This window comes from Buteo buteo, chromosome 4 (assembly GCF_964188355.1).
Source record: "Buteo buteo chromosome 4, bButBut1.hap1.1, whole genome shotgun sequence".
NCBI lineage: Eukaryota > Metazoa > Chordata > Aves > Accipitriformes > Accipitridae > Buteo > Buteo buteo.
In genome coordinates this window covers 7,588,787-8,121,728 of record NC_134174.1, presented here as the reverse complement: position 1 = coordinate 8,121,728, position 532,942 = coordinate 7,588,787, and the positions used below count along the sequence as shown (strand labels likewise).

General features: G+C 44.9%; 3 protein-coding genes and 2 long non-coding RNA genes across 13 annotated transcripts; 2 read left to right on the top strand and 3 right to left on the bottom strand.

Annotated features, from left to right (window-relative positions):
• The first annotated feature begins 161,292 nt into the window (after nucleotides 1-161,292).
• Nucleotides 161,293-451,169, top strand: FRMD4A (FERM domain containing 4A). 4 transcript variants are annotated; one of them, XM_075024704.1, is made up of 23 exons: nucleotides 161,293-161,530; nucleotides 314,415-314,480; nucleotides 348,523-348,617; nucleotides 356,293-356,385; nucleotides 369,953-370,037; nucleotides 374,401-374,457; nucleotides 376,958-376,980; nucleotides 384,687-384,770; nucleotides 391,447-391,512; nucleotides 391,718-391,775; nucleotides 393,610-393,696; nucleotides 409,042-409,118; nucleotides 413,325-413,463; nucleotides 420,139-420,280; nucleotides 428,881-429,014; nucleotides 432,300-432,422; nucleotides 435,586-435,814; nucleotides 437,008-437,064; nucleotides 437,547-437,784; nucleotides 438,210-438,374; nucleotides 440,195-441,054; nucleotides 443,590-443,686; nucleotides 447,614-451,169. In XM_075024704.1, the coding sequence occupies exons 1-23, from the start codon at nucleotides 161,498-161,500 to the stop codon at nucleotides 447,714-447,716; spliced, it is 3,111 nt and encodes a 1,036-aa protein (XP_074880805.1). In that variant the 5' UTR covers nucleotides 161,293-161,497; the 3' UTR covers nucleotides 447,717-451,169. The 4 variants fall into 4 exon arrangements, with proteins under 4 accessions (XP_074880805.1, XP_074880804.1, XP_074880803.1 ...); XM_075024703.1 differs by lacking the exon at nucleotides 161,293-161,530 and adding an exon at nucleotides 227,046-227,325; XM_075024702.1 differs by lacking the exon at nucleotides 161,293-161,530 and adding an exon at nucleotides 260,921-261,457.
• LOC142029745 (uncharacterized) lies at nucleotides 350,916-360,862 on the bottom strand. The gene is made up of 3 exons (XR_012650007.1): nucleotides 360,833-360,862; nucleotides 353,740-353,815; nucleotides 350,916-351,003 (listed from the first exon to the last, which is right to left on the bottom strand). It is a non-coding gene; the product is annotated as an uncharacterized LOC142029745 (long non-coding RNA).
• Nucleotides 443,003-444,238, bottom strand: LOC142029744 (uncharacterized). Its single transcript, XR_012650006.1, has 3 exons — nucleotides 443,838-444,238; nucleotides 443,599-443,745; nucleotides 443,003-443,332 (listed from the first exon to the last, which is right to left on the bottom strand). It is a non-coding gene; the product is annotated as an uncharacterized LOC142029744 (long non-coding RNA).
• A 3,695-nt stretch (nucleotides 451,170-454,864) lies between the features above and the next one.
• Nucleotides 454,865-472,386, bottom strand: PRPF18 (pre-mRNA processing factor 18). The gene is made up of 10 exons (XM_075024706.1): nucleotides 472,289-472,386; nucleotides 471,067-471,144; nucleotides 468,026-468,130; nucleotides 466,221-466,334; nucleotides 464,108-464,254; nucleotides 462,318-462,386; nucleotides 461,090-461,230; nucleotides 460,517-460,588; nucleotides 457,914-458,069; nucleotides 454,865-455,540 (listed from the first exon to the last, which is right to left on the bottom strand). Exons 1-10 carry the CDS (start codon nucleotides 472,352-472,354, stop codon nucleotides 455,460-455,462), a joined length of 1,029 nt encoding a protein of 342 aa, XP_074880807.1. The 5' UTR covers nucleotides 472,355-472,386; the 3' UTR covers nucleotides 454,865-455,459.
• Nucleotides 472,387-483,914: 11,528 nt separating this feature from the next.
• Nucleotides 483,915-532,011, top strand: BEND7 (BEN domain containing 7). Of its 6 annotated transcripts, none has more exons than XM_075024696.1 (9): nucleotides 483,915-484,057; nucleotides 484,618-484,736; nucleotides 488,672-488,755; nucleotides 500,019-500,318; nucleotides 506,278-506,400; nucleotides 508,877-509,142; nucleotides 513,312-513,537; nucleotides 518,930-519,049; nucleotides 524,091-526,855. In XM_075024696.1, the coding sequence occupies exons 2-9, from the start codon at nucleotides 484,676-484,678 to the stop codon at nucleotides 524,210-524,212; spliced, it is 1,302 nt and encodes a 433-aa protein (XP_074880797.1). In that variant the 5' UTR covers nucleotides 483,915-484,057; nucleotides 484,618-484,675; the 3' UTR covers nucleotides 524,213-526,855. The 6 variants fall into 6 exon arrangements, with proteins under 6 accessions (XP_074880797.1, XP_074880796.1, XP_074880798.1 ...); XM_075024695.1 differs by lacking the exon at nucleotides 483,915-484,057 and adding an exon at nucleotides 484,377-484,511; XM_075024697.1 differs by lacking the exons at nucleotides 483,915-484,057; nucleotides 524,091-526,855 and adding exons at nucleotides 526,880-526,930; nucleotides 531,723-532,011 and having other exon boundaries at nucleotides 484,522-484,736.
• The last annotated feature ends 931 nt before the right edge of the window (nucleotides 532,012-532,942 follow it).

Genomic DNA, 532,942 nt, shown 5'->3' with positions numbered 1-532,942 from the left:
AGAGTAATGAGCCTGGTCATAGGTTCAGTCCTGCAAAGGTCCTTTTAATTTAGCCAATGCTCAAGCCTTTGGTTATAGTAGGAAAAACTTGGACATGTGAAAGAGTGGATGCACAAATGATCTGCTGGGTTAGGGTCAAATTGCTAAGAGCAAACTCCTGTGTCAACAGCAGACAGAGAAAATTAGCAGGGGGAGGAACAGGGCTGGAACAGGTGTGGGTCATCAATTCTCCATTAAGATCTTCAGCTCTTACTGGTGAGCCCTGGTCAGACAGGGACAAGTGGTGATGGAGAGGAAGCTGGAGAGGAGTGCAGGGTGAAACAAAGTGGGGGAGGAGGAGAAGAGCAGTGAATTCAGAACAGATGTCAGGAAATGCTTTTTCCTTCAGAAACTGCTCAGCATGTGGAATGGGTCCTGGCAGTACTGCTGATGCAATGACGCTGGACCCACTCCAGGAGCTGTCAAATGTGGGGGAGGTAAGAAAGAACAGAGAGTTAATAAGGGGAGGGTTTCTATGGCCTGACGGAGATACTGCCCTGTGCTCTCCTACCTCAAGCATATCCAAATGTGTTTTGAATTATCCTTTGATATTTCACTCCAGCTCCAGAAAGAAAATAGTGAGGGCATGTGATCTGCTTTTGTAGCATGTCCAGCGGAAAAGACGATCTTCCTTTTGTATGCTTTTTTGGGTTGCATTGAGCTAATACGTTTTGTCGTGTGGCTTTGCGAGCACTGGTCTGTGGGGGCTTTGCTTGTGGTCCTGTGGCCATATGCAGATGGGTTGTGTTGTGCCATAGCTGTGTGGAAAGAAGTACCTTGAGGTCCCTTAGCTGCTGTTACAGGGTCCATGGATGGCATTCATAACCTAAAATGGCTGGTGGCATTTGTGGTGACCAGTTGCACTTAAGAAAATAACTGAGTGAGACAGCTAGAGACAGAACAGCTTCAGTGGTGCAGTTTCTGTAGGATCAGAACTGATGTCTTTAGGGTGAAGAATGGGAGGGCAAGCTGGGTTCTCAAGACATCAGAATAGGAAGAGCACAAACAATCAGATCTGAAGGAGTGGAAATAAAAGATATCTTTCCCCTCACCCCGCCACTTTAAACCATTTGTATTCTACTTGAAATCTTTCATCTGTCAGAGTAAAGGTTTGTGGTGCCCTTGTCAATATTAAGGATGACTCTCGATGAAGGTGGCGGAAACCATGGCCAGAGGATGTATTTGGTGGTGGTAATAGAGCACTGTCATCCCGACTTCCACTCCAGTGCTTGTCTCCCACAGCCCGTCTTTTCACATTGCTTTAGACCTAGGTAACGGCGGCGTCGGGTCCACCACACTGCCTGCATTGCCTGTCTGGGGTTACATGGGGATTACTTCTATTCTGCTTTGGGTACCCAGGGGTCCATTTTGCTGAACCTCAGATAGATGCATTTGAGCTAATCATCTGCTTTTCATTTGTATCAGTGCAGAGAAATCAGCCCTGTGGAGTGCAGTTCCCTTCCTTTCTTTGACTATAAAGGTGCCTGGAACACCTGACTTGGAGGGAACATCTATGTTGCAAGGACTCTGAGGCTGGGCAATTCAAATGCCACCTCTAAACCACCCATTCTTTTTCATGGAGTTTTGCCCCCCAGGGAAGATGAGGCACCTTGATACCTCTAGTAAATCTCTGTTTGGTTCATAAACTGATAAAGAGCCCGTCTCTCCATTGTGCTCTCCAACTCTGGTGCTTGGTGCCCTGGAGTCTTCAGCTGAGCCCCTGAGGTGCTGGGGGGACATGTGGCCTCTGCAGGGGGCTGGGGAGAAGGGACCTGCCCCAGGCCAAACACTGGCCAGTGTGGAGGGGAGGTGGCATCTCTGACACAGTGGTGGTGAGGTAAGGGGGGGGACACATAAAGCACCTGAGAGGGGGCTCCAAGAGCCAGAACCACCCACTACAGCTGTAGTATTCAATTGTCTGAGTAATCATTTTTGGAATTAACTTCTGTTATGTACCCAAGTCTAATCTCTCCGATGGATGGCATGAGCAATTTAACACAGATTGAGGCTGGCACTGGGAAACTTCAGCCTGATTAGGTGGGAAGAAGAAATGTACTTCTTTCCCCCTCTTCAGCTGTTCAGAAACAATCTTTCATAATGCAACTGAAATGCCAAGTCTGCTTCATTGTGCTCGAAAATTAAAGAGCACCCAGCAAGCGTAAGCCCCTTAGCAGGGTTCATTTGAAGTGCGTATTGCTCAGTAGAGGAAGGCAAAGGGAGCTACCTGCAGAGCGCTGAATCCCACCGGCTCTGGAGTTGAGGCACAGCAGCCTAGCCCATCCGAAATGGTCTCCTTGAAAAAGGTGTTATGTCCAAGAGGGTATCTTGTCTTTGAACTTTCCTTTTGTAAATGAAGCCTAAAAGATTCTCCGATGGAAAGCTAATCAGGAATTTGCTTTCATCAGTAGCAGCAGGAGAAGTGAGAGACCCTTTAAACTTACGCTGTCAAACCTGGAAGGCGCTTCATCACTGCAGTCGTGAACCATAAGGAGTAATTTTCCCTGATGTACAGTTTCAGCACTTGCCTTCATCCAGCTTTATTTCTGTGCTAATCGTTTAGGTGAATTCTCAATTCACTCATCAATTTCAGGGCACCACCTTCACGAGCTGAGCTCAGCAAAATGGCTTTTGGAAATTTGCTAAGCACAGTGGGCCCAATACTTTGCAACAGCTGGTTTGTTAGGGAATTCTTCCTCTCCTTTCTAATACAAATCAAATTAACTCATTAAATACCATGGAGTAAATTCTCTTCAAAACACAGATCTTTCATTTTTTGTCATTTTCTTACGGTAAGGAGTTGCTTCTGTTTTGCACCAAGAACACCATTCCCTACCTGTTAGGAAATCATGCTGATAAGCAGCCCAGAGGCAAACTGCAAACTACCTACAGCTTTAAAAGTCCCCTCTGCAGGCAGACCTGCTCAATCCTGGTGCTGAAGAGCAGGGATTGCTGTCTGGGGTGGAAAAAGGAGGTGCTAAAAAGGAGGAATAAGCAGTGGGAAGGTGGGTCCCTGACTGATTAAGATTTCCACCTCGCACCCAAGGTTAAACAGCAAGTCAGGGCATGATGCACAGCCTGTGCACGGCGTAGTGTGTTCCTGTGTTCACATCTAATGTACCATATGTCTTTTTTTTTTTTTTTCTTTTTCCCCCCCTGAAGCCTCACTGTGCTTTTGATTCCTTTCCTATTGTTTCCTTTCACCCCAAGCTCTTGCTGCCTGTTCAGGCCTCCCTGCCCTTGGATTATTTCCCAGGGCTGGTTTGTAATGAAAGACGTTTAATTAGCGAGGCATCCTTGGGATGGATCTGAAAATGGGTGTTTGAGGCTGACGACCACACTGCCGTGCAGAGTGAAGGGGAAACCCACCCAGCGTGGAAATAAGAAATACTCTGTATGCAAGGCAAAAGAGCAGACGGGTAAAAATTCAGAGCATAAATGACAGCATAAATGCGCAACCGGTATAGTTGTATCGAAGTTTTTGTCTCGGAGCCCCACTTAAAGAGAAAGGCCATGGTGATAAAAGCCTGACAGGGATGAGAAGGAGAATGGAAGGAGTAAGTTGCGTGATTAGCAGCAAGAAGCCTAAAATACACAGAAGCAATCCCTAGGCAAAGTCATGCGGCGTGGGGTGCCCGGGGCTGGACCCCGCAGCCCCACGCTGAACTCGCACACGCTGCTGCCATCTCCTGGGCAAAGGGCTGCGGAGCGGGGTGGTCTAGCGGGCTGGAGGATTTTACCCTGCGGGAATGGCCCTGTGAAGGCTTTCCCTCCTTCCCCCTCCAAAGCTTGCCTTCGAAAACAGAGCGGTGCTGAGCTCTCCAGACTTGCTCTGTTGTAAACCGGTGCTTTCCTGGGGAAATGCAAGATTATTTAGTGACTTTTTGTTATGCAAATGTCATTAACAGTTCCATTGTGCTGAGGCGTGATGCTAAAAAGCCTTAAGTGGGTTTCAAGATCTCAGTAATTCAGGAGCTGGGTTCACAAAGGGGTTTTTGGTGTCTCGGTTTCTGTTCAAATGCTCAGTCTGGTTTGCCATGGGGAGGTCTGCGATGGCTCTTGTGGAGTCCCCGGGGCCGTTTTGCGCTGCCGGATCACTGCAGAGATCCAAGAGGTTATCGGGACGTTTTGGGGGTGTGATAAGCCCAAATGTGCCAGGGTTGTGGCTGGGACAGCCTTCTCCAGCGGCTGGTCCTTTACCCCAAGTGGCAACAGCAACCGCCCTGTTTGACTCTGGGGTCAGTGCAGAGGATTTACCTACCGCTGCAATTCCTGCGCCCTTCGTGGCCTGCCAGCCCTTCCCCTTCCCGGCAGGAGAGAGACCCTGGCCAGACCCTCGCTCTGCCCCAGAGAAGGGGGTCAATGGGACACAGTCTGAATACGGGTGTGGAGAATCCTCCATTCCCACTTATCCCACCCATCCCTTTGCAGTTCCCATCCCAGCCTTCAGACCTTCGACTTCTCTCTCTCTCTTTACCGGTTCAAACTCCCTCCTTTGCTTTCTAAAAATGTCCCCCTTCCCCATCCTCAGCTCCATCCTCTCGGCTGACAGCAGAATCCTCCTGTTGCTATAACAACGAGCAGCAGCCCGGCCAAATCGGCTAGACCCTGCCACACTTCCCTGCCTGCATCCAAATCACCATCTCTGTGCGAACAACACTCCTTTCCTCCCCAGGTCTTTGCCATCTGCCTACAAGGGGGAGATTGCTCCGTTCGGGGGGGCTGCCGGCCCTGTGCAACCCCCATGTGCCTCCTTCCCCCTCCGTGCATGCTTTGCAGCCCCCCGGTCTGGTCCACACACAAGACGTGGACCACATTTACTGTCCCCCACACCCTCTGAGCCAAAACACCACTGCTTTGGCCCGTAAAACCCATGCAGATTAAATTATGAATACATGAAAAAGGGAGGATTACCTGAAATATGGTGAAAAAGATGTATCTAGGGCTGTATCCTGGGCTGGTCTGAAAGCTGGAAGGCATGTCTAGCAAAAAAGTGAAGGAAAAAAAAAAAATTATAAAGCAAAGTCACTGGATGTCCCTGCTCTGTGGTCTGAGCCTCAAGTCCAGCCCATGGAGTATCTGCTGCTGTTGTGTAAAGCCTCTCTGTTACTGCAAGCTGGATGTGGGGTGCTGTGGGCAGAGCTTGCTGTTCCCGCAGAGAGCAAGAAAACCAGCCCTTCCCACCTTGAGCTGCCGACGGTCCTGCTAAACCCAGCAGCAAGCAGGAATTCGTGGTGGCTTTTCCACCCTGGATCGTGAGCGCCACTTAAAAGTCCTTTCTCCAAGCCTTTCTGGGGCCTGACAGCAGCAGACTGGAAGACGCAGGTGGGAAACGGCGAATTCCCCTCGGGCGGGGAAAGTGTGGCACCAAGCTCCTCTTCCCCGATGAGCTCCAGCTCTGCTGCCCTTCCCTTGGGCAGGCTGCTGCCCTCGGGGCTCGTGGCGAGGACTTCTGACCACTGTGCTGAAGAAGACCTGGGACAGCCTCCTGGGCTAATGGTGGGTCATGAGGAACCGCACCTTGAGTGCTGTGTTCAGTTTTGGGCCCCTCACTGCAGGAAAGACATGGAGGTGCTGGAGCGTGTCCAGAGAAGGGCAACGAAGCTGGTGAAGGGTCTAGAAAGCAAGTCCTGTGAGGACCACCTGAGGGAACTGGGGTTGTTTAGCCTGGAGAAACGGAGGCTGAGGGGAGACCTGATCGCTCTCTACAGCTACCTGAAAGGGGGTTGTAGCCAGGTGGGTGCTGGTCTCTTTTCCCAAGTAACAAGTGTTAGGATGAGAGGAAATGGCCTCAAGTTGCACCAGGGGATGTTTAGATTGGATATTAGGAAAAATTTCTTCACTGAAAGGGTTGTCAAGCCCTGGAACAGGCTGCCCAGGGAAGTGGTGGCATCACCATCCCTGGAGATATTTAGAAGACGTGTAGATGCGGCGCTTAGGGACATGGTTTAGTGGTGGACTTGGCAATGCTACATTAATGGTTGGACTCGATCTTAAAGGACTTTTCCAACCTAAATGATTCTATGTCCTCTGCCATCTCATCACCTCAGGATATCAAAGCACTCCAGCTGTCACTTTACCTGTAGCATTTTCCACGCCAGGCTGTAGGACAGGGGAAATCTGGGGGTTTCACAAAACAAACATTAAATCATGTATTTTCCTCTGGTGGGCTAGTGAGCCTCGGCAGCTGCTCTCCTCCAGCACTGTCTGTGTTTGTACGATGAGCAAAGTGCCTAGACACAGCCAAAGAGACCTGCTGAGAGTTGTTCCCAAAAAGTACTCTTGTGTGCATTTTTAATTTCTCCAGCCCCTTGACATTTGTATCTCATCCTCACTAACTGAAGTGAAATCACTTCAAAAACAGCAAATTAAAGAGCTAGCTAGAGTACTTAGGGCAATTTCTGCTCCTTGTAGCAATGAACTGTTTTTGCAGCCTTGCCTGCAGCTGGAACTGTATATCAGCTACTGATATTTTTGGTGTTTTTGTGGCCTCAACCACAATATAAATTTACTTCTTTATATATGTAGTTTTGGATTAAAGAAATGTTCTTTCAGTTCATTTTGGATTGCTGGCTTCAAGAGCTTCCTTATTCCAAAGCTACTGATCTTTTCTTTTTTAAAATGACTTTTAGGTGCAAAATGCTTTTGGCTCAGTGTACAGATGGGCTTTTCACACAGCCGGGTTTTGATAAGGCTTGAGACAAATTTGAGGTGCTACTGCCACTCTTATATCAGGATGAAGCCTATGTTATTCCTGTGACCACAGGGGTTGGTGTCACTTTGTGCCGAGTTTTCCGTCCTCTGAGGGAGAAGTGAGGATATCTTTAATGAAACTGGTAAATGCTATGGATTCTCTTGCCAGACAGAGGTTTAATCCCTTAAGTGGAGACCTTCAGCTGCTGGTTTTTGCTGCAGGCTCAGAGATGCGCTCCGTGCCCCTCAGCAGGCTCAGCTGGAAGCTTTGGCAGGTCCAGGCTGTGCCCTCCTGCGCAGCAGCAAGCCGGCCCAGGTGTTCTTGTCCATACCTTGGTTGATCAGAAAACCTGCTGCTTCCCAGTCGAATTTCCAGCTCTAGTTGTGCTGGCCTCCCTTCCCCAGCGCTGGGATGCTGCCCTCCCAGAGGCAGGGGCAAGAGCAGCCAGCCAAGGAGAGACATGGTCTGATGCACAGAAGATATCCCTCGACCAGAGTTGACTTACCCAGCGAAATGGAAGAAATCCCAGCAAGAGATCGCCTTGACACCAGTGGTCCTGCATCACCCATTTTCTTAGGAGAAAGCATCATTATGTCTTTGAGGCCATCCAAATATGTATGATGGATCCTGGCTTTCCACTTGCCATTTCAAGAGCTTTTGGAGGAAAATGTCAAAATTCCTTAAGAGCGTCCTTGCTCTCCCATAGCCTGAGGCTCTTTGTTCCTCACTAGTTTAAGGACTGCCCATCTGATCTCACAACAAAGCATTAGTCACCTGTTCATGTGGATGAAGTGTTTGGACCATTTAGTCCTGTGCACCGTTTCCCATAAGGCTACAGTCCCCCATAGACCCATGCTATGATTCTTGATTAGCGCAATCTTGGGCTTCCTTGTCTATCAATCCATGATTTCTTCTAAAACTTTCATTCCAACCCCAGTCAGCTTAAACTGAAGTGCTACTGGTGTAGAATTTTACAATTTGGATGTTGGCAGAGACTTCCAAATTTGGGGTGGTTTTTCAGAAAGTATCGAACAGAATCTGCCTCCAGTCAGTGACTACCCAAGTGAGTTTTATACTGTTTAATACCACAAATCACAAAACAAGGACCCTTTTCGAAAATGCCAGGCTACATTAAGTTGTGGCTTTCTGAGGCCATGTATTTTTTTCTGTTCCCATTTTTAAACTTGTGACAGTATGTAGGGTTGCTGCTAGGGATGTGAGAGGGGGTTAAGCCTCAATAGCTCGTATGCCTTTTTTGTCCTGTCGCTGCAAGCTTTCGGACCTGAGAAATGTTCAAGAAGAGCGGTTTTATAGGCCCTTGTCAACTAGCATGTGTCAAAGAAGTTCTCCAAAATCTGCTTGTTCTCACCTTGAGTTGGGTTTGTGCGATTAAGCATTTGGGAAAAGATAAAAGTTGTTTATTTTTATCAGCAGTTATTCTGATTCCTAAAGATTTTAGCAAAATCTACTGCATTTCATTCTGGATTCTGGGCTGAGTTTGTATTTGGATTTTGTTACCACTGAGTTCATATGCAGAAACAATGGCATCCCTATACTGAGGCTACTTTAAAATTTAAGGTATTTGGAATGTCTAAGCTCCCAAATAAGAGGAAAGCATCTAAGAAAATGACTGCATAGTTAAGCGATGCTGTTAAGTGAAGGCATTTTGTGCATACAACTCCTTCAAAGCCACTGTTTTCATAAAGGCCAGTATTCACCCAAGGAACTTTCAAAAATCACTCATTGTCTTGAAAATGTCATGATTATCCCAAATATAGCAAGAACGGGACTAGAAGACATGCATGTTCCTTCTTCCAGCCATGACTAACTATTGTGTTTCACCTCTTTTGAGGCAGGGGTTAGCTCATGGAAAGAGCACTGAATTCAGTTCAGAAATCTCTCACCTGATATTTAAGTTCAGAAATATTTGCATTGCAGGCAGTGCAGACATCAGTGTTTTTCAGAAGTTGCTGGGAGCGGTGCTGGAGATGTTTGCAGGTGGTCCTCCACGCACATGTAGCTCCAGCAGTCTCCATTGTGTTTAAACGTGGCTTGAGTTCACAGTAGTACAAGCACGGCTCGTGCAGCGTGAGGTTTTGTGTGTGTGCCAGGGGAAAACTGCCTCAAGATAATTCATTAAGAAAAACAAAATAGAGGCCGCTGTTTGGATCATCTCATATATGTAGTTTGTTCTTTTCCTTTGTGCTAAAAAAAATGCTTTGAGTGGCTTTGTGTCATGAATGGCCACTTTAACGGTTTCTTCTGTTACAAATTCAGTGTTTCTTTATATGTATTTTAACATTTCTCTTTCTTAAGGAGGGTTGAGGAAACATGGTGTTAAGCCTCATGCAAAGTTGTTAATCCTCCTGCAAATCTACAAATGTCACATTCCCAGAAGTTCAGTGGTTTAATCGCATATTGCTATACCAAATAATATTGTGACCTATGTATTTTATTATTTTTAGATCTTAGCTTTCAACCTAGTTCTCTGTTCAGCTCTGTTTTATTTTCTCTCAGTTAGCTGTGTTCAGATTTGGTTACATCCCTCTCCTCAAATATTTCCTCTGTTGGTTACCTGGAGCATCAGTCACTGTGAATGCAAAGATGCACGCGCCATCTCCAAATCATGCGTGTAGCCTCCTACTGTCATCCCTTATTGCTCTTACATGAAATCAGTGAAGAGAGGAAGCCTGATCCTGTGTCCTGAATGTGGGACAAAGAGCCAAGAAGCTCCTGGGTTTTATTCTTGGCGCTCCTTCTAGCTCGCTGTGTGGTCCTGGCCTTCTCCTTGAGGCTCTGATTCATCCAGCCATTGCAGCTCTTTGCTCCTGTTGAGACTCTGAACAGCCCACTGAGTTGAGTGGGAAGCCAGCAGACTAAATGCTTTTGTGTTTGGGTCTTAATCTTCTGGTACTAAGTGTTCTGGTGTCAATATGTTGTGTGTGTCACCCACCCAGAATGAAAAAAATATGAATGTGCATGAAAAATGAAGGTGAAAAATGAATCTGGCTTTCTCATTGCCATTGGTAATAGTTTAGAAGGCAAAAATTTGAGGTGTAATTAAAACAAAAACGCAGCATGAGAATGCAAGTCCAGAACACCAATTAAGCTGATGTCTTGTTTGCAGTAACAAGAAGATAGATGCCATTTCGGCTGATGTATTGTTTATATAGGCGCGGACCTGCAGAGTTAACATCCGTTCTTTCACCCTATGTTAAAAAAGCAGAGACTCTGATGTGTTGTGTGGAGTGGGTGCTTCAGGGAGTGGGTAGCAAAAACCAGGTTACACAGAGGTTCTGCAGGACACGGGTCCCAGCTGCTCCTGGGATCCTTCCTAGACATGTGCAAAGAAAGTGGGTTCCTCAAGCAAGAAAGCTTCAGGCTTGTTCCTGCACCCGGAGCTTTTCCCTCTGCCTTGCTTTTTGCCTGGACAGAAAAAAAGAACTGCCTTCAGGTATGATTTAAAGCTGGTCATGGTGATTTAGGGGTGGAAATCCCCTTACTTTTTAACGTGATTTTTCTGCCTCTAAATGCCACTTTGAAAATATATTCCCTTGTGATTAAAATTGATGAGATAGTCTAGAGGAAGGAAAACAGTGGTCAATATTCTCTACTTTCTGAGTTTTGAAAGGTTGCCTGGGAATATTTCTAAATTTCAGAAGCTTTCTGAGAAAAATGTGTAAAACTGAAAAGCAAGGAAGATGCTGCCAGTCCATCATGCTGCGAATCGGCAGAGCTGCAGCAGTGGCAGTACATTGATTTGGGCTTTTCAACCAGTTGAAGCTCTGGTCCATTATGACAGGAATATCATATAATTACTGGAGCTACAACCTGAGCAGGATGTGGCAGTCAAAATCTCTTTGCAAGGAATTCTAGAGATTTAATATATATAAAATATCTTATGTCAGCATTATAATCATACAGATATTTAATGTATAGTGTTAGATTTATAATGTGACCAAGGGTTTGTCCTGCGATAGGTGACATCCTCAGCTGTATGGAGGGCTGACGGTGTGGAGCATGATGAATAGTCAAATGAGCTGCAGGGGGCAACCACAGTCAGGCAAGCCATAAATTTAAGCTCTTCATTCTCTGCCGAGACCAACCTACAGTAATTATATAAAAATGTGATATAGGTGCATACTCTACCTGAAAAGGAGGGGTTGACAACACTGAGATTTCCCTGCACAGAGCCTCTGTTTTTCCTGCCGGAGGTGCATTGCACAGACACAAACATTAGCATTTTCTGCTTCACAAGGCAACTGCTGGATGGGGAATTTTTCACCCAGTAGTGTGGAAATAAAAAATGTTTGACAGAGGTAGAGTCTGAATGGCATGTATCAATAATCAAAGGCACCAGCCTGCATCTGGGGTTTACCGAATGCTGTAGCACGCTGAAGTTTTTCTAAACAACCTCCTTGAAGTTTGACTTCTTGAGCTTCCAGATTTCTCAAGGCCCAAAGGCACTAAAGAAAAAAAGATGTACAAACAGAATTTTAAATAAAGCTCTCTCCAGAGAGGAAACTAAAAAAGAATAAGACTCTGCTCCTGTAAGGGAGAAAAAGAGCTGAACACACAGGTCTTTGTTGCATTAGACCCTTGAACTCATCTACATGGTGCTATCATTTCCAGTGGCTTTGACTCAGGGAGGCTAACGCCAGTAAAAAACAATGCACAACTTTATTAGTCAGCTTTATTTTGAGGGAGGCTTCCAGGAACTAGAAATCCCACCTGAACTGTTACAGTTTTATTTTTGTGAAGCAACAAAACAAAGTCCGGAGGAAGGACTCCCTGTGGAGTGAGTCAACGGAGCAGCCCCTTCCACGCTAGCACAGCCTGCGCGTTTGGCGCTGGGCAGAAGACCCAACCCAAAGAGCTGGCAGTCCGTCTGAATTCAGAAACAATTAGAGTTTGAAACGCTGTGTACGTTGGACACCAAAGCTCTTGCTTAGTTATGTAAATCTCAGTCCTGATGTGAATGGCCAAATTGCAATTTGTTAGCCACCTGGGTCTGGGCCTTTAATTCCTATCAAAATCACTGGAACATGAGCATGCATCTAATGTCACCATCTAGAAGGACATTTAACCTTGGGAGAGACCACTTGTGTTTGTCTTCAGAGAGGTGCAGTCAAGTAAGGGTCCTCAGTTGGGTTCGATCCCCAGAAATCTTCCAAGATACCTTTCCCTTTCCATTGACTACACAAGGGGTTTGGATAATTAAGAAGCTCTTTCATTAGGAGCAAATATGTAGTACCTAGTCTCATATATCTGGCACCTGCTGCTTGTTTCTGGATGGAGACTTAAAGGACATCCTTATGGTCAAGAGACTTCAAAGGTGGCAGACATCCGAGGATAATCCTGCACCACTGAACTTAGGTGGGATGGAGCTCGCTGCAAGAGATACTCTTGACTACATGCAAACTTTGAGTAGGGAAAATAAAAGTCCAAGGAGTCTATAAAGGAAAAATGTGTCCCCAACAAGAAGTTACATGTAATCAGCTGGTGCCTAAGTGAATTTTGCAGAGAAACTGGCTTGTTTCAGGACATTGAATGACCATTTAAAGATTTTTTCTGAGTTTCTGACTCAGTGGAGTCTTATGAATGGTTAAAAAGAATGAGACAAAATTAAGGGAAGAGAAGAAAAGGCTGGTGCCACCTCAAAGTACTCTAGGTTTAAATAGCTCCTTATGCATCGTCACATAAGCATTTTCATACCGGACAAATAAAAGAGCACATACCCTTGGGAAAAAAATGTAAGGAATTGTTTTCCAGGAAAGCCCTTTTAGGGATGATTTGCATGCTAGAGGGAGGAAGTCATCTCGGCTGTGCAATTCCTATGGTATTTCAAAAATGACTCGAGATGTACCTGTGCTCTAATGACTCCCAGGACTATAAAGCAGAGTGAAAGGAATAAGGAATGAGCCTGAGAATGTTCCTCTGGGAAATTCATTGTCCTGTGATGAGCAGGAAGCCTTTAACCCTTGGAAAATGCCTCCTACAGACTGCAGATGTGAAAAATGTTCCCTGCATGGTAGTTCTCATGTGAGAGCTAGCAATAAATGGGGTCATATTGCACCCCACATTGTTACAGAAGACTGGTCTAATTGTTGCTGAATATAATTTCCTTCTGACCTGGGATTAAAAATTACTTAAATCTGAGCAGAGGATCCCACTGGGGATCCCCCATCATTGATAGGGAGATGACAGTGATTTTTTTTATACCTGTCTTCCTGCATCTCATGTCCAAGGGAGAAGGAAAGAACCGGCTGCTGCCTTTCAGCTGCCTGTACCTGGGATTTGGTCCTGCCAGGCTGTTGCAGACTGTCTTGGGCTACAGCAGGCACTAGCAACCAGCTCTTCTTAATTTGCCTGCCAGAAACAGCAAAGCCAAGGACCTAAAGTTATTGGTCCCAAACATTCCAAAAATCAAATGAGAATTACAAAACTCATGAAGCAAACCTTAAAACAAATAGCTTGAAAAACACTCAATGGGATAATTTTGTTTTCTGCGTACAATTTGTCTACAGTTTGGGGAACCAGAAGCTTATGTTTTAAAGTGCTAGATAAGCTGTCCATGCAGTCATGTAAGGTGAGGAGGCAGGACTATTAACAAACACACCAAATCTTTCTAAACACTGAAGTATTTATCAGTTATTTACCTACAGCCCTCAGTTTTGTAGTGCTGTTGGTGAAAAATAGAGACAAGCATCTCTGGAGAGCCTTTCTCCATAACGCTGCATTTCTAGGGAGCTCCTGATATTTCATTCCTTTCTGCTTCACCATGGTGGTATCTGAACAACTTCTCGTTGAGCCTAAAGCACATGAGTAAGATCTGTCAAAACTGATTACAGCTTTACTGCTGCTGAGACACTGTACTGTCAATTCTTCTTACATTTAGCTTCTCAATAGGCCCACTCTGAATTCAGATGTTTGCTGTAATTTAATAAAATACTCTAACAAATATATTTGTGTCAAACAGAAGTGTCCTCAGTGGTAAGTAATAAAACACTTAATCCAGCTGCAGAAGCATGAAGTGTAATATTTCCTGTAATCATTTCCTTTTCTGTGTAGCAAGATGACCTTAAAATCTCACAGAACACATCGAGCTGCAGTGCTGGAACAGTTCTGATTTACTCTTCATCACCTAATGAGCATTTTTTTTCTTCTCTGGTCTCCAGTCTGAGAGGAGAAGATATAAAAGAATAAGCACTGTGTCTATCACAGCACTGAATGATCTCAGCTACACATTGCTCAGTTTGTTTTAAGTAATTCAACACTTTCTTTTTTCCTTGTTTTGATTTTTTTTAAATACCAAAAAATCTGGAAAGGCCATTTAAAAAATTGTTCTCACTTGAAGACAATATATTTTGCTTTGATTTTTAGTTCAGCTAGGAAACAAATATAATCTCATGGAATAGAGCAAGAATCCCTTTACTCCTACTGCTTTTTTTCATGCTTCTTTTATCCCAAATTATTGCAGAATATCTATTAACTACTGGGATTCCAGATCCTGGAGGAGCACTTTATGTTTCACCCTGCAGCTTGTTGGAAAGACTGGAAGGGTTTTGGGTGGCTTTCACCTGAACTTTGGATTGGTAGCAAGTAGGAGAGCCTTCCTTTTTGACGTTTCCTCCCTGGGGCTTTTGAGCACGAGAAAAATTTCAATTAGGAGCTGCAAATGGTAAGTACACCAGGGTGCAGCGAAGTGCGCTACGGAAAGGTGTGACCATCCAAACGCTGCCGCTCCAGCTTGGTATTATTAATGACTGCTACCAAGAGAGGGGGCTGTACAACGTACTCTCACAGTTCATTTCTTTGTCTGGTGCATAAAAATTTCTTTTCTTTCTATGCTGTGGCAGATCCTCTCCCAGGTCCTCATTTGTTTACACAACCATTTAAAAGACATATATTTAAAAAGCGAAAAATGAGCATAGGAAGAAAAAAAAAACCCAGAGGGACGCATTGACTAGCTAAACTTCAAAGCCATTCCTTCCCCGCTGCCTCTTGTGTCTACACATTTCTCGGTTATGAAACGCCGGTGTTTCATTTAACTTGCTGCCACTAGCACAGCATGACCTTCCCGTGTTTATTCTGGATGGAAAGAAGAAACTGCGTCTCAAGGGAGCACAACAGGCACCGCGGCTGCTGAGAGAAGAGGCTGAGGAGCCAAAGCTTGGCCGCGGGTTTGGGGTGCGCGCTCCTGTCCCAGGCAATTGCCCAGCTCTTGGCTTTTCCCAGAGACCCTGCTCGCCCCTTCCAGCGCAGAGGTTCACCGTCCACCACAGACGGCTCTCACCGGGAGGCAGCGGAGACTCGGGAGGTCCGCACCGAGCGGCAGGGTTTGCAACGAGGAAGGCATCAGTCGTTTCTCAGTGGGCCCCTTCTCTTGCCACCGAGGGGCTGGAGCTGTCAAGATGTAGGGAAGCGGATCAGAGGATTTCAGGCAAGCTGGAAAGCAGAGAAAAACAGAGGTATAGAGGGAAATCAACCTCTCTGCTGTTGTTATGGCCGTTGCACATTGAATCTTATTCAGCAAGAGTTGGTAAAGGGTGAAGGGGGAGGCAGAGCCCTTGGTTTCTACAAAAGCTGCATGTTCGGTGTTTTTTATACCCCCCCATCTCACTGAAGTTAGTTTCTAGGCATCAGACTTTGGTTAGGGGCAGCACTTGGACAAGGGAGATCAAGGGAGCTCCTTGAGACTGGCAAGAAATGAAGGGGATGTGACCTGGGCATCTGGGTGCACTTCTTAGAAAGGCATCACGTCCTTGGAAAGCAGGACTCTAACTCCGAAACTGATGCCTGCAGTTTCTGGAGTAGCAGTAACGCCTTTTCTGGATAACTGATCTACTTGCCAAAGCAGAATTTGATGTGCCTGAAAACTGGGACAGCAAATCCTGAGGCTGTTGTGCCCACACAAAGGTAAGCTGGGTCGTTGTGCTTCAGGCACGCGACCCATGTACAAGATAAAGGACAGGGTCAGATTTCCTCCCCTGACTTGCTGCTTATTGCCAGATCTACAGCACCATTTAAGCATCTAATTCCAATTTCCAGTGATTAGGTCCTGGGTTTAGATTTGGTAAGAGGAAAAGGCACTGGGCACAGCCAGATTTTTGAGTCACATAGAGGAATAATAGCCAGCAATTAGATCATTCTCTGGAGTGTGAAAGAGCCAGGTGCTGGTCCCTCCTCTGCCTCGCTTGAAATTTGCATTGAACTGGAGGCTCCTGCCTCCCCAGGGACTCACCTGCCTCTTGGGCATTTGGAGATGTCGTAAGCTGTGTCTGTCTTTGCTGGCATTTATCCACTTTCTATGATAATTGAGATGATGGAAGAAGAGAAAATAAATGAGAAAGCTTGGGAGGGGCAGCAAATGTAAGGCATTATAATATTATTATATGTATCTTAAAAGGTGTAAATGATCTAAAGGCCCAATACTTAAAATTCCAGCTAATAATATGCCCTCATTTATTCTTAAAGAAAATTCAGGGCTAGATTTTCAACTGATATGGTCTATTTTGTGGCCACATTTTTTAAGATTAATTATGCGGATCATCACTTTATGAAGAATGGGTTGGCAGCATGACACCAGCTAGAGCTTTAAGACTGAGCTTATTATTCAAGACACTGTCTTCCAACAGATGTAGTGGTTCAGGTTAAAACCTGATTTTGTGACTCTTTCTTTGGGTTTCTGGTGGTTGGGTAGAGTGTCTGGCAAGAAAAACATCTGGTTTACCTTGACATAACTTTAAAGATTTTAGCTTAACTATACCATTGTGTATCAGCAGAATATCTCAGCTGTGTTATACAGTTTTCTTCTCTCATTTTCACCTGCTCCCATGAGATTCGGAGAGGTGTCAGTCCCCTGCAGGTAGGGCACTTTTTCTTAAAATATTAGCAGAATTCCTCAAGATTCAGCAGAGTCTGATGTAATTTTAATCACAGCATCCAAGTGGAATTCGATCTATATAGACTCTGTGGGTCTGTTCATTTCTCTGCTCTGATAAAAGAGATACGTCAGCGCGTCTCTATTCTCAGTCACAGGCTCCTTGGAGTTCATTCTTTAGAAACGTTAATTACTCCAGCGCTCAATTCTGGGAAACCCCTTTCTCACGTCCTCCAAACTGCTCTTCCTCTTCACGGAGCCCATGAACGGCTGGAAAACCAGCACGTCTCTGCACCGGTTTGGCAGGGGACCCGCGGTGTTCTGCTGGTGCATTGCCCTTACTGCTTCTGGGGAGGAACCGATCGGGGGGGAAATCACACGTGCAGACAAGGAGACAGCCAGCAATATGCCCTTCACTCTTTTTACAGATACTGGCAGTATATTAGATGAAAATGAAATACACATTTAATTGGTGTGGAGGCTGTGAAATAATTTGTCTTCTCTGAATCTGACCACGTTTTTTTATTAGCCAGGCTGATGTATAACTACCCCCAGACATCTGATGCTGACAGCTATTCAGATAAACCTATTTAGTTGTGCAAAGATGAGTATTATATGAAATATGATAGTACTTGGTCATTTCAGCATTTTTTCTGGTGAAAAATTGCTGAAGTATAAAGAGCATGTGTGCTGTCTCCTTTTCTGCATACACAGACATGCACAGCCACCCACCCTCATGTGCCACTTTTGGGCACAGCCCAGCAGTAAAATTCATGCAAAATTTTTTTTAATGTAACATACAAAGCAATCTTTTAAGTCCAATTTGAGACTCCACTGTATTTGGTTACGAGAGAGCTTTAGCTACAATATCTGTAATATAGCCCAATTCTCTGGAAAATCAGTATCCTTTCATTAGGACAGTTGTGGAGGGTTTGGACCCTGCTGGATCCATAACTGCAAACACCCAGGTATTAGATGCATAAGTCCAGAAGGGTCCTTGAGCAGCCGCTCTCTGGCTGCTCACATCCATCCCAGGTCACAAAATATCAGATACTTTCAGCAGACTTCTGAACACCAGATCAAAAAGTACAAGTAGAGAACAAGCGTAAGGACGGGGTTTGTCAGCTTTCTGCAGCTGTATTTATAACTGGAATTTTTGCATACACTGATGTTTAAGTAGCACTTTTTGAAACTTGTTTTGCAGTTGTCAAGAAAAATGAAAAATAAGAAATTTTTTTTTTTTCACATTACATTTCCAATAAAAAATGGGGGAAAAAGATTATGTTAAGCAATGTGAAATTTGAAGTACTTTTCAGAGTTAATAGCTTTTACCTCTTTTTCTTTTTATGGGACAAAAATATCTTCAAATCCGCTTCATGGAAAAAATTCGCCATGTTGTAACAGCGTGTGCAGACCGGTGACTGAGCTGGTGACCGCGGTGGTGACTGCTGCAGCTGACACAGAGTCACCACCTCCAGCCTGGCAGCTGAGGTCACCAGCCCTGAATTTCCCTTTGAAATGAGCTGCTGTTTGCAATGAGAGATGAAAGCAATGAGCTTTTGTCCTGCTCAGCAACGGGATGAACTATTCAAATTATTTGGCAGAATTTGAAACGTAGCCCTCACCTTTCTCACCTACTCTTGAGCTGTTGAGGTTGACATTTTCCCACTAGGAGACACGTTCATGGAAAGAAGTCAGTGATTTTTAGAAGGTTTGAGGAATATAAATAATAGCAAGAAATACATTTTCTACCTGGCTTGTCTTTATGAGCCACTGGGTGGATGGTTCCTACATCCAGGCTGAATTCCAGCAGGCTTCCCCCAGCTCTGGCAGGCAGGTTTGCCTGCTGCCTGGAGCCTCATGGCCCCGGGTGCTGAGAGCTGGGGCCAGGGCTGGAGAAAAGGTGCAAGGTCAAATCCAGGGGAGGTAAGACGTCATCTTCTGCAGACACTGCTCTCCCAAAAGAGACGCTACGTATTTTAAGCCCCTCTTTGACCATTGATGCAGGAGAAGGGGGCTTTGCTGTAGCTAAGAGTAATCCCCCGTAATTGCACCACTGGGAATAAACTTCATGGCTGGAAGTGGAAGCAGGAAAAAACTTTGCCTTGTCTTTAAATATGTCATCATGTAGCACCCAGGCTGTTCTGGAGACAAGAAGAGAAAATAAGACCTCCAGTTCCACGCGCCCAGAGGTGTTGTCTCTGTCTGGCAGAAATAGTCCTCCCTCTCCTGTCAAAGTAACTGTAGGATTTTCCAGCGGGCTCCCGTGATCCCGTACAAACCTCCCTCTGCACATCACCCCGGTGCCGGTTACCCCAGGGCCACCCTTGTGATCAGCCATTCAGACACTCACACTGTGCTCTGCGAAAGGAGACACACTGGGGCAGAAGGAAGAGAAAAAAAACCCCTAATTGAAAGGAGTGGAAAAACCCAATTACAGAGATGAAAGTGGCAGGCCAGGCATATGTTTCTCGGCTTTGGATCATCAGACCTGCCAGTTCTCATTATTTTCTAGCAAGCCTCACTCTCTCCCAAGAAGGGGCTCTGGCAGTATATGGCCTTTTGGAGAAACGTCGTGCCTGCCTGACTCACCTGAGCCCATGTTAGCAAAGCACCCAGTGGCAGAAGCAGCAATGTAGGTGCGTTGTTACTGCAAGAAAAAAAATGGATTAAAGGTAGACAAGAGAAAGGAGGAGGAAAGAAGGAGACGAGGGGGGGAAAAAAGCATGTCTCGGGAGAATAAACTAATCAAAACCATGGCATTAAATAAAACAAAGCATCTCCCATTAATAATTGAGGAAGCACACCAGCGCGCTGTGTGCGCTGTGGGTATCTCATTTGTCTGAAGAATGGAAGGAGCAAAAGGGAGCGAAGCAGGTATGAAAAGCATCATTTCCCTGTGTCTCTAATGAGCACTGCTGCTTTCTTTTTTTCCCCAACACCTCCTCCCCCATTACGCTCCCTTTTTCCCTCTCCTATTTGTCATCTGCAAACATCTTACTCTTAAGAGAACACTGGTGTGGTGTCAGGTCTGAAGGAGGCAGCAGAGCTGCTTTGTCCTTGGGCACTTTTCAGGACTTGTCCCTTGATTAGGAGATTTCTCCGAAAGGAGAGGAGGGCTCCGTGTGCTGCAGCTTTGTGATCCCAGGCAGTGGTCCAAGTGTCTGAAATGCACAGAGACTGTATTTTCTTTAGGTGGAGAGACACAGGGATGCGGCTGTAAATACCTAGCTCCTGTACACAGCATATAAAATACAGCTTTGAAACATTAATTGGGAGAAATCAGGCATTTTAAATTGGGAGAGGGCAGGGTCAATGTTATAACCCAGCCTGATCCCTGTTGTGCACTGATATAATGCTTTCTTGTGTGACTGACCATCGTTTTCATGCAGAGCAGTGAGTGAGGCTGGGTTGGTAGCTCATGGTACCCTGTCTTGCTTGTTACAGCCGTGGGGGTTTGCAAAGAAGTAAACAGGGTTTAATCCTGTGGCTAAAGGGCCCAAATACAGCCCTTCAGAGCCGTATCCCATGTCTCCCTAGGACAGCTCCCCGCATGAAGGGTTTCATGATGGATGATGGCACACATGTCCCTCGTTCCCGGGATGCCCTCTTAGGAAACTGCTCCCTGCAGCTCTATTTAGTCTGTCTTTTTTGATACATCTGTGTTTTATTAGTCACAGGAACCACCAGCGCTTACATGAAAGAAAGGTTAATCTTGTTAGAGCCTGGCCTTTCAGTGTTGTCCTTTGCTTTGGTACATCCCCAAATATCAGCACCAGGCAGGGACATGCAGAGGCAGCCGTGGGACCCCTGTGTGGGAACACCATCCCTCTGGACAAGACCACCTCTGCCAGGGAGGCAACCACGAGCTTTCCTCCCTGGGAGGAAAACAGAGGACTAGACAGGATTCACCCAGGTCACCAAATATTTCCCCACAGCAACAGACTCTTGTTTTAGCTATACACTAGTATGTTTTTCGTTCCAGCCTTTTCATTCCTGGGAATAAAAGTGCCATGCAGAGCAATCCTTTATTTGGCCAAAGCAAGCTGCTCCCAAGAGACACATCTAAAGCTGTCTTCTCCATCCATATAGCAACAAATGGTCTGCACTTCTGAACCAAGCCTGAAGTTGAATGGCCTGCTGACTGTTGCTTTCTGAACATCCCCTGATGCTGTATGAGCACTGTGAGAATGTCTTGTCCCTGCTGTGCAAACCTCTAGATTTTGGTGGTGTCACCCTTGCAGGCAGATGCCTTGCTGTCTGCTGCCCTTATGGCCATGCCATTCTGAGACAATGTATGTGTGCAGTGCTAACACCCCAGCTCAGCAGGTCCCTGGGATGCAAATCATGGCAAGCTGGAAGAGGGTCAGGGAAGGACCTCTCTGTGTCAGTCCCATCCTTACATTTACTCCTTTTGAAGATTATTTCTTCTTCATAGTCTTCCCTGAAAAATACCTTGTGAAGGATCTTAAGCCATGAAACAGAAGTGGTTTCTCCTCATACAGTAACAAGGAATAAGCTGCAAACGTATTATAACTGAGCTTATTGTGTTTTAGAGACAGTTACAGTAGACCTGACCCTAAACTCACTGAAGTCAATGCAGAGGCTCCTTGTCCTCCTCCTTCTGCAGAGTTTTGGCCAGACTCAGTACTCCCAAACTGTCCTTCCACTGACGCAGATGAGGAGTACCTCAAAGGAAACCGCGGAGGGTGCACCGGCATGGAGGAGCACTCAGAGAATCAGCATCTCTTGCTGGCTCAGTCGCTCAGCGGATCTGCCCTGTGACAGGGCTCTGGGGGAATTTATCCCTGCATCACTCCGTGTCCTCTCTGCTTGGGTCAATCTAGAAAGAAGGGGAACTCGGCACTGTCTATAAACATCCCTATCGGAAGGGATGAAAAAGATCCAAGAAAAGCCCATCTCCACTCAGGTTCCTGTTGGGGTTTCCACAGTCTGAAAGCTCATCTGTTGCCCCGGGGCTCCCTGTCTGGTCACCAGAGACAAATGGGAAACTCCTGACATGTGCCACCCAGGAGGACTCAGCCTGCCCCGTGGGGTGAGCCCACCTCTCCCTCCACAGCGCAGGAGGTCCAGGGCCACCCAAGATGCCTACAGCTGCCTGCAGAAACACAGACGGTGGCGAAGAACAAAGCTGAGAAGGGAGCTGGGGCTTTTGACTCCTCCTAGTGCTGCTGACCAGGCTGTGCTGCGGCTCAGGGAGGCAGGACCGTGCCCTGTTTTCTCTCCAGCTTCCTTTCCGAAGCCATTTAGCGAGGCGGCGACCATCGCCTTTCCCAACCAACAAAGGAGCGGCCACACACCAGGACCAGCTTTCAGATGGGGAGGACATGGGTAGATACGGGAACTCTGTGGACCATACTGCTCTGGGTAAGATAAAGCAATATATTCAACATGCAATGTTGATAAAGATAAAGATAAAGCAATATATTCAACATGCAATGTTGAATAAGGGAGAGAGTTTGGGGAATGATGCTACAAGCAGCTTAGAAATCCCCTAAACTTCCAGCCACATAGATGGGGATCCGATAGCCCTTTTTTTTCAGCACTGGAAATGGAGCTATTCCTATTTCAGTTTACATAAATTGAAGCAAGACTAGAGCTGTACATTGCTGCCAAAGGACAGAGTGGCATTTTCAAGATAGTAATGTGTACCAAAGTAGCATGCAGAGACCTCAGCAAGGATCAAAGCGTTGCTTTGGTAAGATGCAGACTCTTCTGCAAAAACTGTGTAGTCTAAAACTGCACCCACATTAGCCATTTGCTTCGGAGTCTTGGTGAGATTTTGAGGTGAATCCCCCAGCAGTAATCCCCATGCAGGCTTTGGTTTGGTTTTCAGATTGGGTTCGGTGTGCATGGATTGGATTCCTTCTGGAGGACACACAAGCTCCGCTACCACCGCTAACGCTCTCCATCTCCTCATGGGGACATGTGTATGTGTCCGATGAGACCAATGACCACCCTCCAGATATCCTGAAAACACCTGTGTGGTGGGGACAGTCAGTGCAAGGCACCAGAATAAACTCCATCCACCTGAACTTCCCATAGGAGACTTGCAGGGGTTTCGTCACCGGCAGCTTCCATCTCCTGGTATCCCACTGCACCAAATTACTTGACAGTGAAGATGAAGCCTTAAGTGGAAAGGAATAGTAATTAGCACCTAAATGCCTGAATTGCTTCTGTTAAGGGAATATAGGTGTTTTCTGATTACACTCTTCTGTACTGATCAGCAGCTGCCTAGGACCAGAGAGGACCCTGTGCTTAGCACGAGGGAAAAGAGTCCATACAGTCCCAAATTCTTGGTTTACAGTCCTTCTGAAGGGTATGTGGATGGAAGTGAGCCAGAGGAGGTTTTCAGTTTAAAGGAACTCAGATAGGAAATTGCTAAACTACCTGCAGCGATGTGTAACCTATCACTGGAATCAATTGCACTAGCAGAGAAATTCCGTTAAAAATCAGTTCTGCATTAAAAAGGACTCTGGGGGGTCCAGGGAACTGTTACTTGAACTGAAATAGTTATTTACTATACCTGTGCAAGTGTGTCTGTTTACCAGTGTATCTGATGAGTGTATTTGACTTCCACACCGGGAAAATCAGCTGAAACTGTAATATAAAATAATCAGCAGACACATGAATAAATTAGGGGAATAGGCATGACATTTGTAGAGAGAAATCATGCATCACAGATATGCCAGAGATCAGGGGTCTCAGAGAAGATGTGTTTAGGGTACAGAATAACTGAGCAGCCTTAGCTGGAAAAGGGGTGTCTGGGGGGCAGGGGGCTGAGCAGAGCTGTAAGATCTTGGTGGAAAGCAGAAGGTGCCTGAGGCCCAGCTGCTTTCTCTTTCAGTGTCCAGAATTGCACCAAAAGAGACCTGCAGGTGCCAGGCTTTTGAAAACAAGCTAAAGGACATACGAACAGCCGGGCAGTAAGAGTGTACAGCAGCAAGGGTGTCCTGTAGGGACTAAGCTGTTTTTTCACACAACGTAGACTTAAATTATGGGACTCCTTATCACAGGATGATCTTGAAAATTTACAAGGGTTCAAAGAGAAATTAGACAAGTTGATGGAAGAAAAATCCATTAAAAACTGTTAAATACAAAGACACTGAGTCTGAGTCAGGAAGCCCTTAAGCTACAGATTTCTGGGTCTGGGGAAAGTATTCAGGGATGGCTCACAACACTCTCAGTGTCCTACCCTCGTCCTCTTCCATGGAAAACTCTTGGTCACTGTCAGAGACAGCACTGGGCTGGACTCTCCTTTGGTCTTCACCCATGTATCCATCCTCACACTTTTATTGCATGGTGCTCAGGGGTCATGACTGAGCAGTACATTTTAAATGAGCAATGGAAATATGTATTCTCAAAACACCAGTGACATTGGGCCAGCCGTTGTAACAACTTACCAGGGAATCCAAAGTTAAAATGGGTTTGAGAAGAAGCCGGACAAATTCATGGCAAATACATCCATCCTGTAGTATTAAACATGATGGCCCAGAAGCAGCATGAGACTTGGAAGTGCCTGTGCCGCTGGTAGTTAGAAGCTCTGTAGAGGTGCCAAGAGTAAGGATCACACAGTTTCTTATCTCTTCTCTCAATATCCAGTATTAGATGTTGTAAAAAACTATGATGTCAGCTGAAATTTGGTCCAAACTATTAGGGCTATTCAAATGTCTCATGTCCATTTTAGCAGACCACATCAGAGAACGTTATCTTAGCTGTCATTGCTGCAGGAGCCTGTGAAGATGGTTGCTGTGATGGCCATCCCGTGAAAACCTACTTTTATCAACTCCAACCTTTTACCGTGCAGGGGAATGACTGTAGCCCAAATATATAGGTGTGGCAACGATGCATTGACATGGGCGCAGCTATGCTAGTGATTGTTGACTCCCTGAACATGGTAAGCCCAGTGTGAGCAGAAGCCTGAGCTTTCACTTTAAGCTGAACTATTAAGCCATCAGCTCTCTAGCGGGTACAGAGCCAGCCTCCTCCAGCCAGCTCACCTCCGAAGCACTCAGTGTACAGCCTTCTCTAGGAAGGAAGGTCCACACCACAAAGGAATTTGCTCAAACTGAGCCTGAAAAATTGAAAACAATTTTTCCCTTAGCAAACCTTAGGCATTTCTGCAAGCTGCACAAAAATCTCTAATCTCTAGACAGCAAAACCAAAACCAGATCTTGTTGCAAAGGAAGCTTATTTTAAAAATGCCTTGCTATTATAAAGATACTACTGTATTATAAAGCCAGAATATTCAGCATTTCTCTAAAGACATTTTTTCACAGGCAATCACCTTTAACTCCAGCTTCCATCCCTGCATCCCCAGCTTCCCTAATCTGTGAGGGATGTTGATAAGGTATAAGGTTTTCAGTAGCAAGTCTTCGATCCACTGAGTTGTAAGAAAAAGTCATTTTATGTATAGAATCACAGAATGGTTTGGGTTGGAAGGGACCTTAAAGATCATCTAGTTCCACCCCCCCTGCCATGGGCAGGGACACCTTCCACCAGACCAGGTTGCTCCAAGCCCCATCCAACCTGGCCTTGAACACTGCAGGGATGGAGCATCCACAGCTTCTCTGGGCAACCTGTGCCAGTGCCTCACCACCCTCACAGGGAAGAACTTCTTACATCTAATCTAAATCTCCCTTCTTTCAGTTTAAAGCCATTACCCCTTGTCCTATCACGACATGCCCTTGTAAAAAGTCCCTCCCTATCTTTCTTGTAGGCTTCCTCTAGGTGCTGGAAGGCTGCGATAAGGTCTCCCTGGATCCTTCTCTTCTCCAGGCTGAACAAGCCCAACTCTCTCAGCCTGTCCTCATAGGAGAGGTGCTCCAGCCCTCTGATCATTCTTGTGTCCCTCCTCTGGACCCGCTCCAACAGGTCCATGTCTTTCCTTGCTGAGGACCCCAGAGCTGGACGCAGTACTGCAGGGGGGGTCTCACCAGAGCGGAGCTGAGGGGCAGAATCACCTCCCTCGACCTGCTGGTCACGCTTCTTCTGATGCAGCCCAGGGTACAGTTGGCTTTCTGGGCTGCGAGCACATTTTGCTGGCTCATACTCAGTTTTTCATCCACTGATACCCCCGAGTCCTTCTCCTCAGGGCTACTCTCAATCCATTCTTTGCCCAAGCCTGTATTTGTGCTTGGGATCACCCCGACCCATGTGCAGGACCTTGCACTTGGCCTTGTTGAACCTCATGAGGTTCATGAAAAGCAGACAGCAAATTTGCTTTAAAACATTTATCTCCCTAGAAAAATGGATAGGGGGAAAATCCATGGTCTGCCTGGAGGTCAGCTCTATAGAAAGTGGTGGTATGGAAATGGAACTGAATGTAAACAGAAGATCTTGTTGTTTTCATATTTGCAGCACTGCAAACTTCATTACTATAGTAAAATAATACATTTTTTCTAATCAAAAGGAGCATTATATGAGCTACTGGAATTGAGAGGAAATTAAATATGTTTTTAAGTGCTATTTTTAATATTTAAAAGGCTTGTTAAGAAATGCATGGGATTCTCTTTTCTTATGACTGACATTTCTAAAAAGGATGCTGGGATTCCTATGAGAGTAAAATACCTTCAGTCTATACAGCAAGTGTCAGAAGTGTATGTCTCAGTCCTGATATATTTTTGATTCCACAACCATATATTTATAATATGTCAGACATGCTAAGAAGTTGCTGAAAAATGTGTTGACGGAAGAAATATGAGTTGAACTCCTTTAGAGTCCCTCCAGAATACCAATGAGTAGACTGATCCATCAGAAATATCCACAAAGACCTGATGTATTAAAAAAAAAACCTGTTGCTGCAAGTCGTATGATTAACATAGCTGTCAGATTCTTGTCTTTATCTCTCCTTTTCTAAAACCATAGTTTAAACCATAGATTTTTGCAGTCATCTGCCCCCAAAAGGCAATCCAATAATATTATGCACTTCAGAAGTAGTTTCAGTTGGAGGAGCTCAAAGCACCTTACAAATAATACCCAGGCATTGGATGAAATCAATAGACCTACTCTGAAGCGGATGAGAATGACTTGGGATTGAAGTCCAAAGACATCCAGTAATTTCACTGCAAAGCTGTTGACTGCTGGGCTCTTGTCATCCCTTACCTTCGCTGTTAACAGGGGAGCAGTAAGAAAACATTAACGTCAGCAAAGCAGACAAAACGTGATGCCGTTGTCACCTACAGCTCAGCGGTGACATTCTGCAGTAGTTAAAGGTAATTCACAAAGGAAGAAAGTAACTGGGATTTTTCCCCGTGGTTTGCTTCTCTCCATGCATAAAAAGAAATCTGGAAGTTCTTTTGTCTTGCTTGTCCTCAAAAAGATGCCCCTTTCTTTTGGCATCTTAATACCTTAAGAAAGTACTTATGTTCTTTGATTTTGAAGAGTGACTCAGTGATCTCTGATGCATGTTATAAACTTTTTTCAACCTTTATTAAAAAGGGAGGGACATAATGACATTCTATCAGAGGCTTTTTTTGAGCGATTTTTTCCCCAGGTGTATGAAAGACAATTAATGGAATCACAGAGAAAAATACGGCAGAAATCCCGAGCCTGGTGGCAATATTTGTGTTCAGTATATTGGATTTCAGTAGTGTTTTAAAAAGCTAAAAATCATCTTTCCTCTTAGGCATTTCATTTGCTTGTTCTTTGATGTCAATTTTCCAGTCTTTTAAAGACTTTTAAATAAAATGCAAGTTTTAGGAGTCCATAATTTCTAGCTAAAAAGACAAGACTTTGTTCTAAATTCTTCAATTGTGGTTGGAAAAGGGCTCCTTGGCCTCTTTTGAATTAATTCTGCTGGGAATGTCTATGGACTTCCCTGGTTTCAGCACTGATCAAGAACATCCAATGCACCATTGTTTCTGTGCAGCCTCCAACTCAACACAAGTCATGACAAATCCAAGTTTTTTAAAGTCCTTTTTGATTCTCAGGCCAAGAATCTGAACTTCCATGCTTTCAGATCTATGCCCTTACAAAAACATCAAAGAGGCCCAAGGACTAAGAGGATTTAAAAAAACAATTCTTAAATAAGAAGGCAAGGTGTTTTTACTATATCTCCTGGATTTTACTCCTGTGCATTAACTCACTTCTCTGAGCTTTCCTCTTTGATCTGGAGAACTATGGAAACTCTTCTTTCTTTAAGTCAGCTGAAGTTCTCACTCAGGGCAAACTGTCTAAAACCAGACTGAAAAAACAAAGCAAATTCCCAGGACTCCAACTTACTCATTCAAGGCAAACCGTTCAAACAAGAAGCAATAGTTCTTATCAGCACTTCTGGTCAATATTATCTCACATCTTATTTGTGGAGCAAGCAAATTCTTGTCCAGGTAAAGCTGTGATGCCAAGACCAATACCAGCCGTCATGAACTGTTCCTAGCCATGATGCTTCTGTCAGCATGAAGTCTTCCCTTGGTGAGCTGGCAATGAGGAGCTTCGTAAAGAACTGTGCTTGAAGATAAGGTCTGAATTCAGCCGATACAGGTCTTGTACACCAGCGACAGGAAGACATCCGATCCATACAAGGTATGACAAGATGAATAAAAGAGAGAAATGAGGGATTAAAGCAGATTACACAAGACAATAGGAAATGTCCTCGTGTTGTATGTGTTTGACTGCTTCTGTCTTACTTGTAATTAGGTCATAAACTCTTCGATATGGAGACTGTGTGTGTCAGCAACAGAACAAATAGGTCCCATTTTTTTACAATGAAGCCTTAAACTGCTGTAACCTCTGGAGATGTTGCAATATAACCAATAATATTAAAAGAAAGATTAACGTGAGGGAATTTGAACAGTAATGGAGGTAAGAAGAAGCTGTGCAGAGTTTCAAAGGTGAAGTCTGAAAGCTGAGAAGGAAATTAATCATTATTACTGTTGTTATTATTCATTTATATTGGGCCATAAGTGCATGTGTCAAATCTGTGAAGCGGAAGTCAGAAGAATCAATATTTTCTTACTACATTTATGTATTTTTGTCAAAGCTTCATAAATTGTTGCCATTTTTGGAATCAGATTTTGAACTTCATGCCAAATCCAGCTGTTGTGCATTTCTAATAGAAAACATTGCTGCCATTTATTGTTAGGCATAAAACTGAGAAACTAACCATAAAAGGATGCTCAGCACTGTAACTCTGACAAATCCATCTCAGTGAAGGCTGTTATCTAGGGATATATAAATATTGAATGGGGAGTTGCTTGTTTCCTTTCAGCACATTCTCCAGGATAATCCATTTGGCATCACAATATCAAAAGCTTTATTTTATATATTAAGTAGATTTGTTTCTTTGGTCCCTACTCACTCTGCCTGCGGTTTGCTTTCCCATTAAACTAGTTGTGTTTCAATTGCAGGCACCATGGGTAGGAGAGGGAGTTATTAAAATACACCAGACTCTACGCAGATCTCTCCCAGCCTGCCACTTGCTTGTACAAGCTGCCACTGTTTAAAACCACTTTTCTAATTACTGCTGGGTTCCTCTTACAAGGACACATGACAGTTAGCCACCGAGGTGCTCAGAGGATGTCCAGCGATTGCAATGGGTGGGACCCATCTAAGGAGAATGAACGTCAGGAGATGTAGGAAAATCATTAACTCACATACCTGGAACACCAGCAGACAGTATACATTCGAGCAGCCATCTGCATTTGAAGCCCTCTGTATGGAAAAGAATGTATTTAGATTAAATATGTCAGACTTTCTCAGGGGATGAAGAGATTATGTGAAGATGGGATGGGGGAACTACTGTGCTATAAATAGCAGACTCCTTGAATATGTCAAGGGATACCTAATTGATTTATCATGTAGATAGGCACAGGAGAAAGCTGCACAGAGAGTCCCGTTATTCATACCCAGTGATCCTGCGTGAGGCTCTGGCTTTGGCAGTCTTCTTTCCTCCACCTAAGCTGGTTGCCAAATATAGAGCTGATAAAGGAAGAGGGAGAAAAATTTCAAGCTTCTGAATGAGATTATATGACCCCATTGCCCATCAGAACAGTGTCTGTCTTCAGCTGGTTAGCCAAGGGGTCCCTGCTGTCCTGTGTTCCTACAAGTAGTGCCAAACCTCCATTTGATGGCTTTTGGTGCTAATGCTTTCCTGCTGAATTCTCAAATCCCTTTCAGCTTCACAATCTGCTTTGTCGAGAGGAAAGTTTCATTTTGAAGGTCAGCAATATTGCCTTTATTTATATGTATAAAATTAATTCAAGGACGTGCTTTCCCCATCCACTTCCAAATACGTGAATTTAGGGTAGCATTATGGTGTTCAGCATCAGCCCTTGCACAAACACTCTACTAGGAAGGAATCCACAGCAGAAACATACATGACGGAGAGATGGAAAATAGGGTTTTAGTGGTTTAAGCCAGAATTTGCCACTTCATGTTTTGTAATTCTTGCAAAAATGAAGACTTCAGAGGACTTCTGCAAGTGTCATTCAACAGATATCTCAATAAACCCTAGAAGATGGGCAAAAGGAAAAGAAGAGGCATACAGAAGAGTGATCTGCCAGTCTGAAGGCTTCAGTCTCATTTCCGGCTCTTCAGCTGACAATTTCTATGAACAAGATATTCCATTTCTCTCTTCTGTGTCTCTCCTTCCCCTCCTGCAATTTGTGTAGCCTAGTTTGCAAACTCCTTGGGCTGAGCTCTTTGAGACAACTTGGTTTCCTCCCACAGGGAAGTGCAGCACCCAGAAAGCATCACCCCCTGACTTTGTGGTGCCTTTGGAAACTATTATAAATTAGGAATATTAGCAATAGGTTGCATATGCTGTAAGTTTTAAGGAGACACTATTTTGCAAATGTTTAAACAGATGTACCAGGAATATTTTTATATTTTTACTGTCTGACCATCTGTAAAGCCAGGTGTCCGAATTACATGCCTTAAGAAGATTAAAAGAGAGACATATATAGCTAATACATTTGGAAGCTGATGAACTCACGTAAACTACCTCTCAAGCATACAATTTTATGGCAGTTCTGAAGTGTGATGTCTTGGATGGGTCTAGAAACATTGTATTTCTATATCGAGGTAAGCATTTATTAGTAAACTGGGGAGAGCCAAATAGAGTGCCGCTAAGATAATTAGGGGGCTGGAGCTCATGGTATAGAGAGGCAAAGGGAACTGGGCTTGGTTATCTTGGAAGAGATAAGCAAGGGGATAACAGCAGCTTTCTGATACTTGGAGGGCCTAATACAGAAGACGAAGCCAGACCCTTCTCAGAGATGCAACGGTCCCACACTGGATGGAAGAAAGTTCTTGGAGACTTTCAAAACTCAACTAGCTGCAGCCCTGAGCAACATGATCTAATTAGGAAGTTACACCACCTTTGTACAGGGGACCGAGAGACCTCCCAAGGTCCCTTCAACCTAAATTGTCCTGTAGGTCTGTGCTTTTGTGATATGAAGCTCCTCTTTCTATTTCTGAAGGGGTACGTATAATGCTTATTTCTCACACAAAGATGGTTCTGGCTGCCAGAATAACTAAGTACCTTAAAAGGCTTATTATGCCTCACAGATCCTGATGGGATGTTTTATTTTTTCATTAGAAAAATTCATTTTATTATTTCACTAGAAAAATGAGGAACTCCTGTCAACCTCTTTTCAAAAGGGGAATTCATTTTAACCACCTCTAGCCTTTAGTTAGGAGTCTGATTGAGTTGCAGCTTCAGCAGTGATTCCATGCAAGCCTTCCCTACACGAAATCACCCCTTCAACCAGGTTTGAGAATAGAAGGTCCTTTAGGGCTGAGAGAGGTACCTGAGCTATCTTTGTATCCCTTTGATGCTGGGCAAAAATTTCTGAGTGGGGAATAATGGATTTATTAATGGACTTGTCTCCTTAACTGCTACCAACTATCAGAAGATGGCTGGGGCTGCTGATTCTGTCCTGTGACCTTGGGGAGTGAATTCCACCTTATAGTACTGATGCATTTATGAAAGGATCTTCCAAGTTTATACCAAATTCTGCACAATTTCCCATTCTTTACAAAATTCTTGTGGTATTCAAACATTAGTATTGGTGCTTGTTAGTGGGGAATTATCCTCTTCCAGAGCTCTTATGTGCTGAACCTGGTGTCCCCAGTTTATGAGTGGGGTGTTAGTGGAGGGGGGTTTGGTTGTTCTTTTCTAGCTGGCAGAAGCATCAAGAGTTGATTACTTCTGGGCACATCTTTTGAGAACTGGCTTTTTAAATATGGCAGACCTAAATAGCTGCAGACCTAGATCTACTGTAGTGTAATTAACTCTAGCTTTGCTGTGTCTATCCCTCTCCATTCTGGGAACTACCTGTTTCCCCTGTGCTACTGTCAGGGAAATTGTAATTGTGTGAGAATGAGAAAATGGTTAGCCATCCTACTAGTGTGTCTTGGTACAGCATTTTAGTCCATATCATGTGAAACTATGAAAACATTTATGGATTTTCCTTTTTTTTTCCCAATGGCATTCAGAAAATCCCCTGGGAAGCTTGCTCTTACAATGAGATGTGGACAGCATAGGGAAGGCACTGATGTGGGTCACTGCTTATATGTGGCTCTAAGCAAGTCATGTAGAGATGACTTGTAAAGGCATTTTATATATATTTATATATCTCAGACCATTCTCAGGAAGTTCTGAGATGACAAGAAAAGAGCAACAACAGACAGTGACTCAGGTGAGTGAAGACCCCAAATTTCCTCCTTCCACAGCAAGACCCCCATACCTTCCTGTCCCATCTGTCCAGCCAACACCCATAGAAATTGCACAGGCTACATGATGCTCTGTGGTTTGTGCTCTATTTATGGCCCATTACTGTGAGGGCAGTACTTGGTACCCTCATGTGAGAGCTCACTTCAGCTTCATACATGCATTGTGTGTCCTTTTCTTTCATTATCCTTCTTTCAGCCTGCACTTGCTGATAATAATGAGGATAAAATTCAACCAGGGAAATTTACTGAACTGACAGAAACACAACTAGATTAAGATGGAATTTTATGAGATCTGTTAGAAAAAAAATAATGCAGGAAGAAAAGGACTGATGGAAAAATAACATTTTAGTTTATGCTAGTGCCATTAAAATCCTAGACAGTCTAATTTCTAGTTCTCTTTGCATGCCCCTGTATGCCAGTATGTGTATATCTGTGGTAATTACACCTGTGAGCTGACACTGGGATGATAGAGTCAAGTACCCTCAGAGCAAAACAGCTGAGCTCTTTGAACTTGCATGAAGGTTTTGCCATCCATTTGGCCAAAATACGAAGCTGCTGTATGGTCCTGCACCTCTGCTCAGAGGAAGGTAGTTCGTGTGCTCTCACAGAGCTTGGGTGTCAGGGGAATGGCCACCAGCAAAACCCAGTTGCCCAGCGGAGCGGTGGTGTTTGTATTCAGCTGATGTTACTCTGAAGAATTATCCCTTTCTTATGCAAACTTGGAAAATTTAGCTTCTGTTGTCCAGAAAATCAGATGAGGTTGGAGTAAATCCATTACCTGGGGCTATTTTCCCTTTCTGCTGTGCCCTTGCCGCTCTCCTCTAATCCACGTGGTGGGCTGAGCGAGCGATTCAGCCAGTGGTAGAGGAAGGAAGGACAGCCAGCTGGTCAGAAATTTGTCAGCCCTTCTGATCAGATATCAGGTGAAACCCATCTGGAAGGCTTTGCTAGAGAAGGCAGTTTGGCTTTTGCTGGAGTAACTTAATGGGAGATTCCCAACTGCCTGTGCATTGGCTGCCTAGGGAGATAAGTCTATGCCATGGGCATTAGGCAATGCCTCAGGGTATGAGAAAAGGGTCACTTTGGCCTCTTACAAGTTCCCTGGTGGTTCAGAGAGCTCACAGGGGTGAGATATGCATTTCTCTCAGGCAGTATCCAGTTTTCAATTAACTGTTGTGCTACAGAACTGGAGGAGACACATAGGATAAATGCCTGGGGTAGGAATTTGGCCAAGTGACTTAATGACCTCATTTAAACTAGCCTAATCTTTTTCCTGAACAGTGGAACTGTTTGGCAGTGAGTCCTTTCAGTCCCAGAGCAAGCCTCGCTGTCAGCAGAGAGCCCTTTAGCTGGAGTAGCAATTTGTACATCACAACTAATTGTGTACACCATGTGGTGATGTTCGGACGATACCCTCAGAAAGAGCCTCCCTGCATCCGCTTCCAGCTGAAGGACCCTTTACTGTCACACAGACAAGCGGAAGGACAAGCACAGTTAGTCTATGCTCAGGCTCACCCAAATGTCCCAAGTGTACCTAATATTAAAAAAAAAAAAAATAATCAAATCCCAAACAAGATTTTGAAGGAGCCAGCTCCAAACCCAGACTCCTGGAGGAACCTGAAGCTTTGGCATAAAACTTAGCTCCCAATCTGCTGATCCTTCCAGAACTGTGGTGTGCAACACAGTCTGAATTGACATCTGCACGCCGATCTATAGATGCTCTTAGAAAAAGAAAGTGCAGTTCCGCTCTGCAGGTATAAGGCATGACTCATTCGCTAATTAGAAAGGACACCGAGAGTGTGTGAAATTTTATTGCACGGCATCCTTCCATTTGTGGGTCAGGCATGATCAGCAGACCATGAGACTTAACAGCTTGGGAACATGTTACAATTAATAATGAAATACAGCTACATTCATTTGTAATTTGTAATCTGTTATTATCTAGTAGGGGCAGAGGTTTTGCAAATACATGATAGGAATTTCACACAAAAGGCATTTTCAGCAATATGAACTTTAAACTGCTTGCAATATTTTGCTTATGAATGTTTTTCAGGGCTGAACTCTTGAGGGGAAGCATCATCCTGGAGATGTGAATCCTGTTCTTAATCCTAAGAGCTTTGCTTCTGTTTCTCCATCTTCTCTAGTAGATGACTCCTATGGAATAAGCATAAAACGTCTTATGAGAATGGCAGTGTTTCCGTGGTTGTGCAGGGAGTGTACCAGCTGAAAGGCAAGGGAAAATCAAGGGTGCCAGGCTCTGTTTTGTGGCAATTGCAGTGTTTAAACACAGTTCAGTTTTTAAATTCCACGATTGACAGTTAGTATCTGAACACCAAAATTCCCTCCCCTTCCCCTTTTCTTTCCTTTTCGCTTGTCCTTGCCCTTCCACTTCCTCTTCCCCTTCCCATTCCCCATTTCCTTCCTGTATTTGTTTAGCTGAGTCCCATTAGTATTGATAGGAGTTGCACATAAATGAAGAGAAAATAAACTGTGTTTCTTATTAACATTCCTGGCAAAACTCTTCCGCTTACCAGGGTAGACAAGCTTAACCCTGAGCTCAGGAGTTAATAAATGACAAAATGAGGATAACTTTGTTAATCCTAACTCTGCCCCTTTTCATATATGCACTCTCACTGTCTTTTAAAAAATGTGCTCTCAGTGTGCAGTGTAGTGGTTTTGCGTTTCTTCACATCTTTTTCATTCAGTGTATAAAATTCAGTGTATTTATGTCTCAACTAAAAATAAAGTCACCAATTCCCCTGCACTGAAAATAGGGATCTTTCTATATAACCTTTGTGGAGCTTCTTAGTATGATACTTGAACATCTCACAAATATTGCTTCTTCTATCCTAAAACAATCCTCTGAGTTTGAGAAATATAATTCCTACTATACTAGCAGGGAATTGGAGCACAGAAGGAATAAAAAAGGCTTTCTGGAAGTCACAAGATAAATGGGTTGGACAGATAAGAGTTAAACATACTTTGCCTTCCTCATGAATCTGGCTTCAGCCATTAGACATTGTACAACAGAGCTCAGACCACTCATCACACAGCTTGATCTTGTGGGCCTAAGAAAAAACCTGCGTGGGCTAGGAATCCTAAAAAAGAGGGGAGGCAGAGATCAAAGAGCCAAACAGGATTTTCTTTTGTGTGCCTCTAGAGCTCTTGGCTTCCCTTCATCAACTGTATATGGACACTTAATTTGGAAGAAGGGCTTCACTGGCACCTAAAATCCTGATGCAATGTAGATGCCTGCATCAGACAACAAGGATTCCATCCTTTGCTGTCAAGACATAGACCGAAAACTCCTGTTCTGAGTAATTATTTCTACCCCATGCTCCATGTTTGACTTTGAGAGAAGTGGCTCAGAATCTTGTTGCTTGATTAAGAACATTTACTTAATGCCCTTGATGTCTGCTGCCTCTTGAGACAGTTCCAGGAGGAAATTAATCTCCCCTTAGGTCTCTATTGCCCTCTGGACGTGTCTCTCTGTCCAGTAACTACAAAGCAAGCAAAGTTTCTGATTTAGGATCATGGTGGAGATCTCATCTCAGCTAAGAAGAGAAACTCTAAAAACTACCAGGATAGAAATAACATACACAAAGTCTGTGCAGCATGGGTTGAAACACCTTGTCGTCTTCCTGTACTGCAATAGCACTCTGGCCAGAATGGTTTTGCTCCACAAAATCACATGTCAGACCGAAAGATCACTTATGAGCTCCTTGTAATAAGGGACTGTCCACTATCACACACACATTTTTTTGTGCGAGTCACTTTTCGTTACCCAGTGCACAATGTCACTCAATGCACAGAGCAGCCTGCTGCAGAAATCCAGTTTGATCACACCTTTACGCAATGCCGAGGGAATTGTGCCTCTTTTTGGCCACCACATCCAAGCCTGTGTTGTGGGCTTGGTGATGGTGGTTCAGCGCTTCATTGCTCCTACTTTAACTAGTGTGACTTTGTGGTGGTGTAACAGTCTAAAACTGGGACAAGGTGATGGAAAACAAAGGGCTGCAATTTCACAGAGTGTCCATGAGCCAATTAATTAGTCGTCTTAGAAAAGTTGTGCTAAGAAAATAGGTCAGTTGCTTCTCTCATTTATACCATTGTAGGCTCTTGAATCCAATGGACCAGAATTGATTTTTCAGCAGCAAAGTCTCAGGACTGCTGTCTGTCTGAAGTGCTGCTCCCACTATTGATGTGAAGTCTGCCTTTGCAATGGTTTACTTCCCTTGAAATGATTTGAAAAAGGCTGTGTGAAGTCAATAAAGAACAGACCATTTTTTCACTGCACATTTCCTGGTTTAGTACCAAAAGAAAAAAAAAATTACTTTGCAGACAATAGGAACGTATATGGCCATTGAAAAGATAAAGTCTTGCCTTAAAGCAGGTATTATTGTTTCTTTCAGGGTAATGAGACCTCTCTGTGAGCACTAATAAAAGCTGCAATATGTGAACCTAACTCTTTTTGTACCTGTAACAAAAAACATGTATATCTTTAAAGGTTATGTGGACATAAAAAAAATCCAGTATAGAAGCCACATGAAAGTCAAGGTAACCTCATGAGAAATGTAACATAAAGTAGCAAACAGAGGGCAACATTTCATGATAGAATATATAGATCATATGGAGCACATAATGAAACACATAGATTTTACGGTGAAATTGCATTCTTTACTGGTACATATGTTGTGTGTATGGGGTATTAAAGAAAACAGATGCACTTTCTCAGCAATCGAGCACAACACTCCATGGCACGTAGAGCTGAAAAACATGACATCAGTGAACTAAAACTACAGGGTCATGGAACTGAGAAGAAAAAAAACAATTTCAGCTCATATGGTGGACGCAGGCTAACTACAGCTTCCCCAAGCCAGTTCCCCTGCCTGTTCCACAGGGTAGAAATCTTTCACATTTTTGCTGCAAAAGACATAGCTGGGAAACCTGAGACAAAATTACAGGTGGAAACCTAGGGAATGATTTGAGCTGGGATAATCGGAGGCATAGGCAGGACTTGGCAATTATGCCTTGTGCTCTGGATTCACTTTTCAGGCAGCTGATCCCCACTGTTGGATTAACATATGTGCATTAGCATTGTTTAACGTTAATATGTTTTGCACTCTCGTAAGACCCCCTGGTGAATTCAGGCCAGGATGTGGGTTTGATGTAGGACTTCTCTTCCAGCAGAGGGTGTGAGGTCAAGGCACTCTTTCTAGGGTAATTTAGTCTGTCATGTGATGCTGAAAAACTAGGTCAATTAGTCCATGCTGAGCGGTGTGCTGCCGTTTAAACAGCGACTAACACCCTCAGCCTTTTCATTTACTAATGTTTGTACCCCCACCTCTCCTCTCGACTAGAAATGCAATGTAGTTCCAGCTTTTGCTTGAGGGCGAAGTAAGTCACATCCTCTAAGTTAAGGAGTAATCAAAAGACAGGTCTGGGGACTAAACTGGGTTTAGTTGTGCCTAACCCAGTATGACCTCCAATTATTTTATTATCACTATGACTTGCTTTAAATGAGAGTCAGCAATGAACAGCACAATGTAATTCCTTGTTTATATCTGGATTAAGTGCTGTTGTGTATTCAGATCTTGATATGAACTACGATGCATAGAAAAGGTTTGCACTGAGATATTTACATCATTTCCTGAGAGAACGGGGGTGAGTCCTTAACAGGATTTTGTGAAATCTGTAGGATCTACTCTGCCCGAAGGAGCACAGGCATCTTCTAAGTGAGGACAACCACAAGCTTGGAGTGGGGAGTGCTGAACCTGCCTGCTGAGGAGGTTAAGGACTGAGAAGGAAAAGTCTTCCCTAGGAGACTGCAAAAAAATGACTGAATATGAAGATGTACTGGCAACAAATAATTCCTCACCTGTAATTGCACCTTGATACACTGCATGCATGGAGGCTGGATACCATACACTAAGTTAGATCTTCATTTTCCCAGATGGACATGGAGAAGGAATGAATGAATTTAATCTTTGAATGAGTAGATAGTTTGGTTTTCTTTGTTTATCTCAGGTTTTAGATTTATAATCCAGCTTTATCTATCTGAAGTTTAGGGTGATTTTAAGAGACTAGGTTAACATAAAGATGTTCCATAATTCTGAATGTATTAATACTTGTAGCCCAGTTTCTGAACCACCCATGGAGTCATAGGCTCATTGAATAATATAGGTTGAAGGGACCTCAGGAAGTCCATAGTCCAATCTGGTGCACAAAGCAGGTCTAAGTTCCAAATTAGGTCAGATTGCTTGGGGCTTCTTGTGCAGCTGAATTCTGAAAAACTCCAGGGATGGAGATTACACAGCCCCTTTGGGCATTCTCCTTCAGTGCTTAACCGCTTTTGTGGTGAAGAATTTTTCTCTTGTGACCATTTGTACCTTTCTTTATTCCAGCTTTTGTTCAGTAACTTTTGTCCACCTTTCATTGTGCAACCCTGAGAACAGACTGCCTGTGTCTCACCTGTATCCTCACCATTAGAAAGAAGAATGCTGAGCCCCAACCTCCCAACACCTTCCTCAAAGCATCTATGGAGGAATGGGATACAGTCTCTTGTGCAGGTAGTTTGAGAGCTGGCAACAAAGAGGTCTGAGGCAAAGGAGTGTCTTCACTGGTCCAGTGGTAGCCACACGGCCCCAAGGCATCCTGCAGCAGATGTGCTCTCTTGGAGCCTTAGTGCAGGTTTTGGCAGCTGGAGCCTGAAAATATTTTTGTTTCCTGATGCCAGAAAATGTTGTTGTCTCTTCCAATGGGAGGGTCTTAAAGAATACAGAAAATAGCCACGGGCACAACAGTAGCTAGATATGATGCGGGTGAAAGATTTCCAGCTATTTGTGACCTGCAGGGAATAGGGAACAAATTTTCAAGGGAGACCTACCCAAGAGCCCAGTCTACTCTCTCTCTGTGGAGCTTCTGCATATAGCAGCCACTCAGTGTTCTTTAAAAATAGAGCTTTTCCCTCTCATTCTGCCTCCTGGCATTGCATGTCTGCTCCTAATGAGATGCTGGACATGACATTGTATATGGCTTTCATACGCCTCGGGTCTAGTACTGAAGCAAATAATAGAAATACTGCACGGATCTGGTCATGGAAAGATTTTAATTCTCCTCCCATCCATCTCTACTATAAGCTTTGATGACCAAAGTCCTCTGCTTAGTTAAACTGTGGAAGGGAACTGGATTCTTCATCTGAAGTCCTTCCTAATGTCAGGATAATCATCCCCATTGGCAGAGGGACATGGTCAGGGGGAAAGGTGAAGCAGGACCACTCTTTCTGCAGGGCAGCAATGAGAAGTGGAATTAGGTCTCTGTCCATAAGTCAGGCGCTAAACCCCCATTAGTGAAATGATGACAACCTATTAGGGCCATTCCGATGCATCCCTCTGGAGCCATAGAGAGCTGTTTAGAAAAGATTAAAGCTTGCTACAAAGGCTGTAAATGAGAATTATCAGCACGTGATGACTCCAGACCGACTCCCCTGTCTGCAGCCCTTCACGAAGCCAGGGGCCATTCCCTGCTCTGAAACAGGCAAATCCTGACAGCTCACATCTCCTATCTCCAACAAGCGCGTGGTCTCCCAGGGGTATGGCAGACTATGGGACAAGTGCAGGTCTGCAGAGAACCACTGCAGGCCTGAGACTTGCCAGGGCTGTGGAAGCAGATAAAAGGGATCACGGTTCCTGCCGTGTGGCAGCAGGGAGACTGGAAGGAGCAGTAAGGGTGTCCTTTATTACTGCTGGCTTTGCTGGTGCCATCTCCACTGCTGTAAGCATCAGCAAGTGAAACACCGAGCACTGGTGCAACCACTTGGTTTTGTTGGTTTGGTTTGGGTGTGTATATGCTGATTCTCTACCGATTGCGTGATACCAGCCAGAAAATGCAAGCTAGTAGACTGAAAGATTGGAAGAAGAATTTTTTGCATCTAAATTACCTACCAAAGAAGTCCAGAAATCTATGCAGAGTTGGGACTTTTCTGCTCAGTGGTTTTCCAAAGTGTCTTCCTTCATTTGATGCAGCAAAACTGATAGTAATTCCTGGAGAGATGGAGCAAAGCAGAGTAGCAACACCACATGCTCAGCAAGGCACTTGATTGTTTTTACTGCTTTCATCCAACCATGCAACTCCATTTCTCACTGTGACTCAAATATCATTCTGCCAATCTACCAGGGCTGGAAAATTCATATTACACTGTGGTTCGGGGGAAATTTCTTCCTTTGAAAAACAAACCACTTCCACCTGATTAAGTTTTGTGGGTTTTTCCCTGACATAGCTAGTGATGGATTACAGGAGGAATGTACCAAAGTGTAAAAACAGCAAGGAACTTTATTATAGTATCTGTAGCATTTTTAATAAAAGCACACTGAGCAAAGTAAAGGAAGTGCCTTGCAAACTTTATGCCCCCCGCTGACTTTGGTATCTATAGATCTGCTTATGAATAAAAATACTTATCTGTATGAGACTTGGTAGGATTGGGATACTGCCATAATTTACAATTATGAGCAGTGCAAATATGAATTAATGAACTTAGGGCATTCTGCATCTACTTAGGCCCCCAGTGCAGTCACTTCCCAGATGCCTGTCTCGACATTTTGATTACGACTCTGAAGCTTCTCAAAGGTCACCACTGATTTTTATTATTTATCCAGTTTTTGGGTAGCTGCATCCCATCCAACTCAAACAAGCACAAACAGCTCGAGGCTGCCAGGTGATGATGTGCAGACATACCTATCATATTGCAAAAACAAGCTATGTCTGCATTAATTTCCTTTTCCAGCATGATCAATAGCTATGAGGTTTATTGACTTCACACAGCACCCAGCTTGACAATAAAGTATATATCACTGTGTACAGACCAGTCATCGCATCTATCCTTATCTTCGTAGTCAGATATCCCCTGTCTGAATCACCCTAGCAATAGGGTTAGAAATTAAAGGGCAGGGTTTTAAGGTAAGAAACAATAACATACTTTTTTAATTTCAGCTGCAAACAAGCTTTTATTTAACTCTTCTTTTCTCTCAGTACAAAGTGTTGTGCAAGGGATTAATTTCCCTTTCCCTGCCCTTGGACTCCTGAAATTTTATCTTTGGTGTGGGGACAGGATTTCATACTCAGCATCATCTTGACCACAGCCTTGCTGAAGTTCATCAGCTGTGATCTGAATGAAAGGTAATTCAGTGTCTCTATTTGCTTAGGCTCTGAAAAAGCAATGCATCAAAGTGCATTCATAAAAACTGAGCTTGGCAGTTAGCATATGTGTCTGAAAAAGGAAAGTTCTGGGTTGACTGTTGCTGCTCAGCACCTTTTATATATTTTACATGAAACAAAAGCCAGGAATACCCCGACTTGTCAGTCCCAGGCTGATGATGTCCTGCTGCTGGGTCTTGCTTGCTCCTTGTTGGCCTCCAGTGCTTCTCTCTGCCCCCAACACTGGTGTCCTTTGCTTGCACTGACTCTGCAGGAGGATGGAGCACACGTTGCTCTGTCCCTGTCTTTGGGGTCATTTCATTTAAGATGTGGGTTTGCCCTGGCATGTACGTTGGCTGGAAGTCTCTTACAGCCTGGGCTGGCTGGGGAGTGAAGGACAAGAGGATGGACTACATCACAAGATGTGTTTTAAAAAGAGAATACAGGGATGTGCTCGGTTCTTGTGAGAAATAGAGACCTTGTAGGCTCGAGAAATGGTGCTAATCTGGATCCAAAATGGAGATTTCTGTTTGCAGACCTGGAAGAACCCCCTTTTACATTGTCTACACATAGGGATCTTTCTGCTCCAAATGCCATCTCCTTTTGAAATGCATCTTCTGAGGAGCCTGACCCAACACACTGCAGAGGGAACTGCAGAGCCCAACAGCGGTATCTGCAATGCAGTCTCTACAGTGTCTAACACCAGAGTCAGAAGCCAAAATAGCCCAAATTTAATATTCTCTTAACAAATACATTATTTGCATCTATTTATTTTAGGAATTTCTAGAGAATCCATGATCACAACAGCAAAGAGGCTGGGTCATTTCTGAACCGACATAAATGAGAAACAGGTCTGTATTCGGTCTCTAGAGAGCTGTGGTGTGACAAGGCCAAGGAGGACCATGCTGAAGGACAGACAGACCCCAGAGAAACTTCATTTAGAGCTCAGTTTTGCAAAGTATTGAGCCATCTGGCCTCTGTCCAGCAAAGCACTTTAGCGCATATTTAACATTAAGCATGCAAGTAATGCTATTGACTGCAACGGGCATTTGGCAAAAATAACCTCCTTTGATAGAGGTCCCTTTATTGCCTCCCTTCAGGTGTTTCCTGACCGTATTTCCAGGGGTGTGACAAATGCTCAGCAGTCTTTGCGAAGGGCACGGGCAAAGGTGACCGCTGCATACACCTTCTACAATGCAGCCAATACTTTTGCCACGCTCAAGGGACTAAGATGCTTCCACATGAGATGCAGCTCTTTCCTCCACTCACAGTTCTTGTAATATTCTTGTTTTCCTACTGTTTCTGAAGCCAAGCTCTAAGTTCAGCGAATGTGCATAAAACAGTTTGAAATCCACAGACCGGCCCCTTTTCCATGAGATTTTCCATTCCACTCCATCAAATGCCTTCTCTCTGTATAAGAGAAACTAAATGAGGAAACTTAATTTTAACAAGGATAATTTTAGAAAGACTTCTCTCTTCTCATTAGCAAAACGCAGGAGAGATATGCTTCTTCTGGTGCAGATTGCAGTGGAGTTTAATTGGCTTCAGCTGAGCTACATCAGTGTATATCCCAGCACAGTAGCTCCAGCCTTCATTTAGTAGTAAATGCATGCTTATAAAGCTAATGTTTCTTGAGGGCCTCATGTGCCCATTTGTTCATCCCTTTTTTATATCACAGGAGCAGTGATCACAGTTATACTGATATAATGAGAATAGTAAAAAATTACCACTAATGTCTAAATGTTTTATTGTCGTTGGTCATTTTACAGATGAACATTTTTTTCTCGTGATATTTCATAGATCCTGCTCATTCAGACATTTCTCCCATTACTGATAAGAAGCCTTATAAAGTTATTTTAGGTATTTCCATCTGAAGGTTAAATTTGGCAGTGCAGCTAAGTAATTACACTTCATCGAAGTATGTGTGATTTATCCAAATAAGATTGTCCTTTTGCCTCGTTATATTCCAGGAATTTGCAAAACAGTATTAAAATGTAAAACATGAAAAAGGTTTTGTTTGATTAGCTCTGCAAAACTTTGTATTCTCAGAAGCTATGATTCTCTATGTGTCTGCATACACCTTGAGCAAGCTACCTCACTCCTGAATTGCTAGGATGCCCAGTTCAAAATCTCTCTGTTCAATTTCAGTTGATTTAGGAAAAACAACCAAACAGAAGGCTATGGTTTGTGAATGGGTAATTCGTCCCATTGATCTCTGCAAATAATTACTGATTCAAATTACCATGGAGAAGTGTATTTTCAGTCCCTCACCTCCTGCTTAGAAAAAAGGAAACCTAATCATATTCAATTATTGTGTAGCATTGCTACATGTTACAAAGACTTGACTCTATTTTAGAGGCAGGAATAATTATATTAGCAATATTGTTACCATGGTGTCACAACTGCTTCGGAAATTTATTATATTGTAGTAAATAAAATTCAGGCTCCACAATAGCTTCCACAGACAAGTTTAATAAAAATTCCACCTCGTTATGAATATATGTATAAAACATCTGTAAGTCTCGTGGCTTAGAGGAAAGTGTCATGTGCTATTAGTACAGCAGCAGCAAAGATAGGTATGAGTGAAAAAAAGGGTAATGAAAAAGCAGTGATTTTCCATGGTCCAAATTGTTAGCTGTCTGCTCTTCCTTTTGGTACTGAGACAGTTTTTGTTCTTTCCTGATCATCACTCTTCATCTGCTGTGGGAGTCTGGTCCAGCAGCGTTAGGAGGCTTCTTCTATACCACTTTACCACCTTTAATTGTAAGTCTCGACCCTTGTCTCAAATCCTCAGCCCTTCCAGTAGCTAAGGCTGCATGAGGCGAGGGATTTTAATGACAGAGGTGTGACTTCGTGGATGAGGAAGGCTTGAGCTTCTTTCTGCAGAAAAGATTTCTGCAGTGGTTTCTTTGTGATGCAAAGTTGCATAACTGTTAATATTTTTGCAGTTTATTCCCCAATAGAGCAGTTGTTTCATATCAGTAAAATAGCACCTGTTACAAATTACTTCATGCTTTTGAAATAATTTAGCTGTTTTTTTCTGCCCTTCAGTAAACAAGGAAACTGTTACGATAGAAAGGTTTTCTATCTTATAAAAATGCAAGCATAAATCAATGCCAAGATGCAGCCACTGCAGAATTACTGCTGAAATGGGACCCTGCAGGCCATCTAGGTAATGGTATTGTGTTAAGCAACAAAGAAGAGCGATGCTATTAAAAAAAACACAAACAGGCACTTCGTGAAAATGATGGTTTTGAACAGGGGGATTCACCCTTTACAACAGGTCTGTAAGCAGATTCACATCCCGGACCGCAATGCTGTTAACTGCCATGTGTGTTAAGGTTGCGAATAGATTTCTAAAGAAATGGAAAAAGTTATATTTGTATAAATTATTTTGGTAATGGAAGTGATTCCTTTAGATGCAGGTTCAAAGGTAATTAACATTCTTGGTACAAAGATTTCTTGCAAAAGAGTCAAGGGGGGAAGGACTTCCCCTATGTTTTTATCATTTAATGCCTTAAAATGAGCTTTAAAAAATGGAGGTTGGAATTTTCAGTTCCAGAGTTTCTGCTATGCCCTCTGCATCTTTGTGAATGCATTTTCAAATATCTTGTTTATAAGCCTGTATTCCTGTAACTGGAAAAGATGTCAGAGAAAGTTAGGTCAGAATAAGTTAATACTCCTAATAAATAAGCAAACTTAAACAAAACAAGACCAAACTCCTCAATTCCCAAATGCCAAAGATATTTAATTAATGTGGGCCTTGCTTGCGTGCTGATAACCGCTAATGAATATGAATGACTCTGAGTAATCCAGGAAAGGATTTCTGAGAATTTTGTTTGCACCTAAGGCATTGTTTGAGGGAGCCCCGCATGGCAGCAGCGAGCTGAAATATGACACACAGGACTGCTGAGAAGAGACTGATTTTGATTTCTCCCCTTCAGCCACATGACACGAGGGTCCCTTGCTCTTGCACAGCTATGTCCCACCAGACCCTTGATGCTGCCAGCAGGTCCCTCCAGGTCATGTCACAGCTCATCCCATGGGATGAAGCCATCCCAGCCCAGAGGAGCCAGTGACCAGGAGGAGTGTGAACCAGCTTAGCAAATGTACAGTAATGATACAGCTGTGAGCAGGGTGGTTGGGAGTCCCCCCTCAGTTTCTAGAGGGAGAGAAACTCAGTTTTCAGTGTGCTTTGGCAAAATGAGTGGGACCACTCACTGCTTTCTCTTCCAAATCCGCTCCCCTGGTAGTAAGACTTGGGGAATGAGAGAGGATAAAAACAAGTCTCAAGTGGGGCTTGCTTTGTTTGACATTTAAGTATGGATGGGCACTTTATTTTGTTGATTTTCCTCTTTCCCATGTTCTATCATGTTTCGTTTTTATAGTCTCAGGAGGGATACTTTCAAACCCAGCCTGTGGACACTGATTAAACCCCCGTTTTTTTTTTTCTTCTTTTATTTTATGGGGGAATAAATGTCTTTATTTCTTCTAGAGATGGATATCTTCACACACCTGGCATAATGGGCAGGGTCTGACCCCCAAAACCCTCATATATGCCTCTCTCCTACTTTCAGTGGGAATTTGGTCAAAGGAAATGTCCCAATATCTCCTTGCAACCTCAGTGTAATGGGTGCTTTGATTAGGATTGCTTTCATTAAGATAATTCCTTTTATATTCCCCATAGAATTGGAAGGGTGTCCAATCAATAAGAATTTTATTCTACAAAATTCCACCACTTACTAGGAATGCATTTGCAGCAGAAAATTTTCTATATCCTCTCCCAGAGGATAGATTTTCAATAGAAATTTTTACATCAGTTTGCAACCTTTTAGCGATTGTGACTGTTTCTCAAAGGACATGCAAGATATGAAGCTATTATGGGAGGACATGCAAGATTTGAAGCTAGCAGCAATTGTGAGAATAACTTGTTGGTGTTTATTTTCTCCTCCTCCTGGAACAGATGGGCACAGCACAGAGCCAACATTTAACTTGGGCTGTTCAGATACGCTCTGTCATACCTGTTTGCAGGGATTTGCTTTCTGCCCGCAGTGCTTAAGCAATTCAGTACATCTATATCCTGCCACGGAAGGTATATAAACACCCGTGTCAGTTGTCACAGCTGCCAACCTGACTATGAAAGCTGGTCCGTGCACGCTCCCAACTCCAGCCCATGGCTCTCAGCTTTTGGCAAACTTGCTTCTTCATCACATCTCCCTTTACCTTCTGGTTTTCAGCTCACACTAATGGCCCTGAGTATTTCATATGTTCTTCACCCAACATTTCCTCTTTGAGGTGTCTTCTGACTTAAAAGAGTAATTTGCATGGGGAGATTCCTGTTGCCTAACTTCAGATATCTACAGAATAGATGACTAAACCTGAGCCAGCTGGCGAGGCTGTCAGTAGTCTGTTCTGTCACAGTCCTCCCTTCCTACTGCTGTTTGGCAACCTGGAAAAACATGGAGTGATTCAGCTTCTAAGACCTACTTACTGGCTGGGTAATTCATTTCAATCAGAAAGACTGGATGAATTGTTCCTTTCAAATTCCTGTAACTCTCCATTGACTATCAAGGAGACCAACTCACAGAGAGATGACTCCATTTTTCACTTAAGACGCACAAACCTCACCACAAATGCTTATCAAGGGACTGGAAACGTGCTCCAGTACTAGGAGTGAATAGAGCTATGTATCTGTGTATGAAATTGCAGCTGCGTGGGGGACACTGCTGCAAAAGAAAGAGAAAGAGAAACCCCAGTGACAGTGGAAGAAGGTGGCATAACTCAGGACTATTGAACCCAAAGCTTGTAAAGAAATTTGCTTCCCTCTGAAAGAAATACACTCCACTTACTTGTAAGACCTGCCTTTATTCATGTTATTGCTTCTCCTATCAGCTTAAGTAAGTGTGTCATATCAGCTCAACCCCTCAGTGTTTTTCCTCGGTTGTCAGACGGTAAAAAAAGGGGAGTTTTGCAAACAGACCGTGGGCCACAAGGCAAAAATGATGGGGGCTGAGGGTGAGCAGGGACTGCCTCGTCCAGAGTTTGCCCACCGTAAGGAGCCCTCGGCAGGTTTTTTTAACTCAAACATTGTTACGACGGAAAATAAACAGTTGTGTTTGTCCGTGCTGATAGCAACCATTTGCCCACAGCAAATGCATCCATATGCAACGGGCCTTCTCGGTGGTTGTGTTCAGTGTAAGTCCGGATAATGAGATGCATATTGCTTCATTGGCAATTCTCCACCAGGCAGCAGTTTAAATCTTTGCCCCCCATTTGTGTGCTGTGTTTGGTCCATAATGTACTTATTTTCAAGTGTCATTTTTAATTTAATGCATGAGAGGACTTATTACCCCTGGCAGAGTTAAATAGTTAAACTAGGATCTGTCAATTCCTCCCAAACTGTTGACAAGTGGAATAATATTGCACTGTGATTAGTTTATATGAAGACTTGTGGACTAGTTGAAGCCCTGGGAGTCATGCAGGGATTTCTGTTCTGCATGCATCACACAAAATAGGCATCTGGGTGTTTTTGTGGTAACCTCCTATGGCAGAGAGAGGTAACTTAGACAGGTTTGGGCCCCTGAGCATCCCAAACTTTGAGGTTGCTTAATTGCCGAGTTTTGCAATGTTTGGAAGATGTTCCCATGTGCAAAACTTAACACCAACCTTAAGCACAGCATTTAAGTATCCTTGAAGATGGCAGGTATGGATCTAGGTGTGAGCTGCGGATAATACCATTAAAAGACACTTTGACTTAAAGCGTTTTCTCATTTGCACCTTTCATGATGTGAATGAGACCCTGTGAAATAATTTTCTGGGGACCTCTCCCCCTTTGCTTGCCTTGCATGAGGGGGGTTGTGTGCTGCACCTTCTTTGCTGAGAGGCAGCTGGCGAGTTGGAGGCAGCTGCCAGTTTTGCTGAGCTGCTGAGAGCTGTGACACACACTGTCCTGCCTGGTAGAGACTCCTCGCTGGCTTTTATTTTGTTCTTCCTATTAGGAAATGAAAGGTCACTCTGGCTGAAGTAGCTGGTAGCTCATTATTTTATATGGGAAAACATAACACTTACTGCTGCCATGAAGAATCCTTAAGCAGGAAATTAATGAGGAGGAAAACCACATTCCTCAAAAAGACCCTAGTGCTTTGGATCACGCTGAAGAAAAGCTGTCATGAAATGCTTTCATACAGACCTACACTCAGTGAACAAGATCGTATTTTCTTTATGGCTAAGGATATTTGAAAAAAAGCATCACAGCTTGTGTTTGGGTGGGGAAAAATAATAATAGTACCCGTTCTTATATAAGATTTTTCACCAGTAGATCTTACATCAAATCAGTACCACTGGCCCCATTTCACAGGAGGAGAAATCGAGGCACAGAGCAGGAAAACAGGACTTGGAGACCAGTGGCTCTGCCAGAAATTGAGCCCAGGTCTTCTGAAGCCTAATTCAGCTCAGTCTGACAGCTGAGACTTCTGATCTCTGTATATACTCCAACTTAGTGTTTTCATTGATTTTTTCTTGTTTGAAATGAGCAAATGTTTATTTCCCGAGAGTGACGCTCTTTTGCTTCCCACATAGCAATTGTGATGGCAGATAATCCTACCATGCTGCTGCCTGAGAGTATAGCATCCTCTCGGGGTGATTCTCCAGTCTTCTGGTTTGCCTCATCTTTGGCACATCTACTGGCCTTGCCTTCATAGTTCACCGCAGCGGTTGTTCCTGGAATGGAGATGTGAAGTGGGAAATGGCCAAGTCCTCCAGGTATGTCCTGGGAGAAAACAGCCCTTCGGCTCTCTTTCACCCCAAAGCAATGCTCATGGCAAAGGTCTCATTCTCCCTCCTGGGAAAGTGACCCTACGTGGTGGGTGTCTCTGCACTGTGGGGAGATGGGACCCTGTCAGCCTTTCCCTTTAGCCGTGCAGGATGGAGATGTAGCGCCGCGTACTCATTGATATCACGCGTGGCAGGCAGGTCGGATTCAGTCATCTCACCGAACCTCTGCCCTCGTGATGAGCAGCATCAGGGGCTGCTGTGGAGGGACCCAGAGAACAGGGGAACAATGATTCTCCATGAACACCACCGGGCTTGAGTATTTCTGCAGGCAAAGACCTTGCTTCGGTGGCTTCACTCTGCTCGGCTATAAAGAACAAAATGCTGTGGGTAAGTCTGCCAGCTTTGTGAGGAAGAATTCCCACAACAGGTGAGACTCTTGTTGGGTTCCTGTTATTACAGTGCAATATTTTTAGTAGGAGATTGCTTTGAAAAGAGGAATTACTCTGAGCTTTCCGGGTTTAGTTCTACCCATTTTAAATAAAGCAGATTTCAAAGGTCTTTCTAATAGAAAGTGTGACACAGAAAGAGTCACTGCATAGTGAAAGCAGTAATTGATGATGGTTGAAACTGTCAGATTTGCTAGGAGAGCACTGATCATCTAGTCAAGGGAATAAATAAATAATTTTCACTGAGGCCATCACGTTTCATTGGATGTGACTGGAGCGAGCAAGCTTGCAGCAGCGCAGCCACCACGGGCTGGCACAAGAGGCCCTGAGTTGCGTTACAGCGTGGTGCAGCAACAGATGGACGTTCTTCCACCCGCCTCTGTAAAATTTCAGGCTGAGGGTGTGGGGCTGCAGTTGCAGGGAGCACTATTTCAGCCTTGCTCCTCAGATGGGGTTCCTGCCTGCTGTTTTTGCTCTGCTTGCAACTTCAGGCCATCACCTTCCTCTAGGGATGAGATCCCGGGTCTTTCTGGAGTAAACGTGTCATGTTGGAAACACGGCTTCTGCTGAACCCCGTGACATTTGTTTGCCTTGGCAGACCGAGTCAAAACCCCCTCCTCGTTTCCACTTTCCATGTCATAATGCAGGGACTGTTGACCGCTCCCACAGTCCTAGAAGGATGTTTGTAGTCAGTCACCTTCGTCACTGCATTTAAGTGCTGATACTATGTTTGCTATTGTGCAGATTGATATACAGAATACGGTTCAGGCTGTGGGTAAATTTCATACTGAGAGGAGGGAGGGGAAATTTTCCCCCTCAGTGAGTCAAGGACTGTTAAGGATGTGACATCTGCACTAGCAAGGCTGTGCTTGCATCTCCAAGGAAGTGGGACAATGCTTGTTCTTATTAAAGCCACATCATTTTTTTTCTTCTGAAGATGTTAGAAAGAAATATCTTTCAACAGGAAGGAGTAAATCTGGCCAGACAGTCCTGAGGGCTCCAAAAAGGAAATTATGTATAAAATCTAGTGCGACCTACCATGAACAAGTTCTCTAAAGGATACAGCCCAGACTGGACCCCTGAGAAAGGATGCATCAGGATGGTGTGTGCTGCAAGTCATCGGGATGCTGTGAGAGAGAAACAGAGACCAGACAGAATTAATGTCCCTATAACCAGATTGCTCAAGTGTGTTCTTTCATTTCTTCAAGCTATGTCTTTTATGAACATTGATTACTGGGGGTGGGGGGGAGGGTAGGTGTGTAAATAAAGATATTTATTTTCACTCTACCTTAATGCAAGTTAAAGGAGATTTCTGGTTGCATGTGAAGTGACAAGACATCCCTCATACATGAGCCCACTGGGGTCAGGAAGAGGAAGAAGTGACTTCTGATAACCAGAGCTGTGCAGAAGATGTTTTGGGGTGGGGAAGGAGCCTGGACCCAGAATGTCCCCAGGATGTCACCTATAACAGACTTTCCAGAATAGCGTGCTGGTCTCTATTTTTACAAACAAATTTGTCGCTAAGCCTGTGGTAGAAGCTCTGCAGGACTTTTAGGATGCTCTTACTCAAAGGCATTACTTCTGAGGATGGTGTTGAAAGTGTGTCTAGCTGAAGGTGTGACCTCAGCTTAGTTCAGACTGAAGAGGACCAGGACCAGGCATCAGCCTCTGTCACACACATGTCAAGAGGCCACATCTCACAGTCCCCAGCCCTGTGCTGCAAGTCACCAAAATCTGAGTCTGCGTTACCTTTGCTGAATCCCCTACATGCAAAGAAATGGGGGAAATGAATGGCAATCCCAGGTATGTTCCTGCTTTCCCCACAGACCTCGATGGCAGGTGCAGTGTTTTGGGGTGCCTTGAGTAGCGGCCAGGCAATCGTGCCTTTGCTGCCCATCTGCAGGTGTTTTAAGCTCAGCAGGAGGGAAGGAAGAGAGTGCCTCTATGTCCTCTTCAAGAACCGCTTTGCGTTCCTTTTCTACTGCATTTTGCTCATAACTGATGCTGCTGAGTGTCCCTGTGGAGCAAATAAGAGATTCAGCCCACAGATACTACATATTTGATGTACAAGACTGATTTATAGGATCGGAAGTTAATTAGATTGCAACGATAGGGTGTAAGTGCTGTGTCACTCTTAATAATTGGGTGATTAATGTCAGTTAAAAATAAAGCTACCATGATAAAATACAGTGGAGCTGAAGACGGTTGCTTCTCATTAGCTATCAAGGATAGAGAACCTGATTTTGCAGAAGAGAATGTTTAGTCATATAATAGAAAACTGTGGAGATGACCCAGGGGAGAAGATGGGTCCTGGATGGTGTGTGCCCATCCCAGCTGGACGTGCGGGGCCATTGCACTCTTCATACAGCACACAGGAGAGGAGACAGATGTAAATGGCAAAAGCTGTGCTCATTAGCTCCTCCTGTGCAGGAGGTTGGCACTAGACGTATTTACTTCCAGAGGTCATCGCGTCGGCCCGAACAGTGCATTTCTCATGATTAAGGGGTTGCAAGGTTGATGTAAACAGCCAGACATTATTTAACAGAGCTTGGAACATCACTGAACACCCATACCGGCTGTATCTACCTGTTTTTCACCCTTCATTTGTCCTAAAAGAGTAAAATATGACTATCAGGAGTATCTGTACCAAACTGATGTGTGGCTTGTTTCTGGTTGTGGGATGAAGCCACCGCACGTTTTTGGTCCTTCTCCATAGCACATCCATAAGCACACGTGGTACATACAAAAGCTCAGATCTATACTTCATGTATTTCCATTTCTGTTTGCTGGGTGAGGAGCCCTGCCCCAAGTGTAAAGACACATTTGGCCCTGTGCTGTTGCAATAAATGTCAGGCTGTTAGAGAGGAGCCGGGACGGCGTCAGGGATGCGTAAGAAGCAAGTGAAGCTGGAGAAATGTGAACCTGTTGTTTTTGAAGCCTGGTGAGTAGGAGTCTGATCCTCCGACTCCAATATTAGTTAATGGGATCTGAATGCTCGACTCCCACACACAGCTTTGAAAATTTACTCCATCTGCTCCATTTCTTGTTATCTTGCCTTTTTCTTCCCCTAGCAGAGAAGACGGAGCCCTCTCTTTTCCTGAGATAAGCTTTGAGAACTGTAACAGTTTGAGTACAAATGTTAATTTTACCAAAGCCAGTTTTAATACCAGTTGGGAATTTGGTTTCTTCTCTAGAGACACTATATCTACATTTAAAAATAGATCTGTGTGGCAAATGAATGCACAATTTCACAGAAGCAACGTAGCAGTAATGGCCAGATTAAAGCCTTATACTGTACTGATTTTATCACCTAACTCTGAAAAATGGATAGGGATCATCTACAAGGTCAAAAGGCTAGGTTTTATTGATCTCGTAGAGTTCATTTTATTTTTCTTCATGTCCCTCTTATTACATCTTTGGCACGCACAAACACATAAGTTGTTATAATTCCTTCAAAACATGCTGACTAGTGTCAGCTGAGTCCAGAGTGACTTACTGGTTCTGCTGATTTAAAAGGAAGCTTTTGGATGAAACAACAGCCAAAATCTATATTTTTTTTCTGCTAAAATCTTTTTTCACCCTTTGTTCTTTCAATGCCCTTTTTCACTCTTTTGAAAAAGTGTTGTCAAACTTTTCCTTTATCTGTTTTTTATCTGATTTTCCTTTGTCTTTTCCCTTCTGCTTTTTCTGGTTTTCTTTTGTTCTTGTGGGTTTTTTGTTGGCCTTATTAAATGGCTCTTGTATCAATAGCGATGACATGAGTCCCCATTTCACTTCTAGCATTTCACAGTCTCTGATAAAACAGCAGAAAATTTTAGTCAAGCTACTGATTTCCACAGACTATCCTAGAAATGCTGTAGAAATGATACTCCTCTCTTTACAACTCAATAAGGGAAACCCGGGCACTCTTGTGCTGAGGAAATACATGACATCTCATGCTAAGTTAGAGCCCTGAACTAAACTTTGTATTAATTAGCAAAGCAATAAAGACATTCTGGCTCATTATTTGTTAAAAGGCACACAGCACTTACACTTGTGCAGCAATCACTCAGCCACCGGTAATATCGAGGCTACAAATTGCTTTCTAGATGTATTCCCCGAACATAAAACAAATACAACACATTTTCATTTAACAAACTTCACTACCTAATATGAGCTATACAGGCTTCTATTTATGCCATTTGCGTTAAACATAGCATTAAATATGTTGTCTGGATAAGAACTTGCCTGAGAACACTTGAGTCATAATGCAAGCTGGGAGCATTAAATTGATTTTAAGTTAATCTGACATTTTAAAGGAAATTGTCATTATCTAATTCACGAGGAGCTATTCCGAATGACTGTAAAGAAAACTGTTTTCATTTTGCTTAGATCTGGCACTGTAAAAGGTCACACGCTTCTAAGCAGTCCTCCTCAAATGACAAAATATACTTGGAAAGATTTGCATTGGTAGCATTAGAGTATTTAACTGTATTTTTATGAAAACAGTCAGTGTTCTTTGTCTCTGAAGAAAGGGAGGATGGAAAGATAAATCCTAGAGGCTGAAGTTCAATTACCTGTTTCTGTGTGTGTGTCACTCACAAGGCTTAGCATATAATTGACTTTTTTGATTTTCTGTTTGTTTGATTAAATTCAGAAGTAGAAGGAACATTTTAGGTCAACTAAAACAAAAGTAATCCTTTTCATTTTCGTTCATTTTTTTCAAATAAAATTAAACATTTATTTTTTTCCCAAACAAAACACATACATCTTTATTATGGACGTATAATATTAGCTACATCTCTAAACATAACCTCATTACAAAGTACAGAATTTACTGAAATAAAGCATCTTGTTTCAATTTTATTTTCTTCTCATTAATTTTCCCCTGGACACTGTGTGCCAAATGTGACTACAGTTTGTGAATAGCTTCAGTCAATCTGGTTCTGTGGGGGTTTTGCTGTCTTTTGTTGATGCAGCTGCATTCCTCAGTGTTTCATTGGAACCCTTCTAAATACTTTCAAACTTCTCCCGTGTTTTAAGCTCACTAGCTACAGAGCAGGGATATGGGAATTTTCTTGCCTCAAAAAAAACGTTCAGTGACTAAATGCATTCAGGAGTAGCTGTTGAGATGCTCTCACCATGGGAGGAAGGAAGCAAGTGTGATCCCCACATACCCTGTGCTGTCCTTACTGAGGAGCAGTTAGACGAGGCTTTGCAGGACACTGATTTCAGTTGTCTCCCAGTGGCCACCGCATGCGAAGATCCAGCCGGTGGGAATTCACTGGCTCTTAACTTGAAACACCATCTCTTTTTGGTACCATTTGTTTGCTGATGGAAAGCAGAGAAATTCTCTACTATCTTCATTGACTCTACCTGTCTCTTGCTAAACTCAGTGCAAGAAGGGAAAGGGGTTATTTCATCTCTGCATGGTGCTATCTACTCAAATACTGTTCCCCAAGCAAAGACAAGGCCATCTATTAATAAATAGGTGCACGGGTGCAGCACTGCACCGCTGCTGCATCCACCCAGCAGGCTGAAGTTTTTTCTATGTGCAGCCAGTCCAGAGGACAAGACCTTCTGCACCCATCTGGGTACACTGACCCTGCCAGAAATTTGGACATCCTATAGGAAAATGCCTGAGCGTTGCCTAAAGCTCAAAGGGAAAAAGCCTTTTGCCAGCTATTTCTCACTCTCAGATGTCTGGTGCCTTGGTGGTGTTTGGGCATAACTGCACCTGTGCTTGTTTAGGTACCTCCCAGGTGAGACTGATCCAATGATTACAACGTCCTTTGAAGATTTTAAAGGAAGGAATAAGGGGGGGTGGAGAGAGGTAATGGGACTGGTTTCTGGGAAAGAAGGAAGAATTCTTATCAGAGATAACAGCAAGGTTTCTATCATCTTGTTGGCCTTGGAAATAGCTTTGTTTTGGCATAAGGTTGCAATTTCATGTTTGTATAGAACATCTAACATCCTGAAGCAAGAACTTGAATGGCTTGCAGAATATTAGCAATTCCCTTGTCAGAAGAGAGGAGATGTGGGTTTCATGGCTGCACTTCAGCTGCTTGATTCCTAATTTCCAGATGCTAGGCTTGGCTATTCCTTCCCACGGACGCCCAATTTAAAAAAATTCCCAGGTAAAACTCACTGGCAAAGGAAAGTGTCGTTGAGGCAACTGAACTTGGCGTGGGGGGTTTTGGTTGTTTATTTGCTTGGGTTTTAAACAGGTTATGAAAAGCTGCTTGTTATACATAAAAGGGTCTCCCATGATGTCTTGTTTCTCTGGTGACTTCTGCATGGAACTATAAGGAGTTCAAATAGGGGAAGACTAAATATAGCCGTACATGACTTGTGCACTGTCTGCTCAGATTAATAAGCAATACTTGCCAAAAGAATGACTCTCTCACTAAACCCAGATAGGGCAATCAAGACGTATTTACCTTGAGGGACTGGAGACATGCTCTGCTCAGGAGAGTGTTGGGTGGATTGGGCTGTTGCCCATGACCCTGGACTTAACCCTGATGGTCTCATGCATTACATGGACCAGGAGGGGAGTGGGGCCTTCAGGACCAGGTTGAGCAAGAGAGCAGCAATGTAGACCTCTGCTGAGAAGAGAAAGAACTTGCATTTCTGAGCATGGAGTCCAGCTGGGATCTCCTGAGCCATGTGCTGAGGTCCTCGGAGAGATCGTGTTGAAGCACTACTTCTTGGGATCTCAAGGAATGCAATGACAAATATTCCTGTTTTCTTCTAAAAATTCCATGTATTAGTCATGCAAATGGAGTGCCGTTCCCTGATGACACAGACCCAAGCTAACACCATATTTTTTTTAAGCTTTGACTATGTATTTTGTTAACGGCCACTCTAAAGGCACTGCTCTTCAGCACTCCTACCTGTGCCACTTCACATTCTGCTGAGGACATTGGGGAAATGAGAGCTGTCAAGTTGTGATAATGGTGCAAAATTCATGGTCTGAATATTGCATCTCAGCATGGCCTTTGCATATCTGAGCACTTAGGCGTTGTAGCACTGGGACTGTGCAATGTCACGGAGATAACACTGCCCTCAGCTCAAGCATGTACTTCCCTGAGTGGCAACATCTTGCAGAAATTAACAGGCATTTGCTTATCCAAGGGAAGGCACTCCAAGTAAAATGCACATCTCTGAGCTGCCAGCTATTTGTGTGTGTGTGTAGAAGAGCTGAAATATATTTTCTCAGTGAGAAGTTGACCTAAATCCTCCTTAATATCAGTAGGAAAATCTATTGAGCTCAGCCAACTCTAATTTAGACGCCCAGCATAGCTGAAAATGCAGAATAAAGTATTATTTTATATTTATTTGCTTTGGAAGGCATGAAGCATGGTTTTCCAACTGTCTGTGTATAGTGAAGTGGCATGTTTAAACTGCTGGTGCAAGGTTTACAATACTTTGCAAATCAAAAAGCTGTGTCTGAGAGGGGAGAGAACTTGGTGTATTAATAACATGTTTGAATCTGGAAAACTAAGGAAGCAAAAATGCAACAGAATGACACTATAAAGTATCAGGTTTATATGTGTGTGTCGAGCCAAGTGTTGTGCCATCAGCGTCCCTCAAAGTGGGTGTTTTGCCATACTTGCTTTAGGAGGGTGAAGTGCAGTTCTCCTGTTTCCACCCTGTTGCTGCTGTTAGAAACTTTTTTCTAGAAACTCAGTGGGAGATACCACCCAGAACATACTATAATAATGTACAAGAAGATGTTCTCTAAAGGAGGAGCAATGCCTCTGTAGTACCTTGGAGACAAGAAGTTTGGTTTGAGGTATTTCTCTGGAGTGATAAAGACTGGAGATAAACTCCTTGTTGTTCTGCAGCTGTTGAAATCCAGAAGAGCCCCTTGGAGTTGCTCTGCAAGGCAGCGTGACACAACATCTCCAGGTAGCTGTGGGTGGCTAGGCGCTGCCAAGAAGTGCAAGTCCTGCAGACAGCTCGGCTGGGTTACTACAGAGTCACAGGAGTGTGAACTCCCTTGGTCCACTGTGGCCACCAGGCCATGGTGTCCCACACTGGTTGGGGGTGTCCCAGCCTCTTGGTGCTTGACTGAAGCACTTGCCCTTTGAGTATCTCTCATCTGTACCTTCCTTCAGTTTCGGGGTTTCTGAAAGAGAAGCCGGGATGCCCGAGCCCAGCAGGGGCTTTGGGGTTGCAGACTCTTCTGGTACCACATCAGCTTGGTTGGATGCCAAAATCTCTGAGGACAAGGAAACAGAAGCGTTTTCCATCTCCTCACTGCTCAGCAACGCGGGGTCTGCTGGCCCTCCGTCTGGCAGTCCCAGGCCCTTGGGAAAGAGCTTAAACACATCCTGATGTCCCTTGTGCTTATGTGATTTGAGATGTTGAGCCCTCTGTTGTCATCCCTGCGCTACGCGAGCATCTAATAGCTGTCGCCTCTCTGGCCCATGCCTGGGTAGAAGCCAGTAACTAGTGGTTGAGAGATGGTGAGGAAGAGGAGCTTGATAAGCTGCTTTAATGGTAAAACCCAACATGGGGATGAGGAAAAGTCAGTATTTCTCTTGCAATAAGCTACAGCTGCCGGAGGGCTGGGAAGCGGCCTTCCCAGTTGCAAAGTGACACCAGTAACCGTTTCTCCAGTGGTTTAAACTTGATCTGTTTGACTCTGTCCTGAAATGCAGATTAATTTCTTCAGATGTGTGTGTCAGGTACCACACTCATGGCCAAAAAATGAGAAGTGGTGAGGAACAGGTCTGTATGCAAGCCTGTGTCACTGCCTTCCCACCCACAGCAGATCTGAAGGGGTGGTCACCCTGTGGACCTAGCTGTTAATGGCTGTGGTCTAGAAAGGCATTTAAACACTTTTAATTCTTCCTTCCCCCAGAATGTGAAAGTTACTGTGAGTAATGTGCACTATGGTCACCCCTGATTTCTGGGTGTAGAGCATCCCAGCCAGAGCTGTTATCTGTCCACCTCACTTGTCAGAGACACCAGATGTCCAGAAATCCCTGGCTGATGTGGTAACTCCTCAATAACCCACCAGTTTATGTTGCTGGCAAGGAAAAAAAAAAGCACATTTGGGGAAAACTGGACATACAATGTCCCTACGTGGGCCTGGAGCCCCAGGCCTTGGCTGGCCGGGGGTGCTGTAGGGAGGACCTGATTAGATAAAGTGGAGACCAGAAGTATCTTTTGAAATTGGATTATATGGGCAACCATAAACTTGTAACAACTGGACTTAGGATTCACAGAAACAATATTCATTATGAAGCTGCTTTACTGTGAAATCACTGTTGGCTCTTTAATACCGTTAAGCATAAAATACAGTAACTGTTTTGCAAACTAATTGCCGAGAAAGCAGACACAATCTATCTTAGCATTTGTTTATATGCAATGAGGTTTTATAATCTAATTTGCAGATTACCAGCCATGATATTTAAGGCAATTAATGGACTGAGCTGAATTGCTCACTCCCTTATGTGTGGTTTTCACAGAACATATTTCTGGACTAAGGAAGGGTACTTAAAATTCTGCACTCACTTCTGTTTATTAATGGCCATACTCTTCCAGAACTGTAGATGTTACCTAGTGAACACAGTTCTGCTTTTATTACTATTCCCATAAATTAGTTACTTGTAACAGTAATTCATAAGTGAATAAAACTGATTTTCCTTTTTATTTTAAAATTGGCTTCTGTTAAATATGACACTGTTACTCTTGACTACATTATGAAATAGCAACTGAATTATAAACTCTTAACACTTTGATAACTTGCTCTGGCAAGCATCAATATACGGTTTGCTTTAAATATTCTAAATGCAGAAATCCTTTGCATCTTACTGCTGTGAGTGCAATTTTTTTTCCCTTACACTGCTGTTAGTCCCTCCATCTCACTGTGGATTGTCAACTCTTCAGTGTGAGCAATGCATCTTACTTGGGTCGTGCCACAGCAATCAATGCTGAAATAGCCATGACAGTTTGAGAGGTTGCAGTAGTGTGCTGGAAGCCAGGTGAATAGATTGTGAAAGTATTCATCACTTTCCCCTTCTTGAAGCCCAGACTTTGCTCTGAAGCAGATGAGCACTCATGATTTGATCTGATGTGGGAGTGGAAACAAATAGTTGATAATAACATCCCTGGTCTAGTAAGGTATACATACAGTGCCTAACGCCACAGAGGCATCTAAATCTCTGATGGATATCCAAAATGCAACTGTGGTACAAACAAACGATTTTGACAAAGAGATCAAGAGTTCATGCTGACTTTCACATGTGGACCTGTGCTATTTTTATTCCTCAGCCCAAGGCAGATGACCTACGTCTTTGCATACCCCAGCCTTGCCACAGTTCTCAGTATGGTTTTCTTGTTTGTCTAAGGGAACCTGCTTGTCTCTCTCTGGGCTTACCTCAAGTTGTGGCAGAAGGAAAGGGTTTGCACGTGTCCTCAAATGCACACCTAGCCCTGGTGTGGTTCTCCCTGAGAGATGCTCTCTCTGAGATGCTCACAACACTGGTGGTTGAGGGTAGCTCCCGAGGCTGATGCTCAAGCTGAGATTTGTTGACAATGTTAAAATAGTCATTTAGAATTCCGTAGTAGCCAATGGAGAGAGTCCACCCCCCCAGAGAGTACTCATCCCGTCTGAAGATTAATGGGATGTGTAACCTACCCTCTGGAGCTGCACGTATAAGTCCATTGACTGGTGAAGGAGCCTTAATTGGCTATCTTTGGCTAGACGTCTTACTCATAAATTGGTTTTACTAGGTTAGGTGACTCCTGGTCTAAGGACAGAAGCTGAGAATAGACTGGTCTCGGTAACACTTGCATTCAGGTAGGTATTATTTGATTTAACTTTCTGCCCTGAGGCATTATGTAGCAGAAGTCACTTTACTTAATATCCAGCCAAACAAAATCTGTGTGAAATCCACACTCTGCAGAAGCTGGTCTGAGGCTGAAAGGCAGATGCTCTGTGAGGAGAAGAAAGGGGTTTCAAGGTGGGGGCATAGGTGAGACCAAAGAAATGGACATCCCATCCCTGGTTGCATTACAGACTCTCTTTGAGAATACAGGCAACAGCTTGAGAATATAGTGCTGCCCTAAAAGGACCCCTGGGCCTTGAATTCAAAGTGTAGAGCCTTCGCACCTTCACTTTCCAGGCACTGAAAACTGGTCTACCTGATGTGCTGAGGTTTTTGTTAGAGAAGTTTCAAAAGGTCAAATACAGCTTTCAGACCCAAGGACAGTACATGGGGCAAAGACTGGAAGTTCCAGACCCTCCATAACCCCGACCCACTTACATATAGTCTTGTACATCTGTACTCATCCCTTTTTTTGTGTCATGATTTTTTTTTAATGGGGCCTGGGTGGGCCTAAAGATGGGTGCAATGCGTTAACCTGAACATATTTAAGAGGTGAATGAGTGCAAAATGAGATGCACTGGGAAGAAAAGGATTTGAACGCTCAAGCCTTGCCCAGAGGAAAAGACAATTGCATGATATGCACTAATATGTGGCATAGTGTAGCAAAGGTGTCAGGTCTCATCTGAAATAATGTAGATGGTGTTGGTCAGTGCTGTTCAGGGAAGACAAATCCTAGTTGGTGTGGGTAGCAAAGGGTTTCTAATGGAAAGAGACAGTCTTTTCCTTGGCAGACCTCTAGAAAACCCTTAGAGGGCAAAACAAATTCTCAGAATAAATTTGGTTATCTCAAATACATCCAGGGATAAATTGTTAGGAGCTAGAGCTACTTCAGCTGAAATATAGTGTCAGCACAAAGATTAAGAACTGGTTATGAATAAATCTGGATTGGAAGTTAAAAATGTGCAGTAAACCAAAACCTGGTAAGTTTTTCAGCACAACTATGCATAGGTTGGCTAAGAGGAACTAGGCTTGTTGATGAGAGATCACTCCCCTCCAGGGTCTTTTAAATGAATACTAGAAGAAGAAAAAAAAAAAATAATAAAAAATTGAAAATGGAATTGGTTGAAAAGTGCTGCTTTATTTCACTAAGATTACACTTGCAGAGGTGAGAATTAGGTCAAGTAAGCACAAGTATAGCCCAACAGATCATGAAACAGCACTGGGGAATGCATTTTCAGAAAACAAATATAACTATAACTGCAGATTCCACACCCTGTATTGGGTCTCTGTGTTCAGCTGGACTCATGATATCTGAGTCTGATGAGGCCAACATCTTATAAATGTCAAATTAATATTAAACAATCATGATATGAAGCCCAGGGCGTTCAAAGTGAGTAAGATGGTTATTGAATGTTAATTATTATGCTACTATTAAGTCATACTTTGAGTTATGACATGTTTATTTTCTAGTTATTAACCTTCAGGTTTTTTTTTTTAAATTAAGGTTGTCCCAGTGCACTGATAGTGTTATGTTCTCACATGCTAAATTTAATAGAATATAAGCTGGAAGAACATTGGAGGTCAGCTTTTGGAATACCTTTATGTTAGGTTTTTCTTTTAATCTACATCTTTTCTTGCAGCAGGTTTAAATGCCACAGGCTGTTTCATGAAGTAAAGGAAGTTCGGAGTTTTGCTGGGAACTGGGCTTTTCTGGCTTGCTCGGTGTGGGCTGTGATAACTGGGTGAGGATATACTGGGGAATGGGAGCTCAGACAAAGTCACAGACAGGTCTGAGATGTATGAGTCCCGAGCAGTGACAGAGGTCAGCCCAGCCGCTCGTGGGTGACGGGAGATGCTATGTCTGGTTAAACCTGCCCTGTTCAGGACAGTCATAATTCATGTCCAAGGCTGTCCAGCCCCTACTGAGTTCAGAACAGAAAGGCAGTACTGATTGATGGGAGATGCAGGAGGTGCATCCACTGACCGGAGCTCAGCAGGAGATGCTTTGCCTCCCAGGTATCAGGTGCAGACTACCAAGACTCCCAACATCTTGCACAGCACAGGCTGAAGGGGGACCTGGAAGACGTGAGTCTTTCTCCCATTGAGAGGCAGAAAGAAGTAGACCAACTTCATCTCAAAATTGAGAGAGGCAGTAGCGCCTGAGGCAGCTGGCTTTGTGCAAGAGCAGTAGGTCTGCTCATATGTCAGAGTCCATTCACCGCTTCTGATGGGAAGCCACCCCACTTCCAACACTTATTTCTTGTATGTGACTATGGTATACTTCTGTAAGGCTGTTACTTTGAACTCGTACTACTGGCATAACTCTCTGGACACTCCAGTTCTCATACTTACATGCAAGACCTTTTTCTGGCCTGCTTAGGTCTCTTGAAAGTGGTCTAAGGCTGGGCATCGCCTCGTGGTTGGCACAGAGGCCACAAGAAGCCTCAGTTCTCCTCCTGGCCCAGGCAGCTCTCTGCTAGGGGACTCTGGACTAAGTCTTTTTGCTTTGCTAGGTCTCACCCTCACACTTGTGGAAGAGGTGTGCAATGACCTTTTCTTTCTTTGGTCTCCAGTGATAGTCACCCTCATGAAGAAGTGTCTTCAGAGGGTCCAAGAAATATCTCTGCCTCTAGCTATGGTGGTATATCAGGAAAGATCTGTCCTATCTCACCCTTGTCCTTACAATAAGAAGGTATTTCGAGGACTCTTATTATTCCAAAGCAGTGCCTAGCAAAGCTAATTAGTGTTCAGACATAAGTCATCTTGGGAGTGGGACTGCTTAGCAATGAGCAGCCTGTGGGTTGCTTGCACAGCTCTAAAGACAAATGATCCAGAGAGGTTCAGTCAGGGAAGCACTCAGCACTTGGATGGAGGCAGAGTCTCTAGTTTATGCCACTCACGAACAGCGCTATTTTCTCGGTGAACAGTTGCCAAAAAAAAGCAAGGCAAGGAAAACGTGCCAATCAACCGCTAAACAGGAAATCAGAGATGAGTTTGAGATTAATTCTTCTCTTAGCCTGTGTCAATCTAGGTGTCCACCTAACCTGGATAGATTTCTAGCAATATTTTCTTTAATACCTCCTCACTGAGGGAGGCAAGGAAATATTTTCCCAAACACTTGGAAGGGAACCCTTCACTAACTTCCCTCTCCAGAGAGTGCCAGTGGAGGAAGATGCTGATTAGAGACCCTCCCCCTCATACATCCACATGCAGTGGCTTCATTTGACAGTCTGCTGACTCCAGGAATGACGTTTCTCTTCCTGTATATCATTTCTTTGCCAGCTTGGAGAATCAGCCTTATCACTGCAATTATGATTATCAAAAGCTTCTCAGAGAGTTTTCAAAAGAAACAGTCCCAGCCCTGCTGGAATCTGTTTGTGGGGCATGACAAGTGCTTTTTAGAGCAATTGGGTTGATGGAAGGGAGCAAAGGAAGGTAAGGAGAAGAGCTAATGCAGTAAGTTCCTTCCAGATCTTTTTTAAAGCTGAGTGAATAATTCACAATGAATAATTTACTTGTTGGCATCAGGCTTTTATCTTCTTTGGGGATATGCTGCAAGCACAACGTAGGTCCTCAAATTTGTCTGTTTGAATTATGTGAATATGTCTTTCTGTGTAATTCTCTATAGCTTGGTTAGGCATCTTAGACATCGCAGCTGTGTTGCTTTGTTGCAGTTTGTTGTATGAAGTGGTTCCTCCTTTGTGGATTAAAGCAGAAGCACTTCTGCTGTGGCCATTCATAATGCAAATTTGATTTCTGTGACTAACATGCACTTGAAACTAATCACCTAAGTTCCAGCAAACAATTGAGATGCATGAGGAACACATGAAAGGCTGAAGGAAATTCAATAAACTCAGACAGCTTTTCATACTCTCGCATCATCTATTCTTTTCACACCACTGAAAGCTCATTGTCCTTTAAATTTGTTAAACATTTACAAGCATGGCATAAACTTTGATATATCTCAAGTCCAAGAGATGCTTGTTGGGTTCCCCATTCGTTTTTCGGATGGGTGAGAGTCTTGCAAATGGATGTGATTCTGGTCACGTCATTGCTTATGTTAGCACCATCAACTTTAATTGACTATTTTCCTGCCAAGACAATAGCAGGACTTGTTTTATTAAGTCCTCGTAAATCGAGGTAAAGACTTTAACTCCTCTTGAAAAAACAATTTTCTTTGTACATACCTTTGCTTAAATAAGAGACCTCCTGGCAGTTGTCATATCACGGGACAACATTTCACCCAAATGCACATCTGTGATGCAAGAAGGCAAACCAAAATTCGTATCAGGATTTTGATCTCTCCCAAATATCACAAGTGACTGGAGGAAGGACTTTGATTTTTAGTGGTTAAAATATATACGGTAGCAGTACACCGGAAATTTACTTTCACTTGACTGAAAACTAGAGTTCCTGTTTGCTCACTGAAGAAAAAACCAAGGAAATAAATTTAATTAAAAAAAATAAGTTTTGTACCAGCTGAAATCAAGCCTTACAATTAACCCTGAGCTCTCTGTTGCCTTTGTTCATACCATTAATAATGCCGCCTTCTCGGCCTCCAAAACCATGTCTCCTGTTGAGGACAATAGGTGCCTGTCAGGTTCTGTACGTCCATGAACAGTCAATATAATGCACTTTTGGCAGAGGGTTTTCCTACCACTTTGCATTACCAAAACCTCAAATCACAGCCCCAGCAACCACCAGCTCTAACGATGGTGACCCACCATGGCATGGCATACCAATGCTTATATTATCCTTGTCAAAGTAATGCCAGTGATAACACTGGAATTGGAGGATCCCTCTATATATACCAGTCTGCAAGTGCTTTATATCTTCTTACTGGTATCAATTTTTGTATTAATCCAGCATTTGCTATAATAACTTTTCTTTGAGTGATTGTAAGCAGTTACTTACATTACAATTAACCAATTGTAGCACGTATTTCTCTTAAAGTATAGGGGCAAAAAACCCAACCTAGCTAATAAACTCTTTTCTTTTGCTAATGTCATAGCTTTAGGCCTTGAAACAAAACCACAAGTCTGTAGTTTTAACCATCTATCCAATAAGTTCCTTTTTAAAATTGTTCTTCTTATTTCTTGACCTGCAGTGAATAATGACCTATTTTTTTTCCTCTTGCGCTATGAAATTTATTCACCTAAAATAGTAGAAAGTGGCAAACCTGTAAGTTTGTAAGTGTACCTTGAAGCCATAGATCATATACTTGTGCACAGATGGCTCCCTACGTATGATCATTACCCTGAGACTTGCAGAGCTCAGGAAAACCCTAGAATTTTTTCAAGGACACCACAAATGATAACTAGCTCCTAGTGTTTGACTGAGATTTTACCCTGCTCAGCTGTAGAGTGAATTCAGGAACTAGAGGTGGAAGAGATGTCCACACTTCCGGATTCTTCATTTTAGCTGAGTCCAAAAATGTGGGGATAGGCTGGTTCCTTAAAATCACTTGGCAAAGGAGCAACCTTGCTTGTCAGACTTGAGAGTTACTGAATGCGTTGTTTCCGCAGCCACCTCCTTACAGTACTTCAGATTAAGTTAGTGTAGGGAAAAATGTAATAGCCTTGGGATATTTGTCATGGTACTCTTGAAAAAGATTTAGTTACATATTTTATAATTTGATGCCTTGAGATGTTTTTTAAAACTTACCTTCATCTTTTATTCTGCATATTTTCCCTATTCAAGAGGCATTTAAGTAGCCTACTTCTCCAATCCTTATAACAGTCAACGACCTGTTCACCTTCAGGGCTGAAGACAAATCTCTTTAGAGGGAAGGGAGCAGATCACATTGTATGATGGCTCATAGCTTCAGATGACTGTGAGGCAAAGAATAACCCACCGCAGACAGCCATGGTCAGACAGCCCTCTGGTCAGAAAGCACTGCGAAACTCTGCCTCAGCTCTCTGGTCTGATTGAAGCAAATCGCTGAAGCCCAGAGCTCCGTGGTCCTCAGGTACCTTAATGCATCTGAGGAGCTGGGCCCCCACTCCTCACCAGTGGAGATGACTTACATCCAAGGGTGGAGAAAAGCGCGGCTGCTGGCATAAGTGTGTGTTCACCGGAGCTACGCTCACTGCAGTGGAGGAGGCCAGGTCTCAAACGATGCGGTAAATGCCACCCCCAGGCACGACACAAGGAACTCTCCTTGAGTGTCGACGTCTGTAACCCAAAACCAAGAAGGGGCGACCCGAGAAAATGCCTCCCTGTGTGCTCATGGGTGAGTCCACACGTGAGAGGTGTCCCCTCTGTGTACAAGGGGCTTCCCCCTCCCACACCTCTTGGTGGAGAACGTGCTGAGGGAAGGAAGCCCCTGCCATCACCATGCAACACCCAGGCTTGGTGCTACGGCTTGTGGTGGTGCTGGGGATTTCACTGGTCTATGTATTTACGTGAAAAAAACCCAAACTTCTCTATATGCCACATGCTATATGTGCATTACAAGAAGGGTGGTCCCCTGGCTCAAGAGCAGTATGCTGAGAGGTATGGGTCTGCCAGAGATGTCCTGAAGGACCTTCCTAGGGCAATGTCTGCAATCTCCCATGTTCTGTGTCCCCTTTGCTAAGAAATGGTGATAGGTGAGCAACGAGAGGTTGGGCAAATACGTACTCCAGTGTGGCACACGCCACAGCTGACCTGCCAGATGAATCTGGCAGAGCACAAGGGCTGGAGGGCTGGATTACTGCTGCCCGCCCTCATGGAGACAGAGATTTGATCCTCTTTTCTGTCCTGGTGCCAATTTCTATAAAAGTTGCAGGAATGACACATGTCAGAAAATTCAGCTCTGGTTGAATTTGCCTGAAACTTTTAATTGGGTTCCAAAATCATGGGGGTGGGGTGGGAACGTGCAGGTGGGAGTTGGAAGATGAACAGACATTGTCATTACATGAAGCCTAACGTTTCAGGAAATGAAGCCAAAATTCTGCTTGTTCAGAGGGGAGATGCGAGAGCTGATACGCTGAAGCCCAGGAGGTTTTTGAGCCCTACAAACCAGGGGTCCTACAGGTCCGGCAGGGCACATCTCTGTGAGAGGACCGGCCTTCCTACCAGGATGCTCTGTTTATTTTCAAAGGCTTTCAGAAAGCCATCTTCCATTTACAGCTAACGTTTAAACAAGGGGCTTATTTTCAAGGCTAATTTGTCTTTGTGGCTTAACCGGCCACATTTCCACAATTAGCCGTCGCCGGCCCCCCGAGCCGCAGGAGCTCGGTGGGGGATTGCAGCATGTTGCCTTACGACGGGAGGGAAGGGGGGGGCTGCCTGGCTGCCGTCTCCATGCGGTACAGGCAGCGTGATCAGAGCGCTAACACAACAGCCTGTGTAATTACATGTTTCTTGGAAGTGTGTTAGCTCCACGGGGAGCTGAGTCCTTTTGGAGAAGAGGAGGAGGAGGAAGAGACTTTCTTTGGGGGGGGGGGGGGTTAAGGTGAAAAGGGTCAGTGCGTAAGCCAGCTCTCGCTCGAATATGATAAAGGTAATTCTTGCTCTGGAGTGAACGCCGGGTGCTTCCTGGCTCTGGCTCCTTTCCCTCGTTGCTCATGTCTGTATTATGCAGGCGTCTGCTTTCCAAACCAGGCGAAGCAGGGCTTTGCGAGAAGAGAGAAGAAATTTGACCCTGTTGGAAGCGGTACGTTGCGATATTTGACATTGTTTCTGCGCTATCAGCGCCAGGGCAGGGAGGAAGATGCAGAGTCAGAGGCACGGCAGTTTTACGCTACCTAGGCATTTATGTAGGTGGAGGAAGGAGAGGGGCAATTAAAAGCAATTAATTATAGTCTGCATGTTGGGGCAGGGGGAGGAGGGCTTGGACCTAACCTGTCATGTAGGTGTTTGATACGTGTCCTCTGTTGCTGCTGCTCGCTGTGGCAGCACGCGCCTGAGCTTTAAATATCCTGCAGTTCCCGATATCTTGTTTCTCCAGCAGGCTCACCATTTCATTTTCCTCCTCTCTCCAGTGTAAAATTTGGCCTAGCTTAAGCTTATTTCCCTGGCTGAGAAGGTTATTTCCTTCCCTCCTCTCCTCCCCACCCCCTCATCCATCCTCTCCTCCTCTTGCGAATGCTCTCCGACCCTGATTTGGGGTTTCTCTCCCTGCAGTTAGCTGTGGGCTCTGTGGATGCTTTCCCGTGACGGAGGGCCGAGGGCTGACCGAGTCGTGGGGAGGATTTCTAGGTAGGAAGCGAGGAGATGGCTGTGCAGCGTGCTCCCGAATCTGCTCTGAGCTTGCTGATGGTAAGTGCTTGCTGAAATCCTTTTGGGAAGGGGGGGGGGGGGTGGTGGGCGAGGGGAGTTACACCGCACGGATTCAGGGCACCAAATCCACGGGAGGATTTTGCGTGAGCCACCGCTTGGCTTTTGCAGGTCCCGGGGAACTTTGCGAAGGGCTCGTCTGGGGCTCGCGTGGAGACGGTCCTCCCGCAATGGGTGTTAATGCCTCTGGACCAGCGTTCAAAGCAGGATTTTGAAGTCACCTTTCCGGCAGAGCTGACACTCGCATTCGGGGTTTATCCTGCTCTGTAGTTTTTCATTTTGTTCGTTGTATCAGTGTCTTGAATTCTCACATCCTTCTGCTTTCTCCTGCTTTTGCCCTTGCTGATTGTGAGACAACTTAAACGATGAGAGCTTGATTTCTCTCTCGGTTGAGAGGCATGTCGTTAGCTGTGACCAGGTACTCAGATGTTGTATCATTTGGGGAATGGTCCTCTAATGCAGGGAATTGCCATTCGACTAGCTGCAGAGTGTGTCAGACCTGCACTGACTGCAGACTACAGGGTAATGACTAGTATTTATCTGAGCTATTTGCTACAACATGTTGAGCCACTGACCTACTTCTCAAAGTTCTGCATATTTATAATATTTTAAAGACGATTATTTAGCAAAGCACGTGGCTGAGTCCAGAAACATGCCACTGTCCTGCTGCAATTAAAATAAACCCTTTTGGTGGGGTATTAAAGAGTATTAGAGAGTTGTTTAGTTCTACTGATTTTTTTTTTTTTTTTCCTCTCTCCTACTCTTGTTGCCATTTTCTATGCAGCAGCATCAAGGATGGTTTTAGTGTAAGATCTCTGCTGGATGTTTTTTTCTGCCTAAATGTCACTGTAATATTTCTGCTGGAGAGTTGTTATAAGGAAGGAGCATGTGTGTGCGCACATGTGTCTGTGTGAATGCACAGATAAATATGTATTATATATATATTTATATAATTATTATTACTGATCTCTTTTCTGATTGTATTAGGAAATGGTCCCTAGCACTCAGAGACATGATGAGTTTAGTAAAGGGAATGCTGCAGGATAATAACCCTCTAGTGCCTAAGGTTGTTAAGAAAGGTCAAGTTGAGAAAAGCAAATTTTATGTCCATTACTCAAAATGCTAAACATGCTATTAAGCATCCGCATGGTTTGTTTTATATTTGCCAGTGACTGACCTGCTGTGTAAGCTCATTTTATTTCCTCTTGCTTACCTCCGGCCTTCCTGGCTTTTTAAATGGCCTCTTTCTGTTTCTCTTTCAAAGATAAATTGATGGGTGCCTGTCACCTCTGTGTCATTGTTTGGACGGTACATGCTTTTAGTTTCACTACCCTCTTAATTCTCAAGTTAAACCTCTCCTTCCTCAATGTCTGTACTCCTTGAACAGACCTTGTCAAACTCTGGTATGGTCCCAAGCTGCCCACAAATTTTTGCCCTTAAAACATAGCTTTCTGCGGCTACATGGCCTTGCCCCAGTTGTCATTTTGAGGTGGGTAGGGTGTTTCTACAGCTCTGGCCTGTAACCTCGACCCTTCGGGTCTCCTCACCTTGGGCTGGGTTGGGTTGGGGTCCACAGCCAAGGGGGTTCCTGCCTTTGACCCTGTGGATGGTTGGGTTGGTGTGGGGGGGGATGTATTTCTGGGCTGCGAGAGGACTCATGTAACTCTTTGGGCTCTGCTCCGGGATGGTCTGGTGCTAGAGGCTGGTTATGGGTGTGGAGAAGGTGATTTGGTATGTAAAATGCTCCACTTTGCCAACTGCTTCTTTTGCCTTAGATATTTCTTGGGTTGTGAATCAGTTTAGTTAACTAGAAAAACCTCGTCCTTTCCCGTCTGCCCCTCAAAGCCTTGGCTTTGATTGCATGCTTGAGCAGGCTCCCCTTGAATCAATAATAAATTCTTGCATAATTCATCCCACAATGAGCAGCTATAATGGCATCTCTTCTAAAACTGCCACCCTCCAGAGATTACAGGATCAGATGTCTTCAGGAAGCCCACAGAGGTAGCTTTTAATACTTTGATGGGCTTTCTCCATTGAGAGAGTTTTCTTTTAGCAACAAGGAGTATTTCGGTACTGCATTTCCCCTGCAATAGGATGCAGAATGTGCATCCAACCATCCACTTTTTAAGAGATCTAATCAGCAGCAGCATTTGGAAGTGCTGCATCACTCTCAGTCTGAAAATATTTCCTTCTCAATGGGGTACCTCAAAGCACTTTGTGTTGCAGGTAAAGAAACCAAGGTACAGAGTACAAAGCCATTAATTGATTTCTGTGGAGTTTGGTGCACTGAATTGAGTGATCCAAATTAGGAGTTTTCTCATTCCAAACTCCTTTCTGGTCACTTAAGAAAGATGGACATCTCCGGGGTGTGAGGTTTCCTTCCTATAGAAGGGCCATCTATAGGACATAGGTATCTAGCATCAGTATGCCCCAGCAAAGAGAGCTGCACATGGGACTGTGTGGCATTTCTGGGTGTCAGCCACGATGACAGGTCATGATGACTTACCTGTGCCTGGTAAATGCTACCCAGGACATGGAGTTGACATGGCCTAAACCAGCTCCCAGATGGCAGGTCAGTGGGGAGGTGCACATTGCTCGTGCAGCCATTAGCACACCGGAGAATCGCACTAAACCTGCAGCCTTAGGTGGACGGGTCCTACTTCAGTTTAGTGAAAAAATATTGACCATACAATGAATTCATCTAAACTGAATCTGTTTTCATTTTGGTCTTATTTTCTAGCCAGTTTAACACTCGGGTGCGTTTTTTGCCCTGGTTTTAGTGATATTTTTTTTCCCCCTTTTTTTTCTCCCAGGCCAGGGAAAAGGCTCAATGAAGGAGAATTTCAGTCTTAAACATATATTTTCCTATCATAAAGGTATTGCTTTCATACAAAGACTGCAATCTGCAAATATAACGGCAACTTGTCCATTCTGATAAATGACTTGTATTACAAATGACTCTGGCTTGTGCCTGGTCTGTAGGACTCCTGCCTCTACCTTGCTCCAGAGACCACAGCAGATGAGGGATGTTGCCTGGTTCAGCATTGAGGAAATTGGGCTGAACTGTGCCCAAAGTGGCTCTGCCTGTAGCATTATCAAGTCATTAAAACAGAGCTTCCTCAGCTTCTGTGAACCAAGAGGAGGGAGCATCTAAGCATGAAATAGCAAATACCATGTCTTGTTAGGAATGATAACACCTGCTGTGTTAAGATCATTAATGCTGATGGGAGTAAATGCAATACCAGTAGGATTTTATGTCTGTCTTATTAGTATATTGTAAAATTTTAAAGCTGCAGACATATTGATTGTACAGATTTTAACAGCACAATAAGTTATGATACCTGGTGTCTCTTGAGACAGCATTACTGCATCTCATGAAAATAGATCTTAGGGACTTGACCTTCAAACTACTGGAGGTCATAACACTAACACTAATTAATCTGTGTTAAATGACAATGGAGGTTCAGATAAGAAAGGTATACAGCTCAGTGTGTATCAATTAATCTAAAATGATCTCAAAATGGTAGGGAAGAGGAGCATGGTTTTCTGTTTCCAGAAAAGCCAGCTCCAGCTAGCTCTTCTGATCCCTTCCATCAAATTCAAGTGTTTTCTGTATTTATAATCCAGCTATTTTCTCTCCAGTCTGTATATATGGATGTTTTATGGATGTTTTCTTTGAAGAAATAATGATTTACCATTTAGAAAATGAGTACACTTGTAAATTAATAGTAACTGCTCATGTTTGGAGGAACATCTTTCATTTCAGGGGACTGTGTGATGCTTGCACTCTAAAATTCATTATTTTGTGCTGGAGTTGCATTCAAACTGAGGCTGGAATAAAGATGTGTGTGAGATATCCTAGGTGACCCTCACTACATGGGACTCGATTATCTCTATAGTTCAAGGGGAAAAAGGCTGCCAACAGGGAATTAGGAGCATTAACTCAGGCCGCGGTGTTCACAATGCCCAGGATGGAGGGTGAGAAATTGGCTGGCTAGCCCACCGTCAGGGCTGCCAGCCTTGGTGTTGCCTTGTACTGCTGAGTTGAAGGCATTGCAATGGATGTCTAAGGCAGACACCTGCAACAGGAAGACATGCGAAAACCGCTCCGTTTCTAAACCTTAGCAAAAATAATTGGCATCTGAGTGTCAATGTCCACTGAAAATCCCAGTTTGCTGCAGTGCTTCCAGTCCTCCTTTTAAAGAGGGTTCTCCTGAATCACCCTTCCATCCCTCAAGCAAAACTACCCTGGAGTCCTCAAAACAATGTGAATCTCCTTGATCTGATCATTCTTCTGAAACATAGCACTGAACTCTATAGGATCACCCTTAACTGTAACCTTATGAAATGCTATGGGGCCCATGCCCTGCTTGGTTGGCTTCTGAGGTGTTGGACTTGACAACAATCTGGGTATTTCATAAATTATTTCACATGTTTGACTGCTGAATTTTTATGGCTGAAGTCTGTCCTTGTGAAGGCAAATTTGGTGACTAACTAAAAAGATATAGAACTTCTAAGCCCCATTTAGACCTAGGACTGACACACACACCCCCCCCCAAAGCTATGTTTTGTCCCACTCAAACCTCTGGACAGATTACAGCAGCACAGCTCAGCTTGGAGGATCACATTAAAGCCTTTGGGAGCTGCAAGGTTACAGTGGGAAGATGAGGTCATTTTCTGCCTCTCTTATCTCAGGCTTAAATTATCTCTATGTTGACAGTATTCAAAAGCCCTTAACATTCAAACCTCCTTGCTGCGACCTCATCTACAGACCACGTTGACCTGGAAGGCAAGCTACGCTTGGCACGGTCCTTCCGCGAGAACAACACCCACTCATTCCTTGCCGTTGCACGGCGTAGAGGTTAACGCAGCTCTCATCTGATGTTGAAGCCGTGTGACGTGTCAGCAGTGCACGACCCACAACGCAGGTCTGGGTGTAAGCAGCGTTGCTCGGGCATGAATAACGCCTTCCCCCAGGAATCAGCTGCAGCCCTGACATCTGGCCGTCTTCAGCTTCGTACCCAAAATGAGGTCTGTGGGGATGCTTCGGAGGCGAGGGGAGGTGATTACGCAGCCCTCTCCGTGCTCCTTTTTGCAGATATTTCCAGCGTGCAGGTGTGTGGGCTTCATCCGCAGCCTTCCCAGAAGGTCTGGGCAGGAGACGATAATTCGCTGCGGCACCCGGAGGTCGCCGGGGAGGAGTGATGCTGGCAGGAATCTCCCTTCCTCCATGGCTCCTTCCTTGCTCCAGCCAGGCAATAATTTGCTAATGGGCTTCACAAGCAGCAAATAGCTGAGCTGTGCTTGCTGCTCTTTTAGAGGATGGGATGAGAGTAGCAAATTCCTGCTCGGTGCTTTCTGGCTGCTTGCTGCCATAGACCGGGAATTTAGCCATTTCTTGTTGATAAGTTTCCCTGTAGCGCTGAATTGTATCTGAACTTTACTATATGCCTCCATAAACTTGCAGTAAGACTTCAAACACGGTGATTTAATTCAGCTGAATGAGATTAAACACTCCCCAGGATTACTTTTGGCTTCCCTGTGGTGGATGTCACCTTTTACCCATGCGAGCTGCAGGACTACAAAATCGTTATCCCTTCGATTCTGCTCTAGTGCATGCCATCAATTTTCTTTTCCTTGTCCCTCTGCATGAACATGCTGTAGAAGAAGCAGACCGTAATGTTTGCACATCTGAATTCTCTCATTTATTACTACACTTTAAAACAGGAGTAAGAGGGATTACTGGTTTATTATCTTTTTTTATTATGAATATGGCTTATGCCTTTTATTCCAGCTGCTCATTCTGAATGGTTGATAAAATTATCTCATCAGAGATATGGCCATTGATTTTTTTTTTTTTTATGGTGCTATAGAGCACTGCTATTTGTAGAAGAGAATTAATGGACACTTGAGTAAATGATCATTATGATTAATTGGAGCCTTTCTGCAATTAGGAGGAAAGTAACATATTAACAGATTGAAAAGATCACTAAATATGACAACTTCTTTTGACAATATATAAAAGAATAATGTCACTCTGACTTTTTAAAAATAAAATGCATTGGAAAACTTGACTGATATCCCTAAACCAAAATAAAATCTTAAAAATACTGTAACTGCCACAAATCAAGTGCAAGGCTGTGAATAGATACTAATATATAGGAAGGACTTGTAACGTTGGGCGATTGCAATTTTTCAATTCTTTGCCTTCTGGTTATGAATGTCGTACTTCCATAATTACTGTACTCATAATTTCTCAGCGTGGCAATGATCCAGCCCCCTGACAGGCTACTGTGGTTAGCACATCGGGGCTCAGAGACATACAAAAGTCCCACGTGGATCCTTCCTCGGTACATCCCATGAAAATGCAGATTTTTGTGATTCGGTGCCTATAGCAGTTATGCTCAGGTGGCCAGTCCTGTGAGCACTCGTGGAGTCTGCCAGCACCAGCAACGGCTGCTTCGATTCATGTGTCTCGCTGAAAACAGAAGCCACCAGTTGGATGTGGCATCAGTCAGAGGGACTGGAGGGAGTTTTAGGCTCTCCCCAGCCGGCATGCTGTCCCCAGCTCTCCGTGGCCACTGTAAATGCCGCAGGGGAACGGGTGTTTCCACCCCTGCCATCACTGGGAAACCTCGGGTAAACATCTTCCCTGTGCCCCTCCAGGCAGATGCATCCATTTAGCCCCCACGTGTCTTAATTCTCTCTGCTCTTATATATCAACAAGCACAGAAATTTGCAGAAGTGAGTTGAAATCAGTCATTTCCCAAACAGGTTTTAACGGCACTGAGTATCAAACTAACCTGAACCCACCATCACCTTCAAGTGAAACGAATTTTCCTGTTTAAATGAATTCTTGGGTTGACCTGAAACAGAAACTCTCAAAGCACATGAAACGAGGCTCCTGCTTGCCTTTTTGAAGGGTGATCTCATATTCGGTAGTCCTACTGAGAGCCCTATTAGCACACACTTGTCCAGCAGCAATGCCTGAGACCACGGGGCATTTCCAAAGCCTTGCTGGAAGGCAGCGCGGTACCAGATCTTTCTTGAGAAGCCTCCCAGACACAAAGAGACCCGCAGAAGTGTCTGTCTGTATTTCATGGAAACAAAAGCCATAGTGAATGCCAGAAACCTATTTAGAGGAATGGATCTACACACAAAATCTTACCAGCTTTTTACATCCTTCATGGGATTAAAGATGGTAATCTCCAAATCAAAGCCAGCACCTCCTAGTACTAGTTCTAGTGCCTGGCCTTAGCTTTTCAGGTCTCCAAAAAGCTAATGATCATGCTGAAATACCAACAGCTGACCAGGAACGATGAGACTTGATCCCAAGGTGCTTTGTTTTCAGGGCATGTTGCAAAAGCCTTGATGAAATAATAAAACGTAATGAATGGAAGTAAACTGGGAGAGCATAAAGCTGGGAGCAAAAATAATCAACACCGATATTCTTTGTAAATTAGTTACAGAGATACTGGGGCACCACGGAATTTGGGGAAAACAGAATATCATTTCCCCTTCCTGACCTTACCCCAACACACACTGCCCACCTCTTGCCAATGAAGAGCTGGTCTCTGCAGTGTGTCCTTCGCCATCCTCCCTTCTCTCAATCCTTTTGCAGCCACCAGACAGCTGAAAATTATTTTTAGGGAGGTTTTTCTAGCGCAGAAGCAGAATTCACACAGAGCCTTGCTCCACAATATTTTTCTATCTGTGCACAGGCTGTGATGATCCTCATATTGCAAGACACTCAGCTTTGGCTCCCCATAATTTGTGTGAAGTTAATGGAGGAGTGTTGTAGAACATATGTTTGGCTTAATATAGGTTCAAGCTTTTTTTAGTCTAATATACTGAAGTAAAATCTGGGACAGCTTCACAGTAAATAAGATTGAAATGTTTTTCATTTTTGAATAATATGAGGCTAATTGAGCTGTAGTGGTCAAAGCACATTGTCTTTCCTGGTAATTAATTGCTGGCTGTGATAGTTGTCTACATAAAACTATGCCTTGGGCCATTAACCTCAGGTCATTAGTACTCAAGGAAATGTCTAGTGAAGGTCATTATTACTGCTGTTATATAAGCTATTGTAATAGAAAAAAAGTTGGCATGAGCTTTTCAAAAACCCATTTTCCCTGTTCTGGTCTCATTTCAGAGATCTGAGAGCAAAGACTCTTCTCAATTATTCTGCATTTACATTGATTTTCAGGGGATTAGAGTTTGCCCGCTTTCTTAAAAACAGAGACCAATTAATTGAAGTGTTTCAGAGGATGATAATCTAGCTTTATGTGGCCAAAAATGTTGGCCTTCCCAAAAGATTGGCACAGGTTCTGTTCTTACTGGCAATCCCAGGGGGCCGGACAACAACTGAGCAAAAACCCAACCGATCCCTCGTGTTGGCTTCTTTAGCGGCAAGGCATGAACGCTGGGTAGGTGGCTGTGGGGCGAAGGGGGTGGTTGCGGCTACATGTTGGACCAGTGGTGTTTGTGTTCTCATATCTCAGGCTTGGATTGAGTTTCCAAGATTTTGGTGATGGACCAAAATCAGCCTTCTCATGAAAACCAGCTTTGTTCTAGTTATCTTACTGCCTCCAGAGGGGCTTCTAACTTCCAGATCAAGCAGGAGCTTTAAGGAGATTTGCTTTTGTGCTGTCCCTCAAATTGCTCTGTAGGTCAGGGGTTATATTTCTACTGAAAACTCAAATTAAAAAATGACAATTCTAAGAAGGATTAATAGTATTTCCTCCCCTGGCAGATCGGTGTGGTTGAGAATTCCTTATTTTCTAGTTAAAGACAAAGGAAGTGCCAATGAAACCAAAAGAATAATGAAAACCATTTTTTTTTTAGTACCTTCCTTTAACAAGGTATTAATAATAATAGCACTCATTTACTATATTAAATACAGCTTTATGTTGAATGCTGTTTAATCATGTGTTTAAAATAGTGTATTTCATGTGGACAAAAGTCCTCGAATCAGTATTCTGAGACTGCTGGCTTTAATGAGATTGCGAGGAAGCACTTCAGCTCTAAATAGACAAAATTACAGACAGCAGAAGATACAGTGATTGCACAAGAAAAATGATTGGGAGGTTTTGTAACTTGCTGAAGTTCCTAGCAGTGGTTTTTTCCCCCACTTTAAAATTTTGTTTTGGAGTCAGGAGTTAAATAATTCCATATGAAGAGACCTGTATTGCCCTCTTGATCGATATAGAAACTCATTTTGTCACCGTCCTCACTGTAGTATATAAGTAAAGGCTTATTTGTTCAGAGTCCTCTGCTGATGGATTGCTCCTCTTGAGATCTCTTCCTCCTCTGTATCTAATATCAGATGCTGTCTCTGCTGTCCACTGCCTTACAAGAAAAAATCTTAACGTGCTGCTTACACTGGTTCCAGCACAAATGGTTTTGTATTGTGGTAACATTTTGACCCATTCTTTCATCAAAGTTTTACTACTAGACTTCTTTGGTCAGGTAGCGCTTAGGTCATTTTAGGGAGTTTCTCATTTTTGGATGCACCATTTAGATTTGAAGAACTAAAGAAGGAATCATCCATGTGAAATTTCCCTGAAAGCTTTGATTCGCCAGTAGGAATTAAACCTTAGCTGCAAAGTCCAGAGGTGCCTGGTGTCTTGGATGTGGATCCTGTTTTGAATGTTCCTGTTTGGTTTGTCTCTGTTTAGTGATCTATCTGAGATACCACTTTCAAATACAGGTTTCAGTCATGAACTTTCTACATTTCTCCCAAGAAAATGCATCTGTGGTCACCCTGCAAATAAAATGTGTCTGTTATGGCTAGCCTCAAATATATTTGGGGAGAAGAGCAGGAAATGAGTGCTATCCACTTGCATGAGGAAATGTAAACTGATGTCAGAGAGTTACTGGACATTTTAAGACTGTATGGCCACACGGACAAACGAAAAACCCAGCAGTTTTGTACATAATGGGAGTAAGGAAAAAATCCTATTTGAAATCTTCAATATTGTCCATGTATAATAAAGCAGGGGTGGCTTAATTGCCAAAGCCTATGCAAACAGAATAATATATAGTCATCTCTGAATAAGAGAGCAGTCAGTTTTAATTTTTAATATTTTTTAATTATGTAAGCATTCACGACATTTCTGGTATTTGTGCATTAACACAACTCTGTCTGAGTAGCCAGAGTCATTCTTTCATATGTAGGCTGGTGTCAATTGATTTCTCCATGGTCAGTAGCTGTAGTTGAGTCTGTTTAAGTTCCATAAAACTTCCCCCATTGCAGAAAATCATTCCTGTCCAAGGGAGAAGGATTTGATCTTTCTTCTCTTAGGATCAAGCTGGAAGGAGAGTGTAAATCCATATTATTTTACTTATCTCCATGACATTTCCAATTTCTACAGATGCAATCAAAAGAGTTTAGCTCATTGATCTTCAAACTCTTTGACAATTTCACACTCTGAGCTGAGTGGTGTGACCTGTACAGTCACCCTATTGCTTTTCATCAATAAAAGTTTTTACCTAGATCAAGATAGCACGGTTGCTGCATATGAGCTATGAATCTTGGAGATTATTATTGGTTTACTCATGGAATATTTATTTTCAAACTGAAACAAATTCTTAGATGAGTCATTGTGCACAAACCCTGCCTTGATATTTTTAGGTGCTTAAGCCATTATTTCAATGAGGCTGGGGTGGCGAAAATTGTCCATAATGTTTCAGATGTACAATTACAGTGCCATCTGCCTCTGTGATGCAGCAGATGTATAATTGATATTCACTGCTGATTTGCCACTTGATTTTCTGCAGACATTGAATGCTGTAATTGTTTATACAGTATGATCCTAAATACCCATGTGAGAATTTTCCTCCTCACATGTTCCCTACCAGAAGTATCACTACCATCCCTAATACTCAGAAGCTGGATTCATTAAAAGATAATTTACAGTTAGCTAAGCCAAAATCTTACAGGAATCCAGTGAGTAAGTAAGTAAGAAACAACTTTTCAGAAGGAGTGGCTTATTCCTGTAGAATCATGGTTTACTATAGGAAAGCTTGTTGGGAAAACTTAAAATGCTGATCCCAAATCTGGTTATGTTTGTGCACTGATTTAAATGTAAGATGTAGCTAGGATTAAAGGAGAAGAGTTGGGTTTATTTTTCCCTCCTTTTTTGCAGAGATGGGAACCTTCTTCAGGGGAAAAATTTTGTGTAGAGTAAACCCAAAAGGTCAACTGTAACATCAAAGGAATTATTTTCTCTAGGGCAAAGACTATTTAAATAAAAAACAGAGATAGAAACCACAGCAGTGAATTCCGAACAGATGGGAAAACAGAGATGTGCTACTTTATTTTTTATTGCACTGTCATTACTTTTAGGAAATGCAGTCACTAAAATCTTGATCAATCAGCAGGTGTTAATTTTACCCTATGACCGGCATGTAAGATTCTCATTCTAAAAACACTCTTGACCTGAATCTGCTCATGCTGAAATAAAAGCAAATGTGACCAGTAACTTCAATGGCAGGAGGTTAGTGGCTCTATTTTATATTGCTGCCCTTCTTTTTGAAGGTAGTGGCTTTTTAGCACATTAGTTAAACTCACTATGAAGCAGCAATGATTGTCCAGGGCTTTGCATTCAGCTTCAAAGGAAAGAAAAATTGGTGATATAGAATCTGAATCTAGCTTCGTTGCAAGTGACATTTTGAGTAATCATTTCTTAAGCCAGCGCCTGGATCACAAGAAAAGTCAGCTTTCCAGGTGCTCAAAGAAACCAAGGTCCATTTTGTTGCAATTTGTTCCCTTTTCGCAAGCCGCTGCCTCTATGTGGCACCCAGCATAACCTAAAAGGACCCCTGTGTCTTCTCAGGGCTGAACACTTGCTCTCATATTTCAGTGTATCTAACGGTAATAGTCTAATCATACGTAAAGGACATCGTGGCTGGTGGTTACAGCATATAACTCAGGTGGCAGCATAAACAAAGGACCAAGCGAGGGGCTAAGGATGCTGCAGAAGGAAAGCACAGGGGATGCAGGGGAGTGTTTGGGGAGGGGAGATGGAGTCAAATCTAAGGAAATGGGGTGCAGTGCGCTGCAGATCAGTCTGGTTCTGTTCAAGTTTTCTTTCAGCTCTCTATTGCTGTCTGAAGAAACCCACCAAGTAAAAGAGAAACACAGAGACAATGCAGAAGAAGCCGTAAATCTGACTATATTAATGCTGTTAAATATTTGAAGTAGGGAGAGGAACTGCTTTTCTCCATAAGACATTTAGTCACAGCCATGCTGGGTGCTCTGTAGTGAATGCAAACAGAAATCCAGCTACAGCACAATGTATGGTTAATTTTGCCCATGTAACTTCTTGTTGAGGTCTAGTTGGGCTTTTTAATGTGGAGAGATGACAAGATCAGAAGGAAAGAAATTTCACACTGTTGCTTGTGTGTTCTTGTGCATTTGATTTGATTTGATTTGATTTGATTTTCATAGAATGATAGAATGGTTTGGGTTAGATGAGACCTTAAAGACCATCTAGTTCCAACCCCCCTGCCATGGGCAGGGACACCTTCCACCAGACCAGGTTGCTCTAAGCCCCATCCAACCTGGCCTTGAACACTGCAGGGATGGAGCATCCACAGCTTCTCTGGGCAACCTGTGCCAGCGCCTCACCACCCTCACAGTGAAGAACTTCCTTACATCTAATCTAAATCTGCCTTCTTTCAGTTTAAAGCCATTGCCCCTTGTCCTATCACGACATGCCCTTGTAAAAAGTCCCTCTCTGGCTTTCCTGTAGGCCCCCTGTAGGTACTGCACGTCTCTAACTCCTCTTCTTTATTCCCCACGCTACGTGTGTTCGCATAGAGGCATTTAGGTCGGGCCCCAAAGAAGCTGCCGTACTGGCTGGAGCGGCTGGAATTCCTCTGTGCCGCTCTTCAGGTTCTCTCCTGCTGACCTGTGGTCCCTCTCCAGACTCTGGGCATCTATTGCTGGCACTGGCATCAAACTGGTAGGAGTGGGGTGCATTGAGGTTCCCCTCTGCTGGCAACTTTACTTTAAAGCCCTCTTCGCCAGCTTGGCAAGCCTACGACCGAAGATGCTCTTCCCCTTCTCTGACAGACGGACCCCACCAGCCCCCAGTAGACCAGGTTTCTCAAAGCAAGTCCCACGGTCTAAGCAGCCGAACCTCTGGCTGTGGCACCAGTCCCGTAACCACTTCTTCGTTCACCAGACTCACCTGGCCCTTTCAAACCCCTTCCCTTTGACCATGGGGACTGATGAAAAAACCATGTGTGCCCAGAGTCCCTTCTCGCCGCTCCCAGGGCTCCGTAACCCTTCTTGACGCTCCTCAGACCTCTCCCGGCTGTATCGCTGGTGCCCACGTGAAACAACAGCAGCAGGGAATAGTCGGTGGGCCGTCCGAGGCTTGGTGGTCTCTTGGTGACATCCCTGACACGAGCCCCTGGTAAGCAGCATCCCTTTTTTCACTTGTGCTGGTTGTTATATGGGAGCAGATTGGGCTGCCTCACTCAGCTCCAACGTCTCTCCTGGTGCGACAGTTCTTTCCTCTTCAGTCTGCAGAGTGGTGAAGCGGTTCTGCAAGGGCACCTCAGGCGTCAGGAGAAGTATCTTCCTCCTGCAAGGTCTTTGCCCTCGCAAGCTTCCATTCTTCTGCATTATTGGCCTCCCTCCCCTCTGTGTGTGCTGGTGGGGGAGTTTTTGACTGTTTGGCTGTGGGTCCACTGCAAACTGGGCTTGGAACCAGCTATCTAACGCCTTCTTTTATTTTTCTTATTTCCAGTATCTTTCTCTAATTCATGTAACAAGCATTTGGATATGCTTGTTGCATAAAGATTCATCTTCAGGTTTAGTTTATACTTACTGAGACTGTGACCTGTGAAGGAGAAGGCTGCAGTCTCATAGCACTTGTAGCACAGTGCTTGGGCTGAGCCTGGAGCGTGTTGGGAAGCAGACAAGAAATTAGGAGACAGCCTGAGAGAGAAGGATATGGAGAGAAAACTGGACTGTGAGCAATAGGAGCTGAAAACTTGCACTGATATGGAGGCAGCATGAACCTGGGATCCCAGATCTTGCAAGGAGCAGGTTGAGCATCTCCCCGTGACACACACCTGCTACCTCAGCACCATCGTCTCACTGCTACTCCCTTGGCTGAAACATAGCTTATTCTCTTAATTGTACTGTACTGCAGATAAGTAAATCAGTCATCAAGAAAATAGTCTTGAATATTAGTCGCTGACTGGCTGAAGTGTTCAGTTCCTGTTAACACAAAGTGTCAACAAAATGAGTTCTCTATCACTGTTTAATTCACATGCTTAAAAATGAAACTCCAATGACAAATTTAAACTTTTATTCAAATAAAAAGGTCAAAATTAACCTTCATTGGATACTTATCAGCCTTGCAATTCCTAAAAACTACTTGAATATGTGGAATTTCTTTCCTTCCAACAGCATGGAGGACTCAGACACCACAGCCGTGGAGGCGAGAGGCTGTGGTACCCATTTGGGAGTAGGAATGCGGGGGGAGTCCGGTTGCAGCTTCTGCAGCACGTTTGTGTTTAAATAGAACAGGTGCTAGGAAAAGTGAAGAACTCATCCAGGGAGCAGGGACATGGAGCACAGGACTCCTGTCACCCAACTGAGTGCTTCCCAAACCAGGAGACTTAGGGCCAAGTTCAGCAGAAAGATTTGCCTTCTGGATCCTTCCTTTCGTTATGGTCCTGGCAGGAGAGAGAGGGGAATGTGTTCTAGGACACTTAGGTATGGATCCCTTCTGAGAACTCATGTCCACGCAGGCTTAGGAGGGCCAGTGATGGAGATTTCCTTCTTCAGGGGCAAAACCTTCATGGGAAACAAGGCAATGTGTTTGGGGGTGCTTGGCTGGTTAATGGCACCTACTAACCATTCAGACAGCAGCTGCCTAGTAGCAGCTCCGGTGACACCTCATTGCTCTGAAGACATCACCTGCAGGTGACAATACACATTCGTCAGAAGCCTTTAAAGTTGTTTTGGCCCTCTGCAGCACTACTCCGTTTATTTTGTGTGTTAACACACTGCAGCTTGTGATTGCCATTGGATCTCCAAAAATAAGTGAGCAATTCTAAGGGACTAGTCCCTCGTTCCTCCAGGCAGTGGGCTGGAAGGACCTCCTTGTGGGAAGAAACAAGTTTCCTCTCCTCCATGTCTCTTCCACTACAGCTTTATTAGATTCAGTTCTGGCTCTGCCACTCTAAATAAGAAGGCAGCTTCCCCTCAGAGAAGCATTCAAAGCTTCACATAAAGTGTCTTAATTTTTATCATGTGGTGCTGTACGTGGCAGCTATGAGCTGCAGCATTTACAAAGGCACCACAGCGTGAGAAACCACAGTGAGGGCTTCCAGAGCAAAACATCTGGTGGGGGAGTCTGCCATGATTAGAAAAAGTGTTATGTTATTGCCAGAATCAAATTATCTGAAGGTGTCCTGCTGGTAAGCAGCAAGTATGAGCTGTACTGAGTCCTAAATTGGTGAGTACAACAGAGGTACTATTAGATCTTTAAATCCCTCTTTGGGTTAAGCTGGGTTTTGTCAATATTCTCATCTAAAAACTAATGCAAAATGTCTCAAGGTACAGGCCACTGCTGAAACAAATTTTATTTTTGCTGCTACACATTAATATTATGTTCCCCAGATTTGAGGAACATTTTCCATTAGACGTTTCTCTTGGGAACGTGAAAGGCTTTGCTGGGAAGCAGAAATTGATGTGTCTTTCTCAGGAGGTCTCTGTCTTTCTTAAAAGTAATCTCTTCTAGCTGTGGGGAAAGAAGCCTTCACAGGACAGATGTTGAGATAACTGTAGCTGAAAATTAAGCTTGCAGGGAATGGGGAATGGCATCCTGTGGGGTGATCTTTGCCATCCGAGGGATCAGGCCAGTGTAGGTGGTACCTGCATCCCAGCTGAGATGCAGTAGCCAGCCATGTGGATGCTCCCCTTCTGCTCTTTGTACTCTTCCTTGACAGTCTGGGTGAATTGATTTTCCTTTGCTGTGCAGCAGATAAAATTTAACTCCTAGGTGTCAGCTGAGGAACAGTAACCTCAGCTGCTTCAACTCTAACCATTATGGTGGTCTTATCATTCCCTATTGCACTACTCATGCAGCCATCAAAGAAAACAGAAATGTCATGTGTTGAAAGTGTGCCTAAGTTTTTAGCATAGGATGGGGCATCACTGGCAGTGGTAAATGGATTTGCTTATCTTCCCCTTATAAACAGGAGTCAGCCTCCTGCTAGGAATTTGCTGCTGTCTCCCTTCCCACATCCTAGTAAACACTGGGGATCATCTAAAATTATTCCTTTGCTCACAGTCATACATCTTATCCTGGTTTGGCTGGGATAGAGTTGATTTTCTTTCTAGTATATAGTGCTATGTTTTGGGTTCAGTATGAGAATAACGTTGATAACACACTGATGTTTTCAGTTGTTGCTAAGTAGTGTTTAGACTAGGTCAAGGATTTTTCAACTTCTGATGCCCAGCCAGTGAGAAGGCTGGAGGGGCACAAGGAGTTGGGAGGGGGCACAGCCGGGACAGCTGACCCAAACTGGCCAAAGGGGTATTCCATACCATGGGACATCATGCCCAGTATATAAACTGGGGGGAGTTGGCCTGGGTGGGGGAATCGCTGCTTGGGAACTAACTGGGCATCGGTCAGCGAGTGGCGAGCAACTGCATTGTGCATCACTTGTTCTGTATATTCCAATTCTTTTGTTATTATTATTATCATTATTATCATTATTATTTTCTTCCTTTCTGTCCTATTAAACTGTTCTTATCTCAACCCACGAGTTTTACTTTTTTCCCCGATACTCTCCCCCATCCCACTGGATGGGGGGGGAAGCGAGCGAGCGGCTGCGTGGTGCTTAGTTGCTGGCTGGGGTTAAACCACGACCCATCTGTATGCTCCCATGCTGCTACTGTGTTTGCATTAGTATGGCACCTAGATTCTCGTTGGAGACAGGAGCTTTATTGTAACAGAAAGTTTGCAAACATGGTGACAAAATTTAATATTTCCTTTTCAACCTTGAGTCCAAATCTGTTAGATCATTGTAAATTGGACATTTGTCTCCCTTGGCTGGTAAGGATGACTGCATCCTTTGCAGGTTTTCCTCTGGGGAAATTTATAGTAAGATTTAAATATGAAGTGAATGGTCGCCTTTAAAGTTACATATGCTAAAGGAATGTGACTTATGAATCCTGTTAGCAGTAATGGCTGCATGAGAATATCAAACACTTAGTCAAATCAAGATTTTGCTGTGATGCATCTTGCACTAAAAGGGGGTTGCTATAAATTTTGTGCTGTGCCAAACGTTTTTATGTACCTCAAGTATGTAGGCTGTGTTTGATGCTTATAGAAGTTGAGTCTGTTTTGCTTTTGTTGCTGACTACTGGAGGAACATGTACATATGTTTGTGTAGCTGAACAGAATTAAAACTCATCTGGATTGCGGTGTCAACAACAGAGAATGCTGCTGCATGCAGTAAACCCAGGAGATAATATTAAACTGCAAGTAAGCTGTACACCTTGTGTTGGGAAGACCAGTGTTGTTTTCCTAATTTCTAGTGGCCAACACAGGTGGCATCTTCAGGATAGAGCAGATTCAGTGGAGAGTAGCAATTTACTTAAAAATTGCTTGTATGAAATATTCATATAAAAATTTGCTTCATGCAGTTAATATTTGAACAATTAAGAGTCTGCTCACTGTCGCTTTCTGGCCTGGGGCTAAGTTAGGGGGTTGGCTTGAGGATGGTGGTGGTTGTAGCCTGGCCAGCTGACTGGTACCTATGGGATCCTACTGGAACAGATGGGAAGACCAGCAAGCCTAGAGGACAAAGTAGCAGCTGAGAAGTCCCCTGCCCAGACACTGAGGAGTTTGTAGCATTTTGGTGTAGTTTACACACTGGACTGCACAAGTCCGAGCTCCACCAGGAAGCCTGGCTCTTCTCTGCTGTCCTGCTCCATGACCACAAGGGATGATTATGGGAACCAAAGAGCCACCAACGCCTGAGCAATGGCCAGGAATGGTGGCTCTGTGCAGCTGAAGTGATCTGAAGAGCAGGGCTCAAATGTGGGCATGGGTCCAATTACCACAGCAAATATATTCAAAGCGTATTGCATGAGGGTGGGTTGTCACAGCTTCCCAAGTCCCTTTTGAGCAGGGGACATGATACTCCCAAGGCTGGGGGCAGGCACATCTTCAGAACACATATTTGATCACACTGTCTTGTTTTTAAGCAACATGGACAATTTAAATGGGGACCCCCCCCCCCCCCCCAAACCAAAAAAACCCTAACCAACAAAAAAAACCCCACAGGTTTTGGGATTCCTCGGGGACAGCCCCTCATAAAACCCACCCAATTTTCCTCCTGAAATGGAAATAAAGCAAAAATACAATTCCAACTTTGCCTGCTTCACCCGCAAAATTCTGCCTGTGCAAATTCCTGGAGCTCTTGGTTGTTTTGTGGGTTTATTCATTTTGAAGAAACATCTTTGTCTTAATGTCATACTAAATGCTTGACTACAACAGGGATTTTAGGGCTTCTGCAAGGTGTGGGAGCACCGGGCTGATCTCAAGGGCTCAGCCGGTCCCTCAGCACCTTTCTGAGCTGGGACACAAGTGTGCGCTGAAGTTGTCCACTGGCAGGTTTTTTTGAATGTTGTCTCAAACTGCTTCTCTAATGAGGCCATTTCACAGTGAATTAGTGAGGTGGCTACTCTTGTGGCTAGATCTGAAAGAGGTTTTAAAATCAACTCTCCAACATGACATTAAAAAATTATGAGGGGAAGCAAGGGGCTGTGATTTCACGTTTTTATTCGTTTTTCTAAGCAGGGCTAAAGAGTTTTGTTTCTTTTGGGTTGCCTGCTTGAATCCCGCTGAATCAGGACAGAAAATTACTGAACGCATGAGAGGAGTGCAGTAATCATTTGGGGTCAGTGAACTATAGATTGCAATATTCGGCAGAGTTATTGCGCTTGCCTGCGAGCCACAGCCATGTCCCCGCTCCACCCACCAGCAGCCGCGGGAGAGGAGGGGAAAGCTGCTCTGCATTTCGCTCACTTGGCCTTTTCCATTGTGCCCCCTGAGTCGTCAGCCCTTCGTACCTGCTGGAGCCTTTCATGCTGCATTATTAATTATTTTTAATCAAAGGGATCAGAGTTATTTTCCCCAGTTGTTAGTTTGCTTCGTGTCACTCTGCTGATTATTGCGACTCACTGAGATGATGACAATAACCATCCAGATCATGAAGTTTACAGGTAGAAAACCTGGCTAGCCAAGGTAACTAGTTTTGTTTGACTTGATGTTTGACTTTTTTTGCCTCTCTGTCTCTGTCTGTATTGTGCGAGGTATTTTACTTTTCCTTCCCCAAGGCAATCTACCAATAATTCAACGACAGCTGCCTGTTCTTACTCCTTGGTTTCTAAGCCTCCGGATACTAGACTTGAATTTTGAGGACCTGTTTTCAAGCACTGGCATACATTTTCTGTATGCCCTTGGGCAGTCTCCTTCACCTCTTGGTATCTTCTGGTTTTGTAAACGGGCCCAATGTCCTCTTTGCAGGACCACTTTGTGCATCTCCAGTGTGCTAAGTATTGCGGCAGTCTAAGAATCCAATAATGAGAGAGAGGAGAAACAAAACAGGTAGCTGACTTATGCACAAAGATGAACTTATAGTGAAAAAGGGAGATCTTGCTGGAGTGGATTCAAACTCTGCCTCCTCACTAAGGGACACTTGTGTGAGCAGAGGTTCATGTCGCAACGGGCAAGCCCCAGGCTGCCGTTCACCACGCTATATGTGACTCCTAGCTCCCTAAAACCTTCATTAGTTGGAATCGAGAATCTCACTGTTGCTACCATGACTCAAGCTGTAACAGCAGTGGGAACTTTCAAAGCAAACTTTATGACCAAACTCTGCCAGCCTGCTTATTAATGACATGCAAATGATAGAAGTTCAAACATTTGCATTCAATGCTCATAGCTGTTTCTTTGATTGCTAATGATATTGATTCACAAAGAAAAAGCTTTCTAAAATAAAGAGACTATTTCATGTACCACACCAAAAGCAAATGAAAGGATGTTGCATATAGCACTTTTTTTTGGTCATGTTAAGCCCTGTCCAAACACCTCAGGACTCATAAATTAGGTGGGAAAAAAAATGTGATTTACCAGCTAATGAGCTAGTCTTTAATTTTTAAACAGAATTATAACTTAGAGTAAACAATAAACATGCACATTTAGTTGTGAACTTCTGTCCTGAATTTTACCACACAGTTGTCATAGATCTTTATTATTTATTCATGTTACAAGATCAGCACAATCATTGTACACCTCCTAAAATGCTCATACCTGGAGCAAGTTGTCCACCTCTAAACTTATGGTATGAACTACCTTTGCTACCCATCCTTGAACCAGAGATCATTTGAGGGTGAAGGACAAGATGCCAAGCCCCTAACATAGATAAAAACTTCCTCATAACCTGTAACAAGCAAAAGTGAAATTTTTTCCTGTTGAATTGTATTTTCGGACAGGCTTTCATCAAATCTTCCAGCAGCCATTTCCTGTCTGTTTTTCTGCTGAGTGTGAAGGTGCTGAGTACTGTTTAAAAGAAACATATAAATATGAATTCCTTTTTGTTGTGTGCTTAAATAGGAGCTTAATTCTTTGGAAAAAATCTAATCTTTGGTGCTCCAGCTGGTCTACAACAGTGAGTGAAATTGCCTGGCTGGTTCAGAGTTTGGGCTATGAACATCACTTGACACTGTGTAGGGAAATGGTACAGGGTTGAATTCAGCTGGTCTGATCATCTGCTTTCCAGTGAAAGCCAAAGAAGGAAAATTGGTATGTCTAGGGCACCGACCTGTTTTGGAGAAAGTAAATGTCTGAGACGGACAGATTGTGACTTTGAAGTATCCATTTTCCTTTCATTTACCATAAAGGGAATGTAAGGGACTGGGTTAAAACTAAAGGAGATGAATCCATCTTTGGTGATTTCTGGGATGAATCCATCTTTTGTGATTTCTGGGTGCAGTCCCTGGCCTCTTCCTGACCTACTTTTGTAGAGGTATGATCCTATAGAAGCAGCAAACTGCATCCCTTGCAGCACTATCTCGGTTCTAACATTTATTCCTGGAGTATAAGGCTCAATATCAGTATAGCAATGCAGTTTGACCTTATGAATAATTTAGACAATAGAGTTTTTAACTGGTAATTCCACTATTTACTGGTCATAAAGACATTATCTGTCCAAAATATGTCCTCAGGCTTCAGCATGTCTCTGGTTTACAAGGAACCTTGCTAGTCTGGTGTACAAGCGCAAGCACACAAAGATGATGGCCCAGTGAATAATTAGGAAGAGAAGAAACTTCATTGAGATAAAAAAATGTGAATTTTAAAAAGTCAAAAAAAAAATCTGATCTTGAAGCCCAGTAAGAAGACTGATCAGCAGATCTTGATGATTCAGCTAGGTCCTGTTTGCCAACCTGTTTGGAGTTTATATTATCAGACAGAGAGGAAAGGTTTATCCCCAGAGATTCTTCTTTAGAGTCTCTACAAACAATATTCTACAGCTGAAATAAAATTATGACACTTGGGACTATAAGTACTGATGCTATTACTTGAGAAATGCAACTGCATCAGTTTTTTGCTCTGTACCATATAGAATTTTGCTTGGAAATTTAGAGCCATTTTGCTCTTCATAACGTTGCCTTTGTCTCTTATGACACTTTCAATCTCTTTATAACACTATATTTTGCCCTGAAGAGGCTAAAAAACTGCAACAATAAATATTAATAAATAGAATCTGGACCAGGAAAGTTGTCATGGCAGACAGTCAAGTTATAAAAGATTGTCTGCTTTGACTCTTAGACAATGCTACCAAGAAAGGTACTGTATAAACTATTTTCTTGCTAAAATTAAATAGTAATCTGGGTGTCTGCTGATAGAAAATACCATCAGGATTAACTTGATTCTTGGGAGCTTTTTTTTTTTTTTTTAATTCTACCTTGCAAATATGAAACAGAGAAATAATACCAGAAATGTAAACAAGGAAAGCAGAATAGCATTTTTTTTAGTGGTTTTAAGCAAGATTCTCATATATAAACTCGCAAAGGAGGTGAGATTCACAGGCACACTCAGTAAGATACATATTTTAGTGACACTCAGCAAGATGCTCCATTGTGCCATAGAAAACCTGCTGCTGTTGTGGCAAATTGCAGCTTTTCTGTGGTAGGGTAAAAGGTTTACCCCATTTTGGAGCAATTGGCTTGACATGCTGAGATGCTGAGGGCTTCACCTTTCTGTTCCTCCTGAGATGTCCTCGGCAGAAGGACCTGGTTCAGATTTGTAAGTCAACATGCCCATGGCCCTCGATGTGCACGGTGAGGTTAGCTGCCAGCCTACTAAGGATTCACTTGAGGTACAGCAACTATAATGTATGGATTGATTTGAACACTTTGATTCTGTATGCAGAAACTTCTTGGGCCACCTGGACACTCCTCTGGCTTGCATTAGATTTAATGTTGTTTAAAGAGAGCGTAAACAACTGGGGAAAAAATAAATGACTGCATGTTAGGCCAACCTCAGAAAATCTGCATCTGCAGAATACTAAAATCTAAAGAAAATTGAAAAAATCAGTTGTCAGAGATCATTTTAAGTTGCTGAGGCTGGGATCCATGTCCCCTAAGATGCAGCTCATAGGTTCAGATGCTCCATTAGGATACCTATATGTGGAGCACAGCTTTATGTTATTACCATTAGTGGAGACCTGACAGTGGAGCTGAGAGATGGTCCAAATAGGAGGCATCTGCTTTAGGTAGAACTGAATCCCCACTGATGGTATTGACTAACGTGCAGTGGGTGAGACTCGGTGACCTAGCCATAGGCATCCAGCTCCACTTGAGATGCCTTAAGATATCCAAGGTATCCATCCACTTGTGTCTGGTGGATGTGACCCAGGACCAGGAGGACACCTCCAGACTTCTGGAGTAGCAGCTGGTGGCAGGGCAAAATCACAAAGGGCAGCTCAAATGGACTTACACTCCTGTGTGTGGACACCTGGGCTGCGTTCAGAGGGTTATCGTGTGGTAAAAGGGGAGTCGAGAAACCTCAGGCTTGCTCTTAACCATAAAACCATAGGCTTTGAGGACATCTTCCGAGGCATGAATCTGCTGGCTCTACTTTGCATTTGCCTAGGCAGTGATAGTTCTGCAGCTGCATTTCCATGTCAGCCTTGCCTTTCAGTCTGGGCTGAGACTCCAGTCTGCATCCTGGGGTCCAGGGCAAAATACTAGACTTATTCTGCCAGATCAATATTGAGGCGCATCTCTGAATCCCCGTAACAACTCCGGGCAAGAACTCATCCTGGTTCTGTGCAACCACATAGGGCAGGTTTGCCACAGGTTAGACTCAGGGAATAAAGACTGCTTTGCTGATATTTTCTCATTCTACTATATATAGGAGTAAGTGGGATGGGGAAATTATGGACTGTGGGGACAAAGGATACAGTTTACACCTGAGGGAAAAAGCAGTGAATAAAGTGATGTTTCTAGGGCTTAGTCCCCCACTGGAGCAGGGCTGCTGAATGCTAACCCTTCCCCGGGGAGGATGGAAGGGGATTGTACCCAACAACACAACCCAGCCTTTGTGAACAAGTACAAGTAACCCTCGCTGCCCTCTTTCCTGGCATTATTAACACTTTTATATGTGTGTGTTTATTAGCTTTGAAAACAGAGGCTACTGGTAACAAGAAAATATGTGGCAGGAAAACGGTAGCAACAGACACGTACTTTAAAAGTTGTGCTGAGATGTTCTAACTTCATTGTACTTTTAAAATCACTTTTTCCTACCATGTCTACCAAGGCTACAAGTAGGACATAGCTGCAACATTGCACCTCCAAGACACAGAATTTGTATTGCGTTGGTGTTAGCCACTAATAGGATTCCAGTACAAAGCACTTTAATCCATTGCTAAGTAAGTGACAGTGTAGTAATATGCTTTGAGGAAAGGACATGGCTAACATGCTACTTCTGCTCTTCAAAGACTTAGTTTTATAATCCTCTGCAAAAGTCTTTGTTCAGGTTTCTGGAAGTATTTTGTAACTGCCCACACATGCCTTTAAATATTGTTTCAAGCCCTACCAATGTATTTGCTGCAAAATTCAGTCTATAATTAGTTACGCTTTCAGTCTCTGAATCACCATATAATGGTATGTTGTGTTGGAGCCGTAACTATTATCTTTAATATTTCAGTAGGCTAATTTCTAATGCAGTTTTAAGGACCAGTAAAGTTGTCACCAGCAGATCAGTAACTTTATCATCACTGCTAGATAAAGGTTCCGAGCTTGAATATGACATCTGGTCAAGTATAGTGTGTCAGCCTGCTGCCTGAGTTAGGGGTAATGGATACTTCCAGTCTCACTTTAACCTCACAAGTTTCAGTGCTTCTGTGGGGATATGTTGGCATGCTGTCTGCTAATCATGCTGGTGCTCATGAGCTGGTGCATTTTTCCTGGGTTTAAAGCCATATGTGCTTATATAGTTGAGGTCTACTGTGGTTGAGGACTTAACACTTTCCTCACCTTGATCTTATACTGCGTCATTCAAGCTGTATAAGTTTAATCCTTTTCTGTACACAATAAATCAGACTTTAGTTGTTTGGAACTCTTGGTTGGGATTCATCTGAAATATTGCAGTGTCTATAGGATATAAATCTAAGTGAGCCTAAGATCCCTTTATAATAGAAACAAAGGTATTCAAATACAGACTCTTGTCAGTGCAGCCTAGGTTTGGCTAGATGAGTTGCACCCTAAACTTCGTTGACTAGACTCCAAATGCTATGATGGCAGTCTCAGACAATTTGTGCAGATGCTCAGACCTACACTGTTGATGTGTAATCATAGGTGACATAGATCCTATCACTGATAAGATTACCAGGCTGGAAGCTCTTTCTCCACCATTAACTCGTTAAAACTGCACATTATTACAGCACTGGTTAATATAGTAGTGCTTGTGTTCTGCTGAAAGAGGCCCTGCACCTTTCTGTCTTTCCATAATGGTATCCATATGACCTGTCTCAGCCAAAAGAAGGCTTTGATTTCTGCCCAAAAGCATATTCAAACTGAGGTCTTACACCGTGCTACTGAATGGGATGTTGCTCAGCATCCTTACTGCAGCCCAGTGAGACTTATGCAAGTCTCAAGCACGTTGAATCAAAGCTGGGAAATGGAGATCGGGAGAAGCCACTTTGCTGAGGTGTTGCCTTCATTTTCTGATCTGTATGAACCGCTGAGCTGCGGGGAAGTTGTGTATGGGCAAAGAATCTGATATTGTTGTATGAAAAATGCATGTGCTAGGGCAGGCTGGAGTTGCACCTGCTTTATTACTCTGCCTCCAACACAATGGGAAATGGGGATATACTGCACTGAGTAAAACACAGCTTCATCTTGTCCCTTGTTCAGAGACCCTGGCAGAGCCACTGAGCGCATGACGATGAACATCTCTTCTAATGCTCACAGCTGTGTCTTTGCATGGCCAGATCATGGACTGCCAACTCTTGCTTCTTTTCTGCAGTATAAATAATGAACTATAAAGGCTGATGCTTTCACAGATGATTTAGAAACCTTATTCCCTCGACACTCAAAGAAAATCAGGCTGTTAAATTGCTGTATAACTCGTGAAAATGTTGTCCCTTTAATATTAGTGGGTTGTATTAGGTAAATATCCTGGAGGTGTTAGCCTTACAGTCAATGGGACTTTGGCTTCTAAATGCCTTTGCAAGTCCATTGAGACAGATTTTGCAGGAAGAGTTAATATCTTCTACTAAAGCAAATGATGTCTGAGGAAAAGAGAAGAGGCTTTGGGGCATATAAGCCATTCTTCAGGTCATCTGTATTGTGAGTCTAGACCTTAGTTTCAAAGTGATGTACGAGCCCTTCAGAATGTCACTCAGTGAAAAGATTTACAATGTCTGACTTCTTTCTCCCCCTCCTCTTTTTAGTGCTGGTGTAAATCAGAAGTGGTTCAGTGGAGCTAGACTGTGTCAAACTGTCCAAGTGACACAGGCTGTACAGTATGTTACTGGCACTTGCTTGGAGAAAGACAGTAACTCTTACCTTTTCAGCACATCTTGAAAGATGTTGGACAACTCTTAGGTCCCTGTCATTTTCTTTTTTCCAGTGGTCCCAAAATAGAGAAAAGTCGATAACTCTGGCAGAAAGAAAACGTGCCCTTGGACTGGAAGAAGGAAGCTAAAATATTTCTTTAAAAGTACTGTACGCTGCTAAAAAAGGCCATGGCTATTTTTACCAAATACTGGCTTTTTGGAAGCTTAATTGTCTTTGTTCTGCTCATGCAAATCAAAATGATACTTGCTGGCAGGATGGACCTAAAATAAAATCTAGTTGCTGTACTGAGAGCTGTGAAAGATTTAGATGAACCAACTTTTTTCTTTTTTTTTTTTTCCTTTTTTCTTTTTTTCCTTAAAGCAATTATAGATATGTTCTGTGACCTGCCCTTATCTTTCTCTGGCTTGTCTGCATACTGCAAGGCTTGTCACAGGCTGCGTGGGTCTCTCTGCTAGCCGTGCATGCAAAGTCTGCAAGGCTAAATGCAAGCTCTGAAGCCGTGTCCTATCTCGTTGCCAGGGAACATTGACGAAGAAGTGCCTCAGCTAAACTCGAATTTAGGAACTGTCTTAGCAATGAGCTTCTTATGTGACCTTGGGCAAGCAATTTGTGTGGGGTGAGATTCCTCTCTTCCAGTGTCACGCTCTCAGTAGTTAAGACTCCGACTTCAGTTTGATGGAGGACTCTGCCCATGGGAGGGGAGAGCAAGAGAAGGAGACTGGTCTCCTATTTTAGACGTTTGTCTAAAAATGGGACAAACCTCCCACTGGGGACATCTGCTTCTCTCCAACTATAGTGTGAGCCCAGATGGCTACCTTAGACTGACACCTAACATCTGGACTTCTGTAGGACTGCAAAAGTGTTTGAACTCTGTGTTAAACCCTGTCGGACCCAGATATAATCTCTGAAGTCTCCACAGTTGTCACAAAGGTTTCTCTGTGTTTGGTGTTATGTGACACGTAGCTGCAACGTCAGCAAGATGGGGTTTTGCACATCCTTAGATTTCTGTTGGAGGTTACCTTTGAAGGGATGAAGAATTCCTCCCTCTTCCTCACTGTATTTCTGAAGCTTGAGTTATACTGTTCAAAGTACTTCACGGTCACAGTCGGTCCCTATCTCCAAGAATTTCTGACCTGACCCACTCTCTGGGGATCCTTTTCTTTGAAGGTGGCAAGAAGGGAACTTTATCCAGCAGCAGTGATGGGGTGTTAGCGGATGGCTCATGGCACCCATCACCCAACAGTGTCAGGAGCTGAATAAATCGAGATGAGTAACAGCAAGCACACGACCAGCCTGTGGCAGAAAGTTTATTCTGGAATAAACACAGTGATAATCTGCCTTGAGGAGCCTGGAAGGTGGGACCTGCAGCTAGAATAACTTCTGTCCAAAATCATTTGATCCTGGTGGGATAATTCTGCAGCATTAAGTGCATGTTCTGCATGTAAGTGTGTGCATCTTGGTCTAAAGGTTTTCACGTGTACTGTTTCTTCAGTGGTGAAGGCAATGGGACACGTTTGGGGTGAGAAAGTGAATGATCAGTTCACAACTTTTGATTTCAGATCAAGCAAGTTTTCCCCAGTAGGAGGAGAATTAAGAGACTTCTTTTTTTATAGACATTTCACTTCAAATTTTCTTCTATTTGATTTAAACCCCCTTTCATTCCACCAAAGGGGAAATGCTTTTCTGGTCTCTTCTTATGAATTAAAGCTGAAAGATTTCTTCTGTCGATGCTTTGACAGTTTTCTGAAGCATCTACCTTAGCTTTGATCTCCTTCTCTCCTCTCCCTATTAATTTTTAACACTTGTTAAAAGATTTGTTCTATTTGTGAGTTGTGAGAAGGTGTCTTAATTTATAGACAGCTTGAGTATAACTTGCTGTAATTTCAAAGTGTAATTTTTCCCCTTCAAGAATTTAATTCACATCCTCAGCTACCATACAGCAGCATAACTACTTTGAATCTTACGAAACTCTCTTGATATGCACCTGACAAGGCTTCTGACCTTGTTAGTTAGAGCTGATTTCTCACCAAGAACTTCACACCTGAAAGAGTCCTCTGTCAACTACAGCAAAAAATCTTGGTTTTCATTAGAGGAGTAAAAACCACTTTTATTTATCAGGAACTGGGATTGCAGGAAATACCAAAGTTATCAATATTCAAATAGGCACATGAGTAATTTTTATCCAGAAAAAATATGAAAATACAACTTTCCTTTTGGAAAACAGCAAAGTTTTCTGCCAACCTCGCAAATACTGTGCTTTTGAAACATTTTATAAGTGTTTCTCCTCTACTTACCTGTTTTTCCATACTGAAAATGTACAAGCTTGACTGGGATACTAGTAGTAAATATGAAAACTAAATGAATCAACAGTCCAGCTTGACTGTGACCTATGGGAGAGACTAACAATATTAGTAGTAGCATTCCTTAGGAGAGTCCTGATTTTGGTTTTATCTCTTTCTGGACATAAAATGACCAGATTTTTGTCTCCTGTCCCCACCCTTCATTAAAGATGAGAAATTTGGGGGTTTTTCATGTTTTTCAGCTGAAAAACTGCAAGTCACAGGACAACATGCAGGCACTTCTGACCATCTTAACAGCAATAAAGCCACGATAAGGATGAAGGGGTAAATGCGGTGCAGTTTCAGGCTGTTGTCTGAAGGGTGGTGTGCTGCAGTTTTAGTGCCAAATCAATCTATTTTCACTGGAGAAAATATTTTTTGATCTGTGGGATGGAGAAAATGATGAAACGGTTCATCAGCTCAATGAAGGGCCATGCTGCCACTGCTGTATCTTCTTGTAAAGCAGCAAGGATGAAATATGCAGGCCATGGTCTAAGAGACTGTGTGTCAGATCCCATGGGAGGAGGACCAGGGCCCCTCTGAGAGGGTCTGGACTGTCTCTGTGCTGCCAATATCCTCCTGCAACCCACTGGCCCCTCTCAAAGGGGAATTTGGCATTTACGGGTAACCTTTGACATGAGGTGCATTCCCTGGGCGGTGGGTGTAGGTTAAAACAGCAGGAGCAGACTCTATCGTCCTGCCACATGCTACCTAATAAATGGCAGTTCAGAGAAGTGCTTTAAAGATGCTTTTCAGCTGTAAAATTCACGTCAACACTTCACCCGTTCCCCTGCTTTCTTCTGCCCTCCCTCCCATTATCCTTTCTCTCTGTCTCTCTCTTTTTTCCCCCTTGCTCTGTGATATTTGATATCAAAGAGGTTTGGTTGAAACGAAGCTTTCATTCACAATCTCAGCCTTTGCTTTTTTCTCCCCAAACTCAGGACACTGAGTGCCCAAGCCCTGCTCTGTGGACGAGGCACTTGCAGGTGTGTTGTTACTAGAGCACCACAAATGCACAGTTCACCCACCCGGGGCTCTGCTTGCTTTGGTCCATCTCCAGAGACAGACACGTCTGGCAGCCCATTCACCCTCTCCATCTACTTCAAGACTCCAACGGGTGCTGCGTGGGTGAAAAGAGTGGGCTTTAAATACCCCAACATAGCGCCTCAACTCCTTGCCTTGTTTGGAATGTTGGAACCTTCTTTTTTGGGGCAGAAATCCTGTCAGCATCTGTTCATAAAAGATGATGTCGAGATCTAGCTGTGTTGTGCTCTGTGCTAATCAGGGTTGCAAATGATTTCCTCCCGATCATGCTACAAGTGTTCATGCAAATACTGATGCAATATACTTGCCATTGCTTCCACAGGACTCTGCAGCCACCTCTCTTTTCTACTCAACAGATAGAGGCACAGGAGTCTGGATCTAGCGAAAAAAGCCTTCCAAATGTTTCATTGACTTCCCCTCCTTCCTTCCTTGGGCATATTTTGGCAGTTTGTGTTGGTTCCTCTTTGGTGGCACAAAATTTTTTGTGTGTGTACCTCTTAGTTTGAACCCCCAAGTACAGTCGCCTGCAATCTACCATTTAGCTACAAAAATATATGGTTTCTTCCCTCTTCTGCTCAAAGCTTTTTGTGTCTCTGCTTTTACTTTCTTCTTTTGTAAGTTCTTTCTAAATCTTCTGTCATCTCTGTTCATTTGCTCTGCATGATGAATTTCTATTGCTTCATAGGGTGGGAGGAGAAAACATAGTAACTACTTCTCCTACATCCAGATCCTTCCAAAAATACTTGTTCTTGGTCTGGTCTGGGCACAGGCATGGAAGTTAAGTGCTCTGCTAATTTGAGTTTAGAATTACACAAGATCTTGACAATAAAAGTATATAAAGGCTGAAGTAGACACATTTCATAAAACTACAGTTTTCCTGGAAAGGAAATCTTAATGTATCCTGGAATTTATCCATTTTTAATGGATTCATTTCCCAAATCTTCACATTTAAGAGCACAAAACTTTTCTTCTCATACAAAGCACATTAATGCTCCAAGGAAATCACAAAGATTATACATTGTTGCAGTGAGCACATGTATACTTATTGACATTTGCTAATTAAATTTGTTCAAACAAGCGAGGTATACCCTGAAGAAGGTGCAGAGTAAATGTGGGTTTGAGAGGGAGGAAGTGGTGGGAGGGAATAATAGTCAGAAATATGATAATTGTTCGTTTCTTGTGATCTATTTAAAAGGTAACTGAAAAAAAAATTGCAGAAGGCTTTGTAAAGCAAAATGTCCCTGTATCAATGGCCCAAGATCTGCCCTAAACAAGCAGGAGAATTCCAGCTTTTTGTATCCTGAAAAGTTAAAACCACAGGATGTCTGAATTTCAGCCTGGTGCAAATGTAAGATGTATATTGACAAAAGCAAACTGAATCAGTTTATATCATCTTTCACAATAAGCACCACCAGGAAAGATCCTGTTTCCTGTGATGTTATTATTGATCAACAATTTCATATCAAAGCAGTTTATAGTAAAGCTGTAAAAATCAAAACTTGTTTTTCTTCCTTGTTCAAGAAAGGGGCAGGTTTGAATGCATTTGTTGCTTTTAAATATATCTTTTCAAAAATTTTAAAAGCAGTGAAGTAATCCATTTTCACTGTTTCCGTAAGAGATGAAAAATTGTTTCTCGGGTATGACATTCAGCTGGGGGGTATGCAATAGCACTTGCAGATGCACAGTCCTTCTCCATCTTACTTTCAAATATTGTGTCTTTTCTTCCTCTTCTCTCCCTTTGCTCTTCTCACTTAGATATGAGCCTCTGAGTCACCATCAGGCTCAACTGGAAATGCATGTTCCTTTTCCCACCAATTTAAGGGTTGTAGGATTTTTTTAGGGATTGAAGGCTGTAGTCCTGTGGCATCACCTCAGCAAGTCTGAGTTGAGTTCAATACCTTCACCTCCGGTTTTTGAGTGGCAGCACGCAGTCCGTCAGCTGTCACAAAGCAAAGGGCCACTAATTAACGAGGAAAGTTCATAGAAAGTATATTTTAAAATGATAACGCCCTTATCAAAACTGCTGTCTTAACAAGGTGTCACTCACACTGCACCAGAGCCGTTGTGTGTTTAACAGTTCTTGGAGAAGTCTCAGCCTTTCTATTCTGTCCAGTCTTAGTTGTCTCCACCTGAAGTAGCTGCTCTGGCCTCCCTTTACAGACAGTGCAGGGAAATAGGTAGCTTTGGAGCATGGGTCAGCCACTTTATGTGCCTTTTTAGTATGAAAATAATTTGAAGTTGTATTTCTAATTAGAAGGGAAGCTAAATAACAGTCATTTACATGTGGGAGTGTCTGAGTGGTCTGATGGATATCATGCAAGTTGTCTTTATCTCCCTACCATCTAGGACATGTCCAATATAGTTCAATATGTAATTTCTCTTGAACTAGGCACTGCTAATCTGTGTTTTTTCAAGTCTCTTGTTACCTCCTGTCAATATGGAGAGTCAATATTATTTATGTCCCAGAGCAAAATTTCCTGTGTGAAAAAATCTGTATCTGACTTAGTTTATGAGGACTGCTGTCTTTAAGCTAGGGCAAAAAACATGTCAGTTTTAACACTAATATATTGTTGGAATGTTCCCTACATCTCTAGTGTTGCCACATTTTACTAGCCTAATCTGAGTACTTCAGGTTCATGAAAGTGCTGCCATACCCAGTATAAACTGGCCTTTGCCCACCCTAAAGGCGCAAAACACATCAGATAGATACTACAAAGAGTGAGAAGTATTTTTCGTGACAAACAACTGTGCTTCCTAATTTGGGGCTACTGAGGTTTCAAAGCGGTGTTCAGAACGAGACAATACAAAACTGGGAGGAGCAGGCGATACCCCAGATGGGTTGTGCTGCCATTCGGAAGGAGCTCAACAGCTTGGAGAGATGGGCTGGCAGGAACATCACGACGCTCAGCCAAGTGAAATGCAAAGTCCTGCACATGGGGAAGAATATCCCCATGTGCCAGTACGAGTTACAGCCGACCGGCTGGAAAGCAGCTGTGTGGAAAAGGGGGGTCTTGGTGCACACCAAGATGTCCATGCGCCAGCAGCGTGCCCTTGCAGCAAAGCAGGCCAGCAACCTCCTGGGCCAGCAGGTCAAGGGAGGTGATCCTTCCCCTCTGCTCAGCACCGGGGAGACACATCTGGGGTGCTGTGCCCAGTTTTGGGCTCCCCAGTACAAGAGAGACATGCGAATACTGGAGAGAGTCCAGCAAAGGGCCATGAAGATGATGAAGGGACTGGAGCACCTGTCACGCAAGAAGAGGCTGAGAGAGATGGGACTATTAAACCTGGAGAAGAGAAGGCTCAGGGGAGTCTCATCAAATGTGTAAATACCTGATGGGAGGGACTAAAGAAGAGGGAGCCATGTTCTCCTCCATGGTTCCCAGTGACAGGACAAGGCAATGGGCACAAACTGAAACAGGGAATTCTGTTTAGACATAAGAGAAAACATTTTTGCTGCGGAGGCGACTGAGCTCTGGCACAGTTTGCCCAGAGAGGTTGTGGAGTCTCCATCCTTGGAGATATTCAAAACCCAGCTGGACACGGCCCCGAGCAACCTGCTGCAGGTGACCTTGCTTTGAGCAATGGGTCGGACAAGATCACCTTCAGAGGTGCCTTCCCACCTCAAGCGTCCTGTGATGTGATGAGCAAAGCTCAAGTTGACACACTGAGGCCAACCAGGCTTGGGCATCGGATGCAGAGCGCGAATTCTGCCTTTGGCAGCCTGCTGAGAGCGTACACTGGTGCTGTGGTTCCCTTTCGAGACCATCCTTCTGGGGCTTGCCCTGGCAGTTCTGCCACTGAGATGTAGGACCTGAAGTTGGGTGAACTGATTCCTTCTGGGCTTCCAGCTATGGGTGGAACTCTTGATGTATGTCAAATGTGACATACAAATGTGACAATCCCGTGTTCAGGATCAAGTTTTGCAAACTGCAGATGCCTTTGCTGCAGCAAAAGACTGAATGGAATACTCTTTTCATTGGCCAAAAAAATAATAGTTTTTGAGGATCCCTTGGGAAATATATTTAACGCAACTATTGCCTAGAAAAAACATAATTTCACCATGTGGCATAAGCTGATTTATACATTCCACAAAACGCTGTGCTACCTGTAACTTACTTCATTGTTTTAACTCCTCTGCAACATGCCTTCAGAAGGTCCTGCTGAATGTGCACTGCATAGCAAATCAGTCTATACAAAGCTTTACATTTCCATAGGGACAGAGGCTGTAGACATTCCAATGCATAAAAGAATACAGACTTAAACCTTTCTCTCCACATATTAGATACTCTCCATTTATTCACTAGAGCCCAGAGTGCAGCAGGTAGTACAGGGAGAACTCCAGCAATTCTCATTGCCATATCATTTTATGAAGATTAATGAACAGAGAAGTGAACGAGAGAACTCAGCAATCTGTTAAATCAGGGTATTCAGGCCTGTTTGTAACAAGCAAACAGGTCCAGGGACAAAGTGATACAGATGAGACGTGTTAATATATGTTCACTGATTTCAGAGATCTGCAAACAAAAATCCTGCTGTGTGATCTGTCATTCATTTTGATTATGGATTACAACCAGCAGTGGAAGACATCTTTGGAGGGTACTGCGAGGAATTGTTTTCTTTTACTGACAGAGTGAAATGTGGACTCTGTGGACTGAAATAAGCTGTTTTGTTTTAAACATGGAGTGAGCAGAGGAAAGAAATCTTTTGGAAGCTTCAAGTTTTTATGGGTTTTATTTCATTTTATTTTTTGGAAGCATCTTTAATTTTAAAAAATTGAAACTATGTGGAACATGAGCCCTTTTTTAAAAAAGGCCGATTTATGTGAAATATCTAAATTGTTTCTTCATGCTGCAAACCAGACTGCTTGCTATAACATTTTCAAGACCAATACCTGACATTTTTGAGGAGTTCAAAAAGTTGCAATTAAAATAATGTATTTAGTGTCTCTGATGCTGAATATTTCTTGCTTAGCTGTTTGCAAGATCTGTGCTTAATAGTTAACAGAACCAAGTTATAGCTATATATACTGGAATAATGCCACACCTGCTTAAATGTGAAGTCCACGGGGTTTTGCAGATCAGTGATTACCATTGCAGGAGGCAGTCCTGGCACTGGGCAGACAGGTCTTCACCCCCCACTTCATCTCGATGGAGACCCATGGTGACACTGTCCATATATAAACCCCAGGTCAGCTCTCGGGTACCGGGGCAGAGCGTTCCCACTAGCTCGATGCTCTCCGTGTCTGCTGAGCTCCTCAGCAGACGCAGTGGAGTCGCACGGTGGAGAGGTGTGGACAGCAAGAAGTCCCACTAGAGGCCATGGCCAGGCATGGGCAGCAAAGGGCCATTCCTCAATTACACCGTATAAATGGAAGGGGACTGTTTCTTCACCCCAGGTGTAGGCTAGGAAGGGGTAGGACAGCCTCTTCTTTAAAGACCATTCTATAGCAGAAGGACTGAGACTCCCACCATATGCATGTACAAGGCAAATTGTTCCTTTCATTAGATGGTGATCTTATTTCAGGTAGAATCACATTCTAAATTCCAAATGTTGTAATTCATTAGTTCAGAGAGGGAAGGAATATTAACTGATGCCTGGGAATGTGAAGGTTTCTTGTCTGTTCACATCATCCTATAAGCAATTTCAAAGGGCACATAGCAGCATCTGTATCTTCTTTCACTGGTGAATAGATGCCCCTTTTCTTGTGAATTTATCAGACTGGTTTTGTTGTCCATCTTTCAGATGAGGACATGGTATTAGGGCTACTGTGGGCCAGTGTTAGCTTATGTTAGTTTTTCAGCGATGTGGTACAGATATAACTGACTATTTTCTGCTTCCCTTGTTCTGCACAGTGAACAGAGTTATTTTGACAGCTATCTGATTTTTTTATCATTCAGTGTTCATAATGTTCATAGTAGAAATTGCAGACAAATTCAGATATACATGGCTTATTACTGTTATAGACACTTGCTTTCAAAAACCACCTCTTGAAATAAAATCATTTATATGGTCAAAGAAACATTACTTTCATGAGGTGGATGATGGAAATCTTCCTTTATGGCACTTTAGTTCAGTGGCGCAAATATATAGACTAATATATTTGTGTATGTGTAGGTGCTTATTTCAAAATGAAGAATTTTTACTGCCAACTGTACCAAAGCGATAAGTTAAGGTTGTAAAATAGGAAATTATTCCCATGTAATTAATTTTTCATTGTCTGTATGTGCATATACGTGCTTTATTGCCTCTTCGGTAGGCAGAACAAAAAATACACAGGTTTACCTATGGGCAATTCAACACAGTAATGAGAATCTTCAGGTGTGAAAATACATCTCTCTTCTTTCTCACTCCCTGTCACACAAATGGGAACTGACTCCTGCTGAGGTGTTGACCCAAAGTTGGTTCTTCACAAGGGGAGAATGAAAACCAGGGTATTTGTCTGCAATTAGCTTTGTATTGTTGTGTGTGTTGAATGACGTAGCTTTGGCAGACAAAAATCAAAGCACCCCTTGATACCTGCTTCAACACTGGACTCCTCTAGGTTCAAACATCTCTTTATATTTGTTGATGTGTATGCTATATAAATATGATGATATACAAATATGATATATTTAATCGGATTATATATTTCTGTTTTTTTAACTGTAGCAAGTAATGAAAGGAGGGAACTGTGAATATGTGAGTTACTTGCTGAAAAGAAGTGTTGTTCTGACCCATTTTATGAGATATATCAAAATAAGGTCACAGCAGGCTTGAGTGACCTACGGGAGTCCCTGTAGATTGGACTGTCTTTGCTGACTGCCTTGAACTCATACTTTATTGATTTGAATGCTATCTTCAGATTTAACATAGTCTTCAGAAGACAATTTAACTTCTTCAATAATATTTTTGTGTTGAGAGCAGCGCTTAGTTTCACAGAGGAATCATTTTGCAGAGAGATGGCAAATGTTAACCTTTAAAAGCATAATGATTTATTCCCCTAATTCATTGCAGACTTCTACTGGTTAGCATCAGGAGCTGATGGAGCTGTTATATTCATAGGTTATTGCTGCTACTGGATACACTGATGTTTCTAGACACATACCCTTGGGAATTGGGCACAAAGATAAGTTTGGCAGAGGTATATTATAGAATTGCCCATGCATGGTCATTCCTACCTTTTTCTGATGTGTGTGGTACCAAGCACACTGAACACAGTAAGTTTGTGGTGTGACCGATGATTGATCTTAACAAGCAAAGTGCTTCCAGTTTCCTTTGTTGCTCTCTTCTTTTTCTGAAGAAAAGAAAATAGTGCTGTATCTTCTGTAAAATAGATCAGGTATAGCTTCCCAGAGAAATTATATAAATTTCTTGGTGTCTCTAGCTGTTGCTTATAGGAAACCTTTGAAATAGATTTAATGTTGCTGTAGCATCTGTCTCCCCCTGAAATTCTCCATGCCTTGCTGCAGACCTCAGATGCAGCGTTGTGTGTTCCCCAGGTGAACGGGGCTGATTCCAAACCCTGATCATGTTTCCATTTGCACTTGTAAGGGGTGGCAGTTCATCTATCAATCACCCCCTGCCACCTTGTCTCTCTTCAGTAGTCAAGCCTTTGATACCTCCTTCCAAGTAAGCCCATGGGAAGTCTGAAAATCCTTCTTTGAATATGCCCAAAGGATAGTTGAGATTTTTTTCATTGCACCTCATAGCCCAAATGAAAAAGCTATCTAACAAATGATCCTATATAGCTTAGACAGATTACTGACTCTGATCTACCATTCTCCATTTTCATATGACCTTTTCAAGAAAAATCAGGATGTCAGGAACTCTAATGATAATAGCTAGGGGTCTTCCAGCAAGCGGGCACAACGCAATAAGCTATTAGGTCAAGTACTTACTGCAATAACTTTTATCTGGTCAGTGACAATGATTTAAATGGTTTCTTCTCTCCTCATCATATTCCTCCCATTTGGATGTCCTAAATCCAACTTGTCCTAAACAAGTTCATTAGAGAAAAAAGAGGCAGAAATCCAGGCCCCTTCGACTGTGAATAAAGTCTGTGTAGTAAATTGGAGCGGCAGGGAGAAGAGAATTCAAATTTGATTTGCAAATTGACTGTCTTCCACTCCCATTTGCAGAAATAAGGCCCATATGCCCAGTAAGCAGTTGCTGCTCAAGGTAAAGCTCTGCACCACAGAGGGTTTCTTGGCAGCAAATGAAAGGAGCATTGCCACTCTGTTACGTATGCCAGCTCTAATAAATCTGTGGATTAGTTTCCTGGCTGCCACAATTGAGCCAACTCAAAACCATATGGTTCTCCTTTCTTAAACATTGCCATTCAAAAGGAGCATGACCGCCTCCCTTCCAGACTCATTTTTGTTCTGAAGAGAGCTCCGCAACAATAAGAAATCATAAATATAGGAGAAGTCTGTGACTTTATTTATCCCTGTTGCCTAGTCCAGCTGATGGTATGAGATCAGAATTGCATTTTATTGGCCTTCTTGCAATTTCCTTCTGTTTACAATCTGCCCTCTGGTTCTCTTTATGAATTGGAGTGTGGCACAGCATGTTCATCTGGCTTATTTATTTGCAAGGAAGAGTCCCTGGCACGTATTCTGAATCATACTTGTTATAATCATAGAGAGTCTTATAAAACAGTTTAGTGGTTCTTGGGCCGAAAATGAGATTTTGGTTCAGGGATACATTATTTATTCTATTTTTTCCAAGTCTCGAAGATACACTTCTACCTGTTGAGCACTAATCTTCTACTGTAAATGGAGCCTGACCCAGATGCTGTTCTCTTATGGATAGCTCTCACTTCTGCAAATAGTCTTCATCAGCTGATGGGACAACCCCCTTGCATGAGTGAGAGATATAAGACAAAACCAGACAAAAAGACTGAGTTACAATGGGGGATGCTTAATCTGTTCATCTGCAAGGCAAGCTATACCCTCCCTCTTGAAATCAATCTTTAAAGTCTCTTCTAAATCACTGTACTAAACTAAAGGGTCCCTTTCTCACATGTAAGTGGATGCAACTTGGATGGTCGGTGTGGCTGCTACATCAGCAGAGCCTTTTGTCAGGAGTTGTAAGCCTCCCATTGGGACAGCTAAACAGAAGATATATTCACTCTTGAACTACCATAGTTTAAAACCTTTTGTGTTAACGCTAGTAGAATTGACCGTTCAAGAGATACAAAAAAGTACTGGTTTAACTTTTTTGGGTAGTGCTTTAACTACTTTAGTTCAGGGTTGGGGTTTATTTTTTCTGTTTTTTTGTTGTAGGTAAGAAAAGCTTAACCTAGATCTTGATACCAAGATAAGATAATCTCCAGACTGAATATAGCTATACAGGAAATAGCTATTTAGGCATTTGAAATAAAGCCTCTTTACAGCAACATAAGTATCTCCACATTGGAGGGCTTGTACACTTTGACCTAAATCAATACCATTAAAGTAGTTCAATGCTTTTATGGAGACAAAGACATTCTTTAGAGGGGCAGCAAGAGATTTCATTAAACTTGCTGTGTTTTCACCAGGTAATCACTGTACAAACCATTTTGTGTTTTGCCTGGGTTGCCTCTCTCCTCTCAGCTCTCTTTTTGTTGTTGTGATTCCTCTTTTCAGGCTGATCAAGATGCATCACTCTAAAGAATGCTTTCTGTCCTTAATATAGTAAAGAAATAACTGTAGATTTCTAATTTTTTTCCTTTCTCACACATGGTTTTGCATGAGGTGAGTAATGAGTTACCCTCTTTCCAAGCAGCGTAATAGTCTGAGGAGTCTTAGAAGGTGAAGTGGAAAAAGACACCCCAGCTTTGATTCTCCTGGCAGGCAATTTTACTCACTCAGAGCCTAAGCTCAGTACCCAAATCCTCCTTCTGATATACAGTAGGTTTGTATTTATCCAAAGCACTCAGTCTAACATACAGGTTTTTTCCAGCAAGGAACAGCTTTTTCCTTCTGTTGTCTGACACCATCTCATCAACTTGAGACCTAGACTCACCAGAAGATTACCTTCAGCTGTAGAGTTGTTTGTATTTCTGTCATTTGTGACTGGACTTGCGGTTTTGGACAGTGCTACAAAATCAGTGATGTGTTATCTGTGGAACCTGCTGGCAAAGGGATGCTCTTGTGCTGAGGACGCTGGGATGGGGTTTGCAGGAATTCCCACTTCTGCCACTGGATGACTGTATGATCTTTGTCAAATTTACATCAGCTATTTCCTTTTTCTCAGCATTTGTTAGTATTAATTGACCTTTTTCTGCTTATACTGTAAGCCTACTGGAGAAACAGTGCTTATTCCTCTGTAAGTACTTTGTACACACAAGTCTCAGCTGTGGTGTCTGCATGCTACAAAATACACATAATAGATTCAGATTTGCCTTTACTATTTCCCCTAAAGTGCCTTGGTCGCTCATAACTAAAGCTCCCAGCAATTCATTAAACTACAAGGACTGAAACTGAAGGCAGATGGCCTGAACTTCTGTGTCTTGGACACCCCAAAAGGGAAAAAACCCACACAAATAAGAGGACCTTTGATAAACTGAAATAACAGCAGAAAAAGCTGAGCATGTGAAAGGTGGGAGACAACACAGAGAAAGTGGGAGATTTGTCAAATTGCTCTGGAAAAAGACTGGAAGTCTGGCCTTACTGGGTGGCCTTGCCAGCTCTGTGGTCCCCGTGGGGTATCACCCTCTCACCAGGAGCAGACCTGGGCCAAAAGTAGGAATCGTTTGAGCCCCAAATTCAGTTTTGCAGACTGTTCAATTTTAGTTGTCCTCGTTTCATCTCCAGGTGCAGGGGGAATAGTGAGAGAGGCAACGTGTGTAGCTCATGGCTGCTGTTGAATGCAAATTGCTCCTATAAAATGGAGCATCCCTCTGCAAACCTCCCTCCTCCAGAGTCCTCTCCTGCACTGCGAATGCATCACGTTACTTGGTTAATTCAGACAGCAAGGTACCAACCCTCCCCCATTATGCACATCAGAGCTGTTATCGCTTCCTCAGGGACAGCCGATTGCTTTGGGGCACATCAACTCTTTAAGGCAAATATATGGGACCAAATCCATCCCTGGTGCAATTCCATTGAAGTCACCAGGGTTTTACACCTGAGAGAGATGTGAAGCTTATTGCATAAAGGTAGATTTTTTTTCCATCTTCCTTTCATTTACCTCTCTATGAATTTGAAATGAGCTCCTCTGCTCATGACTTATTTATGTTGAGCCATACATTTAAACTCTGGATTTTCTTTTTTTAAGCATGATGTCCTTTTACGCTATTGTTCCTACTGGAAATGCTCAAATGATTAGCCAGCAAAAGGAAAATGTTGTGGGACAGCATCAGCTGACACGCTCCTTTCTCCCACTGAAGCACAATAAAGGGACTGCACAGTTTGGATTTCTTTTTATTTGTTAGCTCTCCAAGGAGGAAACTTTCATTGTTAATGGGGAGGCTGTTGTACGTTAAAGGGGAACAGCATCCTGCAAAGCTGTCCTCAAAACGCTGAACATAGATTCGTCCCAACATCACTGAAATGCCCTCAGCTGATCTCAGAGTGTATTTTTCTTCCCATAGTGGATTTTGCAGGTAAGGCAAACAGTGGTGGAGACACAGATACAGGTTCAAAAGCAACTTTTAGGCCTTCTGTTATCTATGAACTTGCAAAGTGGAAGTCTTTCATCCCCTTTTCCTTCTATCCAAGCTCACATAGATATTGGCTTACAGAGGAATATTTCTCTTCAACAGGAGGAGCAAAATAAATATCGAAGAGGAGTGAAGATTGGGGGATATGTATGAATATAAAGAAAGGCTTCTGGGTACAAGTGCATGGCTTTGTATAGATGTGATCTCCTTGATCTGCATGCAAAGTCCAATTTCAGCGCACTTCTCCAGCCAAGCAGAATCCCACGAGCCCTCCCACCAATCCTCCCCTCTCAGGAGTCAGCTCATTCTGAAGGAATTTTTTGTGCTCCATTTTTACAATTTGGGCAGAGCTATTTCAGGACATGAAAAGAAATCCCAGCATTTGACTACACTCCAGAGCCATAAGAAGTGTGGTGTCCTTGTTTGTCTGTGAATGCCCCCATTTGACTCAATGCTTTCTTCTGAAGAGGTATCCCCAAAAAGCATCAGAACAAAACTGCTCCGGCCAGGTGTCTGTACTGCCTTCTATAAACTGGCCCAGATTCATCAGTGTTACAGTAAGCCTTGGTCTGGTTGTTAACAGTTATGTTTCTTATGTATTGTAGGGACTTTGAAAATCTTCCAGGTGTCTCTTAAATGGTGGTGTGTGCCCTAGGAATGTCATACCATAGGACCACAAGTTGTCTGCTGCTTGGCAGCTGTCAGGAAAGAGAAACAACAATGAAAAAGGATTTTTTCTGAACAAATCAACAAGTGTTGCCATGGTCAGGATGGTGGGAATAAGTTCTTGAGATGTATAAGCCAGGATGAAAGCTTACCAAATATGTTCAGGGGTTTAGCACGGAGGTGATGCTTTTAAGGAGAAAGGTGGGATAGACAAGAGCAGAAACGTGGACAACCAGGTGGAATAAGACTTGGAAAATAACTCAAGCAGGAAGACAGATTTCTATAGAAGTTTAGTATTTTGACCAAAGCTGGAAGCTTAGTAACTTCTTGGTTAGGTTTTTATTACCAGTGCTTAGCTAGGCTGTTTGGATGCTGAACCGGAAAATCTTCTGATCCAATGTAGTCTCTACAATATATATGCTTACATGTGTGCTATTTGTCTCAACGCCTTGTATTATCAGAGGGGAGAAACAGATGTTTCGAGGACCTGACTCATCGCATCCAAATTTAGCTAAAATAGGACAAGATGATTCATGACCTAAACATGCATGTTTCCATTAAGAGAACGGGGAACCTGGGCAGTCAGCTTGGATCAGGTGTCTCAGCTGGGAACATCCCTTTCCAGACTTGTGTAACAAGAAATTCTTTTCTCTAGTCAATGAAATCTGCGGAGAAAATCAGGTTGTGTGTATCATCACTTGTGCCATAAGCCACAGTGGCTAGTTTAAATGTGTGCAATGCGTACTTTAAATAATGACGTTTGTATTTACAGGACCCTGGGAAACAGCTTTATCTCATCCTTTAAATGTCTCTGTCGGTAAGAATCTGCATCTTTGCTGACAAAGAGAAGATTTAGTGGGTGTTTAGTGTAACTGATTATCTGCTGATTCAATCAATTATGTGAACCTAGAGCCAAAGAGAACATTACGTGGCTTTATGCTGGTATTGCAGCTGCTCTTTGCTCGACCCTGTGACATGTTTGCTATCTGGTGTAAATATTTGCATCTGTCAGAGAAACCTGGCCTGTCCCTACTGCCAAATTGTTCTGCTACAGAGACTGAAGTCTTCCTTATTAGTTTGCATAAGGGCAAGCACAACCTGTTCAGAATTCAGGTGGAATAAATTGACTGAATGGAAAAAGAAATCTTTGAAAAAATAAATGCCGGGTCAGCCTGCAATACAGCTGAAAAGGTTTCCAAGGTGGAGCCTATTCAAAGCCTGCTCTTGCCTTTAGTGGCCTTTCTGTTTGGTCTTTACACAGTTGCCTTTCGTACTGAAGTTGTTTTCCCAGTTACATGGATGTAAAAGCAAAGAAAATGAGGTTGACGGCGATCCTTTGTGGAGTAAATTGCAAAGGAAGATATCGATGAGGAAAATGATGTGCAATTCTGCATCAGAAAAGCCTTGGAAAGTGAAATTCCTTCTCTGCAGCCAATACTTCTTTCCATGCAGAACAAACAGCACAACCACGCAGGGGATCCAACCAGCTGCTTCAGTTATGGCGATCTTCTGCAAGCGATGGCTGACACTGAGACTTTAGCACAGCAATTCTTAGTGCATTTCACTTCAGCTGCCTGGAGAGCAGGGGAGAAATATTCATATATACAATACCGTATATGCGTGCTTCAGGCTCAGTATCTCCAACCAAACAAGAGCACGATCAAATGCACCTCCTTCTGGAGACCTGTTAATGTCTGAAAGCTGGGTTTGGAAGGACCACGTCTTGGCTGTCCCTTCCAGCTTAACTGGGTGGTTGAGGTTAAGGATGAGCCCGACCTCACCCTCCCCGCTGCCTGAAGAGCACAGGAGGGAGTGCTCGGTCCCAGATGTCCTTTCCAGCACCGCTGGGCTCTCTGATGCTCGGGTGGTTGCTCCATAGCCCTTGCCCCTGACAGCAGAGAGGAGGTGGCACTGGGGCAGTCCGTGGCAGGAGCTGAAGAGCATCCCTTGCGTCCCCTGGCCGTGGGAGGACCTCCTCAGTCCCGTAGTCACAGAGGAGGCATAGCCCTTAGAAAGCGATGTCCTCGCTTTTCGCGTTCAGAAACAACAGCCTCTGGGGCTGACGTTTCCAAACCTCTGATTTCACGGGCCAAAATCATAGCAGCTCATCAAACTTGTTTGGAAGAAGTGGCTGTGCCTGATAGAGATGTGATGCACAGACTTGGCTACCTTTGGGTCTGACCAGGCGGCGCTGGATGAAGTGGGACTCGTGCTGTGGGATGACATGGGACAGCTGGCAATTTTGGCAGCTCACTGCTGGAAAATGGCTTATCTGTTTGTCTCTCGGTTCCTCCATTCTGTCTGTCTGTCTGCCCTCATAGCGTCTCAGGCTGCAAATCCTTTAAGTGAGGAAACCTTTTTAAAAAAAACATCTTTCTAGTGTTGTAGCAGCGTGGTAGCTGCTCCATGCCAGCTGCTCCTAAATAGTGCAATAACACAGGTAGATAATTGAAGCATGGGGTCATTCTGATATAAATGGGGGCCAAAATCAGCATCTTTCTTAGCCTAGTGTCTTAACTGGCTTCACTTCTCAATTAACCTGGGGAGACTGAGAGAGAGAAAATACAAAACCACAGTACAACTGTTATAATAAAGCTGTTTTACTGTAAGGACTTAATGCATTAGTTGTCATAGACTGGGAAGAAGGGGTCATTCTGTGTTTAGAGTTGAATTTTTAATGCTCACAAGCTGACAAGCATAGGTAAATGCTGAAAAAAGTCATATGGCAGCACAGCCTGGAAACAGACTCCTTTTGGGGGATGTGAGAAAGCATCAAAAAAACCTTAGCACATTGGTTTTGAATTTCTAAGTAGTAGGGGGTACAAAATAAGAAAGTACATATAAAAAAGTACTTTGAAAGATTCCTTGAAACAGTCCTTTGTTTTCCTTTTTTTCTTTTGAAAGGCCTTTTCTATGGGGCAAAAGTTTTGCTCAGAAAAATTTTCCATTGGGATGACAAATTATTCCAAGAGACTTTGAGCTCTTTGGGTGAAGAGAGGTGACATTCTTGAAGGCTTTGGGGTGAGAGCCTGCGACATTTGCCTGGAGCCCCATGTCATCAGGAGGACCCTGTAGAGGCTAATAATGCAAATTATTAATTCTGTCAGTTGAAAGAAGTGGCCCAAGGTCCACCCAAGAAAGAGACCCAGTGATCTTACACGCATGATGTTGTTTCTGGTTTTCTAGCAGCCACTGCTGGACTGCAAATACTGGTCCAATCACACAGAACATAACAGCGGGGTGATATATGCCATGGGCTAAAAACAGAGCAGCTTATCTGGAAATATGGCTGAGGCACTCATGAGCTTTCAGCACTTGAAAGAAAGGTTTGATCATTTTTTCTGAGAAGCTCTCGACTGAGAAGGGGTAATGCCTTATCTCCTTTCTGTCATGAGACCTGGCTGGATGATCAAGCTTGCTCCTTTCTGGCCTTAAAATCCTCAAATGCCCATGGACTCCCAATGGGACAGACGTTTCTCTATTCTTCCACAGATGCGAGGAGGCTCTGGGTACAGCCTCTCGTTTGCATTGCTAAGCCATTGGTAGTGAGACTAGCATGCAATTAATTTAAAAGTGTTCATTGAAATTCTCTGCCACAGCCAGACTTGGAATCCAGATGGTCCTGATGTAACCTGATGGAAAATAAAAGGGAAGGTTTTTAGATATGACTCCCTTTTAACCAATGAGCCCACACTGATATGTCAGTTAGTTGGAATTGTCTTAAATGAGTACATAAATAGATAAACACAGGTTTACCTGTGAAGTCAGGTCTATCTGTAGGGTTTTCTACAAAGCTGCCAGTTCTAGTTTAGCAATGTAGCTGTTGACACTCTTTGAAGTCTTTTTGCCTCCAGGTTGGTCTAACAGCCCTGTAATCTATCTGAAAGGGGTTTTGCTGGGATGCCCAGAGATGTCACTGGCCCAGTTGCCCTCCCTGCTCCTCTCCAAGCAGCTGTGGTCTCTGTAGCCAGTTTGGTTGGACGGGAGAAGGAAGAAAAGGTGAAACTGCCACTGAGGAGCAAACACCCACCATGGGAACCTGTCCTGGAGTGACAATGAGTGGAAACCATGGGAAAGAGCCCTGGTGAGCAATTAAAGTCCATCTGCAGATGTTCGGCACTCCATTTCTTAAGTGCAGAAGTAATGACAGAGGATCACTTAAAGAAACATAATCTCCCTATACGATAAGATCTCTCTTGCCCAGTTTTTCAGTGAAAACGTTGCCTTGACGACGTAATCCACTTGGCAGGGGTCTGCTGTCTTTTAATGGAGACTGATCTGGAAGCACCTGAGTGAAACGTTTCATCGTGACATCAGCTGCAGCACATGCCCCTGTAAAACACAAGAGAAGGATGGAAGAGAAAAAGGATGGGAGAGGGAGGGAACAAGCCTGTGAGATCCCTCTCACAGGAGATGGGTGCTACATGCAGCACCAGGTACAGACCACAGCTCCTGGCTGGGGATGCACAATGCTGGTTTCAACTCCCCTGACTCAAAAAACCCAAGTGTGCAATCTCATGTTCCCTTGCTATCAACATGGTACAGACGGTGAACCTCACGCTGCCGTGTGTGGCTATTTTCTATTGCTTTTATCCTGGCAGTATGAAGGCATGCTAACTACAGACATATTTCTCTGGCTCCCATTTCAGATTTTGCTTGTTTCCCGTGCAGCTTAAACTCTGTTTGCACCCTTTCACTTGCAGTTCAAGGGTCTTCACAGAATAAACTCTGATATTTAAATATTTTTAAAACTTCCATATCAGGGCACTGCAGCCTTTGCAGAAAAACCTGTATCATAGTGAGGAAATAAACAGTGAGTTACAAGCTGTCCAAAGAGGAGGGAGTATGTGGCATTTATTTGCCTGTAATATACTATCTGCCTAATTACCTCATATCTTAGGACATCCTTAATGTTTTACAAGAGAAGCACAAAGAAATGAAGGTACAAAGCATGCTCCTACAGTTTATGTTGTCCTACTAATAAACACCTAATCTTCTCTTTGAGTTAATTTATGCAGCTGTGAATATTTTGGATGAAGTGTCTATTCAAGTCTCCCTTTAATTTAAGACATGATAAATGCAGCTTTGTTCGCAAAGTTAAGAGAATGGCATACAGAGTTTGGTAAATGGGGCTATAAAAAACACCAAAAAAAAATCCTGTCACCAGTGAAAAAATTCCTAGGTCATAGGAAATGATTCCAGCATAACCCATACACATTAGCACTTAGTTCCTGTATTCCCTCTAAACATTGGACATGGAAGTGTCCAATCTTTCAGAAAAATCTAATACTATTTAAAAGCCATAGTTGATGGAGAAGCCACTGCATCTTTGGGTAAATTGTTCCAATAATTAATTATTCTTGTTAAAAATACACATCTCAATTTATATTGCAAGCCTCAGGTTTCAGCTGCTGGATATTGTTACAGCACTTTCTGCTAAATCAAAAAAGCTCTTGAATAAAATGATTTATATGTTAAGTGAATTCTTCAAGATAATCAGAGAGATAAATCATGTTCTGTTGATGATTAAAAGTCTACAAAGAAAAGAAAATAGCAAATAACATGTTTGAAGTTCAGTTTGGTCGAAGTTTTCTGGAAGCTGAACTACTTTACACAGGGCTGTATTCTCCATGCAGTTCCTATTGGATGTATGTTCATGATATTATACCCCCTGAGCCTCAGCAAGAGAGTCCTCTACAGAACCTGTATTTTAGATTAAATAAATTCAGGATTAATTTCAGCCCTGTCCTTTGCAACTGTGTTCATTCAGCAGAGGTTACTTGTCAGCTGAGGTTGCAAGATTGGCTTTCAGTTGTTTTGGCAAAGGACCCCTGATGCTTGGCTACATAACAAAATGATTAAGTCACCAATATTTGCCAATGGTTACAACGGTCTTGGAGAGATGCTGCAGTTCCCTCCTCCTTGTAATAGAAATTACCTACAACACCTCCATCCCACCGACCAGTGATGGCAAAAGCTGACCGTGCAAAAGCAACCGTTGTTCCCATCACAAGCCATCAGATTCACAGTCCAAAGGTAGAAGATAAACCGATGTGGATGTAAAAATGTCATATTGCAGCCCATTCTTTGGTTTATTTAATTTTTTTTTTCTTTTGTGAGGTTAGCAGTCAGAATGAAATTGCTTTTTATAGCTGCAGTTAATCATGTTTATTACTGTAATAGCTGGAGACCAACATGACCCCACAACCCAACGGGGTTTTGCTGTGACTGACGCTCTGTATATGGAGAAGACAAGTTCGTTAAAGGTCATCTGTATTTCCTGACAGAATTTACAACCTAAGCCAAGGAGCCAGACGTAGCTGTGAGTCGGGGGCTCCTCTGATGGCAGGAGCTGCCCACAAACCCATCCAGGCTCTCACTGAGAAATAAGGCAACCTGCTGCAGTGACCGACAGCACGAGATGCTTCAGCACAACCCCAGCGCCTGGTCCGTGCTGTTAGTTTGGAGGCTGTGGCTGTGTGTGACAGAAAAAAGTTTTTGTTTCTTTCCTTGGGTATAAAGACTTCCAGTCTGGTGACTGGAACCCACACCACTAGCTGCTACCATCTTCAGCCTGCAGTTTTAGATTTGCAGATGGTTTTACTTGAAATATTGTTGCTGTGGCTGTGGCCACTAAAGGATGTCTGTATCTGCTTGCTCCCATATCTGTTTGCCTATTGAGCCTGAGTTTTTGATCTGCTTTAGTGCACCTCTTGTCTTCCTCATGGGTAAGATCTGAAATCAGTTCTTTTTTCATTTCATATAAAACCAAGTGTTGCTGGTTAGAGGTTATGGCCGCTCTGCTGTAAAAGGTGTAACTATAGATCAAGTTCAAAGCTTGACTGACTTGATGTTAACTGGTTTTGTACTGATAATAATGAAATTGTGGGATCTCATGGGAGCCATAAATCCCTCCCAGTAGAGACCTGGTAGGTATTTATGCAAGCGGCCTGGCTGGTATCATCTTTCATCTGTACCTAGTTTCAAGTTTTCTCAGGTAATTCTGTGAGAGTAAATTTATCCTGGTTGGGATTCAAATCAGACTCTGGCACTTCTGCACTCCCAGGAAAACCTATACTGCTTAGTTGATGCTCTCAGAATTTAAATCCATATTCAGCAATCAATAATCTTTGCCTAGTTTTCAAATCCTTTTGGGGGTGCTAGCATGCCCTCATTACATCACTATTAATCATGCTTGGTGCCCAAAACCAGAAAGACGCCAGAAGGTACCTGCACGCAGATCACTTGCTCATACCCATATCAAGCCTGAGCGGATGTTGAGCTGATAGTGACCCTGCTATATAGTGTCTATAAACCATATATCCTTGGAGCAGGCTGCCCTGGTGATGTCTGATGGACCTCAGTTTTTGTCTTATTTTACCTTACAAACTGCTTATTCAACTGTTGTTCCAACTGGTGAAAAAAATTACCTTTTTTTTTTTTTTTTGGTATGTACTATTACAGTGTTCAATGTCAGCTTCATCTTCACTGTAGTTCTTCAATCAGCCTGTCACGTTCTGCTCTTATGGGATAAGGGCTCCTCTGCTCAGCACCTTGGTAGTGAGCACCACAGGGGATAAGAGGACTTGGGTTTCTGGGTTAGCCTCCTCTTGTGATTTGTACAAATCTTAGCAAGTATTTCTCTACTTGCACTGCCAAAGAGACTTCCCATATCTTGTATTTCCAAGAAATCCAACCAGACCCATCACTCTGTGCTATAGGGACTTGACTGTTGAAGACATAACGTGGGATCCCTTTCAAACAGCTCGTCTTATTGTGGCTTTGTTTCACCAAGCCAAGGAGCTTTGAGTTTAGTGGATACTGTGATATATCCACATCTCCAAACCCCTGCTTATGAGTCTGCTGCTATTAGCTGTCCCAGATACCAAACATGCTGCACTGGCATATGGTAGCAAGCCTTCCACATCATACCCCACGTGTGCTGATTCTTGCCCTGCTGTTGACCCATCATCACACATCAGTAATCACAGTATTAAATACAGCTTCCTGCAACAAATCCTGGGAGATTTCTGCGAGAGATTTTGCTGTTGCCTCAAGAAACTCTCTTGTTCTTTGGCTTTTAATACAGTAATTAGAAAAAAAATGGAATGAGTACTATTAAGCAGTGCAGTCATGCACTTGAAATTTAGGAAATGTTTCGAGTTTCCTTGGGCAACTGCAGCAACTAACCTATGCAGTTGTGTCCTGCTGTTACCCTGCCCTGCTAGTGTACCCTCCTGTATTGGGTTGGCATGGGAAGGTTTTGGTAGCGGGGGGGGCTACAGGGGTGGTTTCTGTGAGAAGCTGCTAGAAGCTTCCCCCATGTCTGACAGAGCCAATGCCAGCCGGCTCCAAGGCAGACCCACCGCTGGTCAAGGCTGAGCCCATCAGTGATAGCGGTAGCGCCTCTGGGATAATGGATTTAAGAAGGGGAAAATGTTACTGCACAGGACAGCAATTGCAGCTGGAGAGAGAACATGTGAGAGAAACAGCCCTGCAGACCCCCAGGTCAGTGCAGAAGGAGAGGAGGAGATGCTCCAGGTGCCGGAGCAGAGATTCCCCTGCAGCCCGTGGGGAAGACCACGGTGAGGCAGGCTGTCCCCCTGCAGCCCAGGGAGGTCCACAGTGGAGCAGATCTCCACCTGCAGCCTGGGGAGAGAGGACCCCACGCCAGAGCAGGGGGATGCCCGAAGGATGCTGTGACCCCATGGGAAGCCCGTGCTGGAGCAGGCTCCTGGCAGGACCTGTGGCCCCGTGGAGAGAGGAGCCCACGCTGGAGCAGGTTTGCTGGCAGGACTTGTGACCCCGCAGGGGTGTCGCATCCCAAATTTGGAGCAACTCAGGATCGTGGATTTCCTTTGTCAGAATTAAGGTGAAACAACACCAGGGAAGTTCAAACAACAATCAACATTTATTCAACCTATCTAACCTTTCCCAAGTACAAGTGAACTTATCAATATGAACCTTGCAACATGTCGTTAAGGCACTGTTTGAAAAGAGAAGGGTGGTGTAGAAAAAGAAATGGAAAAAGGAACATGAAATTTATGAGAAGGAGAGCCCTCCTGTTGAGTCATGAGGTTCAGAGCAGACCCCCTTGCTTTCTGGACTCCTGCTCAAAGAGGAGCCCAGGGGTGGCTAGATCCACTCCTAGTCTCAGACTTGGTCAATGTTTTATGTTTAAAAGGATGAGGTGTAGGGACTGTGGAAAAGAGAGAAGGAAAAGAGGCAGAGAGAGAAAGAAAGAAAGAAAGAAAGAAAGAAAGAAAGAGAGAAGAAAAGGGTTTCACCAGTCCTGGGTCCAGCATTGGTCCAGCCAGGGTAGAGGTCCAATTCTGGAGGGCACGCACTGAGAACTCGTTCTCCCTTCTTTTACAGTGTGTTAGTTGATGGTCTCGACATGTGCAGTCCTCACTCCTGGGGTTCTCTGGAATCGGTCGGTGAGCTTTGTGGGGGTGTTCATTGCGGAGTTGCCTCTCTTTCCCTGCTGGCATGACCGCTTAAGATAGAAGCACAGTCCTATCTTCCGTGGGACCTCCTCCTCCAGGCGCATACGCTGTGCTCCTTCTCCTGGTCACTTCAGATAAGGAATTGTGGCTTTGGAGAAGTGCGGTCCCACCCTCTGTGGGGCCCTCTCCTCCGGCCACATTGTCCTGTTCACAAAACTCCAGCGTTTTTACAGAGGCCGTTTTCTCCACCAAAGTTCTTTTTAACGAATGTTTGAGACATTGACTATAATTTGTCAGACTGTCACACAGGGTACCCACGCTGCAGCAGTCTGTGCTTGAAGGACTGCAGCCAGGGGAAGGGACCCCACGGTGGAGCAGGGGAAGAGTGAGGAGTCATCCTCCTGAGGAGGAAGGAGCAGCAGAGACAAGGTGTGATGAACTGACCCCAACCCCCATTCCCTGTCCCCCTGCACCACTGGTGGGGAGGAGGGAGAGAAAATTGGGAGTGGAGTTGAGCCTGGGGAGAAAGGAGGGGTGGGGGAAAGGTGTTTTTAAGATTTGGTGTTATTTCTCATTATCCTACTCTGATTTGATTGGTAATTAATTAAACTAATTTCCCCAAGTTGAGTCTGTTTTGCCCATGATGGTAACTGGTGAGTGATCTCACCCTGTCCTTATCTCGACCCACGAGCCTTTCATTATATTTTCTCTCCCCTGTCCAGCTGAGGAGGGCAGTGATAGAGTGGCTTTGGGGGGCACCTGGTGTCCAGCCAGGGTCAACCCACCACAGCTCCTGCTCCCACTCTTCCGCCTGTCTCTCCCTCCCTGATTTTCAGCCATGTCCCACTGATGGACTTCCCCCATTCCCCCTAACTCTCCCTCAACAATTGTCTTATCAGATCTCAGGTTTATTCTCTCATTTGGGTCCTTTTTTGATATTCTTTATCCAGCTAGACACATTTCTCTCCTCCGTGCCTTTTCCTTGGTGGCTCCAGACTTTCCCCAAATCCTCAGCTAATCCCAGCTCTCCCTGCTTTCTCCCAGTCCCCATGCATCTCCTCTTCCCACCACCTCCAAGTTGTCGTCTTCCTCTAGGCTTTGTTTCCTTCTCCGTTTCTTGCCCTTGCTATCATTAAATCCCAGTTACCAGCAACATATGGAAGCAATGACTGTAAGAGGAACATTTCTGAGCGGGTGGAAACATGGTCTCTTGCTCAAAGACGACAATATGTGTGCAGTTTGGTGAACTTTAAGAGATATTACAAGTTCAAGCATGCTATTTGGGGCCAAAGGATTAGATAATCATACCTTGTCTTTACTAAACAAATGCAAACTTTAATTTTTTTGCAAAGATTCACAGTTTAACAGAGTGGGCAGATTTCCATGGAATAGCAAAACTCTACAGTGTGATTATGGAGCACAGACCATGCTTAACAACTTTCAAGTGGTTGCTGCATGGCCTGAGGTTTGTACAGTTTTGCAGATTACTGGGAATATTGAAAAATGCCTTTACTACACACCCCTCACTGCTGTCGCGTCTTACCTTCATAAACAACTCTAACTTTTGCCTGAATTTAGGGGGAGGAGGGAATAATTATCCAGAATGGAAATTTCAGCCTGAATTATTAAACTTGAGAAGAACATTAACAAGCTGGAAAGGGTTTTCCAGCTCAGGAGGGACACACACCCTTAATAATGTATATCTCCATGGTGGTCTAAGGCAAAAATTATTCCTGACCTGCAAATATCCATTTATACCAAAAGTTTGCTGTTGCTTCTTCATTCACCAAATACAGCAGGAGACTTTTACATGTTGTGTTTTACAGTTTAGCACAAGTATAAGCACTTTGAAATAGCAGTGATATATTTTCTACTTCTGGGCTTTTCACACCAACAGTCATGTGGCCCCACATGCAACGGGAATCCATTTCTGTCAGCTATGCTCTTTTTTCCTGAATACAATCAAGCTTCCTCCCTGTGCATTGCACCTTTTTTCATCTTTCCAGCATTATATTTAGCTCTGCATGAATTACACTATTGGTTTTCACATTCTTTTTATCCTCTTCTAGGGCATGCATTTCTTCCAGCATTGCCCTGATGATTTAGGACCAGTTACTTTTTCCTTCCTCCACACAGATTTGGCATTGTAAAGGGTGATTGCTTTAAAGCCTTTTTAAACAAAAAAAAAACCCAACCCAACCCAACATTGCATTTGAAATGAGCATAAAAAGAAGCTCTAGGACACAAATGGAAAAACCATGCCTGAACAATGTTCTGATTTGCAGATGGGAAGAGATGCTTTAGTGCGTCTTTGAACAGAGGTGTGGAGTAATTAGAGCCAACACCTTTGTAAAAGAAAAAAAAAGCCACAAAACAGCTTAAAATAATTAGTCTCTAGTCCTGCCAGTATGTTTTTCACAATGATAATCCAAGTGAACGTGGAGAACACTCACTGCTGGATCCAGCACTGGATAATCAGATCAGTATTCATAATGCAAATACCAGAGCAGACAGTAAAAATGAGCACATGATTGACATGTTTGGAAGCTGTGTGATGCACTCCTGATAGTCAGGAAGGCTTGGCGGTAATATGAAGGAAGCAAGATCAAAAGCATGGCTAGTGAGCATTTTTCAGTGTTAGCAGACCATGTCTCTGTTAGACTGCAGTGTGCTCTCAGAACTGTCTGGTTATTTCCCTGTGAACCTGCATTGATTTTCTTGCAGATTGCATTAGTTCCAGTCACAAAAGAAATTGTATTTGTTCTACAGCTAATGCAAACCTACAGCTAGCGTTTTCCTGAAGGCTGCTTTTTCCTGTCAAATGCAAGAGTCAAATATATCTGGGAGCATGCATGGCCTTACAGAAAGAACTTCCACATTAAAGATACCAAGGAGGTGATACCAGTTAGCACTGAAAGTACTAGTAAGTCTAAGGTGCATTAATTATTGTCTTCTCAAACTTATTCATATCTAGAAACTTCAGAAAAACCATACTTAAGGTCTAATTCAATCTGTAGGTGAGTTTAATTATCAAGTGTAATTTGAAAATAAATAAAGAAACCCCAAGCACCTGCAGATCCTCCTGCTGGCATCTAGAGATGAGGTTCTGTGACTTGTACGCTGGGGTGAAGCAGCCCCATCCAGCTAAGACAGGGCATCTCTTTGCAAAGCTGGTTAAATGACTCTTTCAGCCCTGGGCTCCTTTGCCATTATTATATCTGGCTTACATGGTGTCATTGTGTTGATAAGAGTTATTTTTTCATGAACTGTAGTCCTTCTTCCTCCTACTTTTTTATTTTTCTTTTCGCCCCTCCTCTCTCCCTTTTTGATCCTTTTTTTTTTCCTTCTTTCTATTCCAGTCTTTCCCCAGGACTTGAATTGCATTGCAATTAAGGCTGAACAAATCTGTGATCACTCTATAAATAACCAAGTGACTCTGATCTCTCGGAAGTGAAGACCGTGCCTTCCCTGCTCCCTTCAGTTGCTCATGATGTTCAGGGGAAAAGGGGGTTAATACACTGCTGCTGTTCCCATCACCTCCACACTTTGATGTTTTTTTGCTTATCAGAAGTGTCCTGCTGAAGCCAGATGTTGTTTTTCTCTCAGATAATTCCTCACCCTCCTTTGCACAGGGGTCTATGTTACTGCGAGGGGCTGAGCTCAGCTCAAGGGTCTGTCGGAGTGTCCCGAGGAAATCTCTTCCAGTGGAAGTCTGTACAGGGCTGGGGGTGTACAAACATGTCCAAGGCATGGTCCCCTCCCAAAAGAACTGGGGTTCTTAAAGGCAAGACAAACACTGGGAGAAAAGGACTTTCCCATTTTCCAGGTGGAAGGGCTGTGGCTAACCCTAAACTGCTTGTATAACATCACGATACAGCTGAGATTTAATTTTTTATCTTCTGGTTGGTAGTCTTGCTCTTCCTCTCCGTGGTAAAGGTGGAGAGTTTTGTCTAAATGTGGACATTATAATGTTGAAAGGCCCCATCATCTCCCTTTATATCCACCTCACCCCAAGGGTGATTCACTGGGTCTCATTCCTTCCATCGACTCTGAGAAGGGCTCGAGTGGCTGGCTCAGAGTTAGGTTATAACATCTACATTATAGGGCTCTAAAATTAGTTGAGAAAATTCCTACCTAAAAGTCTCCGAAAGCTTTGAAGAGGGGATATTAGGCTCATTGCAGTATCCTGAAGGTCTCATCAGGACTGAAGGCTGAGAGATACAGAAAGATATTTAATCAACTGAGGTTGAGCAAGGGATGTTAATTCCAAGCAGAGCAGCATAATTCCTTGTCCAGCAAATACAAGCTTGAAATACCTGACTAGCTCTCCTGGGAGGGAGCAAGAAGACAATCATGATTCAACTCTAGGATAAACAAGGAAATTCAAATCTAGGTCTGACATAAGATCCATAAATCAACCGGTGATGCTGAAGTATTATGGCAAATAATATTTCATCTCCTGTACTGATCTGACAGCTGTGCAACTGCTTACAATGAAGAGAGTGTCACCCACAACTCTGACATGTCTTGCTCTTTTTGGTTTGAATCTAAATACTGCTCCAATGTGAGGCTTGGGTTAAACTTGTAAAATTTGCAAGTTTATAAGAGAGAGGGAAGAAATTCTTGCTAGAAGACAAGTACAACACAAGGAAAATTGCACGTCACCTAATGAAGTAATTTAAATGCAAATGAGGAAAAAGGTATGTAGAAATTTCAGGGATTTTTTTAAAGAAGAAAAATTTGCCATTCATCAAAACATTGTGATGTGTTATCAGAGTAAGCCCTTTTGATGCCAAATTTCAGACCAGAAGGTTTTTTGTGTGTGTGGTTTGGGTTTTTTTTTTAAAAAGGCTGACATGTCAACTGCCTCAGAACAGGGGTTTTAGAGTGATTTGGCTGACAGCCTTAAGGACAGCAGTGGGAATAGCATTGCAGTAATTGATTTGAGATGAAATATTCATATATTCCCCAGGGAAGAGGCAGCCCAATGCCCTTCTCAGCCCATATCACAGATGTCATCATTGAAGCTGGCATTGGTCGATCACACTTTGGTTTGATTGGCATAGGACATGCGTCACTTTTTTGGTTGGATTTTACCAGATTGGGTTTTTTCTCCTTTAATCCAGAAGACCCTTCAGTATCATGGCATGATCTGAAGAGACCTTGTTCAGAAGGACTGCCTGTGTTCTCACTGAAAAAAAAATGGCATCCTGTAAAAACAGATGAATTGTAGCAACTCCTCTTGTGGGGGATGCTCAGCAATTAAGAGATGGCATTAGGCTACAGTCAGAATAAAAAATTAAAGGAGCATTAAGATCATGTCTGTGCTTTAGAGGCATACACATTGCGCCACAGCTCTGGAAGTGCATCGGTGACATATCTCAACAGGGGACTAGTAAAGGGATTTCTTTGTACCACATTACAGAGGTTCCCTAGCCCAGTTTAAAGACAATGATGTCGTGAATTTTAAGCAGGCTGGGGAGAGGACAAGTCTGTTGTGATCTTGCAAAGCAAGCGAATACCCTCTAGTGCGACTGGAGATGGGATACGCATCACATCCAGAATGGCCGCTTGGATCATGCTAAATTGATAATTTTTAATAATTGCTGAGCCTTACGCGCTGTGCAGCGAGTGTCTCTTGGTAGCATGGATTTGTGGAAGGGGGAAGGGAGGCTCCGTTCCTCTGAGGTACAGCTGGAGCCTCCATCGTAAAGCCGGTGGAAGCTGGGTTGCCGCTGAATTCGACGAAAGATGCTGGATGCTGGTGTTGCCCCTAACAACGGTTGCTAAGAGACTTCTGCTGGCATACAGAAGGATTGAAATCGCTGCAGATTATGGCCCTATTTATCATAGTTGTATGAATAGTCTTGTTAAGTGAATGCATGACATATAAATTTAGCGTGCACATGATAGAAATGTAACGCACACGTCACGAGAGGAGACTAATAGCAGGATATTTGCTGGCTTATAAATAGTCGTCTCATCCCGTACTTCCCTCTTACTGCTTTCGTGGTTTCTCATTAAAACTTTTGGGAGAGTCTATGAATTATAAAGCAGTGACTAACTGCTTAACAAATTGGCTTTTTATAGAAGAGTCTAGCAGGAGCGGGGGGATGAAAAATACTGACAGTGTTGGTGTAACATTATTATTAGGCAGCAGCGAGTGACGTATCGTGTTGGCCCAATTCTGCTGCCAATTGCTGCAGCTTGGGAGACGAGCGAGTCCCTCAGCAGCGGTGTCTGATCTGGAGAATCCAGCCTCCGCCAGCCTGAATCTTAACTGGCCACAAAATGAATGGCTTCTCTTCATCGTTAGATCACTTTATTAGTAAATTACTGTAGCTCTTCTGATATAATTCACTTCCTGGGGTGAAAAGGGTTTATGCCAATACTTGTTTTGTGTTTAATGGATTCATTATGCTTTTCATCATAAAATTCATCAATGTTAATTGAACGGATTAGCTAAATGTAATTAGAAGAGGGATGTGTAAGGGGGAGGGAGTGTGTCTCTATGTCTCTACTTTCTCCTACAGCCCTTTGCTTTGATTACTGCCTGAATGTTAATTCCCCTCTTCCTATCACCCTTTCCAATTTGGCTAATCAATATAATCTCTGCATTCGTGTCAGGGCTCGTATGGTGTATTAGATTGCAGGTTAATTCAGAACCAAAAGAAACATTATTCACCTTTTAGGGACAGTGGGGGTTTTGGTGGTGGTGAGGTGAGATTTTTTTCCCAAATGTTCTATTCTGTAGCAGAGTTTCTTTGTTAGAAAATTATGCCAACTTGTCAGAAATGACCGTGCAACCCAATTATTCCCCTCTTAGTTGTGTAATGGTTGTTAGCACACCTGATAATCACTTCCAGCCCTTGGTGGGGGGTGTTCAGGGACACAGAGCCAAGTACAGTTGCTGAGTGATCTGGTTTTGGCTGGCTATAAGTAAATTAAGCAGTGATTAGGTTTCTGTAGCCACTTTTCCTGCAGATAAGATAATTGAAGCTGCAGTAGCTGCCTCGGGGAGAAATGTCATACCTGCCTCACCATTTTCTTCATGTCAAGGATGCATTTATGTCACATCTTTATAGGTCAATAAACAGCTACAAGGGAATTTCAGCTCTGGGATGTTAAAGTAATGGAGCTTCCACCCTCACAGAACACTGATGCATCTAAATAGGCTAAACCTGTTTTTTTCAAATCTCAATTACATTTACTCAAAGATAGGAAGGTAGATCTCAGATCAATTCTTGCAAGGCAGAGAACACAGAAGAGGAGACCCTTGGGCTAGGTTCAGTAATTAAATTAGGCGCTTAAAATGTAAGTATTGTGACTGCCAAAGCAGCAAGACCTTTGCAATAGGGGTGTTAAGATGCCTCCAAACTTAAAGTCATTAAAGCTTAACTGTGCAGGGGTTTCACGATCATATGTGGACTAAACTCTGAAGGAAGCCCTGCGATGGGTCAGTGTGTGTCACAGCAGGACACAGCAGCCGGGAGAGGCCGAGCCAGCATCCCTGTCATAGGGACACCCAGCATCCTTGCGCCGGGTGAGGGTGCCTGGGAATGAGGCCATTTTAGGGGAATGCCGAATCCCTTTTGTCCGTTGAGTTGGCTGGGGAGCTGGCGTGTGTCCCGAGAGCGGGGTTACAGGCAGTGGCAGAGCTGTCAGTGCTGTGCAAGGCTGCGGAGCGTGTCTACACGGCAGGTTTCTCTCCACGCTGGTGGGCGATAGTGGGATCTAAAGAGGAGAACGGGACCAGCCTGCCTTCCTCTGATGCACACAAAATACTGCTTGAATAAAGAGGCTGTAGCTGTTGCAGTAGAGGTGATATCCCAGCTCTGGTGGCTTTAGCTTGGCAATGTATCCCATCCTTTTCCCATCCCTTCGGGTGAGCACAAAGGGATAGCTGGGGAATACAAGGTGGAGTTTGTCTACAAGGAAGTGCTAACACGCACCTGTATTTGATTTCAAATACACATTTATAACCACTTCCATTTTCCACCTTTACAATAGTTATTCATGTTCTTTTCTATAGAAAACATGAGAGTGATGTTTTGTCTAAGAACAACTCCACTGTGGGCAATCAGGAGTGTTTTTATTGTCAGAGCCGAGCAATAATCTCATGGAAAAAGAGATCTGATGCCATAATCTTCCTACTAATATCCAGTCAGTTCTGGTGAGAAACTCTGTTTGCAGACACTTGTGCTGCTTGGCCTCTGAAAACACCCCACGGTGTGTTTGGGGGACTCTGCCCAGCTGGGGGCTGGAGCAGACATCCATCCTCTGCCAAACAGGGGATCACCTCAGACTCTCGTTTGCTAGTGAGAGCAGGAGATGGTCGAGGCACAGAGAAGATAATACATTTACCTAAGTTTGCTGGGGAGCCCACAGGTGTGCTGTGCAGTACTAATTCCTACGTGTACAGCGTGTTTGGAAAGGGTGCCAAATTTATCCCAAGTCTTCCTGTGCTGAGACGTGGACACTTCCTCCCCAGCTGACGAGGAGGGATGAAACTGCTCCAGCGAGGAGAAATGTGACACTGATTTGGGGGAGAAGTCCAGTGGAAGGGTTAAACATTTTTCCAAAGTCACCTTTCTCTGCTCCCTATAAACGCGGGTGGCATCCTAAAAGGGGGCTGCCTCTCCCTCACCAAGTGATAAATCCTAAAACTTCACGGGAGCAAATGTTATCATCCTACAGCCTCACTTGTTATCCCAGGGACGTGCTGGGGGTCTGCATGCATACGTCTGCCCGCGAACCCCCACGTCCCCTCGCCGTGCGTTGCGGGCAGGGTTGGCAGCATCCCCTCCACCCCTCAGAGGCTCAGCCTCTGCTTTCTGAGGGTGGAGGGAGTGAAAGGAGGATGTTTTAACCCTCCGGAGGAAGAATCCGCAGTATGTGTGGGGTACTCGCTTTCCCAGAGGGTTGCCCAGGAGCACACCCAGGTCGTCCCATCGCTGCTCCTGCAGAAGCAACGCGTGTCCCGCACCCTCAACGTCACCTTCCCAGGGCAGCAAAGCTCCGGTTTTGCAAAGTCCTCTGCAGAGCCCGGCCTTGGTGCTACAGCTGCGAGCGTGGGCAGCACGGGCGAGGGGACAGCCTGCCTGGGGGGGCACAGAGGGACTCAGGTGGGACACCCAGGGAGACAACAGGGACTGTCCCTTCTCAAAGGCAGGAGCAAGATTTGGCCTTGCGTTGCGGGTGCCACCTCGGTTGCGCTGCTTTTTAGGGACCGTTGCTCGCCTATGAAATGGGTGACTAATTACCAAAAGTTAGGAGGGAATCTGGGATTAAAACACACAGGTTTCTGCCTGGTGCCTCGCTGCATGTGTCCATAGGTAGTCTGTGGGAGCGGGTCTTGCAGTGCCTCCCAGCACGGATGGGCACTTGTATTGCAGAGAGTAAACGTGTGGAGCACGGTGGGTCGCCCCAGAAGGTGGATTACGATGGCCAGCACATGCGAATTTGGATGTACGGCAAGGAGGGAGCTTTCTGAGCAAGCTGGGGCAGGTGGCTTCCCCCCTAAACTCTTGTTTCATCAGGCATAAAATCAGAAGAAGGTTATTTGCCTTCATTGAAAAGCGTGCTGAAGTTCTCTGTGCAAGAGGTCGTTATTTGTCTTCTGAATCTGTTTATGGGAACTTTTAATTTAACATTTCATTGCTGACGTTCAGTAATAGACTTTTTTCAGCCTGTCTTGCAAGATCTATTATCGGTGTTCACCGGACCAGATCGAAGAGAGAAACTGATGTCTTTTATCGCTTGATCTATACACGGTTTGCTTCTTGGGAAGATAAAATATTCCATGTGTATTGAGAATCTGCATTATTGAGAATTGTATCAATGCTTGTTTTATGCTTATTGACATTACATTTAGGCTGGCTATTTGACTGCTGTGTTGCATTTGACCAAGCTTAACTTTGTTTCTAGGTCACAGCAATCTCTTGCCCCAATAGAAGGTAAAGGGGGGAATTCCTATTTTAAAAACAAAATAATTAAAATTTAATATTTTTGAGATATGCACATTGATGCATACAAGCCTTGATATCTGCCCAGTCCACTGGGGAGTCATTTTGACTTTGAAGTGCAGAATTGTGTTCATATTTAATAACGAGTTCTTTTTAAAGTGAGGCTTAATGGAGGTTTGTTGATAATTATTCTGCCTCATTGATAAAGATCCCAAACACACAAGAGTTTCAAATTATTTCACAGCTGATTTATATGCACAAAGCATAATTAGGATCATGTAATTTCGTTGCTAGCTTGGTTCTCACTTGAATATAGAAAAATGTCACTTAGAAAAACTTTTATACTTTGTTGTTTGACTGACACTGAAAAATCAAATATGAATTGCAACCAAAAAAAAACCATGTATAAAGTGCCGCACACTATTACTGAGTACTATTGAAATGCTGCTTTAAAGGCAGAATTATAAATTGCCTCACGGGTGCTTTTAATGTACTCCCTACTATACATTATCAGAGACCTTCGCAAATGTCAGTTTTATAAACACCTCTACGAGAAGGGAAGATGCTATTACCACCATTTTACAGATGAGGAGCTGCAGTACAAGAGAGTTTAAGGTCAAAAATGTCCACTCAATTTAGCTCCGTTATTGGAAACACCTAGAACTTGATTTTTCAAAGCATTATACAACGCGATATGTACTTGGAGCGCTACTAAGATGGCCTTCAGTACTCAGTATTATGCCAGATCAAATTCCAGGATTTCCTCTTGATTTCAGCCCGGAGAAAGAGGAAAACACAAGCTGTGGGAGAGCTGCAGGTTAAGTGAGGTGCCTAGTGCCATGCAGAAAGCCAGTGGCAGAGGAAGGGGCAGAGTCCAGGTCTCCCCCAGGGTGTTCAACAAGACCTAATTGGAAACACTTAGCGGTGAGAAGGTGTGTTGTGATCAGGAAAATGATGGTTAGCTAAAATTGATTTTCTTGTAGAAAAAGGACCATGTTAACAGATTTCCACATTTGGGGGGGAAAAAAGATGTAAATGACTGAAATAGCCATTTTTCAGATGAACAGTTTCTTTTCCATTGTGAACTGATTTTTTTGTTTAGAAATTTTTCTTCATTTTTAGTGAAGTTACAATCCAAGCTTATACTGAAATAGTCATTGCTGCATCCAGGAGGAAGGAAAGAGTGTTTGAATTACCAGACAGCAGTGCTTTTCAGGAACTTGTCTCACTACCCTGGCATGAGATAGAAAAAAAAAAATTCCAGATTTTGAACTCGTGTAAGACAGGAGCCCTTGTTCAGCTCTGTATATATCAGCCTGCACTTGTGTTAAGCCTAAACCATTTTTTAATTCCCGTACCTCTCTGCCATGCTCTTTGCACACTTCCCAGACTCAGTAGGTCTACAGGCATCACCCTCCTAATTTACTTAGCCACGATTCATCTTCATCGATAGACCATCCTGCGTCCTAAATGAAGCAGCAGTCCTCTGGGGAGAAAAAAAAAGAAAATACATGATCGTGTAATGAAAGGCTGTTTCATAATATATAAGTACCAGGTGTGGGATTGAGCCTGCCTAATTTAAGCTCCCAATTTGTATCTATAATTTAAGTGCCTAGCAACCCAGTCCTGGGAGGGAGGGCTGAAAATCCCTGTGCCATCGGCAGAGAGAGGTAGGTGCCTTTGGACGTCTCCAGAGGGAGATACAGGCTGCTGCAACTGGGTGCCTGTGGTGGGCTGGCGGTGGACCTGGCTCAACCTCCTTTCCCTGGATTTAATGTTTAATTTTCCTCCAGGTAGTTTTCTCTTTGGCATCCCTGGCTGGGGCTCTGGTTTGGAGATGGGTACAACGCTCCTGGAGATGCAGATGTCCAGAGCTGGGCTGAGGCTGCTGCTGATATGCTGCTCGAAGGCACTCCAAAATCCCACGTGGGTTTCACTCTCCCTATCCCTATCTCTCGTTTCCCAATTCTTGGGTGCAGGGAGTCAACCAACCTGCTGCAGCCGCTCAGCCTGGGAGAGGGCATCCAAGCAGTTTACATAAATCATCATTAAAAGCCACAAGAAAGCAGGAATTTGTGATAAGAAAACAGACGGGATCTAAAATAGACAGTATATGCAAGGAGCTGTACATTTGTTTATAAAATATGTTCTTACTCAGAGAAAAGGAAATGTCTTGATGCATCTCTCTCTGTGATTCTTGTCCTAATGTGCACAGGTTAGACCGTGTACAGAGAGACCTCAGTAATGACCCCTTCTCTGTTATTTCTAATTCAGTGACATTTGCCTCTTTCTTAGAGGTGGATGGAATTAATTTTTCAATCTCTCTCCACTGTGGGCCCCTTCTGGCTACAGAGGGTCTGTTGAATTGTTGTGGGTTTTGTTATGCAGCCTGTTTGACACCTCAGGTCAGATCTGAACCACAGACAGAGTGAAATTGAATTTTTCCTCCTGAACTTCCCCTTTCTTATTTTTCTGCAGGTCTCGATTGCGTTCAAGTCGTGCTTCTACCAAGTGTCATACAGAGTCTAACACTGCATGTATGTTAACTGTACTTCCACTCGCAGACAGATGAACCATCATATGAGAAAGGGCTCATTTAAATTCTGCGCTATAATGGAGTGCCAGATCCATACACTCAAAACCATGAGTCATTTTCCTTCCCTATGGTATTGGCTTAAAAATTATATTAGCAGAAAGGTGGTGTTTTGTTGTGTTTGGGAGTTTATTTTTTTCATTTGCATTTTGGAATTTCACATTTGAAGGCTTTTTCCTCAAGAACAAAGGCTGGGAACTTTATTCCCATGTCTCCCAGAGCTCAGCTTTTAAGAAAAGGTGAGGCACAAAGCTGAAGGACCCAGATGATGTGTTGAAAATACAGGCAATTCCATACTGCTGTACATTTCACCAAAGAAAATGCCTGATATATGCTGTATATAGTCCTTGCTCTGTTTATGCTACTCTGTTCCATAACAGACTGTATGGAGCTATCACAGCTGTGTCAGGGACAGGAGGGCTTTTAGCTCCATAATGAATTTTCTTCTATCACATATTTTAACCCAAACCCTTATTCACCAGCCCATCCTTCCCCTAGCTCTTCAGTTACTGAAACCAGCATTTTCTATCATATTCATCAGTCAAGAGCACTTTAATCTGTTGACATCCAGACCTGATTCTCTAATGTAACCTCTGAAACCTTTGGAAAGTCCTCAACAACTTCAAATGGTGTATAAAGCAAAAAACAGGGGCAATTGTGCGCCAGTTCTGTGATAAGTGGGCTAAAAAAGAGCAGAGAAGATGCAATAACAAATGGTTTAGCATTTGCCAGCATATGAATCAGGAGTCCTTGCCATGCTAAGCTCGTGAGCATCTCTCATGTGCCACTTAGGCGAGGCTAGTACAGATGTGTTGTCTTATGTTATTGCATCTGTGTTTTGACTTGGAAGAGCTGGGATCCTCTTCTCTGTACAAGGGGAAAATTGTCTTGTAATCAGACCATTTCATGATGTCACCCTATTGTACAAATAATGAGTTTCATGGTAGAGTCACAGTTTTTGAAACCCTTGGCCATGTTTCCTTAGCAAGTAGTGTGACCCAACAGCAGCAGGTCTATAAAGTGAAACAGTTGGTGCTGAGGACCCTTCTTATACACTAGAGTCATTTCAAGGCATTTACTCCACCTGAACTCTAGCCACATCCCGTGAACTATCTTGTCCATCAATATTTGGAGCACATCAGGTGTGTTCCTGCAATGTTTCTGCAGCATCTTTCAGTTGAGGTTCACCTTGAAGGAATCCAGGACACATGCTCCAAGACCACCTTGTGAGGTGAACCACACAGCAGTAAGTGGAGACAACCAGAAGATTCACTCCAAAAAAGCAATCCCCACGTAAAATAAAACATGACTTTACACATGCTCCTCATTGGCAAGGTGCAGTAGTTGGTCTGTGGAGAGAGGGCTGACTCCCAATTTGTGCTTTCTGGTGGAGCTGCAAGGGCTGTGCTCCTTTCATTTGGCAATACCTGTGTTGCTGGTTAGAGAGGCTGCTGTTTCCTTCTCAGGATCTGTCACAAGTTGAGTGGTTCATGGCTTCACAGAGGGGAGTAGCTAGAGTAGAGCATCACTAATCAACAGGGATTGTCCTGCAAATCTCACCGAGAATGAAGTTACTCAGGTGCTTAGAAAAAGCCCAGAATGGGCTAGAAATGGACAGGGAGTCAAACCAAAGGTAAGAGAAACCACCTTGGTCTGTTGTCCTAACTGAGAAAGCCCATGAGCTCCATCCTCTGCTCTGGCTGTGACATTGGCCATGTAGTCAGTCAAGGGGTATAAAACAGGATAAAGTTCATTTGGAATGACAAAGACCAAGGTCCCTGAGGATGATTTGATTTGTTGGTAACACCTTCAGGCTGCTGTGAACTTCAGCTGACCTGGGTATGGAGGAGCATCCTTTCTACATCCCATCCAGATATTGGTATAGGGCTTAGTATCACCATACAGTTTTCAATAGCCATTATGGTCCTTCGAGAGGTATGATTTTGAGAGGTTTCTTAGGCTATGTGCTTTCCTGAGTCAAATTTACTGGCTGGAGGAAATAGGTTTGTTGTAATCTAGCTTGAAAATACATTGCTTCCACTGATCATACTGTTAACATGAACGGGCCTTTGTCAGTGTTTTATAGGAGTATGGATCTTAAAGTTATGGACATTAAAGATTGTTAGAGATTGTTCGCAAGGTAAACCCTACAAGATGCAGCACTGGGACAAACTAATAGTCATATGAAATGGACATTCATATGAGTTGGGCAGTGATTTTCCAGATCAGAGTTATTCAGTGATTTTCCAGAAGAAAAGGAGAAGACTGATTAATGCACAGCTGCTTTGCTAATTCAAAGGTGGATGCACTCTCATGGATGTAATACCAGCGATTTTAAGATGCCCATGCATGGATTCTTGGATGAGTTGTTGGGCCCTACCCCCCAACCTCAGTTGCCTTAACAAATTGTGTGAATGCCCCTAGACCATCTCAGTACGAACTCAGGCAGGTTTAATAACCCTTTGCACCATAGCGATCCTGAGTTAGCCAAGAGTTATTTTTAATCACACGCGGGGCCTCTCTCTACAGGCGATCCATGCAGCCCCAAAGATCAGCAGGCATCAGTCATCCACAAACCACTCACATACCGTATGAAAAATGTAGCTCGTGACCTCCTGTTCCCTGAAGAACAGTCAATATTAAAAGCAATCCCGCAATATTCAATGGTACAGGCAGAGGTCAGATCAGGCTGGCCCTTGCTAATGCACTGTGTCAGTATTTCTTTAGTGACCTCATCAGTCCTCTCAGAATTATCTTTCTTTAAAAGATGTCATGTCTGTCTCCTTATGAAGAAAACCTTCTAGATGAGGTTTGATCTTGTGTGTTCCTGCATCTAGAGAGAAGCAGTATCGTGGAAGAGGCAGCCTGACCCCTTTAACTCAGGGGGATTTTTAACTCTGAAACTTAATGACAGTTTAATTGCTACCTGTCCTTTAAGAGAGAGAAATACAGCCATTCTGGGACTGTGGGTTTCCGAGTGGTGTGTTAGGGAAGTACCAGGAGATGTACATGTTCAAAAATGCTAAAAACGTGTCTGCAAGCATCTGAGCTGAGATTCAAGAGCAGATGGTTTTCTATGAGAATGAGGGATCAGCAACTACGTCACCAAGTCCATGAGTTCAGTCTTTATTGTAGTGAAAGTGATTTTCACTCAGCTTATATTATTCATCAGAGAGTGTATATGTGTGTGTGCTTTTAAATAAAATATGATTATGTTTCCTTGGGTTTGGTTTTGCATACTTTAAAGCTGAGTATCTTTCATCAGTTGGTTTGGCTTTCAGACTTTGGCATTTTAACCAACCTAAATAAACATTCTCAAACTTTCTTAAATGTATATGCAAAAATGCTGAAAAAGTTAAATTTGCCATAAATCCCATCTTTCCACAGAGTTCCCAGCTACCAGCTTAATTTTGCTATCACGTATTTCAAGCTGCCAAACTCCACATATAAATCCTAAGGAAAGAGGATAGTGGGTAGAAAATAAGTTTGGAGAGGGTTAGGTCTATTTGTTTGTCGCCTTCTATTTGTTTGGGTTTTAGATTCCTGCAGTTATTTTCATTGTCTTCCTCGCAACGACGAGACATTTATGTCTATAAAAGTGAGCCTTGTATTCTCTGGGGCTTTCAGAAAAAAAAATTATGAAATGCTGTAAGATTTGCAGTACCATGATGGAAGCTGGCAGTTCTCAAATAGTATGAAATGATTTTCGTTTAGTCTCATTCTTCTGTATCTCCTACTCATCTACCGCCCTCCCTTAGAGTCAAGCATTATCTGTGTTTTTTTCTAGTGTTCCTCTGACACTTTTGCTCTCCACTTGACAAATGCAATCAAACTATAGAGCAGACCTGGTAAATTAAGGTACTTAAGACAAGAGTTGATTTCAGAAAACAGCCAGAATTTTGTGTGGTTTTCAGACAAAACCCTCTGAAGTTCATACATGACTTTTCAGCCAGCATTGCCGGATCATTAGAGAAAAGCTGCAGTTGTGGGAGAGGAAGCAAATTGTTGTGCTCATATTTCTGTCACTGTATGATTTGAATTCCCCCCCCTCCCCCAAGAAACAGTCTGGAGTTATTTAATTACTGCCGATTACCTATTCACAAGAGAGGTTCTTCATGGAAACACACGTCTTCTTGCCCTCTCCTACAATACATACATTGTGAAGAAATAATTGCACAAAACATCTGCTTCCTATTTCCTCCAGGCTGGCTGCTCTTGGCAATGACAGCTCATGAGAAGCCACAAAGTGCAGCCCCCTCTGACCATGTCACTGCCACAGATTTGAGCACAGCTCTGCCCCTTACCACCTTGAAGACCAGGACATTTTGCAACCCCTCACGTTCAAATCAGCCTCCGTTCCACCAGCGGTCAACAATTTGCTCTTGCAAATCTTCCAAGGATGGCTACTCCGAGGTCCCTTGACCTGAGATGTGCTCGGCAGGGACCCAACGGGTTGCTGACCCCTCCTTCAGACCCTGAAGGGGTGACATTGCTCCTCTGGGGTGACATTGCTCCTCCGCTGACCTGGAGGCAAACTTTACAGCGAGGGGTCCATAGGAACATCCCAGGGTTTGTGTCATGCCCTTGGAAGTGACTGAGCTTTTTGCCCGTATTACCCAAAGACACCGCGGTCATGGTCCCTACTATAAGGAGGTGGAACAACAGCCTTGAGCCAGTTTTGAAGACCTCAGAGATGAAAAATCCCTATGTGGGCAGCTTTAAGGGCAAGGCTGCTCGAGGCACCTGTAATGAGGTGCTGCTCCTGTGTTCGGGGTGGAAACTGCGGGGTAAATGGAGCAGTCGGTATCAGGCATTGTGAGCCATGGGGAAGTCCAGCGCAGACCCATCACGTCATCTATTTAAGCAGGCTTGTTCATGGAAAGTGGCTTGATGATTTGGGGGAATGTTTTGTATACTGCGAATGTTAAATGACCCCTGATAAATAACGAAAGCCTATTAACAGGCTGCTCTGAAAGCAATCAGGCTTAATTATCTCAAAATACAGGGTTTTGCCAGACTATAAAAACCTGTTATTTATTTTAAAAGTTTTGAAAACATCTGTAAGCTAAATATATTAGAATGTGTATTTGTATATTTACATGCCCATGTGTGGTGATTATTCAAGGAGAATGGACTTCTGCTACTCATTTCTGCTATTTCTTCTTTTTTTTTGGCTCTGGTTGTATTTTCTGACTGCAGCAGTTAAATGATTGGCGTCAGCAAAATGCATATTCTTTCCCCGCACTTTTGGGCTTTTGAAGGAGGATTTGTTCTCACCCTCCCAAAACAAAATCCTCACCCACAACCTGCTTGAGAAGTCCTTTCATGTCCACTTAGTGTAAATATACAGGACTTTAGATCTCAACCCTCCCTTGTTTGCCAACCCAGGCACTAGTTCTCCCATCTAATAAAACTTTGTAAGAGGGCAGAGTCTAATGTCACATCTAATCATTAATCAGACCATAATGAATTGCATATATTTTATTAACACACTCATGCTTTTATTTCACTGTAAGCACCTTTTTTTTTTCCTTAGAATGGAGGATAAAATATAGCACACTTTTTGTTGGTGTTACCAAGGGTAAGGAGTGGAATTATTTTGATTTTTTAGAAAAACAACCCAAATGCTGCCTTTTCCAGCTGCAGGATTTGCATACACAAAATGAAAATGCTTATCTGATGGTTCATGCTGAGTGCGGCATTGCATGCAGTCATTAATGATCAAAATCTTTCTAATTCAGGTGTTAAATTTTAATTAAGTCACTGTGCTGATTAATACCAAATAACACAAGGCAGGAATGACTGCATTTTGCTCATGAGGGACTGGCTGCTGTGCAGATCTAGTGGTGTCAGAGCACCCTCATTAAACGTAGCTCAGCTGTGCTGCATTACCCTCCAAAATCCAGTGGTGCAATCACCATTTCCAGCCCTACATACCAATTTGCCCTGTATTCAAAGCACTGTCCTCTTGCACAGGAGCAGCTGGACGGGTTGTCAAGCCCTATCTTTCTTTCTCTTCGTTGTTGTCATTGTTTTTGTGAATGAGAAACATTTTGCTTGTTCCTGAAGGTGCGCAAGGTAAGGAAGAAATAGCTACCGTTGCCTTTTCCATCCTCTGGCCTTCTGATGGCAAACGCTTTGCCTGAAATTACACATCCCTTGTGTCACTTGCATGTATTTTGTCAGCAACATCAATCCCAAGAAGCAGGTCAAGACCAGCATCGAAAGCTGCCACTTTGACCGGCTGCTGCTCCGGGTCAGTAGAGGCCATCAGACTCCCAGCTCCCTTTATTTACCCATCCACTTGAGCTGCCGTCTAACTGGATTAAGTGATCCAATCCATCATGTTTGCGATAATCTCACTGAAGCAATTGATTGGGAAAGAGGAGATGAATGCAGTCCCGTGAGCCCGGGTTTGCTTTGGCTCATGAGACAGCCACTTGCTCCACGGCTGTGGCCAAGCCCTTTTGAGACAGTGGATGTTCAGGCTCGTTTCCTACTCTCCTCCCACACGCTGGAGAGATTGCCAGGCTGACAGTGCTCGCTGGAAGACACTGCTCTTCATATGCATGCCATTGCTAGTCACCAAGGTGCTGACCATGAAGTTGAAATATATATATTTATTTTATATATAAAACACCATATACCAAAGAGAAGGCTAGTTATGCCATACTCCAGACCCTGAATATCATTATGCTACCCCAAGGTAATGAAATCCTTTATATTTACCCATTTTCCCTAAAATGCCTTTAACACACTATTTGTTAAACTGCAAATAGATTAAAACCATTTATTTACACAACCCGAAGTAGAAACCAACACAAACCAGTGCAAAGCTGGTAAGAACCAGTGAAAAGAAATAAAAGATCATGACCCTGCACTTAGATAATCACTAGTGGCTTCTCTTCTGTTTCATTATCCCTCTTGGTGCCCTGTCATCTTGAGGTTGCATTCATTGGATAGATCCCCAAACTTATATGATTATAAATCATATACAATATATTTGATTACATAGTCTGGATCCATCACCAGAGGTCATCCAGGTTTGACTGCCCTTCATCTCATTCAGGGCACAGGACACTCTTGTCCTTCTCTTCATCCAGCTGCCTGTTGCCACCACCCACTTGGGTTGTGCTCATGTCCCTTGAGCATTGGCCCAAGCAGTTCAGCCCTGCCCATAAGGGCAGGAGGTGATTTTTCTGACCTAGTTTAGGACATCTAAAAATTAGACGTCTAATTCCAGCCTATTCACTCTACTGTCTCCCTACAGTTGATGAAAAGTAGTAGGTGCCTCCAACAGGTGGTTCATCTCATCCTAAAATTGGCATCTAAGGTCAGATGAGTGGCCTCTGAACACCTGTGGCTAGCAGGAAGCATAGTGCGGGGTGACTAACTTAAAATTAGGCATCTGGTTGTGACATGTCTGAGTTCAGATGAGAGAAATCCTTCCCTTAATGACTATTTTTACTCAGAGTAAGCCTAACTCACACCTTCAGGCTGGACTTGGGAAAGCTCTGTCTTGGATGTCTTTCCAGAGCATATCAGGGTTTTTTTCAGAGCTAGATGACTACCGTCCCTTTTTTGGATAAAGGGAAGAGAAAGTTTGGGGACCTGCCCCTTTGTCCCGCTGCAGCGGCGGGTCGCAGAGGTGAGGGTCCGGGAGGTTGCTCAGCGTCCCATGAGGAAGGTAGGTCCCTCCCCCAGATAAACCGGGAGGTCCCTTGGTGCTGTGAGGTGCTCCTTTCTGCCCCGCCACATCTGCAGCTCCAGATGGCTCAGCGCCGCTCTGGGCTGGCACTGTAGATCAACTTCGGCATCACTGAAAAAACAGTTTGCCGGGAGCCCCTGGGCCACCATCAGAGGCCGTGAACTTCCTACCTGATAAGCAGCGATGACAACCTAGATGAGGCGGCAGCTGTACCTGACTGCTGAGTCTGAGCACACGTGACTGCAGGAGAATTAATCCCAGACAGTGAATGCACATCGCGTGGAGCTGATTATTCACTGCGTGTAGCAGAACAGGTGGTCTGCTGTCAAGCAGAAGGACAAGTGCTTTACCCCCTCAGAGGCTGGAATCCAAAAGATGACATTTCTTTTTTCTTTGGCTGCTCCGGCAGAGGGAAGGGTTTTCTGAGCTCCCCTGGGGGGGTTCAAAATCGGCGAATATGGAGATCTTTGGCAACTCTGATGCTTCATCCAGTGCAGAATACAACCAAGGCTCAGTGTTGTCCCAGGGTAGCAATGGCAGCACTGCCGGCCATGCAGGCAGCAGCAGGGGTGGAAGGGGGCTGTGTCTCCTGGCCTGCCTTCTCCCCTCTCTGTACAGCAAGCGCTGCACTGATGCAAGTAAACACATTTTTATCAAATGCGAGAGGTAATGTAGGTGAAAATTTTATGGTTGAGGGCTGGTAGGCTTGTACAAAAAAAAAAAAGAAAAAAAAAAAAAAAAAAAGGAAAGCCTGCCACAGTTTAAAATTGCAATGGCTTTTAATGTGTTTCTTGTCCCAGTATTTAACTTTCGTGTGTTGAAAGCAGCCAGGAAAAACTGTTAAAGGTGCAGTTTGTGGCAATTGTCAAATTGTAAATCAAATAGGAAAAGCAGAGTGGGTCAATAAAAATAAATAAGAGGGATGGTCCCCTGGGTGGGATGGAAAAGCCAGTGCTTTTGTTAGTCTGAAAATAACCTATTTCTCTCCCAATAATTAAGGGTATTTCGTTATATAGAAAAACACAGGTGAAATAGTAGCGAAGTGACTTAGCCTGAGATTGCTCATTGTCCAGTGCACCACAATAACTGCATAAAACCAAATGCTGCAAAGCAAACAGCAAAAGAGTCTCTCCTGGTTGCGATTCTGGGTGCCGCTACCCATTATCCCCTGACTGAAACGTGCCACACACAGAGGCATCTTTTCCCCACAAACCTCTTATTAGTCCTATATGACTTCTCCCAGAGATTAAAATTTCTTAATAGTACTTACCTTCTTCCTGGTCAGGTAGTCTGGTGACACCACTGGAGTTACTCTTCTCTGACTAGAGCTCCTCCAATCCCAGTGCAAAACTTCACATGTAACCCAGGCTTTGCCTCTACAAACTCTGCACCTCTCCCAAGAAGAGATGCTGGTTCATAGCTCCCTACGCAGCAGGGTGAATTGCCCAAGTTGTTTTTACTCCTCAGTGCAGACAGATTTGACCTCTGGCCTTTAAAGATCAAAGGTTACAGTCTGACACCATTGTACCGTCTAACTTCCACTTCATCTGATCTGTTTATATGGCCACTATTTTCCACATCATTGATAAGGCATTGGGTGAGTGATTTGTCACAAGGTTGACAGTTATAGACCGTAATGTTTATAAATAGCCCCTGTTTTTTAAGATAATCAATGGAAAAATGAGGCTCAAAGTCTGAAAGGTTACGAATAAATGTATTTATTCCTGCCTTTTGCAGACACAAGGGGCAGGGGTCTTCACTGGAAGCTTCCACACAAAACATCGAAGACCTCAGCTGGTGTAGGGGAAGAGCAGCTCTGTTGGTGACCCAAAGGCCGTCTTTTTATGCCAGACTTTATTCTGCCGTCACAGAGAACTGTGCTTTGCAGTTGCGCTACCTCCAGAGGATTGGATCTATAATGCGTGCAGGTGTATGAGGCACCCCAAAATAGTGGAGCAAATAGCCGTCAAGCCCAGCATACAGTGTCCACTGATGGGTGCTTACAGAGAGGAGTAAGGTTGTGTATCACACTGCGGCCCAGCAATGAACAAATTTTCTTCCTAAGCTAAAAGTTGCAGCCGGACCGTTGTGTTTAACAGCCATGAAAGGACTCAAGCACGCTAAATTTATCTATTTCCTTTATCTATTTCCTTTTGAATCACTTACACTTTGGGCTCCACAGTATCTTTTGGCAATAGAATTCAGTTTAATGACATAGCACATGAAAAGTGCTCTCTTAGGTTCATTTTAAACTAATGTTTGATGATATCGCTGCATGCCTACTAGTTCCTATATTATGAGAAACAAACCAGTATTATTTTTCTATTCCTCTTTGCTGCACTATTTGTGATTTTACAGACCTTTATCTTTAGCTCCTCTTTATCACTTTTCCAAGCCTAGAAGTTCTCTGTTCAGTTTCCTTGGTTTTGTGAAAGCCCTTCTACACCTTTGATCATCTCTGCCTCTTGTCTCTCTCCCTTCTCTAGTTTTTCAAGATGAAGTGATCAGAACAACACAGAATCTTCAAAACACAAGAGCACAGAGATTTATACAGTGGTATAAAGAAGTCTGCATTTTTTTCTCAACCCTTCCCTTAGATTTCCTAATGTTCACTTTGCCTTTGTCATCACCACTCAATATAAGTCAATGTTTTCAGAAAACTATCCACAGTGTCTCCAGCACCTCTTTCATGACTGATATCAGCACTTCAAATGCATCATTGCGTACGTGCAAGTAGGGGTTTTTTCCCCCCTAACTCTCTTTGCACTGACACTGAATTTTATTTGCCATGTATAATTCAGTGCCCCAAGATCCCCCTGTAGCCCCTCAAGGTTGGCTCTGGAGTTGGGTCTCCTGAATGCTTTGTGTCACCTGCAAGTGACGGCACTTGAGTGCCTGTCCTTTCCAGGGTCGGTTAGGAGCAGGGGGACGGCAGAGGCACTTCCATGGCTGCGAATTTGGCCCCCGCTCTTCTCCGGCTCTATACGGAGGAGGCTGGGTTTCCACAGGGCATCGGTGGACTTGCTCAGTCCATGGAGACAGCAAAAGGGAAAGCGGCGCTCACGGCGTGTGGGCTGCAAGAGGAGCTGTTACATATTGCACGCACACAACGGGCTTATGGCCTCATTAAAGTCAACGGGAGCTTGCCATCTGCTTCAGCAGGGGCGGCATTGAGGTATAAAAATATTACACACTGTTTACATGGGGTTTTTTCCTGAGCACTGGCTGATCATTGCTGTGATCCCCGAGCTAGGTATGAGTTATCACTTCTGTCTTTCAGGAGGGAAAGCAGAAACTGAGTTGTGCAAAGATTTCAAAGATCATGACTGTCTCTCATCTGGCCATATGTGTCTGAGTGGAGGGAATGAGAAGCAGACGAGGGAATTCTTGGCAGCCTGTCTTATGTGACATCCCCCGTCAGCAGGTCTCTATTTCTGTCTGACTTCATGATCTCTTTTTCTCAATCTTGCAACTCCAACACTTCACAGCAAGCTGGGAGTCTGCCGGGAAGGTTGTGAGCTAACTAGGTGACAGCGATAGTGAGACACAATTGCAGAAGCTGTAATAAGCAGTATTGATTTTGAATAAATACGTGAGTAATATTGACTTGGAGAAGCTGTCTCTTAACAAGTGGAAGGACTGACTGGCTCCAAAGGATGGAGAAGTGGAAGTCCCTTTCTGGAACTGGGTAAGGCAAGTTTCAGTCACAGATACAAAAGCACAATCTGTTTCCAGCATCCTTTTTCTCTGTCCTGTTGGCAGATAAAGGCATAAGAACCACAGGGCTTTGTAACTGAGTGAAGAATAAAGTGTTTTAGATGGGTTGGTAGAAGAAGGGTGACAATGAGCAGAGCTGTGTAAGCAAGTGGTGAGTGAACCATGGTCCAGTGCTTGAGAAGAGGTTGACATGTGAATGATACAGAAATGTTAAAGAGAGAGAGAAGAGAGGTTTTTGTGAAGCATAACTGTGAGAAGCTGGAAAAGACAAGCAGTGAAAACATAGGACTGTGATTTTCCATCCATGGCTGACCAAGAGTCCCCTGTAGATCTATGGCTTATGGATGGATCCCCAGACATGAGTCATATGTGGATAGAGCAGCCTGGATGCCCTCTCCCAAAATTTCTACAGTAGATTCCCTTCCTTGCCATCTACAATACAGCAATCACCTCTCTTTTATTCACAGTGGCACATGCCTTCAGTTCCCATACTCACTTGCGCAAGATTCCCATGGTGACACCATTCCTGGAAAAGGGACATGGAGGCAATGTTTGTAGATGTCTTTAAATAATATTAACGGGCAGAAAACATGGGGGTAAACCTGCCGCCTCTGATCAGGCAGCTCTCAGCAACCCACCCGAGAACCAGAGCAGGAAAATCTTGGCTGACACAGGGAGACCAGCAAGACCTCACCTACAGGTGTAACTCTACCTTTGGCTGCAGCAAAAAAATTGAGGTCAGTGATGTTCATAAGTAAAAACAAACCACCCGCTCCCCCACTGCTTCAGATCTCCACCAGCACCGCTCTGAGGTCCCTTCAGGATCAATGGAGATGTGCCATGGACTCAGTGGACTTTGAATTGGGCTCCCAAGTCATGAGACATTAGCCCTGAATCCTGACCAGGTAGCACTGAAATGACTCAAATGATACAGAATGGAAAATGGTCATGTTGACAGCTTATGCCTTGAACAAAGGCAGAAGTGCCATTTCTTGATGAGCAGCTTCCAGATCTTTGGGTCAAGAATCCAACTCTCACCTCTGAGACTTGCTTGGGGTACCTCTCTGTCCTGGAAGACAGCTTAGAAATGTTTCTGTCCTGGGTGGTGCTGTAAAATAAGTTCATACCACTCACCCAGGCCCCAGAGATCACCAGCGGCCCATGGACCTCAACGTGGATGCTGTCACCCTGATATCCCATGGATATGTGGATTATAATACGTGCGGTAATGCCACAGGTGCCTTGCACAGAAATAAAGAGATCGAGGTCCATTGCATAAAATCACACAGAAAGGAAAAGTAGGGCATCTGGGAGGCAAATCCCCCTATTTCTTACAACTCCCTAGTTGTTATTTCTGTATGGCAACAAGAAGGCTGCTGTATGCAACAGGGGTCTGCTGAAATGAGGGCATTCCTTCCGCACATGCATATTCAAAGATTAAAGAGAAAGCTTTGAAACATTTTCAGAAAAGGGGTCAATTATGTAGATTTTTACATGGGTTGTTATTAAGGCTAAAACTCACATCATTTTCACAGGGGCTGGAGGATACCAAGGCAAAGATGTAAAAGCCTGAGTCCAGATTTGCCAGGAAGAAGGGAGGGAGAATCAAAACATTGTTAATTATATCCTCTCAAGAAAGGACTCACAGTGCTAAGAATTCATCCCAAGAGGGTAATTTCAGGGCTACAAGTTGTAATATATATTATTGCCTAAGCAGGAACAGGGAGGAACTCTGACTGTGGCACCTTCAGTAGATTTTTGCAGGGGACTTGACTTGTAACTTAAACAGCATATTCTGGGGAATATGATATCCTTCCCCCAACCTATCTGAAGTCTTCAGCACAAATGCAATAATGAGTTGAAAGAAAACCGGTCACCAATGATTTCCTTAGACTTTGCAAACTCTTTGCCGAAGTTTCTTACAAAGGCTGTTAAGGAAACAAGAGGCACTTGGTGAAAGGCAAAGTATTGTGTCTTTGATTAAAAAAATGGCCAAGACAAAAAAACAGAGCAGGAATGGCTAGTTAGTTACTACAATGCCAAATGCCTCACGAAAGTCTATCAGAGGGAACATATGAGCCATCTTTTCATGCATAAATAAAAGGCTTCTTTTAGAGGAATTGAGACTATTATATTTCTTTAATATCCAACTAAAACTCCAGAAGTATTATGTTTCTCAATTAATATCATACACTTTCATAGGTTATTAAAAGGTTACTGAAAATAGGGTATCCTGAAGTAAAGAAAAAGGTGGGGTTTGTAATTCCCTGTCCAGGATTTGATGTATTGCTTGAGTCTGGGAAGGAAGGCTGGGTCTTCGTGTTGGAAAAGTGCTTTTGTGTTCATAGTTTCCACAGTGCAAAAAAAGAGAATGGAGAATGGGTGGGAATGATCAATACTTTATACCTGGACCAAAAATCCACTGTAGGTAAAGTGTTAGATTTGGATGGTAATGAAGATTTAAAATCCCAATAGAGCTGCTTGCTGTTCCACAGCTGATCAAAAATGATTGTATAATTTTCAATGGAAAAACAATTTTCAACTAAAAATTTAAATATCATGAACCAGTATGACTTTCCATGAGAAAATATCCAGTTTTCGCAAAAAGCTGACATTTGGGCCCAAACTGTTTTTCAGAGAAAACTGTGGCATCTTAAGCTTACATCAGAGCGAAAAACACTTTCTGATCAGCTTTGTAGATCCTATTATTCCTGAGTTCTTAGCATGAATTAGTTAGGAGTACAGAAATGATGGGATAGTGGTATACCACTTTTCTTCTAGAGATGTCAAAACATTTCACAAAGGCACTGATGTCTCTTTAGCATAGGAAGACTGAGGAGAAAGAGAGCTGAAGGAGGTACCTAAACCCAGCGTGAGACCGTGGAAGGGAACCTGCACATCCTAACTCCCTGTGCAAGTGCCCTTTCCAGTAAATTGTGGGGTATTTTATCACATGAAAATCTCTGAGCTGATCTTTCAGAGTTGGCAAAAAAAGGCAATGAATAGTCACAATTAGAAAGCCAACTCTGACTTTTTCTAAAGAGGAAAAATATAGGACTGCCCATTTATCTCCAAATTGAATCGAAGACTATACAACTCTGCGTGAGCATTGTTATTTTCCTTTATCAGCAAGGCATTGTTTTGTTGCATGAAATCTGTATGTTCAATAGATTTGATTTTCCAAGCAGCTGGGTTATCTTGCGCTGTGAAGGCTCTCTCTTAATCTCAATTGCGGTGCTTTTCTCAGTGCCGTTCCCAGCTGCTCAGAAATGAGCACGGTGCTTTCATCTGTCTTTTTCTGCTCTTATTAGGTGTGACAGTTTCAACAATACCCGTATGTAGAAAAATATGCAGGTTTTAATTTGGTTTTTAAAAATGTGATTGTCAAAAAAATACAGGCAGAAAGATGTTGCTTTTAAATAATAAAAGTCCTGCCATGATCACACACTAATGACGTACTTCCTTAGAAAGATGGGCTTTTTTTTTTTTCAGTTTGCTCTAACACATAATTGCAGCCAAACCTTATTTATCCACAGGAGGCAAGGGAACAGAAGAGAGCTGAAATATGCAGAGTTGGGCCATAGGTGCTTTTCAAGTGATGGTGACACACAATTAGGGGTAGTGTATGTATCTGACCATTTGGCTTCCTGCAAACATCTTTTGAGAGATTAGACTGTTGATTATCCACTTTTTTTCCTGTCCCGATAAGCCTCTTTTGTGTAAAGAAACCCTCCCCTGGTATGAGGGGGCCATGGTTTTAGAAAGCACCTATTGGCGTGACTGAAGAACCAACAAAACAGGAGAGAAAGGGTGAGCAAAACTACTTGGGAGGATGGGATGCTTCAGTGGAAGACTCTTTGCTCTGAAACTAAACAGTGTTCAATGTTACAAGCAAGTGCTTAGAAAACGAAGCTGGAGATGCCTGAAAATTAGTGTCAGACTCAGCCACCCTGGAGGCTGAGCATCTGCAATGGGAGAGACAGAACTCTCCGGACCGCTTTCAGCACTGTGTTGTCTGCTTGAGCTTGCTCTCTTTAATTTCACAACCTGGCCCCTGTGAAGGCAGGACCGAAGGTTTCATTGCGCAGAGAGGGCCAAGCGTGCTAAATCATGAGACGTGATAAAGTGGTGGCCGTACACAGCCTTGGTCCAGACATTTTTCTGCTTGCAGCCCTGGGGAACAGAGCAAAGGGAAAAGGGCTATGCCAAGAAGCAGGAAGCAATGTGTTCAGGAGAGAGGATTAGATTTGCAAAGGTACCCACATTTGCATTTCCTACCAATAGTTACAGCGTGCAAACCAAGTTCCCTTTTGCAAAGTTGCCTGGGCTGCAGTGTTGTCAATGGTTTAAGTTAACAGGCTGCACTTAAACCAGGGCAAGTGAGAAGTCATCACACATCCAGCTCAGCCAGCCCTGCTCTAGGAGTGCTAACCCGGGGCCAGAAAGTCCTTGGCCCGCTGCTCTAAATCCAGCAGATCCCAGACAGAGTTCCAATAAACCTAGCATAGGTCCATCAGGAAAACACGAGGATGGTCTCTTCTCTGGACCACAATCGCTCTCCCATCTTTGTAACAAAATGGCTTTGGCAAGGAAGTCGTGATATTTATGCAAAGGAATGCACGTTTGCTCTGCAAATGTCATCATCAGGTCTAAGCTAATGTCATTTGGATATGAGGGGGCTATTCACATCAGCTGGAAATGTTGCCAACAAACTAAGACAGACAAGTAGGTATGATGCCAGCCTGCAGACTGTTCACTTTGGAGTATTTTCCTATTTTAATATTGCAACCATTTTTATGAGATATGCACTGAGTACAGAGTCACTGTGGGCTCTTTTCAACATCTAACCAACTGACTATTTGACCCCTGTATTTTAGAAGATGTAGTGATACTGAAATTATATATACCCGAGGCTACAATAAGGACTGTAAAACATTTTTTTTTTCTGTGTGAAACTCAGGAAAGCAGCTGATCTGCACAATAGCCTATTCTGCATTATTAAAGGCTTATTGGTAAAGGTTTGATCTACAGCCCAACCCTCCTGGGTTGGGCAGCCCAGAGCAAAAGAGGCCTTTGTCTGATGTAGTTTACTGAAGTTTTCTAACAAAACAGATTACCAGCAAAAGCATTATTTTGCTAGTGCAAGTGTGCCTAAGGACTTTGCCAATATAAGAAAAACTGATTTTAAAGAAAACAACCAAACAAACAACAAAATACAGTAAGCTACTTCTCACCAGTGATCTGAAAAATGACAACATTTCAAGCAGAAACAGGAGTCCTGTGCTAGACTTTCTCTAGCAGCAGATGAAAGCCTTCCCCTTCTCATGGCTGTTTGCTCCTTCTGCTGCAACTTACTGCTCTTCACAGGGCAGATAATATAAACCTCATTTATTCACTTTTGGTTTTTTTCCTTGCTAGTTTTTTCTTTTAGCTGAGATTATTTTTCTAATCCAGTATCTCCCAGATAAATAGGCACACCTGCTCTGGGGACTGGGGAATGGATTTGGGTTTGGGGAGGCTGAGGAAGCACAGGAGCCCCTTCACTTACTGCTGCTAGATAAATCTTCACACAAACCGATAGTCTGCATGTCTGACACCAGTGCTTACAGGCTGCAGTGCTACAGGATGAGTTTTCCTTGGGTGAGATAATTTTACCTCCCAGGCAGTTATCACTAGTAGGTAATAAATCCAATGATGTTTCTAAGTGACCTTTTAAAACGAGGACCACTTAATTATCTATGGGACACTAATTTAGAGTAAATCTATATGATCTGTACAGGTTTTTCAAAATCCCAGATGTTAAAGATGTTCTTAAACCACATTTAGAAAAAAAAATAATCCTTTAATAGATTTCCAGATTACCTGTTTGAGGCCCTGCAGGAATAAAAACCACCTCGAGGAGAAACTATAGCAATTCAGCAGTGGTCAGCTCTGGCAGGCAAACACACCCTGAAGATGAGGATGAAGGCCATGGTGCAGTATCCTCGAGGGGTTGTTCCCAAACTCAGCCACAGCAAGGTCCTGGAGACCCTCTGAGCAGCATGCAAGGTTACTTCAAAGCACCTTGGCTTGGAGGAAGAGCAGCCCTAAGAGAAGAAGTAGGGACATTCATTGTAGAGAAGAGGGAGGCAAGGACAGGAATGTACTCCTGGTTCCAGCTCTCCAAAGGCAGACCCAGGTAATAGCAATGGGACAGGACTAGGCGGGAGTCAATGCTACAGTATCGGTGCTGGCCTTGCTGGAGACCACTGCCATGCAAAAGAGAATGGAGTCAGCAAACATCTGAAGTAAAATGCTTTTGGCAATTATGGGCAAAAAGTTGTTCAGTAGCTGCTCCTGAGATTAGACCCATTGCTATTGCTATTTCATTACCATTAAGAACTTATTGCTGACAGTATTTCCTATAATTTAAGTGCTCAGGTGACTTAACCCAGGAGCAGCACCTCTCTTCTTAGCAAGACCCTGCCCATACCTGATCTTACCCTGGGGTCCCAGGAGAGCCAGGGACTTACACAAAGTCCAAACTGTGGGGTCCCCTTCAGCTCATCCCACCTTTGAACACCAGCAGCGAGCTTTCTGCATCCTGATATGGTTTTCTGCCTGGTTTAGGTCCATGTCTGTGACACAGACAAGGAGACATTGCTGTTCCCTTGACCGTGCAGTATTTGCCAGGCAAAGGCAACAGAGCGGTGGGCTCCACAGCCCACTGGTGACCTGGTGCCAGGACAGGATGGGCTGCCCAGGTAACGGTGCTGAGCCCAGGTGCCCTGGCTCCCACCTTCCAGAGCCAGCTACAGATGTAACTGGTATTGGTACGGATGCCCCATTAACAGGTTAAGCAGGACTATACAGAGCAGCTTGCTAGTGATTTTTAGTTAGGAAAAAAAAAAGGATCTAAAAATGTACTTGTGCCTGGCAGGGCTGCTCTGCAGAACTAATCCTTTGCATTTCTTTTGCATCTTCCATCTGTGATTTCATGGTTAATTGACTTATCCATGCAATGTTCCTCTGAGGTATAGATTATCTCCACTTCCAAAGTGATAAAACCGAGTGCGTAGGGGTTTGTGACGTAACTTGCCCTAAACCCTCAAGGGATGACAAGGCAGAGGACGGAGTAGACCTGGGTCCCTGCTCTGCACCGCCAAGGCGGGCTCCCTTTTCCCATGGGGACGCACAAGGAATCGCGCTCCCCATGAGTAAAAGCCACCAGGTGTTGCACCGGGTGGACTCCAGCATTGCCCGAAATGTTCAGCAAGGGTTTGCTGGGTTTGGCCAGACCATGAAGCGTGGGGAGCTGCTCTTGAGCCACACGGGTGAGCCCTGAGGCACAAGTCAGGCCAGTGCTCATGGAGAAATGCTGTAGCTGCCGTCACGCGGTTGGCTTTTATTTTCTGTCATCCCAGCATCAATAACGGCGCCACATCACCGCCCGTATTGATCGCGCTGGTGCTTTGAAGATCAATGTGTGTAACAGCCCTGGCTACAGCTCTTCGGGGGGATCAAAGCTCAGTCCTCCAGTTGTAAGGCTGGACTTCATCCCCCTTTTACCTGTTAGGGTTTAGAGGGAGATACATAATACAAACTTTGGGTTACGTCTGCAGAACTCCTGTAAGGGCTAATAGAAGGCAGGCAACCCCCATGCAACAGATTTCTTTCTTTGACTAAATTGAATCCTTCCCTAGACCTTCAGTTGTGTGTTTGCAGAACGATGCTGCCTTTTAAATTGTTTTTAACAAGCAAAGTAAGGTAAAGAGGGAAGGATAGTTAAGTGGTGATGATGTCGCAAATATATTAGCAGATAAAAAGCAGCTGAGGAAATACTTAGAAAAATTGAGTGTCCAGCAGTCATTACATCCAGGTGATGCTAAGACTTTAGTGTAAAGTGAATTAGCTGATTAATTTATTGAACTCCTGTCCATTACCTTTGCAAATATCATGCACAACAGGCAGGTTTCAGGCAACTGGTACAATTTGACACCATCTCTTCAAACCACAGTTTCTGGCTTTTGCCCCATATTGTAGATCATCTACCATTATTTTAAAAAGTTTGGCTCCACCAGCACTGTGACTGCCTTTCTTATTGCATGCAGGATAACTCTGATGGGCAACCACAGTGTTAGGGTAATGAGCAGAAACATTAATAAGGTGTTGTCATCCTTATTTCTGCCAGGATTGTGGTAGAGAAAACAAACCCCCCACGTTTCTGTTAGGCAGCTAGGACACGCATCTCCTTATCCTAACTCAAGTCAAGGGAATTGAGCCTTAGATGTGCAAGTTCACTTCACTTACTATAAAGAAATGATAAAGAACCAGCTGAGCTGGAGCCAGCCATACCATAGACATTTGAAGTTAGCTGAGATGAACCCCACCTCTGAAGATTGACCCGGCTCAGTGAGTTCTGTTGTTGTTTCCAGATGAAGAAAGATTGGGGTTCCTGAATTTTAGCAGATCTAATAGTGGTATGAATTCCAGCATCAAATATTAATTCAGATGAGGCTTTGATGTAAGTGGGGATTGTTGCTTAGGCTCTGAAAACAGGCTGATGATATGTATTCATTATATGTAGAAACTCTCCTGTGCTTTTCTGGGGATGCTGGGCCGGCAACATTATTTTACATCTTTACTGACATTCTGGGAGATGGATAAATGTCCCATTAGCCCAGTAAAGATGGAGAAATGAGACAGCAGGGAAAACTAGGACTGGAAATATTCTTAGAAGAATATCTATACGACTGTGGTTTGTGCAGTGAGAGGAGCACCCGAAAGGGAGTAGCACCTCTGCAGACACTTAGAGCCCCTGCCCCAAAGAGCTGAAACCAGGTAGTGAAAGGGACCAAGAGTTCAAATGAGCTGAACAGGCTCAGAAAAGTAGATGAGCAAGAATGCAAGAGGCAATCTCTGAACTCTGAGTCACTTTAGCTCCTATCTTCTTTCCAACACCAATGAAACTTTGCTCAGAAACCATCGCAGCTGGGACATGCAGTGACAGATAGCTGGTCGGCCAGAGGGCATCACCAGGGATGCTTGGAGCTCACAGAGGACAATAACCCCAGGAGGGGCTCATGTGCCTAGCGTGAAATATCCATTACAGCATAAGGCAGCAACACGCTACTGGCGTCAGCTGAATACAGCTTTTATTTGGGGGAGCGACAGGGGCCCCGCTTGAGCTGAAAGGGGAGGGGTGTCTGTCCCCTGTGCCAGAAGGTAAATCTGACAGAGGTGGTGATGACTGAGTTTACAAACAGTTCATGGGTGCTAGAGGGTGGTTGAACAAACCAGTGTAAAAAAAAAAAAAGTAAAATGAGAAAATGTAGGATCATCATGGAGAAAAAAGGTATTGCTTGTTTCCCTGGGTCCTGTTTTCAGGCATCTGATCATGTCCTGTGAGGCAACCTGTCTCCATCAAATAAAGGGTGTGCAGGATCTACCTCAGACTCTGTCATTCAGGTGATCCTCCTGCCTACAGGGTTTTTTTCATGCAGATGTTTCTTCTGAGAGCTGGGCAGCTGCAAAATTGTCTCCCAGCCTTCACCCTCTGAGGGACCAAAACGGCATGGACATTTTGGAAAAGAGATGGTCTCTGGTTGCTCTTTTCATTTGGGGTTCTGATTTGCTTCAAAACTAACTCAACCTTTAAAGAAAATTAAAGAATCTCAGCATGACATAGTATTTTGCAGGACTCCTTTTGGGCAACCCCAGATTATTATTAGGCTTTTGTACTTCGTCAGCCCCTTTCTTCCCCTCCCCTCTCTTCTATTTCTGCTTTATCCCAAGCACTTCTATTCATTCCTTCCCTGTCTCCTCTTCCCCAGGCCAAAATGACCACAGTCTAGGATTTGCACAGTTGTAATGACATTACACTTCAGAGAAATGGCTACTTCTCACTTAATGTCTTGTCTGCCCTGCGAGAGCTGAGCCTCCTCTCTCCCAGTACACATAGAGACGTGTCTATAGAGCATCAAGTGCATTTATGAGCATTTGCAGCATATTTGGGAGTCACCTTGCATCAGAGGTTGTGTTTTTAGAGACATAAAGTGGCTATAATCAGGTTTCTAACCAAGACCATAATAGCTGTGCTTTAGTGGAGTTGTAGCTTTGGGAAACAGTATTTAATTTGACAGAGATATTAACAGGGATGGCAGCGGAGTCCTTCGCATTGGAAAAACAGCTTCTGTTATCCTGCTTTGTTGATTTGTTCTTGCAAACCAAACACACTCGGTGTTTATGGCTTTCTACACTGTAGCGAACATCGTGCCCTGTTTGAATGGTTACTGAAGTGGATGAATAAATCAGCTATCTGACTGTTGAAAATGCATACATAGACCTAATGCTCTAGTAAAAGGCTTTGTATGTGTTTTGACTGTTAACATCCAGAACAGCAAATATACCCAGCAGTGAAAGGAAAATGTAGCTCCAGTTACTGTTTAGGGAAGGAAGCTCCATCATGTTTCCAGCACACGTTTTATCAGAAGACTAAACGGGATGCTCAGCCTCATGGTTACACCTGCTGGGAGCCAGGACAGCCAGAGGCCGTTGTCTCTGCTGGGGCAGACCCTCTGGACAGCAGTTATTATTATTTTGAGTCTGTAAGCCTCATCTCTACAGCTCCCATTTTTCATCTATAGATCCTCAAAGCGTCTATAGATCCTCCTGGTGAGCCGGGGTGGAGGTGAGGAGAAACAAGGCGGTCAGATCCTTGCCCAGGTCACCAAGCCAGACCCTGGTCCTGGGGACTCCACTGAACTGAATGACTTTTTCTTCAAACTCAGCGGTCCCCATCTCTGCTGGGGTGGTTTATTTGTGTGGTGGAGAGGCGGCTTTTCCTTCCTAAACTACCACGCTGACTTAACAGGAATTGTGATAATAATGGCTGAGATCATTGATTTGTCATAGAGATAAATGCCTTTTAGATGTTGGCGGAGGATGGACAGACCCTGATGGCTGTGCTAAGCAGGGCAGGATGCTAAATTGGCTTTGCTGTAAGTCAGTCTCTCTCTCAGCCTTGCACAGAGACCTACAATCTTCAGATATGACTTTTTATGACTGCCTTCCAAATCTGGAAGGCAGCTAAATCAATCTTATTAATACCTCGAGACTTTAAAATTCATTGTATTGCTTTGCTTTTGTGGAAAAAAGCATGACTGTTCTGAAAAAAGCAGGTCATTAGAGCCTTAAAGATGAACTCCAGAAGAGTAACTGCTGTTTCCAGCCCTCACTAGAATTGGTGCCATATAAGGGTAAGTTGGCAGACGATTTTGACAACACTTACTCATGCAAATGCTGCATCAGTGGAACAGCTTGCAAAGAGCACGGGTCTGCCCCGTGTTTACTTCCCCAGAGGCGAGTCCCTCTCCCTCTGAAGCCACGGGGCAGATCTCAAAGGACTGCATCAGAAATCTTGGAGAGGAAAACCTTTCTTCGTTTTGAAAATACACCCTACAACCGGCAACAAATAAACACAGCTCCAGTTTCTCAGTGCTGCCAAAGCAACACACCCAGTACAGCACTGTTCCTCCCCTTGCATCACCCACAAAGCTGCCAGCTGAATTGCGCCTGTATTCGTGGTGCCTTGGACTGGTACCAAGAAGGAAGCACATAGATAAGCTTTCAGGAGCCCAGCAGCTTTTGCAGGCTGCTAGGCTCGAAAAAGACCCCAATGCCTTGCCACTGGCTAGTAAAAAGAATACATTTCACTCTAAAAATCATTGCTGAGAATCTGGCCTTTCCGAGAACAAAGCTTTATATATGCCAGAAGATGACTTCAGAACAAGATCGGAAATATCATATTTTTTTAACCTTGTTTATAGCTTAATCTATAGCTGAAAAGGAAAATGGCGAGGTAGTGCCATCCCAGAGAGGATGAACCCAGAGATCAGCACAACTCTCAATCTGTGCCATGCCACGTCCTCCCCGCACCTCTCGGAGACCGGAGTCCCCAGGCAGGCAGTGCTACGAGCTGCACCCAAATGGGTGGGCACCTATGGCCCATCCCACCCCAGCCAGTGCGGGTCTTGCTTCCCCTTGCCATCCTCAAAAAAAATCAGCTTGCTCATCACCAGGAGGTTCTCAGGCTGCCTGCACAGCCCCAGCAGTAGCCCAGCACCTTTGTCTTTTTTTAAAGTGTATCATATAAAAAGGCACACAAAAATATTCATAATTTGGGCTTCTGGGTGGTTTGACCCCTTTTTTTTAACTGTTCACCCTTTAGGGAAAAAAGACAGAAGAAAGGAATTTCAGGACTTTTTCAGGTGTGTGTTTTTCTGGATGAATGAAAAGAAGTTAGATTTTTTTTTTTTCCACAACACAGAGAATTAATTGTTGAAAGCAGCTATTTTTAATGAGAGAAAAAAAGAAAGCCCTAAAAGGGGTTGGTTCTTGTAGGACATAAACAAATCCTACCCATTTTTAGGTAACCCATTAAGAGTTTGCCTTTGTTATCATATCATAGACTTTTACTACAAGTCACAATCTAAACCCAGCACAGCCAGGCTGGGAAACTGGATCATGTGAACATCCCAGTTCCCTCCTCAACGCCCCGACCCACTGCAAGCATCAGTCCTGATTTGCAAACACTACTTTTGTGAGAGCTGTGTGCTAGTTTCGACTTTTATTCGCAGAAGAGAAATGAAAAGCAAGGGAAACCTGGAGAAGCGGTGACGAGAGAAGCACAGTAGCAATAACATCCGTACCGTTTGGAGGCAAATGCTGCGCTTATGGAAAGCATCTAACAAAAATAAAAAAGCGAGCACGAAAGGCGCTCCGAGTGTTAAATATTCATTAGTATTCCCCACGCCGCCTGTTCTAAATATAAGACACGTTTCCGCTCAGCCCCGGTATGTGACTGGGATGTTTCCCCCTCCTTTATATGATGCCACAGCCATTCGGATGGCGGGATGTCGCCATGGCAACACTGTGATGCTACCTTTTGTTCGTCGGATAAAATGACCAGTTGCGAGGCCGGCCGGTGCATACAGGATACAACTGGGCTACTGGTGGCACGGGCAGGGGCCAAATGCGGGCAGGGGCCAAATGCAGGCAGGGGCCAGACGCAGGCAGGGTCCTGCTGTTTCCCCCGCCATCGCCTTGTCCTCACCTGGTTTGAGTGATGAACCAGCTGGGGGTCAGGGTGGGCGAATGTGGATTTTTGGCAGCCTCAAATAGGGGGGTTAGTGCCCTGTAAGGGAGCTGGAACGGTGGGCTGGGGGATCCTGGCCACTGGCTTTTTAGGGGGTGTCAGGCAGGAGGTGATGGCAGCTCTTTGCATCAGAGAGCAGTGGAGACTGGGTCCAAATCCAAACTCCCTCCACTTTTCAGGATCGGTACAGGCAGCACAACTTGGTTCTGTGTTGGGATCCCCACCCCAAAGGTTAGGAAGGGTTTTGATTTACAGAAGTTTTATCCCAGCTTGAATGCACACACAGAGAGTGAACAAGAGGAAAGCTGGGGGTTCAAATATATACCATAGAGTCTGGCTGTTTCCAGAACCCTCAGCCAATAGCCTAACAGTGAATATAAGGCTTTTTTTGGCCATTTTCCCCACTAATGGGTACCTGGGGCAAGATTCAGCTCCAGAATCAGACACCTAAATTCAGCTGTTTACATCTACTTGGCTAAACATCAGCAGATATGTACACTCTCATTCTGGTCTGTGGAGGTCTGTCAATGCAGTCAGCAGAGCCTAGAAAGAGATTCAGCTCCACGGCTGAATCCAGGTAGGATCTACCTGGCTCCAGGTAGACATCTACCTTGGTCTGCTGTCTAGATTCCAGCAGACATTTAGATTATGAAAATATAAAGGGATTTCAAGGTATCTATCTCACTCCCATGATTAGTTAAGGAGCTGAAAGTTATTATATTCCCAGCTTAAACACTTCTTCTAGGATGAGGTGGGTTGAATACAGGACAGGATGAACCTCTGCAACATCTGTGCAAACCAGACGAGTGGGTCCCCTCTTCTGTAGATGGAGAACCTGAGATACGCTGGGCGTAGCTGACCAGGCTGTGAGTCAAATGCTGCTCCCCTCCCCAGAAAGAGGATGAGAAAGCAAGTGTTCACATGCTCCTTTTGCCTCTGTAGTGCCTTTGATCTGAAAATCGCAGGAGCGGAGGCTGTCGAACAAGTCTGCGGTAATTTGAGCATTGCCATGAGTCGCAGCCCAGGGGAGGAACGAAGTGCCAGACCATGGCACACACTATCGCGGCAGCGCTCTCCTGGCTACAGCAACTAAAACTTTCATTTTAAAGCGAGGATAAACTCCTCTGGCTCCCGCAGCTGTAAAGCTGTTGCTCTGGTTGTGAAAGGGGGTTACAAACAGGCTGGATGCGTGCAGAGGGTGGTAGTCCTGCTCCTGTAGCACACGAAGGACAGGTTGGTGGCTGCACAGGCTAAAGCAGAGTATCTGCCCACATACGAGTAGAGCTCAAGTCCTACCTGGTGCCTGGAGTTTGAGAGGAGGATGACATATGATGCACAATTCCCATCCATCCACTGCAGCTCCAGCTCTTACGTTTGCTGGAAATTGCCAACCTCAACACTTTCCGGCGAGCCACGCCGAAATTTGCCCAGGCGGAGCCAGTTGGGTTTACCAGCCCCACTGGTGAAGGTGGATGTGGACGGAGCTCGCTGTCGCACCCCACTTCAGCTGTGGCTCCCAGTAATGCCATGCAGGGGCTCATAATTCACACGGGGGCTCAGAGCATCCTCCAGGATGCAGCTGGGGGTCAGAGCCTGCGCTCCCCGGACGGGCGGGCTCGCTGCCGGCTCACAGCCGTGGCCACGGGTGCTGCTCAGACAGCACCGTCCTCTTTTCTGTTCCTGCTCGTCCTGCTGAGCTGGGCTCTGCTCTGACTCATGCACTATCAGCACAATTCCCCAATCCGTTCAGATCAGAGAGCTTTGAGTGCTGCTGAACCAGAAAGGCCCCGGCTTGCTTTTCTGGTCCCAGACTGAATTACTCTCTTGGCCTTTAGGAAAACTACTTTTTTTTTTTTTCCTTGTAAACAGAGATAACACAGGAAACCTCATGAGGCACTGCAGTTTAGCCTAGTTCAAAGCAGAACCGAGCTTTAAAAGAGAACTGGGTATTCATATGCTACCGCGGGTGCACCATCCACATTATCATATTGCATTAGAGTTTGACCACGTGGCCTGAGATCTCCAAAAGTCCCAAATGCTCCTCTCTCTTTAGGTTCCTCTTGACAGTTTGGAGACTCAAATTCCCCCGATGATTTGGAGGAGATGATGTTTCACAAATGCACAGACTTGTAAACCTCATGTCAGAGTCTGACACAGCATTGTACAGCAGAAAAATCACAATGGTCGTGTTTTACTGAAGCCTGGAATTCCTGCTGCCACTTATTCAAAGTCTTATTACAGTTTTGTAAATACCAATAGCAAAACATATTTAGATACATCCAGCAAGAAATAGATGAGCCTGCCAGCATGGTACAGTGTCTCTTTAGCTCTGGAAAACTTATCTCTGCCTTCAATACGATATGATCAGATTTGTTCACATTTAATAAGGAGCTGAGTTTGGTTGAGAATAGTTAATTATCTTTGAAATTAATATTATTCACTGTAGGAGGGCACCTCCCTTCCCTGTTTTTACCCCATAAGGAATAATAAGAAAAATGCCCTAAAGCTGCCACATCTACGGGGTCGAAAGGATGGGGAGAGATAGAGAGGAAAAGTGATGTGTGGGGTAAAACACCCTCATTTGTGTCATCGCCTGGGCACACTTCTGCTGGGGACTTGCCAGGGCAGGGGTAGTGTCTGTCTCTGGGTTCATCCCAGGCTTTGCACCCTGCGTCCTCATCCAGCACCATGAGTATATTCCCTTGCACCCTCTCCGTCTCGGTGTAGCCTCCAGGAACCTGTGTTGAACGTGAAGGATGCACGTGGGCAGAGATGCTCCCTGGCCTGAGCAGCCAAAGCATGAAACGACAGCAAGAGGAGAAGTTTATGGAGGGGTGAGGACCTGAGGACAGGATTCTCCTTGGCTTTGGACATTTGGGGCAAATCACTTTGGGAAGGAGCCTGTCTCTCTCATTAGTCTTGCAGGAGCCTCGGTGGTTGGCTCGGACCAGAGGGCAGAGTTTTAGGTGGCAAAATCTAAATGAGGTGAATCTCCATGGTCATCCAGGGAACGTGTGGCAATGTCAGGAGTTTAACCGGATCCCAGCTCAGTGCCTTAATGAGACGGTGACTCTCCCTGAGCATGTAGCTTTGGGGCCTCAAAGAGGAGCTGATGTTAAAGGGCGTTAGAAATTTCCCCTTGTGGTATGATCCAACCAGCCTGACAGCGATTTTCTAACACTGAAAATCAGGTTCTGGTGGTGTAACAGGATTTTTAATTTCATTTTTGGACAGCAGTTGGGTACTGGTATGTGGAAGGTTATCCCGGGGGCCAGGGAAGGGGAGCCTTATTTGCGTCTGTATTCGGAACTGGGGTGGCCCATGGGGGGAGCCGACCTTTGGAGCAGTGACGGGCAGCTGCTGCTCATTTAATGGTGTTTCAGAGGGGTTTTGCTTCGGACTGGTCTGGCCCTGTGGACCAAACGCTGGTGTGTTTGCAGGTCTGAAGCCCATTTTCCAGTTGGATTTTTCTCTGAAAGAGATTCAGTCCTGGCATCAGTCCGTGACGGAAACCAAAATGCGGGAAGTGGGAGCAATTAGGGAATTTTCCACAAAGGCACGCTCTGATCTGAATTAAAATGCTAATAGAAACGCATTCAGCGAGCGTCTTTTGCTGACCAACTTTGCAGGACTATATTCCTTTTGTTTCACTCTCTTTTCTTTCTTTCTCTCTGTCCCTCAATTCACAATTGAGAGGAACTCCCTTTCAGCGTGGGTTTGGTCACTCACCAAGAGCAAACGCGCCCAGCAGAAAATGCTCCAACGGTTGGCATTTCCCAAGGGGAAGAAAACCACTTGGGCTGAAGCTCGGGCTCAGGATTACACCCCTTTAAGTCAATCCCGGGGAATCCGCAATCTTTCCACAGCGACGAAGTTTTCTCGGCGCTTTCCTCGCTAGCACGGCGAGCCGGCGAGCGTCAGCCCCGCACGGGGGACGTTACCAGATTAAACCCAGCGGCACAATAGGCAGGGCAAAGTCCCACACCTTCCCGTCGCTGCCGCCGTCCGGATCCCCGCGGCTGGGCTGGGATCACTTGTCCTGTGCTGAATGCATTACGTAAGGCAGGGATCGTTTGTCAGCCGCGATGGTACAAACATAGCTGCAGGCAGATTATGCAGAGAGAGAGAGAGAGGAGGGAGAGGGAGGAAGGTCTCTCCAGGAACGGTGCTCCACGCAACTGAGGATTGCAAGTTGGCAGGTTGGCGGCTGGCCGAGCTTCCGTGAGGGTGTCGCTGGCGGTCCCTGACATGCTCTTGTTCGTGTGGGATGCTTGAGGCAGGGACAAGAGACTAAGTTGGGGGACGAGGATTGGCATGAGGATTGGACCAAAATGGAAGGGCTTCTGTCTCCGATGAGAACGAAGGTAGGGGAAGATGTTAATGTCTTTTGAGGCTGCTTTTACCCGAGGAGGGGAAGGGGAGGTGCGGGGCTAGCTCTGTGAATAGGGGGCTTGCCGAGCTTTTGTCTCTTTTCTTTTCTCTCTCTTCTTTTTTCTTTCTTCTTTTTCAAAACTATGCTCATGAATGTAACTCGGCGGAGGAGCGACAGCAGTCTCCTCCAAGAGGGGAGTAACCCATCACTCTTCCTCGACAGAGATGACCTTTGTGAATGAGTTTGCCTTTTGGAGTAGACAGCCATATTTTTGTTTGAATTTCCAGTCAGAGGCTCTCATTGTGTCTGTGTGTCTGTGCGTGCTCCCCGGGGAGCCGCTCAGGGAAAGCGTACCTGCGGCACGGGGAGGGATGGATGGTGCTGGTGGGCTACCCCAGTACAGAATTTTCAGCAGCATGGGATGCAGGGACAAGCAAGGAGGGTGATTTTATGCCCAAATACCCTGCCAGGGTGGGAGACCTCTTGGTGTGGACCCAGACCAGAAAGCTGTAAAAGAGAAACTGAGTGTGCAGACCTAAGGAATTGCTGCACTTGTCTGCTGCCTTCTCACGCTCCCAACTCACTTTAAAGGTTTGCCATTAATCCTCGTTATTAAAGAAACTTGAATTCCAGCAGGGAAAAGCCAGAGACAAATACAGTGATGGTTTAGTTTGTAAAATCTCCTTCCGTGCTATTATTTCTGTGTGGTCCTGGGGGATAGACTGAATCCTGATGTATTTTATTTAGTCACTGCCTCCATCCCATGTGGTAACTGCCTTGGGTAAATCTTTCTGATTTCAGTCCATCACCGCATGCAATCCAACCCTGTTGTATTGTATCTCAGGACTGGAAGAACTGGAATTCAATGACAATTCTTGCTGGCAACAGGGTATCTTCATACGTCTTAAATGCAAGCAGTTTTGAAGGTGCAGTCAGACCAGAGTTGTTTCATATAAATGCCAGACTAGAAAAAATTCTGAGAAATCGTCTGGTCCAGCCCCTGTGCTGAGGCAGATCAGCTAGTCTGGTCTCCTCAATTGCATCCCTGCCATCCACTATCTTAAATTAAAGGCTCTTCAATGATTCAAAGTATTTTCAATATTAATAGCTAGAAAAGTGATTTAAATAATAATAATTTGCCAGCAAGGGGCTGTACTGTAATTCTCCAGGGGAGCAATTTTTTTTCCACTTTAATTCAGTTCTTTTTTGTCTTGCCCAGTAAGTTGGGGATTAAAAAAGGGACCTACCAACTTCATATAGCTCTCCACTACCAAGAATAATGCTAACAGGCAGTTTATAGAATGAAAGATTTATAAGGGATTAGAGACCCAGCCATTCATACTGAGGAATACGTACATTAGTGTTAGTCTTTGTAAGGCATTTCGCAGTATTACTTTTTTTAATTTTTGAATCAGAGAATAGAAAACAAAAAACCTGCCCAACAGATCTCATTTCCATTATTAGAAAACGTAACTTTCCACGTTTTAGTTGATGCTTCCATTCTGCTCCTTTAACCAGGCTTGAAATGATTGCTGGAGGCAGTCTCTCCCAGAATTGGTGTGCTATCAGGTTGACGCGTGGATTACAGTCAGATGTGTGTACTATCAGCACCTGCAGCATGCGTGCAGCTATAAAAATGACAGAGTAAGGGAAGTGGACCGGGACTGGGTATTATGTTTGTTCATCTGACTCGCTTCGTAGCTGCAGCTGGAATGTAAATCCTAATAATGCCATTCGTAAAGTGTAATCTCAGTTACCACTATCATGTTATTTATTGATTCTATAGAAGAATCTGCTTGGGAATACAGACATGATCTTTTGGATACCAATCTGGTCTAATATCAGAGAAAAGGATAGATTCTGATCTCCTTTGTGTATGGGAAAAGCTTCTCAAGCCAAAGCAATGCAATTTTAAACCATCAATTGCAATGATGTAAAACTGATGTGATTCTCTTGAAGATCCAGATCCTGACGTTGGTGCTACGTTACTGTTAATCTGGAGTAGCTCCATGGCAGATGATGGAGATATTGAAATAGGCTCTGTGGAATAAAGATCAGGATTTGGCCCTTACATCTTTACCTTTCAGAGAAAAAACAATGAGAAGATCACTTGATTAAATTTGAAAACTAATCTTATTTCCAAGATGCTTCGTAGCTGGCAGCGGCTCCCTGCTCACTTGCCAGAAAACCGAGTGTAAAAACTATAACTCTCCAAATACAACCTTAATATGCATTGCCTACAAAAAAAAACTTGACAACAGCAAGGCTGCCGATGTGCCGAGACCCCTGCCTGTCACACTCCCTAATATTGCCTCATTTTTCCCCTTTACTCCCCCGTCTGTCTGATCCCATCTGTTGTCGCTTGTTTTACACTTAGGCTGCAACTGTTGGAGGCTAGTGGGAAGTTTTTTTGTCCTTTGGTTTGTACGGTGACGTGAAGGATGGTGGGCTCCTGGTCATGTCCAGCAGTGCTACCTGGAGCAAGCCTGGAGCATCTGTGAGCTCCAAGACTTTAACCTGTGTGAAAACATCTCCACATTACAGTGAAATGCAAATTAATGCTCAGTTTTATCCTTAGTGTCCCAGGCAGCTATATTCAGTCTGCTCAAATCTAGACAGAAAATTTTTAAAAAAATAAGGGTTTTTTTCTGTGGGTAGGTAGGAGTAAGGGCTATCTCTTTCTGGCACCTCTCATAGTCTGTCACCAAGGAGTGAGGACAATGTGCATCTGCCTTTCATAGCCAAACATGCAAAGGTCTCTGTAGTTAAAATGAGGTCCAAATCCCTGCAGGTGGGCTTGAGTGAATCTCGTGGTGGCAACCAAAAATACGACTGCTGTCAGCTCTTTGGTCCCTTTTGCTCACCGAGGTTCCCACCCCAAGTCAGAGCTGGCAGAGGGACAGGTGGACACATCTTGGCTTCAAAAGCCCAATTTATGGTGCAGGAGGGCTGGAGCTGAGACGCTGGACATAGCGTGTAGGGCAGAGATGTGGGCACACTTCCTCGCCTCTCCATCCAGCTCCATTGCAGGGCTTGCCAGCAGAGAGCTGGGCATACACAACCAAAAGCATATTTCATAGGGCACTTCTTTCCCATTCTACAAAGTGATAACCCATTTGGTTACTGGGCCATGCTGGGTGATCGCAGAGTGGGGTGCTTAACAACTTAGAAATTCTTTAAAATATTTGTTGAGGTAAATGGGGTATCAAGCCTTAAGTGCATTACACCATGTAATGGACTCCACTGCAGTAAGTCACGGGCCATTAATACATTTCTACTTTTGTGCAACTGGGATGTACAAATGCAGGAATTAAAGGGGAAGTGGAGGAATACAGGGTAAAATGGGCTGGTATATCAAAATTGGAGCAGATAAGTGGAATGCATTGAACAGAAAACTTACTGCATTTTTAGTGTTGATGATTAAATCTCACATGGCTAGAAGTAATAGTGAGTTGTAAATATTTGGTGGGTTAATGGTGATACTGATAAATATTACCAGAATCACTTGAATTCTGTAGCCTAGTATGTCTGAGCCCCCTTTTTAAGAGCAAATGAATGTACACAATAGCAATGTCCCCACGCCACCTTAAGAAACTGTGAAGTTGATTGAGTACCACGGAGCGAAAAGAATGAAGAAATGCATAAATATTGCACTCCTTTTGTTAGCCTCCATTTTAATTTGTTTTATAATCCTCAACACATGCACAATTTGCCTTAACCCTCAGTGCATCGCCTTCAGCAAATTACACTGGCATAAGAATTTCAGTAATTTCAGTTTCTCTGCCGCTGACACTTGCCAGTGCATGCTACTGAATTTGCAATGAGCACCTGGCTTGAACCACGCAGAACTGGCTAGCTGCTCTATTTTCCTTTGAGAAGCCTGTGTTTGGCTCCTTTTTGTTTATCAAAGTGCTGCTTTTCTTTCAGACCAGCTGAAAGAACTTTTTCAATGAACTTTTCATCTGTTCAGAAACACACACGGAGGGTAAATGGAGATTAATTACCGTTGAATTTACTAAGCTTTGCATCCAAAGATAATGAATTTTGAGTGTTCCTGTGTACAGAGAATTCGGCTAGGGAACTCAGTAAATAATGTGTGTAATGTTTAGATAGTGCTCTTAAAACGTTAATGGGGCTGTTGTCTCTTATTGAATCTTATTAACTTTATCTGTTTATTATAGATTTTGGGGATTAGCAAACTCCCATGGTGTTACTGTTTATTCATTAAACTCTGTTGGCTCTACTTGCAAAGCAATTTAGTTTTTGACCGCTAGCTCTCTCAAAAAGAATGGTTAAGTTGTCCTTTGTGCCTTACTTAGAGAAGTTCACAGCAGCTCCAAGCAGAGAAACCTTGGGAGGTACCACATCCCCCGTCAGTCTTCAACAGCAGAGGGCTGCGACGGCTGCCCTTTGAGATCACACAGGGAGGAAATTGGAAGGGAAAATTGCCCGGAGAAAGGGAAGCCTGGAGTCTGGGTTACACTTACGGGATGGGATTGCTGTAGTCTTTAACCCTCTTGGATGGTAACTGAAAAGAGGTTTGCATAAGCAGATTTGCTATCATAGCGTGAGGCTGCACCTGAACAGATTCTTAACTTTAAGCTCACAAGCTGTCCCGTGGAAGTTAAAGTTAGGATTCTGCACTGTATGGAGAGCTACACATCTTAAAATCACCTAACAGCACTCTTGTACAAGCTGAGATGCAGAGTAAGTTCTTTGCATGTGTTGTGAAACCTTTCCTGGTATTTTTAACAATGGCAAAAGACCAAATGGCAAAAGGGAGCACCTGTCCCCGCAAAAGCATGCACATTCCTCTTCTGGAGTCTCAGATCCCTGTTTCGATACCACTGTGTATTTAACTCCCATTTCGAATATCCCATCGAGATAGACACATACAGGTGCTAATGATGCTCAGAAACTGGGATTTTCAAAGTCATTTGGGGGATTCAGACCTCCCGGCTGGAATAATTTCACATGGACAGTGGGCACCCAAATCTTTGGGTTCCCGTGCGATCTCCCACAAGCTGCCACGGCCACATGAAGTCCGTAGCGTGGACTGGGAAGCACCAGTGCTCCCTCAGGAGCCCTTCCACAGGGCACTCACACAGTCTGCCAAGCAGCTTAGGGGGTACCTGCTTCCCTGCCTTATTAGCAGTTTGACACAAAGGTTAATGAGGCCATATGTAATTCTCTGAGCTTGTAGAAGGCTAAAAAGAAAGGCAATTCAAGAAATAATGAAGTCCTATGTCTGCTACTGTTAATCATAATTTTATAAGTACCTGGGAGAGAGGACGTAGGGGCATAACTCAGAGCAGAGTTTGGCTTTGGAATAACTCTACCATAACATTATGCCTCTGGAAAAGCGGAGCCCTTTCTGTTCTGTAACATTTCCTAAACCCACTCAGATTTAAAAACAATATATCACTGAACATAAAACTGAAAGGTTATTTTTTCTCCCCGGCTGTGCTTTGTATCAGTGCAGTGAGATGCCATGCCTGACTGGGCCCTGCCCTCGCGCACAGTTGCAGCAGAGGTGGGTTATTTACTGTGGAGGGGGAAAGCATCCTTGCGTATCCTGGGCAGGAGCTGGACACTGCACCATTAATGAGAATTGCACTGCAGTAGCACTGGGAGGTCACAGTTCAGCATGGGGACTCATACGCTTAGTGCTGCCCAAACATATGATAAGAAGACAACCGCTGTCCCCAAATATTCCCTACTGAAGGTTGAGGGGAAATGGGGGCATTTTGCCTCTGTGTTTTAAGGAAGAAGGATTGCAGTGCAGATTCTGGTATCTCACCCATGATTCAATGATGGAGTGATGCTGTCCTTTCTCAGCATCCTCAGCAGCACAACTGAGTCCAGGCTACACCATCCTAGCATGAGGCACCCTTGGGTGCACGCCAGGCTGAGCTGGCTCAGCTCTTGGTGAGCGCTCCCACGATGACCATCAGACAGCCCTTGAGATGGACCAGGCTGACCACAGCGCTAGGATGGCTTTGCCTTTCACAGTCAGTATGGTCACCTGGTGGGGATCCCCCTCTGCCATCATCAGCTGAGCATCAGGACCCACATCGCTGGGACGTGCGAATAGGCTTGGCAGCCCGTGGTGTTGGAGCAAGGAATGATCACAGCATGCCTCGACGACCAAAGCTCTCACTTCGTGTATCAAACGCCGCTGGGTCCTTTCAGGGGATGGAAATAGGAACTGCTCCAAAGTGCCCTGCTCACCTCCCACTGCCCAGACGCCATCTCCCAGCTCATGCCAGCCTGCAACCTGGCCTCGATTCTCCGTGTCTTGCTCAGCCTGCGCAAAGCCCAGGCTGTAGCAGAGGTGCCCAGGAACATCTCAGGTCCCCAAAACCTTCCTGCAGCTTGGGATGTCTGGAAATATCCAAGGACCTTCCCTTGGTTCCCATGGGACCTCACCGAAAAGCGCACTGGGGGGCTATGTAAAGACCACAAATGATATCAAATTGGAATTAATAATAACAATAATAACATAATAAATAATGATAATAAGAAGAAGCTTTAAAATGCAGTAGGACAAGGCATGGACTGGAGGAATCAAAGAAAAGTGACAATGACAGCTTTAAGAGCATAAAGCTCACTAGCTCAGTGTGTGGGTTAGAGGCTTCAGGGTTTTTTTTAATAAGTGCAGAGAAAATACACTGGTGAGCACCCATCTTTCTAGTCATTTCATTAGGCAGCTTGCTTAATGGGCAGCTGTTGTCGAGGCAATTGGCCATCCTTTTCAAAAGCAGAACTCAGACAGTGCTGCCCACTGTTAGCTGTGAATCACAGGTTGTATCCACTGGGGAAGGTCATAAAGTCTTAACCACTGTAAAAATGGGAAAGCTGAAAAAATGAGAAAGTTGTGAGGATGATTATGAAACAAAAATGATGGTTGTCCCAAAATGCCAGTGTAGTAGTTATCTATGGAGGAAAAAAGCTCTCCTGCACGGCTGTCTGATATATTAGGTCATTCTGAAGGCAGTTATTGGTAGGGACTGTGTGCATTTAATGTTTGGGACTGTATGGAATGCAATAAAGCACTTGCACAATGCATATTTCATGTGCAAAATGTCTGATCCATGACCAGTGCATACCAGCACAGCTCTAGCACCTCAGCACACACTTCAGTAGTGATCAGCTCTTCCTTATAATATTTTACTGGGTTTAGATGAATGTAAAAATATGTGTACAGCTGGGAACGTGGGCTTTCTTCCTGAGAATGCACACCTAATGTACTTTAGCTTTCACCGCATTCCTCTTTTATCTACATTGCAATATAAACCCACCAAATCTACAAGCCCAAAAGTCTGACCCCATTTGAGATGCAACCAGCAAGACAAAAATCCCAGGCCCTGCAGTTTGTTCCAGTTCAGAGGAGACCTGAGGACAGATACAGGTGTCTTTTTGATGTAATTTATAAACATATAATAATGTCAATAATCATACAAAGTCCTGTTCCCCTGAGCACAGCAGGTATCAATCAAATGAGAGGGCAGTTTTCCTGCTCAGGGTGCCTTCTTTCATCCAAGACCCATCCACACCTGTGTTTTTCCTTGGTGCCTTGGTCCTTAGCTTGGTTATACTACGAGGGAGGGTTTTTTTCCCGTCCCTAATACAGTCACAGGGTATCACAACAGATGGCAGACCATCTAAGGGAGTCAGTCCCTTCTTCTGTTCAAGCCCCAGGTCCCCATTTGGGTTTTTTAGGGAAAGCCCTTGTCCCTTTTGTGCAGGAGTTCAGCTTTTATGGAAGTGCTGTGTTGTGGGTTCCCAGCACCCAGCATCTCCCCATGTGCAGAACAGCAAAATCTCCCAAAATGCAGCCGTCCCCAGGCACAGCCTTTGACTTGGGTCATGTATCACAGGCTGAACACTGCTATTAAGGGCTGATTTAATAGCAAATGCAGTATAAATAACAGCAATAAAAATGCACCACTCCTTCTTTTATGAAATCTTGTTGACAGGTCTCCCATGCAACAAAAAGCAGAGGAAAGCGATGGCTCTCATGGCATGTCGTGGGGTCCCCCGGGCCACAGCGCTGATGTGGCACAGCTCAAAGCAGCAGCCAAACCCATTCCAGTCTCTCTGAAAACATGCAGATATCATCACTTTTCTGCTCATCCAGCGCTTGGTAGCACAAACACTTGCAAAGCTTGACTCTGCTGAAGTAACATTAAAGGTAGAAGCAATCTCTTGGGTAGACAGCACTTAACCACTTGGGGCTTTGAAGACAGGAGGTCAAAAACAATATATCAAGTCAGTTATCAGGCAGTCCTGTCTTCCCTTCCTCCCCTCCCTCTGGCTTAGAGCTGAAGGAGCTCAGGTCCTTTGATGTAAACCTGTCAGACACTTTGGTCTCTTGCCTGCTCTGCCCTGCCCTATTCTTCCGCATGCACATTTGTGTGAGATTTTAATTATAGGCATGATCATATTGGTAAGAAAACCCTTCCTTAATTACACGCTCAATTAATTCTAGTAGCTTAGGAGCTGAAAGACGAAGTTAGGTGAAATCATTACTGCTTCATCTAAAGCTGGATCTCTCCACGGCCAGGTTTGGAATAATACTGTGGAAGTCACTTTTCTTTAGAAAAATGGATTTCATTTAGAAGAGATTAAATTATTTTGGATAGAGGGAATTAGAGTATTATCCGGTGCCACTGAAATTCTTTTCCAGCAAGACTAATTACTTAGAGGACTAAACTTTTCAGTAAATATTCTGTGATCAGGCCCAAGACATATATGGTACAAATGAGGCAATATTCAGCCTCATTGCGGCTGGCACAACCCCTCCCCTAATGTGTTGTGGTCTTTAGAGAGAGATCAGGTGAGATGAGAGATTAAATGTGTCTTCATAATGTCAGAGACCTCTCCATGGCACCAGTGCCTCTATGTTCATCCTCCCACCCTTGCTGGTAGTTGGGTAGCACGTCTATGGGTACCGACGGGACCGGGGTAGGGATGCCTGGGAAACATCCAGGCTGAAGCCAGCTCATCTGAGCTTTAAGCCAGGTTCTGTTCCTGTCTCTATTAGACTGGTGACTCCCAACGTGTGGGGCAAGAAGCCTGTGTTGCACCCCCGGGATCCCTGCTGACAGCAGCATCGAAAACAAGGCACAAGTGCAGGGGAAACAAAATCCAAGCTGGAATAAACAGTCTAGGAGGCAGGGGAGGATATGGGCAGAGGATTAGGATTGGAGTAAGGAATTGGAGAAGTGGCAACCAGGACTAAATAGACGAGGTCTGGAGAAGATGAGTGAGGGGTAGAGAGGCAAAGATGGAAGACCTGTGTCCATGGCGTGGAAATTTCCTTCAGCCCAGACCCCGTGTCCCAGCTGGATGTGGATGGTAAAATGCACACGTGTAATGCTGCTTTGTAAAGAGCGAACACCATCAAGATGCAAAGCTGGGAAATACCAGAGCAAGGGACATCCCTGCAGCACTGTCTCATTTAACTAGGCAGCCCCACACTATTTTTCCACAGGTTTCTTCTCATCTTGTGCATAAGATGGACATCAGATAATCAGCAGCTTTTCCTTATTCTGTATTCTCCTCATTTCTTGGTGAATAACCATAAGTCTTATTTACTGAATACTGCCCCGAAAACAGAATTATTCATTTTCTCATGTATTTTTTCCTATAGCACTAATTGCAACAGCATCAAAGTTCATCAAAATCTGCAATCAGACTCTGGGTTTGTCTCCTTTTAACTGCTGCAGAATTGAGCCATGAAGGAATCGTTAAAGGTCTCCTCCAGTTTTGGGCCATTTCTGACTTTTCTGCATCCTTAACATTAGACTGCACTTTCTGTGTTCATTGTGCCCCTCACCATTTGCCTCTGGCAAAGCCCAGGCTTTCTTCAAGTCATGCGTCACAGGTGTCCCTCTCAAACCCAAAAATAAAGCTTAGGTCAGGGATCATTAGTAAAAGTTTGGGATATATGAATCACCCATCACCGATTGTCTTCACCCAAAGACTATTTTGTCTTCTGCCGTGTTTCTCAGCCTCGTTCCCTGCGCACCTTCTGTCTGCCACAAATGCCAAAGAGCCCTTTAGAAAGCTGACGCCTTCACCGATTCATCTTTAAGACAGTTCCACCCCACACAAGGAAGAAGGAAACCATGAGGGCAGAGGTTAGGGTGAAGGGAGCATATGATCATGCAATTAATAATAGCATCATAAAACATCCACTTATGCTTGGCATTTTCTAACTTTTCACCCTGATGTTCACCCAATGCAGTTTCCACATGTACAATACCAACATGCATATGACTATTGTCATATGGCTATTTTTTACTTAACCTCGTGTTATTAACTCCCTCTAAGAGTTCAAGATAAATTGACTGCCGTTAATCATTCCTCTTTGCACCTTTTCGGAGTCACCCACACTGACAAAACGGAGTCGTGGGAGTAGATGTGATCAGAGCTGAACTGACTGTATGAAAAGGCCAGGCAGCTTTTGAATGCACAAATAAAAATACAGCACTGTGGCAAAACCATATGCTGAGGGTGGGGAGTGAATTTGTGTCCTTCCATTTGCATCTCCCTAAATGCCATCTTTGCCCAGAACAAATATCTTCATCCACATGAAAAGCTGCATCTGATCATTTGCCCTCATTTGATAGGGTAGTTTAGAAAGCTTTATAAAATGGGTGTGACTTTTACAATGTGTTGCAACTCATCTTTAGAAATATGTGTCTGCATATGCCAGTAGTTACTCTATTTTAAATCACTCATGCACATTTACTGATGGTATTTGCATTCTTGTTGAATGTAGGTTTTCCAATTAGTAAACACAATATTATTATTAAGGTAGATTGTCAGGTAGATTAAGAAGAAAACATTAAGCAAAAACATTTTTTTGGCATTTCTTTAACCTCCAACCAGCTCTTTTCAGGTTCTAAACAAATTTTTTTGGCTTAGACCACAGTTTTATCACATATGTCTGGGTTTGAGGTTTTTTTGAAGATCCTCTTAAATGGGTGATAACAGTGTTCTGGTGCTTCAGGAAGCACAAGGGGAAACGTCAGCCAAATGTTTCAAACCTCTCCCACAGACATCACAAACCTCTTTCACCAAGTGATCCAGCATTTCTTCTGGATACAGCGAAAAGAAAAGGGAAAGGTGGCAGAACAAGCAGGTTACTGAGATTACATTGCATAGGGTCAGAGTCTCTGCTGGCATAAGTCCTGAAACTCAGTAGAGAGAAACTGTAGTTTCTCATACATGCAACTGAGTCCTAGAGTTCTTTGTGAGAATGACTCACTTTAATATGGGAACACCACAGATGCACAGAAAGATGGTAAAGTTGTTTGGGAGGCCAGCAAAGGCTGGATAACAGCAAATACCAAAGGAAAAAAATAAGAAAAGATAACATTTTTCAATCTGGACAGAAAAAGAGAAAGGGTTTCTTTTTTTTTTTTTTTTTTCCTTTTCTGTGAAAAGTGTGTACACCATTAAATCAGCTTAAGCCATTAATCTTCCCTGGGAGATATCACCCACAGTACAAACAGGGAGATGAAATAAAGCTACGTTGCCTATTACGTATGTTGCAAAAGAATTAGTGTCAGCGGAGAAAAGACCAAACCCAAAGGGAATGAAACGCAGGGCAGAGACTCAACAATGCAAACTTGTGTTATACCACCAACCTTGCAGGAACTGTGCCAGTTTGTATTCAGTCAGGAATGGGGCTACCCCTTTGTCTATGGGATGTTCCAGACAGTGCAGAATAAGGACCAAAAATTAGGATTTCTTTAAAACTTTCACTTCTAGAGATTAACTGGTAAATTCTTACCAGAGATGATGCCTTTGTAGGCAAGCCATGGAAATTTCTAGCAAAGAATCAGAAATATTTGCACTGGTATCAACAAACAAAACCAAAATCAAACCAAACTGAAACTCAGAACCAAGGAGAGATGCATGGTGATTTGTGAAAATGAGAAATCTTAGAAATATTTCCAAAAACCTAAGGAAATAGTTAAAGACTCCCAGAAGAAAAAATTAATGCTGAGCATTTACATTCATTTGACAGAATTTATCTACTCTTCTGCTCCATAAAACCTAAGTGCAGTACTTAACCTGCAACCCCCAGCAGTGTCTGGTGTGTGTTACTTCCCAGCCCCAGCGATGCTCAGAGACGTGCTCTGGAATGCAGAATGAAGTATATGGTGGAGTCTGTGGGCTGAAGGGAAATCATTATTACACAGTAATCAATACTGTGCATCTTGCGTTGGCTTCTCGGCTTCTCTGACATCCTACTGTAGCTGTCAGAGGTTGGGATTGGTTTTTTTTTTCTGATTTGAATAAGGTCATAGTTTGTTTGTGGGCTTTTGATTTGAATCGATTTTCTTCCTTTTATGATGATGACAACACTCCTAAATTAGCCAGCAGCACTGAAGCCTCAGTATACATCATTTTAGCACCTGGGGACAAATGCACTGGGGGGGTGGTAAATGTTATTCTCTCACAATCAGTGCAGCTGGAAGTGCAGTATTTTGAATTAATCTATTCCACATGTTTTGTGTTTTTCTAAGTGTAGGAGTGAGAGAGGAAGAAGGGAGCAGGATCAAGTGCTTTCTTCCCTATAATATGTTGATAAAGAGGATAGACACAGTGCTGCTGATGCCAGACTTGCAAAGGCAAAGACATCTACCATTCCTAGGTGGTCCTAGAGATGGACCGTCTGGGCACAGCTTGGGATGGACCATGATGCCAAGATCCTTCTGCCAGAGAGTAATGGGATTCACGGAGTCTCTAAGAGCCACACAGGGTAGAAATTTGGCTTAAAATTTTCCTGTCAAATCTTTTCCAGATTGCTTGCTTCCAAGATGTCTTGGTCAAAACATGTTAATCTCAGACTTTCTCCAAATCTACATCAAGGTTTCAGTAGCATCCCCGAGCCCTCAGTTGGTGGATTCCCCAGGGCCAGGGGCTCTGCGATTGCCCAAGAAAACTCACCCACAGGCTCCGTGCATCCCAGCAGATCTCTGATGGAAAGGACCTAGCATGGCGAGGTCTTATCCCTGAGGAAAGGCAGACATGCAAGAGCTTGCAGGTCCTTTGGTTTGGTATTGAGGGCACACACAATGGTGTCCTTGGCTCCTCTCCAGGAGAGGAGAAGACCTGGATACCCTTTCTGTAGTCAGGACTTCACAGATGAGCCTTTTGCTGGGACTAGAAGGAAAATGAAGGGTTGCAAACACCCTGAAGAGGGTGGGAAAGGTCCTGGTGTCCAGGTCCCAGAGGGAACAGGCCAGTAGGGAAGTAGATGTTTTCCAGTCCAGCATCATCAGTGCTCCTTGCTGCCTCGTCTTCTTCTTCCAGCAAAAAGGGACTTAGGAGATTTCCACTGTGGCCTCAGAAACCTCTTTGTGTTGGCTCCCTGCCCAGCTCTGAATCGTCCTCGCAGATTCATAGAAATCCTGTTGAAATAACACACTCCCATGGATAACACCCTATAAACTTCTGCTGCGTTCTCCCACTGCACTTACTGCAAGATGAGAAATGTTAATGCCTCGAGGGCGTCCTCTTAATTGCATGGCTTCTGTCCAGTGGAAGCATATGTACAAATTAGCTGTGATTGCCGGTGTGCACAGTGGTAGTCTGGTTGGGAAGATCTCCGCTGGTATTAATGCAAATACAAGGGGTAATTCCATAGAGGAGTCAGCCATGGTTTGGTATTAATCCTCAGGCACAAGACATAAGGATTTTCTGGCTTGACTCTAATGGTAATAATAGGATCCTCTAGCCAGCTGATTATGAGAGATTAATTAATACCTAGCACAACATGAGTACATTCCATACCTTACGTAGAAAGGCAGAAGAAAGTGGAAGGATATTTTGGTGAATAAGCAAGTAAGTGTCACTGAGGAATGGGTGAAAAGTATTGAATTATATCTGTATCATTCTTAATATGATTGTTCCTAGTCCCCCAAGGCCATGGATGCCTTATAAATGAATCGTAAAAACAATGAGGGGAATAAAGAAAAAAAGCAATGGCTGTCAATTTGATGCCACTGTTGTGCTTGCTGCTTTGGTGGGCAGGGCTCTCATCTTTAAATGTGTTTGTGGTGTGCTCAGAGCAAGCAACCTCCTTCACCAAAAACTCACAAAGCAACAGACCTCACCTTGTCCCAATGCCATATGAAAGTTGATTAAGTCCTAAAGATTGTTTATTCTCCTTTGAAACTGGTATTCTGTGCTGGCCAGGAGGGAATTTGTTTAAGGGAACAGGTCAGGCAAGCAATGAGCATCACTCTGGCCATGTGCTGGCCAGACCATCTTCCAGGCAAGAAGGTAACCTCTTCTCCAGCCCCAGCCAGGTCATGGTCTGAGGCTTTTGGTACCAAAGGTTTGGTGGTGTCATCAGTGGCAGCCTTTTTGCCCACTGGGGCAAAAGCATGGCTTGCTCCTCTGCTTTATGCAGCTCAGCAAAGCTTTGATAATAGGGTTTGAAGGCTGGTTAGCAGCTGTATTCATCTGTAATAAGGCAGCTACCAGGTCAAGGTATGCAATTATTCATGTGGTCACTAGCAAAGTGCTTAGGAGGAAAAAACAAGGAAGCTGCCAGGCAACTGCATGAAAATAGAGCCAGATGAAAAGTAAGCCCTGAAAGATAGGTGCTCTGAGAAGGAAAGGATGGGTGTGAGCTCCTGAGGATTGCTGGATTCAGAAACACTTGTAGTTGAACCTCTCCTGACATGCTTGTTGCTTCCCTGGCCTTAGGGAAAGTACTTAAATCTCTGGTTTTATCTCCCCCAGTTTTCTAAATTGAAGTTGTAATACCTGCCCACCTACTCACCTTTCAAAAGAATATTCTGCAGCTCTGGTTGTTTGTAAACTGCTCGGGAAATAGCATATGACAAACTCTCCTAGTATATAGCAAAATTTATTAAAAAATTAGGGCTGGAAGGCACTCGGGCTGAGAGACAAAATAGTCACATTTGCACTGTTCACAGTTGGAATTTGTCCAAACTGTTCTCAATAATTCCAGCATGCGAGATTTCGCCTCCAGGTAACTAGCTCCTCTCCCAGTGCTTAACTGGTTTTATGGTTAAAGAGGGTTTCCTGATGCCCACTTCATTTCTCTCTGCAGTGTAAGCCAGATTGTCCTTCTCTTGCAATTAATGCCAGCCCTGTCTACCACCTTTTTATGACAAAAATGTTTCACAATCCCTCAGGCTTCTCTTTTCTGGACCACAGAAACCTACCTCATTTAACCTTTCTTCACTGGTCACATTTTCTAAACCATGACCATTGCTATTGCCCTATTCCAGAAATTGGCCAATAATTTCTTAGAGGGTGGTGTGAAAATGTGGACACAATCTCCAGGGCATAGAGATATCTGCTACTTCTTGAACACATCCTTCGGACAAGATCTGCCTTTAAATCTTTATTATTTTGCAATATAGTATCAGGCTTTTCATTCATGTGTGGTTTGGGATTCAAAACACTACAATCTAAACTATATTCTACATGGCATGGAGATTTACCCTACTGGTAAGTTGCTGTCTTTTATTGTTGTGAAAGCTTTCACATCTTTCCTAATTTGCCAGCTTCCAATATTTTTCTCTCCACGCATATCCGCATGCCGATTTTTATTGGCAAAGTGTTGTAAAATTTAGCAGAAAATGCTACTATTGCTACAGGTTTATTTTAACCATCCTATAAATATTAATATAAAATAAAAGCCGTGCCGTAAAACACTTTAAAGCCCCATGAGCAGAGTATTCATCTCTGTTACATTTTATAGGGTTTTAGAGCTACTCTAACAAACCCCTATGAATTTAGGGCTAAATCTTTAGCTTGTGTAACTTGCCGTGTCTGCTTTGACTTCATTAAATCTCTACTGCAAGCCGTAGGTACTGTGCTTCTCAAGGCTGACTGAGACACTGTACACTCTGGACCCGATCTTCTCGCGCCTTGCGAACCTTACGCGTGCAAGGAGGGAGCAGCATACGCAATGGGAGGAGATGGCCTTTTTGCCTCTCTGAAGTGTGACCTGGATTTCTCTTTTCCAGGACAAGTAACAAAAAGCTGGCACAGAAGTGCAGCTAAAACTCCTTCTTTTTTCAAGCATGAAATAACAGAGGTATCTTGCAACTCCTCGGTGCTGTAAGTAGATACATGAGGTGTTGATATTAGTGCTGACCATCAGATGCAGGTCTAGCTTGTGGCCAAAGAGCAACCCCAAGTCCCACACCAAGGTTGGTTGCAGACCTTCCCGTTATGCTTCCAGTGCCTCCATCGCACCCAACAACAGCAGGAGCCAAGGTTCAGTCTTTGATCCAAGCCCAAACTTCTGCTTGGCTCATGGTAAGGCATTGCATGCTGGGATGTATAGTCCTTGCTGGATGATGAAGGGAAAAGATGGACATGATTTGGTAAATCACCCATAAATTAAGCCCAACACAATGGCTCTTGTCAGCTTGCTAGCGTGACACTTAATTAAGGGAAATTTGGCCCTCAACATTGTTCCACATGAATCTACCAAGTACCTTGAATATTGATTATTGACTAATCAGGAAATGTACTTTAGCAAGTTTATTCCTGTATAAACTCCTCAGGCGTGCAGATGCCTTAACGCAGGCTACATTGCTACCAATTGTATTTTTAATTGCTGTGTTTAGAGAGTCTCATTGATCTAATCAGAGCTAAATAAGCCCCATGGTACTTCCCATAGTAAAGTTTACTGAGGATGTGTTTCTTTCATTTACTATAATGAAACCTTCTGCTGTGCTGTCACTGGTCAAATGCAATGCCAGCGAGCAGAGGGGAACGCTCCACACTTTAACAAATCTGTTGTTATTTCTGCAGTTCAGAAATCCCGTCACCCAGGCAGTAGGAAAGCAGCTGGGTGACATTATCAGTAATTGCTTAATATTGTCATTGCATTTGCTTACAAGGAAAAAAAAGCCACAGACTATCAATCAGCCGACAGAATATTCATAGTCTATGATAATAGTAAGTGCTTTTTGAATGTCATGGCAACAGTCACACAAGCAATGTGATCTTGTACTTGATTACTTCCTGCTGCATTCTTGATAGTGTCCATATTGCTCCATTAATTTTGCTCTTTTTTTAAAAAAAAAATCTCATTTGTGTTTGGCAAGTGTGCAAAATAGACAGCACCTTTCCCCAGAGACTCCCAGTGAGCAGATCCTCTTGGGGTATCTGTAGCTCTTCTGTAGCACAGATTTGTCCTATACAAGCTCTTCTGTAGCCTAGATATGTCCTATCCTAGACCCAGCATTCCTAACTGCATTTTAGGAATTATGTCTGGATTATTACAGCAGGTAATCTCTGAAATCAGATTTGAGACTGACTTTTGTCAAAAAGATTTAGAATAATCTCATTAAATAATTTGTTGGAAGGGCTTTTCAGACAAGGGGAAATAAATTGATTTGTCTAAGACATATCTGGACCTGACTCATTCTCTGTTTGTCCTAGTGGCCTGTGTTTTTCAATTGCTTTATCTCATTCAAATTTGTAAATTCATGGCTTTTAAAGGCCAGAAAACATTATGAGCCTTTAGTCTTCTGCATTCGAAAATCATCCAATAATTTCTGTATCGAGTCCATAACTTTTGAACAGGCAGTGGCATATATTTTTAGAAAGAGTTGCTTGGAGGTCTGCAGCTGGTCAGGAAGCTGCTATATCCCCTACTCAGTTGTTCTACGTATTAGTAACCATTCTTCTTAAACAACAACAAGAAACCAACAAAATGAAATGAGGAAAAAGCTGAGATGCTTATTTGCAGTCTGAATTTGCTCAGCCTCAATTGTTTTCCCTTAGAGCTCATTATGAATTTTACTTCAGCTTGAAGAGCTGAGTCCTGTACGAAATCTCCTCATGGAAGTGCTAATAGGTTGTAATCGAGTTGTCTCTTAACCTTCCCAAGGATAAACTACTTTAGACAAATTGGTTTAACAAAAGGGAAAAGTTTTGCTGGGTTGCAGGTGTCTGAACTCTTGATAGACAGCTTCTAGCTTACCATTTGGCCTCCGTTGTGTTTCACCTAAGGACCATTTCTAGTCCCACGAAAACCTGAACTGCAGGGTCCCAAACGAGTGTACTCTGACAACGAGGTGCAAAGGGCTGAAGGCACCACCAGGAACAGACTTAGAAGCATTTCTTTAGAGCACTTGAACCAACAGCCCACCACAAATAATCCCTGCCGATGCAAATTTTCCAGCTCAATCTGCCTTCTAAATGTATCGAAAGTTATTTTAACTACTCTGATAATTTTGTTGTAATACCTCGGCTATTTTCCTTTTTCTTTTTTTTAAAAAAAAAGAAGGAAAGGGAAATACAATGTTTGACCAGGTAAGTAAGGGGAATAAATAGCCTGGTCTACCCTGAAGGAAGACAATTCCAACTTCCAGTTTTACCTTTTCTTTTAATTCCCAGCTCTATTAGATCCTCCTTATGTCATTTCTCATTTAGTCCTCACCTGCTTGAGTTTCTTGATGATCATAGTGGAAATAATGCCAATGTGGGCTCTTGGTCCATCCCTGTAGGCATGGCCACCTCTGGGGCAAGTGACCACTCGCATGATGATGCCCAAGGACTCAGCTGCTTCTCTGCCAATGGATTATTTGGTTGTATTATTTATAAAGTGCTTTGATAGACTCGTTTACCGGGAGCTAAGTAATGGCAAGGCCTTTGAGGGCTGGATGCTTGTCAGACGCTACTACATTAAGTCTACAAGTAAAAATCAAACCGCCTGGCTTCAAAGAGGTTTGGCTGGTGTAAATTAACCTGTATTTTAGAAGTTCTGGAGCAGATGTCATACTTTGCCCTGGAGATCTCATTACTTCTCAAATGTATGCGCAGATTTTGCCACATTAACAAAGCAGCAGGGTCCCCCTCCCCCACAAAGCAGGATTAGCTGCTGGTGTCTGTAGTTATTTTCGTCACAAACCTTTTGAAAGCCTGTACAAGGAGAGGAGGAGGGAAAGTTCAGAAAAAGCCAGTATCTGACTTTATTAATTACAGGCTGCTTAATTATTTAATCTGTCCAGATATCTGTATGCACAACTGAGCTGATTCTCATTTATCAGGCTTTCAGCACCATTAATCACGGGAAGTTTTAAATGTGAAGGAAGACAGGTTGATGTAAGGTGTTGCGTGGCGGTGACCCTTTGGGAGTGCCCAGAACCGGGGCCATCGGTCACGGCAAGGGCTGGCCCTGCCTCCCGCCAACAAGCACCCAGCGTTTGGGCCGCTCCGTGATTTGCTTCGGGCTCCTCCAGGGCTACTTCTCCAAATTTCATCATGAAGTTTGCAACCCGCCATGGGGTCAAGTGAAAGCACCAGTCGGATAGCAAGGGAGGCTGTGGAAACGGCGTTGACTTAGGGCAGCTGAAGAGAAGTTGCCCCACTTCAGCCAAGACCACGATGGTCCCTCTTTTGGGACCATCTTCTGGGATGGTGCACACTTCTCGGGAGCGCTGAATGATGCCTTAGCTTCACTCTGCTCCATCGTTGGTCGTTACCTCGGGAAGGGCATGCAAATTTCCAATACGCACGCAGTCGCTCAGGAGATGCTCGGTAATTTGTCACGCTGCCACAAGGCTGATCGTATCTACTCAGCTCCTGGAGTACACATCCAAGCAGAAGTCATTTTCCTACCTTTTTTAAAGTCCTAGGCAAACCCCAAGTCTGGGGTTCAGGGGGGAGAAGAATAAGCATGCGTGGACAATAAAATGTCCTACTTTGCCTGGGTACTCTTCTCCAGGTGAGCGAGGGTGCGAGGAAGAGGTAGGTGGATGTTAGCTCCAACCTGGACGCAGACGGATTTTTCCTTTTTTTTCTCCCTACCTTCTGCTTAGGACTTGGAAAGTGCCAGTTTATCAGACTGCAGTTGCCAACTCCCATAATTTTAGAATAATTTTAGAATGAACCTTATGTCATTGGAATTGTTTTTAGATCCTTAGCTCCTGGAGTCCAGTTATGCTGGAAGTCAGCTGCCAGATTTCATTTTAAAGCACAATTTAGCTTTGTGATTGCTAGAAGAAGCTTAACAGTAAAATCCAAAGGATTATTACAGGCTTAAAAGTCAGATGGCATATACAAATTTTAATTTTTATTTTTCATGTAATACTTTTTTCCTGATTTACGATGAATATCAATGACCTAGGGTATGCAGAAATATTCATAAACAATTGAGCCAAGGTATCTGGAGCACTTGCACACTCCTTTTTTTATGGCAGAAGCCTCCCATTGCTGAGGCTGTATACCCTCATGCTGAATAATTGCTTTGCTTGCCACTGTGTGGCCATACCTGGCATTGGCTTTGCCAACCTCTGCTAATCATTCTCGTTCAGCCATTTCAAGAGCTGGTTAGGAAAAGAAAATAAAAGCAGTGTCCAAATTTGCCTGTGCTGCACTGAAGGTAAATGTATGCCTTGCATTTATGACTAAATCTCTGTTCAGAAAAGGTAGTTGAATAGCAAGGAAGTCTTACATATCTATTAAGTTTTTATTTTAGAATAAGGAAATTGGTGGCTGATTAGAGTTGTGATCCTTGTTCCAACCCTGGGTGGCAGAACACGGACATACCCACAGTCTCAAATAGCTCTGCCATCTCGCATACAGATTTCTGTTATTGGAGAAAAGACTGTTATCGGACTCATTAGCCATAGCAGTATCCTGCACATTAAACATACCCATAAGGCCAACCTCCAGGCATGATGCTAGCAGCAGTAGGATGTGTGTCCTGCCTATCGGGAGGAACAAGGAGGATTTTCCCTTCTAAGGAGGGTTAAAGATCACCTTTCATTAGTGTACTGGCAGTGAATGAGGTGTCCTCCTATCGTAATGATCAGGGAAGGGCGGCTTGTGTCAGCCAAGGACACTGTAGACCGCAGGACCCCATTACGAATGATTCCTGTGTCTTTACCATGCCTTATTGTATTTTAGACTTTTCCTTTCTAAGGAGAATCTCCCTCTGTCTCCTGCACACGTCTTGTTTGCAGGAACGACTGGGCATTAGTCATTACTGCAGTGTTATTTCACTGAAGTTACCCAAGTATTGCTTCAGCACCCAAACAAAATGCACAGAGCTCTTAAGATGCCACGCAGGCAATGGTAGGGCTACTACAGGTACAGAGAGACAAGAGCTGGTCTCCAGCAGACACCTGAATATAGGGTCTCCCCCGCTCCCCATTCCCTCCAGTACATCACAGTAAGTGGCCATGGACCACTTCTGCAGATTAACTGCCGTCCTGTGAATTCAGACCCTCACCTAGCCCACAGTGATTTATGTAGGACCATAGAAGAAAGAACGTAAAATCAGGGTTTATCTTACAATAAGACAGCAAGCTAGGAGCTAAGTGATAGGAGTTTTCTTCCTATTTCTGCTGCAATTTTTGGCAACCCACCTAATCTCCCAGTTTCCCATTCCTGTCAAGGGATGATAACACTTTTTCTCCTAATCTCTATTTTATGTAGGTAAATTTTCATCTTCACTCTCCAGAGTCCACCTCTGATGTGCATGTTTAGTGCCTCATTAATAGGACCTAATTTGAGCTGGGAACTGCCAACCAATGGACAAGCATCAGAACACGTCTGTGGAGTATTTTTTGACCTCCCTTTCCTTTTTGTGTCTCAGTGATGGACTTGTGAGCCATAGGACTCACCAACAGAGCCTTTTCCCATCATAAAGCTCTAATTGCAAATTAACCTTTGTTTGATTCCTTGTAAAAATGTTATTCTCCCTGTAATTGAAAAAGGAGGGAGTGCAGTAACAAAGCACCTGTTTATTGCTCAGCTTTCTCTGAAATGTTAAATGTTATCTTATCAACTGCTGCCTAACTTGTGAACTAATTAAAAATAGTTCTTTGAATAATGTATGCATGTAGGATTCTCAGGTATTCTATAAGTAATAATTGGGCTGCCAAGACACATTGACATCCTAGAAATGATGCTTTTGCATGGAGCTTGTACAACATGTTTTGGATTTTTAGCATGAATACACGTTCATAGTAATGAGAAAAAAAAATTGTAACAGTGCTTGTAGCTAAATTATCTTTTGCTATTAACCATTTCTTTACACTGGCATCAATTCACTTGTCCTAAAAGTATTTGAATACTGAGGAATGATTTTGCAATTTCTTTGCATGCAAAACTCCCAGTGAAATAATTTGAGGTTTTTATGTACCATCAGCTTGCAGGACATTAATAATCTGATTTAAAGCCTTGTGTAATAGTGGGAAGCCTCCTATGGTTATCAACTAATTTTTCATCCAACTGAAATTGAAGAGCAGAGATATTTTTTCTGTTCAAGTTCTTTCATATGAAAATCTTAATAGATGCCAATAAACTGAGCATGTCAGTTGTTCCGGAAAGATCAGAAAAAAGGCTTTTAGTTAGTAGGGAATGATACCCAGTATTTTCCCGCCCCTTTTTGTAGCCTTAAATCAATATTTTTGATGATTAAAAACATCTGTGGGAGCAAGTTTTGAGTCTAGTGAGGAGAAAAGAAATATTTCAACTCTAAGTTCTCACTGTAATAAATAACTCTTTTCCTGAGTCTATAATTGACTAGATCAATAAAACAATTGACTGTAACCATGGGAGAAGAAGACTAACAGCCTCGTTTAGCATTTATAGACTGCCGCTCCTGAAAGACTTTCTAAATGCTTTAATTAAGCATCACAACCACTCGGTGATGTACAGTACAGGAAGAGTTATTATCTGTATTTTACAGGTGGAGATCAGCACAAAAAGGCACCCTCTCCAAGGTCAGTCACATGGCGAGGCTTTGACAAAGCCGATAGCGGCAGTCATGTTACGTCACTCCTCTTCATTTACCCCAAACTTTGGGGTACTCCTCTCTATGTAATGTCATTTATAGACCAACCTTGAGAGATCCCTGTAGGTAGATGTCCACGTGAACCCACCGGGAGTTAAGTGCACGAAACGTTCCTAGAACAATAGTAGACTATAGCCAGCATTTCATTAACAGAGGGGTGAACAAGTTTTGGAGGTATAGGAAATACGCAGCTCCTACCAGATCTCTGCAAAGTTGAACCTTGGGAAGGTTCAACTCCTGTATTTCTTTCTATCCATGGGTAATGGAAAACTCTCTGTTGGTTGCATTTTTCAGGGAGTTTCTAGTCAGGATTGCCACAGATAAGCTCTCCAGTGAGCCAGTTTTCATGCACTCCCCCTTGACATTGCACACTGGGTGTTCCAGATGATTCTCAATGGCTTTAGGGGGAATATCCATGGTTTTGGAGTGGCATTGCAGTGTTCTAAAGGCTTACCAGCCACTGACTGCAGAGAGACATCACTGATAAATCAGTGTCATAAAACTCTGGGAAATGCTATCCAAATGAAAGAAACCCTATTATCAGAGAAAGGATGTTCCTTCCTGTTCCTTCCCTGTACAAAGCTTGTAGCTTGACTCCTGAAGTCACTGTCCAACAATTTGTACAGAAAGCTATTACATTTTCTCTGTATATTCCCAGAATAAATGGTCTTGTGGCTGAGACTCAGATGTGAGAAAGGACTTAGCTGTCTTGAGTGGAAAGTGATGCTGCTTTGAGTACTGAGACTCTGTTATGTTGTGTGAGGGGAGACCGGGAAAAATCAGAACAGAAACTATGAGCAGGCTGAGTGGGGAACTGCCTGAAGTCAACACTTCCAGAGTCATATTCGGACATCAGAAATCCCACCTATGCGTTCCTAGTATTTTTTAGTGTTTGGCTCCAGGTTATCAAAACACATGGCTCGTCAGAGCCAGTAGGAATGCTGGATGGTCCCCACAGTGTGATCACCTGCAGCTAGCCAAGAGATAATGCAGCAGACAAGGAGTTTATGCCCTGAAATTTGATATATAAGTGGTTATCTGCAACCTTCCCTTCGAAAATTAAACAGGGATTATTTAAAGAGAAATCTTACAGAGGTGAAAAAATCTCCCCTCTTGTCTAACACTGTTGTGCTCTCCTAAGAAAGGAGGGAGCAAGGCTCAGTTTTCACCTCTGTCAGGAGATGTCACACTTCACTGCTCATCTCCCAGGAGCATGGTCTGACCTGGCCAGAGGTGTCCTCAGATAGCACCCACCCTCTGTCGTACCTGGTGAGGCCCTCCCACCACATTTACCCGGAGAGAAAGGGAGCATTCAAGAGCAGGAGAGGTCTTCTCCCAGGACTACCCCACTACTTTATCTGATGATGTTCAGTGCAGAGTGCATCTACTCTGGGGATTTTGAAGTACAACTGCGAGACATATAATGCTAGATGCTAGATTGGTATGTAGCAGAAGTAGGCTCCATCCCCAATGGGAGATTTTCTGTGTCTTTGATTTTCTTTATCCCTCGTTCTTCCATCTGTGAAACATGGCCAGTACTCACTCTCTTTCTGTCCACTCTGCCTTACTGAAATCAATAGTAGTTTCTTCCTTGCTTTACTCTTGGTACATTTTTGTTTAGTTGGATAATGGGCAACTCTGAGGGAGTGATGTGTTATGAAAATAAGTAAGGATGAAGCACTTGCAAATGCAGCATATCAAGTCTCCCAAGGATGGGAGCCTACTTTCTGTGCTGGCTTTTCCCAGGCTGTCTTCATTTACAACTTCAGGCCCTTGACCTTAGTTGGCAGTGGAAGTTGTGGAGGAATCAGCTATGAATGTAATTCTGTGAATGCAAAGATGTTCTTCTAGGCAGAGATCCTGGAACCCACTCACCAGGTGCAGCATGAGCCATAAGACATTTATTTATTCAAGGATGTTTATGGCATCTTCCACTGCAAGCACACATTTGCCCAGAGAACTGAACCGTGGCTGCTTTTCTACAGCACAGCCTCATCTCTGGGACGTCCAAAATGAGCTTCTTTTGGAACCATGAAATAACTACAGGTCAAAAACTGTGGCTGTACCAATGCATCCCCTGCACAGTGGGATACACTCTTGGGTCTTCTGGAGCTGAATTTGGCCTTTCAAGCATAAGATATGAAAAGAAACACTGTCTCTTTACTATGGCTAAGCATGGGTGCTTCTCAGTGCCTCAAAGAGGTCATCTGTTTGGCTTGTCTTGAAAACCTTTACCGACTAAAGGCAATCTCTTCCACAGCAATATGCAATGGGATCAGCCTCTGGTTCAGGAAACTGTTTCTTGATCAAATTTAGGCTAAATTTTGCTACTGAATTTTGCAGACGTCTTTCTTCTTCTCTCATCTCAATTAAAAATTGCTTGGACCCATCATGCATTTATTCTCTTCCATTATATTCTGCCTCTTTTAACAGCGTATGTGTCATCAGACTACATCCAAACCCCTCCATTATGGCATAGAGTCACCACTTGGGCTATGAGCCTTATGATTCCCCGTCCCTGGCTGGACCGTGGAGTAACTCACGTGGCAGCTGTGTCCAAGCAAAGTCCCATCCTTGCTATTGAATCAAAGAGAATTTCTTTTTTACTGATCCTTTTTTCTGCTAGGAGACATGGCAGCCTATATTTAGAGAGAGAGGAGAAGCTGACAGAGGATTTCTATTTCCCATGTATTTTTTATGCAAGCAGTGTTTGGAGTAGATTGCATTTACAAGTATCATAATTGTCTGGAGTGTTTTTACCAAAGTGTGCCTAGTAAAAATGGCCTTTTGCTTTCACCTCCACAGCATTTTCAAATATTTCAGTGCAGAGTGCGTATTTTATCTTCGGGAACACCAACCAAGGGATAGAATTTTAAGCAGGCATTTTTTCTGTTTGGTTTTCTGTTGCTGTTGTTGTTTGGTTGTTTTTTTAATTTATAAGCTAGTCTTTAGGGTTGGAGAAATGTTTTGACAGAGAGGAAAGAGATGATAATAGATAATGGAGTAATCCATTTGTTGTGGCTGCTTTACCACTGAGATTTGTATACATTGGAGACCGCTAATAAAAATGGAGCCATTTACACATAATTTAGTTGATTGAGTTAGTTCTAACTCTTTCACAGCTGCCTCTGAAGTGCATAGTTACTTAAGGTTATCATTTTGAGAAGGTTTTTAATTTAGATGGATGCCAGAGATGCAGGCTACTCTTATTAGGAGACATTCTGTGCTGTCCTTGTACTGTGTTTTATATAATTAGTGCATACTGAAACAGTACAGCTATTTAATAACCCCTCTGTGTGTTCCACGTAATGATTATAATTACACCAGTGACTGAATGCAGAACCAGAGTATCCAACAGGATGTCCTTCTGACGCAGAACAGCAGGAATTTTAACCAATTCCTCACGCAGATTTGGCTGGGAGATTCCACGCGCAGGCTACCGGGCTGCCTGTGCAAACCACACAATGCTCAGCCACATGTGGAAACAAAGGTCTTCCTGAGGCCCTTTCAAGGACTGACTCTTCTTCCAGTCTACAAACCGCTCAAATGCTGGGAATATTCACCCTGACTGCAGAAAGCCTTGGACCGAGTATGTGGACAGTAGGAACTGTAAGCAAAGTTATCCTCTGGCTGAGTCAGCAGTGGCTAAAATCTAATGCCTGCTCCCCAAAATGAATGTTTAGTTTAATTTTTTTCCCTTTTATTAACTGTTCACATATCACCAACATGCTGTACATCCTTCTTGGCAGAGAGAGCTCTGCAAAGGATTACAGATAAGAGTAAAAGCCTAGAGTGCATGGGTCTCCACATGCCTACAGGCATTAAAAATTAGCCCACAGTGCCTCCAATTCATTACAGACTTCTTTGTGAGCTACATTTCAGCAGCTCAGTGCCACTTGAGCCAAAGAAGGGCAATACAAGTGTATTTAATAAAAACATTATTTCTTATCAAGATTATTTTCATATTAGGAAAATCCAGAAAATCAAGCTCACAGCCTTTACAAGTAATGCTCTGCAAGTTTGTGTGAAAATTACACTTCTTCCCAGTCCACAGGTTGTTCGTAAGCTGATCTGCACATTTCTAATGTCAGGTCTTGAAACAGTTTCCTGACAGGAATCATATCTTAATAGCAAAACAGTCCAGCAGGCCCCCTTCCTTCCCTCTCTGAGTTTATGCTCCCTGGCGCTGATGACGATACTTGGCCAGTTGAAAAGGCACATCAGGAGGAAGAGGTGCCCAAAGTTCTCAGTGGTGTTCAGTGCCGTTGCTTTGAAGTCATTACTAAGGGTAAGCATTCCTATTGAAAAAACAAAGCAGATGTACCCTTCTTCACAGCTTTTCCCATTACCAGAGGCAGCAGTATCTCATAACCGAGGTGCTCTACGCAAGCTAAAGTGTATGGGGCTAAGGCAAGGAGGCCACTGACCAGATCCGAGTGCTGTCTGTCACCTCCTACACTGTTCCTGGTGCCAGACCTCACAGAGAGATCTCTCTTCAGCTTTCTGCCAGGTGGATGCTGGCCATGGCCAGGGCGCCATAGTCTGCTCTTCCCTGCAGTAACGCATTACTTACACCCAATTATTCATCAGACAGTTTAAGCTAACAAACTTCAGTTGGTCAGTTGTTTCTAAGTCGCCTCGCTCCCATGAGAGATCCCACCGTGGCTGGAGGAGACGCAGCTATTTTACACCAGTGGAGGACCTACCCTAAAAATGCTGACATCCCTGATTTGCCGCAATGATCTTTTTATTTTCTCCTTCTGAAAAGGAGAGTAGCAAAACACAAGTAACATGCATAATTATTCATGCTAAACTTCTTCAAAGCTCTTAGCTATTCAGCACTTTCACAAACAGTTGTTAGTTCTTGGAATACTTTTGCACAAAGAGTAATCTGATGACGAATCCTTCAGTGTACTCTCCTGCAATCCAGGCTGCTCCATGAGTTACTCCCTTTAGCATCAAAACCCTTTCAGCCAAAATGTCTTTTATGTTCATTGACAGCCCTTTACTCGTTACAGCTTGGGTTGTCTCATTTCATTAACCTGCTGGGAAGAAGGAGGACATTGGCACAGTAACATTAATTTCTTTGGAATGATAAAATAGAGCTCTAAATGGATTTCTAGTACAGGTTGTTAAGCGGGAAGAAAACCACACCTGCAGGAAGATGTACTGAGATAAATGCATTTTGGTGTGGTACACTTTGAAAAAAAATTAGTCCTTTTCCTGCCTCATACAAGTGTAGAGCTGTTCGAGATCAGGCTCCTCTACAACTAACAGAGACACAGCCCATCGCTCGGTGGTTTCTGTCCTCCTGTGGCTATAGCCATCCCCTGGGGTGGGGAGGGTGGGATAAATTTCTGTGTTCAGCACATGAAGAGCATCAGAGAGCTGTATTCTGGATTGATCACAGCAGTTACTATCTGAAACACCTACCTGAGAAGTGCGGTCTGCCCTAGGCTCCTTGTATGCCTCATGGAAAGAGACAGGCACACCAGGGCAGGGAGCAGAAGTTAGGCTGAATATAACAAGTGCTTCTTTTTTTTCAATATATTTCTGCTCAACTTGAGACTGAGAACTGGCATGACACTCTGATGTAGGTCCTTGGCATCTTTCAAACCTACAACACTATCACTACCTTTCAACTGTGAGTACCTTGAGAGTCAGACCTCAATACCTTGCTTAACGAAGACAGCTTTTATTCTAGGAGTGACAATAATGTTGAAGGAATAATAGAAGGAAGATTTGCTAAAATGCACTATCCCAGCAAACAGAGAAAATGTGTTTCATAGGTTAACATGTTGCCCATAAGCAGATCTGACAGCTTAATTTTCTAACATGGTACATGGGAAACTTGAAATGAGCTTTTCAGTTAAGTGCAGGACACAGAGTGTGTCTCCACAGCGTGTTTAATGAAGGTTTTTCAGCCCTATTTCTCCTCTCATTGCTCCTCAGCTTCCTTATTCTCTCTCTTTCCTTCCACAGGATGCATTTCCAGATACAACTGCCAAAGAGTGTTTCTGTCTATGTCTATTGGCTTGACAATAGCATAGTGTGGACAGGGATACCCTTAGATGCTTCTTTTACAACAAAAACCTTCAGGACCTGAATTCTGGGTTTCAGTGTTGCGCTTATGACTGTTTCTAGCTGGGAGAAATGATGCAAAAGTTCTTCAGCACACATGCAAATAAGACCCTATAATGGAATTATCTTAGCATTTAAAAACCCAGCTAATTTTCATATCCAGGATGTACAAGACTAGTCAGCATTGTCATCCTTGTTCCTGTAAGGTAAGGAATAAATGAGACACCTCTTCTTGGCCCTAGGAGAGGGAGAGGTCTGATGATCACACTGTCTAGCGTAGGGCACATATGGCTCAAGGTACAAGGCAGACACCCAACTTCTGTACATTTTTTCAGGACAGCAAATTCTTGCACTGGAGGAACAAAACCCAAAGACCTGCATATGTTTAACAAAGTACTTAACTTACACTGATTTACAGCAGTTGACATTGCCGCACTTAAAATTTTACCTACTACAATGATGACATGAACTGTACATCCCAGCTGAGGATCCCAGTGAGTAAGCAGTGACAGCAGATTGTGTCGCAGCAAAATGTAGCTGCTGTGATCCAGGGCATTCAAGGGAAAAAAAAAAGGAAATCCAAGCAGAAGTCTCCAGGCTCAGCAGACCAAGGGCAGGCATTGGTACAAAGGTTTTCCAAAGTGCTTCAGAGATGTTAAAGATAGTCTTTTGTATAAGCCAGATGCTCAGAGAGTAATTCTGAAAGTGAGTGTAATTTTTTTCCACCTGAACCACATGTGTGCAAACATTTGCCAGCCTAATGGTTGCTGATGCATTTAAGTTTCTAGCCTAAGGCACCCATGGGCTGCAAGTACGGACCTTATTTTCTGTGCGTATGAGGGGGTGTCTGTGGCACAATGAAAAATACTACAGCTCGCTCCCTTCTTGCTTTGACATGCTTTTGGTGACCTGCATGTGATAAGGCCCAGGAGACCATGTCCGAGTGCCACTGCTGGATGTGAAGCCACATGAAGCTGTCTCAGGTATGACAGTAGATGTTGCATCCAGCCCTTCCCTTTGCTGCTGTCTTTCCCACCAAGGAGGCACAGATTTTTAAGGCTGGAAGGTCTCTTTTGAAAATCAAGCTGAGCAGCCCCTTGGTTTGCCAGCAGCAGGCAGTAGGCATTGCTGTGGCCTGGGTTATGGGGAAAGAGAAGAGTGTATTTCCCCAATGTGTTGCTTCCTCTCTAAGGTCAGATTTAGGCCAATGAAGACTGATCTGGGTCTCTGAGTAGCTGAGGAACAAGTATCTCCATCCTGAGATCATGGTTTTTTCTCTAGGAGAAGATTCAGTGATCTCTGTTAAAAAAAAAAACAAAAAATTAAGCTTCAAGTGCTGGCAAATCCATGATACGACTGGGAGATCCATTCCCACAGCCAGCATCCCTCCCAGTCAGAAATGAGTGCGACGTTCCCAGTCCGATGCTGTCCGCCTGCCATACCCCACTGTTGGATCTGTGCTCTCAGCCGTCCCCTACCCCAAACCTTTCCTCCCTGCAGACAGGGGTGGGTCGTGGTGGTCCAGCTCCTGACACAGACATGATGTTCCTCAACTCCTTGTGCCTGCTGCCTGGCTTAGAAAGTTGCCACTGCAAAGTGCTACAGGAGCGAAAAGTGTTAACGCTCTATATTGGAGGCCTGAGAAAATTATAGCCGAGTTTCTGGGGTTTTTTTAAAGCTGGTGGCTCTACCTCGCTGCCCAGAGTAATTTAACTTTTCAGACTATAAAGGGAGAATGCTAAAGTGGTTTTGACTGGGAGTTAATCCATTAATTCCTCCAAAGTACCCAAATGTGTCAATCTTTGGCTGCAGCTTTCAGCTTCTAATAAATTGTCCAGGGACCCAATTTGGGTGTTACTTCAAATGTGAGATGACAAGACGAGGAAAACAACCAAGCAGAAAACACAGGTTTTAATCTTCATTATCAGCTTCCCCATCTGCAGAATTTGGGGTTCACCCACCAGCTGACCAGGAAGGCAGTTGGCCTGGGGAAGGCCAACCTCTGCTTTCCCAGCCTTGGTGACCAGTGCAGGGAAGCTTTGAAGCGTGCAGAGCAGAGTCAGCCTTCCCAGCGTACAACACAGCTGGAAATCTTAATTTGCATTTGGCCGAGCTTTTTGTTATCTCAATGGCTTTATCAATCAGTGCTGGAGTAGCCAGGACACAAAGCTGCTTCAAACAGCTCTGGTTGTGTTGAGGTCCTTTCGAAGGAAGGGGAAATCCTCCAGGGATGTCTTTGTTGGCTCTGCCAATGAAGTGCTCGGGGCTTAAAGGACACTAAAATTTAGCAAAAAAAACCAAAACGGGGGCGAAGGCTAGAGCAGAAGTGAGAGGGTGGCCTGGCCCCACCACTCTGCATTTTGGTTGTTCCCATCCCCTCCAGAGTCACGGCTTGTAAACCAGTATGCAACACTGGAAGTACTTAGATATATCTTTGTACAGAAATGAATGAGGCAAGCATCAGGGCTTAATTTTGTACATCAAGTGAGCCAAGTGAGCTCTCTGGTTTTATTTTTGAAGTTTTTTGACCCCTCTAGTCCAAGAGGCACTGAGTTGAAAGCAGGCTAGGATGACTTTGTGTGTAAATTACAGTTTTGGGTACAAGATGGCTCTTGTATATGTGGCAGAAATGGATGTAATGCAGCACGTGTGGAGGTGCATGTGTGTTTATAGCTCATAATTGTTGTTTTTTTAATAGGTGCCTGTTGCTCTTTAAGCAGACTGTGATTCCAAGCGTCATCGTGGCTTTCACATAGTGTGAACGCTGCAAAGTTATTGAGAACATTGTTCTTGCAGATGCAATGATTAACATAAAAATGAATTGTACAGCTAAGGAAACCCAAAGCTAAACTTTGCTCACACAAATGTGCTGTGCATGCGAACCACTGGTGTTTAGTTAGAATTACATGTTACACAGATCTCACTTACGACTGCTGCTTTTGCCTACAGCAGCATGAAGATGTAAAGCTTTTTATTTTCTTGCTGATATCTACCCCAAGGGGATGCCATTTCTTACAGGAATCCTTCCCACAGGAATCCTTCCCAGTAGAGTTTAGCTCCTGCAAATGTGTGTCTCACCTTTACATTAGAGTGACAGTAAGCATCTTAGTTCTGTTTTGTGCCATTACCGCTGCTTTGGAGTCCAATCCTGCCAATTGCTGAGCACCTTCGCCTTCCCCGAACATCAGGGCATGTTAAGAGGCATGGTGGGAACTCAGTACCGTGTAGGATCAGACTGCGATGCATCAGTATTAAGGTCAGACTTACAATGCATTAATATCGCCCAACAGAAATATTAGCTGTCAAGAAGCTTAGAATTGTTCTTTTTATGGCTTAGGGAACAGTATTATAGCAAGAATGACGGGAATATAAATTCATAGGGTGTTTACAAGGCGGGAAAACAAGAGTCAACATAAATGGGCTATTATCTGTATTCCGTATTGCCTGATTCTCAGTGAAATGAACGTGGACAATTTGTGCTGAGTAGGTTTTTTTCAAGGTTAGCAGAGACAAGGACTTGTTCACAGGGGAGGATGAAGAGCAGACGGTGATGGAGATGAGCCGCAATACAAGACGTCATGTTTTGCACCCCAAGCAGTGTTTCCAAAAGCAAACGATGGAAGATGACTATGACACTGATGAAGCTGTTTGCCTCATCATGATCTTTGAAATGGTATCTTTCTCCCCTACCCCAAGTCCCCAGCAGATCTCCAGGGGCTAGTGGGGTCAGGTCCTTCTGTCAAAAATGCTGTGGCTTGCCAAAAAGAGGTTGAGACAATGCAGAGAACAGAGATGAAGTTTCTTCAGACTATTAAAAAAAAAGCTTCCAGAATAGCTCCAGATAATATAAAACCTCTAAATTCATTATGGATGTTGCTTTTAGAGCTGTAACATCAGCACAAAAATAGCTGTTGAGAAATCCAGAGGTGAAACTGTAAGTGGCAAAGATATGAAGACAGCCACTATTTCTTAATAAATTTATTTATGAAAAAATATTTTGCTCTTAGGCACTGTTAAGTCCACTGATGACATCAACCCTTAAAGTATGTCACATAAAGGTCTGGTCAGGTCAAAGGAAACATACTGGGCTGGCCCTAAAAGGGAATGTTGTGAAAAACTTCTGGCAGTTTGGAAAATATAATGGCCTTCATTTAACTAAAGATGGTGATTCCAAATATTATAATATCTTTTATGTAATGGAACACCATGAAGTTATTAAAATATCTGTTTGGCAGAAGCAGCAGTAAGCTGAAAAAATAAATATTGTGTATAAAGAAAACTTGAAGTAATATTTGGCTTCAAGGACCATGTCAGGCATGCATAAGGGTTGTGCAAAATTGCAGTCAGATATCAGCTTCTAGTTCAAAAATGGTTCATTTGATTGGAAACATTTTCCAATTATTTACCAAAATTCAAAATGGAATGGCAAAACATTTTAGCATATTTACCAATTTTTTTCTCTTTTTTTGGAGATAAACCTACTCATTCAACTCTATCCAAAGTTGCAAATAGTTTTGGTTATTTTTCAGAGTTGCTTAATCGATACATGTTGTTATTTCACTTCCAGGATAGGGTTTTACAAAAAGGTCGTAAATTGAGTGCTTCTGGAATATAAAATGTCTTGGAAAGCTTCTAGAAAATATATCCTACAGAAGACTTCAAAATGGTTCTGTGGGAAGAGGAGATTCTTGTTATCTGTGATTCTGCCACTGAATTAATGTAAAAATGGAAATAGTCCTTGAAAGCAAGAGTGATGAGGCAAAATTCTATGACCTGGTGTGTACAGGTCAGACTAAATAATGAAAATTGTCAAACTGTAGCCTTAATAATCTATGAAAAATATCCTTAAGGTATCCCAGGAATGCAGCCATTCTTCCTCTCTCAAAAGCAATTTTACCACATTGAGTTTTTTCCCCTCTCTCCCTCGTGATGAAATACTCCACATTCCCAATACATCATGATATTGCTATTGTCTCCAATTTAATTCACCAGTAATCGTATTATCCTTCCCCTCTATATTGATCTGGATGAAGCACTAGCTCCAGCAGCTCCCTTTGGTGCTTTTAGGCCTCACCGAAGGGCAATATCTTCAACCACTGGAATAAAGTCTGGTGTAATTAAGGACCTGATGTACAAGTCAGCATGTTGGAGATTGCGTTACATGTACTTAATTGGATAGCGTGCTCGGTATGCACACATGCCGAATGGGTAGTCTTTATACAGAATGGGACTGTAAATGTTTGGGCTGCTACTAAAACAAAGCTCCATGACTGAAGAATTAATTTGCTTTTCCCAGACTCTCTGGTGGTGCCTAGCACTGCGGTAAATGCTCGATCTCAAGCGATTCTGCAACACGCAAAGTAGTCCCCAGGGAGAGGGGCTGTAACAGGATCGAGTTATGGGGCTCAGCCATGTCGTAGGTATTTGGCTATCGCTGGACCTTATGTGCACGTTAGGGTAGAGTGAGCTTGCAAAACCCTTCCGCCATCTGATGATGGCTCTGATAGATGCTAGATTTAGAAAAATATTATGCTTCCTGCTTCATAGTAACTCAGCATTGAAAGTATGTGTTTGTCGCACTCTGGGCACATGTATCTATGTATTCATGTACTATGAAAGCCCGTTTCTGAGCATCCTTGGCTTTGCTTAAAATAACAGAAAAAAGCAAAATCAGCAACAAAAGCTTGAGAGATCTCCAGCCCAACGTGCCCTAATTGGTGGGCCATCCACAGCAGGTCTTTCAACCCCTCCACCTCAATGGTCACCCCTCCTTTTGACTTGACTTTGTGAAAAGATAAAGTTTGTCCCCAAAACCTTCAATACCAAGACCTCCAGACTTGGGCATTTCTTCTAAGCTGAGAGCTGAGTGAAGACCACATCCCTCTCCTGACCCCTCCTATGCAGCTCTTCTTATCTGACTCCTAACCAGGTCTGACATGATCCAGCCATGTGAACATCTCCTGGCAGGTCCTCAGTACCTTCAACTCTCCCTTGACTTTTTGTCAAGTCTAGGTTGCTCCTGTTTGTCTTTTTCATCTACCTGAAGTTCATCCATCCCACTGTTTTGGGATAATATGTCACATAACTCTGCTGCAGTCGGGACAGTTGCACAATATGTAGGACATGAACCTTGCAGGAATAGTGTTACTGGCTGTATATTTTTCAAATGGACGATCCCCTGGTTGTTTCCTTGCTTGGAGGCAGGATGGGATCTGAGGTGCCCCACTGCTCTTCATGAAGCACACAGGGACAGGAGAATTGACACACTTACAGCTTAAATTTCAGGATGCATTAAATGCAGTGTGAGTGCTGGTTAGAAAGGCAATGTTTCTTTAACAATTAGCTATTTCTCATTTGATGTGGTAAATAAATACCTTTTTATATATCAGAAGTGAAACACATTGGTTATGATTTAATGTAGCTTACCAAGCTCTTTATTTATAATAAAAGCTTTCTGACTAGGAGCTCTGCATAGTAAACCTCTCTTTCTGTGCTCGACGAGCTGAGGTTCTGGGTATCTTCTAGTCTTCGGCAGGCTGGCATCCCTGCTCACTTCAGACTGGACTCTTGTTCCCAGCCTCCCATTCCATGGGTCGGGTCTGGCTGTTGCAGACCTTAGCTCAGCACAAACCCGTTCGTGCTTCTAGCTGCCCACAGCCCTTATCCAGATCCCCATCTTCTGACCACACTGGTGTCCATAATTGTATTCTAGAGATTCAAAACAGGAAAAGAGAGCCCAGCTCCATCTTCCTAACCTGTTTTAAGAAAACAAACTACTTCGGCAGCTCCCCCTCACCATCACAGCCCCATGTCAGGCTCTCCACTTGGTTAAGTTAAATGGTCCATAGCTTTACCTATGCCAGGGGATCCACAGGGATGATCACATCAGCAAAAGCCAGGCAGGGTGACTGGTTAAACCGCTCTTTGATCTAAAATCTTCTCTGCGGAGTCAGTAAACCTTTTAGAAATGGGATCATCAAGTACAAAGCATCTTCCTATCTGTCTGTCTTTCATCTGCTGCACACTGACTTGCCTGGAACAACTGTTGCCTGAAAGGATATCTTCCTCTTTTTAATGTGTTTTGGGGGGGCAAGGGGAGGGAGGTAGAGGGGGCTTAATCGTCTTCCCAGCAAGCTTCACTAGATGGCAGTAAGCAGAGGCAAATGAGTTAAAAACCCCATTTTAGAAGGCTCGGTAAACCTCAGTGACCAGCTGCTTATTCCAGCATTACACCCCAAAACAAGAGGCTGTTCCTGTGAAGGAGCATCTCCCTAAAAGACATCAGGATTTATTTACAGCTAATGTCTCTTCAGCCTCTGTGATTGTCAGGAGCTTAAGTCGGAGCTGGAAAACTCCTGCCTTTGCCAGCTCTTCTGCAGGGATACAGAAGCTTCTCCCTCTGCAGGGGAGGTTTGTCAGGTCATTGCTCCACTGTTTGGTTTTTATTTTTTTTTCTTTGGAGATCCAGCTTTGCTGTAACCCCAAAACAACCTCAAAGGGTCTCCAAAGTGCAGGGACATTTCATGCCCAGTACCCTGGGACACCCCTGTGCCATCCCCAGGACATGGGGGCATGAGCCCCGCAGCAGGTTTTTCAGTGCCAGCAGAGTAATTCAGCTTTTCTGCTGCACATCAGATGCTCAACATCTGCCGTTTGGTTCGGGTGGGAATTCTTCAGCTCGGTGGTGGCTGTAACCCTCTGATTTGAAGCTGGGCACCTGGCTTGCCCCTCTCCTCTCCTTCCTTGGTTGCAGTGCCCTGCTCCGCGCCATGTGTGCCACCTGAGGGCTGCAGTACTGTGTCAGACGGCGTGCAGGGATATCTGAGATTAATCCGATCGCTCCCTGTGTTGGACTAGAAGGTGCTAATTGCTGCCAGGAGACTTTTCCCTGCAGGTTCCCTGTGGACATTGTCAAAGCAGGCTGAGGAGGGCTGGGCAGGAGTCACTGTGGGACGTGCTGTCAGAAATGACAGACCATCAAACCCAGAATTTGTCAGAATAGGTTTGTTTTAACAAAACTCTCCACAGGACACTTCCCAGGCCAGCAGTGGGAAGGAGTGTGCAGGGTGACGAGTCACTGAGCAAGACATCGTCCTCAAGCCCCCATCCCAGGCAGGACTCGCAGTGCTGGCAGAGGGACACCTCCTCTCCAGGTTCCTGTGGGAAGGGCCAGAAGTCTCTCTAGTTTTGTTTCCTGCAGAAATGCAACAAAACCCAAATTTAAAATCTTATCTTTCTACTCAGAAGGGAATTTGGGGGGACCAGGGTGTTCTGGCCAGCTCTCATCCCAGGCCCCCAAAGGAGCAAACCAACCAATCCGTCTGTGCCATGAAGACACGAAGCACACAGCTCCATGGCAATCCCAGGGAACACAGCAGGGTGTCCCTGGTGCAAACACAAAGCTTGAACGACATTTCACATTCTAGCATTGAGGTGAAAAATCCAGAGAAATGTTGGCGATGAGCTAAGACTATTGTCAACACAGAGGTGACTGGAGCAGTGGACAAGGAGGACTTCTGAGCTACAGAGAACCATCTGCTGCCATTTATATCCAATTTAAATATGACTTAATACAGATTCAAAGGACCAAGGTCTGGAATACAGCAGTGGTCTGGTTTGTCCCCAGCATTTCCAAATTAAAGGCAAGAGTCCTTCGTACCATGTCTCTTGCTGGATCTATGACACTTTCTTCAGGGCCAAGTGAAGATCCATTTTCCATAGGACTGGAGAGCCTGTCTGCACCTAGAGAACCTGGTGGTGAGAGCATTCCTCACAGGTACCAGCTGCAATGTCCTCCGGAGAAGCCCTAGAAGCCCATTCTCCCAACCTCACAGCCTGTGTCTCTAATAGAAGGCAGGTGATTAAAATCAGGAGATGGGTTAGTTTAGATGGAGGGTGCAACCTGTGAAGGTTTCTGGAGGACCCTTCCTCTCTTTGTTGCCTTTGGGTGGGACTTAGACTCATATTTTAGGAGGTCTGGGTGACCTGCTTAAGGCTAATTATTTCACATTTCAGTGATGCAATGCCTGAGTGAGACAGAATAGACCCAAAGCCCAAGGCGATATGTCTCATATCAATCTCTCTTACAAACAGATATAGCCTTGCAATGCCCAATTCTCCCTGGTTTCTTTATAGCCCTCAGAAGTTATTTTGAATTGAGAGTCCTTCCTAAAGTGTGTTTTCACATGAAATATTTGCTGATTGGATAGATTTACAAGTTAGGTAACACTATGCAGAGATTTTCTCACCTTTCGATAGCCTTCCTTTCCTGCAGGACATTGAAGTGTCATACAGATGAACAACAACATGCCATTTTCAGTCACATAAAATCAACCTTAGCTTAATGGGTGGTAACAGCCGCCAAATGCATCTTGGCTATCCCTGGGGGTTGGCTGTGCAAGATCCATACAGCCTCACTGACATCAAGGATGACACTCCCATGACTTTCCAGGGCAAGTACTGGGAATGGGAAATTACTCCCTTTTGTTCCTTACACCCACTTAGAATGAAGTTGCTATAATGAAATAAATATATTAAACCCAGCTATTCTTTATACATACTTGTTGAGAAAACATAAGATGTTGTCCCAGGAAGCCTCAGCAATCTTTCAATCTCATTGTTATTAAGCCTTTTAAAATTACTATGACCAAGCAACACTAGTGCTTGGATTTGTTTAAGAGGCAAAAATGAACTTTCAGCAATAACACTGACATTGATAATATCAGACTCTCCAGTCCTGGGCATGAACAGCCATCTTCTGCTCATAACCCATCAGGGACTCCAAATCTGTATCAGTTACTTTGAATGCGAAGCTTTTGAAATCGCCAGCTGTGCCGTGTTAATTTGCTACTACGGAGCTTAGCGAGACCAGAACACTGAATTGCCTGCAACGCTCATGTTATTGATGTGGCTGATCAGGAGCTTTCAGGGTTGGTTTGAGGTGATGTAACCTACACCTCACTAAGAAGATTAAATACGTTAAAGTGAGGTTACTGCAAGCGGTGGTCTCTTGCATCTTCTGCAAGACTCAGCTGCTAATTATTGCAAAGCCACTGGTCTCCTCTGCAAGGATTGTTTCAGCCTTTGATTGCACTGGTTTAGGAAGCAAAGAGTCATGTGGTACGTTTTAATATCCCAGTTAAAAAGGAGTCCATGGAAAACTAGCAGAGAACTGAGAATACAACTGAGAAATGGACAGCAGCATCATTTTCCTTCCATTGATAGGCGCTGTCCTCACAAACAGCTGTTTTCTAAAAGCTTTTAGGTTGCCTTGTTGGAAGATGGAAACACAGGCTGCTACTTGCTAATGAGATTACGGACTCTAATGCCCTCCAGAGAGCCCAAAGATCCCTGTTCAGTGGAGGACTTAGAAAACAGAGGGATGATGATTAAAGGTGAGCTTTTACACAGCACTGTCACAGGGGTGCCTATCCCCCAGCAGGGACAACCTACTGCACACCCTGAGGGATACCTGCAAACTCCCCCATCCCACTGTGGTCAGCCACACTTATTTACTCATAAATGCTCTCAAGAATATGTTAATCGCCACTGGTTTCATGGGATGACATCAGGCAGAGGAGGAGGGGAGCATATGGCCCATGGCACTAAGCTGAATTTTAGGCAATGCAAGTCTAGATTTTGAGTAAATCAAAACCAGAAGTCCCTGCTCTCAGATCCCTCTCAAAAAAAAAAAAAACCAAAAACAAGAAAAGCTTTCTTAAAAACCCTCAAAGAAGTAAGTTTATGACAAAAACAGCAGAGGCCCCCGGGCCCCCAGATTCCCTTCTGCATCCCATGTGCCATGCGCTTCAGGCCACAGCCGCGTTAGGGCAGCATGTTCCTACAGGTTTGGCAGCCCAGATCCAAGCCTTTTGATGACACAGAACAAATAATGATAGATTTCCCACCCAATTCATGCCAGTGATGACACTGCTTAGTGAAAGAAGCATATCAACCTCGATTTGGCAGTGGGATTCACTGCAACATGGTGGTTGGGGCTCTTATTTATCCCTCCTGTGATACTACAGGAATGTGTGGGAGCATTTCTCTAGCCCTCAGCAACTGGCACTGGAAAGCTACTTCACCTTTGCCTGATCTGTAGATCACTTCAATCTATTCCAACACACACCTCCCCTGAGCACCCCTGAAGAGACAGGTCTATTTGTCCTGGTGCTGGAGCTTCCAGTGTTTGCAGAGGGAGAATCTTCAGGGTCCCTGTTGGTTTAGCTGTATTTATTTCACACATGTAGGTGGTCAAGCCAGATGGGGCCCAATGTAAGACTGTGATTTCTACAATACTATGAACTCAAGGGGTTTTAGCAGTTTGCTCAAAGTACCGTGACATCTACACATTTCTATATGCCGGGGGGGAGGAAGATACTGTCGGTGTCTTTTACACTGACAGTCTCTGATAGCATAAGCAAGAAGATAGGTCACAGTGTTATTAAAAGAATAGCCTATGGTGAATTAAATGGCTTATGGCAGCTATAATGATGGGAAATTGCACGAGAGGGTTCGTCTCAGGTCAGACGTCCTGGGATGAGACCTGAAGGCTTAGTCCTTCCAGCTTTAAGGGATGGGCAGCTACAAATGTGGAGCTGGGTCTCCACCTGGATTGGACCTAAAACAGTGCAAGTCAGTAGTTTGGGCAAGTTAGTCCTGCTTTTTACTGCTGTAAATGAGAGATCAGCAGGTCCTTTGTATCTGTAGTGGGTACACTGGTCTAAATTCATCTTTGTTTGAACTCAGAGGAGCAGGTGGCTGTCCCACGGAGAAAGAAGAGCTAGAGTTTGACAGATCCAATTGCTGTTACTGTCTCTGACCGCCTCCGTTATCCCAGGCAAAGCTCTCCCCATCTCTCAGCTTCAGTTGCCCAATGATAAAATTTGGGGGAACCATCCTGCTCCTCCAAAGGAGAATGACTGTATTACTCGGACTATACATCCCTGACCTGCTGGATCCATTGACATTACAATGTGGAAGAATTCCACCCAACAAGGAGAAGTAGATGGACTGATGATATTTAATATTCAAGTAGCATCAGAAGAGAGGTACTTCCAGCACTGAAGCCTTGGGGTGTTGCTCTTGGGCTTACTTCTCCAGTTCCTATAGCCTCTGTCGGGAGAGGACATTTGCAGCTGAATCAGTCAGACCAGAACTTGGCTGCATATGGACATGGCTGAGCTCTGTTTCCAAAGTGCTTGGTAAAACTTACCCTGAGCATAATTATGCTCTTAATCTTCCCTGTATAACATTTTCCTTTTTCTCTTAGTATCACTTTGTTTTGCCAAAGTCAATATTTCAGGTGTTGTTTGCTTTTAATTTGACGTTTATTCCCAGTGTTCAGATTTTATTAATTCAACCCCTTTTTATTATTGTTTGTCAGCATTAATTCAGGAGCGTATATCATTTGTAGGTGGAGTAGTATGACTACTAAAAGGCTCCCTGACATAATTTGCTGCCCTGTTAACAGTAGCAATAATTTGAGCAATTAGCGAGGCCTTGACATGGGCTTTAGCTTCTCTGTCACATAGGAATACCTCCTCGGTGCAGCTGCCATGGTATTTGTACTCCCCCGTCAAGTCCCAGCCTGAAATAGTGTCCCAGGAGAGCAGCCTGTAATCAGTCCCTTTGCAATGACTATAACTGGATGAGCACTAAATAAGTCCCGGCCTTGATTATATTAACGAAGTTGTGTGGGGAATGCCCATCCAGAAATCCCCAGATGCCATGCTGATAGAGCAGTCTGTGTGCTCACAGCATCCCTTTCCCATTTCCCTGCCCCAAGGAAATCCCCAAAAAGTCCCTTTCCCAACGACCACGGCTTTCATAAGAGAAGGGTCGCTTCAGCTCTTGGGGACTGAACCTGCCGGGAATCTCCACCAAGAGAAGCTGAAGCAACCTCCCAAGTGTTCATCTTCATTTTCTCTGGTGGGTCTTGGCAGCAGCGGCTTTGTCCCTGAGGTTAAACATATCTCTGTGGTCCCTTGTATAAAGAGCAGGGTGGCAACATTAAGGAGAGTCTCCTACACCAGTAAGTACTGGGGAAACTCCTGCAGACAGGCAGGGCATCGCTGGTACAGCCAAGTGGCACATGGCTGTCTCAGAGGACACCTCCAAGGGACACAGTCCTGTGTTTTACTATCTCATACTTCGGGTGGGGAATTGAGGCAGGGATGTCTCACACCCAGAAGAATGAAAACTCACGTTGGAGCTGGAATTGCCTCAGACCCTGAAGGTACCTCTGCACCCTGAGACCATCCCTTTCCCTAGCAGTGCAGGATTATGGCCCGAATCAGAGAAGCCATGAAGAGCAAGCTGAGTCCTCGACTGGCCGGTCAGGCGAGATTCAGCCCACGGGTGCCTTCAGTGCACCGCGACACAAAAAGAGATGGTTTATCTCTAGGAAAGAACAGCTTCATTAAACACCCTGGAAAATTTCACATGAAACCCCCCGCCCCGTGCAACGTCAGAGCTTAAAGCCACCACGTTAAAGCTCTATTTTTGGATCTCATTAAAATAGATACAATCTGTGCAAAAAAATAAATTACTTGCCTTGTAATTTTCAGTTCGGTTAGAGATTTACCAGTAAGAGCAGTAATTAACAAACAAATTTGTTCTGCTTTTTCCTATCAAGACCCTGATTCAGCACAGGGTTTCGGTGAGGTTTGTGCTTGGCTGAGCTTCCCTCCCATGGCAGAGGGCAGGTCACAAGCATCGTCCTACCCCAGCGGGGTTCTCCCCTCTGCCTCTGCTCTGCAAGCTCAGAGGGCTTCGCACTGGCCCCACAAGCTCGATCACCCATACCTCAGCCTTTACTCTGCACAACAAGACCCACAGGGGAGGGTTTGTAGCCACCTCCTCACCTCAGCGGTGGCTGGGATGCAGTGGGCACACAGGGACAATATTTGCAGGTCCCCAACCCCGAAGGATGCGGTTGTATGGCAGATGGCTGAGATCCATGCTCGTTAGCAGTTGGGGCCGGAGGCAAGTTTGAGCTGACTTATAGGTATCTAATATACCATGTTGATTAGCTATAGATTATGTGTTCAGGAGGGATCATTACCGTCAGCTAATCTGCCCTGCAACACGACACGGACCTGCAGCATCATTCCGGCATCACCAGCGTAAGGAAAGGTCCGCTCCCGAGCATCTCTCCCGCAGGAGGGATGCTTGGAGCCAGGCTCGAGTTGCCTCCCTAGACTTACCCTTTCCTTTCACTGAAGTTCACCCGCAGGATTTCGGTACGAGCTTAAAGCTAAGCCAGGTCAGATCTGGTGAACTCACAGCTAAAATAGCTTAAAGTCTGTATTTCACAGAAACAGACCTCAGGACTGACAGGTTGAAAGACTGCATAAAATAAAGGCAGAGTAAACAAAAGAGTGCAGTCTGCTGTTGCTTTAGCAAGCAACTGGCATCTGCAACTAAGAACAATTTCATTCTTCTCCTGTGAGTTGCTGCATGATGTGATCAAACAGGAATAAGTATCTGAAATTAAAGGCCAAAAAAATAGTGCAATTGAATTGCTGATTTCTCTGTAAGGCTTCCTGAGATAAAAGAGTTGTCCCCAGGGAAAAGAGAGACCGGGAGAAAGCATGAAAGGCACGGTTGATGTCTTTTCTGCTTTACATATAATCCCCTGAAAATTGGAATGTCCAAACGCTTGCGACGACACAAGCGGGACTAATACTCTGGGATCACATGAGCAATTATCTGATTCACAGGTGAAGATGGTAATAAAGTGGCTGAAAAGCCAACTGCCAGCGAAAGGACAAGAAACAGCAGGCTTGCTTGGTTATGGGTCATACCACAAACACCTCTTGAGATCAAGCAGTAAAAATAATTAGGGTTGGGAAGGGAAGGAGTGAGGTTCCCAGATGGTGTGGACGATAGATAAGGAGTCGTCCTTTTTATCTGCTGCCAGGCCATCCGTTCATCCAGTTTTGTGGCTGACTCAGATCTCTGTCGACATGCGGGGCTCTGTGCCGCTGGAGCTGTCAGGGCAGTGTTGCTTCCAGCCTGGATTAAAGGTTAGGCAAGCTGCGTCTTGCTTTGAGGTCTGGTTATTTGCTTTTGTGTTTATACAACAGAGAAGAGAGAAACTCTTGCCGGGGTGAAGATGGGTTGACACCCCTTTCTAGAGGACTAACAACTGGGAGCTCGAGGGTGGATAACCAGGCTGCATCACGCATGACTCTCATACCACGCTGTGGAATGCCAGATGTAGCAGGGATGATCTTTGCCAAACCAGTAGCCCTGCGTGGTGCTTGTGGAAGCCCTGCCCAAAGACCAGCTCCGTGTTTGTTTGCTCGTTTGTCAAATAACAAACAGGGCGGTCATCCCACCGTAGCCATGACGATCTGCAATCTGCCTTGCCTTTCCAGGTCTGCCAGTGTCCATACACTAGTCGCAATTTGCCCACAGAGAAAGTCATATATGGTCTTTTATAGCTCCCTGTGTACCTGATTTTGTGCAGGAGATCTGGCTTTGGTCTAATGGTGCATCTGATCAAAATCTTTGTTGAGGAGCATGTGGAACGAGCATCCTCTTGTTGCATTTACCTGAGTATCAGTAACATTTGCAATTGCACTGGCTGCAACAAAAATCCCTTGGGCATCTCCAGCCTTCAGGGAATAAGGTGATCAACCCTGAGGTCAGGAAGAAACACTGTTCCTTCGGGCAGCATTGCACAGCTAGGGCTGCTTTGCAATTCCAGTGCCTTTCTTTTAAAGCACGCAGTCCTAAGCCGCCAGCAGATAGAGTGGTAGGCTTTTCCAGTGTGGATATGTGTCTTAAGGACAGATCTTTAAGAATGGATGAATAACAGGGCTGATCAAAAGTAGATGCCTGTCAAAAGGTCTGTCTGGAACACAGTAGTCAGAAGCTACCCATTAAGCTACCCAGATTTTTTCTGGCTCTATTGGTGATGGCAGGGCAGAGCAGATCCAAAGAGTCTTGCATGTTCACATTATGGTGCTTGTGGTGGGGCCTTTCTCTGTGGGTCATGCTGATAGCAGGAAAGTATGTGGGCAACCCTGCCGTTACAGCTATGTACAATCACACCAGCAGCGTACGAGAAGCTGTTGATGGGCTTTAGTTGAAAGGATGCCAAGCTAAACTGGCTTGCTTGAGAAAGCATTTTATAGATTCATTTTATATGCTGTGCAGTGACATGCCTAGTACTATGTTTCAGATCAGAACTAGTAATATCAAAGTGCATGGCCTGCACAAATAAGGTGCAGAGAGGATGAGGAGCTCCAGCACCTTCCCATTCCCTGCACCTCCTGCAGTCGGTGATGCTCAGACACATCTCCTGCTAAGTGCTCATAGAGGGAAAGGAAAATCTAACAAAATCCCTTGCAGCGCGACTGCAAAGCAGACTCCTTCCCGAGCCCATGCTGCTTTTGAACCCATTCATGCTGTACAGGATTGTGTAAGATCCTCCTTCTTTGGACAAAGAGGCAAGATGTGCCAAAGGCAGAGATATAAAACTCTGGAGGGAGATACTCAGTGGGGAGAAGAAAAGAAACTGGGATTACAGAAGGAAATCCTGTTTTCGTGGGAGCTTGGTAGAGGTAGCGTTTGTAAGGACATGCCCACGAACCATCCATTTTCGAGAGGCAGCGAGAAGCAGAGGGAACACTAGGTCGTGCTGTTTCCCCAAATTCTTGTGCAGCCCTGCCAGGGCTGGGCTGCGCGTTTCTAGCAAGGACCGGGGGATTTTTTTCTGCTGTGGGTTAGCAGAGAACTTTGATCGCACTGTTTGGGCGTTCTTGCAAGGAAATCAATTGCATTTGCTGCATGAAATGCTTTGAGCGCAGAGGCGAAGGCGCAGGGTCGGTCTTTATAAGGAACCAGAGCTCCTGCACTTCGACAGGAGATAATGCTGCTTATACTGTAGGGAAGGAATGATGAATAACAGCAACGGTTCGGAGAGTTTAATTAGCCTCCCTGCTATTCCCATCAAAAGGGGGAAAATAAAGTGGGAATTCTTTTAGGACACAACCTCAACCGTATGCTGACAGGAGGCACAAATGAATGCCATCTCGGCGCGGGAAGGAGGCGGCTCTATCCGAGTCTATTGTACTACTCGAAGTGTGTTGAACACTTGAATTCACTCTACCTTAAGGCTGAGCATTTAGCAAACTGCTGCAAAGTAATCCTGTGTCTCAGTAGGGAAAGAGCTCAAATGAGTAGTGTATTGGCTTTGTTTCCCTCGCACGGTAAAGGAAACTCTCTGCTCCCAAAGAAAAGTTTCTTTGTGCTCCCGCTGTTAAACCGTGGCTTGTGCCCCCTAAGGCTTTTAAATGAATACACGAAATCAGTGTGGGGATTTTGAGCTCTGTAAAATTCATTGCTGTGTGCGCACTTGAGCAGCACGCAGGAGCTTTAAGTATTTTCCTTTAATTTAGCAGGGAGCTGTTGCAGCTGCCGTGGCACTTCAAAGACCATTCTGTGTATTGCTCCTGCACCTGACGAACACAAGGCCGTGGTGTTGTTAAACTGCCAGTTTGGAGGGAAATGGCTTTGCAAGCAGCAGGCAGGGCCGTCGCATGCTCTTAAGCTTGGCTACAGCCATACCATGTCTGTGTGTGCTACCCTGTCACTCCAGTCTGGTCCAGTTAATTCAGCTTCATACCAGCTGGGACCATCCTGAGCCTCTTGCCTAAATGTAGACCACATTTGCAGGTTTCTGTCTGCTCGTGAGGTCTCTGCAGTGCTTCCTATTCAAGGAGGGTTTGGATATTTTCAGTGACAATGGGGTTTTTTTGCAAATCACACGCTGAGGACTCTTCACTTACTAGCAAGTGTGTTGCAGAGGTACTGGGACATGAACCATGTTCTCACACAGAAACAAACCACTACCCTCCCTTAACAGCACACTACAAACCTCACATGGCTTCAGAGCCCCAGGATGCGTGTTGTGGATCTCAGAAAGCTGAGAAAAGATGAACTCCATAAATAATTTGCAGGTGATATATGGTGGTAGCTTCCCCAAGACCCCGTGGAGGCAGGGCTGGGCCAGCTCACCTGCTATCCCACAGCCAGGGAGTCAGTCTGACTGGCAGCCCTTTCCCCATCACAACTAAACAAATAATTTATATGCAAACGTAATATTTACAAATCTGCGCTCTTGTGCCTGCCTTTTAAATCCCATTCCTGAGTGGAAAATAGCCATGAGATGCAGCAGACTGGTAGGAAAATGAGAGGTTTCTGCTGTTTAGGTCACCAGGCTATGTCCTATCTGAGTTAGTAGCAGCCAACAGATGCAGATAAGAAGGCTGATTTTGGTCACCCAGGGGCATGAGGCAGCTGTGAACCTGGTCCATCTGCCTAGCTGGGCAAAGCAAAAGCAGTGACTCTGTGAAACTGGCCGACGCATTTTTGTCTGCTTGGTAAAATGAATATAAAGTGAGTGGACGGATTCAGCCTGTTGCCTGCGAAATGAAAGCTGTCGGCCCTGCGAGGGTAAGTGCAGGTCTGTGAGTAGGGACGTGTTAAGGGACCTGCCCAGGAACTGTCCTGGAGGTAGCATGGTCACAGGGCACACTGCCAGACAAAGCCATGCTCAGGACGAGCGCTCGTATCACAAGATCAACAGAGGTTGGAAGAGACCTCTGGAGATCATCTCATCCAACCACTGGCTCAAAGCGGCGTCACTTACCAACAGCAGGTTGCTCGGGGCCGTGTCTAGCTGGGTTTTGAATATCTCCAAGGATGGAGACTCCACAACTTCCCTAGGCAACCCACGCCAATACGCAGTCATCGTCACAATAAAAAGTGCATCTCCAGCTTTGCTTCCACCGACCTTATCCCAAAGGGCACGTTGCACAGATTTCACGCCCCCTGCAACAGAAGGGTGAGACACCTTGGCAAGACAGGTGTGATTCATTTTATCTGTGCTGTACCTATTTCACAAAGAGAGAGAAAACTTCAAATGCCAAAGCAAGCAACCAGGCTTTTAGAAGATCCTCAAAATAATGAAAAGCATCACTGTTACAGGCAGCAGCTTTTAATGCTTTTTTCCTCCCTTCATTTCTCTTTTTTCTCTTTTTTTTTAGCTGTGTAATGAAAACTTTGAAAAGGACATAGTTCCCTATGCTTCAACCCAGAAGCTACGTCTTACTAACAGGAATTGGGAACAATGCTTTTATTTTACTGCCTGGCAGGGTTTTAGGGGGAGCTTTTGGTACAGGGGGCTGACAGAGACCTGGATACAGGATGCTCCATTGATCTTAGCTGTTCCTGCCTTCTTAAGCTGAGTTGTGACCATTTATACCTCAAAGCTTCTGAAAACAGGGTACTTGCTTATAAGAAGTGCAGTCATATCTGTCAAAGACTATAAGACTGTAGTCCCTTATATGACATAATAACCGCACAAACAGGCACGGAGGCTCCAAAATAGAATAGCTTAATTGGTTTGCTTTCCCAAGGAGATACTGTGCCAGACAATGAACCACAACAACTTAAATCTATGTTTAACAATAGCTTCATCCATAAATAGGATATTTTTAAGCAATGGGAAGAACATTTGGGGTAGAACTAGATAACATTTTTCAGATGAATAGTTTATTTGCTAATAAATGCAGTTTCAGGCTGACTGAAACTATCCACAGACTCGGGCTGAATTCAGCTAATTCAGCTAAAAAGGGGGACCCTATTTTTCTTGACAAACCACAAGAGCTCCATTCTAACATTTCAACAAGAAACATTTAAATAATTCACTTAAGAAAACTCTTCATCTTAGGATTCAGCTTGATTTTATTTCTTTATTTTGAAAAGCATACCCCCAAATTAAATTAATTATTTTATTTTGGGTCTATCGCAAATAAATTCTTTCAGCTTTATAGCAGGGAAAACAAAAGATTTAGAAGGACTTTGTCTGTTCCCACAGGCCTGCTCTGGGGCTTTGCTTGCTTTTTCCAGTGGCTTTGGAGTGTGAATGTAATGTACAGCCAGTGAGCTTGTCTTTACAGCTGATAAAGCGAGTTACACCAGGGTCATGTTGAAATGAACCCTGGATACAGGTCAAGTACATAAAATAGAGTTCTCCTCCAGCGGCCCCACGTTACAGATCTGATTTATGTTTCTAGTGCTTATGGTTCTGTTTGGAGCCTGGCATGGTTACATGCAATCTGCCCAGCCAAGCTTGAAAGCTCCTCTTTTCTCCACTTGCTCGTATAAGGTAGGGAAGGTAAGAGGCATAAGAACCAGCTTTAAAAGTCAGAGATTGATGGAGCCAACACCAGTGGGTCTTGCTTTACCAAATGCATTTACTTACTGTAATCTGTGGGAAGAAAACTTGCTGAAATAATTCTTGCAAACGGACAAAATATGCCTTTTCCAGGCAATCTGACATTTGAAAAGCCTCATTAATAATGGTTGCAAAGTGTGGAGAAACTATAGCTTCTATCTATGGGTCACAAGGCGTTTTGCATGTATTATCTGAGCGTCAGAAGATAAAAGGGAAGAAATCAATCTAGGCCTGATTTTCATAGAGGTTTCACAGTGGTGCCTGGAGAGATTATTAAAAATATCTGAGCAGATTAAAACACGTAAGTCCTCTGAAAAGCAGTGGGGTTTAGACACCTAACATGCTATTCCTTTTTGCAAATCATAGTCAGAAAAAGGGATATCTAAACTAAGCAACTTCAAGTGCCTAATGCATGTGCTTAAATAGCCTACGATGTCCCTGCATTGCTCTGCGGTCCATGCAGGGTGTGGGAGGGATGGCAAAGCTGCATCACACTCCTGCTCTGAATCACACTCGGGAGGACATGACCCGTGACATAACATTACAGCTCTGCTAGGTCAAACCGAGGTTCGTCTGCCCCAAAACCCAGCCTCCAACAGCAGCCAGCCACAAACACTTAGGAGAAGGGTAATACCAGGCGAGTCTGGAAAGATGCTTCCCCAGTACCTCCTCCCACTGCCCAAGAGTCGCTAGTTCAGCCGCTTCCTGACTTCATCATTTTTAACAACCTTTTATGGACTTTTCCTATGTTAATTTGCCTAATTATATTTCCAACTCTCTTATGCTATTGGCCTCCCCTGCATCCGCTGGTGATACTTTCCCTACTTTCACCGTGAGCTATTCAAATAAGAGCTTTTTCTCATTCTAAATCTGCAGCAGCATTGTGTCATTGCATAGTTCTTAGTCCTGGTGTTATAGCATAAAATAATTAAAAAAAAAGAATAATCCTTCTCTATTCACCAGCTGTGTCCTTCATGATTTTATACACTTTGATCATATCTTCCCTCTGTCATCTTTCCCAGTCTGAATGCTCCTTATCTGTTTAGTCCCACTGCATAAGAAATTGTTTGCTACCTATATAGGGAGCCTGTGGTTAAAGCTTAATGTGGGTTGCTATATCGGTCCGTGAGGATACATCCCCTTGCCCCACACTGAAGCACACATACCTTTGAGATGGCACACAGCAGGCACGAGACTGAGCCCAGTGCCAGGACTGAGCTGGGAAGGGAATGGAAAGAGTTGTATTCGGCTGGGTCTCTGGAGGAAATGTATGAGGCAAGACAATAATAAGCCAGTTTAAATATACTGTCTTCTGGACATGCATTTCTGGACCCAGAAATGCTGCTTCTCTGGGATTCACAGATCACAAAAAGTCTGCAAATGCTTTAGGAGAAGCCACAGATTTTGGGTTTTTTCTTAGAAGCCATGTAGACCAGAAGCTACTCTAATGCATTCAGACCTGGGTCCATGATGTGCTTAGTAGTCACAACTCCCAAAGAGGCCCTTAGGAAATGTAGATTCTCAGCATTTATAATGATCAGGCCAAATATACATGACAGAGTCATAATAACTCGGCGCTGGCAACCACATCCACAGTTCACGTGTGCTTCTCATTCACTTCCCTGTGCTCAGGTGTTCTCAGAAGTTGGATTTCTAAAACTAGTTGAGAAAGTCTTTCTTCAGCAATCCTGCATGCTGCCTTTTCCCATCCCATTTCATTTTTCAAAGTTGTGTTTCACCCTAGAAGAAGAAAAAGACTTTTCCAACTTGGGGAGGCAGCAGCTGTAAAAGGGAGACAGAACAAGAAAAAGCAATGGGTTGCAATAGGTGAGAAGCGCGTGGCAGAGTGTCCTAGAGAAGTGGAAGAACCATACTCCAGATTTCCACTGCTCTCGACCTCCATCTGCTCAGCACTCTGCCCGCTTGGCTGCTGAGGCACAGATTTCTCTCCTGTTTTGACAAAAAAAGTCCTGTGTTGGTCATAGGAACAATCCCACCACAAGTTTGTCAAAATTGATCTGTGCATCCTAAAACTATGAATCCTTTTTCTGTTCAATATATGTTTAAGAACATCATAAAGATATTTTTCTAGGTGATCTACAAAGGGAAATGCTCCTTGTATGTGAATTGTCTCCTCATTCCCTCAACCCAGTGAGAGCGGTCACATAAACCAAGGGGTACGCAGGGATGTTTGTGACTGAATTATCACAGATTAGCAAGTTATTACTGCTAATTTAAATTAATATGGTTTATGTTATATTATAATGTGCTGGAAGCATGCAAACATCTTCACTTCAAGCTGATGACTAGGAATCTGTTAAGCCATGATAACTTCAGCTCTTGCAGTGCATCTCTCTTCTTGAGGGAAAAGCTGAAATGCTTGATGCCATTTTAGCCAGTGGCAGGTGAATGCTGCAGTGACATAAATAAAATCTGCGTGTCCTCAGTGCTTGAGTCAGAGCACACCAAACCATCCTTTTGAAATGAAGCAGACCATATATTTTAATGTCTGCAGATATCAGAAAGATGTTTCGAAGAACAAATGGGTGATTTTCTTTCCTGGGGGTTAAATGCAAATTGTGCCTCCCACCGTCCATGTCCAGGGTCAGTCCAGTAGAGGTGATGGTCAAATCCAGCCCAGATCCTGTCCTTGGATGGTCTCATGTGCCTTCCAGAAAGGCTGAGCAGTTTTACCATGACCACAACCATCCTCCGCAGCCATTAAGTGGGATTTTCACACACTTCAGCTGACTGCTCAGGTGGCATCGAAGGCTTTTGCCATACAATCCCAGAGCAGCAGGGATCTCCAGGGATGTGGTCTTTGAATGTTTTCCTCCCATTTTCTAGTGCATGTAACATCTCTGTGCTGTATGCTTTGTAAACTTTAAAGGTCTCTCACCACCCCATGCCACCAAGCTTCCCCTCTGCCTCTCCGAGCCCTTTGATGGGGGCACTTTGCCCTGACATACCCATCAGAGGACACATGGCTGCATACAACCGCTGAGGACCTCCCCAATTGACAGTGATGAGCGGCTTGATTTCTAGGCTGCCTTTTCCTCCTGTATCTGTGCCCCCTCTTCCCCCTATGCCGCTGCCCCTTGCTTTCAGCTGGGGGATGAAGCACGTCTCAGAGCAAAGCTGCTCTCAAGGGCTCGGACCTGAGCCAGTGAGCGGCTGTGAGCAATGCAAGACAGTGCTCCTTGGGACACCCTCTCCCTCCTGACCTCCTGACCAGGTGAGAAAATGATGTAGGGAAATATAAACACCAAGATATGTGTCCAGGATGTGGAAAAGAATGGGGGTCGTTTCATTTTGTTTTGGTCGCTTTCCTTAAAGTGATGAATGAACCCAAATTTCCCATCTCATATCTCTATCACCTGCCTGTTTTCCTCAGCAAATCAAGAGTAATCTGCAAGCCCTGTCTGTCCATATGTTAAATCTGATTGCTGTAGGAGGATGGATGTATCAGCAAGGAATGTAGTTCAGCTCTAAAACTGGCCCAGTGCCCCACAGACCTTCTCCATTTCTTCAGATTAGCCAGCGGGACATTTGGGGCTTGGTACTTATTTTACGGTATAGAAAGTGTGCAAAGGTACAGAGACCTCAAGAAAACCCTTCTGTAGGTGTTTGTGTGACACCTCGCACTTGGGGACCGGTCTGCTGAGCTTGGCAGGGTGCCTGATGCAAGTGACTTCTTAGATACGGAGAGAGGAAAGAGAAAGACCATGTAAGTGAACATCGCTGGGAGAGGAGCCTCAGGAGAGACTGTGCCTCAGCAGGGAGCATAAGCACCTTCACCTTATTAATAATCTCTTTTTTTAAGGAGGAAGAGGGTCATCCTGATGCTGTCTGGTGTCAGGGTTTAGCTGGAGTGCAGCTCTCTAACGAAAGGCAGGCCACTGTGAGAAGCGTTTTGGGACTGAAGGAATTAAGGGCCCTGGCTTGTATAGAGTTGAAACAGAAATTGCTGTGGGGCTTAAACCTGTTTTTAACAAGAGTACGTAGCCTGCCAGATCTGGCGAGAGATTAGCAATTTAATTATACAGGCCTTGGCTTCCTGCTTTCCACTAAGTGCCTAAAACCCCTCTAAAAAGGCCCATTACCTTGTCTTTTTTTTCTCTCTTGCATTAACTAGGCAGTTCAGAGCAACATAAAGGCAGAAGCAGGACAGGGGTTCCCTTGCAGAGATCTCAGGGTTTAATAGCTAAGTGCCTCCTGACGGATCTGTCAGAGCAACCCGCCAGAGCAAAACCTGTCACTCCCCGGAGCGACCATTAGCTTTATCTCCAGAGTCCCCGCAAGCGCTTTCCGTTTGTCCCTTGTTGAACTCACGGAGGAGAGCTCGGGCTCTTCTGGGGCGGCTGGCTGATTTGGAGAGAGAGGGAGGCAAAGCGAGCAAGCCAGGCTGCAGGCGCAGGGATTTGGGGCAGAAAGCTTCAGCGGGAGCCTTCGGGGATGTCGTAGCGGATGTCTGAGCGCTCCTTCACATGGGAAACACGGGAAGGGCGGGCAGAAAGCTTGCTGAAAAACATGTGACATCCAACCTGCTGAGCTCTGAAGGGCTGTTTGAAATAGGGAGCCAGGAGGAAAAAGTGGCAGCCGGGACCTTTTTGTGTTTTCCATTCGCAGGAAGCAAATGTTTTAAGGATTGTGAGGTCCCACAGCATAAGCGATGAACTCTCTGCAATTGTTTTGCTTTCCTGCAAGGGCTGTGGAGCATTTTTGGACAGTCCCGCTTCACGGATGCTCTTCAGAGGTGGGAATTGACTTGTGTTAATTATGCAAGTCTATCCATGCACATCGCCATTGCAGTCCCTGTGATTTGCTAAGACTGTATTGGCAGTGTAGGGAGCAGGTACCATGTGCTTTTAACAGGTATTTTCCTGATAAATGCCCTTATGACTCAGAAAAGTAGTGATTTCTGCATCCCGTATGCCTTTGTACATCTACAGGGCAGAGCGAAGAAAGGACCAAACCCCAGAGCACCAGGCTGCTGCCACTGGAGATGTTGGCTGCCTGTTTTACCTAAAATCCTTTAAAAACCAAAGCAAGAACATCTACTCTGCAGGCAGCCCAGGAAACCTTGCAAGGATGTAATGGAGCGTAATCAGTGACAGATTTGTCATCTCTATTCCATCGCTGTGGCATGGGGAGGAATCGCTGCTGATCGTTTCAACAAAGCACCGTGATAGAAGAGACGGTTGCCTGTTCAAGCTATTTTTATGTCGTGTTAAGCCAGGCGTCAGTTTCTGGGACAGGGAGAGAGAAATGCGTTTCTCTTTGGTCAGTCATGTGGCCCTGGGGGTCAGCTCGTTTTGGGGGTCGTGCAGGGAGAGGGTGTAAGACAGGGTGCAATGGCACTGCTCGAGGTCTCCCTGGTGCCTGCTTTGTGCGATCTGATCACACCTTCAGAAGTAAGCCACGCTCCAGGCTTGGGATCAGAAAGTCATCTCCCCGGATCGTATTGTCAGGGGTGTTGTGCCTTTACCTGGTGTGGATCCCTGGAACCATCCGGGAAATTCGGCTAATGCATCTTATGGTCATGCAGGAGCATTGGCAATGCTTCGTTGCCTCCTGCCACAGCTTCCAGCCTTATTTACATTAGTGTTGGTGGGTTTTGTGATGACCGGGGCACGGGAAGAAGATGCCCTCTGGCTCTTCCTAAACTAAATGTCATACCTAGGAGTACCTGCAGCAGCATCAGGAGTGTGAAGTGGCTGAGCCAACCAAGGTGGTCCTTCCCATCTCCCTCCTGCTGCTGGCCCTTGCCAGGCTTTGAGGAGGGGATTCACCCCACTGAGCTGCCGAGGGTCCCTCCAGGACTCAGTGGAGGGAAAGGTTGAAGGCGCATAGCATGAATGGCCTTTTTTTGGAACTGCTTGTTGGTCTTCTCTGACCATGGACAGCGAGGTAAGGCCCATGTTAGCCAAGATACCCACCCTGCAGGGAGCTCAGTGAGGGTGAAATGAATCTTGGGGGGACCAGATGTCAGGTCATGGAGAACGGTAACCCCCTGGCAGTCTCACACTCCCTGCACCCTTCCTAAAGCCTTGAGTCTTCCAACCAAGAGATTATCTCGCAATGCCAGTCTCAGTCAGAAAACAGAAGATTTTTTACCCTTCAGCATCCTGGGGAAGAGCATTAAAGTACAGCAAAGTATAACAAAACTAGGAGGCAATGAGAAAGAGCCTAAACAGTATTTTCTTTTTTGAGTTCTATAGTTGGAGGCCTTTTTTTTAGCAAATAAAATCATGCTGAGGTCGGATTCATGTTTCTTTAATGCCTCAGAAGTCTGCAGTGTCATTCTCCTGGTTTGGCATCCTAATTCAAAGTGAAATACACAAAGCCAAAAGGAGTGTGTCAAGGAGTTTCTCTAGCTTTCATCATCTTTTTTTTTTCCATGAGTAGGCGCTGGCCTTTTTTAACTGACTAACAATGTGTAAAAAGGAATAGAGGGAAGGGCTTGGTAATAAAACGTTAAAGAGATTTTTATTATTATTTTCAGTGGTATCAGGACAGAGCCTTCATGCATATAATATCAGCCAAACATTCAACAACTGAAACTTGTTCTTACCAAGCTTATAACAACTCACTGCAGCATACCTGCAGTGTCAGGCTATTAGGACAAATTAACAGTTATTAATAGATGCTGACAGCAACTGGATACATACCATAAGAGGAGCTTTATCTTTACACAAAATAAGGATATGAAAAAATATGCGAGGATGAGGCGCAAGCTCCCCCGGCTCTGCAGACCCTCGCGGGTGCCGGCCGAGCTCAGGGTCTGCACACCCCTGCCGAAGGTGAGCTGCTGGCGCCGGGGCGGAGGTGGGTGCTGGGGGATGTGGAGGGCTGGAATGGGGCAGTGGTGATGGGATAAAATTTAATTATGGGCTTCTGTAGGAGTTTCCCAAAACCAAAATCTTCTGTAGAGGGAAGAGGGAGGGGGATAGAGTGGGATGGGGAGGTGGGGACCTCTTCCCAGAGACGTGGAGACCTCTGGGACATCCTCTGGCCAGATTAAATAAGGAGTTGCTTCACTACATTAGGTCTCTTCAAATTCAGGCTAAAAGAGCAAGTGGGATCCCACAGGGGCCGCTGAGAGTGGTCAGCTGGGAGCGGGTTGGAAAAACGTCCTCCCTAATCCCCATCCGCAACCGAGAGAGACAGAGGTTTCTGCTCCGATCTGCCTCTGGAGAAACCTCTCCCTCTCGCTGACTAAGTGCAGTCGCCTAAGTGAGGGTTAAAATCACTGAAAATCTCCCTGCTCCCCTCCATCCCAGTCACCTCTACAACATTTGTCATGTGCATAGTTTAAAGTTTCAGGACATTGCTTCTTCTTGAGTCATCAAGCTCTGCTATCCAAAAGCCCATGCATCACATATAGCAGGAAACACTGCAAATGTTTCTAAATGCTCAGCCTTACAAGAAGTGCCAGGGAAATATCCTGTCATTGCCTGAGGATAATTTCTGTGAGCTGTGATGGATGTGAGCTAGAGGAGGAAGGAGGCAAGGGGATGTGAAGCCTGGTGGGTCGAGCAGAGGACATTGTTTCGGTAGTTTTAGGTGCACTGGATTCCTCTGTGCCTCCGTGTATCTCTCTGTAAGCGGTAATGTGACCTGAGAGCATGATACCCACCGCATCAGGCAGGTTAATTCACTTCTGCTTGCAAAATACCTGGAAATCTCAGAGCAAGGTGGAGGGGGTGTCCCATGTTTGCTGTGGAAGACCCAGGCAATAGAACTCTTCAGCAAACACAGCGTGACGGAGAGGGGCTCAGCTGCCCAAAGTCCCTCTTGCGTGGACTCCAGCCACACGGGTAGCACCGAGGATGAGGACTGCTGTTTGCATCACTGGGGCCCCAACCCTCTTGCTGTGCCAGACTTTGTAGAAATACTAATAGTAGAATTACGGGCATGCATCACCAGGGGACCATAAATATCATTTTTAATTAACTGGCTGTTCTACAGAGGAGACTTTGTGTAGTACTGCGAGACATGGGAACAAAGTTCAGCCTGTCCCTGTGACAGAGCTCCAAATTTCCCCTGCTCCCTCCCGACCCAACGCCAGCAAACAGATGTGCTCTGTGCCTCCTATTTATGTGCTCCCAAGAAATTAGCACCCCATTAAGCTACACAATGCAGTGCATTTATTTTTATTTCACTGCGCTGCAGCCTTTCAATGTTAACTCTGCACTGTTTCTTACCGGAACCAAATCCAGACTAGCACCAGGAGCTGCTTAAATCAACAGCCTATGAGGTATGAAATTTGTGCAGCAGAATTAGTGCCTATAGCTTAAGATAAAGCAGCCCCCAAGCTGCAAAGTCCAATGTTTGATCCAGGTCCAAAAGGAAAAGGACAGAGGAGAAAGATTTAACTTCTAAATACCTGAAGCTGGGACTGTGATTTGTCTGCAGACCCATTTTAAGGCAATAAACAGCTATATTTATATCTCCTGAATGTGCCTATTATTTCAAGATCTCGCCCAAACAAGTGAAAGTGACATGACAAAGCAGCACTGTATGGAGCCAAAAAACGTATAAAAAGCAATTGAACCATTATAGATGCAGTCTCGGGCAAGCTCAGTCTATTTTTAATCATTTTAATAATGCAGCTGATTTGCTACATCAAGGAGAGAAGCTGAAGAGGGATCCCTCCCAGCAAGCTAAATAATAGGCTCATGTGGCTCAGTGACATCTGGACATCTCCAAGAGCGTGCATGGCACAGCAATCTCCCAGGGAAATGGTAACACTGCGCAAACCCTGCCCAGCAGGTCACCTTGAAGCATGGGAGGCCCCGAAGACAAATGGATGATGCTTTAGGAAAGTGAGGGGAGAAGCCAGTGGGACATTGAATTGTGGCAAATAGAATTAGAAAAGGGGAAGGTTTCTTGATAAGTTAAAAAAAGAACATTTTGATTGCTGTGATTTGGGTAGGTGAATTGTGTTGCAGAGATTTCAGCCATGGGAGGCAGATTTGGGTATTCACAGACTAACTAGGTCAGGGGACTATTGATTTCTCCATGTTCTCCATGTTCTCCGTGTTCTCCATGACCACAGCCCTCTCTCTCCATCTGAAAAGCCAAGACCCATCTGAGCATCACCCACTCAGCTCACCTGTACCAAAACCAAAATGGCTCATCCAGCCTTGGGTGGCTTGTTCGTCCTGGGGGAATTCTGGAAGAAAGAAAACTTGAGGTTTCCCCTCTCTTTTCCAGAGTGGCCTTTAAATGAGAGTGCATGTGAGAAGGACAGGAGACAGATGCCTTCTAGCCAAAGGATGGCTTTCAGGGCACTCAGTTAAATTGTGAAAATAAAACAGTATCTTAGTTACAGAGAGTGGTGTGAGGCCATCAAGGAAAAAGGGACCACCCATGTGAAGAGACTAATGCAATGGAGACAGTGAAAAAAGTCAGACAGCAGCAGCTATCCCGAGGAAGGAGATGAGATGTTGGTTGAATATAGTGACAATAAAGCAGAAATTATAGCCATGATTTTTAAACTTGAAAGCCAAGTGGTCTACGACACCTGGGACTCTTCAGGGGCAGGGTGATCTGGGACTCCATTTTGCTGACACTAAGCTGGCTTCATAAAACAAACTGAAATGTCCTTGTAAAAGGCTGGGGTGAGCCTTGATGCTAAACCTGCCAGGGCTGCATGACTCCAGTCATCGCTTTCCTTCTTCTTAATACCTCAAGGCTGCTGGCGCTTCCCATCTGGGGACTTTCTTATAAAAACGTTTATCTTGTTGTCGTGTGGAAGCAGCATTTTTTCTCCGTTATGGAGCTATGTCAATCCCACTGCGGGCAAGAGGTCAGGAATGGGACTCCCACGCTCATTCTTCATCTGGCGGCACAGGCCAGCCCCAGCCTGGCAAGCCCGTCAGCTGCAAAGCAATGACTTCTCCATCCCATTGCCAGCGAGGGGATGGACAGACACGTGGGATCTCGGCTGGCCCGTTGGGCAGCCCTCAGACGCGTTGTAGCCTTGCCTGGCAGTGGACTGTGTACCTGCAGGCTTGGCCCACGCAGTTTGGGATGGGGAGCTGCTCTTGAAGGAAAGGCGTGTTTGTAACTGAGGTTGCCATCGGCGTGCTCAGCCCCATTTCTCCACAGATGGTCTCGCACGTCAGCTTTGCCAGCAGCAATACAGCTACAGGTCAAAGTAGCTGCCCCTCCATGGGGTGTCATCGCTTTGGGACAAAGGCAAGACTTAGAAATAAAGGGAAATAAACATATATAAATCCCTCTTATAAAAAAATAAATAAATAAAATTTAAAAAAGCACACTTACTGTGAGAGAGACAGGTAGCTCCTGTTCAGTAGATCAGAGTTACAGGTTGCTTAGGCCATTCTCAGCAACTAGTGTCACACCACTTCCATGCCTTCAGCATGCACATACCTCCCATGCAAGCCTAGCAGTAGTATCTAAAGGTCTGGTGACTTCACTGAATCTCTGGTATGTCTGTCTTTTGGGGCTCAAAGCAGTTCATGGAGAACTTAGTTTTGCAGAGTGTGGAACTGGCTTAGGCATTTAGGAAAATTCATGATAAATTGGCGGCAGCTTCTCATACAGGACTGAAACTTAAGAGTAGTCATACTGGGTCAGAACAAAGGTCCATGCAATGTCGCATCTTCAGTAGTAGGTGTGAGTGATGCAGAGAGGAGAGTGGAAAACATACATGATACTTTCCCTGGATATTCTTCCACCTTCCACATGTTTTCAACCCAAGGACCTCCCGTGTTGGATGTGGCCTCTAGATGCCCAGTATCCCTCTACGGATTTATCATCTTTTAATTTGTCCAGTCTTTTTCTGAACCCAGGTAAAATTTTGCATCCTTACCATCCTTCAGCAAGGAGTGCCACAGATCAACTATCAGCTGTGCTTGAATTGCTTCCTTTAATTTGTTCTGAGCATGGCTCCTGCCAGCTTCACTTGATGCACCCTTATTCTTGTATTGGGTGAAACAGTGAACAGTTGATCCCTTTTCACCCTCTTTGTGTCAGTTACCATCCCTCTGTAGATCTCCTTAATTTCTCCTTCAGGCATCTTTTTTATTTTTTCCAGACCAAAGAGTCCATTTTGCTTACTTAGTCATTTCTTTATAGGCCATTTTTTTACATTTAATCATCTTTACTGCCTTTCCTTGAATCCTGTCCATCATCTCTATATCTTTTCTGGAGATAAAGGGATGAGAAGATAGTATTCAAGATGTAAGTGAACCCTGGTTTGATTCAGTGGCATATTAATATTCTCTTTTGCTTGCCCCTTGGTAATAGTTAATATTTTATTTGCTTATTCCACCACTGCTGAGCAATGAACTGATATTTCATAGAACTATTATAATCCAAATATCTTACTCCTGAGTGAGCCCAGAGCCCATAAGTTTATACGTGAAGTTCAGAACATTTTTCCTGCCATGAACATTACTTCACATTTGGCTACATTAGATTTAATTTACTGTTTTATTGCTCCTTCACTTAGTCTCATCATATGTTTCTACAGACCCTTGGTCTCACTACCCTGAATACCACGGTGTCACCTGCAATCTGTGCTCCCTCACTGCTCACCCCCTCTCTCAGGCTGTCTATGAATAGGTAGAGCAGCGCGTGTCCTCACCCAGATCCCTGGAGAAAACCAAAAGGCCATCTCCTTGTTGCCTTGATTGCACAGACTCAAGGTTTGCAGGACTCCTTCTCTGGAGATACTGTGTCATGGCTAGGTGCCTTCTTTAGGTGAAGATGTCGCATTTCATCCTGGAGCATAGCTTTGAGGTTGGGCCATAGGCGGATGTTCAGCCTTTGATGCAGCATTAGGTTAATGCTTTCATTGGAAAATTATCACCGAGGCCTTCAGGTGTCATTGAAAGCTACTGCACGATGGGGTTGGCTTGCAGCGTCATGAACCAAGGTGAGGGCAGATGGTTGTGCCCTGTGCCAGCTGGAGCCTGCTGGGCTTCCCACTTAGCTCCAGACTCAGTGAATTACTGCAATCCAACCTGGGGGTGTCAGCTTGATGAGTTCCCATCTACAGGCTTTTGTGTGGGAAGGAAAACTGGAGGTGGAAGAAGGGGTTTGGAAGCTGATGCTTCCCTGTCATCCAAGGTTACCAAGAGGATGGGACCTCCCTCGTCACCTTCCCCAAAGAGAACAGCTTTATGCTTTGTTGCAGCAGATCTATTATTTGCTCGCAAGAGGAGAAAGCACAGAAAAACCTGTGTAGGAGATCAAAAAGACTCATCTTCAAATCCTCACTTTGATTATTTAAAGCAGAAAAGTTCATAAAAGTTCTCTACTGGTTGAGTAGAAACGCAGCCTGGCTTGCCACAGCTGAGTTGCCATCCCACCCCACGCTTCTGGGATGGCAAAGGCACTGCCCCAAATGGGCTTTCACCCATATTTGCCTTACCTGTTCATAAATCCTAATTATGGAGGACTTGACCCCTTGGCTAAACCAAGTGAGGTGATCCAGGCTGCCTTTCCTGATGGGCTCCGTGACCCAGGCACGCTTTTTGCCTCATACAAGAATAATCTGCCTGTTCTTCCCCTCAGACTCCTCAGCTCCCATCTTTGCAAGCTGGGCTGGCCCAAACATAGCATCCTGGGACTAATTAGGCTCAGATCTGCTCTTTAACCCTTTCTTGTCCGCTTTTGGCTTTACTCACTAAACTGCCTTGCAGGGTGACTTTTTCCTACCATCACCAACCACCTTCACCCCTGAAACTCCCTGAAGAAAACAATTCTGGGACCCAGTTGTGACCCACAACATTTCAGCTTTTGAAAAACAGCATATTTTGCTGAAATCTCATTTTGACAAAAATGTTCCAACAGTCTCCACTCTTCAGCTCTCTTCTGATATCTTATTCCCAAATAGTAGAAAAAAACTAGGAAGGAAGTGAGGGGAAAATGTGGGTGTAGAGGAACATCCTGTTCTGCACAAATACCCTGGTGTGTTGTCAGATGGATGCTCTGCTTTAAATAGAAAAGGTCTCACGCTTGCAAAGGCCAAAATAATAAATTCTCAGGAATTGGAAAAGATGGAAATAATGATTTAATAAAGAAAGTGTTTGGACTTACTGCATTAAAGAATCAACCAAGTTAGAGATTCTCATTATCACATGCAATCTCATTTTTGTGTGTACCTATAACGCACATGTACACATTGACAGAGGGTTTGGGAGTAATCCCTGGGGAACTCAGTGAAATTCTGTCTCTTGTTTTTTGTATTTTAGAGGCTATTTCCATAAAAGAGGTCATTTGGGGTAAGCAATATTGAAGTGAGAGTTAGAAGAGAGCCAACAGGATAGATTCAGAGGTCCCCAAGCTTTCATGTGTTTGAAGAAGTTCTTCTGCTTAGATCCGATTTTGTGACCGATTTCTGCTATTCACTTTTTGAAAGGGGGTGAGTGAAACAACTTTCTGCACTCTGGTGTCCTTTTTTTTTTTATTGTCAGTATTTTTTTACTACAGCCACACCAACTGCTTCAGTTATCACTAGAACAAGGAGACAATTCTTTTTTTCCTCATCTTCTGCATACTTTCTATATTCTAGAGCTCTTCCCATTGTGCTTTGCTTTGATTCTGAAATTTTTAGTGCAATTTGAAGGAAAAATGGAAAGAGAGGTACCCTTGGCTACAAAATACCCTGCAGTATACTAGTTAGGAAAATTCCACAGCACGCACTTCAGCAAAACAACTTTTTACATCAACAGCATTTTCCCCAAACTTCTGACCATCTCTAAAGACAGTTAATAGTGATCAGTAGTAGGACAATTGCTAAGCTGAGTACTGCAACTGCAAGAGTCTAAGAGCTGGTATATCTCATATCTCTGCTATTTATTGTTGTGATAATGGAAGCCCAGGCCGTGTAAAGCTAAGCCTGGGTGAGAACCCATGAACCCATTCATCTTCCCTGCCGTCGCCAGTGGAGCACATGGCGTTTTTAGTGCCAGGTGTTTCTTGAACAGGAATCAGGGAAGCCATTATGTGTTCCCTTCAGCCATTTTCTTGTGCCTGACACTATTTTCTCCATCGGTTTTGAAATAATCTTAAAATTCATCTTTGCGAACACAAAAATGAGCCTGTGTTGGAGTCAAAGAGTCTGTCACATGGACACTGCATTCTGACCCTGGAAGATGTCTCCTGTTGTTTATCTCTGTGGCCAATACAATGCAGCTACAGGGACAGTCAAGGGGCACAATTGACATGGTTGCCCTGCGCTATCGCACAGAAAAGGTTCTTTAATTTCATATTTCAGTATTTAACACACAGCCTTTGTGCAATAGATGGGATGGGGGGGGGAGAAGTGATCACATGTTCGGTTCCAGTAAAGTTCTTGTTGTGGTCAGACTGGTTGGACAGTAGTATCAGTTAGTGGCGGACAAACACATGATTCAATCCTGGCAGACCTCTGTTGGCTCACAGTGACACAGCCTGAGCACTGCTTGCTGGGGACCAGAGCTGGGGACCTGCAAAAGGACAGTCATGCATCCTTGTACCCAGCCTGCTCTTGTAGAAACCGCAGCTTTCTGGGGTCTCTGAGTTTCCATGCATGCCGGAGGAGATGAAGGCTTAACAACGGTCAGGTCTTCTTCTGCAAATACTTCCTAGAGAGCAGAGCGCGTGAAATCCTGTCTGCAGTGAAGCTCACTCATCAGCGTCCTGCGTTATGGTTCCCTGCGTTTCAACCACCTTCAACGTAATACCCTCCCAATATATTTCTTTGTGGTTTAATCCATGCTCATTAAAACACCCCTCCACTCAGGCTGGTGAAGATAGACACTTTGTCAAAGCTTTAATGAAAGGGCAGCACGTGGATGATGAACAGGCTTTCTCTGCAGTAGACAAGCTTCCCGTGCTGGGTTTATTTCTGGAGCAACTAACCTATTATCTGATGCAGGGCCTTGTGTGAATGAGAGTTGGTCCATCCGGAAAATGAATAACATGCCCTTCTTTGCTATTGAAACTATCCATCATATCACGTCCCAAATGGTCTATCATGTTGTTGTCTAGTAAAACTCGGCCATCAGAGGCAGCTCCTGTTCGGATGCTGATGCTAGATGTCTGAAAATGTGATTTCAGCTATAACTCTGAGGACATTTAGTTGGAATTTATGACTAGAGGTCCCTCTAAGCTCCATCAACTCTATCCATCTCACACCTTCATAAATAATACTGGTCTTCAGTTTCTGAATCCTTTAGGGCAGCCTTGTGGTTTTTTTCCCAGTGTCTGGAATACATCACATGCAAGATTTCACTCTGAGATTTCAAACTGCGTGGGTACACATCAAATAAAATAAAAAAAAGTTTGGCTGAGCAATGTGAACACCATGGAAGGCAGTTTGATGAACTTGGCACTGTCTAGGATGCAGGAGACTTCGGCACTACTCGTGGCCATACTAAGATTTTCAGTATTTCTCCTTTTTGTGCCTCAGTTTCCTTTCTATTTGGTTCCCAGCTAGCATTAACCAAAATCGTTGAAGGATCCCCATTGGGTTTAGCTTTGGTTGGATCAGGTCCATCAGTACCTTCCCACTACATGTGGTGCTGTGAGAGCTACAGACAAAAAGTGCTAAGCAAGCAGAAATGTCACCTTTTCTCCATTGACTTAAGTAGAAGCAGATGTGCGGAGGAACAGCAAGCACTCAGGATCATGCTTTAAACTTTCCATAAATACAGTAAAAGGAAGGGTCTAGCCCTGAGAAGTGCTTAGCATCCTGGACAGGGATGCTGCAGAGCTGAAGGGTTTGAGTGGTAGGAGGACATTTCAGAGGGGGTGCCAGGGTGTTTGCAGAGTCAAGCCCTGTAGGATTATTTGAGGTTATTCTCCTTCATACATAACCACAGCAGTTGCCACTGTAGTCCAATGCCTTGGGGAATGGGTAAGGGAATCTATTAATACTCTTAGGAAAAAAAATTAGTATCCAAACAACTTTTGTTTCCTTGTTTTTTACACGTCTGTGCTCTCCTCTGTCATTAGCTACAGCACAGAGCCTGGTATGCTCTGACAAAGAGCTATTGATGGTGTGCTTGTGTGAATTGGCCCAGCACTGGTCACAGCCAACTTCTGTGGGACCTGCTGCCCCCGTTTTACAATACGCTCCAGTGTGCTGAGCCATTTGTGAAAGGTCAGAAATGAACAGAGAAATGGACTGGAGTCAAAAACAAGTAGTCCTATAAATATCATAGTCAAAGGCAATTTATTCCATTCCTCCCCTCTCTCTCCCTCTGTGTGTGTCTCTCCCTCCCTCTGTTGTGGTTTCCCAGATATAACTCCATGTTTCTGACTGGGGAGCTCTAAAAGGAAAGCAGCATGCACATTGCAGCTTCTGCTCCCATCTTGCACACACTGAATAATCCTCAGTCCCGCCAGCAGGACTGACAGCCAGCACGGAGTCAAGGCATCATCTGGACTCAAATGTTGAGTTTTGATTTCTCGGATTTTCTTAATCTGTGAGAAACTCATTTGCTACAGTTTGAGAACTAGCTTTGGCCACAGACGGTTTGGATTGGGACTTCTGAGGGCTTTTCTCCGTCCGCAGCTAACATTTGACTTCACAATGACTTTAGCAGCTAAATTAGAGGATATTGAAGTGACGCTGGAGCACCTACTAATGGATGTGTTCGTAAGTAAGCTACAATTTCCTATTTAAAGTGAGATGCTAATAATCCAGAAGGCAGCATACAAATTTAATGGTATATCCAAGTCTTGCATTGACTTAATTCCTTTACTTTTCCCGATAAACTCTGTGTCCAACACTACCAATGTGTTGTGGTATAGCTAAGGCATCTACTGCAAGCAGTAACACGCAAAACTGGAACAGTGTGACTCCAGGGCAGGGTATATTCTGCATTGGTTTCGTGTATCACCTACAATCTTGATGAAGTACATGAAAAGGAGGAGAGATTTGGTCAATTTGAGGAATATCTCTGTAAAAGAGGTGCATTGACAGAGCATTTAAACTGTGTATTGCTTAGCATCGAGTGTCCTCGGCTTTAGGATTTTGACAGCTATTAGATTACAGTCTTTTACCACTTTGCCTTTCGGGTTAGTTTTGTAAGAGATGGAGGAACAAGCAAAAGTAGTTGTGTTTTCAAGAAAAGCAAGTTTATTCCTCCTGGATGTATCAAACACTTTAAACCAGTGTTAATCTGGAATTGCTTCCTTGAAATCATCAAAGCTCGGTGAAGCAATGGATGATTGGCTTCTGCACAGCTGAGATAAGAATCTGTCCGTATCATCTCTTTTTAAAAGTTTCTTTAAAATATCAAAACATTTCAAAAGAGATTTCTGCTATTTCCAACACAACTTGATGGTTTTTGCCTAAAGGTCAGAGATAGCCATGTTTTGGAAGTTTTTTGTGGGGTGGGGGGAAAACAATGATGAGGGATTGCCAGATCATTTATCTTCTTCTTCAAAAAAAAGTTATGCCAAGGTGATCTGTACTCTCTGAATTCGGGCTATAAGAAATAAGATGGCAAGTGAAATTCTGCATTTTCAGAAGAGTTTTTTGGCATCTCTTAAATGAAATACTTCACATTTCAGGGTCTAATGATGAGGAATCTTAGGCATCAACCACAAAAGTGAAAAACAGGAGAGCTTGCCAGCTTTCTAGCCTGTGGTCCAGTTACTAAGGTGTCCACCTGTGCTGTGAAAGGGATTCAAGTCTCTCTGGGCTGGCGTCTCCCCTCAGCACTTTGGGGAGTGCCCTGTCCCCTTTCCCACGGGTTGCTGAGATAGGGGATAGAGGAAAATAGTTGGAAGCTGCCCTGCCAAAGCCTCTATGTAGGGTATGAAATACTGAAATACTCTTTGGGCTGTAAGATTATTTGCCACTCTGGCTTCAAATCCTTTCCCCAGCTCTGAGTACCATGCATCGCGGAGAAAATCCCCAAGGGTTTAAATCCCCATGACAAGCAAAGTTGCAACATCCGCATCTCATGACCACAGCACGCTGTGAAACTTACTCTGTGTGGGAAGGGGCCGGTGCTTTCTCTGGACTCCTTGCAGTTGCTGTAGAATAAACGTGGCACCACAATCCCTCTTGGTATATTTGTAGCTCAGCATCACTTCATCTAGCTGGGTGCTTGACACTTGGAAGACTGAGAGCCTCCATGGGGCAGGTGTCATTGAACAGTGGGTTCTTAACAGCATTTTGTCGCAGGGTAGCTCCAAGCAGTATCTCAGAGACTGCCAAGATCTAGAAAGCCAAGGATGACTGAGTTGGTTGAGGCTGAAAAATCCTACATGTGTCTGACTGTGTTTGAAGGGTGTGAAAAGCCTCCTGCCCTGCTGGGAACAGCCCAACTCTGTAAGACAGGTCATAGGGAATCATTTCTTCTTGCCTCTTCATGTCCCATCATGTGAATTGTTTTGGAGCTGTGTCTAGGCTTTGTCTATTCTTATGTCCATCTCTTGCTTCCATCCAAATATCTTTTGTCATGGATTTTTGGCTTTGGTTTTGGGTTGGTATTTTTTTGTAGTGAGGGTGACAGTAGACCAAATAAAATATGGACCGAATTCTCCAGAGGTGCAGGTGGCCTCAGCTCGTGAAACCAATGGAGCTCTTCTCGGTTTGTGTTTTGAACTGGTCCCTCAAATGTGTAATTCCAGAAACCCAGTGAAACGTCCCCAGCTGGGACACTGCAGTCACAGCTGAAACTGTGATGCAGGGACATGTCTGTGCGGTGCCATGCTGTGCCACGCCGGAGCCCCAGCTGGCACTGGAAGAGCTGGTGTCTCTGTGCAGCATTGTGCAGGGGCACACTGCAGTAGTGTCGCTGCTTCGCCCCCCTTGTCCTTCTGCAGAGCCTGGGGCTGAAAGACTCAGGGGTAGCACGTCCAGGCTTCATGTCTCACTTTGATTATCAGGACTGTGAATCTAACCTAGCCTCTACGCAAATCAAGGAAATAAGTTTTCCCTGATGAGCAACCATGTCTTCAGCCAGCTGGGGTCTTCTAAAAACTACCTAGGAATTATGGCAGGAAGACTTATGGATAATCTAGACCAAATACTCCAAATGCAGAATCATTTTGTCTGACGCTACCAAGCACAATTTCCAGGCTTTACTCATATGTCACCTTGTCTTGCGGCTGTGTTTGATCTTAAACCACCTGTCCATTGAGCAATGCTAAAAATAATCTCTACTGCTGGATACAGAAAAGTAAATATGAAACTCAATATGAAGGAAGGGCAAAACATAAAGCTCTGGCTATTATAGATCATTCTAGCGGATTCATCTGAGGTTGTTAATCCATTACCAAGTGTTTTGCTGTTACCAGCAAGACTAGTACTTGGGTGAAGAGCACAGGGCCAGACCAGCGGAGCTGAATGGACTGCAGGCGGATAGACTGCCAGGTAACAGGACCCTCCTGGGAATGATCTCGAAGTCTGCTCCATGCCATGCATCTTCATCTGTGTCAGCTTTATTGCTGAAAGAGTGAAGCCATCTGTCACCATAATGCTCCTCTTCCAATTCTTCAGTGCCCTCCACTGCTCCAAACCAGGTGATTACTTACAAAATTGGGAAATTGTGGTCTATGAAGCCTTGACTTGGGTTTTTTTGCTTTGAAGAAACCTAGTTTTAATGCTTTCTGGACCATAGGGGCAGTAACCCATTCCCAGATCAGTGGACCCTGACACCAAGCTTGTACCAAGCTAGCAAGCCCATTTTGTCACAGTGTAGAAAGGTTACAGTAGACAGCAAATGAGAAGTAACCACGAGTATCTAAAGAAAACTGAGCCCTAGCTCAGCTCAGACTAACCCACCTCAATGTAATTTAGCTTCTGCAGGAATACAGACTGAAGAAAGACTATAGCATTGGACCAGTTTTTCTCTGGACAAGGTTTTTAGCTAAGTTGTCCCACAGGAACTCCCCTGGAGTGAGTTCAGCAGGGTTTCACAGGGAGGATGGCAAGCCTTGGCAGCAGACACGTTTAACACTTCCTCTGGAAAGCTAATATTACATGGGAACACATTTTAATTTTTTTTTTTTTTTTTTTTTTGCGGAGATGAGAGATTTGCATCCAAATGGCACGAGCTGCCACTTCCTTCCAGGACATGGTGTACTCACCGCGTTGTCATCCCACTATCGGAGAAGCAGCTGCTGCTGCACTGCCACTTCCTTTCCCCTATTACCGAAGGGCAATGCAGAGCTTTGCTGGGCTCTGCGAAGCAAGATAAAAGGGAAGCCTCCGACATGACATTTCATAATTAGCTGTCATCACCGGCGGGCTGCCACGGAGCTGCTTGATGAGCTGGGACTTGGCTGCCTGGAGAAACCCGGACAGGGAGGCAGGGGCCAAAGTAGGGAGGCAGCACAGGGACAAGCTCAGCAGGTCCCTTGGGTGTGCTAAGGGGAAAAGGAAATCTGGGTAAGAAATACAGTCTCTGAATCCTTGTTTCACTGCTTGCAAAAGGCATCCCTCAGCCAAACCCTCCCTGCCTCTGGACATGCTAATTATTCTTGTGCAGTCTGTGAAAAAAGACCTTTGAGGTCTTGGACCAACCTTGCTGACTTCCAAGTCTTGCCTTAGGCACAGCTGAAGCGAGCCTCCGTGATACACCATGCCCAGCGTGCCTGGGGCACTTTGCATGGGATGTCTGGGAGGGCTCGGGAGTGAGGTGGGCTGTGGAGCCTGCCCTGATGAGGGATGCTTTTCCTTGCACTATGGATGTGGCTTTAGATCTGGAAGAAACAGACTCTCCAGCAAACAGGCAAAGGAATAATAATCCTGGTGGAAAAGTGAGCCTGAAGTAGTGAAACACCAGCTGGCCTCAAAAAGGAGACTGATTTCTGAAGGCAGGTGTGACAGAGATGCGGTAGGCGTCCCAGGAGAGAAAGAGAGACTTAGATGAAGTCTTTAAACCATGAACACTCTATCCCTGGCCCACTCCAAATATCACCTGGGAAATGACAGGCACTTTATCTCCAGTGGTTCATGGAGTCTTAGACACCATCGAAACACAACCAAGCCTGCCAAATCCACAGTACACTCCACAGATCCATTTACATTCCTGCAGACATCTATTTCCACAGCTGGTTCCTCAGCCTTCCTCCCACCACACTCCACAGATAAATATATACATATCCCCATATGTGTGTGTGTATACATCTATATAAAAAAATTTATATATATATTTTAAAATATGTGTATGTGTATGTATATAGGAGACTAGCTGATGAAAGTGACATTCATGAGGGCTTCCTGGCACGGAGAGGGACGGCAGTTGCTTTGCCCCGGATGGATGCAGCAATCCGGATTTGCTATGCTCCTGCCTCTTCCATCACCCTGAGAAACAGCTGCTCTTTTCCCTCCCTACATTGCCAAGTCCTGGCAGAGTTACCACCTAAATAGCAAGGACATGAAATTTAATGTCTGTTTCTAACACCATAAACAGTCAGAGGAAGTCAGAGGAAATTACCTGGGATGCTGCAAGTATTCTGGCTCATTCTTCTGCCAGCTAGTGATGAACAGGAATTAAGGTCTGAGTCAAAACTCCTGTACCCAGCCAGACCTAAAGCTGGATATTTGAAGGAGAAGGAATCAAACCCTAACACTGAAGAGTCCAAAATGAGGGTCAGGTCCTTTGGTCAGAGGTGCCAAAGGAGGCAGGGCTCCCTGGCAGACCTTGGCAATGGGGATGGCACCGTGAGGTGGGCAAGGCTGGAGTGGTGGCTACCAATGGCCATGTATTCCAGCTCTTAAAAACAAGCTGCCAAGAGAGGGGCATTTAAGTGACATGGCTCTTTATTAATAATAGAGAAATAGCAACAAAAGCAGCAGTGGTAAGTGCCAGCTCTTCTCATCATTTTACAGATAGGGAAACTGAGACAGAGGGACATGAAGCCATTTGAGCAGCACCCTCCTCCATCTTCCCACTTAAAAAAGAGTTGAAACCCAACTTCCAGAATCCCAGTTTGGCGATTTATTCCCTCCAGAGTATAGCATTCCACCAAAATCGCAAAATAGTCCAAATATTGATGTGTGGGACACAGATCTCCAATGCCAAGGATGAAGTGTGCCTTTGGATCTAGTCCTAGCATGCTCTGGCATAGACAGATGTTCTATTTGTCCATTCTTCAGGCAATTACACCATTAACCTTCCTATTTTCTCATGCTATCAACACTGGTAAACAGTAGCCATTCTCGTAGCTGATACTGAGGACAATCTGGAGAAAGGAGGGGTGCAGAAAGATGGCTGTGAGGAACGTGGTTTGACCACCATTTGCACAGTGAGCCCTGCATCTCCATCCCTGCTGCAATCAAACAAACATTCTTGCAGTTACTATCGACTCCTGGTGTCTGTGTTACATTTTTCTTAATAACCATTGCAATAATAAGACATTATCAACACGTAAAGTGATCCATTAACCTCTATAGCGGCAATAAATTGTGTAGCTTTGCCAGGCTGCCAGGACTTGCTAAGCAAAGAGTAAGCAGCAAGTTCGTACTTGAGCAGTCACAGATCATGCATAATGCAAAAGTGTGGGTGCTAACCTCACCCTCTGCAATATAATGGGTATTTCCATGTGTTTATTTATTAGAGAAATCAGTTCTTTGAAGCAGCTCCTAATGAGTTTCTCTCTGGCAACAGTAGCATCCTCCGGTTTATCCTCAGCATTCAGATTGCAAGACACTTAAAGCCTCATCCTCCACCTCTGGAGTCAGTCTGAGTTTTGCCAGTGTACTGGGTAGGAGCAGACTCAGGCCCTTTGACCTGCACTAAAAGCTAAGGTTGCTCAGCATGATTGTTCTGTTGAAGAGATTGAATTAGGTAGCTGTTTGTCAGGTTTTGTTTAGACACTTCTGAAAATGAGAACTTAACAGTGATCATACCAGGTCTTTCCAATGAATGAGCTAGTCCAGCATCATGTCTCGGGCAGCAGCTGACATCAGATGCCTACAGACAAATATAAGAACAGGGCGAGTACATAGCCACAGTCCCCACAGTTATCTGCCAACCACGAGTTTTTTGCACCCAGAGGTTCTGTGACCCAGAAGTGGTGTCTTTGAATTTAGCAGCCCACAGTAGATGTTCTTTCATGAATTTGTTGAGTCATTTTTTGAACCCAGCCCAGGGACCTGAGTTACTAGGCACAGCTGCCATGAAGAGTCCTCAAGCAAAAGAAAAGCCGTAGTGTTGTGCTGCAGCCCTCTGCACAGTGCTGTCAACCACAGAAAACTCCTAACCTCGCTCCTGTGAGAGTCAGGTCACACTGCTGACCCTCAGAAAGCCTTTGTGGAACAGAAGAGCTTTGTGGAGCAGTCTAGGTTTGCGCACCCATGCTGAACAACGCACAGAAAGAAGATGGTGAGAATGAAGAGCTGGGAGTGTGAATGCCAATGGGGATGTTAGCAAAGGCAAGATAATTAAATACAGCTACCAAGACACAGCAGAGCTTCTGATAGCTGGAGAGGTAGACCAAGAGTGGCCAGTTATCAAGATTATTTTGTAATCAGTGGGGAGACATTGACACTTTTAGGTGTTACTCACCCCCCCAGTAAGTAGGCAGCTGAAGCAGGTCTGGTGTCTCAAACCTTGCAAGTGCCCGTTTCTCTTCACTGATGACAAAAGGAGTCCAGATGACAAGCTCACATAAAGGTAACCAAAGTTAGGAGAGGTGAATGCCACTCCACATGTCTCCTACAACTGAGGTAGGGTGCTGTTACAGCTTGGCAGACACAGGCAAGCTGAAGCAATAAAATATAAACTGATAGGAATTAGAGGGAGAGACTCTAAGGCTGAAGATCCAGAGAGTCAGACAAACTTTTTACACTTCTTAAACTGTCCATAAAAATCCACAAAGAACATAACTAAATTGGGTTTGTATTTTGCCAATGTTAGCAGTTCCTCTTTCAGCTTTGTGCAAACACAGTTTTCTCCTCACTCAGAGAAAAGTCATCATTATTCCATGCCTGCGAGACCTCAACTACAAAACAAAATTTGCCTGAGATGCTGTTTACCAGCTCTGGCAAAGCTTAAAAAAAACCTCTTAACATCTCTCAGGGGTCTTCTACTTCCCTCCTTTCCTTAGGGACATGTTGGCCTCTCTGCTATCCATGTGGCTTTCTCTTGGGGCAACATAACTCTCTCTCTTTCCCTCACATAGACACATATGCTTTTCCACAATATCTTAAGATTAATCAAAGCAGTGTAACAAGGATGAAGTTTTAAAAGAGAGAAAATTACACAGAACAAAGAAGCATTCATCCTCACAGTGTTTGACGTAGTCCATATGTCACATATCCTGTTTAAGGCTTAAATCTAGCTCAAGGCTGAGTACCTTCCATGCCGTGCTGAGCAAACCCCTATTTCTTCAGGAACTGAAGCAACTCAGCAGTGCTAAGCACTACACAGGAACAGCTCACTCACATTTTAACACTTTATACCGAGACGCACCAAGTATTTGCACGTTCCTTGCCGTCACCGGGATTTGCAAAGACTTTAGACCAGACCCCTGATAGAAATACTGCACAGTCATACCCCAGCTGAGCGCATGACTGCTATTGCATGCATCCCATCCAGCCTCTGCTACACATCCACAATGTGGGAATGTGGTGTTGTTGCCAAGTATCTCCTCTTTTGTTTACATAAGCCCTGGAAGTCAGAGGTGGCCTCCGCGATCCCTCGGTGATGTTTACAGGGGCGTGTCTCCAGGGCAATGGGGTCAGGCAAGTTCCCTCCCTAATTAATTACTGTCTCTCTGAGTTATGTGGGAAAAGAGCCGACTTACCGGCACGCTAAAACACAAGGGAAAATGTCTTCCATCTAGCAGAGGCCCCACTTGCTATCTGCTGCTGTTCTTCTGGCCAGGGTTTTCCAGGAGCCCGTCTGCCTGGATGCACGGAGACTGGGACCGCTTTCCCCAACAAGGACCATAGACGGGATGGAGGGTGGGGAGGAGAACTGGAGGTGGCGTGGAGGCTGCTCCTGGAGAGTCTGTAAGAGGGGAAGAGAAAGGGTGCAGGTTGCTCTGTCTGCTTTCCTGAAGACATTTTCTGGGGTGGCTACATCTGTGCCATGACTTTCACCAGAGGCTGTGCCAAGAACTTGCTGGCTTGGTGGACACACCAGCTGATGGGTCTAAGCACATGCTCTGCAGGTGACATCCTGGGTTTCACACTCTGCTCTGCCAGCCCTTCCCCATGACACCCAAGGCTGAAGTACAAAAAGAAACAGATGAGCAGCCATGTGGATATTTCTGCTGGAATGCCAGTGAATGAGGAAATTTAGGAACATCTAACATTACATTCTGGGTTAGCCTGCCATGTGCATCAGATATGAACTTCTGTGAGTCCAGAAGTGCTTGGTTCTGGGTTTCTGTTTAGGCTTATGCTAGTTAGACCTATAACATGTCTATGAACTGCAGATGGTTAAACAACCGTGGTGTAGCACAATGCAAAGTTGTCATGGGAGCCTAAATTCTCAGCCATCCCTGTCGGTACAACTGATCGACATGCTGCACATGCAGCCCAGCACCGTGCTGATCACTACGTAACCCAGCGCACCAGAGTAAAACAACGCAAGAATCTCTGTTCAAGTGCGGGGCTGACCTTCATATTCCGCCTGGATTGCTGCACCCAGCAAAGGCACTCATGTGCACCGCTTGCCCAGAGCAGACCGGGACGTGATGGTCTGCGTGGCCCCCAGATGTGACACAGCCTTGCCACACAGAGGGGAAGCCCCCAGGCTTTTTGTGACTGGGGACCACAATCAGCCTCTCTCACCCTAGCAAGCTGCTGGGTCATTGCAAGCTCTGGTGGAAAAGGCTCGTACAGGAATGGAGCACGATCCAGTGTGTTTTCCCACATCCCTCCCCAGACTAGAGTGATCGTAACGTTTCTCTGTAAAACACCATGTAAGACTGGAAAATTGGGGGTTTTTTTTAAGGCAAGCTGGATTTGCAATGACAACCTGCGTTTATCTTTCACTCCCAACGAGGCAGTTTCCTTTACAGTCTGATTTTGAGTGCAGTAAAACATAAGCTAAGTCCCTGTAGTTTATGTCACCCCAAAGCATCGCCCTGTTCTCCTTGTCTTCTTATTGCTTTGCTGTGCCCCGACAAATCAGCTAGGGAGGATTTCTTACAGTGGGAAGTAAGAAATTCCACTGAGATTAGTAGGAACTGCTGAAGAGCTCAAATACAAGTGGTTTCCCTATCAGAACTCCAGTGAAGAATTTGGCTTTGCTACTGTTTTTTCTGCACTGAGCGACTTTTCAAATTTACAGAACAGTGCCTTATTGATAGATCTGATAGATACCACATACTGCATTTCAGTCTGTGCCACTGCTGTCACTGGTTTCCATTCACTGATCTCCGCTGGGCATACACTGACTTGAAACTTGACTCCTCCATTGCAAATATAAGACACGCTTTGCAGCAGTATATGATTTCTCTCTCCTTTTCATTAAAGAAAAAAAAAAATGTAGTTTAAATAGCAATCTATTGGAATGTACTTTCCTCTGATGCATTGTTACCACAAACCACTGTTCCTGGCAGCCTGCAATTAGTACTGAAAAGCATCCACCACTTTAAAGAGTTTCATCTTTCAGCAGTTAGTAAATACAGCGTGTCTCTTTTGAGGGTCTGTGGTGGCAAGGCCAGGATGTTCCCTTACAATAGTTTGGCTTTTATTTCCTACTGTGCTGTTCAGTCAGAGATTGTCTCTGCAGACAATACAGTTGAATGAAGCCTCAGTGATGAGTCTGGTCATCTTAATCTGCATCTGCAGTCAACTACACAAGAGGGGGGCTCTCCAGAGGGAAATCAGAATTTGATGGGCTGAAGTGCCCTTCGACATGCTTACATCTGCCAAAAACACCTAAACACCCTCTCTGGGAACAACTAGAAAGACCCTTATGAGAGCACGTTTTATGTTACCTATCCTATAGGCAATCTATCAAACTAATCTTAATGGACTGCCCTATACACTTGCCTACCGAGGTACCTTCAACAACTCTAAAAATAAAAAGCCAACATCTCATCCTTCCAGATAGTTTCCATGGTCCTGATGATTGTGGTTTGGCTTCCTGTCTCCAGGTTCATACCACCTGGGATATCAGGAATGAGACGGAAGAAAGTGTCACAGTGGGTCCAGGTCTCCAGTCATATGTGGTTTCTGTGGAGGACACCCATAGAGTCGTGCCTGGGGTGCAGCGCAGTGAGGAAAGGAGGAGTCAGGCCCACTGGGATATGCAGGGATCATGTTGGAACTGGTTCCAATACTGTGCAAATCGATGGATTTCTTTTACTTTTCACATGTGCAAGAGGTTTCCTGCAAAGAAGAATATTTGTATTATTATTCAGCTGCCTTGAGCAATATATAGATTTGCATTTCATTTGCAAGACCTAAAAACCTAAGCAAAAAAACTTGTGGTTTGTGGAAAAGACTGAATGAACTCTCCCCTTTCCCTAATGGAGAAAATCCGTCTATAAGGTGCTTCATGCTGGTACCACTAGACTGTCTGCCTCTGGTCCCAGAGTTCGACTGCTTATAGACTCAGGCAGAGATGTGTTACAGCTCTTTGTCCCCTCTAGTGGATAAAGTTCTATCTACAAGGCTGGTCTTTTATGAGTTGGACCTGCAGGAGACCTTGATTGCAGGAACACGAGGGCTTCTGGGGAAGGGGGCTGCTGTGAGCAGGAGACCCCACCCAGGGCTACAAATTGGGTGAGCAGGGAGATCTTTGCTACTCGTATGAAGCACTCACCCCCGAGACCCTGACTCAGACATGACTCAGTTTTTGCTCAGGCACAGCTCCCAGTAAGGCAGACCGCAGTCGCCTTCGCCCTCTTTCTCCACCGGTAGATCCCCAGTGGCTCTGCTGGTGCAGGCAAGGGTTCCCTGTGGGCAGCTGGGAAATGTCAGCCACCTCGTGCTTAAAAAAACAGGTAGGCAAACTGTGAGATAGCAGGGGGCATTAACAACCATAAAAAAAAAAAAACCTGCAAGAAGCAAAGACCCTAACTCTGCACCTATTCCACATAAAGAACCCATATAAGTCAGTCATGCTTAAGATACTTCCATCTTTTCCTGTCTCTCTCCCTCCCTGGCGAGAGACATATGGAACAAATTATGAACAAAGGCCGATTGTTTTAATAGTTAGAGTTTCCCACATCAAGCTGCTGGTTTATTTCTTTGACTGGTTTTAATGCATGTGCATATGCTAAGCAGATACCGAGTTTCTCTTTTTTATTTTAAACAGTTGCTTTAATGTCATGTCCCTAACACCTTCATCCTGGCTTTTGGACTTCGATCAGAACAAAGTATTTTTAGTTTTGCATTAAAATGAGAACAATGCATGGAGGAAGGGACTGGCTCCATAGCTCAGCAGATTTTGCTCTCCCAGCTAGACTGCTCCAAGGAAAAGAGCGTGGGCCAACATCTTTTCCATTTTACTAAGAAAATTCAGAATACCACTATGGAGTTGGTGGATTGAGAAGCTCCCACTTTGCACACATGAACTCTAAACTGCATCTGGACCAGTACCTGTAACTGAGCATGGAAATGAACGCAACATCCAAACCACATTTTTACAAAAGCACAGAATCATACCTGGCTGCCTTGGGACAACTCCTGGTGCTGCAGAAAGTCTGTGGGTAGGGAAAGTATTTTTGTCATTTCCAAAACACTTGTGTACAATTTAAAGAATAAATATAGTTTCAAACTTTTCTTCCAGAGGAAGAAAATATTATTGTCTACTAGTCTCTAAAGTGGTTTTATAAGAGAAAAAAGAAGTAGACGTTGAGACTGACTTTGTGAAGACAGCACTTCACAATTATAGACTCCAATATAACAATTTTTATAAGCACACATAGAAGCCATAGGTATCACCAAGCTGATACACATGTGTACAGATGTGAGTGGTAATGTCTGTTCTTTGTACTTACACATGCACTGCACTATCCCATACAGACCATGTAGCCTGAATTGGTGAGAGCCTGTGTTTAGCTAAGCAGCCCAGAGGATCTGTTCGAGCCCTGTGCTCTGGGTAAGTGCTCTCCAACATCTAGGAGAGAGGCATATCTGAACGTAGGATTTGACATTAATCTCTGCACCAGATGGTGATACACCAGATATTCGTTTTAAGGTGAACATGTGATCTACTGTACAGCAAACCAGAGGGGTCTGCAGTCACATGGCAAAATGTATAATAACTCTGATAGAGCTTTGATTAGACAACTGACCTGGTTACCATCTGTAGCAACAAGAAGCGAGCTTGACATTTTTGGAACATTCTCCCCAGAAGCTTAATTCTTCCACCTCTGTGGCATAGCAATCCTGCTGAGCAAACTACACCGAGAAACAGAAGGAAGCTAAAGATACGCTGCTTGAAGCATGTTGTTAAGGTTACAAGGCTTGGGTTTTCCTTTTTTTTTTTTTTTTTTTTCCCTTTTCCCCCCTCCTTCTTTCAAACAAGCCACATCTTGACTCATATGGTCTGATGTGAAAACCCACTCAGCTATTTGATAGTTGGGAAATCTAGATGAGACTGTAAGTTGTTTCAAAGGAAGCCTGTGTGTGCTGTGAACTCTCTCTCACACACACACGCACACACACGAGTTAGCTCTGCACTATGGTAGTACAGACAGCTGTGACTCCGGGTAGGACCCGAAGACTTTTATTCAAAATTCCATATGGATCACTGAGGAGACGCAGTGTGGAAAGGGTAAGCCATGATTTCTTTGTCCTGAATGCATGCCCAGAGGATGAGGAGGGTACCATTTGATAGTAGTTGTCTTCCCCATTAGTAGTCAGAGCTAATAGGGGTTATGTCACTGTGTGTAAAAATTACTATTGGTGTATGCCATGGTGCGTAGAAATTACTATTGGTGCAACCTGTATGGTGATGAATGGGAATTAATACTAGTCAGAGGCTGTGTGATAACACAGGGAAGAAATTGGTTCCAGCAGGAACAATAAGATAACACGCAGCAATTAAAACTAGTTAAAGGCTCTGCAGTAATACTTGGAGGTAATCATTTCTGAAAAGGATCGTTGCTAATAATCAATACTCGTTGAGACAGTGTGGTGGCATACGGCAGCACTGACCTGTAGCAGTGGGGAGTAAATAATAATGCCAAATAATGAATACCAGCAGAAAGCCCAGGGTGATGTGGAAGGGCTCTGTATAAGTGAACATAGATGCAGATGCCCGTTAGTGTCTGTCCCAGCGGAGATGTATAGCGAGCAGGGGCTGCACAGTGCGATACGGGCTATACAGTGCACGACGCGTTGCTCTGGTCGGTGCCAGCCAACGTGACACTGCGGGGCCCCTGGCTAGCCAAAACGACGCTGTTGCTTTCTTGCTGCTGCAGGCATAGCAGGGGGGGCCCGGGGAAGCTGTAATTATGTCATTAATTTCCTGAAAGCGTGTCGCCTTAGCGGCAGCGCCCAAGGGACTGAGGGGGGTCCCATCACTTTGAAGGACTGACGGAGAGGCAGTGGCTGGGACACGGGTCTCAGCTCAGGGAGGGATGCTCACCTGCGGAGTGCACGGCCCCCGAGGGGACGGGGACACCTTGCACGCCCCCTCTGCTTGTCACTGCTGATATCCCCCGAAACGGCGCTCGGCTCAAGGGAATGGGGATGGTCTGCGCACCCCCGGCCGCGGGGAGTTTGGGCAAGGTGCCCCAGGAGCGGGCAAGGGGTGCTGCACCCACTGGTCCGTGGCTGGTGGCATATGTAGAAGCTCTGCAAGCCCAGAGCGGCTCAGAGCTGCTCCACGCAGGACTGAGGGAAACCTTTGCTCGAGGCATCTGTTTTGCTGAAAAGCAGTTTTGCGGCAGCTGAAGCCACCTGTGAGTTTACTTCGAGTCTGTTGCATGTGTCACTCAAAAAAAATAATCTGGTTTTGGACATTTCAAACCAATTTTTTTCCCCCAAGTTTTCTTTCAAACAGAGTGTAATTTCATTTGGAAGAATGCCTTCATTTTTTTTAAGGGATATGAAAAAATATCAAAAACTAAATGCAGATCAAAAACTGTTTCAGTTAAACACAAAGCCTTTTTTTTTGTTGTTTTTCTTCCATCTCCATTTGGCAGAAGGAGAAGCAGAATAACTTTGTGTCAACCTGAAACATATTTTCTTTGCCTTTCCAGTCCGTCAAGCAAACCAAAGATAATCAATTATTCACACAGCTTTGGTCTACTATTGTTTGATTGTTGTTTGTCGCTTTGGAGCACGTTCAGAAATGTCCCTCCTGGTAAATTTGGACTTTGCGGTTCAAGATACCGGTTCTGAGAGGGGCCCAGGGCAGGCAGTCCTGCCCGCAGCCTTAACCTGCCTTGGGGACAGGTTTTATTTGTGTCCCCTGTAGAGTGCCCAGCACTGCTGTAACATCGGAGAGGGTTCCCCCCGCTCCGGAGAGGCACTGGTGTTCCTGACCCACATCACAGGAGGTGGGTCGGCGTCTGGTGGCTTTGCAGCTTCTTTTGCAAGCGTGGGGAGGCAGAGAGACTGGTCTCTCCTTCGAAGGCAAATTCCCGCAAGGTGGCAGGTGATTTTTCAGCCAGAGCAAGCTCTTAGCCGCCGCGGGGCCACCATCTTCCGCTGCTGCTGGCCACGGCAGGTCTGTCCCCGTCTGGAAGGGCTCATGCTTTCACACAGACCATACCTGAGACCGGTGAGCCCAGAGACAAGTCACGTAGCAGTGCGGAAAATGGGAGACCACTCTCCTCCGTGCACGCACGCATCCCCTTTGGAAACGTGCTATCCATACTGACCTGCCTGAGCAATCCCTGCCCGAGTCTTTGCTTTGCTGTGTGCGTTAGTCCGTGTGATGGAGAGGTGTAAAAAACAGCAATGCTCTCACAGGGTGTTTGCAGGAGGTAACCCCATGGTGGGGAACAAGGGAGAGCATGGAAATACCTGCAGAAGAAGGTGTCAGAGAAGGTTGGTATTTATATGGGAGGCAAGAACGGATGCATAAGGACGACCAGCGCTGCAGGGGACTTGGCAGTGTGTACACACTTAACAGCTCCACGCACAGGCCAAGTGACTGGCCGCTGTCGGGGGGAGTGTGTTGTTTTATTTTCACTCACAGTTTATTTCTCTCCTTCCCACTTCTTGACCTAAGGTTGGTCTGGGTTAGGCTTCTTGTCAGGCAAATCCTGGAGCCTTGCTGTAAGGGTTGCCACGGGATTTGGTAGGATGGTTTTTGCAACCAGCTCTTTTTTGTCCTAAATCTCTGTCCTTGCCTTATTCTCTCCGCCTCATCACAGAGCTGCCCCATGAGGTTGTGTTTAACCTGGCTGAAGCATACATCATGTTCTCTCTCCCTGGAGTCCCCCATCACCTAGAGGTGGCAGGGCAGATAGCCTGCACTTGGGGTCCTGAAGCCACACAGAAGCTGTGTTTCTAAGCTTAGAGTCCACAAAATCCCACTGCAGCAGTGAAAGAGCCCGAATATGGCCCCGAGTGAGCAAGTTTCACATGTAAAGCCTGAGATGTGAGAGATGTGTACAATGTGTGGCATGCACCAGACAGAAGAGATGGCTTTGTGAAGGCTTTTACAAGTCCAAATAAAAAAGGGCAGTGCTAAATATTAGTAAGTATGGCCCAGAGACCACCAAACATGTCAGCTGAGGCAGAATTAAGTTTTGTGCCATGGGGCACACCAGCAGCCAGTGTCAGGACTGAGACATGAGCTGGGTTCATCTAAGTCAATGCTGATGTCTATGAGAGATGTCCATCCTGGCCAGCACCTCGGGCTACCTTTGGGACCACTGCAGAGACAGTCAAAATACTCTGCAGGGGTTGCAGAGGTGGTCCCTTGAACACCCATGTTTGGCTGAATGAATAACTCTTTGAAGCCCAGCCAGCTCTCCTTTAGCCAGCATATACAGGGACACCTTGGTCAGAAGAGCACCCCCTCAAACCAGGAGACATGAATCCCATCCCTAACACAGTATTTCTCCACACAGAGTCCTCCCCACCAGATCTTCCTTCTCTGGGTCTCCTTTCCCCACCAGTAAACATGCACGTTAAATATGTAGTCCTTTCTCCCTTTGCATTATTAATGTGAGACGGTTTATGCCTGCGAGCTATCTTTATTATATCCATGTGCTGCGGATGCGTGTGAGAGGAAGATGAATAGAGTCCTGCTAATGTCTAACAAATGCCCAGCACCATTCAGAGATCTCTTTCTGCTGTTGCAAGGCTCTGGTAAAGAGGAACACATACTTGCTCCTTCTCTCAAGACCTCACTGGCTATTTTCCAGCCACGGGAATGTTTCTCACCACAAACACAAGGCATTGTTTTTTTGAGTTAGAAAGCCTAGAAAAAACCATGCAGCTTTCCTGTATTAAAAAAGAACAAGTCTGGCCTCTCTTCTGCCTGCAAGGCTCAAAGGATTGTGCTACAGATGCTGTGTAAAAAGGAAGGCCATCTCCAGACTAAATGAAGTGCTGTAAGAAACAAATCAAGCTGGGAGAGATATGGCTGGAAAAGCCATTTTAAATTAGGTCTTGCAGTTTGCGCCCCAGCTTTAGGTCCCAGCTCTCAGCTATGGTAAATTAAAGGCCCTGTGCCCAGTTGTGTCAGTGGATGTTTGCAGCTCAACAGGATTTTAGTCCAGATTGCTTTTTTATTTCTTGTGCCTCCAAAGAAGATAAGCTAAGATTAAAAATGCGGCCAGAGCCCCAAGCCAGAACTCCACTGTCCATTACACAAGTGTAAACCTACATGGGCACAGACCTGGGACTGGTATTTACCTACGACACTTCCTCTCTGAATGGATATCCATGAACACTCATTCATATCATGACTTTAAAACACACCAGGCAGAGATAAATCCGTAAATGGATATTTATTGCCATAGAAAACAGATGGCAGAAGACAAAGCTCCCATGTTCTTATCCCAAGCTGCAAGCACGTTAAGAATGCGGCAGGAAACGTCATTCCTCCTATAAATAAATTTCTCTTGAGAAGAGAGAACCCAGGGCTGAAAAAAAAATCAGTCTTTCTGCTCTGCAGGCCAAGTCTGAGGCAGGTTTTCCCACGCTATTCTGCAGCTCATGGTGACCTTTGCTTTTGGCAAGAGAGAAGATTGCCTTCGAGCAAACCCGGCAAAGGAGTTCGGGTATGTCTTGCTGCTATACAAATCTACCAGCGCTTTTACTACCCTGAGTTATCGATTTTCTTTTTCTACTAGACAAAGCATAATTCAGCATTTGGCTTGTTATTAATCATTTTTCCAGCATGGATTCAAGAGCAAAGTGGTTGGAAACCTCTCACACCAAGGGCTGTTCTGCGGGCTCTAACGGGGTGGAACAAGGCAGATCTTGCGGCATTCACGGCGGAGCAATCCTCATTTGTTAAACCCTCTCATGCGAGCCTCTGTGAGTGATGCTGCGAACACTCGCTCTGACACCACGACTAAGCGAGTGCTTCAAGGGAAGTTGATCTTTCCAGTTCATGCTATTTACTTGCAAACTCTTACACTGGCATGCAGGTCCTGCAGACCTTTGCCTAGCACCTTCGGTGACATTTTTTTGGATGGGCGTCTTACCTTGACAGCATCACTACCGATCTGATAGGCTGCCAAGGTGACAGCAGAGTTACTCAGATACTGTGTATAACAAAAGGACAGTAGATGTTTGAGTGCAGCAGTTGCCCAAGAGAGAAGGGAGACCTTGAAGCAAGGAACTCCTGTTGTCTTAGCTTTTTTCTGGAAGTCACTCAAGTCGCAAGGTGATGAAAACAATATACAAACTTAAAGCGCTGGGAAAAAAAAGCAGCATTTTGCAACACACTTTATTTGAAATTAATTATTCACCAGCCCTATAGATGAATAATTGTGTCCAAAAAAAAAGAATTAATAAGAGGATAAGCTTAAGTAGCAAAACTGTCACCTGTATAATGCTCTGATATAACCAGATGTGACTGCCGAAACATCAATTTTATCTGCTTCATCTAAGCTTTATCTTTTCTGACCTGTTCACAAGTATTTGGGATGAATTGGTTTAATTTGAACTCTACCTAGACAGATAAATGCTTGGCCCACCCTCTCAGGTGTCTGGAAGTTGTAATAATTTGTGACACTTCTAAAAGGTGTAACAAATCAAAACAGACTTTCCTGTGAAATGGATCAGGAGCTGTGCCAGACTTTATCCCCCCAAAATGCATGCAGGTTAACAGTGCAAGAGGTGAGAGCACGGCAGAGGCTAATAGATAGTGACTGGTGAACTCTGCAGACTTCGGAGGCGGGATACTGCTCAAATTGGCTTTCGAATGGTTGGAGCTTAATTGAATTATTGGAAGCTCTCAGGGCCTGGAGACCTCACGAGCAGAGGCTCTGCTGTGAAATTTCCAGTGCTTCAGATTCTTATTTTGATCAGAAAATGAAAAGCTTTTTTCATTACAGTTTGGCATTTGTTGCCTTCGCATTGGCCCGACCCTGGGACAACAAGCGTAGGTCAGGGGATAGAGCAAGGGCAAGCCAGGGGACAGAGGCTGGGAGCCAGAAATGAGCCAAATGTTTTGGATTCGGGTGAAGGGAAGCGGGGGCAGATCATGTGAATCCAGTTATAAAGCTTTGGAGGGGGTGGAAAGGCTCCTGTAGTCCATGGACCCTTTTGGTCTTCCAGCTAATAAGCCTGCTCAAAGGGCTATCTCAGGTAGGTGCTACCATGGCCGGATCCTGCCCCCACCAGCAGCCCAAAGCTCAGGAGTTATCATGGTTTAGCACTGGAGTAGTTTGCTTTGAGGTAGTGCCCTACAGCCCAAAAGGCAGTAACTTACCACCCCTACGGGGAGCTTCCTGGAAGGGCTTTTCCATACAGAGACTGTGTTTCATGCAAGTTTGGCCAGTGATAGATAATGCAGAGTGGTAGCTTGTGTATTTGAAATAATATCTTCCAACCTTCCCCAACCCAAAGACCTAGTCCTAACTCAGCTTCTAGCCAGGACTCACCCCTGGAAGGGCTTAGACATGCCTTCAGCTGGGTTTTAAAGTCCAGGCATAGAAAGCATCTAGACTTTGTCAGTTCATGATCCATAGAAGGGACTGCTTAAATGTTGCTTCAACAATTTACTGAACTAACAGTGTTTTCAGACATCAAGTGCAAAGTACAATACATGCCTTTTACCAGTTCTTAACTTCTTGTTCAATCTTTTCATCCATTTAGATCAGGATGCTGTAAGTGTATGGAAAAAAAACCCCAAAACAAAGCATTGGATGAGCAGCAAACTTAGCCTTCATAGAGCTTTGCCATTTTCACTCTTGAGACATCTTTGGTCCAGACCAGGCACCAACACAAGTCTGGTTAAACACCAGCAGTGACTTTAGTGAAGCTCAGAAGCACTAGGGCCCCCATAACCAGCCTGATAGAAATCGTGAAAGAGTCTGTTCTGACCAGACAGCAATCTATTCTGTAGGTAGTCGCACAGTTTCTGTTTTGCTGATTCAAGAAGTTCAGAAAGTTGGATTTAGATTTCAAACACGTTTCCAAAATTCTGGTCAAACTTTCTGTCTGAGCTTAGCTTATTTCCTGGTGAAGTATACATTATCCTCATTGTCTCAATCGCTTCTAATGGCTTCAAAGAAACGGTGACTTTTCATTCTACCAGCAGATGGATACGAGTGATTCTTATGCTTTAATTTTTTCTTGTTGGGACCAAAGTATCAAACTTTCCAAATTGCACAGGCAAGAAGAGCAATTAGTCTCCACTTCCCAAAGATACCACATGAAAAGCTTTTGAAAAGATAATGGGCTGCAAATGATGCCATTTAGTCACCCGCTCACACTCTACAATCCAGCTGTACTTCTGGAATATATTTAGAAGGTGTAATTAGGGTTGTGCAAGCTTTGAAATAAGTGAGCAAGTTTCTTAACTGAGGTTGAAATTCATTTTAGTTTCCAGCACTCCCTCTATAAAAACCACCAAGTCTTGATGGGGTGAACCATGGATATCTATTTTCTCTCCAGGTTTTGCATCATCATAGATTAGGTAAACTCTATGTGAAACAATAGCTAAGGACCAAAAACCTGCAATTAGTGTTGATGCACTAAGCATCTGCCCTTTGGAGATCTACGTGCAGAACAAGTACCACTTTACTCTTACCATTTTAGTTCAGAATAGAAATCACTGCAAGGGTGAACCAAATCAGCTTTAACTCAAAAGTTTCTGCCACAGGGAGTTTCCACCCTGCCAAATCCCAACAGATGAGTGATGGGATGAGATGTGTTTTGAAGAAACTCATCTAAGCGAGATTAAAGGTAGGGGTTTATGTTTTTATCAGTGTGTATCTCCCATGTCAGCTGCCTTCCCCTTGTACCTTCAGCCAGCCTACATTTACAAGTTAGTCATGCAACTGTAATAATTTTTACTACCTTTTTAGGCCTCTTCAGTAGTCAAAGAAGAGAGAGTAAAGTGTGTCTTCTGGTGACAACTCATCCTAATGTCTTCAAAGACAATTTAGGATGGGATGAATTGCTCTCTGTGTTGACACCCATCTTCCATTAACTGTAGAGGGAACAAAAGCCTTTCCAGTTAGAGGAGATAAACACAGACTGCCATGTCTGCTCTGCATGCTTACTCCTGGAGACCAGACCCAGATGGGGCATCCAGGCTAGCCCAGCTCAGATGTGAACATCCCCACAACAGAGGTCTGACCCACAACTCTGTGTTCACTGGCTCTGCACATGGCCCTGTGAATCTTTGCTTTATTAGCCTAGGGTTTGTCCTGGGAAGCCCTGCACTACCACCTCCGATAGTTGTGGGACTTGTGGGAGGAATTGCCTGTCCTTGGAGGGGAGTTTTAAGGGGGCACGTGGGCTGCAAAAACAGATGGGGTGCACCCCACTTTGGAGAAGTTATAAATCTATTTCACAGCCAGGAAAGCAACCCAGCTCGTTCATGTTGGAACTACTGTATGCTTCTCACAGCTTTTCCTGTGTGGACGATCAGATGAGCAAGGGTTGGCTCTGTGTAGTTGCTCCTTTAGTCAAGGCTTGCAAGTCCAGTGCAAGCCTGAATGCAAACAAAAAGTGTGCCTCTTGCAATACAGTTTATTGATTTTGCAGCAAACTAGGTGGCTACCATTTGCTTTACTGAAAGGTGTCAATGGTGCCATCCTGCTGGTGGCCCTGCTCCTCTAGCTCAGACTGGAAAACTGTAGCGTGACATCAAGACTTTGTTGTCTTTGGAGTCAGAGCTGGGCAGAAGGCTCTGCTTCTTTATTGCTGTGGATCACTAGATCATCACCTAAGTCCCAGCAAAACTAAAATTTGTCACAAGGGTAGCAATACATGCTCTTGTCCACCATATGGATGACCACCAGACGTAGGGCAGGTGCTGAGCAGCAGGGTCCTGGGCTCCAGTCCCCTCTCTGTGTCCTTGAGACCATGTTTGCAGAAAGCAGTCGTTCCATTTTAGAAGTTTCTGTATTTGAGTCTGTTTTGGGGAGCTCATGGTGCTCGCTGTTTCTTTTGGAGACACGTATGTTCAGACAGCCTGAGGGAATGTCTGAACCTGCTCTGAAGGACAGCCCCATGGCCATCTTCTGGGTTAGTCTTCCATGTTTACGTGCTTGCAGGCTGGAGTTAAGGGCACCAGAAGTAGATCATTGAAAATGCATAGTGTAGCTTTATGACCGATGGCTTGATAAAATGCCAGATACCTTACCTGAGTACAGGGATGCTGGGGAGATAGGAAAGGGGCTGGATCCTATATTTGCACCCTCTCCAAATGCCTCTCTTTCATTGCAGAATAGATATAATCTGACAGTCAAAGCAATATGTATCTCATATCAGTTTCTCTGCATAAATGCCTGTATTTACTGCATCTGAAAGAGATGCTGAGATCTGGCTGGGTAACAGCACTGTGAGATGCTCAGGGGAAGAGCACAGGATCAGTGTGCTCCCCCGATCAGTGTGATCCATGAGAAATTACCACTTTTCAAAGAGGAGAATGCCAATGTCTTTTTCCTTCTCCATAGCACTCCAAAAAAGCTCTCCAACATCTTGCTTTTATTAATCCTTTGGCTTTACATTCAGTAGCCACAGTATGTCTCTAACCACAAGGCTTGTCCTGCATGGGTTGTAATATTATCCATGATGATTTGGAGCATCTTAGGAAGCTGAATGAGGATGGCAACAAGTGACTTTCTGTCTTTTAGTCTTCCCTTACTCAATCTTAATGCATCGGCAGACAGTGGGGAGGAGGCAGAGCAAGGTTAAAACCCCACAGGTAATTTGTCCTCATTAAAGTTCCAGATTTTCACAGAAACCCAAGAAAAGCAAGTTGCAAATGTTTCACCGGCTCTCCTTTTCTCAAAGCTGAGCTCAAAGCTGTTACTGTTGCCTGAGGACAGAGCCTGGAGTTCCCAATTTTTGAAAATGCCATCCACAAAAATCTGTCAAGGCTAATATGATGGATGGGCTATTGCAAGAGGGAAGCTTGGCAATCCTAGGTCACAATTCAAAATTATTCCTTGTAATACATCGGGCTTTACATACTACAAAGGCTGCGCAGACATTGATCCTCCCCAGACCTCTGCAAGAACCCAGCCAGTGCTGTCATTCCCACTTGGCAGCCAGGATACTTTCAGGGTAAAAGCCAAGGTGAACTGCCAACACGGTGCAAATCTGGGTGTGTTTGAAGCAGGATCAAACTTCAGGGCTCCCGTTAGCTGGAAGTGCACATCCATATCCCCTTCCTCCCTCTCCAGCATCTCTCCACCCAGCCCTTGCTTGCAAACCACACCAGGGACTGGGAGGAGGCTTTCTTAATTTTCATAATTTCCACTCTGAAATGTTGGAAAGCTTCCTTTTTCCATCCTGGATTTTGCTGTAACGCAGCCATCATGTATCCTCCTGTAAACTTTCAAATGCACCAATAGTGGCAGTTTCCTGCAGATGAAAAAGGGTTCGCTTCAGTTACAGCAAGTGGGAACCTGGCCAGGAAGAGTCATAAAACCAGAGGACGTTGATTTTTAAAAGCACAGTTATGTTAGTGCATTCCAATGCATCCAATCAGTCACCGGAGAGCAGTTAAAGTGGCCTTGGGACCAACCTCCAGCTTCTGGAGGATGGTGTCAGGGGAAAGATAAGCAGGCTGGTGCCAGCGGATGATCTAGTCCCTTTTCCTTACGATCAGTGACGGCAGACTCTGCCGTGCTGGCCAGACTCTGGGTTGCAGCAGCATATTGAAACCTTTTCATTGCTGAGCTTTGTTTTATACTAATCCACAGATGCCGTTATCCACCCTAGACTGGAAGGGAAATTGCTGAAAGATTCAGGACAAGGGTGTAGGCAGCACAAATGCTTTCCTGCAAAGGCCAAGAGATGCTGTGAGGTCTCTGCTTATCCCTTACAGAGCCCAGCGCTGGTGTTTTTTCTGAAGTCAGCACCTTCCCTTCCCCAGGAGTCCTCTATTTAAGGGGCTCAAGAGGAAAGAACCCCAATTTGGAGGGAAGTGATCAAAACACTTCTGAAAGGCAGCACCTTTTAGAGAAATTTCAGGTGGAAACCCACAAATCCAGATACGCTGAATCACTTGAAGATGGATCAGGCATCTTCTGCAGCCCAGGATATGGACCACCATGCTCTTGAACGCAGCCCGTCTCCTGTGAAGTGAGTGCTTTGCCAGGAGAGACTGCAGGGCTGGCTTCAAATTCCTTGGGCACCGACCTCCGAGAAACCCTCCGTTGTTTGTGTTTCGTAACGATTGCCCATGGAGGGGCACAGACCATCTCTCCCTCCCAGTTCCTAGCTGGCGAAGCCAAGAAATACCAGCATGAAACGGTCCACATTCTCTTATCCTGGAATGAACTGACCACGTCCGGTCAGATGGGGACAGAGCCCAGAATACCATCTATGTGGGCTTTTCTTTCCCATGACAGTTTCCCAATCAGAGCTTGAGTAAACATGAGGTCATCACCAATTTATAATTGCTGAGATTTATGTCGCTCCCGATCACATTTTTATAGAAGCAGCAATACGCTTTCATTCTTGCTATTCTGCCCGTATCTTAATCACTCTTCTGACAAAACCAAACACCCTATTTTGAAATCAAACCGATTCATAGAGGGTGTTCCCTGCCAAGGCAGTGATTCTTGTCTGACTGGGCCACTGCCCTGTACAGTGTTGATTTTGGTGGGCTTCAGATATAAAGCTTCCCAAAGACCGTTTCTCTCTATTGCACAGAATAAGAGCCCTATTGTTACAGCTACGATGCCTTTGGGACACATCTCCATTGCTCTCTAGACCAAGGCAGCCACTTAATGGGGCTGTTGTCAGAGCTGGGTACCCTGTTTCATCTCCTTTTCATGATGGAACAGGGTGGTCCCAGGCACTGTACCTGGGGAAGGCGAGGGTGGTGGGATTCTTGCTCTCTGACCCCTCTTTTTGGCTGAGCAATAGCTCGGAGGAGCGTTTATACCAAAGCCTAGGGAAAAGCACCACGATGGAAATGTGCAGTCATTTATGCTCCTCCCGAATCCCGCAATAACCCAAATGAGGTCAATCAGGACCAACTTAGTCCTGAGGCGCCCGGTTCACACAGACCGACATCTCGGCTCTACGAAGGAAGTTTTTCCTGGCTTCGCAAGGTTGTGCCATGGCTTTGTCAATTGATGCCTGTCCCTAACGAGGCTAAACGCCAGCTCCTACCCCTACTGTGAGGGGCCTTCAGAGGTTGTTCTTCGACCCACGTGTCCATGGCTCATTAAGGGCAATGGACCGCGCGCTGCCAATACTCGTCTGTGGAGTGAAGGCAGTCGTGCGGGGACCAAGAACAGCTCGCCGTCCGAAAGAGAGATGGAGTGGGAGCCAAATCAGGGCAACATAACACCGAGAGCCACGAGTGCAGATCAAACTACCTTCAGCCCCTCGGGAGCTTCGTGTCTGGGTAGAGATCACGCTGTCACGGATTTGCATCTGGAGTCGCACGGGGTGTGTGTTGTGTAGGACCTACAGGAGAGGGCATAGCATGGCATTTCAGGCTGACACGGAGGGCCTGGTGGGAACTGCCCAGAAGAAAGGAGGGCAATCTTGCATGTGGTTCAAAGAGAATTGCATGGATAGAATATATGGCCCTAAGCAATGAAGAAGTGAGTTTATTTCAACCACATAAAGCTATTCAACTTGTGAACAACATTAGCTGGGTTTCGATCACTCTTTTTTTCCGAGCTACTGTGGCGCTTGGGCAGAAATTCCAAGTTCATCATTCTCTTAAAAGTTCCTATATTTGTTTTCCTTAGACTTGAGACTTCTTTTAAAAAGGGGGAAAATCTGCCATATCCTTCAGCTGCAAATGATTTAATAGTTCTTGGCTTTGTGTGATCTGAATATTTTCTTGTTCTCTTGCTTTGCAGCTGTGACCTACTTAATTACAAGCAGGAAACAAACCCCAGAATCATTAGACATTCTGCCTGGCTTGAAGAAGGGGAAAAAAATAAAAATCTCGTGTTGTTAAATACTAGGATGTCCTTCTTAATAACAGGAAGCCAAGCTCCAGATAGCAACAGTGAACATATGAATTCTTTGTGCATCAAGATTAGGACAGCAAAGAGCTTATGGGTTTTATTTTTTATGGCATGGACATTTTTGGGGCAGGGGAAATGACAGCCACTTCTAACGGCCAAAATGGGAATGAGTCATCAATTTCTAAATCAAGAGCGTAAATCCTCTTTGTTTTAACTTCTGAACAGCTTCAGTCTGCTGTCCACAGAAATAATGAAGTGACTGACTCGCTGCTTCGATCCAGCAGCTTTCGATCCATTTTCTCCTCTTTTCAGGAGGCATGAGCAAACAAGCTAGACAGTAAGTTTGGATTCCACATTGCAAATCATCAGGTTGGAAGGCAGAGCGTTGGGGAGTTTGATTAACTGCTCTCCACCTCTGCACATGGAGTCTGGGCTACTATTTATACCTCCTGAAACTCAGCACCCCGTCTGGATGTGCTGGTGGGTATGTGGGTGTAATAGTAGCTGTAGAAAATACCCGGAGAAAGGGAAAGGCAGGACTGCCAGCCTCTGTGACTGGCTGTCCCACACAGGCACTTCAGCCCTCTTCTCTCTGTTTATCTGCAGCTCTGGTAGCAGCTCAATAATACAAATCTCTCAATGCACTGTGAGGCAATAGAAGCTGATGTTTGTACAGGGTTTTAAGCCGAGCAGCAACAGAAGTGCAAGTTATCATCTTCTGTCAACTGTGCATGCATTATCACTGTAGATGGCATAGATCCAGCGCTGTCCTACAACACAAATGGAGATTTTCCATTAGCACGAGCCACAGGGGTCTGTGTTTCGGGAGCAAACGGGGTAGAGGTCAGCTCTCATGCTCTACTGAGAAGGTCTAACTGGTCCCAGCTGGGGAGATGTTCTCAGCGTGAAGATCTGCTGCAGTACAGTAATCCCCCGATGTTGACTCCTGAGTTTCCCATCCGCAGATTAATTGTGCTGTGGCAATAGAAACAACCAAACTGCCCCACGTGAGCCAGCCTCAGCGCAGCTGCCGTGAATGAGCGTGCAAGTGTGTCCGTGCACTGCGTTTAGTGGTGTTAACAGCTCAGCATGGCTCGCTCTGGGACCTCTGTACCCCAGAGCCAACACAGCCATCACCTTCCCCCACGGCACCCTCCCTACGTGCGTTTAGCACCGCCTGGATGTATACAGCACTAGTCCCACAGAGAACATATAGATACATAACTAGTCTTCACCTCAGGGAACATTTAGTCACCCATAGTTATGCCCATTTTGATAATCAGTGTAGGATCTTTCAACACAGAGGGTACGCTATTGATCCAAGGTATCTTAAGTATTTCTGCTTTTTGCTGCATAACTCCTGCGGAGTATGACCAGCTGGCTCTCTAGCAGGCTGAACACATATTTACTTTTTAATGTAAAACAGCTCCCCTGAGATTTCATAGCTCCTGACAAGTATCAGTGAATTAATCTTCTGAGGAAAAGGAGACCCATAAAGTTATGTGACTTGTCTAATGTTGCTCAGGAAACTGATGACTTTTCTGGAATAGGACCAGATCCCTCCTCATTTCTACTCTGAAGGTCATATTTGACCTGTTTATATTATATCTTTTCTCTCTGTCCAGTGACAATTGCATCCTAACCAGCAAGACGAGTATTTATTTGTAATGATCATAAGGAACTTCAGAATAAATTAAATATATGGGCTTTAACTTAGGCAGGAACAGGCTTTCCAACCCATAAGCAAGATCAAACATGAGAAAGCTGGACCATTGATTTTTCTAAAATATGTTCCCTTTGCCCTCCTTCTTTTTGATGAAATGCTCAGCTCTTGTCTGTGAACAGAAAGGACTTTGTATTAGTCATTGAACGCAGTGAGTGTTACCACTGGGTCTGAATCAGACAGACTACTTAAATATATCTGCAGGATAAGTTTTAAGAAAAGGTTCTGCTGAAATGGGCCATTTGTGCTGTATGTAGGCTTGTTTTGCATAGGCAGCAAGGCTGCCCTTCATTAAATTATCCATCTTGCCATAGGGCAAAACTGCAGACTGGCTTTTTATGAGCCACCAGATTTGTCCTCTCTCCCAGGCAAACAGTGCCAGTTCAGAGACACCTGCAACGTGAAGCAATGTGTCCTCCAAACCACAGCCAAGGGCATTTCGACAACTTGGCCATCATCTTCTGATAGGGGGGTGGGAAGCCCAAGCTAAATGTATAATTCAAAATGATGTGAACACAGGGGTACTGAGGAACCTCTCATAAAGGGAAATACCTGCTCCAGTCGCCAAAGGAATAAGCAAAAGCTTGAAACAGGAAAAGTGTAACTGAACAAGTGCACGACTCCTTCTGTGAACAGTCAGGTGTGTTCAATCCCCGCTCCGAAACTTAGCGTCCACCTGATGGACACAAACACAGGTTTGTCTCAGGTTCGTATTGCTTCACCCCTGAACCTTGCCAGAGGCTATTTCAGACACAGGTGAATAACATGGAAGGAAAACAGCTCAACTGCTGGATGAGCTTTACATTGTTCCCTGTTCATACCTGCCTCCTAAGCAGGCTGTGATTTTTTTTTCTGTTTTCTTCTGGCCAAAAATAATGTACATTTCTGCACGTAATACCAGAGAGCGGAGTGATGATAAACCTTGTGGTGATGGGCACGTGCAAGAGCGTGCTGCTTTGATTGGACACCCTGGTAACAGGACGTTACAGCCCCAGCGGGATCAGAGTTAATCATAAGCTTGGGTTTCCAAAGTGAATAATCGTATTTAAGATCTCGCCATTCACTTTCTGCGGCTGTTCTGCACTATTTACTTAATACGTTATCCTGACCTACATCCCTTCCCGCAGACTCATTCACCACAGTGTTTGTGGAGAAAGAGGATTGAATAGCAAATCTCTGCACAATCTCTTTCACCTTTCTGCGTAGTAGAAGTGAAAATCACTTTAGCTGGTGGAATATTAGGGACAAGTACAAGCCCAGCTTTATAGGATTCACCTACTTTTAAACCTTGTTAAATCACCAACACAGCTTACTTTAGGAAATGAAATGTGTATGATTTGAGGATATGACACACTCTCCTATGTCAGTCAGTAAAAACCTCTCTAAAGTGAGGACACGTACAGCCTTACACAGAAGGAGCTGCTGTTCGCATAACGATAATACTTAGCACCACCAGAGCACTTTACATTTTCAAAAAGAGCTTTAGTAATGTTATGAACAAGGTGGATGACTGGAATAGTAAATTTTCATTCAGTTATTACTGCGACGCAGCAGTTCATTTCATTATGGAACATTTTAGGCCATATGGACTCTTGAGAACATCTTGAGGAAATTGGCCAGGATTTCTGACTCGTGATGTTCATCCTAAAAAATAACCAGTAGAGAAGTCTTCAGTTTCTTGAATTTTCTCTGCAGGGGGGTTGTAGGGCTGTCAGCGGTGGCAGAGCAGGGGGTGAGGGGTTGAGGCTGGTTTTATCTGTGGTTTTGGTAGCGTGTAGTGGGTGAGAGTTAGAAGGTAACTGAAGTGGTGCAGGCACAGCCATCACATTTGCATGGGGCAGCAGATCTTTGGGGAGATATTTCCAAGTACAATTTCCTGACCTACAGATCCAGAGAGGTGAGCTAGGAGTGTTAGTGCATCCTCTACAAGTCTGCAAAGGTTCAGACATGAAGATTGTCCAGGTCTTGTGGCCCAGCCAGACTGAGGTCATGATCTTTTAGCAATCCAAAGTGATTACAGGGTCAGCAGACCCCTAGTTGATCAAAGCTCTGAGCAGACCCAGTATGGACATCCATACTTTATTTTCACTCTTTTTAAATTCAGGTGAGTTTCCTTTGGCTAGAACATATATGTTGTATAATGTAGCCATCAAAGTCTGAGGATTTGCTTCTTCAACTCAAATGCCATTCCCAGTTCCTTTTAAAACTCTTCCCTCAAGCCTTTCCTTACATCAACAAAGTACAAAACCTGGCAAAGGCACAAGAAATAAAGCCAATAGTATCCGGTCCTTGCACTCTGGGAGGCTGGACACATAGAAACCCTCCATGGTCCCTCCTCGGGTGGCTGCAAGGCCACTTGTCAGGGGAAAGACAGAGAAGCCCAAATGGATCAGCATGAGGGATGAGACCACCTTGGTTGGGGTGGGAATAGGGCACTCAGAGGCTCAGGCTCTCAACTAGATTTGGAAATATTGGCAGAGTTTGTGATTCAGTGCAGTTACGGGAGGAAGGTCAGTTCTGTAAGTCCCCACCAAAGGCCCTGGCTTTGTGTGGGCACACGTGAAGGGAGAGGGGTGGCTCTTTCTCCATGTGTTTGATCACTTGGCAGTGGGTCATCTCTAATTGCTCCCGTCACATCAGCCAAGAAAATGATGTGCTGGAGGAAAGGAGGAAAATGCAACTAGTTAAACATCTCCAAAAAAGTCTCCAACATAAGCAAGAGTGAAGCTGCAACATGAAAGGGAACTTTAAACACGAAGGTCTAACAACATTAATCCTCTTAACATTATAAAGAAATAAAGATCAAAAAGGGCAATGGATTTGAAAAAAGACCTAAAAGACCACATTGGGCCAAAGCTGCAGGGACCTTTGGGTCCATGTGTTGAGCAGAAGCCGGATGTTTCTGGTATGTCTACAGCAAGCTCAAAGGAAACCACCCAGCACGTCTGTCTTTCAACATGCCCAAATACATCCACACCCATTGGGAAGTTGTGGGTAGAGATTTACTCGAGAGCACGCCGGAAAGAGATGCTGAACTCCTCCTTCCAAGGCCAGAATATACAATCTGCCTAAAGGCAAAAACCAAGGACCCGTCCCTCGAGTGATGTGCAGGGTCTGCAGTGAGGAGGAGCTGTCTGCTGGGGTTGGGTTGGGAAGTCCACCCCCAGCCTTCTAGCCTCGGTGACAGCCCCGTGAAACAACACAGCAGCCCACAGAGTTTGGGGGGGGGGTTTCTTTTTTTTCATGGGAAGTAAGGAGCTATTTTTGTACCCTAGTAACAGCCTTTGGACTGTCAGTAAAACGTGGGAGGTTTCATAGTAAATGTTTTGCCTGACATTTTCTCAGAAACAGTGGGAAATAATCAGTGCATAATTAGAGAGGCTGTGTTGAAAAGACCTGCAAATGTCTATAGATCTATGTAGAGTGCAAAGGGCTTTTTTTTTTTCCCTAATTGACCTAGTGAAGGTGAAGTTCAGCATGTTTTAGGGAAATGTAGGGTGATTTTACAGAAATTACTCAAAGTGTGCACCCGCAGAAGAGCCATGGTGCTGATTCTCAGTAATTTTTTCTCCTCTCTTCGGCCAGTCCCTGTAGCAATGATCTCTTCTGGCCTTTTTGGATAAGCAAGAGCACCTTCTGTGGTGTCTCCCTGGAAAAGAGCACCTTTGGTTGTGTATCCCTTGGCTCTGGAGGGGAAAGTCTGTCTTTGCCTGAGAAACGTCCGTGGCTGCAATTCCCTTGGAAGCTGCAAGGTGGGATGGGTAATCTGTATTCAGGCAGCTTTTACCCCCTCAAAAAATAGTATGTTTCTAATCAGCAGGAAAACCTCTGCAGGAAACCAAACAATCTGCTCTAATCATGAAGGTAAATCTACACACTGAAATGCTCACTGGGCCTCCTATAGACTCAAGTGACTCCTAAGAAGACTGCTCCAGCCTATCAGTTAAATAAATACGTAGGGGAACTGTTTTCAGAAAGTCTGATTATGTCATCAGCCGAGTGAAAAGGCTCCTTCAGAGCTGCCCTCATCTGTTGAGTAATTACCAAGTTGGGACGGGGGGCTGAAAGTCTCCTTTCGAGCATACAGAAAGACGAGATGCACATGTGGAGTAGCTAATTTTAAAACTACGGCGTATCCTCCATTTCCCCTCCTCTCCCCCTTTGCAGAATACCAAAGGGGTTAGGTCACATCCCAGAGCAATCACTTGCTATGGTTTCTTTTCCCCCCTCTGTTTTCCTTTATCAAACACATTTCTTTCTTTTCTTCTATTGTGCTCCCAGGCAGAGATCTTATATACCAGGCTGTAGCCTGGAGAAAATATTGTCTAGTCAAGTTAAATAAAAAAAATACCCTTCCTCCAAATGAGGCTTTATAATGGAGATATTTCTGGGCCCTTGTCTACATAGCTTCTAACAGAGGCATGTTACCTAGTTTACAGGCAGGCAAAGAAATCACCGAGAGATGACGAACATAGGGAGACTAGCAGCAAAGGGTGGACGCTAAGCAAACCAATAGGCAGGATGAGAGAGAGGAGGACAGAAAACCACACTTTGCAGAATGAATAGCTTCTAACAAGTTTGAAGGAAATATTACTATGATTTTATTACCATATGTTATGATGCCACTCTAAAAATGGTCTCCTGAAGAAGCAATTAGGCTGAGAACATGAATTTTGCAGCTGTATTTTCCTGGCCCTCCACCTGCCCTGTCAATGAGCTGATGAGCATCCTTGTGCCATTATCGTGACGCACTGCTCTCTTCATGCCCTCCAGTCCTCAAAGATCAAGTTATAGATGGGGTCAGGGTGGGACAGACCTGCCGAAAACCAACCAGCAATGAATAGCCCTTCTCCTTGCTCATCCAGGGCATTAAATCAGAGAAGACGTCAAGGCTTTTGGGAAAGGGCGGCTTCTCAGCTCTGCTAAACCAGCAGCTTTAGGGGCTCAGTGCTTGCAGGTCCATCATGTTTTCAGCTCAAAGTGGGGGTGTCTTGTCTACCCCTCTAAAAAGTACCTCCTTGGAAATGCCTCCGTGTAGGCACTCCCCAGCTGACTCCCATCTGCTCCCTTCAAGTCCTGCTGCCTTTTTGTGCACATTCCTCTGAAGGGAGAGTTAAAATGAGTGAAAAATAGCACTGACAGGCAGCTGTCTCCAAGGGCGCTGGTTTGCGCTCTGCCTTTGGTAAAAATACCTCCACCTCAGTTTCTCCACCTGGTTATTAAACTTTAGCCCATAGGTAGAGGGAGCACTCATAGGATTTAGTCAGAAATCTGTTGCAATTTAACTGCATGGATTTTGTGGTGATTTAACTGAACTGCAAACCCCTTGTGTTGATAAAGTATTTTTACCCTCACCAGACCAGTTCCCTCAGCCCACCTCATCATAGATGTTGACAGCATTGGAGTCTCCACCCAGACGAGCTGCTCCTGGGGGGAAACGGGCAGGGAACTGATCTGTTCTCAGCACTTATTTTGGGAAGGGACGCTAGAAGTGAGTATTTGCTAAAAAGGGTGTTTTGGCATCCAGCTCAGATGGAGAGAACTGTATTGCATTCTGCTGTGCTTGTTCAGATGAGACCCACCCTTATGAATGCAAGCTCACCAAAGGTTACAAATATGTCCACACCAGCTGAATCAGACTGATTTTAAATGGCCATTGTTTAAATCCGTACAACTTTCCAAGATATTACCCCTTGGGTAAATAAGGTGCTTTGCAAACTGTTGCGTAAGTCTCATATAAAGATTAAGTCCCCTTTGGAGTCCAAAACATATAAAGGCTCCAGAACAGACAGTTGGGTGGAAAAAAGGCTGGAGTGTAACTGTGCGATGGCTAGTCAACACACGAAACAAAAGGATGAAATGTGGCAAAGCTGTCTTCTCAGATGTTCTTCGGGAGTGTTTGAAAGAGTTAAGCCCAATACTGGAATGTCTTGGGAATGTTGGCAGAGGGAGAGCGAGCGGCTTTTTTCCTCCCTCTGGATGGAGTCCCAGGACTGAGCTTGCAAAGTGATGACTTTGGATCCGAGTTTGCTTCTTGGTTCTGCAGCGGAGAGCTGGGAAGTCATGCAGCGTAACCAAGAAGCCCTTTGCGAGGGATGTACAGTTGCCTTCCTAAGTCAGGAGAGGTATTTTTACCTCTTCCCTGCTCATCCCTGGGTGCAGCAGAACTCGCTTTGAGAAGATACGCGGAGGGAGAAACCACATCCTGAAGGGCGTGTGCGAAGGCAGAAAGACACATCCCCAAACAGTTTATTTTGGCTGCTGGTTTTTGTTGTCGGGTTTGGTTTGGTGGTTTGGGGTTTTTTTCCTTCCTTTTCCTTCTCCTTCTTTGATGGAAATTGCAGTGACTTTTTAACCTTGCAGTTCGTAAGGCGCCTTGGGATTAGCTGATTGCCTCCGAGCAGGGAGTCCGGGGTGTTTCACGCGGTGAGCTGGCATGGCTGCTGTGCTCTTTGGCTTTGAGGATCTGCTCTACAGCTGGGACAGCCTGGTGTGGAGCCTGACGTCCCGGGCTCTGAGGACTTGCCGCTTTGGAAACCTGAGGGTCCTGCAGCTCATGCTGAAGCCATGGTGCATTTCCAGAGCCGTTTATCAGGTAGGGTTACAAAACACCAGGCCAGACCCTCAAACCCCGGTGCTGCAGAGGGGAAACCCCCCGGGGAGTCACACAGGGTCCTGTCGTGTTCCTACCAACCGCTTTGGGTCCCACCAGAGGCGGTGGGACAGAGGAGACACCATGGGCAGGGGAGGTGTGGGAGGAGAAACTCAGGTTTTTGAAGATGGTGGCGGGGTCTCCGTTGGCTGAACACAGGTCCAAACTCTCCTTCCCGCAGAGCAGAGGGGAATAAGTGAATGCAAATTTAGAGTCACTCTGCTATATCCCTTTTCCTTGAGCTTTATACTCATAAGTACAGCCAGCCTTAGCTGTGCTGCATCCTCAAGCTGTCCCTGCAGCTGCACAAGAGTAATTTATTTCCTACCCAGAGGAAAGGATGCCTAAAGAAACCTAACCTGTGGAAAATGGGCAAACACGATGGGTTTTAAACTGCAGTAGCACTAGTTATCCCTACTTGACTCGTGCAAACCCTTCTGACTGCTTAGTCTTGCAAAGTCCGAGGCATCTGATTGTCTAAAGCTTTTGTTTTACTTGGTGTGTGTTTTATGTGCTATAGAGAGGTTTGGGGCTTGGTTGATTGGCTTCTCTGTAGAGTTACGCTAATTGCTTGCAGCTTGAGGTGTAACAATACAGCTCTAATAAATGGTGTGTTTCTGAGACTGGCTAAATTGGGTTAAATAAACTGAACATCACAGTGAAGGCACCAGAACTGGATGCCACTTTGAATAGCAACTCATTTCAGTCCATAGGTGAGTCCAGGTTGAAATGACGCTCTAAACCAAACAGTATCCAGCTTGTCTGCTTTTTTAATCAGCCTTAGGCAACTGAGGCTAGACATTTATTCTGCTGCAGGGACAAACCCCTTACAACGTTTATCAACTTCACAGATTTGGCTAAAGCCAGACTCTGGATTGACTGATGGATATTTGCATTTGGAAAAGGCATTTTCTGCTACTCCCATTTGCTTGCTATTTTGCTTTTCCTGTGCTTTGGAAGTCTCCATGTGTGAAGCCAAGTTATACAGAAGCAGCCAGATTAAAAGCCTGTAGAAATTGTGTGTGTTGCTTAGAGGGAGACCAGGGCAAGGCTCTCAGTAATTTCAGCAAACTTTGAACCAGCTTCAAATCATGCTCTGGTTTCAGCAGACTTCAGGAATAGATTTTATGGCCTTCTTTGGAGTTCAGCAGGCATGGGCAGCATGTTTATTTTAAGTATTTGCTTGTTCTAGAAGATGCCTGCAGCCAACAATTGCATTACCCAGAAGGACCCCTCTGCCCACTGATTGCCCCAGCACATGGCTTTGAAACCCCCATGAGACATCCCACAGTGATGGCCCCAAGTGAACCAGGCTGCCCTCCCTGGGCTGTCCTTGGTCTTGGCCAGTGTGAATCAGCAGGTCGGTCTGTGCAGAGGCTGCCTGCGGTGTGGGGCTGCCCCATCTCTCTCTGCAGCTTGTTTTAGGAGCCGGGAGCTGAAGCCAATTAGCTCACGTGGGCCTGGGAAAGGGGAGGGGGAAGCAAGACGGCTCAGTGCTGAACACCTTTTTACCCTCCACCTGTGTAAAACCATCCGCAAAAACTACGGAGTTAGTTTTTAGATGTGTCCAGATTATGATTACGAGTAACCTATCCCAGCCTATGCACTGTGCATCAGGTACTGCCTGGGGTAACTTAACTCCCGGGATTGGTGGGCTTTTAACAGATTTACTCTGTTGCAAGCACTGAGCACATGCACAAGTGCACTTTTTCCTTTATAACATGCACACATCTTCAGCCATCCCCCATGGCATTATATCACGTTCCTGGCATGTTTTCCCCCTTTGCTAGAGTCACCAGAGATATAGGACCAGCAAAGGTGCCTCCCTTCCCATCCAAGCAAGCATCGACGCAGCCTGACACTGACAGGGCAGGGTGGACTTGAATAGTTGTCCGCTTCTCAGACAGAATCAGTGAACATCTGCAAAAGCTCAGTAAAACCACGTCACTTTATTTGTCAATGCCCATGAGCTTCCAGTTCTTTGGAGAGGACCCAAAATGGTGGGTCAGGTACCAGGAGAGTTGCTGCTGGGTGGAGGTTTGTTTGGGAAAGGCATCTCATAGCTCATCGCCGCAAAGAGCCAACAGCAGCGGTATTATTAGTGGCCAGCACAAGCCGATAGCTAACTCTACACTTATGTATATTAATTCTAATAGCATTTCCTCCGGTAGCCAGCATCCTCCAATTTAAACGCTGATGGGGTATTTTAGTAGAATATTGCTTGGACAGAAAGCTTGACAGTTTAATCACTTCCCAGAGACAGAGACTTCTTCCACTGTTTATTATTTAGATGAGAAAATAAAAGTTTGACCATGCTAGTTTTTGTTGCTGCTATATATTAAACCCTGTTGCTACTGCATCTTGAGAGCAAAGCAGTTCAGCTGTAGGACCTCTGCATGGTGCCAGAACCAAAAAAGCCCTAAAAAGAAACTTTAGTCAACTTTGTAAAATTAAGCAAAACTTTTCATACTCCAAAAAGTATGCTTTATGCTTTTTTTTCTTTGAGTTAATCACATCTTAGTGCATCTGTGCTTCTGGAGCAATTTGCTGGCTCATCCTTGCTGAGACTGACTTGGGGGTACCACAGCAGTGTACCACACGGCCAGGTTCTTGGCTGAGCAGGACCCACACTGCTGTGAACACATCACTGGGGAGGACTCAGGTCCTCCTTCACACCACCAACCAAGACCATGACTGCTCTTGTATGACACTGACTCGGAGAATTCTTTTGTATCCTTTCCCTACACTGTTGTCTCCACCACACAACCCCTGGAAAACATCCATGGGTTTGGTAATTCCCTTCTACTGTCGCATCTACAAAATATATAATAACAAAGTAATACTGTACAGAGGGTACGGTCCAGATTTACTGCCAATGCAACAGGCAAGGGGTTCTTGAAAAGAAAAGGAGCTGCAGACATCTACATAATCAGTGTAATTACCCTTATTTCTGACAACTGAGACTTTGCTTTCTTGGCTCTCAGGAAATCAGTGGCAATGCATTAGCAGAATTAGATGGAATAACAATTTTGGGGTAATGCTGGCTGTGGTGGTCAGGATGGGATCCCAACCGCTTGAGATTTCAGTCTTCAATTCCAATCTGACACAGCAATCAGAAGTCTGGACTTTCTCAGACTGCACTCTGAGCAGTAGTTGTTATAAAATAGGTTAAAACAATCAAAAATTGTTCCTTCGTTCTTGGTCTCCGGACTGGGTTTGACTCAGAGATGCAGAGTAACTCCATTTCTCACTGTCTTTAAGGGATGCTGTGGTACTCGGGACATCTGAGAACTAGAGACTTTTGGTACCCTGAAGCGAGGTACCATCATCTGTCTCAGACTGCATTTCTCTCCCAGGCAAGTAAATCCTCCTGCAAGTCTGCTGCGATTCCCAGGGATAAATTTGCACAGTCTGAACAAACCACTTGCCTTGCGCTGTTTTCAGTGGGGCTAATATTCATCAGTTGCTATATTTTAATTGTGATGAACACTGGCTATATTTTAATTGTGTTTTGTGATCCACCATGTGGCTTTCTGACTGCATGATCGAAGAAATGCATTTGAAAAAGGAGATTAGCAAATAATAAACTTCCAGTCGAGGCTTTCAGACAGGCAGTTATGAGAGATGCCACAGAGCTGTCGGATGTATTTTTACCAATGCCCAGAAGATGTCTGACTGCTCTGACCTACTAAAAAAATGTCCCTGTGAACTAACACAGTGCCTGCTTTTGCAGAAATACTCACATTTCAAGAAGTGCTGGGGGAGGGCTGGTTTATTATGGGATAGGCAGTCAGTTCTGCATTTTAACATCCTGAAGATATTTCACTATTTATTTAATCTCCAAATCCATCAACAAATGTTTTAGTTTCCCGGCTATGTCTGTGCAGTGTCAAAGAACATTAAGCAGGCCAGGACCTACATCTTCAGTAAAAATGTGTTTATGTGTCTGTCTGTTTAAAATCCCACCAACTGCTCCTACCAAGTCAGAGGCAGACTGCTGGACACAGAGCAGTCTCTCGAGGAGCTTTAATACCAATCACAGACATTTAATTCCTTGCATACTGTACACAGTAGTGTTGTGTACTTTTTACATGCTGCTTCTTATCCACCAAGTACTTGGAAAGGCAGTTAATTAATATCATGCCTATTTTCCTGCTGTAGAAACTGAGGCAGAGATAGACAAAATTACTCGCTTCAGGCTCTAGACACAAGTGCAGAATTGTCTTCAATACCTCATTGCTCTCCATGTATCCAGTTATAGGTAATGGGATTAAGGAAGGAGGTGGGCTGTAGCATTTAGGGGGTGGATGTTAACCTAAAATGAGGAACAGAGCTTTTGCCGTGCTGGCAGGAGGGTAAAGGCCAAAGGAGCAGTAGCAGGAACAAATGCAGAAGCCAAGGTCCCATGATGGGGGAAGAATATCTGGGAGACCTGGGTATACCCAGCCCTGGGAGGGAGATCGCTGCTGCTGTGGAAACCCCCAGCTGCTGCAAGGCAGAATCAAGGGGGAGATCCCAGCTCACTAACTGGTTTCCAGGTGTGAAAATCACCTGTGACTCCTAGCCCCTTAGTATTGAGGGTGGTTTTGCAGTTCTTTAACTCTCCGCCACTCCTCTCAGGCCACAGCTGGCAGGTGTCACAGAGCAGAAGACGTTTTTTCATCTATGTACACGCAGACGTACTCAGCCACGTGAGCCCCCAAACCATGTCCTCCTTCAGCCTTATGTTTGGCTACTTCATTCCCCTTATTTTCCAGATCTTGCAATTTTATTTTCCCTGAGGAGAACGCATCTCAGGTGTGTTTCCCACATGGTGCCCACTGCTGGCGATGGAGTGCTAATTGGTTTTCACCTACCTGCTATGGGGAGTTGAGCTAAAGGGCTTTGGGGCTTCTCCTCCATTCGCTTGGGAGATTGCTAACACGCTGCTGGGTATTGCATCAATAAAGGGACAGGCTGTTATCCACCTCGCAGTGGGCTCTGAGACATCCCCATGAACCCTATCAGGAACGCGGTGTTCTTCCTCATAAAGGAGCAATTTGGGAAATCCATTCTTGTTTCAGCATCTTTCCTCATCCTGCTTGCCTTGAAGACATCTTATTACATCTAACCGCAGTTAGAGATTCAGGAGCAAAAGCAGCGTTTTGCAAGCCTACCCTGCTGCTCTAAAAGGCTGTGCAAATCAATGTCGGGCGAGAGGAAGGAAGGAAAGGACTGAAATGTTAAACACTTCATTTCAGATTGGTAAAACTTCCATGTTTTGATTTATAGCTTCATCACCAAGTAGATTAATGTGGAATTCAAACACAACCAGCTCTTTGCTTTCCTTTCAGGCCTGATGTGTTAGCATTTCCCATTAATCTAGTCAGCTCCTGCACGATGAAGGCTGAGGAAATGGGGGATTAGGCACGTGGGAGTGTTGGGTAAGCAGGAGAAAAGAGCCGACGAAATTCGCTTTAGCTAACCAGCTAAAGTAGAGAGCATGGGACCTTATTCAGGTCTCAGGTTGTAGCTGAAGCTGTTTCTGACTCCCTCCAAGTCAGCAAATCCAAATCCTTTCTCTTCTGTTTTTGGGCAGAGGGTTTTTCAGTGGGGTGGTTGATTTTCTCCTCATAAGGACAGCGGTGGATGTGGATACGAGTGCCACCCATACGCTACGCTCGCAGGGCTCTTTGCCGGCAGCTGCTCTGGCCTCGGCGCACCGTGATGCCCGGGTACAGCCGCTGTTCAGGAGGATTCAGGCCCCCTAAAGCCATCCCGTGGGGTATCGCAACGGGGTCAGGCACCTCCGAGCTTGCAGCCTGCCTAATTCCTGCTTTTAGTGGGAGGCAGCTGTGACTTTTTTCCCCGGCACTCTTTGCTGAGCTAGTCCACAGGCTCTGGAGCTGCCCTGGAGACTTCTCAAACTTTATTGCTACATATTTAAGCATTTATGAGACTTGAACTGCTTCCCTTAAAAGAAAAGACAACAACAGCAACCGACAGAAATCACAAAAAAAAGAGGAAAATAACCCTCCACCCAAAAGCCCCAGAGTTGCAGAAAGGGCTAATGAGCCTCACATGTTTTTGAAAGCCTCTTGGGAGCTTTTGGCTTGCAGAGTTTCTCACCCCATCTTCATTACAGGCAGAAGCAAAGAGGGTTAGACAGGCAGGGGAGGGGAGAGAAAACACAAACGTTAAAAATTCATCTTTGCCAGAAAACATATCCAAACAGACAGAAAAAAAAAATAAAATCAGCCTATGGAGGAATCTCAAGCCGTTTCTACTCAATGCATCTATGGCGAGAGTACAAGAGGTGTTCAGTAAGTTCCCATCCCCAGGTATTTTTACAACACATGGTAAAATTGCCCTCAGTATTTGATACAGGCTTCCCCTGCCTTTCTAGAGCTGGCAAGGGCTGGGCCAGTCCGGTAGGATCCATGCTGCTGCCACCAGCCCCGCTGTAACCCCACAGAGCATCGACGTCAGTGGAGAAGAGGTTAAATGTTAACACCGCAAAATATCCAGCTAGACGTGAGTGCTTATCCCCACTCTGGTCCATGCCAAATCAGCCTGCCCAGGGCTGGTCTTCATCCCACACTGCCTCGGATAAGAGGGCAATAGGTAAAGCTAGAGAGCTACTTGGGATATCTTGCCCAGGGCCAAAGAATTCAAGGTAAAATGTCATGGTGGAGCTCACCAGAGGAGCACAAAGAGCTTATACATCTGGAAAGTTTGAGGCAATAACCCTTTTGCCTCCTGGACAGCCACAAATGCCTACTCCCCTTGGCGTCTTGTGGGGTCTCATCTCTCCTTCCACTGCCCCAAGGCAGCTGTGGGTCAGAGCAAGAGGCATAAGGGTTTGCTGGAGGGCAGGGACAGGCACCAGAGGTTTGCTGGGCAATGGTTGAGCCCGAACCATTAAACCACCTCCAGGGTTGTTGTGCCGCCTGTTAAAGCTAAGGCGGAGCTGCACCAGGCTGGGGCTTGTGCTCACTGATTATTTGCAAGCACAACACTGCACTGCTTGCCATGGGCTGTAGCAAATCGTGCGGTTCTGCTAGAAAATGAGGTAGACTTTAAACCCACATTGACCCTCCTATCCATCTTTACATGAACTTTTAGCGACAGTACGAGGAGATTGAGTGGTCAGGTCTCATGACTGAGCTTTTTTTTGTTCAAGAAGTACAGCAGCCTATTAAAAGAGGAGGAGTACTTGGTGTCGTTTTGCTCAGACTTGGATTTTTCCAACCTGCTTCCCTGTGAGAAACACTCGGTGTCCAGTACTAGCCTGTTCATGAGAGAGGAGTCTGGATGCCCCCATTACGAACATGGACAAAGTCTTTCATGGTGTTAATTCTAGCCCACTAATAAATGGGTTAGGATTGCCAATGAAGTTTAAATAGGCCACCAGCCAAGTAGCAAATACAAGCGATGCTGAATTGCTTCTAGCCCGGGATGATTTTGAATCTGTCCCAAAGCTGAGCTCTCTTGAAGTCCATCACCAATGACTTGGGTGTTCCTGATCCTGTCTTTGCTTTTGGCTGCAAGGGATGGAAACTGTACTCTCCACAAGGAATACAGACTGTCTCAACTGAGACGATCCCCAGCAGCTCACCCTGCTTATAACAGAAATACATCTACCAGCAAGGCAAGGGAAATACTGTTTGATCCCCTGGGTTTGCAGAAGCCAGGTCTGAACTGCTCCTTCCCAGGCTTAGCTATTTACTGCTCAGTGTCTTGAAACATGAGATGGGATGCATGTTATCAAACACTAGGCATTTCATCTATGCTGGTTTCTTCCAAGATGGGTGTCTTGGGCAGATGGTACAAGTCATTCTCTGGAGATGCCTTCCCCTTTGTGCTGAAACCAGAAAGAGCTGAAACTGCTAAACCCAACTGGTGCCAAAGTATTAAATACCCACACTCCTGTGAGGTAGAGCTCAGTCGTGTTGTTCTGGTTAAATATATGTCATCCAAGGCATGCGTAGAAAATGCTGGAAGCCCTCAGGAAGGTAGGCAGCCATCAGGACAGGGTGCCCAGCAACCTTGCAGCTCGAGTCATCCAGCTTCAGTTGTTGCAGTTGATACAACATGGTCTGTAATGGGACAGGCCCCCAGGAACCTACTTTTGGTAAAGAGCTTTGTCTTCCCCAGAGACATTTGTGAACAATTTAATCCTCTAAAGTAATTGAAACCAGCAGGGAGTTTTGCCTGAAGAATTTTCGTTCGATTCAACCCGTTCTCCCTCAAAGAGAAATCCATCCTGAATACATGGCTCAGAGTAGCCCCAAAACATGTCCACTCCCATAGGGCTTCCATGTGTTTCTCCTCTTGCATGAAATAAGATGACCATGGGAAAAGCCTGCTTTTTCCTCCTCTGTTTGCAACATGTCTTTGTTGCTCCACCAAAGGCTTTGTGAAATGGATGCCATTTCTTTTGGATGTTCTCCTGGAGCAAAGGTGGAGCTGACTAGTGCCATTGATATGATTGTGCCCTAACTGGGTTTGCAGCTGCATCCGAGATGCTGCCGTGAATCATCCGTACTCTTGCAGAATGTCTCTTCACATCCAACCAGCAGCATCCAATTGTTTAGAGAAAAAGAGTTGCTCTTGGGCATGGGAGCTTTGGGGAAAACAAGCCCAAATTACGCACTTGAAAGATGACTCTAATGTGATAGCAAAAGAGAACAGTACAAAGGCTTTGAATGCCGTCCAGGTCTCAGTACCAGAAGGCACTGAAGTCGGGGTATGTCCTACCTCGCCTTCCTTCCCTCCATCCCTCCCCGGTTGGACTGAGGAGGATATCAACCCCGTGCACTTTTGACACCTGTAAGTTTTTTACGAACATTGGCACATGAATTACTTCTGAAGTTTAAATATAAAAAGCCATTTCTAGTGTCCACTCCTTTTGATTCATCTATAAGACTCTTACTCTAAATCTCCTATGCACGGCATGCGTTCACGTGGGCTCACAGCAGAGGAGGGTGGTTGTTTTCCTAAATTGGAAGCTTATGGGGCCAAGCTGGAGGGAAATTGTCATGGGATTTCAAACCCTGCCTTTTTTCCTTCCTCTCCTTTCAGTTTGGGAGGTATTTTTTTAACCATGTGAGTCCACTGAGGACTCCAAAAAAGCCAACAAAGCATAGTTTGGGGCCAGTCCTATCCCCTGCTCCTGGAGAAGAGCTCCACATGACAGCCAGTGCTAAGTCTCAAATACAAAAAGTTATCCAAGGTCAAATTCCTCCACACTGTGAACTTGCATCTGGCACCCCAATGGGGGATTAGTGTCTGTCCGGCACCTGGCGGGAGTCACCCGATGTCTGCAGCATTGCATAACTTGCAAACGCCGTTGCGTGCAATTAATCACTAACTTCACTGGTCATTGTGCTGCTGGAGCTGGCGGCCGCTGGGACTCAGGGGGCTCTCGTAAAGCTCTGGGAGGGCAGGAATGTGGGGTTTACAGTCATTGCAAACCCACTTTGTCCACTTCCACGGGGCCCGATCTCAACCCTTGTGCGCTTAGGGGCTTAACACATTTGTACAGTCACTTCCATGCTGGTAAAGAGGCAGCTCATGATGAAGAGAGACCTGTTTGAGGGCTGGGAATTTTTATGTTACTGTAAGTTGCTGTACTTGGGTTGACCTCTGCTTTTTCTTTTTTTTAATGTTTTTTTAATACTCTTTAGAGCCCCACAGCCACAGGAGCCTAGAGTCATGCGGATCCTCGTGTATGTAGCCACAGCTGAGACAACAACTTTGAGTATCAGCAGGGCTAGTGGCTGAGCTGAGCTTTGCAAAACCTCAGGCGATCAATCAGGGCTTTTGCAAAACCAGACTGCAAGTGGGGAATGGTTTGCGCCAGACAAATTATATCAGAGCAGCCACCGGGATGTGGAGGTAGGGAAGAAGGAAGGGGAATAAGCAGCACAGGGGTTGGATAATTTCTAATTAAAGTGAGAATAGAGTCACTGTTCATCTTAGAAAAGAGAGGTTCTGGTCAATTTGCTGTATCGCATATTCTCAGGCATTCATCATCTGAAATGTCTCTTAATTGCCGCTATTATATCATATCACAAACATTCCCGTAATTTATCCGTCATAACCTCCTACAAAGGGATTCTTTCATTCAAGCCGTTTTCACAGAAATCTTTTCCCCTTGGATCCCAGTCCTGTAACACACTCAGACCAGGAATCTGGAAGTGGGACTTTTTTTATTTCTTTTTTTCTAAATGCCAGATGTTGCTTTGCAACAATATGTTTCAGTAAAGGACTGTGTCCCATTTTCAACCTCTTTCCTCTTTGTCCCAAGATAATCAGCTCTTAACAGCTCTTCTTCCTCTTATGGTAAAAGCTGAAATGTAAATATTCAGGACGTCCTAAGTGTCAGGAGCCAGCTGAGTTGTGCTAGCCCAGACAAAGGGTCCCCAACACAGGGCTGCCTTAAACATTTGGCTCAGCCAACAGACTGTATTTATAAAGTAAACTCCCCTTGTCAGTTCCTAACTCCTGGCTTCAGTTTTAGAAAATTTAACATTTCTGGGGGTTGTATTTTCCCACCACTTAGCCGAGAGCTGAAATTTTTCCTCTCAGAAAACACACTTGTGTGTCAAAGGCCAATGACCTAAAAAATATCAGTAGTTTCGCAGCCTAAATATAGTGTAGGACTGAAATCCTGAATTCCTGTGAAGGAGCCAGTGTAAACAGCCATCGTCTGTGCGACCAGGGGATGGGCTGCAGCCCCGGGCTTTTTCTTTACGTTATCGCACGCCGCAGCGCCTGGATGTCCCGGCACGGGTGAGGAGCCCTTTGCGCAGGGACCTCTTGGCCAAAGCCCTTCCTACCTATGGGCTTCGATATCCAGCTTCAGCAAAGGGCTGGAGTCACCTCAACCTAAAGATGCTGCCTTTCCGCTGGCTTACTCCCACTTGTGGTAAGGGGTTAGTTGTGCGGTTCGTGATGTGGAAAGCCCCAGGTCCAAGCGCTGCCGTTGACTTTGCCAGGGAGTTGCATCTCAGTGATAAGCCATGAGGACAATTCCCCTTGTGACTGTCAAACCAGCCAGAAGTGATCAAGCCTTGACCCCTTGTTGGGTGGTGATGATAAACATCGGCTCCGTCCCCTGAGTGAGAGGCTGTGATTCCCAGCCACACTACTTTATAATAGCAAAACTAATCACGTATTTATTTGTGGATGTTTTAACAAGCACAAACTCATTCCTGTGATTCATCTCATCTTACAGTTCATACGTAAAGCAGATCAGAAGTGTCTCCTGCCAGTGCTGACAATAGCTGGGGGTGACCAGGGGACATGAACCCATCTGCCCTGCAGAGGTCTAGGATTGCCCAGGCACGTGTCCCACCACTCCACCTTCAGCCTGGGCCGGCATCTATCATTTATTAATACACATGGGTAATGGCTTAATTATTAACTGTGCATGGGGAAGGCATGACAACCATTAGAGCTTCCTCTCCATCTTGCGTCAGACTTGGGAGGGTTGGAAGTAAATAAAACCCAGCCAGGAAAATGCAGCAGGGAATACGGCGTGCATGGTGTTGAAATGGTTTGTGAATGCTCAAGGGTGAGCAGAGCTAATTTTTGTCGGAGCTGATAACCGTTGGTTTACCTCACCCCTTTTCATTTCACTAACCCGACTCTCGGTGGATCTCATTATCTTGGAAGTCATTCAAGAGTCTCCCCCTTTTCTAACAGGGCTCCAGACACCTTGCAGGTCTCCAGAGATTAATTGCTATTAATATAGGCCAGCCATAAGATTTCTCAGTGGGACATTTGCTCCCATGTCTCACAAGTTTGTTGTGTTTTAGGAGTGAGTGTATCTGGATGGCTTCTTGGGATTTTCTCCAAAGGTTTTTTCAAAGGAAAGGTGTTCTCCAAAGCTTTCTGTTCACATGCATCTTCTCCCAGGATGTGATGTTCCTCTTTCATTCTTAGCCACTATTTCCTTTGGTGCAACCAGGCTCCTGTCTGAGTAGCTGGTATGGGACCTGGGCAGGATGATAGACCCAAAGTGATGACAAGCCTGTGGCCTTGAAAAGCTGCACTACCCTTGAAATACCTCTCACAGACTCAGGCAGACCTGCTTCCTTTCCATCTGCTATTTCTCCTCCTGCTTTTCCGTATATTTTGCTCTGGCTGTTCTTGCCAGAAATTGCACTCCCATTTCCACCCTATCTCGTGTTCATAAGCAAAGCAAAGTGCTTGCAGATGACACTGCTTCTAGCCTCCTCTGAGGCAAAGCCCAAATGCCACTTAGGATGCCAAGCGCTGCTTCACATGTCCATGGTGCACCCCAGGAGTGAGTGCAGCTGGGTGATTGAGCATTGTACTGCAGCAGCTGTGGAGCGCAGGACCTGTTATTTGAAGAAGACTCCTATCTTAGTCATCGCTGACCTAATTTTGGTCACCCATCAATATGCTCTTCCTTTTTATGTCAAACTACCCAGAAGGTCTTCACTCAAAATGAAACACACTCAGAAAAATACTCTGAAAGGATTTTGCTGGGCCATTTGACGGTTTGGGAAATCTGCAGAATCATTAGTCATTTGACAGTTTTGTAGCTGTGAAAATAAAGGGAGTTTTAATTTAGTACTGTTAGAGCAGTGTGAAGTCTGGAGACAGATTGGGACAAAGCTGGATCTCAAATCGGCAGTTCTTCTGATGCTGTTTTGGACTGGAGGAGGTTTTTGAGGGGTACTTGAATGCTGGAAAGTGCTGGATCAGCCACTTCATTTTGGAGGCAAGAGGGAAAAGAAAGAAATTAGCAATGCTAATTTAACAGGTGAAATATGCCTTGGGTCCGTTGTGCTGGCCAGAGATGAGGACATTGGGCTCTGCACCCAGCTTTGCCAGGGGCACTGTAGGATCTTGGGATCTTGCATGACCTTTGCCTCCTGTGTGTTGGTGTTTCTTCTTCCCATTGTTCAGACCTGCTTTGGGACAATCTGAGTTTATAACAGTGCACTTCACAAAACACTTCAGCTAAGTCTTTTATACATGCTGCAATAAGTATAAAAACAGATATCTTAATGAGAGAGAGAGTGCAGTTGTTCAGCACAGAATTCATACAGGCAATACAGTCTGCATCATAGAATGCTTTGGGTTGGAAGGGACATTTAAAAGCCATCTAGTCCAACCCCCTGCAATGAGCAGGGACATCTTCAACTAGATCAGGTTGCTCAGAGCCCCATCCAACCTGACCTTGAATGTTTCTAGGGATGGGGCATCTACCACCTCTTTAGGCAACCTATGCCTGTGTTTCACCACCCTCATTATAAAAAAATTCTTTCTTGTATGTAGTCTGAATCCACCCTCTTTTAGTTTAAAACCATTACCCCTTGTCCTGTGGCAACCGGCCCTACTAAAACTTCTGTCCCCATCTTTCTTATAAGCCCCCTTTAAGTATCGAAGGGCTGCAAAGTCGTTCAGCACTGAGTTCATACAGGCAATATAGTCTGTGTCATGGGCTGTTGTCTTACTAACGGTTTCCACACCATGGGCTGGTAGAAGTGAAAGTCGCTGTACAGGGTTGAGACCACACATCGGGAGGCAGAGGTGGATTAAGAACCTTTTTCTCTGCACCAAACGTGTACAGCAGGACCTGGTGTGGAAGCGGGGGTAGGTGTGCGATGCTGCACCGCTGCCGAGGCAGGGCAGCCGGCTGCAACAGGCCAATGGCCCGGGCTGCTCAGGCTTTCTTGCACAAGCAAGCAAAATCCCCCTTTCCAGGTTCTTTTGAATCCCTTGGATTTGGATTTTTGCCAGAAATGCAAAGAAGAGCAGTGAAAATCCAACAAACCTCTTTGTTGCCCATTCCCAGGCAGTGGTCAGACTGATAAAGACCTTTTAAAGAGCTAAGGGTTTCATTACAAAAAGAATCCGAGATCTTTTTTCTTTCCCTGTTTTGATAGAACCATCCCTGGTTTGTTTGGGTTTTCCTTCCCTTTCATAAGCCTGAGTATCTGGAGATGAAAGGTGTCATAACCCGTCACCAAATGGCTCAGCCAGGTGGCATTAAACACGTGCTGTTTGACAGCAAAAACCCCAATTGGTCACCAGCGCTGAACGTTGGCTGAGTCAGAAGTCTTCTATTACCTTCATCATTCCTGCGTGTGAGGTCAGGAGTACGTGAGAAGACTTGGACAACAGGTTCCCTCTCTCAAAGCACAATATTTACCAGCAAAATATCTAACCCAGGGGATGGAGAAACACAGGAGCAAGGAGTTAGAAGGCACGAAGCTGTGATGCACAGTACCACCTAGTGACAGAGCCCAGCTACATAAGAAGGGCAACCCTGCATTTGCTAAATTCAAGGTCTGTTTCCCCATCCGATCTTTAATCCTATTTTCCATCTGCACCACGTGTGCTACTATCTCCCACGGGTGAAAGGACGGCACTATTCGAGCGCCCCTGCGTTTTTTCCTCCTTTTCATGGTTTCCTTTTTGCAAAGCAGACTCAGATCGTGATAGACAGGATTTCTTGTGTCCAGCGAGAAGCAGCCGATGGATGCCGTTTTGTTTGCTACGTGGGGTGTGCAGGTTGGGCTCGGCACGCATCGCCAGCTGAATCACCCACAAGGAATTCCTCAGTGCATTGTGCGAACGGGAAAAGGGAAAATGCAAGGTCCAGTGAGTAATGCAGCCTTTCAGGGCATCTGAAATGAAAAGAAATGCCACGGACTTGTTCCATTTGTAGCAACAATGTGAAAGAGCAGTGTGATGGGCTGTGCTCAAGAGAAGGCTTGTAACCTTTTCCATTAATTTCTTTTCAAAGAATTGCGTATTGAAGGCTAAGCTTTTTTTTATAAGCCTTAGAGGTTGAGTGTGTCTTTGTCCTTTTTTATTATTATTATTGCTGTTCCTCTCCTTTGCTCTCTCTTTTAAGAGAAAGCAGTTACTGTACATGGGTGGTGTTTTTCTCTCTGTGGCTATCTGAGACAAGCCCGGCATCGAGATGGGAATTTTGTCACCTTTTGGCAATGGTGGGATTGCATAGAGCAAAGTGAATTAGAAGAAATCCAGATCTGCAGAATTTCCCCATGCTCCAGCCCGCAGATTTACCCACGATCCAAGCAGCTGGGCTTACAGGGATTTGATTTCTTCTCCTCATTAAGGTCCCTTTACACATATTCTTGAGCGGGAACTAAAAGGCTCCGCTCAGTCTCCGTGTGTGGGTGAGTGAGCAGAGGCGACTCGGTGTCTGGGTACCGTCCCGCAGCTTGTGGGAGGCAGCAAAAGAGCACTGCACCTCCCCGTGAGGCCCCACGCACATTTAAGGCTTCTGCACACAGCCTTAAGTGTTTGCATGAATTGAAGTTGGGCTGGAACGGGTTGGGGGCCGCCACTACACTCTGTGCTTTGGGGGAACAGACAGGAGGGGTGTATGCATAAGGTTAAGGTTAGGGTTAGGGTTACAGTTAAGGTTGAGGTTGAGCTTAGGGTTAGGGTAACCTTTTCTTCCTCTTACCCAGAAAAAGGCTTCCCACGGGAGGGATATTCAGATCCTCTCCTGGACCTTGGCTACAAGCTGCATTAGTTGATAGGCAATCCCTTGCATCTCAGGCAAGCTGAGATGGTTCTCAGAGGGTTTAGTTTGATATCCCTTCCCTGACTTCAGTAGAAGTCTTCTTCTAAAGACTGGCTGAGAGCACAAACCCCAACGCTGCACTTACTTCAGTCGTTAAAATTTACTAAATCACCTGAGTGCAAAAAAAATAGCATATTTGTTGGGGCCACCAGCATGATCCTGTCCTGAAGAGGTGATGCACAGCCGCTGAGTGCAATTCTCCCAACACAAGCGCCTGCTCCCTGCCAGCCAAGGGATGAGGCCACCTCATGCGCACAGCCATCCCATGGTAAATACAGCATTTCCAGCAGGATTTCTTTATAGCTTTATCCTTCTTGAGCTTACTGCTTTTTCTTTCCCGCAATCCACGGTGCTATATCCAGCTTCCAAGCACGGCAACCCCGGAGAAGCTCCCACAGCTGGGTAAACACGTCTGAGTGAATAGGGCCCTTCACAATGGAGTCACCAGGAAATCCAAACACTGTAAAGGCCAACAATTCAGCAGGGACATAATCATGTCATTACAAGACATGCTCCTCCCAAGCACCAGGAAAACACAATCTGAATGCTGCCTAGCAGAGTTGCACCTCAAACAATAGGTTTTCCACCCCACAGGTCTCCAGGAGCGGCTCCTTCTCTTGTCTTCTTTCAGCCCTTCATGGTGGTGAGGAGGAAGGTGACTTTCTGCAGAGACATTTTAGGATTTTCCTTCCCACCTGGGATGTTTCAGCTACAACAGGCTGCCCCAGCCCCATTCCCCTTGGAGGCCTTGTCTGTCTGGGGAAAGGATGGACGGATGATAAATGGGGAAATATTGCAGGCTAAATTCTGTCTGTGGTTATGCAGGGGTAAATGTGAATTGTGGCAGTGAGTTTACTGCTGACTTACACCGGATTGAGGGAGAGCTGGGTCGGGGCAGCTGCTTCCATAGGCATAGTGTTATATGGGCATTTAGGCACCAGTGTGAGGAGAAGCGGAGGAGTCTCCATCCCCTTACACTTTCCCTTTGCATGTTGCAACGTGTGTTGGAAATACGATGTCATTTACTTCAGTCTGACATTTGTCTAGCGGCTTTGCCCTCTGTGGCCTCTTCTGGCTCTTGGATTTGTTGCTTGGACCCATACAAGCTCCCTTTTCCCTGATCTACTAATCTTACATGTTTTCCTGAAATGAAAACGTTAGCATGCAAAGCAACTCATATTAATCTCTGTCCGTTGCTGCAAGGCAAACTTTTCCTTGCTGTAAACTGCAAATTTTACCAGGATCTGAGCTTGAACACAGAAGCCAATATAATATATGCTGATATGGGCAAACTCGCTATGAGTCTCAAGTGACCATATACCAAGCCAAATCCCAAAGTCAAGAATTAGGCAGTTTTATACTAACAGCGGAGCTGGCTTACTGTGTTATTGGCATACGTGAAAATTAATCATATCCTGCAACAACGTTCACAGGATGTGTTTGATTTATTACTAATCCTGTACACTCGTGCAGCTGCTGATCTGCTGCCAGAGGGTATCGTAATGATGCAGCTGGCACCCCTGTTGCGATGGCCATCAACATACATAGCCAACGGCACATGTTGGATCGGTCGTCCTCAGCAATACTATTGCATTTGCTACCTGAGCTGAAAAATCAAGCCCTGTAGCTGTGGGTTTAAGTTTGTCTCCTAAATAGAGAGTAAAAATATATTATTCTTATATATTCTTATACAAGGATAAGAATGTATAATGTGCACCGACTGAGGGAGCTTGTATAAAATCGAAAATATTTCAAAATATTCAAATCTGCAGAACAAAACTAATTTTGGCTCAGACTATGGTTGTTTCTATCACCCAGCTGCCCTGTGCTAGGTGCTCAGCGGCGGAGGTGTGTGGGGAAGCTGTGCCTGAGACTGAGACGGTTTGTGATCAAGAATGGAAAGACACAGCTACTGCAGCGCTGTCTTCCCAAAACACAGCTGACACTCCTGAGATTAGGCCACAGAAAGAGGACATGGAAGAAATTAAGTTCTTGTTCTTGGAGGGTTTCTTGCCTTGTTTTTATCCTGGGCCTTACCTGGTATAAGGCATTTCAGATTTTAATATTCACCACCAAATGTTTGGAACAATCGAAACACATAGCCTTTACTTGACAGTATTTATATTACATGTTCCTCTTAAGCTTTAAAAAAAATGCAAATTAAAGATTTTTTATTTTTATTTTTTAGTGAAAGGCTAAATAGATTGTTAGGAATTTTCCCACTATTTTACCACCAGTTATGACTTTTAGCAAAACAGGAGTTTGCAGGGCATTTTGGCATGAGTGCTTTCTCTGCCAAAAAACTACTTTCATCCACATTTTTCCAGTTTACCAAAACAGCACCTTTGCCCAGGGACTGACCATGCAGACAGCACTAAATGTATCTGCTGACCAGGAAAGGGCTATGTTCATCCTCATACCAGCAGGCTCGTTAGAGGTACCTGTGGCTAAAGGATATTAGATATATGCAGTTCAGCTCGTTCCCTGTGGAAGAGCCTGCTTTGTGCAGACCAGGAGAGTCTCATTTTCAGAGTCAGAGTGATATATTTCCAAAGGTGAAGGTGAAATGCGAGGTGAACATAGCTGCTCAAGAGGGTCCCACCGAGCTTAAGGCTGAGTCAGAAGACTTTGCTCTGCCAGGATGTATAGTCATATCATGAGCTGGGCCTTGCTTTAATTCCCCCAAAATCAGGGATTTAATGGTAGGACTGATTTAAATGCACACAAGCCATAGTCTTGGACATCAAGCTATAAGCCTTTACCTGTGTTTTTAACACTGATATAGCATTTTCGCTTGACCTCCCCGTCTCCTTCCACCCCAGCCAATAAAGCAGAGGAAAGGTGGTGCACAGCAGAAGACCCCTGCATCATCTGGGGACCCTTCCCCACGGCAGGGTCCTCCTCAGGCGCAGGCAGGACATCTGTCACCCAATGTGGGTGACCCTGGGGCAGAAAGCCCGGTCAGGCATTGCCCAGCCTGGCTGCTAATTATCCCGCAAAGAAAGGGAACTGGCTGTGCAAATTGTGAAACGTGAGGGCTGTCAGCATCAGAGTGGATTCGCACTGCGGATGACAGGCATGACCTGCTTTTCCTGCTTTGTTTATTTATTTGGTGACATGCTGTCATTTGGTGAATAATCGGGAGTTTTCCTCTCGGGAGTTTCTCCCTTGTTCCTTCAGTACTGAGGATAACCAGGGTGGGGATGGGGTCAGACACCCCGCTCCCTGACTCTGGCAGGACTTCAGTGATGTCCCTGTTACACTGGGGGGAACCCAATGAAATGGGCGCAGCACGTGGTCCCCAAAATCCTGGGAGGAGACTAGGGATCTCCCATCCACCTCAGGGGAGAGCAACGAAGTTGATGGCACTAGAGGAATCCCATCCCGCTCTCCTGCTCTGCTGTCTCTTGATGTAACTTCCAGCAGAGCGGCCACTCCATCCCATTCCCATGCGGCCGGCGGTGCGAGCTCCACATGGTGCTCACCAGGAAGGGCTTCTCCCACATCGCCACCTGCTTTTCATTACTCACCTCCATTTAACAATGTAGAGGGCAGGGAAGGGGCAGTCCCACAACTTCAAACCCCCCAAACGCAATCTGTTGCAGCTGGGCAATTCTAGTCATCTCGGATGTATAAGGTCTGATTAAACTGTGATGGTACATAATGCACAGCACCTTCAGGATTGTGTTCAAAATTGCTTCAGCATAGCCATCCACTAGCCCTGGTTCTCACTGAAATACATACATCATTAGAGCAACAACTATACGTTAAATTTTCACATAACCGTATGCATATGTATGGGAAAGAGTCCATAAAACAAGCAATCTGCCAGCCTTCTTGCAGCAAACTGGTTTTATTCTGTGTACACATTCAAGGAGAGGAAGGTGGGTTCTGAGTTAGGACATTTCTTGTTGTTCCAAGAATGGAGATACCAGTCCAAGTGGGAAAAAAGCCAATTCAAACACTTCAAAAAAGTGGTCAGCCTCTCAGCAGCTGGGCTTCATCATTTACTGGCACATCATCCCCGAATGAGGTGCCTCAAGGTCACTGCGACCCTGAGTCTCTATTTGGGCTGAACCAAGACCAACCCTCTGTGCGCCTATCGGTGTGTGACGTTTGGCCACAAACTCTCTCGGCAGTGCACCAGGGCAGCATTAGCCACCAAACATTTTGCATGAGATGTGGCAGCATGTTTAGGTGTGGGGACTTTCAGGCCGCCCTTAACTGATTTCCCAACCAAAACCCACCAAGTTCAGCAGGAGTCTTGCTGTCACCCCTTCTTGCTCCTCAAGCTGCCTGATGATAATTATAAATCATAATTATAGAATTATAATGATAAGCCAATTACTAGAGCAAGGCATCTTTTCAAAATTGCTTAACAGAAAGAAGGGCGAACGTTCTCTAAATTCATGCTTTTGCAAACTGATTTTGACAGCCTCTCCTCTGCTGACAGCACCTCGCGTCCACCATACCCGGCACAACAGCAACCTCAGTACGGGTCACTACCTACACCATGGTTGCATTTTTATTTTACTGCATTGCATATCTTACAGTGAGGTCCAGCAAAGTGAAAAGGCATGAGACAGGGATCCCATCCTGCGTGATTGCGGAGCTGGGACTGCTGTGAGCGTTTTGCAGGTGCAGGATGACAGAGGGCACAAGTCCTGTGCATTGTCAAGACAGGTGAGCCTGGGCTCTTTGCTCTTGCCCAGAGCAGCCACCTCTATAAAAGCTCCTGACAGGCAGGCAATGAGCTAGGCAATGCTCTCATTCCCGTCAAACTCTTGTTTTCCTCAGCATGAATGCCTCAAGCATTCTGCTTTTTCCTTATTTGCACATGAAGTCAGGCAATCCTTGAAGCGGATGCGGCGTCCTGAAGCTGACTTTGTTCCTAAAATGTGCGTTTGAATAACCAATTGCTCCTCTTTGCTCTCCTGAAGCCTGTCCTGGCAGGGCTTGGCAGGCAGCTTGCACATGGCCAGGGGCACCTGTGTGCTCAGACAGGGTGCATGGGGACAGCCATGGCCACCAAGTTCTTCCATGGAGCAAGCACAATGGCCTGGCCACCAGCTGGGAGCTCCATGGGGACCTGAGGTGGCCCCGTGCCTCCTGTGCTCGGCGGGGAGGGCACCGCTGAGTGCATCTCCTCACCTTGCCCGGATCCCTCCCCATCCATCTCTTCCTTGTAACAGGGAATTTTTGCATCCAACATGCAGGGTCAGCTCCTCCAGCCTGGCCAATGGTGGATGCAAAGCAGTCTCAAGCACTTTTTGGAGTGATCTGAGGTGCAGCCATCCTAGGAGGTATCATCCCTCCAGGAAATCTCAGGTGGCTTCGGTACCAGTGCTTCCCACTGCCATGAGCTCAGGGAAGAGCAAGAGCATCATGGTTGCTCAAAAAAAGAAATGCCCAGGTAAAGCCAGGTTATGTTTATGCCTCTGGAGCATGCTGGCATCCTTAAACACATCTTAGAGATGCTTTAGCCATAATTCTCGTCCTTAAGCTGCTGCCAGTAGAGGCAGGGCATTTGGTTGAAGAAGGGAGCAGCAGGGCACAAGCCACCCGCTCCCATCCCATCGCCTGAGCGGCTGGGGAGGCACAAGGAGCAGCGCTGGAGAAACAGCCCCGTCTGCATGAACACTCATCCACGGAGGGCTGTGCAGCGGGGGCTAGGTTTGTCATATTTATGTCGCTTTAGGCTCTGCTAGCTTCAGATGAATAAGAAATTTGGGGTAGTCCAGCTCCCCGGTTCTGCTCTGTAATGAAGTCTAAATGCCACTTTTCACTTGGAGGAAACCAGAGGCTACTGCAGATTGCACTGGGGGTTAGCCATGACCTTCAGAAAACAGTGGAAAAATACGCTGCGTTAGCTGTCCTTTGTCAAAATGCTAAATAACAGCCCTGCCAAAGTTGGTAAATATTCCATCGAAGGCGCAGGAGGCCACAAAGAGCATGTTTTAACAGTCACCAGTACAAAATTTGCATCTGGCAAAGATCCTGCTCTGCACCGAGAGCCACGTGAGCTTTCGGAGTTAGCATTGCACCTTGAATGCATTTTTCACCCGACCTCCTCGTTTCTAAGGATGCCATTATCAAGAGGACCCAGTTTTATTATTAAGTAGCAAATCAATCCGGCTATGCCGAGTGCAGTCCAATTATTGCTTGTAGTTACTGTAGGCTGAAGAAGTCATAAATAAATGTGAGGTATTTAACATTTCAGTCCCGCTGTAAGCACCCAGACCATCGTTGGCGCTGCGTGTGCCAGCTGGGCATCGATCCTGCTGTGAGTTGCTTGGGTTTGGGGGCATTTTTGGTTGGTGCAGCAGGGCAGCGCGGTCAGAGGGCAGGTCACGGTGCTCCATGCTGGCCCAGACAATTGCAGGATAATCAGGGGTAAACGCAGATTCCTTTTTTCTTTTGTTTCCCAGGGCGGAGGCAGGGCAGGGGCCTCTTCCTGCTCCTCTCGCTCTCGCCCGGTGGGACCAGAGCAAATGCAGGCTCATGTGTCGGTCCGTGGGCGCAGGAAAGCCAAGAAAAGGTGCTTTGCAAAACCCCAGCTGGGTCCCGAGGGGACAGGCCTGAACCCAGTGCTCGCTCTCCTTCTCTTACCGCTATTCCCAAAGCACCCCAGCTGTTTGGTTTTGGGTTTCAACCCTTATTTTTAGAGGGTTTGGGTTGTTCAGTGGAAATAAAGCATTTTGTAGTATACAGGCACCTAGTTACTCATTACCTCGTTAGCACAATGATGTATGAACAGCCGCTCAAGTAAAATGATGCTCAACTGCAATATAAACACAGTCACTGTTAAACGGACTCATTTAAAAAAGCATTCCTTACATCTGGCTTTCTTTGGGGGCTTTTTTCCTCTTTTCTTTCCCTTCCTTTCCTCCAGACTGTTTTTCCATTTCTGCTCGTTAGGATCATTTTGAAGCGTTATCACCGTCTGGGTGGCAAGTGCTGCAAGGAGGGAAGGTGTCCGTCTGGTGTCCGTCCCCAGCCGAAGCAGCGTGTACAAGGAGCTCTGCCCATGCCGCGCTAACGGCGAGGAGGATGCTGGTGTTTAACTCATGCACTCATTAGTATTCAGCTGTAGGATCAAATGAATCATTTTTTTCTAAGCTATTACTATTACTACTACTACTACTTGCTGTTTCTGCCAGGGAGCGTAAAAAAAAGACATTTGCAATCCTGCACTGACATTTATGTGATTTTTGCCCCTGGTCATTTGGTAATGCAGAAATCAGTTGTCTTCCCTAGTTTGGAAAAAAAAAAAAAAAAAAAGGCTGATTTTGCATCAAAGCGTGTGGCAGCTTCTCGATTCTGTTTGTCATAAGCAGCAAGCCGTCTTCAGCCATCCAGCAGTTTAAGGATTTTGTTTTGAGGGAATAAAAGGATGAGAGGGAAATGGGCTATTTCCTATGGATTGCCTTGTTTATTTGCTTGGTCTTGCTTGTTTCTCTGCAAGTGGAAATCAGCAGGAAAAAGAACTTCTAGGGAAAGCCACGAACGGGGATGACTTCCAGATTTCCCTCCAGATATTTTGCACAACCCTATGTAAAATATTTGGAAAGCTGGTATTCAAATCAGCTCCTCTCGAGGCTTGTGCTTTCCTTCCCTGACAGGAGCAGAATGGGCTGCTATGGGGTCTCCACTCTCCAGTTCTGGGTGCTCTCTGAATTTCAGTCAAAATAACTATCTGAAACCTCGAGATCTGCCATCCTTCTTCTCGGGGGGACCCTTGTAGCCTTCTCCTCATTCCCATGGACATGGTGCCATGGAAAGCCACCAGGCCAGAGACCAGCCCCATCCTGATCTCCAGAGCTTCTCCCATGGGGTTGAAGAGCAAAGCGGTGGCTGCTGCACGCTGCCCCAGTTGCTCTAAAGAATCAAAGGCTGTAGCACACTTCGCACAATGTACCATCCTTGAAAGTTAAAATCTAGTGGCATGACTTGAAAAAAACTTCATATTTCTAGGTAGGCTCTAGCCAAGAGGCCTGAATTCAGAGGCCATAAGATTTCTCACTTGACTTGAGAAGTGGAAGCGGAAGGGGGCAGGTTTCTGTGGGGTGTGTTGGCACAATCCTCGGACTTTATTGAAGGCCTGCACCAGCTCAAAATCTGAGCTTGTGTGCCCTCCCTAGAGGGTTTATTTATTTTGGCCACATGCAGGTGGAAGTACCAAGCCCAGCACTGGTGGCTGCAGGAACAGTGATGCTATAAGGGCTCTGGGAATAAGTGTGCAGAGCGACAACCTACCTGATCGCCACTGGAAAAACCCACCATTCACCACCAATTATCACACTCGAGGTCTCAAAAGAGGCTACAATTATTCCCTGCTCCAAGTCTAGAGCAAATCAGCATTTTCCCAGTAATTGCAGTGTAGTAACTATTGTAGATGTTGACTTTTTAATAGCAAACACTGCTCAAGCATTAGATTTACAGTCATGTTAGTTAGCTTTAGTGACTTGGGAATCAATTACCTTGCCGTACAACATGACCAAAGATTATAGGGTAGCCCTTGTAATAATTTACACTGCCATCTAGGAGTGAAACTGTAACTTCAATGTCTCACATGGAAAGACACTCTGTTTGCACAGCAATAATTCCAGTAACAATAATAATAGCCATAAAAAGGGGAAAGGAGGAAAATGGTGGTTACAAAATAGGGGAAGACCTGTGTTGAAATAGGGCATGGGGAGGTGTTGGGAACTTTGCCATTCTCAATTATTTTTCAGAATGATAACAGCAGTAGCATTTTGTTAATGAACGTGTTTTACCAGTTCAATTCACTCGGGTTGGCAAGTGAGGCTGCATGGCTCTGCCCTGGCGGAAGGGTTGTCCCAGTCCAGTCGTTGGGACACACAGCCAGGGTGTCGTGTCATCAGCAACACAAAACCCGCTATCGGCCCCCGTTAACCACTTGCCCTCTTGATTGATGTCAGCACTGCTGATTTCTAGGCTCAGTTTTATAGGCATCATTTTTCCCATTTCCTGCCCACCTCTCTGCCTCCCAGCGCTTGTTCCCACACTTGAGTCCTTTCTCCCGCTTGGAACAGGAAAAACTTGTGCCTATTTCTACAGGCCCCTCTGCACAAAGAAAACATCTTTCCTTTAACTCCTTTGAAACAAGACCACCCAGGTCAGCTTTTCAGTCTGTGTTTCCAAGCAAATTATGGAGACAGAACATTAATTAAATTTTTTTCCTCCTGCAAAGGAGTTGCCACTGTGACCCTTTAACTATTGGCTTTGTCCGTTTTCCTCTCATTTATTTCCCATTTATTTCAGTCTTCACTTCACATGAAGCTGGCAGCTGAGCTTTTTGAATCTTCCAAGCACAGTGGTCCCTCATGAAACAACGACCAGTGAAACTATATGAAAACTGGTTACTGTCTTTATAAAATGGACTAGGACAGGGTCTTCCATATGCAAGTGTTCATGACGGCAGTAAAAAGTTTATACTAATATATCAGACTATTCCCTTGACTCTAACCAGCAAAGCACACTTTGTTTTTAAAATTGCTAAGGCTCAAAATTATTAAGACTGCCTTAAAATAATGGAATTAATAAAATGCATAAAGTTGGGCTCTCTTCTCCTTCACCTTCTGGAATCAGCCCAGAAGAGCAGGTTTTCAGAAAAACGTCATCTGTCATGAGATTTGGCAACCTTGTGCTCTCAGATCGTAAGGTCACTGCCACTGCAGAAAGGCAGCCGTCTCTGGAATGAGGAGGAGGGGGAGAAGCGTCCGCCTGCAAGCCAAGGGACAGGAAAATTAGCATTGCTCTGAACGAGGAGCCTGAGCTGCAGTGGGGAAATAGCATCACTGCCCCTCTGAGGTGGTCCAAACCCACGGGGGATGTGTGACCCTGCTCCACGCACGTGCCCATCAGATGGGAGCATCCCAGCCACGCTCTGCAGAGCAGCACAGCCCTGCCACCAGCCACGGTGGTGGCTCCCAAGCAATTTGCAGATAAGGCACAGAGGAGCCTTTTATCGTTAGTTTCCCTTGTTACAGCTTGAATGTGCAAAGGATAATGTAGGAATGCAGTCGACTCCTCGCAGGTGTTTGTCCCTATTTTGAAGGCGCAGTTTAGTTGCATCCTTGCAGTTAAGCAGTGATACCGCAAACACCAGGGACCGTGGGGCATTTGGGTTTTATTTCCTCACCTTCTCCCATGCAGCGTCCTATGAAACCTGCCACGGAAATTCTTGTTTTGCCTGAAAATATTTGACCAACCATGACTGTGTTTAAGCCTGTTCAATTGCTTTAATAACAACCCTTCCAACACACTTAATCTGAAACTGTTTTCAATGTACTCAAAATCTTATGAACAAAGATTGCAGTCACCATCACAGTGTTCCTGCAAAGCCAAAACCCAAACATAGGTCGGTTTGTTGTATAGCTTAATTGCCATGTATCCTATCTGACCAGTGGTATATGCTGCGATAGATAATATGAATATAATTTCTGCCCCCTTTTCAAATAAAGGAGTCATTGTAAAAAGTATCACTTTAGCAAGAGTTGACTTTTGTGTTATGCCTGAAGTCTATATTCACCTCTCAGGCTTTAACGAGTTATGCTTCACGGTCCTCCTTGGAGAAGGAGGAGTGTTATGATCCAACTCAGGTTATAGGAGGGTAGAGGGATAGTGCGAGGCAAAATGTCACTGGGAAATGGGTGGGAGAGAACAGACCCCATCCTTCCCCATCCTAAAAACAGGCACTTAGTTTTCCGTAGCCCAAAGACTGCAGCAACACTACGGAGCTGCATAAACTACCATTATAATAGCCAACAAGTACTGGTTTTGCTGGTAGTTGAGCAGTTGATGGGGTTGATCAGTCTTCAGAGACAAAATATCTCCTGCTTCCCACTTCCAGGAATCAAGATGGTCATGGGGAAGAGGTGCTATGGTGCAAGTCCCACATCTTGTCCGCAAATCCCAGCTCTGAGGTAGTGTCAGCCAGGTTAGAGCTGTTCTCAAAGTGGGGACTGGATGATTAATGCTGACTGTTTATCAATCAGCACGCTGCCTGGAGGCAGGCACCTCCATCCTTTCCTGCAAAAATGAAGCAGGGGTGAAAAGTTGAGCAAGGGGAGCATTTTTGAAGCCACAACTAGTAAGTGAAATTTTCACCCTTTTCATGCGTGGGCTCTGTAGTTTGAGACCACCCTCAGGATGTATGAATTTGAGCTTCTCATCTCTTTTTTGTGGGTGAAGTATCCACGCCACTTCTCCTACAGCCTCACGTGTGTCTACAAGGCCTGTTACAGCCATTAGGTGAAAGACATAAAGAGTCACCAAAGCGGGCATCGGTACCCAAGACTCTCCCGTCCCAAATAGCAGCCAGCGAGGACTTCTAAGTCCCACCAACGGGCCACTTCCAGGCCCTCCTGCCCCTTTCGGGGCTGGTCTGTAGCAGCTCTGGGTCGGTGTGGCCCCGTGCAAACACAGCTGGACTTCACAGAGACGTTCCTTGGAGCAAACCACGCAGACCACGGAGCGCTCGGAAACCAGGCCACCACCCAGTATGGAGGGGAAATGAGCAACCTTTACGGAGTGAATTAATCAAGCGCTCCAATCTCCTTAGCTGAGGGTTAATAGTCTTGTGGTGACCGCCCTGGACAGGGTATCAGGAGAGCTGGATTTTATTCCTGGTGTGCTTCAGTAATGAAAAGGAAATTGTGTTCAGATGAGGGATAGAAGCCCGTGCTCCCAGAAACGTCAGATACACAGCAATTAGACTCAAGTTAAACAATAAATCAAGTAACACTGAGCCTTTTGCTCTAGCAGAGCACCATTATGACTAGTGCTATGTTTATTTAGAAGATGCTGAGCCCATTTTAAATGTTTTCATATTAAATGTAATTTGGGTATTTGTTATTAAAGCAATTGGCTGGGCCTAAATGCAAACATCATTGGTCAGATAAATATTTTCCAGCAAATAAGATCTGTTCATTGCACTTTTATGACATGAAGGCTTACTTGCTCCGAGATTTATTTTCCGTTTGCTTCCTCTCTTTGCAAGGCTTGCCTCATAAAGATTAAAAAAGCCAAAGTGAACCGAAGTGTAAAGTAGAAATCGCCGATTAAACTGTCAGAAATGGAGCAGCCTTTGTTAATCACCGATTCATTAGCTGGGGGAAGAAGAGGGGTCTCGAGTTAGCACAAAGGCTTTCATGTCACAAGGTCTGTGATTTATTCCCAGGTCTCTCTCTCTCCAATTTGGTACGGGATCTTACTCAGGTAAATTGATCTCTCTGTGACGTCATTTTCCCATCTGTTCAACTTAGGTAACGATCTTGCCTCACAGACATAATGAAAACTTTCAATAAGAAGAAAAGGTTACCTTAAAAACCACACCTGCATCTGAAATTAGGCTACCGACTGCTAACACCTACAAGAGCTTTGGCTAGAACAGCTATTTCCTACTACAGCCAGGAGGTTTCCCTCATTTTGTTTTGTGAGCAAGCAATGGAGTAGATTAAAACATTTTAAAAAATAAAAAAAAATGACCAAAAAGTAACAGAAATTGGAAAGCAAGCTTACAGCACTTTTTGCTAAAATTGCCATTTGGCTGTGTCACTTTAGTATCTCATGAGCCCTTTTTTTGATGTTGCAGTGATGTATTGAAAGCAGTGTCTAACTGGCTTTTGATTTTTTTACAGTTTATTTAGCAAAAGCTGTTAACAATTATTTCAATGCCATTGTGGAATGTTCTCCGTATTTTCTGCAAAATGCAGCACCCTTTGAAATAGAAAGCTTTTCCAACTGGTGTAAGTTTTGCAGTCCTCAGTAGAAGGCAGTGTAAAACTACAAAAATATTCTCCAAATCTAACATCATGCAAATTACAGAGGCTACTTCAGTACAAAAAGCCAAAGAAATGAGAATTAGGAGGTTTTATTCTTTTATACAAAATAAAGTCCTTTGTTACATAGCTCCCTGCAAGAGGTACATGTAGAGTTTGCTTGACAGGAGGCGTGTTTCTGAGCTCAGACCTCTCAGCTGACTCATCTGATGTCCTTCACAATCACCTGTGCTGCCTTTTGTCATCCACAAAAGCTTTTGGGTGGCTTTCCCCAGCGCTGGTCCACTGCAACATCTGAGGACAGCATGGGGAGAATAACCCAGCTTTTCTTCAGCCTTGTTCTCAGGTTCTTGGCGTTTCCTCAGCGGTGCCCTTGCACAGGTGAGGTTGGTTCACTTGCCTTTGGAGGAATGGGATTGCCTCTTATTAGCTGCATTTTCTTTCTGCACTGTGGTCATGTCAGTGGTCTGCAAGCATCTCTCCGGGTCTCCCCCACCCACACAGTGCCCTTCGCCAGCAACACGAGTGTTTTCTGGTTTTCCTCCATGCTTCCACCACCATCTCCCCCACCAGCCCCTGCTTCTCCCCTCCCCTCCCCTGGGGAAAGGCCTCCCCATCACACACCACCCCCCAGCCCATTTTATGCACAAAAGGGTCATGTCTTTTCTGGTGAAAATGACAATATTCTGGGAATGGGAAGAAGTTCCTCAGACAGAGCTTTGCTCAGCTTTGAAGAAAAGGGCAGCGGGGTCCCGTGTGTCCCCTCCGCCCCATGGGAGGGTAAAAGGGATTGGTGAGGACCTGACCTCCAGCAGAGAAGGGAACCTCTCACCCCTCCTATTCCTCCTGCAAGAACAGGGATGGCTCCCAGCCCTTCCCATTGGGAAGATTTCCTTCTCTCTTCCCCTCGCTTCCAGTCCCAGGTGGGTGCAAAGTGGGGGGGGGACCACGAGAACAGCCCCTTTCCCCGGGATCACTCCACCAAGGCGTAGGTCACCCAGGGAGGGCTGGTGGAACACCCAGCTCATCTTTATTCCCTTATGCACACTTCAGCTGTTTGCTTTGTTTGGTCTCTTGGATGCCGGGATTACCCGGAGCTAAATGGGACACGGGCGACTTCCACGTGACTCCTGTCCCTCTCCGCACGAGCCCCAGGCTGGAGCTGGAGGCAGCAGGCAGGATTTGCCAGCCTATGGGTCACAGCACCAACCAGCTGGAGTTGGCTTGTCCCCACCATCCGTTTCAGCTGCCTCACAAAGTCCGAGCTTCGTTTGCCTGCATAATAATCCTGCCAGCATGCACTTTCTTCGCCTAATGAAGAGAGGATTTATTGCACTGACTCTTTGGGAACGTCGAGGTCTGCTTACTGCCCTCTTCAGCTCTCTGAGATCCTTTAAGTAGAGCCTGTGTGAAAATTAATCAGATGCCCTGGAGGCTTATTTTGTCCAAAGCTAAATTCCTGCTTCTCCCTTTCCCCCCTCCTTTTGTGCCCCAATTACTTAAGGGATTGTCCTGGAAATTAATGAAAGCGTGGCATGGGTAATAACACCCACGGTTCATCTCAGAAGTGAAGTGTTTCTGTGGAAGGCTTAACTAGAAACATCTCGTGGTTCACTCAGTAAACTTGGAGAGCTTCCCAGTTCAAAGTACGCTGCACCATGACAGTTGGTATTGCATATGCCCTATCTCCTAAATTGTTTGCAGGTCCAGATTCAGTTATATGAGTCAGGTCCTGCTCCTGAATAATTGCATTTTACTTGTCTGAATTGAGATCCCTGTGGTTTCCACCTGGTTTCCAAAGTTCTCAGCGTGAATTATCTCAAGGACACAATTGATCCCAACCTGTTATAGAGGGAAAATGAGGTGATGGGGACAGGTTTGGTAGTGGTACCACTTGCTGGCCCCAGTCCATGGAGCGGGTGAGAGCAGCCTGGTGGCTTGGGTGACTCGCTGGGTCATGTTAGTCCCTTTTCTACTTCCCAGCATTGAGGCACATTTGGTGCATGGGGGATACAGATTGTCTCAGCTGAACGGAGGTGAGGACGCTTGCTTCTTCTCCAGCCAACCTACATCAGAGCTCATGAGCAGACAAGACCATGCTATACCATGAATTTCAGAGGAACTGCATGAATTAACTCATAAGCTAACCTGACGCTTCATTTTCTAGGGCTGGCTGACCCTTGTCATGGTTAGAATAAGTCAGCTGCATTGTTTTACAGTGGGATTCATGTGCCTAACAGATCATATAATCTCTGAAAATGGATTTCAGTTCCCAAGTTACTTAGGTCCGTGTTGCTTTTTAAGTTTTGGTGCTTTTTTAATTTTTTGCTGCCACTCAAATATTATGAGCTGTGCAATCAATGGGAGTTAGGCCCTTAAACACCTCCCACAGGGAGGTAGGCAGTTAAATACCTTCAGCAAATCCTAAATATTCTTTGAAAGCATTTTCCTCACCTTCCATGGGTTTCAGATGTACCATACGGGGGAAATGACACCCAGTTCTGTAAAGCAGTGCACCACTTATGGATGCAAATCATTGTGTAAGTGTGAATATTACTTCATGACGTGACATCTCCTCCAACTCGTTAGTGCTAATTAATGCAGTTCTGGGATAGACAATATTCATTAAGCTTTTCTGAAAATACTAGAAATGTTCATGTAACAGCTCACACATTTTGATGGCACCCACAGTCCTATCACCACGTTCCCTGTAAAGTATTTTGATACTTTAATCTTTGCTAACAAGAGTGGAAATGAATGGTCAGCAGTAGTTCTCCAGCACAAGGCCATGGTGTTTCTTCCTTGCTTTGTTATCAGGAACCAATAAAAAGGAATCAGCGTGGTGTTGTTTTGGCACAGAGGCATCTAATTGCTGGAGGTTTCCCTCTGTATATGTCAAAGATAAGTATTTGGGTTACTGTTCTCTTTTTGGGACCTGCCATGGTACGAACCAGCTTGGAAGAAACGCAGCTATCGCCTGCTTCTAATCATTGCAATGACAGCAGCTCTGCTGCCTCCAGACTAAATTTTTGTTACCGGGCCTTATTGTTTGGGTATTGACAACTCCAGAGACCTTGTGAAATTACAGAAGCTCCTTGAAGAAAAGGACTTTTGCTACTGCTGCTGAATTATGACTAGGAAAATTAGAGAAGAATGTGCATGAGGAGAACGCTTTTTGTTCCTGAAAGGATGCTGTTGAGGAAATCTGAATTACAGTGTGCGTGTCTGGGAGAGGAAGAAGGGGAGAGCGAACTCCAGGTGGCACAAGGCGTTGCCTCTGCACTGCAGTGCAGCCATCCTTCTGCAGGCTTTAATTGAGCTGGTGGGCTTTGGCAGCTGTTTCGCTGAGCCAGCAGCGAGCCTTGCATGCATTACGATGCTTTATCAGTGTCCTCGTTGGACTAGTGGTCCCAGCTTTGGTGGCCTCATAGCTACCAGCATCTAAGCAGCCATCTGAAGGTGTCCCAGGTAGGGACACAGCAGGCTGCATGCCCAGCAGTGTACGCCTACCCCACGGCATGGTGCCCCCCAGTTTATTAGCTCAATTTCCCACACCTCGAACAGCCCTGAGTGCCATTCTGCACTCATACGTGTTTGCCCATCTGTGAAACGAGGCTGGCAGCTCTCCCCCACATCATGGGAGTGCTGCAGGGATCGGTTAACTGCAGCTGCAGAGCTTTGCAAGTGATGCCACGTAACTGCAGACAGCAGTCGCTCTTCATCCAAGAGCCCTTTAACACCTCCTGCTGCCCCAGTTCACTGACGTATCTGAAATGGGCAAGGCTGGAAGGAAGGAAATGGATCCCAAAAGCACAATCTTCCCCTTGGAGGCTTTTCCCACTCTTCCACCCAGGACAGGTTTTCTTATCGTTGCGGCCTGCAGCCACTCTGAGAGCTTTTGTTCCTCTATACTTACAGACCCCAAATAGTCTGCAAATGCTGGTCTATACCCTCCACAGACCATCTCTTCCACCCCACTGCGCTTGTAGCTCAGGGTACCACCCTGCTATCAGGGAATCAGCCCAGATCTGGCCAGAGTTTTTCTAGGAAGGAGGTGTGCAATGAACCAATGAGGAGATCTGGAGCAAACTCCTTGTTCAGTTTTGGGGGAAAACAACTCTTTCTGATTGAGCTTTCATAATCAACTTTTGGCAGGGACAATGCTCCACTGTCTTTCCACATTATAAGAACCAGTCCCCATTTCTAAGTTCTTTGTTAGCTTCATCAGATACCTAGAGGATGTTATCTTCACTCAGACCAGTGATTTATTTTTATTACAAATGTTGCATCATGAATTAGAGGATTAAGGAAATGCAGCAGGAATATCTCCCACCACTGCAGGAAATTTTAAGGCTTTGTACCAAATCATACTGAACTTCCTTTTGGAGGAGTGTTGTGCGTGTGGTCCTGGATGGGTACGAAAGGTCATGTCCTTACAAGCGCTCTGAGGAGGATGCACCTTGTGGTTCCACAAGTACGATGCTCCAGCCTCTCTTTCTGCGTGGCGGGTCTCAAAGGCTGCAGACATGCTGAGCCGTTGTACCTGGGAAACCAAGGGGCTCCCTCTCCATTTCTACCCCAGACAGTTTCCATGACAGGACACCTGACATTCAATCGGTCTGTGACTCAGGTCCTTCCCTGTGACATAAAGCAGCTGACGGCCCAAAGATGTTGGAGGACACCGTTAGGATCACAAAGGGATGGGACGCTCTTTGGGCACCTCTGGTAGACATCCCCACCAAACATGGGACATGAGAAAGGATGCTTTGCTACTGTCTCCAGACTAGTCCAAAACCCATGCCTGTTTATCCAGGCTTTGTGCAGAAGGAGGAGACTGGACTATTGCAGGGAGCCTGTAATTTCAAGCTAAGTCTAATGAAACTCCCCACACCTGCACTGAAAGCTGAAAATTGCAATTCTGGGCAGAGTGAGCCTTGCTTTCCAGTTTTTGCTGCTATGCATGAAACAAATTACTTTTCAATTAGAGGCTTCCAATCTCTGTTGCTGCTTCTTTAACCCATCAGGCGAGCTCTTTTATCACCAGCTGAATAATGCTGCACCACACCCTGGCTCTGCTCTGGGTTTGGAGGCAGATCCTGCCAGGGGAGGATGAGTTACCTCGAAGGGCAACATGTGCCATACAGCAATGGGTGGGGAAATTGCCTTGAGGCTTTGCTAGTTGAAGGATCTTCCTACCCCAAGGGCAAAGTCCGTTGCCTTGGCGTATTCCTGTAGAGCAACAAGCACAAGCAGGGACCTGCATGGTGAGTGCACCTTTGAAGCAGCTTCACCTCCTGTTTTAGTGAAAGACAGCCTGGGAAGGTGATTTTTTCATTGCTAGTCCTGAGCAGGGTTCAGGAGCAGGGATGAACCATGGCTGGGGTTCAGGCTTACGTGGTCTTCTTCACCACCGTCACTGAAGATGGCAGAACCTCCTTTAGATATGTTGTTACCTCCACTGAAAGAAAAAAAACAAAACAGAATTTAGGAGGCAACTTGAAGCTTTACCCCTCTCTGAAATTATGGGTTTAAAATTCCAAGAGGTTTTAAAGTTCGTGTTTTGGCAGTTTGTGCCTCGGGTGTACTTCAGCAGCCAGATCTAGACATGGGTTAGATGCGACCTGGAAACCTGAACAGGATCTGGCTTTACCCTTGCAAGGTAGCTGTGGTCACTCTGCTTTTCGGGGGCAGAGATGGGTAACTTTACTGCCTCTTGTCACTGTGTTGTGACCTCGGGATTGCCTCCAGGGCAGAGTTTGGCCACCTCAGCCTCTTATTCTTAACCCTCAGCAGCCAGAGGCCAGAACTGCCTCTGTATTTATCCCCTTAATCAAAGCCAGCCCCTTGGGTGGAGCGAGCTGGATGGGTGAGCCTGCCTATGGCTGCATACACAGCTCGGTTTTTATAATGTCTGTGCCCTTAAAGACAGGAGAGGGAACTGCACTCATGCTCTAGTCTTTGGCTATTGCTCCCAAAAGCACTTTGCAGCCCACTGGCCCCCCAAGCCCCATGCAGAGGAGAGGACATCAAGGCTCATGGCATCTCCGTGCTGGCATGGTCTTGGCTTTCAGTCTGACAGCAGATCAAACCCAGAAACACCCCCAGCTAAACTCAGACATCCAGCTCGTTCACCACCACCATGTTGGGAGAGCGACTTTGTCATCTTCCTACAGGGCAAAGAGGAAATTTCCTACATCCTGTGCAAGCCCCAGCTCCATCCTTGCCATGAGCATCCTTGTGGTGGAATAAATGCCAGCTGAAAACAAGTGAAGGAAAGGGCTCGCCTCCACACCTCCCCTCCCAAAGCAGACCTCTTCCTGGCCAACCTGGGCCAGAGCATGGCACAACGGCAACCTCAGGATTTTACCTGGTGGGAATAAGCACGGGCCCAGAAAGAAAACGCTGACGGGGAGGCAAAGCAGCGGCACTAAGTCAGAACTCTAACTGCAGGCGTTGTAGTGTGGGTGCTTCGAACTGTGCTTGTTTAAACCAAAAAATCAGCGCTTTTTGGCATCTCACAGACATCGTCCTTCTTGACTGATCTAATGATTTAATGGCAATACCCTTGCACCAAGACTACAGCTAGTGCGGTCTGTAAAGATGCTTTATTCCTGGGCAGCATCCTCTGCCGGTGGGTGCACTTTTACACCATCACAAGTTGCACCCTTCTCCCAGCTAGTGAAAGGCGGGGGGGGGGGGGGAATCAGGGGTGCCCCCCAGCACCAGGGCTACAGCCTGGCAGGAGCTGCTCTGCCCAGGGCCTTCGCTGCCCTCCTCTTCCTCCCAGCCGGGGCTGCATGAGCACTCTGGGAGCAAGCATCCCCGCTGCTTTCGACCCTTTACCATTATCATTTCGAGATGTGCACGCGTGGGTCGGGGTGGAGATGGGGGGGGGGATGAATACTCCCACCCCCGCACCCTTCCTCCCTCCGTCCTTCCATCCCTTCATCTTCCTCCCAGAAGCGAGGGGGGAGCCCAGATGTTGGCAGGCCCCGAGCATGGGTTCATCTGTTTCACATGACCCAGCGCCAACTGCCGCTCGCTGCCCTCCTCCCTCCTTCCTCCCCCTCCTCCTCCTCCTCCCCCTCCTCCTCCTCCTCCTCCTCCTCCTCCTCCTCCTCCTCCCTCCCCGGCTCCAGCCTCGCAGCGCGGCGGCAGCCGGGGGCCGGCTAGGCGGGGAAAAAAAAAAAGAAGAAGAAAAAGGGGGGGGAAAAAAAAAAAAAAGGAGGATTCCGGCATCCCGGAGCGATGGGACCGCCCTAGGAGCCGGGAGCGGAGGGAAGGGCCGCGCCGGGAGAGGCGGGCGATGGATGCGGGGCGGTAGAACCGCGGCCTCTGCCGGCGCTGCCGCGGCGGGGATGCTCTCGGCCGGGGCTCGGAGCTGAGGGGTCGCCGGAGCCGCCGAGGGAGCGGGAGAAGGTAAAGGAGGGTCTTTTGTTCTGCCGAGGGAAGGAGAGAAAGCCGGCCGGGGGGGGGGGGGGGTTGCCCTGCCAGCCCCGGCCCCGCGGGGAAAGCCCAGCCGCAGTGTGCGGGTTGCTCAGCTCCGCGCCCCCCCGCCGCCCCCTTCCCTCCATTTGGCTCGAACAGAAAGAAATGTGGGCAGCATCTGCTTTCTCGAGCCTTGCCGAAAGAAAAAAAAAAAACCAAACCGAACACCCCTGAATTTGGTGGGCGAGTAAAGGAGACGAGCTGGGCAGCTGGGGCTGGTTTGTTTGGGGTTTTTTTTGCACTAGAGGGAAAGAGAGGGTGTGGGGGAGAGAGGCTGGTGCTGTGATTTCTTCTCCCCCCCAGCAATCTGGATGCCTGTCCCCACTGACTGCTAAGATGGACTGCTCCTTCCCTTTCCAAATGGCTGCAGCAAGTTTAATGCAGAGCTGGGGGCTTCGCAAAGGGTAAAGCCCCCGGCCTGGTTTTCCTTTCCCCTATGCACCTTTTCCTAAATCAGGGGTGGAAAAGTTGTTACGGATCCAGGGCTAGAAAAGACAAATAAATAGCTCTCTTTCCAAACTGTGCCTGTCAGGGTCTATCTGCATGCCTTGCAGACATGCTCCGCGTAAGGAGGGTTTCTCGGCCGCATTGTTAGCCCGCTCGCTGCTGGGGAGGGCATGAGAAAAGTTGTTTCAAGCCTCTGTGTAAAATTTCCAGGAGAGGCAATTGTTTCTAATAATAGCCCTGGCAGCGACTTAGCAATACAACGCACACAGATGCGGGAGTGAGCTAGCAAATCTCCTCTCCCAGGCAAGCCAGGTCGCAACGAAAGCTAAACTCCCGGCTTGTTGGTTTGGTTTGGGATTTTAAAACATTGTCCTGAAGAAAAACCCCGGCACCGCTCGCCCTTTCCACCGGGAAGGGGGTGTGGTGCCTGTGCCTGCGCGCCGCGCTTCATGGGCATGGTTGAACTCGGCTTTCCCGGTGCCTCGGGTGTCAAGAAAGGCTGAATCCTGCCTCTGCCCAGCACCAGCTGGATATTGGGGTGTCTCGGACTCGAATCCCTCTAGACTGGACCCCGGGGTCTGATGAGCATCCCCCATCCGTGCATGGAGGGGGCCGTTACCGGCATGGGTGCCTGTGCCATTTCCCCTGCCTAGAATTGCCTGCTAGGCACCAGAGAGATCTCAACGGAGCTAAAACTATCAGATTGATCCCCTTTCTCCTTGCGGCAATGGCAGAGGGCCCGGCAGGAGGGCTGCTGCCTGCATTGCTGCCTGTACACTAACTTGAACCCGTGACGCTAACCCTGGCCAGGCAATGGTGCACCCGCTCGGCTCGCTTGTCTTGACCTTCCTGGCACAAGTAGCTGGTAGCTCGTCCTCTTCCAAATACTAATATTCTTAAGGCGGTTTTAAGTACCGGTGTCAGGCGGGGACGTGCCACGTGCTGCAGAAGGGAGAGCTGCTCGTGGGGCGGTTTCTGCATCCCCCGCTGCGCCACTGAGCAAGGGGGGCTGTGGCAGAAGCTGTGGGGAGCTAAGGGTGTGTTGCTTCTTGTAATAAGAGGGGATGTTTTGAAGGGTCTTCAGCTCAGCACCACCTCGCACTGCTGCTAAGGTCAGCTGTGTCTCTCCGAGGACCAAACAGGCTGAAGGAGTTGGCATTGGTCATCCTTTGCGCTGCGAGTGGCCCCATCCAAACCAGATTCCACAGTAGGGTTAAGTGCACCAGTGGGGCATAGCACGTGGATTTGTGAACATGTAAAATAAACATCTCGTTCTTAGGTGAATTTTTGTTTTAAACAGCCAGGCTAGAAATATGGGATCTCTGCCATTATTTGAGCATAGATACACCAGTGAGCCACTCGCAACCCTTTGGGGTAAGCTACCCATTTCTCCTGGTAGATGGTTTCTGGTGGTCCCGTTGCCACGCATCTGAACTAGTTATTGCATTAGAACTGCAAGTCAATATTTGTTGATACCTGTGGTCACAGCGTTGGGTCCCTCAGGGCCATATGGCAATGCAGCGTCACTTGGCACAGAGAGCATCTTCCACAGAGATCGTGTCAAATTGTTTAGGCAAGTCAAGAGCTTTGGCTCGTGTGTTGAGTGTTGTTAGTAGGGACATAGGACTGGGAAAGACTTCCCAAGTTACACAGTCTAGTCCCACGTATCACAGGTAATTACAGTCCTACATACCCCCTTTGTTGCTACTGTTGCATGCTGTGTGAGTAACAGGAGAAGGTTTGAATGCAGCTTAACAGACAGCAAAGGCAAAGGCAAACTGCATGGTATGGATGAAGGAGAAAAAGCTGTATTAGGGAGAAATTGAAAGGTGCTGGGGAGTGACTGAGGTCTCAAGTCCCAGTCGGGTAGGACTGTGAAGGAGAAGGAAGGTTCATGCACTGGGAGAGGAGTGAGACACACAGGGAAGGTATAAAAGGAGGGAGTTGATCCAACACCAAGCAAATTTGGGGTCAGGGCGTAGTGGCGTCCCCTGAAAATGCAGTAAGGCACTGTGTGTCCCACTCCTTGTGAGCTACGCAGGAGCGAGCTGGATTGCTGGGACAAGCAGAGGCTGCTGTGAGTCATGGGGCCACGCTCGTGCTCAGCTCTCGGGGACCTTGGGTGTCTTTCATTCAAAACGCTCTAGGTTTGAGGCAGTCAGTATTCCTGTGCCTCTGAGCTGCACCCAAAATCTCCATCCAGCTGGGAGCCATCCCACAAATGCCCCATCTTTTGGGGAGCTGGGGGGAGGCAGTGCTGCAGGGTGAGCCATAAGAGCAGGTGACGGTGGGTGCCTGGGGTCCCCATGCTTCACTGCAGGATGGGGTGTCCTTGGATCCCAAAGTCACTCGGCAATGCGGATCTCCAGTAACCCTTGCTGGCTTGCCCCTTCCAGCAGCTGGAGGTGCGGATTGCCCTGCAGCCCCAGTGCAAGCAGAGCACAGCAGCCCAGCAGGCAGCAAGGTCTGACAAGGTTAAGCTGCAGCTGAATTGGTTGCAAGCCTCCTCCAGCGCCAAATCCCAGTTTGTCCCAGCTTCTCCCAGGGCATACGGTTCCCTAAGCCAGCAGTGGATTGCCCAGCATGGCCTTGGGGACCACTGCAGCTGACAACATCCCCTGATATTTCTCCTTCTCCGAGACTTTTAACAACTTAATCCCCAGCCCTGCTGTAAATCTCAGTATGTGCCATTTCCTAGAAAGCCACAAACAATTCTCTGAGGCTGCACGATGAGTTGGAGCCCCTGTCTTCTTCTCTGAGGGTGAATCCCATCAAGGACCAAAAATGACTTTGACTGCTTTTCTCTCTGATCTGACACTGAGAAGAGACCCCAGCCAGAGAGTTGATCAGCTCCGAACTCCTGGGAGCACTTTCATGTTGATGAATTGCAAACACGTAGGGTTTGATCCTGCCTCCCTCTGCTCCAAGTCACCTTTGCACTCCGCCTACTCACGAGTCGATGGCAGCCTGAAGGTTTATTCCTTGCCTACGTTGGGCTCTCGTAGGCTGCCTGCCAAAAGAAGTAGAAAAGCCTGATGTACCTCCCCTTCCCAGTGCATCCCTGCTTCATGGCTCTGTTATACTTCTCTGTGGCCCCGTGCATGGTGCCAGATACCCTGGGTGCATCTCCATGGGGTGGGGTGGGACTTCAGCCCTTGCCCAGCCTTAAAGTACAAAGGAGACCAGAGGAGCAGGGAACATCTGATTTCCAGTGCAGTTAACAATGTTCTTGCTTACAACCCCCTCTGGCTCCTTTCCTAGCAGATATACTGTCCTTCTGCTCTTTTCCTGAGCTGCTGTGTGACATTTTCACGTAGTGTTAAACAGTTGCTCTGTCCCACCCTCAAGAAAAGATCACTAGTGGGTAGCAAAATGTCCTTTTCACCCTCTACCTGCACTGGTGGGATGTGGTGTGACCTAGTATAGTAATCTTTGGGAAAAGTCCTTGAGGGCACAAAAAGGGAGGCAAGTTCAGCCTTTTTTACTTAAAGTCACTGTAAAAGGGTCCACCGAAAATCTCCTAGAAAGCTGCAAACCAAAAAGAGGTTGATATTCCCATTTTGGCTACAGAAATCCTTTGCGCGTACACTTCCATGTATAACACGTAACATTTTGACAATGGCTGTTGGGCTGCCCAACCTGCAAGCCTCAGGCTCTGTGTTTAGATTATTATTTTTTTCTTCTTCTTAGAAGTTCCCAGATCTCCCAACCAAAATAAATCCACCTTTGTTTGGATTTCCTGACCGCGTGGGATCAAACATGGCTGCAGCCGTACCACACACGCTGCAAGCACTGTTGGCATCCCGTCCATCCGAGCTGTAATATTTCACGCTGGGAAGTACTTAGCAGATAGCGGAGCAGCCACAGGCTGACCCCGCTGCTTTCACACTGAGTTTATGCAGGACGAGCCGGGGGTGGAAAGCTGCTGCACCAAGTGAGCATCTTGGAAAGACAGCACAAAATCTGAAGCCGAAACGTGGCAACTGTCCTAGAGAGGGGAGCATGGATGGAGCTGTTTCCACCTTTAAAAACAGTTTTGTCCTTGCTGTGCACGGACGGTATCTCTCCTGGCTGTCCCTAGCTGGGGTTTTGTGAAGATGCCCATCATCTCAACACGTGGCTGCCATGTGTGTGCTTGTGTACCACCAGACTCTCATTTCCCAGAGAAATGGGGCACTCAAGGGGACACAGATGATTTAGGGGATGTGTAATCAGATACAGTGCTTCCTTTGTGCGTGCACACCCCCCCCAGTGTGGAAGCATGATGGAAAATAAATTTGGAAGGTAACTTCCACTGCCTTCTGCAATTCTGAACTGGAAAGACCAAAAAAACTGCAAAAAAAAGCACTGTCCGAAGTGGTCTGGGCTCCCTGGCATGCTTTGCAGCCCTGTTGGGGGTGGTGATACAGCCACCGAAGGTGTGACCTGGGCTTGTGCTGTAGGAGGTGGTGGGAATGGGGGGGAAGGACACTTGTGCCTCGCCAAGACCAGGGAGAGCTGGAGGGAAGCACCGAGTCTGCTTTGCCTTTGTGTTGCACCGTGTAAGATGCTTTCTGAAATGCTCTGGGAGTGCCGATGGTGATTCTGGGGGGAATCTGGAAATCTAAAGGCGCTGGGCTGTATCGTCGCTTTCTCAGTCCCCTCTCGCAGGCACAGCTGATTGCGTACGTGGCAGAAGGCTGCTCCAAAATGGGTATCGAATCCTGGGAGCTTAGGGCTCAGGGGTATCGGCTCCAGCCGCTGAACGTGCAGACATTGCATCAGGCTGTTCCCTCTTCAGTTCCCACCCTTAACTCTTCTGTATCGATTCTGCATAGTATTAAAGAGCTGCTGTGTTTTCTTCCAGAAAGGAACATCCTTCCCTGGGTCTAAAAGGCAGAGGCATCTGGTACAGAGACAGCCTCAAGTCGAGGCATTTATTCCAGGTTCCTCCTGCCCAGAGGTTACAGGATGCCCATATCTATCGTGTTGTGAGGTGTCCTGATGCAGAGAGGACCCGGTCTTGCTGCACCAGTAGCCAAAGCATTCTCAACACAGGTGATGCAAAATGCTGGCATTACTTAGAAAATTAATGGGAGTATAAAAGCGCAGGCTGTGTGTCCTGGAGGCAGTTTTCCCTGCTTGAGCCCCCAGCGGGGCTAGTCTTAGCTCTAGTCCTCACCAGACATGCAGGTGCTCAGCATCAGGAGCTATCAGGACAAGGGAAGGCAGGTAGGACGTCTTCATGCTCCTCGCCTCTCTAGGTGTGCAGGCAGAGCCCACGCGAGGTGTCCCAGTCCTGTGACCCCCCTGCTCAGCGCAGGGTGTGCTCCCGAGCAAAGCAGGAGCAGAAATGGTCAAGCCAGACTTTTGCAGGGCCTGTTTCTAAAAAACCACCTGCATCTCCGATGATGAGTCAGCTGCTTGTCGTTTGAACGTGCTCCGCAGCTCGCCCTGTCCCTCCTGTGGATCCCACTTGGGGGATGATGTCCACCCAGCACCGACCCCACCAGCTGCTGCAGCTCAGGCAGAACCGCTGGCGGCTGCCCAGCCTGGGCACCAGCCGCAGCCCTGGCTCTCGACATCAAATGTATGTCAAACCCGCTGATTAGCAGTGGCTGGAAACAACCCGGTGACATATTTTTCCACTGGAAGCGTATCAGTTCTTACAGTGTTATTCAAAACAAGAAGGAAAAAAAAAAACCCCACTTCTGTGTACAGATTAACGTTTTACATTTTTTTTCACATCTGGAATGACTTCTGCAAGTGTGTTTCTTATTATGTGTTATATATAACACTGCTGAGCACTGTCTATTGACCTGCTTTGTTACAGAATATCTGAGTGATGCACTGCCCAGTGCCTTGGCTCCATTGATCAGGGCGATCACCGGTCACATCTCTGAATGCTTAGTGATACAGTAGGTACAAAACACTCAACGAGCACTAAAAGGACACTCTGAGCCTTAAATCTTAATTTGTCCTTTAAAAATATTTCACACATACTACTGCTTTCACTGCCTTGGGTCACTTTGGTCATCTTCCTATGAACCTACATTGATTTTTTTTCTCCAGCAAATCACACTAGTTTCAGTAGCAAATAAATCGTCCTGTTCTCCCCTATAACTAAACCAAGTCTCCTGCAAATGTTTTCCCAGAAGATTTGGATGGTCTCATGTAATTACCACCCTGTCTGCATGCACAAACGAATGGTGTCTGGAAGAGTTTGCTGAAAATATGCCGTGTTTGAAGTGTGAAACTGTACAAAAAAGTACATTTTTATGTATGTTTACAAGGAATTAAAAGTCAGACGTAGGAGAGATTAACAGACATGCTAACATCTTTGGCAAAAATAATAATAATAATAATAATAATAGTAATAATAATAATAATCTATTGCTATGTATTTTAGTGCCAAATGGTTGTTATCATGATGATGACTCACGGTGCTTGCCGCAGTACGTAGTAGGGAATGAACCAGAAGGTGACCAGGAGTCCCCACAGAGAAGTTGATGTGACTTATAAAAGGCTGCAGAGTCCATTATTGGTAAAGGATTGCCCTGGCAGATAATTTAGATCCTTTTCCTTTAGACCATGCTGTGTCCTTTGTGCATAGTGAACAGAGTAAATACGGGGCTCTTCCAGGGGAAGTGAGACCCTCCCAGGACTAATCACGGTTTTCTGGAAGCACGGCTGTGCTCAAAAGTTGATGAAGCACCTGTCCCAGGACCACGCTGCTTGTCCTTGTGCAAAGATGCCAGAGATCTTTTATCCTCTTTCCCTCTGAGCATCCCATTTCAGTTCTGCCATTGATATTTATTTCTTTGGGCCGCATTAGGGACTGGCAACCCAAATGATGGATCACAGCCTTGTATATAATGTGCAAACATAGGATGAATCTACAGAACTTGCCTTAAAGTGATTATTATCTAGAAAATAAGTTCTCCCTGAGGGTAAAAAAAAAATAAAAATAAAAGCTCACAAAATAAAGATGTTCTTCACACAGTTTGGCTGAGCTGAGTTAGCTCAGAAGTTTACATCCAGGGCAAGTTATCCTGTGCGTTAACTGGGAAGTTGGCAGCAAGGAATATTGTCTACCTGTTGTCTAATTAACATAGGCATTAGGGGGCTTATTTTTTGCTATGTTTTCTGGTGATAGTGGCACTTTTGCAGCCTTTGGGCATTCCTTTGGCATACGGATGAATAATGTAGTACAGATGAACATTCCCAAGGTCCGTAAGGTGGGATGAGATCGTAGACTGCCCTAGCCACTCATCTTCCACTTCTCGTCAGATGCAACCCTCTGGTTGCAATGGTTTCACATGGATCAATTGGTTTCACTACACCTGAAGACGTTCAGTGCAAACAGCTCGTCGGCTGCTCCGTAAGGAGCGATGAACGGCTGAGCAGGACTGCGGCTCTCCTTTCTCACCGGGACTTGCGGTCGGCTCCAGGCAGGAGCTGATCTACCAGGTCTATGAGGCTGTGCAGGAAAGTCCGGTAGGAGAGGATGGAAAACCCCATCTCCTGACTCAATTAAAACTCATCTGCATGAGAGCACTGACTGCAGGGAAGAACCCCGAGCCGGCAGGAGGAGGAGCAGCTGGGCCGACTCGATTGCACGATTATTTATTTTTTTATTTATTCCCCGTGCAGCCCTTACCCATCGCTGGGTACAGCCAGCATGCTGCACAGGCAGAAAGGCTGTAGGAGCAACACAGGCTTCCCAGGGAAAATTGGAGGAGGTGATAGCTACAGGATCCCAGTTTGAAGCAAGGTTTTAAGAGCCCTGGCATGTTCTGACCTAAAAATATTAGCCCGAAGCAGGTGTCCACATGGAACCACCTGCACAACTGACCAACTGAGTCAAGGTTTATCAAGATACAGTTTTCCTGAGTGCAGAAGGGGTTGCAAATCTGTAAGGTTTAAGACATCTGTGGCCACTGAATTCTCTAGACTAAGAGTAATAAATAATACTGAAAACTGTGTCACCTTCCTGTGGTCAGCCTCAGCTCCAAAGCTCAGCGGATGCTCTGACCACCCAACTCAAAGCTCCTACCCTCTCCACTCCTGCCCTGTAAATGGTGGGGATAATGCTTGGAAGCTGATATATTTTTAAGCTGGCAACTGGTTTATTTTCTGTCCAAGAAAGGGCATGAAAAGAGTTACAAGGGCAAAAGAGTCAAATGGAGTGAAAAGTATGCATTGGGAATGCCCTCTCCTCCTGCATCAACATCAGAAGGCAGGGAGGACACGAGACATTCTACTTCCCTTTGTGTTTGAAAAGATTTAGATCTGCATTATTTTTAAGAAAGAAAACAATACGTGACATAAACCAGGACCAAGCCTCCATCCTAGTGAGGAAGCTGGCCTGTCCAGGAAAGGACTTTCTTATCTCAGGATATAACTGAAATCAGGCCTCCAAGGCTGGCCGCTCTCAGAGCGGTGATTTAGGCATCTGCTGGGTAATACCCTCGTTGGCTTAAAATGCAGCGTCGGAATTAGATTTAATTCTAACTACATGGCTCAAGCACCAAGTGTTTTGAGGTTAAGACGCGGCATTCCCGGCTTTAAGGTTCGCCTGAGAGTTATTGCTTGCTGTTGTAAATGGACTTAAGGACTGTAGGAGACGGTTTTTCATTTCAGCCCTGATACAGTAAGCCACTTAAACACTTGCTTATGTCACACTGAAATAAAAGGGATTTATGGACACAGCTATGTGCTTTGCTGAATCAGAGCATTTTTGCTGAGCGCTGTTTAGAGGAAGCATGAGAAATAACCTGTGCAGATGTCCCCGGGTGATGCTGGAGCCCGAGCAAGGCTGGAAAACGCTGCACAGAGGAAGCAAGGAGCCCCTGGGCAGGCCAGGAACTCTTTTGTCAGCTCTCAAGACAAAACAGGGAAGTCAGCAGGTCACTCAGCCTTTAGCTCGCCTTAATTTTTATCCCATCGTTCCCTGTCGGCATCCACACAATGGCTGGGTCGCGCTTCCGCCGGAGTGACACCGCGGCTGACACCGTCCCACCTCCCTTCTCGAGGAGGACTCTTGCTTTCTAATGACCGAAGCTGTTTTCTTCCTCTCCTGACAAATAAGCTTTTGCAGAAATGATTGCAACGCTCGATGCAACCCCTCTTAAACACATCCCCTGTGCAGATCCCCCATGCAGTGGGTAGCATCGGGCTCCTCCAAGGGACGGCAGCACTCCCTCCCTGCAGGATAGGAGAGGTTTTTAAGAGCTGTAGCTGTAACCATGGTTTCAGCAATTTCATCTCCATTCCCTAGTCCACGGGTAAGGACATTGATTTCTCAAGGGGTGGGATAAAGAGGCTAGCAGGGAAAGCCAAAGGCCTTGCACGCGATACGTTCCTCTGGTCTTACCAAACCTGTGGGAGATGCTGCATCATTGTCGGCGTATATTTTCTGGCCATTCAATCCGGCTATGGACTGTGCGTGTATTTCACAGACCCTCAGAGCACTTCCATAATGGGGAAACCCACGCTGCATTAGAAGGTGGAGTCTGGCTGTGCATCAGTGTCCTGGTTTCAGATGGGTTAGAGTTAATTGTCTTCCTAGTAGCTGGTACAGTGCTATGGTTTTGAGTTTGGTATGAGAAGGATGTTGATAACACACTGATGTGTTCAGTTGTTGCTCAGTAATGTTTAGTCTAAAGTCAAGGATTTTTCAGCTTCTGATGCCCAGTCAGCAAGAAGGCTGGAGGGGCACAAGAATTTGGGAGGGGACACAGCCAGAGCAGCTGACCCAAAGTGGCCAACGGGGTATTCCATACCATGGGACATCATGCCCAGTATATAAACTGGGGGGAGTGGAGGCAGGGGGGTGACCGCTCGGGGACTAACTGGGCGTTGATCAGTGGGTGGTGAGCAATTGCACTGTGCATCATTTGTATATTCCAATCCTTTTATTATTACTGTTGTCATTTTATTAGTGCTATCATTATCATTATTAGTTTCTTCTTTCCTGTTCTATTAAACCGTTCTTATCTCAACCCACAAGTTTTACTTCTTTTCCCGATTTTCTTCCCCATCCCACTGCGGCGGAGGTGGGGGGAGCGAGTGAGCGGCCGCATGGTGCTTAGTTTCTGGCTGGGGTTAAACCACGACAAGCAGCCATTGGTTCCTTCTCTTCGCATCGCCATTATCCACATCTACAGCATCTTTCCTGGGCCCATCTTTTCAGCTCCAAAGCTCTATTTGTCACCAAGCTCCCTTGAAAGGCAATGCTAAAAAGGATGCTCCTGTTTCTTTGAATATGCAACAACTTCATTCTCCTACAGAAGTACTGCTAGAAGATGGCAGATGCCTGAGGATATGGTTGGGATATGCTTCCTAGGGATAAAACAACTGGCTTATACCTAACGTCTCCTGTTCCAGAGCACGAAATATCTTTTCCAATAAGAAATCATTACATGAACAAATTTGAATGGCAGAAGTGCTGTCTAATGGGTTCCTATGCATTGTATTGAGAAACATTGGTATTTCTGTATTGGCTTATTTCAGAAAGCTCAGCCCATGTTATGAACTGTGTCGCTGACCCTTACAGACAGGACAGGCTATATAGACCTATGCTCCCTATGCCAAGAGCCTTGTGCCAAATTAAAATAAAAATCTCCCTCTTGAAAAAATAATTACAAACCAGACCTTCTACTATTGCTTTAGGAAAGACTCAAGGAAATAAGTGGTAGAAATGAGGACCGTATTCAGAAACAACAGTTTCTCCTGACTGTCTCCCCATCCTCAGAGCTTCGAGCCACTGGGGCTCAGGTGGAAACCAGCCTGCCTGAATATGGCCCATTCTGGTGAAGAGGAAGAGTGGGGGAAGTAAGCGTGCACAAGGGCTTTGGACCTGGACCACAAGGTAGCGTGAGCAGTGCTGCAAACCATGGTGACATGCACGCCGGCGCAGGGCGGCGTGCAAGCCCAGTGAATGGGACTGATGAACCAGATTTGCACCAACAGTCATCTCGGTCCTTCAGGGATTGCAAAGGACTGGAAAAATGAGCAAGTCCCAAGGACAGGCCCCTCTGGGCAGGGTCTTGCTTTCACCCCAGCTGCCCAGCCAGTGCTGCTTCCCACCAAGCGCAGAGTTAGCTGTGGCCATATCCCCTCTCCCCAGGTGCCCGTGCAAGGATCAGCCATGTAGCTCAGTTCTTTGCACACTATTTCACAGCCATCCTCATCTCGGTCACCGTCAGTATTATTTATTAGGTGCTGATGCAGACCAGCAACTGGGGAGGGTGCTCTGCGAACACGTGGCATAAAAAAGAAAGATAGTTCATTCCTCCAGGATCTTGAAGTGTGCGTGTAGGACAGGAGATGACAGATGGATGCAGGCAAGTGAAGAGACAGTGATGGTCAGTGCAACAGACGGCCGATTGCAAGACCGGCCCCGATTGAGCAAAAAGTGAAGTGCTGCCACATGCACGAAATAAACTGTACAGACATTAAAACCACACTGCTTTTCCTCCCTCTCTCTCCCTACAAGCTTAGGAGTTGCCTGGATAAGAAGGCAGTAAGAAGTGGTCAAGTGGGAGCAGGATGTTTAATCTAATAGTTTATTGTAATCAGCAGGCTGTCATCTCTCCCTATCTCCTTTCAGCGGGTCTGTCCAAACGGCAGGCAAAGTGACACAGATTTTGTGTATTCAGCACAGTAATTGCCTCCCATACAGGCAGCGAGGGTTTAGGAAATATTCTGCCTCCAATTATAATTTCTGATTTGAGTCATGGAAGAATACACCATATTCCTCTCTATTTCTGCAGTCACCGGCTAATGAAATGTGTGGAGGATATTTATAGAACTGCCATTGTAAATAGCATTTGCATTTTGTGCCTTTGAGTTATTTAGTGTGACGGCGCTTTCACCAGGAGGGTTTTTTCGTTTTGAAAGGGAAAGGTTCCCTTTGGAGCTGTTTCCTCCTGTCGCCTTCGCTGTTTGTGTTGGATGGAGCAGTTCTGTGGGCAGTTGCTGATAATTTAGTGACGAAGTGACAGGCGCGCGGGGATTAGCTGAGCACGGTGCGAGTTTTGGGGCTGTCACGGACAGTTTATAGGATTCTCCGAGACAATGTTTGGAGTTACAACGAAGATGAATAGAGAGGAGGGCAGTCGCCAGAGCAGTTCATGCTGCAGAGCAAAACAACCGCCAGTCTGCCTTCCCTAGGAAACCCATTGTGTAAATATTTGGGTAGGAGACTCCAAAGGAGATTTAAAGTCTTGTGATAAAGGTAACTAAAACATCCTTTCCTTGAGAAAAACAGCTGTGAGCTGGAAGATCCCGCGAGTAACCACGAGAGAGATTTCCTTTCTGTAGTATCCCTATATTAGAGAGAACAAACGTGTGTGTCAGGTCTTGTTGTCACTAATGGATCTCAAAGCATTTCGCAAAGGAGGTCAGCATCAATTTTCCCACCCTCAAGGTGCAGAAGCCAAGGAGCAGAGAAAGCACGTGTGCCTTGTGTATGATCAGCTCTCCTGCACACTAATCCAGCGCCTCATCCACAAAAACACGTTCCTTCAGATCTTCATGTGCCTTACAAGCACCATCTGTGTTTGTGTATTGGAGATATATTATCCCTAGTCTTTACACACTCATGTACATAAATGACAGAGCTTTTTAAAGGCACTCATGATCAGCTCTTCAAGTGCTCGGGGGTCATGACGCATGTGCAGGCAGTAGAAGAAGTGGCAGATTTTCAGAAAAATGTGACACACTGAGCTGTTTTGGGAAAAAAAAATCTGTTCTGTATTTTGGCACATAATTTCTATTCGAGTTTGTGATAAGTCTGGCCCATGAAATGCATGTGGCCAATATTCACACCTGGCGTGTGCAGCTCCCTGCCATATGGATGAACTGTTAGCACTTGGGAGTGTGTAACACGGTCCCACCTCTTCGCACCTCTTGAGAAGCGTTGGAAATTTGGCACAACCATGGAGCTCACCTGGGAATTGTCTCGCCAAATTTGAAATGTCTGAAAGTTCTCTCTGCTTGGAGCATCAAGGGCATCTCGACTGTTAGGTTAAACTAGACTTGACTTTTTACTTTCTGGAGTTAGGGTAGAGGACTCTTGCCCTCCAGAAGGAAACTGAGAGGCTGTGTTGGTACGGGATGTGCTTGTCCTCTATCAGCAGCCCTGCTCAACCATTGCTTCTTGTCTCTCTGCTGGGATTTTGCTTTTCCATGGTGAAGGGAAAGCTGTGCCTTTGTGCCTCTTAGCTCTCAGTTCCCCACATCCTTCTCTGGGTAAGAGCCTTAGGAGTGGAGAACCTTGATTTACTTGTTGTAGTCATCCTCCATCCAAACTGTGGTGCTGCTCAGCTCATGCTTAGTGACCTCCTGCTCCCATGGTCCCATCTATACAGCTTTGGTGCTGATTTCCCTTCTCCAGTTACATAGAGAAACAGAAGGAGTTCCCTGACTTGTCCCCCCAGAGCTGGCCACAGCCCCATCCATCACAGTGCAGCAGATAGTGCAGATCAGCCAATTTGCCAAGCGTCAGAAGCAGCATCTTTTACGGAGACAGACTGTGCTAAATCAGTTCCTTCCTGCTGTGCTTTGAAATGTTCCCGTTTCTTGCTCTGACAAATTAACAGAGTTTGTATTGATCTGATGATGCAAAAAAGCACATAGTGTAGGCTTTAGACACCTGGTGGAATAATAAAACAGAAAGGAGGGAGGGTAGGACCATCATATTTTAGCTTATATCTAGCAGGAAGTCTGTCTTCTACCTCTTTTCTTTTCTTTCCTCTTGGAAAGCATCATTTGTTTCTAAGGGAATCGAAAAGCCCCATGGCTGGGCATTCTGTCTACAGAAAGAAATACTGTAGCAGATCTCCAGCCACATACATTGTGGTCCTTCTGAGCTTCAAGGTATCAGCCAAGACAAAACCAAGTGACCAAACTATAAAAATGATCATGTTCTTTGACAGCCACTTTGCTGATGGACGGAATGGCTGGGGACAAGCTGATGTGAAAGCAGTGTGCTTTCCTTCCCTTCACTCCTCTTCCCTCCTCCTTTTCTGCAAGTGATGTTCGTGAAATACCTTGCAATTAGTCAACCATCGTGTGCTCCGTTTCAGAGCTTCACTTTATTCAGATACTTCATGTTAGCAGCTGTTTGCATTTGGGATTTCTTTAAGCAGCAAGAACACTAAGGGGTTACGAAACTCTGGGATGGAAAAGCATGGAGAGATTAAAGAAGCTCCACACAGAAAGCAAGCACTTTGCTGAAACACTAAAGCACAGAGTCAAGCATCTCAGAAAATTTTACCTCTTCCCCCTTTCACCTTCTTTTCAACTTTGGTATAACCAATGGAGCGTAACATGCAAGAGCTGGACTGTGTTTCCATCCCTGCTATCGCATGTTACCACCGCGATAAACTCACTGCTTTATCTCTTGCTGTGGGTAAACTCGTATTAAAACTGGAATATCAGTGCATACTCATCACCTTGGGGATGGAGGAGATATGTGACGGGAAGAGGACGAGAGAAATGCCAAAGCAGAGCTCAGCCACTCGGAGTTTTATCTGCTGGGGAAGGCCAGCAGAGAAAACTTGCTGCTCCCTGCACCCATGCGAACATGACCCACACCACTCTTATTCCAAGCAGGGCAAACCATTGCAAAGCCCTTCTGCGAGCCTCTGGTGTAGCTTTACAGCCGAGCTGAAAGCTGTTTAACACAGACTTCATAGAGAAAAATCTCACTCATATATACCTTATATGAGAAGTAATATTTTGCATAACATTACTTACTGGAGGAAACTCTCCTAAGAATACAATTTATTGCCATGGTGGTAACTGGCTGACATTTATGAGAAGCCTTGTTTTACAAGTCTTTCCTTTGGCTGCAATGCCAGGGCTCCACTTGTGGTCGAGGAAAACGAGAAGGAAAGCCATGGTTTTTGCTGCACACAATATTCCAGAGGCATTCTGGTGTGAGTAACAACGGGGGTAAAGTCTGCTTGGATCACATAGGATTCTGCATGCAAGGATTGTAATTTTGGGATGAGTTGAAGGGAAAAGCTCATTTTGACTGAAGTTGTCTCATAATAAACTCCATATCTTGCATGGCCAGCTCGAGTTGTTGGCATATCTGAATTTTTGCTATGCGGAAGAGGCCAGGGTCAGGGTAGGACTCGGTCTGTCCTGGCCGCAGGAAAGAGGGAGATGGATGTGGGACTCCCAGGCAGGTGAAGTTGATGGTGGGGCATTGCCAGCTGCCCTCCACCACCGCCTGCTGGATGCCAGCACGTCTGGCCCCATCAAGCCACATGAGCGGGTGATTTTTAACCCACAGAGCTAAAGCAGAAAGCCGAGCTGTCCCCAGTTAACCCCCAAGCCCGCATCTCCCTGCTCTCTGCAAGGAGGCTTTGAATCAGGGGCTCAGCTCAGCTGTCACCCGTGGGGAAAGGGGATGGATGAGGGCAGGAATGCCTTGGGTGCTGCGGTAGCTGCATCCCTGACAGCCCTTACCCCCCCTGCCAGGCTCCCGTGGACCCTCTGCTCCCTTCTGGTGATGCTTTAGGACTTGCCATGGCAAGAAATATTAAGTTGAGCTGGAGATCCACGCAGTTCTCAGGAAGGTACCTTGGCTGGAGGGTGGTGGGTCCCTGGGGGACCTGGGGGTCCGTGCTTCTGTGGGTCCGGGCATGCATGAGAGCCGTGGGGTGAGCCCACACCAGGGGGGCTGCCTGTGTGCTGCCTAAGTCGTGCTGAGGAAGGGATTTCCAAGAGCCAAAGAGGCTTAGGCAGTCCATATCCCATTAGGAGATAGCGGGATTGTGCCTGTGCCTGTGCGTGCCGAAGGGCTTTGCAGGGCTGAGTCGGGATCCGTAACTCTGCAAAGCAAAGTTGCTCCTCGCTTACGGTGCTCTCTGCAAGAGGAGAGCCAGGAGAGGGCTTGACTGACTGTCGAGGAGTTTCCTCAGGCCACGGCTCATTTATTTCTTGGCATCCCAATCTACAGGACCTTGGAAGTCTTATATAAGTCTTCTGTACCGAAAAGTTTTATTGATATTATTTGTTAAGTTGTAACAAACTATATTGGTATGGAAGCACCTCTGGCGCGGTATAGTAATATCACAAGTGGCTCTTCTGGTATATCTTAAACAGGACACCCCAAGTAGGACAAGCCTATTTTGGGATTCAGGCCCAAACGAGCAGCTGGTGTAACCCCAGGGAGCACCGTCAGCACGGCCCAGGGAGGAGCTTTGCTTGCTCTGCGCTACCTCCGGGATGGTTGAATCACTGCTGAGGGGTTTGGGGGAAACTTGTCTGGATGTCTCCTCTGCCAGCCAAGCCAGCTGCGAAGCCAGAGGCTGTGGTATGAAACATCGGGGCCCCGGTGCTGTGAACCATCTCCCCAGCCCCATTTTTTCACACTGGAACGACCTCATCCCGCCAGCTGCGTCCAAGCAGACGCCACACGCTGCTCCGTGACAGCTACCGGGGTGGCTTTTCTTTTTCTCCTTCCAGCCTTTTCTTTCCCCTGGTGCCAAAAGAAGGGGGATTAATTAAAAAAAACCAAACAAACAAAACAAAAAAAAAACCACAGGGAATGAAAGGTGCCTCTTCTTTCTTGCAGATGACGGAGGGCCGCAGATGCCAAGTGCACCTCCTTGACGACAGAAAGCTGGAGCTCCTCGTTCAGGTAGGAACTGCACGTTTTGCCACCCGATAGTTTGCTACGGCTGCGGATTTTCACCCGGGGTGGGGAGAGAAAAGGGTTTTCAGCTGATTTTCTCAGCAACTTCACGTTGCGGTCGCCTTCAGAGCTCAGGGAAGCTGCATTAGTGCAGGGTGGGAAGGATCTGCAAAGACATATCTGTGGGAAGGACTAATTCAGGACATATTTTGCTTTAATCTGTGCCAAAACTGTCCCAGTCACTGCCAGGGAGACAGAAAAGCACCAAGCAGCTCTGGTCATTTTTGACACTGTTACTGTATCACTTTTAGCTATTTTTTGAGGTATTGCTTAGCTTTGAGAAATGTATTGCATCTGCTTAAAATACCTCCAGCATTTTTTTTTACTATCTTCTTTACTTGCCATCCTAAATTGCTGGGGTACGATGCCGGGGTCCTTGCCGGAGGCGGCTGTGCCCCATGCACCCACCTGCACCGGGAATGCAACTGGCAGCAGAAGAGGCTGCGGTGGTGGTCCCACAGGCAGGCGTTGCTTGAGACATTACAGAGGTTGTAAATCATGTGTCAAACACAGGTATGCATTACAATAAGTCTGTGCTCCATCTGCCTTGTTTTTTATTTAAAAAAAACAAACGGGCAATTAGGAAAAATGAGTCTGGTGCTGGCGGTGTAATGATGGGCTGATGGAAGCTGCAGCATCCTGCGCTTTTCTGACAGTTTTGGCTCAACGTCTCAGAGATCACCAACGGGTTAATAACAAGAATTAGAAGAATGTCTTTCCTTTTACAAACGTTGATGGCCAGCCACAGGCAGCCCAAGAAGCAGGAAATGAAACTTCCCATAGAGCCCAAATCCCCCGGCTGCAGCTGATAAGCTGGGAGGGGGGCTGGATCCTATCCAGCACTGGCAAACCCGAATGGGGATTGCTGAAGGCGACTTGAATCGCCAGAAGCACATTCAGTCTTGTTTTCTTAAAAGTTGCTTAAAAGTACCATTAATAAAATGTTAATGGATAACATTTTTTCAAGCACATTGTCACAGAGGAGGTGAAATCCCTCAGCTCCCCGTGACACTCGGTGCGGTCAGAGAGTACCTGGATAACCACGAACAATCCAGGCCAGGGCTGGAATGAGAAGAGCTAAATCAAGATGACTAATTAAAACAAAATACCATACCAACGGTCTCTGCACAAAGAGCATCCCTGCACCAGGCTGCAAGGGCTCTCTGATGCTTAGCAGCTGGCTGGGGGAAGTTCAGCCACCTTCATCACAAGGACGCAGCACGTGGCTTCCTATTTGATATAAATGCCTTTTCAAATTTTTCTTAGTTCAATTAAAAATGAATAGGCTATTGGAGAACAGCTCTGCTAAAGCACTGCTGACAATATTAATAATCACAGTTTAAAATACACTGCGGGAAATCTATATGAGCTGCCCTGGCCAACCTGCTTATTTGGGGTTTTTATCAGTAACACAAAAAAAACCACAGTGACGATGACAGTTGAGGAGGCTGTTTTAGGAAGCTGTGTGTCCAATTCTGAGTGAGCGGAAACAATATCATGTAATATTATCTTTTTAAAGTGTTTGATCATACCTTCAATGGGAATTTCTCATAATCAATATAGGAAGCGAATTGCTCCGTAAATCACACTAACTAGTTTGCAAGTGACCCATGGTTGAATTTTATTCGTACAATAAATTATTTTGCTGTTTTCAAGTAACATATGAATGGGAAAAGCCAGGAGGGGTGATTATGAAAAATTCATGCCCAGAAAAAGCAGTAACCTCTGTTGCGTGCAGGTTGACCTAGATCTCTGAGTACCACCATGCCCCTATGTGCACAGGATTGTCCCTTGAGGCATCTCAAATGCTCAGATGGTTAAATGTGGCTTTTCAATGCTGTGAGGTAGCCTCTACTCAGGGCAATTGTAAATAAAACACTTCTGGATGGAGAAGACGACAGAGGAAGAGGATGTTTGGGTTCGAGTATGTCGCCAGTGTTGAAACTCTTTGCAGACGTGGGCACAACGCTTTGGTGTGCCTGCCTGTAAAGCATGGGCAAAGCCACCAGCTTTGGGGTGGTCCTAGGGCTGCTCCGCTCGGGGCAGGAGCAGGTTGATGCTACCCAGATGAGTAGCGCTTTGTCCCGGCAGGTCCCCAAATGACTAGGGTCCCTCCAGGAGCAACACGCGCTTTGCCAGGCGAAGTCTCACCAACTGACCCGTATCGTTTGTAACTTGTGGTGAGATTTCAGATAAAAGTTGCTTTGTAAGTTCTGAGCACCGTTATTTTTATTATTACCTTATCTCATAGCTGAACTGACTAAGAAGCTGTAAATAAAATGTTCATCCAACCCTGGGCTTCTGGCTGTCACTTCAAAGCTGTATTTTTCTGTGGGTGTCTTGCCATGGGCTGAAACGGAGGGCTGATTTGCTGGTGTATGCCATGAAAGATGTTCCTCCATAGCTGTGTTGGGCCTTAACATCTAGACCTGCATTGGCTTGAATTGCTCGGGAGCCAGGCTCTTAAATTCTTGTGTGAAATTTCTTCCTTCCCACCAACCTCAACCTTTCCTGGAAGTTTTTCCATAGCTAATTTCACATTGCTATGGCAAGTTTAGGAGAGACCGCTGGGAATCAGTAGAACTGATTTCTCTGCCATGGGTGAGAGCGAAATGACATCCTCACCTGGATCTGCCTTTACGCAGCCTTACAGCGCTTGCGTGTGTGATATCAAGTGCTCTGCTTAGAGAAGGGTTCAGGGATCTTGCTGCTGTATTTTGGTGTGGAAAAGAACAGCAGAAGAAGCCGGGTCTGATTGAAGGAGGGAGATGGGTACAGCTCCCTCAAATGGATGCAGGAGGGCACCTGGAGCATCTTGAAACTGCCTAGACCAGTGACTCTGGGGAGCTGAATTTCCTCTCCTGCTGCCTCGAGTGCTGCTGGGCAGAAACAGATGCATCTGGGAACGATCAGGGTGTTTGCAAAAAAAAGCAGTGTATTAAGCAAATGTACTCCCTTTTTTTGTCTGCGAATGAGCTGTGATCAGACTCAGGGGTTTACGAATATCTCATTCGAAACATATCAACTGATGGTTAATGAGGACCATACCTCAGGCTGCAGGAGGACAGCAAGAGGTAACTCTGCTCCTGCGGTCGCTCGCAGGAGTCAGCCTTGGCTCTGTGCGACAACTCCACCAGACCAGATTGAAACGCTTTGACGCCACAAATTCTCTCCCAAAACTACAAAGACACTTCAGACTGGCCACACAGCTATTGCCAGTGGGACCCCCCACGCACATATGTTTTATTTGCATTACTGAGCCCCAAAAGTAAGATTTTGGCTCAGAGGCAGCATTTATAACCCCTTCTGTGACTGCTGGCTTGCTTCGGTGTTGGCACGTAACGCAAGGGCTTGGCGTTACCACCATCAGGAAAGTGATCCTGGGCTTAGTCAATCAAAGGGTCTTGACTAAAGTCTTTTCCTCCCAAGTTGAGCGGCTGCAGAGTGGTACAGCAGGAGCTAAGGAAAAGCAGAAACACAGGCTTTGCAGATAAAAGAAAGCCCTCCCCAATGTGTTTTGTCAGATAAATGCTGAAATTTAGAAGGGCTAATCATAAATGGAGACAGAGGAGGATCATATGGAAATCTCTTCCTGAGGGTCTGAAACTCAAAGCCTGTTTGACTTGGGATTAGGAAGAAGAGTTGCATTTGGTATGTGTTTCATTTGATAAATGCCTGTTGATGATCTGGTGTGTGTGGCAAGTTTACATGGGACATTTTTTTGACAGCGTTTTCTTTCTGAGCAGGAGCAGAGCGTGGCTCCTTGGATCTTGTTACAATCTAGGTTTTTTTGCTGTTTCTGTTTGATGCATGTATAGTTGCTAATACGGGGGGGGGGGGTGTTAAAGTGTTTGGCTTTATCCAGCTAATCCTTTTCAGCGAGCGAGTCCCTTTTCTTGCTTCTGGAAAACGGATTTGCTCACATTCCCTGCTTTCAGCCTCCCTATCTGTTATATTATTTCCCTGTGATCGTGTATCATTTGTCTGTTGCACATGAAAGGTTTGCGTTGCTTTATTTAAAGACTTATGCGTAATTGGCAATTCGTTCCTTTTCATGTGGGTTTTTATAAACACGTTTTTTTTCCGGGCTGGCTGAATCAAGTGGCCTGGCTCGCTCCCGGCTCCTGTGCCGGCTGCCGGTGCCTGTTATCTGACAGCGGCTCCGGCAACTGTCATCCAAAAGTGTTAAGCCTCCTAATTCTTTCTCTCTGGAAGAGTTATTGCAGAAATAGAGCTCATCCGAGGCTCGTAGCAGGGCTGTCTGTGGGGTCTGGAGGGCTCTGAAATTTGATCGTAGGAAATAACTGGGCCTTTTGTTTCTAACCTTCTCCCCGAGGAGCACTGAGCCTGATTTGGAAGAGCCAGGGAGAGACATGGGGGTCAGCACCGTGCTCATCTGTAGGTGTTTGGGTGGTTAACCCATCTGGGTGCCCATGTTATCACTTCTTAAGTAACTCTTGCTACCCAGACAGCTCAGGGTAAGCTGGGTAAGCTTGCAGCATTTCTATCTCCCAGCTGCGGCGCAAGTGCATCTGAAACCACGTGAACAGCCATACATGTATATGCACAGCCAAAATGAATGGCTTTTAATTTAATTAATCCCTTTCCAACCTTTTTGCCTTGTGCACCGACTCTGCTTTGAGTGGGTCAGGAGTCCTTCGAAAGCCCAATGTCTGCTGTGCTTCAGCAGCTCATCCCCAGGAACCACTCCAGACTGGGAGACGCTGGTAGCTGTGAGCCAACACCAGGCTTGGCGAGACACCTCGTGGGCTGGTGACTCACGTCCGTATGAACGGCTGTCACCAGCGTGGCCATCCCGGTGGAGATGCTCAGTTCGGAGCTCACTGGTGTCCCTTGCTCCTCCAGGCACAGCCTTGCTGGGGCCAGGCTGAGGCATGCTGTACCGGGGAAGATAGAGCATCTTTTGAGAGCAGTAACTCCACTAATAATGGTTAGAGGAAGGAATAAAATGTTCCGCTCCTCCCAAGATGCTATTAGAGCTTTTGCAATATTTTCAGTATTGCTCGTGGTCAGGAAATTGCAGTCAATGGGGATTTACCTGCATTTTCTTGCTGCCTCACTTTTGCATGCCAGTAAGCAGAGTGGTTACCTGGGCTTGCACAGTGAGCGAAGTTTCCCCTTCAGGAGGTACTAAGGAAGGCACCTGCCTGCCACTGGGGAGAAGCTGTCTAATTTTGGATAGAGGTTTTGCATAAGGACCACAGCAATATATCCCACCCTCAGAGTAGGATAAACAAGCCCCAGGATGGGCTGAATCGCCCCTGGGAAGCCACAAAACTTGCAGAAAAATGTGTTCCAGCTCTGCTCCACTGCCGAAGCTGGGGTTCCCTTTAAAAGCACCAGCTCCCGGTTTCTGATGCAGAAATGCAGCCGCACGGCTCTGACCGTAAATGGAGACATTTGGGTGCCGGTAGCCGTCCTCACCATGTGGGGAAGACATCTCGGTTCCCTGCAGTGCTTGCAAGCTCTGCTCCAAAAGTGCTTTTAACCATCACCGTGGAAGGAAGCAGCAGTCAGAGCTGGGCTGGGAACGAAGAGGCAGGAGCGGGCAAGAGGGTGAGTACGGCTCTGCCGGGTCCACTGCCCTCCCTCACATCCTTGCAGGAGCAGCACGGTGAATATATTGTTGGGGTTGCTTATAGGGCATGTCCTATAGGGCACGGAGACTTGGGATGGGCTGGCAATGGTGCCCTTGGTGAGCATCCGAGGGAGGCTCCCTGCATCCCCACTCCCCACCCAACCTCTCCATACCTGCAGCAAAGCAGCTGGAAAGTGTCCCTTCGTCTTAGTGCAAGGGCTCAGCATTGGCTTGACAACTGTCCTCTGAGCGGCTTTGTAGGTTGTGGGTTGGTGTGTTGCTCCTCTCAAAAAAACCCCAAACAACCAACCATGTTTTCTGTAGGGCAGACAAATAACTGGAGACCAGGCTGAACTCGAGTGGAGTTTTCTACGAGGAATCTGGCAGGATCCAGTCCCTTGCACTGATAAAAACGTTCAAAAATTGGATTTGGATCATAATTTAAAATGGGTTGGAGATGAAGGGGTGCTCAGATGTGCCTTCTGGAAATGAGGCTTTATTTTCCCTAACTAACTGCAATGCTAGGACTCTGGTATAAGTCTGATTTCAAAAACAAATCCTGATTTACTATAGCAAGAGTAAGACTATAGTCCAGCTCAGCAAGCATTTGGAAAATTGCAAAGTAGATTTTTGAACATCTTTGGCATTAAAAATACTAAGATCCACAGCTTTGGATCAACTTGGGAGCTATAGAATTGTCTGAGGTGGGATTTACATCACTGGGAAAAAAACACGCAATTCGCCATCCACAGCCTGTGGCTCCTGGCAGATGAACAGTGTGAAGCCATCTCCCTCCTGCAGAGAAGTCTCCTCCTGCCCTACCACTGCCTCTTGGGTCCCCGTTTGAGAGTTTTGATCATCTGAAATACAGCAAGCATGACTGCAAATGGGGCAAATGTATGGCTGGATTTGGTCACCACGGGATGTGGAGGGATGGAGGAGAGACTGCTCTGCACAAAGGAAGGTGGGAGCCTGGACCAGAGATTGAGGTCTGTGGTCTCACTGAGCAACCAGTGAGCTGTGAGTTAAGAGCTTTTCTGCTGAGAAGTTGGCTGTTTACCAAAAAATAACATTAGGAAAATATGTTTAGCATTGCTCCGAGGGGAATGTGGTGCTGGGAGCATTGCTGGCTTTCCCAGTCAGCACACCTTCTGCAGTCAAGGGTGTTTGTTGCACAATACCTAGATGTTGCCTTAGACCGGATTAATGGATAAATGAAAAACAGACCAGGAGAGCCAGGTCTGCTCCCAAACCCAGCCTTTCAGCCTGCAAGGCGTGACTGTGTTGAGCTGCTCTACAGAGCCTCACTAATTCCCTCAAAAAGCATCCACCGCCGCCATCCGTGGCCTACAGAGCATCTGGTGTCAGGCTGGAGGGCTGTAGCTCTGGGGTTCATTTCTCAGCTTAGGCTCCAGTGAATCCAGAAGCCCATCAAAGTCCACCCTGGAGGGGAGAGTGTTTGCTGGGAAGTGGAAATGGAAGAGCACAGAGGCAGAAGAGAAAGAAATCTGATGTGCGGAGGTGGGGAGTGAACAACTCAGCTTAAGGGCCAAGAGGGATCTCAGGAGGCGTGAAGGTGGAAAGGCTCAATCACGAGGGCAAAACTGAAGGGATTTGGGACAGGAGGTGGAACGAGCATCTCAGAGGGAAATCCTGCGCAGGGCTTAGAAACTAGGGGGTGAAAGACCCTCTGCCGTGCACCCTGGCTTGGCTTCAGCAAGTCCAATGCTGGCCCCGAGAGGCTGGTCCAAGCCCAGAAGCTCCCAGGCGTGCTGGGTGCTCCAGGCTCCCCTGAGCTCACCGTGGGGGACCACGGTGCTGAGTGAGAAGGGACACGGCCCCTGTGCTACGGACGGCACTCAAGGGACGGACCTGCCGGAGGAGAACTTGCTCTAAGGTCAGATGCCGGCAAGGCAGGCTGTGGGGAGCAAGCTGGCAAGTCAAGCTAGTCGGTGAGGTTGACCGGGAGCAGGATTTGAAGAGGTCAGGTAGGGTGCAGAGCTCCAGGGTAGGGATCAGCAGCGAGCCCAACTGGATGGGAAGCCTGGAGAGCCTCCAAGGGGATCTGCCGTGCAGCGAAGGTCAAGCCGGTCGAGCAGCTCTAGAGAAAGCAAAGCCGCGTGTAGGAAAGGCAAACCTGGAAATTAATGAAACCCAGCAGGGATAGCTCAATCCCTCCAGATTTGTTCGGCAGCCGCCTGCGGCTCAGCATCGGCACGGGAGGAGCATTAGCAGAAGATGGGACAGGTGGAGGCAGGGGGCAATAGCTGCTGGGAGCAAAGTGACCCCGGAGAATGAGTCAGGTCAGGGCTGACCTCGCTTATGGCAGAAGTGCTTCTGTGTCGTGAGGAGGTTAACTGGAGGGGATGACGCTTCCCTGGCACGGTAATGCTGCGCGTTCCCCTCATTCTGAGCTGCCTGCTGGTCTCTGAAAAGAGCTGAGAGCAGGTTTCATCCTTTCGTGCCCTAAGACCCCTGTAACCGAACCCTGCGCGTCTATCAGGTGCCACATTAGGAGCTTCAGGGAACGGGCTCCCACAGCAAAGTGCTTATGGCCTCGTAAGAAAATGAACAGGGAATGGCAATCATGCTCCTCCGAGGAGCGAAATGAGGGTGTGATTTCCAAGGGCCTGCATAATCAATATCCCTATTATCAGTCTTCCAGAATAAATTGCATTTAAACTAATACAGGCTGGGGAGCTATCCATAAGCTGTCAGGAGAGAGATAAGCTGAAGACATATTTATTCATGCCGCATATGCTGAGAGCTGGATATTCTTTACAGCTGGCCAAATGTAGGTGAAGATATTCGGGGGGGGGGGTTCAGTTGTTCTGCTAAAATTTGTCAAATACCCTTAAATTTGAGCACACATGGAGCTTTTCAAACTTAGTGGGGGGCTTGTGACAATCCCAGTAAAATGTCTGGCGAATGGAGAAAGCTCTTTCCCTTCCGATGAGTTAACCCCTGAAGTTTTGTAGAGCACATACCACATTCCCACCACATACACCAGTACAGGAATGGCACATCCAGCATCTAATGGCTCCATTACAGAGAAAACGTCTCACTCACAATTACTTGGGAGAAATTCAAAAATTCACTATTGTTTCTGCCCAGCTCAGCTGCCCTGTGGCTTCACTGGAGCTTTTGTTCATGCCTGAGCCACCCTGCGAGCGTCCAGCAGTGGCTGTGAAATACATCATTGTATCCCATGAGGTGCTGCTCCAGCCATGGACAACCCAATGTCCCCCAGCCTCGCTTCACCCTCCCCGGGGTGACCGCAGGGCTCAGCCACGGGGCACCACCAAGCCCAAAGGTGGAAATAAATTAGGTTTAGTAGCAGGATGATGGGGATGAAATGCATAGAGCTCCTTCTACTCTCCACTGCTTCTCCTTCGTGGTAGATGAGCGCTTGTGCTGGTGCCGCATCCCATCGCTCGCCTCCAGCCCTGGCTTGCCTGAGCGCCTGCCTGATTTGGTCCATGGCAGGCAGTGGTGAGATTTATCTCATACGACTTAAGGCACATAGAGCATGGGTGTCTGTGCCTGAGCTATGCTTTTACAGGTGGTGGAGAGAGGAGGGCACTTGCAGGGCACAACTGACCTCCTCCTAAAATGGATTGTCTGAAATGAGTCATGCCCCTCTCTCTCCTTGACTGCAAAAGGACTCTCTGCAGTTAGCTCTTGAGTAGGTGTTTATGCTGTGGGTGGTTATATGTGGTCGGATCAGTCCCGCTTTGGCTCCAATGCCTCCTTTTATGTCCTCCTGGCTGGACAAGAAACCCAAATAGTAAATTCGGGTAAGAAAGTGCTGTGGCACGGGACAAAAGCTGCCTCCTGGAAGGCAATGGAAATGGAAATAGAACATTTTTTTTTATAGCATGGTCTGAGCAAGCAATTTTGAAAAATAATAACATATATACCAGATGATTTCAGGCGATATTGAACAGTCCAGAAGAGTGTAGCTCAGAAGAAATGATGAGCAAGGCAGCATAGCAGATTTGCTTTCAAGCCAAGGTAAAAACCCATGCATTTCCAATCCAAGCTAGCATTTCACGATGGAGCATTTCCCCTTATTGCTGCCATCAGACTGTGCAGTACAAGTACTAGGTTGATAGTGAATGAGAGATGCCAGGCTTGATTGCCTAAGCTACATTACTCAGCTTATAGAAAATTGTTTTCTATTCCCTTTCCCTTTCTTTTTCAGCCACAAGCGAATGCGGCTTAGACAAAAGATCTCAACTTTCAGCCAAAAGGCTCTTCCTTCGGCACGGCACAGTGAGAGCCTCGGCCACGAGTGAGGCTCCTGGGCACAGGGGTATTGAAGATAATGAGCAAAAAGGGTCTTAAACTGTTACCATCTCACTGGGAAATGGTGTCCTTTCTCTTTACCTTGCTGCAGGTAACCAAAAGCGGCAGCTGGCCGTGGCTGTGTGGTGTCAGGTCGGAATGGTTTGCCCACCGCAATGCATTCGGGCTGGTTAGTTTAGGACAGCCCACGTACACTCGCGCAGACATGGTTTTCAGCATCACACCTGGCAGTGGCGTTGAGCAAAGCAAAAAAGACTGGGTCTGGCACCATGGTGCTACCAGCAAAGGTTGCTGGGGCTGGTTTGCCCCGCTGCCTGTGGCATGGGAAGGAAAGGAGACATCTGTACCCATGCAGAAGGGGCAGGAGGTTGGGGACGGGCGGCGCGGTGATGCGAAGAGACCTCACTGCCCTTCCCGAGGGAGACCTGGGTGCTCTCCAACCCTGCCCACACCCCTTCTCCCTCTACAGTCCCCATTCATTCCCCCTGCCTTTGCACAGGAGTGTGGGTTTTAGGTCCAATCTCTTTGGAAATGACACAAAATGCCATCCCCAAGTGATAGAGCAAATCTCCATCCCCCAGCCTTTGCCGTATTTCCAGTGTGTGGCTTGTCGGTCCTTTCTGTCTTTATTTCGGGGAAGTGCCTACTCATGAGGAAGCTTTGGGCAATCTGATGTCAAAATGGATTTGTCTCTCTCTTCAGTGGTTTATTTTCCCAAATTCCCCTTCCTCCCCCAGGGATGCGCTAGCTTGCTGACGGCAGCACACCCATGAGTTCAGTGCCCGGAGAAGGAGCGAGGCAGGCACGGCATTCGCTGCGAGCACAGAAAGGCTGCCTGTGGCATTCGTGTCGGCTGCGATACAGGATGTCATCAGAAAAACCATCAGCTTTTCTAATTTTCAGGACAGAGGAGATGGCCCTCAGCTTATAATTGGGTCATGCTTTAAAAAAAACCTGCATGACCTCATCACGAGCAGCAAGACATGCTCATTCTCCCCTTAAATTCCTCTTCCAACCTCTCCCGAACAAGCAATCGTTTTGGATGAGAGGCTGTTAATACAGATAGGATGTCTCCTACTTGCCTAACTATCTGCACTTAGACATGGTTCATCATTATTATGTTTGAATGAAAATTCTGTTATTACCTTTGCTGGGAAAGTGCCTGTATTTGGGGAGGAAGAAGCACAAATCTAAACCCACCTTGGGAGGAAGCTCCAGTCTTTGACCCGACTTTGAAGATGATGCTATCTCGGTAGCAGCTCAAACCAGATGCTTGGAGGTAGAGCCAGCAAAATGTGCCAACTCTGGAAGGTTATTATCTTTGGGAAAATTGATTAATAGCATAGATTTTGCTTTAGTGATTCATCCCTATTTTTGGAGAGGAGTCTCCCCTCTGCGCTGCCTGTCTCCAGCATTCCTGTTAGCAGAACAAGAATAATCCCTCCTGTGCAAGCAGACAGCAGAGTAGCGGTGCAGCCTGGTCCCTGTCACATCTGCTTTTGGGAACCACCGTCCCCTTCACCCCCTGGAATAATGGGGAGTGAGCAGTACAGGCATCCCCTCATCCTCACACGGGCACAAGCGCATTTTGGGCCACTGGGATCCAAAGGCTGCCGAGCTGCAGAGGTACCTCTGGCTCATTGCTGGGTGTGTAACCCTGTGGTTATGGTGGAGGATGGAGAAACAAAGAGGGGTTGGAGAAGGAGGTGCAGCGGTGACTAGATGCGACCTGACGAGATGGTGAACAGGCCAGCAACTCTCAGCTCATCGCTGCCCTCCTGGTTTGGCAGTCCAGACAGTGTTAGAGACTTTGGCTTGTCAGAGTGGATCTCATAATGTCTCTAAGTTACACTTGTCTCCTGGAAAAGAAATGAATTAAAGAGATTTTCCTTTGCCCTTTTTAAATAAAATAAACCAGCCAAGCCATTTCCACTTCATTTCCCATCCTCACTTTGAAGCCGGGACAAGCATTTCATGCGTAGAGTTGTTCTGACCCACACAGCGATGTGGGCAATGCCATTGCTGATGCTTCCCCAGTCTCTCTGCTGTTTATTGAAGGAGACCGCCTCAGCATCTGTGCATCAGCCCCCCCATAGCAGCCAGGCCATTGCATGGGATGAGCCTCCAGCTGCTGAGCAGCTCAAAGGCAAAAACATTGAGGGGTCACTGGGCTTCTCTTGGTTACTAGGAAGACTGATTTTTTGATTAATTTAGTTCTCTCTTTTGAGGATGTTTCAGCAGTAGGTGTCTAATGAGAATACCTTTCCACTTAGACTCTGCCTTTACTCCTTCTCCGTCCCTATCACTAGTGGGCAGGGGACGAACGAGCCCATTTCTTGAGGTTCAGTTCAGGCTTATCTTGTCTAGCCCTTTGATTTTTCTTGTCTTTTGAGCAACCAGAGAGCTTATACAGATAGTTTATATGTACTAATATGCTTTAAAGTGGAGGAAGCACCATCCGTGCCCTTGACTTGGTCCATCCCATGGGGACTGGGCGCCCTTTTCTCACGGCTCCCTGCTCTGCTCCTCTCATGGGCAGAGCCAAACTGGGACCACAGGCAGCAGCTGGGATAACCCTCAAGCCCCAGTGACTCCAGTTTCCTTTCTCTCTGCACCTATGTCCCATTCACTGGCCTCCTGCTGCCCCTTCAGCAACCACAGTTCCATCGGTACAAATGTCCGCACGCTCTGGCATGACTTTGGGTCCAGGCTTTGGGAGTAGGGGATGAGATTTTCCCCCAGCAGGACACAACATATCCCTGAGGATGGAGACCCCAGAGCCAAATGTTTCCAGAAACCAGGGTGGTCACTTTTATATGTATCCAGGATTTTCTCAAATTATTCAGGAAATGTTTCTGAGGTACAGAGACACTGACGGTCAGGCACATTTGGTATGATTCAGAGCTTGTCACAAGCATTTTGCACAGCTCTAGCTCTTGGGCTTTAGCAAACAGTTTTAAAGCAGTCCTTTCCCTGAAAAACACTATGGAGGCAGATAGCATGAATTATTATTTATTTTCACTGTGTGGACAGTTGATCAGTGACAGATGTTTCTAATTGCATTAAGCAAGTGGAAATAATGAGAATTAGATAGCAGATTCTCCAGGAATTTACATTTAGATTGAGTTACAATTTGCTATTAAAAAAGCAAATTCAATGTAGACGCATTGGTTCGTCAGCAGAAATGGGAGCTGATTATTTTTAATTATTATTTGATTATTCAAAAATGAGCTGTGTTACTGTACTTAAAACTATTTGACTCAAGGGAATGATTTAATTTGTGTGCTTTATGTCTCCTGAAAAAGACATGGAACAATGAAATTTTTCATCAGCAAACATCTCCTCCACCTCCGCATTAGGGTCATAGTGAAAGGCAAATGAAAAACAGGGGTTGCCACAACCCTATCTCGCAGTGATTGTGCAAAATTCGGCCAATGTCGGGAGAGCGGTGACCTGATCGGTCTCACCCAAGCCGTCTGCATCCCTGACAAATTGAATTAAGTTGCACTGATGGAAGACAAGCTGCATGCCCCCGCTTAGGCACCATGCTACGCTGAGCTTGGCAGGAATTTCAGGTTGATTATCTCCACGCCGTGCGTTGCGTGTAGCTGATGTAAAGCCAGCCGAGGCAGAGCAGAGGTGGGTGCGCAGGGTGGGGGAGCGAGCAGGGTTTCGGCACGCAGAGAGGAGAAGCATCTGTTGCCTTCAAATGACACATATATGACAGTTATCTCCCAATTCATGCCAAGAGGAAATGAGCTGTGGTTCAAACCACTGGAGGTTTTCCTTTTGGGACTCTCTCACAGCTTTTTTTTATTTTTTTTATCTCCTAGATTTCAAGATCAGCTTCAGACACAGAAACGTGTGAGTCCCCTGTCAGCAGAGAGGGGATTTATGTGCAGTGCAGATTATTGTATGTCTCTGTTAAGCGCAGAATCCAAGCTATAATATTTTTTTAACTAACTAGCTGGCTCAGCTTTTAATTATTTTTTTTTTCCTTTTGCCTAATGAGAGCCTTATCCAGAACTCCTTGAAGTCAGAGAGTCTGTCTATCAGCTTCAGTAGGCTTTGGATCAGATTTCACATCACTGATTCATTATTAATTACACATCTGGGACTCCCTTTTCAAAGAGTTCATTGTTAAATAAATTCACTTTTAGACATTACAGACTTGGCATTCTTGTGCTTTTAATAAAAGTCTGGCAAACCAGCAAAGAGCCATAGGCCAACTTCTCTTCTGGTATTGATGGATGAATCTCTACTGAACAGCGGTGGTTTACACTATAAGGATATAACATATCTCTTTGCTCTCATGTGACCACTTTCTGTCTGAGACTTACTCTGTGTTCGAAACTTTTGTCTTTTTTGTGATTTCTCCTCACTTTTTCATAGCTTTTTCCGACCAGCAAGAGTTCCTTTGTGGGTTCAGACATTGCAGGGTGAAATACTTTTGCTGTCTTTCTCTTCAAAGAGGTACTGGCATCTTCTTCTGAGGACAAACTGCAGTCACATCTTCAGAGCCTCCTGGGAGAGCAGACAGGCAGGCAAATGTTTTCCTGATCCCTGTGGCAAGTGGAATGGAAAATGTCTTTCTAAAGGTATATGGTCTTTCCCGTAGTCCTCAATAATCTAGTTTGAGTCCAGCCATTGAGACATTAAAGTGAACAAAGAGCTGGTCTGGAAGCTCCGTTTACACAGAGGGATAGTGTTTTGGCAGGGGAATAAGTAGAAATAAAGATTTTCCTACTGAAGTCCATTCAATAGGAGGCTAGGCCCCAGATGAAGAGGCAGGACATATTACATCGTGATTTAATGGCACAAGGTATTCCCTTGGCACTGCGGCTGAAGGCACAGGGACCAGCAGCCCACATGGGTGTTCCTTGTGCTCCAAGCAAGGATCTCCTATGCGGCACTCAGCCCGTCCTGTGCTTCTGCAGGGCTACCTAGACACTTTGGGAAGGAGGGCTGGGGCCACATTAGGAGCTTCTCATTATCCAACCCTGATTTGATTAGTAATAAATTAAATTAAAAATTAATTAAAATAAATTAAATTAAGTTAATTTTCCCCAAGACAAGTCTGTTTTGTCCATGACAGTAACTGGTGAATTATCTCTCCCTGTCCTTATCTTGACCCATGAGCCTTTTGCTATATTTTCTCTCCCCTGTCCAGCTGAGGAGGGGAGTGATAGAGCGGCTTTGGTGGGCATCTGGCGTCCAGCCAGGGTCAACCCACCACATTTACCTTCCTCAGTTTTTCAGAAATTACATTAAATACAATTATTCTCTTCACCCTCACATATGAAGTGCAACTCTTTCCAAAACTGCAGCCCTTCAGCATTAGAAATGGCTTCCTCCTTGTGGTAGGAGCAAGTTTTGGGGTGGGTCCACAGCCATCTGGAAGGACATCAGGAGGGAGAGAAAGATCTGTCACACAGGCAGCATGGCCGTTGGCCTCTCAGCAGAGATGCCTTCAGTTCTCAGATGGCCATCAAGATCTCCAGCATCATTTTCTGGAAGTCTTTGTGCTTCGAGCAGCAGCTTCTGCCAGCAGCATGACTGATCTCTGGGCTGGCCCAGCTTATGAGACTTTGGCTCAAAGAAATGGACTGGAAACAGTCTCTCTGATTTCCCTGCCTGCACTGCTGCTTTAGGATCTGCTCCTGCCCATCTTTCCCATTGGGTTTAATGAAAGCATGAACGGATATAGTTACTTAGTCACTTCGATTGCAGTGAGGAGTTGTCTGGGTGAGATGCAGGAAAAGACTTTCTGGATGCTGGCGGGGAGGTTTGACTCTTCCTTGGGGAAGAGGAAGGGCTCCAGCATCCCTCGAGGGCAGGCAGCTGCTATCCTGTCGACGAGGGAAGCATGGTCTCAACACCAGTCGCGGTGGAGGACATCAGTCGCTGGGTCTGCTCGCAGGGAGATGTGCTTGGGTTGGTGGCACTGTGGGCGAGTCCTTCTGCAAGGAGAGAGCACTAGCTGCAGTGTTGGGTTTGGGTTGACATCACACCAAGCCATCTTCCAGTTCCTGGCAGTGCTGAGCAAGCTATGAGATATTTTGAGGGACAAAGAGCTGTGCTGTGGTTGCGTTAAAGCTGATTGTGCATTTTGGTAGCATATCTCAGACCGCGTAACTCCAGCTGGCTCAGCCTGTGGCTGGCAGCTCCCTGTGCCATGCTACTGCATGGCACACTTGGTCTGCTTTTGGCTCCTCTGCAGTGTTCCTGAGCAGAAAATGCCCCAAATCCCATCTCTGGGACACCAAGCTTGTGGACAGATAGATGACATTTCAGTTCAGAAACGGGACCGCCTTGGGAAGTCAGTCCCAGTCCCAAACTGGTGGGTAAAGACCACTCGGGCCAGTTACAAACTCTCTCCTCAACCTTCATTCTGCAAAAAGAAAATGAGGCAGACAAGGATTCCCTCTACCTGAAATGAAAGCTCATGGGGAGAGAAGTGGGTATGACCATTTCTGAGCATTGCCCCTTCTTCCAGGCTTCAAGAGTGGGAAGCGGTGGAGCTGGCATCCACATACACTTATCCTCCCTTTCCTTCTTCCCGTGGACATTACACCAGCCGCGGACCAAGGATCGCTCCTTTTCAGAAACCAGGCTGCTTTTGTTTGCTTTCTACCTCTCCTGCCTAGAAAAATCTTCCCCAATTCTCTATAAAGTCTCTAAGCTTCTCCTTCCACGTTTCATTACATTTATTGGCTAATTCTGGTATTGCCCCAGTACACGGGTCATCACCCACATTTGTATGTGTTTACATTTTCCAATTATTTCCTTAGTAGCTGTTTATCACTAATAGTTTTCACCCTGCCTGAGTTCTCTCCTAATTGTTCCATATTATTTCTTCTTTATTCTTTCTTTGCAGAAAAAAGGTGGGGGGGTGTTTTTTTAATAAAAGAGACTCGCTATCTCACCCGGTCATTCATTTCACTCTCCTGATTTTTAAGGGGCCTGGTTTATCACCAGCACTTCTTTTTACAAATATCAAGGGAAGTAAGCCTTTCTTATCCCCCCATTAATTCCTACGGTGAGCAAGTATTATTTTGCTTTCTTTTCTTTCGAGCTGTGGCCAATTATCAGTACCCTCTATTGCTTCCTCCTTTATTTATGGGTGTCGCTGGGTGACGATGGTGAGCCTACAGTTAGGAAATGAAGCCCAGCATCATCGTCCCCTTCTCATCCACCTTCAAGGTGCCTTCAAGGGTGTTAGGAGCAGAGCATTTTGGAGGGGCGAGTGGTAGGACCGATTTGGTCTGCAGGCGGTCCTGACATGTACCAGGACAGTTCATGTGCTTCAGCCCACACTGATTTTTATCTTTCCCTGTGTTAGTTCAGCAGGTATCACAGGAGAAATAACTGAACATCTAGAAGTGGAGGCAGGACTTGCCTGCACCTGGGGTTTCTCCATTGCAACTCAATCTGCTCCTTGAAGTGCCCCGTCCCTGTCCCTCTTCTGTTGACACGGGTGACTGCTGGATGTGGTGACTGCCATGACTGACAGAGGGGACCAGCCAAGGGGACCCAGGCAGCTTCCCTGCTGTGTCCCAAGGCACGCTGGACACGGAAACCTTCGCTTCTTAGGGACACACACCGTCATTTGTATGGCTTCATGTATAGGCTCTGCATGTACAGACTCATTGGGGAAGATGGCAATGGTGCTTAATAGGAGTAGCTGAAGACAGGGGGCGTTTCTATCCTTTTGTAGATGACAAGTTGTTGACTTTCTCCACTCCATGAAATAACCATGGTTTTATCATAAGTCTAATCCTTGATTATATTCAGCAGCTTCTGCTGACTCGAAAAGCAAAGAGTCCCTTGGGGTATTCACCAAGAGTGGAGGGGACCCTCCCTCTTGCAGGACAAGGTGTGTTAGACCCTTCCCATCACCCAAGAGTGGAGGGGACCCTCCCTCTTGCAGGACAAGGTGTGTTAGACCCTTCCCATGGCCCAGGAGAGTCACACACAGGTCCTCGCCGTCACTCTGGTGAACTTGGGGGCCACACTCACGCACAGGAGATTAGAAGGCAGACTATCAGTGGGGATGTAAGTGGAGTAGTACGGGTTTACTGTGCCTTGGGAGCTGGACCTATGCAATGCACCAGTCTTTTATTTGCCTTCAAAGGTAAAGCAGTTTGCTTAGCTATCCCATTTCTTGCAGCCTCTGGCCACTCGGCTCCCTGTAGCATCTGAGCTTTGCCACTAGGCATTAAGCAATGTAACCAACATCTGGCAAGTGAGGTTCAGCCTCTCTCTCCTGACCTTCCCAGGGGAAGAACTGTCCATCTGATGTGTAGTGTTTTCATAGCATGCTTTACATTTGAGTGTGTTAAGCCAGAAGCTTCAAAACTTTGTGGTATGTTCTTAATATAGCAACTGTATATGTGCAGATAATTAAACTGACAAGAGCATCCAGGAAGACCAATATGCTTCAACTCCAAGCTCTTTAGGGGAGGGAGTATGTACGGAGAACCTAACAGTGGAGTCAGCTTTCTTGCCTACATCCTTAGGTATAAGTACAGATAAAGAAGATGAATGCACAAAAGCCTATGCACCCATTACGCTTCTGAAGGCATCCCCCTTCCCCAGTCTCAGCACATGAGGATGTAGCTCTCGTTAAGTTGAACTAGTTTCTCTGCACTCACAAATGGTGTGTAGGATAAAACAGGAAGGTCTGATTCTATGCGTCAAAACTAGCACTATTATTGATTTTGTTTACTTTTATTGCCGCTAGATTTGCTAAAATCTGAACTAGCTTATCACAATTCATAAGATGGTCATGTAGGTTTTGCATGGGGTTTTTTTATAAATTATGTTAATGTGTTTAGAAAATGTGCTACAAAAATAAGCATTCACTTAGCTTATTAAATATTTTCAGCAATGAAGAAGTGACTTTGAGTCAGGATGGAAATAAACATCCTTATTCAGGAGAGATTTTTAAAAAACAAACAGAATGTAAGAATGCAGCTAAGCTAGTATGTGTTGGGAAATTATTTTTCCTTCTCCACATCAGCAATAAGAGATCAAGAGCATTTCCGAGCACCAATTTCTGTAGGCTGGATGAAGGGAGATGGACATTTCTACAGTTGATTTGAAACTGGATGAACTAGAGCACTTCAGAGGTTTACAGTCGAAAAGATAAATGGATTGTGTGAGCTGTCCAATTTCATTACGTGCCCTAGCCAAACTCTTTCTTTAATGTTTGAGAGAATTATGATCAAACATTTTAAAATAAAAATGCTGACCTCTGTAGAAATTGTTGTTGACCTTGTCAAGGTAGCTTTCATGCTTAAAAAGAATACCAACAATCTCTCAGTGATATAAAACTTCAACAGATGCTACCAAATCAAAATATATATAGAAGGCAGCTGGTTATTCACACTGGCCGAGCTCTTATCAAACCCTGTTGTCAGCTGAGTGTGAAATGGATTCCTGCCACAGAAAGTTGGCTCTGAAGCTCGCTTCATGTTCAAAGTTTGATTTGCCACATGTGATACAGTTGGATGATTTAAAACACAATTGACTTTCTTGCAGCAGTTGACTACCCTTTTTCAAAATTATACAGATCTCCAGAAACTGAAAGGCAAGTATACATGAAGACCCAAAATACTTTAAGCCAAACATTTACGATACAGATTATCTGCATAAATTTGTCATGTTGGAAGCGCTTTCTTAAACTAGGCCATATAACTTTCAACCCTGCATGCTGCAAAGAATGCCATATCCAGTCTTTTTTCCTTTGCATTAAGACAAGGGTTTGAACCAAAGCCCTGTACACAAACCCTCTTAACTCCACAGTACGTTCAATTTGCATCCTGAGCTGCTTCAGTTTGTATTAATTTAGCACCAATCTCCAATTGGAGAGCTCCATCTAATCTGGTCTCTGTATCCATCACTGCTCTTTGTTATGTGCAAAGGAAGGTGAAAAATCCTCTGCAGACTCCAGTTCTGTCAAAAAAAGCATGAGATATTCTTAGTTTCATTAATATCTTTGCTTGCTTAAATTGATTACAGATAATGGCAATGAAATCCAAAATTCAGCCAGTGCCTCTGCTAGTATCTCTGCTGCAGGGGCAACTTCCACAGGTTAAATGCCTTTGTGTTGCACAATGAGATTTTTTTGACTCTTTGCAAGGACGAGAGAAAGAAGAAGAATTGCCTGGCTATCCAAGCTTCTTCTAGGCCATTCAAAGATATTGGGGTGTAGGAGCATGCTAAAAGAACAGTTATACAAAGCAGAAAACTTTTAACCCAAGTAACAAAATCAGCTGTGTTACGCCGATGTAACTCAGAAGGTCATCGTATCCCTGTGTCACTCCGGGAAGCGAGTCTAGAGCAGCATTCCTTCCACTCGCATAAGACAAGTTAGAGGAAAGAGACAACAGCTTGAGTTTCTCTTATATTTGGAAAGTCCATGTCTAGGGACTGAACCCGAACAAGCACACAGCTCTCTTGCTTGGCCAGGTTGGCGTGGACAAAGGCAGGGGAAGGGACAAAGCCTCATGCTCTGCCCATTGGTTTAAGATGGGGCTGGCTGGCTGTGGCTGCGGCTACGTGTCGGGCAGAAAGGATGGGACGTGCCATGCACATCTGAGCTGTGTCTTGTAATCTGTGCAAAACGTTGCTACAGAACCTGATACCGCGTGAGCTAATTCTTCTGGTTTAGGAATATGTGAAATCTGGGTTTGTTTACCTGATTGTGACTACTGAAGGCCAATTTGAGACCATCCTTTCTCTGACTTGGCTTTTCCTCCTCATAGGGGAGGAAAATCAATTACTTTGTGCTCGTAGAAGTAACAAGTCAGAACTTGCTCACTGGCTCATGGACTCTGCTGGTATCCAGCGGGCTAAACTCTTCCCCTTGAATGGGGTGGACAGATCCATACTGACATCTAGAAGTGGTTCCTGGCCCAAGCTATCCCCCAAATGGTGCTCAGGCATTGGCTGGGAGAACGTTAGCTCCCACAGGCCAGCACTGTGCAAATGGTGCTGCAGTCTGGAGACCACTCAAGCCCGTGCTATGGCCCTCTTCAGGTTACTAGTGCTGACCTAGCCAGTGCTGCTAAACCAGGGGCATCCAAGTGCCAAATATGCCCAGTCTCAGTTTTCTGGAGATTAGGTGAACTGGGAGATGCTTGAGCCACTGTCATCTTGAAAACTGTGTTTTGCTTTGAAGCACAGATCCTTCTGTCTCCTGCTTATATGAAACCAATGGTCTTCAACAAGGGCAAAGTCCTCCTATGTGTGGGGGCATCTTCCTTCTGCTCTGCTGATCTATTGTTCATATTCTTCTCATTTATACATAGAAATCATAGATGTTTCATGCAGAAGGAGATGGGAAGCTAGTGAATAGATCATTAATAGGTTCAAGACATTGAGAATGATTTGAAGGGCTAGTAGTGAATCTAGCCATCATAGCTGGGAACGGTTTTTTCTGCTCTGACGGAGCTGCATTTACTTGCAAGTTGATTGTTTGGGTCCACATAAGCAGGTACCTTTTTTGTACCAGTCTTTCTGAGTTTGCGCCTCATAAACTTGCTCCAAATTCCCTGAAAGCTCAAAGAAAATCTCAGTCAAAACTGTCAAATTTGGGACGTATTTTCATTAAAGCTGTATTAAACCACAGAATGCAGGCCCTGACAATACTATAAAACCTCCCATGGAGTTCAGAGTAGTGTCCTGAAAACACAGTATTTGCTAGAGTAAATGCATAGCAAAGCAAGCAGCCAGCCAGGCTTGTCTTCAGGACTGTCTAGTAAAGGACAAGACAGATTTGATGTTGTGTTAGGTTTTGGGAGAAACCCAAAGAAAGATAATAGAGGAAGGATCTGTTTCCTCCAACCAGCTAAAAATGAACCTAGAAAGTTTAAATAAAGAATAATATAAGTTGCATGCGCAAATTGACTCGGGGCAACTTTTTAACTTGCTTCAGTGATGTTTTCATGGCTGATTAGATGAGCCGGCAGTGACCTTGGCAGTGCTACAAAAGCAATTTTTACATCAGTCAGCATAAGGAATTCCACACTTCCCGTCAAATCCCTCCTAAAAAGATGCCTGCTTGCCCTTGCAATCTGGGTTTACTTCTGTGGTTGGCCAGACCTTCTCACTTGGTTCATGCTCCTGGCCACTATTCAGTGGGAAAGGACTCAAGGGTGGATGCATATGAGGTTACCCCACACGATCTCCTTTACTGCCCAGAAAGATTACCCAGGGGGAATGTCAGGATTTTGACAACTTGCCCTTGATACTCAGGCGTCTGGAAATCCCGTGCAAAGGGCTGCTTGTGCATGCACAGATCAGCGCTTTGGCATATGGGAGGTACACTGGGACACAGCGGACCCGGCCCAGGTGCTCCGCGAAGGTGATGTGCATTTAGCCAGCACATCCCAACTGCACAGCACAGAGATGCAGACTCTTGGGGGATCCCAGGCAGAAATACCTTACAGTGTGCTGTTCCTGCTGGCACCCCCAGTAGCCGGGGCAGACCAGGACGTCAGTCTGAATGCCAGGTACAGCATCCTCTCCCTCTCCCCAGCCCTGCAGGAGACAGCGATGCAGATTCCCACATGGGAATGTAGTACTCTAAGTACCCACCAAACCTCCTTGTGCTTCAGGCCTTTGGATGAAAAAACACATGGACACCAAGCAGGTGCCAGCCACAAAACTCAGCTCGTCCTTCTTCCATCCTCAGCGCATCAGCCGGCTCTTTCAGCTGTAGGTGGGGACGTTAGCTGCTCCCATCAGAGACAGAGAAGAGATGGAGCAGGCAGAGGGCTAAGGGAGGAAAGAGGGAAGCACTGAGGGTTTTGTCATGCATGAGAGAAAGGTCTGAGCATGGAGCAGGGAAGACGGGCAGATTTCCCGTCCCAGCACCAGTAGCAGCTGGCTGGTCTCTTTGGATGCAGTCACCTGAAAAACTCTGTTGGAGTCATGAGATGATATAGAAGACAACAGAGAGGAATGGGGTCACTGGGCATCGGTGCAGACCCCATCTGAATGGGGGATGTGGGCAGCTGCCTCTGCATCAGGCAAGAAGGGGAGGAGGGATGCTACAGACCCCAAAGTGTCTTTTTCCTCCCGCCAACCGCTTCTCATTTTGGCTTTCACATGAATTTGCCATGCAGGCTTGGCCTGCTCACGCTCTCTGCTTTCTCTGACTACAAAAATATTTAAGCAGATTCACATTGCTAATATGTAGGGGAATTAGAGAGTGTCAGCAATGGCTTCTAACTTAAGATATGGTGTGTCAGGTATTAGCTGAACCCAGAAATGCAGCTATGTGAATATATTTAAGGCAACTTGTCAGTAGGGCGTTTCTAATCCTTTTACCAAACAGACTTTTTTTAAAACTCGGGAATTTTTTTGTCTTTGTCTCTCTGACCCTAATAAATCTTAATTCCCACAACTCACGGGTGTTGACTTTCCAAGAAAAATGTCAATGGCACTCTGTCACCACCCTCCACGTTTCCAAGGAGGCTGCTGGAGGCAAGTTGTCTCATTTTCCTATGTAAATGTAGAAAAGAGATTTTTAGAGCCAACCGCTGTCTCTGGGAAAGAGGTGCTGTGTGTGCCAGCGCGAGCAACGCTCCCACCACCGGTCCCCGACACTGACGGAGTTCAGCTGTTGCATGATAAAAAATAAGGCGTTCAGTCTCCAGGCATCTTGCATTTCAATGAATAATTTTTCACCCAACTACATCCCACCCTGCTTTGATTATGTGCACTCCATATATTGACACAGTGATGCAGAGTTGAGGAATGGTGGATCTATCCCATAAGGGGAATTGCAACCCCTAAAGCCCCAAGCCTTCAGCCTGAGCAGTTTTGTACAATGTTATTACACTGTATTCAGATGAGACGATAGCTGAAAGGGCCATTATTTGGTATTTACATAACATTACTATGGAGCGACTTTGGATTTTTCTTTTCTTCAAAGTGCGTAAAATGGGTTAAACAATGGGATGACAGAGCTGTTGGCAGAGCCAATTTGACAAGAAGGGAATTGTGAGTGAGTGCCAGTTCAATGGCCCCTGGATGAGAGATTTCGGTGTTTCATGCACAAGAAAGCAGGGGCAGGAGGGAGTTACAGTCTGTAACTATCATGGGGTAATGTGCTGCCTGATGCATATGGGTATAAGCGTGCTGCTGACCTTCAGCAGATAAGGCTGCTGGCCACTGAATAACCAATGCCTCGAGGAACAGAGTGGGAACACAAAGAGTCTATACGGGCATCTTTACTGCCCTTATCACCGTGGTGTTGGAGCATAGCTTTGTGGCCGGTTTTAGCAGATGATGTAATTCAGCGGGAGCTCCTGGAGTTTGCTTTTTAGCAAATGATAATAGTTGGTGGAGGGGAAGAATTGTGCATGAATCACCATTTTTGCACTTTTATTTCCTCCTGATTACACTGCCCAAGGCTCGAGATGGGCGAGAGATGCTGCCGGCTGACGAAGAAGCGTTGTACCCTGCCTGATGGTACCGCACTGGGCATGGCCAAGGCAGGAATTACTCTGTATTCGTGCAAACCACTCCTTTTCCACCTCAGCTCTCCTGCTGACGGACTGGCCACACTGCACGCATCCCCCAGCCTACATTTCAACTCAAGCCACCAAAAAGATGTTTTTCAAACATTCGCCCTTTGAACGTTTAGCAAAATTGGACCAAGTCAGCAAGACTCGAGAGGCTGGTTTGAACTAGACACACTTCACGATCCGTCCTGCAGAAACCAAACCTGCTCGGGAACTCGCCGGACAGCATCTGCTATGTCTGCGCTCATAAATAAAATAGGTCGGAGCTCGTTGGCTGGGCTGGAAGCCACATGGCACAGCCCAGCTTATGTTCCTAGGGGTAAACTCACTCTCTATCTCAAACAGGGTGACCATCCTTGGGACTGGGTCTGGTCTGGGCTATGACCTGGTGGCTTTGGCTTGGAGGGTGCCAATGGACCAGCCTGCACCAGTACGTGCTCACAGTTAAATACCAATTATTTGAGTCCTGGAGCCTGTGCCTGACCACAGCTGGGTTATAGTACAAAATTAGTGCAGGCTGAGCACCGGTACAGCAAACAGTCTTTAGCATTGCAGCACTTGGCATAGCAGTGTCTCATCTCTATATTCTCATGATATATCTCGCTGTAAGTCCCTCTAGCAAGGAGATGGTGGATGGTAGCGGTCCTTTTAATCTAATGAAACGAGGCATTACTAAGTGTGATCTAGTTACCTTGTTCCCACAGTTCAGCGTGTCTCTGTGCTGGATGGATTCAGGCGGCACGCGTCTGTCCATATGTTGAAACTATGCATTTCCCAGAAACCTTCTGCCACTGAGAATTAGGGAAAAGCTATGAAATGGGGGAGGGGGAATAGATAGGCTTGTCTGACAGTTAATAAAACAATAAAATATACTTATTGTACGCCTGCGTTTCTAGGGACGTACCAGCAGCTGCTAATACCATGTCATCTGTTTTTTATTCATGGCACTGCTGGACTGTGGATAGATAATCTCTCTCTATAACTCACTCATTTCTAAGCGTAATGGGAAGCTGTCACTGAGAAACATGCTTCTCTGCCAAAAGTGGGCAGCCTGTCTTTCCACTGGGGAAACACATGACTCTGGAGTTCCTCAGGCTGCTCAAATCCCGGTAACATTGTCTTTTAATTATATTGAATATTTAATACTGGAATGCTTGTGTTTCTGCTGTATTTTCCACAATGACTGACAGAATGATCTTCTGAAGCTATGGAGAAATCCTTGCACTTCTCTGATTTTTCTGGTTGAGATAGTCAGATGTTTAGTCCCCAGGCGCTGAGCCAGCTGAAGTGCCCATTGCTCAGTGAAATGAGTTTCCAGTTGCACCCATGGTGGCACTTGGGCTACCTGGTTATCAGCCCCCAGGGAGCCCCTCCTTGGATGGCAGCCCTGCCTTCTCAGGGCAGGATTTGGCTCGAGGCAGGTTAGATATTTATAGTGCTGATACTCAGCTGAGTCAGTCACCCTCCTGGAAAGAAACAGGTATTTGTAGGAATTTGGGCCAGTTTTAGGATGAGATTAGTTGCCCTTGGAAGCTTGTCATAGAATCATAGGATGGCTTGGGTTGGAAAGGACCTTTAAAGGTTATCTAGTCCAACACCACTGCGATAAGCAGGGACATCTTCAACTAGATCAGGTTGCTCAGAGCCCCGTCCAATCTGACCTTGAATGTTTCCAGGGATGGGGCATCGACCACTGTCATAGGTGAGTGATTTAGATCACTTAAAGAATCACCATCAAAGATATTAGCAAAAGTGATTTTTTTAATGTCAATTTGTAAAAACACAACAAAGTTCGATGGCAAGGCTCACTCTATTACTTACTATATGAAAGAAACATACAAAGGAAAATCGAGTTAGAATCGATTTAGAATGATTTACACAAAGACTGGAGACTCAAAAGGGTAAGGGAACCCCCCCTGCTTTGAGTCACAAGGTTCACAATTGACCCCCTTGCTTTCTAAAGTCCTTCTCAGAGAGGAGTCCAGCTGCAGCTGGATCCCGACTTCGTCCCAGACTTAGTCAATGGTTTATGCCTAATGGAAGGGATACAAAAGGGTAAGGAAAATCTCCTGTTGAATTACTATGCCAATTTGTCTGGGAATGAGTGATTATGGATCCTACACAACTTTAAGCTAGCAGCAATTTAAGATTTATTAACACTATTACAGTAAATCACAAGATTAGGTTATATGATTTTTAACAATACTTAATCATCAGCCAATTATCAGAGTGATTTAATAAAATTTGCTATAATCAACACTACAAAGTTTCCTAAATCAAATCATACACACACAAATGCATACACACAGATGTAGAGGTTAACCTATGATCAAGATTTTTCTCTCTTTGCCCTTTGTAGTAAATTATTGGTACCAAATGATCTTTGAAACTTCGTGAAACCTAATTGTAGTGAATTACTCGCTATTCTCCTTCATCAGCATTTGTCAGCAGACGATCTTTGTCCCCTTCTTCTTTGTCAGCATCTATTAGCGGACAATCTTGGAAATCCTCGCAAAATTTACTCTTCAAAATTCTAGCGATATCTACCCTGAGAGACATCCCAGCTGAGGGGGATACTGGGTCACAGCCTGCTGCAGTCCTGGAGGGCTCAAAGGGTCTCACTTAGGATCACTATTTATAGGATCTGAGATGATTGACTTCGGACAGTATATTTCCATTCTGGCCACAATTCTTGTCAGGTAATTCTGGCACCTTCCAGGGTGGACTGTGGTCCAGGCAACAGGAGTTTCAGGTATGGTTAGGGAGCACCTAATTGTCCTAACTCACTGTACTGTAGCCAGGACAAGTTATCAGATGGTCCTAACTCACTGCACTTGCAGCCAAAACAAGAACACAGCATTGGCTGGTTCTGACATCGCAACATAGCCCAGGGGTCTGCTCCACCACAACTACTTCTCTAGGCAACCTGTGCCAGTGTTTCACCACCCTCATTGTAAAAAATTTCTTCCTTATATCTAGCCTGAATCTGCCCTCTTTTGGTTTAAAACCATTACCCCTTGTCCTATCACTACAGGCCCTATTAAAAAGTCTGTCCCCATCTTTCTTATAAGCCCCTTTAGGTACTGGAAGGCTGCTATAAGGTTTCCCCGGAGCCTTCTCTTCTCCAGGCTGAACAACCCCAACTCTCTCAGCCTTTCCTCACAAGGAGAGGTGCTCCATCCGTCTGATCATTTTTGTGGCCTCCTCTAGACCCGCTCCAACAGGTCCATGTCTTTCCTTGCTGAGGACCCCAGAGCTGGACGCAGTACTCCAGGGGGGGGTCTCACCAGAGCGGAGTAGAGGGGCAGAATCCCCTCCCTCGACCTGCTGGCCACACTGCTTTTGATGCCACCCAGGACACGATTGGCTTTCTGGACTGCAAACTCATATTGCCAGATGATGTCCAGCTTTTCATCTACCAGTGCCCTCACGTCCTTCTCGGCAGGGCTGCTCTCAATCCCTTCATCCCCCAGCCTGTATGGATACCAGGAGTTGCCCCAACCCAGGTGCAGGACCCTGCACTTGGCCTTGTTGAACCTCATGAGGTTCACATGGGCCTGCTTCTGGAGCTTGTCCAGGTCCCTCCGAATGGCATCCCATCCCTCAGGCACATCAACCGCATCATTCAGCTTGGTGTCAAGCTCCCCCAGGCTACAAGAAATTCTTCTCACCAGAAGCCCTCTTCCTCATCCTCGCATCCTGTGGCCAATACACACCCATAACATATCAGTATCATCACTAAACCTGTGCGACAATGACCGTGGCTGCTGTTAGGAGGCACCAAAATGGGGTTTGCATGTCACCTTGTGTAGCAAAGCCTTGCTCTGTGTCACCGGCATCTCACCTCCTCCTTTTCCTCTCTCCAGTGCTGGGGAGTTCTCCCGTGAGCAGATCCCAGCCTGGTCCCCCAGTGGGTCCAGCAGCCCATGTTAGTGGGCTCATGCTAATGACAACTCATCGAATAAATACATGGAAAAGCTGTGATACTCAGGGGTTTTTGACATTGCATCAGCATGATTCATCCCTCATGGAGCCTCCATCTCCCCTTCCCAAGGCGCTCTCGGGCTTGCCCTTCCCCTCCCTGCTTGCCTTTAGTGCTTGGTGTGCTCTGTTGTTATTCGGGGAAGTTGTCTTCATGTCTAATTGGGAAGAGACACCTGTATAGAGTGCACCTGTATATAGTGTCTCTGTACAGAGATAAGCACAGTACATGGAAGAGAGGCTCATCCCCTGTGGTTAATTTGTCAGAGATGAATGCTTCTTAAAATAGAGCCAAGGAGATCAAGACAGAGCTTGGGCATTGCATACACTGAAGTTATCTTGGCGTGGTTCTCTCTAGCACAGGCTGTGCCTGTAGCCCAGCGAATGGGGAGCTCTTTAAGCAATGGGGAGATGCAGGGAGGCAGTCCTGGGAGCGTCAGCCAGCTGTGAACCCATACGTACCTTCTTGCACTGTCTTTGCTGCCTTTTCATAAGCTTTCTGGGTCCAAGTTCAAGTCACAGAGCTGCTGTTGAGGCTCACTCCTTTCCCTGCCACCTCCTGACACCACTCATAAAGCTCTCCCTTTCCTCTAAGTCATTATTTTAACAAACTTAAGTTGTTTTGGAGGGGAGGGAGGGAATGAGTTCACCGCTTCAAGGCTGCAGGAGCTGGGGTTGCAGAAGAGCCCCAGCCATGTGCTCGCTGTGCTCCTCGCTGCTGAAGCAGAAGTGCTTTGCAGTTGCAAAGCATTACGCAGCATTTCAGATAAACTTCTCAGGCATGGCCCAGGGCACAGTGAAGGGTGTCTGGGTCAATCTGCTAATAAGGAGGCAGCCCCTAATGAGCCCATCTCTGCTCTCCTGCCTCTCCAAGAGGGGAGAAACCTCAGAGTGCTTCCAAGTCAGGTTTGACTTCACAGAAGAGTTGCACGCTCTACAGGTGACCAGGAATCCCCTGGATGATGCACTGATGCCATCATGCCTGGCAGGTGGATCCATTGACCCAGTATTGAGGTATTAAGTTTTGTGGAAAGTGTTGTGTTTGCAAGTCCAGAGAGCCCAGGCTGCAAAGTGTTGCTTGTCCCAGGCTGGAGTAGAAACTGAGGAGTAGAGGTGGGAGTGCAGAGCTGTGAAAGCATTTGGCTCGCTGCCGTGCAGAAAAGCCTCAGAGACAGTGTCTTTGGCTACGAAATGGCTGGTGTGTGTGCCAGAGACTCCACTATATGGGAGCATGGGTCCCTCAGCCCTTTCTCCTGGCAGAGGCAGAGCGCTCACCAGGAGCAGCCTCTTCTCCCCCAGGGCCACAGCTCCAGTGTGGTGGGACCACAGCTGGGGCCCTGCTGATTTCTTTAGTAAAAATAACAGTTGATTTACAGTGCATTGTTCTTCACGTGCATTTTTGCAAAGAGGGTCCTGTAGCAGGAGGGAGCAGCAGGGGAAACCCCGGCTGAATAACATTGCTCCGACAACACTCCCCCACCAGCAAAGCGTGCTCAGCCCTCATTGAAGAATTTCTGCTGATGTACCCCATCCCAAGTTCAGGCCAGCCAGCTGCACCTCTGACATGCTCCCCCAGGCTGCTTTTTCTGATGGAGGTTACATGGAGGATGGCAGGAAGGTGTGGGTAGGAAGGAGATGAAGAGCAGCAGATGCAGAGGGGTCTCAGCCACTGCCCAGGCAGCTCACAGAGCACCACGGTCCAGCTCTGTAGCATTGAGGACACAGTTCAGTTTCTGGTTTGAATGCCACCTGTTATTCCTGATTTATGCCTGTGGGATTCACAAGCTATCTTGCTGACCATCCCACTATATTGGATGTAGAAGGTCCCAGACCTACTTTCTGTTGATTTCCCTGCTGTCAGAGACTTCATCTTCTTCAGTGTGTCTTCCCCCATCTTCTTCAATGTGTCTGTGACGGAAGTTTTATTAATGCAAAATGAATATCCCTCTGGAAAATGAAGTCCAGAAATTAATAATGAATTAAAACAACTTGCCACAGGCATTGCTAATGAGCTCTTTGTCTGCTCGGCTCACATGAAAGGAGGTCATTGCTCAGCCATTCCCATCGAGAACAGCAAGAAGATTAACCGTTAACATTGAGTGCGTGGGTCTCTCCTGAGACAGCGGGATGGGCTGCAGCTCGGCTTGTGCCTGGCAGGGTTTTCCTGCCCTTAGCCCTGCTGTGCAGGTTTGTCTTGAGCAGTCTTAGCTACCTGGAGAAAACATCCTCTTCCTCTCCCCTCCAAAGACTCAGGTTGCCCATCTGTGTTGGGAGGACACGGGAGCCATCCTACTGGAAAGGACAATAACCTTGTAGAGCTTAAGAGGAGAGCGGAAAGTAATCTTGGAGGGGACTAGCAGGGCTTAAGTTCCCTGCTGTAAGCCTCTTCAGGGACTCTGGCCCAGTAACTAACCTGGCACCGCTCCAGTGCTGGGTCTGCATCTATTGTTCTTTTCCCTTATCTTGCAAGCCAAAGGGTTATCCTGCCTTATCTGCTACCACAGGCTTTGGAGGAGGCCCTGTGGCAAGGGCAGTGGAGATCGTGCCCCTGCTGAGCCCCAGGGGCAGGAGGAGGGCTGTGCTGGGAGAGGAGTAGCTGCCACTGGGCAGTAGAGAAGGGAAAGCTGTCATGTGCTGACCACCTCTCTGGGGCTTTTTCAGCAGCCAGGTCTCACTCAGCAGAAATAAGGAAGCAGCATGTTGCATTTACCCATCTTGCCTGGGGAGGGTGGCTGAATGCAGGTGCTTTCAGGTGCTGCTCCTCACTCGATACCTGGGGCTGGATGCAGCAGTGCATGGGGCAAGGGATGCTGGGCATCACTTCTCCATGATGTGGCTGGACAGCAGAAGGGGATTTTGCCCCTTGTCCAGTGACCCTTGTGGCAGTGCTGGCTGGCTGGAGCCGAGGGACCCATCACTTCCCCATGTCCACGGGCAGCGTGTTTCACAGCAGCCATTTATTGCTCTGTTCTGCTTTCTTGCAAAGTATGAAAGCTCAACCTATCCCCCCCCAAATGCTTAACCCAGGCTTGACAAAATGCTGCTGTGTTTGAGGCATGTTTTTTCCTCACCCTTCCCCAGCCTTGCCATCTCAGGTGGGACACCCAGCAAGGTTTGCTGATGGCTCGCTTCCTTGCTTGGCAGCACAACTGCTCATTTATCCAATAACAGAGTCACCCCAGAGAACTGGGAGCTGGGCAGTGCCAGCCACGCAACACCACACCTGCAGTGCACGCCATCATGGGGGTGCCCAGACTCACCTCCACCAACTGCCCCCAGTGACTTTGGGTGGGGGGGGGTCAGTCCTGCCCTTCCCTACACCCGTCACTGGCCATGCATTCCCACCCCTCTTCTTGTGGTAGCACTGGGCTGGGAAGAAGTCTCTTTCTGGTGCAGAGAGAGTTTGGCCTGATCAGGAGAGAAAGGAGCATGGAGGCTTGGGCTGGGGTGGGGGAAAAGCAAGACTTAGGCTCTCAAACTGCATACTGACAGGCACAAAAACCCCTTCCTCTCTCTCCTTCAAAAGTTTGTGTTTGTTTGTCTGTTGTTAAGCTGAAAACTCATCCAACACCCCCCAGTAAGTACCTGCACTGAGCCTATGTATCTCTGAATTCACCTGGCAGTCTTATGATGCTCTTTGCCACATTATCCAGGTATCTCATAAGCCAAACTGCAGCTTGTCCTTAAAATACTCCAGCAAAGGGAGGTTCATCTTACAGGAGACAGGGATGCTAGGAACATCCATCCCACCCAGCACAATGCCAGGAGAGAAGTACCTGAGGAGTCTCCAAAGAGGCTGGTGTAGCTGGTGTGCTCTTTGCTTGGGTCCCTGAAGGGACTCAAGGGGACAAAGGACACGACCACAGCTCCACGCCTGGTCTACTCGGCTCTGAGCACCATTCGGAAGCTAGTTCAGGAGTCTGTGACAGGCAATGCAGCAGGCAATGTAGACATAGCAAAGACTCCAACGGTTGTGCCTGAGAAGTCTGACTTGGGAGTTAAAATGAAACTAGCTGCATCCCACCTATTTGTTATCTGCCAGGCTGTTCCTCCTACACAGCAACTTATCTCGTATTCAGAGGCTGCTTTAAGCTAGTGCTGCTTTAGGCATGGCTATTGCTTCTTTCTTTGCTGGCATGACCTAGAAACCACCCTTGTGTTGGGTGCACAAAGGAACAGTACGGACATTGCTGGTAACTGCACTAGGACATAGCAGGGAGATGGGTGGGTGGAGGACAGTGTAATGCTCACATGAATGCCAGGGAATTATACTTCAAATTTGTTTCAGCTGTGTCAGATACTATGACAGTACTGGGTTTATGGACATCTTTAGAGAGAGGTTGAGAATCTTACGAATCTGTTTGGGAATTAAGTACAAATCAGGGGTTTTTTTCAATACAAGCTATGTTTGTATTTACAGGACAGAGCAGCCAATTAGGACAGCAGGATTCTCAGGTCCCCACCATCCATTTTCTGCACAGCATCATCATTTCATCTCCATTTAACAGGTTCACATCTGGGGTAACTCTGACTCAGCTGCTTGGTAGACTCATTGGGGCAGTCAAGCCTGCAGACAACTTTATTTTCACCGAGGCTTGCAGCACAGAGATTTGTAGACCAAATCCTTATGAGCAGTCACCAGGGAACATTGTTGGGATCTCTGACCCCAGCTGTGCCAATGCTGCTGTAACCATTGCAGCTCTGGGATCTGGGGCTATTACAGGCTGTGGGATCACAGGCTGCATCTGCCTGGATCCTTTGTACCCCTGTTTTCTACCAGTGACAGTCAAGACAAGAGCTCTGTTATGGCCAAGACTTCAGTAGTCCAGTAGGAAACACAGGAGCTCAGCAGAGCTGGTGAAAATTCATAGAGGCAGGAGGACGCATTAGACTTAAGAGTCAAATAAGGTTTTGCAGAAAAGGTGGTCGTGCACTGTCCTCTGTATGGAACGAATAGTTTCTCTGAGCTTGGCTTTTATGCTTTTACAAAGGGTATTTTGAAAGCGTGTGTTACTTTCCTCTCTTTCCTTCCAAGTGCCTAAATTTGAGGATATATCCTTATCTCTAAATGACAAGCAATACTGAATGGGAAACTATTTTGTTCTGTCATTTACTTCTCATTTGGTCCTGTCACATCCTATCTTTTGGCACTATGTATTTTCTTAGTGTTATGAGCATATATGTGTGCTCTGTGTGTGAGAGTGGGTGTCTGAAATGTGTTTGCAAAGGTCCTTGATAAAAAGCTTTAACAACTAAAATTATCAGAGAGGCATAAGTGAGCTGGTCATGGTAGATCTAAACACTGGCAGGTGGCAGGTCATCTGTCTGCAGAGACATTAAGCAATGAAGAGGTCAGAATCGACAGGTTTTTAGTATTTACCTAGGAGGGAGACTATTGCTCATTTCAAGCAGCTAATGTTGCTTGCAGATTTGGCTCAAACACCAGAGGGAACATAAAAGCAACAGCAGTGGGATACCTTCAAGGATAGCATTTCCCTCCAGAAGCACAGTGCAGTTCTATCCAAGTTCTCATTAATCACTGTCTTTCATTCTTGTTTTCCAGCCAAAGCTTTTGGCCAAGGAGTTGCTTGACTTGGTGGCATCTCATTTCAACCTGAAGGAGAAGGAGTACTTCGGAATTGCATTCACAGATGAAACGTAAGTGCAAGAAATTAAAGACCTAAGAGGCAGCTCTTAGATTACAGGAAACCTTGGCGGTTTTGTCCTAAGCAAAATGACCAGCGTAGAAGACCTGTGTACCCCAAGGTCCTAGACCAAGGTCTAGGGTGGCATGGACCTCACATCAGAGTCTGTCTTGTACTGCCTCTTCTTCAGGGGGCTGGAGGCCTCTCATGGGAAATTAAGCATGGCGAGAGGTGTATAAAGGCAGTAACAATCCCTTCCTAATCCCATGTTCAAAGAGTTGGTGTCATTTGGCATTGGTAAAAGGTTAGCTTAAGCTCTCATGGACTTAAGATCCACTCGCTAGTTCAAAATTATTACCAGATTGGCGGAACTGTTCAATTAAAGTGTTAATCCATTTATTCACTCATGCAGGCTTAAAAGTAATGCTAAATTATTTCAAGAAAAGAAATAAAAAAACAACCTTATAAAATTATTCTATTATTTCTGATGTTTTAGATCCCAGATTAGAGTTTCTTAAAAAAGGGAAAGAAGAAAGTGTGGGAAAGGAATGAATTGCTGAATTTAACATGAATGAAAAGCATTTTTAAATATAAAATTTCCATTGTGGAAAGGATTTGACCTTTCCAGGAATCACAGAACAGCCTTATGGCTAAGCTAAACCAAAAGATGGGACCCTGACACTGCAGTCACCTCAGGCAATGTTGGTTGTTGAACCCCAGCTCCTTGAGTCCCAGTATTACCACAAAATTTGAGCTTTTGTCTCAAGACAGGCCATTTCTACCCACTGTTTAAAAGGCAAGTACAAAATTAGCACTGGAGAAACATTAAAGGTCTGCCAAATGCTATGATTAGTCCTAGTCTGTGACCTCTCAGTCCTACTGCACAGTCCCTGGTACTTTTTTCCAGCTGCCTGTTTTCTCTCTGTAGTTAGACAGTCCTCAGCATATGAATTATGTCTTGTATGCGCACCCACCATACTCCACCTTGGTTTGCAAGAGGGGGCTTTTTTTTATATATATTAATCAGGAATAGGCTTCCCGCACCTATATTGTTTTTAAAAAAACAGATTTTCAAGCCAATGCTGTGTTCCCAGAACAGCTGAGTCAGCAGTATTGCTGTCATAAGCCAGCTCCACTCTCCTGCTCAAGTGGCAGGGAAATGTAAACTATCTGCTGGAATAATGATTTGGGATCAGGTAATCAGAGGCTGCTGGATAATTGCACAAACATATCTACGTTCATCTCGGCAGCGATCACCCCTCTAGAGCCAGTTCCTTTGGCAAGTGCCTGCCTTGGGCAGCCTGAGGCCATCTCAGGACACACCTCCCAGGATGGAGGAATGCTTAGCATCAGACACGTACAGAAGCAGCACCCAAATCAGAGGAGATCCCAGAATCCATCCCATCTCACTGAGATGAGCAGCTCAGCCCTGTAGGAGATCTCCAACCCAACAGAAATTAATGATACTGGTCCTCAAAAGAGGAACAGCAGGAGGCACTGGCAATTTATAAAGCAGGAGGAGGATATTGCTCCTCACCAAGATGTTATTTCCTATTGGAGAAAGCAAGTTACTCTGGGCGCTGCCTGAGGGGTGCAGGGAAGCCATGCAGGGAAGCCAAAGCAGACTAAGAGATGAAAATGTTCCCTAGCAGCACAGGTTAAAAACAAGAAACACATGTCAGACTGCAACCAGATAGCAGCTGAGCAAGTCCCAGCTCTCAGCTCAGCTGAGTGGGCACAGGGCTCCCCTGGGAGTGCAAGGGAAGCTAATGAGGAGGTGTCAGCAATTAGAGAGAGCCCAGCCTCCCCTGGGGCTTCCAGGTTTAACACAGAACAGCATGAGCAAAGATCTGGGTTAGTGATGGGAGGAAGCACTAGAAGCTGACAGAGGCTGTCGAGGCAGTGCTCAAAGATGTGCAGCAGATGCAGATGGATGCGCACTGTCTAGATGGGATTTCAAAGGGTGAGGTGATGGCACCCACTCACTTGGTCACCCTCTTGACCTGTAGTCAATGTGGAGCAGAGTGCATTTTAGGAGATTCTCAGCCAGCCCAGATGAAAAATTTGCAGACACCCTCATTAAACCTAGTAAATGCAACCCAGAAACATGCCAGTAAGTCCTAGCTGATATGAAGCTTGGTCTGCAGCTCTTCTGCTGTCCCATAGTGAGTCTGACCTTTGCACTGAGGCTTCTTCAGTGCTGTGAAAATAACCTTGACAAAAATATTTCCTCTTCAGTTGTAAAAAGCTTTTCATAGAGTTGGCACAAACAGCAGTTGTTTTATTTGACTGAATACAGCCAAAAAAATATACCTGGGGGGTTGGGCTGTGCCTTGCAAATAGGTGTCCCATGTCACTTTCAGAAGATAAGCTGGGCTGTCTATACCACAGATCTCAACCTGCAATGTGAAATGGAAGTTTTAAAAAAATCCTTCCTTCAAAAAGTAGGAAAACCAGTCTCTTAATGTGTGTTTGCAGAGCACCTGACACAGCCCTATAGCTGATACAGACCAGGCACACAAAAATAAACCCTTTAATTCTGTGACGCAGGCCCTCAAGGATTTCCTTCGCTTCACTCTTCGCTGAGTTTCCATGTGCCTTACTTGAAGGGAACTCATAACCAGCTAAAACAGAACAAGCCTGGTTCATAAATGTAGTCTGGGGTTGGCTAAATTGCAAGTTTAGAAAGAAGAAAAGCCACTAAAGTATTAAATCAATTCTTCTATTTAAGAGTAAAAGCTCTGTGAGAGTAATTTATTTAGAAATGGTTTGGACTGGGGATTTCCATTCATTAGTTGTGCTCTATCATGACAACCTAAGAAGAAAATCAATAGGAACAACCTTTGCGTTGGCAACTTAATAGTTTCTTGTGATAATATAGGGTCATTACTGCATTCAGCATGACTAAAATTAGATTGTCAGACTATTATGGAGGAGAGAATAACGCCTCCTATTTTAATGATCATAGGAACGCTTTATGGTGTGAGCCATTAACTGTGGGAGAGCACAGGTCAAAAGGGTGTCCCTGTACAGCACGTGGGGCCAAGCTTCACATGAAGCCAGAATAGCTATATGCTGGTTGATTCAGAGTGAAAAGGAATGGGGAAAGGGCTTTTTTTTTTAGTTCAGCTGATTATGAATCTCCGCTAACCGCCCTTTCCCTTGGCATCAGCTCTTCCAGCATTCACTGAGAGCAAGTGGTCAGGATTACCCTTCTGTTCATTGCAGATGCCCCATCTGGGCCACGGGCAGGTTTTCCACATCCTTTACTTGTCCTTAGACATGAGTCACCTGCTCCATGGAGAACTACCAACTTTTGCATCCCACAGCTCCCCCTCTCCGTGGGTCCAACCAAAAGCTGATCCAAACCCTTTTGCTCCCTCGCCAGAGGAGAACCTGCAGAGCAGCTTCTTCAGCTAGCTAACATATAGGATACAAACTGCAAGGCATTGAAGCCCACATTATTTGTGTTACGTTTGTGCTAGAGACTGTACTAATGTGATAAGGTGATGACAGAGAGTGCCCTTGCTCAGCCCAGGATCCTATGGCCAAGGGGGTGGCAAGGGAAGAACAGGGTACTACTCTTCCCTGGAATACTCTCTCATCTCTGCGAAGTGGGGGGAAGCCTATTCCCACCCTGCAGCCATGTGGCAGAGCCAAAATGAGGGGCCAGGTGTCCCATGTCCTGGTTGAACAGCCAGTCCAAGGGAGGGTGCAGCTCTCAGAATAATGTCCTGTTCTGGCGTTAGACCAGTTCCTTTGTCACCAAGCCCACTGTTTCGCAAAATCTGTGCAGTTAAACTCACGTAGCTCCTTGAGACCCTTCAAAAGTATTTCTGTTGAAGGGTTAAGACCTTAAACAAGAAAATCTGTGAGCTTAAGGGAGTTTTTGTTTCTGTCATGATTGATGGAAATGTAAAACAGTTTATATGGTTTCTATTATGCGAATCGGTCTTTGTCAATGTCCATTCAATTCAACATGAGTTTGACACTGAAGGGGTGTGAGTAGGTTTATTGGTCTGAATACCTTTATAACACAAATCAATGTGGATCCACTTTTCAGAAAACTGGACACTAACCAGTAAAACTATATAAACAGAACCACCTGGAGGCAAAGTATTCATTGATGTATCACTCTTTCCTGAAAGCCCTGATAAAAGAACACAGAACTACTGCATGCAATCGACAATATGAACCCTGGGCACCAAAATCTATACTTGGTCTGTGACCTAAATGGACCCAGTTTCTTTTCCTAAAAGCAATTATGTGTTTGTTATTGACACACCAGTTTAACTGCCAACATGAGTACAACCAACAGAGAAAAATGATCTGGCTTCCGATATTCAACCTCCCTACAGGTCACCCAAAACTGTTTGCACCATTTTTTGTGAATACACTGATACAAATACTCAAATGAACAAATCAATGGTGATAATGAAACAAAAGCTACTTTGTGTTTCTAAATTGAACCGTGAAGGAAATCCAGCTAGACATAAGTATGTATGAATGGGATCCCAGTGCAAGCTGCCTAAATTGGTCCATGAAAACTGTCAGGATTACTACATGCCTAGGGTTATATGCCCATACTTTTCTCTGTCTTACATGGGATTGTGCTCCATGAATAGTTCTGCTGAAGACAGGAAGACAGCTTCCAGAGCAAAGCACTTTGTGGTGTAAAACAGCATTGGAGTTTGGCTCCCTGATAGACCACATTCACAGGCAGATGCCAGTGACTGTTCACTGCTGCTGTTCTCTACATGCCACACATGCACGCTTGAAAACAAGGAGTTAGGTGACAATCTGCAGTGCAGAAGCCCTCAGTGATGAAAGATTGTAAGTGGTAATTGAGTACAGTGAGCAGTTAGCTCCTGGCAGTGATTTAAGTGACCTTCCTCCTCTGAAGGAGCTTTGGATTTAAGCTCCATGCAGATGAGAGTAATGAAACTCTTCAACCCCAAAACTCAGTGGCAATTAAATGCGTTATTCAGTACGCACAACCGTGTACTTGTGCAACATAAATGTGGAACCTGGTATGCATATGTATATGCATATATTCTTTTCATACTGATCATATCGAACAGTTTCTCAAGTCAAAATGCAGTTAAAAGAGCAAGTCTTTTCAAAATAAGAAATACCTTGAAGTGAATTATTGTTCTGTGCACCATGGCTTCTCAACCCTTCGTTGTACATGTTAGGCAAACCCAGACATTTCTGTTGAATAAACATAGAGTTAGACAGTAAGTTCATTGTCAACAAATCGGTCTCGGTGGGAACCAGTGTGTAATGCCATCAGCTGCTGGTGGTTGCTACTTTGGTGATACAAATGCAGCTGGACAGGTTCAAGATAGGATGTCAGGCTTAGTGTGGCTTTTCCTTGCTCTGACAGTGTTTTGTACTTTGGCCTACATGGTTAAATGCTCATTTTGTACTTTGGCTAGGAATGGGTGAGCATGTCTAGTTTCAATCCCCATGCATACGGTTAATTTCAGCCTTTCTGAGTCCTGTTAAAAGAAACATAACAGCACTTCAGGACAAAAAAAAAAAATAAATAGGAAAAAGGACAGATTTCAAGAAAGGGGATACAGCAGGAAATGTGAACGCCTCTGATTTTTGGGTGCCCAGGCTGAGAATCTTTCAGTAGGGCTTATTTTCTGACAGCCTGGAGCATCTGTCTTCTAAAAACCAAGCCTTGTGAAAGTACATATCTGTGCTGAACAACAGGGCCCAATGCAGGGATCTGCACTAGCACTGGGCGACTGCATCCCAGCAGCAGAAATGACAGAAGGAGACCCCATCATACTGCGTGCCCAGCTACGCAGCCTGCCGAGAACAAGACCAGTTAGCCCCTACACCCGGCCTCATTATTATGGCCATCCTCACCCCTGATCCCGGGCAGTGTCACTGCACAGCACTGTCCCAGGCTGGGCAGACTTTCCCTCAGACCACGTACTGAAAGAGAGCCATATGAAATGACTAGTTGGGCTTGAAAATCTGCATTATGTCACCCCTTTCCAGTAGCCATGCTGCTAGTAAGTCTGTGCCTCTAATACACAGCTCAGGCTGCCCTTTACGTAGAGAAAAAAAATGAGAAAAAACTTATTTAAAAACTTTATCTAGAGAAAAAAATGGCTAAAAGTTAAAATATCTTGGAGAGAAATATACAGGTGTCTAGAGCAGGGGATAAAAAAGGGTTTGATCCTTTTTGTACACCAAAACATGTCCAGGGATGAGTTTGAAAAGTCCCCAACTCCACATGTATCACTTGTACCTAGTTGAGACTTGGTACTCTTGCAAAACAGATGCAAAGGCTGCTTAATCTGAATGTCTGACTTCTATATGGCAAAATTTGAGGTGAGATAGCTTCTTTATAAATGTCTGATCCTGAACCCACTGGAGTGATGAGTGGAGCTCACAAGTAATTTTGAATCTCTTAGATCTCTTCTCAGTTGCCCAAACCACACACACTGCTTAGGAGTAATGGACAGACCCTTGTGAAAGCTGAGTATGTTTGCTGACGAGGTACATTGCTAAGACTTGTGGCAACCTTAAAACTTAATTTATCCCTTATTTTTAGACCAAACCTTCCCCCCCCCCCATGGAAGGAAGAATTATTCTTGAGGATTAGCATAAGCTGGCAAATAAGCAGTGGAGTAGAGCTCAGGACATCTGAGTTCCATTTCCTGCTTTATTTGCTGCAAGGTTGTCCCCAAAATCTTTTCAGTTCTCTCTCCCCTTGCTTGTCTAGACAGCAGAGTACTGAAGGCAAGGGCTGCCTCTCCTTCTGGGTGAAATCTGGTCTGACTGAAATCAATAGCAACACGCTCACAGGATGCAGCCCCAGCATCACTGAAGGCAATGGCAAAATTCCAGCTGGCTTCAGTGGGGCCTGAATTTTACCCTATGTATTTCCACAGTGCCTAATTTAATGGGGCCTTTATCTCAGCTGGCGAGTGAGATGTCCCTGTAATACAAATAATGGTATTTATAAAATACCTCTCACGCGCGCACAGCACTCTACAGTGTGGGGAACGTGACAAAGAACAGAGCTCCTGCCCAGGAAAGCTTCCAGCAGCAAGGCACGAATGGATAAATTATAGGAGAAAATAATAGCGACAGGTACCATCTAGGCAAAATAAAAGCAGCATGTGGTAATTGGAGCTGGAACGCTTCATGGAGCAGCTGTTTTTCAGGAGCTCTCTGAAGGAGGAAAAACGAAGGCTGGGCAAACCTAGAGAGGCTATTGCAGGCATGTGGGTGGTAAATAAACTGTCTGAGGCTGTAGAGTCAGATTTAGCCTTGAGTGAAATATTGCAGGTGTTGTGGAAACTCTTAACAATAAGGATTTCTAATGAAAATCTTGACAGACTTTTAATGATATGACTGCTCCAGGGGGTTGTAATAAAAAGGTGAAGCTCATGAGATTTTGGGCTGTCCTGCCTGCTCAGTGCTACCAGCTTTCACCCTGACAGATTGAACTTTAGCAGTTCGATTCCCAGACTGAAATGTTGCCAGAATGATATCGCCTCCACTCCTCAAACATTTATTGTGTGTTTTTCAAATATCATGCAATAGCCGAGGGCAAATAGCATGTGCTTCAGTTCACCTTTTGTAACACCTCAGAACTCATTGCCTTGAGTAGTGAGAAACCTCTTTGGTGCCGGGTTCAAAACTGTTTCTTCTCTTGACAGGGGACACTTGAACTGGCTTCAGCTGGACCGCCGGGTGCTGGAACATGACTTCCCCAAAAAGTCAGGACCGGTTGTTTTGTACTTTTGCGTCAGGTAAGTGCATGATGGCAAGCCCTTCCCATGGGATACAGCTACAGACAACCTGTTCCCTAGGGGCCAGGAAATGAGGCTGTCAGTTTCTCACACTGTAGGAACACCTATGGACAATCAAATACTTTTACAGAGGTTTCTTTGAGCTCATTGGCTTTGAAAACTCTTCTCGCACAAGTGTAAATAAGTAGTAGCCACGCTAACACCCATAGCTGCCCACAGAGAAACCTTGTGTGAGGGCAAGATCAGACGTTATGTCTTTACACTTTTATTTGTGGGTTTTGAACTCCTGGGAAGTCCAAGCTGGGTAGGGCTGCAGAACAAAGACCTCTTTCTGCCAGGATAACCAACCTGAGCCAGCCACCTGGAGGGAAAACACTTGCTTCCTTGCTGGCGAGCCATCTATTTCCTCTGGATTGTGCCCAGGGTGTGCGTTATGTCAGGGACCAAATTAATCCCAGTATAGCTGTGTCGTATTTGCCTTCTGGACTCAACCACATAATGGTATAATGAATTACCTGCAAATAGCAAATGATGGCATTTTATGGCCATCAGTTGGCTTCTGCATGGGCATAGAACATATTCATAGACTGGACTGGATCAAATTAGAAAGGTTTTAACAAAGATTATGGCAGTTTAGGAGAATTTCTCTTCATCTGGGTATTTTGCAAGGAACTGTCAGTGTTTGAAAGCCACTAGAAGCTGCCGGTGCTCTTGGATACACAGTGTCTTTGCCTCCAAGGGAGATATTTTCTGAGAAGGCAAATTTGCTCTTGCAGCTTTAAAACACCCAGAGAAAGGCTGGGGTTTGGGATGGCATATGTACAAAATTAAGTTGAGGGTTTTAACTTACTTTTAATGGATAGCTCATGTCTAGAACTAGCCAGTGCAGTGTTACTGTGTCTTTCTGTTAGCCTTTCCACTCCAGTGTTATATTACATCTGACATTACTCTCATTCATTCCACAGTACCCACAAAAAATGAAGACCTACTTTTGAGTTTCTTCCTGAGTGAAGCTTTTTTTCCCGGCCAAGTGATTGTCATTCATTTAACTTCAATTACAAGGGAGGCTTCTCAAGAGAAGAGACTCTTTGCTCTGTTATGTCCCTATATTTAGTGGTGGATATATCTTGGATGGACAAAACAAGGCTGCACAAAGCCTCATGACTCCAGAATTGGCCTGCTGTCTCCCAAGAGAAGAGCTTAGTCTACCTTTTGGGTGCTTCAAACCATAAGGGTAGATCCAGAGCTGAACATTTTCAGTGTATACAATCCAAATCCACCTGTCCTTAGAACTACACAAAACTGTTGGTGCTCTTCTGCAAAAGTGTTAGACTTCTAGGCAAATTTAAAAAAAAAAAAAAAAAGAAAAAAAGAAAACATCAAACCATAACTCATTAAAACCCTAACTCAATCAAAACACAGCAGCTCTATTATCAAGCATCTTGCCTAGGGGCCAAATTGAAGAGTCCATGCTAGGACAGAGACCCCATGGAAAGCAGGAAAACCTCTGACTGAACAAGACCTAAGCACAGATTTAGGAGTGGAACTGCTAAATGTGTGAAAGTCAGTGCTACTTAGCCATTCCCATATTCATTTCAAAGACCACTCAATAAGCATAAATATTGCCATCTGTATTGTTTTATGAAAGTTGGCAGCACAGTGGAGACAAGTTATTCTAGCAGGATCTTAGCCAAGAGACATCTTAGGACTATGGAACCATACAATAGTTACTAAATGAGTGACCTCTCCTGTTCTGGAATCACAATCCATAGGGGAAATCCATAGGGGAAAAGTCAGCATTCAGTGTCTGAAAAGTGACTGTGTGAAAACCAGACTAAGTATGGGCTTATACTCTCTTTTTGTGGTAGTAATGAGTGGATTGTCACACTGAGTTACAATTTGAATTGGAGTGGAAGGCCAGATGCCTCAAGAGTTAGGAATGGGCATTAGCTTACCATGTCTTTTCTGTTTATTTCCCCTGTGGATGTCGGATGCTGGCAAGAAGTTGAAAAGGTTTCCCAGCATGTAAAGAGTTCCCATGTCGATCCCCAAATCTGATCTGAGCAGAAGGCAACTGGAGAAGAAATTGACTCCAGCCAGCTGGCTGAAGTTGGAAAGGCCCCATGTATCTGTTACCCAGCAGTTTCAGTTTTGGCTTGGGAACTACAGCAAGGGTTGAAGGAACGGTTGTGAAGAGACCCACCCATAGATTTGGTCTTATTTTGATAATCGGGGGATGCACAACAGCTTGCAGAGCCATCCATATCCATGCCATAAACAGAATGCTCCCTCTCCCCTGCTGCCATGAGGTAGAAAGCAGAGATAATTAATGCTGTACCATACCTAATCACAAAAGTCTTAATTTTTAAGGGACTGGGTGCCCATGACACCTACTATATCATTGGTAAAGGCTTGCCTGTATTTGCATATACCTTTCTTGCATTACCTCTCCCAAGCATTGCAGCTGAGAAAGATAAGGTTGGTCCTGGGGGTCCTAATTGGGGAGATAGTAACAAGTAACTGGATGTGCCAGATGTTCATTACAGAGAAATCTGTTTACTGTATCAGGATTTAGTAATCATGTGGGTTTTTCCCTCTAGTCAAAGTAAATGTACAATTCAACCACACTGGGTAACTACTGAAGACATGAAGCTTCAGGCAAGAACAGTAAATGGTAGTTTGTGAAGAGGAAAACCTACAGAAGAACCATTTTCACCTTTTATGTGACCATCAAATTGTTTTTACTCTTAACATGCCTGCAGCAATGTTGATGGGCAGCATGCCCACCAAAGATGCCGTAGTTTTTAGATTGCTCTAAAAGTACATTTAAAGAAAGCATGCCTTTTTAAGCAAAAGCTTCTTGGAAAAACCATGCTGAAAATAGGAAGTTTCACAAGCTTTGCAGCGTGAAATTCTCCTCCCTTTTTTAAATCTCTTCAGCACTGTTGAAGCTTCATCTTTTGACACACATTTCCTCAGGGTTTGACATTGTTGAACATTGATGTCCAGTGTCTTTACTCTCTTCCGTAATCAAAGACAAAAAATTTGACAGCACTCTATCAAAGAAGGAGGATTTTAGAAGTATGTTCTTAGCATTAGTTCTGAAGAAATAGTGTCTGCCGTTGTACATTTGCACAGCTAACTGAAGCCTCTCTGTCTTCAGATTGTCATCTAGTGCCACTGAGAACAACATAGGAATCTAGGAAGCAATCAGAACTGCTTGGGCAGCTGTGAACTGCCCCATGGCTATTCTTGTGCAATATTTTTTTATGAGACTCTGCTAATACCCATTTATATAGCTTTAAAGCCATACATGAAAGCAAGAGGGAGTGCCATGTGTCTTGCAGGGAAGGTGGGATGTCTGGCAACAGGATGGGAGTGATGCTAGTTCTCATCTTAGAATTAGCTTCCCTGGTTGGCTTTTTAAAACCCTGGTCACCTTAGTTGTTGGTGAAACTCATTCCCTGCCTCAGAGGGTTTACAGTGCAGGTAAACCAAGTCAGATGAGAGTCACAGCTAAAGTCCAGGAGAAGCAAAGGATGGAGATGAAGGAAGGCGGGATTGCTTGACTAGTTGATTTTACGGTGGTGTTTTGAGACCAGAAGAGGACAGCAAAACTGTACCTCACAACATGACCTGCATGGTAAAGGGCAGGAACCTAAGTAAAGTGTGGAGACCCAGGCAACAAGGAGGTCAGAGGAAAACAGAGCTAGCAGGGGTTCAGGTAAAGGTTGTTATATTTTTGGCAGGGAAAGAAGCATTTTGCTCTGACTCACACAGGCAGAAGGAAGGCAAAGTTACTCCCTTTGTGTAAATCTTTGAGGTGAGAGAAGACCAGGGCATAGACACCCTGTTTGTTCATGGAAAGCCAAGTTGGCCAGGCTTTGCAGTGAATTCTCATCTTCAAACAATGGCCTTGTGGGATTAGCAATCCTTAGCCAGGGAACCACCAGCATGGGTCTGATCTCTTTATCTTCTGGATGTTTGTCATGCTGTTAATTTATATGAACAAGCTCAGCAAATAGAATTAATTTCACTGGTGGATCTTTTCCCAGGAATGAGTATATGTGTTCTCAGGGTAGCTCCACTAGCTAAACAGTGACAACTCACTGCAGAAGTCGTCACGCTAAATCAGAACATCTCTCACGTGGAAAGGCTTTTCTTTCAGAAAGGCATGGAAAAAAATGTGAAATAAATCCTCAATACTCAAATACCCTGTGGGGCAGAGTTTGTATCTATGGCCTGGCAGGATTCCCACAAAGGAATGCCTGTATCCAGCAACGTCTGGCATGTGTTCATACAAACTGGCTAGGCTAAAGTCAGCATGGGACCCATGGGGGCTCAGGACTCTCAATATTGAGGCCAGATGTTTTGCCAGGTTGCCACAGTTACCACAGAACAAAGTGGCCTTAAATAAGAGACCAGCACTGAAACACAGAGTACAAACCTCATGCGTATCGTTGCTTCCTTTAACCTGAAGGAACATAGCTCTGTGTGCACCGGTGGTGGTCCAGGTCCAAGGCAGGTGGGGCAGATGCGCGAGATGGGACTGACCATACCAAACCTGAGATGTTTACCTGGTAGACGGGTCTATGTCAGGCTAATTAGCGCAGTCTTCCCATATAACCTATGGAAAGAAATAAGCACTCTTCAGGAACAATTGATCTGACTTATTTTAGGTGACTGCTTTGGAATTCAATAAGTTGCAGTCTAAAATATCTATGTCTCTTCTCTGACCTCAGTCCCCTGCTCAGAGGTAGGCATCTACATTGTAGCTACCTCTTTTCACCTGATGAATCCCCTCTGTGTGCATCAAGGGCAGCTATAAATTCAGAATATTATTTCAAACAGGGCTGGTGCAGCCAGGGTTGAGGAGGCATTTCCCATCTACAAGGCTTTGCCTGACTACCTGAATGGAATTGGACCAGATTTCAGCTGCTAATGAGGCCGTATGCTATTTTAGTTTTTCAGCCCTCCTTTATATCCAGTCTTTAAACCTATATTCCATTAGAAAAGGACTAATGTTAAAAATAAAAGAAGCAGGAGACCGTTTGGAAACAGTTGACCCTGGAAGGGAGACAGTGGTTGCTAATATGGATTGTTCGTAGGGCTAGATGGACCTTAGAACTTGTTGCTGAAATGGATTGCTGCCTCCCACATTAGCCAGCAGACATGTATGGGGTGCAGATTCATGGCATCCTGCTCCCAACTTCCCCGACTCACTCATGTGGTGATCCCAGCACACCATGGGTGTGTGTGCCACTCACTTCCACTCAGCTTCGCTTCTCTCCAAGAAATTAGATTAGCAGGTGGTGATGACAGCAGCCTGCTGTGGCAGGAAGAGCAGAATAGAACCACACTAAATTAACCAAAGCAATTTATTTGTCTTGCACGTAATGGGCTGTGTTTCTCCATCCACAGTTTTCCCCACCAGAGAGGGGTATGTGGCACTCCACTGCTTTGCTCCAGGGAGGGAATGAGGAATCACCAGCTTCTGTCTCTCCCCTCCAAGGAGGGAGAAGGAGCAGCCCTCTCTCTGTCCCATGGTGTGAGACGGGTTTACAGGAACTGGGGAGGGAGGCCGAAGGAGATTATCAAATACATCTGTTTTGCAGCCAGGGGAGATGGAGAGAAGTGGCAGAGTTTGGTCTCACCCACTGATATGCTTCATCTCACCTACTAGCACCCAGGAGAAGATGCTGGGGAAAAATCATATATACACAAATTGCTCTGCTCGTCTGCTCTTCCCTGGTCTGCTGCAGACCCCTCTGCAAGGGGAGCTGCAAGGAGGGCAGTGCTGGACCCCACTTTGCCATGGAGCTTGATCATCCCAGGACAGTTCAGGGAACTGCCCTGAGATGTTTCAGCATCTTGGGGTGCTCCATCCTCATCCTCATTACTAGCCATCTCTTCTCTGAGCTCCTTCCAGCTATGCTGTCTCCCTCACCTGCTCTCACTACCGGTACTGAGCTGGTAATTCCCCACACCAAGCTCGCAGGCAATTTATGCTACATATAAGGGGAGACAAAGAGCCATATCCCACTCACATTATATTTCTACAGCTCCATGTACTGCCAGGGTGCTGTAGAAACAATAGCAAAATATCAGAATATGAAGCCTGCCAAATCAACCCAGTCCAACCAAGCTGCTTTCAGGGATTCCCATGAGCTGCTCTGTCTATAAAGTCCGGCGAAACTGTGCCATAACCCAGATCTATTCATACAGCATGTGTTTTGCTGGTTGGTGTGCATCAGCTATGCGTACGCTAAGCAGGAAGATCTCAAAAGCCAGCAGCCCTGCAAACCCCCTCCTCCCACCCAGCCACAGTGTATAAATACAGCCGCTCAGACCTTGTTTCTGCTGGAAGACAAGGCTCCCTGCAGACAATTTATTGCAGCCTTCTCAGGGTGGCCCCCTGCTCTGTTCACCCGCGGGAAGGTGTAATAAATTGCCTGCGGGGAGGCTTTGCTCCTCAGAGTCTCTTTAGAGATATGAGAAACTTCTGTCCAGTCAGAAGATTTACTTGTGCGAAAACTGACCTTTGCTTGAGGAAGGGAACTAATGGGGCTCTGCTACTTAGCACACAGCTCTGAGCTAAGCCATCCATTACACACACTTCTTAATAGCAGTCTGGCTCTTGAGTCCCATAACATCATTTCTGTTTTCTGCTTAACTGGGAATATATTTGTATAAGTGAGCTGTGTTTAGAGAAGGGGATAAGTTGTTTTTCCTTTCCATTCAGCCACCTGAGGGGGAAGAAAAAGCAACATTCTAAAAATTTGTTGGTTTGAGCCATGTTTTGAATGTGTTGATGCTGGCAGCATTGTCTTGCCTAATTTTGGGAAGCATTTAGACAGCATGATAGGTACTATGCAGAAATGATGGATGCTGTCAGTGTAGGATTTGTACCTAATTTGGATCAAGCAGCAACAGCTATGTCAATGCCTACACACAGATTCTCTGACTGGGTCAAAGTCATGCAGACATTGTTTCCATTTTCATTGCAATCTGTGCATTTATACCTTACACCAGTGGGTGTGATTTGCTGTCATCAGTGAAGGAAGCAGAAAGGTCTGCTGTGAGGGGTCCCATTGCTGTGGCATTGAACAAAGGGGTAGAGCTAGTGAGTAAGTAAACCCCATGCCAGCTTTCACACCCAAATCATACCTTCATGTGCTGCTAACAACATGGTGGAATGGCTGGAGGGATTTCTATTCCTAAAATGGTTCAAGATCCTCAGATGAAAGATGCTCTACAAATACTGAGGGATGGTGTTATGCAAGACAGTGCACCCAGGGAGTTACCTCTAATAGCCAAGACGTCACTCTTGGAAAGGATCAAAGAGCAGGAAAGAGCTGGGCTGGTGCTCAGGAGAGTGTGGGGAAATTCCCCTGGTGACTGAGGGAGAGGAGGGTAGGAAGGCAGTGTGCTGCTTTGATCTGGTGACTGCTCTCACCTCATGCTTGGATGGATAACCACATCACTCCAAGCCAAGAGGAGCTGCAGCAGCCTTTTTGTACAAAGATGCACTTCTCCTGCAAGCTAAGCTCCATGGAACATTTCAGGGGTGGAGCAGTTTGCATAATATATTGAGCTGACTTGCTGCTTTTATGGCTTGGTCAGGCCTGGTTCCCCACCTGGTGAGAGCGCAGAGGACTCACTGTACTGAGGTCAGTGCCTTTCCAGGTGATGCTTGATGCTGTAACCAAACATCAGGGAGGAATGTGCCTGCATTACCGCCTTGATTCCTTCCCTTCTCTATGTCAATACTGGAGCACTTGGCGGTTTGCAAAGACTCCCAGGATGTACAACCTGGAAGAGAGGAAGAGAGCTGGTCACTATACATTCCAAAGCAGATCCCTTAGTATTTTTTACATGGAGAAGATGAGGCGTAGGAATGACCAAATATCCCCAAAACACATGGTTTTCCAGGAGCTCAGTGGGCCAGCCTCTTACAGACACTGAGAAAAATGGATGCGCGGTGGGTAAAGGTGCAAACAGCTTCATAGTACAGTGCAGCCGATGGGGAAAGAGAGACAGAACAGGCTCGGGTTAAACGATATCCACAGCTTTTTTGTTGTTGTTAGCTGCAATTCCCTGTATTTCTGGAATCACATTCACCTCCAGTTTTGTGGCTTCCTTGCAATGAGGTAAAAGTTGACATAGGTCTCTCTTGCTGCGTCCTGTCCCCTGCATACCAATCCCAGGTGCTGGGTGAGGGGGGGCCTGAGCATGGCACAAGCACCGAGCACAGGACATGGGACCAGAATAAAAATGAATGCAGAAGGGGAGGTAAATGGAGCTTTTTAGTGCAGCTGATTTTCATTCCTGGCTGATTACTTAACAGGCCAATTATTTAGCATGACCATTGTCTGCTTTAAGTGTCAGCACATAAAAGTGCGCACCCATGACTATTAGCAAACAGGGCTGGAACATAAAAGGAGCTCTGTAGCCTGAGCTGCTCAGAATACTCATTTAGCATGAGACACTGGACATAATGACATCTGCATTTAAGTCCATTATACCGATGCATGTGATTTTTCTTTTCCTGGTTAGCAAATGGCCTCATATTTTTCAAATTATCCTCTGAGGTTCTGAATGACATGGTGAGGGATAATAAGCCAGACCCCAGGATGGATGAGGCAGAAAAGGGGTCTTCTCCTTTACCCATTGCTTTGTAATAATGAAGTAAGAGGCAGTCCGTTGACAGAGCCACCAAGCTCTGCTGATAGCTCTATCCTGCATCCTAACCAGAATGGAGTCAGCCAGCTGGGAAGGACATGGGAGACACCTCTGCCCATTTCAATCCATTCTCTTGTGTCTGAGTGCATTTCCCACCTAGGGCAGGAGGGAACACTGGGGAAGGTGACTGCACAACAAAACCAAAATCCTTTTGCTTCATTCTGATTTCTTCCATGAAATCTGGTTTTACCCTTTATTTTCCTTTTTTCATGGGAAAAAAATGCCCTGTGGCCACCCCACTGCCTTCCTCTGAAAGCAGCAAGACTTCTGAGGAGTGAGACTTGATAGGACAGTAACAAGAGAGTGCTTTGCTATGGCCTTGCCTGGTCTGGGCCCTCCAGATGGCAGAGGGACCCTTTGTCCCAGTCAGGGCTCCAGTTTGAATTACAGTTTTTTCTGGTAGGGCCATTCCTCAAGAAGATGCTGTTCCTCAGTGAAACCAAATGCTGAAACTTTTTTGAGGTCTTCCAAAGCCCTTTAAATGTTTTCTTTTAATTTTCTTGGAAGAAAACACCATGGCACCAGAATGGGAGTTTTGGAGTGTTTCTTTTTGGTGAAAAAAATGGGTTTGTTGTTGGATAAAAGCTTTTCGGACCAGCTGGTTCCCACCAGAGTCAAACTTTACAAGAAGTAGGATGATATCAGTGTCCCAGGACAGATCTACCCCTAAAGTAGACAAGACATCCATTTGCTGTGGTCATGCTTTGAATATCATTGTGTTGAAGACCACAGTGGAATATTGTACTGTTTGGCAGGTTCTGCTTGGAAATAAACATGTGGGCTTGTGATTTCAAATGCTACAACAGTATATTTGCACAGTCAGGAACTCAACTGCTCAGAGCCTGGTCTCTGCTAGGTGATAGATGGCCAAGTTCAGGCTGACAGGATATGGCCAGGGCTGTGTGTCAGAGGCAGCGCTAAATATTTTTTATGTGAGAGTTTCTTTTGGTGTGTGGAAATTGGGAGTGCTGCTCATTACAGCTGTCACTGTCCATACAAGCCCACCACCAGCTCAGGTGCTTTTGGAGGCCATTTCCCTGGTAGTCCTGAGACCTCCTATCCCCACTGCAGTGACAAAATATTAGTGATCAAGCACCTTCCCAACACTGCTAAATTTGCCCATCTGCACATACACAACTGGGTTCATATATAAGGTTGGCAGCAGCAGCCAGGGATTCTCCATCTCCTGAAGAACCAGTAATCAAACTTGTGAGTCCAGGGTCCAGTCAGGCATTTCTCCCTGTTGCAAGTCAGAGGTGGGCATGTGTGTAATGTAAGGCAGAAATTTCAGTAGTGCTAGCTTCCCATCACCCAAGGATCAGGAGGTTCCACAGCTGCTTCTTACAGGCACTGCTGTATAAATGTCTGTGCTTGGCTGGTTACGATAGGAATTGCCATTCATCACGGCATGAGGGGGCTTAAGCTGTCTCAGAGCAAGTTGTCAGTTAACCAACGCTTAATATAGAGCAATCTGATCAGTATGAGACATGTCCTCGCAGCTAAAAAGCCTTAAACATTTCAGATGCAGCAGCTTCTGAAGTCTTCCAAGATACCTTCTGCAGTACTCATTGTTATTTTCCTGCTGCTGAGAGGAAGCAGTCAAGATAGGCACTTTGTGTTCATTACCCAGCATAATATTCACTGGTCTATTTAATCAATGCTTAGAAAATGTACTTGATGAATTATAAGTTACTGGGGGTGGGGAGGAATGGGGAATGCAGAAATAGATTAACATTGGCTGATCTTTTAGACTTTTTCAAAATATATTTCTTTGGTTTTTTACACTCACAAAGTCTTGTGGGGTGTTCCCCCTTCTTGCAGGCACCTAATTTCTCATAGCAACAGTTGCTGGCTATCAAGGAACCTCTTGTAGGAGTTGCTTGAGGCAAAGCTGTTTGTTGACTGTATTGCAAGAGATGTAGTTAGCAGAGCAGAGGTGTCAGACACATTGTACTGCCTGTTTCTCTGTCCAGCCCATCCATTATTTCCTGGATATATCAGCTTCACACCACATGGAGGAATGTGGCTCTCAGGGGAGTCCTCAACAGAAATCTGAGACTTGCCCCTTAGAACCGATGATCTTGAAACACGCCATAAGAAAAGGCTTATAAGCTTAACAGGCAAAACAGACAGAGGAGGGCAGAGGAGGGAGGAGTAATTTCTAAACACAGTGCTAAACCCCAAGCAGCTAAATGATTTTCTGAAGGTCATGAAGGAAACCTGTGTCCAAGTCAGGAATTTAACCCAGATTTTTTGCTTGGTTCATTGCCTTAGCAGCTGGATGCTTCTTCCTGCCTCCTTAGTCACTGACATTGGTCATTGTAAAGTGCAGTTTTCTTCACCGTATTTGGAAAAGGTGGTAACAGAAGGAGGTCTGACAGAGATTCACGATCAGTGCAAAAAACGTGTCTTTCCCTCTCCTTTCTGTTGTTGCAGCACTGGCTGTGAATTCAGGGGAGTCTGCTGCAGTTTGGGTTTTCTGAGCTTGCCACACAGAAAATCCCATGAGCGTTCTCTCTGCAAATCTGTTTTCTTTTAAGTAGCACCAATTTCCTGATGCGCATGTTTTGCATTTGTCCGGGTGCGTGTGTGAGATCCAGTAGCTCCCCAGCATAGTCTCCATTCTGGAGATCACTTGAGAATTGGATTTTCTTTGTGAAGATGAAGTATGTGCTCTGTGCTCTGAGAGACTCAATTTTGTACAGAAAATTATCTGTGTATGTGTCTATGTGGAAAGCCTTGGGAAAGATCCTTGCAGTCTTAAGAAATGCAATATTGCCCTCTAGTGATGATGAGGATGGTCTCATTTGATCCGATGAAACAAAAAGCATTTTGGCTAACCTTCAACAGGATTAAAAAATGGAATAAATGTTCCTGTTTTCTTCTGACCCTGGAATTAAAGATCCTACCGTCACAACTTGGAGAGCACTGGTGGTGGTGATAAGCAGAGGAGGTTCTTCAAGAATCATAGAATGTGTAAAATTATCATTTTTCTCCATGAATTCAGCAGATGGAAAGCCAGCTGCACTCAGAGAGCAGATCTAGTAAGAAGGTTCTTTTTTTTTTAATGCAGCATTTTTACTTTTTTTTTTTGCATTTCTAAAGCCAAGTATATTTTTATTTGCCAAAGAAACTCAAGGCAGTTTCAAGGACAGGAGGTGAAACCCAGTGGAAACCAGAAAAAAAAATTAAGAAAAAGTTTCATTTTTGTGCTTCATGATCCCTACATTCAAAGGGGGGGCGGGGGGGTGTTTGGGTTTTATTTCTATTTCTCATTTGAACACTTCTGGAGGGGGAGAAGAAGGGATAATCGCAGGAGCACTTTAGCAGATGAACAGGAAGAGCTCAAAATGTTTCTCTCGCTCTACTAAGCAAGTAGTTGGTTGTATCTGTCAGGAAATAAACTGTTTTGAAGAGTCTTCAGAAAACACTTAGAAGCACTACAAAGCTTTGACCTTTACCCCTAAGAAGGTTGCATTTAAGGCCCTCGATTCTGCAAATAGCTCAACATGGACAATCCCTCCAGTGCTTGTATAAAGCCCCAGGAGCATCAACAGGTCTCTCAGCTCTACTCCCAGACAGTAGGGTCAGGGAGTAAGGTTTCTCTGTAACTGGACCTGCATCTCAACCCAGATTTCTAAGGTATCTCGTTTTTTTAAGTTCCTGATGCAGACAGCATTTCCCTGGCACCTTCCCTATTCTAATTGCCTCTGACAACGCACGATAGTACTGGAATTTATGTAAGGAACATTGCTGCCGCTGTACTGCAACTTAAAGATCACTATAAAACAGGCTGGGCAGAGAGATGTGGGGTTTTTCCTTACTCAAAACACAAAGTAAATGCAAAATTCACCTTAATCATTCACTGAACCTATCCAGGCTTTCTCTGTTACTGCAGGACCGCACAACATATATGTAACAACCAGTCATTAACTTTGACAGCATCCTGAGCTTTTTTTCCCCAAAAGGTCACAAGGCAGAATTAAGGGCTGTAGTTGATTCAAGCCAGTGGCAAAACTCTCATGGAGTTCACTGCCAAAGGATCAAACTTTCAAAGCAGGCAGGACATAGAGTACTGAATTAATTCATACACATCCTGGGCTTTCAACATAATTGCAAATATTGGGGTATGCAGTGGGTTTTTCAGATACTTGAGGGTTTGGGCTGGTCAGCTTTCTACTGAGTTCTGAGAAGTCATCTCAGCTTAAAAAAAAATTAGATTATTGGCATTCCCAGTCATCCCCAGCATCACTACTCACGGTACTGGTAAATTGTGTAATGTCCTTAACTATTGCTGGTTGCTTACTCTGCGACCATAGCCGCTACATGCTAGCTGCTAAAATATGTAAAGAAGCCTTTATAAAATTTGCCTTATGCAGAGCTGAAGTGGACAGGGAAGGAACCTAGAAGTGGGTTTCTGTCAGCGAACATTTTACAAGACACAGGTCAACAGCACAGAAATGAGCAGGTTAGGTAAAGGAGTGAAGAAGAAATACTGAACTGTGATGGAGAATGAAGGGGAGTTTACAAGCAAAAGAAATAAAAGATTATTTGAAGTTTAAAAACAAAACAAAAAGATTATTTAGCAACAAAACCATCCACTTGATGATCCAGTTCCTTTTGTATGGCTGGGGTGTTGGTGACTGATCACGTCTTGGAGCACGCACAAGACTCTTTCATCACCCCAGTCTGTCATAAGCAAAGAATCTTCATTTTTAGTATAGTCATCATGACTCCGTTGACCACACTTTTCAAGTAATGAGAGCATTTTCATGTTTTGACCTAGTTCCCCCTTGTGTCTCACCTCTCTTGCTTTCCCTTTCAGGTTCTACATTGAAAGCATCTCCTACCTAAAGGACAATGCCACCATTGAGCTGTTTTTCTTGAATGCCAAGTCCTGCATCTACAAGGTAAGGACTCAGGGAGCTCTGGGTGACACCAGGGTGGGCTGAGACACTGGGTCTGCATCCCCTGACCCAAAATTTACATTGGTCGCACACAGACTTTGAGATAAAACATTCTCCTTCCCACCCTCCCTCACTCCTCTGGTTCTACCCTGGCCAGCTTCCCTGTCAGAGACAGGTTCTGAGGTAAAACACCCCTGGAAGTAACTCTTGTGGTTAGCAGGAAGGAATCTGCAGCTGCTAAAATTATAGACTGGCTTTTATTTAGAAGGAAGTGTCTGGTTTTGTGTTAAAAAACCGCCGCTGTTGAGCCCCGCTCTGGGCTGAGTGGATGTCGTCAGGGGTTCCCGCCCGAAGAGGGCGGCAGTGGCCGCGCGGGCTGCGGCGCGGGCGCCATCTTCTGGGCTGGGCGGCGGCAGCGGGGGCGGGGGGGGGGGGGAGTCTGTGAGATTGTACGTGTGTGAGAGAGTGTGCAAGGGAGGTGTGAGAGAGTGTGCAAGGGAGGTGTGAGAGTGTGCGAGGGAGGTGTGAGAGAGTGTGCGAGGGAGGTGTGAGAGTGTGCGAGGGAGGTGTGAGAGAGTGTGCGAGGGAGGTGTGAGACTGCGTGAGGTTGTGTGAGTGTGAGAGTGGGGGCAGGCGTGGGGGGCTGAGTGTGTGAGGGGTGTGTGACTGCATGCATGTGGGGCTGTAACTGTGAGAGTTTGCGCCTGAGTGTGAAAGTGCGTGTTGAGGATGCATACGCCTTCGTGTTTGTGGCAGTGTGACTGAGAGTCTGTGGGACAAGGGGAGTGAGTATGTGGGTGTATGTGCGTGAGTGAGCGTAAGGGTGTCTGTGGGTATGTACTGAAGATCACCTTGTACAGGAACAAGCCATGCACGGGGAAGTGGTTATTGTACCAGAAATAGCCCTGCCTGGTAGACTATTGAAAACAGCAGCAGTCTAACGCAGAGCTGCCCCTTGCAAGGCACTCTGTGTGCCATTGATAAGGGTGTCCTGGCATGGCCTCCACTCCCCGCTGGAGTGCCCGTGGCAGAGCTGCGAAGCTGATCCCTCCTCCGATGCCACAAACCAACTGTACAAGTGAAAGGGCAGGGTCCAGAAAATTAAGCAGGCCCAGAACCCGCTGAGGTGGAGGCTGGCTGCGTGCGGACTCAGCCAGGTAAGCTGGACAGGCAGCTCGATGTGTGGGGCTGGGAGAGGTTTTTCAGCAGCTGGGATTCCCTGGGAGGATCCCTCCTACCTCCCTCTGTGCTGGCAGAGGCCATTCCCGGTGACTCACCTCCATCTGCCAGGGAGGAAGTGGTAGGAAAAGACGGCTGTAGTCAGGGAGTGATTGTACTGCCATCCCACAACCCTCAGCAGGCTTGTGACCTGCTAAGCCAACTAGCTTACACGGAATCTGAAGCCTCACTTCCCGACATCTGCATGGCCTAAAATGCAGGGACTAACTTTGCATCTCCTAAAATGCAAGGTAGAAGCCAGAAAATGCCTTTTTTCCAGTGCCCAGGAAAGAGGCAGGGCTGCCGAGGTGAGTTGTGCAGAGCTTTGCTCTCTTGCAAGGCTGCAATTAGATGTGCTTAGTCAGCCCTCTCCAGCAACAAGCTCAGTGAGCATCACATTTTGGTTCCTGGGGAAAGTTCCTTTTTGAAGTATTGCCAGGAAAAGCTTACACTGTTGTTCTTTTTTTGGAGAAAGTTTAATAAGAAGAAGAGGAAAAAAAAAAGAAGAAATGTGCCTGCAGATCTAGGTTGATCTATTTTAGTCTGACCTCTCCTGAAACCATTACTTTGCACATTCAAGCTGACTGTCATCTCTATCCAAAAATAGCCCTGCTGGTTTCCCAGTCTCCCATACGGGTCCTTCCCCATCTGACTTCCAGCCACAGTAAGCTGTGCTGTGCTATTAAAAAAGGCGCTGAATTTGAAAGTTGGGTGCAAAGTCTCTGCTAAAACACGGGGCGAGCACCCAGCCAGCATGCCTGGAGGATTCTTCTAGGTGTAGAAAGGGGCATTCAGTGTCTAAGCACAGCTAGTGCTTGTCATCCCTGCAGCTAGTGGGTGATGTTGCATGCTCCCAAACCTTGAAAGCTTCCTTGCTGCACCAAGAGTTTCCTCGCTGGACTTTCCATGGATATCTTCACCCCAGGCTCCCCTGCAGCCCAGAAAGACCATACTGGTTATGGTACAAGTGTAGTTCATAACACTATGCTAGCAACTCGGACTTTCCCCCGTTGATTCTCCAGACACACACCCTCAAATGTCCCTATGCACAGGGCTGCTCAAGTTGGGAAAGAATAAAACTGAGGCCTGTTTAGTTTGGGACTGCTGGTCCACTGGGTTGCCAGCTGGCTCTGCATTGGGTGCTGTACTCCTCTGGCTATGCCCACCGCTCCTCCTCACCCACCCACCCACCTAAAACCTTGCACAGGACCAGCAAGCCACTGTTGCCCAGAAAGGCCAAGCCACATTTGTACTACCAAACAAGACAGGGCCTGTCATCAGGCACTGTCCCTCCATCAGTCAGGCTGTTTAATTACTAGCACGTTCTGGCACGGGTTTTGGCCTGTGCCAACCAGCCCTGTCCCAGGCATTTGCTTGGGCACTGTTCAGGGATGAGCACCTGTTCCCAAGAGGCAATACAGCTGAGGTAACCCCATCTGGGACCGGGGGAGGGAGGAAGAGTGTTTAGTCATGAGCTATACTGTGCCATGTACCCTTAGGGCCAGAGAACGGGCTCTGGCCCACTTCACCTACTAGTATAGACTTGCCGTAATATCGACATGTGGTTGCAGAGGCTGGTTTGTCCGTGTGATGCCTGGTACTTCAAGATGGGAGAAAGACCAGGCGCTCTGGTTCTACTCCACATCGCCCCTTGCTATAGGATATGCCTGACTGCCCCAGCCTGGCCCTGCCTGCAGCTGAATTGACATCTTGCACCAGCCACTTCCCTTGGCACACACACATCGTTGGTGCAGGTGCCTGCGTGAATCAGGCAGTTTAGCTGAACAGGGGAAGGTGTGTTTATTGCCCATAGCAGAGCTGGTCTTCACTCCCCAAGGAGTTGTTGTGAAGGATGTGCTTATTTTAAAAAGCTGGCACTGGTGAAAGCCAAGGACACCTGGATCTTATGCTCTGTTGTGTTCCCTTTGTTTTTGATTTTGCCAGAGACAAGCCAACGCAGCAACTGTGGCTTGTAAATGAGGTGTGGCCATGACTTGGCTGGAGCATGGATCACAGCAGTGATCTATATTTAGATCACTTGTTTCTTGCCAGATGAATTAAAATATTAAAACCAGCAGCTTAAATAAGTACAACAGAAAAGCCACCACAGGATTGAGCTGAACAGTGACCCAGTTTACATGGCCACATACGTAGGAGACAATGTAGGAGTTCTAGCTGCAGAATAGAGGCTTAAACAGTATCACAGTAAAAGCCCACTGTCTTCCCAAAAGCAGGGACCAGAGACTCAGGGAGAGCACACTTGGCCACAAGAATAATGCTCGTGTCTCCCATCCCAAGCACCTTTGATGCCAGTTCTGCATCCCACACATTCAGACAGAGCCAAGAGCCTGGACCCCTTGGTTCTGTGACTACTATCTCAGGCACAGCAGAAGGACCCCAAGACGATCTGATGGCACCATCAGTGTCCTTCATGTGACCATGGTGTCCAAGCAAAATGCTCACAATTTCACCTGACCCTCCAAGACTGCTTTCATCAGGAGCTGGATGCTATAGAATGGAGCAGTGAAGATCTACTAAAAGATTTGCTGTCACAGCTCAGTCTCAAAGCACCCCCAGCCCCAGTACCCATGGGGATGAAGGACCTGAAACCAGAGCTCCCTTCCTGCAAGAGGGAATATGGCTCTTTTTACTGTGAGTTTACCCTGGGCAAGTGCCAGAGGAGTTCTGCGGGGGCTTTGACACAACGTCAGTGAAGACAAATTTTCTCATTTACTTGCTTCTGTGAGCCAAGGACAAGGCTGTGTTCCCCTGAAGCACAGGTGACATTTGGGGGAGAAAAAATTTATTTGCCAGACTACCTTTCACTACATCACACAAGAAAATAAAAATTACCTTGATCCTCCTCCTTCCACCTGCCTTCTCCTCTCTCCTCCCCAGGAATCCCTTCATGCCACATCCAGTTATGCTTATTTACCAAGCCATTACGCTGAATATTTTGGCTTTCTCCACATCTGAGTGGGCAGGTTCTCCCTCACGTTGGTCTCTAGAGCACAGGGGATGCTTTGAAGCCTAGCCAGGGGAGAAAACTGGCACTGCATGCTTCACCATGCAGTAGCCAGGAGGAGATGCACGTCCTTACAGAAGCTCAGACTCAACTCTCTTTTTCTTTTTTTCTTCACCTTTCAAGGAACTCATTGAGGTTGACAGTGAAGTGGTGTTTGAACTGGCTGCATACATCTTGCAGGTAAGCACCCGCCTTCTCTCACTTCAGGCTTCCTCCTGTTGCATTAAGTCTTTTGATTTGCCAAATCCAAAATGGCTATATGGAAGTATAAGGGTTCCCCCAATTGCAGGAGAAAGATGTCTTTACACAGTTTTCATCATTTATATCACTGCAAAATAGGTACAGAAGGCTCTCAAACCAGACCTCTCTACGCATGGAGCAGATTCCACTGCCCAACATCTTGCATACATAAATGTATACTATGTTTGCACTGACACAGGTATCCAAGACCCTGGGGTATGATGTAACGCCAGAGAAAATCTATGTGATGAATGCAATTTCCTAGGTGAAATCCATATGCAATGGGTTCTTCTCCAGTGACTTTACTTGCATTTGTTTTCCCCGTGGAGCTTGGCCCTCTGATGATCTCCAGAAGCTTCTACATATGCAACTGTCTGTATTCTCCAGCATGGGCAGAATGGCTTAAAGACTTTCCAAAAAACTGCTCCAGAAAAAAATTGTCTTTGAAAGTCCTGCTCTTCAGGAAGAGGGAAAGGGTCAGAAAGCAAATTGCCAGCAGCGTTTGGTTAATCTCTGTTTCCCAAAAAGGAATCTTTTCAGGGTAGTGGAGTTGTTTTTTGTGAAACATCTCTTTTTAGGAGCATGACTGTGGGAGCAAATTGGAGATAATTGTCAGGTGATCCTTTCATACAGTGTAGTCTTAATTTTTTCTCCCATCAGCCATGAAGCTATGAGAAGCCATGTGAGCAGTCAAGCCATCTCATCAGACTGCACTAATAAATAACAATGCATTGCACTTCTATAGCACTTTCCATGTTAAAGAAGCAATTAATGCGTAGGGATTTGAATCTTCATTAAAATCATTTTATGTAACAAAAATGGAGTGAAAGAGTCAGGATGGGGGACTCAATTAAAAGCACATTATAGAAATTGCATATTGGCTGTTGGGGGAATACACATCAAACAACAGGCTCATTGTGAGAAGCAGCAATAGGTTATGAATCTATTGTCTGTTCATCCTGATGAATAACTTGAGCGCTTAGTAATTGTACAACCAGATCCAGATCTGCCGCTGTAACCCTTGTTGCTGTGATTGTTTCTCATCACAAACACAGGATGTTACGTGTATTCCTGTAGTAGTTTGATGTGTAACTTAATGAAAACAGTCAAAACAAGCCACACCCCTGCTGTCTGTAACCAGAAATTACTACAAACCATGTTTGTGACAGGATCCAAGCAAAACAAGAGGGACCATACTGCATTTTGTTCTATTTCTCACTGCAGCATTTAGGTCAAAGAACTGAAGTATGGAGAATCTATGCTACAAAATTATTTTTTCAATTCAGTATGCTCATCCCTGTGCAGGCCAGGGCATACCCTTTGGGTTTTGCTGTGTATTGAACTATAATCATGATATGCTCAAGGACTCCTTCTGAATCAGAGGAGAGCTTGTCTGCCCTTCAGTTCACTCAGAGGGAAATGGGAAATACAGTATAGGACTGTCAGAACTCAAGTAATTTAGTCTGCAGCCTTATTTCAAATTGTTGTGTTACCAAAACAAATTAAAGTACCACCAAAGCTCTGAAGTTTACCCCAGCCTCAGGACTGAAACATACTGGACATGGGCTGACGGGTTTTGCATGCGGATGGACAGATGTAAAGACAAGAGACGTGAATGCAAAACCCAGTCCTCTAGGCAGTGGAAACTCCCTCACTGCACAAATTACATTCTTGCACTGTGCCTTCTGTGTAGCTGATGGCAAATGAGGTGCTTTAGCATGCATCATATGAAATGCATATTGCCTATGGAAAATGCAAAACGCATACTACATCTATTGAGGAGGGGACTCACCAGATTTTGAGGGTTCACCAGATATACGGTTAAGACTCAGGTACTAATCTAATTACTGGAGTGGAACATTACCGAGCCCTTTAATACCAGGCTGTGATGGTAATAAATAGAAATATCTAGACATATAAGTAAGGGAGCTAAATACTCCCGCAGACACCCAGCAAGGAGTTAGAGAAACCTGTGTCTTGCATCCCCTTGAAAGCTGACAGTGAGTTAGCTTTTTGAAAGTCTGGTTACTAGAAAATAACCAGAATACTTGTAAAAAGACTCAGGGGAGTTGCAGTCTCAGAGGCTGCAAAGTCACTGAGACTTCAGAGATCTTCTAGTAATGTAGCATCCACACTAACCCAAAAAATTACTCATTTACTAGCATTATTTCCTGCAGCTTCTTGGGTATCCTAGCAGAATGAGGAATCATCTGGCTCTGTATTAGGCAAACCTTTTGTTTGTTAATCTGCCCAGCTCACTGCATGTATCATGGCACTTGACATTAGATGCTGGTTCCAAAAAATACATGAGGAATCAATTACAACAGGAAATTGCTGCTAAATGAATTTTGCAAATGGAAAATCTTGAACAGCCGTTTTCTTAATTTTTTTTCTTCTATTTTTAATGATCTATTTTTAATTTTTCTTCCTCATTTTACAGGAGGCAAAAGGAGATTTTTCAAGGTAGGTGAACTTAAAAGTTTTTGCCATTGTGTGCTGTGAGAATGAATCTGGTAAAATCACTGTGTGAGTGATGTGACTCAGTTGTAGCTGTGTAGCAATAGGAATGCATTCCTAACATAGATATCGTGTTTCCTGAAATCATTTCTTCACAAAATGCAGCCTTTGACCAGAGCATGCCTTGCAAACAGCATTGTTTGTGACTTTGTTGTTGACAAATCTCTTTATATGCCCATGAAGTTCAGGAAATAGACTAGTCTTCGGAAGGAAATTACTAAGGAAATGACAATCACTGCTATATCACAGATCCAGCCAGAGGCAACATTAAAATTCCATCACTAACTGAGATTTCAGCTTGAATTTGGACAGAGTTCTCAAAATCACAATTTAGATAATCGCTTTTGTTGAACTTCTGCTATCCCTTGAGCCAAATCTTCAGACTTGCTGTAAGAAATTGAGAGGTGACTGCGCTTGTTGTTTCAGAAGACTGTTAATGAAATGCCTAAGAATTTTCATTTAAGTTGACAATATCTGTCAGTTACACTTTAGTAGCAACCAAAGGTCAGATGGCTGGCTGATGCCTCAACCGAGAAACATGAAAGTTCTTCTGAAGCTCAGGACAACTGTCTATGCTAAAAATTTCCCATACTCCATATATTACTTTTGCTGACCTGAACTTGAGTTCAGCTGGAGGACCACAATATCCATTGAAGTTAGTTTCAGAGAAGAAAACAAGGTGTGAATGGGCAGTCAGGTTGAATTGCCAGGTGAGCCTTAAGAGGTGTCTTAATTTTGTCAGCATTGAGATACACTGAGAGAAGATTGTAATGATACTCTATGCACCCATAGTAGGCTGTGAATAACAGGCAGGTTCCACCTTCTGGTGGACTGGGACTTCTAGTCATCTAAAATTGAGACAAATCAGTGAGAAGGAACAATGCATTGCAAATATTGCCTGCCCATTGTGGAATCAGAGATGACGTAAGGTAACCCTTGCTAAAAGGAAGTTTAAGTTCTCCCTTATCGTTTCTCAAAACCTTAATCAACTTGCAAAATCCTGACAGGCATCTGACCACAGAAACACAAGCCCAGTCTTGCTTCATTTTTCAGTTCCACCCGATTTGGAATAACTCAGCTATCAGCAGTATTTATTTAGGGGATACTGGAGTGCATGCGGCTCTTGTACTTTTCAGTCTGGTTTTCAATGCACTGCCAAATGCTTAGCCCAGAAGAGCTGGGACCAAGCAGAGTTTTACCATTCAAACCTGTGATAAACCACTTCTTCCACTGGTTTTGCTATGAAGAACAATATTTAATGTTTCTCAGAATATCTTGGACATGACGAAAACACACCCAGAAAGGGTACATTCAGACTATGAAACACAGAATAAAAAGGAATCAGATGGCTCAGAGTAATAGGACTGAAAGCATTTTATCTTCAAGTATCTGTTTCCAGACCAGAAGTGGAAACAGCCGGTGGAAAGCATCCATCTGCTAAAAGGTGTTTGACATACCTTGTAAAAGGAATGGTTGAGTTTATCACAGTGCTTTTGTCTAGGCCACAGAGAAATGAGGAATCTTCTCTGAGAGTACAGAAGATACCTCAACACATGGTGTTAACTGCTTCCCCCACATTGGTGTGACTGTCATCACCATCCCCATTAAAACAGTTAGCTCTTAGTCCTTTTCACCTGTGAATCACAATGGTTTAACCTGGAAGGGGGAACCCTTACATCCAAGTCAGGTAGAGAAGTGGTGTTGTAACAACTTGCTGACACTGCCAGGGATCTTAATTTATAAATGGGCTTTGGTGGCAAAGCAATCTGCCATATTAGTGGATTTTAAAGCCTATTCTTGGAGGAGGGTAGAAGAATGCTACCCCAACCCTCTTATGGCCTAGGACAAGACTTAGCATCTCCAAGGATGTCTGTCCAGCAGCTCCTCTCTAATGTGCACTGACATAGGTTTATGTGCTGGGTGAGATCCAGGTGCTACTGAAGTCAACATGAGGTCATTGTGGTCAAGATTTTGCTTGCTGAGATTTGTGGTTATTTGTATCAGGAGTGTAAAATCTGGGAGGCAAATCAAGCCTGGGGCCAGCCAGAGGAACTGCAGATGGAGACAAATGTTCTGACTTCTCTTAGGGCTGAAGTTAGCTTCAGTGTTTGAAGTTAGTTGATGTTGAAATGCTGTTTGAAATAGAAGTGGCTACTCTTTGAAACAGAGAAGCTCTGCCGTTGTGAATGTCTTGCTGCTGAGATTTAAAGATAATATGTTGTGCATGGCAGCATACATTGCGTGAAGGTTGAACTCTTGAACTCCTGCTTTGTTTTTGAAGAAATAAGTTAATTCTGAAGGGTTGCATGCTTGGAACGCAGACTGCAGATTTCCCACACCTGTCGTGTCTGCTGCCACCAGCAGATTTATAGCTTGTGAGACTACAAGTTTCTCTTTGGCCCTGATCCAGAAAAGTGCATAAGCACTGGCTGGTTTGTAGTGATGGGAGAATTGCTTTTCCCCATGGGACCCTTCCTATGAGTCACCACCGATCACCTCAGGTGCAGGGATAGCAAATGCCAAATTGTCACAATTTCAGCTGCGGGTTGGCACCTGCCCATGGTGGCCAGAGTGTGGTTACCTCCAAACCCCACTGCACCCAGGTGGTAGATCACAGGGAGCTGGTTCAGGACTCATGAATGCAGCTGCAACTCTGCTTTTTGGGGCTCATAGGAGCTCAAAAACCAGAACTGATCTTACAAACTCTAGCAGTCAGTTTTCTACCTCTGTGAACTGATGCATCTACAATGACAGCAGCTCTCACTGCTGTTTTTTGAGGAAATAATCCCATGCCTCAGAATAATGACTGTGCTCAGAGTACTGCTTTTTTCTTTCCCCAAAAGGGGCTTATGTGCCATTCCAAACACATGTTCTACATCCTTTGGTAGGTCATCATCATGCATGAGTCTCTTATCACTGATTCTTGCTACCTTGGAGTACCACCTAACTCAGACATCACAGTGACTGCCCAGTGTTTGGTAAGCCTGGAGAGTGCATAGTCCGAGTCACCTTTATCTGTGTTGAACTAAGATGCCACAATAGCCCTGACAGATCTGTTTGGCACCTAGAGCAAGCAATTTGACTAAGCCCATTTCCATTTCTAATGTGTGTTTCATTTCAAAAACAAGCCCATCAGAAACCCTGAGCTCCTGAACCCATTTAGATCAACTAAGAAAAGTATTTCTCAGTGTTTTGCAAGCAGAGTTGTACGAAGAGCACATCTCTTAGTTGATATAGATTTAGGCAGAGTGAGGTTTAAAGTAAAAAGTTATTCTCCTTAAGAAGTTCCTAGTCCTCTACATTAAAGGAGAGTGGTTTTCATGTTATTTAAAAGAATCCCCAAATGCTTCAGCTGGCAATACTGAAAAAGGTTTACATTTAGGCTGGGACATGCCACTGAATTTAGGACAATTGAGTATCCCTGTTTAGCTGATTCTCAGGTTGAACAGACACTTAAGATTGGATCTGTGCATTTTGATATTAGCTGCAAAAATTTTTACTTCAAAGGCACAGAATCACGTTTATAAAGCTCCTAAACTAGTATCCTGCAGACAGATGTAAAGGTTATTGCCTCAAGTTAATCTTGCTTCTAGTTGGGAGCTGAGTCACACTTGGTTCGCAGAGCATGGACAGGACAAATTTAAATTCCTTAGATGAACACAAATCCTATAGGTGTGACTCTCTTTAGGCCTACATAGAGGAAGGAACCAGGTTGCCCTGGCTAATTTGGCGGGGAGCATAGCATATTGTTAAAATAGTTGAGATTTTTCCCCTAAATTAATCCTACCAGATTTAGAGTCCAGTCTGACATTGACCAAAATCTTTGGGAAACTCACACCCGCTTTAGTTTTAAATGTTCAGAATCCAGCTCTTCAACCTTAAACAGTATCTATGTCAAAGCAGCTGGAAATAACATATACTGATCATTTGTCCCTCAGTTTGGGGAGGGGAAAGAAAAAACCCTAAGTCAAACAAAATCCTGAACCTTTGCAGCTAGTTCCTCAGACAGGCTCTCATTGCGAGATTTCTTCTATTTAAGCAATATGAGACATTTAGAATGAACTCCAAGTATCTCCCAGCAACATATGAAAGAATAACAAGGGAGTAAAGCAAACGGCCAGTTTCCTGTTAAGCAGAATTTCACAATAATTTCAACGTTTGGGCAGATGGCAATCTAACATAGTTTCAGGCTTACTTTTCTTTCTATGTAACCAAGTGACACTTAACCAATCAGAATTTTTTAAGGGGTTACAAAACCCAGGCTGCATTCTTGCAACCTTATGGAGAAGATCCTAAACACTGTATTTCAAAAGGTACCATTTAATCTGAGAATCTCAGACACTGCATTTCCTCTTTCATTCAAGAGAATGAATTACCACGCTGAGAAGAGTTGATAACTTTAACCTGCAGTTTTGTTTTGTTACTGATCATTGTTATTACACATGCTGGAAAATGTATGGATTTCCTGAGACAACTGCATATGTAATTGTGCTCAAAATTATTGCAGCCAGTTTGCAAAAACTTGTTTTTCACAAAATGCTTATGAAGTGGCTAGATAGGCCTTTTACCCGCATGTGTAGATAGAAATACTGAGATGTGGTGACTAATACATTTGGCCAGTACTCATTAAACAAGCAGTACCAGAACTAAGAGCAGAACTCCGGAGTTCTGTTTTCTGGGTCCATTCTCCATTCAGTTGACCTTATTTCTGGATATCCAACAGGCTTTCAGGATCCCATGCAGATGGCTTTTCCAGTTCAGTTTTCATAGTTATTCAGTATTTTAAGTATTATAATTTCCACCATAGCACAGGAATAAAGTAGTCTAGAGGACACAGAGAAAGTGTGTTTGGAGCCTTTCCCCTGTATATTAATAAATCTGTATCAAAAGCACCCTTCCATATATAACAACCCTGGAGTTGGACACTTTTGAATATAAAATAAATGCAGCACAAGTGACCGGATTAAACAAACACTTTCTAAATACAGTAAAAAAATAAACACTGAGATATTTCACTAGAAAGAGCGGGAAAGGCAGTAAGTACAAAACCACTTGTGATCCTGCTGGAAACATTTTAAAAATTAAAGGGTTTGGTGTTTTAAAAGGAGCCAAGAGGAAAGTGACCCCGTGGCCACTAGTTCAAATGCAACCTGAGTCATTATTTTTTTTCCTTTTTCTTGGTTTGACATCCTTTTGGGAGTCTAAATTCATTTGTCTTGAGACAAGTCTTGCCAGAAGACTTAGTGAATCTATGGACCACTGAATGAAATACCTTTTTGTTCCTGGAAGTGATTACCTGAAATACATTTGGCACTTTGAGGTTGTGAGGCACTACCTTTATGGTATTTTCTAAGTACTGAGCCAAAATGTTAATCCCATCCAACAACATCACTAAGAATGTCTTTTTTTCTGATTCCTAAAAGACTTTTTATATCACAGTGCAAGCAAGCTTTGCTCCTCACTGACAGAAAAGACAGAGCTGACTGGTGTTAGCCCTTTCTCTTATGGGAGCCACTACAGATTCAGGCATTTTCCCAGACTCTCAAAGATAGTTAGTCACCACTAATCTTGCCCTATTTGACAGTTTTCTGGGCTCAGAAAGTCCCTGTTTGGAAATTACTCCCTGTTTTCCCAGAAAAGTTTTGGAAATTTCTCAACTTCCTTCTATGAGCAGCCAGCCTCAAAAAATCTTCACTTGAGGGCAGTGACTGTTGCTTGTGCTCTGATTGTGCTGCGTTCTATTTTTTTTTCCTGTTTCTTTCAAAATGTCAAAAAAACTCAGTAAGAGCTGAGTATGCATGTGCTGTGGAGGACACGTCTCTGGGCAGACCCAGTAAACTCTGTAAACAGCAAAAGCTTGTTTTCTAGGCTGTCAGTCACAGAACAGACCGGCCAGATCAGCAGATAACACAGAACAGAGCAGCTTCTTGTTCAGACTTGTGGAGATATTTACCTGCCATGGAAGAAAAAATCTGAATAGGTTTTGAGCATTTGCACTTGCAAAGGAAGATCTATCTGACGCTCTGAGATGTATCTGACCATGAGATTTAGGCAGAAGTGGGTGTTCAAAAACTGTTTGTCAAGAGTCATTCGACTTGGCATATGAGGTGCTACTGAGTGGTTTTCTATGTGCTTAGCATGGAAGTAGTTGCCTTAGTCATTTCGTGTAAGTGCTGTTCTACACATCTTCACTCTGCAAAATTTGAACTTAATTGAGACTTGGGCATCTGTGTCATAGATTTGTCTTGACTAGAAGTTGTGGTCCTGTTTTAAAACTACTTAATTGATTGTCAGGGAACTACCATGATAATAAATGCCTGCAAACATACCCAAAATGCCTGCTCCAGGATTTATGTTAGTGGTTTACCCTATGGCCCAACCTAGCAATTAACCTGCAAACTCCAATTAAGACAAACCCACCTAGGTCTCGGGCAGAGCCTGCTGCTGGCGTGTGCAAATGGAGAAATGCTGTGGGAAGATTTTTACAACTGAAGCAGTATCACATCTCTACAAGCCACCATACAGACTGTCCCAGAAACAAGAACGAAACTCGGGGTGACCTGGCACGTCCAAGGGCTCCTTGGGCCTTTAGCAAATGTTATGATGGCTGTTCTACAGCTGAGGATGCCAAGACTACCTGTCTGCCTGGTTAATGGCCCTGCTGCCCTACAGGAGAAGCCAGGGGGGCTGGGAAGTCTGGAGCTCTGGAAGAGTTCTCTCTCTCCACAGCTCCAGGACAGCCGCGCTTTTTGGCAGGATAAAAGGCAGGGTACAAGAAGGCAGAAAAAAACTGCTATTAAGAAGTAAACCAATAAACATTAAGTCTTTGGCACTCCTCAGTGTCCTGTCTGGCCCTCTTGGCTGTGTATTTCTAGAATTTTAAAGGTAACAGCTACACTGCCTTCCTTCCCAAGCCTTTGAGGGGTTTTTTTTTCATGTACACACAATTCCTTCTGTGTTTAACAGTGGGAATGGAGGCATTTTGGGTTTGTAGAAGAAAATCGCACGGTTTCATTTCATCTGTGAGAATCTGCCTCCTGTTTCACGAGCTCTCCCTGCTCACTGGTGTGCACTGATGCTGGTCCAGCTGGCCGGTGTGGCCACTAGACGTTGCAGGGAGGAGAATGTTAGTGAAGTGGTTGGGCCTGATCCCACGGAGGGTTTTGTGTAGCATGGCAAAAATTCAAGCTGGAGTCTTATCAATGAAGATGTGCAAAGGCCAGGTCACTGGAGCAAGAGGCTAAGAGCAACCTGTGATGCTAAGAAGGTAAATCATTACTTTTTGCAGCAGATTGTAAGGCATTAAGTAAAGGTGATTTATTGCAGCTGAAAGCATCACTTTTTCTCTGTATGAACATGTCCATGGGACTCTCTTCAATGAAATGTGACATGGTGGCTTTTGTGTCCAGTCACTGGTAGGAAGTGCTTCAACATAACCATCTGGGAGAGCTTCTCACCAATTTTGATAATAGAGGGAAAAGTTAACTGGGCTGCCATAAAACAAATAAAGAGAGAAGAAAAAGGAAACCCCAGTGCCTTTTGTTAAGGAGGAACAGATGTAGAGCCGTAGCAGCCTGCCAGCTAGGTCAGGTCATATCAAATATTGTGGTTGTTTTCTTGTAGCCTGATCTTCCTTTTGAACTCTCTTTCAGCAATGAAGTTGTAAGGAATGAATTAAAGAAGCTGCCAGCCCTTCCAACACCAGCACTGAAGGAGCATCCTTCCCTCGCTTACTGGTAACGTATCATTCCGCTGAGCAGCTTTGCAATGTCTTATGCAGAACCTGGCTCTAGCAATAAGTGATCTGAGAGTGGAACTGGGATGCAGGCATTCCTGCCTTCTAGCTCTGGGTCTGCCACTGACCCATTGCATGATTCAACACAAGTAGAACTACCACTGTGGGCCTCAGTTTCCCCATCTGCCAAAATGGCTGCAGTAATGTCTGGCCAGAAAATTCATTGTAAACATGCAAGTGTCCTGATGAGATCAAAAGGCCTAATGTGTCATTTCCTTTCCCAGCACTTTGCATCTGTGCAGTTTTCCCCATTTGAAATGTCAATGTTTTGCACTGTTCTGTGTTACTTTTGAGTGATTGAGCTTCATCTTGCAAGTCCTCTCTGTATGGCATAGCTGAACTGAAAGGGATGTAGTTCTCCTTTTATACAAACTAGGTAATGTTCAGAGGTGGAGGATTGGGAGATCTGTCTTTATTGCACTGAAAATTAAATCCAGGGTAGAAGCAGGGTCACAATTAAATTAATGTATATGCCCCACACATAGATTCTTTGTGCCACCCTGCCTATCCCTTTTATCTGTGCAAATAGGAAAGAATTTGGGGAAAGACTGTTCATTAATGGGGAGATGCTTTCACTTGATTTTCTGCTTGTTTCTCTTTCATGTTCGCCTTTAAAGCATTAGGCTATAAGCCTGGGGGTGGGAGTGAACTTCTTTATCTGCTTTTTTAATTTCTGCATCTTGGTAATCTGAGGATGGCAGGGGGGAACAAATCAGTTTGTAGTTTATGATCTCAATTCTTCCCTTTGCCAGGAAGGCCATCCACTTTTCCTAGCATGGCTGCAACACTAGAATTAGATGCACCTCGTGTCAAGCCGTAGGCAAGCTAGTCTGTAAGGTCTCCTAATCACTTTCTGAGCACATGAGGAGAGACTCAGAGTCCCCAGCTGAGGTTAGGAACACTAACACAAAAGCTGTGGATCTTCAGAGTCTCCTGGTGTTTCTGTCTAAGAACCAACCCAAAACTTTATGAAAAATTGATAAATGTAGGCTGCCATTTCACTGGAAGAAGAATGGTCTCCCTCTTTGGAGTAGCTCTTTCCTTTTTCCACAAACTAATCCACACATTGAAAAGCAGTGCATTTCCAGCCAGGTCGGTGGCCTGGTCTGACTGACAGACTAAAGCTAAAAGCCACCACAAGAGCAGTGGTGGGAACAAGTAGCCATGGACAGGGAAGGCAAATTTGACCCTTCAGCAGCAACATGGACTGAGATCTTATTAAAGTGCCCACATAGCCTTTGCTTCAGTTGCCTGTGATGGTATCCATACACAGGAAAGCAGTGATAACCCAGGCTGCCTGTCAGGCCCCATCTGCCCATCAGGATCTGTCTGCCCCCACTGTTGGGAAGTGTTAGTCAACATGCCTATGTTAAGGACTTCTGCTGGGAAATGTCAGCAAGGTCTGGGACTGCCTCTGTCCATAAGACGCTATCCTTGGGTTTGGGCCATGTTCAGTCACCTGAAGCAAGAAGAGCCGTGTAAAAACCTCAAGCTCAGAATGCGAGTATTTACTGTTATACACAAGGTACAGCACTTCTTGAAACTATACTTAATTTTGTGCGAGATCATATGTAACTGAGAACAGGTCGCAGGTTGGGAAGCTGGTTGTTTCCAATGGGGTAATAAAACCAGTGACTACAGTCCTGTGACTCCCTTGTGATTTCACTTCAGTAACCAGGTCTCAGAGACCTCTTATACGTCAGTAGTGCATTATTTTTTAATGGTGGCTTTTTCATAAACACCCTCTGAAATGCTGAATGCTCACAAGAAGAGGCTGCTGGTCAGTCAGACAAAAAGCCTCTGAAGTACAGATCAAACTTCTGTGATCTAAGAGAGCAGATTTTTCAAACTGTTTTTTTACACTTCTGCATCTCATGCAGATTACATACTGGATACAAATTTCACCCTGTTCTTTTCTGTATGTAATCAGTTTGAGACTCCCACATAGTCCAGGAACCAGGGCCCTGAGTTGTGGCTTCTCTTGCCCATGCATGGAAACAACTGACAGTATTTATTATTTTACACACAAAACTAATCTTAATGAGACAGGAGAGAACCTGTGTTAGTTCAGAGCACTCCTTTCCAGCCATTGTCATTGCATTTTATCTCAATACAGATCATCCCCAGCAAGCCAGCCCAGTACTAGGTTACCAGTAAGAATGCAAGGAGGAGATACAACGGTACAAAGTGGGTGCTAGTATGGGATTTTCAACAGACCTGGGAGAAGATAGACTCCTTCCAGGTTCCAACAGATTTTGAATACAAGCTTGTTTTTAGCAACCTAAAGCATCAGCATTGCGAGAAAATTCACCTCTGAAAATATCAGCTGAAAATCACTACTTAGTTTCTCTAACACAACACAGACCTGAGGCTCTGATCCTGCTCTTGGTCCATTTGGCCCTAGAGATGCTCTGCTGGCTTCAGTGGGATAGCATATGACTGAAAATAAAGATGTTAGAAAGTTCAAGAATATAATCAAGGTGGACAAAGGTTAGAAACAGAACAACAGTAAGGTTCAGCAATGAGTGGACAGCTATTTAAAACAGCTCAGTGTGCTGGGAAGAGAAGGGGGAAACAATTACCTTTGAAAATCTGGATCTGATGATGAGAAACTCTGGCCCTGCATTTGCTTGCAAGTTGTCTGCTGTCCAGTTCTGTAAGCTGCTGGGACAGGACAGATTTCTTGGTAGTTCTTAAGATCTTTATCAGAGTTGTCTGCTGCAGGATATCACCCGTGTACTAATTTTTTCAGCTTTGGGGGGGAATGTTTTATGAGCTGACAAACAGACGGTAGTGTTTCAGCAGCCTCCATGTCTCCACATTAGTTAAGCATCCTCTGTCAGCCCTGTGTTATGAATGAGTGTCTGTGTCACTGACACAGCAACAAGCCAGAGTGGGGGAAAGGAGACGTCAGCTGGTGGTCCAGGCAGTGTCCCAGCACTCTCCCAGCTGTCAATAGCAGCATGGCAGCCGCTCAGAGATGAACAGCTGAAATGATAGGGGAGAATGTTTATAAGCTCTGCTAATGCTCCTTCTGACCCGTGAATGATTTTGCTTGTTTTCCCTGGCACATGCTGGGCTTACCCCTCTGTCCCAGAGCTGGAGGCAGAAAGTGACCTCTGTGCTGGATGATCCTTCTTGCGCAGGGAATGAAAAGGAAGTTCAAAGAACCATTAAAGGAGAGACTGTCAAGAAGCTGGGGTGGGATTCATCTGACCATGAACATTTCTTCAGTGTAGACCTCTTCATCTGATCTAGGTGCCCTCAGCTCCCTTTCCTGTCAGGATGAATTGTGCTCTGGAGTATCTGTTTCCTTCCCCAAAGTGTGACTAGCTCCATGCTGTAGGAAGGTGAAAGGCAGCAAATCCCACTCCTAAATATTCATGGCTCGATTGATAATTCAGGCTTTAGGGTTTTTGTCCAAAAGTAGAAACAAGGATGATATTTATCTGGCACTTAACTTCTGTAGACCTCAAAACATTATCCAATGGAAAGGAAGATCATCACTATCCTAATGATGCAATGGAGGTATAGAGAGTGTTGCCTCCATTTGTTTAGGAAGAACTGGGTAGAGCCTGGACTATCCCACATCTTATAGTATGTGTTGAGAACATCATAACTTTATTCATCCCACTGTTCAGGAAGGCTCCCTGATATCTAATCTGTCCTTTTGAAGGAAATGGGCCATCGATTGACTTCCCTACCCAAGGGGTATGGTCTGGGAATATCATCCATTATTTTTTAATAATCATTTGTAAGAAAGCAGAGCATATCTGGAATCACATTAGGTAATCATCTTGTGGGTACATCTGTCCTTTCCTTGAATGGCATCACTATGAGGGCTTGATCTGTACAATAAACTGCAGAGTGGAAACAAAAGCTAAGAGCATTTTCTACTGGAGACACTCCATTGTTTTCTGAAAAGTCACTCCTGGATTGTTCCTGTCTGAGACAGAGAGGAATTGCATCCACATGTAATCGTGGTTTTAAGAGGTAATTTCAAAGGGCTGTAAGCCCTCTCTGTCTATCTTTTTTATTAAGAATGATGGTTTTTGGAGATCTTCCAGTACTGAACACTCATGTAATTCAGTTATTGCTCCAAAAGTAATCCTGTTTATGATAATCATGGCAGGAGACCCAGGCTCTGCCTTCATGTGCACGCCCATAACATCTGTGGTACTTGCTTGGATCAGTGGGCTGAATATGGTTTCATAGCTGTTGAATTTATAGCTTACAGATCATTTTCTAAGCATTAAAATTATTCTGAGGGATTTGATGGGAGAGCTGGACCATTCCTTTACCCATTTAGTTTGTCGCTGACTCAGTCAGCACCCTGTAACCACTGTGGCGTGCTGGTGGGACATTGCTTCACCTTGCCCCAGTAAAAGCCCTTTTATTTTCACAAATGACTTTCGAGGGAAGTCACTTGCGAGTGAGTTAGGAAAGCAGTTACTCTCAGACAAATTACAGGCTTGTAGGGGAACAGCTGGCCCTGCTGACAATGCAACAGACTGTCTACTTTGAATTGCTCTGTGCTGTGTACACTGGTGTTTCTGGTCCTCTCCCTTCCTCCCTGCATTACCAGGGATGGATGCACAGTCCTCAGCTACTCTGCGCCAGGCCCCACGCCCCATCTGTGCACAGCACATCTTGTTGTCATGTCACAGTGCAGTTTGTCCTCCTTGTAATGTCACAGAACAGAATATCCTGTGTGTGATGGCACAGCAGGCTCTGTGTGGCCTCTACCTGTGACATCACTGAGATCATTATGAAGGCTGTGCCCAGCAGGGGCAGGGGAATTTCTTTCTAAAAGAGATTCTGGCTCCACGCAGATCTCTCTGGCACAAGGATGCAAGTGGGGAAGGCAGCAATAAGACGCAGTTGTGTTAGCAGGACTAGTGAAACACTTAGCAGTTTTCCACAAAATTCCCCATGGGCATTTCTAAGCAGTTGTGGTGAGGTCATCTACCAGACCATCCCACACTGCTGTGCTCCTTCACACTGTCTAGCAATAAAAATAGCTCCAGTTCTGCCTGGGGAAGGATTACCGCATGGTGGACAGCCATGTGGCTGCCTTTAAAGGCTGCATTAGGGGCCCCAGATGAACCTAGGAAATGCGGGGAGGAATGCCAGTTCACATTGGCCTGCACCACATGCAGCATGATGGCATTAGATAGACACTTGGTACTTCTGGAAGCTTATGCAGTGCCAGGTGGGGAGGGCACAAAGGTGGAATAAAGGTAGTTTATGTTTCCTTTCTCTTGGACTGGCAAGGTCTGTACAGTATCTCAAGAGGACTCAACAGATTCCTTATCCTTGGTGTTACAACATAAAGAGCAAGAGATTGGGTTTGAACCTGAGGACTTGAGTATTCCATCATACTATGTAACAAACAGAGCTGGTCCTGTGGGCATTACATTGCTGGAAGTTAGAGAAGAACCAAAGTCAGACCAGTCTGATAGTACCAGGCTTGGAGGCTGTGGTGACTTGCATGGCTGTAGATTGAGAGGAATGCCATTGAATTCAAAGGAGAGCTGTGTGAACCTTTGAAAGGAGATCATTGGCTTATACTTTGCCATGCTGTGACCTTGCTAGCACAGCTGATCATACGCATCAAATACGTTCTGTGCTCTTCTGCTACCCATTCACTGGAGAAGAAGGGATGAGATTCTTTTAAAAGAGAACTTACAGATGTCCCTCAGTCTGTCATTTGGGTCATGCTGATCTGCTCTTGGATGCTTCATCTCTAGAGTGTATAGGTGAATGTCTCAACACGCATTTATCAAACACGCCCAGAACTGTTCTCTGACACAAAGGCCCACTGGTGTGGAACACTGTCCATCTATACCATGAAACTGTCTTAGTCTCCAAAGCAGTGTTGGGAATGGGCCCTGGCCCATGCTAACTTCCAGTGCATAGCCAGGAGTTGCCTGGGGGAATGCAAGTTAGTATAACCAAAAGTATGCAAAGGCACATCACTACTTTAACAGTAAAGGGACCCAAGTTTGAATGTCATGGAAACTTTCCCTGCCACTGTTTAACCTGCTGTTATAGACATTGCCTCAGTGTACATTAGGAATTTAACTCCCTGCTGAGAGAGATTTCTCCAGAGTACTTCCACTAGTGCTCCTGTACATGGGTTTGTGCCGTTGCGGTGAGGAGTAATTTGTGAGGCTTAGGGCTATTACTGGCCACCAATTTCTGAAAGCTTTGCTACCTTTCAGACAACTTGGTGGGCTTGGGAAAAGTTGCACCAACTAGGGCAAAGCAGAGCTTGAGCAGCTCCAACACACGTCTGTTTGCCACACAATGTAATATCATGGGCATTGTTTGTAGATAAGTAATGCAGAGAGGGAAAAGTCTGTATGTGTAGATACTGTGTGAGTAAAAAAGGTTCTTCCAGAAAGCCAACTCCTAGAAAACCATTTTTATTCTCAGTCTGTGAGTTCCCCTTGTTTACTCTGGGCTGCATCAAATCCCCTCATCTAACACTTTTGCTTGGCATCTTTTGATTCCCTCAGTCAGTAGCTATGTTAACAGAAGTGTCTCTGCCTTTTGGCAAGATTCTTAGTCATGATACTGCCATTATATAAAATATCCAATTTCTTCCTTTCCAGTGAGGATCGAGTCATTGAACATTACAAGAAACTAAATGGTCAGACAAGAGGTCAAGCAATTGTGAAGTAAGTGAAATAAGAGTGACTTCTTGTGACCTTTGTTTTATCAGGAAATACTTATACTGGACTGTAAATACAATATGTAACTATGTCTCCCACCTCATCCAATGCTTGAAGTATTTATGTACTTAACTATTTATTTATTAAAGCATCTTTCTCAGATAATCCTCTTAGCTTCTCAGACATGTTATTCTTATGTGTTGTTTTGCAGTTACATGAGCATTGTAGAATCCCTGCCAACATATGGAGTGCATTATTACGCAGTAAAGGTACGTGCTACAAAAAAGAGTCATTTATTGAATTAAACTGTTGTTGGAGAGGGAGGGAGAGAGGTACAAATAACCATCCTGCTTTCAGAATACAATACACTGCTACTAAAGTCTGGTTGCACTTCCTGTGGTCGGATAAACTTATTTTGACTGTGTAGTGAATGTTTGGTAAATACAGCTCCAAAGAGGAAAATCCTGTTCTTGGAGATAAAACTCTTGCAGCCCTATTGTGCTGGAGATGTTCAGTCCACAAGCAGCAGCAAGCTCTGGTGATGCCAGTGAAGCAGCACCAAAGGGACAAGCCAGCCACATTGCTGGCAGACTTGATGCTTTACTCCTTTTTGTAGTTCCAAGAAGTCAGCTTTTTCTCAGCGTGCAGATCCACGAACAACTAACTAGGGTCAGCCATGACCTGCAGACTGTATCTCCCTTCACTTCAGATATAGGTAGATGGATATAGTACAGATAGACAGATATAGTACATCTTTTTAATGCCAAATCATTGGCCCATAGTCTAGAGAAAACACATCCTCCCCTTCCCCCCCAACAGCTCTCCACTTCTAACTATGTGGATTTCATGCAGGTATTCATGAAATCCCTCATTTCTTTTGTCTAATGATTTATCACCAAATCTTCCAGTCTCATATTATTATTATTATTACTTTCCTGCCTGACCAGCTGTGTAGGGTTGTTATTTTTTTTAAGCAGAGAAATCAATAAACATATAAAGCAAGCTAGATCCACACTCCCCAGAGCATATTCCCTCATTTATCACCCCTGAAGTTTTGATGTGTTTCATCATTATCTCTCTGCACAGATCATATGGTTTTTCTTATGTCTGTAATGTCTTGCACACATAGAGTACCATAAAAACACAAGTGTCTGACAGTGCCTGTCTCAGGCAGATGCATTTCTGGTCTATTCCTGCTATGTGTATGGCATGTTGGGAAAAGCATTAGCCTCATCTTTTGCCAGAGGGCAGGATCCCTCCAGCACCCTTTGCATCCAGACCTCTTGATCAAGATCAAGGTCTCTAGATCAAGAAAGATCTGGTGGATTGGGCTGGGTGTTCAAGCCTGCAAACACTTGAGAGCTATTCCAGTGACCTCCCCGTGATCAGTAAGTACCAGTGAGCAGCAATGAGGCAGCAAATATTGCACATAATAGGTTTTGCTTCTGGCTGATGTGGGGGTTTTGGTTTTGCTGCGTTTTACCCTGCCATTCTCTATCACACTAACAGAACAGATGTAATTTCATTGAGGACTCCAGTTCAGTAAATTGCAAAGAGGCTGGTATCAGATATCAGCCATTACTCCATAAGGCCATTTTATTGCACGCTCAGACACAAAGCAGTTGGGTCTGAGCCTGTCAGACCTTATCACTTGGTAGCTCTCAGATCCCATTACTGCTGCATTTTCAAGATTAATGCTAAAATCCCTCCACATAATTCAAGTCAGCTGGGTGATTCACTTTCCTTCCTCTCCAATCTCTGAGTGTTCAGACTGAGTAATTTGCAGGGAAGAGAAAGAGGATGCACCACTGCACAAGGGACCCATGTCAAACCTCCCCACCTCCCCTGGCAGCATTTTGAGTAACTTGATCACAGATGATGCATTTTAAATGTTTTATATGTCATAGCTAAAAGTGAAACAGATCTTTCCTAAACACCATGTGGCTTTGTGACTTGAGGAAATTCAGCAGGGTTAAATTTAACAGTGCCTATGACAGTCAAAGATATTGCTTAGAAGCAAATCTTCACCTTGAATAACAACCTAGTAAATCTCCAGCATTTCCCCATCCCATTCAATATAACTCCCTTTCTTTTTTCTTCCAGGACAAACAGGGAATTCCTTGGTGGTTAGGACTTAGCTACAAGGGGATTTTTCAATATGACTACCATGACAAAGTGAAACCAAGAAAGGTAAGTGTTTACTTTTCTATCAAGGTCTGGGCTTGCTGCACATGTTATAGCTTGATTTGAGGGTGTGATATATGCAAAACGCTGGCATCAATTCATGTGATTTTGAAGGATGTTGTTTCTCCTAAACTTGTCTGAATGTCTGCAAAGAATTAATAGACAAAAGTAGCTCTTAACTTATTAAATGTTGTGGTGTGGATGGGAAATAAGCGTCACTTGATCTTGCAACTTATGCTTCTTTTTTGCATGATTCATAAGACATAAATGGGAACTGAAGGATTGATCCTCTCAGGTGCTGGAGACCTTCCACCCCACTAGCTATGGCAGGATTGAGGGTGCCTAGCCAACCGTTGATAGTGTATTGTCAAGCCATAAATTATCTGAGAAAGAGAGGGAAGAAGAGAAAGGAAATCTTCTTCTATTTATTAAAAAAAAGAAAAAAATTGCATGGTTTTCCTAGGAGCAGCATTACATTTGATAAGCAACAGTTTTACTAACTGAAGAGTCAATGTCAAGCTAACAAGAAAATAAGATTTTCATCACATGCCTAAAAAAAAGTCATTAAAAAGTTTGTGCCCAGTATCTGATTTGTTTAGCAACTTTACTTTGAAACAGTTCACAAATCAAGGCATGGCATGCATAGATCTGATCACAAAACTAGAGCTTGGTCAGTGATGACTACCCATTCTGGTCTCTTTATTAGTATTTTTAGTGAGGCTTTCAGTGCATCTGAAAATTGGGATTTGTCTCAGTCCTTCCAAATTGCCTTTCAGTAATCCAGCTAAGGAATGTGCTATTCATTTGGGAGGAGGAAGGTTCTGATCCCCTGAGCTCATCCTACTAGGCAGACCCATGTGTCCTGATTTTCCTACCTAGGATGCCATCTAATATAAGAAAGCTCATCTCTGAGCACACGCCCTGCAGGTGGGCTGCACAGTCCGTTAGCAACAGCATTTGTTGTACTGCAAACCCATGGAAACATCAGAAAACAAGGTTTCAGGCTTGCTTGCAGGCCACAGAACTGGATTATTTGGAACAACTAGGCAGCTCCTCTATGGATACAAATGCTTCCATGCTGAATTAACGTACTGCATTTCTCTTTGCATTTTCTCTTTCTCATTTTGTCTCTGTCCCCCTCCCTTTCTTTCACCTCCTCTGATCACATTCAATTTGGACACTGTCTGGTGCTCACAGATAGCATCTTCTATTAAAATAAAATAGAATCAAGGTTTTGGTAGAAAACAGAACTGCCAAGGAGGCTGCAGGAGACAATAGATGCATTGATTAGCCTTTTACTCACTGAAGGCTATTAATGGGGCTTTTTATTCATTGAAGAAAAGAATGAGGGGAGTAAGAAAGTCTTCACAGAGCATCTGTGCTCTGAAAGACATATCTATTTGGGATCAATCATTACCTGCAGGGCAAGCCATACTCCCAATAGTTTTAAACATGCCTAGGCTAGGTGTTTGCACCCACATACCTCCACTAGTGCCAGCCCCCCAGGGAAGACATGTCCTTAAAACATGCCTTCAGAAGTCAGTCTTAGTTATAGAAACATTTCTTTGGGGGAAAACAGTGCCCTGCCATGACAAGGACTCAGCCATTCACAAGCTATAGCAATTTTTATCAGCTCTGATGGGATGAGAGTGTTGGTGGAGAGCAGAAGAAGAAAGAATAAAAGAGGTCAGGTATTCTGACTGCGTGAGAGGAGACAGCCATTTCCACTAGAAGAGTCAAGCCTCCTTTCTTAGCTTCTCTACTTTCTCTTCTCAGCCGCTCAGGGTGATCTGGTCTGTAGCATTTGTTTCAGAGCTTGATAACATCTTGACCAGCCTCTCTGTGTCCCCACTAACCTACCTCTAGCTCTCACATTGCCTCTCAGATCAGGGGCATATCCTACCCTTCTTCTGCAAGTGTAACCCTAAAAAAATAGGGTGCCAGTTTTCTCTTTATTGGGAATTACTATTTTTTTTCTCTCATTAAATTATGTACAAAATCCAGGAGACCTGAAACAATGGTGCTACCTTATGTGTAAACCACTGAGGACTTCTGTGGCTTAGCAGAAGTGGTCATAAATCTGGGAGGGAAGGTTGGGTGGGAAGGGAGAGCCAGAATTTCTGGGCTAGAATTTGTCCATTGCCATAATCCAGAGACCACAGCAGTGAAAAGACAGCCTAGATGAGCATTTCTCTGTTACATGATGCTTGAAAACCCCATCTGTTGCCAGGGCTACTCCAAAATGCACAACCTAAATCAGGGACAGGACTTGAATAGTGTGGCTGAGGCTTCATTATTTCACGATTGTGTGCTTTTACTCTCCGTAGTGCAAGTAAAAAGACTTCTTACCCTACACAGGTGGTAAAACCCCTCTGGCGAGAGCAGCCCAACTCCCTCAGCGAGGTGCAATGTTTAATCCTCTGCTAATTAGATTGTAAAATTGCACTTGATAACCCTGGTATCTGGGAGCTTACCATAGTATCTGAGTCATTTCACTATACCAGCATGGACTGGTTCAAGTCTTTGCTCTGCAAAGAGGAGGGGTAAACATTACTGAACTTTCTGCAAAGTAAAATTAGGGGGGAGGGGGAAAGAGATTATATCTTTTCTGATCTTTATTATTTTGTTCTTGCACATTGCCAATGCCAGAAACAAATTGAAAAATTACAATGGAAAAATAAATCTCCCTGGAAGAAACACAAGCAGAAAATTGTATCAAGAAACCAGCTGAAACCAAGACATTTATATTAAATGCATATAAAATCCTTGCTTGTCTTATAAGAGAGATTGTAATGTTTTCCTATTATGTCATCCTAGATAGATTTCCATGCTTATTGTGTTTGCAAGTAAAGTTGTAGCCCACACTAAGCAGCTGAGCCTATCTCAGGCGATCCCATTAGCAGTCAGTCAAAACCACATTTTTATTAAATTGCTGGAGTAAATCAGCCATGTGTCTCTAGTAAACTAACTAGGTTTGTCAGCAAGTTGGATGAGTCCAGAGAGGAGAATTGAGGCTGATGCAGGGCCAGAACTTGATCTTGCTTGCGCTATTCTCACTCAGGCATAAGTCCTCCAGCATTAGTGGGGATGCAGCTGAGATGGGTATCTGGCACCTAGTCCGAGGTGGTTCAGACGGGAATGCAGGGCTATTAAACTGGAATGCAGCTTGCGCTTGACTGCAGAGCCTAATGTGACTCTGTGCTTCTATTTTTATGTTTTCTCCTGCCTATGCTTGAATTCTGTGGAAGCCCTGAAGCTACCCAAAGCCATCACTCTGAGACTTATCATTCTCCCTTCTGTTTTTCTTCTGTATGTTCAGGGGCTAGCTCACAGACTCAGCAAGCCCTGCCAAAGGCTTCTTCTTGAATGCTGCCTGTTCAAACCCAGATTTGGTCCATATCAGTTATGACCTGATAGTTGTTCATTCTTAGGTGTTAAATAAATGCAAAAGTTTTGGTATACTTCACAAAATCCATCACTGCAGCTGAATAAGAAGAAGGGAGTATCAAGCGTGGAAAGATGGCTGCTGTCCTGCTAACCATAAGCTGAGGCATTCTGGAAGTTTAGTAGTGGCTTGCAGAACCAGTGTCATTTGTGTAGCAGCAGCACACAGCATCCAGGATGGGCAGAATCCATCCCCCTCTCTGTTAGACTTAGCTTCTACAAACTCTTCTCTGTGAAGAGAAAAGGCCCTTCAAGGCTCGGTGTGCTTTGAAAAATCACAACAAAAAGGAGTCATTGTCCTGCTGGGCTCTACCTATCTTGGGTCAGCACCATACAATATTCATGATAAACCAAAGCAAATTCTTTGGAACCAGGTCTTCAGATAGGATGTGCCAGCACCACTCTCCACAAGGTGCTGAGGCTGTAGTGACCAAAACCATCATTTTCAGAGAAGGGTCATTAGGGGTTTTTTTGTTTGCATTGCAGAGCAATTGGAAAGAAAGAGCAAGGCACTGCAGCCCCGCTATATGACTATGTTGTCTGTGAGTGGCGTTTGCTCATTTTAACTAGCAGGTAAATGTAACTCCACTCCATCCCAAGAGACCTGTACATGAAGCAGAAGCAACGTATCCTGGAGCTGTGAGACCAGCATGCCCAAGCAGTTGTAGTAGCACTAGGCATGTCTCTGTTGTTCTAGTGAGGTATTCCCACTGATTTAAGAGCCCAAAGGCATCTTCTAGTGCACACAGTTTAACAGTTAGTAAACAATTAACTCCAAGCTGAAGAGTGAATGATTAACAAAGTCAGCCAAAGGACTTTTGTATGGCCAATAAACAGACAAATAAATTGTTTAACTTATAACCAAAAATAAAATTACCTTAAAGGAGAATCTGGTTGGTTGCTTTCCAAGAAATACCTCTATGCAGTGTTATCCCATTTTCTTCCACAGAAGGCTAGTGGCAACGAAACTTAAGGTGAGCCTTTTTTCTCAAACTCATAAACATTATCAGTGTTCACATTCTGTGGTTGACTGAAGAGAACCCAGGGGGAATAAAGACTTTTGGAAATAAGATAAAATGTGAGGCATCCCAAAATTCTGCTGGGAATGTAGCTTGATAAAGATTTTCCCTGTGAGAGCCAAACATCAGTTTCTGCCATTTCTTCCCAGCAGTATTCTTTCTCTGAGATGAAATGAAGCATGCTATGAAAATACTCTGTCCCTTGCCATAAGGTCTCCACAACGCTCTATGGATTCTCATTAAAAAGAATTTGATGTGTAGTATTGTTGTGAATTCAAAGCAACAGTGGGATTGACTTCCCATTTAAACATGCAAAAACCAGAGCTAAGTTGGACCCATCCTACCAAGCAGTACAAAGCACAAGTAAAATCAGTAGCTTTAAGTGTCTGATCAGAGAGAAATCACCTGCTTGTCAAAAGCATGAGCAAAGTAATCCACACATTAATTGTGTCCAAAAAGTGAAAGATTGCTGTGTGATGTCACTTGGCCTTTTCCAAACAACAAGAGATAGAGTGAACTTTCCCAATTCCAGAGGCAAAATGAGATATTTGCACAGGAGGAGCAATAGCCTAATTAAGAGCAGCTTTATTGCAGAACAAATAGAGATCCTCTCTGCTTTAGGGCATAATGAAGCATTGTCAAGTCAGTAATTGCACTGATGGAGTGGTTAAACTTGTGCTTCCTGTGGTGAAGGAATGACAGACCAGTAACTTAAAAAACCATAAAGTAGGGATTGATGGGAAATGTATAGAAACTAGCGAACGATGGGGAGGAGGAAGCTGACAAATTGGTCTCTATCCAGACTGATCATAGAACATAGGGAGAGTCAAAAAGCAAAAGAAACATGAAATTCAAATCAGTTACAGGGAGCCCAATTCACTTGCATGATGATACAATTGCCACATGATACAATAGAGGTCAAGAGCTTAGAAGGGTTGAAGATAGGGCTAAAAGTGTGACCCTCCATCCAGAGTTTTAACATTGAATTGGTTGTTTTCAAGTAGGATTTTGGGAGGGGTTATAAATCCTTATGTTCAAGGAGGATGTTTGATTTGGCAGCAAGTTGGTTTCTGTTGTCAGAGGTATGGAGAATGTGTAACGCTCCTTTCACTGGCATGCCACTGAGCCACAGGGTGTATCCAGAAAGGGCTGGCCTTTCTCTAGAGCATCCAGAATCAAGTGGGGTCAGAGACAATGTACTGGAGTTGTGTCTAACTGGGATCTTCTTGGAACGGCATCATTTCCTAAGACCTTTGCAAACATCTTTGTATTGCAGACAGGGAAAAAAGATTTCAAATTTACAAATGATACAGGAGGAGCAGAAAACATTTCCAGGAAATACTGGTTTAAAAGCTAGTGGAGTCTCAGTGGCATTGCTGTAATAAATTATTCATTGTGATTAGCTGACTGTTAAGGACTACCTGCTGACTCCTTCTACTCAGCGCTTTTATTTCTATTCCTGTTGCTGATCCTTCATGCTTTTTGGATTATGGACTTGGCTGTAAACTGAACCAGTCTTCAGGTCATGGCGGGTTCAACTTATTTTATAGTGCAGTAATTCAGTCTTGGTTTAGTATTTGGAAATGTGGAGCACTGGAGGAGAGAGACATATACAAAGCAAGGTTCCTTACCATGCTGTTTTGTCTCATGGAGAGAGGTTGCTAACCCAATTTCCTTCCACGTCAAAATATAAGACCCAGACCTGTGACTGTTGAAGAGCAGCCATAGTTTAAGACCTTCCCCTGCTGAAATGTCTTATTCCATCCCCGTTACAAGGGAGACCATGTTCTAACTAGCACCTTTTTTACTGCTGCTTGCCCTTGATTTGGGGTGTCTACCATCCAGCACCAGACTCTTTCCCTTTCAGCACCCACTACTCCATGCCTTACCACTGCACTTCTCTGTGCCAAAAAGCTGCCAAGTGCACTGGGTAAATAAATAAATAAATAAATCAGAGCAGAGCACATTAGGCTGGAAAGCAGGATTTTGTCTGTGACACTGAGGATTTCCATGGGATTTGGCCCGACATGCCACTGGGCTGTCATTCAGTGAACATGCCTTTTGGCAGCAGTACCAGCTGAAGTGGCCTTCACCACCCTCCTCCCCCATCGCAATCCTGCCACCACTGCTCATTTCCTCCCCTGGACCCCTTCCTCAGTCATGCTGGTATAATTGTGCGGCCAGGAAGGAAACTGCTCCAGAGAAGGGATCAGAGCTCAGCATAACCCAGCCAAAAAGAGTGGCCAATTTTAACCTCGATCAATTCCCAATCCCATTCACCATCCAGCTGACAATGAGTACCCGACAGCACAGCTGTAGGAGCTGGGTATGGGTGCAGGCAGCATAAATCACAGCAGCCAAAGAAAGAAACTGCCATTAACCTACACAATAACTTTGTGGAGCAAGACAAGGGCTCCATAGCTTGAAACAAGATGGAAGAAGTTTGGCTGCATGGAGTTTGCCATGGTTGAACCAGGATGAATTAACAGTTCAGGTATAGGTTATCATCATCAGTTTTTCTCATGTAAGCTGGTAAAAGTTTGCTTCAGTGTCTCTCCCAAACAGGGCTGATCTCAGACAGCTAGTAGATTGTCTAGGTAAAGCAACTTTTAAAAATCATAGAACAGTCATGCTCATTTTCCATTATCTAGGTAAATAAGTAGCTTGGTCAACTGTAATGCTTGTAAACACTAAGCCATAGTCTAAGGCCCTGCTGTTTTTTAAGGAAACCAGCACTATTTTGGTGGTTTAGTGTACGTGTGCTGTGGTGATACCATCAAGCATAAAGTCCCCAGGGTTTTCTGTGAGAATTTACATTCACAAAGGCTACAGCATGATGTCCCATCCCCTGACCCAGCCAACTGAAGCCCATGGCTACCATTAAATATAGGAGTAGTCCCATCAAAGTAAAACTCCTTTGCTCTGAGTGCTTTGTCGTATTCAGGTCTTAAAGGGTAATTCTCTATAAAAGCAGCAGCCAAGTCTTAAATGATTCTGCAGCACACAGCAGGAACTTCAACAAGATGCAAAGACAAATCACTCCAACAGCACAAAGTGAAACAAATTGGACCTCAGTGCCCTGGAGTTAGGGTGGAGATCTGGAGGAGACTGAAACCTCTTTGAGCACTTATGCTTGGCTCTGAAGTGGTAGCAGGCTCCCCATGTGCCCCACCCTTCTCAAATGCTGTCTCTTAGCTCACCAGGACTCAGTACTCCAAAGGCCTGGGCATTTTTATCACCAGATGAAGCCAGGCAGGAGCCCGGTTATTCAGTGGCTATGAATATGACGCATCTTTAAGTCAGTGACCTGGGGAGGAGGCTCAGAAGGTCAGGCATTATAGCCCATTACCATGTATGTGGGATTGCTGCTGCTGCGGCACCCCATATGCAGACACCCTGCATCACAGGAGTATTTTTAGTCATACAACATAATACGTATGTGCATCGCCATAGCAGTGTGGGATGGGGATGGCAGTTCCTGTATTTTGGTTCCAAGATAGATGTACTTTATTCATGCCACTAGAGAAGACAAAAGGATCCTTAGGAAAGAGAGTAGCAGGAATGGTTTGTGGGCGGCATAAATCATTCTAGGGTGCCACAACCCTAGGCTATAAGCTGGGCATCCTTTATCTAATACATAGTATATTATGTTAGAAAGGAGAGATCTTCAGTGCAGAAAGATCTAGTTACTTTGATTTGCTTGCAGAGGATAAAAGGGAGAAAATTTAACTATAAGAATCAGGAAAAAAAAAGTTCTCTGTAGACCTATTGATTTAGGCACACTCAACATGGTGACAGCAATGCAATGTCTAACAGCATCTACCAGATATGTATGTGTGGCAAAGGTGGATTTGGTTGTATATAAAGTCAAAGTCTGATGTCCCATTCTGTATATAGTTATAGACACAAATATCAAGTTGCATTACGTAGATAAATAATGCTTTGTGCAAATAGCAGCTCTTCCCTCTGTGATCTGATGTTTTGCTGTCTCTCTGAGCCAATAAACCACTTTGAAATTTAATAGGAAATTGTCTCTCCATAATGGAAATGAATGCAGAGTGGTGATTATATAGATCTAGATGCAATTTCTGTTTGGTCAAGCCAGAAATGTTTGTTGGAGTGGTGTGGTCCCATGAGAACAGCACACAGCAAAAGGGATCTCAAATTGGACCAGAAATTGTTTGTCTGTTTGGCAGAAAAAGAGTCCTGAAGCCTGAAGGGAAGAAGTAATTAGATAGTGAGCTGGGATTGCTGACAGACCACTGAAAGTCCCACTTAGCCAAGCCACTCTCTCATTCCATGGGGGAAGGGAGGACAGCAAGCCTGTGGGAAGATCATTGGTGGGGTTGCTTCCCACATCAAATCACACAGGAAACCTTTTATTTTTTTTGTTTTGGGAAGTGAAAACAAAACAAAAAAAAATACCCCAAACTAATAGAAATACAGGAATGAATGGAAGTGTAGCAGGATGGAGGGCTAAGTTACAGTGCAGCAGCATCCCCATCTCATGACCTGGGGGCACCGTCAGCATGGGTCACACTAATTCACAGGTGACAGCCCACGGAAATCTCTTGGTAAATCTGCCCCTGAAACAAGACCCCATTTGTTTCAGCTAAGATGGTGCTGTTCTGCCTGGACCAAATGCTTCCTCATTCACTCTAACTAGTTTGACAGAGGTATGATTGATGGGAACAGGGTTGGCTTGAGGCAGAACACAAATCCATGCCCGGAAACCACGGCCCCACTGAAATCACTGGGACAAAACTGCCATTGACTTCACTGGAGCTGTGATTTCCATAGAGTTTAAGGCCAAAAAGGGACCGCTCACAACCTCCACCCTGACCCTCTGCATAACTCAGACCCTAGAATTTTCCTTGCTGGTTTGTTCAGTGGAGGGAATTACATTTCCAAGGAGGAATTTTTTTGTTATGTTTGTTTTGTCTTTAAACTGCAAAACAAAAGACTTGGGAGTTTGTAGCTGCACTCATGCAAGCTGTGTGAAAATACTGTCATTGTTTAGTTCCATTGTTTAGTACCAGTTTTAGTATCAGGATGTCTTCCAGGGTTGGCTCTTGCCCATAGTGTAGGCAATGGAAGGGGTTGCATTTGGGCTGATAGAAATGTGCCATGTTATTTCCCTGCCTTTCCTAAAAGCCTTTCAGAGCATCCAGTCTGGGTGGTAGTCCATGTGTTTGGAGGGATGATTGTTCCTTCTGCATAGTATGGTTTAACAAGGTATTAATCATCTAAGAAGCTGCAAGACTTGAAGGACTGGGAGACACCATATAGGTCAGTAAGTCCAACAGCAATTACAGTTGGTCATTTATTAGATGCTTAGAATGAAAGAAAAATATATGTCAAACAGGCCTCTGGAGGTCTCTAGCCCAACCTCCTGCTCAAAGTTGGTCCAATTTCAGAGTTTGATCAGGTTACTCATGCCCTTAGTGTTTGACCACCTTTTCTGATTGTTTTGGTTTGGGGAGTTTTTGCATATATCCAGTCAGAATTTTGCTTCTGCAACCTGTGTCCATTGCCTCTTACACTTTTTCGCTGGGCACCTCTGAGAAAAGTCTGTCTCCATCTCCTTTGTAAATCCCCTTTAGGTCACCAAAAAGAGTGGACAAACAGCAGGTGGATCCTCTGTAGACATCTGCAGATGGTTTGATTCTGAATGGCCACCAAGCGTGATATCTGAAACCCCTGAGAGTGTGTGGATTGCTGAGTAACCCCATTCTGCCTGTGCCCCATCTCAGGTGCTTCAGGGGAAGACATACACACAGAAAAGGGAAAGAAAATGAGACAGCAAATACCTGCGCATTTATATCTGGTTCTTAATAGACCCCGTGCAAAACAGTTCACACTGTGTCCCCACAGGGTTGTCCAGCCACAGTGCATACTGCCCAGTTCAGTGCCAAGTCCAGTTCTTCTGGGCACAGCAGGCAGAAGACAGTATCAGGGACCCAGCACCCCAACCCCAGGATAGAGAAGGCTGAGAATTATTCCAAAAGGTACTATTTGGGCATGTTTCTCTAGGTACCATAATCCAGAGAGCACTGTGCATGAACCACCAGTGCTGCCCTTCAGCAACCTTCTCTGTCCTGTCCCTGAGATGCAGGGTGACACAGGAGCCAGGAACAGCCTCATTTCTGCCAGGGGTTCCCAAATGTATGTCATGGTCCCTCCACTGGGGTACTCAGACAAGGGACAGAACACGACCTAGTGCCTAGCACAGATTAACTCAACTCCCCACTCAGCAAAGTCCAGGTCACCCAGGACATGAGTGACCAAGCCAGAAACATTCTCCTATACTTCATTCACAAAACACCCTCCCATCTTTATCAGGAGCCTCTGACATTTTTCAAATGCTCTCACTCTGACCCTACCTCCTGCTGTGTGCAAACTTCATGGCACAGGCCCCACGGTCAATAAAAATGGTAAAAACCTTCTTCAGACTCACATGGCTGAAACGGATGCAGATCCCTGGGCCTCCTCTCCTCCAGGCTCAGCTTAATTAGGGAGCAGCCAGCAAACCACAAGTGTGCTCACAAAAGAAGCTTGCGTCTGAAGGGCTTTGACTGCAGCTCTTTGTAACTAGTCACAAACATCTGGTGCCTGGCAAGCTTGCTGGCCTCTTGGAAGGGGTTTCCAATGAGAAAATTCCTGTAGCTTGCACCTGAATTCTCCACAGCGCACCGTGCAGCAGTCGGATCTCTCCCCTGGCTCCTCTTCTAGGCTGCCAGCTTTGCGGAAAAGCCATTTCTGGCACTGGCTTCCCCACCATAGCCTCCCCACCCACCCCAATGCATTTTAAACAGTCCACATGGTCCAAGAGGGAACAATTATTCCCTGGAATGTTTGTGGGTTGATAAGCAGTCTTGCAAATTCAAGTGATAGCGTTGGTTCCAGTTTTATTGGCACGATGAAACATCCCATGGTGGGGACGGTTCCTCCAGAGAAGAAGGGAATAAGAGTAATTTTTTGCTCCTGTTTTAGTAGCCTTTCTCCCTTTTACATGCATGCGTGAGTGTGCAGCTGTGCTCAAAAGCCAGTCTCAGGGAGACTTCCTTAAGTATCTATTGAAGATTAAATGATCTCATGTGCAGCCTGTAATGATGGCCACTAGCAAAAATTGTTCCCATCTGAAAGCTGCCCAGTGCTGCATGATCCAAAATGGGCTGCTGACCTCAGAAGAGATCCCAGCGGGCAAACCACCACATCACAGAAACTCACCCCACCGCAAGCACCACTAATTGTCCCCTTGTCTGCGGGCTCCAAATGAAGGCAACTACTAAAGGGTGGGGGAACTGTGCTCTCAGCTTGTATTACCAAGTGACTTTCTCCTAAGCCTCATTTCCAGCGTGTTTGGGGAGATGCTGTCCCAGTCCCTCCTGCAAGGTACCTTTTGTCTGGCAAAAGTCACTACGCCCCTAATACAACTCCAGTAAAGCCAATATGAATTGTCCCACCCACAAGGGCAGGCATTGGATTTGGCTCTGCAAATTAACCAAAGACAATCATAAGCCAAATAACCCAAAACCAGACCCAGTCTTGGTGCAGGAAGAGGCAAACCTGCCATGAACATGGATGCTTTGACTCAAACTAGCCCCCAAACCAGCACGCATCTGTTGGCGCTGCATTTCTGCAAGACTCTGTTGAAATTATGACCAGCTCCCTGCTGTGGCTCATATTCCCTAGTGAAGGTTGCAAGCACCAGCGTGGTAAAAGGATCTTGATGGGTAAAAATTATGCTTCCATTTAAGAAGACTCACTAATGGCACCTTGCGCATCTGTCACTGAATTAACATCAATTTGAAACCACATATAAGCCAGGCAACTGGTGAAGGGGACAGCTTGCTTACATTAGGAGGTCTGGCTGAAGGGAGACCTTAGACTTTCTTTCTCCTGAGGGGTTGTGATCGGCTAACAGGAAAGTGGATACTTTCTTGTGGGTATTCACATTTTTGCAGATTGGATTCCTTATGTATAGGAAGGGTGAGACCTCTCAGATCAGTGTGGGCAAAAGGAGTAGAAGACTGCAGAATAGTTTTGGGGGAGCAAAGGGAGCGCAGTTACAGCAATGGTAAATCGCACATGTACGATCTGAAGAGCAGGGCTATGGAAAAAAAGACACAAACTCAGGTTGCGGGGTCACTTTCACCCCCTCCCTCCCAAGAGTCTGGATTTGCCTCCTTCCACACCCTGCCAAGAAAAACAAAGAAACCAAATATAAAAATACAGCAATCTGGGGAGCTGCTCTGGTGCCCAAAACGTAGGTGTCTAATTCCGTTTTAGGCACTGCTGCGGATCCAAGACATCTGCGTGGGGCTGGCAGATACGGCACTGGACCTACGGCAGGCTCGCTCCTTCCCTCCTGGGGCAGCAGCCAGGGGCCAGGCAGGGTGCCCTGGGGCATGGAAAATGGCACTTGATGCCTACATTTGGGCATCTGAACAGCTCTCCCAGAGCCCTGTGTGTTTGGACAGTTGGAGTTAATCATCGAAGGGAAACGGAGCTGCAGTTAACTAACTGAGCACTGTGAGCAGTGGTAGCAGAGAGGGTAAAATAGGGAAGGATTGGAGCGCAGGGGACAGTCCAGCAGAGTTGGAGGAAGGAGGATGGGGAGGAGAGCAGCTGCCAGCAGCTCTGAAAAGTGTTTCAAATTCCTTCTGCGCCACGCCGAAGTTTAGTCATAAATGACAACAGGGGACCCAGGGACAGAAGGATGTTTTCTGAAGGGTGTGATCTGCTGGTTTTTTAGACTCTTATGTGTTCCACATGTCTGAGCGCCTCCCAAACACGTCCTCTGCACATGCCATGCAGCACAACCGTGTTATCTTCCCCGCCTTGCGGACAGGCATCTGGAAGCACAGAGGGATGTTTTCGGCAGCCCACATGGCAGTCTCAGGCTTGACCCTGGTTGTTGTCAGTGGGAGTCTAGGCCCCAAACTTCCTTTTGTGCCTTTGAAGCTGGGCACTTGCAGGAGAGACAGACTTCAGGTTCAGACCTCAGCTCCCAGCTTAACCCTTTCACCCCATGTCTGTCCTCCCTCAGTGGGTAAAATAGTGGGTATTTCTGTGCTTCGTTTAGTGATTACAACTTTTATGCAATGATTAATTTTTCCAGTGGAGGAATAAAATAATCCTTGAAGGACAGTGTAACCCAGCCCTTCAAGCTTCCCATCCCTCCTGGCCCTCTTCGACTCCTACCCTCCTGTGGTGCAGACAGCCCCAGAGTATGGGGCAGCTCAGTGCCGTCTTTACCCCATCCTTCCTTCCAAATACCCTGTTATAGAAAAAGAAAAGACACCCCCTCACCCCCCCCAAAAAAAAACAAAAAACAAAAAAACCCTCTTGGTTGGAAACTTTTACAATGACAAATATTTTCAATATTGCCACCCCTGAAATATTAGCAAGGAGAAAATTTTGGGTCCTCACTGTAGCTTATTTTCTAGATTTCACCTCCACCAGCAGCTTAATCAGTGCAAATCAAATTACGCCTCCTGTTTACTTATCTCCAGAGCGCTGACACTGGCAAGTGGCTTATCTCAGCGTGGCAGGAGCCAGCGCCTTCCTTGGGGGTAGGACAGGAACTCCACAGAAGCTGCTTGTGGGAGAAGGAGTATAAATCAGGAAAAGCTCTGCTGGCTCTGCTCCCCAGCAGTGAGGTTACGCTCCCCTAGCTCCGCTGCTTCCTAGGGGCAGCGTGGGGAAGCGGAAGTGCGAGATGCCCAAGGGGTGGAGGCTGCCTCCTCCCTGTGGATTAGCAGCCTGGAAGCCAAGGTTTGGATTTTGGCTTACTCATTTGTAAAGAGGAGGTGGTGGTGGACCTGTCTGTGGCGGTGACGGTGCGGTGGTTGGCAGAGCTGACACAAGTGTTTTGCAGTCACCGCGTCCTTCGTGCTGCTTCTGCGGTCAGTCCTCCCTCCTGCCTTGGAGATGAGGGTTATTTCACAGCAGAGGTGTGGGGTACAGGGACTGCGTGAGCACATCCCACTGCCCAAGAGCACGTACACTCAGCAGGCAGGCAGAGAGAGACCCACAGGGCTGGCCCATGCCGACTCGGGCAAGGGCATGCAGCCAGCACCTGGGAGACTTGCATTTTACTCCCATGACTGCTTCAAGCCTCAGTTTCCCCCTTTGGTGACAGCGTTGCCTTTGTCTGCGTGCCACTTTGAGACGCCCCGACAGGGCAGCCTGTAAAACAGAGGCAGGAATATGACTTGTTTATTGCTGCATTTCGCATTTATTGCTGCATTTTGCACCGCTGGGAGCACGCTGGAGCCTTGGGCATCACCAGCACGAGTCTGCCAGCACCCGGGATAGATAAACTGGCTCCGCTCGGCTTATGCTAGTGCGAGTTTCACGTTGGCTGCGGGAGTAAAAGCAGAGCTGGCCATCGCGCTCCAGCGGAGGGGTGCAAGTCACCCCCTCGGGGGTCTCCTCTACCCAGCCAGGCCGCCCTCGCCCCTCCGAGGTCTGCGCTGCCCATCTTGCCCGAGGAAAAGGCTGCTGTGCTAAAGGCCAATCCACACCAGCTGCCAGCCCTCGAAGGAAAAAGTAGCCGCATCCCGGTTTTCCCGTGGCTTGCATACGTTTCAACCGTACTTCGCCCGGCAAAGCGAAACCGGCGCCCTTCCCCGCCTCCCCCCCGGCCCCGAGCCCGCCGCAGGCAGCGGGGGCCGGGCGGGAGGAAGCCGCCCGCCCCCGGGGCTGCCCTGCGGCTGCTGGGCGGGGGGCGCGGGCGGGACGCGGGGCCGAGCCGAGCCGAGCCGGGGCGGAGCGGAGCGGGGCAGCCCCGCCGCAGCGCCGGGAGGAAGCGGCGCGGCGGGCAGGGCTGGGCGAGGGTTTGCGCGGAGGAGCCTCACTCGCCCCCTTCTTCTCCCCGCAGATCTTCCAATGGAGGCAGCTGGAGAACCTCTATTTCCGCGAGAAGAAGTTCTCGGTGGAGGTGCACGACCCGCGCAGGTGAGCGCCGAGACGAGACGAGACGTGCCGAGCCGGGCTGAGCCGTGCCGAGCCGGACTCAGACGTACCGAGCCGGGCTGAGCCGTGCCGAGCCGGGCTGAGCCGTGCCGAGCCGGACTCAGACGTACCGAGCCGGGCTGAGCCGTGCCGAGCCGGGCTGAGCCGTGCCGAGCCGGGCTTTGCAGCGCCGAGCCGCGCTCCCCCCGTCCCTGTGCGGGGCTTGGTAGCTGGGGAACCCGTAAGCAAGGGGCAGCGCGTACCAAGCCGGGGGCTGCTGCTTCCTTGCAGCGGGAGGTTTTGGGGTCGGGTGGATGTTTCTGTGGATGTGTTTCCCCTCGGCTCCTAGCAGTATTTTATTTTCCTTCCCTCTGTTTTGGCACCTTCTGACCCTCGGGGGCTGTGCAACTCCGGTGTCCCAGCTGCAGTGCCGGCAGCCCCTGTGCGTGAAAGGGGGGTTGCCTCGTCCCTGTGTTGCACTTGGAGCCTGGAGATGGGCGCCAGATTTTGTACTCACATGCTTCCTTGTAAATAAATATTCAGTAGTGCAATTGAAAGGAATGGCATAGTACCAGAGGTTTACCGGCAGTCTGGATGAAAGCCCATCAGTCTTTTTGGCACAGGAGTCTTTTCTTCTTACTTCAGAAACCTAACGTGGGAGAGAGTGAGTTCAAGTGACTGTCCTGCATCTAATTGGTGCATTCCGCACCCCTTGCTCATTTGCCTTAGTGGATTGTTACTGCAGACAGTGACCAGTGTGTATTTTGCTCTGTAAGTTGTTCTCACTAAAAGCAATGTCCCACCTGAAAAGTAAGTATAAAAACGACTTCCCAGACTGATTTGATGTGCTGCTAGTAGCGTGTTCTGCTGATCGCTCCGCTGTGATCCTGTTTCACCTGTTTCCCATGCCTATCTGTGTCTAATATATGTACTTTTATTAGGGGAATTTTGCATGCAGTTTCTGTGCTTATTCGCCCTGATATGAACACAGTCACGCCAATACAACGGTGCCTGTCTCTATAGGTGCATATTGTTAAAGCAAAAACTCAGTAAAGCAGCTCGTACCATTGTGCAGCTCCAGGTCAGCAGAGCCTTGAAGCATCTGCTTAATATTAAGCATGTAAATAGTCTCATGAAATCTAGCAGAGCAAATTCCCAAAGTTGAGAATATGCTGGGAGATCTTCCAGTAGCGGCAGCTGGGGGTGGTGTACTCCTTCCCCCACCAAGCCTCCGGCAGCAGGCGAGGCGTCAGAAACGCGTGCTGCAAGCAACCAGCAGCAAGAAGCCCCTAAATGCCCAGGCTGGCTATTTCCTGGAAGCAACAGTTGCTAAGGAAAAGAAAGCAAATAGTTCTGGGACATTAAAATCATGATGATATTTACAACTCAGTGTCATGCATGAAATGTGACCAGAGGAACCTCTTCTGTCTCATTTATATTTAGATAATAGGAATTACTGACACAGAAGAGCTTCCATTTTTTACTCCGCTGTGCTGTTTCTCTGAATCAACACCAGGAGGACAATACCCTGTCCCAGGTTGTCAGCCTGGTACTTTCTCACTACAATGGAATTCAGTTGGTTGATTTTCATATCCAGAGAGTACCACTGTCCAGGTCGAAATGGTACACTGGCTGTAAAACAGCAAGGCACGTTGCAGTGGCATGGTGGGAACACAGCTCGGGTTGTAGTCTCCTGGCCAAGTGGGATGAACTCCTGTGAGTTGTTCAGTGTGTGGAGGCAGAGGAGTAGCCAGCACAGTGCTCTCTCCGCATTCCTCTCCATGTAGCCAAACCAGAGCCTGAGTCAGCGAAGCCACACTCGCAGGAGAGCAAGCACAGCTCCCTGGTTGTGGCCAGGGCTGGGCAGCACAATGTGTGTTTTTAAGCCCTGCCTCTGCCCATGGCTTCCTGTCCCGAACAAGCCATTTAACGTCTCTTCATCGCTGTTCCTTGTCCTGTAAAGGAGGGAAATGATACGTTTTAGGGGGTATCAACAGGGTTAATTCTGTAGCCCATGTGGCATGCGTGGAGGAAAGTCATAGAAAAAACACCCATGGGCCATCTCTCACAGGTCCCCAAAAGACAGCTGTGAAAAGCAAGTCCACAGCTCTGACCAGCTAAGTCTGCAGACTTTCTAACAGGGTCTGCAGTTTTGATGGGAAACATGTACAGATCCCAAAAAGAAAAAAAAATTGGAAATCGCTGCTTGTGAGAGTGATGAGAATATGAATGGCTTGCAAAGTATGTTTCTGAGAGTTCAAAATGAGTAACTGCATTTGAACTGAATAGAATGACACCAGAATTAAGGCTTTAGCCCATGTTTGAGTGCCTTAATGCCAATGTGCTGCAGCTGTTTGTGTCCCTTAAACCAACATAAAGCATCCAGAGTTGGATCCTGTCTCCAGCCTCAACTTCAAGAGCACCTTCCAGCACAGCCTTAATTCGCTGTCCAGTGACAGGGATGAGGCAGCCCAGCACCCATCCTCATTAGGACCATCAGCTGCTGTCCTGTTGCATCCATGGAGAGTTTTCTCACAAGAACAATATTCATAACGGGACAAGGTCTTCTGCTGCCATCCCATGGAAAGAGCTCAGCACAGAGTAACACTGAAACATGAGATCCCAGTTGTCTCAGACCTTGTTTGCATTGGCTGTGACTGTTTTCTCAGAGAAATTTCAATCCGATTTGTAGCTTCACAGTTTGACTTTAACATTTTGCAGCACTGAAAAGGGCCTGACACAAGACCTGTCAGCGCTCTCCCAGGCTGAACCGGGCCAGCAGTTCCCATTTTGCTGCAGAGTTTTGCTTTTCTTTCATTCTTGGCTCTGTCACAACTTTGTTTGACCATGTGCCTCCCCTCCCCGTGTTCACCTCCAATTTTGGACAGGGCAGTACCCCACAGGCACCAGAGGAGAGGCGGGTAGTGCAGGTGCAGGAGGGGAACCACTGCCTTAGCAGGTTTGAGGACTTCCGAGTGCTGGGAAAAAGAGTCGGCCATCCCTTGCACTGCACAGTAGAGCTCCTGGGCTGTCCTGCAGCGTCACCTCCACATCAGCATTGCACAGAGTGCCTGCTGGCTATGGACTGTGGCAGCCCCTCTGTAGGACACGCGGCTCCCCAGGCTGTCTTTTGCACTGGCCCCTCTTCCCCATCCATGTCGCTATGTGAAAGGCTATAACAAAAGTGTCACGCTTCTGAGCTAGACTCTGTACCCGTGCTCATATTCATTCCATAATCATACTCCACCACAAGACTCTTCTTAACAGACTGGAGAGGAGGACCTCATTTTCTGGGGGCTCTATAGATCGGTGGCTTGGTTTACTCCAGCCAGTGCTATATCGCTGCAGTGGGTGGAGTTCTGCAGACCAGGATGCTGTGAGTCTGTGTGCTGGTGTGCCGGTGTCAGGGGCTCTGCTGGTGGGGTTAGAGTTGAGGGGTGGGGAGGAATAATCAAGCAGTTTCATACAGCTGTGAAAGCATGGGGAAACCTAACCTGTGTTTTTTGCTAATATTTGAGGACAATTAGGAGTCCCAGAGAGGAAACATTTAGCTCTTATTTTTCCTGGTTTTATATTCACTCAGCTAATCGCTGAGTAACATTCTTCTCTCCAGGGCACTAGACAGCCCTCTCTTAGTCTCACAACTCCCCTTTCCCATACCACATAGCAAGTCCTGCTGCATCTGTTTACAAGTGGGAAAATGAAGGTACCTGAAGAGTTTCTCCTACATTCCCTAAAGCAGCCATTGATCCTGTGGATCTTTAGTTGTCACCTCGGTCCTAATATTTGAGAGCCACTGTCCAAAGCCAGAGGTAGTGGAGGGTGTGATGACTTGGGCTCAGGTGTCTCAGCGTGTGATGAGACAGAGGATTCACACATGCTTTGGCATTGGTGACTCCCCTGGGACACGTAGCAGGTCAGCATCAGCTGAGCCAAACCCACGAATACAGTCTGAACTGGACAAACTGGATGATCTTTACTGTTAGTCCTCTTGAGCTTGCTAACTTGAGGAGTTATTTAAAGTAAATGCTCTCCTGGCGTGATTAGCTATTTATTGCTGTTCTCAAAGCATTTTTTCCCATTAGCATAAGGGTGTGCACAGTAAAGACAGCAGCTTTTACTATGAGGTCTGTGATGATAGGTTCTGCCACAGAAAAGAGTCTGAGGAAACCTTGGTGTAACCCCAGTTCATTCTTTTCTCCTCTCCAGGGCATCTGTGACCAGGAGGACATTTGGGCATAGTGGCATTGCTGTGCATACGTGGTACGCCTGTCCAGCTCTAATAAAGTCTATCTGGGCTATGGCCATTAGTCAACATCAGTTCTACCTGGACAGAAAGCAGAGCAAGGTAAGCGTGTTGGAGGTGGGAAGTGCATGTTGCAGTGGGTGAGTTCTTCTCACTCCCCACAGTCCCAGCAAGCTCAAGTCCAGATGGTGGCTCCTTTCCTGCCCTCCCTTTCCACTTGAGATCAAAAAAAGGCAAATCGACTCAAAATATCTGCTGGCTTTGGCCAGATTGAGGGAATTTGTATTACATTCATGTCTATGGGAGTAAGAATTGAGGGGAAGGTTGTACTGAACTGTGGCCAAATTGGAGGAGCCAAAGTTTGCAAGCAGTTAGTGTTGTGTCCTTGTCTGGATGGTTTCCACATGTCTTCTGGTTCTTGAACTCTGTCATAAAGTTAGGGCAGCTTCCAATAACTGAGTTCAAAGTATCTTCACACTCTACACCTGTTTCTGAATCCTTCTTGCTTTTTACTATCATATTTTTCTAGAAATGTGGGGTAGGGATATCTCTCTCCACACAGAATCTCACAACAGAAGGAGGGGGGCAGGATGCTGACAGCCTGGCCTTAGAAGGAACTGTCTTGATCTGGTGCTGCACAAGGGGGCCACTCAATACACAAAAGAAACCACCTTGAAACCAGAGGAGTGTGTGTTCTCCTTCTAATTCCTTTCATCAGCAGTAATTTTAGGCATACCCAGAGCAGCAGGAGATCACTTTGATGACTTTGAGATCACTTTGAGACAGAAGACAGACTTCTCATGCAGATGTCCCTCTCCATATGAGCATGCTGGTGTAAAATTTACAGAGAAGACAGAGCCTGTATTGAGTGGGTACCTTCTTACACAGCTGCCTGCATTGCCCCCCATCTCTAGTGAGATGGCAGGAATGTGCAGGGTGATACTCCTCCAAATGGCTGCAACAGTCTTAACATCTTGCTATTGCTGAAAGCACTGCCTGCGTTTTCAGGCAGGGGCTGCTCCCTCCCTTGCACAGGCCCTGGCCCTGTCAGGTCCCTTCATGAGCCAGTTCAGCCCACTGAACTGGCAGAAATTTTTTTTTCCCTGTTTTTCTTTGCTGCATTATTTTTCTGCCAGTTAAATGAATTGAATTGGTGTGCTGAAATTATGTGAAGGGTCATCAATGTGCTATTAGTCCAGCTCACTCTAAACCCTTGTGACATTGCTTTCCCCGTCACGATCTCTGTGACTTTATCATAGAGTGGATAGGACTTTTGGATGTCTTAGGCAGAACACATGGTTGCACTCTCTTTGGCCATGTCCCATCCAACACAGAAAACCAGGATTCATCTTAGTTGCTGTGAGCTATATTGAATTTAGGGGTGTAGCTAACTTCCCACCCCTGCCTAAGAGCCAGCTGTGAATGTGGACAAAATTGCACGCTCACCCAATACCAGGTAATGCTTTCCTGTCCCCCTCCTCTGCTCAGCGCCACCAGGGCAATGCATAGCCCTCTCTGTTTTGCTCTCAACAAAAACAACTCAGCAGACAAACAGAAGTTTATTTTTTTTACTCTTAGCCAGATGGATTTGATGATCTAGCTGCAAGGTATTTAGGTCACAAGCAACCAACAAACAAAAGGAGATTTCTTCCTCCTCCCATTTCTTTGGTAAGAAACTGGGTCTCTTAAATGCCCAGGACTTCCCTTCAGTGACTTCTTTTGTTGTTGGCAGATTGTGTTTCAATCTGATCTCCCCTCTCTCACACTCCTACAGACAGCACCACCCCACCAGCCCTCGTTTGTCAACCTGTCACGTCTGTGACCATGTCAGTGTGCTTTGTCACAATAATCCCAGTGGTCACGCTGAGGCTTTGAAGCTAAGGCATACAAATATTTTTGTCCCTTTCTCTTAAGGGAGCTAGTATTTTAGTCAGTTGTCCTCATCTTTGACGTGACACTGTCAAGATTGATAGATCCATCAATTTTAATTGATCTGTTCAATTCATCCTGCTGGTCACTTCAGGACACTGTACTCACGTGCGCTTCACTTTTGAAAACCAGTAAAACTTATTCCAGAGTGGGGCAATGTGAAATGTCTTTGTTTCAGCTCTCAAGGGCTTAGACAAACATTTATTTGAGTTTCAGGGGGGTTGCATCCCCTTAAATCTCAGCCCCCACTTCAGTTGAATCCCCAACTTCAAAGCAAAACTTAGATATTCCTTCCTTTCATGTCCAAACTTGGCATTTCATATCGTTTTGACTAAAGAAAGAAAAATAAAAACAAACTTAGAAGAAAAAGCCTGCTGGAGCTCACTGCAGCTGAGCCTTCACTCTAGTGATGTAGATTAGATGGCTGGAGATATGACGTAGTGATAGATCAAGCTTGAACTCCATGCTCCTCACATAACTGGGCACCAGTTGGATCTGGACCTTCTGCACAGTTCTACAGGAAAAACCCCTTCATGTGATTTTAAAAAGAAATAAAATCAGCTTTGCCTGGATTTTGACCCTTTTACAAGGAAGTGAAGTCCCAGCCTTCTTTGCAGCCTCACTCCGCATTGAACTCCTGCCAGCTTGCCGAGTTCCCAATGTCTCGCTCCCCGCTGATCTGTCTCTCTCCCCCTGCAATCGAAGCGTAACATGGAGACTGAAAAGATCCCCAGCTTTCCAAGCTGAACATGTCAGCGTGCAGAACTCCTGTCAGCTTCCCTTTTTTTTCAGGAGACAGATGCAGCAGGACTTCAAGGCATGTCTTTGCTCTGTTGACTGCACTGAGTCAATCAAACATTTGGCTTAGAAGCCTTGAGAAGTCCCATTTTGTGGGAATTTCCAACAGCACGTTCCTCCAAGCGCAAGGCTTTTTGGCTGAATGAACCGGTAGAAAATAGGCCAAGGGTTTAAAAAAATCACCTGCAGCAAAGCCCCATCACTGCAAGCAAGAGGGATAAATCCATCCCTAGTGTCCATCTACTCTTCCATTTCACTGATGGATTTTCCTTCACCCTCTGACCCTGTCAGAACAACACTGGGGATCAGTTTGGCCCCATGCTTTGAAATGACTCATGAATGAGCCAGTCTTCCTCCATGTAAATGAGACTTGGCAGGTCTGCGCTAAGTGCTTTAAAATTTTTGAGCCTGGAGGGACTGCAGGGCCTGAGGGAGCGCTAATGGGATGTAATGTAGCTTTCCACTATTGTGCTGTCAGTACAAAGTCTAGCCCAGACCTTGTGCTGGCTGCTGCTCAGTGGCCTGTATGAAATGAGCTGTTGGTCTGATTCCTGCCGCTGATGAGTGGCTGTCCAAAGCACAAGACCACCCAATGCTGATTGGCATTGCTGTATGGAGCAGAGGCAGCAGGGATTGAGCAGCATGGAAAATTAACCCCATTCCTTTCAGGAGATGCTCCATCCCCACTGTTGAGTGCAGGGCACTGTTAGCACAACTGCAATCGGATCTAAAACCTGCTATGGCTTCAGCAGGTTTGGGTTGTACCTTCTGTGGAGGAAGCTCACTTTGCCCTGCTGATCCCCTATTTATTCTCTTTTGTTCTGTTTTTCCTCTCTCCTGGCTCCAGCGATGCCAGGCTTTGGTCTTACATCATTTTTTCATTTGCGCTATGTAGGGCACACTTCCAGCCACTGCTGGCTTGGCGTGCTGGCCAGGACCACAACAGCATCCAGCTGCATTGCCTTTGCTCAGCTTTTTAGCTGATGCCTAGTGAAACAGGTAGGGCCAGAGTGTGCCCTAATTTCCAGTCTGAATGTGAGCGGAAATAAACTACAGGGCTTCTCACTGTGACTATCCTACAAATACAGGAAAACCACTGCCTCGCAGAGTAGGAGGGCAGGACCTGTCTGTGCAGACTTGGGGTTTGTACCTTTCCTAGACATCCACTGCAAGGATTCAGTATATTGGGTTTGGCAGATACTGGGTTTGATCAGTATGGCTGTTCCTGGGGTTATACAAGGTATACATAACCCTACATATATGTAGGGTCATGCAGCATATATACACCTGCAGGGGATAAATCACCAGGACAGCAGCAGTCTGAAGACTTGTTACCTCCAAAGTTCTGGCATTGCAGCAAGACAGCAGTTGATGCTTAGGCTCCTTATCAAGACTTCTGTAGCAGGAAGTCTCGTTAGATAAAAGCAGTGACTTTCCTCTTCACCTAGAACTAACCTTCCAGAGCTATTTGGAGACCATGTTTCACAGACCTTGTTTTTGACCAGAAATGTCAGATCCAAGAAGCTAAGAGAGTGCTATCCTTCTCCTGGGGCTGATTTTGGGGAGGAGCTGTCAGAAATGAGAAGTGTCTAACTGGTTGTAGCATTAGTTTAAGAGGGTCAGTACTGGTTGCCTGATCTGCTCTGACATCTTGGCAGGTAGTTCAGCCTCTGCACTCAAATGAGTGAGTGCACACACCCTGTTCTTGGGGTTGCTGTGGAAATAAGCTTGTGAGGCATTTGGGTAACTCTGAATGGTAATGATGGCGCCTATAAATACCCAAGAATATTAAATTATGATAATACTTCTGAGGGTGTTTTCAGTATAAGGCTCTCCCAGTGCTATCTTAATTTGCAGTCTTAAATTAATCTTAGAAATGCACTGTGCAACAGGGAGACATTTTATTTCACTTAGTATTTCACTGATGTGCAAACAGAGTCAGGGGATCACTAAAAACTTAACCTTAAGTGTCTTACCCAAAGCCCCACAGCAAATCAGTAACAGAGCTAAGAGTGAAGCTCAGTGTGGTGAGCATTCAGCCATCAATTCAGCCTTAGTTCTTGTTAAAATGATTTCTGCTTCCTGAGGATGTGAAAAAACACTGAAAATCCCATCATGGCAAGCATCCCTTGTAGTCCCATCTCATGTTAGTTCCAGTGGGAACAGATCATACTGTGGTATGTGAACATCCACCCGCTTCTGATCTGTTAGCACTGTAATGATGTGCCCATTGCCTGAACTGTATGACTAGGGCTGAAAGTCTTTTCTGGCCTTGAGAAGGTGCAGAGGTGATCCTGAACTGGGGCTTCACCACCTTTTCGAACAAAAGTCTTCGTGCAGCTGGAGACGCAATGTGCCAACAGCTTTCTGGGTTCTGGGAAATCAAAATTGCAGGTTAGTGGCCCTGCGAGGCCAGGCTAATTGAAGCTCAGCAGCACAGAGCTTGCAAGATTTGGGCGATGGGCTGAGCTCCAAGCTCCCTCCATCCATGACTGCAGAGCTCACATGAGGGTCAGCAAGCAAGAAGCCAATTTCCAGGTTGGAGATGAAATAGCAGTCATCTTTGTGTGCCGTGTTACAGACAGTGAGCTTCTTCCTGGTTGTCAGCTCTCTCCTTGTTAGCATGGCTTGTTACCTGAAGCGAATTCAACAACCAATACATAAAATGGAGCTCAGAGCATAAGCATTAGTTCAGAAGAGGCAGGAGGAAATTTTCCATGTGGACAGATTATTCCACAATGGCTTAATGAAAAGTTTCCTCATATTTTTTTATGAAGTCCTTGGAGATGACCCCAGTCAGAAATGAGATAGAGGACTCGAGAGGGTTGTTCTGATAAGGCAGTTGCTATTTTGAGGTGATCCTAAGGCTGTACTGGTCAGAAAAAGGACTGAAAATTTGTTGTGGCCACCCAAGACACCCTCATATGTAGGGTTCTTCCTGGTAGTACTAGGGATATAACTGAAGGGCCATCCCCAGCAACTTTGATGCATGTTCTTGATCCTCTTGTTCATGTTAAGCACCTGCTAGAGGCTGTCAGGAGAGTGGACTGGAGATACATGGTGAGCTACTAACAGTGGGGTTTGTGTTGCAGAGGCAAGGCAGCCACTCGGACTGAGTAAGCCCAACCCTGCAAGCAGCTGCTGTGCTCTATTCCTTGCTCAGTACCACTAACCTCCTTGCCCTGAACGTTTTCTGCCTTTGTTGGCTCTGTAGGCATAACCACATGTGAGCTCACTGCTCAATGAAGAGAAAGTTCTGGAGTTATCTCACCTGAACTTTCTGGGCATCTTGTTGTCTCAAATCCTTCCATAACCAATGGAGAAACGATGACATCTTAGGAAGTCAGCTCATTCCCTCCTAAGATAGGTTTATTCAGTATGCACATGTACTTTCCCCTGGAGGTGCCTTGATTATTGACAAATGGTGGTGTACAATGGGTGACTCCTTGTCCTAGTGTGGCCAGTTACTGAGCTGGGGCTGGCTGTTGTTTCTTACTGCAGTGATGTTAATATTCTGAAGAGGTCACTCACAGTAGGGGCATTGCATGCAGCTTGTTAGTCTGGACCATAACCTGAACATGTTTTCCTACCAGTATTTTCTTCCAGCTTTTCATGACAGCCTATTTAAGCCATGTCCTCACTGTCCACTGTCATGGTCCAAAGATCACTGCAGATTTGGAGAGGTTCGTCCTGGCTTCCTGTAGATGCTAGAGATGGTCTTTAGCCTTTGGGCTTTGCAGTTTATTATGTTGGCATTTCTGAAGGTTTCTTATTGTATGTGGTAACTCAGTGACTCCATACATAGTTTGTTTAAGAGGGAAAAATGTCCATGGCAAAGCAGAGAAAATAACAAACAAGCGATGCCAGAATGGCACCCACTTAAGAATGTAGAAAGTGCAGCAGCGAATACCATGCCAGATTGCTTCTATTCTTCTAAGATAATCCAAGTTTGCTGTGGAGGCCAGTTTCCTGCCACAGCAAAAGGGCTTTTTCATTCTGTGAGCTTTAAAGAAGTGCTAGATCATTACTAACTCCTGTGTCCATGTCCAGTCGAAGATTCATGCTGCAAGAAGCCTAAGTGAGATTGCGATTGACCTGACTGAAACTGGAACACTCAAGACCTCAAAGCTGGCCAACATGGGGAGTAAAGGCAAAATTATCAGCGGCAGCAGCGGGAGTCTTCTGTCATCAGGTAGGTCCTTTATCCTGTAACTGGAGAGATTACGGTGGGAAGGGCCTTGGCCATGGTATAATGGGGAGCAGCCAGAAGCTGCACTGCAAAAATGAAAGTCACTTCCCTTTCTGTCTGTCCAGGTGTCAGTCCGTCTCTCAGCATGTTGCCCCACAAACAGCAGAGGCAGCAGCTTCCCCCTCTCTCATTATCGCTGCTTGTTTCTTCTTTGGCCCCAGGATGTCATCTCCAACCTCTCACTTTCCAGCTGAGACCTGGTCTCTCTTCACAGTTTCTACCATAATCACCCCTTGGCACCTAGCTTATCCCTAGGCAGATGCGTTTGTGAAGGAGCCCCCAGCCAGCAGTGAGGAAGCAGTCAGCCAGTGCAGCTCACCAGGGAAACTGAGGCTGGGAATTGGTGATGTCCCTCAGCAGTGTTGAGGCAGGGTGGCTTCTTCACAGAATGCACATCTGCCTTGCCTCTCTGTTGCTGGAGTTTGCCTGGTGTCCCAGCCTCAAAAGATCTATTCCCTAGCACTCTCCACCATACTAGTGTGGGGACCTAGAGGTTACTTTTTGTAGCTTAGAGCACCTTGCTGTTATGAGGAAGACATAATCTGTGAAACCCAAGAGAAGTTGATACTGAGGAGAGCTAGAGCATCAGAAGAGAAGGACCAGAGAAGAGGAGTCAGGAACTTCTCAGTATTTCTTTGAAATTCCTCTGTCAGTCTGAATGGGGTAAGCTGTGTATAAAACAGTGCTAAACATCACTCCAGGAGCAAAGCAAGGATTGATAGTTTGCAAAGAGTGAGAAGCTCTTCAGCAGGACAAAGTTGCTGGTATCACTATAATTAATAGTTCCAGTCAATTAAATGCCCTCTGTTAAGCTTCACATCAAGTTATCAAAACCGATTGTGTTAAGATGTGTAACACGAGAGAATAACCTTCCCGTGCTTGACAAGGGAAGAGTCCATCTACAAACACAAATCCCTTGAAACTGAACCCACACTAGTGCAGGAGATCGGCTTTGCATCAGTGCATCCTCCATGTCTCCTGAAAGCCACGCTTTCTTGCATGGAAAATGTCCAGCAAGGGGTTAAAATGTGCAGTGCTTACAGAGCTCCAGAGCAGCCTGCTGTGCAATTCTTTGCCTTGCCCGCAAACAGAGATGCCTTTCTGCTCCTTAGGTCCTCCTGATGCAGTATACAATCCACTGTCTGTGCCTCCCATTGCTCAGGGAGTTACAGTAGCTCAGCAGCTCCCAGACTGGTGTCGGGTTGTTCGAGCTCTTTGTTTGTTTGGCATTTTTTTCAGCTCTCCTGCTGGAAAGTAAATAATGTTAAGTACCCCAAGGAAGTTCTTAAGGTCTTTCCAAGATCTCAGCCTCCTGGGCACCATTCCCAAGTTTGTGAGAGCTACTTGGTAGTAATCCTGTTTTCATGTTAATACACTGACTTTTCGCCTTCCTGGAAAGAAACATGGGGGTCTGCTTCTGCTTTCACACTGGGAGAGCAGTAGCCAGGTAAAAGCTGGCAGAAAATCAGGCCCACAAAAGCTTCTGTAGGTCTAGCTCCTATCAGGGTTACATCGATGGAAATCCCAAACTGGGAGCTGCCAATGCTTTTATTTCTGTATTTTTTTGCTCCCTGCTCAAATCCCTCCTGGCTGAGCATGGGGTTTGCAGACTCAGCGGAATTGCGCTAGTGACTAGAACCATGCAAAGTTCATTGACCAGGTGAGTCATTTCTTCAGGCCAGGGTAGGTGAATCGGTCTACCTGCATGCCTACCTGTTTCGGTTGAGGTGCTGCTGGTGGGCCAGGTGAGCATTGCTCCCTTCAGGTTCCTGTGTTCAGAGCTGCCTTTAGGTCCTACCAGCTATGAGGACAGGGCTCTCCCCAAAATGTTAAGGAGAGCTGTCGAGTTTGCTGCTGCTATGTGCCTTCCAGCAGCTACAAGCACACTTGTGGAGGGAGGAAAGTGTAGAGAGAGGATGTCTGGCAGAGGAGGACAGATACCAGGGAATTGGAGACCCTGGACTGCTTCCACACAGTCACCCAGACCCCTCTGCTCCAAAAGCCCCTTTCCTTGAGCCTGGCTGGCAGAGGTGACCCAGCCCTGTCCCATTGGACTGGAGGGGGCATTGGCTGCCTGTCCTGCTGGGCACAGTCACCGGCTCCGTTCCAGCCTTTGCATTTCCTCCCATTGTGCCAAAGATTATCGACGCACAGTCACAACAATGATGGGTTATCGCAGTACAGTGTGTGCACTGGAGAGAATAAGTGCAAATGATTAAGTGGCCACAGTAGATTTCCAGGCTATAAATACCCTGAGTGACTTGAAATCACAAGGGCAGAACTGAGTCTCTGTTTGTCCCCACTTCCCTACCATTCTCTGTCCTTTTTTCTTACTTGTAGCCATTTCCTCTTTCCATCGTGCTCCTCCTCACTGAAGGGGCTGTCAGCACCACAAGGAGCACGCCGAAGCTGGCATGTCTCCCCTGGGTTTGCAGCAAAGCTGCAAGGAAGTATGTGTTGTTGCTTCCAGCTGTCATAATGTCTGGCCAAGATCCTGCTGTGCACTGCAAAACAGTCACTGCTCCACATCACTTACAGTCTCAAGACACAGCAGTGGGGAAATGGAGTCTTTTACAGGGACAGTGACTCCCCTATGGTCACAGCAGCTCAGGGCCAAAGGCTAAGCTCCTCCATGTTTCCCAGGTCCTCGATCTCAGTCTGTGTCCACTGCGGAGTTGTAAGTTTGATACCTGATTCTCCCAAGTGCATTTCCGACAAGCTCACTCTTTTAACTTTTGACCTCATTTGGGTTCTGAAGGGGGCCCCCAAAACAGTGGGTTGCTGGGGTTTAGCTCAAGGATCTTGTGCTCAGGATCTCTGGGCCACCCCTGGGCATCTGGGGCAAGATTTGCCCAGGAATAAAAGCTCTGCTTTCACACTGGCATGAACCCTAATCAAAGCCAGCAGAGGTAATTATCAGAGCGAAATCAGGTTAGGTCTAAGGTGGATTTTTTTCTTCAGAGCAGTCTGTGCCCTAAGAGCTCTGCAGGTCTTGTCTCCTAGCTAGCGAGGAGCCCCATTATTGCTGGGTTATTGTTGGACCGAACCCCAGACCACCACTGCCTTCATCTCAGTAGGCAGAGAAGAGACCGTAGAGGAGCACCTCTGCTTTAGCTCTGCAGACATGTTCGGGGAGCCTCTGGCCCCCTAAGTCCCATTCCTTCATCAGTGGTAGAGGTTTCCTGTGGAGGGACCTGTTTACATTTGAAAATGCCACGACAAATCCCTGCCAGCCAGTTCCCCGGCCCCCACCACTCCATCCGTCGCAGCCATCTCCCAGCTGGACTGCCCCGGCGGGTGTCGGAGCAGATAAACAGCACCCGCACGGCCTCCGGCCAGCCTGTGAGCACAGGGGCTCGCAAAGACGAGTCGCCCACAGGATATCTGAGCGCATCCTGTACGGAGCAGCTCCAGCTGGGCTCCCGCGCGCCACGGAGGATATCCTATTTGTCTGGCAGAGACAAGAGATAGCGGCTGTCTGAGGTTGCTGGCTGTTGTGTGCTGACATCCTGGCGCGGTGAGTCAGCCTGGGCTCTGGCATGGAGCAAGCGTGGGGGGACCTCCCCTCCCTGCTCCGGGGACAGCCTTCCACAGAGACCTCGACCAAACGCCAGCAAGCTGGAGCCAGCAGCTGGATGTAGTGTGAAGGGTTTGCCGTATTTAGATGTGTTTTTCCTGGAGCAGGAGGCTCACAAAATGAGAAAGAGAAGAGGTGCCTGGTTGCTCTTGCCTTGCCACTGCACAGCCACCTTGTTGCATTATCCTCTCCCCTCACAGTTGCTATCACCAAGCCTTGGCTCTCCCTGCTTGTTTTCATCCTTCTCATTTATCCCTTTTCTAAGCTGACTCCGCTCTGCTACAATAGGTGGAAGAAATGGGGACAAACAGTGAGTCACTGGTAGGGCTTTCCTCTCCAAAACGGTGGCTCGCATTGCTGGTCTCAGCCCTTTGACAAACTTTAAACCAAAGCTTGTCTTGGAGCTGACACCTGGTAGCCAGGAGCCCCTGCAGATCTGCACAGACACAGCACGTCGCCTTGGTCAGATCCTGTGGGGGTGTGACTCACTTGCTTCATGTCCCTGTTGACATCACCAAGACGGTCTTGACCTCACCGGTATTGGAGGGATCAGAAACCAGCCCGTTAGCACTAGTAAACCTTAGTTAGCACTAAGCTCAGCCATTAATTCTGCTGGGGGAGTGAGTTGGGCAGAGAGGACCACGTTCTCCCTCAGTTTCATGGCCAACAATCTTCTGAATGTCAGCGGGTGGAGAAATCGCCCAGAGACGCCAAGTGTGAAGAAGAGGAATAGAGTATCCACACAGTAACAGGGTATTAAGTGGGTGTTCAGGTCACCAAGACCTGCGTGCCATCCTGTATGCTAAGGAGGAAGGAGCATGTACGATTGCCTTGGCTTTGAAATTAAACCAGATTAAATTAAATTAAAGCAGCATCAGATATAAAAACACGCCTCAATTCAGTAGGTTCCTCATGCCCACCAAAGAGATGGCCCTGTGCTTGCTACCTGGTGGGTTTTCACAACCCTTTCTCTTTTCGGGACATCAAATGGTTCTGCAGAACTGTATGTTAAAAGGCAGAGTTTGTTAAATCTTTGCACAGCAAATGGGAAGGAGGCTGAATAATAATTTTCACAGAAATTTCAAAAGCCGTACAAGGAAATTACGTATTTCAGCAACATTTCTCCTGTTTACTGCATTAGGAATTAGCCCTAACTGTAGAAGATAAAATACCTGAGAAAGCCTCCCAGTCAACTGTTTCTGTCACAGTAGGAGTCTCTTGTGTTAGGACTGATCTTTCAGGATGGGTTTTTCTCTGTTGATGATCCCTTTTGGAAGGCAGTGGGCAGCCATGACTCAGTGAGCTTCATATTTAATAAGGCTGATTTAAGGTAGTAGTATCTGCTTGATTGGTTTGGTTTGTGCTGGTCTTTGATTATTTCTTCAGTTGTTTTTATTATCTTTTGATTTATTCTGACATTTTTGGGTCAATTGCCACTGGGTTTAGAAGTGGGTCTGTGGTCACAGCCTAGCTCGAGGCTGGATTAATACATATTTATAAATAAAGAGCCTCTAATGGAAGCTGTAGGCACCCCAGCAATACAAAGCACTGTTCTCTGCTCCTTTACAAGCATCTCACACGGGTGTGATTCTCTTAACTGATCAAGTTTCCATTTGCTTTTCACCTGTGAAAACAAGCAGAGAATCCAACCCATAAAAATCTAATAATACACCCCAAAATAGTTCAGCTTTTAAATTTAAAAAAAAAAAAAAAAAAACAAAACCAAACCAGCTAGAACAGAACAGTTTCTGAAGGGGAAACTTCAGGAAGGTCTGAAGAAATAAGTCCTGCAGTAGGCCCAAGGGATCATCCAAGTCAGGTATGGTCAAGCTAAAAAAGTCAGCATCACAAGCCATGAACTGAGTGCCACAGCTTTTAAACCCTTGCTACACTTGAAGAGTTTGTGATACAAAGACACACTTGGAAAAGGTTAATTTGAACTGGTTCCTTAGTGCCAAGGAGTGGTTGAATTTGGTTTCACCAGTAATCCCCATTGCTTAACTCAGAGTGTGACAATGTGCTTCCAGACCTCCCCCAATTCCTTTGCTTTCTGGTAGGGGTGAAAAAGATGGCAAAATGAGTGCTCAGTGGACACTGCCATGGACTGCATCAGGGTTGAGACCAGCGTGGTTCTCACACAGGGTAAGCACAGCTGGAGCAGATGCCGTGAACTGTCTGTGCTTGATTTGGGTCCTTACCAGCTTGGCCAGAAGCCGTTTGTTTCCTTCTTGTCAGCACACCCCAAATCAGCACAGGCATCTGGCCAGGGTTTAGGCTATTCATATGCTTTTAAATGTTTCAGCATCTATGTAGCTGCTGTGGCAACCTGCAGTGCAAAAGCTAATAGCTTTTAAAAATAAATCTGAGGCTGGTGTGGAGGTAGGGAGAAAAGGGAGGAAGGAAAGGGGAAGAGCAGTTGAAAGGAAAACGTAGGTCATTAAAGTTGTCCTAAAAGAAAAAAAAAGGGGGGGGTTGAAACATCTGCTGGAATAGTGAGCAACTTTTTAGTGGGACTCAGCAGTTTGTTGGCAATTCAGTGAACAAATTCAGCAGCTCAGCTTTTGCTAGTAACTGCTCACCAGGGTTACTATTAAGAATTACTAAATGTTAGAGAGGGCTTTCCCTGCCAGTGCAAATACAAGGCTCCTCTAGAAGATCCCGTCAAGTTCTTGCAGCACAGATGTGTTTGCAGAATTGAGTTTTGTTGCTCTATAAGGGCAAACAAACCCAAATGAAATGAGGGTGAATACAGCAACTAAACAGACATCTTACCATAAGGTCGTCCTTCTTTATCTGGTGATGCTCAACCTGGTTGACGTTTAGAGAGCCCTTTTTCCACCTCCCCCCACTCCAGGACAGCCCAATAAAAGGTGTAACAAAGCGGGGTGGTGTTTTGCAGAATAAGTGCCAACTGTCTTCCTGTATGAAAACTGCAGAAAATAGTGGTGGAAAAGATCTAAGATTCTTTGCTCCCCCTGGGCCAATGCAGAACTGTTTCATGGCACAGGCTGCCCAGTCCTCTTTCAGTTTAGCTGTAACGGTCTGCTGGAATAGTGGCAATGAAAGAAGCAGCTGAAAGAACAAATTACACTCTGGTTTCCTGCCAAAGCAACAAGTTGTTCCCAGGTTCCTTCCAGACATCTGTGAAACGGCAGCAACCTTTTCAACCAACTTGGGCTGAGGGTCTTCACTGTACACTTGGAGGCCGAGCTGCAAATGTATCTAGAAGCCCACCCTCACCCCCATCCTACAGGTACGCAGACACCTCCATGTAGCATGTCATTGTATTTGACTCCTGCAGCTAATAAAGGTCTGCTTTCTCTGTGCCATTGCTCTAGAGGGGCAGGGGAGCCTCCCAGAGTCACCCTGGGACAGCAGGTGCTGAGACCACTGAGAAACCAGTGTGGACTAGCAGAAGCACCCTTGAAAGCATTGCTGAGTCAAAGGCTTTTCTGCAGGCATAAACCTACAGTAAACTAAATGCCCCACAAGAAGTCCCTACAAAGCACTGGGCACAATCCAGCTGGTGGTTTGTGTCTGGTGTCATTTTAGGTAGATTAGAGTATCCCACTGCCAGTCCAAAAGAGTGTGGGTCTCACAGGGTCCTGTGTCGTATCTTCCACCCCATGGAAGACACTTCTGTTCAGGCAACAGCAACCCCTCCACCACAACAGCCCTGTCCATTCAGCCCAGCTCAAGACCCACTATGGAGTTGATTAAAAAGGGATCAGATGCAGACTTAGGCTGAGCTCCAGAGCTGTGTGTGGGGCAGAGTTTTAGTGTGTGGAGTTGTAGCTCTCAGTGTCATCTGTGGACAGACATGGGACACTACTGCTGAATCCACCAAGATACCAGAACTCAGCTTTCTGTAAACCCAAGGTGGATGCTTTGAACCACAGTTGTAGCTGACCAACAGCCAGTAATATAAGGAAGAAGTACATGGAGATAGCATTTTCCCTTTCTTGAGCTTGCTTTTCATCTCACAGTATGGCCATAACCATCATACTCTCAGATGAAAGGATGCAGTCGGCTTATGCAAACATGGGGATCAGAGCAAAGTAGTGACTTCACTATAAACTCATCCCTGAGCCCAGAGCTGTGTTAAAGAGGGCGAATGCTAAGCCCATCCTGAAAAATCAGCTGCTCAAGTTGAGGACCCCAAAATGGATGCAACCAACATTGACCCTTCTTTGAGATGCTAGATCTTGGATAGCAATTGAAGCACCATCACAAACCAAAATAAAATCAATAAGTTCCCCGAAAGAGCAGAAGTTAGAAATGCTGTCATGACGTCTGAGCAGCAAAATCTGGCTTAATGCATGGACTTATTTCAGCAGAAGTTGCTGGGTAATTGCCACTTGAAAAGTCAAGCCATTTGGACATCCAGTTTAAATTTCTTGACCTATGTCTTCACAAGAAACAGCTACTATCCCAGAAGGACCTATGGGTTATTGTTGTTTTGGTGTGTTTTACAGGAATCTTGCTAGGTAATTTCATTCCATTACTTTTCTTCATAAAACAGGCACTGTAAGTGGATTGAATTAAATGTTTGCTACTAGGATGATTGCAGTTCTTCAGAAGTAGGCTGTTATTGTCAAATGGTTTCTCCTAGTCTTAATTTCCAAAAAATGCGTCTCCAGGGCTTTGTAAACTGTACTGTTATTTGCCATTGGGAATTTTCATGGGAATGGTATGTCTTTTTTTTCTAGAATCTTTACATGAATAATTTTATTGCTTTTGTGGATAACAATTACAAATGTCTTTGTGTGCCCCACTGTCCAATCTCTGTCTGTTAGCTTAAACATTAAGAATTTGCGGTAAACAAACATGACTGGGTAACACCTGCTCCGTGTCATAGTCTGATTTCTTTTTGGAAAGACTGCATCCAGGCTTTGGTAAAATGACAAGCACTCCAGATGTGTATTCTGCTGTCAGCTGGCCTAGTGAAATCATTGTTTATTGATAGGTTCCCAAGAGTCAGATAGTTCTCAGTCTGCCAAGAAAGACATGCTGGCTGCACTGAAATCCAGGCAAGAAGCTTTGGAAGAAACACTGCGCCAGCGCTTGGAAGAGCTAAAGAAACTCTGTCTCCGAGAAGCGGTAGGCAATGGACATTTTATAACCTGTAACACTTTGTTGCTTGCATTGTTATAGCATGCTTGTTGTTTGGAGGTGGTGTGGAGTCAGAAGAGATTCATTCCATAGTCACCTCTTACAAAGCTCATTGTACAAAGGCCTCAGGAAGGTCCAACTCCAGATTGCAATGTCACAGGACGTTTGTCCCCCAGAGAAGGGGACCCCATGTCAGCTGGGTACCCAGTTGGCTGGGGCTAGGAGGGTGCTCAGCATCCATGTCTGCTGTTTGAAATTGTGTTTAAGATGCATTCAGCCAGGCTTCTTACTGACTTTGGTGGGAATATGCAGCTACCTAAATGAGATAGGAAGGCTGTCCTCTGGACTGGCAATCCCTTCTCAAATGCTTTTGACGTCATTAGCAAAAAAAACCAGCCTGATACACTTTCTTCTTGGAGCAGGCCTGACCTTACATGCTTTTCTTCTCCCAGCACATTCTTACAAACAGCACACAAGGTCTCACCTGCTCCATGTAGACTCCCTTCATCCAATAAGCTCTGGCACTGGAGAGGAACCACTGTGGTGGCAGCGTGGTGGCAGACCTTGCGAAGAGGAACCACTGTGGGTGTCCCAGGACATGCAGGACAGCTCAGCAACTCATCTCATAACCTTCCCACTCATTTTCCAGTTCATTCTTGGAGTACACAGGAGGCCAGTTTAGAGATCAATTTAATGTTTGGGGAAATCACAACCCTGTTGCAGATATATGTGAAGATTAGCAGCAGCATACACTTGGGTCATTCAGCAATTCTCCTTTGTTTACCAGGCCTGAAAATCTGAAATTTAATAACAAATCACGATGTGTAGCACAAGAGGAAGCTGGCTGCAGAAAGTGGCACTGAGATCTTCCAGTTGTTGCTTAATATTTGATGTGTATCTCACCTTTGACAAAAGTGGGGAAAACAGGTCACTGATTCAGCTCTCATCGCACTTTGTTTCAGTTAGTCTATAGTTTTAATGCCAACAAGAGTAAGTTGTGGAAAATACCTCTCAACAAAGAAAGTCAGCAGAAGTCTCTGCTGCCCCAATTCCAGTCCTTTATTCCACATGAGCAATCCTTTCCCACCTGGGAAGTCCTGGTTGACTTCAGCAAACAACTTGTGCTGATAAAGGTTGCAGGACCAGATCCAGTCTTGTAAGTCCATCGAGTATAGAGCTAAGGTCATCTGCAAGAAGCAGTCACACGCTTTTGGGGGGCTGATGGACAAGGTCTAGAGGGCTCTACTTGCTCTGGAGGAATTGACCACCCTAAGCCAACGCTGCCTGACTGCCAATGACTAATGCCTTGCAGCAGCACCGCATGCAGGGGAAGATGTGCCTGTGGTGCAGCCTCGGGCATTTCACAAGCAACTGGGATGCAGGCAAAAGCTCCTGCTGGGGCATGGAGCCAGTGGTAAAAAGCAGTATCTCCTTAATGTGCTGCTGCAAGGCTGGCCAGAGCCCATCTGTCAGCACCTTAAGAGCTGGTAGAAAGTGTTCGTGCTTTCTGTAGATGATCCAAGAGAGGCAGTTGATGGACACTTGGAATCTGACCCCGTCTTGCAATCATACAGCTCATCCATCAGCAGCCTGTAGTTGGAAGTATTTCCTCTCAGGCTGCCCTTTGTCCTTTCTGCTTTGGCAAGGGAATGGCCAAAACAGAGGGAGAAGGCGGCAAACCAGGAGATAAAAAAGGGTTAAAAGTGGGTGCATAATTAAATAAGCATGGCCAGAGCCATTCATAACAGTGGCATCAGGTTACTTCAGGCCATCACTACTCCAGTTACTTATTAATATAGATTACATTTCAGGACCGTGTCTCTGAATACTTATGGTATGGCCCACATTAATTTCATTCTGCTCCCATCTTGGGCATTTTACAGAAGATATTAACTCTTTCCCCACTGCCCTGCTTCATACTAAATTAGAGGTTATAAAGAAAATATCCTTGTTTCCCTCAGGAAGGGGTACAGGAATCTGTGTCTTGATGCAGTGTCTAGAGCCACATCTCACTAGAAGGAACACATTTCAGAAGGAAAGCTGAAATAACCCCACAGGGCTGGGGGGGCAACGCAGAATGGGACTCTGAGATGTTGCAACACTGCCTCTCGCAAAAGGGGGTTGTGCATGTCAGCGTAGAGCTGTGCTGCAAACCCATTTTGCTGGGGATTGCTTAAAGGAAAGATTTGAAAAGGCCAGGTCCTTGTTTCCTAGTGACCTGAAAAGAGTAGAATGAAAAACCCCATTAGGGAGTGGGGGAGAGGCCAGGGCAGGCAGGGGCCTGAGCTGCGCACTCGCATTAAGGTCAGCTGCTGTTCTTTGGGATTCAGATGATTTAGGTTACTCTGCCAGCTGGATCCTCTCAAGGCTGATGCTAAGGAACACAAAAGCCTTTTGTCCTTCATGGGGAGACTTTTGAGTACAAGGAGTGGGGCTGTGCTGGTAGTGAGGCTCCTGCCTTTTTCTGTAGGCATTTGAATGCCTTCGATTCAGATATGTGTGGCTGTATTGTGTAGTCCAGGGGAAAAAAACCCACAGAATTAACATCAGTAGTGGCAGTTGCTGCTTCCTGTGTTCCAGATATTCCCCAGTTCTGTGGAGTTTGCTTCAGATTTTGAAGAAATCTTTGCAAATTACCCCATCAGTCTGAAAAAGCATCATCTAATATTGCTCTAAAGCTGCCCATGACATCACTGGGGTTTGGAAGGGGCTCTGATACATGAAGTGTTATCAGACGGGTAATGAGGTACCAGCCACTGCTTTTAGTGACCATTTTCACTGCATTCCTCTCAGACACCTCATGAATCAGGTGGGAATGTTTTTCTGTGCAGGTCATAACCTGCACAGCTGTTGCCAGTGGGGCTTTCTGACTCAGCAGACCTGCATCCTGCATGAAGGCTCTTGGATCTGCTCACCCCTTCTCAGAAGTAGCTCAGCAGATAGAAGCTCTTCTTTCCTACTCACCCTGCAGCAGAGATGAAAGCAGCCTCAGGGCCCAGCACCCTGGGGGGTGGGCACCACCTACAGACCTGCCCTGGGCAGGCCATAGAAATCTGCATTCATGCACAGGTTAAAGAAAAGTTCCCCACCCACAGTGTCAGGTTCTGGGATGGATTTGCAGGGCTGGGTGCTCTCTTGTATGTTTATCAGCTGGCTGAACTGGGTATGTTGTTAATAAATGCCTGTCATTTTACAGTCGCAGTTCAAGAGCAGTGTTGTGCTTTGCTCTGCTGTAGGATTTCCCAGATCACTAACAGCATTTTCTGCTTACAGGAGCTCACAGGAAAGTTGCCACGAGAATACCCCCTTGATCCTGGGGAGGAGCCACCTATTGTAAGGAGAAGAATAGGAACTGCCTTTAAACTGGATGAGCAGAAAATCCTGCCTAAGGGAGAGGTGAGGCTCTGCCCTTCCCTTCTAGCCCTGTGTCCCCACCTCAGGTCTCTAAGATGTCCACCGTGCATCACATAGGAACCATCAGTCCTACAGTCATTTTTGTTTTAAATGTCTGTAGTTGGTCACGGTGCCTTTTTTTTTATAGCCATCAGAATGGGGAAGCAGTGAGAGAGATGGCCTTAGTTCACACTCGGAGTAAAGGTGAAACCCTCAAGGTTCAGTCCTGGCTTTGCTAGAAGTAACAGAAATAGCATGGATGACCAACTGGACCATAACAGTCCAAGTGCTCTGGTGACCCAGTGCAGTGACTTCTGTGAGTAGGGAGCACGTCAGGAGCCCCTTGAGCTATCTGAGCCCTGCTGCTGCCCTGTGTTGTTATTGCAAACAGCCACTTGCTTTCCGCCTCAGTAGCAATCCAAATTCAGATTTACCCTAACTGGGGAGAAAAGCATCACAAATATCCATCTTAGCCCTGCAATAGCAAGATGAAAGCTTGCTCCCCAGTCCTTAAACAAAAAGAGCCTTCATCCCTACCTATGGGGAGCTGGAATTACGTTTTTCTAAGTTTGCCAGGGAGTGTTTGTTCTCTTCCCTTGCTCCCACAATGTGCTGGGTCAGTGCCCTGAACCGTGGCTGTGAAAACAGGCCGGCAGCAGCTGTAAGGCGGGACTGGATTCACAGAAAAGCTATTGTCTGCAGAGATGCATTTGTCTCAAGACACTTGTGTATATTCCAGTCTTGAGTTTCCTTTTTATTTTTGTAAGAGGAGAGACCGAAGCTGGTGTGACTGTGTGGTTTAAGGCTCGATTCAGCCAGGGAATTAACTGTTTGTCATTTTGTTGGCATTTTCCTTCTGCTGAAAAAATAAACAGCTGGAGCTTTTTAGTTTTGTTCTCAATGGAGCCTGGGAGAGGAATTCCACCAAAGTCAAATATTCATGAACTAGCACATTTAATTAAGCTTTTCAAAGGGAAGCACAGCTTAGCTGAGTTACTCCCAAAACCCCTGCAGTCTGTTGGCTGCTCAGTTATAACCTGATCTCCAGCTTCCCCAGATCTTACTGCTACATGGCATCTTTTGGGGCCAGTGGGTGAGAAATCTCCTTACTCCAGTAGCAAGGTTAGGTGGGGAGAGCATGGAAGGTAAAGCAGCTCCTCCCTATTGCAGGCACTCTGCCTTTTGGCATCAGCAATCCAAACACACTGACTCAGCTTTTCTCTACCTCCCTTTCATCTGTCAAACTTTAAGACTATGTTGAAAACCATAAATTTCTGTTCTCGAAGAATGATGTGTTTATTTGGCTGCCAGTTTGAGAGCATTTAGAAAGGCCAGTGATGATTTTCATGTGCTTTTCAGCAAGTGCAAACACTAAAAACTCAATTTAAAACAAAAGGTGAAATACTCCCTCAGTCATGTAAATTCAGGACTGATATTACCAACTGTGACAAGGACCTGAAGCAAGGCACTTCCATCTGAAGGAAGATGATAGCCCTCATTTTCTGAGGCTTTATTTATAGGGGCCTCACTGGAAGAAAATAGACAATTATGGCTGGGAAGAAAATTAATATGTTTTTTCTAAGATATACTGGATGATTTAGAACTGAATCTGTGAAGGTCTGAAATGACAGCTCACATCAACTCGCCATACCTTTAGTAAGAGCTTTGTCAGAGCAAGACCTGCAGGGAAGGGTCCTATTGTATTTCTTGGTAATAACCTCTACCTGGTCCGTAATTCCTGACTCTGGGAAGGATTTTACCAGAAGACAGCAAATCAGGTTCCAGGCCTTAAAACTCCATGGTGTTAAATTCACTTTTAGTAAGTTTAGCACTGATAGAGTTTATAAACACTTCAAAGCAAAAAGGGATCTGTTAAAAAGATGGGGGGGTCAGTTCAGTCTTCAGTAAAGTGAGGGAAATGATAATTATAGTTTTCAGGCAATGCTGACTCACCATTGACAGCAAAGGGATTTTTTTTAAGCCAGGAGCCCAGAATAAAAACTCCAGAGAACAACTTCAGTCTGATTAAATCCCACAGCATCAGCTCTTGCAGCATACACTGCCGCTAAACAAAGAGAAAGGATTTGAATTTGCGTAACGGAGATCTCTGTGAATATATGGCTGTCAGTGCTTGCGATCTGAACTCCCACCATTCACTAAAAGTAAAAAAACTTGTCATTTTTTCCCTAATTTGCAATGTACTATGTTCCCCTTTCTCATAGACTAACACCAAAAACTCCATTAAGCTGGGGAAGGTAGCCAGATCCATTGCAGATTAGCAAGTACCTTTGAAGCTCGCAGCTTGGTGTCCCAGTGCAGACCAGGAAACTATATCAGCTTCTGCATTGGCATAAATTGGCCTAAACCCCTTGACTTTGGAGAATAACTAAAAATCAGTAGGTAGCTTCCAGGGTACACCTGGTTGCATTTAAAAACTCAGCTGAGACCCTGCAAGGGCTAATGTTGAAGACACTAGTCCTTTTTAGCATACAGAAAGCTTGCTTTTACACACTGCTCACTCTGAAATCACCCTCCTGGCTTGTAACTTGAGGAGATAGTTTTCTGGTGCAATCAGTTGCAGCAGCCCGTAATTACTTCAGCTAATACTCTTCCCTGGACTTTGATGGCCATACACCAGGGAGGAATTAGCCCATCTTTGGCTTTTTTACCCCAAAGAGTTTGGTGGGTGCCAAACAAACCTGTCAAGACAATTAAAACTGTAGCTTTGCATCGATACATAGCACTGATATCAAATGAGGCTCAAGTATGGAGATGGGAAACAGGGAGAAGGATCAGGTGGGAGGCAGGTGTTACCCATAGATGGGTGTAAAAAGATGAATGTGTCAGCAGTAGAGCACTGTTGAACTAGGCCATGCTGAACTGCATGAAAAGCCAAACAGCACAGCAGGGTTAGGGTGGGAGCATACATGTCCTCCTTGTATGGGTCATCCCCTCCACCATCTGTGCTCCCAGGCACTCGTGTGAGCAGATGAAGGTGAGGTGTGTATGCTCAGGGAGACCCTGAGATAAGGGAAGCAGCGTGATCGTGGATGCTTTGCTGATGGAGAGCCTTGGTTGGAGGCCACTGGCTGGGTTCAGGGGGAGCTTCCCCATAGCTGGGCCGGGGGAGTTTGGTGGTAGCCAGAATCCACTTGCCTTTCCCCAGGAGGCAGAGCTGGAGCGCCTGGAGAGGGAGTTTGCCATTCAGTCCCAGATCACGGAGGCTGCCCGGCGCCTGGCGAGCGACCCGAATGTCAGCAAAAAGCTGAAGAAACAGAGGAAGACATCCTACCTGAACGCACTGAAGAAACTGCAGGAGATCGAAAATGCCATCAATGAGTATCGCATCAAATCTGGAAAGAAGCCAACTCAGAGAGCCTCCCTGATCATAGATGGTAAGTGGGACTTAGTGCCCACGGCATCATGGAAGGGTCTGTGGAGGGCAGGGAGCAAAACTATTGCCTTGAAGCACAGATTTCCTCGCCCTTCTCTTACCTCTCCTGCCTGGAAGACTCCACAGGTGCTGGCAGTCGGGCCGTCCTCCCATACCAGCGTGCTGTCAGATGGGTGTCTGGGCTGCACACTATGCATTAGGGATGTGCTGGTTCACAGCACAAGAAGCAGTGTCACTCTGTAGATTATAAGTGTGTCAGGAAAGCAGACTGTGACTCCTTTGTTCACCTATAAAATTGCTCTGTTAACATCTCCTCCAGAGTGGTGCTGTACAAACGTAATTAATGTCAGCAGAGTGGGGTGAGCTCTCTAGCTGAAAGGCATCTGTAAAATCAAAGTGGTAGCAGTGTCATTGCTGTGTTCAAGTGCTTTTTTTCTTTTTCTGTTTTTTACAATGTAATTCTCAGGGCACTGTATGGTTTACTGGATTGTTGATTGGTTTTTCATGAAATCCATTAACTTTCCACCGTGGTTCTTTCTCCCTTGCTGATTTTGCCCTTTCCCTTTGACTTGCAGAGCTTTTCTCTGTGCCTTTGTGTCAGGAACTGAGATTAGAGCTGCTGTATTTGTGACCTGGGTACCAAGTTGCACCACAGTCAGGGATAACAGACAGCTGTGAGGACACGGGATGGGAGAAGCAGCTCAAATGTGTGCACACCAAGGATGTGAGAGCTTCTCCTGCTGCTACAGAGGATGCTCAGAAAGCGTTTCCCTGAATTACACAAAACTGGTACCTAGTGTAAGCCTTTAGTTAGCAACAGGATGATCATTTTAAGAAGGTGGAGATAAACTCAGAGTCCTTAAAGCCCAAGATACAAATCTCACTAATGGCACCATGCCATTTTGCATCCTCTGGGGATCTCAGCTCTCTGTTGTGACTCAGTCTTAATCCCCATTAATTGAAAAGAGTTAGCAGCTCCTTGAAAGGCAGTCTGCTAGTGAGAGACCTGGCCTGCAGCTCTGCCCTCCGAGACTGAGAGTGGGCTGAGTCAGTTGTTTATAGAAATTTTGCCTCTCAGCTATGTGAGGAGGAAGACGTGGGTGACTGCTTAAGGCTAAGACTCAGTGGAGTTCAGCACTCAGTCACTGCGATTCTCAGGGCCATCTGACCATCTTTGTATTTTCTTCCCTTCAGAAGGAAACATTGCCAGTGAAGACAGCTCCCTCTCAGATGCCCTTGTTCTGGAGGATGGTATGTTGGCTGCTGTATGTTGTAGCGGGCAGGAAGGCAACAGGGAGGGATGTGTGAACTCCTGATTGACACTCAAAATGGAGGAACTGTTCTGTGTAATAATCCACTTGAATATCCCAGTAGCGAAAATGCTTGGTTTCCCCTGACCACACGTTGTAGTCAGACATCAGGCCCAGAGCAGTAAGTATTGCTGTGGTTACTGCTCTGAATTCTTTCAAAAGACAGTCCCAGAATGCCCCCTTATTTTCTCTGAAGGTTTCAATTGTTTTAATGCATCACACGCTCTTGCTGGCCATTCCTTCCCAAAATGGGATTGTCAGCTGGTGCACTTCTGAAAGTCAGGTCTTCAGGTTGCTCCTGAACACAACCAGGGGAAGCGGGATAAGGAAGCAGGCTCTGGAGGTGCGATGGTGTCCCCCAGAGTTGTGCTGCCATTGGAGGTATTGCACAGCCATCACCTCTCTCCCTTCTTCTCTTCACAGAGGATTCTCAGGTCACCAGCACAATATCCCCTCTCCAGTCCCCACACAAAGGACTCCCTCCCCGGCCACCCTTGCACAACAGGCCTCCTCCTCCACAGTCGCTGGAAGGCCTCCGCCAAATGCATTACCACCGCAATGACTATGACAAGTCCCCCATCAAACCCAAGATGTGGAGCGAGTCATCCTTGGATGAACCCTATGAGAAGGTCAAGAAACGCTCCTCACACAGTCATTCCAGGTGAGCCAGCTGTCTTGAAGCTCCAGAACAGAGATATCCTCTGCTTTCAGGAGGGACGGGTATGAGCCCTTTCAAAATTTAGAAAGGCATTCCTTACCAAAAAGAGACTTTTAGGTGTTTTGGCCAATAGACGTATCATAAAAATAAGCTGCAGCCACATGACTGCTGCTTGGTATTTCAATGTTACTTTAAAAAAGTTTAGAAAGGAAGGATGGTGGATCATCTGAGGGCTTTGACAGGGCTTGGCCTTGACCTCCAGCTACTGCAGAAGCACAAGGTCTGGGACGCAGCTGAGAGCAGCAGCTGACCCAACTCCCGCTGACCCCCGCAAGATCACAGGCATGTGCCTGAGATCTGGAAAGAGGCGTGGGAGCCCCTTCCCCAAATTCCTGCCCGGGAACTGAAGCGGGGTGTTTGCTCTGCAGCAGTCACAAGCGGTTCCCCAGCACTGGGAGCTGTGCCGAGGCGGGAGGGAGCAGCTCGCTGCAGAACAGCCCCATCCGGAGCCTTCCCCACTGGAACTCCCAGTCCAGCATGCCGTCGACGCCCGATCTACGGGTACGCAGTCCACACTACGTCCATTCCACGCGGTAAGTCTTGCCAGCTCCGGTCTCACCTTGCTTACCCTGAAATTAATATTCTTTGCTCTGTCCTTCCCCCAGGATATGAATTAATTCCCAGTTCAGGAAAGGACACAAACCGGTCCTATTCACATACAAAGCTCGTGTACTGTTGCCAGTAGGGAATCTCTCCTGAACTGAGATCTTGAAATCACTTCAGATAAACATGATCCTGCCCCGCATGTCTCCTCAAAGTAATCAAGCTTTTCTTCCACTGGGACCTTTAATCTCAGGGACTCTTTATAGGCGCTACAAACCCCGTGCTACTTTTAAAAGGGATGTGGTGCTACTGCTAAATTCTGCAGTAAATTCCTCCATGGATCCAGCTGGAGAGAACTCATCGTTTACTTGTCTGATGCAAAATGTTGGGTGGTGTTAATCCTCTCTCATAGATAAAATGTTTGCACATGTGTGATCTTACGTGGAGAGACAGCCTGTATAAAACAATACACCTGAGGATCCAGGTGGCAGTGGAATAAGCCCAGGGTTGACAGAGGAAGGAGCTGAAGTGTGTAAGGGAGGTGATTTGATGTGTGTGGCCCAATTTGACTCTAATTTTCAGCAGGATTTCTGCAAACCTTTCAGCTTCATTGCTGTTTTGCTCTTGTGGCAAACTCCATGGACACTGCAGGAAGCAGAGCTGAGCCAAAGCTGTGTGCTGTTAGGTATCCAGCCCTAAGGGGTAGTGCTAACATCATTTAGCTCAGCATAAATCAAGAGTCATGCCAACACGTCTGACTTGGGCAGAGACTATATAAGGCATTAAGGCCCTAGGTTAAGTTCATTACAAGTTTTTGGCTGGGAGTACCTTTCAAGAGTGCAATGTTTGTTAACACTGGAGCTGAGCAGCGTGAGAAACTAGCCTGGCACAGTGCTTGAGAAGTGGCCTTGACCGGGTAGGGGCCATTCGGGTGTTTGAAACAGCCATTGCTCAGTCGGTGGCTCATTCATGAGCTGTGTACCCTGGCCTTGGCTGTCTGTCATGTGGGTGTGTGACTCATCACAGGGTGTTCCTGCTCCTTGAATGGATGGTTGAAGCTCTCTGAACAACCGGGGTGAATAGAGACCACCCAGACTTGGCTGTGAATCGAGCCTTGTAAACTTGCGATTCGGAGTGGTTGCCTGAAGGGCTGTCATCCACTGACAGTCTTAACACATGCTACCCATGGCTGAGCCCCAGTAAAAACTAGCTGCTTGACAGAGGTGACTTTTTCAAAGGCCAGTGGAGAAATCACTGCATTCTGGGCTAAGTATGGGCAGTCTGTCCGTCTCACAGCAGGTGGATTGTACCTGTGCAGAGCATTCACAAGCCACTTGCAAGGGAATCCCACCACCTTTGAGGCTAAGGTCTCAGGATTTGCATAGCTGGAGCAAAGGTGACCCTGGTAGCACAGGGATGGTGCTGACTCAAACAGCTCTGCCACAGGGCCACACCAGCAAAGCTGGGGCTTGAGGTCCCCAGGTTTTGCCCTTCAGACTGGGTCCCTCCCAGGGTGGCAAGCCACAGAGGAATTGGGCTGGGCAAGGGTTTGTGTCCCACATGGTGCTGCAGACTGAACGCCACCACCAAGGAGACTGGAGAGGAACAGGAATAGGACCTAATCACCCCAAACCTTACAGCAGGGAAGCAGGTTGCTTTGCAGGCAGCAGCCCCATGCAGTGCTGGAGGGGTCCGGGTCTTCAGTGCCCTCAGATTCCTTTGCCTGGGAAGCTGGCCTTGTGTGCACGGGATGGGGAGTGCTTCGTCCTGTTGACTTACCAGCCTGGATTTTTTTTCCTGGTACTTGCAGGTCAGTAGACATCAGCCCAACCAGACTGCACAGCTTAGCTCAGCACTTTAGACACCGGAGCTCCAGTTTGGAGTCACAAGGCAAGCTCCTTGGCTCAGAAAATGAGACGGGGAGTCCTGATTTCTACACCCCAAGGACTCGTAGCAGTAATGGCTCTGACCCCATGGACGACTGCTCTTCCTGCACCAGCCATTCCAGCTCTGAGCACTACTACCCAGCTCAGATGAACCCCAACTACTCCACCCTGGCAGAGGATTCCCCATCGAAAGCCAGAGAGCGGCAGAGGCAAAGGCACAAATCAGCGGGCAACCTGGTCTCTTCCAATTCAGGGAGTATGCCCAACCTGGCTGCGAGGAACGGGACGGGCCACCACCGTGTCTACCTGCACAGCCAGAGCCAGCCCTCCTCCCAGTACAGGATCAAAGAGTATCCCCTGTACATCGAGGGCAGCTCCACACCCGTGGTGGTGCGGAGCCTGGAGAACGACCAGGAGGGACACTACAGCGTGAAAGCACAATTCAAAACCTCCAACTCCTACACAGCGGGGGGGATGTTTAAGGAGAACTGGCACGGGGATGAAGTGGACTCGGTCAGGCTCACCCCCTCCCGCTCCCAAATCATAAGGACTCCATCTCTGGGCAGGGAAGGCCATGAGAAAGGCTCGGGTAGGACTGCCGTGTCGGACGAGCTGCGGCTCTGGTACCAGCGGTCCACGGCCTCCCACAAGGAGCACAGCCGCCTCTCGCACACGAGCTCCACTTCCTCAGACAGCAGCTCCCAGTACAGCACATCTTCGCAAAGCACCTTTGTGGCGCACAGCCGGGTCACGAGAATGCCTCAGATGTGTAAAGCAACATCAGGTGAGAGATGGTCCCAGGCAAAGGGGCGGGAGGGATGGGGGCTTCATGCAGCCCGGATTCATGCCGGGCATTGCAACTCAGCTGGAGAGCAGTGCCAGACCATAGCATGTTATCTGGCCTTCACATGCTGCTCACCAAGCCTGTAGGTGTAACACTGGAGGGCAAGCCTTGTCTGAGACACTCAGCGGGTGAGAATTTTTTTCCATGGAAGTCATCACTTTGCAATGATGGGCTCAAAAGACCGGGAGGGACTGAAGCCCCGTTGTTGCCAGGTCTTTCCTCAGAGTGCAGTTGGGCTTTGGGTGATAGCACTAGAGGCCAAATGTGGAGAAACCATGGGGGGGTCACTCTTAGTAATCACAGCAAGGGAGCAATGAAGCAAGTGGGGGCTGAGCACAGACTAGGGGAATGCATGTCCTCAGTGAAACACTAAAAGCATGAGAAAGGTTAAGTGGGGAGCATCCCAGCCCCTCCACCCCCCCACGAAAATGTTTGAGCGATGACATCTTTGTGGAGTGCTGAGATTTGGTTTTCCCATGCAACTCCAGTAGCTGTGCTGATAATATCCTGAAATTCAGAGCGTTTAAGTTTGTACAGTATTTTGCCTATCATGTACAGAGCTTTGCACTCCCCTGTGTTGTTAATATTAAATGGTAAGAAAACAGTCGAATTCATTAAACTGAATGTTTAATGTGTTATGAAACAGTCCAAGGTTAAATATTTACTGGCCATCAGTCACCGCTAGACAAGCCAGTTTGCACAGATCAAGAATTTGCTAAAAACTTGAATCTGGCCCCACATGGACAGGATTGCTGGTTAATGAGAGTTTGCACTGTGCCCATCCCCACCCCTCCACATGCATCGGCCTTGGTGTGGGAGACACCATTGCTCCGGCCTCGCTCACCACAGGCTCTCACGGCCTCCCTGAGCAGACCAGCGCATCGTACACCCGTGCTGGCTGTTGGCCTTCTGACATCCCAGCATGGCACCTGGTCCACAGTGACCACTACGCTGACACCAGTGCAGCTCTGTACTTGCTGCCAACACCACCGTGGAGTCAGAGAGGCAGTTTGACACCAGGCTCTGTATGGACCACCAGCAGCTGCCTGAGAAGAGGCTGATTTATGTGTGATGCCAGCGCTTGTAGGAGGCCCAGATGTGGACCATGACACAATTGAGTAGCTGCTGGAACTGTCCTGTGTCTCCATATAAAAGTCTTTGATTAATGGGCATTTCTGTTCCACCCAGCAACAGAAAATGCTTGAACACTGGAAAGCTTTGCCTTGCTTAGCTTTGGAAACCATACCAGTTCAGTTAGGTAATCGAGAATGGAAAATGGTGGGGTTGGGGGAGAACACATAAAAACTGCTGTCAATCAGTCCATTCCCCCACCCAGCTGGGTCTTTAAATCTAAATGTGGTATCTGGGCAGCACAGTGGTAAGTGCTCAGTAATGACAGCTTGTGGTGACCAGTTGGCAGCATAGATTGGTTTTGTGTTCAGAGTCAGTTCCCAGTTACAGCTGTGGGAGGATACTGATCTCAGGGGCTGTTGGCTGTAAGGAGCAGATTAAAATTTGATTTTCCCTTGAAGTGTCATTTGGCAGTAGCTAAAGAATGTAACAGCACAGAAGCGGATGCCAGGTAGAAACATCCATCATTTTAGCTGAGCAGCCCTAGCTGATAGGTCTGCTGGACTTCACACTGTCCTTCAAAGAGGGTCATACTTCTAGGCATATATTAAATTTGGAGGGTCAACACTGTATGGACTTGAGGGAGGGGAAAGATCAGTCAGGTGGATTTCTTAGCTAGACTCTCACTGGGGAAAATCCCCCAAGAACCACTGCCAATGGTACATTTTCAGTTCAGCTTGCTCCTGTCTTCACTGAAGTAAGATAAGCCTTCCACTAGTCCCATAGTAATGGGGTCAGCAAAGCCCAACTTCAATTTATTACAGATGCACAGTTAAAAGGTAGTTGTAGCTTTTGAAATCTTCAGAGCCATCTTCCTCCTTTGCACATGAAGCAGCGTACTTTTCCAGACTGTCAACCAGTGCCAGCTCTGGCTCCTAGGGACACAGAGCATCTCCCAGCACCCCCAGAAGCAGGAGGCTGAGCCTGACAGGCAGGGTTCCTCCGGTTCAGGTCCCGTGGAGATGCGCAGCCAGGCCTCCCTGTCCAGGCAGCAGCAAAACCGATTAGCTTTCATGATGGGAGAGGTGCGGTGTTTCCCAGGCAGGCTCAGGAGAGTCCAGGTGGTTGCATTCAGCTGGAGGCCGGGCTGAAACAAAACATTCCTTCAGAGCAGAGGACGGATCTGGCCTGTGACACGCAGCGGTGTCAGCAGTAGGCTGGCTGCTCCTGTGCTGCGTTAGGGCACAGCCATCCAGGAAAAGGATGAGGTCTGACTCCCAGGCTGTGTCTACCCACAGCCAGACAAGTTCCTGCTGGTCTGACAAGCTGATGCTTCTGAACCACCCTGACCCTTGTGCCCTCACCTCACCAGTTATTTTTCTCTACCCTTTGGTTGTTTTTCAGCTGCCTTACCTCACAGCCAGAGGAGTTCAACACCGTCAAGTGAACTAGCAGCCACGCCGCCGGGCAGTCCCCACCACATTCTTGCATGGCAGACTGGGTGAGTGTGGGATTGGGTTAGAGAATTCACCTCGCGCAGTGCTGGTGAGAAAATCCTCCCTGCACATAAGCAAAGGGAGAGCACAGGTGTGGGGAATGTTTTCCAGGTGCTCCATAGCCTACACCCGCACAGAGCATTTCCAGCCTCCCACCTGAGGTCTAGTTTAGGCTGACCAAGACATGGCTGTGCCATCCGTACCCAGCAGCACTACTCCAAGCAGGATCCCAGATCCACAGGGAAAGAAGCCTTGCAGGTTCTTCCCACTTGGACAGTCTCCTTCCTCCAGTTTTCCGTAGGTCGAAAGAGCTGATGTTTTTTTTAGGAACCATCACGCTGGCTGTCCAGACCAAAGAGATCTTTGTTGTAAAGGCAAGGTTAGGTGCCTGCCATATTTGTGTGTGCAGCAACCACATGCTTCTGCTAGGTTTTCCCTAGCAGTGCGTCTTAATGACTATTAAGTGCATCTTTTTTCAGCTACCACTAATTTAACATGCTTCGCCAAAGCATGAGTGAGTCATTACATGCAGGTAGCCATTACTCATGTAAATATAGTAATTGGATTCTTTGGCACCTCTTTGTGAGGCAGGGAGTTCCAGGAGTAAACAAAAAGCCTTTTGCAAGCTCCCATGGGTATTCTCTAGCAATCTCCTGTAATTCTGTCCTGCCACATGAAATAAAGATCATTTCCAGATCCTGTCTAACTCAGCACATCCCAGATTTTTGCATCTAAATTGAGTTTGGTGAGATCAGCTAGAAAGTTTCAGACTACAGTCCTCGAAATACCACAGGCCCTAGAGGAGAAAAACAAATATGGTCCCCTGAGTCGTGAATTGGGACCAGTAACTTTGCAAACATTTCACTGTGCAGCCACTGGAAACTCTCATGCTTTTTAATTTCTTCTGGTCATCTGTGACCACATTTGACCTCTGGTTTTACTCCAGCACTGCTCATGACTGCACTTTAAAATGGAGATGAGGAGAACCATAACCACAACCCCCTTAGGCCTACCTTGGATTTTAAATTCACACATTTGGCATCCAGCCTCACATGGTCTTTGCATGTGCTTCCAGCTTTAGAACAGGTGAATTTTCCTGGTCCCATTTCACAAAAAGTCAAGGGATTGCAAGATAGATAGGCAAAGTGGCAGCTATCTTTACTGTACACTGAAATTTCCACTATTAAGGGTTTGAGTCCAGACTCAAATCTTGCTGTCAGTCTCCAACCCAATCCTAATCCTGTAAATATCTCCATGATGATAAGAAGTAAAACTGGTGAGCAGCCAGCTGAGAAATCTGTTTGGAAAATCCCCACTTTTCTTATGTTTCCATTCAAGAAAACCCCCGCACCCTGTCTCTCATAGCAAAAATGCATCAAGCCAAATTCTCAGCTGGTGAAAGTGAAGTTGCCTAGATTTCTATCTTAGGCCCTGCACTAACAATCAGTGCAAAAAGAATTGGAGACAAATCAGCACTTACTTCATGCCTGAGCATAACACCCAAGGCGTATGTATAAATACAGTAGGAGCAGATAAAAGTTTGCCATCAGATGCACAACACAAACTCCCCTACTGCAGGAGCAGGCTGCACCCTCCCAGCACAACTCAAAAGATTGACAGTTCTCCCCAACATGTTTTTGTGTCACTAACTTTTTCTGAAGATGATTCACCAACTTGTTTCCCCGCTGGATTAATAAGCTCGTAACAATGTCTGTGTCACTTCTTTTCTTTAACATTTCCTCTCTCCTCTTTCCTCCTTTTTTGCTCTCCTTTGTTCAGAGAAGCAACAGACAACTCACCCACTATGGATGAGTCTCAGTCTCCAACCCACCAAAGTACTGATGAATAGAGGTATAGTAAGGGAATGTTTTGTTCTTTCATCCTTCTGCCTTATAGTCCGTGAACACAGTGTGAATAACTGGCATCCCGCTGTCCCAGAGGAGCAGCCCTTTTAATTGTGTGCCTGTTTGTTTGGCAACAAGGCTTCCTTCAGCTCTTGGAAGAACAACTTGAAAGCACCTCGAAGCCCTCTCTGTGCCTTTTCAGCCAGTTTGCGGCTGTGGCACTTTCCCCTGTGAATAAGGACTTGGGGCCAGCCCGCCCTGCATTCGTGCAGAGGTTGAATGGGCACAGAGAGCAGGCAGTAGCGGCAAATTTGTGGCTGGGGACATTTCAAAGCAGTGTGGGCATAGTGCTGCACGGAGAGTCTGGGAGCAGCGTGGCAGGGTGACAAGTTTGGGTAAACGGGGGCCTCAGAGGACCTGGACTGAGCTCCCGGCAGCGCTCCAGCCATGGTGCCAAGCACCCCCTTCTCCTCCTTCCCTACCACAGAGCAGAGCTGTGAAGCAGAGGCTGTTAGCAGCAGTGAGGTTTCATGGAACAAGGAGCAACCCTGGCGCTGTTCCTGTGGGAATACAGAGGGGGAAGGGTGGAGGGAACAAAAAAACCCTCAGAGTATTTCTATTTTAATTAAACTGCTGTCACTGTCTGACACTCTTATTTGAATCTACAACCATTCACAGCTGGCATCTGTCAAGTATTTCAAGCCCAGCTTTCTAGAGATAACCCATAAACCTCCGTACTGCAGCACAGAGCTGGGAGAGAAAGGCTCTTTAACATGCAGATGCCGATGCCCTTGCTCAGGTTCCTCCGCGACACCGTCCCAGGGAAGCCAGGTGGAAAACAGGGCAGAGGAAGCAGGAACTGCAGGACTGCATCAGGTGTGAGATCAGTCCTGCAGGGTGGGGAAGGAGCCAAGGAAGGAGTAGGAATCCCACAGTAAACAGACAGAAAACGCATCTCCCGCTTTTGGCCTCAAAACAGTCTCTAGTTTGGAAGCTGGTTAAAATCAAAGTGTGAGGGAGAGACATCAATTCTGAATATTACTATGCAGATACAGCAGTCACTTTTCAAAATATCAACAAGATTTTGACCTCAGTGTTTTCTTCTGGCAAGGAGTTCTGCAGGCTAAGCCAGGAGCTGACCCTGATCGGAGCTCTAAGATAAATAGCAAAGAAACTTCTTATAAACTGTCTCATCTGCTGTGTGCAAGCAGACAAAAAGCCATGCAGCAAAAGAAGCATTAGCTTGTCAAGAGAGGTGCCACAAGATGAGGACTAGGCTACCTATGACAAAACATGGTCTTTTCCACGTTGGACCTGGCACCCTCTCACTAGTCGCTTCCTAGCTCATCCCTGGAAAGTCACGTAATGCTGGGATTGCCAGGTGATGCACAAGCCCCTGCCCAGAGCCCAAGTGCTACATGAAAGCACCACCCTCCTCCTCCTCCCATGCTCCCACTAGGTACTGCAGTCTATGGCCAGGAGGGCTGCTCTGCAGCCTTGCTCCCTGGAGAGCATTCCACTAAAAATCTCTTTACCCCAGCCTACTACCAGGCAGGAAAGCAAGACAGAGCCTGTTAGGCAGGGCAGAGCACTGCTGCTGTAGCTGGGGAGGGAAGAGGCCGCACACGGAGAAAGCGGAGGCAGCTGCGGTACCACGGGTGGTGGGATGGACACAGCCGGTGGGGGTTTGCCGCAAGCTCTCGCCCTCCAGCAGCCGCTCTGCTCTCTTGTAGCGCATCCCACCAGCAGTGGGCTGAAAGCACAGCAGTTCTGCCCGTTGCCATTCTGGCATCCAAAACTTGGGGCACCCTGGCTGCAGAAAGGCTGCTGGACCTCAGCTCTCTCCTGCCTCCTCGCACCAGGCGGGTTGCTGGGGCGAATGGGACTGCCGGGCAAGAGCAAACTGGGTCAAAGCCGGGTCCTGCGTGCTGAGCCCAGTCCAAATGTCAGCTCTGGGGGTACCTGCAGGATGCAGTGGGATCTGTGAATATCCTGCGTTCCTTCCCACCTGTAATACGATGTTTTATGCCCATGGCTAAACTTTCCAGGAGCCCTCATTGTCCTAATGAAGTTTCCTTTCTCCTGCAGGAGCTACAACGATAGCTGTTTCCTGGATTCTCCCCTCTATCCAGAATTAGCAGATGTCCAGTGGTATGGGCAGGAAAAAGCCAAGCCTGGGACTCTAGTGTGAACCCCTGACCTCAAGTTAAATCACATCAATGCCATTCTGAGATCACCTCACTGCCTCTCATTTGCCTTACCCAGATGCACTGTCACCCAGCACCAGCTTCAACTCTAAGCACTTTTCTCACGATGCAATTCAAGACGACATTTACAGAACACTGGCCCTGAGATATCCACCGCGACAGCGACAGACCGCAGCGCATCCCATTGCCAGACTGGTGCACATCCCTCCCACGGCCTGCAGGGCAGCGGGTGCAGATGAGCAGCCATCTTAATAGTCAGTTGGCAATTTAAAAATTGATTTTCCTTTGAAACGACGGAAGCCCTTCAAGGCTTACATCAAATCTTACTGTTCTGCGGCATGTAACAGCAGTAAGATTTCCATGACGTGCGATCTGAAGCCAACAGAGCATTAGTTTAAAAGGGGGGGGGGGGGTAAAATGGGACAAAGGCTGAGAAATGGATCTCGTAGTCCTGAAAGTGCATCTGTTATGAAACAGGAAAATCCCATCACTTCGAGGATGTGTCAGAGTCTCACAATCAGACCTGCACTGCCAAAGATCGCCACATCGACATCGGCAGGATGAGTTTGCTCAGCAAGTTCTAGCTACAAGAACATCGCTCTCATTTAACTCAATGGCAGACATGACAACCTCCTGTAAAACGGCACTTCCTTCTTCGCTTTGAGCCCACCTACATGCAAGTAAAACAACCCAATGTGCTGAAGCCACACTGGAGGTCTGGGCTGGTATCACAGCACCACTGTCTACAAGCTACTATTAAACTGGACAAACAAGGTTTACAAAGGCATTATCTAAAGCGGAGGCAAGTACTGCTACTCACAGCATCTCTGTGGCTGGCACAGGTTGCACACCAATACATAGAGAGGTTGGGGTTGCATTGGTTGTTTTTTAATGCTCTGATGAAGATAAAAATTGCCAAAAAACCTTTCTACAAACCAATACGGCCAATAAATTCCAATCGATTTCTGCACAAAGCGTTAACGTGAAATCAAAGGGAAAGCACATCGCAATCTAATTGACACAGTAAAGCTGCATTAACATATCTCTTCCACTCATCTTCCCTCCTTTAGCACCAGTGTAGCAAAGGGCTCGTCACCCGGTGTACTGCTGTGTGGGAGAACCGGTCTGTCGGGAAGAGGAAAAGCTCCGCAGCGGGGTTGAACAACCAGCAAACTAGGCGAATTTTCCCATTGCAAGAAGCGACCACAAGAAAGAGAAGCAACTAAATTAGGTGTTGGACACAAGCGAGAGCTGCCTGCTGATACCAAAAGGAATCGTACGAGAGCGTCATGGAAGGAGCTGCAAGTTTACACATACTTTTGAGCAATGCTTTATACATGTCAAGCCATGGAACTTTAAAAGGCCTCAAAGACACTTTTGTAACGAACAAGTGCACAATCTAGGTGGATGTTGAAGCTGGCACGTCTAGTCTTCATTGCGGTGCTATGCTGTTTTTATTGCCACTAGATGGGGGGAGGTACCCGGCCTTCCCCCGTTTGTGCGTGCAAATGATGATTTCCTATGGGAAAGGCATTAAAAGAAACGGCTGGAGGGGGTTACTTTGTGAAAAGCAGAAACTGAAGTTAGCTTTAGTTTAAGAAAAAAAGAAAAAAAAAGTGCGAGTGTGTGTGCGTGTGTGTGTGTTCCAAGAATAACAATAGCGTCTACCAGACAAAGTAGGGCAAAACGTTTAAAATTAAACACCACGACTTGGGGGGCTGCCACACCTTTTTGCATTAAGATTGCTGGAAAACTGCATTCCAGGCATTAAAAGAGAATGGGTTCTTCGTCATTAGGCTTGGAAAGATGATGGGGTTTCTGACAATTAACACAAGCTGCTCATGTGAATACCTTTCTGCAACGCTTATTAGAAATGTTTGCTTCCGTTCTCCGCGCTTGCCTGCTGTGCTGCTGTCCCGCATCACCCGTAAGGCAGGGGAGGTGGCCTCGCAGAGATGAGGACAGCCATGGGCAGAAAGGCTGCTCTTTGTCCAGGAAAATCCACGGCAGAGCCAGGAGGGAAACCTTTCCATGTTCGCACATGAGGCATAAATTAATTATCCCTCTAAAAAAAAAAAAGCGCACACTTTTTTGTGCCGGCAAGGGTTTTTTAAAGGAAGCCATGCAAGCCTCGTGCTTCTGGACCTCCACAAGGAAATCGCCACAGAAGCACAACCCCCTTCGACAGCAACTGAAGCCTCGTAACCGCTTGCTGGAAGAACAGACAGCGGTGAGATTGCACCCTGTATCTGGACGTGCAAAATTCTTTTTTCACCATCTCTTTGTGCTTTGGGGTCTTTAACGTGGGAATTATTTCAAGCTCCTAATTGGATTTTTAGCTGGATAAGAGATAGTACTGATTAGTGACATTTACTGATAAGATTTGGTAGCTAAAGTGAAAGGATTAAATAAGGACTAAATTAAGCAGCGGCAAGTAATTTAGCCCACAGATTTTTAGGGGCTCTGAGCAACTGTCTGTTTTCTTTTTAATTTCCCTGGTAAGTGGTTTTGGGTTGGGTTTTTTTTTTTTTTCTGTGTACCTTCTTTTAATTAAAAAGAATTCAACAACAGCGGCACTATGAGGCCTCTGGGCACTACAGGAAGAAACGTTAATTCCTCCAAGACCAGATCTGCAGTTTTGCAGCAAAGGTTAAAAGGTGGCAGCCCTGACTTCAGGAAAAAAAAAAAAAAATTTGGTTAGCCTGAATTGCAGACAGGCTCGAGTAGAGAAAAAGCCTTCTAGAAACGGATTGAGTTTTGCTTTGTGTTCTGCTTTTCTGTTTTGCAATCAAGGCACACATGAGCAGCCAGTCTGGTAGTAAAGACAGATTAAGTAAAACAGGTTTTACTGTTTAGCTCAATTCAATTAAACACAAATGTACATAAAATGTTAATCATAGGAGATTAACATATTTAAGTATAACATGGAGGGGTATATACATAGCTATTATATACAAGCACTTGACTACCAACTTAACCCCTCCTTTACTTTTTTTATTTTTCAAGGCTCCATCTGACATAAAGCCACAATTGCGTTCTTAGTCTATGTGTCCGGCGCTCCCTCTGTTCAGGCAGGAGCCGGGTGTACGGTCTGTGCACCGGGCCGCGCCGGGAGGCAGGGTTTATTTTTAAATGATATTATATGCAGTGGAGTGTTGAAAATGTTGAAACAGTCCAATTTGTTTTCACTCTGTATTAGTTTTAGTTTCAGGCATAGCCGATCCCCATTCAGGTGCTATCAGATGACCAGTTACTGCTTAGTTAACTAGATGTAAAGTTTTACATATATATTAATGTCAATAGTTTTATTACAAGTTGTGTAAAATGGACTCTCTAGTTTAAAAAAAGAAAAAAAAAGAAGAAAAAAATTAGGTCTCTCCTGAAATTGATTTTAGAGCATGGAAAATGATTTTACTGGATTCTGTTCAACTGTAATCAAGGAAAAAATATGTATGTTGTAGAAAAAGTTGCAGAATTAAAAAAGATCTGCTTTTAATTTATTCTTTTTGTATTAAGAATTTGTATAGTTACCTTTACATTTTGCAAAACGGTGTTGTCAACACTTCCTTATTAAAGCATTTTCAAAATGAAACCTTGCAGTGGTCTTTGCAGGAGGGCGCAGGAGGGCCAGGGGCATCCTTACCCTGGTAACCGCACCACCCCCTCTGCCAGATGCTCGGTCCAGATGTGCGCACAGCTGGGCGGGGTTTCTGGGAGGAAAATAATATTTTCTTCTAATGCACATAAGCTGAAGTAACTAGAATTAACGCTCGCTTATATGAGTTGGCTGCTAAGGATCCAGGAGGCCCTTTGCAGCGATACCAAGGTCTGCAGGACAGGCCTGAGTGCCAGCACGCTCACCCTGCCTGGTCCTCGGGTTAAATCCTGAAGAAACCCCCGTTCCCCCGGTTTAATCTCTGTTGCTGAGGCAGCGGCATCAAGAACCCACCCCGACAGACACTGCTCTAGCTTAGGAGGGGCCTTTCCCCGCAGCCCGGGGTTAGGGATGCCGCTTTCTATCACCGTCTCCCCCCGCCGTGGGCAGCGGTGACCCCCCACAGCCCCTCCACAACGGCCGGCAGTTAGGAACAGCCACGCGCTCTCCCCGTGGGACCTATCCGCACTTCTCAGCGCCCACCACAGTTGCTTCCCATTTAATCCCACTGTCCAGGGAGCTCCTTTCCACCTGGGCATCGTGTCATCCACCCGATCCCCCACCCCCACCCCGCCCGAGCCAGAGGGAACCACCAGTGGCACCAACCCAGAGCCAGGCGGCCACCCCCACCATCACCCAGCATCGCCGCGTGGGGGACAATCTTGCGTAGTAAATCCCCAAAAGCGTTTGGGATGGGACAAAACGGCAGTAACGGAATTTTTCAGCCGTCCCCCTAACTCTGGGACTTTAGCTCGGATTTATTGCCAGTGGCTCCAATACTGCTGCAGGCACCTCTTCAACCTCTACAACACATCAGGAGCCAACAGCCCGCTCCAGATCCCACACCGGCGCCAACAGCCCTGCGCCAGCCTTCGTGGAGGGCACCACGTACCCATCCCCGGGGCTGGGAGTCGGGGGGCTCTCCTCCCCCCGAGGGGTGAAGCCATTTACATCTCAACCATAGTCCATTCTTTGGGCAAGACTGGATCTATAATGGAGACGGTAACGGCAGCTAGCAGGAGAGGAACCCGGGTCCTCAATCAAAATAAATTCCTCTCACATACATCTACCCTAAGAGCCTTTCCAGCAGTATAGACAAATAGCAAACGAGGAATTAAAGGCATTTAACTACAATCGGGCACGACAGCACCCATGTAAGGCAGATGTCACGTACTTTGAGAGCACCACCTCGCACAGCCTCACAACAAACGGTGACCAGGCGCACTGATGTCCAAAAACCACTCCAGACATCGCTATGGTGAACACATGACTTCATCCCAAGGCTACGAGTCTTTGGATTCAGCGGAGTTATTTCCGCCTAACGCAGGAATTATCAGAAATAAACATCTGGAGAAGCCCAGAGGAAAAAGTCTAAATCACTAAACTGAAACATACCCTCCCCACAGAAACCGTCAAGCAGCGCGACAGCTGCACCACACCCACTCGTCCCTAAACTAGACTCGGGTGGGTTTTGGATTTTTTTGGCTAAAAGGCATTATTAACTATTTGATCACGGTCTGGTAGCTGTAGTTTGGGGCCATCCAGCTGCAAAGAGCCTCCAATCGATGATGAAAAGCAGCTGCCATAACAGTGTCCCCCCCAGCTTGCGATCTCCCGAGGACCGAAGCTGGCTCTCACGTGCCGGACAGCTGGAAACTCTTACACAGATATGCCGTGAGAAAGTACTTTTCAGTTCCTCGGTTCCCCGTGCAGCGCCATTCCACAAATTGCAAGGGGATAAAGTTCTTCCGTCATGGGATTCATTCAAGCAAGGCGGCTGTATTTCAGGGACTGTCAGCAAAGAGGCACATTGCTTAAATTACGTTCTTTAAAACCTGATCAGACTAAAACATTCCAACCCCAAATTCACGTCCCTACAGGAGGCGCATCCCCACTCAAACCGGTACTCAGGGTACCATTAAAACTCTCCTCAATAATAAGTTCTAAAGCGGGAGGGAAAAATCTATCTAATACTATTACAGATGCCCTAAGGAATCCAGTTTCCTCTAAAGCAGATGTTTCTGTGCTCCTTAAACCATCCCCTAGTTACTCACTTGCTGCACTTTCCAGGGAAATAACAGCCCTTCTAGATGAGGGACAATATTGTCCCTCAATTATTTAAAGAGTTCAAAACTAAGGTCAGGACAAAGATTTAGAAACAGCTCAGGAAATCATCTGGGTGGGGAGAGGGATAAAGTTGCGGTGTTATAAATGTTTCCTGTTGTAATAATGCCTCTGAAGAATATCTGTATGGAGCACTGCACAAAAATCACCAGACACCACTGTTAATGAAACTCTTCCGTGCTCTTGACATCTGCCCAGCTTCTCCCCACAAATCCCTGTCTATTCCCCACAGGCCCCTCCCCAAGTGCTGGTTAGGTCTCATCAGCCTCATTTTTAGTACTTCTTAACCATTTAAGCCCTTGACATTTTCTCTGGGGTCAGACATTCCAGACTGAAAAACTCCTGTGTCCAAAGAGGCGCTTCAGAATCCAGAGAGTCTCCAGAAGAACCTGAAGTTCCTTGAGATACTCCTCCGAGCTCACTGCCAGCACAAATCCCCCAGCACCATGTCTCACTGTGCCACGGCACACTGTAAATACCCACGGAGACAGGTAACTCCTTCAGAAGAGGGCACCGGTTCCTGCGCCACACTTCCAGTCGAGGTGAGGACTTGGACAAACCAATACACTTGAATATTGACGCATTTCTTCAGGAAGTGGCTCTGCTCACACCGTACCAGCCCTACGGCTGTGGCAGCTCAACGGTTACAGGTCCACAGCTCACGAGTGCCAGATCTATCAGATGACCTGCTGCCTCATGGTAGTGGGATACCAGACTCAAATACCTGCCTGAATCCAACCCCGGCAGCCAGGACCAGAGCCTCCCCTCTCCACTGACTCCACACAAGAGGCTTCTCCAGGGGCAGAGGAGTGCGCTCTGTATCGGCTCTGCGGCATCTGTGGGGCCAGACAGACGCGAGGGCGGCATTCTCGCAAATGTGGGTAGTGGCGGTTATTAGCAGCCACTGCAATGATCAACGACTTCTTTGGAGCTTCACTGTAGGTTCTAGAAAGGCCTCCTTAAGAGAAGAACCCGTTAGTAGTGTTGCAGAGGTACTGCTGTTCTTGTAATTAAAAAAAAGCACATTATTTCAGCCTAAGACTTTCAACCTGCACCACTAACAAAGTTTCAATATTTCATTGTTAATGCAGAATTAGACATCATTTCTGTGAGTTTCTTTGCCATTCCCAGTCAAGATGCACAACGGTAAAGATTTGTGGCTGCAAGAATTACTGTCTGTGGTCACGGGAGGTCCTAATTATTTTCTCTGCAATGCCCAGCAGACTGAAATTTTCTCCAGATGTATAAAAATGGGATTTGAAAGCCTCAAGAGCCATACGATTACTTCCCCCAAGCCCAGAAGGTTTATATTGAAACTGTCGTTAAAAAAAAAAAAAAGCCAAATCAGATGCATTCAAGATCAAAAACTCTTTGCACTGAGGCTGGCTGTATTTTTCAAATACATAAACCTTTTTTTTTTAATCCTCCTGATAAATACCACATGAAAGATTAGCCATTAAAGTCTTCATATTTACAGAAATAACCAAGATTCAGATTCAACTGCTTCCCTCTAATCATCTCCCCACATCAGTCTCCAATGGGAAAGCAGCCAAAAAACTCCACATACGCTCCTTGCAGGGCTGAATCTCACCTAAAGCTCTACGATACGGGAAACAGTTCAGTCCGTACGGTTCCCTGAATAACAAATTGAAATAAAAGCAAGGGTCACATTCATTGTCCCCTGGTCACTGTCCTGGTCATACCCTCTTTAAACCGCCCCCCCCCCTTTGCTGTATACTGGATGTGTTCAGCATAAAGCATAGATTTAAAAAGAAATCTAAATAAACGGGGCCTGTAAAAAGGAAACTGTAGAAAATCTGCTGCTTTATGCTTTTCCGCAAAGCCCACCCTAGGTTCCTCTTGGTGGTAAAGCACAAACTCTGTCTCTTCAATCCTTTCTGGGTCTTGGAGATCAAAATATGAGTCACGCCTTGGACACTGCAGAGCCTCATAAAGCGTTGTACTCCACACATTTCGATGGATCTGTTGGGAAGTGCTTCTGGCAAATGGTCATGAGCCTCTTCAGCCCCTAGGAATTAACAAAACAAGGACAATTCTGTAATAAAACTGCAGCTGTCAAACTTAAGAGTCTACAGTATTTTTAAGCTTAACAAGAAGAATTCAAGACAAACGGTCGTTATTTTGGGGTTGGTTTTTTTCTATTTGGTTGCTTTTCCAGTTTTCAAGTTTTATGAATCTTTCTGTCTGCAAAGTGCCAAGTTATCTCCAATATTAGAGGAGCCTGCATAACCGAAGAGACCACAGATTCAATTCCTCATGACAGATTCATAGCGAAGGATCACAGTAATGCTTTAATCCCTCTTCGCTGCCACGGGAGAAAACAACACTATCACAATAAAAGATATTTTAAAGAAACCTGAATATTAAAAGTAATTTTATAGAGCAAAAAGCAATTTCTGACACCAAAACAAGCTGCACAGCTACAAGAACCACCGAACAATTTCTCTGGAGGAGAGATGTCATTCCTCCCCACGGTGGCACTACACCTGACCTACCCCACGGAGGCAAACTGAAGAAGTAATCAAGAAGAAAGGCAGCATGTCAACTTTTCTCTTCTGTTCTTTGAAGGCATCGATTGCCAAAAAACAACATGAAAGAAAATAATCACAGGGTTTCAGTCAAGTCAAGCATAAAAGTCTAACAAAGAAGAAAGAAAACTGCTGTGGTGGTATGGTAATTTAGTAGTGACATTGTACTGCAAGATGGCAGAGTCATGTGCCTGTCATTAAGAAACTCATCATGGAAGACAGCTCCTCACTGAAGGGAAAAATGATTCAACAGAGGATGCTTTGGCCTTGTCAATGCAGGCAAGTCTGGAAAATATGTCCTAGCACCATAATGACTTCTTGTTTGGGATGTTACAATCCCAGGTTTGTTGTAAATCAGAAACATGTTAGCTTGATGTGACTGCTGGGAGCACATAATATTCCATGCTCCAGTTTGAACCAGACTAGCTAAACAAGACCTGATATTTAAAACCAACACATACGTGTTTAAAGCCAACTCTGTCATTGCGCTTCAGTAAGTTGTGTAATTCAGAAGCACAGATATGAAATTCACAGTGGGAAGATGAACACAAAAATTTCCTTGACCAACAGATGTAACCCCGAAAGCAGATAAGGGACAAAGTGAGGAATACATATACACCGTATCTTCCAAAGGGCAGGCTAAGAGAGATCAAGCAACACTACAGAGTAGAGACCTTTCTGCTAGAAGAGTGGCAAATGGACACAGATGGCCAATTATTCACCAAAGCTGGAGAAGAAGCATTATGGCCACGTTGAAGCCCACAACAATCTTCCTTTGGAGTTCAAATTCCTTTCTTAACACACTAACAACAGAACTGTTTGGTTTAACATAAGCTATTTAATCCATTAAATACTTCCAAGCAAGCATTACACTAACTGGAGCCTGTCTCTGAAGATGTGTAGTCCACATGATGATTTTCACCTTACAAAAGAATTGGTCAAATTTAATTTGTTGGCTCTGTAAGTGTCTGGAGCTCCCTCTGACTTCATGATGAAATTTTTGACAGGTTATGATATTAAAAACTACAGCTGAAAAGAAACCAAAGGTTATACTTGTAGCCCCAATACAAAGAGACTCAAGGTAGAAGAAGCTGCATTTTACAAGCAATCCGCTTGCAGACATCTGCAGAAGTTGAAAAGCAACAGGAGTGCTTCTGCCGCAGCAGCAAGATCCTGCCGGCAGCTCTGAACGCCGCGATGCTGCTCTGAAGACTTCAGAGTTAAGCCAGAAGGTCTTTATCTCAATGAAAATGCAACTGGCAAGAAACAAATACATTTAACAATATAAGGAGAGAAGACTTGTTTCCTCAGACGCATCCAGCCATTACGCTGAAACATCGGAGAGGAAAAACTACTGCTATTAGTTCCACAAACAACAGAAGTCCATGACGAGTATGAATATGCATAGGAAGAATTGGACCTGGAATTTTGAGCCCACACTGTTAAAGAAACACATTTGGAAAGTGAATGAATTTATCTAGTTGCAGAAATAGTCAGAAGGACTGTATTTCGCGGTATAAAATTCCACACGTGATGTTAAAACCAGGAGTCAAACACTGAAGGAACTCAGGACAATAAAGCACGTCTTCACAGCTGCTTTGGTGCTCATACAGGATCACAATAGTCAAGACATAGAAAAACCCATCAGACTCCGTTCCTAGACCAGCACTGAAGAGCCTTCAGGTCCAGGATGAGCTACCTAGTAAATGGATGTTATGCTGGACCCAAACTAAGCCTACTGTCCATTTGTAGGACCTTTTTAGCACATCACCTGTAAATATGAAACCAGTCATTTCTCAAAGAACCCCTAACTTCAAAAGCAAATCTGTTGGGATTTCCAAAGCTAACGTTACCTGAATATACTTCCTTTGAGTTTCATCGTTGAGAACGTGGGCTACGTGCTTGGAGAAAATCTTTTCACGACCCGTTCGAGCGTGGATGCCAACCATAGTGACACCAATAGGCCAGGGAGCATTTCCAATAGCCATCTGAAGATAGGCATCATTTGCCTGAAAGAATACAGTGCATGCACACTTAGCAAAACAGAAAGGGCATCAGAAAGCTGAGCATTTTTGCATTGCCAGATACAACACGACCACATATTCCAGTCTCTCCAAATCAGGTTTCATTGCACAATATTAACCAATTTTACAACACACCTTCCTAACACGATTCATGTTTATGCTGAATTCTGAGGGAAGCAAGGACTATGGACTTTACCTGTAGGGTGATGAAAGAAAGCACTCGATAAGGCAGTCTAATGTTGACTAAAACTAAATATTACTGGGACTACTTTCACCTCAGCTTTCTCAGGTTCCCATAAGCTCTTCTGCTATAATCACCTTCAACACCCTTGCTGTTTTGTTTGCAGACTAGAACAGGGAGCCTGGCTGTAAGCGCAACCCACTGCAGGCCCACGCTGCGTGTGCAGAACTGAGGTCACCCGGTACACAGGAGTACACTGGGGCCTGACAGCTCTCAGGGAGAGAAGCGAGCTTCCAAAGAGGCTGAGAACCAGCTCTCTACAAAACTGGGTTAAATAAGGATATTTGTAGCAGTGTTTACGAACAGAGCAGTAACAGCAGTAAAGGAGTCTGAAATTTCCTGATCAAGATAGCAGACCCCATTTCTTAACTTAAAGCTGTAGCAGACAACATCCCTGGGGAAGAACAAGGATAACACTTGAAGGGAAAATGAGTAGAAAGGGAGAAAGGAAGAGAAGTACAGAGCTTAAAAAAAGCCATGACAACTGAGAACCAGGAAGCGAGAGGGACAGACACATACATGTGATTACAGAAGCAGCTTCAAGAAGGACTTGGAGCAGGACATTCCACCACTGTTAGCAAGCAGCTACAAGACTCACTGATAAGGAGTTCATTTATCATCTCCCATTTAGAGACTAAACAATGAGAAGTAGCAGTCATGACCAGTGGGTGCAGCTTCTTCCCAATTGGCACTGAGCAAACTGAGAGGTGAATAATGAACGAGGCAGGGGGATCACAGACAGAGCTGGGAGTAAACCTGAAGAAGGGACAGGACTTAGTCTTCACCTACATGACGCTGAGTCTGAACAGTCTTAGTCAAGTGTCTACTTGCTGACTTAAATATAGTTTTGTGATGAAACATAGTACATGAACATGCAATTAAAGACCCTTCCAGGACTGTCACAACACGGTTAATTAAGGTTGACTGGACAACTTGCGTTCTAGCATTTGCTTACTGACACATGTTGATTTCAAAATTTAAATCTTTTGAGCATTTCATCTAACAAAGCAGTAAGAATTTGTGGCTGACAGTAGTACTCACGAGGCTGCACAAAGCAAAAAAAGCATAGAAGACAACAGCAGGCAGAAATAGACAAGTCTCTTGAGAAGCAAAATAGAAAAGCATATGAGTATCTTTAAAAGCACAAGGCTCATTAGCCTAACTAAAAAAAAACCCAAAACTTCCAGATATGTACTCAAACCCTCCCCAAATCAGCCTGTGAAGTTTACATAAAGCCAAGCACCTCCTGGAGAGAGGAGCACAGCTGATTAACCCATGAGATATGCCACATTCCCACACACTCACTGCTTGTTTTGGGAAGGCATCGGAAAGGGAATTTCAGCTTAATGATGATGACCAAAAGAAAAAAAAATGCCCCAAAACAAACCCCCACTATCATACATCCCACATGTTTAGTTCTATTGTCAAGTGATTTGGATTAAACTTGCCTTAGGCCTTCTAAAGTTTTTTAATAACGAAAGCAGGTTTGCTTGCTTTCTTGACAAATTATCCCAAGTCCTCACAAGAATAATAAGAAATACTTGATTTAAAGGCAAAACACAGCTCAATTTCCTCTGCATACACAAGCTGCTTAAGCAAATGCTATCGGTATTCGAGTTCCACTTCTGAAGGCAGCTACAAACAAAACCTAACACTGCCTTTGATCTTGTGTGCCAAAGTACTTCTGCCTCCTCCAGTAAGCAGACTTTGTCCAAAAAACTTTTCATTAACTTACCTCAACCTTACCAGGGCAGCTAACGTGAGCATAGCCAAAGAAAGGGACAGTGTCTCATATTCAATAACTCAGTTCACCTCAATTAATTCCTAATTAATTAATCAACACCCTATTACTATTAATTCAATACCTTCGTTTAACCTTACAATATCAGGTTACCCATACAGGATTCCTCTGCAACTTAATATAACCATCTCTGAGAAAAATTCTATTCGTGCTTGCAAAGCTCTGCAGTTTCACCAACCTCAAAAGGTCTTCTGACAGGCTGTGGATCAAACACTACCTGGAGCCTAACCTTTAACAACCATGTTTCATTTTTTTTTGAATATACGTTGTGTGTATTTCCAGCTATATATCTTCAAAATGCAAAAGAAAAATAGGAAATGTTGAAGTAATAAACTCAATCTATTGGAACCAGGCAGCCTGAACATGCTGGAAGAGTGCAAACAAACATACCTTCACATATTCTCTTTGCAGCATGAATTTAATAATATCTGTTATTGATTCTTTGATGTCAGCAGGAAGTGTCTACAGGAGAAAAAGAAGGAGATAAAAAAAGAAGACATCTTTACTTCAGAATAGCAGTTCAGGAAAATCATCATACTCAGCATTTATACAAAGTTTAGCGCCTACCCTAGCTTGAGGACTTTAACAAAGGAAAACATCTTTGTTATTTAGATGAAGAATCTGAGAAGCAAGAGAGGTTAAGTGGTTACACATAGTAGCTAGTGGCAAAGTGCAAAATACAATCCTAATTCTCCATCATGTTTGCAACCTAGTGAACAGGTGATAGATACATCAAGCAACACCTGGAAAAGCAGTGGGTAGGCAGAAGAATTCACTCATCAAGACAAAAAGGTCAGAACTGGGAGTCACGGGCTCTACACACAGAAACTCTGACCAACTCACTTATCCTCTCTTCTTCAGTGAAGATAACATTACCTTAGGAAAGGGCACTAATCACTGGGTACTTTGAAAGCAGAAGTTAAAATAAGTCTTACAGGATAGTGACATTTAAAAGTGATTCACCCTTTTCCGAAGTTTTCTGAAGAGGGGCCTCAGGTACGATTCCGTCTGCTTTTGAGTGGCACTGTTCAGCTTCCCCTGTACTCCCCGTTTCACGTAGTCTTCTCTGGCATTCAGCTCCTTAGCCCAAACTCCAAGAAGAAACTACAAGGAACAAGCAAATTTATGTCATAGTGCCATCTAGTGACAACCGCGGCAAAACAGATGGGAACAGCTGTTTAAGCCATCAAGGCAAAATGAGTTTTTTGAAGAAATCCGAATTAAAAGGCAAGAAGCCTCTTTCAGAGGGATAGGCAAGGAGGGATATGAACAACCCTATCACAAAAACACACGGGTGAAGGAGGAGCATGTATAAAAAAAAAAAGCATGTACAAGGAAACAACAGTGTAGGTATCAGTGCTGGGAAGGAGGAGGGGTACATAAAAAGAGCAGAAATCCAAGTAGAATGCTGATGTTTCAGGGTAACTTTTGAGGAAGAGTGCAAGGAACAGTAAAAATCACAGTGAAAATTCAACACGACAGAAAGCAAACATGTCAATCGTACCTTCTCTCCACCTGGAAAGCAATTTTTCAGCTTTCTTTGTCTGACTGCCCCACCCAAACTATATTAAAATGCCAACATATCTGATACCCACAAATGAAAGCTTCAACTCTTGCTGTGACTTCTGATCATCACAATAGTTACACAGGGACCATCTCAAATGAGAGGCAATCCAGGCTTCTTGCCAGGAAACAAGGAAACAGTTTTCTAGCATCCACTTGAATCTGTTTCCTTAGCAAAGCCAGCGGACTTCCTTTAAAATTCTTTTATTTCACATAAGAGAACCAAGTGACATTTCATTTCAGCTTGCGCTGTTCCTGGAGAAGGGAGGTGGGGACTCCTCGGAAGTTTTTAATGCCATAGTAGTACATAGAAGCAACTACATACAACTGCCTCAATTACCATACAGAAATCAAAACCATATTTATTTTCTCTGGAAAAGTAGGACCAGATTTTGAAGAACGCTGCTCTCCCAACAGCTCTTTCCCAGGCCTAGCAGAAGTCACTATTGTAACTAACCAAGGCTGTGGAGTGCGAAGCATTTGAAAAATCCCACATCTTTAGCACAATGTCTGAGTTTTTCTCTCCAAGCAACTGAAATCGTCCCTTCTATTCACAAAAATGTATCTGCATGATAGAAAAAAATAAATGACACAGCTACAGAATAATTAATCTATTAGAGTTTGTTACCTTTAAAAACTTCGTTATGATGTCCATATCATAGTGATCATCACCCCGCCCTAAGGATTCTCCCAAAGCCTAGAAGAGGACAAAAAAGGCAATTATTTCCACATTGTCTAGAAGTTTGCCACCACCACTACAGCAGAGCCTGATTCACTGCATCGTGAACTGTAGTAAACTCCACCAGTAATCCAAAACACTACTCAGAAAATGTAATGAAACAGCTATATATGCTACTGAGATTCATTAATCTATTAAAAACATTTAAGTCAAAAAGCCAATATGATTATTTCTGAAAAGTCAATGCAACAGTACCTTTTCATTCATTAACTACTAAATTATTGGCATAACCAGCAGCTGTCTGACACCACTGTATTAAGGGGAACTGTGGGTGCACTGCATTTTTTGATATCCCCAAAGCCATCAATTAACCTAGTTATTTCGTTAAGCTATTCCAATTCTCTGATGTACTGGGGCTTTTTACCATTTCATTTAATTGTAACTGTGAAATTGAGGGAACAAACCTTAAAAAACCAAAAACACCACCAAAAAACCCCAGTAGTATGCACCAATACTCTAGGTTCCTGCCAAAACCTTAAAACTGTTAATACTAACAGCAACTTTAGAAATATTTTCCAGTAGGTATAGTTGGATTTATAATCTATTTCCATTGTCCTCACATTTTCAAAGGGAGTTTTATTTTTTAAAAATCTCCTAGATTTGGAACCCAATTCAATGTAAGCCTTTATGCTCAAGGTAATGCAGTTAAAGTAGGATAAAATTAAGACTGCAGTGTTTTCAAACTTTTCAGAAAAAGATTACTTTCATGGCTCAAACTAAGCCTGCCCTACTACCCCAAAAAGGGGATATTTTGAGAACTAACAGTTCAATAAAATGCAGCCCCATTACAACCGGTATCCATTCTGGTACTACAGTTATTTTAAACCAGAACCCCTGGTACCCTAACAAAAAACCCAAAGACTATCTCCTAGTAATAATGTATTCGTTTAGGCTTTCCGTTATAAATCAGATTATTTCTTAAACACACTTTTGGAGGGACGTTATGAAGATTAACTCCTGCAAAGAATTTTGAAGATTAAGGGTAAAAGTCTTCAGCTGAAGTTAATGCGCTTTTCAAAACATTACCCTAAAATACCAGGTGCTGAATGCGTTTCATGGCACTCATTCTACATTCACTTACCCAAATACCATGGTATTCTTTCAGAACATAGTAGCCATTTGCACTGAAGTTTCTAGGACACATCGTCTCTGCAATTCTTGTATTTCCTGTGACCTCTCTACTTGTGACGTCCACTTTTTTTTTTTGGTCCTGGATTTTTTTATATCAAACATTCTTTTTGTGTGTCCATTTTTCAGAGTCCAACTTTCTTGTATAGGGAAAATTCATTCGTACTAAGCTTATTACCCTCTCAAATACTCATTGGAAAGGCTTTAGAATTTATGACCAGGTAATGTATTTTTATTAAATTCTCTACTTCCAAACTCCCTGCAGAGGGAATCCTAACTGTATCACTCTCCTTGCAGGCAAGTCCTGCCCCCTTTTTGATGAGGTGTTGTAAACAAAGACCACTTGAGTTTTCACATGTCTACTGTAGGCACCTATGGTGCAACTCAAATCTTAGAAACCTAAATCGCCTAACAGAGCTTATTTAAGGATACTTCAGAATGCCTAAGTTAGATGTTGCAAACAAGACAACTTTCTGTAAACAATCCTGAAGCTTTCTCACAACAATATACTACATCTATAATCCCTTAATTAAATTCTACCCATCACATACTTCTAGTTCTTCAATAGTAGTATTCTCCTCATGGACTTTCAAGTCATTCTGTGAGTCATCGTCTCCTGCTTCTTGGCCTCCTACAATTTCGTTCAGATACTGCTGGTCAATCTTATCCAAAGCAGCCTTCAGGTCGTTTCTCAGGCCCTAGAAAAGATAAGAAATGACTAATTTACAAAAAAAACCTCAAGTAAATAAAAGCAGTTCAGTACTGGCACTGTGAGCATCCAACTTCTGTTTAAGAAAAGCCAAATTCTGTAAAAACATGCATAAGGGTTTAGCTTTGTTGTCTGAATTTAAACTGAATGCAAAGAACAAGTTCTGGATTGCTTCAGCACTTAACAAAAAGCTGGTGCATCAACTTCTGCAATGTTCATACCTATGAAAAAGACCTTTTACCATATTTTCACCAGAAAAGCATGGAGGACTGAATTGACTTCTAGGAATTCCTTCAAGACATTTTCTCCAAGCAATGCACTGAACCACCCCAAACCAAACAGAAAACAGACCATAACCACCATCAGCTCTGCAAGTCTTCACATCTACCCTGAAAAAAGTTGTAAATAAGGTAAGCAACACTCCTTCAGTACTATCACATAAAACATTTATGTACTTTCCCTTTATTACCAATGATTTAAACATAACAGAATGTTTTATATAGATGAAGTGTTTAAAATCCCCTACTCTAGAATAGGTGATAAAAAAAAAATTAGAATCAGTTTGAAACCATATATATAAAGTTAAGGGCTGCTTTTAAATAGAACAAGAAACTCAGCTTAGACACAGTTAGAGGACTTGCACTCTTGAGACATAAAATATAAAGCTTGTGCTGGTTTTGGCTACGATAGAATTAATTTTCTTCATAGTAGCTGGTATGAGGCTATGTTTTGGATCTGTGCTAAGAACAGTGTTGATAATGCAGAGATGTTTTAGTTACTGCTGAGCAGTGCTCATACAGAGCCAAGGCCTTTTCTGCTTCTCACACCACTTCTCACACTCCCTATAAAGGAGTATGACATTTTTACCCTAAGATAAATTCAGCCACTCCGCTGGGAGTAGATATGCACCATTATTTCCTCTCTTCCATCATCATGCTTGACTGTCTGGAGCGTTTCTACTGATCATTTAGCAGCCTGAAAATGTCTGAACCAAAAACTGGTTGTAATAACTGTCTACATTTTAAGCAACAGAGCAACAGGAGCGACTGAAACACGTAACAAAATCCAACGCAATCCTATTTATGAGCTCACTATTTCCTAATACTCCTACTATTGTTGTTGATGTCACTGGAGGGGAAGCTGTCATTAGCAGAATTTTTTTTTTTTTTTAAATAAACATTTAGATCAATCTGTTTATCTTTTTTTAAAAGACTTGAACAGGAAAAGGCTTTCCTTTTCTGGGCAGCCCCAGCAAAGATGTTTCAAACAATTCAGTTTGCCACAAATTCGGGAAGAAAATCCAAACTGTCACTCTTTTAGCTGGGTTGCAAATTTGGTTAACAGTGAATGCAAAACAAACTCCAACTGCACCTCCTCACTTAACTGATCAATTCTTAAGACAAAAGGAGTAAATCAGTTAACTACATCTTTTAGTCATTTTTTGAATTGATGGCTACTTTAAAGGGAAGGGGGGAAAAATGAAGTTTCCATAATAAGTTATACCTCTGGAATCAAGGGATTTGAAAAATCATTTACATACCAGAAAGACAGTATGCAGTCCTCTTACTTACCTGTACCTTCTCAGAGATGCATATAATCACAAACACAGGACAGTTTTAACAGTAGATGACTGTCTTCTCTGCTGGTTAAAAAGCAGGTAACAGCACAGGCTGGGGTATTACAGCCACCTGGAGGTCCCTCTTTCAACTGAAAAGGGCTTAGGTTTCTAGGGTTGAACTGTCTAACATAAGGAGTTGTAATTGTGCACAAAACTATGACATTTAACATACTTCCTAAGCCAATAAATGAGATGGAGCAGATATTTCTCTTTGCTCTGTACTACTCCTCCCTGCTGAAAATTAACAGTTACTTAAACTGATTTTCAGTTAACTTTTATAGGGGTCCTTATCGGTAATCCCACTACAAGTAAGTAACTAATAGCTAGCCAATCTTACCTTGTTCACTTCAGGTGCAAGAATTTCTATCTTCCTCAGACGCTGAAATGCATCATAATCTGTTTCTCCAAACAGTCTGATCGGCTCACCTCTCTCTCGTAACCTCCTGATAACCTGAAAAGAATCAAAGCATTCCCTCATGCAAACTCGTAAAGGAAGCAAAATAAAATCCAGAAGGATGGATTTATTTACTTTGCTTAGAATAACAAGCTGAGCTGGACTGGAGAGGAAATGGCAATATTTTAAGGAGTAGAAAAATGTTCCAGTCACTTTACAACCTAAATATAAAATTCCCACGGTATTTCAGTGAAAGGTCATTCCAAATATTACCAATCTAAATTTTGCATAAAATCCCAAGCTGTTTAGTATAGTCTAACTTCTACCTGTTCTGACTTGCTTAAACACAAAATCATCCCTCTGGCAGAGCTTAAAAACTGTTTTCAAAATCACAAAGGAACTTGACGATAATCTCACTCACCTACTTGTCCAGGGCAATAAAAATACTCCCTAACTAGGCTGCAGGTTGTCCCAGCACATCTGCAAGAGTGATTTCCTGAGAATTCTCACCCTTAAGCATTTGGCAAATATTAAGTCCCATAATCTAATGTGATAGTTACTTTAAAACTAGATGTAACAGAGGCATAACATCCTCCCTTGGCTGATTTGCAGTGTCATGGGCAGAGCCAAAACCTGAACTTTATTCTCCCGATTCCTCATCTCATGCATTGCTTCTAGAACTCTTTATACTTATCGTTATTCATGTACTGTACCAAGCAATAGGCTTACTGATACATGAATCACCATGCAATACTTTGGTGATCAAGAGAAGGGCTTACTTTTCATTTCATGCCACTACTTCCTTATAACAATAGACTGGTTGGACAATAAGAAACTAAACGAATTGAGACATTAGTTTGTTTACTCAGTTCAAGTGTCTTGGTGTATGTTGGCAAGTATTTGACTTGCACACGTATCACAAAACCAGGGGTGGATAGAGTGCTGGCACAGCAACACCTAAACCTCGACCAAAACATGCACACAAGAAGATCAATAGTGAGACAGTGAACATTACACAGGACATACAGACCAAACATGAAACCAACAGCCCACGTTACAAGTCCTGTGATATATTCCTGTAAAAAACAGGAAGTATCTTGCAAAGTTAAGGGTCATGTGATATTTGTGGATGATTTCAGCTGCAAATTTCGGTACTTCCAAGATGGGAATTTATTCTGTACTTCTGAACTTCCTGCTTGTCTTCTGCTTTGGAGTACAGATCTGTTTGTGAACTCACATTCACATAGGTATTTTTATCCTTAGAAGGGACAAAGAACACACTGGCTGCTCTGGCTTCAGGACTTTTTCTTCTAGAAATCAAGGTGAACTTCCAAAACTTGGTTTCTAAATTTGGGTTCAGACCAATGAGCTACAAAGAAAAGAAGCTGGGGGAAAAAAATCTTGGAAAAAACCAGCATGCCATCTTCACTGTTATGTAAGGATAATACTGATATTCAGGGTACTAGCCTAGAAGTCATCTGAAAAAGCTGTAAAATGTTATAGCACACCTGTGCAAATCCATAGCATAGAGGCTCTACCTATCTGTACCTCCCTATGCATTCAATTGGACAGCAGATCCTTGATGAGCAAAGATGACCATTGTTGACTGTAAAAGTGGAGGCTTATTATTTTATACAAACTGCCATAAAAAAAAAAAATACACTTCACTATAAAAAGCAGCCCTAACAAGAAATTTCAGACGCATTTGTTGTAAACTCAAGTAGTCTGTTTATGATGATTGATTTTACCTCCTGTCTGGAAAGGGTCATTGGTAACTTTTCTTCTGCCAGTTCGAGTTCCAGCACTGGATTTGATGAAGTCAGTGGCTTCTCCTCCTCCTCTTGCTGCTGTACCTACATTGAACAGACATAATTACTAATGGGCCAAAGGAAATAAACCCATATATTGACAGCAATGTAAAGATACTGGAACTCTAGAACACAGATTGTAATACGACAATATAAACTTCTAGTTTCATAGTCTTTACTGTCTAGAATTGAATTTCACGGAACAATAAAAGCTTTTAAAAGTACCAGTATTTAACTAACAGTTGTGGATCTTACAGGAAGCAGTCTCTATAGCAAATGGAAAGGACAGTTGCTGAAGTTTGGCAACCACTTTAGCAGGCAGATGTCAGCACTGGTGCCAGAAATAGCAAATCCACCCTCTGCCTCTTGATTCCTGCCCCTGCTCTATCCTTACCCATGCAAAAGCATTTGCATCGCTATGTGATGAACCAGGTGGAAGAAATGATTCAAACAGAAAATAATCTGGCAAACACAAAGAAAGGTACTCTTCCCAGCCCACTAAACCTCCTCATCCAGCTCACCAGGCGTAGCACATGCATGAACACAAGGGCAGAAACGAAAACCCAAGGGCAGGGAGAGAGTGGGGCTGCCTCTTTTGGTGGCAGTGTCAGCTTAAAAAGTTTATTATCTACAGCTTCAGCAAGCTGAGTACAATTAGCAGCGATCCATGGCTTCTATCAGGTCCTGATAGGTGCTTGTTTAAGGCAACACATCTAACAAGATTGCCATAGTTTCTTGCGGCTTAATAAAAAAAGACACCTAAAACTCCTCATAGGGATAGGATCTCATTAACAACTCCTCTTAACCTAAAAGAAGGTCCCTGAATCAAACAGAGCTTTCCTTCTTCATTACTCAGTATTTTAATAATGCAAAACAACTCTTTGATCAAAGTAACTTTGAGACAGCAGTCATGTAACTACAGTTCCCTTTATAAGCTCAAATTTTACACTTCTGACAGCATGAGCAGATTGCTGCCGGTAATATTCCTATAATAAGGAAACATTTCCAGTGCTCACTCACATCTTGTTTTTTCATAGATTCCTTACTAGAATTTATTTCCTTTCCATACTTGCTAAGAGTGAAATGCTCCACTTAATCCTACAGCACCCTATAGCATTCTCCGTGCATGGGCAGTACATTGTCATTTCCAGTCTGTATTTGGGCTGATCAGTCTGAAGAATGTACTAGACAAATTTTTTTAAAGAAGTTTTTCTATTCTTTCAGGCCAATGTGCCAGTCTTGCACTCCGGTGTCAGTATGACTCCATGTGGATGTAAGGATCCACCCCCGTGGCTCCAGCTACAGGATTCGGCCACAAATCTATACTCAGTGCTGTACTAGCCAACACAGAAATCAATCCTATAACCACAGGTGTTTGGAACAAGTAAGGGAAGGACAATCAAATCAATGCTTCACACATAAAGGGAGGGGAAAAAATAAAACTTCCATCAATGCAGGAAAGGGGGAATTGACAGGGACAGAAAATATGGAAGAACTGTGTAAAAAAACATTAAAAAAAAATATATATATAAAGAAATACACTCCCATGGCAGAAGGATACGTACAAATTTTAACTTACAAACATTCTTGAAATCATAAAGAGACAGCAGCATGGGGGGAAAAGATTTGATCCGTTCTGTCAGCTGGACTCCAAGTTACAAGCAATATCTTTACCACAGTTACTTTGGTTTCAGTGCTTTCTTTTTCAAGCAAGTCAAATTATTACAGCTTATTAAGTCTAAGCAAAGCAAAAACGCACCTGAATTTAAAAAGAAATCAGTCTATATTCTACATCTTATTAATGTAGTAAAGATCAAATGCAGAAATCTGGGAGGCTCTAAAAAGGTACTAAATTTAAAGAAGCAACTTATTTTAAAACCGTTCTCAGGGTTACATTTCAAATCAAAACTGGTGCTGCAGCAGCACAGGTAATGGCACTTTAACTGCCATGTAAGGTTCTGAAGAACTCAAGCTAATGCTCAAAAAGCATGATGTAGTCATTTCCACTTGGAAGAGTGACTGGATTCACAGAAAACTCTCTCATGACTATATGCTGCACATTCCAAGAATCATTTTGGCATTGATGTTCAAATATTCTACAAACAGATCAAGGTTTCAGAATAAGTCACTAACTAGGTAAAGTTCAATTGAAAACAAAGCTCCTATTTGTGCCCAGGAACAGCAAACAAGATTACGAGCCTCCACCTTCCACAAGGGAATGCATACCCCCTCCCATACACGTATAATCAGGCAGGCAGGCAGACACACACACTTGTAAAAGAAAACAACATTCTTTCCATTTCAGTAAACCATTTCCCTGACACCATTACAAGGCAGATAAAGCCTTCCAGATCACTCATTTGTTGCAAAATGCACCCTAGGTTACCAATTGTTTCCTAATATTTTGCCAGCAAGAAAATAAATGCTGTTGTTGCACTCTTTCAATGCTGGATGTTTGATGGCCAAAACCCAAATACAAATATAAACAGTATGAAAGTTGGCAGATCTTTTTAATATGCACCCACACTATACTGATTTCTTTTGGACATTTTGACAAGACCGTGATAATTATTTGAATGGATAAAATTATCTGAATGAATCCATTTTTTTACCAGTAAGGGGAGAGGAAGGTGGCTATATCAGATCCAGTGTTCATGCCTAACAGCACAATTTAAAAAGAAAGGAAGACAAGCTTTGATCCCAAGCCACTTCATGCTTTCCACGAAAAAATAAACAAAAGAAATAAAAGCCAAACCATAACACAAACTTAAGTAGCTGTATATCATGCATATCTTTCCCTGCATTGAAAATGGTTTTGGAAAGTCATACCTCTCCAGGTGGCTTCTCATTTACAGGCTAATGTATAACATTAACAGATTGAACAAAGAACAACAATTATCATTAAAAACATTTATACTGTTGATAATAAAATGTAGACTTCAAAGTAAACATACAAATTCCTGAAAGAACAATTACCATACCTTGTAGCCACATCTCTGAAAGTAGGCCTCCTCCTCTTTTTTAGCTAACTCACTGCGTTTGAAATATTTCTTATTTCCCTAAAAGAGAGAAAAACTGTTAACAGTTTACAGTTTTGCACACTTGGGCAAAAACGGCTCAAACTTCCTTACTTGGTTGGGTGAATTCAGCTACATCCTTTCATAGAGATGGCTACATTGTCATGTAAAGGGAACTAGTTGGAAGCACCTCTGAAAATCAGCAGTATATGTATAAGCAGACTTAAAAGTGCAACGTGTTCATCAGCACTTTAAAAAAAAAAAACATTCTTTGCCATGTAAGGCCATGGTATTCATTAGTGTAAAGCTTCAGTTCAGACGTGCACAACAAGCCCCAGGGTAGAGTACAGGGAAGTTGTTTAAATAAACCATACAAAACATGTCATTTCACACTAAATCAAGGAGGCTGGAGAAACCACCTTTACACAGAGTATTTTGTAAGCTTGCTTGGTGCACCTACATAGGAATGTGTTTGACAAGACCTTCCACACACACAACAGCTAGCAACTGTGGTCACCCTGAACCATTTCTCTTGATTAATATGCACTATTACTTCTTTCTTCATACTTTGCCTGCCTGACCTACAGCCTGCCTGCCTCCAATCACAGCTCCCCACTTCAACCACTAACGCCAAAACCTAAACTCAGACATCCACAAAAGCGCTCTGCTTTACTGTGGGTGTTTTTAAGCTAACACCCTCAGCCCGCACACACCCCAGCACCTCTGCGACCCTACTACTGCTACAAACAGAAGGCAGCAGTGGCGAGGACAGGGATCTGCGCATCGTTCACCAAAGGTGACACAGACTTTTCTCATCCCTCAGTGCCTGAAAGAAATAACTAAACCAGCTCCAAAAGGCAGAGGCACACAGCAAGGCCCTGAAGCCAGGCTGCTTCTGCGCCCCCAATGCTCCGCTGTCCCCAGCCCCAAACTCCTCCTCACTCCTTCCCTCACCCCAGCCTGAGCCCCTGCCGCTCCTCTTCCCCGAGCCCCTCCCGGGCCGACCCCGACCCTCCCAAACCCCCACCCTGGGCAGCTCCGGATCCCCTCACCCGAGCCCCTCTCCCAGGCCGCTTCCTCTCCCCTTCCCCGGCCCCATCCCGCCTCACCCCCGCCCCGAGCCTCCCCCTCGGGCCGTTCCCGCCGCTCCACCCCAGCCCCGAGCCTCCACCCCGGCCGCCCTCACCCCCACGAGCTCCTTCTCCTCCAGCTGCTGCCGCTTACGGCTGATCTCCCGCTTCAGGATATCCATGGCCGCCTCCGCCGCCGACGGAAATGGCGGAGCAAAACACTAGCGTCACTTCCGGACGGCCGCGCCGCCGGGCGGGCCGCAAGGGGCAGGCGCGCACACAGCGCCCCCTGGTGGCTGGGAGGAAGGCTGGGGGAAGCGGCGATAGGGCGCGATAGGGCGCGATAGGGCGCGATAGCGCGACTGTGCCCAGGGGCAGCGGTGACGGCGAGGGGAGGGTCAGTCTCTTCTCCCACATAACAAGCCATAGGACGAGAGGAAACGGCCTCGAGTTGTTCCAGGGGAGGTTTAGATTGGATATTAAGAAAAATTTCTTCACCAAAAGGGTTGTCAAGCCCTGGAACAGGCTGCCCAGGAAAGTGGTGGAGTCACCATCCCTGGAGATATTTAAAAGACGTGTAGACGTGATGCTTAGGGACATGGTTTAGTGGTGGACTTGGCAGTGCTAGGTTAACGGGTGGGCTCGATGACCTTAAAGGTCTTTCCCAACCTAAACGATGCTATGGTTCGTTGAGGCGGTCACCGGCCCCAAGGAGCTGGGGTCAGGAGGGCAGGATGCCTCCTCGGCCGCTCCCGGCACCGGTGTGCCCCTGCACACGCTCCGGGAGGGTTAACAACACCCCGAGGGAAATCAGAACTCTTCCACCGACTCCGGGATGCCCTCAGGTGAAACTACACCAGCGAACACTCTAGGGTTTAATTGCAGGGCGCTCCTTCCCCAGGGGCTGGCATTAAAAATGATGGGAGAGGTTTGCGCTCCCCGTCCCCTGAGCTGTCTGTGCACCTGAGATGGCGCCTTGGGATTTAACTGTGGCGCCTGGTTTCTGCTTCCCTCAGGTCTAGGGGACTGAGGTAGCTGGTGGGGACTGAGCTCCTTAGTGCGTATAGCTTACAGCGTACTGCCTTTGTTAGCTTGAGTCCTTGTCACCAGGCATACAGCATTTGTGACGCTGCTAATAACAAAGAAATCTCTTGTTTTGCTTAGTCACCTGTTTTTGTCCAGCGATTTCCACCCTGTGGCTTGTAAAGTCCAAGAGATCCAGAAAAAGCTTTGAAGAATGAGTAAGAGCAGCCAATTCTCACTATGCTTAAATTCATCAGGGCTACACCTTCGCTGGAAACAAAGGCCACCAAACAGTGAAGGGTGAAAGTCACTGTAACTTTAGCTCCTCTGTTTGGCTTGGGAGCAGCCTGGCTGGTGGCAGCACCTCTGTCTCTTCTAGCCTCATGCTATGGCACACAGCAGATTCTGCCTCCTTAGGTCCTCCCAGATTATCTTTTTTCACCTTTAGCTCCTCCCAGATTTTTCTTTGCCTTTCCCCATTGTAAGCTCCATTGCTCCAGTAGCTATTTTGGAGGGCTGTAACCGCAACTGGCGTTTCACCTATGTTAGATAATCTGAGCCGTGCGCTGTGGCTCTTTCTTGCAGAAAACGGCCCATTGGTTTAAGAGTGTTGTTTAAACCCAGGCTGGAGGGGTATGGATTTAGAAATCATGTCCTGCTTTACCTCAGGCTTGAATGCAATCACTTTGCAATGAGGAAGCAGGAACAGCCCTCCTACGCTTTTTCATAGTTCTTCTAAAAGGAAATTATTTCACATCAGAGGGTGAAAGGATCCAAGAAGGTCTCAACAGAGAGGCCCGGGGGTACGTGCCCACACTTGGGTAAAGGCATAAAATCGGGAGGCTGTAGGAATACTCTGTAGTGGACCTTATGGCAAAAAAAATCTGCATGCTTGTGTCTAAGTGCCAGCTGCCCCCCTCAGCTAACTGTAGTGTAGACATAACCTTAGACCTTGCTTCATTTCCTGCTGCAGTTTGACATTATATCTCAATTAGAGACAGTACAAAATGAAGGAGGAAAGACAACTCTCACACAGTATTCACAAGAGTGATGCAGTTACTGTGAGGTGATACCTAAACCAAAGATCCCCCAGTTTATAAAAATCAAAACAAACCAAGAAGGTGGCAGGGGGGGTTATAACGGACGAGGAAAGCAGCTGAACAGTTTATGTTGGTAAAACAACTTTGGCTAGGTTTGGAATTCATGTTGTACCTCTAAAAGGTGTCTAGAAGTTCACTAATGATGACACAACCTTCCACAACTCATTTGGTGCCCTTCTTCCAGTACTCCTGGTTCTGCGCCCTCTTGCCTCCAAATCAAATCATCCTTTAATGTAAATCCCCTCTGTGATCACGACAGTTGTCTTGTCCTGAGGAAGAGAAGTGGCATCTACAAAGTATAACATCTCCCAAAAGAGCTACTGTATGTGTGCAGATATGTGTATATGTTGGCTCTGTTTTTCTGAGGGCATTCACTAATACCTCCCTGAAGAAGGGAAGGGGGGGGAAATATTTGGTGTCACCCATCTCCTCGAGATTTCTCTTTTTGAAAAGATTAGAAAATCTTCTGATGTATAAAAAGTGGTGGTACCTTCTTTTTCTTTCACCGACAACTCATGAGGAGATCCGCTCCGGCTTGCTCTCTGATTTCCAGGATGGCAAATTTGTTTGACTCCTCTTTGCGTTGGGGTCAGAGTTACATGTTCTGAGGGATATGAATTGTTGAGACAGTTGGGTCAGGTCTCAGCTGGACTCTGTTCAAAGCTCCTCTGTTCCTCAGAACATCTTCCTGAGGGTGTATCTATGCTGACAATTAGTTACGGTCCCTGCCTGCTTTGTTACAGATCTCTTGTCCTTTGACTGTCTCCATTCACACACATTGCGTGGTTGTAGGGTGGATATCTGGAACACTGCTTGCTGGGCAAACTCATGGCACACATGAAAGTTCATACTGTCAGCTCTTGGACCACACAATGGAAACTGTTCCTCCATGCTGCAAGAAGGTTTCTCTGAGTCTCTGTTGCTCCAAGGAGCCCTTAGACTGTGGCAACTGCTTAGCGGTGTGTTATGAAAGCAGACAATTACTTCCCTATGCCAGTCCCTCATCCATGCAGTGATCCTTTTGTTGACATCAGGGCGTAAGATATTTTTAACATGTGAAATGAGTGCTTTTCCAAGCTGTATTTCAAACTATCAATTTATCATATATGGCATTACTCTACTCATTAGAGTCAATTAGATCACTGCAATAAATCCTTAGCTGACTATTTGTTTTCTACTGCTCCTGTTTTGCTTTTCAGGGCAATACTGCTGGTTTGGTACCATGATGGCTGCGTATTTCTGTCTCACATGTGATTAATAAATGTTATATTTGCTGTCAGGGCTGTAGCCAGGCCGTTAAGCTCTCCCAAAACCACTTGCAGAGTCTTGAGAGCTCATTGCAACTGAGCTTGGGTCTGGAATCATTAATGTTACCCATGTTTTTCCTAGATCCAGGTTCCCACAGACCTCTGGAGCAACCCCACAGAGTTAACCACAAAGCTGCTTTGAAGTGATTCACTTCACAACATTCCATATGAAATCAAGACTGAAAAGGGAAATCTAGAAGTTACTCAAACTCTTGGAACATTCGTAAGAGCCTTGTAAGTAATAGAAATACAAGCTTAAAACATACACGAGGTGTTTCATTCCAATTTCTTGATGATTAAGTGATTGCTCAGCTTTATCTGCTGCAAGCCAAATGTCAACTTACAGGAAGATTATGGAAGGCAGCTCAGAAATACATCGTTTCACTCAAACAACCCAGATGTCATCTATTTGCTGAAGTGGTAAAGCTGATCAGAATGATTTTGGTTGCACTCAGTTGTTGTATTCAGTTTATATTTAGCTGTTTTCAGGTTGTATTCAATACTTTATGGGTATCCAGTTTCACTTTTCTATTTGATATTAAAACAGGGGAAAACCCCAGCTCAGCCAGCGTATGCTTTCACTTGCACACAGGAGGCAGAACTGATGCCTTGCAGCTGACTGAGATTGCAGAACTCATTTCAAGTAACACAGGGCACAGATCACTCTTGGAAACCTTTTTCAGATAGGTACACAGTTCCTTTTATTCATCTTCAAAATACCATAACAAAAAAAAGACATTTGATAAAATTGCCTTTATACCATGACTAAATATGTCCACTTCTGGCAAAGGGAGCTCCACATCCAGTCTCACTCTTTTCTTCATTTATTAAAGCAGTCTTTAACTTTTTGGAAAGGATTAACCCATCCAGTTCCCTATTCTTTGCCCCCACATTTACTTTGTTTACAGGTATCTCTGACTTGTCACATCCACAGGTCACCTCTGCGTGCGTGACAATTTGTTCCAAGCACGCATGGTAGCACTTCTGCTAAGGTTTGCAAATTGCACTTCTCTACAATTCTTGCATTGGGGATGTGCCCATCCCCTCCATTTAGTGAATTTAAGCCACTCATACTAGACTTGCTATTTCTTATTTACCTTTCAGAACTGCCTACACAGTAGCGCACAATCTCCAGGAGGTCACAGACTGAGAAACATTCAGCCAGAGGGAAAATCGAGGAAGAAGTGGGGGGTAGTGCTCCACCACAGGTGTCCAAAAGCCACTGCAAAGACAAGAAAAGCTCACAGGTGAGGCAATAGCAGAAAAAAGTTCCCAGAATTTCTAAGAAACAGAAGTCTTCAAAAGGGCATGACATCTGTGCATTGTTAGGGGTAAAAGAAACAGGTGGCATTTTAATTTGATTTTATTTGCTTTTTAAAGTATCGCTTGATTACTTCTCGTGGTAAGTCAACCCCTACAGCTCCTGTTTGCTAGGACAGACCTCTGTAATGCACTGTTAAAATACTTCAGAAAGTAGTGACATCCATATGGATGTTACTGGTTAGTAAGGCTAGTGTGGTTTTTAGAAACATGCTTGAAATAACTTTGAATGATAATTATCCTCTGGTTTTGATAAAGGAATATTTAGGTCAATTGTTTAGGTTGTCTAAAGGATGCATGGGTCAATTCCTATCCCAGCAGCTTTATTATCTGTAAAATTGAGGTGGTGTAAAAACTCATTATTGCTTCTAAAAAGCTTTACATTTAAGAACAGCTAATTAATGCCAAACAGGCTGGTACAAGAGATGTCTGAGGAAAATTTTGTTGTTTCAGGAAACAGTATTGGTAACTCAGCTTATGGCATCGTGTCATCAGAGCCCCTTATGAATCAGTCCCAAGATGTCACTAGGGAGACCGTGCCTTTTTGACAGTAGTGGCCATTTGTGACTGACTGTTAAAGAATTCAAAACACCTCACAGGAAAATGATCACACTGTGCTTTTTTTGTTGATATTCTGTAGATGTTCTTTCTAGCATTTCAGCAGTCATGATGTTAAGCAGGGACCATACTTACTCTCAGGATCAGTCTGCTGTTTGGATATCTGTAGTGCAAACTCCTTCCAGGAAAGATGCAGTAACAGGACTAATCCCTGCAAATGCAGACTGGTTTGTCAAATGCCATGCACTGAGTTTTAGATCCATACAATTGTCTCTCTCCTCAGCCTTCCCCAAAGCAAGGTCTATACTTCACAACCCTTGTTTTTGAGACATTTTAGTTGTATTTAAATTATAGGTGAATAAACATAACAGAGACACTACCACCCCCCAAACGCCAAACAGATCTCGATGGATGGTAGAAAAGCTCATAAAAACATCTATTTTTCTTCTATTTTTATGTGTACAGAAAAGAAATGGTTGAGCGTAAAGTATTGTATTTCTAAGTTTGAGTTCGTTTGCTTCTATTCAACCCAGGCAAGAAATCTCTCAAAGTTGTTACTAAATGATCATACTTCTGTGTTGTCAGTTTGATCCCTGCAGGATGTGTCCATCTCGGAGAAAATACCCATTCAGGTGCATTAGCTGCCTTAGCAGAGAGGTCAAGGATTGAATGGGTAATGGAGTCGTCAGTATCTACACATCCCTGAGGGTAAATCCAGGGGGGGCCACATTAATGAAAATGCTGCTGCATATATCTTACTGCTGAACAAAAGCATCATTTTCAGATGTTGTCAGTCTCCAGCCTGACACAGATATTAAATTCACATAATCTCTCTTTAAAAAGTGCATGTGTGAGTAGATTTTGAACGACATTGTAGCTTGCAATGAAATTTCATTTTTTAGAACTGAAAAGCAGGCAGGTGGTTATGAACGTGTCTTAAGCTATTTCTCCAGCCTGAAACGTAAGTACTGTTTGAAAACATTTAGGGAAATGGAACATCTTAGTAGGAGCCGCAGCAACTTTTCATGAATTTATTTTAGCTTGCATCAGTATTCTGAGCTACAAGGATTATAATTTAGTAGAGAGACTCTCATTGGGAGAGGGGATTGAAGGCGTCGAGGCAGCAGCCCTGTGAGCTGACAGGGATGCTAATATAGCCACAGCAGAAGTTTAGAGAGCAGATCAGAGCAGCTGGGTGGGCTGATAGAGAGGATCAGGACAGCCCAGAGGAGCAGTAAGAGGATCCAAATAAGTGGATTAGTAGCATACCAAAGCACACATTACTTTTAGTTTTCAAACTCCCATTGATTTTAGTGCAAGTGCATTTACTAATGTGTAGCAGGAGAAACGGAAGAGGATCAAGGCAGAATCGAGACACAGAGAACAGCTCCCTGTGGCAAGCTGGGAACGGCGAGAAGGCTGGGCTAGGGAGGCACAGCATAATGTCCCCCCATCAGTCTCGGTCAGGACTTAAAGGAGGATGGCTGTTGTCTGGGCTGCTTCAACCTGCAGCCTCAAGGAGCTGTCTAACGTTGCTAAATGCTATTGCTCCTGCAGCTGATTCTGCATCTGTTTTCCATCCATAGCCCCTGTGATTGACTCTTTCCATTGCTGCATTCTTACATCTGCCTTCAGCTGCTGTGACTGAAGCAAACTGACACAAAAATGCAGGTATGATTACTAGCATAACCCTCTTTGAACTCTTCCTACCGGGGGAGTCACTGGGCTGCTGGACCCTGAGCTGAGCTTGCCGCAATTTGTGCTGGTAGCGTTCATCAGAAATGGGACTGCTTACCCTGTCTGTGCTCAGGCTCCCATGGATTAACACCGACTCTTGAACTACCCAAAGCTCAAACATGCCCTTACCTAGAATGCCAGTGTGCCTTTACACTTCATCGCTTTAGACAGAGGTGGTAGTGATGCAAAGACACATCCAGACTAAGATTTCTAAGCACTATTACTCTTTATATAGCACAAAAACCAGAGTTCTAGCAAAATAACGAGACCTACTCACATTGCCCTCGGTTCCCTTGAAGCAGCTTGGGTTGTAAGTGGGATGCAGGGCACAATTTGTGCAGCTTATGATTTCTCCATGTTGCAGAGAACCACAGGACATGCATGTATATGGGCAGACTTTTTTTCCTCTTCCACATTAGCCTTCATAAAAGCGTTGTTGGGACCTTTTCTTCTGTATCCTCCAACCACATCTGTTGCTTAGACACCTCGGTCTCCCCACCCAATCCTCCCAGAATTCAAATCCTAAAACTGTTTTGTCCTAGGGGAGAGTTAATACCTTACTATCCAATTATCCTACAAGTATTTGATCAGAGTGGGTGACTATCAAACTTTGACTCTTAGACTATACTGCCCTTCCTTGCAGTCTTAGTCCAAGCTACACATAAAATGACAGAGGGGAGGAAAAGCCCAGACTTACAGTCAAATTGGAGTTTGCATTCTGATACAGAAATATACAGAGGGTTTGTAACCACACACACAAAGAACACTTTGTACATAGCTTCAGTTATATTCTTTATTGTTGAAACAGTTCTGGAATGTTTTGGTCTCCCTGAGCTGGCAAACAGATGAAAACATTGGTCCATCCTGCAGTTTCTTCTTTTAAATTTGTATGAGGAAGATTAAGAAGCAGCAGAATGGACAAGAAGCCATTTCAAAATAGTGTTCCAAAGGAAAAAGAGAGTAAGGATAGAGACATAATAAGATGTCAAGTACTGTAACTGAAATGGTACAGGAAAAACTTAAGGGGGATCAGAAAACAACTTAAACTGCACTCCTAGATTCAGACTTCTTCAGGACTTCTAGAAACCCACCTCTGTAATAACCCAGTCCTTGGATACGCCAACATGAAAGCCTCCTGAAAGGGAAGGTTTGTAGTAAGACAACACATCATCAACGTGACCTATTGTCAAGTCGGGAGCTGAGAAAAAGTACTGCCTACGTATTTTGTATGACCACAAAAACATCACTGGAAACCTGTAAGGGAAAACCGCTACCGGTTTATAAAATCCTTAAGGACATTCATTACACATAACTAACCAAAACAGCTAACCTATTAACCTGTCACCTATGCAGCTCCTGGTCTCTGATTTACCTCTTCACCCTTCTCCTGCTTCCTAATACCACACTGAACTTCTTCAGGCTCCAAGACAAGTAGTAATCATGGCACTATTAATCTGACAGCAGCCTCTTCCTACTTCACCTGGCCTCACATGGATCCCTTGACATTAGACGTGAAGCCTCAGATCAAATCAAGTCTGTGAGACTTTTTTCAGTATAATTTTTCCAACTGAAAAGCTGAAGGCGCTCCTAGTACACCCGTATAATTCTCCTCAACTCCAGGATTCTTCAGTCTTCTTTGTCCTACACCATCCTACTTTCTGAATAATAATCAAAATATTGTAATTAACTGGACACACCTGTGAGCATGGAAGCAAAGTAGTAGTCTGGGGCATCCTGATGTGAAGAGCACTGCTGCTGTTAATACTGAAGTATTACTAGATTAATTATATTTAATTGCTTAGCTCATGATCTAGCATCTGAAATGAAAAAAAAAAAAAAGCATTTTACACACCAGAAAAGTGTCAGGAAAATTAGTACGAGTTAGAATGGGGAGGGGATATTTTGAAAGTAACTTGCAGCATAATAAAATGGTAACTAGGAAATAGTCATGAATAATCATACTGACTTGGGATTTGTTGCAAGATAAAGCCCTTATTTAGTTGGCTAATTTCACGGCATTTTGAAAAACACATTCCTCAGTTAATGGTTTGACTGAGGAAATACTTTGCAACTATTCATGAATATGTACAAAATGCTCTGAATTTTCCATATTTTCACCAGAAAAAAGGAACTACGGGTTCTTAATATGTAATAATAACAATCCAATACTGAGACATTAACTGAAATAGAAGATGAAATTAAAAGCTGACTGCCTCTTGGAGCCAGTGCACTTTATCCTAAGTCACTTGGCTGCCACAGCGATGCAGCCGGCAACTATGTAGGGTGACACAAGGCAGCCATTCTAATGGAATAAAGACGACTTTCATCTCCCGGTTTCTCCAGCTAGAATAATGGGATGGTGGCCCGTGACAAACGAGCAGATGGTCTGAGTCCTGTTGTAGGATACCCACCCCAAAATGCCCCACAACAGGCTCACAACTTAGTGTACATGGGAGCCTTTGAATTCTTGAAGTAGGGTTTTTTTAAGTCATGGCTGAGAAACATTAGCAGCACGGGACAGCAAGCTTGGTTTTCAGCTACCAGATCCTCCTGCATGTTGTGTGGATAAGTAGAAGACTTTGACCTGAAGTCACCTCGTCCTAGTTTCTAATTCACTTTTATGCAGATGAGGTGACAGGATCAGGGCCCAGGTATCCAAGCCGGCTAATATTTTCATAAATGAAAATCGCAAGATTTACTCATCTGAGCAACCATAATTAGGCCTGCTTGCAGGGTCAGGCTTATTCTGCATGTAGAAAAGAATGAATCTAATTCCCAAGGAGCAAAATGAGAAATACTAATGAGAAAGGGGATGTGCTAACTCTCGTAAAACGTTACTTGAAACCGCAGTGTGTAGCGTTCAGACTGAAATGTCATTTCAAATCATGAGTGTCCCTTTAAGCAAAAAAAATACAACCCAGAGAAGGAAGAACTAAAAGGAGAAAAAGAGCAGCTGATAAAAGACTGCCATCACTTTTTCGTAAATTATACCCCAAAATGTCGCACAAAATTGAGTAGCGGAGGAAAACAGAAAAGACCTTTTTATTTTTGTAGCACATTCCTTTGGCAAATGCAGGATAAAGCCTATCATGTGAGTTGAACAGTAAATGAAGGCCTTATGCTTTATAAAAATTCTCCTATTGTCCCAGGAAGGATGAGAGTCAAACACAACAGTTTCAGCAATGCTCTAAGTCTTGTAAATAAAGTTAGCAGACAGGAATCAGCAGACTGTTTGGGGATTAAAAAAAAAAAAAGGGGAAAGAAAAATACTCTTTTTGTACACAAAATTTAGGCACGCTGCTGCTGCATTTCAGACCTGAATTCACTGTGCTCTACCAGAGATTAATTGGACCCACACAATTTAGCAAACAGCATATGACATCCATCTACCTTTGCTGCTTCAGCATCCTCCCAAAAATATATAATGCAGGATTTTAAATAGTACGTTAGCCCAGTTTCCTTTCACAAAGTCTTACAGCAAAGTTTAGGAAAATTCCAAAAGTAGCATATTGATTGCCTCTGGGATTTTCCACTTAGCAATTTAATAGAAAATTACACCCTTACCCAATCTGTGAGGTTTCCATAACCTCCCTCATGAATTTAATTTTCCAGAGTCTAATAAATTTTACCATTAGGCATATATTCTGATATTGCTTCACCATTAAGCCTATTTCCCGATTTTGCTTTTCGGAACCAGGTATACCCTCTGTGTGGCATTTGGACAGCACCTCGCACAAGCGAATTCAGGTCTGACTGTGTCTATGCACGCAGTCGGGGCACAAATCACGACTGTTAATATTCAATTTGCTTTCCTCTTACTAATTTTATGTCACTATTCCAAGTGATAGGGCCAGTCAATATTACTGGAGCCATGAATGGGATTCTCCTGGGTACTCTGAGGAGACCACGGGAAGATCTGCATTTGCATCTGTTCGAGTAGGCGTACGCAAGTATCACATACTCTTCTCCTTGTCAAAACACAGCCTGACTACACGTAAAACACAAGATGATGATCAGGAGCTGTGTTTTCAGTTATCGGTAGTTGCAACTGTAAAAGCCTGGGTCCTTCCTCTACAGGCAACAGGCAAAAGCACTCTTGACTGTAAAAAAAAAAAAAAAAAAATGCTACACCAGCAACGAATTTAGTGCAGTGAGCGAACGGGAAGTATGGCTGAAGGCGTCAAGTGGTGAATAAATCAAAGCGCTAATTTCAGCCGCGTTTGGGCCACCCGTGTGGCTAGGGTGACCTCCTGGTGACCATCGGAAGGTTGCCAGACGCCCTAAATCTCGCTCCTCCGGAGAACTGAGACTCTCTCCCTCTTGCTACAGCGACCCACGCTTAGCCAACGCGGGCGAAGCTCGGCGTCCCTCGGCCCGGCCGGCGGGTCAGCGCGCTCCTCCAGGCCTCGGTCCGCGACGCAAGCGGGCACGTTATTACGATAACGACTGTAAAAGACGGTAACAAGCAGCCGTTAGCGTCAGCCAACCCCCCGTTTCTGGGTTTCGCCTACTTTCCTCACGCCGCGGCCCCACCGGCACCAAGTTCAACCCCATCCCCGCCGGATCTCGGCCCGGCAACGTCTCCGGTCCCGCTAAAGACGAAGAGTTCCCCCCCCCCCCCCCCCAAGGGAACCGGCCACCGGCGGAGAAGCGGCCCCGAGCGCCCGGCGGCGGCGGCGCAAGGCCGCACCGAGAGGCCGCCGCTCCCTCACGGCCGGGCACCCCCCACCCTCCCGCCCGGGGAGCCGCAGCGCCTTCCCGGGGGGGGCGGAGGCGGGAAGGGGAACCTGTGGCGGCGGCGGGGCACGGCAGGGAGAGCACGCAAGTGCCCGGAGCGGCGGTGTGTGTGCGTGTGTGTGTGTGAGGGAGCGGGGGAGGGAGGCGGCGGGAGAGGGGGACACAAAATGGCGCTGCCCTCTCAGCCCCCTCGTCCCTCCAGCCCCCCTCACCGCCGCCCCCGCGGCGGGGCCCGGCGGCGCCGGCTCAGCCTTCCCCGCGGCGTGTCGTGTCGTGTGGTGACGGGCCGGGCCGGGCTTGGCTTTCGGGGTGGCGGCTTATGGCCGGGGCTGGCGGAACCGCCGCGGGGCGCGCCGGGCTGCGCGCCGCCTTCCCCCAGCAGGTGGCACCGGGGTCCCGGAGCCGGCGGCGAGCCATTGCGGGCCGCCCTTCGCCGCCGGGCCGCGGCCGCGCAGCCGGCGGGGGGGAAGGCGGCGGCGGCGGTGGCGCTGCCCGGCATCGCCCCCGCGGGGCTCCCCCCGCCGCACCCCGCTTTCCCTCAAAGTTTGGGGCGTGAGGTAAGGGGCAGGGCGGGGGGGTGGGGGGGAAAGAACGGAGCCAACTTGTCCCGGATCCCTTTATTCGCCGCCGTCTCCCAACCCCCGCGTGTTTTGCTGATTAAAGAGACGGACCTTGGTCCTGCCACCGCCGGGTGGCCGCCCCGCTCCTTCCTGCCCGCACCATGGAGTTCACCCAGAGGAAGAGAAGCAGGAAATCCCAAAGCTTTAAACTGATCAACGAAGGTAAGGCGGCGGCGGGCGGGGGGCGGCGGGCGCGGGGGGGGGCGGCCGGGGCTTTGTTCCTTCGCCGGGGGCAGCCCCGACTTTTGCACCGGGGGGGAGCGGGGCGTTATGAAACGCCTGGGCTCCCGCTTCCCCGGGATCGCCTCTCCCTCCCCGCCGCTGTTATTTAACTCCGCAATCCTCTGGTCGAACTCCCCGAAACCATCGCACGCCTTTTATTTTTTTTTTCTTTCCTCTTTTAACCTCTCTTCTTTCCTCCTTTTTTTTTCTTTTTTTTCCCTAAAATTATTCTTTTTGCATGTGTGGTACGTGGTGTTGCAAAAACAAACCTCCCCCAAACCATCCCCGAAAAGGTGGACGTGGTTTTTTTGGGTTTTTTTTGTGTTTTGGGTTTTTTTTTTTTTCCCCAGGCAGATCGTGCACAAAATAAAGTTGGATCGTGTTTCGTGGTAAATCCTGCTGGGGGGGGAGGAAAGGTAAAATCGGGAAGCGAGCAAAAAATAATGACACTTGGGCAGCGGCGGACCTTCTTAGTATTCAACTCCTGTGGATTTATTGTGTTTTGGGTGTTTTTTTCCTCCCCTTGACTGCGAACGTCCGCGTGTTTCAAAGAAAAGCCGAATAGAGGTTGCTTTATTAAAAATCCACGCAGCTGATTAATTGTACGTGGGCAGGGGAGAGCCGCTGGCGTGTAACTTGTTCGCTCGGGGTGTGTTTGCTTTTGGAAAAGAAGGTATTTTAAAAGAGATCACAGGGGGAAATAATTTGGATTCATGTCGGGAAAGAAGCACAGCTCTGTGTTTCAGTCTTGTTCTTGGGTTTTTTTTTTAAATAATAAAAAGATAAGGCACTGGTAGGCGTTTTAACAGGTGGACTTCCCAGCCGTAGGGATTTATTTTGGTTGGGGCTTTATCCCTTCTCCGGCTGATAAGATCTTTTTGCCCTGATGGATTTGACTTGAGATCTTTTTTCCTTTTGTGTTTCCAAGTATTGGACGGGAATATCTCCATGAAACACCGTGTGTGTCCTGCATGCCAAGTTCAAGGCAGGTGACTGCTTGGGTGTAATGTCAGACTTGGGAAAGGGGACACACACACGAGTGTCAAGACTTGCTGTCTGAAGAGCGATCTCTTCACAGGCGCTCGGCAAAAGCACGTTCAATGCAAAGAAATTTAAAGATGGACATAAACTCACTTGGTAGCAGTAGTAAATAACGACTGCTGTATCGTCGTAAGGGCGTCTGGAGCATCACACATACTCTCTGTTAAAAACTAGAGGGGCAGTGACCCGTCAGACTTGTCTGAAACGTATTGGAGGTCTGTATGCATCAGCAAACCTATCAAGGGTTTAATTTCTATGGAGAACAGGTTTGGTTTGTGGGGTTTTGATATCAAACATGCTCCCAACTCGGAGGCAGAGTTAGTGCAGGACTGGGCTGGAGCTTGGGGGGGTGAAAGTGAAACGTGGAAAAGCAAAACTGAAATTGAAGACATGGTTTTATTTCTGTCCTAGTGGAGCTGTAAAGAGAGTATGTGTGCTATCAGAAATAGACGACTATTTTGCCAGTTCTCAGTTGCCACTCATTACAGGTTTAGATATGCCTCGGTGTACAAGACAATCTATTTAACCTTGTTTTAATAGGTAAAATCAGTTATGATGGTACATCATTAGTAATTCTTATTTTATCTGGGGTCTCGTTTTGGACGTGGAAAGTCAAATAGAAAGCTAACCTAAAAACACATCCTAGAGAGAAAATTATGTCTTTGTACTTCGAGAATGGAGGAGATAAAAATCATATTTTGCATGTGAGTCTGCACTTGCATACTCTTTTTCTATCACAGTTGATTAGAAAGATAATTATGTATAAATAGTTGTCTCTTGTAATTGGCCTTTGCCTCTTGCAGGAGTCATTCCATAATGTCACAGTTTAATGTTTACTGTTGTGAAATTGATATGGATTTCGCAGCGCCTGGACTGTGACATCCGAGGCAGAAGAAGGAAACCAAAGAGAAAAGGGTAGGCTGTGTCAATTCGTTGGTAACACACCATCTGTTAACGATGTGTGCCTGTACAGTGCTTATTCTGTCCCCCAAAAAACTTCAGAGCACCTTATTGAGATGATCGATAATGACCAGATCGAGAGGAAGTCCATTCCTGCACTAAAATGTAGCTGCCTCTGGGGTGAAATGTGGTGACTTTAAGGCAGCAGCTGTAGATCAGAAGAATATTGTGACCAGCTGGATGTACGGAGGGAAGCGCTAGAGAAGAAACCACGTGTAATCTATATATCTAAGGACCATGAGTCTGTAAGTCATTTAATTCCTAGTGTTCACATACTCGCTCCCAGCAGATCTTGGATGCCCTTGAGAGGATGAAAAGGCAGAGTGTGGTGGGCTGACCTTGGCTGGCCACCAGGTGCCCACCAAGCTGCTCCATCACTCCCCCTCCTCTGCGGGACAGCTAATGACCATGGAAGGCAGTCAGCATAAATCCCGTCGTTTTAGCTTTATGAAAGGAGCCTTTACTTCCTTGATGTCGTATCTCAAACTTCACCTTTACCCGTTTCACTTGCTGGGCGTGCTCGCTAGGTAGAGGAACCCTTTGTGTAGCACCTTGTCGCTGACCTCTCCAACTCCCTGTTGTGGTTTTTTCCCCCTCGTTTTCTTTCCAGGCCCTTTTCTTTCTTTTGCGTTGCTGTGTTAGGCTCAATTCTAGTTTACTTATTGGGTTGTACCTCCTCTTGCGCCCTCAAGACAGTTGTGCTGTACAAATAAACAGCACATAACAAAAAAGTTTGGCTTCCAGGAGACTTTTCCGATCCTGTAGCTGTTTTGTCAGAGGTGCAGGTGTGCTGCTTGTGGGAGGAGAAGCTGCTTATGCTGCCCTCCGTTTCTGTTGTTCTTTTTAAGTGAATCCCCCACAGTCCTCTTCCACATGTTAATCTCTACCTCGCTTTTTTTTTCGTGAGGCAGGTAGACATTAAAACCAGTTTATGGACAGGCAGGTAAATGTGAAAACCAGTTTACGGACAGAGTAGCTGAGAGTGTTGAGAACTGGGAGGGCATTAAAAGAGTTAGGTGGGGACATGTCTGTTTCAAGACACTGAATATATTGTTTGGTCTTGAGTGATTTGCCGAAGGACAAAGTGTGTGCTAGTAGCAGAGTCAGAAATAGCATCCAGGAGAGCTGCCTTTAGATGTGTGGGGTGTTTTTTTTCTTGGACTTACTATTCCCTCTGTACACACATGTAAACAAAGCTCTGGTTTTACTGAACACCTGCGTGGGATTACAGCAGAGACCTTCACAGCAAAATATTCTGTTATTTGAAATAGAAATTCAATGGTGATTTTTTTTTTTTTTTTTTTAATCCTGTAACATCTCTGAATACGAGATGCTAATGTTTATTCTAGGGGTCATCACAGACATTAGTTTCTGTAGGTGAATAGCCTAAGGTGTCCCTGATCTTCCTTTCTTCAGAATTCAGAGGCCAGTGACACCAATATGAGTCAGTATAGCTGAACAATGCAGCCCTAATGTAAGTTGCTGATTTTCTGATTGAGGTGAAGTTTGAAAGTTTCCCTTGGTCTCTGGGAAGGTAAAGATTTCATTATAAATCTGCTTTCCATCTGTAAAGCAAGAAGCCAGATAATTGGCATCTGGTGGGATAATTTGCTGTGAAAATGAACACAGTAATTTAGGGCAGGCGTAGCTATTCCCTAAAATCTGTGAAATATTTGAGCTGAGTCTCTCCAGTGTGAGCAAAGTTTTTTTAGGAGGTGCTGATACAGAGCACATTTTCTGTGGTTAATTTGATGTACATGAAATAAACTGCAGATATATTGATAAATTATGTAGTAAAACTGTAGCAATGTGTTCAGTGTTCATTTTTTCCAGATCACTTGAGTTCTAATTTTTTTTATCGTTTTTCATTCCAGATTACCATCATGAGATATATAAGATCTCTGACTACAGCAATGATGTTAATGGGGAGACCAAAGAAACACAACCAGTTTTTTTAGGTATGTGCTTGTGTTGATTAATTTCCGAGCAACATAGCGTGGCCATTTGCAATTAGGGAGGAAAAAAATCTCTGTGCAAGCACAGGAAGCGCCTGCCATTGTTTAATATGACGTTCTTTTCAAGACCCTTTTATTCTACGAATTGCCAATATATCCTTTATTAACACTGCTAAAAGTTGTAATTTCAGACATAAATGTTTATTAGTGTCTACACACAGTGCTAATTATCACTCACTCAGAGAGCCAGATGCTGACTCTGCAGTTTTGCAGCTCTGTGCTCACCCCATTTACATTGCATATTCGCTGGCATGCTTCACTGGCAATAGTTTGTGTAATTGGGGTATTACATCTTTGACATCTGGATAACAGAAATTCAATTTCCAGGAAGCTGCTATTTGTTTGGTTTTGCTTCTGCCTTGGGTGGGATAGAGGATTAATGTGCTGTCTTAATGTAATGTCCTTTCACCTCTGTAGCTTGCCTGCTAATCCTGCCATGGCAAAATTAAATTAAATCAACAGTTAAAAATGTGTAAAGAAAACAGAGAAGTAATATAGAGTCTGCAGCATGATATATACTACAGCATGATAGGACTGGTTATCAGGGAACCTTTACCTTTCCCGTCTGTGTGCTTTTTGTCCCGTATAACTCCTCAGCTGCAGAATGCTTCTTTCTTTCCTGCTTCCAGCCCCCTCCTGTCACATCTACGACCTCACCTGGGTAAAACATCTCTTGGGAAAAATTTGGCAGGCCAAATTCAGAGGAGCAAGGGCCGGATTTTTGAGCTATCATATTGACTCTTGCTGTATAAAGCAAGCTCTTGGACACCTTGCTCAGGTGTTGGAGAAGGCAGGTGCCTTTGGAGCAAGAAATTTGAGGGTGTCTGCCTGTCCTTCACTGCACCAGGAGCCTCAACATTTCTGTAGGATGGTTTAAGGTTTCTGTAGTCTGTGCGTGTTGCCCCCTGGAGCCAGCAAGAAGCATTGGTCCTGACTGTGTGAATCAGCCAGCACCTGAAGTCAATCTGCATGCAAAATGCCTTTGTCTCCTTAATTCATAGTGCCACGTCCTCTTCTAGAGGTCAGCAGCAAATGGGAGAGAACAGGAGGATGTCTTGGGCAGTGTGGAATCTTCTGATGGTTGGAATATTTACACGGGGGTGAGAGCTACATTAAATTGCCTTCTGAGCTTCTTGCAACTAGGATTTTGAGCAATTATTTCTTCCCTACACCCATTTCCAGGGAGAAGCAAAGGTGGCTGCTGTGCTTTGTGTTTGGGTTTTGTGTTCTGTAAGCACTTTTGGTGAAGTCTGATAAACCTGATGGAGTGAGTTCCACTGGAGGTTTATTTTGAATGCTTTCTCTTCCAACCCTAAATCGTGATAAAGCTTTGGCAGGAGTTAAGCATCTAGTTGCTTAAGCCAGGGTGCTTCTAAGAATGTGCAGGTGTCTGTGTTTTGACATCTGTGCTGTGAGTCAGACCAATTGATTTTGATTTTGGTTTGGCTGTGTAGTCTTTGGGTTTGTTTGGGGTGGTTTTTTTTGAGTGTGCCCAGCTTTTCATTGTGACTGAATGTGCTCTGGCATTTAAGTGCCTAAAGTTCAACTATTTCAAGAGCTGGTCAGAATTTGACCTTTAAGAATGTGAGTCCTATCAAGGATCTTCCTTATCAGGTCCTGAAACACAAAGTTGTCGTCCTGGGAGCCCACCTTCGATTGCTATGGAAAGAAAAAGGTGCTATTTCCTGACGATGTCCTGAGTGTCCAACTTTCAGATTTCCTCCAAGCATTTTGGTTTTGACAAGACCGAATGACGTATGACAATGCAAGATTTGTAGACTAGGTTTTGGTTTTGTTTTTTTTTCCTTGGGGGTTGGGTTCAATTTGGTCAGTTACTCAGACCTCACATGACCTTCTCCACTTTATTTTCAATAGGTTACTTTGGTGTCCACTTCTGTCCAGATTTCTAGTGATAGAGGCACTGATCTGAGATGTAGAGAAAGCAGTGTCAGGGACTGAACTCAGCTGAAAGGACTCAAAATCTGAGCTCCCACCTTTCAGCAGGGATCTGGGATGAGTGGCATTCGGTATTCTAGCTTTCCTTTAAAAAAATTCACATTGCATGGAGTAATTTTTCATTGTGCTTCAGGGATGGTGTGATCACAACGCTTTTCCCAGCTCAGTGTCCTGTCCACTAATAAGGAGCTTCAGGGTGTAATTGCTGCTTCACTTGATTTATGCCAAAATTCATCCTAGAAGGATGTTCGCTCCTAACTTGTTGGTTTAGAATCAAGTTTGTTCTCCGATTTAGGTTAGTTCTCCAATTTAACTGATCCATGGGATCAGCTGTTGAAACCTCAGTGTGATGCAGCCTTTAGTATGTGAATGAATGCTAAGATACGTCATTGAAACTATTACCTTTAGAAAAGGTGAAATGTATATAAACAAGTGAAGCTTATCAGAGGTGTGCATATGTTTTGGTTGTACAGTTGAGAACGATGAACTTAAACTGAAGAGATGCACTGTCGAGAGGAGGGGAGCTTAGAGTAAATAGAAAGAATCCAGTTTGTTTAACATGCAGATAAATTAAGGATCAAAAGTCAGGAAAGACCTGTTCAGCCTAGATGGTTTTTTTTGCACCAGCACAGATGGGCAAAAACCATGGTTTTGTGTAAATGTAGGCTGAAAATTGGAGGAAGCTTCAGCACAATTAGAGGAACATGGTACTGGATGTAACCTCTGATGGTTGCAATGGTGCAAAGTCTAACTGCTTTTTCAATGGAGCGTGGTAAGCTTGGGAAGTTTGCTCGTCTGATGCAGTGTTGGAATGGGAGATGTGGTGGCTTGTCCTCTCCTCCAATCCTTTGTTCTGATAAGATGATAAGCAAGAAGTCATGTCTTTCTAGAGAAAGGACATAGTAAACACAGCCTTTACAAAATTCCGGGTGGCGGGTGGAATATTGTTACTGTGTTTTGCAGATGAGGACTGGCATCTCTTTTGTTTTGAAGGGAAGGGCTTAGTTATCTGATACCAGGAGAGACTGCTTGACCTGAAAAGGAGGGAGCCCAGGGTGAAGTGCTTAAACCTCAAATATGGACAAGATTTAAGACAGACTTGACTTCAGCTTTTACCAGTTATCAGCATAAACCTTCTGTCACAGGGCTGCTAGCCCAGACTTGGAAATAAAAGCCCATGAGGGGACTGTACACCCATATCTTGTGGACAATGCTGGTTAAACCTAGCTTGTCTATAAAAAAAACTTTTGCATACACCACATTGGTTTTTTTCAGTCTTAATATTTTATTATCATCACAAAAAAGCAGAAATATAATATACCTCCAGACTGAGTGTTTTTACAATGCTTTCAACTTGAAATTCAGGCTCTATGTTTGAAAGGTTAATGTAGAAAACTAATTATATTATCCTGGTAATCAAATGTGTGATGAGACATTTGTCTGTGTAATTAACAGTGAAGAACTTTTATAGTTTCATAAAATCGAATGCTACGCACAGTGTGCTTGGAGCATTTGTTTTGAAGAGATGTCCAAAACAGAGATGTTTATGACTGATATAAAGTGGAACTGAAATGTACTGTAATGCAGGTGTCTGTGCATTTTACAGCATTTCGCATTGTTGAAATAGAAGGCAGCAGATTAATAACTTCGCTATGTCATGGTAAAAATAAATAATGTGTTCTTGGAGCAGGGGAGCAATGCATAAGTTACTCACTAATTTCAAGAATTTATTCTGTCCCAGAAATAATATCTTTTGCAATTTATTCACAGAGAAAAAGTTGACTTAACACAAGTCCGTGAAGTTACTTGTTACTTTTAATAGAATTATATCCCAAGTCTGATTGTTGCAATAGTAGCTTCTGTAATTAAGACTGCATAAAAGTTTATTTTATGCATCTGCGTTCTCCAATGATATAACTTTGTAAAGCGTTTCCCTTTGGGGCTGAAGCATGATCTTGACCTGGGATATTTCCAAGAACGGGGGGAAGTTGTTGCATATCTATTATTATTTTTTTAATTATATGACCCCATAAATACATACATTTATTGAGGATTTGCTCACTTGGCCTTTCCTGAGTGATTTAGCTGTTGTGGTGCGGCATGACAGTGTGTAACTTAGGCTTCTGTATCTGCTCCTGTTGGGTGTTTTGAAACTGTTTCACCAAGCCCTTCAAAAGAGTTATTTGGTGGTGGTGGTGACTGGGCTACCTAGGCTGATTCAGCTTCCAGAGAAATAACGCCCCAAATCCTGAGTGGTCTCAGGGTCTGATCCAGGTTTTGATTCTGCAAATAGCTTTTCTTACATTAGTGTTTGTGATGCTTATTAACTTTCTGTGTCTTGTCGTAGGCACGGGTGTCAATCAACCTGTGTACTTCCATGCTTAGTATGGGAGTAGTGGGTCTAATTTGAGGGTGATCCAGTTTTCCTGCAGTTATAATCTTAGTGCTTTGTGTGGTGACATAAAGATAGGCAACTGCTTTAAAATGGCGTTTTAGAGCACTGCTAAGATGCCTCAACTAATACAGCTTAAATGTCCCTATATGTTAGCTTAGGGTAGTCAAAGTCCCCAGCTCATAACTCATGTTGCTTGTGTGACCCTCTGACATTGTTCGTGACCACTGCTCTCCCTGCTGACTTGGGGTTTAGGGTTTTAATTTGCAAAGCGTGTTGTTGCCTGTGTTACTTGTTCAATATAGGTTCTTATATGCCAGCAAAGACTGGGGGTCACTTATTTGAGAAATGCATGCTTACCCCATCAATTTAGCTACACAGATGCCTGATTCAAATTATTCACAGAACAGTCACAACAACGTTCCATATGATTTAGGAAACCTTTGATCCAATAAGGAATCATGCACATGGCTCCTCTATTTTCCCCATGCTGACCTTCACAGTTTTCTCTTTCAGAACCACTTGCAGTACAAGATGACAGTGGCAAAAATATCTTGAGTTTTGAAAGTTACAGTTTGAAGTAGGTATAGTTTTTGCTGAGAATCATAGACTCATAGAATGGTTTGGGTTGGAAGAGACCTTCAAAGATCATCTAGTTCCAACCCCCTACCATGGGCAGGGACACCTTCCACCAGACCAGGTTGCTCCAAGCCCCATCCAACCTGGCCTTGAACACTGCCAGGGATGGGGCATCCACAGCTTCCCTGGGCAACCTGTGCCAGTGCCTCACCACCCTCACAGTGAAGAACTTCTTCCTTGCATCTCATCTAAATCTCCCCTCTTTCAGTTTAAAGCCATTACTCCTTGTCCTATCACTACATGCCCTTGTAAAAAGTCCCTCGCCAGCTTTCCTGTAGCCCCTCCTTTAAGTACTGGAAGGCTGCTATAAGGTCTCCCTGGAGCCTTCTCTTCTGCAGACTGAACGACCCCAACTGTCTCAGCCTGTCCTCATAGGAGAGGTGCTCCAGCCCCCTGATCATCTTCATGTCCCTCCTCTGGACTTGCTCCAACAGGTCCATGTCCTTCTTATGTTGGTGGCCCCAGAGCTGAACACAGTACTGCAGGGGGCGTCTCACCAGAGCAGAGGAGGGGGACAATCACCTCCCTCGACCTGGCCATGATTCTTTTGATGCAGCCCAGGATACAGTTGGCTTTCTGCGCTGCAAACGCACATTGCCGGCTCATGTTGAGCTACTTGTCAACCAACACCCACAAGTCCTCCTTCTCAGGGCTGCTCTCAGTCCACCCAGACTGCCTTTGTGCTTGGGATTCCCCTGACCCATGTGCAGGACCTTGCACTTGGCCTTGTTGAACTTCATGAAGTTTGCATGGGTCCACCTCTCAAGCCTGTCAAGGTCCCTCTGGATGGCATCCCTTCCCACCAGCGCTTCGACCACAGCACACAGCTTGGTGTCGCCAGCAGACTTGCTGAGGTTGCACTCAATCCCACTGTCCATGTTGCCAACGATGTTAAACAGCACTGGTCCTAATACCAACTGCTGAGGAACGCCACTCATCACTGGTCTCCACTCAGACATCGAGCCATTGACCGCAACTCTTTGAGTGCGACCATCCAGCCAATTCCTTACCCACCGAGTGGTCCATCCATCAAATCCATGTCTCTACAATTTAGAGACAAGGATGTCGTGCAGGACAGTGTTGAATGCTTTGCACAAGTCCAGGCAGATGATGTCTGTTGCTCTTCTCTTATCCACCAACACTGCAAGCCCATCGTAGAAGGCCACCAAATTTGTCAGGCACGATTTGCCCTTAGTGAAGGCATGTTGGCTGTCACCAGTCACCTCCTTATTTCCCGTGTGCCCTAGCAGAGCTTCCAGGAGGATCTGCTCCATGATCTTGCCAGGCACAGAGGTGAGACTGACTAGCCTGTAGTTCTCTGGGTCTTCCTTTTTTTCCCTTTTAAAAATGGGAGTTATGGTTCCCCTTTTCCAGTCTGTGGGAACTTTCCCAACTTCTCAAATATGATGGATAGTGGCTTAACCACTTCATCTGTCAGTTCCCTGGTGGATCCCTAGAAGGGATGCCTATCTCCCTTCTAGGATAACTGTCTTTGAAGGAAATACTTGAATGCCATGTAACATTCAAAAAGGTGTTTTGGCGAGCTCAGCCTGGCTGTGCAGCAGAGACACGTGCCTGGCATGCACATGCCTCCCAATTTCTTGAGCTGCTCTGAATTAGCCCTTATAAAATTCTTCAAATACGGCAGCTGAGTTTTGCTGGCCCTCTTCCAGGAAGGGCAGCATTCAAGTGGTGTCTAATAAACTGGCATTTAATATGTTTGATTATATAACCCGTTGCAATTATTTATTATTTTTTATTGAGCTTTCAAGCCATATGCATCGACTTCCACTTTTTCTCACCTCTGAAGCCTTGTTTCCTTACAAACCAGGCTAATGTTGTCAGCTCACACGTGCTCGTCTGGCTGGCTGTCGCTGCTGTTCCTACCCTCCCGATAGCTTCTCACTTCATCCACCAGTTTCAGCCTAGTTTGACAAAAAGGTGGAAATCTGTGAGATAAAAAGTACCTTCAGCAGGAAGCCTGATGGAGGAAAAAGCCCTATTTGTGTAGCCAAGAAAGGAAAAGTTTCTGTAGGAGTTTCATCTGCCAAAATACAACACAACATAAAATCAGACACAAATTCATAGAAGATCAAACTGTATTAAAAAAGTCAACTACTCATGAATATTTCCCAAAGCATATGAGAAACATAAATGTTAAAAATAAAGAAATTAATTGCAAAATATTGGGCCAAGAGGACATTATTTGTTTATATAAGTCATAGGAAGAAAACATCAAATAGAGACGATTGTCCAACCTTAACTCTATTCATTCATTTATACACTTTAAGGCACATACATTAATTACAGATGACATTACCACTTTTGTAATACTGGAATAAAATTAGTATTTTAATATATGGGTATGGTTGCATATAATTTTATAATTCTTTGTAGCACTATGATAGTATTTGACAAATTATTTGGGAAAAGTATAACAACTTGTTTGTAGGTAGTGTGCTACATTTATATTAAGTTCAAAAAGCGTAATAGTGAAAAGATGGTCAGGCATATAGGGGCAAAGAATGGAATTAATGAATTATTGGTAACATTTTGTTAACTGGTGTTGTTTACAGGTCTGTTGCCTCAGACAGGTGCACACTTAGCACATGGATGCTACTTCATCCCAGGACAGTTCTGGTTTACATTTGTGTATTTGTAATTTTTAACATTTTTACAACTTTCAAAGCAGGAAGTTCTTATGCTGTGCACACTGTCAGTAAGGAAAAAGATTGAAATGAATTTTTGGGAAATTACTTTTTATGACTATTTAATGTAGTATTTATGAAAGGGCTTTGTTCTGCTTTTTTTTTTGTCTTGTAAGATTGCAGTCAGGCCATGTGGAAAAAATAGGTTGTATATAAGGGGCCATCATAGAGACATCTGTAATAGTAATTTTAAAAAATTGTTAATATGGTTGTTATGACTATTACCATCTTTTCGTGTAAGTTCCTAAATAGGGCTGTAATTTGCCATGCTTATCTACTTTGAGTAGCATTTTGTAAGTATTTAGTGTTTTGCAAGTAACCTCATTGGTTTCAGATAAAACCAAAGGGATTACATGGGGAATCCAAATGGCAAAACGTGTAGCCTGCCGATCTGAAGCATCCCCATCTCCTTGAGAGTGGTGAGGACCCTTGGTACGTGTACAGGGGTACAGGGAGATGCTGAAATATGCACCACTCCTCTCAGGCCTCAGCATCTCTCTCAGGAGGCTTTTCACAGATAGGTAATACAGATTTTTATGAAATAAACTGGGTTTTTAGGTGCTTGATTATCCCATTCAGCATTTAAAAAGGAAGGCTGGCTCTTCTTTAGGACATAGTAGCTTGAGCTGTTTGGTTTTCTCTGTGGTGCATATTCCTCTTTTTTTTTTTTTTTTTTTTTCATTTTTAAATTACATGGTTATTATCTGTGAAAATCATCAGCAGTGGAATAGCTGATAACAAAATGCTATCATTGGACTCTAGAGCTAATAGCCAAATGAGATAACCAGAGAGCAAGAAGTTAAATCTGTTACTGGTCTTGTGCCTGCCTGCAGGTTCAGATGGTGTAACATCAGCTACTCTCCACTCGTGTCAGGAAGGATGCTGCTGTCGCTGGCCAGTTACAGACGAAAAGCTGTAAAAAGTAATAACTGGGAGAGGGGGGATCTAACCTTGCACTGAAGACTAAGTCAAGCTTATAACCTGTATGTTTTTAATGCTCTTCCTTACAAAGGACATACTTAAAAAACAAAACAAACAAAAAAACCACAAACCAACCAACCAAAAATAAAAAAAAAAACAAACAAAAAACCACCACCAACAACAAACCCAAACAGAAAAATCCCTAAAACCAAAAAACCCCACAAACCCAACAAACAAGTTCACAAAGGGAGAATCTCCCTGTTTTAAGTAGGGAGCTACCTAAACACAAAGACATGCAAGAGGATGCAACTTCAGGGTTTGTTGTAGCATAAATGTAGAGTTTTATTCTATTTGGAGGTATGAATGTTTGTGTCGCTGTATAAGAAGGCTTCTGTATGAAGGAACAAGGGACCAGAATCAAGGCTGAATAAGCTCAGTTAACATTAATATTTTATGTAATTGAGTAAGGGAAATTTAATCTTTCCAACAACTTGTCACCCGACCAGCCACGTAGCACACAGTCACTACACCCAACAGGAGGAGGTGGGTGGGAAGCCTTTTTGATATTCAGATACATCTTGCTGTTGAGTACAAATCTGAATTGCTGACATAAAATTCTTGAGAGCCCAGTGTACTGCTAAATGATACGACGGTAAGGGATTGCTTCATGCTCTGGTGTGGTAGGAGTGTTTGGAGCTTGGATATGGACAGGTACAGCCACATACAGGAGAAAAGGTAGTCTTCAGTGTACGGGTCTGAGTATCTCGATAATGGGAGTCTGGTGGTACTCTGCAGCCTCTCAAGGTTGGGAACTGCAAACAGTCAACCCCTGGTTGGATTGGGGCCAAAAAGTGTCATTTTTAAATGAATTGGTGCTGTGATTTGTTAATTAAATCACACCCACATGCTTAAATCCACAGGCAAACCAACAAAATAAATACAATGCAGAACTTCCTTGCAAAGGGTTTTTCTCGTCGCTTTAGCTGGAGTGAAAATGGTGCTAGAGTATCACTGTACAGGGTTGACAAATATTTTTCTAAGTTTGGACTAGAAGTGTTTTTGCAACCGCCCACTCTCCTTGCTGGATCAGGGTGGGCTAGAGCCAGCTGGCACGGGCCCAGGGAACCGGTGCGCCAGGTCAAGCAGGAGATGCTCTGATTCAGCAGAGGCTGGAGCGGATCGTACAGCTCATCTCCCCTTCTGCTTATTCGCCTCCTGGAGCAAAAACTCCTTCTCTAGGTACTGCGTGTCCCTGGGTACGTGGGGCTTGCAGCGTGCCGCAGCCACATTGAGCTTGGCCAGAGGAGGGGAGCAGCAACCTCCTTCGGGGAGGCAGTCGCTGCTCTTTTAGCTGTCTGGTTTAGCCAGCTACCTAAGCGTGTGCCTAAGTTACTGAGTAGTGCTGTTGAGTTGATAAAATTGTTCACATGCCTGGCATTAGCACACTTTCAAATACCTTGTCGAACCAGAGACAATGCACGTTGCATCTTGGGTTTTGGAGGGTTGGGTTTTTTCTTGTGAAGTTTCTTTTGCACTATCAGTTTTCCAAAAGTAGGTTTATTTTGGGAAGTGTGAATGTAAATTGAACAGAGGATACCAAGTATTACTGTATTAGTATACTACAAAGGAAGGTTGATTCATCAATTTCTTGATCTTTGTTATTCCATTTGCTTAGGTTATTTGATTTTTCTATTACCAGTAAAAAAATAGAAGCTTCTTATTTCAGAAGGGGCTATGAGCACTTCCTTATTACTAGTGAAATGTAATATATGCTTTAACGAGCAAAATAGCTACTATCTGCCCAAAACACATATATTCATTGTGCAATCAGCAGTTTCATATGTAAAATTAATACTTAAATGGTGCCAGGAGTATTAAAGTATGTAATTGTTATTATTTAAATGCCCTGAATTTATTTGGAACAGTCACATTTTTCTTGTATATATTTTCATTTTGTTTTTATAATCTATATTTTTAAGACATCCAGCAGTTAGGCTGTATACAGTTATACATGTATTAGCTGCTTTTTAATTTATTCCTGTATAATCCAGTATTATTAAATTCTGTGGACTAAGGAACTGATCCTGTTCATTAAAATCAATAGATGCAGTGTTGCTCTGTGTGCATGTGCGGTGTGGCGCTTTTTGTGGTCTATTTTTTCTTTGTAGGATCTATCCTTCAGGATATAGCAAACTGATCTATAAAGGGTCTGATCCTGTAGGCTTTACTTGGGGAAAATAATCACTGATGTCAATGCCTGAATAGGATCTTTTTCTTAAAAGGATAGTTTGTTTGAAGCTGCTGTAGCTATTATTATTTCCTTCTGGAGAAAAATAATCTTACTCATCAAAGCTTTAGAAATGGCATTGAGAAAGCCAAGTTCAGCAGGTCTTTCAACCATGAGAGATGTCAACCATTGCTGTGTTAAAGCGTAGCCTGGTACATACCAACGACCGCTCAACCGTTTCTTTTCTTTCTCGTCTTTATTTATTTTTGTACTCCAACTCTTACTGGCATCTAAAATCACTAATCTCTACCCATTACCGTTTTTGCTAATTTACAGTGATAACTGTGGCTCTGTTTTCATTAGGAGATGAAAGCCGGGAAATTAAAAAACAAGTTACAGGGATGAGAAGATTACTGAATGACAGCACTGGAAGAATCTATCAACGAGTTGGCAAAGAAGGAGAAAAACTGAAGGAGGAGCCCCAAGATTTAGACTTAGCCTGGGCCCAGCGCCTGAACCCCCCTGCAGAGTCCCAGGCGAGCCTTCATCCTTCACAGAGCGGTGCATGGAATGAATTATCACCCCAAGCTAGCCATTTTTCAGGGCAATATGGAACTCGATCGAAAACGTTCCAAAATCAAACACGAACCGTGACATCCAATGGTATGATCTGCATTAGATACTGAGAATAGTACTTTTTTTTTCTCTCCTTGTACTCTACTAAATTTCTGCCTTTGTTGTGATGATTTATTGTACCGCTGCACTGAAAGTAGTTATAGTTCAGAGTCTACAAAATGAGCACATAGTTATCACTTTGAAAAGGTGTGAAAGTGGGCACAGTGCATTCTGCTACCATCTGTCTTAGCTTTTAAAATGGATTCCTGGTGATAGGACAGAATTACTCAATGCTGTTATGGGCTTAATTTCTATACAGTACTTATTAAAACAGCTTTTGCCATTGTTATTAAATTCATAGCTAATTAAATGTCAACCTCTACCACTCCTCTTTGCAATGAGTAATGTAGCACTGTTGTGACACCACTTGCGGAGCAGGATTCTGCTGACTTTCTTAAGGGCATGGCATCAGCCTTATAACTGGCCACTGAACTTCAGGTACAAAATCCCATTACAGCCTTAGGCTTTTATTCCGATGGGACCATCGGAGAAAAGAGATGATGGAGTCTACCTGTGAACAGCATGTACTAGAGCGTGGTCCATCTTGTACTGGCAGAGAATTCTGCCCTGAAGTAGATAGCAGTGTGGCCTTAAAATGCTTTTTTTCTTGTTGTTTCAAGTACCAGAGAATGGAGGTTTTACTGCCAGGTTCCTGAAGGTCGTCTTTAACAATCTAAATTTAATTCGGGAAGTTTTTCTCCTGATATTCAACCCTAAATTTAGAGAGGGGGGTATATTGAAGGGGTACCTCAGTTCTAAATTGTGGAAAATAAAAAATTGTGAGATTGCATCTGAAAACATTATCAATTTCCAGTTGATTCTGAAGGTATGTGTACTTCCCAATAGGAGCATCTGCTGTGTATCCTTCTTTAAAGACATACATGTTCTCGTTGCTTGTAACAGTTAAAAAGAAAAATACTACTATTATTCTCACTACTGTCCTTTAGGAAGCGTTGTCACTGCACTAAAAAACGTACAGCTCTAGGTTTCAGCAGATTGACTGTTTCTCTGTAGAGACAATGATTCACACAGAGGTACCGGCTGACCTGGAAAAAGGTGTTGCAGTAAGTCATGCTGGTTTTATTTATTTTATAATGCAAAAAAAATAGTTGAGTTTTTTTAAAGGTGCAGATCCAGGGGAGAGGGGAAAACGCTTGACGGCGTTTAGCATCCCAGTCTACAACTGTGCTCTCAAAATCCCACCATAACAACCTTATAAATGTGGAAGGACCCGAAATTCATCACACATCTCCCTCTGGCCTGAGAGTCCCTGGGCACAGGCAGGGACAGTTCTCTGCATGCACAGAAGTGCCCAGGCCTGCACAGATTAGGTGCCTAGCTCCTGGATCCAGAAAGTAGGTGGAGCAGCACCTCTGTCCCCTCAGGGGCCTGATTCAGCATGTGAGCTAAAACGTGTTGACAGGATTTGGCCCTGTATGCAAGAAAATGTCAGCGCTTTAATTTTTCGTATGGGCAGGAAGGGTTCGGCTGATTTATGATCTCTTACAGGTTAGAACAGCCTGTGAGACAGTAGAAGGGTTGGGTTGAGTGACCTCCTGGGCTGGACAGGAGGAATGCCCAGGCTCCCAGCTTTTGGGGAAGTGAACGAGAAGGCACCTTCCACCCCTCCCTCTGCAGCTGCCCTGCTACAGAAAGGAATGCAATCTTTTAGGTTATTACATAAAGACGGGTGTGGGCCCTCTCTGCCAGCCACCTTTGAAAAGACGTTCTGCGTAGCTCTTTGATTAGAGGTGTCCGCCTCCAGCGGGGTGTTGCGAGCCTGCCAGATGGTTTTGCTGTTTTGGCTCCAAAGCCTGGTCTCTAGGAAAGGAAAACTTTTGATGCATTTCTGGGCTGCGAGCAAGCTCTGGAACTGCTCCTCACCCAGCACACAGCTCTTCTGGGCGGCCAGCATAACATGTCTGATTCTCCCCATCCCCTGCATTGGGAGCCTGAGCATCTAACTCAGTATTTTAGATGTTACTCGGAGGATGAACAAAGTCCTTAGAAGCTGGCTGTAGAAATGCTGAACAATACCTCAAGGGAGATACTACTCCTTGGTACTTACCATGGTGTTTAAACTCATCAGAGCAAAACTGTTCAGGTAGGATGTAAGCTTATTACCTGGGGCTGTCAGGCCAAGGTCATCACTGGGGAGATGTCCAGGCATCTATAGCAGGCAGTCTGAGTCCAGAAACTGTTTCTGTCAGTTGTGGATAGATACCGTATAGGAAGCCAGGTTATATGTTGTAGGCCAAATTACTCAGATTTTAATGTAATAGGCATGCCAAGTCCATCTAACTAGTATAGTTACCTACTTGCATGGTAAAGGTGGTTCATGGAGAGGCTGGAATGGATGATTAATAGGTGCTGGTATAGAAACCAGTTGTGAAAAAGGTATTGGCAAAAATAGACGAAGAGAGAAAAGGAGGAATGGGGGCAGCCTAGGCATTGCTGCAACAGAGGGAAGAGCAGGAACATACTTGAAAAGCAAAGTGATTTGTTGCAAACCAGATTTAAGGCGGTGGTTTCACAAGTCACGATATTAGGTAGATGTCTGTGACCCACTGCGTTTAGTGGAAGCCTCTTGGGGCTACAAACAGTGAGTAGCATGTCTGACCTATTAGAGACAACAAACTCATAGAGTCTGTCTAAAACATTTTAGTTTTGTTTCTTGTGTTCTGTAGCAAATCTGGCAGTGATGCAGCAGCTGAGTTGCTTTTTGGTTATGTCAAGATCATTTTCAATGGATTGCACTTGCATGCTTTTCAAATATAAACTTGTGGTAGCAATGTTACACCAGGTGAATTCACTCTCAGCAGAGCCAGCTGCAAGAACGACTGTCCTGGGCTACTTGCTGCGGACATGGGGGAAGCAACTAATGCGGTTGTGTAGTCTCCTTCTCTCAATCATACAAGCCGGTATCAAATTTGCCTGCTGGTGAGCTTCCAAAAGAGAGGGAGATGGTGCTTTAAAGACTCCTTCATAAAAATAAAAAGTCTGTTCTCCTTTTAAAATTAAAAATTGATTTATAACAAGTTGAAAAGGGTTGCTTTTGTCCTCTAAAAATGATAAAGATAGTGCTTGGAACAATGACTGAGAACAATCTACAAGATGTTTCTTACAACACAGTAACTGATCAGAGGATGGAGGATAGAAAGAAAATAAAAAACCCTCATGAATATGTATGAAGTCAGTAGAACCCTGCTTTGATTTGAAATATTGGTGGTCTCTTTTCCCATTTCCAGTACCTATGGTAGATTTACATGGGTAATTTCTATCAATGCTAATGGGGATTATAATGTAAATCCCCCATGCCTCAATGGGAAAATAGACTCTTTGGTTTTACATCAGGAGCCTGCGTGCCTGCGTGCTTTCATTAGGAACATGTTATATTGCAACAGGAAAGATGTACAGGTATTTACTGATACAATTTGTCCAAGTTTTCACATGCAATTCACCATGATATAGAGTCTTTCTTAAGAAGGAAACAAAAGCCACCAGCCCTGTCTCCTGCTGTAGTCTTTCAGATACTATTTCTAGAAGCTCACTGGAATATTGGATTCTGATCAAGAGAGAAGACAGACTTTATCCCGAGGAGCTTATTAGTCTAAAACAACTGAGAAAGCACTGGAAGAAGGATGTTCTTACTATGTATTTGTCTTGTATTAATAAAACTCTCCTAATTTCCTGGGACTCCATTTCTGGGGTACCTGCTTGTCTTACTGAAAAGTGCGGAGTTACACTGATGCTATTAAATTATAAGAAGTCTTGAACTTCATCTACTTAAAAGTCTACCTTTAACAGATAGGTAAATCTGACTAATCTGCTGCAAAGCTAAAGATACCTTTTTTTTTTTTTTTCCCTTTCCCCTCTGTACCTGTAACAATAGGCTAAACACTTTATGGACCATTGAAAAGATAAAATCCCATCCATGCCCCAAGGAACTTTCAGTGACTAGACAGCATACAAAGGAAGGGTGAGATCAAACTAGGCAGAGCCCTACTGAGTCAGTAACCTCTCATTGTTTTAATTTGAGACTCTCAGCCTGTTTTCCAGATTGCTTTTTACTTTTAAAAAGTTTTTATTTACAGCTGAAACCTTGGAGAGAAGAAGCCGGTGGAACTATTGCATTTGTATTTGCTAGATTTGCAGAGATTCTTAAAGTACTCCATTTATCTTAATGCAGTATTAACAGTTTTTGTCCATGGGTGCTATTTTAAAATACCTAAATTTGTAATTACAGTAGTGTGGACAATCTAAATATCTGAGGAAAGGAGGAGAGCAACAGAAGATGTCAACAATCTTTAAGTGACACATCAGTTTAGCTTCACAAGTAGCTCACTTTTGGGAGAATGACCACCGGCTCAAGTCTGATAGGTGTTGCTTCAGAGCTGAAGCACTGAATGGAAGGAGGTAGAGAACAAGTGCCTACAAGGGAAGGGAGATTTGAGGATGGAGGGACACACTGAAGAACTAGGAAAGGGTGGGAGTGATTTGGCAGTGGCCAGATTTTTACCCATTTCAAATGAGGATTGAAGTCAGGGAATCTGTGTGGGTCTGACATCAGGGAGCTCTGATGAAAGAACACAAACCAAACCTGAAGAGGTATTAATAACTGGTTTGGCTTCAGAGGAAAGCAAAAGTAATAATGAAAAATGGGAGGATTTATGAGCGAAGACTAGATGAGTTGCTTATGTTCACTTTAGCTAGGTAATGATTAAAGGGCACCTGATAACTGTCAGGCTACGGAAGAAAAAGGGAAATACATTCTCTGAAGTCCACCACATGTGACACCAAGCAAGATGATTTTTGTTAGATCCATTTGTACCTATCTTCATAAAATGATCATCCCTCCTCTTGCATGCTTTGATGAGCAGTAAAATAGCTATCAATTTAAATGACTGTAAACACATTTTGAAATGAAGGGGGGTGCATCCCATCTGACCTCAGTTTCGAGCAGATACTGCAGGTGTTTTGTTGAATTTTGAAAATTTTATTTGCAGTGTTAAAGCTAGTGATACAGCTATTTTAAACTAAAGTGCAGGATACGCAGCTAAAGCTTGAAATCTTTCAGCTGTTATGGCCTGTCCTAATTCAGGACCTATGGTGCAAAACTTCTGGAAAGCAAGGCAGTAATAAAAGCACTGCTAAGGGCTAGAACTAGAAGTATGTAAATTCAGTTAAACACTAGTAAGAATTACTAGAAAAGAAGAATCTGTTGAACTACTATATTCATTTTCAAAGGGAAACTATGGAAAGCCCATCTTGTAGGTCACAGTGCTGGAAAATATGCCATAGAAAACAATCCTACCCTAGCAAACAGAACAGCAGATATAAAAGCTTTCCTTGCTTGTGTTTTTTTCCATCCTGTTTGTTTTTTGGTTTGGGTTTTTTTTTCTTCTCCAAATAGGTTCTTTTATTTTCATTCTCAATTCTTCACATGGTAAAGAATCACATGTAACATTCAAACAGTTTAAAAATTCTTAAGCCCTCATTTAATGTACAGTATAAACCTTTATTACACAGACTGTCTTCATTTTTTGTAAGATTGTTCCGGGAGATGGGCTTTTTTGTGTGTGCGTGATAAAGTGAGTATGTTTATAATGAGGTTTGGTGCTATTGTTATTCAAGATGAACTAGCCTGACAATAGGAAGCCCTGCTGTGAAGAGTGCATTGTATTCACGCTCTGAGCAGTCTTCTCCAGCCCATGTAACATTGTATCCTCTACTGTATATAATTGCACATATTAGTAATTGGATAAAAACTAGTGGCCCCTTCCTCTTCAAAGGGACCATGTTGAAAATTATTTGTTTTCTTGCTTTGGATCTGATTTCATGATGGGTTATATTGCTAATAGTTTCAAACGCCTGCAGGTAATTGTTGTTTGCGTGTTTTCGGGTGGGTTACATTGTCTCTCCTCTGTTTCGTTCCTCTCTCTTTCAGGAGAAATCCCAATGGTGAATTCATCAATTGGACCAAACTGCTGTACGTGTAATTGCCAGTCAACCCTACAGGCTATTCTTCAAGAGCTCAAGACCATGCGAAAATTGATGCAGATTCAAGCAGGTACAATGACCGGTCCCATACATGCATATCCATGACAAGCATCTAGTCATGCTCGTTGCAGGGGGATTGGAGTAGATGGTCTTTGGAGGTCCCTTCCAACCCAAACTCTTCTATGATTTTATGATCTTATAGTTAGGAGGAGTGGTCTAGTAAGACAGAAATCTGTGTGGAGACTCAGGAAAACCTGGACTGTTTCCTGCTCTTGACACATCGTTCAAAGTCAAATATTCACAGGCTTCTTGGAAATGTAATTTCTACTTCTCAGATCCTTACCTGTAACATGGGATATTATCTTGTAGGAATCCTTTAAGGCTAAATTTAAAAAAAAATCTAACGTGATTAGGTACTTTAGTAATGGGAGCTGGGTGGGTAGATCAATATGCCATAACCACCCCCAGTTTGTTTTCAAGCATTCATTCAGAGGTGGAAAATGCTACTTTACCTATTATCTGCTTACCAGTTCACTAATCTTAGGGGTAAAAAAAAAAAAAATTGGAAGGCCACTTTAAAGTTATTGTAGAACAGTTCATTCAAATATCTTTCAAGTTACAGCTCCATGGTAGCCTCAACTGAGCTAGACACTGCCTGTTGTGGCTTCCATCCTTCTTCAGGCTGGTTTACCAGTTCTTTCTACTGGCTGAACCAGCAATAATCTGTTCATTGGGGAAAACTATTGAGTCTAGTGTTCTGCTAGGCTAGGAGCTGAAACAGAACAGTGCAGAGCCAGAAGAGCACTAGAGCCAGCAGGATAATGAGACCATGGCAGCTAGGAGTTAGGTAGGTCATTGTAGGGTGCTGTGAAGCTGCAGCCTCCGTGCTTCCTAAAAATTAGCGTTAATACTTATGAGTTGGAGATGTTGGAGATTTTGTCAGTTGAGTTGCCCATCCAGTGTGAGTGATGGGGAGTGGAGCCATGGAGTTTTTTCTCTTAGAGCAGCTGAATAAGACCTCTGTAAGAAAAGGCAGTGTTGAGTAATTAACTGAAATATGAGTGGAGTGAAGGGCTGACTAAACTCCTTGTCGTCATGGCATATAATGCTTGAGTGAGCAACGGGAAGGATCAGACAGGTTTTCTAATATCAGTTGATACACATAAAAATGCTTTTCTAAAAGTCATCGATTTACAAAGAAGCACACGAAGGCCCAGGTTTACAATCTTTGCTGGGACAGGGAGTTCTTTACACAGTTGTACTGATTTAATCGAAATTATGTGCATGATTAAAAATGGCTTGTGGGTGAGAGGTACAGAACTGGCATTTATGCCAGGAGAGCTGGCGCCTCAATAGCAGGAACCTTTATTTATTATGTATCTACAGGATAAGTACCTTGTTAATTAGTGAATCTTTTGATTCACTGGGAATAGTTCATATTTTCTGGTAGGCATGAAATGATGGCTTTGCAGAGAAAAAAAAATCATTTGGCATTTTTCTTGCTAAAAGAAAAAAAGCTAAAATGCAAACATGTAAGTGAAAGTGTAATAACTTATTTTAGTATTCAAGCACCCTTCTGTCTAAATGATAAACTACAAATTAGAGTCTTGTAAATCCTTGCCAGAAATGAAATATCCCAAACATCTTTTAATAAACAGTATTCCAAGGTTTGTTTTTTTCCTCAAGCTTTGTAGATGAGGACTATTTGTAGTTCACTCATAGCTCGAATGAGTTTGATTTGCATGTGTAGCACTTTTGGCTTTATTTTTTTGACCTTGACCTTACTGATTCATCCAGACATATAATTGTATCTGCATAGCATTCTGCTGGAGGACTTGCTCACATTGCTACAGGTTCAGCATTGGTGCCTTAATTTATACAAATGAATGTGGATACTGGAAAATGCAAAATATTGATAAATATAAAATAAGATCTCTTAGATTTCAGAGGTAACACATGAACTGTCAGTTTCTGTGTATGAGCAAAACAAACTGATGCAACTTTGGGTTACTTTTTTCCCAGAAATTAAACTATTGAATAGTATTTTCACTCATTCTTGACATAATGGTACTTGAAATGTTCTTGCCGAGCTGATTAACTTGGTGACTACATTCATAAAAATAACTGTAATTGCATTAGCACTTGTATTATCTTACTTTATCAGGAAAACATGCTCAAAGACAGTGACATTCTCAGTCATTCAAGAGGGTATACAAATGAATCATTGCTTAAGTCGTTCGTGTCACCAACCATCTAGTGGTCACGAGGAAAAAGAACCACGTATTCCTAATTTTCCTAAAACACTATTCATCAGTATGTCTTGAAAAACCTCATAGTGGAGCTCAGTGTCATTATTGCCGTTGTACAGATTGGAAAATTATGCAAAGGTGATAAAACGTAACTGTTTCACATGCAGAAACAGCCCTGAAAACTGTGCCACTTATCCACAAGATAAGTTCAGTATGTTGGTAGTTTAATGGTGCATCTGTGTGGTTATACATGTGCTTTTCATCTATAAATTTAATTCATTACTTTCTTTCATTCAGTTGGGACTCAAAACAGACAGCAGCCTCCTGTTCCTCTGATTTGTGCGCAAAAGTCAACAATATCAAGAAAGAGAAATAAAAAGAAAAAACTGCCCCTCAAAACTGTTGAACCAATTACCATGAATAAGAAACCCAACTCCGCAGAGAATGAAAAGAAGCTGTCAGCAAACTCGGAACGATCGAGTCTGCAAGCAGTTGAACCCTCCCTAAAACCAGAAACCCCTGTTTCAGGATTTGGAATTATCCTTGAATCGGCTTCATCAGATGTAAGTTAATATTTTAATATGTGGTATCACAGGATTTTAAAGCACTAACTCATTTGGGAGAATCAGTACTCAAGTCAGGTTGACATGTGTTCCCACTTCTTGTTGGAATAAACAAGCAAATATTGGGTAGGGTTGAATGGAGACAGTAGGGTGAGATGTGGGGAGTGCTGATTACAAAGTTTTGGGTTGGTGTTTTTCAACTGAGTGAGTGCTGATTACAAAGTTGTGGGTCTGTCTTTTCAACTTTAATAAGCGTGTAGTTCTCCCTTGAGTTCAAGGCTGCCTGTTGTTTGAGCTTGCAGTGGAAATTTGTTCATCTCTCCTGTTGCCAAGAGCCACCGTGAGATCAGGAGCTGTGAAAAGTGCTGCGTGTATAAAGCATTCACAACCCTGTCATTTGCTGATGAGCGCATGTAGTTCACACGTATACCCTTATCCTGCCAAGGTGTATTAGTGTGGTGTGTTTCATGCCTGGCTGGTCCCCCTGGCTTCAGGGGACTCCTTACCTCTACAAAGTTCATACCTCAGTCTTTGCTCTATCGGGTCGTTTGGTCTTCATCACTGTGGTTGCTGGATGAGGGCCTTGATGCTGTTGATGATGTCAGTGTGACTGAAGGGGCCAAAATTTGCCACTCTAAAAATACATACTTTTCACATGTAAAATTGCAATAAGTGTATTTTCTTCATTCATGTAACTTGTATGCGTTGATAGAAATTTCATGTATCTGGTGGCTGATTGGCTTTGTTTAATGACCAAATAGATGTCATCTGAACCAGTTCACTGATGAGTAAACTGATCATTAATTTCTCTAATATATTTTTAATTTTGAGCAGGCAGTTTCCAATTTCCTAAGTACTATTAGCTAGAAAAACATAATTAAATTCGGTATCAATAAGCGTAAATGAAAACAATGCAGCAGATAATATTCTACCTTTCTGGAAGTGGGAACTAATAATAAAAAAGAGCAGTCATGATAATTCAGTTGTATAGATGCAAGCCACACCACTAATTAGATTGCAGTCTCATGCTACAGAGTCAGTGTAGTGATACAGAGTAACTAGTTTGATGCTTTTTTCAAAGGCTTTCATTTTGTAGTACTATGCTTAATAACGTTTGAGGGAATGGTTTGGGGGGGGACTGGTAATTTATCTCCAGTACACAATTTGTGCTTATAATTTTTCTTTTCTTGTGGCACTCTTTTCTGGTTTTGAAAACCTTTTTTTACTTGCAATGGAATTTAATTTGGCTTTATGAATGTGTTCCATTGCTGGACACAATTCTTCGTGCCAATTTGACCTAAGAAAAAAAAGAAGAGAAAACATGTGTCTTATAAATCAGGTCCTCATCTGCCATCCCATGCTCTGGCCCCTGCTTGCCACCGTAGTTGTTTGACTAAATTTACAGAGCCAGAACCTCGAGACAAACAAATTGATTTTGTTTTGTCTTTGGAAAGAAAACAGTTGAGTTCTGAAAACAGATATATTTAACAGCGGAAATAAAATGTGACCTTAAACATTTTAAGAAGGCTAAAGAAAGTCATTTCTGTCAGAATGAATGGCGGTATTATCTTTTTCTATTTATTCATAAGCATCTCTAGTGTATCTGAGTGCCCGAAAAAAATGAAAGACATTTTACGCAGCACCATAAATAAATGTTCCCTTGAGAATATTGCACGAGTTGTCTGTAGCGGGTGCTGTGTCATATGCCAGGACTGCCACTGCTGTTATTTTGCCAACATTTATTGAACTTTAAGAAAAAACTCAGTTCAATGTGTATAAAATTGGGGCTACTGAAACCAGTGCAATTAGTTCAGATTTGCTGAGATGAAATACTGCTACTTATGGAGGTGGAAAAAGTCTTTGTGAGACCAACTCTTAATCTGGCCCATGAAATGTAATGTTCTGTTACTCTTAGTTAAACTTTTTGTGTTTGTTTTACAATATTTCATTTATAACCTAATCATTTCTAATCTACATAGTACAACCTACTGAAATGTCTAGGATTAAATGTAATTCACCACCTGTTAATTTTAGCACAGCAAAAGCCTTTGGCATTCAGGTCTTATTTATTTTATTGTACACGAGTAGTTTACCCACCTGTTTCTTATGCCATGATCATTATCTACTAACAAATGCTTTTCCTTTTCAGAAGTTGCATTCAAAGTGATCATAAAGTTCAATTAGGTACTGATTGTCTTTGATTGAAGAATAGTTTACTACTAAAGGAAAGCAAGAATAAATCAGCTTTTTGCCTTCAAATTATTTTACTGATATACAAATTGATTCCTATATTAAGAATAAAATAGTCAAAACTAAAATAATATTGACTCCTCCACGCTAGTGCACTGGTAGGGTTTGAAATGTATTCTACAGTTGTATTAGTGAAGATGATTTGTCTGCCCTAGGTGTCTGGTATCATTGAGGTTATCTTAGATTGCTATCATAAGACTCAAGACCCAAGTAAGAGAATAGGACAGGATGCCTTCATCACCATGACAACTACGTTCTGGTTTTTGGTTAACACGAAGTAGAATTTTTTCCAAGTTGTAAACTTGGCCCACGTTTATTTACTCTTGAAAATCTTCTCTGTCACCAGAAAGTTTAGAAGTAACATATTAAAAACCCACCTACTTCAGAAGGTTGTCAAATGTCAAATGAAATAACTCTGACTGTTTTGCTGGATCCAGCATTTTGAAAGTTCTCAAGGTAAAAAACAACTTTTCATGCAGAACAATCTGAGAAACTTACATGCTTTTTAGATTTTTATTTTTTTTTAATTGCTATCTGCATATTTTAAGATTCTTCGTCCTGGGTTCCCAAAGCATTGTAATCTTCAGTTTTATCACACAAAACACATGCATATCCAATGATAGTATATGCTTTGAAAATATTCTGCTTGCTGTAACTCTCTTGATACTGATTTTTAAAAATCCATGGGAAAAGAGTTACACAGCCAAATTCTTCTGAGATTGGCAGCCCTTTTTTCTGTCTAGATTCAAGATGTTTGCAGGTGATTTGATAGGAGATGGCATTTGCTCTTGCTCTGTAAACATCTTTGAAAACGCACCATCACTGGTGGCTATGTTTTCATGTAGGGGAAAAAAAAGAGCAAGTTATTAGGAGCAAGGCTGTAATGTTAGCTTATTTTCTCACATCATGACCACTGATTTCCCCCCCCCCTTGCCAACTATCAGATAATATCTTAAAATTTTTAGTTTATTCATGATGTATCTTCATTCTAGGTATATAATTATTCCATACAGACATCTTGTGTAAGCACTGTGTGGTAGTCAAAGAAGAATATACTGCAAATATTATTTGTGTAAGTTCTGATATGTACAGATAGGGACAGCAAAAAGACTCTTAGTAAGGGGACTTCCTTGAAGGCCTTTTTCTGCTTTGGCCCACAAGGTACTTGAGACAAGACTCTTGCGAAATGCAGGATAATTTTGTTTCCTTCCCTTCCCCTCCATCTCACTTTCTGGCAGTCACATAAATCCCTGTGATTTACCACTGAGGTTTTTTGTGCTGAAACAAGGTGTCTGTCTAACATCATCCTCTTCTAAGGATGCATTTTGGGAATATGAAAAGAAGGGAGAAATGATCAGCAAGCACTGGCTCCAAGGGCAACCTCAAACTCATCATCTACTTCTACTCATATGGGCCATATCTGCGCTGGAAGCCCTCTTGGGAAAACACATGGAATGGACCGGTAGCCCTGCATTTGTGCTTCTTGGAAATGCCTGGCTGCCCAACAGCATGCTTGTTCACATAATTTGGCAGTGAAACAAGTCCATAAAATGGTTAGATAAATGTCCAAAAAGCATCACATAGGAGTGTTGCTCTAGGATGATCCTCTAGTTTGTCATTATTATCCAATATTGAAAGGTATCTCTTTTCTTTTTGTTAGCTGTACACCTAGAAATAATGTCAGTAATTGTTAACTATTACAGTGGCTAGACATGAGTATGATTATTTGATTTGCCTTTTAAGGTGCTTATTCACTGATGGGGTTTGATTTCGATGAAGTAGGCTGCTATGGTACTGAATAGCTGGGAAAAGGTTCACGGTTTGATTAAGTGATTGTAAAGTCTCACCAGATGCATGATTGAAGTAAAATAGTGTCTTTGAATGCTCGTTTAATTAAAACATTTGTATTCTTTTGGTAGCCAGAAGTGCAACTTGCAGAAGGCTTTGACGTCTTCATGCCGAAATCTCAGCTGGACTCTATATTATCAAACTATACTCGCTCAGGAAGTCTGCTTTTTAGGAAGCTGGTCTGTGCATTTTTTGATGACAAGACTTTGGCTAACTCTTTACCAAATGGCAAAAGGAAAAGAGGGCTCAATGACAACCGGAAAGGACTAGACCAAAATATTGTGGGTGCAATAAAAGGTATGTTTTTTGCTTTCTTTCATATGTGTAATTATAACCTATTCTCAGCTAAGGAGAGTGTAAGGGGATTAGAATTTCTGACGTGTGTTAGGTCTATTAAAATATGCAGTCTTATTTCTATTCCCTTTCATTCAGTTGTTAAAAATAGCTTCTACGGGGACAGCTTGTGTTAATTTTAAGCCAATGATCCCAATTTCTGAAGTCAGGCTCTAAGGTTAGAAACTCAATGTTCATGTAAGATAATTATTTTTTTTTCCGGATATCAGAGATGCAAAGAAATCTTGAAAACACAATGACAGCGTAACTGATCCTCTTCAATCAAAATTCTGAGGCTCGCACTTCATCTTACTGTGTCTGCTCTGTAAATAGTTTAGGAGTTGGTAGCTGGATTGAGGAGAGATGGAGGGAGGTAATACTGGGACTGAGATGAGTTTAATGCTCCTAAGAACAGTGGCGGTCCTTCTCTTGTGGGAGCAGATTTCTTAGCTGATGTGAGGATCCTGTGATGGGTGGTTTTTCTTAGCGATTACTGCTTTCTAGCTTCCAGAAGAACACGTGTACCTTCAAATTCTGTGATTGCACCATATAAAGAGCTGGTATTAAGCCAGAGATTCTGAACTGGATTCTATTATTTTGAAATCTGATCTAGTAGGGAAAATACCCAAGTTACCAAAAGACAGGCTGTGTTGCAAAGTAGAGCTTATTTTAGAGACTGTGACTCATGTTGAGGTACAAATTGCTAACCTAAGAGACATAAGGCAATGAGAAGAGCTTCTGTAAGTCCACTGGCAACAAAAGGGGGCAGGGGAATGTTTTGCAACCACCTCTGTGTCCACTTTTGCCCCCCTCTCCCCATGCAAGAAAGACATTGACATACCGGCTTGAGTGCAATGGAGGGCCACCAAGACTTATGGTACTGAAGCAGGTAAGTATGTATGTGAAGTGACATGAAGAGAGGCTGAGAGAACAGGAGAGAAGACGATTCAGGAGAAACCTTATTGCTGTCCAGAACTACCTAATGGGATGGTGTAGAGAAGGTGGACTCAGACTCTTCCCATAGGCACAAGAGGCATCGGACGCATGGAAAATTTCAATATGATATAGGGAAAAGCTTTTTCAACATGAGAATGGTTGAACAGTGGAATAACAGCTTAGAGAGGCTGCAGGATCTCCATCCCTGGAAATACTCAAAACTTGACTGGTCACAGTCCAGAGTATCATAATCTAGTTGGCCATGCTTTGAGCAGGAGGCTGGGCATGGAGACGTCCAGAGGACCCTTTCAACCTGTGCAATTCTCCAATGAAGTATATGTTGTGGCTATGTCATAGTCCTAATACATCTTACAGAGTTGCTGGCAGACTTTCTTACAGTTATGGTTATAATTAGGTTTAAATCACAAACACTTTTTTATACCCTCCTTTCTTGAGCTCAGTAATCTGCAAAAATCTGTAGTTGAATTCACTCTATCTGTATCTCATTCTTCCTTAAAAGCTTTAATAAATAAGTTAAATGGAAGAAAAAGGAGTTCAAAATTACTTTAAAAAAAAAAACTTCTTAATTTGAGCAGCACTGTGATAAAATAAATGTTTTTCAGTAGATGCAGCAGCACTATTAAAACAGCAGTTGTCACCCACTGCAGAGAGCAGTGTTTCTCAGTAGAAAATTCTTAGGCTTGATTTAACCTCTTCCCTTGAGTTTGGGAGAAGAAAGGGGGGGAGTTGTAGTTCAACAGATAAATTTCATCTGTAATGGTACTAGTAGGTACCACGGTAATAACAGAGATCTTTATTGGCTTTTACAGTATTGCCCAAATGCTAGTGCCTGATCCCTGGTAGCGGAGCCCGTCCCTAAAAGCTGTGATGGAATAAGATGCCAAGAGCTGACATCCTGTGGATCTTTACTCAGCCTGGCTCCAATAGCACCCTTCTTCCCTCCAAAGAGCTGGGCTATCAGACACTGTTGTTTCATTTATTCCAAGAAATAACTGAGCCAGTATGAAATCTCCACAAGAACAACACCATGTTGTTTGCATTATTATTATTAGGACATTCCTTTACCACGTGCCCAGATATCCTTTAGTGGCAGTTTTAGTCCTTTTCCATGACAGAGATACAAAAGTGGAGAAAAGGCTACATTCATACAAAAATGAGCAGAGAACTTAAAGGAGGGACTGTTTGCTTGAAAATTGCTCTTGGTGCCTGAAAACATTTTAACTGTCGTCCTTACAAGTAATTTAATGATTTTGCAACGGGATGATTAGCTGGGGAGAAATTCTCTCTTTTGACTTCGGGTATTCAGCGGCACTTGTTGAATCAGTTGCAGTGTTTCTCCTGGGCAATCAGTTTCACTTGTGAGTTGCATCAGTCTTTCACTCAGAACTGGGTGGAAAAAAGATGATAAAAAAACAAATCAGAAGCTGTTATTTTTCCTTTATGTCGTTGACTAGAAATCCAGCCAGTGAAGTCCTTCCCTGCAGAAGTCAATGAGCTGTGTTCAGAAGTGTGATGTGTCCTTCAGGGATCCATACTGGGACCAATACTATTTAATATCCTCATCAATGACATAGATAGTGGGATTGAGAGCCCCTCAGCAAGTTTGCAGGTCATAGACTCATAGAATGGTTTGGGTTGGAAGAGACCTTCAAAGACCATCTAGTCCCACCCTCCCTGCCATGGGCAGGGACACCTTCCACCAGACCAGGTTGCTCCAAGCCCCATCCAACCTGGCCTTGAACACTGCCAGTGATGGGGCAGCCACAACCTCTCTGGGCAACCTGTGCCAGTGTTTCACCATCCTCACAGTGATTGCCCCTTGTCCTATCACTACATGCCCTTGTAAAAAGTCCCTCTCCAGCTTTCTTGTGGGCCCCCTTTAGATACTGGATGACACCAAGCTGTGTGCTGCGGTCGACACGCTGGAGGGAAGGGGTGCCATCCAGAGGGACCGTGGCAGGCTTGAGGAGTGGATCCATGCGAACCTCATGAAGGTCAAGATGGCCAAGTGCAAGGTCCTGCACGTGGGTCAGGGCAATCCATAGTATCAGTACAGGCTGGTGGATGAAGGGATTGAGAGCAGCGCTGTGGAGAAGGACTTGTGAATACTGGTGGATGAAAAGCTGGAGACGAGCCCACAATGTGTGCTCACAGCCCCGAACGCCAATCGTGTCCTGGTCTGCATCAAAAGCAGCATGTCCAGGAGGTCAAGGGAGGGGATTCTGCCCCTCTACTCCACTCTGGTGAGACCCCCCCCTGCAGTACTGCGTCCAGCTCTGGGGTCCCCTACATAAGAAGGACATGGACCTGTTGGAGCGGGTCCAGAGGAGAGGCACAAGAATGATCAGAGGGCTGGAGCACCTCTCCTATGAGGACAGGCTGGGAGAGGTGGGGTTGTTCAGCCTGGAGAAGAGAAGGCCCCAGGGAGACCTTATTGTGGCCTTTCAGTACTTAAGGGGGCTTATAAGAAAGATGGCGAGACGTTTTACCAAAGCCTGTAGTGACAGGACAAGGGACGGCAGTTTTAAACTTAAAGAGTGTAGGTTTAGATTGGACATGAGGAAGACTTTTTTTTTTATGATGAGGGTGATGAGACACTGAAACAGGTGCCCAGAGAAGCTGTGGATGCGCCATCCCTGCAGTGTTCAAGGCCAGGTTGGATGGGGCTTTGAGCAACCTTCTCTAGTGGAAGGTGACCCTGCCCATGGCAGGGGGTTTGGACTAGATGATCTTTAAAAGTCCCTTCCAACTCAAACCAGTCTATGATTCTGCGATAGAGGGGTTGTTAGCACCATACAGCTTTCAGGTAGAAAGGGGAGGTCCCGCTTCTCCTGCCTCCTTCCTATTGCACTCCCATTCCTTTTTGCCCACATTTGTGTTTCCCTAATCACACATTGAGCAATCAAAGCTATTTGGACTTTCATTCAAGAGAAGAACAAGCAAGTTAGAGAAGAGAAGCAAGTTAACGTGTTGGCCCTACAAGGCTGCCAGACCCTGGCTTCCTATGCAGGCAACGGCAGGCAGTAGTCGTAATTCCCATGGTAGGCACTTGCAGCAGGTGGCCTGGGTACAGCCTAGTGTCACAGGTTGTCCCCAGGCCCTGGTCACAAGCAGGAACTGCAGTTGCATGTTTGAAGTAAGTAGGAGTATTTAGTCATTGATCAGGTTCCCATTGCGTCAGGTATGGATGTATATCGTATGGATTCAGAAGGGAAAGATTATTTCCACCATCAGAGAGACCATAATTGTTGCAAACGGGACACTGGCAATGTGTGGGGCTGTATTGACTCCTCTGGGAAGCCCTCAGAGTTCGTCTGACGTCCTTGCTGATCAGACTACAGTATTGCTAATGCCTTTCATGCAATGGTTCTGTGAAGTTGTTAACACGAAAAGAGTTTGGAGGGTGGGATTACTTTCCAGTCCCCTTATACTTACCAGCTAGCACTATTTCAAAAGTGCATGTATAAAAATACTGAAATTGTCATTTTTTTGTTGCATGCTTTCCCATCCCATTTGTGTGATGTTTATTCTCAAGGTTTGTAAATTCCTTGAGCTGGGACCAGTTTTCTCTCTTTGTTTGCCAGTCATAATTAGACACTGGGCTCTGAGACCTCTGACCAAGACTACAATAGCAATACTACCAGTAATAGTATTTTTTCTGTTTCTGCTCTTGTTTATTTTTTGCACACCTCTCAGATGCATGATGAAAATCAATTGCATCAGTTTCACTTCTTTTATAGTTTTGGTTTTTTGGTATAACATTGCTAAGTTTGCTGTAAATATGGAATTAAAGATAATGTACCATTTTTATAAAACATAAAATTGGACCTGTAGGATACTTTGTTTTTTTCAATAATGCCTTTTTTTTTTTTAGTAGCTTTATAAAAATTCTATTCCATCTGGTTTGGCAGTATGAGAACTGTAGAGGTTTCCACAGTAGTAGGACTTCTATCTTTCATCAGTTTGCCTGCAGCCTTAGGAACCTGACCAAGAGGCCACCAAATGACCAGATCTTCAGCTCTACTTGTACTGTATGGAAGGCAGCATTTATGAGTTCCTGCCACATCTGGAGCCTGAGTTCAAAGTACACTATTATTTTTCTGTGATGCTTTTGTGTGCAATTCATGAATGGAAGACGTCAGGTGTAGACGGTTTCTCTGGGATAGGCTTTTATAAGTAGTAACCATGGTATCGCTGTGATATTTATACACACAAATGACTTCTGAATGATAAACTTGTGAAACACTGAGTTGGACTCTGTTCTCACAATCCTAGATTTGGCCATTTAAATGCTTTTTGATAAGTGGATAATTTGATATATTTTGTTTATAATCCTCTCCAGTCTCATTTTCTCCATTCTGGTGGCACATTTCAAAAAGATGGTATCTTTTTATTTCAGTCTTTACAGAAAAATACTGCACTGCTAACCATGTGGATAAACTTCCTGGTCCTAGGGACTGGGTCCAGATTCTTCAGGATCAAATTAAACTTGCAAGAAGACGATTAAAAAGAGGCTCAGGTATGTATAAAAATATAAGGAACAACATGTGAGCCTAAGATTAAAAACTTAGAGTCTTTGTATCCACAGAAGTGTTTTTCTTGTTGACTGTAGAGTTATACATGTTCACACCATGAAAATTAGACCTCTAAGATTTTAGCAGGCTTCTGTGTGAAGTACAGTGTTTCCTTATGTTGTCTCTAACCCCTTTCCATTTGCACCCAAACTCTTCTTCCCTGTGTTTGATGAAATCTGAGTCCTAAACTAGCTGATCCATCCAGGGTTGCAGGTAGAAGTTTTTTAATTCTGTGTTATTTGGTCTGACAAGCCACTCACTGTGCTTGACATAACCCAAATGACCTTCCCCTCTAAACTATATGTGTCTGGAAGGATAGATGAATTTTCTCACATTTTGTGAAAGAATCAGCATCACTGTAGCAAAAAAAAAATACCACCCACCCTGGTTGTGCTGGCAAGGTTCTCCAATACATGGGTGGGAGCTTGCCAGCAGTACAGGTACTGTAGCAAAGTTAATGCAGCAAAGCTGCTCAACTTGGGCTGGACTAACCTGCATGCTTGGGGCAGGGACCAGCCTGTGGTGAAGGCCCAGCACAAAGCTTTCACCCAGACAGCATGCAGCTGGTGAGCTCTCAGCTCCAGCGACGAATGGCAACGTGCAGTCTCGAAATCCCCAGTAGAATTCATGGGAAAGCAATATCACTGATTAAGAGACATGTAATTACTCTATAAGCCTTAACTAGTCTCCTTCCTATCTTCATTCCTCCTATCCTACAAGGGGCTTTCTTCATACAAGGCTTCACTTACTCTTCGTCATCCTAGTGTTTTCTTAAGGCTCTCTCATGGTCGTATTTCTTGTCCATCACTCCCTCGGAGCATCTGACACTGTTGTCTGAAGCACATCACTTGTGCCAACGTCCTTAAACACAGTCCTTCACTGTTACTGTATTTAGCTGCCTGCCTTTTCCCCTCTTCCTTTCTGCCCATCAGCACAATTAAGTGCCTGTTAGCATCGGCGGGTTGATGGGATGGGAAACCTGATGGCTCCACAGGGGATGCTGGTGGTCCCTGTGGCTACGGGGCAGGGGGGTAGGGTGGTGAGCGAGACCACAGGAAACAATCTCTCCAGCTCCCTGTCTCAGAGAGCCAACGTTTTCTGTCCAAAGCTGTGTCTCTGAAGCACAGACTTAGGCTGGCATCTGAAATCATTCTCCACAATGTTATTAATGCCAGGAGGGAAAAGTGTAAGATAGAGGAAAATGAGAAACACCCAGAGACAGAAATAACATGAGGGGAGAAAAAAAGTGCAGATTATTTAGTAGCATAAGCTTCCCTGAGTAGAGAAGCAAACCAGCACTAGCCTTAAAAAGGGTTTCTTGTGCGTATGGGGGGAGGGAGGAGAGAGGGATACAAGATAATCTTGTTAAAGACAGTGTCAGATTACTGGTGTTGTACAACAGGACTGCTTTCTGCCCCTTCCAAGGCTGCCTCTCCCCCCCCAGGACAGGAGGGTGGAAGTGGGATGCCAGGCTTCGACAAGGTGAAGAGTACAGTGTGGGATGTGGGGAGCAGAGGGTCCTTGGGCTGTCTGCAGAAGATCCCTTGGGAAAGAGGATTGACCTAATTTTGTTTTGATTTTTATTTTCTTTCATCCCTTTTTATTTGCTTTTCTTCGTGCCTCTGCAGGATATTAATTAAAATGACAATGACGTTCAGCTCTTGCCTTTCAAATGGGGCCACCTCCATCTCTGGGCCTTTCTCAGGATGGGAGAATCTAAGCAGAGGATATTGTCTCTAAGCCAGCAAGGCTGTGAAGAAAAATAAGTGAAGCTGAATATAGTGTGACTGAGTAAGATAGGCTCTGATAGCTGTCTCTGCCTGCAGAGGGAAGGTAACTTGTTAACCGGTATGTGGATGAGTAGCGAGCAGCAATGTACCTATCAGCCCCTCGGATTTGTTTGCTGAAAAAAAGTACACAGTACCTAGACTGGTAGAAAAGCTCTTTTTTGTGTTGTTTAGTTTACTGGCCATTCCCTGAAGTGTACCGGTTTCTCTCTGACATGAGGCCACAGGGAGGCATGCTTTTTTCGATCTAGAGGAGTGATTGAACACACCACTGTGGCCATCTGCACCTTACTGTCCACTACCATCTCCACTGGTGGCTTAAGCTAACCCAGCCTGACCTTGCACTGAAGCACACGAGAAGTCTCCACTGCCTTTGTGACAGCAAAGCAGGAGATGGCAGGAGCATACAGCTGGTTGCGGTAACACCTTCATCTTGTTGAAATAAGATTTTTTAGTACTTCTGTGTTACAACCATGAGCTTCTGATGGGAGAGGTGTAGAGCTGATTAGGCGACAGATCCATCTCGTCCCCTGTTTTATTTCCAACGATGACTGGTGCCTGGGGAGGTCTATAGGACTGAGGGAAGGATGTTGCAATGTTTGCTAGCATAGTCTCACAGCCCTCAGCAGCTTTGTCCTGATACAAAACTAGTTGTGTGGGAACTATGCACATTTTAACTATTCACTGTGAAGCCATACCAAAGTTGTTAAAACTGTGTGTAACTTACAGAGACCAAAATGGGAGGGGAGGGCAGGCATGGAGGGAGGTTTGATCTGCTATGGGGAGAAGGTGTCCCAGGACTCCATGTTGCGAAACTTAGCTTTTAAGAATCTGAAAACTACAGGAATCACAGCCACTGAGATGTGGGACTCATCAGTCTTCCAGCTGAGCTCTTGAGCTCTTCGAGTCTGTGTGTGGCCGGTGGAGCAGAGGCTGAGCCCTCCCGAGCAAGTGTACTCATGTCCATGCTCCCAGGTCGTTCTCTTTTAGTTTTGTCTCCACTTGCTCACTGAAACATGCCGGCTGAGTTTGTGGGTAGAGATTAAGGTGCCCAAAGAACAAATCTGAGCCAGTGTTAAGCTAAATTCAGCTGAGACATTGTGAGCCAACGTGTCTCCCTGCTGCCTGATCGCACTGATTTATCTACATTGGTTTCTGGTTTGTCATAATGTGCAGGCTTTATATGGAGAAAGCTTAAGGTGATCCATTTATTTTACAAAAGCTACAAGACAACTTTTTAGTCACCACTGAGTTGGGCTAAATTTTAACAACAGAAATATTTAAGAGAGGAGGGGCAGGCTTTCCATCCTGCTTGCCTTCCCCTGAGCCATTTAGTACATTCTCTGATTAGTTTTTCATTTCAAACCAGGCAGTAAGACACTGCATTCATGAGCAGCCCTCTCCACTTCATCCTGTGAAACATTATTTCAGTCTGATAGTGTAAATCCTGCTCTAGCTTTCAGTGATATTAATAATTTCAGAGAATTCTAGCAAATGAGTGGTGGGGATCTGCTTTTTGTACCTCTTTCTGTAGGGTGTACTCTCCTGAGTGTCTCCAGATTAAATAAAATCATGATCACTGGATCATAGATGCTGCCCAGCTTCAACCTTATTTATCATGTTTGGCTCATCTCCTAGAATTAGGGATGGAAAAGCTCCCTACTTGGAAAGCTAATCAAAAAAACACTTAAAAATTCTGCTTTCTAGAAAATAGTTCCCCTGTGTAGATTTTGAAAGGTTGTTATCCTAAGTCAAATAAAAATTCATTTAAGTTCTGAGTCAGTGACAATATTTTTCATAGCTGGAAATATTATTTTTTTAATTTATTTATTTTGCTTTGGCTTTTTCTTAGTTCTTTTATATTATTGCCTGAGATCTGAGACTTGGGTAAGTTTTTTTTATTTGTTAGATCTGAGACTAAAGCTGTCACTGACATTAAATTTTTATTGGCCTTGTTCAGTCTTTTCAAAATTTCACAAGTTGGCTGTCACAAAAGGGAGAAAAGACTGCGAGGTTAATGTTACAAACAGATGTTACAATTAAAATTAAAGAGTATGATAATATTCTTCAGCCTTGACTACTGGTCCCATTTCATGCCAACAGTACAGCATACTGGGGCATGGCTTCATAGTGCTGGATCTGTCTTCTCCCAGTAGAGAAGCTGAAGCTTTTTGGCTGCTGGGATGGGATGCAAAGTGGCCCTGGAAGGGAAGAAGTCAAAGGAAAAGGCATGTGCGTAGGTTTCTTCTCTTAAAGCAGCGTGAATTACAATGCAAATTGCCTTGTAATTTACGGTGGCGGGTTTCCCACGGCGTGGTCTTTTCACTCTGCAAAAGAGAATAGGGGTAGGTGGCTAGTGGCCTTGCCAGTGGCAGCACAGAGGGAGGCAGTCGACCATTACCGTAGAGATCTTAAAACGGGTAAAATCAGAAGGAACTGACTCGCTGTTCATGTCACCTCTGTGCCAGACGTAGCATCCAAGCCTTTTGATTACTAAACTCTTCATCCATTAATAAGCACTAGGTCAGGGGCCACACATCTCTCTCAGTAAGTTCTTCCTCCCTTTTTATGTTCTGAAGAGCCTGTAAGCCATTATTCTCTAGTGGCTGTCCATTGCATAGGCAGGAAAGCTGATACTGGATGAGTAATACTCCCGAAGTACACAGGGTAAGAGCTGTTCGTGCAAAGTGATTACCTTGTGCATAACCTGGAAGCTTTTGATTGCCCTACTCCAAAAAGGAAAATATGGCAATGTTAGAAAACATGCTGAAATTTTTCAGGCAAGTCTAATTTAAATAAATTACATGCCATGACGCTTCATCCTTGAATTGTTGTTTAAAATTAACATTACCTTGTTGCAGTGTGAAATAGTGGGAACAAAGGAAGAAAAAATGCTTACCTTTTTTCTGTAGATATGCCTTTTCTCCCACATCCTTGTTCAAACTGCTGCTTCCATTGTTTCGCGTGAGGGGTTTTTTTCTTTCTATTTCTCTTCATCCTTCTGATTTCCCTGGTTTGTGTTTTTGATACCATATCTGCATGTTGTGAGAGATCAGGTTGATTTTTTGCTTAGCAATACACACAGGGCCAGGAAGGATGTGGGATGCAAGTCCAATATGTGGTACAGTGCTTTTGTGGCCAGTATCTTAGATAAAGATAGCAACATTAAAATGAGTAACTGCTGCATTCATCTTCCCAGCCCTGAGCATACAGGTACTTCTGTCCAAGGAGCAGACCAGCAGGTGGACACTTGAGAGACAAACATGTATATCAGAAGCTCAACAATTTTTGCAAGAGGGGGAGGAATTTCTAAGGAAGTGAGTACCAGGATTATTTTGAAAAGCTACTGAGCTCTGTCTAAGCAAAGGACAGAAAAGAGGCTCCAGATTCCCACAGTAGGATCTATTCCTGCTTGCCCTATCTTGCAAGCTGGCACAAGACAAAGTTTGGCTGGCAGTCTCTGGGTGCGGTTGTCAAAGGCAAACCTTCTTTCCTGCTTGGAATGACATGTGAGAAAGCTGGTGGTTTACATCCATGTTAGGAGGTCGGGGTGTTTGTCATGCCTTTGTGTCATACTTCACCTGGAGCTGCGGTTACGCATCCAGTTTCATAAAACAAATTCAGGCAGCTTCAGAGAAGAGTGAGTAGGTTCTCCGTGCATCTGCCATGCTCCTGCTCCCTTTCTGATGCTGGCACAAGCATTCATGTGGCGATGTTGTCAGTTTTTAACTAGACCTGATCTTGGTGACCGTATAAATGTTTGTGCTGGCATGAGGAATGGGACTGAAACAATTGGTGGAGAGCCTGGACCTCATCTATCAGTCTTGCCCCAGATTAAAATGGCCAGGTAACTTTGTTACCAACAAAGCTGGGTCTGCAAAGTTGGAGGCTCAAGTCCTTATCTTCTGAAAGTGAGGCAATTCCTAGCCTCCATTTGTTTCTTTCTGTATTACTCCCTTCCTCCGAGTTCAGTTTTAACCAGGTGTAAGAAGAGCAGCTGGGCAGAAAGGTAACCGCATCTCTAGAGCTACTTCAAGAGTCGCTGCTGAGATTTCCAGAAAACCTATCACTTGCGTGGACAGCCTCGTTGGCATCAACCCTGGTATTGATGGAGGGAAGGCTTTCCAGCCCATTGTGCCAGCTCTCAGATCTGGTTTCCCCCATTTTCGTAGCTTGGGTCCCTTCAATCCAAGGGGCCAGTTACAGCTTTGTCTCTTGTACGCTGAGTAGCTGTGCTGCAGAATCACTTGGTGCATGTAGTTATTCATCACATAGCTAGAAGTTGGCTTCAGACTGTCACTCCAGATTTTTTGTAAGCTGTGCATATCCTGTTGGCTGTTTCTCAGCTGCTCGTTTCACCGTGCTGTCTCCTCCCTGGCACATCCAGTCCTTCCATTGCTGCGAGTCCTGTCCAGATTCAAACCAGCCTAGGTAACTTCTTCCCATTTATTGAACTACCTGTTCCTTCCAAAATTCAAGATTTTCACAGTAAGCTGTACCAAGCACTTAATTTGTTTCTGCCCCGTGTGCCACCTTCTCACAGAAAGCGGAAAAAGGTATTGATTCAAGGCATGGAGTCACTTGCAGGTCTGTGTCGTGTACTTGTCAGGGCTCTTCATTTAAACCTTCTGTGGGAGGAAAGCTGCTTAGTAGTAGGGTTTTTAGTTTATTTCTGTTTTCTTTAGTTCAATTAATTTTGCAGAACTGAGTAGAGGACATATAGCTAAAAACTAAACTGACATCCATGCATGTGGGAGAGAGCAGCCTCTTGGTCCAGGGATGGGTAGCCAAGGTTGATGGATCTAAGTTAGGAAAGCAACGTAGATCAGGAGACAGATTAGTTCTTACAATGTCATGATAAAGGCAACTACTCAACATCCTTGCATGTAGAGCCATGATAAAGATGACCAGGCCAGTTAGCTTAGTTTCAAGTGGGAGCTGAGCCAAGTTGCTCAGTGCATCTGTAGCCTCGGTCAGATTCAATCCCTGTGGGTATTGTGCAGTGCATGGATGTGAATAGATGTATGTCCACCACTCTGACCACGTACAATGTAATGGGCTAGTCCTTTATGATCACACCTAGTTTGCTGAAGTGCTCTTAAAGATCTTGTTTTAAAGGCCTTAAATATCATGCTGAAGTGCCAAAAGGCAAAGGTAATACGATTTTGAACGGGGCTTGTGTAAGTTAGGCACCGATTTCCTCTTGCATGCCTATCTCAGGGTTCACGTGCACACTCCAGGGTACTACGGTCTAACAAGTCACTGCACATCTGCTGAGCCAAATTAGCTATCTTTATGCATACCCTTGGCCTGTGGCAAATAAGAGATGAACAAATTAGGCTTTTAGCCTTCCTTCACCATGGGCTAGATTAAGTCAAATGATCTTGCATAAGCTGTGGGTTGAAAGCACGTGTGTATACATACACTGTAATTGCCTGTGTACCTGAGTGGTTACATGCTTCTTTAATTACGCTGGGTGCCCACCTGCGTCTTTGAAGACATTTTGCCCTACTAAATCTGTTCCCCACCAAATGAGCTTGCCTGTGGTCACGGGAAGTTTGGGTGCAGAAGTGGGGGTATTCACCCTTTCCCGGTAGGCGTCAGATGATGGCAGCAGCTGCTGGAGGGTGGAGTACCAGCCTGAGAGGCTCTTCCTCCAAGAACCGCTGGGGACTTTTCTTACATGATTTTATCAAATAATCACAACTCCTTTTATCATCCGGATATCCTGAAACCTTAAAAAGAGCAAGTGTTACTCCATCCCATTGCTGGCACAGCTGCTTTTTAATACCCAATACGCTCTTCTAAGTTTGCATTTTTATTATATGACCTTTCCCTCCAAGCAGCGAGTTTTTAACTGAGCAATAGCAAATTGCAGCTGAGGAAAGTAGATAGAAAATGCAAAATCACTCTACAGTATGTAGCTTTTTAATCGCATTCCCATATTCAGTAAAAGTAATGAGATTTCTTGTTTATATTTGTAATCAGCAGAGGCAACTGACTGTGATGAGAAGCCGGACATTTCTCTACTACAAACAGGTAAAATGCATTAAAATTCTTATCAGCTTCCAGTGTGTGTGTGTGTTTGTTTATGGCACAGAAGCAGTTTTCAATAATCCTGGCGTGCCATATACAGTTGGGTAATTGCACACAGGACCCAGCTATCTTAAGTTTTGAATGGCCTGTATTAAAAAACAAATGCATCAGAATCTTACAATTTCCCCCTCTATTTCATATTCATAAAACCTCAAGGTTCATGGTAGCAGCTAAGCTAATAAGGCCAGTAAGTTACCCTTCTTATGCCAGATAGGGACTTGCGCTCATCCCTGGTATTTCTGGGAGTTTTTTTGAATTCTTAACAGAGTTATTGGTAGGGACAAACACAATAATTTGTATCATAGCATCTGCTTAGTTGTCCAAGGCATTAACAATAATATCTTGGGTTCTCAGAAGCATTGCAGAGATACTTATGTGCTAGTTAAGTGTTAGTTTACTTTTTCTTGAAGTGCAGCCACCCTGCCTTAAAAGCCTGACCCTTGCTAAACAGCAGCATAGCTATGCAGTTGTGTGGACTAGGAAATAAGATTTTTTTGCACGCTGTTGCACATGGTGTTGAAATCAAGACAGGCTGAGACTGAAATTTGAAACACCCTCTCGTTAAAAGTCAGTCCCTCAATAGGCGCCCTGACAGTAGGAGCTGAGCTGCCATCTTCTGAAAATCCAGTGGGGCCAGAGACTGGGGTGATGGTCATTTCCCTGCATTAGAGAGTCATTTCCCTATAATTTCACCAAGATGCTGCCTGTTATCCCCAAAGCCAAATTAAAAGGAGGGAAGATCTTGAGCAGACAAATAGGGTTATGCATTATGGTGCCTTTTCACCGTTTTTCTAAGGTGTAACAACACAGGGTGGTTGGAGATCAGCGATGCTATTGCTGTGAAGAACAGGACAGGGCTGATACTGGGTTGCTGAGCGTGTGCCACGGTACCTGGAGGCTATGGGGTGGACGGGAGAGTACTAGTACCGTCGCAGCATCTGTCTCTTGTGCAAGGGCTTCCTAATCTGTCTTGCGTAAGGGCTGGAGAAGGAGCTTTCACACACTGCTGCTGTGTGCCAGAGCAGCAGCTGCCAGCCATGGAGCGCTGTCGGTTGAAATCCCGCTGTCGGAGCACGTGCAGTTACTAAGGAGTAGGACCAGCGAAGCAGTTGGGAGGACAAGCAGCTATAGTCTTGTTCTGGCATGGACCCAGTGGGGGCTGGGAGCACGCGCTGACTGCGAGCTGCCGTGCTGCTTTCTTGGCCAGCCGCTGAATAATATTTCAGGGTACGGTTGTGATAATAGATGCAGGAAGCTCTGGTTTGAAAGGTCTCTTCCAAGTGACATCCTGTTCGTTTCTTTTATCAGGGAGGGAAGCAATTCCATTGCAAGAGGACACTAATAAAGGTTGCTAATGCAACGTAGTGTTATCTTTTCATTGCTCTGCTAATCGTATTAGGGAACAGAATTATCGGATTGCTGTGCTTTTCTTTGAGCTCAGTTTCTGTAGTTATTACTCGTGTTGTACGTCATTAATGGAAATGAGTGCGCTGAGATGGTTGGGGTAGCGAAGATGACTCCGTTTCCACTCCACAGCAGATCACCATTGCGGTCTGCTTGCTCATACACCTTTGAGCATCCATGCATGCAGTTTTTGAGCTGAAATATTTGTTTGCAATGTATACTTCTCTGTACTATCTGTGGAAGGACGCCTAAATAAACCACACTGCAATTTGCATTGGTGGGGGAGGTGATGCTCACAGTCTGTAAGCCAAGCGTTGACTCACACCCATTATTATATGTGTGCGAGTGCTTCTTTGTAGTACGTATCCATGTAATATCATACTGTTCTTGGAAGCAAATGATTTAAAGTGATATACAGACAGTATAATGACAGTAATTATGATAGAGAGACAAAATACAGATACTTTCTATCAAGGACTGTAGCAAAAGAGGTAGAATATAACTTTTACAGGGGTCTCTCCCTGTCTTAGTACAGCTGGTTTTATAAAGGGTTGTTACTGACAGATTCTTTAAAGAGAGACTTTGTGTGATTTATTCAGCTGTCTTCTCTGTTTAGCTTGAAAAATCTTTGGGAAAGAGTCTCTCTGACTGTGTATTTGCACAGTGCCTGGCGCAATGGGCCTCGGTTGCAGATGACAGCTAATATCAGATAAATCACAGCCTCAAGTTGCGACAGGGGAGGTTTAGGTTGGATATTAAGAAAAACTTCTTCACCGAAAGGGTTATCAAGTACTAGAACAGGCTGCCCAGGGAAGTGGTTGAGTCACCATCCCTGGAGGTATTTAAAAGACGTGTAGACGTAGCACTTGGGGACATGGTTTAGTGGCAGTGTTAGGTTTATGGTTGGACTCGATCATCATCAGGGTCTTTTCCAACCTAAAGGATTCTGTGATCAGGGGTTAACCTGGTGTGTTGGTGGAATAAAACCAGACTGAATTGCATTGCTTGAGGTGGGGTCTTGCAGGAGACTGGATGGGGGAAGAGCTGGGGTACGGAAGCGATCTATGACAGACATCAGATGGTTGCTCTCTTGGTCTTCAAGAATTGAACAAACTTGTGAAGCAAAAGCACCCAGAGTGAATGATTTGAATCCATGGTAAGTGTTGGTGCCAAAAAAAAGGGAAAACTCAGCTGCCTTTAATCTGTCTTTCCTGCTCAGTCAGCCCTGCTTGTGACACTGGTGACATTATGAAGATCTGGGTATATGTGGACTAGTGATGGTGAAATGCCTCAACCTATGCATTTTCGGATCACAGTCTATGGCTGACTCTTCATTCGAGACACCTCAGTCAGAAGTGTGGTTGCTCTCAGCTCTCTTCATCATTGGTGGGAAGAGGGCAGCTTCCAGAGAGAAGGTCAGATCAGCTAAGGTCGCGTTTGGAGGCATCACTCCTTTGGTGCTGGCAGGACTGGGCTCCCAGTGCAGTTAATTTGTATAGGTGCCTACAGACGGGTTTGAACCTGTTCCCTCCGTGCCCACAATTAGCAAAGTCTTCAACTTTGAGGAGAGCAGGGGGTGTTTTGTTTTCAAAACCCCCTTTTGGAACTCAAAAGCCTTGTAAAAAAAACGCAGCTGGAACATCCTCATAAAACTAAGGAAGGTATTTTTTCCCAATTATATTTTAGCACTTCTGAGCAGAAATCATGCTCCCATTTTAAAATCACCCTCAGCGCTAAGAGGGCCTTTGCTTTAAAAGCTGTTGATTGAAGGGTGTTTAAAGTAAATTGGAAGAACTGTGGCAGTTCAACTTGCCGCGAACTTTGGTGCATTGACAGATAAATCTCAAGGAAATAGTAGAAGAATTGTCTCTAACAAATGTTATCAAAGCTCAGCTCTTCCACAGTTCCAGCTTTTGCACCTACCAAAAGCTGAAGGCTGTGTCCAGACCGGAGCTGAGGCAGATCAGACAGCTCCAGGGGTAATTGCTGTGGTCTAAGTGGAAAGACTGATTAGTTTCTTGGTGATACAGGAACCTGGAAAGTGTGAGATGGGTCTTTATCAGGATGAAGATGGGACAGCTTTTAGAGTCTTTCTGTGTAAGTTGGTATTATGAAAAGGCTCATCTTATTTTGGTCTACAATTTACACGAAGCATCTGGATTTTGTATTTTAAAAAAAGGAAGGCATAACCCGTAAGTTCTGCATGTGGAAACAAATGTGAGCCAGCTGCAACACCCTTTTCTTGAATCCTCATCTTGAAAATTGGATTTGAAAGAGATATGCAGCTCAGGACCATGAGGGAGCCCTCCTTATACCTATGCTTTGGACCACAGCTGTGTTGAGAGTTTGTATAGTTTCTCCACACTGGGGTTAATTTCAAGATGAGAAAGAATTTTGATATCCCTAAAAGAAACTGAAACACTACCATCCCAGTCCTTGGGTCCAGGGGTGATACAGCTTTGTGAAAAGATGAGAGCAGTCTCTTGGTAAAGAAACAGATTATAAGAAAACAGCAACGATCCAATTCTATATAGGTTGTCTCCTTTTCTCTTGAAATACAATATCAAGAAAACGAAACTTCAAAAAAAACCCCCACCTTTTCGAAACCTTAAATATAAATCCTTTATTGTAATATAAATCTTTATCCTTTCAGTGCATAATTGTATGAGCCTTCCCTTTTCATTGGGTTGTATTTGCCTCTCAGGCTGATTGATGTGTGTCTCCTATTTGCCCTGTGTTCTTAGCACTCTTGTTGTAATTCTTCTGTCCATCTTTCATTGTTCTGTTTAGAAAAAGCACATTCATAAAGTGCTTTAAAAAAGATAGGATATAATCATACCGTGCACCTTTCTTTTTTTTTAATATATATTCTCCCATATGATTTAGACTGCTGTGGAGTGGTGGTTTTTGGTTTTTTTTTCCAAAGAAGATCCCAAAGTACATACTCTAGGTTTAAGATTCATGTGGTGCTTTTTTTACTTTTTCAGAAACTTAACTTCAAAGAGGTGAGCATCGCAGTGCAGTTTGTGCCAAAGTCTAATGCACCGCTTTACATCTGAAGTGGGGTGCACTATATATGTTGTGTGAAAAACTTTGCTGGCAAATTCTGTATTCAAAAAAATCTATTTAATTTGCTTTTCTTTAGCCAATTGAGCTCTACTCTTAAATGGAAATCAGCAGCCACTGCCTGTGTACACACCAGCACAAATTAAAGTTAGAACTCAAATATGTAATTTCCATCATTTTAAAATAAATTTTTTTTGCAAATTACTGATTTCTTAAATTTTTATATTTTTTAACTGATTTCTTCAAACTCTTTTTCTTCCTTCAGGTAACCTTTTCGACACCACAACAGATCATCTGATAGATGCAAACCCAGATTTTTCAGCTTGAATTTCACATCCTGCACCAGTGTTCTTAATGGATAGAAACATCCTCTCCTTTGAATAATGTTCCCGCAAGATCGGCGCAAGAACTTCAGCGTACCACAAGATGTGGACATCCATACCGTTTTCCTTTCAAGTTTGTGTTTTCATGCATTTTCCATGTAACCTCAAATAACGAAACCACCAGATTGCTTCACTGTTCTTCATCTTAATTAAAGATGATTTCCCTCCGTATCCAATGCGTTATTTAATTAGCGGGATATCCACTCTGAAGGCATTCTCTTGCCTCTGTTTGTACTCCATGATTGTATTTTTCCATGTGATTGTATGCTTGCCAGCAGTGTTTCATTGTAAGCCAGGCAGAGGTGAATACACACAGCTGGGTGACTCTTCCCATCCCCGGGGACCAGGGTGGCATCTCTCTCCATCACGAACCTCGGGCCCTTGATGAGTGTTTGACTCGGCGAAGCTCTTCGCTTCTGCAGACCCACTTTTCCTTTCCTGGCTGCTGTGGTACCAATGACCAGTCGTACACAGCTGTGATTAAAAAGTCCTCGCTGGATTTAGCAGGAAATAAAGCAGGATTCTTCCCAGCAGTGCCCGGTTTGCTAATTATAGCAAGGAGAAGCTATTCCTCAAACAATCTCCCCTATGTGGTCCTAGTGGGATGGCTCTTGAGCATCTTTGTAGTGCAGATTGCTGGAGGTGGTCATTCACCCCTCACTTCCCCCCCCAGCTTGCCCTACCACCTCAATCTCAAAATGTATTAGTTTGCCAATTTCCAGGAAGAGGGTCTGCACACTGTGATTTTTCAACCACTGCCCTTGGCGACAATATTCACCTATTTTTAAAAAAAAGTCACCTTTTGACTGGTACTCTATTAATATCTTAGCAGTTAAGATGAGTGAATCGATCAAGAAATTGCACTACCCTCTTAGACGTTGAAAGGGTCGGTCCTTTCAGGTCGGGGCTAAGGTAGAATCGTACGCAGCCCTCCATGCAAACCTTCACTTCTGCACCTTTCATCAGCACTAAATTCACTTTAAAAATGTCGGGAAAAAGTCTAGAAGGTCTTACCTGCAACATCTATCGATCACCAGGTAGTTTGAGCGTGTTTCCTGCAATTCGAGGGAGAGCTTGCTAGAGCCTTTACCATTGTGTTTCC

Bases quoted from the DNA above. Each gene is read 5' to 3' on its own strand.
- FRMD4A (XM_075024702.1), top strand. From the start codon at position 261,299: ATGGCTGCTGTGCTCTTTGGCTTTGAGGATCTGCTCTACAGCTGGGAC. The intron at 391,776-393,609 runs GTACGTGCTACA...TTTTTCTTCCAG, and splicing joins TGCATTATTACGCAGTAAAG to GACAAACAGGGAATTCCTTG. The intron at 437,065-437,546 runs GTATGTTGGCTG...TTCTCTTCACAG, and splicing joins TGCCCTTGTTCTGGAGGATG to AGGATTCTCAGGTCACCAGC.
- PRPF18 (XM_075024706.1), bottom strand. From the start codon at position 472,354: ATGGATATCCTGAAGCGGGAGATCAGCCGTAAGCGGCAGCAGCTGGAG. The intron at 471,145-472,288 runs GTGAGGGCGGCC...TCTCTCTTTTAG, and splicing joins AGGAGAAGGAGCTCGTGGGG to GGAAATAAGAAATATTTCAA. The intron at 462,387-464,107 runs GTATGTGATGGG...GTCCTCTTCTAG, and splicing joins CTACTATTGAAGAACTAGAA to GCTTTGGGAGAATCCTTAGG.
- BEND7 (XM_075024696.1), top strand. From the start codon at position 484,676: ATGGAGTTCACCCAGAGGAAGAGAAGCAGGAAATCCCAAAGCTTTAAA. The intron at 484,737-488,671 runs GTAAGGCGGCGG...TTTTCATTCCAG, and splicing joins CTTTAAACTGATCAACGAAG to ATTACCATCATGAGATATAT. The intron at 500,319-506,277 runs GTATGATCTGCA...TCTCTCTTTCAG, and splicing joins ACGAACCGTGACATCCAATG to GAGAAATCCCAATGGTGAAT.